This window comes from Castor canadensis, chromosome 16 (genome assembly GCF_047511655.1).
Source record: "Castor canadensis chromosome 16, mCasCan1.hap1v2, whole genome shotgun sequence".
In the NCBI taxonomy this organism is placed as follows: domain Eukaryota; kingdom Metazoa; phylum Chordata; class Mammalia; order Rodentia; family Castoridae; genus Castor; species Castor canadensis.
The window spans coordinates 66,225,262-66,801,977 of NC_133401.1; the positions used below are offsets into that span (position 1 = coordinate 66,225,262).

The following is a 576,716-nucleotide window of genomic DNA, read 5'->3' on the forward strand; positions in this document are numbered from 1 at the left end:
GAATTAACCTAGAAGGTAACACACATGCATAGGAAATTAATGTGAGTCAACTCTCTGTATAGCTATCCTTATCTCAACCAGCAAAAACCCTTGTTCCTTCCTATTATTGCTTATACTCTCTCTTCAACAAAATTAGAGATAAGGGCAAAATGGTTCCTGCTGGGTATCGAGGGGGTGGGTGGAAGAGGGAGAGGGCAGAGTGGGTGGTAAGGGAGGGGGTGGGGGCAGGGGGGAGAAATGACCCAAGCCTTGTATGCACATATGAATAATAAAACAATAAAAAATAAAAAAATATGTGAATCAGGTTAAAAGGAGGAAAGATTTATTTTTGCTCATGATTTTCAACATTTCCATCCATGGTTGGCTGACTCTTGCTTTTGGACCTGTGGTAAGAGAGAGTATCATAGCATGGAGTGTATAAAGAACCAAATCTCACTTCATGGCCGACAGGAAATATAGGAAGGAGCCATGGTTCCAATATCCCTTTTACAGACAAACCCCAGTGACGTATATTGCTCCCATTAGGCCTTACATTTTAAAGCTCCATTACCTCCCAATAGTGCCATCAACTGGGGACCAAGCCATCAACATCTGAGCCTTTGATGGACATTTAAAATTCAAACCATAACAGTTATGGTGATACTATGTTGCAGAACAAACAGATCTGCACACAATGCAGAGAGAAGGAATGAATACTAACCAAGGGAACCCGGAGACACCAGAGATAGTGTCACAGGGACAGTGATACCTGGGCCCAGTTTTGGAAAAATAATAAAAATTCTTCTGAACATGGGATGAATATTCTAAATAGGGGAAACCACAGATGTAAAGTTGTGAGTGAACGGGTAACAGAATGGCACATTTGTAGGAAATCTATTGTAAGAAGTAATGACGGACATGAAAGTTGAGAAAAGTCAAGTGTGAGGTGACAAGAGATCTTAATTTGCCATACTGAATACTTTTATTCTGAAATTTATGGTACCCAGTAAACATTTTAAGTATGGTGTAGCCTCTATTGACAACAATAGAGGATACACCGAGGATATTGAGCACAACTGAACCTACAAACCTAGAAGTATAGGCTGTGAAGTAACTTGATGGGTGTGAGACCCTAAACATTAGCAGGGACCATCAGGTGAAAAATAAGTGACGGTATTAATGTGGTAAGAATAGGTAAGGCATAGTTTTTGCAATCAAATGATTGGGTAAGGTAAGTGAAAATAAATATAAGTGAACTCCCAGATTGATTACCTGAATGGATGATAGTGCCATGCACAAAAATTGGCAATATGGGGGTGAACAAGTTTGATTTAGTACATGTTAAATTGGTCACACTAATCTAAAGGGAAAAGTGAGCTGGAAGACCAGAATTATGATTAAATAATTAAAATGTAGTTGGTTAGTGAAAATCATGATGCATGAAATTGCCCAGGAAACTGTACAGATTACAATGAGAAACAGATCATGAATAAAATCCAGGTAAAGAACAAGAAGTCTATGGGAGTGGGGGAAAGTAAACTAAGATCAAATGGAATATCCAGGTTTTCAAGATGGTTGACTAATGATACCCACCCATTCCTAGCATCTCTGGGAAAGTGACTGGGAGCAGCTGAAGAGCATCTATCCTTCAAGCCAAGAAGACCATCAATAGATGAATGGATAATGAAGATGATGTATATAGATAATGGGGGTTTAGCCATAAGGAAAAATGATATGCCATTTGCTGGAAACTAGGTGGAACTGGATCATCAAAGTGAACTAAACCAGTCACATAAAGGCAGGTATTTCATATCTTCTCTCTGTTGTGACCCCGGGTGGGGGAGGGGGGAAGGGAGGATCTTGAAAGTAAAATGGGATCTACTAAGGTAAAAGGGGAAGGGAATAGGGGGGAGAGGAGACAAAGTAATAGAGGGGTGAATATGATCAAAGTATTTTATATGCATGTATGGGAATGTCATAATGAACCCCCTTACTTTGTACAATCAATATATGCTATAAAAAAATAGCCCTATGGATAGGAGAAATTCCAGAAGAGTGATGTCGTTGAGCTCAAAGGAGAAATGAATCTCATATGCTCAATATTGTCAGGAGCCCCAGTCAAATAATAAGGAAAGAATAAACTAGTAACCAAGTAGGTCACAGGAGACCTGGGCAAGAGCAATTTCAGTAAAAATGGAGTAAACAAGCCAGAATATTCTAGCCAAGATTATTATAGAAAGGTGGAGCTAGTGAGTTATGATAGACTTTGTTCCAAGAGCTTAAAATGAAGGGAAGAAAATTATTTTGGGAGCATTACCCTTTTAGTGATTAAGGCAATAAGGCTTAACATATGTTGAAGGTAGATTAAGGAAGAGATCACTGAGTAGAATTAAGTGTTTTTAAATGTTATGAGGGAATCCAAATCAGACCAGTGGTGGAGAAATTAACCTTAATTTAGCAGGAAGAGAAAGTCTATAGAAAGATGGGAATGCAAATAAGTTTGTTTAACTTGGAGATGAAGGATTTTTGCCTGCTAACATTAAGGTGGGAAAAATATTTTTAGTGATATTTGGCTGCTTAAAATATTGCTTAATGAGTTCAAATCTCTGCCAGAATGAGAGTGAGAATATGAATTTGTCTTGTTAGGCACTACTCTGAGTTTATTCCTTACTCATGTCTGAATAAGAAACTCCAATTTTACAGCTTTGTGTATTGCGTATCTCTGTTGCTTCTCAGTTTTCTTTTAAAGAGAGAAGTTGCTGATGAATTAAAGTTTGGAACGTACTCAGGGAGGGGGAGAAATAGTGTTTTAAAAAGAGTGGTAAGTATGAACTGAGACTGGAAAGACATATAGGAGGTGAAGGGGTATGTGAAGGTAGAAGGAAAGGCATCCTCAGTAAGGGGCAAAGGTTATACCATGACAGGAAGGTATGTGCTCACTTAATTTTCCATTTGTCACTAGTACATAGACATGCAATTGGTTTTTACACATTTGTTTTGTGTACAGCACCATTGTTGAATTTACTTATTTCTAATAGCTTGTTTGTAGATTGTTTTGGGTGTCCTTATACACAATCATGTTATCTATAAATAATTACCATTTTATTTTTCTAATCACATTATCTTTAATTTTCTCTTGCATTGTAGCATAACAAAGCTACAATGGACCAGTACAATGTCAAATAGAAATGCATTCAGCATTTCTTCTTTTAATGTGTTAGCTTTAATTTGTTTATGAATACATGTTATCACAATTAGGATATTCTCTTGTATTCTTTGTGCTCTTTGAGTTTTTTGTCATAAAAGGGAGTACTTGTCACATCTGTTTTCTGTATTGATTGAAATAATATTGCTTTTCTCCTCATTGCTTTAATAAGATAATTACATTGTCCTAATTTTTTTCATTGTACTAATTTTGATGTTGCATCCCTGACATAAATCTTACTTGGTCTTCTATCATAATGTATGTGGATACATGTATATGATCAAGCTTCTTCCTTAATAAGAATAAACTTGTTTGAAGTGACCAGGATTGTCTTCCAAGAATCTGGAGATGGAAGAAATTTTTATCATCTAAATATGATGGAAGAATGGAATGGTAATACTTGAACAGAAAGGGGAGGGGAAGGAAAAGAATACTGTGGAGCAAAGGGCTCAGAGTAAAATTGAATCCAGCATCTGTAGAGACCAGTGGGGAAGTTGGCCTTGCTGATGTAGAGGATCCTGGTAGAATAAAAGAAAAATATTTGAAATGAAAGCAAGTTAGGCACAGAGATCTTAAATGGACTCTGGTCTAAGACTATAAGAAGTTTGGACATGATCATGGAGATGCTAATTTACTCTGTATTTCTGAGAAGTAAATGGCCAATTTGAAGACTGTTATATAGAAACAATGATGGATGAAGCAGATAATTCAAAGATTATTCTTTCTGGGCTGAGAAATTGACTAAAGGACTGATTTTTTAGGGTAGAAGTTTGGGAGTCTGTGAAAATGTTCTTAATGAAAAGAAAAGAAAAGAAACTAGCTCTATGATTAGTGTCTGACAATTGTCCTGGTATTTTATCAAATAACATAAATGGTAAAATTCTTAATTAAAGCTACATGATTAATTTTTTTTTCAAAATCAGGTTTTAGTTAGTATTTCAAAAGCAGAAGATATACTTAAGTTATTATGACAGATCAGTCTCAGGTTGTAAAATCAGTTGTTCAGTAATACTATTTCCATAAAATGATTTTTTCATTTTGAAATACAGCTTTCTATGAGAACACTGAACAAAGAATAACAAGAACTGCATATTTTTGCAGCCCCCATTTTGTTTGAAGTTACTTAGTCTGTGGGCTTTTCAACTCCAGAAATTCCACAATGTCCCTTAATATCCTGCTTTATAACACTTAGTGGTACAGATTAACTCAAAACTTTAAATGTTCAACATATGTACTTTTTTATAGAAACATCGAAATGAGATGAGGACAAGAACAACTACAAAGAAATCATACTTTTTCATCATATTGTTAGTAACAATATTTGTATATTTGTGGGATAAAATAAATTATACATCACGAATTATGAATTTAAAAATCATATTGTTTCAAGAAGTTGGAGTAGATCAATATACTTTTCCCTACTTCTCCCCACATAGTACATCTAAAACCACTGTACATTATATATAACAAACATAAAAAAAACTCTTTTAACTCCATGTATCCCATACTTCCTGCTGAAGAAACTGGGATCCCAGAAACACACACACACACACACACACACACACACACACACACACACACACACACACACACATACACACATCATGACAACTCTGATGCAGCCTCTCCCTCCTGAACTCTGCTGATTTAAATGTGAGATCTTTTGTTATTTTCCCACAAGTTCCTAAATCTCTGTGTCCCGTCCTGCAGGACACATCAGCGTGGGTAGCGAACCTAGAAGGGGAAGAATGAAGGGACAAGAGACACGAAGGAGACAGCAAGACAGGAGTTCTAATCAAGCTGCAAAATTTTATTGTTCACACAGGGGTATTTATGTGCTGAGGGGGTGAGGGGTATGACGAGGTGCAGGCTGGTTGGCTGGTTCTGCTATAGGACTTCTGATAGGGTGCACGTTCGCGCCGGCGGCAAGGTAAACTCCCGGAAGAGAAGCAGGGACGGCGCCATCTTGTGCTGGAGATGGAGAAGTTGGGACAAACAACCGCAAAATGTTCCAGGGCAAGGTCAAGACAGAATGGCTCACAAAGGGAGCCTTGTCTCCGACATTTCCCCCTTATTCTTATACAAACATGACCAGAATATGTCGGCTTATTGAGAGGGGATGACAGAGGCCCAGTTCCTCAGGGTGGAGATCATTTTTGCTTTGTAAGCAAGCGTCCTTGCTAGGTTCTCAAGAGAATCTCCTCGGCATGTTTTTTGAGGAGGCGGATTTTTTAGGAGCATGCCAACCACCATGCACCAGGGCATGTCATACAGAGGTCTTGGGTCTGGGGATCCTAGGATCCACCCTCCTGCAGTCTTACCTGCACCCTCGTTTAGAAAAGCCTTTATGATCACTCTCCCTGGGTGCTGCCTCCCCCAAGCAGAGGGGCCCAGTGGAGGAGGGCCCAATGGGCGATGAGTGGTCAAGAATGTTATATAAGAGGGGGTGGCAGAGAGAAAATTTGGAAACCCAGATGGAGCATTTAGCAAGTTTCTATTGAAAGGAAGGTCTCAGGAGCACGGTCTTCCATATCCAGGCGATGATAATGGACCTGTATAGGCTTAGAGGCTAAGGTGTTAATTTGTTCTTTAATGAATTGTATCAGCCTGTTTATAATGCAGGGCCCTATGATCACAATTAAAAGTAGACCTAGCAAGGGGCCTAATAGTGGAAGAAGGTAGGGTAGAATTCCATTAAGCCCAGTCCAGAGGGGGTTTTCAAATAGCTCCCTTAGTCTCTTTTCTAAATCTTCTTGAAGCTGTTTAATTTTGGTGTGTACTATGCCTGATTTATTGGCATAAAAGCAGCATCTTTCCCCTAAGGCCAAGCAGATACCTCCCTGGTTGGCTGTTAGCAGATCTAAGCCTCGCCTGTTCTGAAGGACCACTTCTGCCAGGGAGTCTATTTGGTCCTGTAAATCCTTAATGGTTCCAGATAGAGTTTGTACATCATCTATAAGTTGTTGAGATAGGCGATGGTAAGAGTGTATAGCCGTGCCTAAGCCAGCTGTACCTGTGCCTATAGCTGCTGTTATTCCAAGGTTGGCAAGGAGCAGTAAGGCTTGTATTGCCCGTTTATGTCTTTTAATTAAGGTGTCTAAGCTAGGAATGGGCAGAGGTTCATCTCCTGAGATAACAGTAATATCTGGGAGTAATAAGGCAACAACACAGCCACCAGTCCAATTTGCTGGAAGCTGGGGAAGGCTGAGTTTCCTCCACACAAAAAAACTGTACCGTTGGGGGGACAAAGAGCTGGGGTGGGTGAGGAATAATTTAGAACTGATGAGCAATTTCCAAAAGAACTAACCCCAACGTCAATATCATAAGAATTATTTTGCATCCTGCCTTGAAGGCATACTGTAGGTGCATCCATAGGCTGTACTTTAAAGGGAAGTCCAGATTGGCAGGTATCCTGATTATTTATGGTGGAGTTAACAGGTATTGCCATGGGCATTATTGCTCCTGTGGTCATGCAAAGCCAGCAATCCTTAGCAAGGGTGGGGTTGGAAGTGTTAAGCAAGGAGAAGGTACTTCCCAAAATATCTAATGTATTGGGATCTAAATCTGGAATCTGAGATTTAGGCAACATTAAGGGGTGATATGTGAGTTCGGGGATTTGGGGTTTTAAAAGCTCGATTATTTGAAGATGTTTGACAGCATCCGTGGGTCCTCCACCATCAGAGACCCCTGTAGGAGGGCGGGAAGCCGTCTGCATAGCATTTTGCCCAATTTTAACAAGTTTTAAAGTACCATTATCAAAGGGTGCACTTTTGAGAATGTCATTAATCAAGTTCCAATAAGAAAAGGCGGTCACAGGGACCTTTTCGGGGCCAAAAGATTCATAATAGTCTTTTAAACAGTCTCCGACCCGGAGCCATCTTTTACCATCAATGGTTCCTTCGAGAGGAAACCAAGGACATAAATCTCCTATGTAACAAAAGAATGACCTCAAGTCTTTTTTCTTAACACGCGCCCCTCGTGTCTTGAGGGCCTCCTTGAGGCCTGAAAGAAACAAATCATGTGACGACACTCCTTGTCCCAGGGTGGGTCACTCACCGTTGGCCGTCCTCACTCTCCTCCTGGATCTGTCTCTCGGTTGCGTTTGCCGAGGCGATCGCGAACTCCGCTTGGGCCCAAGCCTTCCCGGAGGACGGTGTTCTCCCCGCAATCAAAGGAATAGCTACGGCCACGTTGGGCGCCAGATGTCCCGTCCTGCAGGACACATCAGCTTGGGTAGCGAACCTAGAAGGGGAAGAATGAAGGGACGAGAGACACGAAGGATGACAGCAAGACAGGAGCTCTGATCAAGCTGCAAAATTTCATTGTTCACACAGGGGTATTTATGTGCCGAGGGGGTGAGGGGTATGAGGAGGTGCAGGCTGGTTGGCTGGTTCTGCTATAGGACTTCTGATAGGGTGCACGTTCGCGCCGGCGGCAAGGTAAACTCCCGGAAGAGAAGCAGGGACGGCGCCATCTTGTGCTGGAGATGGAGAAGTTGGGACAAACAACCGCAAAATGTTCCAGGGCAAGGTCAAGACAGAATGGCTCACAAAGGGAGCCTTGTCTCCGACATCTCTGTTTTTTTCTATTTTTAAGATCAAGGAATTTCTATTATCCTATCTTCAAATTCACTGATTCTTTTGTCCACTCAGTTTTGCTGTTGAGCCCATGTAATGAGTTTTTAACTTACTGTTTTTATATTTCTTCAATTCTAAAATATCCATGAGGTTTTTTCCTGTCTTCTATTTCCTTTCTGAGACTTTGAATTTTTTACTCAGGCTTTTTTGTTTCACACATTCTAAGAATTGCTCATTAAATTATTATTTTTTGTGGTATTGGGGTTTGAAATAAGGGCCTACACCTTCAGTAACTCCACCGGCCCTTTATTGCTATGGATTTTTTCGAGAACTATTTGACTAGGCTGGCTTTGAACCATGATCCTCCTGATCTCTGCCTCCTGAGTAGCTAGGAGTAAAGGCGTGAGCCACAGCTGCCCAGGTAAAGTATTTTTATAGTTTATCAGCGCTAAGGCTTTGTCAGATGATTCTGACTCTCTGTCACTAATTTGGTGGTGTCTACTGAATGTCCACTAACATTAAATATAATTATGTTTGTAATTATGTTTATAGTTTAGTAGACCACTAAATTTTTTTATAGTTTGGTAGACCATATTTTTGCTTCCTATCTGTTCCACCTGTGTTGTTTTTTTTTTTTTTCTACTTTCTCTATCATTGAATCCTTTTGGATTGGTTGCTTTTAAAAATTCCATAAGTTCATTAACTTTCTTCTGGGCCAGCCTTGAGTCATGATCCTCCTGGTCCCTTCCTCCTGAGTCACTGGGATTATAGGTGTGTTTTGCCATGCCAAGCCCTGGGTGTTCTACATTCACGAATGGTTTAATACTGGTCTTGCAGGAGTGAGTGATTTCCCTTGAGGTGAGTTGTTATCAAAAGATTGAGCCTGCTGCTTCTCAGTTTCTTGCTTTTTAATCTAGCCATCTGACTATTTCTGTACTTCCTCCTGCCATTGTGATCCTAAAGACAGGAAACAAGACAGGGACATAGCAGAAAAGAGCCCGTGTCTGCTCCTCTTGAGCAAGAAGCTCAGCCTCCCAGACAAAGTCTCCCCAGCTGTGTTAATCAGTTTTTTGTCACTGTGACAAATTGCCTCAGAGAATCAGCTTAAAGGAGGAAAAATGTGTTTTGGCTCAAACTTTCAGATGTTTTAGTTCCAGATGTTTAGCATGCTTGCTTGGCCTTTTGCTATTTGCCACGACCAAAGCCAAGCAGATGTTGATACCATGCCCTTAGACCTCCAGAACTATGAATTAAATAAACCTCTTTTCTTCACAAAGTTCCCAGCCTCAGATATTTTATTATAGCAATACATGTCACTTTGACTTTTAATAGATTTCTCTAAATAATTTTGTAATGTTATTGTACCAATTTCTATTCCACCAGCAGTGAGTGCTCTGCATTTTTCCTTATTGCAAATATTTATTGTTTCCTATCATTTTGATGAATCTAGCTTTAATGGACTGAATATTTGTGTACTCTAAAAATCATATATTGAAGCTTTAAACTCCATTGTAACTGTATTTTGTGTTACAGCCTTTAGTGGGTAACTAAGATTAAATGAGGTTATAAAATTAGAGCCCTAAATCAAACAATTGTTGGCCTTATATAATGGGAGGAAGTGAGACATTTTCTCTGTCTCTCCCCACATAATCACAGAAGAAAAGTCATGCAAAGATCCAGCAAGAGGGACCATCTATAAGCTAGAAGAGAGCCCTCATCATCAACCAAAATCAGCCAGCGTCTTACTCTTAGAGTTCTAAGCCTCCCGGTAAGAGACAGGCTTCTGCTGTTTAATTCCCTCCTTCTATGGTATTGTGTTATGGCAGCCTGAGAAGACTAACACACTGGGGTGGCTGTTTGTTGGTATCTCATTGTCAGAATGTAGTGGTATAACATTCTGAAAAGAGCCTGAAGAAAAAAACTGTCTACCTTGAAGCCTATATCCAGCAAAGCTATGTTTCAAAAGCAAAGGAGAATGTGTCAGCTTTTTGTCATTGTGACAAAATACCTAAGAAAATAAACTTAATGGTGAAAAGATTTATTTTGACATATTCAGGAAACACAATTTGATTCAAAGATACAAATTGAAAGAAAAAGAATAAAAATATATAGTATAAAAACCACAAGAAATAAGATTTCAAAACATGTCACTAAAGATAAAAAGACATTTTATAATGACAAAGTGTTCAATTCATCAGGAAAATATAACTGTTACAAACATTATGCATCTAATAACATATCAACCAAGTACATAAAGCATTGAACCCACAGAATTGAAGAGATAAGAGCTGAAGATGATAGCTCAGTTATTAGAGTGCTTGTCTAGCAAGTGTGAGGTACTAGATTTGATCCCCATCACTGAGGGAAAAAATCTGATTCTTCACTAGTCCCGGTGATACATGGATATAAATCCAGCACTTGAGAGACTAAAGCAGAATGATCTCGAGTTTGAAGTCAGCCTGGGCTACATAGTGAATTCTTGTCTCAATAAAACAAAAACAAAAAAGAATTACAGAAGGAAATAATTCTATAATAATGACATAAAATTCTCTCTCAATACTGGGTAGAACAATTGTGCAGAAGATTAAAAAAATTGAAGGCCTGCATACCATAAACCATCAAGGTCTGATAGACACCTGTACAACACACTATCCAACAACAAAATACTCATTATTTTCAAGAATATTGGCTATTTCCCAGGATAGACTATATGCTAGGCCTCAAAACAAACATTAGTAAAATTATGAAAGTAGAAATAACAATAATTATTTCTCTGGTCATAAAAATTAGGAATCAATAGTTTGGTAAAGGGATATTGGTGTGTCAAAGGCCTTTCCAGGGGCAACTGACCATTACCCAATTTAAGTTCCATTCCCTTTCAGATTCACAAACTGGCTTTAAAAAGATATGCATACTCTTCTTGCCAGGTCATGCTATTTTCAAATCAGAATCTTACATAGGTATTAGTGGAATTGCTGGCTTAGGAATGTGAATATTCTGTTTGAGTATCTATAGCTGAGCAGTTTTCCAAAATAGTTGAATAGAATTATCTTCCATCAGCTACATCATGTTTTTGCCAACACTTGATATTGTTAACCTTTTCATGGTTTCCCATTCTGAAGGGGAGGTAGTAATTTTGTATATGGTTTAGATTTGCATTTTTCTTACATTAATAAAGTTTATTAGTCCTCTTTTACCCAATATAGTTTACTGGATATCTTCCTGCTCAAGTTACTTTACCATTTTAAAGTTAGACTTTGTGTTTTTTTCTTATTTATTTTTGAGTTCTTGGTTGTTTGCTAGTTAAATGTGTTGCAAATATCTTTGCCCACTCTGTGTCTTGTCTTTGAATTATCTTAAGAGTGTCTTTTAATAAACATAAAATACTAATCTTAATATGTGATGGTTGAATGTAGTTCAACTTATCAAATTTTTCCTTCAGATCAGTTATTTCTATTACCTACAAAAAGAAAAAATCTTTTCCTATTCCAAAGTTGTGAAGGTACTTTCCTGCATCATCTTCTAGAACTATACTGTCCAAATAGAGTAGCCACTAGCTACATGTAGCTTTTGAAACTTAAGTAAATTACAATTAGATTGAGCTAAAATTTCAGTTGCTGTTTCACTAGCCACATTTTCAAGTTCCCTAGTGACTACTATATTGGACACTGTAGGTATGTAATGTCCATCATCCTAGAAAATTCTAACAGACAGTGCTGATCTATTACCTACATAGTTTTACTATTCACATTTGGATATATAATCTACATGTAGTTAATTTTTATGAATGGAATAAAATAGGGATCAAATTTTATTCTCTCTCTCTCTCTCTCCCTCTCTCTCTGTGTTAGATTTGGATTTATTACCACCATCTGCTTATGTACTTCTTTCTGCCCCACTTTTCTCTTTCTGATTTGTTCATACTTGTTTGGAAATTGCACGCTCTCTTGTGGAATTCTTTTAAGTTTTATTTGTTTCTGCAAGAACACTGTGATGGATATATTCATGCATTTTCTATGTTAGAATGCCCTTGAGGTCTTGGATAAAACTGTTTGGTTCAAGGTATTTGTCTTAGTGTAGGAACAAATACTTTCTCAATTAATAAAATTGTTTGGTGCTGGGTTACCATAGCTTGATTATATGGGTTGTTAGGTTTTTATGTTTTTCCATATTTTGAAAAGTTCAGACAACCATAAAAGAGAAAGAAACACTAATAAAAGGCAATAAGGCCATTTTATTCAATACTTTTGTAATAGGGAAAGTGGCTTCAGTAAAACAGAACTTAATTCTGAATACAACAGAAACATTTGGGAATTTACAGTCAACGAGCAGAGTGAGGGGGTCCATGGAGGAAAAATTACCAAGAGCAACCATCAGTCTGCTCATGGGAGGTCAAGGTCTTATGACAGTAAGGGTGGGTGATGAGGAATTTTGATAAGATATCAAGGGTAGGAGACTTAGCAGGATTTTTGCTAAAATTGAGCTTCACAGCCCTGGGTGGATGCCTAGTCAAAAAGAGTTTTAGGAGCCTGTCCAAAGTTTTGGTTCAGGACATTGTCTTTCTTACAGCAAAAATAAGAGACAGGAAATTATCAGTTATTTTCAGAAAACCGAATAATACAATCTAAGATATCACATTTCTGTCCCAGCAATGTCACACTGCTCCAAGTTCCAAAGTGTCAGATCCGGCAGAACCTAGCTGAACACAGGCCACACATTTGACAGACAGAGCTTTTGTGGGTTTTCTGTACAATACTTTTGAAGTACTTGCAGCAGCGCCTGACACTGAGCTAGGAAACGGTAGCTAGCACTCTTGGAGAGCCCACTGTGTATTTGGGATGTCACCACCTTACTTCCTCATCTCCCCTTTGCAAGAGATCCTCCAGGCTTCCTTTATCTCACAGGAGGAAAAGTGAGGTTTTGCATGGCTTGTCTGCTCCTCCCTCCTGGCTTGGAAGCGGGGGCGGGGTTGGGGGGGGTGGTCCCTTTAGGAGCAGGCAAAGACCGCCGCGCAGACCCCCTTCCACTTTAGCACCCAGTAAACGCAGGTGCATGGGACCCCGCCCGCCCCATCCTGAGACTGCGCACTCTGACGCCGCGCCGCGGCCCCGCAGCCTTGTGGGAAATGTAGTCCGACGCGCCGGGCGCGGCTGTGCGTGTTGCCAGTAGCTCAGGCTCATTTTTGAGCGTCAAAGGTGAGTGCAGTGTTCGCTGTGCCGGCCGCGGTTCTCCCGGCTTTCAGAAGAGGAGTCCGGGACTGGAGAGCGAGGCCTCTGAGGCCTGAGGGGCGGAACCGGCCGTGGTGGGCTGGGGAGCGAGCGTCCTCCTCGTCCCTGAGGAGCGCTGAGCCGCAGAGCTGCAGGTGCGCGGCTCACGCCCCCGGGAGCCAGGCCGCGGGGAGAGCACCTAGAGCTGAGCAAGCTCCCCTCCCGCCCCGCCCCGGCACCCACTCGTCCCAACTGCCTCAGGAGGCGCCGAGGCTGGGACGCACCCCGGGACCGGCGGGGGCGGGGACCTGGCACGGCGGCCGGGCCTCCGGGGGGTCGCGCGGACCTCGGGCTGCATCCCGCGGGCCCCGCGCGCCCCTACCTGAGGGTCCGACCCCGGGAGCCGTGGGGGAGGGGGATGCTAGATTACAGTCGCGGGCCCCGCGCCAGCGCTGTGTGTGTCCGCTGCATCTTGGTGACCCGCCCTCGGGCTTCTGATTCGCAGGGGTGCAGGAGGTGGGTCCCATCTTCTTAAGAATGGGGGAAGCCAGCCCTGGCCAGGTTTCTACTTCAGGAAATTTTTATTTCAAGCATTTCTTTTTTTTTTTCTAAAGTTCGCAATAGGTCAATTAGAAACTGCAGATGACTCAAAACCGCTTGAAATCTGTCAAAGTGTGCATGTGTCAGTCATATGTATATAAACATTTTGTTTTAAAACAAAAATGAATATTATCACTTTCTCCACTTACCTGTTAAAATTGAATTATGAAATGCATTTGGTAAGGTGGTTGAAGTGCACAAATCTTAAGCTCCATTGTTTTTTACCTGTGTTACCACCATCCTGTGAAAGATTTCTAAGATTTTTAATGTTTGAAAACATCTACTTATTTTTATGTAGTTGCTTTTAAAAAGCAACTAACATTTTAAGAGTGGGAAGGAAAGTATGACTGTATCATATCTATTTCTCTATTTAGGCCTTTGTGTTTTTTCTGTTTAAGAAGTATAAATGATACAGGGCATCTCATCTGGCTACAGAAGTCCTTGCATTATTGTCTCATTGTATAAGTCTCATCAAATGAAAATTTCTAGGTCAAGGATGCAGTAACTCTTTTGCTACCTCCTGTCTTGCTCTGTCCAGAGTAGTTTATATAAACACCTGAAGTGTAAGAGTCCCTGACTGACCCACATCATCTTTGAGTGTTAGGATTCTGTTTAACCTCTGAGAGGTACAAATGATAGGGTTGAGTAAATTGCATTTTGAACACTCACAGTATTTTTATGCACTTTGCTTATCTATCTAAATATCTATCTAATCTATCTATTGAAAGAATCTTCCTGTATAACCTATGTAGGACTTTTAATTTGTTCCATCAGTTCTTTTTTCTGTTGAGCTGTAGCATCCATTAGGGCAGAGACCTTTACCTGTTTTATTTACAGCTGTAATCACCACTGCTACTTGAAATGGTGCTCCTTACACAGTAGCTGGTGGACAATGTATTTGGTGAATGAGTGATTCTGTTTTTTTGTTAATATTATGTTCTAATGTATTTTTAAAATTCTGGTTTCTCATTAGTATTCTTATTACTTAAACATTCTGATTGACATATTGTACATATTTGTGGGATACACTGTGATATACGGTACATGTCTACAGTGTAATGATCAAATCAGGGTAATTAGTGTATCCATGACATCAGAGATTTGTCATTTGTTTGTGTTAGGAACATTTAAAGTCCTTTTCTCTAGCTATTTTGAAATATCCATTAAGTTATTCCTAATTATAGCCACACTGCTGTACTATATAACCTTAAAACATATTCCTCCTATATAACTATATTTTTATCCCTAATAACCAATCTCCTTCTATCCTTCACTCCCTTTCACAGTGTCTAGTTACCATGGTTCTATTTTCTACTTTGATGAGATCAACTTATTTAGCTTCCTCATGAGAGAGAACATGTATTTGTCTTCATCAGTATTCTTTTAAAAAAAGAAAAAACTTCCTAGCTATTATATAACACAGTTAACTTTAATATTTTTTTCCATAATTAACTTTAAAATATTATTACTTAGTTATGGCTTGATTAGAAGTGTGTTAAGTTTATAAATTCATTTCAAAGAAATGACAACTTAAAATACTGAGACGTCCTATCAGGAATATAACATGTCTCTGTTCATCTTTGTTTCTATATCTAAACAAGCTTAATAAAACAAACTGTATAAAAATTGTAATTTTATTTATGCAGATGCTTTGCAGTTCTTATTTTACTTATTTGTAGATTTTTTTTTTTGTTATCGCAGGAGTCTGTTTTCTTGTTGCTTCCTTTCCTTCCTTCAGCTTAACCTCCCTGGAGCTGACACATTCCCTAGGAAGAAAGAAGGCAATGGTTGCTGGTACTCTGTCATTGGGTGTTCAGGTGAGCTCATCTCTCTTACTCCAATGCTGTGTGTGGACTTCACTGCAGAGGACAGAGCTATTGATGTATCAGAATGTTGGAAATTTTTTTCAAAGCCTCCTTTCCTCTAGTATCACCACCTCTGTTCTCAGCTCCTGCTGGATGCTATAGGCTACTGAGTTCTTGTCAGTATTCAAAGGCTAGAAAAGAAACAAAAAATCATGAAAGATGATCCTGGTGCTTGTTAGGCTGTCAGGGATCACTAAAGGGAACACGTCTGTACAAGATACAGTTACAATGATTGTACACAGCAATAGTCATAAGAACAAGTATGGTTAGGTTCCCAGATTATCAGTGTTTTAAGATCCAAACGAAAAAAAGATAGGATGGTGATAAGGAGAAGGAGGGAGTGTTTGCCTGTCTTGTAGACTGGGAAGAGATACGTGGAAGGATCTGCTGTAATGGAGTCAATCAGAATGTCTCATATTTAAATCCTGACTCTGCCATTTAGTTGCTACATTGTCTTGGGCAAGTGACTTAACTCCCCTAAAGCATCACTTCCCTGTGATGTTGATAGTAATAACAGCATGGACCAAGTGTCTGCCATACACTTGGCACTGTTAAGAATATCCCATGGCACATCTCATGCAATAATACCTACTTCATAGGTTTCCTGGAATGCTGAAGGTATTCAGTACTATTCTAACCAAAAGCTTGATATTTTAGAATTTTAGAGATGGGGTAGCAGTGACTGTTAGGTGACATGCTTGATTGGAATAGAGAGACTCAGGTACAGAATTTGGGATCAAATGTCAGGAAGAGGGAGTTTGTATGTTTGCTGGACAAGGAACTAGAGGTAGAACTTGGCAGATCAGTTTGAGGAATTTTGGTAAAGAAGTAAGCATGGTAAGCTGCTGGTTTTCCCTGGAACCTGGAGTTGTTTCTTCCCTGAAAAAGAGGAAAAAGTAAGACATCAGGGACCTGGCCCCAAGTGTTTTTTTGTTTTGTTTTTTTTTAAGGTTAAGCTTACTTAACTTTGTTATCTGCAGTGTGAAGGAGTTAGGACGTTTTCTCTTGTCAAGATCACATATTAGGGTTCTCTTAAATATGCCATTGTCTATCAAAGAAAACAGTTTAAGGAAGGCTTCATGGAGACAAGTATAAACTGTTGTGATTCCTCAATATAACCAAGATCATTTGTAAATGGAAAAATAACTCAGAATAAGAGCTGGAGGTGTAGCTGAGGGTAGAGTGTTTGCCTAACATGTGCAGCCCTGGGTTTGATCCCCAGCACTACCCCTTGTAGTGCTCCCCCAAACCCCAAGCCTCACAATTATGTACTGGAGAAAGGGAGTTTCACAAGATGCTTGCTGATGAAATTTGTGATTTCGTTATTAATAGCCTAGATTATTATTTAGTAAAAACAATGTTAAATTTTTAAATAAGCATTTTTGAGGTATAATTCATGTAAAATAACCAATTTAAAGCATAAAATTTGGGTTTTTTTTTTAACACATTTATGCACCAACATTACCATCATCCCAGTCAAGATGTAGGATATTTTCACCATCCCAGAAAGTACCCACGGGCCCCTTATATTTGTTAAGTGAAACTTTTGAGACTAAGGTGTCTCTGAAAATGAAGGGTTTATTGAGCTGCACAGATACTAGCAAACAAGGTGAAAAACTGTTCCGTGAACAGAGTCCCTAAGCCACCAGCAGCTTGGCCAGAGAGCCATAGCATTTGGAAAAATGTCCACTGGACCTGAAGGGATGAAGTGTTTTATAATGAAATTCTGGGGAGAAGAGACATAAATCACTTACTTTGAACCTATAGATTTGAGGGTAAAACAGTGTAAGGTGGGCAAAGACCTGTGGTAGGAGCTTAGTACATGATAAGAAGGGCTTGCTACTTCTTGGTTGGTTCCAAAAGCAGAATGGTTGCAGTCTTGATCTTCAGCATACAGGAGAGAAATGTGGAATGGTTTTTTTGTTTGTTTTCTGTGTTGATTTATCTTAAAGTTGAATTTAAATGACCTTTTCTTCTCTCCCTTCATTCTCTCACCTGTAGTTTAACTTAGGAATCTCAGAATTCTTTTCTTTTTTGGAGGGGGAGATGTTTGTTACTGGGATTTGAACTCAGAGCCTCATGGTTGCTAAGCAAGTGCTCTACCACTTGAGCCAGCCTTCAGAATTCTTTTCTTAACATAATCCACATCCCCCATCCCAGGCAAACACTGTTTTGATTTTAGCCCTGTCTAGTATGTATACTTTTGTTTTTGGCTGCTTTTGTTCAAAGTAATGTTCTTCAGATTTCTCCATGGTAAAGTATGTAGCAGTACCTCCTTCCTTTTTATGTCTAAGTGATAGTCTATTTAATATGCCATATTTTGCTCATCTGTTCACTAGTGATAGACAGTTTAGTTTGTTTCCTGGTTTTGGCTATTATAAAGAAAACTTCTGTAAACATTTATATGTAAAATTTTGTGTGGCTATATTATTCCTCTTAGATAAATACTTATGTGTGAAATTCCTGACTCAAGTGTATGTTTGACTTTGTAAGTCAAACAGCTAAGGTATTTGCCAAAGTATATGTACCATTTTAAATCCTTACTAGCAGTGTCTGAGAATTCATTGTCTCTCAGTTTTGAAGGCCAGAAGTCCAAAATCAAGGCAATTGCAGGACCCTACTCTCTCTGTAGGGATTTCCTTTCTTGCTTCATTCTAGCTTCTAACAAGCAGTCTTTGGTGTGTATTGCTTGTAGATACATAACTTTAATCATTGTCTTCAAAAGGAGATTTCCTTATAAGGACACAGGTCATAATGGAATAGAGACCCACACTGTTCCATTATGACTTCATCTTAACTAGTTACATTTCCAATGACCCTATTCCGTGTATGGTCACATTCTGAGGAACTAAGGGCTAGGACTTCAGCATGTCTTTTTTGAAGAACACAATTCAACTCATAACACATTATAAATCTTCTTAATTTTAGTTATTCATAAGGATAGAAATAGTATCTCATGATTTTAAAAAAATCATTTATTACAAAATAATTTCAGACAAAAAAACAAAAAAAACTGTTCCAGCTGTGTGCCTGTGGCTCAACACCTATAATCCTAGCTACCTGGGAGGCTGAGATAGGGTGCAGTTTTATACCAGCCCAGGCAAATAGTTTGTGAGACCCTCATTTCAAAAACAACCAGAGCAAAAATGGATTGGATGTGTAGCTTAAGCCATAGAGCACCTGCCTTGCAAGCACAAAGTCCTGAGTTCAAACCCGAGTCCCACCAAAAAATAAAATATATTTTAAAAAAAACCTTGCAAGAATAACAAAGAATTTCTGGTTAGCTTTTGTCTGGATTAACATTTTCCCACATTTGTTTCATTCTCTCCCCTCTCCTCTTCTCCCCCCCACCACCTTGTGTGTGTGTGTGTGTGTGTGTGTGTGTGTGTGTGTGTGTTTCTGAACCATTTGAGAAAGAGTGGCAGATATGATTTAACTCTAGATACTTCAGTGTGTTTCCTAAAAACAAAGCCACTATCATGCATAACTAAAATACAGTTACCAAAATGAGGAAAGTTAACCCTGGTAAAGTATCATTAGCTAATCTACAAAGCTTGCTGTATTTTACCACCCTTTTCAAAACATCCTTTGTCTGACCAGGATCCCACTCACACATTACGTTTAGTTATATGTCCCTCATTTCCCTTAATCTGGAACAGTTGTGCAGTCTTTGTCTTCGATGACTTTGACACTTTTGAAAAGCATAGGCCAGTTATTTTGTAGAATAGTTCTCAATTTGATGTTTGCTCATGATTTAATTGAAATTCCAACTTTATAATTAAAATCCAAATGGTTGACATATTCACAGTGTTCTGAATCCAAATAATATAAATAAATAAATGAGAATTACTTCATATGTCTGCTTCCTACCCTTGTCTCTAAACCCTCATTTATCCTTCCCTGTAGAAAGATGATGATGACAATTTCTTACGAAGTCTTCCAGAGATGACTACAGAAGCCCATATGTACATATATTTCCCCCAATCCTTTATCTAGTTAGTTACAGGTAATGTTTATTCAGATTCTGTACATTGTGTTTCATTTTCATTGTTTGGATTTCATGCTATATATTGGAGAACTGTCCATCTCAGCACCACAGGGCTTCTGTCGTCCATTGTGCAGGTGTACTGTAGTGTATTTAACCAGCCTCTGTTAATGGACATCAGCCTAGACTCTTGATATCAGCTGACTACAGACATTTCTTCATTTTTTGCTGCTGCTCTTCTGAAGTACTGATCACTCAGAGTTATAGCAGAGAGTGGGAGATGAATGACTAAAAGATCAGGAAATAAAGCAGTTGTCAACTAGACTTGATTATAAGCTGCAAATTGAGTGAAATTATAAGTATAGTAATAGATCTGGAACATAGCAAGAGCTATTTCCCTTTTCTATCCTTTCTATTTCATCTTTCCTATATTGGCCAATTGTGACTGAATTGCCCAAGTAGGATTGTCCTTTGCCTTCAAATTTGATCTTCCTTTTCTGAATATATAAAAAAGTAAGCATATAGCATACTCATATCTTACAGCCTTTTTTTAAACTGTAAAGGTGTTAATATAGAATTCCAGGTCTTCAACTCTCAGAAATAACTATAATGGATTTTTCTAGTTTTTTAAAATACCTATTTACATCTTTTGTTCCCCCTCGTTCTTTTGTTTTGGTTTTTTTTGGTGGTATTGGGGTTTCAACTCAAGTCCTTGCATTTGCTAGGTAGGTGCTCTACCACTTGAATTGTACCCCTAGCCTTTTTGCTTTTAGGTACTTTATGAATAGGGTCTCACGTTTCTGCGTGGGCCAGCCTGGACCACCATCTTGTTTATGGTTCCTGTGTAGCTGGGATGATAGGTGTATACCACCACACTCAGCTTTTATTGGTTGAGATGGGGTCTTGTGAACTTTTTTCCTGGTCTGTCCTTGAACTGTGGTCCTCCCAGTCTCCACCTCCTGGGTAACCAGGATTACAGGTGTGAACCACGATGCCTGGCTGCTGTAGTTTTTTTTTTTTTGGTGGTACTGGGGTTTGAACTCAGGACTTTGATCTTGCTGGGCAGACACTGTACCACTTGAACCACACCCTCAGCCCCTATCATTTTTATTTTAAATCTTTTTCTGATGCTTCCAATACAAAAAAATATTGAGGCTTCATGAAGTTAAATTTCCTTTTCCTTCGTTTGGTTTTGGAATCATGCTATGAAAGTCTCTCTGTATCCCAAGATTATATCAATGATTTTATGTTTTCTATTAGTTTTACAATTTGAAATTTATATCCTTGAGCTGTATAGACTTTATTATATATGTTCTGTGGTAGGAATTTGGTGAGACATTTCATCCATCTGTTCATTAAATACATCTTTAGCTTCTGCCTCCCAAGTGCTGAGCAGGGTTCCAAAGAGGATGCAATAGATAAAACAGGCAAGTCTCTTTCTCTTAAATGGTATATCCTAGAAAGGGGAGGAGGGCAGTAAAGAGGGAATGTTGTTGAAGATAGTGTTAGGGCTGTGTTGACCACACAGCAGAACAGGAAGATGTACTGCAGTGTAGCCTGTGGTTGTTTTTAGCTGGGCAGAGCAGAAGTGGTACCTCTGAGGAGATGGCATTTGAGCTGACTTCTCTAAATTATCTGTTCATTCTCCATGTGAAATATAACATTTAAAATATACACATTTTATAAACCCACATATATGTGTGTGTGTATAGATATATATATCTATATATACACGATGATTTTTCTGGACTCTATTCTATTTCTGATGCTGTACCCCACTTTTTAATTCTTTTTAATTTTTTGGCAGTACTAGAATTTGAACTTGGGACAGGCCAAGCACTCTACCATTTGAGCCAGACCTCCAGCCCTTTATGCTATATGTTTCTCAGATAGGGTCTCTTATTTTTGCTGCAGGCTGGTCTCAGACCACAGTACTTCTATTTATGCTTCCCATATACTTGGGATTATAGCCGTGAACCACCATGCTTGGCTTATTTGGCCAGATGGAGTATTGCTAACTTTTTGTCCAAACTGACCTTGAACTGCGATCCTCCCAATCTCTGTCTCCCAAGTAGCTGAGATTATAGGCATAAACCACTGTGTCTGACTTTTATTTGTTGTTTTAGAATTTATTTTGCAAGGCACATTTCCCCCTATTTTCCTTTTCAAGGATTTGGTTACCGTTCTTATACGTTTACTCTTCCAGTTGAAGTTTATCATGTATTAAGTTCCAACGGTAACAATAAAAAAGGAAAATTACACAGTTCTGGTTTGAATTTTATTAAACCTGTACATCAATTTGAGGGAGAGTACCACCTTTATAATATTTATTTTTGCTATTAAGTAACAAAATTATCCTTCATTTTATTCAGCTATTTCATTATGGCCTTTGTCAACTTTTTACAGACTGTTCATAAAGATCTTGCATATTTCTAAGTGTATTCTTGGTGTTTTGGGGTTTTTGTTGCTGTTGTAATTTTGTGAAGAAAAAGATTTGGATTGCCAAATATTATATCTTAAGACAGTCTGCTGCTGTGGTGCCTGAAGCTTCATCACTTTTGTATTTCCTTCACAATAACACTTTCAGCATTTAAAATAGCCCTATTCTATCTGATGTATGATCTTGGTCAAAGAATAACAGTATCAAAAAGTCTATGTCTTTAGGTTTAAAGACTGTGCATGAACAAGATAAACCCACGAAGCTGTTTATTTCTAACACCAAGATTTACCCTGTGCTTAATGTAGCGGTAGGGGAAAGACCCATACCAAATGCAAAGGTGAAAGGGAAAGCACATTTTAATGGATTCACAGTGCTCTTTATGAGCACTACCGCTGAGCTTTCCTTTAGCCTCGTCAAATGACTGTCTGTTCTTGTCTAAAGCAGTGTTTCACAAGTGGTGGGATTTCAGGAAGAGACAAGTTCTGTGGCACTCATGGCTCCTGACAAGCTGCTGAGAATTTAGAGATGTGAGGAAGACCAGCACATAGCAGTATGAAGTTGGACTTTTACTTTGCCTCGTATATTCAGCTATCGAGGCAATTAATTGAAAAAAGTAGATTATTTTTGGAAAGAAAATCTCATATTTCTGACTTACTATTGTCTTTCACCCAAAGAGAGCTTATATTTTGTTTCTACACATACTCTGTATTATCTGTTATTTATATATATGTGTTATTCTCCCTGTTTGCATTTGCATTTTTCTGCTGTTTATCTTTGCCCACCTCTCTCTTTCTCTTTTTTTTATATCTGTCTTTTGGATATGGTTTAGGTATATCTTTTCTAGGTACATATAAGTTAGATTTTGTTTGAAACAGTGTCTCTGCAGCCCAGATTGGCCTGAAACTCAAGATCCTCCTGCCACAGCACCTGAGTGTTGGAATGATAGTTGTGCAACACCATCCCCAGCTAACAGCTAGATTTTAACCCAACCGTAGAGTTTGTCTTTTAGTAGGAAAAGTCGGCCCATTTGTATTTGTTGTCATGCATTTATTATTATTATTATCTTTTTCTGGTAATTTAGTCATTTATGATTACTGTGCTTCTTATTGCCTTTCTTCTCCTTTCTTTACATTTGTTGAATTAATCATTTTTTTCTTTCCTTTTTCCATTCATAGGTTGGAAATTCTGCCACGTATTTATTTCCTACTAGTGACATTTCTTCTGACAGTGTCTTTCACTGATTTCCAGCACATTTTTGTCACTTAGATATATTGATTAAATTAAAAATGAGGAAATAATGAGGTGGAAGAAAGCTGATGAACTCTGTGCCTGAGTGTTGACACTTTTTCTGGAATTGCTAGTTTGGGATATAAAATGCACAAATTTCTTGGAAATTGGTTTCTGCTGTCTCTCTCCTCTTCAATTCTTCTCTGTCCATTACTTTTGTCCTTGTCTATTGACATCATCCCATTAAAATACTCTCTGTCCTTAAATGGTAAAACTTTCTCCATTATTTTACCTTCATTGCTTTTTCATTTGTTATTTCCATAAAGTCTTGTCTTTTTCAGAGTTTAGTAATTTGGGTACTTCAGATTCTTTGTATTCCATTTATTCTATCCATTATAAGCTCACTTTTACTTCCACCACTTTGGTGAACTTAGTAGATTTACTGAGTCAGTAGCTCTTTTCAATCATCATTTTCTTTGACAAATTCCACTTCTGACACTGTTGAGCATTTCCTCCTTCTTGAAACTTTTTTCCCCCGACCTTCAGTCCTGTTCCTTGTTCTGTCTCTCTTTCTGTCTCTTTCTAACTATTTCTTTCTGGGCATTGCTAGGGTTCTTTTCTTGGCCACCTTTTTGTCTCACAGTGTAGGGAATTGGATATTCTTTGGCCGATTCTCAGCTGAATGATCTTGGCTAAATTATTTACCCTTTTTGATCCTCAGATTCCTCATATGTAAAATAATGATGTTGGTGCTGTCAGTCTAGCAGGTTGATATATGCATTAAGTGATCTCCTGTTAGTATAAAGTAATCTCCTATTAGTATAAAGTAATCTATTAGTATAAAACTCAATACAAATGCGAGTTATAGTAATCACCCACTTGGTTATATGTTCCCTCATTAAACAGTTATTAGATGCTTATAGTATTTTAGTTTCTACATTATAGCTACAGAACAAGGCTTCAGTGGATTTATAAATTTAATATACCATTTTAAAGTCAAGCTGGGTTTGATTTTCTCATAAACCAATCACATTTTATATCGATCCTGTTTACACATATTTTCCTCCATTAACTGGGATTCCCACTTTTTCTGTAAGGCCAGGTGCTCCCTTGACATCTTGAATATCTCAGGCTCCCTTGACATCTTGAATATCTCAGGGTGGTGGGTTAGGGTATGAGTTGCCCTGCTCTCACCAGCTATGCCCTGACCTAGCAGGAGATGCTCTCTGGCCTCTGGACCAGAAGCACTCTCCCCAATCCTCCACTTGATGGTTTCCCCTTGTTACCAGCCTGTGGAATTAGTCACACAAGCCAATCACATCCTTTTACAGTAACCAAGGGTCACCTCACCCCTTGTCACTACAAAGCCTGCCTTGCACAGCATCTGCTGGTTCACTGTACCTGAGCATAACCCCATGTGACCCTGTGTACAGTGCTGTGTCCTCCTCCTCCAGGATGTGACTACATGATTTGTAAACTGCTGTCCATGTCAGGTGTTCTGTGTTTGGTCATCTTGTACTATTTAAGGCAGAGAATCCCTCCTTCACCAATGGGGTGAATGGGAGGAGTGGTCAGAACAGTTAAAACGTAGAAATATATTCAGAACCCTTTCCTATTACTCCCTGCACTAATCTTTTTTTTCACTGTGCCAAAATACCGAAGGCTGGGTACTTTATAAAGAGGTGGTTCTGGAGGTTCAGGGGCATGGCACTGACTTCGCTTGGCTCATGTGAAGACCTTGTGGTGGATGGCATCACAGTGGCAGGGGTGCATTTATGAGGGAGAGATCACATGATAAGACAGGAAACCAAGAAAGTGGGGAAGAGTCAGTAACAGCCTTGTTACTAGGCCCCAGTCAGTCCTTACAGGTCCACCACCTCTTAACATTGCCAAGCTTTTGACACGTGAATTGTTGGGGACAAACCCCTCTACATTCAAACCATAGCATTCCCTTGTACCTTCTCTTCCTGTCCTTGGCTCCCAAGCCATTTTCTATATTATATTTATTGCTGATTCTTTTATAATAATGTGTGTTTATTGCAGATGTTTTGTTGTGTCAGAGGCGAGCACGTTTTTCTCACACAGTTCTGTGTCTTGTCACTTATAGCGTGGCTTGGTTTTTTATTGCCCTCAGAGGGTTGTTGGCATAATCCCTTGCTGAGGAGGAATTTGTAGTTTCAGGAGTCAGTGACATTCAAGGATGTTTCTGTGGACTTTACCTGGGAGGAATGGCTGCAACTAGATTCCGGTCAGAGGCACTTGTATGGGAAAGTGATGCTGAGAACTATAGGAACCTGGTCTCACTGGGTAAGGATTCTTCTCATAACTCAAGACCCAGCTCTTGACATTTCCCTGCCCCAATCCTGTATGACCTATGAAAGTAGGATTGAAACTTGAACTTGAAATCCCAGCTCTTTACAGGGTATTGTTTTAGAATATTTGTTTGGTATCCCCGCTTTCAAGGCAAAAGTTCTTTTGTATAGAATGGAAAAGGGGAAACTTCATAAGAAACATCTTCCTCTTTCAGAAGTTCTAGAGGGAAGGGATCACAATGGTGCTGGGATTGGTTTTTAGCCTCAGTTCAGAACCCAAATTTAATCTCTTTCCTCCCAAGCAGAGTATCAGTTTTCTAAACCAAATGTGACCTCTTAGCTGGACCCTGAAGAAAAAAGAACTCCCAGGGTAGGTCTCTCCAGGTGGGTATCTGGATGCAAGGACTTGTAGCATGAGCGCATCTCATTGAGGGGAAATGATTTCAGTGTTCCCTGGGTCTCTGGAGATACTAGCACCAATTGCTGTGTGTTCTCTGAGAAAATGCTCCTCAGTACTGATGAGACTTGTTCTTTCTGGCACTCGAATATGGCCTTATTTTGGAGGGAGGTAATACTGAGGATTAAATGGGTTACTACCGTTGTACATTGCCTGGAACATACAGCACATTCAGAAAATGTTAGCAATTACTGCTTCCTCTTCTGTCTTCATCTGTATTTTGAATTGAATCTATTGTTCTGTCTTCTCAAAGCAAAATATCTCCTCTTACTCCCTTGCATGAATATTTCTTCCCAGCCATAATCTATATCCTTAGCTTCCTTTCCTTTATTTACTTAAACATTTGAAAGCTTTCTTTTCATTTAAAGCTAACTAACATTTCTCCCGCTTCCCCTTGTATAAGTGTCTTACACAGTTTACATTTTAAAAAAATGAAAAGTTTCTTTAGGTTAACCTGTTTTTATTTCTGTTTGCCTTACATTTTGTGTTATTTCCTTTCTCATTCCCACATTTAAAAATCTGTAGACACTGTCCTTTCAGTCACAGTTACCTCTTACTAGTTAATGCCTCTTAATCTTTGTAACCTGGTTATTAATTCCCACCACAACTGAAAGTTCTCTTTTAGATGGTCTCACTGACCTTTATGTTTTCTATACTTCCAGCCCTATTACTTCTTTTTATACTTTGTTTCTTTGTTTTGCTGTTTTGAGACAGAGCCTCATTATTTGGCACAGGCTGGCCACAAACTCACAGTCCTCCAACCTCAGCCTCCCTAGTGCTAGAATTGCAGGCCTACCTTTTAGTACATTTTCTTAAGTTAAAGAACTAGCAGCTATTAATATGATCTGTGGACGATATATGGCTAAGTTTAAGGGAGTACATGAAATCATTAAAAGAATATACTGGCCTAGTGTGGTGGCTCAAGTTTACCTACTCAGGAGATTGAGATAAGGAAAATCTAGACTCGAGGCCAGTCCAGGGAGAAAAGTTTTCAAGACCCCTTCTCAACCAGTGGCTGGGCATGGTGGTATATACCTGTCATCCCACCTTTACAGGGATGCACAAATAGGAGGATTATGGTCTAGGCCAGCCCAGGTATAAAGCAAGACCTTGTGTCAAAAATAACCAACACAGCCAGGCACTGATGGTCATGCCTATAATTCTAGCTACTCAGGAGGCAGGGATCAGGAAAATCATGGTTCAAAGCCAGCCCCAGGCAAATACTTTGAAATCCTATCTCAAAAATACCCAACACAAAACAGAGCTGAAGGCATGGCTCAAGTGTTAGAGTACATGCCTAGCAAGCATGAGGCCCTGATTTCAAAAATAAATAAATAAATAAAAATAACCAACATAAAAAGGCTGGTGGAGTGGCTCAAGTGGTATAGTGCAAGGCCAAGTCCAAATCCCAGTTCAATTGGAGCTGTGGCTCAGGTGGTAGAGCGCCTGCCTTGCTAGCACAAGGCTCTGAGTTTAAACCCCAGTACTGCCAAACCCCAGTTCAGCAAAAAAAGAAAAAATACAGAGACAGTATAGATGCAGTTTGGCTTAAGGGAACAGCAAGTGCGAAGACCCTGAGGTAGGAGACTGCACATTTGAATGGAGAGATGCGAGGATTTCTTTAAACTTTGCCTTTCACGCCTGTAAAAAATCTAGTTCTGCTATCAGACTTTTTATTTCTGTGAGCTCTTTTATTCTGCATGTTCCTTCTTTATCATAGCAGTCACTTTTAGTACATGCATTAACTTCTCTGGGTGTATACAGATATTTTGGTATACAACCAATATATCAACCAATGACTGGGCATAGTGGTATGTACCTGTCATCCCAGCTTTATGGAGATGCACAAATAGGAGGATTGCATCCTCCTCTCTCTATATATATGTTGATATATCTGTGCAGCATTTGCTCCTTGCTTCCTAGGTTATTTTAGTTTGATTATTTAGACTTGTTTTGGTCACTCCACTGTTACGTTGGCAGGTTTTTGGAGGCATCAGAGGGAGGCACACTTTTATTACTTTGTTTTGTAGTGCTGTATATTGATCCCAGGGCCTCTTTCATGCCAAGCAAGCACTCTTACCACTGAACTACATCCCCATCCACCCCAATCCTGTATTTTCCACTCCCACTTCTTTACTCCCTGCTTCAGGCTTTCCCATTAGATTGAATCCTAAGGATTCTTCACTTGTTTATGATTGTATTTTACACTGTATTTCACTTGTTCCTCTGACTGTCTGCCTGCCTACTAGCATATAGGCTCACTGAATTGTCATTATCGAGCTTGTGTTTCTTCTCTCTCCTTCCCCTGCTCTGTGCTAGGGACTGAACCCAGGGCCTTGTGCTTGGCTAGGCAAGCACTCTACCACTGAACTAAACACCCGATCCTGAGCACACTTTTCGTTATATCCCCTGCCTGCACCAATGCCTGCCAGAGTAAGTATTTAATATTGAATGACACCAATAAAATTTTTAGAAATCAGGTGAAAACGTAGGTTTGAGAGTCATAACCATATTTGTGAAGTTTGTACTAATGAAGATTTAGTAATCATCAGGAAGCATGAGTGAGAAGGACGAAGCAACCTGGATAGAACTTGAGTCCAGTATCACTTGGCTAGAGCCAAAGATGCTCTCTCAAAGGCCGCAAAAGAGTGGTCTGAGGAGGAGCAGGTTAGGGGTAGACCTGAGTCAAGGGAAGAGAAAAAAGCAGAGAGCATGCTGAGTGTAGAGTAAAAATGGAAAGATGCCTGTGCATATAGTGATAAGGAACTGGTCTGTGACCTAGGGAAGAGCCCCTTTAGTGGCTGTGAGTGGAAAAGTGAAGAAACAAACAAAGACAATAAGTAAATAAGTTCTGAAAGCAAATAGGTACAGACTGTCATTTCAACAAGGTTAGCTCTGAGGAAAGGAATGGATGAGCAAGAACTAAAAGAAGTCAGAGGCAGAACACCTCTGGCCTGTTTTTTGTTTGTTTGTTTATTTGTTTTGTTTTTTTTAACAAGGGAAAGACCTGGGGCTAGAGGTATAGCTTAAGGAGTACAGTGCCTGTCTAGCAAGTGGAAGTCCTGAGTTCAAACCCCAGTACCACCACATACACACACACACACACACACACACAGACACACACACACACAAAGAAAAAAAAAAGGTTAGGGAAAGACTTGAATGTAACAATAAGAACAAGAGGTCCATAGAGAAGGCGAAACTAAAGATAGAGAAAAGTGGAAGAATGGAATGGAGCCCAGAGAATGTGATGATGTGCCAACTCCACATCTTGTTCTTTCCAGATATTATTGCCAAATTAGTCTACCTTCTAGTCCTCTTAGTGTCCTGTCCAGTCCAAGAAGTGAAGGCATTGATTTATTGAATACTGTGCTTAGCTCAATGTATAAACCTACAGGGTAGGTATTGTTTTCTCCTTTCAAGGTGGAAGACATGGCGACGTGCCAAGATTTGAAGACAGATGTTATCTTTTTGTCTTCAAGTTTAATGCTAATTTAATTTTAAAAAGTCATAATTTCCTTTCTTTGTCTTGCTTCAACTTATTTCCTAGCATATTTAGTAAAACCTAGAACTTCTGTAGCCTGGACTGATTTTCTTTTGAGCATCATTGTCTTCTTTTTCTGTACTAAAGTTTATTTATGTAGTCATTGAATGTTTTAGGTTTTGCTCGTGTTTTATGGAAGATGAGTAGAACATGTAAAGACAGATGTGCAATTCAGTTCTTCATGCCGGTATTATTATTGGTAATGTTAATGCTGCGGTAAAGTTGGAAGTTATTAGTATTATGGAGAACAGTGAATTTTAAGCCTTTTAATCAGTGGTCCTTAGGCTGATATTACAGTGACCTTACAGGATAGGTCTACTAGTGACAAATTCTCTTAGTTTTCATTCATATGAAAATCTTTACCTTTATTCCTGAACAATGTTTTCATTGGTAATACTCTAAGTTTACAATAATTTTCTTTTAGCACTTTAATTGGCCCACTTCCTTCTGACATTCATGGTTTCTGATTAGAAGTTCACTTCTTATTTACATGGTTGCCCACATCTGTTAGTAATGTGTCATTTTTCTCTGGATATTTTCAAGATTTTTTTTTCTCATTTTCTTTCATAATTTGATTATGATGTTTCTAGGTTTCTTTGGGCTGATCATCTTGAAGGTTTTAAGCCACATATGGGAAGATTTTAGCCATTATTACTTCAGGTATTTTTTAGTACTGTACATTTTTCCATTTATGGGACTCTAGTGAGATTAATGTTAGGCCTTCTCAGTCTTGTCCTGTAACAGATCGCTGAGTCTCTTTACCTTTTTATAAAAATCTTTCTCTCTGTAGTTCAGATTGGACATTTCTTTAAAATCTGTCTTCGGGTTCACTATTTCTTTTCTCTGTTATCTCCTTTTATTGTACTGTGTTAGATCACTATTTGTTGTTGTAACAAAATATGTGAGAAAACAACTTAAAAGGAGGAAAGATTTATTTTGGCTCAAACCATGACTAGTTTCCTCCATTACTATGGGCCTGTACTGAGGCAGAACAGCATGGCAGCAGGAGGGCATGGCAGAGCAGAGCTGAACTCATGGCAGTCAAGAAAGAGAGAGAGAAAGAGAGAGAGAGAGAGAGAGAGAGAGAGAGAGAGAAAGAGAGAGACGGACAGAACAGAGGAAGAGGCCAGAAATAAGATATGATACCCTCCAAAGGCATATTCTCAGTGACCAACTTCCTCTAATCAGTTCTCCTTTCCACAAATTCTATCTATCTGTGGATGAATCCATTGATTAGAGCAGAGCCCTCATAATCTACTAACTTTCCCAAAGCCCATCAGCTGGCAACTAGACCTTTAGTAATAAGCCCTTTGGGGATACCCATCATATCTGAACCGAAACACACTGCCCCTGTACCCCAAAGGCTTTTGTCTTGTGTGTGTGAGTGGGGGGAGGTGAGACAGGGTCTTGCTGTATTGCCTAGGCTGATGAACTTACTCTGCCAAGCTAGCCTTGAACTTATGATCCTCCTGCCTCAATCTTCCTAATACTAGGATTATAGGCATGAGCTACCGTGTGCAGCTTTCATGTTGCTTTTATAGGGTAAAATGCAGTTAGTTCATCTTCAAGAGTTCTCAAAAATCTCAACAGTTCTAGCTTTCCTCAAAAGTTCAAGGTCAAAGTCTCCTTTGAGACTCAAGGCAAACTTTTAGCTGTTAGCCCCTGGAAAAATAGAAAAACAAGTTACTTATTTCCAACATAGAGTGATGGGACAGGCACAGGGTAAATATTCCCACAAAATCCAAATGACAAACATTAAATCTTGTAGCCCCATGTCAGGCATCCAGGCCACAGGGTGGCATGATGTGAACTTAAAAGGGCTCAGGCATCCCCATCCCTACAACAGCAGCTTACATGACTTTGCTGCTGGACTGGCTTTGCTAGCTTCTTATACTTCCCTCCACAAACATTCCGTGTTTCTAGCATCTCTAACATCCTGCAGTCTTCATTGCAACTTCAGCTTCACTCACAGCTCCACATACTGCCCTCTTAGAGGCTTCCTATAGGAGTTCTAATCCTGCCCCACATTGCTTGTCACCTTCCTTTGAAATCTTAGTAGAAGCTTCTGTGATGCCACAAAACTTGTATTCTGCACGACTGCAGAGCCAGCTTCATGTGGACAATGCCAAGGTCTTCCGCCAATTTGAGCAATATGTGGACCTCCTTGGACCATGCTACAGAGGCTTCTAGATGGCTAGATGAGGGGAAACACTTTTCTAGTGGCCCTATTGGAGCAGGGTGCCTTGGCATTCTCACTTACTGCCATCTTTCAGGTGATTTATTCCTTTACATCCTTGAGCCTGTGATGGCTGGGGCCTGGCAAATTCCTGAGATGTTCTTATGGCATCTTTCCTGTTGTCCCAATGTAAAGTATGTAGTTTCTTTTTGTGGCACTAATCTCTTCAGCAGACACCCTTTCCTGGCCGCAACTTCACACAGCTTTCTTTCTCAACCAAACTGCAAGATTTTCAGACCCTCTGTCCTATTTTTTGCTCCCTCTCCTTACATCTGGATAAAAGCATCCAGTAATACCCATACCATTGCCTAGATGTTGTATTGCCTTGAAATTTTCTCCATCAGATTAATTCTCTGTTTAATTTTAGCCTTCCACAAACTCTTCAAGGCATGGGCAAAATATAGGCACATTCTTTCCCAGAATGTAACATGAATGGCCTCTAGTCCAATTCCTGGTAAAATCCTCATTTCCATATGAAACTTCATGAGCACAGCTTTCACTGACCACATTCCTATCCACATTCTGATCTGCACTCCTGTGAGAACCACCCAATCAACTCTGTTTACAGCATCCTAAGGCTTCTCTAGCCTGCTTCTCTGATTTCAAACTCTTCCCATAAACCAGTTCCAAAGACTTCTGAACTACACCATCATCACATCAACAGTCTTACTTCTTGGTACCAATTTGCTATGTGACTTTTTGTCACTGTGACAAAATATCTGAGAATACAAAAGGAGAAGATACTTATTTCGACTCAACGGTTTCAGAGGTTTCAGTTCATGGTTGTCTTTCTCCATTGCTATGAGTCTGTGCTGAGGCAGAACATCATGGCAGCAAGAAGGCATAGGAGAGCAAAGCTGCTCACCACATGGCAGCCGGGATGCAGAGACAGAGGAAAAGGCCAGGAACAAGATATACCCTTCAAAGGTATGCCCTCAGTGATACATTTCCTCTAATCAGGCCCCATCTTCCATCGTTTCCACCATCTCTCAGTAGTCCAATTATGAATCCATCAGTGGGTTAATCCATTGCTTAGGTCATAGACTGTATGATCTGCTCCCTTCCCAAAGGCCTGCCAGATGACAGCCAAGCCTCTAAACACATGAGCATTTGCGGGGGGGGGGGGGGGGGGGCGGCAAGAGGGGGGCAATTAATATCCAGACCACACCATGCACCTAAATTAGCAAGTTAAGTTATTTATTTTATAAATAAATATTTACATACTTGAGATATACATTTTAAGTTCTGAAATATCCATTTGGTTCTTTTTGTATCTTCTCATTGTTGAGATTTTATTTCCATTTATTTCAAATGTATCCATTCTTATTGGAACAAGTAAGGCAACTACTTTAAAATCTTTGTCTGATAATTGCATCAGTCTCATTTGAAGTCTGTTGATTTCAAAGAAAATTAAATTTTCTTAGTAACTGGTTTTGTCATTGATTTCAAACGGTATTATGGACAATCTTGGATATTATAGGACTATAACTGTAATACTATAGTGTTACAGGACTCTGAGTCTTTAAGTGCTACGGAATTGTTTAGTAGGCAACAGATCTAGACGCGTTCAGAGTACAAAATCCAAACAATATTCTGTGAGTTGTGGTTTCAGTGTCAGTTTTGTTGTAAGATTGTCCCCACACATCTGACCTTATGGAACTTAGGCAGTAGTCCCTCCTGTTTCCAAAGTTCATGTGTGCTGTTTGGGGTCAGTTTCATGCTTGCACAGCTCATAGGTCAGCCAGGAGTTCATAAATAACTTTTAGGAGAAGCTCCTCTCTGTCTCCTCAGTACTTTCAGGTTTCCTGTTGCTTCCTTTTCCAGCCTCTGGGCTCATGCAGGAGTTTTATTTAGTTGCCCCACTCTACTGTAGCTTTCCGTGACTACCCACATGCAGAGCCAGTTAGCAGAAAGACAAAGAAAGATGAAATGGTGCTTCTCATCACCCTCTGGGACCACAAATTCTTCACTGGGGAGGCAGGTCCCAAAGATTTGGGACTCCTACAGTTACGTTTTTTTTTTCTTTTTTTTGTTTTTGGTGGTAGGGTTTCCCTAAGTTGTTCAGCCTGATGTTGAAGTGATCCTTCTGCCTCTGCCTCCAGAGTAGCTGGCACTACAAAAGTGTACCATCACCCCAGTTTCCTATTCTACTGAAGCTGCCAGAGGATTGCTTAGGTTCTGTGTTAGAAAAAACTGAAGAAAAGAGAAAAAAAAAATTCAGTTTCCCATACCCTCTGAACATTCCCGAGCCTTCTGCTCCTTGAGCCAAGTATAGAGAGTTTTTCCTGGACAAGTTATCCTGTCTTCTTCTCTTGCCTTGGTTTCTATTTTCAGGTTGTTGGCTGAGTTCAGTATGTAGGAAAAGAAAAACAACAAAGGTAACTCATCAGTGGTTCAGTGGTACTTTGGATTTTGGTCTCCTTCCCCAACTCACCTCCTACTACTATTTACTTTTCAGAGCTCTCAGGTAAAACTACATTATGTTCCATTCAGCTTTTCAGTTGGGAGGAGAGAGGGAGGAATGTGCTTGCTCCACCTTAATCTGAACAGGATCCTCCACTTTGATTTTATTTTGATCTTTATTGTCTAACTTCTTTTTTTTTTTTTAACAGTACTGAGGTTTGAACTCAGGGCCTCATACTCACTAGGCAGGTACTCTGCCACTTGAGCCATGCTTTCAGCCCGTTTTGCTTAGTTATTTTTCAGATAGATCTAATGGTTTTTGGCCAGGGCTGGCCTCAGACTGTGATCCTTCTCTCTGTGCCTCTTAGTAGCTGGGACCACTGGCATGTGATCCCACTAACTTTTTGCCCCAGCTGGCTTCAAGCTGTTATCTTCCTAACCTCCACCTTCCAAATAGCTGAAATAACTGGTGTGAGCAACACACTCACCTTCTTTATCTAACTTCTTAAGGTGGAAACTTAGGTTATAGATGTTGACCCATAGGTCATCTTTATATTTGGTAAAAAACAACATTTAAAGCTATAGATTTTCCTCTAAGCATTGCTTTGGCTACATTATGCATTATTTCCGTTGTGATTTCTCCTTTGATCCCTGGGGATTTTTTTTACTGATTAGTTTCCAAACATAGACTTTTCCCAAATAGTCAAAACAGAATTATGTAGGTGTTTTTTTTTTTAACTCTAATGTGTGGGAGAGTGTTCCCACACATAATCATGTTTCAAATTTAATTTGAATCGTATAATTTGAATTCATATAATACAAAATTTACCAAATTATCCATTGTCTGCATACAATTTAGAGACATTTGAGTACATTCAGATTGTTGTGCTGCCAATACCACCATGTAAAGATAGCCCATGGATACCTAGACCGTATATTTACTTTTAGTCTGTTTTGAAACTTTATCTACATGAAATATTATATAAATGTTTTGTGTCTTTGCCTAAAGTATTACTCATTCATATTGACATGTGTAACTTTAGTACATTATGCTTATTTTGTCAGTTATCCCAGTGTATAAATATTTGACAGTTTAGTTTTCCATTTTTTTCATTGGTGGACATATGTGTTGTTTCCAGTTTTTGCCATTGTCCACAATGCTACTTTAAAAATAATGAATCCTATACAGAAACTTTAAAGCGACAGAGGTTAACATGAGAAGGGGATCAGGAACCAGTGTAAAGATCAGTTAGAGATAAATCAACATGGGTTGTAACACATGTGTACACGAAAGCAATGCTAGGAATATTTCTGTATAGCTCTCCTTAACTCAACTAGCAAAAATGCTTTGTCTTCCTTATTATGCTTATGTCTTCTCTTCAACAAAATTAGAGATAAGGGCAGAAAAGGTTCTGCCTGGAAGTGAGGGGGGGAAGGGGGAGGGAGGCAGGGGGGAAGAAATGACCCAAACAATGTATGCACATGTGAATAAATGAATAATTTTTAAAATAAATAAAAATAATGAATCCTGGTGTACAGTTTTACTAATGTAAATTTACCTTGTTGATTTGCTGAATCATAGTCTATGCATCTGTTCTGGGTTGTACTATTATTCTAATAATTAAGCCAAATTACATTTACACAAGTAGTGTGAAAATTCCCTTTATCGAACATCTTTCCAAAATCCGCAGCCTGAATTTTTATATTGTTATGCAGATGAATGTGCTAATGCTATTCCCTTGCTACTTTGATCTGCCTTCCCCTAGCTACTGTTGACATTGGACATCTTTGCTTATGTTTATAAATCATTGGTGGTTCCTTTTCTGAAGTGCTTATTTGAGCCTTTTACCCATTTTTCTAGGGGGTTAATATTTCGTAGACACTTTTATCAGTTGGGCTTCTAGTTTTTTGTGGGTTCTGTGTTGCAAAAATCTTCTCCCAGTAGGTAGCTTCTATTTTTTGTAAGCTTTATTTATGTCTTTTGGTGACTATGACTGAATCCATTTAATTTTCTCAGTTTTTTTCTCCCTTTGGGTTTTTATGCTTTTCTTCTCATGTTATTGTTTTAAAAACTTACTTCCTCAACCTGCATATACTTTCCAAACTTAACATTTTCTATCTATAATTTATCATTTAGTGGTGGCTTTTCTTTCTAGACATTGTTGTCATCTAACTGTGCTAATAGATTCTTCTTTATTCTTTATTTTGTATTATGGGTAGCAATTTAAATATTCCCAAAGAGCTTGGATAGCTGGATATGCCCATAGACATATCCAGACAAAAGACAGCCACCAATTCATGTTGCCTGCTGATATTTTTATGCTCTATTGGATAGATCTTCTCTCTGGGGTAACTTGGTAGGGGGATGTTTTTTGGAGGTGGAGCCTGCTTGATGTTCCCTTTTTTCTGTAAGTAGGTCAGATTAGAAGGGAAAAACCTGGTTAGTGCATACCCCTTGCTTCACAGTAAGTCTTTGTGCACAGCCTTTAGTTCATTGGTTTAGCATTAAACTCTGTTGTTGATTTTGATCAGCAGTTTTAAACCTGATACCTGATTGCATTTTTCTGTCCTCTCTCCTTTTTACCTCCAGGCCGTTTTGTCTGAGGTAAGAAATGGAATCTGAGAAAATAAAGCCGAGGTGAATCTAAGTTCCTTTCTTCTCTTCAGCCCCTTCTCCAGTGCTTCAACAGATCCTCCCTTGTCTACCCCTACTAGCAGTTCTGATTTTCATAGAAAGGATAATTAGGAAAGATTAGGACCTTTTGGACTCTATCACATCTGTGAGTTGATAATAGTCTGCTTAAAGTTTAAAGTGAAAAATGCCTGTACATTGTATCATGCTCCCTGAAGAGTTTTAAGTTTCAAGTATATCCTGGAACTTTCTTTTGCAGACAGATATGTTTCCTAACAGTAGTTTATATACATTATTTTATTCATTCTTTTTTTCTAGGAAAAAACCTCCAGCTTTTATTAGTATGTAAAATACCATTAAATTCTTTTCAGAATTGTTTGTCACAGGGTTATTCAGTGTTAAATCTGTTGACATACTCATCTCAAGCCAGATCTTATTTACTCTTTATCAGATTACTTTTATCTTATTTTGTGTCTGTAAAAACCCAAACCCAAATAATGAAGGTGGCATTAAAATCCAGTTTGAACCCATTTGCATGACTTTAGGCCAACAATCTTTTCACTCTGTCACACTATGACATTTTATAAAGGTTAATTTGGTGTGGAATCCTAAGCAGCATGACAAGAGGAAAGAGACTGCTGGTAGAAGTACCAATATGATGTGGTAAGGCTCTCTGATCTGCTTTTCCTAATCCCATTCTTATGTATGTTTTCCCTTAGTTTCAAGCTTATTATCTGCACATCCTTCCTGAATCAGCTCATGCTTCTCCACTTTCCCAGCAGACCTGCCATCCCTTCCTTCTAGTCCCTCATTTTCTGTGGATTGGTTCACTTTCTTTGCCTTCTGTTTTTTCTAAATAATTAAAGCGATATCTTTGAAATCTCTGGAATAGCTACTAGGCAGTAGCTATTCTAGTTCCAGTCTCGTATTCCTGCCTTATATAGTTTTCAATCTCCAAGCACAAACACCAATATAATTTTTAATTTTTTTCAGACTCAGAGATAAGACTTAAAACCAAAGCGTCAACTTCAAAGCTCAGCATTCCTGAAGATTTATCCCATGGGATCATAATGGAAAAGGAATGTGTCTTGACTTCAACTTTAGGGGATAGCTGTGAACCTGAAAATTCGTTAGCGGGGCAACAGGAAAGACATACAGGCCAAGTGGCAATTATCCAGGAAGAAACCCTCACTGAGAGGAAGGTATGTAGTGCTGATGAATTTGAAAGATATTCCAGTCAAGGTTTTATCCTTGATACACCACAAAGCATTCCTATGTTGAAAAGGCTCCATAATTGGAATATACATGGAAACAATGCAAAACAAAAATCTGAATTAATGAAAACTCAAAGAATGTTTGTAAGAAAGAAAATTTATGAATGTAATGAGTGCAGGAAAATCTTCAGCCAGAGCTCATCCCTTCTTAAGCACCAGAGGATTCATACTGGGGAAAAACCCTATAAGTGCAATGTATGTGGCAAGCACTTCATTGAACGCTCCTCCCTCACTGTACATCAAAGAATTCATACTGGAGAGAAACCCTACAAATGTAATGAGTGTGGAAAAGCCTTCAGTCAGAGCATGAACCTTACTGTTCATCAAAGAACTCATACTGGAGAGAAACCCTATGAGTGCAAAGAATGTGGAAAAGCCTTCCGTAAGAATTCATCTCTTATTCAACATGAAAGGATTCATACTGGAGAAAAACCCTACAAATGTAATGACTGTGGGAAAGCCTTTACACAAAGCATGAATCTTACTGTCCATCAGAGAACTCATACAGGAGAAAAACCCTATGAATGTAATGAATGTGGAAAAGCTTTCAGTCAAAGCATGCATCTTATTGTTCATCAGAGAAGTCACACTGGAGAAAAACCCTATGAGTGCAGTGAATGTGGAAAAGCCTTTAGTAAGAGCTCAACTCTTACTCTACATCAGCGAAATCACACTGGAGAAAAACCCTACAAATGTAACAGATGTGGGAAATCATTTAGCCAAAGTACATACCTTATAGAACATCAGAGACTTCACTCTGGAGTAAAACCGTTTGAATGTAATCAGTGTGGAAAAGCTTTCAGTAAGAATTCCTCTCTTACTCAACATCGGAGAATTCATACTGGAGAGAAACCTTATGAATGCATGTTATGTGGGAAACATTTCACTGGACGATCATCTCTTACTGTGCATCAGGTTATTCACACTGGAGAGAAACCTTACGAATGCACTGAATGTGGAAAGACCTTCAGCCAGAGTGCATATCTCATTGAGCATCAAAGAATTCATACTGGTGAAAAGCCCTATGAATGTGAGCAGTGTGGAAAAGCCTTCATTAAGAATTCTTCCCTTACTGTGCACCAGAGGACTCACACAGGAGAGAAACCTTATCAGTGTAATGAATGCGGAAAAGCCTTCAGTCGGAGTACAAACCTTACAAGACATCAAAGGACTCATACCTGAGGGCCCCTTCATCCTGATTAACTCTTCAGTAATAATCAGATAACTCATGTTGATATAGATGCCCAATAAACGTAACAGTTGTGGGAATGTTTTAGTTGAAGTTCAATGTACCGTACCACATAATACAGACTACAGCAGACAAATTGTATGAAAATGGAAAAATCTTGATTCAGAAGATAAAACTTAGTTTATATCAGAAGGTTTGGATAGCTAATATATAAACAATGAAGGGTCATGCTGAAGATAAGTTCTTTTGTGTCATACTTCAGATTCCCCTTTGGACATCAGAAAGTTCACAATTGAGAGACAATGTGACAGTACTTAATGGGAGAGCCATAAGACCTGGTATATAGTCCTTAACTGCAACTTGGACAAGTTAACAATTGTCACCAGGTCATAGTTTCCTTATCTATTAAATGGCAGATTTTGGATTTAGAATGTCTGCAGTATCCCTATTAGCTAAATTTCTATTAACCTAGCTGTTGGGAAATCTTTGGTCTTCTACTCTCTTATATATGTTTTCTAGATGCTTCTACTCCACAGTCTGGTGTCCTTGGATGTTTTGAGTCAACATTCTCTACTTCTACCAACTCCTATTACCTTCTGTGTCTTTCCCCTTCTTTTTGCATTAATTCCTCTCCAAAAATATAGTCCAGTTTCTACAAGATGATAGATTAATTGTACAGATTTTAATGTAGTACAATGTTTTGAGTTCTCAATTACTAGTCATTAAATGTTTGTTAAATAAGCTATTTGGAAAACAATGTAATTTAAATACAGCCTTTAAGTACATTGGAATCAAATACATATCTTTGTGTCATTTGTCAGTGGAAAGGAGGAGAGAGAAGTTGAACATAAATGTGGAAATTTGGCATATTAATAAAAACATGCAACTCAAAACATGCTCAGAACAAGAATAATTTATTGATCATAACTATTATCATTATGATAGTAGTTTTGTTTATTTCACACATATTTACCAAGTCCTAAATATGTTCTAGGTATGATTAAAAAATCAAAATGAGTAATATACATTCTTTATTTTCCAAGAGCCATACAAAGAAAAAGGCAGTGTGAATGGGGAAGAAAAGAGAATTCAAAACAGTAATGAGGCAGAATCTAGACAAATTAGTAACTAGTTAAATATGGCTATGAGAAAAAAGGGAGTCTGGGATGTTTTGTAGTTCTTATCTGAATGTGTTGAGATGCCATAATTAAAAGCACAGTTTGCTAATTTTGTGGGGGAATGGCGTGTTCAATTTGAGGACATTTTGATGAGTTTGTGGGACATCCAGGGAAGATCCCTGAGAATAAATAAAAGCTCAGTAATAAAAGGCACTCTAGGAGTGCTGTCATTGGTGGTTAAGTGGAGCAAAGAGCAATCAGTAGAAGCTGAGGAGAAAGAACAGCTAAAAAGAAAATGAAACAAAAATCAGGAAGTGGTGGTACTGCAGAAGTAAAAGGGTAATTTTAATGGAGGAATATGAATAGTCTTACCAAATGTTGCAGATAAAAATATGTCACTTGCTTTTGGTTATCAATTTAAAACAGATTATTTAAACCTCTGTAAATTTTAATGGGTTGAAGAGCAAATTAAATGTTGCAAAGTTACCAGGTTCGGTAGCATACATTTGTAATGCCATCTACTCCAGAAGTGAAAGATAACCTGAGGGAGATGGTGGTTGAGAGTGGGTTGAGAGAGGGTTCAGATCATTGAAAGCCCACTCAACAATTACTTAAGCAAGTAGGGATTTAAGTAAATAACAAGTTTAGAGTTGGTTGGCATTAGTTCAAACAAAATAATTGAATAACTTAAGTTTAATGGGGTTTCCATCCTGTTTGCATGATGGCTATAGCTTCAGGTAAAATGCCTGCATTCAAAACAAGAAGAAAGGGGGCGGGTAGCACCAGACGTTGGTACCTTTTATCAGAAAAGGTTTTCCCAGAAGCCTTTCAGCATAGTGTTCTGTTCATCTCATTGACTATAACTGTTACATAACCATCCCTAGCAACAAGGGAGACTTAGAAGTATTTACCCTTCCAGTCTGTCTAGTGAGGGCAAGCAAAGAAAAGTGATGGAGAATGGTATTGATTGACCAATTGAGCCATCTGCCATTTTTTGCATAATGTAAGGTGTGGTTTATAACTGAAAACAGACATGGGAGAATCAGGAGCCGCAGGAAGGATTGGATACACAGCTCAAAGTAGAAAAATCAGATTTGTAGCACAGGCAGAGGCTACAGGAATCCTTTTAATAGGAGGATGGAAACTTTCCAATGTGAGAGTTGGGAATAAAGAAATCAGTATCTAGAAGATGTCTGTTGGCAGCAGGGAAGGAGGTAGCTATGAACGGTCATTGTTTAGACCTTAGGCAGTCCAATCTCTCTGGGCTGTGTGACTCCTTGTGGTTAATATTTTACCAATTTTGAGTCATTTCATCCATCCTAGGCCTTACTTCTTCCTCCCCCTCTTGTCCTGTCTTCCTTTTGAGCTCATATTTTGCTGCTGTCTTATTATTTTCATCTGTTTTCTACGCATCTCTTCTCTCTGCCTCCTTTCTTCTTCCCCTCTTTATCTCTCAAGATCAGGTGGGGACCAAGAAGGGAAAGGAGGAAACTAAGTGTAAGACCCATTATTAAAATTCTGTTTTTGAAGATGCAGTTATTTCAGTGTTTCATTCCACCTTCTTTGCCTATTCTAACTCCATCAGTTCATATTTGAGTGAGGTCAAGGAGCCCCAGGATCTACATGCTGAGACAGGTGGGGATGTGTGCATTAGAGAGGAAAAGATCAGTGTCAGTGCTTTGCCCATCTTCTCCAAGCCTCATACTCTGAATAAGGGGAAGGTTGCTGTTTACTTAGGGAAATACCTAGAAAGAATATTCAGAGCATAAGGGACTGGGAAAGAAGACCTTGGTTATGAGATCCTCCTGTGAAGCCCACACACTTCCCTTTGATGTCCATTCCCAGGTAGAATTGTAGTTTCTATAATATTTGAGAATCACCGTGAGGGTGGGGTTGTATTGTCTAATGGTATGACTTTAGATGCAGTAATAGCCAGACCTCATGGCATCTGGGACCATCAGTAGCCAAGGCTGTATGCTCACTCTCCCTCACTCTCCATGTCCCTGACCCCTAGCAGCTACTACCACCACCACATGGGCTCCTGTCACTTTTTCCATGTCCTCACTGATGGCTGGCTTTCTTTGCTCTTACAATTAAATTTGCACATGACTCCAAAATATCAGCAATATCTCTCCTAGCTAGTGACCTTTCAGTTTCCTTCTGACCCCCATGTCTATGTCCTAATCTTAAAATTCCATGCAAGAAATCCAGTTGGTCCAAATCATCCTTTTTAAAGACAGGCTTCACTAGTCACTTTTCTGATGAAGGATCTGTCATATTTCTAATCACCTGCTGGGAAGAGGCTGCCATATGGTCACTGTCCATCCATTCGGGTCTGTGGGCAGCAAATAGCTTTGAACAATATGTCATTAGATATTTACTGAGAATCTGCTTGTAGTTGCTGGAAAGCTAGAGCTCTGGGGGGGGTGCCTCACTGTAGGGGGATAAGAAGTAAATAAGGAATTAGGATGCAGCCAAGTGACTTCTAAGGTAACAGGAAACAGGGCCCTCTGGAACCATGGAATTGTGAGTAGGTACATTTTCTGTATAGCTGAGCCATCACTCAAGACTCAAATGGGGCCATTTTCTCCATGAGTGCTCTGTGGAATAGGTATCTGGACATTTTTTTAAAAAGAATTTATCAGAGTTCTCTGAATAACAGAGATGGGGCTGCAGAATATCTTACCAGTTCTGCTCTCCTAAATTATGCATAGCCCACAACACTTGGATGTTCAAGTGTTGCATCTGGCTCCTGAACAAAATCACAACCAATCTGGAGGGGAAGCAACTCTGAAAATTTGAGCAATGCCTAAGACATAGTTGACGTAGGTATTTGTATACGTACATATTGGCATGGTTCAGTTCCTGCCCACAGTCCAGACTTGAGTGCTTCTCCTGGGCTGCATGTTGAAGCAGTGACAAAGATGAGTAAGGCACATTCTACTCTTACCGCACAGGAACTCAGGATGAAGGACCACTAGTCCCTGCTGCCAAGTAGCTCCTAGCTTGGGGTGCTATGGAAGTGAGCCAGCTGGTTGTAAAGCAGATGGGAAATGGGAAGGTGAGGGAAAGAGCAGGAATAAAGGCAAGTAGGCTAAAAGAATACAGTACATTTAGGAAATTATAAAATATATATATATACTTTATATATATATATACACATGTATGTGAGTGTAGAGTAGCAGTTAAGAAGTGACAGGAGCTGGGTGCCAATGGATCAAACCTGTAATCCTAGCTACTTGGGAGTTTGAGATCAAGAGGATCTTGGTTCAAGGCCAGCTTAGGCAAAAAATTAGGGAAACCCCATCTCAACCAATATCTGTGCCTATAATCTCAAGCTATGCAGAAAACTGAAATCAGGAAGGTTGTAGTTCTAGGCCAAATGGAGCAAAAAAGTTGTGAGTCTCCCATCCCAAGGGGGAGGAGTGTTGCTGGGTGTGGAGGTGCACACCTCTCATCCCAGCAATGGTGGGAGACATAAAATAGGAGGATTGTGGTCCAGGCTGACCTGGGCAAAAAGTAAGACCCTATCTCCAAAATAACTAGAGGAAAAAAGGGCTGGAGATGTGACTCGAGTGGTAAAGCACATACCTAGAAAATGTGAAATCCTGAGTTCAAACCCCAGTACTGCCAAAAAAAAAAAAAAAAAGTAGTGATAGGAAATGAAGTTAAAGGAAGATACTACATCTTACTGCAAGGGTCTTGTTTCAGGGCTCTGCAAACATGTATTCAGAACTTGTAGGAAATGGCCACTCTCCTGAGAAGAGTATTTAGTCAGATTTGACAATAGGTCCTGGTCCAGTATAAGTGGTCATTTGCCTATCCATAATTAATAGAGCAAACAGTTTCTCCCAGCCATATTTTAACCTTTTTTCTGAGGACACTGGAACCTAATAAAAATCTGAAGAGAAGTGGGACCTGCCCAGGTGAATACTGGGAATAATTAAGCTAGTGCGTGAGTCCTAGGTAGAGCCAGAGGGTATAGTAAACCTAACATGAGTCTTGTCACTGCTTCTCTTCAGTTTGAGGTTTTCTGTTCGTATTTGATTGGCTGTGGAAGAGTACCCATGAGCTACTGACTAATAAACTATAGCAGCCCCAGGAAAAATGAGCCAAGTAAATGGAGGTTTTGCTACTTTTTCACAAGTTTTGGGCTCTTGTATGACATCTCTCAACCCTCCTGGGCACCAAGTAATAACACCTTTGCTCCATCAGCAGGAGCAAGATTCCTGATTCCACTTATTGGATGTGGGACCTCAAGGAAGGCATTCAACATAGTGCTTCAGTTTCCTTAAGTGTTAATAGCACAAACCTAATTGGTTTCTGAGTTGTGAAAGTTTGTACTCAATAAATCCTATTGTCATCCTCATATATCTGAAAACAGAATATCTAAACTCAGTAGCATAGCATCTAGAACCCTTGATAATCTAGAATCACTACCTTTTCAAAGCCAATGCCTTGTTAAAAAAAAAAATGTGATTGTGGGAGGCTATCCCTCCCCAACTGCTGCAAAATCCCATCTAGTTCCCTGTACCCCTTCAACCTCACCGTGATCTGGGGTGGTTTATGTGTTTGTTTTGCAGTGTTGGCGACTAAATCCAGGGCTCCATTTGTTCTAGACAAACACTCTGCCACTGAGCTACAGCCCCAGCCCTTGCTGTCTTCCCGCAACTGACAGTGATTCTGTCCAAATGTGATCAGCCATGTCACTCTGGTTCAAACCCTTCTAATGTTTTCCCATCACACAAGAGAGATTAACCCAGGCCTCTCATAACCCCAACCTTGTCTTGCACTCTCCCTTGTTTACTGTGCCCTGGCCAGTCATGCTGGCCTTCCTAAACCTCAAATACATCGAGTGACTCCTCTTTCCAGGCAGCACCTTGTTCCCTTCCCTTGGCGGATTTTTTCATACACGCACATAGTTTCCTCTCTTACTGTATTGAGTCTCTGTTCAGATGTTACCTCCTCAAAGAGAACATCCCCCCAAAGTTACGTAAAATAATCTCTAGGTACTCCCTCGCCCCATAGCCCCCAGCACAGCCTTACTGTGTTGTAATTACCTGATTACATGCTAAATATTTTCTATTTGTTTGATGCCTGCCTCCCCCAGTAGAACTAAAACTCCAATAGCGCAGGGTTTTCTCTGCTATTTCTCCAGAACCTAGAGTAATGCCTGGCACATAAGAGCTCCGTAAGTGACTAGAGAATGAAATCTTCAATAAAATTCCTAATAGAATGTTATAGTGACACACGGTCACTGTCAATGCTTCCTAAAAGGTGATTAAAAATTACTTAAGTGACAAACCTAAGGTCACTTTTATTACCAACAAGAAAGTTAAAACCTTAGCTCCAAGAAATACATTTTCAAAGGCAACTGTCTCCAGTGCGGTGTCCCCATAGGGCACCTCGTCCTCGCCGGCCCAGCGGAACAGTCAACAAAATGAAAAACCAGCTTCTCCAGCTTTCCGGGACGGACTCCTTGGCATCCAGGGCCCGTCCCTCCTCTACCAAGCCCTACGTGTGCTCCGCCCTGAGGGTCCTCGGTTCCCTGGGCCACCATCGGGTCTGCCTTGACTCGCTGCGGAGGCCAAGGACTACCGCCCTTCAGCCCAAAGTCCCAGGTCCACAAACTAAAGTCCGGTCGTGTCGGAACCACGCCCTGGGCCGACTGCGGGCCAGCATCGGGTACCGGATGCTTCCCCCCGGCCAAGGGCGCAGGGCCGCCGGCTTCTCGAGCCTTCGTAGGCAACATTCCATTTCGGCTGGCCCCGGGGACCTTCCCCGGCCCGCGTTCGTCACGGCACCCGGCGCCGCGTGACAACTTCTCCTGCTCTATGCAATGCCTGGGCGGTCTTCCTAGGTAGAGACCAAGGCCGAGCCCTTAGAAGGCGGAACCGAGTCCGCGTGGGCTGGTTAGCGCGTGAGCGGGTCGGGGGGATCAAGCTGCACGAGGGAATACGGCTGCACCACCGCCGAGGCTCCCGGGAAACGTAGTTTAATATCCAACGCCGCTGGCCCGGGGAGGGGCTGCCTGCAGAGCTCTGCCTGCGCAGGCGCACCCTCTCGTTTCTCCTCAGATTCTCCGTCTGGGAAGACTCCTGCTAGCCTAAGCGCTGCAGGGACTTGTGGGACTTCGGCTCCGCGGTTCCCAGGGCAACGCGCAAGCGCACATCAGATCCAGACTGCAGACTCCGGCTCATTGTGTGCTGACTGCGATGTAGTGGCTGCGGTCACTCGCAGCTGGTCGAGGCTACTTCAAGGGCGACCCAGCGGTAACCGGGCACAGTAGCCAACGCCGTAAAAGGAGAACGGTGGTCAGGTCTGGGGAGAAGGACGCAGGGAAAGCCGAGGAGGGTCTGGGTTGCGGTTCATCTTGGAGGACATGGGTCTAATGCTCTAAACTTCTCAGAATATATGCCTCAGATTTGATTCCGAACAGAAAAAGAAATGGGCATCTTCCGGGTCCGAGTGCATGTGGAGGAGGAAGCCCATCGCACAGGTGATAGGTATATTCCCGGTGGAGTTCGGAGTCTGTGTGAGCAGCTTGCCGGGGACAGGGGCAGCCGCACTGCAGTCCCTGCAGCAGCTCTCTCCCGGGGACCTGACAACGCGGCAGAGGGCGGGAGGGTGGTTTGTGAGGAGTCCTGACCTTCTACCCCTTCCCCCAACACACATACACACCTGCCCTTGGACTCCAGGTCGCCCAGTCAGCCCCAGTGAACAGAAGCCTGAGGCCAGAGAACCCTAGCCTACTTAGCTCGCCTCCTTTTTCAGGAGAAAGAACTTTAGGGTGAAGGACAGAGTGTGCAAAGAAAGTTTGAGAACTGGGCCTACAAAAGTCAAAGTTCTTAACATTTAGAAGAGAAGACATGGAGGGTTTGACCAGCGAACAATAAAAGGAGAAAAGGTTGCATCGTGAGTGATTCACCCTCCAGTGGAGGCAAGAGGTACTCTCAGAAGCGGGAGAGACTTGGGAGCAAATAGGGACCAAAGAAGTGGTTGCATTGAGGTACTTGCAGAACTGCTGGAATGTAAATACTCACAGTCTCGCTCCTCACTGCTGAATGAGATCTTTTGACCCAGTCCTCTCCTCCTAACAGTTGTGCAGATGCTTCTGGCCTGAAGAATCCTGCAGTGGCAGAGCTCCCCACCTGCATCCTCAGCACTTTGTCCATAAGTAGGCTCATCAGAGAAGGAGTGACTGTCAGTCACCTGCCAGCCATGCTCCAGGTGAGTGCAGGAGTGTTGTGGGTTCTTTCCCCCTAAATTGTCCTCTAGGTTTGAAGTGTGTGAGGGTGTTTCTTTCCCCCAACCAGGAACTTTACTCCTACTCTAGTCCCCCCAGACATCTGACACCAGTTCTCCCTCTCACCCCATATTAAGCTCATCTTAGTGGGCTTCTGGTGATAAGTAACTTGCAAAAGGACATGTAAGTGGCACAGCTGGGACCAGAACCCAGGTTTGTCTGAAATGAAAACCTCTCAACTAGCAGTCTTTCTACGAGTAGATGAGATTAGGGGTTTAAAGTGGTGAAGGCAATACCTGACACAGAAACTAAGAGAAGGGAGGAATCAGAATCCTTACCTGGGGAGGTGGGATTTACTGAACTCCATTTTTTTTTATAGTACTGGGGGTTTGAACTCAGGGCCTCAGGCTTGCTCAGCTCTACCACTTAAGCCACTCTACCTGCCCTGAACACCATTTTTTAAAGATGTCATTTGGCTGTCTGCTTAAGAGGAATATTGGACATTAATGAAATCTTTCAAAAGACTCTACTTCTTCTGGATGGGGGTATAGCTCAGTTGTAGAACACTTGGCTAGCATGTAGGAGTTCCTAGGTTCAGCTTCAGCACCACAAAAAAACAAAACAACCCACTGTGTTTCCAAGTTCAATAAATTCCTAAAAAGTGCTGAGCAGTGCCAGCCTCTTTAGAATAAGAGTATAGAGTATAGACTCTGTTTTGAAGGGGGCTGAGGCATTTGATAAAATTGTTCTAATTCCTATTTAAAGCTTTCTAGCAGGACTGTATGGCAGAAATCACTATAAGCAAAGAACAGCTGGGTGAAGGTGCAGTGTTTAACCTAGTCACAGCTTACAAACTGCTCCTCCTCCTCTCGCTTAACTCAGTTTTGGAGGCTGCAAGTTCAAGGTTGAGTAGCCACATCTGGCAGGGGTCTCATGTTGCATCATAACATGGTGGACGGCATCCGAAAGGGGGGGAAGAAAGGGAAGGAAGGATATATATCACCTGGTGAGAGAGGAAGCAAGAGAGAATACCAAGATAGTCAAATTCACTTTACAACTGCTCATAATAACCAAAAGACTAACCCACACCCACCCTTCTGAGGGTGGTGCCTCAGTGACCTATCATCTCCCATTAGGCCCCACATCTTAAAAGTTCCACCCCCTCTCAGTACCATTACATTGGGGATCAAGCCTCCAGCACATGAACCTTTGGGCACAAATCATATCTAAGCCACAACAGTGTTACCCAGATTATCTCATATTTATAGTCTGCCTTAATTTGATTGCCATTCAACAGACATAAATTAAGGATGCAAAATATGCCAGGTATTACATTAGAAATACAAAGGTGAGCAATAGTCCCTGATAAATTGGTTCATGGTTCAGTTCAACCATGTTTCTTGGCTCCCTGCCATGTACCATGGCTTTGAATACAAGCAACAGGGACCTAATTGAATCTGTCTTAAGCTAAAGCAAGCATTTACCAGAAAAGATAGAGAGGAATCTTCCCAAATCAAAAGGCAAAGGTACAGCTGGGCTTTGGCTATGGAAGTAGTCTTTCTCAATGTATTCCAGCTCCTTGTCTCCTCAGTCAACTAGGAAGACCAGACCGGTGAGAACTGCCAAGTTTTGCATTTACTTGAGAGAGAATGTTTCCTTCCTGTCCTGTTTCAGAGTTTCCAAGGAAGAAACTAGTAATCAGATGGGACATGGTCCCATGGAGCAGAATGACTATTTCCAGGGGACGCGTGCGTGCGTGTGTGTGTGTGTGTGTCAGAGCTAAGTAACATGCTAAAGGTTGCATAAGTGTCACAACTGGAACCGGAATCCAAGTTGGTCTGAAATGAAAACCTTTCCACTAGCACTTTTGCTACTAACAGGTAAGTATAGGGGTCTAACGTGGTGAAGACAGCATCTGACACAGAAACTAAGAGAAGGGAGGAACCAGAACCCTTACCTGGGGAGGTGGGATTAACTGGACTCCGTTTTATTTAAGATGTCATTTGGCTGTTTACTTCAGATGAATATTGGGTACCAATGAAATTTTTCAAAAGACCCTACTTCTCTGGGCTTGGTATGTGTGTGTAGAGGATGGGCAAATGAGCAGTTGAAGAAAAGAAAATATAGTCATGTATCACTTAACAATGTGAACACGTTCTGAGCTGAGACATGCATCATTAGGTGATTTTATCCTCGTATGAACACCATAGGGTATATATGCAAACCTACATGGTCTAGGTCAATCACTCCATATGGCCTCTTGATGCACTCAAGAGAGTCATGAAAACAAAGGACACGTTAGGCTTCTGCCACTATAACATAGGGCACTACCTTACAGTAAACATCTTTTATTTGTAAGAGGAATACACTCTAAAATAATGATTTAGAAGTAGAGCATAGAACACATGTTAGCCAGTACCATAATTGTTTACTCTCAGAATCTACTGTCTGTATGCACTATACTTTTTTTCTACTGGCAGCACAGTAGGTTTGCTTATGGCAGCATCACCACAAACATAGAAGTAATGCATTATGCTAAGACTTTACAACAGCTTTGGTTTCACTAGGCAATAGGAATTTTTCAGCTCCAGTTTAATCTTATGACACCACCTGATGTGGTCTGTCATTCACTGAAACATCGTTTTGTGACACATGACTGTAATAGGTGCTGAGTCCACTAGCCATGTTGATTCTAGGAAGACAAGGGAGATAGAGCACTGCTCCTTACCTTCTTGGAGTTAACAGTCCAGTGAGGGAGCCAAAAGTAAACCAAAACTTAGTAAAATGGACCAGTGCTTTGATGGACCCATACAGGTGACTGTAAAGCAGTCAAGGAAGGTTGTGCTGAGGAAGGAATGGTCAAGCTGAGACCACAGTAAGAGTTAGCTTTATGGGGTGGGGGGTGGGGAGGGCTGGGCCTTCCAAATCTGCCAAAGAAAGAGATGGAAGAAGATGCTGAGGGCAAAATGAACAGCAAGAGTGTAGTCTCAGTGCTGAGGAAGCATTTTCTTTACAATCTGTGTCTTTTCGAAGTAGGGAATGAAGTCCAGACCAAACTCAGCCCCCAGGAGAAATGGTTAACTTGTCCTTGGACACCAGTTCTTTGGGTGCTTAATAATCTCCATGAGTTCCTGGGACAGCCAGTCTCAGCTTCTCCTGGTCATTGAGAATGGATTTGTTGTTACAGGACTCGGTGACCTTTAAGGATGTAGCTGTGCTCTTTACCCAGGAGGAGTGGGGACAACTGAGCCCTGCCCAGAGGGCCCTGTACAGAGATGTCATGCTGGAGAATTACAGCAACCTTGTCTCATTAGGTGAGTTGGGAGCCTCAGAAGGTTTATCTGCACCTTGGGGGATCTTGTTAGGACCCTCACACTAGTGCCTTACAGTGGAAATGGACCACTTGAAGATGCTACCTTCAAAACTACTACTTGCTTATTTTGATGCCCCCAGACCTCTTTTTGGAGTCTTAAGTGAAAATGTGTCAAAAGTGACTAGAGGTGAATCCTCTTCCATCCTCTTCCAGCAGGAAGAAGGATATGGGATGTGTCCTTTCTGGACCTTCCTATCAAGTTGCCTTTTCCTAGAAAGTTCTAAAGAGCAAATCTCATCCTTGCAATAATTTTTATCTCTATTATGAGCAGATGTGGTCCTTTTTTCCCTTCAAAAACAGGACTCTTAAGACCCAAACCAGATAAGTTTTCTCTCCTGGGAAAAAGGGAAGAATGGATGCCGGAGGACGCCCCAGGAGGCTTATGTCTTGGTAAGAATCATGCATAAGGGAGGCATTGGGAGGAACCAGTTGGTTAGGGTAGGTATGAAAGTCTCAGCAGAATGTGCCAGGCCTCGTTGCCAAATTTGTCCCAGCATGCATTGCCAAACTGTGGCACTCCTTTCCTGTGGCAATATGTGCCTATCTGAAACATCCCCTCCATAATTTCTTTCCTCTCCTTATTTGGATAGATTCATAGAGTCATAGAGTTTGGTTAGAAAAGACCTCAAAGGTCACCTGGACAGTTCTTCCCCACTCCCATGCTTAAGCAGCGTGTCCTGCACCCGACAGTGCAGTGTCTACTTGTACTTCTCTCATGAGGGGGAAAAACACTGGATTACGTATGGCAGGATGCTTAAGACCAACCATGTGCCTGCTGAAGCATCTCTTTTTCTGGCAACACATTACATATTTCTTCAAGCTCGTGTTTCTTCGTCCACATGGATGTTCACTCAGTTGGCATTTAGCTGCCCTCCATTATGCAGGCACTGTTGGACTACAGGCACCACAAAGGCCAGGTTTGTCATGTTTTGCTGTATTATTCACACCTGGCACAATGTCTGACACTTAGTAGGTGGCATAGACTTGTTGCCTAGGAATGCAGAGGACATGGCCCCTGAGTGACTCTCAATTGTCCTCAAGAGCCCATTGGGGCTGATGTCTTAAGGACAGCTGTGTGTATTTCTGCCATCACCTGATATTGTAAAAAGTTTATCCAAGACTCTGTAAAGTCATGCTTCCCACTTGCATTTTGCAGGCTATAAAATATTTCTACTAACTTTTTATTATTGATTTTTCACAGTAACCTAGTGAAGTCGGCAGGAATTTGTATCTTTTTTTTTTTTTTCACAGTACTGGAGCTTGAACTCAGGGCTTACACCCTGAGCCACTCCACCTGCCTTTTTTTTTTGTGACGGGATTTTTTGAGATAGGAGCTCCTGAACTCTTTGCCTGGGCTGGTTTCAAACCATGATCCTATTGATCCCTACCTCCTGAGTAGCTAGGATTACAGGCACAAGCCATTGGCACCCAGCAGGAATTTGTGTTATGGTTGATAACTACCACCTGGAATGTGTAGGTCTCAATATTTTATAGAATTTCAGTATCATAAGTCATTTATCAAAAATGTTTCAACTTACTCCAATAAAATTCTGAATATTCTCTGAATTTGTATGTTCTGTTTACAACCAAACTAAGGCTTTCTCAGCCTTACTGGGGATTGAACTCAGGGCCTCACACATGTTAGGTGGATGCTCTAACCACTTGAGCCACTCTGCCAGTCCTTTTTGCATTGGTTTTTTTTTGAGCTAGGGTCTCACTTTATGTCCAGGCTGGCCTGGACCATGGTCCTCCTATTTGTGCTTCCTGGAGTAGCTGGGATGACAAGCACTTGCAATGGTGCCCAGCCACTGATTGAGTTGTGGTCTTAATGATAGTTTATCTTTCTCTGTTATCTTTACAGTTCTATGTAGTCAGAAACCTGCACCTTTTTTCTTTTGTATGCGTGTATGTTAATTGTACAAAGGGTTTCATTGTGATATTTACAGATATGTATATAATGTGTTTTGATCAAATTCACCCCTCCATTATTCTTTATTCCCCTTGCTCCCTTCTAAAACAATTTAACAGATTTCGTTGCTCTGTCTATGAAGTACTTCGATCATATTCACTGCCCTAAACCCTCTCCTGTCTCCCTCTTCCTCCCACTGGTTCCTAACCCCAGAGTGTTCCCTCATTTTGTAGTCGTGTTATCCTTTTCTGGGACTTGTCATGATTCTGCACATGAGAGAGAGGACACGTGATATTTCTCTTTCTCAGTCTGGCTTATTTCACTTAACACGACGATTTCCAGTTCCATTCATTTTCCTGCAAACAACACAATTTCATTCTTCTTTGTGGTTGAGTAATACTCCATTGCATCTACATAGCGTATTTTCTTTATCCATTCATTGGTTTATGGACACCAAGCCTGATTCCATAGTTTGGCTATTGTGAATGGTGCTGCTATAAACGTAGGTGTGCAGGTGTCTCTGTGGTATGCTGACTTACATTCCTTTGGGTATATACCCACCAGTGGCCTAGCAGGATCATATGGGAGTTCTGTCTTTAGTTTTTTCAGGAACCTTCATACTGATTTCCATAGTGGCTGCTCTAATGCACATTCTCATCAGAGAAGGAGCCTGTACTCGATGTATGTCAGTTGTCTTATTTTGCTTTTTTGCCAACAGAAGTTCCTAGTGAATGAAGTGAAAAGTGTCAGTTATCTTTTTTATCTTTATTCCTAGTGCCTTCTTGTTCAAGTCACCTTTTTCTACCCTTAGATCCATGACAGAAGGACTTTGTCGTGTTTGCTGTTGTATTCTTGGCTCACTGGGCCTCAGGATGTGTTGTGGAATCAAGGAATGAGTTCCTAATAATATTATAATATTTACTCTTGTCTTTTTTTTCTGTATCTTGTCAGAGGTTTGGCTTTTCAATGAATGAATATTTCACTTTGCTGGTCCTTTCTATTTTATTTTTGTTTCATTAATTTTTACTCCTCACCGTTTCTTTACTTCGGCTCTTCTGGAGTTTATTCTTTTTTCTTCTTTAGTACTTTTTTAAACAAAATAATAATGCATTTAGTTCAGTGAAGTTCTACAAGGTTTATTATGAACAATGGTTACTCCCACCCCCTTGCCCTTTCGTTCTCTCTAGCAATAAGCACTTTCTCTTCTTTTAGCTGATTATTTGGTATATTTGCTTTTATGTTTCCAAGTAACATGTTTGTGTTGCTGCCTCTTGACTTTTCAGTCTTAGACAATATTCATTCAATTCTTGCTATAAGAAGTAAGATTATCCCAACCCCATCTACCCATGCTTATTGTCTTTTCTGATCCCTATCATAATGTAATTCTAGTTAGTTAGGTAAGTGTTTACATTCTTAAATGTTGCTCATAACTGACCCATGTGATAAATTAAGACCATTTCTCCTTTCCTAAGCAACCTATTCCAGACTTCATTTGTTCTTAGTTTAGCCTATATTGGTCACTAATTTGATCTCAGCCTTTCTTTAGTTGTCTTGGCCTCTTCTGGAGCCTTCTGACTTGCTTCACTACAGAACTGACAGACACCTAGGCCAGCTGTTATGCCAGCTGTTATCCTCCTGTGCATCCCCTCTTTCCTGGGCTGGGTGTCTTGTTCATTGTGTCTTCTGTCATCAGAAGATAGTTTTCTCTCTTCTTTTGGTGGCACTTATCTTCCAATGGCTTCCTAAGAAATGATGTATGGAAAAAAGTATTTTGTAACTTAGCATGTCTGTGTAAATGTCTTTTCTCCAGATCCTATAAGGATCAGTTGACTGGATAGAATTCAGCATTGGAAATCATTTTCCTTTAGAAGTTTGACATTGCTTCATTATTATTCTTTGGACCGAGTCTGCTACTGAGAAAAATCACTGTGATCCATAATGATTTAGAATCCATTTTTCCTTTCTTCCTCTTCTCTACAGTGATCCTAAGTTTTTCCAAGACGTGCCTTGGTATGGTTCTATTTTTACCCATGGAGCATTAGGTCAGCCTTTCCATCTAAAATTCCTGCCTGGAGTTCTAGAACATTTTCCTCTATTACAGTTTGATTTCAACCTTCAGTTTTCTCTTTTGCTCCCTTTATTGAATGCTATATTGGACCTCCTGGACTGGTCTAATTTTCTTATCTTTTTATCACAATTCTCATCTTTACTATTTCTTTTGCTGTGCTTTTTGACTAATTTTCTAATTTTATCTTCCAACTTTTATTGAGGTTTTTAGAATAATTTTAAACCAGCTTCATTAAAGTATAATTTATGTGCAATAAAACTCAGCAAGGTTAAGTGTAAGATTTGATCCGTTTTGACAAATTTATACTATTACCACATGAAGAAAATACTATTTGCATTATTTGGGAAAGTTCCTTCTTACCACTTTGTACTTAATTCCCTCCCTGTCCCCAACCCCTGGCAGCTGCTGGTCTCCTTCCAGTCTCTGAGTTTCCCTTTCTTAGGATTTTGTATGAATGGAGTTGCATGGTATGGACTCTCATGTCTGACTTCTCTCATACACAAAACCTTCTGCGTTCATCCTTGTTTGCACATCAGCAGTTCCTTGCTTTTGCTCAGTAGCATCCTCATGTACAGGTATACCACAACTTGTTCATTCATCATTAGTGAACATTTAAGTTCTCAGTTTGGGGCTAAAGCCACCGTGAACATTCGGGAATGAGTTTTTATGTGGATAGATTTTCAGGTCATGTTTGTTTTGTGGACACGTAGGTTGTTCTGGTTTGTTTTTTGTTGTTTTTGTTTTGTTTTTTGAGACAGTCTTGCTATGTAGCCCAGGGTGGCTTTGAACTTGAAATCTCCTGCCTCAGCCTCCTAAGTATTGGAATTTCAGGCATGGGCCCCCACACCCAGCTTTGTGAATGTGTTTTCAATAGGGTAAATGCCTAGGAATAGGATTGCTGGCTGTATACTAACTGTGTATTTAACTTTATAGTAAACTGAAAAGCTATTTTCACAGTAACCATTCCGTTTTATATTCCCGCAGCAATGTCCATGAGGGCAGGTTGGTTTGAGATTGCACTTAGGAACTCCAGTGCAGGCTGAGTAGTGAATAGCTGCAGTGAGGCATGTCCTATTCATTCAGTCTTTCACCATGGAGTATAAAGTTAGCTAAAGGGTTTTTTTTGTAGACACCCTTTATCAGGTTAAGGAAGTTTATATCCGTTGCTGGTTGGTGAGAATTTTATCATAAATAGATAATAAATTCTTGTCAGGTATCTTTCTAAATCCTTAAGATGATGCTATGGTTGATTTAGTGAATTACACTGATTTATAAGTACCACATCAAATTTGAGTCCCTGGGATAAATCCAACTTAGTCTTGATTTATTATCTTTTTAAATATTGCCAGATTTAATATAATAACATTTTATTCAGAATTTTTACCTCAATATTTATGAAAGATCTTAATTTATAATTTTCTTTTCCTTGTAATATCTTTGTTTCTAGTATCAGAGTAACGTTGGCTTCTCAAAATGAATTGGGAACTTTCCCCTTCTATTTTCTGAGAATGTTTGTGTAGAATTGGTATTATTTTTTCACTGAATGTTGGGTAGGACCAGTGAAGTCTTCTGGGCTAGGAGCAGACTTGTAGGCTGACTTTAAGCTGCAAAATTAGCTTCTACATCTTCTCTGTAGATCTTAGCTGCCTCAGTCTCCCGAAACCCTCATCTTTGTTACCTAAATACATTGAGACCCTGGGCTCTCTTTGGTCCCTCCAGAGACTAAGTTGGGGCATCCAAAGGTTTTCTCTTGCTTCCCTTTTCTCCATTACCATCCTTCATGGCCATCTGTCCATTGCCTAACAACAGGTAAAGCTTTGTTTGTTCATCCTGGTTTTTAAAAAATTTTCTGGCAGTACTAGGGATCGATCTCAGGGCCTAGTGCTTGCTAGGTAGGAACTCTACTGCTTGAGCCATGCCTCCAGCCCTTGGTTTTTAAAATGTTTACAGCAGGACTTCTTGGTTGAGTTTAAAAATTCCACAATAATTTTTAATTTCCAGGAACTCTTGTTTCTCTGAATATTGGTTTTTTAAATGAACTCTTATTTGTATTTTACATTTAAATTATCTTCTCTCTAAGGGCTAGGGGTATAACTCAGTGGTAGAGTGCCTGTGTAGCATAGGTGAGGCCCTGGATTCAGTTCCAGCACTCAAAAAAAAACCTTCCTTCTTAAAAACTTGGTTTCCGGGCACCCTCCCTTGAGACCCCTCCAAGCTCTGAGAGCTGGATACTTTCCTACCTCAATAAACTCTCCCGCTTTACTCAAAAAAAAAACCCAAAACTTGGTTTTCAAAAGCTTTCCCTTCTTCTCTTACAGGCTGCGTTCTTTCTCTATGTTGTTTGGTGGCTGGATGTGTTTCTTGTTGCAGGTCTTCCTCAGCTGCCTAGTAGCCGGGATTGACTACCTGGTTAGACACTGGGAGGGCGCAGTCCTCTGGGAGGCTCAGCCTGAGCAAGCAGGGCTTCCATTATCTGCATAGCCCTGCTGGCCAGCTGCCTGGCCATCTCTACCTGTGCAGCTTCACTTTTCCTGCAGAGAAAAGGGCTCCAGTCTCTCTTCAGGTTGAGAGGGAGATCTCCCCCTACCCCCTACTTAGGAAGTGGGTCTGGGGGCCTAAAGGCTTAATGAACTGACCCTACACCAGCAACCTCCTTACTTTATCCACCTTCCCTCCTCAATTCCTGACATGCAACTTTTGGTGATTTGAGAGTGAATCAGGTGGCTTTTTGGTTCCTCACTGCTTGTGACCTCTTGAGTACATTGTACAGGGGGCATGCTTCAAACCCAATTTACATATGTTAAAACCATGCTCTTTTTTTTATTATTATACCAGTACAACTAGGGGTTTGTGTCCTCCACTCAGCCCACCTGAAGTGCCAAGGCCCTATGAGTGCTGACTCGGGCACTCACCCAACCTGCCGTGTCCCCCTGCAGTGTGTCACCTATCATCAATGCAGGCTCCCACCCCCTAAACACTTTCAGTGGTGAAACCCAAAGGCATTTCACTCCCCTCTTGATAAGCTTGCCTGGATAGATGAGGGTTCTCATGTAGTATATGACATTTTAAATATTCTTTACATATAGATGTTTTTATTATCACACTTAGGAAAAGACTTCAACAGACATAAATATCCAAGAGCTGATAGAAAAAGAAAACTGGAAGTTGATGGTTTTGTTAATTATTTTTGAAAGCCCTCTCCCAGATTTTTTGTAGTAAACTTTTCTTTGAACTAATACCTAATATAGAAAAGTACACAAATCATAGGTGTACGAATCAATGAATTCTAACAGTATAAATACATCTGCATAATCAATGCTCATATCAAGAAATAGAACATTACCAGCACCCCCAAGCCCCCCAGTCCCTTCTCAGTTTCTTATGTCCCAAAGGTAGCAACTACCTTGACCATAGATTTGTTCTGCCTGTTTGTAAACTGTGTAAATGGTGTCAGGCGGTATTTGCTATACCATGTCTGACACATCTTCCTTTCAGCAATCTGTTTGAAATTCATTCATGTCACACGCAGCAACATTGGCTCATTCTCGTCACTCTGCAGTGCTTTCCCACATAAAACTGCCACTATCTGTATGTTCTACTCTCACTTGATAACCTGGTTTATTTCTGCCTTGGAGCTATTATGAGTACGACTGTTGTGAACATTTCTTGTATAGCTTTTAGAGGACGTGTGTGTACATTTTTCTTGAGTATATAACTGGAAGTACTGCTTATCCATCTGCAGGCCTTGGTAGATCTAGCCATATCATTTTTCAAAACCTTTATACTAAATTTCCAGAGAGTTCCATATCCTCTTAAACACTTAGTAATATCATTTTTTTTCAATATTGGGGTTTGAACTCAAGACTTTGTGCTGGCTATGCAGGTGCTCTACCACTTGAGCCATAGCCCCCAGCTCTTTTTGCTCTTTATTTTTCAGATAGGGTCTCCCACTTTTTGCCCAGACTGGCCTCAGATTGCAGTCCTCCTACCTATGCTTCCCATATAACTAGGATTGCAGGCATGTGACACCATGTCCAACTTGCTTTTGAGATGGGTCTCACTAACTTAACCCCAACCCCATGCTGACCTCAAACTGTGATCTTCCTGATCTCTGCTTACTGAGTAGCTGGATTTATAGGCATACACAGCCATGCCTGCCAGTATTGTCAGCTAAAAAAAAAAAAAGCTGCAGTCTTCTAGAGGATGTGCAGAGTATTTCAACTTATGACTGGTGAAACTGATTCTTTTTATTCATATTATTTGAAAATCGTCTATGAAATTTTCCCCATTTTCTATTTACTTGTCTGATATTTTCTTATTGATTTGTAGGGTTATATATTCAGGATAATTGCAAATATTTTTTCCTACTCTGGATAATGGTGCCATCTGATAAGCAGAAGTTCTGAATTTTTAAGGTAGTTCAATTTATTATCTCCTGTGGTTAATGCTTGTGTCCTACTTAAAACATCTTAAGATCACGAAGATCTGTGTTTTGCTCTCACAGTTTTATTTTGTTTGCCTTTTGTATTTAGATCTATAATCCACGTGGAAAGTCTGTTATTCACTCTTCTCTATATGGGTATCCACTTGACCCAGGGTCATTACTGAAAAGACCATTTTTCCCCATCGTACTGCGCTGTCCCCTTTGTCATGAGGTGGCTGCCAGTGCATGGCTCTGATTCTGAGTCTATATCTATTTATTTCCATTGTCTGTTTGTCTATAAGTTGTTTCTGGACTGCCGATGCAGGTTCATTCTTCTTGTTTAATCTTGTGCTGACCCAACACTGGTGTAATTGCTCCTTACAGTACAGTGAGCCTTACACTTGCAAGTGTCCTAATTTGTTCTCTTCATTGCTTTTAGAATTTTAGACTTCTAATTTTAAATTTAAAAATTTAATTTTAAATTTAAATTTTCAGAATTTTAGACTGTTATGGCTTCCACAGAATTCCTGCTGGGATTTTGATAAGAGTTGGCCTGAATCTGTAGGTTAACCAGGGCAGTTAAGGGCACTCCATTCTGTGAACTTAGTATACAGCCCTGCTTTTTTTAGGTTTTCTTTACTTTCTCAGAAACTTTTTTTTTTTTAGTTTGGGGTGTGCAGTTCTTGCACATCTTTCATTCTGTTATATTTGTTTCTAAGTATTTGTTTTGATGTAACGATTCATGTCTTTTGAATGTTTCATTTTCTAGTTATTTGTTGCTTGTATAAACATACACTGTTGGTTTTATATTCCCTTACTAATTCTAATGGATTAAACACAGAGCACAGAGCGTTGTGATTTTTATAAGAACACAATCGTGCCATGTGAAATTAATGATATTTGATTCTTTTCCAATCTTTTTTTCCTTTCTTTACCTTGTACCAGTAAGACTTCTGGTACAATGTTGAGTAAAATAATATCAGACATGCTTGTTTCATATCAATCTCAGGAATGTTTTCAATATTTTATGATTAACTGCAGTGTTCAGTGGAGTTTTCAGTAGATTCTTTTCGTCAAATAAATGAAGTTGTACTTCTCTGAGTTTTTAACCATGATTGTGTGTTTACGTGAGTCAGATGCCTTTTTATCATCTGTTCTCCTTTATTATGCTAATCTGAGAGACATCGATGATTGACATGCAAGAATAACCTTGAATGTCAACTTACTTGTACTATATTACTCTTTTTTATGTCACTGTATTTCTTTTTTTTTTTTTTTTTTTTTTGGCAGTATTGGGATTGTGAACTCAGGGCCTTGCACTTGCTAGGCAGGTGCTCTTACTGTTTGAGCCACACCCACAGCCTTTTTTGCATCATTTCTCAAATAGGATCTCACATTTTTTGCCCATGCTGACCTCAGACTACAGTCCTCCTACCTATGCCTCCTGCGTAGTTGGGATTACAAGTGTGTGCCCAGCTCATTTGTTGAGATGGGCCTTGCTAACTTTTTCTCTGGCCTGGCCTCAAATCCTCCTGATCTGCACCTCCCAAATAGCTGGGATTGTAGACATGAGCCACTGTGACCAGTCACTATATTTCTTTTGCTAATATTTTGTTCAGGAATTTTTTTTATCTGTGCTCATAAAAGAGAATGCCCTGTGATTTTCCCACTTTTAATGTCCTCATCAGATTCTGATAGGTTGTGCTAATTTTATAAAGCCAATTGGAAATATTCTTTTTTTCACTTCTCTGGAAGACCTTATATAAGGTTGATGCTATTTCTTCCTTAAAAGTTTAGAAGAATTCCCTAGTGAAATTTCTTTGTGAGAAGTTTTAATTTGAAGATTCTACATATTTATTAGAGGCTCATTTAGATCTTGTTTGTTTGTATGTCAGTGTTGTTACATTGTACCTTTCTAGAAATTTGAGTGTTTTGTCTAAGTCATCAAACTTACTGCCATAAAGTTGTTATGTTTCTATTATTGTATAAACCTTTGTGGAATCAGTCCTGATACCACCTTTCACATTTTTCTTTTGGCAGTACTGGGGTTTGAACTCAGGGCCTCATGCCTGCTAGGCAGGCGCTCTTACCACTTGAGCCATTCTACCAGCTCTGCTTGTGTGTGTGTGTGTGTGTGTGTGTGTGTGTGTGTGTGTGTGTGTGTGTTGGGTTATTTTGAGATAGGGTCTCTCAACTATTTGCCTGGGCTGGCTTCGAAACACAGTCCTCCTGATCTCTGCCTCCTGAGTAGCTAGGATTACAGACATGTGCCACAGCTGCCTGGCCTTTCCACGTTCTTCAATGGGTAATATGTGCTTCTCTCTTGTCTGGCTAGGGAGATCTATCATTTTTTTTTTTAATTGACCTCTTTTTTCTTTATTATTTCCTTCCTTCACCATTGGGTTTAATTTGCTATTTTTCTAATTTCTTGAAATTAGTAATTGATGTTTATATGTGTATTTCCTTCTAAGTGTGGTTTAACTGTATCTTATAAGTTCTGATTAATATTTGTATTATCATCAACTCAAAATATTTTCTAATTTTTATCTTGATTTTTTCTTTGATGTATCAGTTATATAGAAATGTATTACTTGACGAAGAGCTGTCTTAGTTTGTTCTGTTACTATAACAGAATACCACACATTGGGTAATTTATAAAGAAATTATGAATTCCATGCTTCTAGAGGCTGAGAAGTCGAAGTACAAGAGGCCGCATCTGGCAAGGGCCTGCTTGCTGGGTCATAACACAGTGGAACATATTACATGCAAGAGAACACACAAGTGGGCCTGCAAAAGGGAGATCAGATGAACTTACTAGAAGCCCACCACTGTGATAACTACCCACCTCCTCCTCCCAGGAGAACACCATTAACCCACTCAGAAGGGCGGATACCACCTCTCAACTCTAGTGCCTTAGGAATTAAGTTTCTCATATGTGATCTTTGGGGAATATGTTCAAACCACAGCAAAACATTTCTAGATTTTCTAGTTAGTTTTTGAATATTTTGCTATTCACTTCCATCTAATTCCACTGAGTTTAGAGAACATATTTTGAATGATCTCAGGCCTATGTCTTACTTCATATTTGGTTCATGGCCCAGTGTACTGTCAGTTTGGTTGATGGTTTTTGTGTCCTTGAAAACTATGTGTGTTCTATCGTTGTTGGGTGTACTGCTCTAACTATAGGAATAAGATTAAGTTTGTTTGTTGGGTTGAAATTGTTCCTTTTTGAATGGCTTGGTGTCTGAGTCATTGAGTGGCATGTAACCATCTGTCTATAATTACTGATTTGTTCTTTTTCCCTTTTTAGTCCTCTAGTTTTTTACTTTATGCATTTTGAGCTTATGTCATATGCATGCAAGTAGAGAGTTGTGTTACGTTCCTGGAGAACTGGGGACTTGTCTAAGTGCACTGGCTAGCTTTTGCATGATGTAACCTTTTCCAACCTTTTATTTTCAATATTTTGTCTCCATATTTCTAATATTTCTTTCCTCAGTGGCATTTAGTTAGATTTTGCTTTTTTATTCAGTCTCATAATCTTAAGGTTTTTATTTTGGGGTTTTCTTTTGGCAGTAGACAGTACTGGAGTTTGAACTCAGAACCTTGTGCTTGCTAGGCAGGTGCTCTGCCACGTGAGCCACATCAGCGCTTTTTTGCTTTAGTTATTTGTCAGATAGGGTCTCCTGCTTTTTGCCTGGGGCCACCCTTGGACCGCCCTCCTTTTACCTCCACCTCATGTGAGGCTGGGATTACAGATGTGTACACCACACCTGGCTTGTTTGTTGAGATAGGTTCTCACTAACCTTTCCAAGGCCTGACTAGCCTTGAAACTGTGATCCTCCCAGTCTCCACCTCCTCAGCACCTGGGATTACAGGTGTACACCACATGCCTGGGACTATCTTAGTTTTTTAATGTGATAATTTATTTATTAATATAAATGGGATTTGCTGTCTACTGTGCTATTATTCATATTCTGTTTTATTCACCTGCTTTAAATCCCTCTTCTTTCTTATCTTTTCTTGGGTTAAATATTTTTATTGTTCCACTTCCACCCTGTATTGGCTTGTTAATTTTCCTTCGTTAGTCTCTTAGTGGTAAGTCTAATATGCAAAAACTAGCTTATTATTGTCCAACATAAGTTTTTTACTTTTAATAACTCCTGGACAGTACTAGTGCCTTACAATCTGAAAGCATTTTCTTCCTTCCACCTTTCATGCTGTTTCTATTATGTATTTTTACTATTAAATTCTACAAATATTTTTGGTCTCTGAAGACATTATAATTATTGTTTGTACAATCAGTAATATTATTACTTATCCACACATTAATTTTTTCCATTGCTTTTCAATCCTTCTTCCTTGTGGAAATTTCCATATTTCCATATAGTATTATTTTTCTTCCACCTGGAACACTCATGTTTTTCTTCTAATATGGGCCAATTGGTAACATAATCTCTGGTTTTGTTTGTATGGAAATATCTATTTCATGTTTACTTTTTAGAGATATTCTCTGTTTTCTGTTGAAATTCTGTTTGCATTGAATTTCTCTTTTTTAGTTTGGCAAATGAGGATCTTTCAGCACTTCAGATGCTATTTCATCACCTTTTAGTTTCCACTGTTTTTGTTGACAAGACACAGTATCTTATTTTCACTCCCTTAAGAGTAAAGCATCTTCTCAAGCAACTTTCAAGATCCTCTTTGGCTTTCAGTAATTTTATTATGATGTGCCTTAGTTGATTTTCTTTGTATTTATCTTGCTTGGAGTTTACAGTGCTTCTCAAATTTCTGCATTTCTCTTTTTAAATAATGTTTTGCTCCATTCCTTACCTCCTGTCACCCCATAACTCCAATCACATGTATATTTCACCATTTCATCATGTCCTCTCTGTCTCTCTTAAATGTTTTTCTCCATCTTCCAGGGTATCCTAATCAGTAGCCATAACTGATTGGCACAGACTGAGTAATTTATAAAGAATAGTTTATTCAGCTGGTTCTGGAGACTGGGAATTCCAAGAGCATGCCACCATCGTCTTTTTGGCACAGGGCTTTCCTGTGCAAGGGATTCCATGGTAAGACAGAACACACATGGTCACCTGGGTCTTTCCTCCTCTTCTTATAAAGCCACTAGTGCCGTCTTGGGCCCACCCTCACAACCTGATCTAATCCTACCTACCTCCCAAAGGCCCCACCTCCAAACACCTTTAACGTATGAGTGAAGGAATTCAATTTCTGTCACATGAGCTTTGGGAGATACATCCAAACCATAGCACGTGGATATTTTCTGCTCTTGCATTTTTCTAGTTCAGTATTCCTCTCTTCTGCTTTGTTCAGTATGCTATTAAATCTGTTTGCTTCATAATTTCATTTATTCTGTTTTTCAGGTCTAGGATTTCCATTTGATCCTTTTCCAATTCTGTGTCACAATTCTCGATCTTACCTATTTTCTCAAACATTCTAATCAGTTGCTTTAAGTCCATGTCTGACAACGCTGGTTTCTGTGTTCTATGGTTCTTTCTGTTGTTGGTTTTTCTCATTCAGTTTCTCAGTAGTCCTGGTATTTTATTGAATCTTTGACATTATGTGTGAAGGATACAGAGGCTCTGGATGCTTTTACTTTCCTTCCCCTCTGGTATTCCCCTCAGCTAGAGTACAAACAAACCATCTTAATGACATAATGGCTATAGATGGATCAAGGTGTTTATGAAGTTTTTTCAGCCTCTTCTTGGCAGGGTCCCAACTGAGAGCTACACATGTTTACTGTGACCTCGCATTCATGAAGGTCCTGAACTCCAATACTCAAAGACCAGAGAAAATTCTGCATTTCTGATAAATTTTCATCATTTTCCCTGGGAAGTTTAAGAAGTTATCACTTTCTTTGAGGACTAGACAGCTAAGTATTGGGAACCACTTTTCTGTATTTCCCTTCTCTCGCCCATGTTAGACTATCAAGTCTGCCCTGGGTGGCATGCCTTTAAACAGATTCTTTTAATTCATACTTTCTAGTTGTTTCCTGTACAAATTTGGTCTGCTACAGTCTACTCTGTTTTAGTCAGACATGAAAGTCAATCCTGACTATTTTGAGGTTTGATGATAGTCAGCCCTCTATATTTGCAGGTGGATTCCACCATCCATGGATCCTTTACTATGTAGTTAGGCCTATGGTGATCGTTGCTGTACTGAACTTGTTCTTGTCATCGTTCCCTAGACAATACAGTGAAACAACCATTTACATTGTTTAGATAACCCTAAGCAATTTAGGGATTATATGAAGTATGCAAGAGGATGTACCTAGGTTATATGCAAATATGATGCCATTTTATGTAAACAAGTTGAGCATGTGTGGATTTTGGTATCTGTGAGGAAGTGTAGAACCAAGATCCCATGTATATCAAGAGCCAACTGTACTGACATTTAACTTTGACGATTCTTTGTTTAGAGCAAGTACATATTATTCTGAGCTCAGAATTTATGCTTTAAAATGTACCTTTTTACCTCTGTCTTCCAGACAATTAAAGGGTGTTTATTTATTTGTTTTCATTGTTCTTTATGGAAGATTTTCTGGAGTGAGTGGGAAAGGGAAGTGAAGAAGAAGGCTTCTTCTTGATAGGATTTCCCAGGAATCTTGGCATCATCTGTGTTTAGTATCCAGGCCTTAGTGTTATCTTTTTTAGTAAAAAGTTTTAAATAGACTTAAGTTTAAAGATGGATCTTCACAAATATGTGTGGAAAAATAACATGCGATCAGGAACTCTCCTGATTAATTCCAGAATGCCCATGAACCCATGTGAGAAGGATGTTGAGTAAATGTTGAATTTTTGTTTGTGGATTAGAACTGTTTTGTCAAATAATTCATGGGGCCATAGCTACTCTTCCAGTAAGAATCCCATTTGTAAGTGAGCAAAATACTTCTTTCCCCACACTCACAACTCCTCCCTCCTGGACATACTGGCTGCAGCCTACAGATATAGCACTTTATTCCTAAGTTTCTGTTCTTACTTTAAACATCACCATGGTGCAGTAAAACATTACCATACGTTTGCAAACATCACTTCCTCACAACCAGTAGGCAGTCCTATGTTATGTACAGGCTATGTGGCAGCTTACCTTTTATTGTCTATCCGAATACTCAAATGAATATAAAACATAAAAATGTTGTTTGTATTTACTCTTGAGTTTTTTCCTATCAAGTGTTGACCTCTAGCTCGAATATTTTTTTTATTGTTGTTGTTTTGGTTTTTGGCTGTACTAGAGTAAGGCTTTAAGGTTCCTAGGTAGGCTCTCTACCACCTGAGCGAAGCCTCCAGCCCTTTGTTTTTTTTTTTTTTCCTCTGATTATTTCAGATATAGGGTCTTGCTTTTTGCTTAGGCTAGCTTAGATCAAGATCCTGTTTTTTAGGCTTTCCTCCATAGCCAGAATGGTAGGCACACATCACCACACCTAAATTTTTCCATTATCTCACTAAGTTTTTTTGTCCTCACTGGCCTGGAACTGCAGCCCTCTTGATCTCAGCCTCCCAAGTAGCTAGGATTAGAGGTGTGAGCCTCCAGCATCTGGCTTAGTTTCAATGATCTTTTAAGGCCACATCTGGGTTGTGTTAAAGACGGTATCACTAGAATAGGCAAGATTCTTTATATTTCCTTATCCATCAGCATAGTGTAGTCTATATTAGATTTTTTGAGGCATAGAAAGTCAGATAACTTCTGTGTAATCACAAGGAAAATAAGCATTGTACTCAGAATCCCAGCCTAGACTCATGACCTCTGAGATCAAGCTCCCGGCTCTCCTGCCTTACACATAACATGTTAGATCAGCCTCCGCCATAGTCCTGTGCTCATCTCTCTTCCTCTTTCCTTTCTCGTCATCACATCAAAACATCTTCAAAACTGCAGCCTTTTTGTTGGGATTATTAACAGGCTCATCATCTCATGTCATGGAGAAGTTTCTCTAAAGTAAAACAGACGTTTTATTTTTAATGTCTTACAGAGTGGATGACAATACCCATGAGTAAGAAGTCCATTCTCAAAGCAGATGCTCCCTCAGAAGCATTAGGTCAGTGGACAATAAAGGAAGGATTCACCAAAGATAGTTCCTGGCAGTGTGCTGGCCTGCTGGAATGGCAGTGCCAGGAAGGTCAGGAGATCAGTCTGCAGCAAGCAGTCCTCACCTACCGGAACCCCACATCTGGAGTTAGTGAACAGAACTATGATGAATCTGGGAAGGACTGCATTGTGAGCCCATCTCTTGTTCAAAATCAGGGGTTTCAACTGAGCAAAAAAGCCTTTGAATGTAGTGAGTGTGGGAAAGTCTTCTCTAAGAGTTCTACCCTCGGCAAACATCAGAAAATTCATACTGACAAACTGAACACAAGTCAGAAAATGCTTATTAAGGAGAAGCGATACGAATGTACAGAATGTGGGAAAGCGTTTCACCAGAGCACACACCTCATCCATCACCAAAGAATTCATACTGGTGAGAAACCCTACGAGTGTAAGGAATGTGGCAAGGCCTTCTCCGTGAGCTCCTCCCTTACTTACCACCAGAAAATTCATACTGGAGAGAAACCTTTTGAGTGCAACTTATGTGGAAAAGCTTTTATCCGGAACATACATCTCTCTCACCATCACAGAATACATACCGGAGAGAAGCCTTTCAAATGTAACATTTGTGAAAAGGCCTTTGTGTGCAGGGCACATCTTACCAAGCACCAGAATATTCACAGTGGTGAGAAACCCTACAAATGTAATGACTGTGGGAAAGCCTTTAATCAGAGCACAAGTTTCCTTCAGCATCAGAGAATTCACACTGGAGAGAAACCCTTTGAATGCAGTGAATGTGGGAAGGCCTTCAGGGTGAACTCATCCCTTACTGAACATCAGCGAATTCACACTGGGGAGAAACCTTATAAATGTAGTGAATGTGGAAAGGCTTTCAGGGATAATTCATCCTTTGCACGACATCGGAAAATTCATACTGGAGAGAAACCTTACAGATGTGGTCTGTGTGAGAAGGCCTTCAGGGACCAGTCAGCCCTTGCTCAGCATCAGAGAATTCATACTGGGGAAAAGCCTTACACGTGTAATATATGTGAGAAGGCCTTCAGTGACCACTCAGCCCTTACCCAGCATAAGAGAATTCATACGAGAGAGAAACCTTACAAGTGCAAGATCTGTGGGAAAGCCTTTATCCGAAGCACACACCTCACTCAGCACCAGAGGATTCACACGGGAGAGAAGCCGTATAAGTGTAATAACTGTGGGAAAGCATTCAACCAGACTGCAAACCTCATTCAGCATCAGAGGCATCATATTGGAGAAAAATGACATGAATGCCATTTGTATGGAAGAGCTTTGGAATGAGCAGAGTACTTATTGAATCTAAGAGAGCCCTTCTAGAGATGAGCTGTGAGATCTTGTGTCAAGATAGTCATTGTATTTCCTGAGAAACAAGCTTCACAGTGTCACAGGTATTGAGAATTTAAGAATGGCAAACACAGCTCATTGTTTAGTACTGCCTTAGTGGTATAGCAGCATTTTTTATTAGTCTGAATTACCAAATATCAAAACCAAAACAGAGCTTCATTAACAACATAAAAGCTGGTTTATCAAATTTACAATGTGCTAAGAGAATTGGAAAAATTAAGATTGAGAAAAAAGGAACAAAAAGGTAGGGAATGGTCTATAAGCATTTCATTCTTCTAGATTCTTCTATGTAAGAGAAGTTGCCACCTTTGGAGGAACCCTTTTCCCTCTTCACCCACACTCCTGCCACCCATTGTAAAGAAGGTGCAGTCATCCATATGTCAGTCCAGGAATCATTTAAATTATGCTTCCCATAATTCTGCTTCTGATCCTTTTTCAGATTTCCCAGGTCTGTCTGCTTAGCGGCTTCTTACCTGCATTCTCCTCTGGAACAATTCTTTTGAATGGTGTGACCTCCTGACTTTACAACTCCCAACTGTTAATATCACGTTCCTTATTCCCACTACCCTTGGGGAGTGTGACGGTCTGATCACATGAACAGTGTGAATCAGAACCAACACCCAAGATTCTGTGTTTCATCCAGCCCAGCATTCTAAACTTGGAATCTCTGGCTGGGGGCATTTTTTTGAGTTACCCAGTTCCTTGGGCCTCAGCTTGACTCTGGGCCTGGGAGGACATCTAAACAGGGACTTTGCTTGTACAGCCATTGCCCTCCAGCTCTTCTGCCCTATAGTTAGCCCTAGGGCTGGCTCAGCTACAGGTGTGATGACTCCAACCACCTAGTTGGTATCCCTGGCCACCTCCACTGCTGTGACTTAACCATTTCCCAGTGTGCAATTGACAGAGGTATGAGCCCTAAGGCCTCCCGTGGCTGGAGAGTCCTGTGTGTCCATGACATTAGAGTACAGTTAGTATTCCCACAATACTGAACTGCTGCATCCTGGTCCTTGCCCAGCTTTTGTCTAGGTTTTTGAAGGTATTAATTCTATGTTCGTGCAAAATCATGCTTTTGTATTAGAAAGTGGTCCTTTCCTCTCCTCCATCTGGACATTCAGCTACTTAAAGACTTATTCTTATGGTGATAACCTATTAAGTAATTCCATGGATCCTGAAGTGGACAAAGGTACCGTTGACATTCTCCTCCGATCTGCGCAGGCCTTGGTGAAAGGCGAAAGATTTATACGATCTGAAGAGAAACCAGGGTATTGCCCAGGCCTTGGTTTCTCCTTCTGTGCAGTGACTGCCTAGGCTGCTTTTAGGTTCTAAGAGAGACTTGGGCTTGGGAATGGTTCAGGCCCAAAAAGCCTAAGTGATACACTAGTTCCACAGGTACCATTTTCCCACTATTTTTAACCCCTTGGTGCTTTCAGTAGAAATCATAGAGATACAATAACATTTACAAATCTCCACATACACAGCCTCTGACCACTCTTCCCCTCCCCACTACAAGGAATGCAGGAACCTGCACTACTGCAGGCTGGAACACCAAATAAACCATCATTCTTGGAAGTGAAGTGGCAGGTTCCTGGTTTTTGGAAATGCTGTCTATCAAGTCAGGCCCCCAAATGCTACACCACTGCCCTAAGTTAAAGAGGGTATTCTATAGCATGTTGGATTCAAGTTTGATACGTATACATTCTGGCAGCTTCAGAGCCCAACTTCTCTAAATTTAACTTCCAGCTAATAAAGGCCACATATGTGGCAGGTATCTCCTAAGTGTCCAGCATCTCATACTTTCTCTCCCATGCATGTGAAGCAGCATTTCAACAGGTTCCTTGCTACTTACTGCCTGTGCTATGCGCTCTCACATGCATGTGCAGCCTCACACAGCTGACAACTCCAGATTGCACCATAAACTGCAACACTGTGCTCACTGTCACAGATAATCTGTCTTTAGGACTATCCACATGACCTGCCAGGTCCTAACTGAGAAGCACATTTCTCAGCTGAGTTTACTGTTCATTTTGTTAGGTGAAAGCCAGAGAGCCACTGCCACTTGACATGTGCCTCCAGTTGGGCCAGGGCCTCCTTCATCTCGGGGTCAGCCCCGGGAGTTATTCCTCCAGCAGAGTGGCTGCAGTCTCAAGGCCACCCACTGAGGTCACAGCCTTCTCTTCCTTGAGCACATCTCCTTCAGGCCTGGCTCTTCATAAAATCTGATCCTTGGGAGGCCTGTTCACTCAGCCCTGTCTAGGGAAGCAAAGAGTAAGTAAATGGCCTAGTAGATATGCCTGGGTCCACTTGAATGTATTTATGGTAATGGTCCTTGGTGGCAAAGGCTTGATTATATTCTACCATATGGTTAACCATTTGTTGTATGACCTTCTAGGCTAAGGGAGTCCTCACTGCCTGGGTGCTATTCTGTGCTTTTCTAATCTGAAGTAGCATAACAGTCTACCTGGGCAATCTGATCTGCCCCAGCATCACCTTTTGCTCAACCCCTAAATGTGTATGTTTGAGGACTCTGAAGTAAGAGTTCCTCAGCCATAATCTCTTCTGCCAGCCAACCTGCATGGTATTAGACAAAATTTTGGCAGTTACTGAGAAGACTTTTTCTCTGTCCCACCCTCAACCAGGTTCATCCCAAAGCACACGGGGATTGATAGGAAGAGCAGTTCTTCTGTACCTTGCTTTTCCAGCATACCCAACAATGTCTCTCAAGATGCCACATCTGTGTCTGTGGCAAAGGGAGAGTGGGACTTAGATGTGATGCCAGTCTCACCAGCTCTCATCTGGACCATAGGGAACCAGAGAAACAGATCCAGGACTCACCTCCTGTCAGAGCTTTCCCCACACCCAGCAAAACTGCCCAGTGGACAAACCCTTCCAAGTATCAATTCCATGCAGCCCAGAGCAGGGTTTGAGGCCAGGTTCACAGCTAGACCTTGTTACATTTTCCCTGTTTGAGACTCCCATGAGCAGCACTGAAATTGCCTGCTCTTTGGGAAAAAAAACTAGTTCCAAACTACCCCTTTCTAATCCCTCTTGTCCTTCTCTCTTGTCAGGTCATCCTCAACTCCCCTCTTGACTTCCCTGTGTTCCTTCTCCTCATCTACCTAAGATGACCTAGCTTGGACATCAGCATGTCCCCAGGGTTTGCCTTCCTCTCCATTCAGGAACTGCTTTTCAATGATACTTTGACCTGCAGCACTCAGACTTCTGGGTTACTGTGCCTGAGCCTCAGAGTCTTGGAACAAAATAGCCCCCATCAGTGTGTCACCCCATATACCACAAACCACTAAACTTCAAAACCATGTTCTTTGTTTTTATGAAAATAGAATGAGAGAGGCAGCCAGTGTTCTAAGATGTGCAAGTTGTATTTTTGTTACCTGGTTATCTTAGTTAGACATCACTAAGACATGACCAGAAGCTGTGCTTCCAAGTGTTTTTATGTCTTTATTGCCAGTCTGGTTACCTGGCTCCCCACGATAATTATTCAAACCTACCTAGTCCAGAAACTATTTTTCAGAACCTGAAGAACTGTGTCCCCTGTCACTGGTAGTAGCACTTAACATTTGAGGGCATACCTTGTGCCAGGTACTGTTGTAAGTATTAATTGCATATGTTAATTCACTAAATCCTTTCACTACCATCCTCTTTTGTATTCTGTTATGAGCTGATCAACCCAGTGTAGCCAAAGGAAGAGACAGAAGCAGCTCAGAAAAACAAAATTTGGCACATTCACAAGTCTAGTGATAGGCATGGCACACCTTGCAAATCCACATGGGACAAACATCATGGTGGTCAGAGACAAAAGACAAGGCAGAGGGGAAAGCATGGGACCAGAACTTTTTTTACGGGGGTTTTGAGGGAAATACAAGGCAGGGCAGGGAGAAAGGTCTAGCATTGCTTTGTTTGAATAACAGTTAACTCCAAGATGTATAGAAGTGGTCCCTAGTTGCTTGATACCTGTCTCTAGGATGGCTAGGGCAGAGGAATATTGCTTTCTGGATGCAAAGGCCAGGTAGAGAAGTGTGAAGTTGGTTTGTTTCCATATTAATGACATCCATCTGATTGGCACTTTGCTACCTCTGAGAATCTACTAACTGGCTAGAACTATAGGGAAGTCTCTTTTCCAGCCAGACAGGATTGTTTTTTTGTTTTTGTTTTTTGAAGATGTCAAAGTTTCATATTATAGAGAAAATAAAATATGTATACAGTATGAATCCTCATTTGAAGATTTAGGAAAAGGTTAGCAATTTGTTGAAAGTCACAGAATTGGTAAAAGGTGAATCAAAGGCTGGACTCCAGGTGGTAAAGCTCCAGGGCAGAAATGCTTCCCCACTGCATTTGGCCGCCTCTTTGATGGTGCACTCCAGCCCACTAGAGACCCACTCGGCTCAAGCTGTTAGAGTGGAGCCAATGTGAGTGGGAGCTGTATGGCAAGTCTCCAGTCTTGTAGCCATGCTTTTGAACATGTTTTTTCACATCACACACTTCTTTTTTCATTTGTTTTTATGAGGTTTTTTTTTTTGGGGGGGGGGCAGAATCTCTATGTAGCCCAAGGTGGCCTTGAACTTGCAGTGTAGCCCAGATTGGCCTGCCTCAGCCTCCTGAGTGCTCACACCACACACTTCTTCCATAGGAAAGCCTTTCAGCCCTGGGGCTGAAAAATGGAACGAGTTCAGGATGTTCTTCCATCTTGAGAGTCTAGGAACCATGACTTCATACACCTATCTGAGCATGACAGCCTGGCCCTGTGACATCTCATGAGCACAGCCTGTGATAATCACAGCAGGTCCTGGACACAGGCCAATTGAGCACAGTACTCAGTGGTTTTATATGTATGTATTCACTGCCTTATAAACCTTAAATGGGAAAGACAGATATTATAAAATGAAACACAGATAACCAGCAAGTAACTGTAGCATGCTGAATGAGTAAATGAAAAAGCATACTTGCAAAGTCAGTTCATTGTGTACTGGTTACATGGCCACCTCTGGTGAGATAGCACTCACACAACTCACACGAAGTGGTTTTATTACTTAGAGGTAGGCAGCAAGGGACAACAGAAAAATGGGATGTATGATAAGCTTGATAAGCTGGTCCCCGTGGCTCAGGAAAGCTGCTTGGGACAGATGGAGTCTCACTGGGCACTCTGGCTGTCAGAGTCTTCTGCTCACCTCTTCGTCTTCTTTTCATCCTCTTCCCAACATATTAAGCCACTGCAGCAGAGGCTTCTAAGAGTGCTAGTGTGCAGCTGTCTGAGATCAGTGTTACTGCAGTGGGCGAATATGTTTGCTACACTGCTGTGCATGTAAAATGCTGTTTAGTGACATGTGTAAAAGGTGTTCCTGAGAATGTGAAATGTGTGCCTGATGGAGATGAGTGTCGTTTCAGTGAACGGATTATGTGTCCTCTACACAAGTCTGCATGTAATACATTCATAGAGGCATGTATATGAAAAGCTGTTGCTGGGGTATTCCCAACACAGTAGCCAGAGAGGTCCTTTTAATTTGTAAAACCATCTCACTCCTCTCAAAACTCAAAACTGCATAATCTTACTGTGTCTCCTCATCTCACCTACAATAAAAGAAAATCCGTACTTATAATGGTCTACATGACACTCTCCCATTACCTCATGCAACGGTTAGTTTTATATGTTAAGTGGCCAGGCTATGCTACTTTTAGTCAAACATAATCTAGGTGCTGCTGTGAAGGTGTTTTATAATGTGAAATGTAAGTTATCTACAACCAGCCGACTTTAATCAAAGGAAATAATGCCCAATGATGTGGGTAGGCCTCATCCAATCAGCTGAAGGCCTTAGAAGCAAAAGTCGAGATTTCCCAAAGAAGTTTTGCCTCAAGACTACAGCATCGATTCCTGCCCGAGCCTCCAGCCTGCTGCCTGCCTCTCATATTTCAGACTTGCCAGTCCCTATGGTCATGTGAGGCAATTCCTTAAAATAGATCTGCTAAGGTCATGTGTATACATAACAGTGCATGGTTTGAAAGTTCACGTGTTGCAAGTGTTCAGAGGTGGGGCCTTTTAAGAGGTGATTCAGTCATGAGGGCTCCACCCTCAGGAATGAATTAATACCGTTATTTCAGGAATGGGTTTCTTACGAAAAGGTTAAATCCAGCTCCCTCTTGCCTCTTTCACTTGCCCTTCTGCAACGAAACTATGCAGCAAGAAGGCCCTTGTTACATGTGGGCTGTACCTGGACCTCCAGAAGTGTAAAAAATAAATCTATAAATAAATTACCCTGTCTGTGGCATTCTGTCGTAGCAACACAAAAGGAACACAAACACAGTTTCTGGTTCTGAGTCTGTTTCTCTGGGAAACTCTGAATGAGATACTCACTTAGCTTTCTCACAGTGTTTCCTTCCCTTACCAGGCTACAATAAATGTTTTAATAGGTCCTCACACACACCAGGAGTGCTCCTGTACTCACTGCTCCATCTGCTGGGCCTCTCTTCCACCAGAATGCCCATGGCACAGTACCACCCTCTTCATATTAAGCCTATCATGGGCCAACTCTATTTGGATTTTCAGCCCATCACATCCAGCTCCCTACTGCCCTTCACCTACTCTACTATATTTTCTATAGCACTGGTCACCTTTTAATATAACATGTGGTTTGTTGATTTGTCTTTTTTTATGGTTTATTGTCTCTACCACTATGATATAAGTCCCGTGAAGGAACCAGTCAATGTCTGTATTGTCTACTGAGGTGACACAGGTGCTTAGCACAAGAGTAAGCACCTGGGGGTTTTGGTGGAATAATAATGAGTAGTTAGTTAGGGCGGGGAGTAGGAGGGCAATGAGCATGGATCCTGAGACTATAGCTATGGGGTCTCCATGGGCAGTGTGTGGCAGGACTGGGAGAGTCAGTGGTAGGTATATGGGGGTGAGGGGTCAGTGATTTAGGCATCTCCACAGGAATCATTACAGAGACTGTGGCTGTAAGTGACTATGACTATCAGTATCTGTAAGAGATGAATTATCTTGCCCAAGGTTATCTATCTAGTGAGTGGCAGAGCCGGAGTTGATCTCAAAAAATTGTAATCTTAAAGCCATACAACTTCAAGATACGAAAGTTGACTTTAGGAAGTAAAGGGTGGGGGCAAAACAAGGTCTGTGATCCTCGAAATTTTCCCTAGCTGGCAAATCAAAATGGGAAAAATAACTCATGTTGACACTACAGGTAAATTCAGCATTCAAGAACTCTTAATAGAATAACCTAATGATAGTTAATCCAGCAAATTTCTATCAGTGAACTCTGCCTGGGATCCGATAGACTAATGTACCTTCTAGTTCTGTTTTTGAGTCTGTAGGTAAATATTAGAGCTAGTCAAACCAGATGGAGGTGCTAGGAAAGGACCCCAGCAATGGGATCATAGCAACATAGTGCCATGGAACAATTACTTTTGATTCGTGTGTAGGATGGATAAGAGAGAAAAGGTACTAGAAGCAGGAAGACTAGTTAATATGCCATAGCAATTGCTATAGGTTGAGTGTTTGTATCCCACTGCAATTCTTGTCAAAATCCTAACCTCCATTGTGAAGATATTTGGAGGAGGGGCTTTTGGGAGGACATGAGGATGGAGCCCTCATGAGTGGAATTAGTGCCCTTATTAAAAGAGACCCCAGAAAGCTCCCTTGGCTCTTCTGACATGTGAGGACAAAGTGAGAGGATGCCATTTATGAGCTATGAAATAGGTCCTCACTAGACACCAAATTTGCCAGTACCCTGAGCTTGGACCTCCCAGCCCCCATAACTGTGAGACATGATGCCTGATGTTTTCGAGCCACCCAATCTGATAGCAGCCCTAAAATACTAAGACAGTACCCACAAATGGTAAGGCTTAATTAAAATCCCCAAAACCAGTCCTTCACTAATTCATAAAGGCCGCTCATGCCTTTGTCTGCCTCTTCCTTCCAATCCTCCCACTCCGTCCCTGCTCATCAGACCCTTGTCCTGCCTTGGTTCCTACCCTTTGCATTTCTTTACCTTTTTCTCCATAGGTTGAAAAGTCATCTTTGAAACTTCTGAAGCTTCTTGTAATAGCTGTCAGTATTCTGTTTCTGTCCATCCAAAACTAAAGCAGGTTTTCCCCCAAGAGATGAAAAACATTTATACTTTGGAATTTTTCATTTTAGAAAAAAAGGTATCCACTCGCTGTTCCATCCTATAAAATGATGGAAAGATTTGCCTAGAATTCTGCATTTCATTACACTTTAAGGAGTCCTGAGAACCAATAGCTATGTATAAAGAAGCATCAGAAGACCAAAGTCAAACTTCTGGGAAAGGTTATATTTATTTAACAAGAACTCACTGGATAAAGTGAAAGGCAGTGTGTATAATGAATTAGGGGGAAATTTCCAAAGAGCAAAAGTGTAGTAGATGTGACAAAGCTGTATTGTGTCAAAAAAAAAAAAGTCACACCGGTGAGAAAGTGTAGGAATATAACTAATATAAAAAAGCCCTCCTACACAGGTCTCAGCCCCTCGGACTACAGGAGAAATGATCATTATTAGGTGGATAAAGCTCTTACCAACATGTGATCTTACTCTGCTTTGAATATTGGAGAGAAGCATTGTAACTGCAATAAATATAAAAGAAGCCTCCTGTCCAGAACTCCACCTTCACTGGAACATATAATTTATGTCAGGGAGGAGTAAACTGAATTTCTTGTATTCCAGGGCAGTGAATCTGAGAAGGCCTGCAGGTAAAACCTAGCACTTATTCAATGGGAGAGAAACCATTTTAGCAGAATGCCTTATAAAGTCCACAAATTTTTTAAAGTCCACAAAACTTTATTCAGGGGTTCAGTTAGATTAGCCAGGCACCAGAGAATTCAAAACCATGCAGCAAGAAAATCCCATGGGGAAATCTTTAGGAAATTGTCAGCTCTCCACTGAACATCAAAAAAAAATGACCAAAGGGAGCAATGTTCTTTATACACTTAGTGTGGAAAAGCCTCTTGTGGAAGTCATACTTTGTTTACACTGGAGAACTCAGAAAGGAGAGAAACCTCACAAATGTACTAAATAAGAGAATGCCCTGCTCTACACAAAGTAGGTTGTTCTACGGCCCAGTAGAAAGACAGTGAGGAAGCCCTCGGGAGGAAGGTGGGACTCACTGTGGTTCAACGAATTGTCATCTGAGAGACAGAGAGGAAAGAACGTGGGGAGTGTGGAAGTCTTCAGCAGGAAGCCAGGACTCAAGGTCAGAAACCTCACATTGGCAAGAAGTGCTCTAAGTGCCATCAATGTGCAAACACTTTTACTGAGAAATCTAAGTCATAGGGTGCAGACTGGGGAAAAACACACACATGCCAAAGAAATATGTGGGAAAGCTTTTTAACTCAAAGTCAAAACTTACTGCACAGGCTAACGGTGGGTCTCGAGGTGAAATGCCTGCCTAGCAAGTGGAAGGTCCTGAAGTCAAACTTCAGTACTACCAAAAAAAAAAAAAAAAGAAAAGAAAAAACCCAACAACTTCAAAAACTAAAGAAAAACTCACTGTACATCAGAGAATCCATACTGGGAGAAACACAAAAACAGTAAGTGCTAGAGAACCTTCATTTGTAGATTATGGGCTCTCTTTTCATCCAAGATGGAAAGACCTTTGGTAAGAAAACACAGCTCAGCCCATGTCGGAGAACCCAAGGCAGGAGAAGAGCCCTGCAAAGTGACAAACTTGGACAGTCTTCAGCAGTAAATGAAACTTCATGCTTCACGCTGTGTAAACCACAGCAGTGCACACGTGAGGGAGGAGCATCCCGACCCCAGAAGTGTTATTCTGAAGAGAAGCCCTGTTAATTTTTTTTAAAGGAGAAACATCTCATCCCAAGGTCAAAACTCACATGCATCAGAGAATCTGTACATTGTATGAAGCGTGGTCACTGTCAAAATGAGCTTTGGACATTAAATACTGGAGAATTCATGATAAATAAAAAAATCAACTTAGTACATTTAAATTCTACTCCCAGCACTTTAGAAGAAAGGTGACTGAAAAATGGAAGTTCACACATCTGAACTTTGTGCTCTTCCTCCCGGTGCCCCGAGTCCACCTTTCAAGTCCGCCTTTTGGAAGGTGACCTCTCAGAACATACTGGAAGAGGAGTTTCTATATCCATCCTAAGTCGTGAACATGAACTTTCTCCTCATCATGAGCACAGCTGTATCTCTGATCCCAACCTGGCTCTCCTGAACAGAACCCCACACTACCATCAGAGGGCACAAAGGCCACCCCATTCCTCCATTCCCACACCCTTGACACCTCACAAGTGTATCCGAATTTCTTAAGGTGGGGGAAATTCAAGGGAGTACACACGGGAAAGGAAAGCAGCCGATAGTCTAAGTGATACTCTCCAATCCCTGGGGACAAGAGCTCTTGACCTCGCTGAAATGTGCCCCAATTCCCTGGCCCACACCACTGTCTCCTGTAGATCCCTCCTCTGGTCACAGGGCTCTCACCCAGGATCTGTACTAGCAGGATATTTGCATGAACCCAAGTCACTCAGCCCAGAATATAGACCTAGGTTTTCTCTTGCAGAGGCTGCACTGCCCTGAACTTCATACTGGGGTCTCCACGTTCTCACCCACAACCCAGTTCCCAGGTTATGGTCATTGATCAGGGGTGGAAATCTCACTCGAACTGGGCCATGCCTGGGCTTCATCCAGAAGCCCAGAGAGTGTATTTAGTACCTCTCTGAGGCAGATTCCTGTCATTGGCCATTTTCTACCATGGATAGAAAGCCTGGTCTGCAGAAAGTATGAGGCTGACATATATAAAAAGCAGAGATCAAATGTGGAGTGCGGGTCCAGTTCCTCCCGAAGGCAAGCTGGGTGTGGGCTTCACGGACTCCCTACCTCTGAATGTTCTCTTGGACCCTGACTCTTTACAATTTCACTGTAAATTAAGAGGAAGAAAAGACAGGACAGGGAGCAACCTGTCCTGTTCACACCCCACCCTGCTACTTGGGGTCTTCTGCGTCCTCGCCCTTGGGTGGGGCCGCCATTGTGGAGGTCTTCTTGAGGCTCCTCTTCCGCTTCTGCACATTCTGCTCCGGATGGAACAGGATGACATAGGTCTTGGGCACATAGAGCATGCCAAGGGACACCGATGCACTCAGGCTCAACGACACGGTCAGTGTGGTTGTCTGGATGTAGATCTAAGTCACAGGGGAGAGGACAAGATGGGACAAGTTCTCTCACAATTTCCCCCAACTTTGTTAGCACAGAGACTGGAGGTGTCTTCAGTCAGGTGAGTAAGAGTGGGCACGAAGAAAAAGGCGGCATAAGCAGAGGTGAGGTAGCAGGAAGAAGTCGAGTCACAGTGTGGCCCTGGCATCGCAGCAAGGAGGATGAGTGACACAGGACTGAGCCAGTTTTAGGAAGGAAGTCAGCAACACTTGCGGAAATGGTCCCTATGTCTGAAGAGCACGTAGTGAGCGAGTGAGCATGCTTTCAAAGATACAAACGAATGCGTGATCGGGGTGCTCACAAACTTGCAAATGAGCAAGCAAGTGAATGGCATGAACCAATGAACGGATGCCCTGCTGTATAAATGAAAAGCACATGAATGAGCAAGCGAGTGCACAGGTACACTAATGAGCTAAGTGATGTAAAGAATGAAGAAACAAAAAGCAAGCTAGGAAGAATGGAAGTAGAGAAGAAGATTGGAAGAATGAGTGAGTGAATGAATGAATGGACAAAGGAATGTCCTTTGCACAGGAATACCGCAAAGACAAATGAGCGAATGAGTATTTGAGCACATTGGATCAACCCACCAACAATCATTCAAATAATGGAACATCCAATGGGTGGCCCAGCCACATTATCACTCCCACTCCCACCACTGCAACTGGCTCCCCAGCTCTTGGACAACCAAGACCTTCAGTGGACAGGCAGGAAACAGACAACAAAATCTACTGGGGTTCTGATTACCTTTTCAGCTGACTGGGCAGTGCCAAAGAAGATGGGGACAAAAGCCAGCCAGATGATGCATGTGGTGTACATGGTGAAGCCGATGGGCTTGGCCTCATTGAAGGTCTCAGGGACACCTCGGGCCTTGATGGCATACACAGTGCACGTGACCATGAGCAGGAGGCTGTAGCCCAGGCATGCGATGAGGGACAGATCCGACATGTCACACTTGAGCACACCCCTGGCCTGCTCCGGATCCACTGTCCTCTGTTCCTCATAGTCAATCACGCTGTGTGGGGGCTGAGCCCCTAGCCATGCTATCACTCCTACCACCTGCAGGAGCCAAGGGCATGTCAGGAACACACCCTCCTCCGGGGACATGCCTGTCCCAACCCTTGACCTAGGTCTCTGGCAGGTTAGGATCTTTGTGAGTCTCCTGACCTACTAAGTGGGACACTCATGCCTGAGAGAACCACTGTGAGGCGGGAGGGCTGTCCAGGAGGAGCCAGCCATGCCTGTGTTTCTGGCAGATGGTGAAAAGGACTGTGCGGAGGGGCTGTGTTGACCACAGCAGGGGCTTGCTGAGGAAGGAGCAACGTGACATCCTTGTTCTGTTTCTAACCATTGCTAAGGACAGGTACTTGAGCCCTTTAAGATATGGTAACTGGGGTAGGAGGCTGTGGAGCCATGGCCCTAAACACAGTTCTTTCTTGGCCTCAGTCTCTCCATTTTCAGAATGGACTTTTATAATCTGTTATGAGGACAGGACGCTATCTTCAGGGAATAGAAGGTACAGGTGCCACGGATGTTCTGTCTTCACAACCCCTAGGTATCCTTGCTATGGCCACTTCATGGGTGTGAAAAACAGCTTGATCACATCCAGCGATACAGCAAACCTCGTTCCTAAGAACTCCTTCCCTCTCCAAACACAGAGAACTGAACAAAATCTGAGATTAAGTGTGGGTGCACAGAAATGCTCAAAATAAGGGCATCCGCAGGTAGAAACAAGAATAGTAAGCTGTGAGCTGATGTGGTTGGCCTGGAGGGCGTGAGAGTCAGAGCAAGCCCTAACGGAGAGGAGATGGAGTTTCAATCCCTTCACAGTGGCCAAAGACACAAGCTTGAGCCAAGGAAAGCTGAGAAGCAGAAACCAATTGACCTATAAAGCGGAGCCCCTGCAAGCTGCCTCTTATGTTCGTGCAGGTTGCTCACGAGAGTGCCTGATGGGGGGTGGTGGGTTGCAGGGGGAGCTGAAATCCAGCAAGCACTCCAGCGCCATGCTGTGCATCCTGCAGGAAGGAACACTTTCTAGTAATCTGTTCATCTAGAAGGAGCCCCTTCCTGTGAGTCTCTCAATGGCAGCATCTCTATAAACAAGGGACTTGTAAAATAAACCCCACCCTCTGTCCAGGAAACAACGAGGAAACTCCTCTTAGAACAGGCTCTGAGGGGAGGAAAGTCACTTATGCGAAACTAGAACCCAGGGCCAGCAGTGCACAGGAACAGCTAACCAAGGTGCCCCCTCTGATTTTGCACCCCATGTAATCAATAATGAACCAGCACTGTGTATATGTAGTGAACTCCTACAAAATAACAGAAAACGAGCAAAAGGAACAGGCTAGTCACAGAAGAGGAAATTCCAAAGGTCAAGTGCACTAGCAGGGAAGTTGAAAGAACAATGAGATACCACTGTACACCCATCTATTGGCAGAAGTACCTAGAAAAGCTGAAGGTGTGGCTCTTCCAAGAGGTGTGTTAGATCTAGAAAGGAGAGTGTGATGTGGGAAGCCCACTCAGGTGAGGCTGGGTAGATGAGCCCAGGGTGCTTGGGAGCAGGGAGGGCGACACTGACTATATATAGCCTGAGCATTTCCATCCTGTGAGTTTGGGGAGACCTGGAGTGTTTTAGGCTAGGAAGTTGAGACACCTCCTCAGGATGCTGTGGGCACTGAAATTCTGGGCTGATGAGGAGAAGCTCAGGGTGAATTCTGGAGGAAAGAAGAGCACCCAAGCATGGAGAAGTGCACAAACCACGCCCTGGGCGCAAATGAGCATGGCACACAGGTGGGTTGGGAGAAAGGCTCGTCTGCAGTGGAGATTGCACCATGTCCAGCAGGCTGAGCAATGTGACGGTGATGGCACCCACAGAGCCTGGCTGAATCTTCACTGTCATACCAGTCCACCTCCCCAAGTTCCCTCTGCAGAGGAAACTCCAGGCCTTTCTGGGCTGTGCTGCAGTCCAACACTGTAATCTGAGCATTTCAGGGAAAACCCCACAGGACCTCTGTTGCAAATGGACATTACATCATGAAGAACTGCCCGTGAGATGGGGTTTGATCCTCCACTGCAGGGTAACAGTGGGTCCTGTGCCTCCCATTCATATCATCCAGGGACCTGGCCAGTGGGACCTCCCTTGCGGGAATCAGTTCGCTTCAGGTAAATCAGTGGCGTTTCTCCTTGCCCTGTTTTCAGATGTGAGCCAAGTTGTGCAAGTGCACATTTAATTTACAAGAATAATTGCACTGTCATATGTGAAACAGCTGGTGCTTTGGCTCCCCACCTGGGTGACCCTTTTTCCTAAATGAGTTCTTCCCAGATCAGGCTCTCTCTCTCTTCTGTGGCTTTGATTTCTTTTCAACGCAAGAAATAAAACTGAAAAGAGTGACTCTAGAAGCACTATTTCTCTGAACAGTAAGGTTGGGAACAGACCCCACCCCACTTCCATGCCCTGTCCCCGGTCCCAGTCCCTGATGCACCCACCCTGTCCCCTGGGGAGTCTGGGGACCCACCTGCAGTGAGGTGAGGCTGAAGGTGATGACGAGCTGTGACGTGGGGCTGATGAAGGGTGGGGGGGTGACAGAGCGCTTCCCTTGCTCGAAAATCCGGTAGATGCGGTTGGTCTTGGTGAAGAGGGCGGAGTAGCTGAGCGTGGTGCCCAGGCCCAGGAAGAGTCTACGGCCTGCACAGACGGTCGCCCCGGGCTCGGCCACCATGAGGAAGGTGATGGCATAGATGAGGAAGATGCCGGTGAGCAGCACGTAGCTGAGCTCACGACCCGAGGCGCGGACGATGGGGGTGTTGTTGTGTCTCACGAAGGTGCCCACCACTGTGGTGGTGGCCATGATGCCCACCCCAGCCAGGAGCAGGGGCGGGGCTGCCCAGGGGGAGGACCAGGTCAGGCGGACCACAGGCGTGGGGCGACAGCCTGTGTGGTTGGGCGTGGGCCTCATGTCCCCAGGGCAGGCCTCACAGGTGAACTCATCCACCTGGAAGCGGTACCCATCACAGGCCTCGCAGTGCCAACAGCAGGGCACACCCTTCACCATCTTCTTCCGCTCTCCTGGCCTACAGGGGAGGCTGCATTGTGATGGTGGCACCTCGTGGGGGTCACTTGACCATTGCAGGGCTTCCACCTGGGACAGATGAAACACGGGCTGGTGACCACTGCTGCCAGGATTTGAGGGCCTGTCACCTCTACCAAGAGCTTGGTCTGGGCCACTTACATCCAGTCTGAGGGCCTCTGCCCACTGGCCTACGGCCTGGTACCTGCCACTGCTGGCACTGCCATTGGTCGCCTGGTATTGGAAGATGTCATAACGCCCTGGCGCGTCTCCGTTCTCATTGAACATCACTGGGGTCCCAGCACTGCCTGCAAGGAGAGCCTGTTATCCTCAGCTGGCTCTTCAGCCTCCTGGGGAGGCCTCCAGAACCAGCCAGGATTAAGGGAGAGATCACAGAGCCCGTGAGATGCTCATTTTCACTAATATCAGGGAGATGCAAGTCAAACCATGAGATGCCACCTCACAGCCATGAGGGTGGCTACTATCAAGAAATAGCAAATAACAGGTGCTTGCAGGAACAGTCAGCAAATGGAGCCCTCGTGCCCTGTTGATGGGAGAGTTAAATGGAGCAACTGCCGTGCGAACCAGTATGGTGGCTCCTCAAAAACTTAAAAAGCAGCTGGGAGCTGGTGGCTCACGCCTGTAATCCTAGCTACTCAGGGGGCAGAGATCAGGAGGACTGTGGTCTGAAGCCACCCGGGGCAAATAGTTTGAGAGACCCTATCTCAAAAAAACTCCTCTCAATAAAAGGGCTGGTGGAGTGGCTCAAGGTGTGGCTCAAACCCCAGTATCATTAAAAAAAAAACCACTTTTTAAAAGCAGAATTACCATATGAATCTATTCCATTCCTGGCTATTTACCCAGGAGAACAGGAAGCGGGGAATTAGAGAGATATTTGCATATCCGTGTTCATAGGCTCTACTCCCAATAGCCAAAAGGCAGACAACCCAAGTGCCCAGGGATGAAGGAACAGAAAAACAAATGTGAGATAGGCACAGAATGGAATATTACTCACCCTTCACAAGGAAGGGAATTCTGGCTTTAGAGCATTATGAAAAAAGTCAACCACAAAAATGCAAATGCTGGAGGAGTCCGCTTACATGTGCTACCTAGAGCAGTTAGCGTCATAGAGAGAGAGGAAGAATGGTGGTTGCTAGGGTAGAAAGATAGGATATGAGGAGCTGTTTAATGGGTTTTGCTTCTATAAGAAGAAAAGAGCTCTGGAGATGGGTGGCTGTGATGATTGCATAGCATGTGAACGTACTGAACGCCACTTAACTGTACACTTAAAAATCACTTGGATAAGCCAGGTGCTCATGGTTCACACCTGTAATCCTAGCTTCTTGGGAGGCTGAGATCTGGAGGATCAAGGTTTGAGGCCAGGCTGGGCAAACAAAAATTTGCAAGATCCCGTCTCAACAAATAGCTGGGTGTGGTGGCATGCACCTGCTATCCCAAGCTATGCAGTAGGCTGAGATGGAGAGGTCATGGTCTGAGGCCAGCCCTGGAAAAAAGTTTGCAAGACCTGGTCCCAGTGGAAAAAAGCTGGGCATTGTGGTGCCCACCTGTCATCCCAGCTATGGCTGGAAGCATAAAATAGAAAGATCGAGAACCAGACCTGCCTGGGCAACAAGACAGACCCTATCTCCAAAATAACCAGAGCAAAAAGGGCTGGAGATGTGGCTCAAGCAGTCAACTACCTGCCTCACAAAGCCCTGAGTTCAAACCCTAGTCCCACCAAAAAAAAAAAAAAAAAAGATTAAGATAGTAAATTTTGTTATGTGTGTTTTACCACAATGTAAAAAGAAAAGAGAAAGCTTGGCTATCTAGGCTACAGGACACCTTCAGGGTTGCACGTCTGAATCAGATGCCATGAAATTAGTTCTGACTTGAGCAGTTGGCTTTCTTTCTTTTAGAAGCTTGTCCTAGCAGCTCTGGAGCGGGGCAGGCGTGAGATGAAATCGGCTCACTCAGCAGCAGCATGGCAGACAGAAGGTAGTAAACACTGGTGATGGAAAGGAGCTTTACTTTCACGAAGGATGGTAATTGAACAGAAAAAGGCATGCCTCCGAGCCGGGCAAGCCACACGCTCAGCCTGAGTCCATCTGGGTCTGCTGGGGACGTTATTTGGCGCACTGACTTGGTACAGCTTACACTCCAGCAGCTCAGAGCCTCACTGGGGCTTGAGCAGACAGCAAGTCCACAGGGGCCAGCCCTTCATGGAGTCTTAACTGTGCCCCATGTGTGCCCCAGAGTTCAGGGACCTCCCAGCTCTGTGCAGTGGAGGGGAGTGTATGTGACCCGCTGAGGGGTCCAGGCAGAACAGATCACAGAGAAGTTCCCCAACACCTAAGTGTGGCATATTAGGGTAGAGGCCGCTGAAGGCTGGGGAGAGTTAAAAAGGAGACACCAGAACTTGGCTCAAGTGTCCAGCAATCAGCTGCAGTGTCCCCTCCACCATTCTGCCTCTCCTATATCTTTCATCCTCGGTTGTCCTGGGTCCTGCAGTGAAATCCACACTAGCCATCTTCCCTTACTGTCCTAAGACCCGTCACCTGCTTACCATTGAAGCGAACAGCTCGAATGTACTGCAGCAGTGTCCTCCCGTCCGTGGGCTCCATTGCTGGGCACAGGCCTGTGTGGTTGGGACACAGCTCCTGGTGCATGCTGTGGAGTGCGTGGGCGATGGCGTACACAGCGTCAATCACAAACTGCACCTTCCCCTCCTGCTCATAGGCGGAGTCCTGGCCAATGCGTTCTTCACCTGTCCTAGGATGCCCAGAGGAAGTGTGCCTGGCCCCCAGGCACCAAACCTGGCCTCCCACCTCCTCCCTTGTCACATCTCCCCATCTCTGGCAGCTCTCACCTGTGCATTTGCGGGTGGAATCATCTGAATGACCCCCTGAGCTGGTCAGTTTGCAGTTAAAATTCTCTTCCCAGAATTCGGCAAACCAGATGTTCCTGCGGTTGTTCTCCAGGGAGCGAGTCATGAAGTACTGGTCAAATCCTAACAGGGAGGAGGGTGGCAGCCATCTGAGCCAGCCATGCCCCACCACTTGACTTTTATCCTTACTCCTTCCTTTCTGGTTAAAATGCTGCTGTGAATATGTAATGGATGGAGCTTCTGCACCCATCTTGTGAATATGAGGCCACAGCGCAACGACACAAAGCAACCACAGAGGATGGTGGAACTGAAGTGGGGACAGAGCGCAGGGCTTTGAGAACATCACTGGCTCACTGCCTTCAACCCAGGCTGCTCATCTCAAAATCACAGACTCTGGGAATCCTAGAAGGGACCCAGGCTGCTGTACCAATGACGCAGATGTGGAAAATGAGCATCTCCAAGAGGAGATGCTGGGGAGGATGAGTGGGGGTGGGGACACAGCAGGCCTGACTCACCGTCGATGGAGGCCCTTTTGGGCAGGATGGTGATCGCCCCCACAGCCACATCCTCTAGGCTCAGGATCGGTGAGGTCTTGGATCCCCAACTGTCTGAGCCAACCCACAGGAAGTGACTGGTCAGGTTGGCCTGGCGTGTCGCCTCCAGGACCCTCCTGGCAGGAACAGAGCTGGGATGAGTGAAGACTTAGGATCCTTCTCCAAATTAGCCTTGGTCACTTCCCATTCTTTATCAATCTGTCCCCTCCATGTCACTCACCAGAAGCCTGACTATCAGAGAAAACAGGGTGTAGGGTATTTAGGGTGATTTCCTTAGGCTTTATCTCAACCCCAAGTCTGCCTGCACACTCCCACTTCACACTGGCCCTCAATGGGTGCTATGGTTTGGATATGGTTGGGGTGTGTCCCTGGGAGTTGATCCTCAGTGTGGTGATGGTGGGAGGTGGTAGGACCTTTAAGAGGCGGAGCAAAAGGCAAGGTCCCTGGGTCACTGGGCATGGCTTTCTGGGGGAGTTAAGTAGTTCTCCAGGGACCCTGGTTAGCTCTGAGAGTGAATCGTTATCAGAGATTGAGCCTGGCCCCTCCCTGCTCTCTGGCTTCCTGTCTCACCAGGTGATCTCTCCCTGTCACTCACTCCTGCCCAGAGGTGGAGAGGTGCTCGCCAGAACTCGCATGCTGCTTAGAAATTTGGACTCCAAAACCATGAGCTAAATCCACCTCTTCTCTTTATAAATTTCCCAGTCTCTGGTATTTTATAATAGTAGTGAAAATGGGCTAACATAGAGGTCTCCTTGGGGAGAAAATGAAGGCCATTCAGAAGCCATTCCTCTCCCCAGGTGTGTTCACAGTGTCATACCCAGCCTCCTGGGATGGGGGAACAGCCCCAGCTGGCTCTGGGCCATGCAGATTTCAGGACATGGGTCTGTAGCCTCCTGCTGCTCCCATATGCATGGCTCCTGGGCTCCACCCCTGACAACTCACTGCCTGCCTTCCTCCCCTCCCCACCCCCACGAGTGATAAAAGCAGACAGGTAGTCTCCTGTTTCCAGGACTGGGCTTGGCGCATCTCCGTCAGAGATGGCAGCGGAAAGGTGGCGGGGGTGGGGGGAAGGGATTGATGTGTCCAGGTATGAGCATGGGGCACAGGGGCAGGACCTTCACGGACAGTCACTCAGTGACTGCTGCACCAAGTGTCACACCTGATGTCATCCTCACTGGCAAAGATGATGATGCCCCGGGCATTGGGCGTCTCCATAAGTCTCCTAATGACCTTGTCGAACTCGCCGGGCTTTGGTTCCCTGGGAATCTTGATAGACTGGGCAATGCAGACCCCCCCTGGTGTCGGGGTGCCAAAGTCAGCTGTCGTCCCACCCACCCCACCCCACCCCAGCCCACCTGACCACCACTGCCTGTGACTGCATATGTAGCACAGTCAGCACTTGAGGGCCTGGCCCAGGGGTCTGCAGGGTGACATCTTGCCTGGACCCTACTCGGCAGGCCACAGACTGCCGCTGAGTCCTCCAAGGGAAAGGGCACCTGCCCACCTCGGGCACAAGCCTGGCCACAGCCCTGAGGCCCACCAGGGGCCCAGTGCCCCACCCCTCAGCCCCTGCCTATCCTACAGCCATGGGTCGCACCTCTGGAAGCTTCTGGAGGCCCAGGATCCCCCTCCCCTCAGCTCACCAGCCTCTCGGGAGATCTGCACAAAGGCCTCAACCCCGCTCTCGCCATAGTTGCCCTCAGAGGCCAGTGTAGACACGTAGTTCCAACCTAATGCCCGCACGATGTCCACCATGGCCTGAGCCTGGTAGGAGTCAGGTGGCACCACTCGGGAGAAGAAGTCATAGCGTGTGGAGTCGCTGAGCTCTGGGGCCGTGGAAGCATAGCTGATCTGGGGTATCTGGAGGAAGGAAGGACAGTTGGGTTGTGGATGTAGGGTCCGTAACCCTAGGGAGGGAGGGCAATGGGGACTTGAGACATGGACAGGACACAGACAGTTTGGGGAGTCCTCTGGGCAGATGGGCAGTGATGACCAGTGAACACAAATGAGACCTGGCAGGTTGAGGAGCAGGACCTTCAGGGAGAGCCCAGAAGAACGCAGTGGCTGCTGGGGATCAGGTGGACTGGCCACGCAGAAAGGCCAGGAGGTATGGGAAAAAGGCTGATTTATGAATGGATCCGATGGAAAATGGAAGGTGTGAAGGTGGGCATCAGAGCAGAGTACCACGAACAGCAGTGCAGTTGTGTGTCCTAAACAAGGAGATCAGCGCTAAGGGGAAGTAAGAGCCAAAATCCAGCCTGTGACCAATCCAAGTCCTGCTCCCGGGGGGAGAGGGGCATCCTTGTCAGCCTCCGGGGAAAGCATGTTCCCTAATTCCCACAGAAGCATAGCCTGTGCAGGTGGCAGCCCCAGCAGGGATCAGAGCAGAGGAGCTGGAGGGGGTGTTGCAGTGGAGGCTGGGTCAGGCCTAGTGGAGGGTTGGTTCCTTTGAAGCTGGGTTTTATCCGTGTGCATTAGAGAAATGAACAGGAGGGACTGTGGATGAGACCTTGGCAGGGGGGTGACAAGTGTGAAAGGAGCTGGGTGTGCAGAGCAGGACAAGGCTGGGAAGGCAGCAAGGGGTTAACCAAGGGGGCAGTCAGAACCATAACCACACTAAAGAAAGATTTACTCAGGAGCCAGAGGGGGAGGGGAGCAAGTGGAAGTTGGGGGGAGGTCCGGAGGGAGAGTTCTGGAAGGAGGGGCTGGGGCTGTTCTAGGGCTGTCTGAAGCAGGACAGAAGGAAAGTAGAGTGTGGAGACAGTATGGAAGAGAGGAGGGGACGATGGGGAGAAAGAAAAATGGAGAGAGTGGAGAGAGGTGAGGGTCAGACAGGAGAAAAACAAGATGACAAAAAAGGACAGAAAGCCAGAGGAAAAGGGTAAAGGTCCACTGACTATCGTTCAATTAACAGAAGCCACACACCTGGAAACTTCAGTCTTCACCTCAACCTTCCTATGGCAGGTTGATCTTCCCCAGGGAAGTTCATTTAAAATGCCTGAGACCACAGTAACGTGGCAGGGGAAAAATCTGGAAACCCTCATTGGCTCTCATAGACCAGGAACTGCCAAGATGGCGGATGGAGGTCCAGGCCAGCCTGGGCAAAAGTAGAAGACCCTATCTGAAAAATAACCAAAGCGAAAAGGGCTGGGGGTGGGGCGCAAGTGTTAGCGTGCTTACCTGACCAGTGCAAAGGCCTGATTTCAGTCCAGTGGGAATAGATGGATAGATGGATGCATGGATGGACAGACAGACAGACATAGATACAGATTTAGATGGAGAAATATAGTCATGTCCCCAGGGAGCCAAATCTAGCCCACACTGTGATTCTGATCTTCCATTTTTAAATGAATGAGTAGCTTGTGTCTGAAAATAAGGAGTGGCTGCTCGACCTCAGTCTTGGGCCGAGCTGGCAGTAGAGGGCCCTGGCTCACAGGGCTCTGTTTCCCACAGCTACAGTCCCTGCCGGGCCCCTGAAGGTCCTTGAGTTTGAGATCTGGAGGGGAAGACAGAGAGACAGAAACTAGAGTACAGGCAGGGCTGGGGACCCCCAAATGCCCTCAGGGATACATAAGTACACACACACAGGATGGCCACACTAGCTCTCCTGTGCCAACTGGAAGGTATGCTGAGTGTTCCACATAGCTGCTGCCATCCAGAGGCAACTGGGTGGGGGAAGTAAGTCTAAGCAGATGCAAAGGCTCCTGGAAAAATTCTGAACTCTCAAGCAAAACCTCCCACACTTCACAGAGAGCTGGAGGGACAGACACCCTAACACCACCACCACCCCACCCTGTCCCACAATTCCTAGGGGATGAAGGCTATAGAAAATCCCCAAACTCTAATTTGAAGCACACCTAATCCCTGATTCCTATGGCCCCCAATCTTTGTCCCCTTGGACTGCAAGGCACATGCTGTCCCTCACAGAGGACAGTTTTCTAAAGAGGAGGATAGTGCAGGGCCATTCCCAGCACCTGAGCAGGGCAGGGTGCTGCAGATAAGCACTCTAGAAAGGACAGTCCACTGTCCTTTCAGAGTCCCCTTAATAAGGGTTAAAGGCAGACATTTTGAAATTGAATTTAAATGGTGATCAAAGGGAAGAGGCACGAGATCTTTTAGGACTATCTCAAAGTCCAAGACCCGCTTGTCATTCTGAAGTGAGCCACTCCGCCAGCCCCTCCTCTGCTTGTCACTCTGGAAGAAAGACCCGCTTCAAAAATACTCAAAGCTCCAGAGGACAGGGAGGGGAGGAGGCAGCACTTTGCACAGTTGTGCAGGCTGTGCACAGAAGGAGGACTCTTCAGCAAGTGGGCAAATCCAGGCCACTCTTCTCTGGCCAGGCCACTCTTCTCTGGCCAGTCCAGCTCAAGGCGCAGGCTGCTTCCGCTGGGGAAAAGGCCACCCTTGCCAGGTCCACTTAACTCAAAGCGGATGCTAAGCGCAGAGCTGGTGGAGTGGCTCGAGTGGTAGACCACCTGCCTCGCAAGCGTGAAGCCCTGAGTTCCAATCCCAGTACTGACCAAAAAATATATATATATCTATATACATATAGATATATATGCAGCAAAATTAATTACAGAGGGCAGAGCAGACAAGGGGGCGCTGGGGAGGTTGGGTTGATTTGACTCCTGCCTGCGTCTGCCCCAGCGGGCAGTGTTTCTTTGGGCCGAGACTTTTCCAGAAGACAGTAAAGAAATCCATCAGTCACCCCAAAGATGGACAAGGACAGGAGGCAGATGCTGAAAACCGAATCGGCCCCTCGGTCCTCACCGCAAACAGGCGCAGGACATTGGCCACCATGATGGAGACGGAGCTGGCCGAGGCGCCCACGACAGCCACCACGCGCTCGGGGGGCGCAGCGCGCAGCGGAGGGGCGCCCCCGGGACAGCGCACGCTGGCCTCGTCGCCGTCGCCGCGGCGCTGGATGAGCGCCTGCACGAAGCTCAGCGCCTGCTCCAGCGCGTACGTGTCCCGCGAGCAGGTGTCCAGCAGCCGCGCGCCCAGCCGCACGCCGGGCAGCAGCGCGGGGTCGGCGTTCACGCGGTCCAGCGCGTACAGCATGGCCTCCAGCCGGTGCACGCCCTGCTCCTTCTTGAGCTGCCCGCACGCCCGGCCCGCAGCGCCCCGCGCGTGCACGGGGAACAGGCCGCCCAGCGTGAGGCCGCCGGCCAGGCGCACCGAGCCCGCGGCGCGCGCCACGCCCGCCCGCGCCAGCCACGCCAGCAGCGCCAGCAGCGCCAGCAGTCGCGAGGCCCCGGCGCCCCAGGGCCGCGCCATCCACTCGGCTCAGGTGACTGCGGGGAGGAAGACGGGAGAACGCTCAGGGCGCCTGGGACAGGGACAGCCAATCCCCCATCGGACAGAGGAGACCCTCCCAGGGGTCCTCCGCGCTCTCTGAGCCTCATTCCCAAGGTCCCCCCCAACTCCCCTGCGCTGCCCGATCGCTATTTGCACCCTTCCAGCCCCCGAGCCTCTCTCCTTGGAGGTCCATCCCCAGGCCCCCTCCCTCTCCATGCTCACCCGCGCCAGCCGCTGCCTGGCAGCTCAGGACAAGTCTGTGACAGATGCCCAGCGCCCCAAGCGCGAGAGGATTTAAGGATTCTGGCGAGAGATGGGGGGCTGCCCTGAGGGTGAGGGCGGAGACCTCTCCTGAGCTTCCAGGGAGGTGGAATGCCCGCTGTCTCCGAATCTCACTCCCCTCTCTTCTTCTCTGACTCCCTGGGCTACTTTCCTTCCTGGTTGCCTGTCTGACTCAAACTGTCTCTCTGACACATCTGTCCTCCCTGTCTTACTCCGTTCTAGGTCTCTTGGTCTGTTTTCCTGTCTCTGGCTTGATGTCTCTTTCCTCTTCTCAAATCTCTTCTTTTTCTCCTCTCCCTCCCTTCGGAGTTCTTTCTCCTCTCCTGCTTTCTCCTCCCCTCTCACCCACTTTCCATTTCTCTCTCTCTCTCCTCTCTCTCTCTGTGTGTGTGTGTGTGTGTGTGTGTGTGTGTGTGTGTGTGTGTGTGTGTGTGTGTCTCCTGGCCACCAGCGGCAAAACCGTGAGTAGTGGGTGACAGGGCCAGATAGAACCAGTGAGTGGAGTAAGAGCAAGGCTGGGCAGAAAGAAACCATGCAAGCAACCCCTAACATTAGCAAGCATAGAGCAAACCTGCAAAAAGTGACCTTCTCCATTGGTCCCGTTTTGCAGATGGGGAAATAGAGACCTCAAGGAGTGAGTTAACATGCCCAAGCTGACACAGATGACCTGTGGCATTAGGATTCACACCCAAGATCCACACCCAGAATGGTTTGAACCCACCAGCCCATGCTGCCTGTGATGGAAGGAGGGGACAAGGCTGGCTTACCCTTCGGCTCTTGCATAGGATGATAGAACACTAAGGAGTTGCTCCTGTGGTCATTTATAAAGTCTTCCTGAGGGCCAGTCTGGTGGTGCACATCTGTAATCCTAGCTACTTAGGAGGCGGAGGTAGGAGGACTAGGTCCAAGGCCAGCTGTGAGCAAAAGTGAGACCCTATCTGAAAAACACCGAAAATCAAAAAGATCTGCAGGTGTGGTGTGGCTCAAGCACGGCTCTTGCCTAGCAGGAGGCCCTGCATTCAAACCCCAGTACCACCAGTAAATACATAAAAATAAAAAACAAAGGCCTCCTGGCTTGGGTGGAAAGCAGTGGTCCTGGAGCTGACTCTCACCATGTGAGATTCTCTGAACTTGATCTTCTCCGTCTCACAGTTGGGAGCCAAGGCGAGGGCCAAGACATTTTACCATCATTCCTGTCTGAGGTTGGGATTTGGCTCTCAGACTCAGAAAGAGCAAAGGGCATTTTAGAGACAGGTGGTGAGCTGCCAGCTGCAGGGATTAGCGGCCTCTGGGAAGGGAAGCCTGAGCCGGCTTGGGCTCCATTAAACAGGGTGGATTAAAGTGGCCTGGGAGATTTGGGTATTGCTGACAGAGGGGGCAAGCAGGGAACATGCCACCTTTCTCTCTTCCCCTACCACCAAGAAAGAGCCTTTTGTGATGGAAGCCAGGAGTCAAGAGACTGGGATCCAGCTTGGCTTGTACCCATTTTACAAGCTGGGAAGGTGGGGCACCGAGGTGGTGGTGGGGGGTGCACCAAGGTGGTGCTAGGCCAGATCGTGGTGACCCTGCAGAGAACTGTCCAAGTTGGGCATTGGTGGTCCATGGGTCCTGCAGCTGACTCACATGGCCCCCTACAGTCTTTCCCTGCTGAGGCAGGTCAGACAGCTGGCATCAGAAGGCAGGAACCCAAGTACCACAGTCAGTATCATTTGATATGGGATCTGAATGGAAGATGTCCCATTAGGGAGTGGGGTCAGAAGACAGGAGCCGAACAGAGGGCCTACAATGGTGTTGGAGGGAACCTAGAGCATCTGTGACCAGGTGCCAGGGGTGGAAGGGGAGGAAGTAGGTAGATTCCCAGCCAGGGGAAGAATTGACTCAGGATGAGGGACAGGAACTGTGTGACATGACTGGGCACTCCCTCAGCAGGAGCGGGACCGAGGGGGTGAGACAAGGGCAGAAACCAAGAGTTCAGGTTCAGACAAGAAAGCTGAGAATCTCATTCTAGACTTGAGGGGTAGGTAAAGGTCACAGTTGTGTTCAACACGCTCGAATTGAAGGTAGAGGCCAGGGCAAGAGAGAATGCTGAGGTGGCATCAGTGAGGGAGGGATTGAAAGCCAGGGATGGAATCGCTCGCTTGGACACAGTGCATGGACAGAGGGTGAGGATGGAACCCCAGGAACCCCAACCCTACATTAGAGGCCCTGAGTAGAAAAGAGGAAGCCAGGAGGGGAGAGGCAGGAGACAAGGATGCAGGGAGGAGGGTCCACTCATCGTAATAAATACAGCTCCACGCAGAGGCAGAAGGTCCTTGTCACCTCGCACAGACCACAGAAGCAGGAGCGTGGCAGTTCCCCCAGGGCCACACAGCTTGGCCAACGTGTGGTTACAAAATGAAACACCCCTCAATTCTGCATCTGTGATTTCATATATCATATAACATAAATGTAGACTAACCTGCAAATTTAACAACCAAACGGTTTTTTACTACAAAATAAAAAATGTGGGTGCTCACATTCATTGAATGGTTAGTGTGGAAGCTTCTGATTCCTGGACTAGGATGTTGTATGTAGTCCACCTTCTCGTCTGTGGGGAACATGTTTTGTGAGAGAATGTGAGTACATCTGTCATGGTGTCTGGCACAGGGATGTTGAAAAGTACGATATCTGTACCACAGGATACCCACCCGGTCCCACATATCCTACGTGACAAATGTGGAACTTGTGTAATTAAAGGAACCCCCCCATTGCATATGGCTGGGCCAGCTGCCCCTTCCCACTGAGCCCAAGGTAGGCTTAGACCCCTCCGTAGCCATAGGGAGCACAGTCAGGCCCAGCTTTCAAGACCCAGACTCATCTTCCTCCAGGTTCCCCCAGACTAGCTTTGCATGGGAAGCTCGCCAGCGTTCAACTCCCAAGGACTCACCTTTTGACCTATGACCACCAAATGGTGCAGCCACCATTGCATAGCTTGATGGCAGCTGGAGGAGTAGCTCAGCCTGCAATGAAGTAATAGATGAACAGATAAAGAAAATATGTCATACACACACACACACACACACACACACACACACACACACACACACACACACAATGGAGTACTATTCAGCCATAAAGAAGGAAACCCGTCATTAACAAAATGGAACTGGAGATCATCATATTAAGCAAAATAAACCAAAAACAAAGACAACGTGCTGCATGCCCTCTGTCATATGTGGAAACAAAACAAAAAAAGTCAACCTGAAAGCAGAAGAGGGACTGATTGCAAGGGACTGAGGGGCAGGGAACAAGGTACAGCAATGGCCACTGTATGCATGGATGGAAATAGCAAAGGGAATCCCATTGATTTATCCAGCTAGTGTGTGTTAATAATTAAACCGAATGAAGTAATATGTAATAATTTTAATAAATAAATAATAATAAATAAGTAATGTGTAATAATAAGTAATAAGCTCATTAACATATCCATCATATCGAATAGTTAACATTTTGCTGGTGATGGAAACATTTGGCATTTATTCTCTTGGCAAACTTTGAATTTTTAGCACTCACTCATTACCTATCGATATCATTCTGTGCAATCGATCCCATTTTCCCCAGCTCCCCAGCCCTTCCCCTGAGGTGTGTGGGGGGGGCGGAGAGTTCTACACAATAAATAAAGTCCTAGTGCAGGGGGAGAGAAGCAGTCTTGGGCTAGAATTGTGAGGATTAAAAAAAAAAGACTGAGTCTGATGAAAGGCATTGCCAGCTCCCACCCCTCACCTTCTCAGAGAATCAGCGCTGCCTGTCTCCAGCAGGGGACCATGCCTAGTGGGGACACCCAACCACAGGCTACAGGGCCTCCTGACATAGCCCGGAACAACTGCTTAGGCTCAGCGAAGGAGCAAAGCACTTTTGCAAAATGCTTAGGATGATGTTCAAAAGGTCTGCCCAAAGAAGAAGCCCTGATCCCTCCCTGACCTGGTGGGTGCCTGCTGGGCTGCCATAATAAAATACCATCCATAAACCGGTCATCAAATAACAGACATTTATTTTTCCCAGTTTGGGAGGCTAGAAATCTGAGATTAGGGTGACTCAGGTTCGGTCCTGTTGAGGGTTGTCTTCCTGGCCTGCAGATGTCTCCTTCTCATGGTGTCCCCACATGGCCTTTCCTTGGGGTACATAATGGAGCAATCTCTTGCTTCCTCTTCTGATAAGCCCACTGATCCTATCGGATTAAGGCCTCATCCTTATGACCTTAATTACTTCTTAAAGTCCTGTATCCACAGTGCCATTTTAGGGTAGATTTCAACAATAAGAATTTGCAGTAGAACGGCGTTCAGTCCACAGCAGTCACATTGGGCCTGAAGTTTTCAGGCATAAAAAGCAAATGATACTCAATGGTGTAATGGTTTAGTGGCCAGGCTCTGAGACTCCAGAGCCCGGGTTCAAATCCTGACTCTGTTACTTTTTAGCTAGGTGACACTGAGTAAGTCTTCAGTGTGCCCCAGTAAACAATTCTGATAAGTCGGAAATTTAATATGGCAAATTCTATTATTAAATTTCAATTCACTGTTTCTAGCCTTGGTGTCTACACCACTATATATTTCTCTTCTGAGGTGCTATGGTTTGAATATTTGTCCCCTTCAAGATTCACATTGAAAGCCGGTACCGGTGGCTCACACCTGTAATCCTAGCTACTCAGGAAGCAGAGATCAGTAGGATCTTGGTTCGAAGCCAGCCCAGGGAAATACCTTGCAAGACCCTATCACAAAAAAGGGCTGCTGGTGTGGTTGAAGGTGAAGGGCCTGAATTCAAATCCCAGTACCAGAAAAAAAAAAAAGATTCACGTTGAAATGTAATTGCCATTGTAACACTGTTAAGAGATGGGGCATTCATGAGGGGATAGGTCATGAGGACTTCACCTTCATGAGTGAGAAAAGGGCAGATCTACCCCCTGCCCTCTCATCCTGTTAGTTTCTGCCATGTTGTAATGCAGCAAGAAGGCCTTGCCAGGTGCCAGCACTTTGCCATTGAAATTCCCTACCTCCAGAACCGCTCATTATATAAATGACCTAGTCTCCAGTGTTCTGTTACAGTAACACAAAATAGACAAATAGACTATGGCATGAGGTTATAGGACTTCTCCAGAGCAGTAATAAATTACTGTAATGGGTGATGAGGACTCATGATTACTGTGACATATATATATATATATATATATATATATATATATATATATATATATGGTAGAACCAAAAACAGAGCGGTAAGGAACTCACCTTCCGGGGATTATCCAAACATTAACAATAATTAGGACAGTGGAGGCAAGCCCAGCTGGCTCCTGGGCTGGCCTGTTACTCACTAGGCTCTAAAGACGAAGTAAGTCGTCCTTCCTCTCTGTACCTTCCCCCATGTGTTATAGTCGTCACCTTGAGAGAAGGAAGAGAGAGTTACAGAGCCATAGGGTCCTTCTGTTCTGGAGAGTTCTAGTGTTGGAATGCCTGTGGGAGCACATGTCTCTCACATGTGCGTTAGTGTGTTACGACTACTGTAACCAAGTCCCAGGCGGCTTAAAAAACAGACATTAATCACCTTACAGCCCTGGAGCCCAGAAGTCCAAGATCAAACAGTTAGCAGGGCTGGTTCCTTCAGGGCTGACAGGGACGGATGTACTCCAGGCTCCTTTCCTTGGTTTGAAGTTGTCCGTCTTCTCCCTGAGCCCCTGCTTCTTCCCTTGGTACTTGCCTGTGGCCAAGTTAATCTTTATTACCTCTGCAAAGACCCTGTCTCATTATAGGGTCATGTTCTGACATCCTGGGATGTTAGGACTTCTTTTTTGGTATGACTACAGTTCAAACCCAGGGCTTCATACTTGCAAAGCAAGTTATTTTAGAGATGGGGTCTTTAGAACTATTTTCCCAGGCTGGCCTTGAATGGTAGGCCTTCTGATATCAGCCTCCTGAAGCTAGGATCTCAGGCATGAGCCACCAGAGCCTGGCATGTTCTGACTTCAACATATGAGTTTTAAGGGATGGGGGCACAATTCCAGCTATACCACCATGTGAACACTTTGCAAATGAGTTCTTTCCCATGCTGCCAAGAGCCTTGAGACAAGGACAACTGACAACCAGGTTGTGAGGTTAGTGGAGGTCATGGTGGGCATTGACCATGAACTTTTGTATACTCAATCTATCTTGAGCCAAGGGTTGACATGGCAGACTCTCTAACCACCCAGGACCATCTGAAGATGCAGGGGTTCCTCCTACAGACCGCCAAGGGCAAAGCACTGTAGCATTGAATGAAATACAGTGTTCAGCTGGCGGTGGCTATTGCAAAACCCTCATGGCTCACACTGGCCCCAGAAGCTTGGTCCTCCAAGCTTTCCATGCAACACATAGAAATCCATCAGAGGTAAGTTAATATGGAGTGTGTACTCAAGTGCATATCTATCCCTAAGCAACACGTGTTACAGTTTGGACTGTTCATGACATTATATAAGGTTTAAGAAAACCTTAAAGTGATTTGATCAAATCTGAATCTCGAAGTAATCTATAGGATCGAACGACTTGTCAAAGGGACTGCAGTTCAAAGATGAGCAGTTTGCATTGGGTCAGTCTGTGTGATTTTTATTGTTTGAGACTGTCATTGACCTAAAGATCAGTATGAAGAGAAAACTTTAGGCTCCTAGTTTTGATAATTGGAAGATCACCACCATTTTGAAACAGAGCACATACTCATTTATAAAGTAAGTATTTTAACCTGCATTTCCACAGGGCAATAAGAGATTTCAAGTATGAAATATATTTGAAGAACTTCATCTTAATGAACTCCTTGCTAAGTATGAGAGTTTTTTTCAGTTGAGAGATACTGTTTCATAGCTTGTTAGTTTTTTGTCTTTTTAATAGGAAAATCCATAATCAGAACACAAATTTTCTTCAAAATTAGAGAAATCAAAGTGGAAAAGGCCATAGACCGAGCCTCAATGAACTCACCCCAGACATGTAAAGAAAAGCTATGTAGAACCTGGGTCGGAGGATGCTTTCTTAAATGGCCAGCCAGGTGCCAGTTTGTAATCTTGGGAGGCTGAGATCAGGAGGATCTCGGTTCAAGACCACAAGACCCTCTCTCCAAAATAACCAGAGCAAAAATGGATCGGAGGTGTGGCTCAAGTAGTAGAGTGCCTGCTTTGCAAATACGAAGCCCTGAGTTCAAACCCCAGTTCCACAAAAAAAAAGGGAGGAGGCATGTGGTCAGCTGAATGATGGCTCCCCACATCTGTTCAAGGCCTAATCCCCAGAACCTGTGACGTTCCCTTATATGGCAAAGGGAACTTTGTGGATGTTTTTGCATTAAGGGTTTTGAGGTGATGATCCCAGATTATCCAGGTGGTCTCCATAGAATCACCAAGGCCTTTATAAATAAAAGAATGGGGTGAGAAGCTGGGAACAGGGCAAGTCAGAATATGCTAAGTGTCAGCTTTGCAGATGGTTAGATAAGCCACAGATCAAGGATTGCAGGAAAAGACAAGTTGTCGAGCCTCCTGCTGACAACTTGACTTAGGTCCAGGGAGACTAATTTCAGAGTTCTGGCCTCTAGAACTTTGTGAAATCTGTACGGCTTGAGTTAACTAAGTTTGTGATAATTTGTTACAGCAATGCTATGGTTTGAGTGTGTTTCCCAAGGGTGCCTGTACTGGAAGTGTTGTCCCCGATATGACACTGTAAGAGGTGGTAGGACCTTTAAGAGGTAGAACCTAAGGTAAGATAGGCAAACCATCCTTGGAAAGGATTAATGATGTTCTCATCAGAGCAGGTTATTGTAAGGGAGGCCACCCAATACATCTGGTCCCTTCTGCATGTGGCTGGTGTACTTTCCATTTCTCCACCATATTACTATGCAGCCAAGGGGGCCTTCGCCAGATGCCAAACCAATGGAGGTAGCCCAATCTTGGACTTTCAGGCTCCCGCACTATGAACTAGATAAACTTTTCTTTATACATTACCCAGCCTTGGGTACTTGGTTATAGCAACAGAACATGGATTAATACAAGCAGGCCAAATAATAAATATTTTAGACTGTGTGGGCCATTACATCTATGTTGTAATAATTTACTTCTGCCATGTGGCATGCACACAGTCACAGACAATATTCAGACTCAGCCTCATGGTCCTGCCCAGGAATGGAAACAAAGCCATTGTTGGTTGTCTGCCTGGAATCCCCATTCTCAGTTTCAAGTCAGATTGGGATCTCCAAACACTACATCAGAAATGGGGAGCTGGAGGGCCAGTTGGAGGCCTTCGCAACACACAAACACACACACAGATTATAAGGCAAATGTAGGCCACAAAGTGACCACGTGGAGAGGAGTGATCTGGCCAAGACATTCCTTATTGCCGGGTGGGAGAGGGAGAGAGCAGAGAGAGCCAAGAGAGAGAGGGAGAGAGAGGCAGGGGCTTAAATACCCCTCAGCGGGACTCAGCATGATCTGATTGGTTAGGATCTTATGGTTCATGCTGATTGGAGGTTGGGGCAGAAAGAGGATTCAAGCTAGACTTGAGGCAGGACAGTGACCCTGGGAAACAGGAGCTTAAGGATGCAGTAAGAACTGAAACCTATCAGCGCCATTATTGCCAACATTTCTCCCTTTTTTGTTTGTTAAGGAAGGGGGCCATTGTGTCGCTCTGGCTTCTTTGAGCTGGCAAGGGGCAGCATAGGGGAAGGGAGGGTTAGTTGGCAAACAATGTTGGGATGGTGAGCCCCATGATGGCGTACACCCAGGCTCCGAAAATGAAGACTTCCTCTTCCCTGAAGTTGATAAAGGTCCCTTGCAGCCACAGGTCATAAAGAGTCTCGAGCCAATCCTCCGACCTCTGCATGGTGGGTATCAGCCGACTATCCTCATGTTTTGGAGAGGTTGATATCCCTGGAGGTACAGCTGGTTAAATTTTTGATTAGCAATAGCAGACATGCAGTATGATACGAGGGAGGAAGATTAAGAATAGGGGAGCAAGAACATAGGCATTAGGATGGGCATTGGCCAGGAGAACCACTGTGAAATGTTGTTCCCTAGACAATTTCATGAGTCCTCCAATTCCCTTCTCCATTTTCTAATTGTTTCTTGAGAGTGGAGTCTGTTGGAGGCAAGTTTTTCTAAGAGAAATGGGTGGCCACACATTATCTAAGACCCAAATAGGAATATTAGGAGGAGCATAAAAACTTGTCTGCTCAGGGACTGCATACCTAGGAATCTAATTCTGCTGTGGGTAGATGACAGTCTTTTCAATAAAAGGTGGGAAATCGAATGTTCATTGAAAATAAACGGAACTTGACCCCTAATGGATCCCACATACCAAAGTCAATTCCATATGCATCAGGGACCTCTGAGAAACGCAAAGCCGTTAAGCAGGTATAAGCTGACCTACTTCAAAAAGGCAGGGGTGTAACTCAGTGGTAGAGTACATGCTGAGCTTGTGTGGGGTCCTGGGTTTGATCCTCAACAAAACCCACGCACACCCACGCACACAACTATGACAACATTTCAGGACCTTAGAGAAAGGTCCTCTAAATGAGCCACACCCACAAAAATACTAATCATGAAAACACAGAGCTATAAATTTGATAACATTAAAATTAAGAATGCTATCATAGCTGGGCACCAGTACCTCATGCCTGTAATCCTAGCTACTCGAGAGGCAGAGATAAGGAGGATCACAGTTCAGGGACAGTCAGTGCAAATAGTTCTCGAGATCCCATCTCAAAAAAAAAAAAACCCATTGCAAAAAAAAAAAAAGAACCAGCAGAGTGGCTGAAGTGGTAAGAGCGCCTGCCTAGCAAGCATGAGACCCTGAGTTCAAACTCCAGTGCTGCCAAAAGAAAAAAGAACTCTATTGTAGATGGCCTAAGATAAGGTGTTTATAAACTTGAGTCTCAGAAATGGTTACTGAAGAAACAACATTAAGTTTTTTCTAACCCTCCCCCATGTCTCCAGATCCTTCAAGCCCCAAATGCAGCGACCGGCTTTCTCTGAAGCTCCTCTCTCTACCTAAATCCGGATCCTCCAGAAAATTAACTTACAGGAAAAAAGATGAAAGCTGATGCCACATCAGAGGCCAGGTGGACTTTGTCCCAGATTATTGTCTGTTCTTTGGGTCCTTCTTTCTCCCCTAAGAATTATTTACTTCCCCTCTAAAAAATGCCTGCAGTCCCCTCTTCCTTTCTTCTCCCTGACTGCAAACCTGACTCAAGAAGAAATAAGAAATCTGAACAGATCTATATTATTATCAGCAATGGAAAATCTCCCAACAACAACAAAAAAACCCCCAGGACCAGATGGCTGCACTGGGTGAATTCTATCAAATAGTTAGAGTTAACACCAATCTCCTCCAGCTTCAAATACATTCAAATTACATTTTTTATTGCTTCTACTTTTTATAAAACTTATTTCCAAGGTCATGAAAATTTATACTTACGTTTTATTATAGATTTGGTTTACAGTTTTATAATTCATGTATTCCTAAAAATTCTTGTGTTGTGTATGAGAAGAATAAAATTGGAAGAACCCAAGCCATAGGCACAAGTGAAATCAGAACAGTAATGAAAACCACAGTCCTCATGAAAAACAGTGGCAGGGGTGGAAATGCAGCTCTGCCAAAGAGCACTTGCCTAGCATGCATGAGACCCTGGTTCAATCCCTGGGTGGGGTGGGGGGAGGAAGAAAACCCACAGTGTTTCTAGGGAGAGCAGGTAGTCCCACTGGGCTGAGACTGTGACAGCTGCAGGAACAGCAAGTCCAATTCCAATATTCCTTGGGTCCTCGTGCTCCCGGCTGTGCTAGCATATTCAGATGGCCTTTGTTGAGTGTAAAGCATTAGCGTGCTAGGGGGGAAAATCGCACAGAAGCAAGAAGCCTATAGCATGCCAAACTAATCCACCGCACGCAAACGTGTGTTAGAACAAAATATATCTCTTCACAAAACATCATAGAATAGAAAAAATGTATTTTATGAGATGAACACATAGTTACCACAAAAAATAAAACTTACAGGCCAAACTAGGAAGCAAAAGTACAAAAATCCTAGCCTAACATTTGAAAACCGACATACATAAAAATGTCACAAACATGTCTTGTTTGTCCCAGAAATGCACTTTAGCAGATTAATGATTTAGGAAATCTATTAACGTTATTCTCTGTATTAACAGATTAAAAGAAAACACTGTTATCTAAATGGATGCAGAAAGGACACTAGATAGCATCTCATATTCATTCATGATTTTAAAAGTTTAGCGATCCAGGGATCTTGTTTAACCTGATGAAGTTATTTGCTAAAAGCCTTCAGAAGATATTGCACTCAGTCCTAATCATTTAAAGTATTCATTTCCTTTGAAATCAAAACAAGTCAATAATTGCAATCATTGCTCCCTCTACGGGGCCCTAGGTAGTAAAAGAAAAGAAAAAAGAAGCATAGTGATTGAAGGAAAATACACCTTTCATCATTTGCAGATGACGCGATTGCTTGCTGGCAAAGTTGTCCGGAGAAACAGATCTCACACGTGTTGTGTATATGAGATATATACCTATGTGATTGGTTATAAGGAACTGGCTCATTCAATCATGCAGGATCCGAGCCCCTAAGATCTGCAGTAGGCAAGGTAGAGACCCAGGTGAGCTGATAGTGTGGCTCCTGTCTGAGTCTAAAGACATGACAACCAGGAGAACCCATGGTGTAAGTTCCAGTCCAGCTGGCTGACTCACTGTTACTGGAAATCCAGTCGCCTGGCCTCAGTGCCAATTCATAGTTTACAAATAACGAGAGCAGGGGTTTGAGGAAAAGGAAATAAGGTTTATAGACAAATAGGAGGACAGAGAAGGTCAGCCTCTCAAAGCGCTGTTGTCCCACTTCTAAGAGAAAATGTCCACCTTTTAAAAGTGAGTTCAGGGGCTCAGCTTGACTATGTTGCAAAATGCATGGCCACAATGACTGCTGGCCTTGGTTCTGCAGGTGTCCAGTGCCACATCTCTGAAGCTGTACATCTTGGCTGACAGGTTTACTTTTCTGGTGGGCAGAGAGAGATAAAGGGTAGAAAACTGCCTGAATTAATTGAAAAGTAAAGGGAGTTAACATCGAAGTCTCCAGCATGTAGGCAAATAAGGGAAAGATATCAGTTTAATTAACAAGCAGAGTTGGCTACACTAAAAGCTTTCCCCCTTTGTGGTCCCTGTAACATTAAGATCCAAGAAAAGCTGATGTTTCAATTTGAGTCCAAAGACAGGAAAAAAAAAAAAAATAATGGATTGCCCAGCTCAAGACAGTCAAGGTAGGAAGATTCCCTTCTTCCTCCCCGGAGGGTCAGTCTTTTTGTCCTGTTCATACCTTCAGTTGATTGGAAGAGTCCCACTCGTGGTAGATGAAAGCAACCGTGCAGTACTCTGTCAATGGATTGTGGAATCTGATGTTCATCTCATTCAGAAACGCCGTCACTGAGGCATCCAGAGTGATGTCTGACCAAATGTCCGTGTATTCCTGTTCATTATGGTTACCCAGTTAATCCAGAATCATTTATTGATAATTTGTCTTTTCTTTATGTTTTGCAATGTTCATTTCTTATATTTGGTCATGTGCTATTTAATGACTGGGATGCATTCTGAGAAATGCATTGTTAGGTGATTTCATCTTTGTGTAAACATCACAGAGTATATTCGAGGCAGGTTAGCAGACAGGGGCTCTCTTCTCTTAAGCAAACAAAGCTAACAGGCACCCTAGCATGGCCTAAGCCATTTCTAGAGCAGTAAATTCCCTCTAAGTTGAAAATACCCTGGTGATTGTAACTATCATTGCAAGGTGTGTCCAGAAGAGGCGCCTTTGGGTCTGCATTACTTTGTAAAAAGGCCTTCTCCCAAGTTGACCTCCTAAGCCAAGTCCTCTCACTTAGGACCTCATGAGTTTTTGTCACATCTCATACATACAATTAAAGGCCAAACGTTAGTATAAATACATGCACAGGATACCCCTGGTATGGGATAAGGCTATGTTAAGGAAACCTGGCAGTCACCCTAGCCCCTCCCTAAGGACCTCCAAGATTTTTCCTGCTTTACAACTTATCAGTTGGTCTTTAAACAAAGAAATCAATGCTTCTGTGCCACCTGGCAGGAGCCCACCATTTTTCTCTTGCACTGCTTTCTCTTAGTCCTTTCTTTTCTTCCAGCAAAGTTTTGCTACTGTTTTGCAATCTGTGTCCCTGTCCGGTTCTCTTTTCAGGTGACCCAAGAATATGGGATCTTCTAGATGAGAGTCTTCTTAGACCACTCAGCCTGGTAACATCCTTACTTGAACCTAGATAGTGTAGCCCACTACACACCTAGGCTACTTGACACAGTCACTATTGTAATACCATCTGTCATTGACCAAAATGACATTATGCAATAAATGACTATATATGGAAAATACACAGATTTCCATATATGGATTTTTATGCAGGTATAACTCATTTTAAGAACTCTATTCTCTTTAGCTCATCTATATACCTAAATCTGTACTACTGCCACTTAAAAATTAATGTAGCTTTGTGACACATCATCGTGTATCAAGATAAATCTGCTTATCCTTAGTCTTTTCATTTTTTTCTTCATACATTTTAGAATCAATATATTTAATTCCACATAGATCCCTTTGGGAATCTAGTTCAGGATGACATTGAATCAGTTTGAAAAACACTAGAATTTCTACATAACTGAGTCTTCTGATCCATGTGTATTTCATATCTCCAAGTTGCTTAGTTTGTCCTGTCTTTAAATAAAGTGTTCATGGGTTGGTGGAGTGGTTCAAGCCATAAGAGTGCCTGACTAGCAAGTGTGAGGCCCTGAGTTAAAAGCCCAGTGGTGCAAAAAACAAACAAACAAAAAAAAGTGTTAATAGACTCCTTAAAGATTTTGTCCACCTCTCATGAGATAATTCCTAGAATTCTTGTAGGAAATGTACATTTCCTGTCTTTTCGAGTCTGGCATATGAAAAGCATAGGATAGTTGTTTTATTTCTGTAATATTTTCTATGTGGGATGCCATGAAAGTGTTGGGTCTGGGGACCTAAAGGACAGATGAGTGAGTCAATATCCCATCCCCCATGGAGAACACTGTGAGCCCTGCACCCTGAGGAGATACGTTGTCTCATAAATCTGCCACAGGGCTGATAGATAGGATGCTCTCAAGATTGTTTCCCCCCATAAGGGGCAAACAGACCAGCTCATCAAAGAGAGCCCATGTGCAGGAATCCACGGCCAATGGAAAGAACCCACCTACCCCTCACCCTAACCCAGAGTTAAAGTGTCCATAAAAAGCCCCAGCCTTCTGAGCAAGAAGCCACCGGTTTCCGGGCTCTGCTGCACTGCTCTAGCTGTAGCCTTTCCTTTCTCTAATAAATCTTACTTTGTGTGCTGGTCTTGTTTCACAAGTCAATCAGCTGCCTCATGAGCCAAATCTTTGGTCAGTGAAGGCAAGAACCCTCAACATCAGCCCACAACAAAAGATTATAACAAAAACTAGAAGCCAAGTAAAATGTTTTCAATGAAAATGATTCAAAAATTAAACAGAAACACCAAGGCCTTATTAAAGAATAAAGAAAAAAAGGTATGACTCCTATATTAAATAAATACTTGTTAAGGACTTTAAGTCATTAGTGAATGAGAAATAGTAAGATTTTAAAAGCAGTTCAAAGAACCACAAATATCAAAGCTGAAATAAACTTACAGATAGATGCACAAAGGTTCTTTTTTTGGGGGATGAACTCAGGGCCTACACCTTGAGCCCCTCACTTTCCTTTCTTTTGTGATGAGATAGGGTCTTGGGAACTATTTTCTGGAGCTGGCTTTGAACCGCAATCCTCCTGATCTCTGCCTCCTGAGTAGCTAGAATTAAAGGTTTTTTTTCTCAGAGCAATAACCAGTTGCATTCTACCAGATACTCTCAATTTGTATTCCTATAAACAACAATAGTTTGTATTACAACAATTTTCTACACCTTTCAGGATCGTACAACAGCTTCAAGACAATGAAACACTAAGGGCATTCTAGATAAGTCACTCGGTAACCTTTTCAGTCTACTTAAAAATTTTTCTCATTTTTTTTTTCCTGTAGCCTCAAGAGGTAAGTGGCAAAAGAAAGAACTAATTTTGTTGGCAGAGTGGCTCAAGTGGTAGAGCACCTGCCTAGCAAGAGTAAAACCCTGAATTCAAACTCCAGTACCACCATAAAAGAAGAAGAAGGTGAAGAAGAAGAAGAAGAAACTAACTTTTAAAAAGAAAATACGAATGAAAATAAACATGAAAAATGTTTGCAAATCAAAAAAATGCTAATCATACTATGAAAATATTTAAAGATATATAATACTATTTGCTTAAAATTAGAGTAACTCCATGTTATACCAGGCCTCTTTTTAAATTTTGGAATAGCATTAGTATTTCAAAAATGTTGCAAAAATAGTCCAGTTATCATAAAACCCGCATTCATCTTATGGACATTTTATATTAATATAATACATTTCACACTGTACGGGGAACAACATTCTGCCCTCCTAGGTTCTCTAGCTGGGGCCCTGCAAATTAAAGCAATAAAAGTCAAATCAACAAGGAAAAAAGCAACATGAGTTAGTGACATGTGCATCGCACATACTATGAGGGAATTCAACACTTAAAAGGTGTTAGGATGCCGTCTGTGTTATGGTTTGAATTAAACAGCCCTCCAAAGGCCCACATGCCAAATGCTTGGTCACCAGCCTGTGGTGCTATTAGGAAGTGGTAGAACCTTGAGGAGCCATGCCCTTGAATGGGCTATTGATACCCTGACCCATTCCTCTCTCTCTCTCTCTCTCTCTCTCTCTCTCTCTCTCTCTCCCTCTGTTTGTTTCCTCTAGCTGCCATGAGGTGAGCAGCTATACTTAGCCACGCACACCCTGTCTATTGTTTTGCCCACCACAGGCCTAAAAGCAGTGGAGCCAGCTGACCATGGACTGAAACCACTGCAACTGTGAGCTGAAATGAATCTTTCATCCTTATGTATTATTTATTACAGGTATTTTGTCACAGCTTCTGACAAATACACCTTACACAGCATCTCGACAAAAGAACAATACATTTATAGAGAAGTGATAGGGCCAGGGAAAAGGGCTTTAGGCTCCCAAGGGCAGCAGACTGTGAGAAAATAAATGCAGAGGAGAAATGAATGGATGAGATTCCTTTGTGCAGGTGGATCTCAGCACTACTTTCCATCTTCTTTAGGGTCATAAAGCTTCCTGGGGAGAGGAGGGTTATGGCATTTCTTGATACAGAAGCGCAGACTACAAGTTCACATCCAGGCAAAGCTGATGATTGAAGTTGGAGGACCAGGAGTTAAGAGTAAAGCAAGGGCAAGGTTTATTGAAAAGACTGCAAAGCCCCCTTGAGGGAGGGGCTAGGGAAGCTAAGCCACAGGATAGCTGGAGTCTAGAAGTGATATAGGGCTCTGCCTGGCTTAGGTCCAACCATTCTATCTTGAAACTTACTACATTTGTGATTGGTTGATACCTAGTTCACTTCCTGCTGAACCCAGCCACCTGCCTGTCCCAATCCTGATCAAACAGAACATTCTGAGAAAGTCTGGTCAGGTCATCCTGGCCTTGGGGCCCACCACCCACCTCTTGCAGCTGCAGTCTGTTATCTTGCTAAGGGGCCCATCAGGTTGTCATTCCTTTGGGGCCTTTAGAGACAAGGAAGTGTTTTTTTTTTTTTTTGTACAATGAACCAAAAATTGATTGTTGATATCTCTAAGTCAAAAAACAGACAATATCTTTCTCTCAAATTATTTGAAATTTTATTTGTTTTTCTTTTTGCTTACTCTGAAAATCTTAGCTATTAATAACAGTAATGTAATTGTTTATTTTATCTTGAGGGATGTACATAATTTTAATTTATCAGTATAATACTTCTACCATCAGTAAGAACATTGAATTAGTTTAAAATTACTTCGTTACTGGTTACAAAGACACATATTTCTATTTTCTCAGTAGTTTCTGATATTTAACATACACAATGAAATACAAAAATGTATATCTAATGTTGGTATCTATACTACCCCCCTGAATAAGACACTGAGCTTAGCAAGCTACCATACCTTTTTTTTTTTTCCCTTGCAGTGGTGAGAATTGAACCCAGGGCTTTGCACATGCTAGGAAAATGCTCCACCACTGAGCTACCTCTCCAGCCCATTCTGTCTTATAGTGCCCTGTTGTCACTCTGCTTTGTAATCATTTAGGTTTTTTTTATAATGTTATTCAATTACCTTCATTATATCTTTTAAATTCAGATATACTTAACTAATTTACTTCTCTTTTTCTGCCAGCTCTTGGTAACTACTATTCTACTTTCTGCTTATGAATTTAATTATTCTGGCTATTACACATAATGGAACCATCCAATATTGGTCTCTTGTGTCTGGCTTATTTCACTTAGCATAGTGCATCTAAAATTTATTCATGTTGATACATGTATCAGAATTTCCTTCTTTTCTGTAGCTGAATAGTATTCTAGGATATGGTTATAACACATTTTTTTGTTATCTATCCAACATTTCACTGATACTTGGGTTATTTTCACGGCTAGCTTATTGTAACTAAGGCTCCTGTGAACTTTGGTATACAAATGTCTGTTCGAGTCCTCACTCTCAATTTTTTTCAGTAGACAGCCATAATTGGAATTGCTGGATCACATGCTAATTCTATATTTAATTTTTCAAGGAAATGCCATATTGCTTTCCACAATAGCTATACTATTTTACATTCTCACTGTCAATACCCAAAAAGTTCGGTCTAATTTTTTTTATCATATTCTTACCAATACTTGCTGTTTTGTTGTGTTTTTTAAAATTATAGTAACCATTATAATTTAAAGTGCTATTTCAATGTAGTTATGGTTTTCAATTCCATAATAATTAATGATATATGATAAGCAACAATTACACTTAAGTGGTGACCACAAGAGGAAGAAAATCATTGTAATAAAACTTCCCAAGGTCAGCCCAGAGGCCAGGGGTTACCACAGGATGCTTTGAAGTCTGCCACTCACCTAGAGCTTAATCCTTTCTTTCCTCAAGAGTAAGCCACACCGTAAACATCAGCTAGTCCTTGGGTTGGGAGTTTACACACGTAGTTTCTTCAATTTAACATGACAAAGACCCAGGCCCAAGAGCTGCACCCTAGGCATCTGGTAGAGCAGGGATTGAGAACTTCACATAGGTAGTGACACCAGGGCTGAAAATTACACACAGATATTTGAAGGACTGAGAATTTCACACCGGTAATGTAAAGACCCAGGCCCAGGAACTCATCCTCGGGGCCCAATGGCCCCGGGCTAAGAATTCATCAATAAATGTTCCAACTCCAAAAGCTGATACTGCTCTTCTCACTCTGGAGACCACGTGCTTTCTGTCTATTTCTTGGCAATAATGGCGCCGATGGGTTTTGGTTCTTACTGCACCCTTAAGCTCCTGTTTCCCAGGGTCACGGTCCTGCCACAAGTCTAGCTTGAATCCTCCTTCTGCCCCAACCTCCAATCAGCATGAACCGTAAGATCCTAACCAACCAGATCATGCTGAGTCCCGCTGAGGGGTATTTAAGCCCCTGCCCCCCCCCAAACTGTAATGCTTGATATTTTAGAACTCAGCACAGTAGCTGAGGATATAGCTAAGTGGTAGAACACATGCTTAGCATATGCGAGGCCCCGGGTTCAATCCCCAGCACCAAAAATAAGTAAATGAATAAGTAAATCCTGAGCAAGGATTTTTTTGGTATTTACAGTGCTAACCACCAAGGATGCAGTTCTAAAGGGGGAGGGGGGTGATGATTCTGGAAGGGAAGCTTTAGTTTTACGATTTAAATGAGCCCTTTCAAAAGGGAAACACTGATTTCATGTATTTGTCTTTACTCAGAGTGAATGCCAGTTCCCTTCTCAGTCACCGTACAGGGTGTGCTGCGGTGACTTCTGGGAAATGTAGTCCGAAAGGGCAAGCGCTGCAGTCCAGACAGGGAAACCCGCTGGCTCTGTCGTGCGCTTGCGTAGTCGTACCCAGCGGTTTGGCGGCGGTGGGGCAGCATGTCCGTGTGCTAGGTGCTCCGTTTGCCTCTAGCACGGTGCGCAGTTTGGTGACCCCGCGGGCTCGGGGGAAGGTACCGGCTGCGGGTGAGGGTGGGCTGGGGTGCACGACTGCTGCGGCCAGGCGAGGACAGAGTCGTAGACGAGCCCAGGTTGCGGGCGTCCCGGTCCGCGCGGCCTCGGCAGGTGGACGCGGCCCGGGGACGGGGCGTTGCCTGGGAAGTCGCCTTCCCGGGCGGAGGTGCCTTTTAACCGAGGGGACAAATGACCCCGGTAAAGGGACTGCAGCGGACTTCCCTTTTTCGGGGCTCGTGTTCTGCACTTAGCATTTGTTGGTTTAAGGGGTCCCTCCCCCACCCCACCAGTCGAAACTTTATGTCCTGTGTGTTCGTTGTCAGTCTTGCTAGTCATGCTAGTTTGACAGTGTTTTGCTCCAGCGTGATTAATCATTTTCTTAAAAAAAAAAAAATTAGAGTAAATTTGTTCTCTGCTAAGTTACTTCCCATTTCTCTAAATTTTCATTTTATTATTATTTGTTGAGGAGGAACTGGTGATGGAATCCAGGGCCTCTTGCATCATGTACCACACCCCCAGCTCCTCTTCCCTAAATTTTAAATTTGTAAATTCATTTCTAGCCAGTAATGCAGTTCCTCCTCAGCCCGTGTGTGTGTGCATCTGGGGGTGCCTCCTGTTATATATAAGCAATTGCTAACTCTTTCCGATGAAAGGAGCAACACTTCCAAGAGAAAGAGAGGACTGATTTTTGTTGGCTGTTTCTTCAAACGCAGAGGTGGAGTGTTTGTGCCCTTCCATGGTAAGTAACTTCTGTGAGCCATGCATGGTTGTGCCATTACTCTGTAAATGAACATGCCATGGTTTTCCTCCCTTAGTGTCTTTGTCTTTATTCATGATCACTGGGTGGAAGGTAGCAGGCCTAAGGACCAGAACTATACTTGTCTCACTTTTGGCTTTGGTGACCTGGCCCAAGGCTCTCCTGGCTTGGGAATGGGTGGATTGTGCAGGTGTCCCTTGGACAGAGGGTTCTAATCTGTTGGAGTTACTGATGGGACAGTGCAGGGCAGGGAGGATAGACCTCACAGCTTCTTTTCCATTCTAGGTGCCCTCTCTGGGAGGTGCAGTAGGGAGGGAGGAATGGCACAGATGTTGCGGCCAGCCCAGGCTCAGGTGAGTCAAGGTGGCTTCTTTTTGAGAGGTCTTCAGGGTTCAGAGGTTGCAAACTCTGTCAGCAGTTTTGAGATTCTCTGGGCAGCGCAGCCTGGTAGGTGAGACACTCGCAACTGGAGGTGTTTGCTTGCCTCAGGCCAGTGCCTTGGGACAGTCTCCAGATAACAGTTAAGTATTTGTTGACTAGGAATTGAATGCCTGCCCCCATCCTTTGTGAGGGATTGAGTATGTTTTTGCTAGATGGAGGTGTCAAATAATTCTTAACACCAGGGATTTGAAGAGGGCAGGCATGGTCTGTGCCCTCAAGGAACCCAAGATAGTCAATACATGGGGGTACAGTTGGTCCCTGATATCTATGGTTTCTGCATATGGGGACCCCAACCAGCTGCGGGTATTGAAAAAACTGCATCTGTATTGAACATGTACAGTTTTTCATTCTTGTCACTCTTTTCTAAACAGTACAGTATAATCACTACATCAAGTTCACATGTGCTGGATTTCATAGAAAATGGACAGATGGCCTAAAGTGGGGAGGACATGCATAGGTTATATGTGAATGCTGCACCATCTTATATAAGGACTTGAGGGAGCCAGTCTCTGCCCCCACCCCCAACACTGACAGTGAGACTGGATTGTTGATTGGGAGCTGTGATTGAAGATGCTTGACCAGGATTTAAGAGTAAAGCAAGCACAAAGTTTATTTAAAGGATAGGAAGCACTCTGATGGGTGGAACTTAGTGAAAGAGTTTAGGCATAGAATAGCTGAAATCTAAGGGGTAATACAGGGCTTTGTCTGAATTAGGCTCCCCCTATTCTACCTTGAAACTACATTTGTGATTGGATGCCATCTAGTTGACTTCTCACTGAACCTGACCATTTGGCTGTACTGCCCCCCCCACTCCCCCATCCTTATGGAACTGGACATTCCAGGGTGGTCTTGTCACTTCATCCCAGCCTCAAGGCCCACCATTTACATTTTATAACTGCCTTTTGCTGTCTTGGTGAGACTTACCATTTGCATTTTATAACTTCTTTTTGCCATGTTTGTGGGAATTTGCTGTGTTACTTTCCTTGAGGAGCTTGTTTCTTGCCCTTCGGATGTTTGTTTTTAAAGATGCTTCCCTGTGTCCCTTATCTAGGAGACAGACCTCTCTCACTTGGTGAGAGGCCTGCTCCTCGTATCTTCTTAGGTGTTTACTTTCAAGGGTGCCTTCCTGCTTCTCTAAGACAAAGTTACTTTTGCCATTTGCTCCCCTCACATTCCCAAAATCACTTCGCCCATTCTTCGCTCACAAGACTACTGTACGTAGTAAGGGTGCAGGTGATTTTCTACAAGATTGAAGACAGAAACCTCCATGTCTGCAGGTGTAGATGGGAAAACTGCAGCAGTGGGCCAGGCTGGACTGTACAAGTGCTGAGTAGGCAGAATCCAGAAGAAATCTAAGCCTGGGTGGTGGTTTGGGGGCAGGTTTCCTGAGGTGGGAGCTTCCTCCTCTGTAGGGATCTCTTCCCTTCTCTGCTCTCTTGTGCGCTTAGTTTGCATCATTAGTGGATTTGGGGGAGATAAAATTACAAACATAATCCCCCAACCTGGGAAACCTCTCCACAAAGATAGAAGAGAAAGGAGATAATTTTATTGTGTAAGAAACTGGATTACTATCCACATCATATGTAGTCTTCTAAAGAGGTTGTAGAGACAGAAAGCTCACCTTATAGAGCTAAGTGGATGCAATCCAATATGATAGGTAGCTGCTGCGGTTTGGAATCAGGTGACAAGTGAGGCTCATCTCCTCCCAGGAAACTGGGAGATTGGCCTTTATCTTTACTAAAAGATAAACTTTCAGCACATTACAGTTATAAAGCATTTGAACAGACATGAGTCTGGGAGTGGTTTGGAGCTTCACCCACAGGAGCAAGAGAAGCAGTTTTTCTAGGGCAGATGCAGAAGCAGAGCAAAGGAATTACTTGTTGGTTAAAGTTTGCCTTACTTGGACTCCTGAGAGTATAGTTGATGCTTTTGATTGGCTGAGCTTAAATTTCATTTTGCTAGGAACCCAGGGTGTTGAGCCTCTCAGCCTAATGGCCTCCCATTAAGTTATTTTAGCTTATGCTCCAAGAGATGGCTTCCAGTTCCTTGAGGAAACTTGCCTGAGTTGTGAGACCGTAAGTGACTTAGCCATTGAAAAGATAATCATATATTTGAAAAGGACACAGAATGAAATTCTCACAACAGGGAAGTGTCCTTTCCCTTGTTTCTGCCAGGGAGAACCAAGCCTCTTATTTCAAAATTGCTTTTGCCCTTTCAAGTCAGAAAGAAGCTTGGTCTCGTGATCTCCTGCTTGAGGAGATGTACCTTGGGGTGGTAAAGAGGAAGCCAGCTGTGACCTAGCACTTACGCACTAGAAATGTGTGCTAAGGAAGTGAACTTTGTATACTTTTCTGATAATGTACAGGGTTGTTCAACCCAACATTTGTAGAGTGTTAAAAAAGTGTAAACAACCTGAACACCTACCTGTAGATTAGTTAAACTAATCCAGTGAAATACTGGGCAGCGAATAAAAATGTTGAGTTGGATACAGTTAGCTGCATAATATGATTACAGTTTTGTTTAAACAGAGAAACACATATATACATATATATATATACACACACACATATACATATATATGTATATACACACACATTTACATATATATATATATATATACTTTTTTTGTGTGTAGTACTGGGATTTGAACTCAGGGCCTCACCCTTGCTAGGCAGTCTCTCTACCACTTGAGCCACTCCATCAACCCTTTTTTGTAATGGGTTTTTTCAAGATAGAGTCTCATAAGCTGTTTGCCGGCACTGGCTTCGAACCTCAACCCTCCTGAGTAGCTAGAATTACAGGAGTGAGCCGCCAGCACCCGGCTATATAGTGATTCTTAATAAGAAAGGGGCCACTGGTTCAGAGTTGTGGCTTGTGGTCCACAAGGTAGCAGAGAGGTAGAGGAGCAAAGGCCCCTGGGATTGAGAGGGGGAATCCATATCAGCTACCACCTGGGTCCTCTCCTGGCAAAGCCATGCCTAGGACATTCTCAGTCTCTCCTATTGTGTCAGTGTCTTCTCCCCGAGGACTCAGATCAAGGTGATGACACAGCTGGGACTTAGTGACTGCCCTTTCAGGCAAGCCAGGCAGTCCCCACATAAGTGGGTGCTGGAGCCTCCTCTTAAACCTGGCTAAGCCTAAAACCTGACTCACCTACAAGGTGAGAGTTTGGGCTAGGAGACTGTACATTTCCAAGTCTAAAGTTCTGTGTTTTTGGGCTGGACATGGTGGTGGATGCCTGTGATTCCAGCTACTTAGGAGGTGGAGGCAGGAGGATGGAGAGTTCAAGGCCAGCCTGGATCAAGGTCGTGGGACCCTATCTCAAAAACAAAATGCAAACAAAAGGCAAAAGGGCTGGAGGAATGGCTCAAGTGGTAGAGACGCTGGGTTCAATCCCCAGCATTGCCAAAAAAAACCAAAAAACAAACAAAAAACCCCAGAACGTTCTGTGTTTCTGTCATCATAATTTTGTTTTGTTTTGGGATTTAAAGTGTTCCTGTTTGCAGCTGTGTTTAAGCTTTCTAAGGGCACAGTGTCACTTACAGTAGTGCATAATGAATGTGTGCCACTGTGCAGGGATATTTGCTTGACTTGAAATACACAACCCTGAGTTGTGCATGGTTGCCTCTCAGTCGTCATGCCATGGGGATGGTCCTGGAAAGCAGGATTGGGTTTGCTGTTCCAGGAGATTTTGACATTCTGGGATGTGGCCGTGTTCTTCAGCCAGGATGAGTGGTTACACCTGACCTCTGCCCAGAGAAGCCTGTACCAGGAGGTGATGCTGGAGAACTACAGCAACCTGGTCTCAGTGGGTAAGGAGCTTTCCTCAGGGCACAGACTCTGTCATGGGAGCAGGTAGCCCCACCCAAGAGGACACTTGAAGGGCTTGGCCAGGTTCAGCCTGGGAATGGGCACAGAGGGGCAGTTACTATTCCCTTTGGCCATACAGAGAGGTGTGGGCATGGCCCATTTGACAAAGGGCATCTTCTCTGGGCTTTCTCTGACTCTTTCTCTTACTCTCTGCACCTTGTCTCTGTCCTCCTGGTCCCTAAGATGTTCCAGCTAGAAGAGTGCACAGCCAGAGCTAACTCATCCCAAGACTACCTCCTAGCCTCCCTATAGGAGCCCAGTTTTAAGCTCCTCTAATCAAATCTCCTTTCTTGCATTGTGCCCCTGTGCAAGGAGGGTCACTTGTATCTCCTTCTTGTTCATGAACAGGGATTCTGTTTTCCAAGCCAAAGGCCATCTCCTGGTTAGAACACACCAGAGAACCCTGGATAATGGGAAATAGAGTGTCTCAAGGCACATGTCTAGGTGAGTGACGGGGTAATTGGGGAGTGGGTGTGGCATTTCCAGCCTGCCCGGGCACAGTGAGGAGGCTGTGCTCAGGAGACACTGCTCAGACCAGGGAGAAATGCTGGAATGGGCACATCCCTTATCTGTGGTTTTGATTCTTGATCCATCAAGTTCAGAGGGAGAGGTGAACTCTCCAGGTTTGGTTGGCACTTTAGACAAATATGCCTTGTAATTTGAAGACTGTGCACTGCCACATGTTTTATGTAAATGTTTATCATTCTTAGATCTACCTTTTTCCTGCTTTTACCAGATTGATCATTTAATTATTTTACTTTTTATCTTACTTTGATGATTTGAACACACCTTTTATCACTACAGTACATCACTCATGTTCCATCTTGGTCTTTTGTTTGACTTTTTTTTGTCTGCACCTGGTTCAGAAAAAAAAAAGCAGATATATGTGTATGTATTTACATACGTGAAAGAGAGAGACCAGGTGTAGCAAAATGGTAACAGTTCTGGATTTTAAGCAGGTTTGCAAATATTCATCAGATGATTTTTCTCTTTTCTGTGAAAATTTTCAAAGTATGTTCCAGGTCCTGGCTCTTAGGCTATCACTCAGTCTCTAAAACTCTGGGAGTGCTACATTGTAAGCTTCCATGGGCTGCTTTGCTTTTGAGTTTTGTCTGTGTTTCTGGCCCAGGGAGATGGCACTCTGGAGCTTTAGCTTTTGCTACTCATCCAAAATTCACTTCTTCCTCTGGTGGGAATGGGGTTTTCTGTGCCAGTTCTGTTTTGTGCTTCCTTTCGTGAACTCTTATCTTCAGAGCTTCCCCTTTGGTTTGACTAAAATTTTTCATGAGTAAGTATTTTCATGAGTTCATATGTGTGATGTTTGTGTGTATGTAAAGTCAGTTCCTTTCTGTCTCCTTTGGGAGTTGTCTGTTGGATCTAGAATCTGGCATCATTTTTCCCCTTCAGGAGTGTTCAGACTTTGCTTGGGCACTGAGTGTCACTGATAAAAAAAAAAAAAGTCCTCAGTCTGCCAGGAGCTGGTAGCTTACGCCTGTAATCCTAGCTACTCAGGAGGCAGAGATTAGAAGGATCACAGTTCAGAGCCAGCACAGACATATAGTTCACAAGATCCTAACTCAAAAGAACCCATCACAAACAAAGGCTGGTGGAGTGGCTCAAGGTGTAGACCCTGAGTTCAAAACCTAGTACCGAAAAAAAAAAAAGTCCTCAGTCTGATTCTGATTCTCCTATTCGCTGACTAGGTGGGTCCTCTCCTTTCTGTCTTCTGCCTGGAGTTTTGCAGAATATATTCTTGAATTCAGAAAATTCATTAGGTTGTATCAAGGAATTTTTTTTCTTTAATGGTTTTTGGTACTCACTGGGCTTTGTGCTTTAATGATACAAGTACTTTTTCTTTTCAGGGATCTTTTGTTTCTACTACATATTTACATATACTTTGCCACATTCCACCAACAATTGGAGGGAACTGACTGTAAGAATAATTATATAATAGAAATCCAAGCAGAAGCCTAGAAAATAAATATATTTGTTGTAAGGACCAGAATGGCAGCTATCAATGAGTTTCAGATTTGGCTCTGAACCTTCTGGTTGGCAAAGAAGACATTAGACTCAAATTGATTGTTCTTTTCAAGTGTTTTAAAAATTATTTTTAATTTGTACAAGTTGTACCTAGTATTGTAAAATAGGAGGAGGAAGGAAAAAAAGAAGACTTGCCTGAAATTTTACCAACTGTGATCAACTATTGTTACTACTTTACTGTTTTCCAGACTATTTTGCATATTTGAGTGTGCATAACAGACAGACTAGCAAACAATTTTAAATTGTGAATGTCTTTTAGTTCAACCTTTAGAATTTTATCTTTTTGAAAGGCCTTTATTGTATTGCTAAACCACATTTTATTAAACAATTTTCCTTTTGGAAATTTTAATTTCCAGTTTTTCCTATTTTTAAAATGGCTGAGATAGCTATGGAACTACAAAGGTTTAAAGAGGAAAGGGTCCAAAGTATAAACAATTGCAGGAAAAGAGTACCATATTGTGGTTGAGAAGCCAGCTGAACCTCCAACACATCCCAGATGTGCCTGCTCTGCCTCCAGCACTACATGCCAGTGCCACCCTGCACCCAGGAAGATGGTAGCAGCATCCTAATTGACCTCTCTGCACCTGCCTCTGTTCTTTTCCCCGCCCCATAATGATACACAGTTCTTTTGTCACCCAGAAACCAGAACGGTCGTCTTTAATTAAAACCATGTTATCCTGTCTAACCCTCCCCCAATCACAATGATGCTCAGAAGACATTCCGTTCCAAATGCCTTCCTGTGTAGTGCAAGACTCTACATGCCAAGGGCTCCTGCCTGTCTTTTCCTCATTAATGAGACTTACCTCCTTACTCCGCTTATGCCATGCTGGACTCGTGCATGTTCTGACCACACAAAGCTTATTCTTAACATAGGGGCTGTGTGTTAGCTATCATGTAATTCCCACAACCTTGGCGTGGTACAGGTGGGCACTCAGTAAATATCAAGTGAATTTTCATCACAGCATATTTTACAGCACTCCGATGAGTCCCTGAGTGGTACTACTGAAACTGTGTATCGCAGAGCTCTTGGGGCAGTTATGCTTTCACTTCTTATTTTTAAGCCCTCTGTACTTAGAGATGCCTTACTTCTAGTGACCTGGGTTTTATAAGATGAAGCTTGGCTACTTCCCCTACCAGAACTTTCCCTTTGAGTTCCTCAGCCCACCACATGTAGGTTTCTTTGGATCTTTGCCCCCCACACATCTACCATCCTGCTTCTTGCCCTTATTTTCCTTGTTTCTGTCCTTTCCTGATGTTTCAAGACTATTTGTTAACTGCCCTTACATACTTTCATGTCACTTTCCTTTATTTCCAGAGCAAGAGACTTAATATGTTTCATTTATTGTAGGATGGGAGAGGTTGTTTGAAACCATAGTTTCTAAAGAAGAAAATCAGGAAGTCTTGAAAAAACTCATAGCTGATGGTCCTTTTGACTTCAGGTTGGGGAAAACCTACATAATTGAGGACAGGCTAATGATGCAACAAGGCAAAAAGAACAAACTTTTAAACAAAGTATTCATTACCATGAAGAAAGACTATGTAAAAGAGAGGAGTTTTAAAAATATTGAATTCGGGAAAAACTTTGGTCTAAAATTACCACTTACTAGAAAACCGGGAATTGTGTCCAGAGGAAGAAAGCCCCGTTCACAGCAGTACTCAATTCTGTTTAAACAACTGGGAGTCAGCATGGTACGTAAATGTTATAAATGTAACATCTGTGGGAAAATCTTCCTCCACAGCTCTTCCCTGAGTAAACATCAGAGGATCCACACTGGAGAGAAGCTCTACAAATGTAAAGAGTGTAGGAAAGCTTTCAGCCAGAGCTCATCCCTGACACAGCACCTGAGAGTTCACACTGGAGAGAAGCCTTACATATGTAGTGAGTGTGGGAAGGCTTTCAGTTTCACCACCTCTCTCATTGGGCACCAGAGGATGCACACTGGAGAGAGACCCTATAAATGTAAGGAGTGTGGCAAAACATTCAAAGGTAGTTCATCCCTTAGTAACCACCAGCGAATCCATACTGGAGAGAAGCCCTATAAGTGTAGTGAGTGTGGGAGGGCCTTCAGTCAGTGCTCGTCCCTCATTCAGCATCACAGAATTCACACCGGGGAGAGACCATATGAGTGCAGCCGCTGCGGGAAAGCCTTCACTTCAGTGTCGCGGCTAAGCAGACACCATCGGACTCACACAGGAGAGAAACCCTTTCATTGTGGCGAGTGTGGAAAAGTGTTCAGTTACCGTTCAGCCCTTACTATACACCAGCGAGTTCACACTGGTGAGAAGCCTTACGTGTGTAAAGAATGTGGGAAAGCCTTCAGCCAGAGCTCAGCACTTATCCAGCATCAAAGAGTGCACACCGGAGAGAAGCCCTACAAGTGTAAAGAATGTGGGAAGGCCTTCTCCTGGATCTCACGGCTTAATATACATCACAGAATCCACACTGGAGAGAAACCCTATCAGTGTAAGGAATGTGGGAAAGCTTTCAGTTCTCACTCAGCAGTTAATACTCATCGCAAAATTCACACCGGCGAGAAACCTTATAAATGTAATGACTGTGAAAAGGCCTTCAACCAAAGCTCAGCGCTTATTCAGCACCAGAGAATTCATACTGGAGAGAAACCATTTAACTGTAAAGTGTGTGGGAAGGCTTTTAGACAGAGTTCATCCCTTATGACACATACGAGAATTCATACAGGAGAAAAACCGTATAAGTGCAAAGAATGTGGGAAGGCTTTTAGTCAGAGCTCATCTCTTACTAATCATCAGAGGACTCATAATTGAGAGAAACCATATAAATACATGTGAGAAATGTTCCAGGTGACACTCCATAATGACTGTCAAAGCATTCATCCTGGGGAGAAAGTAATGAGGAGTAGTTATGGGTAGAACTTCCAGAGCTGGATAGATCTCACCAAACCAAACATCAGGTGCTTTAAGCTGCAGGGTGGCTGGGAATGTTAGGAAAGCTTCTGTAAGATGCGTTATCATGGCTCTTAAGTTATTGCTGACTGTAAGATTGAGGCCATGTAGGATTGAAGAATTAGTATTTTCTTCCTAGCCACCAGCTTTCACAAACCTCACTGGGAACCTAGTGATTTAGGTAAATGTGCAACCATAATGTACAGGCTTTAGTTTTTTGAGACTGCATTCAAGTGTTAAGCAAGCTAGTTGTACTAGAAAGAATGTTTGGGGAAAGAAATGTAACAGCTACCTCACTGTCACTAAAATTTGTTTTTTTAATATTCTGAAAACAGATTCTATTCTTGGTTGTTAAAACTTTGGGGTTATTTCATTACTTTCTAAGCTATTCATGTGACAAAAAAATCACTGTAAACTATGCAGGTATACTGTCCTTTCAGTTTTCTTCATGACTACCTGTTCCAACTGCTGATTCAGACCAACCTCTGATTGAGATCATAAATGCATGGTATTTCACTTGTTTTTCTCAGAAAGTGATTACCTTTGTTGTATTAGATTGCAAAATGAAGGTTATTCAGACAAATACTGCTAAATTTTATTTAATTTACTGAAGAATGCTGCTAGAAATTAGGAATTATGTCACAATGTAGCCGTAGGGGGCACAATTCTTGGCTCCCAGGCTGAGCTTGCTTCCTTGATCTTTCTGGTTAGAGCACCCTGTAAAACCCAGGAACAATATGGAACTCAGGCCATCCTCCAAGGAAGTAAAGTGAGCCAGGTGATTCACCCTTCCTTTTCCTCTTTTACAAGACTCACTCCCTCCCCATACTCTGAAGGCCACTGAGCAAAAATTGAGGCTCTGAGTTCAGATGTTTTTCCTCTAACAAATGGGTGTATACCCTCTAACAGTTTAGCCCATTTCAGCCCATTTCTAAAACGTGAGTCAGTACTAGCAAACCTAAGAGTTGTCTCACAAGTCAAAACCATTGAGCTTTACAGAGGCTGACATCATGTAGTTTACCTCATTTTCAGCAGGCAAACACAAATGCTGAAACACCTCCTTTTAAAACAAAGGGCTAATTCCTTTTCCCTCTCCAAGCAGTTTTTTAAAAATTATAAAAGGTGGTATTGGGCATAGAGAATGTACAGAGTGGAATCCATCCTGAGAAATGGTTCACACAGGAACAAAAGCAACTGAATCTCTACAATTGTATGAAAGGTAAATATGCGGAACTTTCAGAATATATAAGGAGTATCTTGGTGGCCTCAAGGTTCAGAGGATTTCTCAATGCAAATGAGTTATGTAAAGTTCTTTTTGTATATTTGTTCACATTAAAGAGCTGCTTATTAAAATATACCCAAAAGGAAGTGAAAAGTCATGACAAAATAAATCCACAATATGGCCAACAAATGGTTGTAACCTTGCAATCTTAAATAACGTTTTGCAAATGAATAAACTTAGGAAAAGTGGTCTGGTTACATGACTAAGTATTTCTGTACTTAATTTACAGAGGAAGAAACAGCAGTCTTCAAAAGCATGAAAGATGATTACTTCTTCAGTTTAAAAATACAAATTAGAACCACAGGCATAATTCAAGTACAGATGTTAAATCGTGTGGCACTTGTAAGCCTCAGAATGTATATGGAGTAACTAGAATTCATACTCTTCTAAAAGGAGTAGAAGATAACTGACAAAGTTGATCATGTGTACATGGAAACAGGTTTTACTCTGGATATGTGTATGTATACAATGGAACAAGTCTAGATATAGATACATACACAGAATGGATAACACCAGGTAGATTTTGCATATGTACATTTCTAGAGATGTTCATATGCACAGTAGATAAATGTTAGCACATGAGCATCAGAGACAGGTTTAAAGATATACCGAGTAGGAATATCAAATTTTTAAGTAATCAGAATGTCTATTAAATGGATGGAGAATGGATAAATTATGGAATATTAACAGTAATGAGAATGAACCAGCTATAAAAATGTGGATACATTTTTTAAAACTTGAGATTTAAAAAATCATAGGAAATTATATAATACCTTTTTTTCAAAATTAAGTATAAATTAAATGGTAGATGCACATGATCAACCTATTAAAAACACCAAGCGGTTTAAAGAAAATATTCTACTTATGTATTGCTGTATAACAAATCACCCTAAAATTCAGTATTTTAAAACAATTTTTTTAATGTCTATCATAAGCCTATTTGGGGATTTAGCTGGGCAGTTAGTGATTTCCACTCAAATGACAGCTGGGGCTGAAGGCTGAACTGGGCTGGATGTCCAAGGTGCCTGGCAGTTGGTGATGACTGGCAGAGAGCTCAGATGGGCTACTCTGTACCTTGGCTTTTTAGAGAAGGGTGGCTGATTTCTGAGAGGGAGCATACCAAAAGAGGTAGGTAGAAGTAACAAATTTTTCAAGCCAGCTTTGGAAGTCAGAGAATTAGTTCTGATACATTCTGTTCACCAAAAATGAGTCACAAATTTGGCCCAGATTCAAGAGGTGATTATGTACTTGTGTGAATGCCAGGGGTTGTGGTTCATTGGGGGCCATCTTTGGGGACTGGTTATTCTATAAACATAGAGTTCAGGGTAGTGACTGACCTGGGTGTGAGGCAAGGGAATGATTTGGGATGTGGGGGAGAACACAGTGTCAGATTGCTTGGTTCTTATTCAGGATGAGACTGCCCAGGCTAGCCAGAGCAATGATGAGTAGGGGGGCGGTCAGTGTGTGTTATTAATAAAAATGACTAAATAGAATCTTCTCCAACTCTATCTTGGGTGAGCTGAGGAAGAATAAAACAGATCCTAATGCCTGATCACCTTTGGATGAGGTGAACATCAAGTTCAAAGATTCAGAATCTAATTTTAAACATCATGCATCCACCTGGCTTTAGCCTTTCAAATTCCTGAACAGTAGTTAGGAATGATTTTCATTTCTCCTTTTCTGCAGTTTTCCTGTTTTCTCACTAAATAAGATTTTTTTTTTTTTTTTTTTTTGGCAGTACTGGGGCTTGAGCTCAGGGATTTGCACTTGTTAGGCGGGAACTTGAGCTATGCCTCCAAACCAGATTATTACTAAAAAAATAAACACATTGAGATGAAAAAGTAGGAAGTTGGCTCTATAAGCCTAGAAGATAAGCATGAGTCATCCCAAAAACTACAGGAAAGGACAAAGAAAAGGTAGAATATCAGAAATGAAAGCCCAATGCCAAATCTAGCGATTTATTATGATGCTAATGAAGAAAGTAGGAAAAGTAGAACCAAAGCCTTACTCTTCTTTGGATCTCACACAAATAATAGGAAAAAACAATGAACATTATAAAAATAGAAATATTTGACAAAAAACAAGAAAAAAAATTTTTTAAAGTCAATATATGGAAACAAGCAAAGGTTACCTATTTTTTTTTCCAGAAAGCTAAGAACAAGAGACTTGTGAGATAGAAAAACTAGGCTTACAAGAATGTGAAAAAGGAATAGAAAACAAAAACATCAGCGAAGTGGTGATATAGAAAGACTCAGGTCAATAATGAAACAAGTTAAATGTAAGTTAAATTATAAATGAATATAAGTAATAAAAGTCAAGGCAATTACTAAAATTTTTAGTTAAGAGAATGGAATGTGGACATACCATAATTGGGATTACTAGTGTCTATGGCCTTTTGGCTCATATTACTAAAATCCTAACAAAACAGGAAGCAAGATCAATTTGCATTTGACTTAATGTATAAAGGAAGTCAGAAATTTAAACTTAATTTTTATAATCAGAAAAAGAGAAAGAATATTTTGAAGTAGTGTAATTTCCAGAACTATTTTTAAAAATATATACTTCACTGTTGAAAAAATCTTGTATTCCTAGTGTTTTTAACATACTCATTTTTTTTTTGTATTTAAAATTTTGAATTTTTTGAGGTTTTGGAGGGCTTGGGTTTTGCTTCTAAATGGCAAAACAAGGGCTTGCTTAAAATCACAAGCTTTTGTGTTAATCAGCTTTCCATCACTATAACGAAATACCTGAGATAAGTTAAAAAGAGGGACAAGTTATTTTGGCTTACCTTTTGGAGGTTTCAGTACATAGTCTTTTGGCTCTGCCTGGGGCCTTTAGTGAGGCACTACATCTCAGGAGCACATGGTAGAGGAAGTAGCTCACACCATGGCAGAAACAAAAGAGAAAGGAAGAGGCAGGGCCAGGATCTCGGTATCCTCTTTGAGGGCATGCATCTAATGACATAACTCCCTTCCACCTCCAAAATGTTCTACACTTTGCAATAACGCCATCGGCTGGGGACAAAGCCTTTTATACATGGGCCTTTGGAGGACTCTCATCTATACCATAACACTGGTCAATGTACTGTGAGTTTATACATTTGCATTTATGTAAAATGTATGTGTTTATGAAATCATGTCAGGAAAAGAAATTCATGAGAAAGTTAATGATGAGCCAGGTGTGGGGGTGCATGCCTGTGATCTCCACATTCAGGAGGCAGAGGTCGAATAAGGAGTTCAAGGTCAGCCTGGGCTCCACAGCAAGGCTATCTCAAAAAAAGAAGTTACATACTATTATTACATAGTATAATAAAGCTATATTATTTTAATTATATAAACATTGTACTCGAATGGCTGAACATTCTATTACAATTGAATATCATATTAAGTGATAATAATATAGCAAAGGAAAGTAAAATTGTGTATTATCAAATATTAATAAAATTATACTTATGTTTTGTGTACAAGCATAAGTTGAAACCTTTTATGTGGATCTTTTTGAATCCTCTTCTCTTCCCTCCCTCTCCCTCTCCCTTTCTCCCCTCCCCCTCCACTCCCCTTCCCCTCCCCTTCCCCTTTCCTCTGGAAAGGAAGCCTTGTGTATGGTAGGTGACTCCTCTATCACAGAGCCACTGAGCCATAGCCTCAATCTCTAATCTCTGTTATTCTTTCATCTCATATTTCTTCCTTTGCACATTTAGCCTCCAAATAATTTTCTTTCTTTTTTTCTTTTTTGTAGTGCTGGGGTTTGAATCCAGGGCCTACACCTCAAGCCACTCCATCAGCCTGATTTTTGTGATGGGTTTTTTTGAGATAGGGTCTCTGGAACTATTTGCCCAGGCTGGCTTCAAACTGCTACCCTCCTGATCTCTGCCTCCTGAGTAGCTAGGATTTCAGGCATGAGCCACTAGGCCACATCAGCACATTCTCTTTTAAATTTGGAGACTAAGTTTTCTTTATTCTTATTTTCTAATATATGGCACCTAATGTGCCATATATTATGAATTTAGGTATTACTTATGGAAGACTTTGTAAGTTAAACTTTCATTCAAATGAATTTAGGTATTACTTATGGAAGACTTTGTAAGTTAAACTTTCTTTTCTGCACTCATTATCTGCAATGCAGTATCTTACTATAGCAAGATGATAAATATTTTTCCCTGTGCTCATGCTTATTACCTCTATATGCACTTGATTTTAAGCGCAGCCATGTCCCAATGATTGGTAATAGCCAGGAAGCAGGAGAAACTTCTATGCAGAGGATCCAGTGGGATAAGACTTAAACCTGGCTCTCATTAAGATACTGAAAATCTTCATAAAGAGCTTAGATATTCTAAACAGGATTGGAACACAACCTTTCCAGCTCTGGACACACAGTTCCCACTAATCCTTTTGGGTTGTTCTTTCCTTGGCTTTAGGCTACTTTCTTGTATACACATGCTGATCCATGTTCAGTTGAATACTGGGGAGTGCTCTCTGTATACCCCCAGGTTCCCTCTCTCTGCAGCTAGCTGGCTTCTCTCTGGCCCTCTGCTCTGTGAGCTCAAGCTGCCTTGAATCTCCTGGACTTCCAGCTTCATCTGGATAACGCAGGAAGTCCAGCAGACTGCATGTGTTCTTCCTACATGAACTGCCATCTGGAAACTTGCTCCAGACAGTAATCCAACCATAGGACCCAACTCCTCAGCTTCCTGTTTCTCAGGGATCACTGTCCACCATCTTGAGTGTTGTTGGGGAAGGTCCACCATCTTCAGTGTCATTATTTCATATATTTCCAGTTGCTTCAGATAGGAGGGTAAATCTGGTCCTTGTTTCTCCATCTAGACCAAAAGTGGTAGTAAATCATAATTTTATTGACCAGATACTCATTTAAATCTAGTGGGAAGCATTCCAGATATATACTGGAGCAGAAAACCCCTTACGTGTTCTATTGGCTGGAATACAATAGTTGAACTATAAATGTAGATTTGCTAAATAAAGAACAAAATGTTGCAAGTTTTTGAAAATTAAAATAATTTCCTATGCTTAAAAGAAATGGGAAGAGCACAGGAGTTTGAATTCAGCCTTGTACTTTCTGGGCAGAAACTCTACTACTTGAGTCACTCCCCTATCCTTTTTTTGCTTTAGTTGTTTTTTGGATAGGGTCTCACTTTTTTGCCTAGTCTGGCCTTGAACCATGATCCTTCCAATCTCTGCCTCCTCAGTAGCTGGGATTACAGGTGTGTACCACTAGGAAAGGTACAATTTTAGCAAAAAACAATACTGGGGAAATACTTTTTTTTTGAGACAGACCTCCCTATATAGCCTGGGTTAGCCTTAAACTTGCAATCCTCTGTCTTAGCCTCTTGAGGGCACCACAACCCCACTGGAAAAATACTTTTTATGAAGTCGGCATGGAGAAATATTTCTTAAGGCTCAGAAACTAAAATTCAAAAATTAAAAGATTGCTGAACTTATTAAACAATAATATTTAAATTTTCTTTAAAATGTACAAAGATGTTTAAAATAAAAGCTACAAAATGTGAGAAGATACTTGCTTCTGAAACAGAAAAGAATTAGTATCCAGAATATATCAGATAACAACCAGATTAAAAAATTGGCTAAAGACATCTGGGCATTTAACACAAGGAGAAACACAAATGAAATTTTGGGAAAAAAATGCTCACACTTACATTGATAATCAGAAAATGCAAATTATAACACAATAAAATATAATTATATTACCACTAGATTGTGAAAAACTAAAAAGTATAACAACATTAAGTGTTGTCAAGGACGTGCTCCATTGAAAAATCTCCTATCTAATAAGCTTGAAATTGCCACTCCACTTGTGCTTACATACTTGTAAACCTGAGTGATACGTAAATTCTAATCTGTACACAAATGACCTGAGGATTGAGTTAAAGTGCAGCATCTGACTCAGTAGATCTCAGCTGGGACCTAAGTGTGTATATTTCTGTTATGCTCACAGGTAATGCTGATGGTGCCAGATCAAGGACCACACTTGGAAAGAAGGTCCTATGTCTCTGAATCACAGTCTACACTGCAGGCTGAGTTAAATCATTTACTGTGGGATAAGAATAAGCATGAGCTGGGTGCCAGTGGCTTACCCCTGTAATCCTAGCTTGGGAGGCAGACAACAGGAGGATTGCAATTCGGGGGCAACCTGGGAAAATAGTTCTTGAGACCCTATCTCAAAAATACTCAACACAAAAAAGAGCTGGTGAAATGGCTGAAGTGGTAAAGAACCTGTCTAGCAAGTGTGAAGCCCTGAGTTCAAACCCCAGTATTGTCAAAAACAAAACAAAAATAATAACATGTATTTGAATGTTCAAAAGCTCTCCAGCTGTTTCCAAAGTGCTGCCAAGGTTGATAACATCTATGTAATACCTCATCCTGATCATTTTCCTTTTTCCCTGACTTTGATAGGGTCCCAGAGTTCCACTCACTTTCTGTGTCCTGATGAAAAATCACAAACCCCTCTGACTCAGCCTGCTGTAGTTTTTCTCTAACAGGATTGAGCCTGAGCCTGGGTCTTGAACAATGCCAGGCACTGATAATGGGGTGTAGGTTGTTGCCCAAAACAGCTGCAAGAAACTGGCCTCAGTTTCTTAAACCCGAATTCCTTAAACCCTCATAATGTACACTCCATAGCCTGACATCTTTGCTGCAGAGCAGGGAGAGCGTCGCTTTTCTCTGACTGTCCACAGAGAGGAGAAGCTGCAGCACTCTGTAAGTTGATTCCCCTAATAAATGCTTTGGATTGATTACTTGGGCATTTAAGTACTTTGTTTTTGGAATCTCAACCTTTCCTATCTCTGGACAGTTTGGGGCACTCCCTTGTGGGAAAAAAAAATCCCTCCTGCTGCTTTTGGGGCCACCTTGAATTGAGGGTTCAGAGGGATGAAACAGGTGAGAATAAAAAATCCACCAGAAAAGTACATTGACAAGCTTTCCCCTTCACTCACCTGACTAAATCTGTGTCCATGATCCCAGTTTAATCTCCTGTTGATATGCATGAACTGTACTTCCTCCTATGTATAGCCAATCTCACCCCTCATGACCTCGATCCCAGCTCCTCTCACCTACTCACGGGCCTTGTTGCAGCAATTCTTCCCACTCTGTGGTACATCTTCATTTCCCCTTCCTTTCTGAATTATTCCATTAGTATACAAACATACTGTCATTACTCTCCTCTTAAAAATAAACAAATTTCAACCAGGTGTGAGTGGCTCATGCCTGTAATCTTAGCTACTAGGAGGCTGAGATTTGAGAGGATGGTAGCTTGAGGCCAACTCTGGGGAAACAGTTTTCGAGACTCCCATCTCCAACATAATCAGAGCAAAAATGGACTGGAGGTGTGTGTCAAGTGGTAGAGCACTTGCTTTGCAAACTTGAAGTCCTGAGTTCAAACCCTGGTCCCACTAAAAACAAATGTTGAACCCACCTTCCCCTCCAGATGCAGCCCATTTCAGAGTTATCAAGATCCTCTTTGATAATGATCCTCTTGAAAGAGTCTATTCCCACTGCCCCACATTCCCCCCCTTCATTCTCTCTTGAACCTTTTCCAGTTAGGTTTTACCCTGACCATTTCATCAAAACCAGTCTTGCCAAGAACACTGACAATATCAGTGTTGATAAACCTGATACTCCACTTCTACTTTCACTGTTAGGTACTTGGAAGCAATGGTAAAACTCAGGCTCTAGATTCTGATGAGAATGCATCCTGAAGTTGGAGAAGCCTGCAATCATCCTTACACCTCCTCCTCCTGGTGCTGCTCCTCCTGCTCTCACAAGCAGCATTTGGCCCAGCTGACTACCCCTCCATTGTGTTAGCAGTGATTTGGGCTGTCCAGATGTCTTCTCAGTCCTTGTATACAGTGTCTTAAGATTAGGATGCCACTCCAAGTGACACAAAAGAACCAGGAATAATAGGATGGTAAAGTGATTTATTAGCAAAGAGTAAGTGTACCTCAAGGCATGAGGCAGGCAAATTGGATAAGCCCACCCACCTAAACAGGCATGGTACCTCAAGAGATGAGGTGGATGGTTAGATAAAACCAAATGTACCTGAACAGGGACAGTACACGCCAAAGGGGTGAGGCAGGCTGTTGGATGAGAACCAAATGTGTGGAAGTTGCCAGGGATTGGGGTTCCGTCCAACAGGGTCGGGTTACCGAATGGCCTGAAACTGAGTGTCTTCCTTGATGTTTCAGTGGCTGTGGATGGGAGCCTAGGTATGGGAAGGCACACACCAGTACACTGGATCCTCTTTTCCTGGTTTAACTTGGACAGGAGGAGTGGGCTCTATAGGGAGGATACAGGGCCCTTAGCTCAATCATCTTTCCAGCTGTGAGTCACTATGTTTATTCTTGGTTTAGGTGTAGATCAGTAGGGTTTTATGATTCTGCCCCTTGGAAGGAAAGAAGCTTTGGCATTTCCTCATTCCCTACATACATTCTAATAGTCAAAACACTGTTTTGTTAAAAACGCTAAGGTAAACAGTCCTTTAGTGTGAGGTTTTATGTTTTTCTGGCTAGAAGTTAGGCTGTATTTACTGTTTATCTGTAGTGTCAGAGGTGAAAAAATCTAGTGTCTTTGTTTTTATCTCCCTGTTATCGTAGGGTTTCTTTAGAGAATTAAATAAGGCCTAAAGGCCTGGTTCTGGTGGTTCAAGCCTGGAATCCTAGCTACTCAGGAGGCGTTGATCAGTAGGATTACAGTTCAAGGCCAGTCCCAGGCAAAAAGTTCTTGTGACCCCATCTCAACCCATGGCCAGGCATGGTGGCTCATGTCTATCATGTCAGCTACTCTGTGAAGCACAAATAGGAGGATTGAGGTTCCAGGCTGCTTGGGCATAAAGCAAGATCCTAGCTCAAAAAAAAAAAAATGCAGAAAGGGCTGGAGTGCCTACTTAGCAAGCACAGGGCCATGAGTTCAACCCCAGAACCAGCAAGAATAATAAGGCCTGGGGCTTGAGTTCTTTCAGCTATAATCCTTTGTTACTAAATGGGTGTCCAGTTGATGTGGCTCTAAGGTGTGTGAAAATAAACCCACACTGAAAGAGTTTTTCAGAATGGAGCCAGGAGGCCACTAAGGGAATAGGATTTAGGCACATCTCAAGCTGTTGCCTAGGAATGTCAATTTTTGGTCACCTTTGGTCTTTGGCTACAGACACCTGGAATAACCAAATAATTACATTGTATGTAGAGACTCAAGCTGTGTGTCAAGAGGTTATTAAACTGTCATTTTAAGAAATTTTTATTTTACATACACATTGTTTTCTTATCTAATCACGCACATAGCCCCTGGTCTTTCTCAACTATGAACAGAAATTCCCTACAGAATTTTTACAGCTTTGCAATAAATCAGCACTCTGCTGATTTCCATTTCTCTGTCTGCAGCACAGCTATCTTGATTCTTGCATCTCGTGAGAGAAGATTTCAGGCAAGATGCGAAGCAGAGTAGTAAAAAGTATAGTTTATTAGACTAGAAAAGGCACTTTCAAAGATGGAAGTGAGTCATCTCAGAAAGGGAGGTCGGGAACAACCATCACTTCTATCCTAGCACAGTCAACTTCTGTCTTCTCACCCAGAGATTACCACAATAGCCTAACTAGTCCTAGTCTTTCTGCTTTTCCTTTGACCCTTTAGTTTATTCTCAGCATGGCAGACACAAAGGATCACTTAAAATTGGAAGTTGCTTCTTGTTAAGGAAAACTTTGTTACTTCTTGTTAGAGAAAGATTTATTCTTATACTTGGTAAAACTGTAATGAAGACTTTATTCAAAGGCTAGTAGAATAGGGCCCTAGAGTAGAGGAGAGAGATTTGGTTCAGCAACAAATACAAGGCAAGGAAGAGAATGGGGGGGGGGTAAGTAGATGGAAAATTACTACATCGTGGAGACATTGTTGCACCCGTGGCAAAGGTCCTTGCCTTCACTAGCTAAAGAACTGGCCAGTGAGGCAGCAACTGACTCTTGAGATGAGAAGGTCAGCACACAGGTAAGATTTGTTAGAGAGGAAGGAAAGGCTCCAGCTAGAGCAGTGCAGTGGAGCCCAGAAACCGGTGGCTCACTGTTGCTTACATAGAGGGTTTTTCTTTTGGTCCTTTTTGTTGGGGAGGGGACTTAGGAGTTGGGAGGGGAGTTAGGAGTCAGGGGTGGAGTGGCCTTTTGACATACCTTTGTAGGAACACACTCTGTTGGGGAGGGGAGGTGCAGGAGTCGGGAGTGGAGTGGTCTCTTAACATAGCTCTGCAGGAACATATACACAGTTTGGCAAAAGCCTCCTGCTTATCAGCCTTGTGGCATTTTGAGGCATCCCTAGGGGGCCATAACTTGTGAAACTGCATGTCCCTTTACAGGATGTAGGGTTCACAGTGCTCTCATGGGGGATGGGGGCACTGGCTCATTTTTGTCTTCTGATCTCCCGGACCCAACAACATCAAGGGCAAGGGGAGTCTTGTTAAACTGAGAATGTTGTTGTTTATTCATCAAAGATGCAGGATGAGGAACTCTGTCAGATATCAAGGGTAGGGGGATTCTTATTAAGCTGACAAATCAGTATTTACAAAAACTGGGCTAGGCAGACCAAAGACAGGAATGAGGCCAAGAATGAGGCCTAGTCAAAGAGAAGAACGAAGCCAGGTGTGGTAGTTAACTGTCATCCCAGCTACCTGGGAGGTGGAAGCAGTAGGGTTGTGAGTTTGAGGCCAGCCCAGACAAAGTTAGCAAGACCCTATCTCAATAAATAAATAAATAAAAACAAAAAGGTTAGGGGTATAGCACAAGTGGTAGAGCACTGCAAGCACAATACACTGGGTTCCATTCCCAGGACCATACAGGTGGAATACATGCTTTAAAGCTGCTTTTGTTGAGGAGCACTGACTCCTTACTTGGGCCCAAGAATTAACAAAAGGCAGGAAGCAGTTAGATGATTATGATGCCTTTCCTACAGAAACGGAAGGAACAAATGGACAGTGGGAAAATTTTAACTGGTAGCACAAAAGAGAAAACCTTTTGGTGTAGCCATCTTGGTTGCTGTGTTTGTTATTCAAACTGACATTTATATATATGTTGAGAAACCAAAGTTAAAACTTTTTTGGCAGTACTGGGACTTGAACTCAGGGCCTCACACTTGCTAGGCAGGTGCCCTATCACTTGAGGCACTCCACCATCCCTTTTTTGTGTTGGGTATTTTTGAGACAAGGTCTTGCTTGCTAGGGCTAGCCATGAACTATGATCCTCCTGATTTCTGCTTCCCGAGTATCAAGGCTTACAGGCAGAAGCCACTGACTAAAATTCTTTATTCTCCAATTAAACTAGGCTGTCTTATTCTCCTTATCTCTCTATGATCACCAACAAGTTGTAACCCTGTCAGCCAAGATGCACAGCTTCACAGAAGTGGAGCCAGCAAACCAGCAGAATCAAGGCCAACACCTATTGTGGGGCATGCATTTTGTTATGTACTCAAACTGAGTCCCTGAAATGTCCTTTAAAAGCAGACATTTTCTCTCAAAAGCAGGATGATAGGCTTTGAGAGGTTCAGTCTCCCTGTCCTCATCTTCATCTGATCAATAAAAAACCTTATTTCCTTTTCCTCAAAACCCTTGTTACTTGTAAATTGGCATTGAGGTCAGGGAACCAGGTCTCCAGTAACACACACACAAAGAGACGGCTGAAAGGGTCTGACTATAGTTTTGTCAAGGCGTCTTTGTCACTCTTCACTGTTCAGAGCCTTCTTATCTCAGAGTAAAATCTGGTGACATGAAGTCCAACAGAAGCCCTATGTTCTGGCCCTCTTACCTCTGATCTCTTCTCTCCTTTTCCTTTTACATCCTCAACAGCATGTTTTTAAGTCAAATATTTATTTTGGTGGTACTGGAATTTGAACTCAGAGCCTCCTGCTTGCTAGGCAGTACTCTATTGCTTGAGCCACACCCCCAGCTCACCAATAGTATTCTTATTGTTTCTTGAAAAGGCCAGACCTGCTCCCATCTCAGAGCCTTTGAATCACTTTTCATTCTGCCAGCAAGCCTTCCAGAAGAGCCATAACTTGGCCCAAGTTTCATCTTTTACAGTTCTTTCTTCAAATGTCACCTTCTTTGGGAAGTGGTTCTTACCCATACTTTATAACATTGTAAAACCTTCCTTCTCCGAGTTCCTGTTCCCCTCTGTCTTAGCATACATCACTATTTCAAAACATATTTATTCTTCTTGTTTATTATCTTTTTCCTTTCTCCCCAGTAGAATTGAAACCACGTATGTATAGAAGGTTTTACAAGTTGCTTGCTTATATATTTCTAACATCTAGAAAAATGTCAGGCCCAAGACCGGTGTTCAGTGTATTTTCTTTTGTTGTTGTTGAATGAATGAATGAATAAATAATGGAATCTTATACAAGTGAAAAATTAATGATATAAAAACAAACCTAAGTGTTCATATTGAACATATAAGTCACAGAAGAACATATCCAGTTGTCTCTCTGTAACTATGGGGGGCTGGCTTCAGAATGCTCCCCCCTCCCATACCAGAGTCCATGGGTACTCAAGTCCCTGACATAAAATGGCATAGTATTTGCATATGAACTGTTTATCTTCCTGTGAACTTTAAATCATCTCTAGATTACATATTACATACCTAATGCAACGATTCCACATCACTTCATTCACACGGACCTAGTGTAGGCAGCAAATTCAAGTTTGGCTTTTTGGAATTTCATGAAACTTTTTTCCCAAGTGTTTTTGATTTTGGATGACTTCACAGGTACAGGAACCTATGGATACTGAAGGACAACTTTATAGATCGGATTTTGTTTATATGAAGATCAAAAGTTTGGCAAATGTAAATAATTATGGCTTAGGGACGTATTTATATGCTGTAACTATCAAATAATTAAGGAAGTTCTTAAACCAATTCAAGGAAGTACCAGTGCATGGTACTTTTGTGTCTTGTACACAATGTAAATAATGATGACAGTGGTGGGAGCCACTGCACACCACACGGATCCTCCTAAAGACATATAAATTCAGGTCTCGTTTCGTGACATCGTTTTGCGTGTCTAACAAGACAAGTCTGTGAATAGACTCGGGCGCCATCGCTGTCACTGGATGGAGCCCCGCCTGAGTGGCCACAGGCGCTTCCTTCGCACTGTGGGGCCACGAGGCTGGCAAAGCGCTGGAGCTCCCGGAAGTCGCCTCGCCGCGGTGCCCTCTGGAAAGTGTAATCGGCACGGGCGCGAGGCATGCCGGGAGTCGTAGTTCTCCTTGGTAAGCGCGGGGCAGCTCGCGGCCTTTCCTGGGGGTTCTTGGGGAAGGTATCTGCCTGCACCAGGACGACACGCCTGGGGCCGAGACTCTCCTGGCTGCCTCTTCTGAGCCGCGGTGGATGCCAGAGCCTCTTTCCGTGTGAGTCGCTGAGGTGTGGGGCCTCGGCAGGGCCGGTGGGCGTCGCGGACTGGCCTGGCGCCGCGCGGCGCGGGCGCGGGCGCGGGGTTGGAGCTCCAGTCGTGCAGGGCCTGGTGACTTGGCCCCACCGCGCGTCCCCGCAACCCCCACCCCAGCCGTCACCGGGACACTCGCGGGCAGGGCCATCAGCATCCCTGCAGGTGAGCAGGGTGTGCCCGGGAGTGCAGGGGTGAGTGCCGGTCCTTCCTTTGTGGCTTCTTAGCGGAACAGAAATCCCTAAAACAACAATAGCTAACAGCTACAGAGAAGGGCCGTGGGCGGGCACGAGTCTCCTCTAATTAAATGAATAACTCATTTAATGCCCAATTGCAGTTAGGTCGGTCCTCCATTGTTCCCAGGATAGTGGTGAAGAAACTGAGGCATGGAGCAGCCTGAAAATTAGGTGGAATTTGGAGCCTTGGATTGGAAGCTTCCTGTCTGGGCTACTTACTATTTTTTGTGATCTTGGGCAGGACCTGACTCCATAGCTGTCAGTCTCCCCAACTCTGTAAAATGTGATAGCGATGCAGGCTTCCCTCTGTATTGGTTCCAGGACACCCAAACCCGCCAGGTCAAGTTCCTTATATAAAGTGGCGGGGTGTTTGCATAGAACCTGCACACATCCTCCCATGTTTTAAATCATCTTAGATGACTTGTAATACTTAATACAATGTCAGTGCAGTGTAAACAGTTGTTATTCTGTATTGTTTGGGGAATAATGACAAGATAAACGTCTTCAGGATGGACACAATTTTTTTCCAATATTTTTGATCTGTGATAATGGGTGGAACTGTGCATGTATTTACTTTTTAAAGTTGTTGAGAAGATTAAAAGTAACTTCTGAACAGTACTGAATATTCTTGCTGTACAATGTGCACGGTAGAATAGCCATGATTGCTTCTGTCTGGCCGGCTGAGGTGTACCTGCTGGAGACTCTTAGGATAATCCTTGTGTTGTGCTCTCATGCCAGGGGCGGTACCCGGAGGAGCCCGCTGCAGACTCAGGCAGTGTTAGCCCAGGGTGCTGACACTGCTCAGACTGCCCCACTCACCCTCTGATTTTGCTCTCTGTGGGCTAGACAAGGTTCCCACCCTTCCAACTGGGGTACATGTGTAAGGAGAAGGTGCCTATTTTGGACTATGGGTGCTAAAAGATAGCATCTGTGGGGTGAGTATTTTGGAAGGGCATCTGAACAACAATCTGGTGTTTCTTGGGGGTTGTGTCTTAATCATATTACCTTGGGAGGTATGAAGGCTCCATATAGACCAAGAGCGAGGCTGGAAATGCTCACTGTTCTTAGGGAAAACATGGTGCTCCCCAGAGGCCCACTCGGAGAAGGCACTGCTTCTGCCATATGCAGAGAGAGAAGGGAGAAATGAGCAAGTATCTTTAGTGTGGCTTCCATAGGAAGGAAAGGGTGAAGCAGGGTGAGTTAAGCTCAGGATCAACTTGTTGTGTTTGAAAGTGGCCTTAGGGTAGAGGTAGTTAATAGGCTGTTAGTTAAAGCATCAATGTACAGAAATTAGTAGTATAGTTAATACACAGAAGGGATGGAGATGGGCAAATTGGCCTGCTCAACATTCTTCTGTCTGGTTTGCATCATTTATGGCTTTCATGGAATCTGACAGCCATTATGGGTGGTTCCAACTTCCTGTCTCTGAGCCATCCCTTGATACCAGAGTTCCTCACAACACCTTTTTCCTTTCCAGACCTTTCATATCAGCATACTGCTCTCCTTTGACAAGAAACAGTAAGAAAGAAAGAATGGCTGTGGATTTGCTGCCCACTCAAGTATCAGTAAGTGAAGCTTGTCTTGTATGAATTATTGTCTGGGTTTAGAGATGTGGACATGTTTTCATTCTTTGTCCAGGTACTTTTTTATCCAACAAAAACTTTGGAGAAACTAGAGCCTCAAAAGTTTCCCTGAGGAACTTGGGCTTATGGGGGAGCTGTGCAGTGTGCCTCTTTGTCCCTCACTGACTCTTCATTCACCTCAAACTCACTTTGCAGCCAAAGTTTGAGTCAGCTCTGAATGTATGCCTCCTGCTTCACTAGGTGTTTGGTGAGGAGCGTGAGGTATTAGACAGTGTTTGTCTTGATAGAGGAAGTAGTCATACTTGGGGCAAAGACATGGAGCATCCAAAAGATACTACCACAGACATTTACCGAGCACCAACTGTTTACATGATACTGGGCAACACACTGGGGACACAAAGAGGAAGTTGTTATTCTTGTCTTCAGGGAGTTTATGGTAATGATCTTAGGAAACATGGTTAAATATCCAGAAAGATTCAGCAAAACATTCTAGAAGTGGGGTGTCATTGGAGTGAAGGCCAGGGATCAAACTGGTGGTTAGAGAAGGAGTTCAAATTGGCTTGGGCTTTGAGCGTGGCTCTGGGGAGTACAGAGGCCTGGTCTTCCTCTGCCTAGCGAGGCAACTGTGATGTTAAACTTTCCAGTTTCCCTCTTAGCTGTCTAATTGATGTTGTATCTCTTCATTTGTTTCCTTGATTTTTTTCCCTGCTTGCTACTTCAAACTACCCTTCTGGCTGGTTTGTGTATTTGGCTCTTTCACCTTTTGAGATCGTTCTCATCACTTTTAGCTACCACCCTTCTGAGAATCTCCCCCAAATCTCTGTCTTCAGGCCTACCCTACAGTTCCAGTCTGTTTTCCCAAGTCCTTATTAAATATTCCACAGGGAAGTCCCATCCTTCCCGCAACATCAGCTCCCTTTCCTGCTTGCCTCCCTTCTGTGGCTCTTCTATTCTGACACACCCCAAAGCTTCTGCTTTTCATTGGCTACTTTTCCAAAAAGTAGTGGTAGCCCATGAGTTTAAAATGTGGGCTTAAATTTGACTTTAATTATTACTATTATTATTATTATTATTATTATTATTATTATTTTGGCAGAACTCAGAGCTTTGTACTTGCAAAGCAGGTGCTCTACTGCTTGAGCCATACATCCAGTCCTTAAATTTAACTTCCTGGGCTCAGATCCAAGCTAGGGATTGACTGTGGGCAAGTGATACTATCTTTACACCTCATTTCCTCAATTTAAGTAGGGTTAATTACCATCCATCTTAGAATTGGTCTAAGTGTTAATTACAGTAGTAATCACAAATGTAATTGCTGTGCCAGGTACTGTGTATTACTGTGTGCAAAAATATTTATTCTTTTCATCAATTAACTCATTTAATTCTTCCGGGAAGACTGTTAATATCTGCGTTTTACAGATGACAAAACTGAAGCACAGAGAAGCAGGTAACTCCATCAAGGTCACACAGCTGGTTTGAATCTAGACAAGACAGTTCAGACTGATACTGTTATGGTCTGAGGAAGTACAATTAAAAGCCTGAGAACAGTGCGTGCTACACGTTCACATCTCAGGAATGCTAACTGTGCCTATTCCTGGTATCAGCAGCAGCTGCCACATTGTTTTAGGGCCAGCCAGATTTGGTGTGCCTTTCCTCATTGGGCTAGGCTTTACTTTGACTCTTTAATTGTAAGGAGGAGAGCATTTTAGGAAAAGAAGATATAAAGACCAGCAAAATGCAGTGCAAAGCATTGTCCTGCTGTGATCTAGGCTGCCCGCTTCCCAAAGGTAGGACACTTCACTGAGCTTTCCCACCCCCAAGCAGGACAGACTTAACTTCATTTTAGCAAAGGGAAGATGTTGAAGAGTTTATTTTTAGCTCAGAGCCAGTTTTTGTGGAAGCTGATTCAATATCCTGTATGATTAAGTGTCCTGGGGACCCAGGGTGACCCAATCACTGATCTTAATACTCTAGTTGAGCCAGTGCAGTAGTCATATCCAATGTCAAGTTCTGTACTCATTCATTGTCCTGTGGGGCATGTATCTCTCTACTGTTAGAAAAATTAAGTAGCAAATAGCATAATTTTGGGGGAAAATATTTGCAAATTTTATAAATATCACATCTCTTTCCATATAATGTATAGTTTCTCATCTGGAGAAAAGGCATGTGGAACGTGGTGCTGATTGCTTAGTAGGTACAATTTAATTACATCTTTTTTTCTGCAGTAATTTGGCACCTATTTTTGGTATTGTCACTATTTAAAAAAGCTTTTTTAGAACAGTTTTAGAGAAAGGTTGCAAAGGTGGTAGCTTAGTTTCCGTACCCTGCACCCATTTTTCCTAGTACTATCTTATGGTACACGTGGTACAATGACACATGATACTGATGGCTCATTAGCTACAGCACTCACTTTATCCACATTTCTGTAGCGATTTTTTTTTTTTCCTAACCTAATACCCTTTTTCTGTTCCAGATCCCACCTGGGAACCTACATTGCATTTAGCTATCGTGTCTCCTTAGACCCCTCCTGGCACTCAGTTTCTCAGACTTTGTTTGCTTTTTATGGCCATTATAGTTTTGAGAAGTTGTGGTTTGGATTTTGTAGAATGTCCTCTATTGTAATTTGTGTGATGTTTTTCTTGTTACTAGTCTGGGTTTTGGGGGAAGAAAACGGCAAAGGTAAAGTGCCATTTTCTTTAAATCATGTCAAAATTGCATACTAAGAACATGACTTTTACCACCGTTGATGTTACTTACCTTCAGGACCTGGCAGAGGTGACGTTTGTCAGAATACTCTCATTTCTCCTTCCCACAGCATAATCTTTAGAAGGAAGTGACTGTGTGTAGCCCACACTTAAGGAATGGCGAGTCCATAGAAATTATTTGGAAATCTGCAGGGAGGATTGCCACCTTTCCATTTATTTATTTATTTACTTATTTATTCAATCATTTAGTTGTGTTAGTATAGCAAACACAGATCTTCCTACTGTCTGTACATATCAATTAGGCTGGTTAAATTTTTTTATTGGTTGCCGTGACGTTTGCAATATAAATTTACAACTAGTCTATGTTCACCTTCAAAGAAAACTCTTCTGTCTCGTGGATAGTACAGGTGCCTCCTAACCATATTCCGAGTTCTATCCTTCCCTTCCTTCCGATATTGCTCTCATTCATTTCACTTTTCCATATGCTGTAATCACCCAGTACACTGCTGCTGTTACTAGTCTAAGCAAGCATTTATCTTTTAAATCAGTGAAAGGACAAGAACACAATATGTTGTCTTCATTTGTTCCTTCTCTCTTATTCCTCCTCTCTATATGTCTATTCCAGTTTCTGATCTACAGTATTTTCCTTCTCCTCAAAGAACTTCTTTTTACCATTTTCTATCAGATAGGTCTGCTGGTAATGGATTCTCTCAGGTTTTGTTTATTGGAGAGTCTTTATTTCTCATCCATTTTGAAAGGTAGTTTCACTGGATAGAGAATTCTAGGTTGGTGATTCTTTTCTGTCAGTGCATTAGATATTTCACATCACTGTCTTTTTTAACTGCATAGTTTCTAAAGCAAAAAATCCACTGTAAGTCTTACCCTTTTACCTCTATCGGCGGGATTTTTTTTCTGTCTTCTTTTTTTTTTTTTTTGGTATTTATTCTGATTGACATTTTCTGACCTTCCTTGATTTTTAGTTTGGTGTATGTCATTAATTTGGGAAATTCTCAGCCATTATTACTTCAGATATTTCTTTTGTTCCATTCTCTCTTCTGGTGTTCTAATTTCACAGTAATTTTAAATGAAAAGGTATACGTGATATATTAGCAAGAGACTAAGGGGTGTAAAACAGCAATAATCATTTGTAACTTCTCAGTTTCTCTGGGCCAGGAATGTAGACCTGGCAGAGAACAGCTTATCTTGACTGTACAGTCTGGGGTCTGAAAGGCTTGAAGTCTAGAGTCTAGAATCATCTCAAAGTGTCAGTCACTCACATGCCTTGGTATAGACCCTCGCTAGGCTGTTGGATGGAGCGTGTGATGCCTCCGTGCATCTTGGGCACATGACCTGCTGGCTAGGCGTCATTGGTGACTTCTGTGAGCCAGGTGGGAAGTCTATTTTATTACCTCCCCTCAGAAGCCACAGAGCATCGTTTCTACTAAACTCACTGGATCTGCACTTACCTCTTCACAGGTTCACATGGGGGAAGTATAAACTCCCTTCTGGGTTGAAGAAGTATCAATGTCACCTTGTAGAAAGAGCATGTGAGGTGAGAGATAAATTGGTGGTGTCATCTTGAGAAAGTACAGCCTACCACACCTGTCAGAATTTAAATGCATAAAGACTTTGACTCAATAGTTTAAATATAAGTATGCATGTAACCAGAGATACCTGTGTGTATGTGTGTGACAACCAAAAACAGCAGCCATCTTAATAGCCATCAAGAACGGAAGCAGTTATTTAATGGAAGCTTATTTAAGCTATGGGTTTGTATGTGACATTACCTGCTACTGACCAGTGCTGTATGCTAGAACTAGAATGTGAACCATGAGTGAAACCCACATATCTAATTAAAAAATTTCTGGTAATCACATTGGAAATGTAAACAGAAGCAAGTAAATGAACTTTAATAATATGGTTTATTTAACCTAGAATGTCCAAATATTAAGATTTTTCACCTGCAGTCAGTATTAAATTTTTGAGATAGTGAGTATATATTTGTGTGTGTATGTATGTAAATGTATGTGTGTATTAACTAAACATACATGAATTTTAGTAATTCATCCAGTGTGTATTTTATACATACAGCACATCTTAGTTCAGAATAGCCACAGTTCATGTGCTCAGCAGCCACTTACGGTTGGTGTCTGCCATATTGGGCAGAAAAGCCATAGACAAATCATAAAAAAATTTGAAAGTAGATCAAAAATAGATTATACTACATGGAGAGAATCAGTATTTGAATGACCATTGACTCCTCAGAAAAACAAAGACCAGAGAAGAAGAAGATGACATGTTACGTGCTGAAAGAAAGAAGCCATCAGCCCAGAAGTCTAAATCCAAAGAAAATTCTCTTTAAGAACGAAGGTGAAACAAAGACATTCTCAGACAAAAGAAAATTCAGCTAATTTATAATCAGCAGGCCAGCATGACAAGATATAATAAAGGATGTTTTTGAAGCTAAAAGAAAACTGTGCCAGATGGGGACTCTGATTAGAAATGGAAGGTACTTGATGAATATAAAATACTGTTTTCTGTCCACTTTTTAAAGATACATGTAATTATTTAAAGCAAAATTATAATATTGTATTGTGGGCTTGTAATGTAGGTGAACACCATGTCTATGACAATGGTGGAGATAAAATCCATTTGCATCTGGGCTGGAAAAGCTGTTTCTACATTTGGAAAAGCCCTGTCTTCTCTATCTCTGGGGGTACTTGGATGTCTGTTTTTTGTTTTTTTAATGTTTGGTCAAAACAAGATAAGGGGTGATGATTTCACAAGTCTTGCTTGATTGTAGAGAGTTCCTCCTTTGAAAGATTCTGCATACAGATACAGAGACAATGAAATAAAGCCTGTGTGCCAATAAAGGAGGTACAGTGAAATGTCTCTTGGACTTCCAGGATCCTTTGCACCCTCCTTCTCTTGCTGCATTCTACCCTTTGCCTTTAAGTAAAAACCTTACCAGAGTATGCATGGTGAAGTGTGGTGAGTCCTTTCACCTCCCTGAACTGGGAAAATATAGCAACCAGAGTTGGTGCTGGTGTCCTGTATGCTTGCAAGGTTCTTGTATTCTATGTGAAATAATATATTTGCTCTAAATAGACAAAGAATAACAAAGAACGTATGTTGCAATCTTCAGAGCAATCACTAAAAATGCAAAGAGGTATAACTGAAAAGTTAATATATAAATTAAGATGGAATCGGAAAAAAAATTCAAGGGCTGAGGGTGTAGCTCAGTGGTAGTATGCACGCTTAATATTTGTAGGCCCTGGGTTCCATCCCCAACACTGCGAAAAAAATAAAAGGATTCAAAAGAAAGGAACACACACACATGCACACTCACCCACACACGCGCGCACACGCGCACACACACATGAAGGGTATAAAGAAGTAAGTGAAAGATTGCTTTTCTGCCGCCTCCGCAAGTATCGAAGAATAATCAAGGGACGGCTTGTGTTCACTTGGATGTTTTGTGAGTACCAGAATATAAATTTACTTCATTCTACTTTATGGGTGTATAGCATTTCATGGAATAAATGAGATGTAATTTGCTTATCCTTTCCCTTATCTTCAGTCTTTCACCACTGTATTGGTTTTCTATTGCTGCTGAAACAATTTACCATAAATCCAGTGGCTTAGAGCAATGTAAATTTATTTTTTACAATTGTGGAAGTTGATATCCCCTTCATGGCTTATGGTGAGGCCGTCAGCAGGGCTGTTTCCTTCTGTGACTCTAAGGGGAGAATCATAGTTTTTTGACCTTTTCATCCTCTAGTGGTTACCTGCAGTGCTTGGCTTGTGGCCTTTCCATCCATCTTCAAAGTCTCTGCTTATGTCTGACTCTTCCTGTGTCCTCATGAGGACCATTGTGAGTGCAACAGGTCAGGGTTCTCAAGATCCTTATTGTAAAACAGATCTTCCAAGTCTCCTTTGTTATACATGTAACATTTAAATAATGTTGCAGTAAATATGCTTGAGCAAATGTCCCTGCTCACTTGTGTGATTATTCTTATGACAGAGTCCTAGAAGTAGCAGCCAAGGTCAAAGTGATGTACCTTTTACCTTGTGATAGATTCTTAGCAAAATACCCACCAAAAGCTGTGTACCAGCTTTTACTCCTTCAGTTCCTTCATACGAGCATTTCTCTCCCATGCTTTCTCACATTTGGGGGCTGAGGTTCTCTTGGAATAAATTATGTTCTCCATGGTTCTGTCTTGCTCCTGTGTGGTCTTGCAAATCATTTTTGTTTTTTTTCATAGTCAGTGGAAACCCACATGACAGAGAGGTGTGTCTGCCCACCACTTTGTACTTCATCTTTCTAGACCTGTTTTTTCTACTATAGGATCTTCCCCATAGCATTTTGATAGGGCTTATGGAGACAGTGTATACACAGTTCCTATTGTAGTTCTTAACATGGTCAAGAAACACTAATAGTATTTTATTATTTTGTGTCTCAGAAATCCTTTTATGTTTCTGTTTTGCTGTAGATATTTTTCTTGACTTGCCACCATTTCTCTAAGTGTATTCTGATTTTTATTATTTTTTCTTATGGTTTTTTTCTACTGGTTTTATTATTATTTCTTCTGGTTGCCTGGGCCTTTCATTTAGTTTGGATTTTGAGTGGAGGAGGACATGCTTAGTCACTGAAAGATCCCAGGGTGGAATTTTAATCCCGTTAGCAGGGACTTTGCCTCTTTTCCTTTTCCCTCCACAGTATGTGGCATATGTCTTTGATCCCAGTGGGTCCTCAATAAATACTTGTTTAATTAGTTAACAGGTGTTTAAAAAAAATTAACACAAATTACTGACTTAAAATATTTAGAATTCTGAGATGTTTTCAAAATCACTTGCTGTGCAACCAGCGTCACCTTCTTGCCGAGTCTTCCACTGAAGAAGGTGGGCCTGGTGAGCAGCGGGTTTGTTCTTACAGGAGTCTGTGACATTCTGGGATGTGGCTGTGCTCTTCAGCAAGGACGAGTGGTCGCATCTGGACTCTGCCCAGAGAAGCCTGTACCGGGAGGTGATGATAGAGAACTACAGCAACCTGGTTTTACTGGGTAAGGGTCTTTCCTCTCGTGAGCATCTCAGAGCTCCCTCTTTGGGGTCCAGAGCCTACAGTTGTCTGCCCTATCAAGCGGCTGGGAGAAGTTGAATCTCGAGAAATGGAAGTATGTTTTCACTGCCATGTCCTCTAGGCTTTTCTTTTCTCCTTCCCTACTTCCTCACACCCCACTCCCAATCAGTTTCCTCCATGCAGGAGGCCAATGACTAGAACCCAGGGTAGATTCTGAAAAACCTGCAGGACATGGAGATGTAGAAAAAAATGTAGGAACACCCTGTTTTAAAGGCATTCCTTGCCAGGGCCTTATATTTTGAATTAAGCCCTGCTTCTTGTTCCACTGCCTGGAAGCTCCCTGCCCCACCTCCCAGGGCTAGCTTCTCTGCTGCAAGGTGCAGGTGTGTGGGTGTGAGCTCTGGCTAGGACTGCTCCTTCATGTCATTCGTTCAGACTCTCCTTCCTCGTGAGCAGGGATTTCAGTTTCAACACCTGAGCTGATTTGCCAGTTGCAGCAAGGAGAAGATCCCTGCATGGCGAGAAGAGGATACCCTCCAGACTGTCTGGGTGAGTAAGCGCCTGGGGAATGGGCACACAGGCAGCCAGAGATGTCAAGTCATAAAGAGGCTACAGCCTGGAAATACTAGGTCCTGTTGAGATGCTCAGGGCCAGTTGTGTTTTATTTAAACTGGAGGGTTTATTTATGTACAATTATTTAATTTCATGATGCAATACTAATCTGTTTTAGATTGAGGATTGAGGGAGGAAAGCCCAGGTATAACCCAGAACACTGTAGAATCAGCTCAAGCTCCAGCTTTTCACCTATGGTGGGAGCTGAGCTCGGGCTGGGCACATGGCAGATCTCGGGACACATTGATATCATACAGCTCACAGATTTTCCTTATTCTCAAAAGATCCCCATGAAGAGAGTGCAGTGTTCTGGTTGCAGCTTATTAGAAGAAACAAGTATGTAATTTTTCTTTATGATCACATAGAAAGGGGAACGTGATGGAAGAGTAGTATGAACAATTATTACTCCTCCAGTCACAGGGGTTAGATTGTTGCAATGTCTGATTTACCCCATACTTTTCTTCTTTATAATCAGCATCTCCAAAATAGATCAAATATTGTCAGTCATGTAATTTTTACTTTAGAGGATGTGATTCGAACTCAGGGCCTTATGCTTGCTAGGCAGGCATGCTACCACTCAAGCCACACCCCCAGCCCATGTTGTAGTATTTTAAATCCAAATAACCTCTTTTAACCTGACTGTTTCCCCTTTCACAGAGTATGTATAGTATGAAATTACAATCATATATGATACCACAATTTTAAGAAAAACAATCCAAATATTTTTAAATTATTGAATATGAGGTTTCAGAAAGAACACAGAATAGGAAGGAAGGAGGAAGTGAAGGGAAACTACCTGCTTATTGCTAAGCGTATGCAGAGTGGGAAGTGATGAGAAACTGAAGAATTCCATGTTATTCAGCTCCAGCTTATCACCTGACATTGTTCTGCATCCTCAAACTGTCTCCTCAGCCTGTCCTGTCTCCCAGGCTGCAGTCACTTTATATTCAGTGTTAATTTATCCAGCATGTTCTCCACACCCTCCTTAACTTGCTTCCCTCTCTTTCCATTATCCCCCAGATTCAAGTCCCCATTTGAGATCACATGGTATCAAAACCTCTTTTGTAGGTGCTGTCACCAATTTTATTGTCCTTTTGATGCATCCATTTCTCTCTTTTACCAGAGGAAGCATTAATTTTTCTGATTCATTTCAGATTTCAACAGTTGGTCTGAGATACATGCATTGCCTCCTAGACAGGACATTTTTGCCAAAGAAATGTCTCCTGAGATAATAAAGAAAGAATCTACTAAGTATGGTCACTATGACATCAACTTTGGAAAAGCTGTGAAAACTGAGAGCAGGATAGTACAGAAGCAAGAACAGAAGCCCCTTGGGAAAATGGCAGCCTCACCCGAGCAGACTGTGAGCAGAGATGGGAGCCCCACAAATGATGCACTGGGGAAAGCCTCACTCATAAATACCATGTTTGTTTCACAGCACAGTGTTCCCGTAGAAAGGATACCCAACATGTATTATACTTTGGGGAAAGATTTTACACAGAATTTTAATCTAATGAGATGCTTCCAGATTTACTCAGGAGCAAAACCTCATGTCTGTAATGAATGTGGGAAGAGTTTCAGCCAGAGTCTTCATCTTCTCGAACACCAGAGGATTCATACTGGGGAGAAACCCTACAAGTGTGGTGAGTGTGGGAAAGCCTTCAGCCATAGGTCATCCCTCCTCGCCCATCAGAGAATCCACACTGGAGAGAAGCCCTACAAATGCAGTGAGTGTGAGAAAGCCTTCAGCAGCAGCTCCACCCTCATCAAACACCTGCGAGTGCACACGGGTGAGAAGCCCTACCGCTGCCGGGAGTGTGGGAAAGCCTTTAGCCAGTGCTCAACCCTCACTGTGCACCAGAGAATCCACACTGGAGAAAAGCTCTATAAATGCAGCGAGTGTGAGAAAGCCTTCAACTGCAGAGCAAAGCTCCACAGGCATCAAAGAATCCACACGGGCGAGAAGCCCTATAAATGTGGTGAGTGTGGAAAGGGCTACAGCCAGTTTCCATCACTGGCTGAGCATCAGAGGCTCCATACAGGAGAACAGCTGTGTCAGTGCTTGGAATGTGGGAGAACTTTCACTCGCATCTCCACCCTGATCGAGCACCAGCGAATTCACACTGGACAGAAACCCCACCAATGTGCTGAGTGTGGGAAGACCTTCAACCAGTATTCATCCTTTAATGAACACCGGAAAATTCACACCGGGGAGAAACTCTATACCTGTGAAGAATGTGGGAAGGCCTTTGGTTGCAAATCTAACCTGTATAGGCATCAGAGAATCCACACTGGAGAGAAGCCCTACCGGTGTAGTCAGTGTGGAAAGGCGTTCAGCCAGTACTCATTCCTAACGGAACACGAGCGGATCCACACTGGAGAGAAACTCTACAAGTGTATGGAATGTGGGAAAGCCTACAGCTACAGGTCAAACCTTTGTAGACACAAGAAAGTGCACACTAAAGAAAGACTCTATAAGTGGAAGCAATATGGGGCACCTTTTCTCTACAGCCCTCCCCTTACTCCGTATCATAGATTTCTGAGAGGAGAGAAGCCTGTGACTTTTGATTCACCTCTCTAATCGTTCAAGACTTCTCATTGAACGATAATGAGAACAGTAGAGGGCGTACACTCCCAATACATTTAGTCTTTACTTCTCCTGCAGCAAAAAGCCACTGAGCATGGGTGACTGATCTGTGAAAATATAAACAACCCTGACTTGTCAACTTTATAAGGACCATTACATTCTAAGATTTCCAAAAGCCTTTCATTTTTAAATTCATAGAAAAAGTGTAAAAGGTTTTACTTTTTTTAAAGAAAAGCATGAATAATAGTTGAATGTAAGTTTTCTTTCTCTCATTAGACTATCAGCTCTAAGAATAAGCTTCAATATGTTAATTTTCTTTTAAAGATAATCACTGAGTTAAATGGGAATACTAAAGTGACGGCTGACATAGGAAGCTCTCCTTTCACAAAGAGAAGCTAAAGATAGACAGGAATTTAACCCTTGACAGGGACACAATGAAGCTTTTCCTGAGTTGCCCTACAAGTTTTAGTTATATAACTTTTATGTATATACAGTCACGTGTAACTTAACCGTGAGGATACGTTTTGAAAAAGGTGTCGTCAGGCAGTTTCATCGTTTTAAGAACATCACAGTGGCCTTGCACAGCCCTAGGTGACCACCTGATGTGATCAAGGGACACAGTAAACACAAATTGGATGTGCCTACTGCTGGCGCAACACAGCGTACTGTTTTGTAGTAAATTTTTTTGTTCGTAGAAGGTATGTACTATGAGTTTTAAATGATAAAAATTATAGTAAATACATAAATTAGCAACATAGCTGTTCATTATCATGTATTATGTACTGTGCATAACTGTATGTGCTACACTTTTATCTGGCTGGCAGCACCACAAATGGATGTGTTGTGCTAAGATGTTATGGTGGCTACAATGTCACAATAGCTGTGATGTCACTAGGCAACAGGATTTTTCAGTTCCATCATAATCTATGAGAGCTCTGTCACATATGTGGTCCATGACTGACCAAAACATTGTTACATGGCACAGAACTGTATACACATATGCACGTATACATGCATATTTGTGTGTGCATATGTGTGTGCTTACATATGCACAGAGTTTGGAGTATTTTTTTCAAGACTTTGATGATTAACAAATAGTTTTACTAAGTTAGCATTTAGTTTTTAAAATCTAAAATTTTGACCAAAGGGAGACTTTTCCTTTTGCTGTCCAATATCATTTCTTACGATGAAACGGTTCTGTGTAGCTGAATAGCGTTGTCTTATAGTACTGTAGAAGGTGGGGTAAGCTGAAGCAGGTGCAAAGACTGCCATGCAAATACTCTGCTTTCTTTGCAGAAGGTAGATGTTTGGCAGAGCTTTTGACTATACACCTGTAACTCATTACAGTCAGTAGCAATTTTAATTATAGCCCTTCATTTTACCAGTGGATTTAAATTCAGGAAGAAGATTCTAGGTCTAGAATCGAGGTCGGCAACTGGTTCATTTCCATCCTCAAGTTCCAAGAACACTATTTGTTTTATAACCTGGTTAGGCATTTTTACCTTGGAGGGTTCCCCCTCACTTTAATCTTAATAATTGTCTTAAAATCATACTCTTTTTTCTTATGAGTCTCTGATTGTACCTGCCTTTATAAAAGTTGTACTTAAATCCTTTAAACCAGCAGAGGTTCAGATGGTGGTGCTGTTTGGGGTGCTTCCCATACAAGGATGCTCTTTTATTACACATCTTTTAGGAATTCTTATGTGTACAGTTATATATGAATATTTTACTATTAAACAGCCTAGTTATCACTTTAACATTGCCCCCCTCCATGCTTATTTGCTTCAGGTCTGTATTTGACTTTGACAGTTGGTATCATTTAAAAAACTATTTGCTAGACCCTTCTGTCTGAGAGGTTTAAAAATTAAAACAAACTCAGACATTCAGCATACTGTACCTCTGAATTGACTTGGTTATCTCATCAGGAAGGCTTATCTTATGTATTTAGGTATATTTATAAGAAAATAGTCTTTTAAACAGACCTCAGTACTTAGCTATTGTACCCAGTGACAGCATGCTTATACCCGAATTTTGGTTTCTGAATGCATTCCCCACTGAGAGGAACCAGGGCTCCTTGGAGAAATGGCTGATTTCGTATTTGGAGCAAGGGAAATATAAGGTATACCTGTACTATCTTTTTATTAAAAAAATGAGATAGCATTCAAGAATTATTGGAGTAATATCAGAAGGACACGGAACCAACTTTAAAGTCTTCCCACTGGGTAATTTAAGACAATTTAAGTATCAGAAGGATTAATCACTGGAATTGGGTGAAGTACACTAAGAAGAAGAAAGCTCAAAATGATGACAATAGACAAAATAAACTCTTTATAAATCATTTGAAGAAAAGCCACCTTTCAAATCTATGAAGATTAGATTTAGATTTAGAAAAATCACCATTTTACTACCATTAATGTAATTAAATCTGGCAAAAAGCAATGGATGGTAAAACCCACTAGGTGACAGAAATTGAGGAATATGGTTTACGTGATGTAAAAAGATCACAGATACCCAGTTGGGCAGTGTGGTACATGCCTATAATCCCATCACTTGGGAGGTAGAAGCAGGAGGATCACAAGTTTAAGGTCTGCCTGGGCTACATAACAAGTTCCAGGCCAACCTAGACTACATAGCAAGATCCTGACTTTAAAAATAAAAAATCACAGATCCCAATTACAACAGAAAGCTTTGCTTTTATAATGAGATCTGGCTAACAAACAGTTTCATTGCTTGTGTGAAAAGCTGACATCGTGTGGCTTCTGAAGAGATGCAATACAAAGCATGCTAAATCATTTTTGATAGGTTACCAGAATGTCCCATGAAGATCTATGTAAATCTTTTCTCGAGACTTACCTTCCTGTTTATAAGGACAAGAGCAACAAGTATAATTACACAGTAACAGACAAATGCTGAGTTTGGAACATCATACAAGACAACTAACTGACCAAGACTTCAAAAAGCCAACATATGAAGACAAAAAAGTGGACTTTTCTAAGATCCTCAAGAGACAACCGAATGCAAAGGATAGTCCTTTATTGGGTTCTGACTGAGAAAAAATAAAACAACTTGAAAAGACATTTGGGGGATAGTTGGGGAAACACGAAGGTAGAATGGGTATTAGACGATGTGGTATGTTTGATTTTCTTAGAAGTAACAGTGTTTTGAGGTTATACAGGATAATGTTCTCATTAGGAGATGCATGCCGAAGCTTTTAAGTTTGAAAAGTCACGATTTCTGTAGGATATTTCCAAATATGTAAAACATTAATTAATTGTTATTGAATCTTTGTGGTGTACAAAGATGTCCGTTGGTTACACTTTAAGCTTTTCTATGTTTAAATTTTAATAAAAATCATGGCAAAGAGTGATCGGATAAAGTGATGAATATGAAAGTTCCAGTCACAGTTTTCCCAGCAGATTCTCACTGAGTTCTAGTTTGAGAGTGTATTCTCCAGGAACATGTAATCAGTGGAAATAGGTAACCTTGGGGTGGTACTGAGTCCACTGTAAGTGGAGTCAGCACGCTCCACCTTGTCTCCCACTGGATATAAACTAGTGCATGGAGCAGCTCTCTGGGGACCCTGAGAAGTAGTGACAGCAGGTCAATTTGGGAAGGAAATCTGAATTTGAAGTAAGACCCACTGATAAAATCCCCTGTAGTAAGGTCCCCTTTGAGAGGGGACCTCATCTATGGTCAGAGGAACTATAGGCAACTGGGAGTCCCCACTGCTTTACTTCTTCACCACCTTCCTGCTACTTGGTCCTGGAGGTGGTTGCATCCACAGGGTGCAACCCCAAGGTGTGGGAGGACCTCACACCTTGAACTCCTAACTAGAAGGTCAAGAAGATGAACAGGCTCATGACAGAGGGAGGTATCAGGTGGTGACAGAGAAAAGGAAGCTTGAGAAAGTGACCTCTCAAAGTCCTTGTAATCCTGGACTCAGCTGTGATCCGTACTTGTATAGAGGGAACCTACCAGCACTGACCCATTGCTCAGGTCTGACACTGGCCATGTGAGATAGACCCAGATAGCAGACATTACAACCACAGCCCCCAGGATGTGGATTGGAGCTGTATGTTTAAATTTTAATAAAAGTCGTGGCAAAAAGTGATTGGATAAAGTGATGAATATAAAAGTTACCCAAACTAATCAGGTAAATTGCTTGTTTGGAAAAAAAAAATCGACATTTTCCAGAATTAAAATTCAAATTCTCATAATTTTCAAAATATCCAGGATGAAATGCAGAGTTACATAAAACATATGTCAGGAAAATTTCAACAATTGGCTAGGAAAAACAGACACCAACCCCAAGATGATGCATGTTGGAATTATGAGGACTTAAAAAAATTTTTTTAATTGTCACATAGTAATTGTATGTATCTCTAGGGTACAGTGTGACATTTCAACACATAGGATGGTTGATGGTCGGTAGTTGGCATTATCTGTCTCAGATGTGTATCATTTCTTTGTGTTTGGACATTCAGAATCCTCTCTACTAGCCATTGAAATATACAAGTAGTGGAGGCAACTGTAGTCCTACTGTGCAGCACCACGTAAGTTACTCCTACACTAGACTATTGCCACAATGTGTCAAAAAGTAAGGCCTTGCAGAACTGAGTGGAAATGTCAAATTTTCCCACAGGAAAGTAAATGATGTAAAAAAAAAAAAAAAGAACCAAATGAAAATTTTAGAACTAAAAACACTATAATAACAAGGTTTACCCAAAAAATCATAAAGGGCTCAACAGAATAGAGATGACAGGAGTCAATTAACTTGAAGATGTATTTACACATATTCTAACTGAATAAGAAGGAGAAGAATGCTTGGTTAGATCAATTTATGCAGGAAAAACATAAACGTTTTTGTAAAAATCAGAAAATTAGAAATGCAAAAAGCTCATCAAAACCCACAATTAGGGTTGGGGGCATGGCTCAAGCGGCAGAGCACCTGCCTAACAAGAGTGAGGCCTCAGTTCAAACCCCAGTACCACCATAGGCAAGGAAAACCCCACAACTAGCTGGGCATGTGGTTTGCATCTATAATCCCTGCTACTCTGGAGGTGAAGATTGGGAGGATCATGGGTCCAGGTCAGCGGGGGAAAGGGAAAGACCTCACCTCAAGAATTCTGATGCAATGTGGCAAGAAAGAAAAGGTCCTTAGATTCAGATTTGAAAGGAAGAAAATAAAATGGCCTCTATCCACAGATGACATGATTTTCTGCTCAATCCAAAGAAATCAACAAAAAGGTTCTAAAAACTAAAGAGTTTAGCAAGATCATAAAATGCAGGGTTAACATGCAGCGCTTTATGTATGTATGAAATGTCAGTGAGCAACTGGAAAATGAGATTAAACAAGATTCTGCGTTTGCAATGGTTTTAAAGGAAAGGAAAATAAACCAGAGCCCTAAGTCTATCAAGTGCTATTCTTCTGTGCTGGAAACCATGATGACATCAAAGAGCTAAGTAGCTATACCATGTTTACAGATGGGAAGACATTAGGCAAGATGGCAGTTGTCACCAGCTTAATTTACAGGTTTAACACAGTTCCAATGAAGAATTTAGTGACATTTTTAATAGATGTAGACAAGCCAGTCCTAAAATCAGTGTGGAAAGTTAAAAAAAAAAATAGCCAAAACACTTTTGAAAAAGCATAATGAAGTTGAAAGACTCAAACTATCCAACTTTGAGCCATATTACAAAGCTACAGGATGTAGATCATCAGAACAGAAAGAGACCAAAAAGATACTGGTGGCTTTAAACCCGAGTCCTGAGTTTTTGATGTACCTGCCTCTGAGATGGCGCTTATACCGTGCCCTTGAGCGCAGGCTGGACACGGTGACTCATTTCCAATGAGCAGAATATGGTGGACACAAAGGTATGGCACGTAAAAGACCTGGCGATAAACATGTGGCTTCTGTATTGGGGAGGTACGCTCTTAGATCATTTGTGCTTTGGGAAGCCAGCTGCCATCTCACGAGGACACTCACATAGCCTGTGGAGAGTTCTGTGCAGTAAGTAATTGAAATTCATGGCCAGCAGTCAGCGAGGCCTAGCAATATGTGAGTAGCTTAGTTGCAGATTCTCCCTTTCCAAATGTCACGGTTAGAATCTCAAATGTCCCCCAGAAGCCTGTGTGCTGAAGGCTTGGTCCCCGGTGCAGCAGTGCTCAGAGGTGAGGCTTTTGAGAGGTGACTGGGTCGTAAGAACTCTGACCTCAGGAATGGGTTAGTCACTTAACGGGCTATTAGGAGGGGTTGGAAACTTTAGGAGGTGGGACCTATTGGAGGGAGGTAGGCCATTGAGGGGGTGTCCTTGAAGAGACACCCAATTATCTTCAATCCTCAATTATCTTTTTTTGTTCTGAAGACTTCTTTGAAATTAATTAAAGGTTGAAATTACTAAATTGCTCCAGCTTTCTTTCGTTTGGTTTATGTTGGGATGGAACCCAGGGCTTTGTACTTGCTAGGCAATTACTGTATTGCTGAGCTACACACCCAGCCCTCCACCTTTATTTTAATTAATGTCAACATGGTCTATCTTTCTCCATTGTTTTATCTTTTGTTTACCTTTGTTTTCATTAAAGTGGGTTTTTTGCAGACAATTCACGCAGTTGTGTCGTGCTTTTATTCATTCTTACAGTGTCTGTATTTTAAGTGATCTGTTTAGACCATTCCCACTGAAAGTGATTATTGCTGTCATTGGGTATATTACCTGCCATGTTTATAACTGTCTGCTATTTATTGCACTTGTTTTTCTTATTTTATTTTCCCCTTCTTTTTCTGCCACGTCTAATTTTAACTGAGATTTTTATATGACTCAATTTTCTCTCCTCTCCTTGAAAATTGATTACACTTCTTTAAAAACTTTCAGTTGTTTCCCTAAAGTTTGCAATATACATTTACAACTACTGTATATCCACTTTCAAATGGTACTCAGTGGCTTCACAGGTAGTGTGGGACCTCGGAGCATCACCATTCTCCTTGTCAGCTTTATGACACCACTGGCACCATTTCTCTTCTGCACGTGCTGTATAGTCACTAGCGCCACTCTTACTGAACTGGGCAAACAGATAGCTGTCAGACCAGTTAAGAATCAGAGATTTTATTTCACCTTCATTTACTCCTTTTCTGATACCCTTCATCATGTAGGCCTGTTTCTGACTTGTACCATTTTTCTTTTCTCTGAAGAATTTCTTTAGGGCAGGTTTACTGCTGGTACATTCCCCAATTTTTGTTTACCTGAGAAAGTCCTTATTTCTCCTTCAATTATTTTCTCCTTCAATTTTAACTGATACACAATTCTAGGTGGGTAGCTTTCTTTCTCTAACACTTTATTTAACTCTACTTGCCCTCACAGTTTCCAGTGAGAAGTGATGTAATTCTAATTGTTCCTCTTTAGAAGTAAGGTGTTTTATCCTTCCATCAGCTTTCAAAAGTTTTCTTTCTCGTTGGTTTTCTGCAGTTTGAACATAATTTGCCGAGGTGTCATTTTTAGGAGTTTGTCTTGCTGTTCTCTGAGCTTCCTTGCTCTGAGATTTGGTGTCCATCATTTGATTTTTGGAAATTTCTCAGCCTTAGTTACTTCAAATATTTCTTCTGTTTCGTTCATTCGTTCTCCTTCTGGTAGTTCCATAATGCACAAACTATTCCTTTTGTAATTGTCCTGCAAGTCATGGGTCTTTTGTTCTCTGCGTGTACACGTTTAAATTTTTTACTGGGGAATCCCCTATGAATAGAACTGCTAGACCACGTGGGAAGGGAGAGTTTTACTGCTGAGGAGGCCCCATCTTGTTCTTCCATGTGGCTGTTCCATTGCAGAGCAATGAGGAGAGTTCCCATTGCTCCATATCCGTACCTCCACTTGGTGTTGTCAAAGTACATTTGTTTTGCTTATTTGTTTGTTTTTAATCTTTTGGCAGTACTGGGGTTTGAACTCAGGACCTCACACTTTACCACTTGAGCAATGCCCAGCTTGTTTTGCTTTTTTTCAGAGAGGGTCTCGTGTTTTTGCCTGGGTCGGCTTTGGACTGCAATCCTCCTACCTTTGCTGGTATTACAGACGTGTGCCACCATGCACAGTCCTTGTTCGTTTTTAATTTTAATCATACCAATAATTTCATAATATCATCTCATCGTGGTTTTAAAAAGAACTTCTCTGAAGTTCTGTGAACAACATCCATACATCTTTGTTTTTTGTTTGTTTATTTCTTGAGACAGGGTCTCACTTTGTAGGAGGTCTCACTGTAGTTAGGCCTGGAACTTGCTATGTAGCCCAAGTTGGCTTTGAACTCATGATTTTCCTCCTTCAGTCTCCTGAGTGCTGAAATTACAGGCATGTACCACCACACCTGGCTTCATACATCATATTCAGTGTAGTTTTCTTTGCTCAATGCTGACACTCAGGACTTATATAGTCTGTAAACAAGTCCCTTGTCAAAAAGTGCTTTGCAAATATCACAGTTATGTGACTTTACTTTTCATTTTTTAACAGTGTCTTCAGTAAGACACAAGTAATAATACTGCATCCAGCTACAAATATAGCTGGATATATAAGTTCTGGAGAACATTTTACAAAGAGCGATAATAAGCATCCTTTCCAATCTGCAGACTACTAAATATAAAATGTGCTGCGGTGTGTGCCAATATGAGACTGAAATTAAAATCTTTAAAAAAAGATTTTATAAATCATATTTAAGAAGTCTGCTTACCCAATGACACAAAATTTTTCTCCTACAGTTCTTCTGGAAGATTTATAATGATGTTTTTACATTTAAACCTAGGATACACCTTGAGTTATTTTTTCCCTTTTTTAATTGCTGTGCTGGATGGGGGTACATTGTGACATTACAGAAGTTCGTACAATATATCAAATATATCATAGTTGAGTTCACCTTGTCCATAATTCTCTTTTATCCCCCTCCTCTCCACACCTAGAGTTAATTTTGTGCAAGGTGTGAGATGGGTTTGTTTTCTTTATTGGTTTTTAGTTTAGTTTACTTTGCCTATGGCATGCTGTTTCAGCATCGTTTGTTGAAAATGGCTGTCTTTTCTGTATTGAATTATTTTTCACCTTTATAAAAAGTCAGTTGATTGCACCCATGTGGCTCTATTTCTGTACCCTCTGCTATCCCAGAAGTTTCTCTCTAGCCCTGTTGGTGCAGGTCTAGAGCACCTCTGGTCTGGGGTAAGAAAAGCCTGGCTCCTTGGGTACAGCTCTTCTAGGTTGTCACCTATATGCATGGAGTTCTTCTCTGGCCATGTAAGACTTCAGTAACTCTCAGCCTCATCACAAATCTTTTATCTCACATCTCCCAGCTCTTTGTTCTTTGCCATTCCTTCAGGGCTTTTCTCCTGAACTTGCCCCTTGCTTAGCTAAAGGCCCAAGAGCCCTGCAGATTCCTGGAGCTGCGTATCTCTGAAGCAATTTTCTCTTTTGTAGTTTATACCCAAATTCCAGACATCTCAACAGCTCCAAACTTCTATTCAAGTCTTTCAGCTCAGCAATGCTGTCGTTTTTCTGGTTGTGCACCTTTTCTTTTCACCAAGGATTGTCAGGCACCTCCAAGTAGAAGCTGGGGTGCTGAATGCTCGCTTTTGTTGTCCTTCTCTCGGGTGTTAGAGTTCTGTTTTGCTGTTGTCCACCATCTGGAAAAGACTTCTACATACCTAATTTCTTTTTCTTAGAAAAACTGGTCTAGTAAGAGTTGTTCAATCGTGAATGGTACTGCACATCGAGAGAAATAATCCTTAAATTACAGTTTTGATAGATGCTGTTAACTAAGACTACAGACTCTCATGGAAGCATGGAATAGAGACTTTTAACTACTTCAGAGTGTGGTAGGAGGTCAGAGTGCTTGCTTGAGTGAATACCACTGTGCAGAAACCTCGAAGTAGTCGAGGAACAGAACTTCTTCCAGGTAGAAAGAGAGTGTGTAGGAAGGTTATTTGTGTTGTATTCATTCATTTTCTGTTGCTATAACAAAATACCTGAACCTGGGTTCTCTAAAAGAAGAGCAATTTATTTAGCTCACACTTTTTTCCCTTCCCTTGTAAACAGTTTTATTCATTTTAAAGAATTATACAGCAATCCATAAATGTTGCATCCTTGTCTTCAATGTAGTGTGTCCACACCTGTACTCTAGGAAGTGTGAGGGGTACACAGATGGCACAAACAGTACACACATGTATGACTGCACACCCAAGTGTGCAGGGCCTAAAGTAAAGTGACCAACAGCACGTCAACACCAGGTGGACTGGACCTGGTTCCCCAGTGAGCCAGCTTAGTGTTTGGGTCTGTGCCCAGGAGGTGCTCCAGTGGGGGTATAAACTCTGGTGGGCTGGAACTGATAGATGGCAAAAGGCTCTGTGAGGAAACCAAGACCAGTGGAGCACCCTGGGCTACCGGGGAGTACAGACAGTGTGGCAGGGAGTCACCAGGCCCTCAGTCTGTGCCCTCTGGGATAAGCCAGATCCTATTCCACTCTCTGGGCAAATGCTGAAGATGACTGTCTTTGTGATGACTGGGGTGGGAGAGTGGCAGCTCATTTGTCCCTGGTCAAGCTGACTGAGGCCCACCCCTGTGCATGGGCTATCTCTGCTTGCCATGAGCTAAATGGGAATGGTGGGGCAGAGCAGGGGGTGGTAGTGGCATCAGGAACTGAGCAAGGCAAAGTAAATGACCCTCTAACCTAGGTGTGTCTTGGTTATGGCGCAGAGGCCAGCATAGGAGAGGACAGAGGGTTGACCTTAACGGCTTCCTCTGAGGGTTCCTGGCTGCTATTTACTTAAATCTCCTTATGGTCTGTTACTTCTCCCATCCCCCTAGGTCATCCCTCACTGTGAATACTGCCTGCTTACTTACTGCCTGCTGGGTGAGGAGGTGGATCTTTGTGTCACTATCCTAGGCTAAAGGAACCTTCTTAATGCCTGCGCTTCTGGGGCTCATACTTCAAGGAAACCAGGAAGTGGGGTTATTGCTCAACTTATACTGGTTTAAAAGTTAAGTATGAGAGGGGTTGTCAGAATGCTGGGGTAAAGAAAGGACATCACATGGGGCGTGAGACAGCAGAGTGCACTGTAGTATTCACGAAGTGTGGACATGGGAATTCAAACTCAGCCTGTTGTATCTCAGGCAGAACTCCAAGCTCTTCCAACAGGCAGTGTGACAGCCACCATACTCCTGACCTCTGCTGCCATAAAAAAGATACAAAGGTCCCTTTTGGCTTCTTTGGAAGACTCTTCTAGGGTAACAGTCACAAATCCTAAGACACAGTGGAATAGCCCAAAGCTCTCCCATTCCTCACCCTCACAATTAATTGCTTCTAATTCTGCTTCCTAGGCAATCTCATGTCTGCTAAACAACTACATTTTCCAAAAGCCAGTAAACAGGCACCAACCCAAGAACCATGTGGAATCCATTGAGATGAAAGCATGACACCCAGTAACTTCTAGGCCAGCCTTGTTCTTACAGGTTTGTTTGGCTGCTGATTGAAAGTTTCCTTAAGTGATCAATGACCCTACGGGAGGTCTCTTCCTTTGCCTATCATGCTTAGATCTGGATGGCAGGGGAGCAGTACATCTAGTGTAGAGATAAAGGGCCCACCTCAACTTCTGCCTTCTGGCTCCAGGCTCCTGCCTGGACTTAGCTCAGGGCTCACTACCATTTCCTTTGGTGCTCCTGGGCGCCACTTTGACAATCACGGCCCACACCTCTCTTAGCCTATTTCTTCAGCTATTAAGAAAAGGGGAGGAGACAGGGGCAGTAGGGTTAAGCCCCTCCCCCATCACAGCTATAGTGACTATGAAGTATGATGACATTCAACGGCCCTAGCTTTGTGCACGCAGAGGTGGTCCAGAAATGCACTTCCTTGTAATGTTGCCTCTGGATGGAGCTCCAGGCCTTCCTGATGAGGGAAAGGCCTCATATTCAGGGCTCCTTCCACAGCAGACAGGTGCCCGAGGCACAGGAGACCAGCTCTGCTACCAGAAGGAAGAACTGGTTTTCAGTCCACACTTTGGTTGCCACCATCTCGCTTGTCCTTGAGAAAGTGGCTCCTATTGCTTTGGGAGAGAAAGTCCACACAGAGTGCAAGACGACCCTCCCTTCTTACAGAAGCCAACTCCCCAGCCACCCCAAACTGGAGGTTTTGAATTGGTTATGGTGTGCCAGAGACCAGAAACTGCCAGATGGGTGTCTGTAACAAAGCTGCCCAAATTCTTGAGTCAGCTCCTGGTCCTCAGCTCCACCTTTCACAACTAGGTTCAGCAGGAGAGGCCAGTCTCTGTGAAGGTCTCATGAGCTACAGTTCAGGAGAACTGATCCCTTCTGTGAGGGCAAGAATGGTAGTTACGGAATTGAGCTTGGGAGAAGAGCAGCTGAACTCCACGTCCGTCAGCGACACATCCCGCACTCGGCACGGTTCTCGCTCACTTTGTTCTCAGTCACCTTAGAATCCTGTGCGTTGCATTTGGTTTCAATTTCATACATCTCCTGAAGGAGGTAGCTGACTCCATCTACTACTGGCTTCTGTTTGACAGGCATGACACAGAAAGTCCCATCTGTGTGCTTTTCAAAGCACCCAGCAGAACATGACAGTGGTCGAAATACTTAACGCCTTCATTCTCCACAGCAGGCACCACCATTGGTAAACTTCTCGGTGGAGGTCAGAGCAGAGCTCCTCTTCAGCCCACTCTGAGGGGTCCACAGTATGGGAGGGCAGGCAGAACTGCTGGTGCAGCCCTGGGTTATAGTGCGCAGTCTCCAACTGCAGGCTGTTGTGTTTTGGAACGCAGCTGGCAACACCATTCCGGAACACTTCAGTGTCCTGACAGTAGACAGTGATGGCCACCTGGGCATGTGTCAAAGGTGAACTCGACATTGTAGCGGACTTTAGCTTTGCTGGCCTCTTTCTCCAGGCTCTTTACTTCCTCAGCATGGTTCGACAAGTCTTAGCCTGGGATGTTGATCAGAGTCTTCGTGGGCTCTTGGGGAGGTGGAGCAGTATATGGAAACACCACTGGCCTGTTCTCCTGGAAGTTCAGATCACTGTTGTCCCCAGACAGGTAACCTTTGGGATGCATGGAGTCAAACGTCTCTCCTCCCATGATGAAGTGGCTGGCAGAATAGCTACCGGACTTGGGCGGGTAGCAGTACACAGAATTGGACGGGATGTCCACATTTTCCACGCCCACATGCTGCCAGCTGGTCAGGGCCCTCATGGCTGCTGCGCCTGTGCCACCTGCCTCACACCCAGTGTGGAGTTGGCTGCCCACCTGGCACATCACGTACCATCCTCCACTGGGCACCGTGGCAGAGCCTCTGCCCAAGGGGGCTGCAGGGCTGGGGCCAGGGTGACATTAGCAGTGGCTCACTTAGCTCACACTTTTGAAGGCTGAAAGTCCAAAATCAGGTGGCCCCATCTATCCAGCCTCCGGCGATGACTCCCTGGCTGGTTCACAGCATGGCACAGAGGCAGGAAATGGCCGTGTGGGAGAGTTGGGCTTGTTCAGTGTCTGCTCCTCTGTTTAGTATCTCTCTGTTGTTCTAGTTGTTGTTTTGGTTTTGGCTTTCTTGTGCCTTTGGGTTCACTAAGAGTTCGTTCTAATACAGATCTGGTGTCTTGCAGCTCTCTAAGTTGAAATCCACTGTTGTTATTCCAGAGTCTTGTTGACACAGAGGTAAGGAAGGAATCTAGAATTTTACTATCAAATCTTAGCTTTCTAGTGGGTCTGAGTCCCTGGGCTGTGACCTTGAGAGGCTCTCTTGGCTGCTGCTTCTCCCTGTAGAGAGGAGGCTAGAGCTGTCCAAATATCCTTATCTCATGGCCAGAGAAGTTTCTGGTGATCGGTCTGGGGGCGCAAGCCTGTATTTCAGAGAGCCCTCTGGGCTACTTCATAATGGTAGCTTTTCCCCTCCCCATGCCATCAGCCTAAGCAGATCTGTCTTCTGTCTTCACTGTGGTAACCTGGTGGCTTCCCTAACACTGGTCTGGAGTCTTACTCTCCAGCCAGTCCATGTTTGGCCCTGTCACTTACCGGGTAGCAATTTCTCAATTGCCATTTAAGTGTTCCTGCCAGTTGTGGCTCCAGAAGATTCTTTTCTCCAGCTGATCTTGCCTGTAATTCTCTGTATTCCTCTTTCTGTCTAGTTTTTGGTAGCAATGTGCCCCGCCACCTTATTTAGCTAATGGATCTAAGAACCATGATTTGCAGTCTTTCTGCCTTTTTCTTGGGAAGATGTGAGCAATGACTTTAAAGTTCTTTAAGTGTTTTCTACCATGGACAACAGGCTCTGGCCTTCGCATTCAGGCCATCTGCCTGAGGGCTTGGGAAGGGGTAGGTGGAGGACAGTTGAGGAGTGGGTATCCCTTTCCATCAGCTTCTCCTGGTACCTAGGCTTAACCATAGCCTATGACAACACAGATGGCATCTGCTATGATGGCAGCTTCTGGGTAAATGTGGCAGACAGCAGTCATCCCAAAACAGTGTAGCCTCTGGATCCCAAAACAGTGTAGCCTCTGGATCCCTAACCGCCCCCCCCTCCGCCCCCAAGTTTGTAGGAAGCAAAGCAAATAACCAAACTATCCTGCCATGGACAGTTCAAACCAGCTCTCTCGGTCATTCTAGGGCTCATGTTGACACTTCATGTCAATAAGTCACCTGGTCTTTTCAGGCTCTCCAGAGTCCTTCTGGGAAGAAAGTTTTAAAGTTAACCCATCTTCAGTTTTCTTTTCTCCGTAGCTGGACATGGTCTACTGACATTGGACCCAGGACTTTTGCATCTGGACAATTTTTGTGTGTGCTTCCTCTTCTAGTCCTCATGAAATCTGGTATCAGAATTATTGTAAATTCATGGAATAAACTGAAGCGTGCTTCCCTTTTGCTCTGTGTCTAGAGGAGTTGGTGTAACATTAGAATTATTTGCTTCGTGAATATTTGGTAGCATTTGTCTATAAATTGAGCCTCGTATTTTCCTCAGGGGAAACATTTTAAGTTACAAATTCAAGTTTTTCATGATAAGAATTGGTCAGCTTTTACCTGTCCCTTTTGTAATTTTTTTCTTACACACATTTCTATTTTATGATGGCAAAGGTGGAAATGCCACCTTCTTCACAACAGCAACCAGTAAAATTTATCCCCCAAATAACAGAGTCCAAAGCAGGTCTGTTTCAGAATTAAAAAAACAAACAAAACAAAACAAAAACCTTTACATGAGTTTTAAATCCTATTTTAAAACAGAAATAAAATAAAATAAATCCATCACTGGCCACACAGCCCACCTGACCTCCCTGGCCGCCAGGGAGCACAGAGGCGGCGGCGGGGTCCCGTTGCGGGCGTGGATTTGCCGGACTGTTCGGCTGGCATCCACTCCCGCACCGCCGTGCATCCAGCGCCGCCGCACAACTGCGGCTTTGAGTTCCCGCCGCTGCCTCTGCCTGTCGCCCCGCCGCCCCCACGGGACGCTCTCCGAGTGCCGCCACCGCCACCGCCGCTTCCATGGCCACGGCTTCTGGTCACGCCGCCTGTTTACTCTCTGCGCGGGTCTCCGCTGTTAGCCGCCTGTGATGTGACAAGCTGGACGATCACGGGGCGGCCACCCAAAGGGACACCGCTGCCCTGTTTCCTGGCCTTTAGTGCGTCTGCTTTCCAGTGCTGTCCCTGAACCGCGCGGAGCGCTCACGCGCGCAGCCGCCTTCCTCCGCGCTCCCAGGCCAGCGGAGCTCCCGCATGGCGCCCGACGCTCCGAATCCGCACTGGACTCCACGCCGCGCCGTCCGAAGCCGCTGTCGAAAAGGTCGTGCTGCCACGCGTCGGGAAGTCGCTCCGGTGGCTGGACGGCGCCGGCAGGAACGTGCCGCACGGGCCTGCCGCCTCCACTTTCCCGCGCCGCGGCCTTGCTCCACCGCGCCGCCCGGAGAACCGGCCCCGCCCCGCCCCCGACCCCCCCCGTCCCGCCCCCGACCCCCCCCCCGTCCCGTGTCCACACCGGTGCCCGCCCCCCGCCCCGCCCCCCCCGCCCCCTCCCCCGCCCCCCGCCCCGCCCCCCCCGCCCCCTCCCCCGCCCCGCCCCCCCCGCCCCCTCCCCCGCCCCGTCCCGTGTCCACACCGGTGCCCGCCCCCCCCGCCCCCCGCCCCCGCCCCGCCCCGCCCCCGACTCCCCCGACCCGCCCCCTCCCCGCCCCGTCCCGTGTCCACACCGGTGCCCGCCCCCCGCCCCCGTCCCCGCCGGCTTCAGTCAGCTTAATGACGTCTTGTCGGCCCTGGCGGGCGTGGAATCGCCCTTGTGTAAAGTTTGATAATTTACTGCTCTAAGAATTTGTTCAACTAGTTTATTTTCAATTTGGGGGAATTTGTTCACATTCTTTACTCTTTTCTGCTCTTTTAATAGTTTAAATCTGCTTTTATTTTTAGGTTTTTTCCATTTAGGCGTTCTGTATTCTGGCCATCAGTATTTCTAGAAGTTTGTAAATACTGAATCCACCTTTGGTTTTGTTGATCTTCTCTTTATCATTTTCTTTTTTTATTGATTAAATCCCACCCTTATGAACCACGTTTGCTACTGATTTCCTTCTTACTGCTTTGGGCTTCTTACAGGGTTCATTAATTATTTTTTTTCTTTCCGAATTTTCGTGTTTAATACTGTAAGCACTTCCAAGCTTTTCCTTAATGGAATTTCATGTTTTGCTACGCAAAATTCAGTTATAAGCATGTTATAATTATCGAAATGAAACTTTTGACCTATGAGTTATTGAGGAGTATGATTTTTGAATTTGAAATATATATTTTCTAGACAAATTGTTAGACATTGATATCTAATTATGCGTACTTAAATTAATTACTAAACCTTTTAAGTTTATTGTGTTTCCTTAATTGCCTGCTGTATTGTCAGTTTTCATAAATATTTCATATGCACTTGAAAAGATTGTGGGGAACAAGTTCATGTGTATTTCTTAGTAAAGCTTGTCTATTATGTTATTCAAATATTCTATATTTAGCTTTTCTGATCTATCAATTACTGAGAGACATGTTAAACTTTCTCTCTAGGATGGTTTTCTTTGAGGTTTTGACCACTCTGGATATATTAACCGGCTAGCTGATAAAGGTTATAAAGCTGTAAAAGCATCTTTATAATATTTTTACCATGATCCTTCATTATCCAGTAATGTTTTTGCCTGAAAGTCAGAAGCCATTTATTACCTACCTAGAATTATGGTCATTTATATTACATATTTTTAGTATAATTGCTTTAGGCCTGAGCTACAAGTTAAAGGTCTTGAGTTCTGTTCTCTTTCACAGCGAAAACACTCTGTTCTGTTCAAAGTTTGTTGCAAATTATCAGAAATGGTACATAGCCCAGTTCTAATAGAGGAAGTAAAAAGTGATAATGTAAGTTCTAGAATTTTCAGATTAAGTAATTCAAGCCAAACATCCTGTTGCAAACAACAAAAAGACTGAGCAAGAAAAACCAAATTCTTGAAAGCACCCAGGAGCTCACTTAGGGAGGGGACTGTGATTCAGAGAGGAACCACAGCCACAAGAACACTTAGCGGTGTGAGTGCCACTTTGACCTGAGCAACATGCTATGACACGCTCCACAGCTCTTGCAACAGCAGAATTAGGTCATTGTCAAGCACCCGCCATCTACATTTAGACCACTACGAGGCTGTCTACAAAGTCTCAACACATTTAAAATAACTGAAATACTTATGTTTTTGATCCTAATGAAATTAAATTAGAAACCAAAACCAAAAAAAGGTTGGGAGATACCCAAATATTTTGAAAATTAGAAAAATTAAAATACTACATGAGTCAAAGAAGAAATCACAAGTGAAATCAGAAAATAAGCTAGGACAAATGAAAACACGAGATATCAAAATTTGTGGAATGCAACTAAAGAAATGTATAATGAAAACAATAGGCTGTAAATGCCTGTTGGAAACACAAAGGATGTCAAATCAATAACCTAAGTTTTCATGTTAAAAATAAAGAGTAGGATGAAGTCAGTGCAACAGGAAATAGAACAAGAGAAAAATCGTGCTGTTGGTTCTTGAAAAGACCAATGCAATTGGAAACCCTTCAGCTAGAATAAGGCTGCTAGAATTAAGGAAAAAAAAAAAAGAGGAAAAGTGCAGTTTGAAACGGGATGTCTCTACTGACTCTGAAGCAGGTAAAGGCCAATGAGGGACTCCTATGACTACCACCAGCTGAGACAATTCAGACCAGATGGAAAAACGCCTAGAAAAACATAAACTACCAAAAGTGATTTAAAAACACAAAAGCTCTTGATAGACCTGTGTCAGGTAAAAAATCCTGAATCGTAATTTAAACTCCTCTGCAAAGAAAGCTGAACACAGATGTTTTCACTGATGAATTCTATCAAACATCTTCTAAAAAGTCATATAAATTTTTCATAAATGCTTGCAGTAAACAGAATAGAAGGGAGAACATCCCAGTATAATTCTGAGCCAATATCACCTGATACCAAAGCTAGACAAAGATGTCATGAGAAAAACAGAATATAGACACAAACACCCTGGGTAAAGTACTAGCCGACCAAATCTAGGAATAGAAGAAAATTATACGCCACAACTAGGTGAGATGTATCTCTGGAATGCAAGGCTTATTTAGCATCTGAAAGTTAATAAAATAGATAATTTATTAATAGGATAAAGACAAAAGGTACATGATGATCTCAATAAGTACAGGAAAAGTATTTGACAAAATGCGGTTTACATACTTTTTCCTAAGAGGAGGACTAGGCAAATATGTCTGCTCTCGACACTTCTAGTCCGCACCCTATGGAAGTTCTAGCCGGCTCGGTAATAAGAGAGAGGTCCAGGTTGGAAATGAACAAGTCCCACTGCCATTACGCACAGATGAAACGATTGTGGCCATAGAAAACACTGCGGAACCCACACAATAAAGCCACCAGAACTGAAAGAACAAGCTCAGCAAGCTTGAAGAGCCAAAACTCAAATACAAAAAGCAATTCACTTTTATATAGTAACAGTGAACGATCAAAGAATGAAATTAAGAAAATAATCGCAATCAAAATAACACCAAAATGAGTCAAATGCTTAGGAATAAATTTAACAGAAGTGTGCGAGACTGGTATGTTGAAAACTATAAAACACTGCTGGGAGACTCAGCTGTGCTCACAGACTAGAAGACGCAGCGTTGTTGTCAGTTCATCCCAAATTGACCGAGATACAATGCAAATCTCTCACAAACTCTCTTCGCAGAATTAACAGACTGATTTAAAATTGTACATGTGTCAGGCACAGTGACTCATACCTGTAATCCAGCTGTGAGGGAAGTACTAGCTAGCAGGATCACTGTTCAAGGCCAACCCTTAGTTATTTCTAAAAAATAACTAACAAAAAAGGGCTGAGGGCATGGCTCAAGTGAGAGAGTACTTGCCTGGCAAGCATAACACTCTGAATTCAAACCCCTGTACTGCAAAAAACAAAACAAACAAAAAAACCAAAACGCTAAAAACACGGAAATGCAAAGGATCCAGAAGAGTCACCAGCCAAGACAATTTTGAAAAAGATAAAGTTAAGAGACTTAACACTTCTTGATTTTGAAATTTACAAAAAGCTATCCTAATCAAAACAGTGACGCTGGTATAAAGGAAGACATAGGCTGATGCAACAGACTGATAGAAACATTCATCTGCGAGCTTTTGATTTTATGCCTGGGAGATTTTATAGGGACAAGAGAGTCTTTTCAACAAAGGATGCTTTTTTTCAACCGATGAGCCAACAATTGACAGTCAGATATTTACATACCTATATTAAAAAGCTGAATTTAGGCCCACATGCCATACCACATATGAAATTAAATAAAAATGGATCATGGATTTAAATGTAAGACTTAAAACTATTAAACTCTTAGTAAAAAAAAGAGGAAATTTCATGACCTCCAGCACTTTAGTGGAGAAATAGTTTTAACACCTGGTGTCTCGATGCTAGAATACCTGGATGCAAAAGATGACCTTAGATTCATGCTTCACTTTATATACAAAAATTAGCTCAAAATACATACTGACAGATGTAGAACCTAAAAACATAGAACTTCTGGAACAAAACATAGGAGAAAAATTTGGGACCTTAGGTTAGGCAAAGATTTCTTAGACACAAAATGAAAAGACACTCCCCATAACAGAACAGACTGATTAACTGATCTCTATTACAATTTAAGTTTTTTCTCTTCAAGAGAATAAAAGGGTGAGCCACAAATGGGAGAAAATATTTGCAAAGCATATACCAAGTAAAATACTTGTATTCATAATATATGAAAAACTCTTAAGCTGGGTGCTGAAGGCTCATGCCCATTATTCTGGCTATGTGGGAGGCTGAAATTGGGAGTTTTGTAGTTTGAGGCCAGCACAGTAAAATATTTTATGAGACCCCCCCATCTCCAAAATAACCAGAGCAAAATGGACTGGAAGAGTGGTTTAAGCAGTAGAGTGCCTGGTTTGCCAGGGTAAAGTCCTGAGTTCAAATCCCAGTCCCACCAAAAAAACCCCCCAAAACAAAAATCTCTTGAAATAAGAAAACAACAAGGATTTGACAGATGCCTCCCCAGGCCCTTGATAATATAATAATAATAATAATAATAATAATAATAATAATAATGCAAATGGAAACTCCAGCCAGAAACCATTGCATGTCTGTAGGAATGACTGACATAGGAAGACTGACAGTGTCAAGTGCCAGTGACAACAGGATGACCTGAAACTCTCACATGTTGCTGATGGGAGCATGAAATGACACAAGGAAAGTATCTGAGAGGTCCTGAAAAGTTAAACATGTACTTACAATACTGTCTCGCCATTTTACTGCTAGGTCTTTGCCCAAGGAAATCACACGCTGTGCAAACACCTATAGAGATGTCCACAGGTCTGTCTTTGTAAGAAGTGAAACGCAGAGGCAGCCTGAATGTCCAATGGCTGGTGAATGAATGAACAAACCACAACGTCTATCCAGTGGATTACTACTGGGTAATGAAGAAAATGAGCTGCTGACGTATTCAGTGACACATTCCAATCTAAACCCAAGGCTCCAGCAGACTAGAGACTATTCAATTCCATTGTTAGGAAACTCTAGAAAGTGAAAATTAATGCTAGTGATGCAAAGGAGGCCAGTGGCTGTCTGGGGATGAGAGCGGGGTTGCCAAGAGAGACACTTGGGGGAGCTGCTGGATATGTTCTCTGTCTTGAATGTGGTGATGTTTCCCCATTTACTACAGGTTTCAGAACTTGTCAAAATTTACTCGTAAATATGTGCACCCTATTGTATGTCAATTATACCTCAAAACTGTTTTAAAACTGATTTGTAGTTTGTATGTCGTTGCATTATTTCATGTGTCTATTAATTCCTTTTAATTTTATTAGTCTGAGGCAAAGTGAAAATTGATAGTTTGAGAGCACTGGTTTAAGAATTTGCATTGTTTAAAGAGGGCTGGTTTCTGTAGGTCAAGAGCACATGGTGAAATTTCTCAAACGCTCATCAACATCAAAGTTCTACTTGGCATCAAACTCCCAAAGGGTTAAAATGAGATGGGGAAAAACACCCGACCCAAAAGAAGACAAGAAGTAGAGAAAAGAACCCAGAAGTCAGGACAGGGAGCACAGGAGGAAGGCAGAGGATGTTGGTGTCAGAGATGGAGTTGATTGGATTGGGCTAAATGGTCTGATCAAAATGAGCTAGATGTATTAAAAATTATAGATTTACAGAGTGCAAGCAGAACATATAGGACGTGGAAGATTTGACAGTTCAGGGGTAGAAGTGTTATCTCCCTGATCCGCAGCCTCTGACAGCAGGAGGATGTCAAGATAAGTTATTTCTGGAAATAAAATTGATCAATTCCCAAAGATAAAAGGGTGATGTCACCAAAAAGATAATAACAACTAGACATGTGTATGGTCCTCTAAGCGTGACCCCCCCAATAGTAAAGCAGCTTATTTTTTTATAAAAGAAGGGAAATTTTTGCTACAACTGCAGTTGTTATAGAAGGGTCAGTGAGGCCACAGTCCGTGGGCACTATTAAAAAGCTTTCTGTCAAGTTGGCAGAACAGACATTCTGAAGACAGAGAGTACTTGAATAACAATTTAACAAATTTGATATCAGGGGCATGCATGGTGTGCTGTCCCCAATAACTGACGACTACATTTTTTGGAGGTACTGAGGTTTGAACTCAGGGCCTTGCAAGGCATATCACTTGAGCCATGCCCCAGCCCTTTTTTGCTTTAGTTATTTTTCAGGTAGATTTTCATTTTTGCCCACAGCTGGCCTCTGACCATGATCTTCCTACTTACATAATCCATGTGGCTAGGATCACAGGTGTGCACCACATCTGGCTTATTTGTTGAGATGAGGTCTCCCTAAATTTTTGCCTGGGGACTGTCCTTGAGCTGTGATCCTCCCAATCTCCACCTCCCAAATATCTAGGATTACAGGAATGAGTCACCACGCCCAGCACAATTTCTTTAAAAGTGCCTGTGGAATACTTGCAAGAATAGGTGCTATGTGAAAGTCTGCCTGTAATGCTTCTTGTCCCTAGTGCCTGCTGATATCCAAGATAGCAGAGAGAATGGAGCTGTCTTTAAAAGTGTAATGGTGAGCACAGGTTGGATGAACAAATTTGGTAAGTAAAAACCCAAGACTCAGTTAAGATTGGGTTCCAGAAAAGCCACAAATGATTTTTTAGTGTAGTCTCACTTTTTATACTATAAAGCTCATTTTTTTTCTGTGAAATTCAAATATAACTCTACATCTCGTATTTTTTTTTTCTGGCAACTGTAATCACAGGACAGGAAGGGTTGTAAGGAAGGTTTGGCTGGGGGCTCTTGGCTAAGTTATGTTCCTTGGTGCTAACTCCATGGGGGGCTGGGAAAGAGTGTCTCTTGTCCCCACTGGGTTCTGACTTGAGTAGCTGACTAACTCAGCACTGCTTGGTGCCCCCACCCCCAAGGAGACGGGGGACCTTATAAGGTTGGCTTGTGAAGGTGACACATCCTTCTGCCCAGATGTAGGCTGGAGGTGCAGAATAAAGGAGTCAAGATAACACACAGTAATGATTTGCAAAAACACAGTCGCTTTAACTTTAATAAGTTATAAAAGTCAAATTTTGCTATACAGAATAAAAATATTGATAGCTCTTATCAATAAGATAAATTCTGTGAGTTAAGTTCAGCACCTTGGTGGTTCCATGTGGTCAGAGGGGAGTAAATAAATCGTAACGTTTCATCTGACATAGACATCACTATTAAGCACCATTTATATACTCAAAATAGACAAAAAAAAAACCTTTAAAATACAAATGAAAGGCTTATACATGAGATTCCATGGGTTTTCCAAAAGGAGTAAGTCAGAGAGCTAGATCCTCAAAATCTAGCACTAATCTCTCCAAGAATGAGAAGTGATTCTTGGGTACTTTAGGTTTTCTGGGTAACACAGGGCAGCGTGAGTGTCAACATGACGTTGAAGACTTCAGCCAGAAGACATCCACCTGCCCCCCTGGGGATGCAGGGAACACAGCTGGCAGGGGAAGCTGATGATGACCCCAAGCCAGCTCTCCACGTGGTCCTGCACTTCGGGCAGTTGGAGCCCGGTGAATACTGTGATCCTTGGGCAGAGATGTCTGAGCATCACTGCCGGAGAGGACTCTGGCTCTGTGGCCCAAGGCACTGAGAGTGGCTTGTGGGGCAATTGCCAGGTGGGACTTCGGTTTCTGAGGGCGGCTTTCTCCCTCAGGCACAGAACAGGAACCTGGAGAATACCCCACCTGGGGTGTCTTGTGATCCCTGCTTTGCTGGGATGTGGGGGTGGAGCGTTCCACCCCCACCCCCTAGACGGGGGAAACTAAGTAATACTCTGGCCATCATTAGTCCCGAATGTCTCTCATGTTCTTCAGCCCATGAATGACACCAGCTGCCCAGGGTTCAGCAAACAAGGGCAGGCCACGGGATCCACTTCCTACCCACAGACAGGCAGGATTGCAGAACTGTCCTCAGCCACGAGCTGGGACGGACACTGAAAACATCTTCTCCAGTTTGGTTCTTCGGGGGACACCAGGACATGGAACATTAGGGGTGTGTGTGGAAAGCAGTGGTAGAGGGAGGAGGCCGAGGGAGGCCGGCTACCTCCCAGAGGAAAGGTAAGCACGGTCCCAGAACCGTCCTACTGGTCTCTACGCTTATCTGTTCCTTACTGTCCACACTCATGCTCACACACGCAGATTCAGACAAACGTCCTTTAGCACCTCGAAATACCAAAGCAAGAAGCCATTCTGTGATCACTCCAAGTCTTGGTACCCTCATCTGTATGAGTCCACAAGAAAGAGGCCTTGAAGGCCCATGACTGGAGAGAATACAAAGCCCCTAACTTCCCTGCACATGGAAAGCCTCAGAATTATGCATCTGGCTAGGCCTGGCTAAGGAGCTGCGGGTCACAGAATACCAGTGTAGTGAGGGGCGAAGATTGTGCCCTCCCATCCCCCACTCACCTCTCCCTCCTCTTACTTCCCTCTCACTCACATCTGGCTCACCAAATGCCCTTTCTGCCAAGGATAGGAGTTAAGTTCCAAAAGAGCAGAAGATGAAGCAGGCCTTCCACCTCCTGCTGTGCCTCCACAACTCTGGGGTCACTGCTGGGGTAGAGGACTTCTGAGGGATGGAGGTGTGGGGCAGGACAGGGCCAATCAGAGGAAGCCTGTCCTCTGAAGTTAAGTGGCCTCAGGAGCAAAGCCGCATCTCACACTCTGGTGACGGCACTCCTACCTTGGGAAGGGAGACCCCGGTCTGGAACCCTCACTGATCGTCCATTCAGAGCACGTGGCTCCCTCAGTCTTCTAATGCACCTACGGGAGGGGCAGAGGCTCTCTGGGGAGGCATGGGGTCTGGGACCAAGGGGACCAGAGGACAATGCTGGGGCACTTCCCCTAAGAGCCTGGGGGCCAGCGAGCAAGGCCAGGGTTAGTGGAGAAGAGGGAGACAGACTGTCTTCCTGCTGTGTTGGCCTGTTTGGATCTGTCTTTATGTCCCCAGATACGGGACTCTCGTCATTTTCCAGGAAAGAATTAGACAGCCGCACAGCCCAAACTCCACTGAGAGTCAAACACAGTACAACGTGAGCACCAAATAGGTCAGGTGACTTTTCCTAAGTCCTTAATTAATGATTAATGATTGAACCTGAGGCCAAAAGCCATAGCCTGGTGGATCTAGAACGTAAGAGACTCCCAGGTTCCTAGGAAAAACTAAGGGTTGACCTTTAAAGATAGCGTTTTCACAAGAAAACCTAGACTTCTGAAAAACCTCCCTGTCTGTGGAGAAGAAAGATTTCACCCTGGCAACCATGGACGGAGCCCACGATCAGCTCTTCTACAGTTCTCTGCTCTACCAGCTGAGCTATTGAAGGAAGCTCACGATCAGCTCTTGATGGGTGTGGCCATCAGCTTGGTCACAGTCCCCAACTAGCTACTATACTCATTCTTGTCACCTGCCTGGCCCTCGAAGACATTGGGGTTCATAACCTCCACCCCACTGTACTCATCGGGCACCTGGTCAGTCATGAAATAAGTCACCATGTCTCCTAACAGTCCCCAGGGGGCTATGGCTTGGCCTGGGGACTCTTAGGAAATGTGTGACATCACCAAGGAAAGAAAGAGTTCCAAGCACTGCTTAGCAACTTGGGGCAAACTTGCTTTTGTTGGAGTTGTCCCTCAGCCTCCCTTCACTGATGCAGCTTGTAGAACCTCTGCATTCCTGTCCACTCCACACCCAACACTACTGCAGGACTTAGGTCATTCCTGGTGTCTTGCTCACACCTACACATGTGTGTTTCTAATGTCATTCCCCCTCTTTCTTTTCTTGAAACTTTTTGGAATCAGGAATTTTGGCATCATCTCCAACGACACAGGATTTGTGATCCCATGGAATATCTCTATAAGCAAGGACAGAAATGCTACTGATGCTATCTTTCCATTTTATTAGGACTTTCCGAGTGACTCTTTCTTCCGCATGGCATCAATGAGCTCCTGGATTCTTTGGTTCCTGGTCTTTTCATATGGGCTTGGTCGACGAGGAATTAGGTTGGGTGGTTGAACTTCGTCATCCAGGCCATGGATCTTGTAGGGGATATCTACGGCATTGGTTTCTGGGTGGTCCTCAGTGGCATTGGTGCTGGAGGCATTGAGAGGGACCTCCAGTGGGGGACCTGGTGAAGGCTGCACCTGTGTAGCCGGAGTAGGCCCTGGGAGCGTGGGCATGAACACGTCGATGTCATTGTGTTTCCCGGGTGGCGGCTCCATCCCGTCATCGTCAGTGTTGGTAAGGTTGTTTTGCAGATTGCATGACTTGCAGCAGAGTTTGTTGTAGCTTGGGATGGAGCAATAGCGAGACAAGACTTCCATCCTACAGAACATTGACTTGTCGCTTTGGCAGTGGCCCTCTGAAAGAGAAAAGTGGGACAAATAACCAGAGGACAAGGTAAGGGGGACTTTGGTCTCCCACAGGTGCAGCTTGCTGAAGGAAGCATATGAGACAGATCAGAGACAGCGCAGAGAAGTGAGCTCATAGGGGGAGTCCGTGTGGTGGTAGTGTCCAAGCCTCCCGAGAAAGGCAGCTTCCACAGGCACCCACCCCAGGGTGCTGTCGCACAAGCTGTGAGCGATGCGCCCCTCCTGCAAGCAAGCCCCAGCTGAATCTAGATTTTTCAGTGTGTCTCAGACCTTGAGATGTTTGTTCTTAGAGAGTGATTTCAGTGCTTAACTTAAAGAATGGGCCTTGGTTGGGATCTTCACACTTGACAACCCCGTGGTAACCCCAAAGCAATCTGTGGCAGGGTTTGACCTTACAATAATTCATAAGTACTAACTATAGCAAAATTAAACCTAAAAGAGCCAATTCCTAAAACTCAACATGGCAATCCCAGAGCCTCGCCATGCCCTGCTACACTCTCTTACTCACATTCCCCAAGTGTTTCTGAACAGTGCCTAATGAAAACTGAAACACCACTCAAATTTGCATGGGCTTTTGTATGTTTGCCTCAACTTACCCAGTGGCATCCTGGCTTGCCCCTGCTCTATCCACCTACTACTCTGCTACACTGAGCTTCTGGCAGTCTCCCAAGAAATCCAAATGCCTTCTCATGAGGCTAGTCCTCTGCCCAGCATGTACTCATTCCTTCCTACCCAGGAAACTGATGGTCCATGGTCTAGCTGGCACACAGGGCCCTGACTCCAGAGCATCGCTCGCTCTCTCTCTCTGCATGGGTGCCTTCTCTTTGATCCATCCCCAACTCTGCTTCCAGATCAGTTAATTCAGCACCATCATTCCCCTTGCTGTCCCTCTCTCTTCCTAAAATGTCATCCTCCCTTCCTTGTCCTCTACCACCTCATTCCAAGGCACAAAACTTGAGATGATTTGCAAAACACATTCAATTATAAAGAACAAGTCATACGACGGGGATATTTGATCCAGCATAAATTCTTGATCTCTGAGCTCAATGGGCTCAGCTCTTCCCGCTATGGTTTTCTGCTCAGCCACCTTTCTCTCTCCACAGTGACGACTTCAGATATTTCTCACACAAGTCTCAGATATGTGCTTCCTTCCCCTCATGCTCCTCAGATGATCTCATCACTCAGTTAAAGAAAGGAAGAAGGGAGAGAGAGGGAAGGGAAGGACTCTCATTCTGAGAGTCCCCATGGTCAGATTGAGCTATAGGGAGACACAGTCCCACCCTACCCCAAAGCCAAACTCAATGACTCAAGAATGCACACCTGTATAAATCTGAAAAGGATAGATGCGAATAACTGAGGAAGCCCCAAAGGAGAACATATGGTCTTTAAATCCACAAAGATATAGGCAAGAAGAACAGTGGGGCACAGACCACCAGAGACAGACCCACTCAGCAATGTACTTCCAAGTGGCCAAAATAAGGAGGACACAGAATTGGCTACAGCTTCCCAATGAGGATCATAAAACAAATCAGCACTTCAGGAAAAACCCAGGAAGGGAAGGCAGATGAGCTCAGCCTAAGGGACCACCCCAGAACCAAGTCAGAAGGACCTGGGATGAGGCCTTCAGGATTTTAAAACTGGTAGTATGTACAGATGTTACATAGATTCCAGTACAAGAAATGAATAAATCAGAACTGCCCTGTTTGAAGTTGAGGAAGAGGGATAGAGTCTGGCCTGCCCCTTGTCCCACCCTCATTCAGTTCTCTCCCCTCTCAGCATGAAAAAAACAATTATCATAGTACTCCTGGGGACACAGGGGGACTTTCTATAAGAGCTGGTTATACAGCTGTTATGAGAGTCAGAAGCTATGGTCATGGACCAATCTGTCCATTTTTGATTTTATCAAAAAAGTTTTATTGAAACCCAGACACACACCATTCATTTATTGTCTTTGGATGCTCTCCCTGTACAACAGTAGTGTTTAGTTGTGATACAGACCTTCCAGGATCCAATGCCTAAAATATTTACTATCTGGCTGGTTGTAGGAAAAGTTGGCTGAGCCCTCGTCAAGGGCTCACCTGGATTAGGGCTTGACAAAGAGAAAGCACTCAGCAAACACCCACTGTGTAAATAGATAGCCGAGGACTGGGCTTCCTTCTGTAGGACACCTCTCCATTACCTGGTTTACATATTGGACTTCCATGTCTGATTTCCATTTAACACTCTCTGGGCAACAGCACTGCTCTCAGTTGTTGCAAAGTAAAATAAGTCAACGAGTGAATAAATAACTGAAAAGGCCATGGTCAACTGCTTGGTCATGCTCATACCAACTCAGAAAATTTGAAAACATAGTTGCCACTTCACAGCCACAGATTCTACATCCTTGGAGCCAACCAACCACAGATCAAAAATATTTGGCAAAACAATGCATTTGTACCAAACATGCACAGAGTTTTTTCTTTGTCCTAAACAATGCAGTATCATGACTAGGTACGCAGCATTTACACGGTAGTAGGTGTTACCCATCATCTAGAAATGATTTAAGGTATATGTAGGATGGACTTGGGTTTTATGTAAATACTATACACCCTCCTTTTTCTTGAACTTAAGACCTTGAGCTTATTAGGCAGCTCTATTCCAGCCACGCCACCTTTTTATATAAAGCTATGCCTTTTTATATAAGAGACTGAACATCTACGGAGGTCCTAAAACCAAATTACACCTCCAAAGGGCTGAGCGATGTGTCCTGAGGCACTGAGTGGCAAAGATAATAATTTTGGTTTATAATACTTGATCTTCTACCATTTCCAGTAGCAAGTAACTAGTGAGACCTACTAGCTTCTAGTGAATGAAAATTAAACCATTGAGGAAAACCACATTTTTATACACGTCATCATCTGTGTGCCCCTCCCACAGCCTTGGCTTTCGCTGAAGGCCATCTGGATTAATACTTGCTTAGCAGTCTGCTTTTATTTATCTCCTCTTTAAACTTAACATTTATTTTAGGAGAAAACATCCATACCACTATTATAGAAGGCAAGTATGGTAGATAAAGGTTCATGGGTACAAATAACAATTTTAAGTCCTGTTAAGTCAATTTTAAAGCCAAATTCTAATTCAAGAAACTCTTAAGGAGCCACTCTCCTGCAAGGCATTGAGTTGGAAGAAAGAAAGGTGTGAGAGGCTAGAGTTGGTACAAATGGAGACTTTCTCCCTGAGGTTGACATCAAGGTTAAAGAGAACTAGAAGGGACTGCTGTGGGGGCAGTGTGTACGCCATGTTTGTGAGCCATATAAATCACCTCCTATCTTCCAGCTCTGGAAAACTCTATGGAGAACACTTCACTTATTTTGCTCCATAGAGGTGTGATGAGTTCATGCCCTCATTTCAGCACTGGAAAGGCCATGAAAATAGTTTCAAAACGGAGTGGCACCCCTTCCCTCCATGTGCCTTGGATGTCCCCCGGGCACACAGCACCCCAGTGAGCCTTTGGGAGTCAGGCTCCCAGCTCTAACCTGAGGCCCCTTTAGAGGTGACTTGTACTACAGAGACATTTCTGGGGAGTAGGACACCACTGTCCTTGGTGCTCCTGTCTCCTTTGAGCTATGATTACTTTTACGAAAGACCAGAGAGCTCTAGGCAACTGGACTCAGTCATAGCTACTGTGACTTCCCTGGAGCTGGGGCCTGGCCCAGGGCCCTGAAGCAAATCCCACCTCCAAGATGCTGGGTCATTCTTTCTCATGACCTCCTGCTCTTTCTTCCTGATCTCTGGCACAGGAACGGGAGGAGAAGCTAGGTGTGGTGGCTCACACCTATAATCTTAGCTGTTTGGGAGGCAGAGATGGGTTCTATGCTAGCCTGGGCAAACAAGATTCTATCTCAACCAATAAAAGCTGGTCTTGGTGGTACGCACCTGTCATCCAGCTATAAGAAAAGTCGAAATAGGAGGACAGTGGTTCATATCAGCCTGGGCATAAAATCAAGACTTTATTTAAAAAAAAAAAAAAAAGTAAAGCAAAGGGGGACGGAGGAATGCCTGCCTAGCAAGTACAAGGCCCTGAGCTCAACCACACCTCCACCAAACAAACAAACCTGGAGGAGTGGTTCAGTGCCTGCTTAGCAAGTACAAGACCCTGAGTTCAACTTCCCCAAAACAAACAAACCAAAAATCCAACAACAAAAAAAGAAAGAAAGGAAGGAAGGAGAGAGATCCTACCTGTAGGACACAGCAGGACAGGCAGCAAAGGCCCCAGGTCAGGAGTCCCTCTCGAACACTGACCCACTGCCTGGTCCTGGTCAGCAACGTGAGGGGACACACAGGCCCTGTGGCTACTAAGGGCAGAACTTGAAAGGCACAGGCAGGCAGGACTGTGCACACAGGCACACATTCATGCTTACATGCTAGTAACTACATACAGGCTGGGTGCCCAGAGAGAGCCACCACTGCCCTATCTCCTTGGCTGGCCCAGGCCCCCGCCCACAGCCAGATGGGCACCTCTCCCGCTGAACAGGTAGTTCAAGGTTGAGATATGATGGTGGCTCGGGATAGGTGACACCTGAACCTTACGTTCCCATGCCATATGCTGTGATCCAAGAAGGGGCGAAAGCTACCCTGGATCCTCTTCCTGACTTCGAGACCGCCACCTAGGCGCAGTGAAGCTAGACATTCTCTTAGCGCTGATCACTGAAAATTGGATTGAGTTTTGACAGCCTTGTCGTCCTACTTTGAAAAATGCCTTGGTATGTGTCTTAGTGGCAGACAGGCCCTAAGATATCTGTGCTGGCTAGGGGAAGGGAGTCGGTGAGGTCATTCAAATCAGAAACCAGTAATCCATGTGACAGCAATGAGCCGCACAGCTCCTGGCGGTGCCCGCCCTGAAGGTGACGAGAATGAGCCATTAGCTTGCTGAGCTCAAGCACCCAGTTTCACTGAACTTTTATTGAGTTTATTTGTGGGATGCATGACAGGAGGTCGTTCCATCATTAGTTAAGAATAAAAGGTCATTTTCACAGTCACTTTGGCACAAGCTAATATTGTCTCATTAAAAAAAAAAAACAAAAAAAACTCAGAAAAGCAACAACGACAATGGAACCGATATAATACGTCATTAAATACATACAAAACACTAATAAAATATCCCTGATAAACCAAAGTGCATATAGACAGAGAGCACAACGCTCAGGACCGTATTGTGCCTTCTGCAGCCACGAAGGTCACTCACATTGCCTCGTCAAAGTTGGAAGTTAACAGTCGTGAGGATTAGTAGGAAGTTACACACCGATTATTCACATAACAGTAATTAGTGCCGGAGGAGGAGGAGAGGGAGGAGGAGGCTGCATGGTCCAGGGGGGCTGCCATATTAACAGATGGAGGTGGCTGGGGGTGCAAGGGCGGGAATGCTACATTGATCACCGCTAAGGGCCCAGGTGCGTCACCCTCTGGGTGTAAGGCCGCGCTGTTGGAGCCCCCTCTGGGGTCTCCATGCAACAGTCAGCGCCAACTGGCCAGGTGGGCATTGTTAGGGGACCCATTTTCTCAAGGATGGATGGAGCAAGTGTGCTGCAGTCTCCACACACAGTGCTTGGGGAAGGAGCAAGGCCGGCTGGATCTGGAAACCTTGCCCTTGGCGAAAAGTGGGTGAACTGGACCGGCTCTCCCTAGACCTCCAGTGCCTGCCTCCTACCTGGACCACGTTCCCCCTCGGAGGCTGGAGTTAGCAGCCAATTCTGTTACCTTTCAACTTTAAGGCATTTTCTACATAGTTTTTCGAAGCAAAAAAGCAATAAAAATTGAGGTAATTCTGTAGTTGTTCATACTGGCAGGTGAGGCACATCCATATCAGACAGTCAATCATCAACCAATCAATCTCTCTCATTCTCTCAACCCTCTGGACGGGGTCATTTGCACACGATGAGAAAAGGCCATTGGAGCAAGTGGACAGAGAATGGAAGTGGTGGTGTCCCCAGTGTCCCAATGGAGGGACATATCCCTCTGCCTCCTCCTTATTGACCAGACCCCTGAGAAAACAGGGGACAGGGGTCAAGGGCTGCGTAGGTTGGATGCAAAGGCCGACGGAAGCGGGCCAGTCACAAGTTAGGACACACTCAGCAAAGGGTCAGTAGCAGCAGCAGCAGCAGTGGCAGCCGGGAAGCCCCTGACACCCCGGAAACTTGTGGGGGGAGGGTCCGGTCACCTAGCAAGGCGGCACACACACACACACACACACACACACACACACACACACACAAACGCACGCCCCAGAGACCCCTGTAACCTCGCCTTGCTAGTGGGCGGCATTTGAAAGGGGACGGGGCGGGGGGGGGGGTCCTCTCGGACTCGGACCTGCAGCTTCAGCCTGGAGGGATGTGGCCCCGCGAAGCGGTCACCATGGCCAAGTGGTCACGTTCGCACTGTGGCCTCCGGCCCCTCCAGCACCACGACAGATCTTTGCCCCTTTACAAGCCATCGCCAACCAGGTCCCGGCCCCCCCTAACAAGAGGCCAGTGCCCCCGGCCGGGCCTCCCCGAGGCCGGCCTCGCTCGCCGCTAGGCGGCGCCAGCTCCGAAGGAGACGCCGAGCACGGAGCCCGGAGAAAGACTGAACCGCGAGCGAGCGCCCGGAGTCAGGGGAGCTTTCCATAGAGAGAGAGGAGGGGCGCCCAGGGCAAGCTCCACAGGGCGCAGGGCATGCACTGGAGGGCAGAGGCGGGGTTATAAACGGGTCGGTTACTTGACGCGATCTTCTGCGCCGGCGGGTCGGACTCGGGCCGCGACAGCCACTGCACCACGTAGCTCTTCTTGGACGGATCCGAGGTGTTCCCTACAGGGAAGAGGGGCTGCAGCTGCGGGACTCCGGGTGGGATCCTTACCCCCGCCCCCCAGCTGCATCCCTCCAAAACAGGGACTCTAGGTGCCACGCCCCTCCCAGAGGCTGCAGCTGCGGGGCTCCAGGTGCACCCCAGTTCATCCTTCCAACAGGAGGGACTCGAGTGCCACTACCCCTCTCCACCCCCGACTCCATCCTCCCAATAGAAGGGGCTGTAGCGCCTCTCCTACATGGGACACTCAGAGCATCCCTTGGGAGAAGTCACCCCACCTCTTGCCACTCTGCAATCATCCTGGGTCCTTTACCCCACGCAGGCCCTGCCACCTCTCAATCTGTGCCCTGCTACACTGCCTCTTGCAGCCCACCGGGCTTCCCAGGCTTCTCCAACCAAGCTCTGCTCCAGGGCAGTAGCAGAGTGGGGATGAGAAATGCTGCCACCACCCTCCCCAGATAGATGACAACTGTAGTGGCCACCTTCTGTAGGGACCAAGAAAGGAGACGTATGTGTGACACTGGGTCAGGCATCCATTCTGGTGTTCTCACTGTTCTTCTCAAACCCTGCAGGGCACCCCCTCAATCACATGGGCACCCCTTACTCACTGGACCACACCTCTCACACAGGTGTCTACCACACTCAGGTGTCTACCTCATAGGCACCAGGCACCCCTTATCCTTGGGCCCCAGGTATCCCATCAGCTGGGTCTTGCTGTGGGGTGGGTCACTGTGACTCTGGAGTCCACAGCCAGACCAACAAGCCAGGGCCATGAAGACAGGGCTAGGGTGCCAGCATCACCTTCCCTGTCTGCAAGGCAGCCTGGCCCAGGTCTGTGCACAGTAAATGTCAATTCCCTCTATTTTGTGCTAGGGAAAGTCCAAGCCCTTGTCAGTCATGCTTAGCTTCTCCTTCTGGATGTCAGTTTAGCCAGTTTGAGGAAAGAGCAGAATTTGCTTGACCATACTCCCACCTCCCCTCTCCCTGGGCTGCTGCATGCTGGGGAGTAGGGAGGGGTGGCATGAGGGACAGTGGAAAGCTTACGGGGACAGGGGCCAAGCCTGCAGATCCTGGCCGTCTCAGGTCTCTCCTCCTGGCAGACACCAAAGCTGTCATCCACGGTGCGGCAGAGCACTGGCCGCTCCTGGGTACCATTGCCACAGGTTACCGAGCACTATAGGGGAGACATGTTGCCAGTCAGGGACCACCTCCCATGCTGGGCCTCAGATCTGGAAGAGCTGAAGGAGCCCATCTTCCCCAGGCATGTGATCTGTGACACGTGGGAGGTGGCATGGGGTAGGAGGTGGAGCGAGAGTCACATGCTGCGCTGTCCCATCTCAGTGGCTGTCTGATATCCTGGGGCTCTAAACAGAGTCTGTATGTGCCCATCGTTCTGAGCTATTTGGAGTTAAAATGTGAAAATGCAGTGGCCACACAGGGACTGGCACTTCTGGGTTCTCAGTGGCATCTCCCTTCTTGCTATGGTTGGGATGTGGCTTGAGTGTGTCCCACAAAGGATCATGTATTGGAAGTTTGATCCCCAGTATAGTCATAATGGAAGGTGCGGCCAAACCTTTAACAAAGAAAACCTAGTGGGACGTTACTGCTGGACCTGTCCCGTTCTGACTCTGGCTTCCTGTCTCTACTCACTTTTGTTTTTTGGTTGTACTGGAGTCTGAACTCAGGGCCTCACACTTGCTTCTTCTGAGCTACCTGCCAGCCCTTTTTGCATTGGTTATTTTTGAGACAGGGTCTTGTTTATGCTGGGACTGGACCTAATCCTCCTGTTTGTGCTTGTAGTTGGTATGACAGGTGCACACCACCAGCCACTTGCTGAGACTGGGTCTCTGACCATCCCAGGGCGTCTTGGCAGTCACTCCCCCAAAATCTTCCTCTGGACATAGGCTCTACCACCAGCACCCTCCAGACCATGGCATGGCATCTCTTGGGCTTCCCCATACTGGGGGTGGTGGGGGTTACACTCAGAACCCTGGCATGGCTCCCCACTCAGCCTAACCTTTCCCAAGGATAACTCGAGTCCTCACCCTGAGGATACAAAAAAGTTGACTAAGCAGACTCAGGTTGCTCAAACCCTGCCCATTCCCAAGGACTGCTTGCCCCTGGTGGTCCTTCTGAGTAGGTGCATTTGCATGCTGCAAGCCTTGGGGCAAGTTGGGCCAGCTTGTTTAGGGAGTTCGTACAACAATGTGACTTATACTGAATACCTGCTTTCCCTCTGGGGTCTGGTGTCTGTTGCATGGGCACTGATGAGAGACCTGGACACCCAGGCTCTTGGAAGGCAGTATTTCACATGTGTTGTCACAAATTGTTGCTAGAAGAATTCAGTGCATCCCTTGAGACTCTGCTGGGCAGGGACACCTGGAAGTTGTCACCTGGTTTCCTCTGGACTTTGCTCAGTTACCTTTGCCCCTGCTGATTCTACTCTGCATCCTCTCACTGTAACAAACGGTAGCCCTGAGACAACTTCTAGTCCTTCTAATGGATCTCTGAGCCTGAGGGTGGTCTCGGGGTCCCCAACACACTAGGGCCTGTGAGCTGGCTGCCAGTGTAGAAGCCAGCTCTGGCCTGGCCTTGGTTGGTGTTCAGCTCCTGCCTACAGAATTGTCTGCTAGCCCTTCCATCCAGCCTCATTATTCTTTCCAGCACAAATCTAAACCCCTCCTTGCTCATCTCCCCTCCTGCAATCTTGGCTGGCCTCCTACTGGCACCCCGACCTCTGCTAGAATACTGGAGCCCTGGACATCCCACGGTGCTGTGGTCCCAGGCTGCCCTCAGTGTCCTAGGATTCCAGATCCCCATGGCACCCTGGAGCCTTTGCCTGGGCTGTGAAGACACAACCACTGTGTTTGCCAGCAGGGCACTGACCAGTGGTTATCTATGAGATGTGACTTAGGGCAGGAGCTGTGTCCAAAGTGGAACACCTTGACCAAGTATGGGGGTCAAGGGTACAGGGACAGGGGAACTTACCTGGGACCAGGGCCCGGCCCGCCATCGGCCAGGGCACAGCTCGCGGTTGCAGGTCCTGCGGCTCTCAGGCCGGTTGTCGTTGCAGTGTTTGGTGTGCACGGAGCGGGTGGTGTTGTTGTGCAGTGGCTGAATGCAGCGCACGGAGCGCACCTGCATGCCAGCCCGCCCACAGCTCTGACTGCAAGGCTCCCATTCACCTGTGACCCATCTGTCAGGGCAGAGTGACACACGATTAGTCCCCTGCGGCCATGGAGAACCAGGCTGGCTGAGCTTCTGTGGTCCCCCCTGTGGCCCAGGTGGACAGTGAGCACAGAGAGGTCAGTCTGCTCCCTATCTGGGTGAACGCTTTCCTGTTCTCACAAAGGTGCTGGTTGTGTAGATTTGCATGAAGGGGAAACTAAGGCTTGGATCATCCCATGTATGTCCACTGCTTGGGGACCCTGATGGGGCAGATGGCCATGAAGACCTCAAGGCTGAGAGGCTTTGCCAGCCTCCTGTCCCTTTCCAGGCTCCTGGCCCTGCCCCAGCCTCACCTTCTGATACTGTCATAAACTCTCCCGCCTACCTCAAGAGCAGTGTGGACTCCCTCAGCCCCTGTCATGCACGGCCCCCACCTGTCTGTTTACCAGCCATCTTCCCTTGAAAGGCATTTGGGATTAGAAATGCAGCTCTGTCAAACCCCAGGGCCCGAGGACCAAAGCTGCTGCCTGCCCTGGACCCTCTGAGCCTCCGTTTCCCCACCTGAACATCACCATTTGCTGTCATTTTTATGGTGCACAATAGTGTTTCCATCAGCAGGTCTGAAGCTGAGGCTGGTGTGTACCTTTCAACCTGCAGCCTCTTGGGTGCCATAAAGCATGGTGGATGAGAAAGAACCCACCCAATACCTCAGGTGATGCCAGGCCCAGAGCTGCTGGGAGGTTCAGACCCCACCCCCCTCCCTCCATGGAGCACCTGTGGCCTCTCCCCTTGAGTGGGAGGGACACTGGGCCGGAGGCCCTCTCCAGCACTTACACAGGCTGGGAGCACTCCTGTGCGTTGCAAGCTCGGCGGATGGCCTTAGGCTTCGGGAGGGCACTGCAGAAGGCTCGGTGCACCATCTTGTGGTCCAGCTTCCGGCGACAGCCGTACTTTGTGAACTGGGACCCTGAAGACAGAGTACTTGAGGGGGCTCAATGGGGTACTGAGAGCCCTAAGAGGGCTTGGGGGTTGGCTCAACTGGCAGCACCAGGCCCATTCTCCTCCCTGCTCTTAAAATGGTGTGGAGGATGGAGCAAGGCACCTGAGCTGGGAGGCAACCTTGGAGGTAATCCAGCATGGTGCCTGCCCAGCCCCCCAGGCTGAGGGAGGGCAGGAGGGTGAGAGAGTGGCCACTTCCCCCCCTCATCTGCTTCTTCTTGGCTTCTGGTGTGTGTGGGGTCTCTGTTCCCCTTTCATCACTTAGTCATTTGCTCCATCTTTTCGTAATCCACAGAGGGAGCCTGGCATGAGTCAACCCTGGGGGCACAGCCACATGGCTCCTTCCACCACAGTCTCCCGCAGCCGTGCTCAGTGTGGGAGATGGTCTTCCCCAGGCCATTATGCTATGTCTGGGACATTCTTAGTTGACACAGCTGGGCATCTAGTGGATAGAGGCCAGAGCTGCTGCTCCATTCTGCAGTGCACACGACAGCCCCTCATGACAGAGAATAATGGAGCCAAAAATTCCACCATGCCAAAGCATATACAAGAGAATACATCCATGACCAGGCAGCCTGGTGACATCTCAGGTGGCTCTGGCCTGTGAAAGCCAGTGGGGGGACAGTGAGGAGAAGCCTGAGCAGAAGCCACTGTGTCCAGAAAAAGCACCTGCTGTCCACATGTGACAGGCCTGGTGCCCAGCCTGTGGCGCTAGTGGGAGATGGTGGAACCCTTAAGAGGTGGGGCCTAGAGGTCTTAGGACCTCAGTGGGGAGAGTGGGAATCCTGCCCTCTGTTGTCTCTTTGCTTCCTGGTTGCCATGATGGGTGCAGGTTCCTCTGCCATGTGCGCCTACCCCTTGATATAGGACCAAAGCAATGGGACCAACTGATCATGGACTGAATTCTCCTAAACTGAATGAAAATAACCTTTCTTTTTTACAAGTCAACTACCTTTGGTATTTTGTTATAGCAATGAAGAACTGAAGAGCACTATACCCAAGATGGTGTGTACAGATGGGGACAGTGGAAGCACGATAGAAGGCTAGGGATGCCATCTGCCCAGGAGGAATTCCCTCCCATCCCTTGTAGTCAGTATTGACCACGTGCTCCTATCTCATCCAGCCCCCACTCTGTACAGAGAAGGGCTCCCTGTCCATCTGTAGGTCCCATGTCCTACTCAACCATGCACTCTGAGGTCCAGGGTAGGGAGGAGCTGCCCATGAAGGTCCAGATGAACAGAGGGAGGGAGGGAATCAATCCCCCACAGGCTCTTCTGGTGACCTTTGACCTGATGCCTCAAGCACATGCTCTTCCCAACTACCCTCTGACCCCTCCCTTGTCTACCCAAGGCTACTAAGACCTCTCCAGCCTCTGGGGCCAGTCTCCCTGGGCCTGACTCATGCCAAGGCAAACCAACCTCAGGCCACAGTCAGTAGGGCACTGTTGACTCAGGAAGCCCCTTGCCCAGGAGACCGTGTATCCAGTCCCCACCTCCTGAAGGACACGTGCTTCAGGACACCAAGGGATGCACCACCTGCTTGTGGTTGCTCTTATCATCCAACTTAGAGACCCCACAATGGGAAAACCCTCACCTCCGCCACAGGGCTTGGAGCAGGGAGACCACTTCTTCAGGGCCCACTCATGGCGCACAGAGTCGTCTTCGAGGACATTGTTGTCGTCAACATTGAGTGAGTCCTCGTGGATCATGTACTTGTATGTCAGCGAGATCCGGGCATCTCCCTCTGGGATAACCTAGGCCCACCCCAACATGGCTGTGAATGTGAGTGCCTGAGGCAGACTTGTGATCAGTTCTCATCATTCACGGGAGTTATGTTCTATAAAGTCACGGCAAACACTGAATTCCCAATTACTGAACCATTACCCCCAGGGAAATCCAGACAGTCCCTGACTTACAATGGCTGGCTTTATGCTTTTTCAACTTTATACAATGAGTGAAACTGACACACATTCAACAGATGTAATACTTAGACTTTTTAAGCACTTGGAATTTTGAACGTGGATCTGTTTCTGGGCTCACCATAGGCCACATGATTCTCTCTCATGATGGGAGCTGTGGGTCCCAGTCAGCCCCACCATCACGAGGGAAATGACCAGCTCTGCACTGTGCTGTGTTGTTGAGCTATTATGGTCAACAGGTTAGGTGAATTCAATGCTTTTTATTTGGCAGTACTGGGTTTGAACTCAGGGTTCAAACTTGCCAGGCAGGTGCTCTACTATTTGAACCACACACCCAGGGTATTTAGGCTTTTAGAACTTTTTCTGAGAGGGTCTTGTGTTTAAGCTTGCACCAGCTTTGTACTGTGATCCCCCTACCTATGCCTTCTGCATAGCTGGGATTACAGGCATGTGCATTTTTGTATGGTGTTTTCAATTTACGATGGGTTTATGGGAGTGAAACCCCTGTAAGTTGGAGCATCTGTACAGAGTTAAGGATCCTGTGAGCTCCTGGACACAACATTTTTGCCAACCAATCAAAATATAAAGCTTGTTTTATCTGCATGTCAGTTTAAAGACAGAATGTATATTGTCACCCCATTAACGTTGAACTCACGGCCAGCAGCGCAGTGACCCACATCTGATGGTCATTCTCTAACAGGTCTTCTCCACAGTCTTCTTGGGCTTTGAAACACTAGATATCTCAGGGGCCATTTTAAATAGCAAAATCACCTCCCCCAAAAGGTAAAAATCACAAAATATGTGACTCTAAATAGAATGCAAAAAAAGATACATGTTTTCATGATGAGCACTAAAATAAGAAGACAGAGCACAGAGCGGTCCCACCTCAGTGGGGAACATGTCTGTCACGTGACTCGCTTTTCACTGCTCTGCGAATGTCCGTTTGGGGATTGCACATACATTTTAGCGAGTAAGCAAATTTACAAATACAGAAACCGTGAATTCTGAGGACCGAATGCATATGCAGTGATGCAGGTAGGTCACCAAAGGCCTAAGAAGTGGCGAGTTGGTGCAGGAGGAGTGCAACTTCTTGTAGGTAAAGCAACCTGGTCACCCCAGTGGCTGCTCCCCAGGTGCATGCCCCCATGTAGTCACCCAGACCCCAGCACGCTCACCTTAGGGGACTGGAACCTTACCTGTAGGGTTTGGATTTAAAAAAAATCTAAAATATGCCACTTATGCAATTAATTAAAATTAAAATGTAAAAAGTGATTTGAAAATCCAGCCCCCTTGGAACTCCCATAACCAGCAGCAGCCTATGGTCCTGAACCCAGACATGGGGTTCAGTCCTGCTTGGACGCAGAATCCAACATGACCTGGGTCTGGTCCCCATCACTTCCCAGGGCGTGGCAGGGTTTCAGTGTGACAGCAGACACAAATGCACGTGACGGATGGCAGCTGTGCGTGCCATTTGGACAAGGAATAGAGAGCCTTAGAGTGGAGTCTGCCTGAAGTCACCAGGGGCTAGTGCATGGCCCAGGGTCCCAGGGCCTGTTTCTGGCTCTCACATGGAGTTGGAAACCAGAGCAGGCCAAGGCGGCTGTTTGGAGAGTGGCCCCAAGAACACAGGGAGGCTCAGAGCTCCCAGCCCCCTATACTTCCCTAGGGCCACTTGCACCCCTGTCTGAGAAGCAAGGAGGCGGTGATCCCAGACCCCCCTCGACTCACCAGTACGGTGATGGTGCCATGGAGGGGGCCTATGGTCTGCAGCGTCTCCCTGTCATCCTCGTTCCTGTACTCCCACTCCACGCCCATGGCAATGAAGGATCTAGAATTGGGGTCCACATGGTTCTCTTCGTTCAAGATGAACTTGCCTGTCTCCAGGTTCTTGACGGCTGAGAATGGGAAAAGGGAGCCTCCAACCAGCCACAGTCACTCAAGGCAGGACCAGGCCCACTTGGGAGAAGCTGGCAGGACCTGTAGCTTTGGACGGCTGGAGGACTGTGGGGAGCAGGACCTTTGGTCTCCCTGATCTGTACTTGCTGGGGGTCTGTCCCTGTGTCTCATAGCACAAATCATGCTGGAAGCCATACTCTGCCCTTGCTTGCTCCATGGGGACTGGACTGCCATCCACATTGGTCCTTTCTGTGTCAGCCCACTGGGTCCTGGGGGCTTGGGACTCCCTGAAGAAGCAGCTCTACAGCTGCCAAGGCCACTTCCCTGTCACCTGTCAGAGCTCTCAGTGGCTGCTATGGTTGGGTGGTGAATATCCCCCAAAGGTTTGGTCACTTGGGGTGGTGCTATTGGGACGTGGTATAACCTTTGGGAGGTGTGCCCTAGTGGAGGTCTTAGGTCATTAGGGATGGGCCCCTGAAGGAGATGGTGGGACCCTGGTCATCCTTGCTCTGACTGCTTTGCTCCTACATGCCCTCCTACCTTAATGTGCCATCATGCACTGTCTCCATCAGAACTGAGCCAATGCAGGAGCCATGTCTCTACACCTCCAAAACTATGAGCTAAAGAAACCTTTTCTCTTTATGAGTTAGTTGCCTCAGGCATTTTATGATAGTAACATGAAGCTGACTAATATTGAGGCCTCCAGGCAGATTGGCAGGGCACCTGCTAGACACAAAGACATGGGTGGGGTGGTAGCTGGGTGAGCACATGTTCAGCTGGGAAGTCAGGGTACCCCACACCATCAGTGACTGGTGTCACTTACATCCTCCAAGGAGTCCTGTCCCAACTAGAATGGGCCACTAAAGCCTCTGGATATCCACAGATGGTCTAGGAGGGCCTGGCTGGTCAGGAAGTCCCTCAATGCCTGTAGTATGGAAGGCAGCCATTGTGGGGGTGGGGGTGGAACTGTATGACTGTGTGGGGACCATAGACATGGCACAAGTAAGAAAATAATTTCCTGCACAAGTCACTGTGAAGAGAGCCTGTGGTGTTTAACTTCTCTCTAGCACTAGCTGCCTGTTGAAGAGAGGGTGGCACTTGGGTTCAGAGACCTTAGTTGAAAACTTTTTTGGGGGCAGTACTGGAGTCAAACTCAGGACCTTGTGTGTGCTAGGCAATGGCTGTACCACTTGAGCCATGCCCCATTAATCTGAAACCTTGGTGGGGACAGAAACATCTTTTGCTTAGGAACTGACTTCAATGTTTACCTTTTACTTAAGGCAAGTGCTACTGGTTTTGCACTTAGGGTGGTGCTATCAAGTTTCTTTTTAAAATATGAATGCTAAAGTGAGTGAAAGGTTTGTCAACAGTGGGGTGCCAGACCCAGTCCAGCCCCAGGGGATAGAGATGAAGGTATGATTGGGGGAAAGGACTGATTTAAAGTCCTCCTGGTGGTCCCCGGCATCACTAGTGACTCCAGCCCCACAACTCCTGAGGAAGCAAGACCCAGACACCTCCTGAGGTAGAGGAGCAGGTAGGTGAAGCCCCTAAAAGGGGTCCTGGGCATCCTGGGACAGCACCACCTCATGGGCCCAGGCTACCACTTGGGAAGGGACACGTAGAGTCGTGAGAATATCTCAGTTTCCAAGAGATGCCAGAAATCCTTAGGTTAGGTGGAATCTCTTGAATTTCAAATGAAAGGGCTAGGGTGGAGCTCAGTGGTAGAGCATATGCTTAGCATGCATGAGGCCCTCGGTTTGATCCCTAGCATAAATTAAATAGATAACAAATAAATCGAAAATATGTAAAACACTATGGGAGCCCATCTATTTGCTGGCTCGGTGCCCTCTGGTCACTGTGAGTGTTGGGGGTGCCTCCCAGAAGCCTGCTAATCACAGACTCTGCCTGCTTTCCCCAGGGCAGTGGGGCTTCACAGCATTGTGCAGGCTGGAGGGGCGTGGCCTGTCCTGGACACATGTTCCTCCACAGCCACTGCCTGAGGGAGCCCTCTGATCCCACGCCCTGGCCTCTCTGCACAGAGATGAGCCCAAGAAAGGCCCTCCAGTTGGACAGGGTGGAGGGACAGGTGGATTGGGACTATTTGTCAGTAAGGGCTGCCCCGGCTCAGGTCCTGACCACATCACCCAGGCCTATGACCCCTGGCACTCTGCCCATCCCAGAAGAGCCAGGTCTGGAGGTGTTGAGTTATCTGGGCTCCAAGACTCACAGAGATGGTGGCTGGTAGCATCTGCCTCCTGGATGAGCAGGTGTCTGGCTCCCATCGGGATCTCAAACATCTTGATATAATCTTTGTGGAAAAAATGGCAGATGAGAAAGGAAGGGGTGACTTGAAAGCACATGATCTGAGAAGGGGCTTTGCCTTTGAAGACGGTTCCATTGCAGGCTCTCCCAACGCTACTGTATTTCCCAGGCTTTGGCCACCTACCTAGAGGGGCCAACCAGGGTTTGATCTGGACCACAGCCCAGGGCTGGCAGAAGCTTCCTGTCCCACCTTTCTGCTCACCTTCAAATCCCAGCTATCCTCCCAGCTGCCCCCTCCACTGAGAACTCAGCGGGAAATCCAGCTCCCAGTCCTGCCAGGAAAGGAATCTAAGACCCCTGTCTAAAAGGGAGGGCTGGTGTATGCCGTGTGGCCTGGCTGGACTGTGGTGAGGCCAATGCTGGGCACCTGATTAAAAGGCCTGGTCTGACCCCAGCCCTAGCCAAGTCCTGGTGTTTGCTCCACAGCCTTCTATAAGAAGCAAAACAGAGATAGACTGGCTGAGCTTAGAGTTAAGACTACTATATTTGCGTATGGTTTGAGGGAATCCCCAAAAAGTTCACATGTGGGAAGCTTGGCCCCACGGCAGTAGTGTTGAGGTGGAACCTTTAAGAGGTGGGGCCAAATGGCAGGCGATTAGGTCATGGGGCTCTACCCTTGGTCTTGTAGAGTTACTTAGTTCTCCCTGGAGTGGGCTGTAAAGTTCTCCCACGTACTTGGCCCCTTCCACATGTGGCCCTTCCTGTTTTTCTACCATGTTGTGACACAGCCAGGGGGCCCTCGCCTAGACACCAGCACCATGTTGCTTGGACCCTCCAGCCACTGGAATCACAAACCAAACACATTTTGTTTATGAAGTACCCAGTCTTGGGTATTTTGTTATTGCAACATCAAATGGCCTAGGACAGAGGCTCACGCCCAGGGCTGTTTTCCCAGAGCCCAGTGCTGGGTTTTGGGTATATCTCCCTCCCTTTCTTCCTCCCTCCCTCTCTCTGTCTCTCTCTTTTCTTTGTTTTTGGTGGCTTGAACTTAGGGTCTTGCACTTGTTGGGCAGGTGCCCTTTTTGCTTTAGATGTTTTTCAAATAGTATCTCACATTTATGTTCAGGCTGGCCTAAACTGCGATTCTTCTATTTATGCTTCCCACATGGCTGGGATGACAGGTGTGCACCATCACACCCTACTTTTATTGGGTGAGATGGGGTCTCTTGAACTCTTTGCCCAGACTGGCCACAAACCATGATCCTCCTGATCTCTGCCTCCCAAATAGTTGGGGTTCCAGGTGTGAGCCACTGTGCCCAGCTTAAACCTCATTTCTTTAAAAGTGAGCCTAGCCTCAGGTATATTGTTACAGTAACAAAAAATATGGACTCAGTTTCCTGTCTCCATCCCTTAGGCTTGTGGAGACAAACTGACAGGGCCCTCAGGGCACTGTCTGTGCTGACCAGCCCAAGGAAGTCCTGCTGTTAGCCAGCCATGAGCAGGAGGAGAGACGGAGGGAGCAGGAGGGTTGTGCAGCTAGAGGGCTGGAGAAGGGGTGCCTTCTACAGGCTCCTGACCTCTAGTGAGGTCAACCTATGCATTCTTTGTCTTGACTCTGTGACCTGGGCCCTCCTTTTCCTTCCTTCCTCCATACTCACTGTGGCTGCCTTGATTTAAGACTTTCCCTTTACCTGACTCCCAGACCCTAGCCCTAAATGGTCATGAACCCAGACAGAGCCCTAGGGGAGATGCAGGCCAGGCCATGCCTGCACATGCATGGACAGAGGTGCCCGGGTAGCTGGGTGGGGCTCACTCACCGTGCTTTTTGGGCGAGCGAGTGAATGTGCCCTTGACCACTTTGCAGTGGGTGTTGTCACCTCCACACACGCCACACTTGTCCTCCTGCTTGCTGGAGCCGATCACCCCATCACAGCCCACCTTCTGCAGGGGAAGAGGGGGGCAGGGGGCACTTGAGACCTCCTCCTTGCTGGAGCCAGTGTGCTGCAGGGCCCCTGGCACCTGTACCTCCTGCAGTTCATGGTCTGTGCCTCCTTTCTAACAGCTTCTGATACAGTGGAAGAAGCAAGGTAGACCCTTGCTTCACTATACCTCAGTTTATGCATCTGGACAGCATGGCCTGCAGAATGCTGCTGCAGTACCCAAATGGGGTCATGTGCCCAATGCTGTCCTGGCACGGCCCAGCTGGCCTCCAGCGAGCTCCATGCTGTTCTTTCTCCAGGAGCATTCACAGAGCTCAAGCCCAGATGTGACCTCTTGGGGACTCCATCCAAAGCTTAGCACTGGCCTTGCTTTTGTTTTGTCCCTCACTCTCGGAATACAATGCCCTTTTAAGTCTGCCTTCAGGTGTGGGGCAGCAAGTGGCAGAAGCTGCATGGGACACCTTTGCCCTCATTTTCTCACCTGATCCTCTCAACACTATCACTCCGGGGAACTAAAATTATTCTGCACAGAGTGGAGATGTTCCTTTGCCCAGGGCAGAGACAATATTGTATTCAGGTTCTTTTACTGTCTGTAACCCTAGCAGCACTCCATTTCCAGTGTCAGAGGCTGTGCATATCACGCTGCCCTGCTGAAGGCCACTTCCACACTGATGCCCAGACTGACTTCTCTCAGAGGGCAGCAGAGATTATGAGCTCTGCTCTGAGCTAATCTGCTCCCCATGGCTGTTCCAGAGTGCACAATAGCATCACAGGTTTCCCTCCTCACCCTGGCCACCAGGAAGCTCTGAGCCAATTCTTCCTTAAGGACCCTCCTCCTTTAAACACCACCACCTCTGGACAGATCCATTTCTTTCCTTTCCCTTCTCTTTTCTTTCTTTCTCTCCCTCTCACCCTTCCTTCTTTCCTGTTCTTGTTTCGCCTTTCTTCCTTCTCTTCTTTCCTTCCTTCCTTCCCTCCCTCCCTCCTTTTCTTCTTTTCTTTCCCTCTCTCCATTCTTCCCTCCCTTACTCCCTCACGCCTTCCTTCCTTCTTTCCTTCCTTCCTTCCATGCTGGGGATCTAACCCAGGGCCTCATACATGCTAGGCAAGCACCCCACCACTGAGCTACATCTTCAGTTACTCTTTGATTTCTAAGTTTTGTCTTATAAGGACCTTTGGGGCAGGGGCTCAGGACCATGGAAGGGCTACAGAGTGGTGGCTCGTGCAGCATTTTTTCAATATGTGGATAGGAATTCATGATCTTTGGGTTTTTTGATCTGTGTTTCCACATATGTTTTGACTCTTTTTTGGAAGTGAGAAGGGGGAGAAAAACAACCAAGGCATAAGTATGTTTATTTCAATGGCTCCTGAGAGAGTGATTTTTACCAAAGGAAGGAGACATGGTATACTGGGACGTGATATACTGTGTCTTTTAAGGCTCAGAAGTCTGAGCTAAAAGCAGACAGCAGTCACTTCCTGACTGTGGTCTTGGAGGGTGCCCTCTCAGACTCAGAGTTTATTTTGCACCATGTCACACAGAGTAACATGATGTCGCTTTATAATATCAGAGCAGTCCTGCCTATCAGGCTTGTGGCGATGGTGAGAGATGACCATGGTACAGCATTCATACACAGCCTAGCAGTTTGTCCTGAGTGAAGGATGGAGACAATGCTGAGGAAGAAGAGGAAGGGGAAGGGGAGGCAGAGCAGGGAGGGAGGGAAAGTTGGGCATACTCTCCTTGGAGATGTAGCTCTCATCTAAGGGGACTTAGTGCTCAGGTTTGCCTGCAGAGTGGCAAGGAGTGAAAATCCTTAGCAGGTATAGCAGCAGGTGGGCCCTAGTGTGCACACGGGCTCTGGAGACACAAACAGCATTGAGGACACCTCTGAAGCCCCATATGATGGAAGCAAGTCCATCACAAGACTCTGGATTAGGAGTTCTTCCTGGAGGCCCTTTCTAACCAGGCTTGGAGCTCATTTACAGCAACGGACTAATTAGAAATTGAACTGGTTGGAAGAGAAGAGATCACAGAGACAAAGAAAAGGTGAAGCTACAGCTGCATCCCCAGAACAGTTGCTCTGAGGTTTTGTTTTCAGGGCTACAGAAGCTGAGAAAAAAAGAAAATGGAGAAAACTGACTTTATCTGTCAGATCTTAAGCATGTTAAAGTCACCTGTTGCCATTTTTCCTCAATGCTGACACACAATTTTCGTTGTGCTTTTTTGCAGTAGTGGGGTTTGAACTCAGGGCCTCACACTTGCTAGGCAGGTGCTCTACCACTTGAGCCACTCCCGCAGCCCTTTTGCATTTTCTAATTAGTTTTTTGCATAGAGTTGCACTTTTGCTTGGGCCAGTCTTGGACTGTGATCCTCCTACCTCGCCCTCCTGCATAGCTTGGGGTGTGGGAGCACGCCACCACGCCCAGCTCTCATCTTTTATTTTCTGAAATCAGGATGTGTCTAAGAGTCAAAGTCAAAAGACATTTTCCTGTCACCTAGAGGGGTGGTAAGACATGGTGGTTTTTGCCTGGGTCATGGCCAGGCTGTGGTTTGGACATTGTTGTCCTCCAAAAAAGTTCATGCACTGGAAGCTTGGTCGCCACTGTGGTGTGGTGAGATGGTGGAAACTTTAAGAGATGGGGCCTAGTGGAAGGTGCTTAGGTCATGGATTGGTGCTGGTTAGCCCCTGTGAGAGCTGAAAATGAGAAAATGAGGCCACCTTGTGTACTTGCCCCCTTCTGCCCTCAGTGGTTTCCCTTTTTGCTGCTCACCCATGTTGTGACCCAGCTAAGGGGACCCTCATTTGAGGCCAAACCAATGGAGTCACCTAATGTTGGATTTCCAGCCTCCAAAACTGTAAGCTAAATGAACATCTTTTTTTTTTTTTTTAAACTTGCAGTACTAAAGATTGAACCCAGGACCTGACACATGCTAGGCAAGTGCTCTATCATTTGAGCCATGCCCCCCTCCACAGTCCTTTTGTGTTTTAGTTATTTTTCTGGTAGGGTCTCTTCTTTTTTGCCTAGGACCAGCCTCTGACTGCAATCCTCCTTTCTGTGCCTCCCTCATAGTTCAGAATACAGGCACATACTACCACACCCATCTTATTTATTGACATTGGGTCTTGCCAACTTTTTACCTGGCTGGTCTTGAGCCTCCATCCTCCCTATCTGCACCTGGTCAATTTCTCTCTTTTAGCAGTTTTTAGGTGACACATTTGAAGGCATGTTATTTCTTGATCAAGGTGGTGATTGTGCCCTTCTTTAAATCAAAATGACCCTACTGGCCTCACTTAATGCTCAATTCTCTTGTGATTTCGTGTGTGTGTGCGTGCACATGTGTGTGGTGCCTTGTTCTCCTGACCTATCTTTCTTGTCATTTTGCTTGTAACCTTCCTGAGTCACTGTGCTTTGATTTCTGATTGACAGTATCCATTTGGGTATTATTAATTTCTTTTCTACCAGTATTAGATTCTTCTAAAGAGTTGCTTCACATTGAAAGTCCTGTCAGAACTGATAGATTCCATCTTATTCCCATTTCCTTCCTGTCTTCTTTCGCAATATAATTATATGTATGTGTGCACACATGCAAATTCTAGCACCCTGCTCTTCTCCATCAAAATCACCATTAACACATAAAATATCTAATCTATGCTTTAATTATCAATATCAGGAGTGCAGTTATGACCAGGCCCTGTAGGGTGTTGAGTCAGTGCTCTGATATCCCCCTTAGGTTATCTGCTCCTAAAGCTATTTCCACTAGGAAATGTTTCCCATGCTTTCCTAATTATGTCTTTTAAACGTTTTCCCTATAAGTTATGATGCTTGACATCTTAAAAATCTTCCTGGCTTGGAGAAGCTGCCCCTCTAAGGCCATCCAATTTTTTAAAGCCAGCAGAGGGCCTGGCTGAGAACACATCTTCCACATGCACCTAGTCAGTTCTAAGTCTACACCCAACCCCCTCACCCCTTCACACTACTCTAATATTTCCTTTACCTTGCACCAGATAACGGGAGTCCACCCGATAGCCCAGAGCCTGAGTTGTTCAAAGGAGCGGTGCCTAAGCTGTTAGTGTTGCTTATTTTTCTGAAGGAAACCCCAGAAAAGGCTCTGGCCCAGGCTTCCCTTCCTGCCAGCTTCTGCCTCCTGACCAAGCTGCTACTCCCCAGAGGGCCCTGCCTGGTACATATGCCCTTCCCTTGAGAAATGTAAGGAATAAATTCTTCTCTCAGTAGCACTCTCAGATCCTCTGTAAGCCAGAATCTTGTAGGTACAAAGGAGATGCTGCCTGAGTTTGTCTCTGAGCAGCTGTGTGGCTGGGCTTACCTGCCAGGCTCCAGCTGAACCAGCTTCTGCCACCTGTGGTCCCACTACTCCCTCTTGAGTGGAGGACAGCATTTTTGCTTGCTCCTAGCTGCCTGTGTCCAGTGTTCCACCACCCTTGCCCCAGCCTTCCAGGGCTGCCTTTGGCATCCAGCAGGTTTTCTGCCAGAGCCTCTCTCAGGAAGGAAAGACAAGTCAGGCTGGTGACACCTACGATCAGTCCTGTGTACTGAAGCTCCAACAGCTTCCAGGGGGTCTGAGTAAGCAGGTGGGTACTCATGTTACCACTGCACACACAGGCTACCCATTGTTTCATTGTTTGTTTGTTTGTTTGTTTTGACAGGCTAAAATAGAAGCCAAGGATGTACAGATGGTCCCCAACTAAAGATGGTTTGACTTTTCTATCAACTTTATGGTGGTGTGAAAGCAATACACACTCAGTGGAACCTGCATTCCCAATTTTGAATTTGGATCTTCTCCTGGCTAAGGAAGGGGATGTGAGGCTCCAGGGATACCAGGCAGTAGCAGCTCCCAACCAGTCACGGGATCACACAACAGATGACACTGGGTTTCTAGGCTAGGATGGTCAGCAGGCTAGGTGGGTTCAATGCAGTTAACGTGAGGCTAACTGCACTCACATTGGGAATCAAGTACATAGTAAGTCGAGAAACTTCTGCAATAATCAAGGAAACACAGCAGTGGATTGCTGCAAAGCACCAAATCAGTGAGACCATAGTGGGCTGCCATGATCCCAGGGGTAGGTCGCCCAGTATTCTGGGGAGGGTGAGGGTTGGTCACATTTCCTGGGGGTCCCCTGTGGATCTCGTACATTGGAATCACCTGGGAAGCTTGTAAAAATTTGTGCTCCCAGTCCACCCCCTTGTCCGTGGAATCGGGAGGTCTAAATGGAGATGAATCCTCTGGGGGACTGAGACCCGGGCATGGGAAAGGGGAGAGCCTGCCTTGCTCTGCATTGTCTGTGCTTAACCTCACTTCATCTTACCAAGAGTGGAAGCCAGAAGCCAAGAAGATGCCCGTGCTGGCCTCACACACTCACCCTGCAGTCCCCACGCACACAGAGGCTGAAGGCATCCTTGTAGGAGCAGCGCGTCCCATCATGTACCATGCGCTTCATGGACACCACCTCCCCTGTCTCCTTGGACTCGCAGTACAAGTGGCATCTCTCCTTGGCTGGAAGAGAAAATGGCAGGGCATCAGTGTGGAGCTTTCTTGCAAGAGAAGCACTACTGGGGGAAGAAAGTTCTATAAATGTTCTTCAAATTCACTTGTCCCAAAGCAGCCTGTACTCCAGAGCAGACACAGAGGGAAAGAGGCAGGTGACGGCAACCTCTGTCCTACCTCTTTGTCTTCTGAGCCTTTGACCCTGGTGCTGTTAGGCTTAGAAAGAACTTTCCCAACTGGTTTCACATCCCTGTGGCCTGCCCCGAGATCCTAACTCTGCTGAGGTAAATGGCTATCTGCTAAGTCTCCATCTAAGAAGCCCTTTTAGCCAACTTTCTCTAAGGTCCAAATACAACAGACGTTCTTAGATTCAGCCTTGGGTTCCTGGTGCCTTTCCTGCTCAGCATTCATCAGAAGCAACTAAAATGCGGAGTCATCAGGCTGCAGCTCCCTCTGGAAGGTTCCTTGTGTGTTGTCATCCTTCAGCCCTGCATTGGCACATTCTGGCATATGGCAGGGGCTCCACTAGTGTGACACACATGATGCAGTGACTCCACATGGCACATGTGGTCTCCCTTCCCTACCCAATGTCTAGGAGAACAGAAATTGTATGTTTAAAAATCTCATCAGAGGGGAGATGGCCTCAAATGGAATACAGCTGGGCCTCTGTACCAGGCTCCAACAGGCTGAGTCTCTCTGCAGATTCAACCAACCGAGGATTGAAAATACTTGGAAACAACTGTATCTGCATTGAACACATACAGATTTTTTTTCTTGTCATTATTCCCTAAACAATACCGTATAATAACTGTTTGCAACATTTACATGGAATTACGTATTGTAAGTCATCAAGAGATGATGTAATGTATATGGGAGGGCGTACTAGGTTATGTGCCAAGGCTGCACCATTTTATATAAAGGACTATTGTATCTGTGGACTTTGGTGTCCTGTGGTGAACAGATCCTGGAACCCAGGGCCAATTGTATAAGCACTCCTAATTCTTGAAGCTATCAGACATTTTTAGTTCCAAGAACCACTAAGTAAATGCCTCTGAATGCTTAAACCAGTTCGAGCCCCACTTTCAACAACTGTAATTGAGAGTCCCAATAAAGAAGGTCAAGAGGGTACCTGAATGCTTGGCAAGGTCAGTCCCATCCTCCCATTATGAACCTGATCAGCTATGCAACTTTAGCCCTGTCCACCAGATGGAGCCTGCAGGGGCCTGGCACCCTCAGCCTCCAGCCCAACAGCCTCTCCCCAGTAGTGTTTAGGCATCTGGACTGCAACCCAGGAGAGTCCTAGGCCAGGAGTGGGTCCCTGCAGCCATACTGGCCAGGAGTGGGCTCAACTGCCAGCCCAAGTGTTGTTGCGGCCTTGCCCCAGGCAGGGGTCTAAGGCACAATGCAAGCCCCTGCCTGTCCCACCCTGGGGGCCACCCTCCCACAAGGGACTCACCATCTCGGTGCTCGTGGGGCAGCCAGTGGTGCTGGCCATCGCCGTGCTCGAAGTACAGGTCCCACTGTCTGCACTGCTCCTCGCGGAAATCGGCCAGGGAGTCGGGGCAGTCCTGGGGGTTGCAGAGCTGGAAGTCGTAGGCAAGGCCTGAGCAGGTGCGGCCCCCATTGGCTGGACTGAAGGAAAAAGCAAAGGTCTCATTGCTTGTTGGCTCTACAAAGAGGCCAGCCTGCAGGTGGGATTTTTAGGGGAATCCTGCCTCAGGTATTGGGGGCAGGTATGCTGAGCAAAGGGAGCCAGCCCAACTATGTCCTGGCAGCAGGGCCCAGCAATTCCCCAGCCAGCCAGGCCTGAAGGCATCAAGAATAGAAGGAGCTGTTGATATTTTCCCTCCTGGAGCTCCCATGCAGCCCTCCCCCAGCACTGACATCTGGGATTGCAAATGAACACAGAGCCTGATTGGGTGTTTGGATTTGATCTGCCCTACTAGACCACAAACCCCAGTGGCAAAGGCTGACTGAGTCTTCTTTACCACCAGGCCCTTGGCACACAGGGCCGCCCGTGCCTGACACACAGTGTGGAACTCCAAAAGTCATTCTGAAATAGCAGAATCCCCAGCTATGAGTCCCAACAGGTGTCTGGGACTCTGTGGATGCTCTGTCATGGATGGCCTCAGAGAATGTGGGCTGCGCTTCCACACGTTCTTCACTTCATGGAGAACAGGACAAGTCACCAATGATCTCCTCTGGTTCTAACTCTTCGGCTTGTCCATCTCTTCCCAAAGCAAGTGTAAAACCTCCCAGGGGAACTTGTGGGGCCAGAGTGCCCCCTTTCTGCCAATGCTCCAGGCCAGGATGGTAGCCTGGAGCCCTAGGCAGAAGAGGTATCTGGAGTGGAGGAGAGGGCTCCATGAACAACTAGGGTGGCCAAACACAGGTGCTCCTAAATGGAGGTCTGTCCCCCACTGGGTCCTAGGGCACAGGTCCCCTCCTATACCTCTATACCTCTGCCCACATGAGGTAGACTTAACCTCTCTCCCTGCAGTTGTGACTGCTGAGCCCTTCTGGCTCCATGGTAACCGGGTCTGGCCAGAGCAAGTAACAGCCTAAGCAAACGAGCATGGGGACTGCTGCAGAGGCCTGAGCCCACGTGGTCTAGACGCACCCAGACACCTGCCTACCAGTCTGTGTGTGGCTCAATTTGGAAGCTGGGAATCTGTTTATATTATTATGTGAGATTCCAGATTTTCAATATTTCAGGTAAATCAAGATCTTTAAAACACTGAACAGGCCAAAACAAGAAAGACAAAAGCCTCATCGTGTGTCCAAGCAGCTGCAGGGTCCTCAGGGTAAGATCTGGGTGATGCTGACATTTGTAGATTTACCATCTATGTACCCACAATTCTCCCTCTCCCTGCAGAGGTGAGTTCAGGCAAAGAGTTCAGGTGGGATGAGGTAAACCAATAATCCAGGGGAGGAGGGGTGTGAGTAAAGAAGTGGCTGTGGGTTGAGAAGGGAGCATGGACCAGAGGGATATTTATGGGATGGGGAGAGGGCCAGTATAGGAGGAAGGAGGAGCATGGTTGAGGGTGGGGGGGTCTGGCTGGCACCAAGCAGCCTCTGCAGGCTGTGTCTCACCTGGGCATGGGTGGCAAGTACTGACCCTGCCTCTCACCTGAATGCAAATGTCTGCTTGGCTAAGTACCCCTTGCTCATTCTCCTGGCATCCTGGGGGAACCAAGAAATCTCTCCCTCTATGGAACACCTCCATTTCTCCATCTCTGTCCCACTTTCTCCCCCTCATGTCCTCACCTAAGAAGTACAGAGAAAGTCTGTGTCCAGAGTGGGTTACAAGGCTGGGTGTGTGTGGCCCCAGGCCAGTGGGTCAGGAGACCAGGTTTCTAGGTGCAGTGAGACAGTGAGACAGCCCTCCCTGAGTCTCAGCATCCTCCCAGGTAGGGGAGTTGAGGTTGGGTCGGCTTGCCCTTTCATTCTCTCCAGAACTGGCAGGCGACAGCCACCAGCACCCTGAAGAACAGGGCCAGCTGTGAAGGGGCTGCGGAGGAAGGCTGAGGAATGTTGGGCCAACTTACTGTGGGTTGTCACACTGGCGGGTCCTGAACTTTACACCTGTGCCGCAGGTGCGTGAGCAGGAGCCGAATGGAGTCCAGGCACCCCAGTTGCCATCCCGTTTGAGGATGTCGGGTGTCAGCCAGATGCAGTGTCCTTTAAAGCAATGCTAAAAGACAGAAAGCCACTCCTTTGATCCCCATTCACACCAGGGCCACTCGGATACCCCCCACTCTTCCCAGCCTCAGTGCTGTGACATCTGCCTTGGGCCTGCCCTGTGAACACAGGAGGGTCTTGCCCCTAGAAGCTCTGAGCACTCCAGGAAGACAGGCCTATCCTGCCAGTGGCAGGATGAGTCAGCCCCACTACCTGCCCACTAGCCTGGCCTCCTGCCGGTCCTCAACACCTTGCCCAGCCTGCTCTGTCCTCTCAGTCAGGGCCTGCCTCACACCGTGTCCCCTCATATGACCACATAAATATACAACAGGAACGTCAAGTTAGAGATTCCAGACACATACAAGATCTATTTCAGTAAATAGGGGAAAAAAAAAAAAAACCAAACATAAACACAGTAATTACAACACTAACATGTAGGAAACACATTTCACAACTTAAATTCAACCGTACACTCTCACTTCTTCCCGGGAGAGGAAGCCTACTCAATCTAGGAGCCTACTTTCAGAAGACCGTAAAATTGGAAACAGTAAAGTAGGCATAATATGGATTGTTGACTTAGAATGAGAAAATATATCCTTCCCGCAAATTAAAAACAATTTAAACACAATTACTACAACCAACCCAGAACAGAGAACAATGATTTTGTAACTGACTGACAAATTTGCTTGCATGTGCTTTCGGTCTTTTTTTCATATGACAATAATTTTGTAATGTTTTCTTCACACAGAGAATAGAAAGAACAGTCATCCCTAGCAAACATTTCCTACAAAGGGCCAGACAGTAAGTATTCCACACACTCCAGTCTGTATGATCTTTGTTGAGCATGAAAACTGCAGTCGGCAACTGCACATCAATGAATGGACATGACTGTGCTCTAATAAAACTTTATTTACAAAAACAGGCAGCAAATGGAAACTTCTAGAATGGACACTAGAAGAAAAATCCATTTAACTGTGAAAATTATTTTAAAAAATAACCATTTAAAGTCTCTGGAAATTGTTCTAAAGCAAATACAACGAATAAAAAAGTATTTATTTAAGAACATCTACTAAATCTTGGTAAAAATTGCAAAAGTCTATGCTATGGCACTTGAGGCACAACTCTTTTTAATTCCTTACCTTGCTTAGTGTGACAGGAGCTTTCCTGTTAGGAAGATGGGACTCCCTATATATCTTAGCCCTGATCTAGGGCTATGGCTTCACACTGGGAAAGGCAGGCCAGAGGCATCTCCCATCCCTACCAACTCTAGGTTGCAGAAAATCTATTCCAAGTGGGATGGCCAAGAGGACTGGGGTTCGTTTCCCATATCCAGTCCACACTCTTTGGGCAGAAGTTCTGTCCCAGGCACAGCAGGCCAAATATTGAGCCTAATAGCTCCTTCTCCAGCTTGCACAGAGATTGTAGCATAGTGGTTCTATGCTGAAAGGGGTGATCCGAGAAGACTAGGGGCTGTCATTCCCAGCTAGTGACCTGCTTGTAGGTGAGGAGTGTTATTCTGGGAGAAGCAGGCCTCTGTCCCTGCCCCTGGTGCTTGGACAGTGGAACAGTGGTCTGCCCAGAGGGAGAGGCAGAAAACAGAGAGCTCCATAGCTCTCCCTGATTAGACTGACTTTCTCTGGAACAGAACGTGGAAAAGTTTATGCCTAAGAACAGAAGAGACCTTGGCAGTGAGCATTTGGGAGTAAGCAAATAGTTCCATGATACCAGGAGCCACAAAGCAAGTGGTAAACCAAGTAGAAGTTTAACACAAAGAACCAAGGATAAAGACAACTAGGAGCTCTCCATAGTTTGAGTAAGGCTGAAAGATGCTGTGAAAGATTCAGAACTTAATTGGATTAGACTGTAGAGCAAGTTATATCCCAGGCATTATAGAAAGCAGAATAGCAGAGACTAGAGTATAGCTCAGTAGTGGAACACTTATGTAGCTGTGTGAGGCCCTGTGTCCAATCCCAATGCTAAAAAAACAAAAACAAAAACAAAACTTCACAACCATCAGCCAGCAGTTAGTGAAGGCTGACAGTTGGTTCTGAATTAATAGAGGTAGAAGAGCCAGAAGCTTAACAGAGAGAAAACAGGGGAAAAGATAGTCAAAGACAGCCTAGTAGAATATCGTGTGGGACAGTTGTGGTCAGAGTGACCATGCATATGCCCAAGGCTGTGACCTCTGAGGAGCCATACAACAGGAAACCATGTCTGAAGAACTAGAGGAGGGGATAAGAATGATGTCTCACCAAATAAGAGGATATTGGTAAAGAGACAGAAATTATAAAGAATTATAAATTCTGAAGTTGAATAGTACAAAAACGTAAATAATAAATTCAATCGGGGGCTCAGTGGTAGATCTGAGCTGGCAGAAGAGAACCAGTGAACTCGAGTATAGATCAATCAAAGCCATGCAACTGGCAGATGAGAAAGAAGAATGGGGAAAAATTAATAAAGCCTTTGTTAAACATGAAAGAACATTAATCACACTGAAATATGCACAGGAGAAGTATCATAAGGAGAAGACACAGAGAAAGGAGCAAAAGATTCTGGAAAGTAACAGCTGAAAAACTTATGAAATTGAATGAAAAACATTAACCTATACATCCAAGAAAAGCAATTCCAAGTAGGCTAAATGCAGAGATCCACACCCAGAGATCTGATAAAATCAAAAATGTCAAAAATAAAGACAAAATACGAATGCAGGAAAAAAAAAACCAAAAAGGACTCACTGTGTCAGTCACTTTTCTGTTGCTATGACAAAATACCTGAGAAAATCTAAGGGAGGAAAGATTTATTTTGGCTCATGGTCTCAGAGGTTTCAGTTCATGGTTGGCTAGCTCATTGCTATGGGCCTGTAGTGAGCACAGAATCATGGTGGCAAGGGTGTAATAGATGAGAGCTGCTCAGCTCATGGCAGCCAGGAAGTAGAGACAGACCAAGAGGAGGGGTCCAGGGAACAAGATACATGCTTCAAAGACACCCCCAGTGACCTACTTGCTCCAACCAGGCCCTGCCTCTTTTTTGGGGGGTATGCTAAGGCCAGCCCATGATAAAGCAGTGCTAAAATTGGACACATTTCTAGAAAGATACAAACGACCAGGGTGGATTTAAGGAAGGTAGAGAAATCTGAGTAGACCTATCTGAAATAGATTGAATGATTTTAAAACTTCCCACAAACAAAAGTCTAGGCCTAGATGGTTTCACTAGTAAATTCTACCAAACATCTAAAGAAAAATTAATACAATCCTTCAAAAAATAATCCCCAATTCATTCCATGAGGTCACTATTATACTAATATCAAAATCAGAGACAACATAAGAAAACTACAGACCAGTATCTCATATGAACAGAGATGTAAAAATCCTTAACAAAATACAAGCAAACTGAATCCAAAAGCATATTAAAAGGATCGTGCACCACGACCAAATGTGATTTTGTCCCTGAAATGTAGTCTGGCACCTGAAAACCAGTGTAATGTGCCATATTAACAGAGTAAAGACAGAAGCCAGATGATCATCTCAGGGCTTGAAAACCCATTCAGTAATAAAGCACTTGCTTAGCATGCTGAGGCCCTGTTCAATCCCCAGCATGGCAAAATAAACAAATAAATGCATAAAGACAGAGTTAAATAGTTTGGCAAAATCCAACCATCCTTTCACTAGTAAACACACAACAAACCTGGAATGGAAGAGAACCTTCCAGTGTGATCATGGAAATCAAAGAAACACCCACAGTTAACTCATGCTTTTGGTGAGAGGCTGAATAGATCAACTCAAACTGCTTTAACAAGATGCCACCTACCAGGTAATTTGTAAATAAGAGAAAGTTGTGTCTCATTGTTCTGGAGGTTGAGAAGTTTATGATCGAGGCGCCAGCAGATTCAGTGTCTGGTGAAGGTTGGCTTTCTGCTTCCAAGATGGCACCTTGTTACTATGTCTTCTGGAATGCGTTTCTCCAGGTGATCGTGGGGATAGAAGGCGGAGCGGGGGAACGACACGTCCTATCTAGTTCCTCCTGGCCTTTTTCAAAGGTCACTTACATCTGTGAGGGTGGGAGCCTAACCTCTTTCTACTGCTTCTTTAGAGTACCATTGATTTTGGAGGGGCCACAGACATTCAACCTTTCACAAAAATTACCTCAAAATGGCCTGCAGGCTTAACTATGAGAGCTGAAACTCTCAGAATAAAAGGAAGGGGAAGTTTTCTTGACCTAACAGCAATGGTTTCTTAGATATAACACCAAAAGTTATATCTAAAAGTTATTTCCAAAATTTAGGGAAAAAAAAAGATAAATAGGGCTGAATTTAAAACCCTTTGTGTATCAAATGATGCTATCATGAAAGTAAAAATACAATTCACAGAATGGGAGAAAATATTTGCAAATTACAAATCTAATGTATCTCATAAGTATTCTTGGATATAAATCCAGAATATAAATAGACATTTGTAAAAGAAAAAAATACATAATCCTTCCATGATCACAAGAAAAGATGCTGACATTATAGGAAATTAGGGATGTACAAATCAAAGCCCCAAACAGATAACACTTCACATCCATTGGGATGTGTGAAGAAACAGGTCACAGGTTTGGGGGAGGACATAGGGACAGAGGAACCAACACATTGCTAGTTGGAATGTGAAAAGGTCTTATGGAAAACAGTCTGGAAGTTCTGGAAGACGTTAAACATACAGTTAGCATAGGACCCAACAATTCCACTTCTAGACACATGTCCAAGCTAAATGACATATCCCTGCAATACTGTGTGTGTGAATGTTCGAGCAGAAACCACCCATGTCCATCAACAAACAACTTGACGACTAGAATGAATAACAAGACAAAGACACAGAGATCATTACTCAGCAGCAAGAAGGCATGAAGTGTGATAACATGCTATAACACGGATGAACCAAGTGAACATTGTGCTAAATGAAGGAAGCCAGGCACAAAAGGCCACGCGCTGTATAATTCCATTTATATAAAATGTACAGAGTAGGGCAACCTATAAAGACAGCCTAGGGCTGGGACAGGAACAGGAAGACTGGAGTGATTACCATCAGGTCAGGGGCTTTTTTTTTTTTTTTTTTTTTTGGAATGACAAAAATGTTACAAAATTTGAGTGTTGTGATGGTTGTACAGCCAATGAAAGCTGTTAGGGGAAAACCAAAACAGACAGCTAATGGAGTTGGCTCTTATAGTCTGTCAGTCCTTGCTGTAGGGTGTTAAGGGAAGTATTTTCTTTTCCTTTTTTTTTGGTGGCACTGGGGGTTGAAGTCAGGCCTGATAGGTGCCAGGCAGGCATTGTACCATTGAGTCACTTCAGTCCTTCTTGCCTTTGTTACTTTTTGAATAGGGTCTCGCATTTATGCCTGGGCAGGCCTGGACCGAGATCCTCCTGTTGAAGCATCTTGTGTAGTTGGGATGACAGGCGCACACTACCAATGCCAGCTCATTGATTGAGTTGCGGTCTCACTAACCTTTGGCCTGGGCTGGTTTCAAACCTCGATCTTCATGATCCTCCCAATCTCTGCCTCCTGAGTAGCTGAATCGCAGCTACAGACATGAGCCAATATGCCTGGCTCTTTTTTTTTAATTGCTAATTTAAAGTAGTTATTGTTGATGCTATCTGAACACGAAGAAAAATCAGATTTGTAGAAAGTGTTACCTGGTTTCCTTCCTTGATGTAGATTTCACAGCATATCAAGTTTTGCTGGTCAGAGTTTGACTTTAAAATATTCTTTGAATTAGCAACAATCAAGGTCCTTATAGTAGGGGCAATATTCTGATCTTCCTATTATTTTTGATGTTGTCAATGTTTCGTGTCAAATTAGAAAGGCATTTAAATGTTTTCCCCATGTCCTCGTCATAATCACCGCTCTTAATTAATTGGATTGTCAGATGGTCAAAGACCCTGCCCGCTCCTTCTCTGATTGGTTATCTTTCTCCTAACGAGTGCCTCCTTTTGGTTTGATCTGAAACTTTGCTTTTATTATTGTGACAATTAACTTTCTGAAGCCTGAGTTATTTCCGTTGATTTCTTTATTCACTCTTATTAGTTTAGTTTTAGATTCAATTAATCTTTATGTGAGCTTTATTTTTCTTTAGAAAATAAATTTTAAAATGGTAAAAAAAGGTACCTGTAGATACATATAAACAATTCAGAAGTCTGTAATTTCTCTCTTGAAACATTTCAAAACAACTTTCAGTATTACAGCTAATGTGGTGTATTAAGACTTTATCCAGCTGGGCACCGGTGGCTCACTCCTGTAGTCCTAGCTACTCAGGAGGCAGAGACCAGGAAGACAGAGGTTTGAATCCAGCCCGGGGAAATAGTTCGAGAGACCCTATCTTGAAAAAAATCCATCACAAAAAAGTGCTGGTAGAATGGCACAAGGTGTAGGACCTGAGTTCAAGCCCCAGAACTGAAAAAAAAAAGACTTTATCCACATTTTTCATCTACTTTTTTAAAATCAGATTTCTCTTCTGGTCTTTGAACAGATATTTTAGACCACTTATTGCTTTTTGTCATACATATGCCGTGAGGCTGTGACAGCTTTTAAACAAACGGATCATCCTGTGACACTTAGCCTTTCTAAAGACACATCCATGTTGGAACTGCTTAAAGTACACCATTTACAAGACAAATCCCAAAAGGAAAAACAAAAACTATGTTAAATAAAGAAGGAATCACAACCTCAGGTAGAGTTGAACACCTTCTCCAAAAAATTGAGGAAAATGGGCCACACAGGTGCGTGGTCTGCAGTGGCACTGGGTGAGTTGGCACAGTCTGGGAGGAATATTTTTGGAAACTACTCTTCTACCTGGACAGGAACAATAATTTAACTCTCCAAGTAACATACTGAGTAAATAAATAGACTTCAAATCCAAGCCCTTGCCAGGCACTGGTGGCTCACACCTGTAATCCTAGCTACTCAGGAGACAGAGATCAGGAGGATCACAGTTCGAAGCCAGCCCAGGTAAATAGTTCGTGAGACCCGATCTTGAAAAAAACAAAAAAGGGACTGGTGGAGTGGCTCCAGATGTAGGCCCTGAGTTCAAGCCCCAGTACTGAAAAAAAAAAAAAATCCAAGCCCTCTGTTGCCTAAACTGCGGTCTCCATGGCCACTCTGCTGCCAGCCAATGGAAGAAAGTACCAAGGAGAAACAGAAGAGAAAAAAGGAGTGACCTTCATTGATGATAGTGAAAACACCTTACTTCGTGAAGTTTATGAAAACATTTGACTATGTGAGCCCATCACTAGGATCCTTCCTGGGACCAATGCTTTTCTCTCCTCTCCTGGACTCCCTTGCCTCGTTACATCCCCACTTACAGTTTCGACTATCCACCGTAGTTTGAGAAAGAAAAGAGGTCTATATCCGTATTCTATACCTGGCATCACATGCCCTGGTATATTACTAACAACGTCTCACCTCTGAGTTCTCACAGTTTATTAAGTCTTACACACAGTTCAATCACTTCTTTAAAATAGCAATTCCAAGTCTTCAAACAGTTATATAAAAATGTTCAAGAAGCAATACTTACAGTTACCAAAACAGAAAAAACCCAAATGTCTAATCAGAGGATAAGTGGATAAATGAAACATGGTATAAACATACAGTGGAGTATTATTCAGCCACAAAAAGGAAAGGGATGAAGTACTGATACATGTTACAATTGGATGAACCTTGAACACATTGTGTTAAGTGAATCATATATGTGTGAGTCCATGTATACAAAATCCAGGATAGGCAATTCCATAGAGACAGAAAAACAGTGGTGGAAAAGAGGGGACAGCAGAGTGACTGATTAATGAATTAATTTTTGGGGTGGTAAAAATGTTCTGGAGGCAGATAGTGGTGATGATTGCCTCTTACTGTGAATGTACTAAACTACCCCTGAACTGTGCAATTTAAAGTGAGTTAAAAATGGTGAATTTTACCATAAGTTAAAACAGAAGCAAAACAAAGCGAAATACTGAATCTGGGGCCCTAAACCAGATAAGTCTTTAAGGCTGAGCCTAGAAATCTGTATCTTTAAGAAGCTCTACCAAGAGCTACAATTAGGCAGCTGGCCTACTCCTAGGCCAAAGACCTGCACTAAGGAACCACAGGCCCAGATTATTTGGGGGTGTCCTTTAAGCCCGACATCCTGGAACATGCTCTGGAGCCCACTCCCCAACTCCACATAGCCCCTGATGGCTAGTGAGGCTTCACTGGGAAAGAAATCCAGGTTTAGGTTCATCTGCATATGCCAGGCCCTTAACAAGTGATTGGCTGAGGAATATACATGTGATTACACCTGGACCAATGAGAATCAAGCCTGCAGTTTTGGCTGGGCCAACAGGGAAGGAAAAGCCCTTCTTCTGCAGACTTACCAGCAGGGTGGGCCTGACAAAGGACACCCACAGGCTCTGGGGAAGGAGAGGATACACCGTACACTGGGCTTGGGGACCCAATGCTGCCTCATGGCCAGAAAACCCACAGTCACCCACAGTGTGCAGGGGCTTTGGGACACACAGAGGAGCTCTGAGAGGCCAGGTTTCTCTGGATGCATAGGGTGGTGGAAGCTCTGGCTTATGGAGTGTGCGGAGTAATTAGAAAGTGGGAAAAAGAGGGGGGACTGGGGTCCCCTGAGAAGGTTCCTGGCCTCATCTTGCAGGCACTGCAGGCCCTATATCTGGCTATCTGTGTGCCCCGTGGTGCCAGTGCCTGCCTTCTCCACTTCCACCCTCCAAGAGCCCTTGGTTCTGACTCACCTTCCCAGGTGCGCACATGGTTCCGTCCAGTGGGGGGCCCTTCTTGGTCTTGCAAAAGTAGGGGTTGTCAGGGTGGCTGCACCACAGCTGTTTGCAGGGGTCAAAGGTCCGGAACTGGAAAGAGAGCACCTATAGTTCACCAGGCTACCTCCCCCTGTGGGAGACCATCCAGGAACTCACTCTCCCCCCACCAGTTCTTTTTTTTATTTTTATTTTATTATTTTATTATTCATATGTGCATACAAGGCTCGGGTCATTTCTCCCCCCTGCCCCCACCCCCTCCCTTACCACCCACTCTGTCCCCTCCCTCTCCCCCCCCACCCCCTCAATACCCAGCAGAAACTATTTTGCCCTTATTTCTAATTTTGTTGTAGAGAGAGTATAAGCAATAATAGGAAGGAACAAGGGTTTTTGCTGGTTGAGATAAGGATAGCTATACAGGGCATTGATTCACATTGATTTCCTGTGCGTGTGTGTTACCTTCTAGGTTAATTCTTTTTGATCTAACCTTTTCTCTAGTTCCTGGTCCCCTTTTCCTATTGGTTTCTGTTTCTTTTAAGGTATCTGCTTTAGTTTCTCTGCGTTAAGGGCAACAAATGCTAGCTAGTTTTTTAGGTGTCTTACCTATCCTCACCCCTCCCTTGTGTGCTCTCGCTTTTACCATGTGCTCAAAGTCCAATCCCATTGTTGTGTTTGCCCTTGATCTAATGTCCACATATGAGGGAGAACATACGATTTTTGGTCTTTTGGGCCAGGCTAACCTCACTCAGAATGATGTTCTCCAATTCCATCCATTTACCGGTGAATGATAACATTTCGTTCTTCCTCATGGCTGCATAAAATTCCATTGTGTACAGATACCACATTTTCTTAATCCATTTGTCAGTGGTGGGGCATCTTGGTTGTTTCCATAACTTGGCTATTGTGAATAGTGCCGCAATAAACATGGGTGTGCAGGTGCCTCTGGAGTAACCTGTGTCACAGTCTTTTGGGTATATCCCCAAGAGTGGTATTGCTGGATCAAATGGTAGATCAATGTCTAGCTTTTTAAGTAGCCTCCAAATTTTTTTCCAGAGTGGTTGTACTAGTTTACAATCCCATCAACACTGTAAAAGGGTTCCTTTTTCCCCGCATTCTTGCCAACCCCTGTTGTTGGTGGTGTTGCTGATGATGGCTATTCTAACAGGGGTGAGGTGGAATCTTAGTGTGGTTTTAATTTACATTTCCTTTATTGCTAGAGATGGTGAGCATATTTTCATTTGTTTTTTGGCCATTTGAATTTCTTCTTTTGAGAAAGTTCTGTTTAGTTCACTTGCCCATTTCTTTATTGGTTCATTAGTTTTGGGAGAATTTAGTTTTTTAAGTTCCCTATATATTCTGGTTATCAGTCCTTTGTCTGATGTGTAGCTGGCAAATATTTTCTCCCACTCTGTGGGTGTTCTCTTCAGTTTAGAGACCATTTCTTTTGTTGAACAGAAGCTTTTTAGCTTTATGAGGTCCCATTTATCTATGCTGTCTCTTAGTTGCTGTGTTGCTCCCCCACCAGTTCTATACCTTGGGATGCCCCGTTGGAACTAGCTTGTGACTTATGTGCTGTGAGTGCATGATTCTGGGTTGTGAGTGCCGTGTGCATACAGTGCGGGTGCTGAAGCATCCCCGTGTTCCTGCACATGGCTGGGCCTTCCCAGCCTCCAGTGTGGGGGCTGCACACCTACTAAAGCCTGGACAAATGGCTGGAAGCCCATGTGCCTGGCAGAAGAACCTGGTGGGCATCCCTTTGACCCAAGCAGGAGGCTGGCGCGTGAAGGGCCGTCACTGCAGGGCCCTGGGGACACCCGCTGTCTCCCTGCACTCACCGCGGTGCACATCATGTAGCCAAGGCCAAAGTCGAAGCGGCACTGCTCATTCATGGAATAGTGCAGCCCTGGGAGCTGGGGCAGCGCCGGCCATTCGTGGGCGAAGGGATCGTCCCGCAGGCAGTCATAGGAGCTGTGAGGGGACACATAGGTGCCACAAGCAGCCTTTGGTGGGGATGGCCATCCAGCCCAGGAGGCAACTGAGGTCCCTTCTAGAGCTGTCATGGTGGGCTGGACAGTACCTGGCTGTATTGCCTCAGTTTCCCTGCTGCACTGTTGTTCTTTGGTATGAGAGACCAAGACCTGGCCACTTGGCAGTCAAGGCTGGGTCCCCAACAATGGATGTCCACCCCACCACTCGTCCCCTGCACTTCAGCCAGAGGACTCAGGGAGTGAGGGCTGGATCCAGGCACAGCGGGTGCTTGAGCTGAGCTTGGAGACTGAGGAGTCACCTGGGGAACAGCAGGGAGGTACTCACTGCAGGTATCGGCTGAGCTCCTGCTGGCTGCAGCGGGACCAGTGGAAGCGGTGGAAGGCAGCCTGCACCAGTGGCGCCATGATGCTGCCCAGCCGTACTTCATCACCGCAGCGGTTGCCCTGCCCATCGTGTTCCATGCCTAACCTGTGCAGGGAGCAAGGGAGCCTGGCTGGACCCTCACCCAGCTGTGCTGACTTGCCGCCTCCTTCCCACCCAACACGACAAGCCAGGTGGTGCCCATGCTCCAGCCGCTGGATTCCTAAAGTCAGAGGCCTGCTGGGGAGGAGCCATTTAGCTCCCTCTCTCAGGAATCCTGTCCCCAAGGAGGGCCACTGCTGGATGAAAACACTGGAGGCAGTGGACATGATGGACAACTGGTTTTCATGCATGGCTGTCCCTCTCAGGGCACAGAGGAGAAGGGGGCAGCCAAGGGCAGAGGATCTTAGGGGTGGCCTCTCTAAGCCCCAATCTTCCTCAGACAAGAATGGCCAGGCTACTTACACATGGCCAGTCTCATGGGCCACCACAAACGCTGACGAGAAGCCATCCTCATGGTTCAGGGTGCAGCTGCGGACAGGGTGGCACATCCCAGTGACAGGAGCATAGCCTAGGAGGAGACAAAAAGTGACTCCTGCTCCCAGACCACAGATGCTGCAAGAGCCCAAGCAGGGTAACCCCTCCCCACCATGCTGCTTTTCCAGGATGCAGTCTCTGGAACAAATGAGCAGGGCAAAGCGCCCCCTGCTGGTACAGCTTAGAAGATGCCTCCCCTGGCAGTAGGCCCACAGTCATCACCTTTTAAGTTCTGTGGCCACCCTGCCTGTCAAAGTCCACACTGCAGCTGATATCAATTTCCTGGTCCAGGTGTCACCTTCTGGGCCTTGTCTGCCACCTCTCAGGTTGAATTCTGGACTCTGTATTCTGTTCTAATGATGTACTTGTGAACCCTCACCCCAAATCATACTCTTCATTACTTATTTATAAGTACTGAATACTTTGCTATTTTTTCAATTATCTGTGGCTGTTTTTAGCCCATTGCTTTTTTGCATAAACATCAGAATCAGTCTAGTTCTAATATTCTAAATATTCTTTTGGAGCTGAACTTACTTTGGAGCTCATTGGCATTGACCATATACACAATGGGAGAAAACTTTCAGCTTTATGACAGTGAATATTCCTCTCTATACCATGGCATATCCCTTCCTTTATTTGATCTTTTATGATTTCTTTCAAAAATTTTTTATAGCTTTTTGGTCTAGGCCTTAGACATACTTTTTTGACTTGTTCCTATGTGTCTTCTGTTGTAAATGAAACTTGCTTTTACATTTTAGCTTCTAAAAACTAGTATTCTAGTTATTAGAATACAGAAATTCAATTGATGTTTTTTAATATTAATATCATCTCCAGTAATTTTAATTACTTACTCATAGATTCTTTTGTATTTATTTATGAATGCAAGCATACCATCTTTAAACAAGAGTTTCATTTCTTCCTGTTTGATTCTTATATTTTTATTTCTTTTTCTTGCCTTATTTCACTGGTTAGGATCTCCACTGCAATGTTGAATAGAAGTGTTCTTGGTTCTTTGTAAACATCTTTACCATATTAGAAAAGTTTATTCTACTCCTAGTTCCAAAGAATGTTTTTATTATAAATGGATCTTAATTTTTGTTAAATACTTTTTCTGGATCAACTGAGATGATCATATGGTGTTCTCCTTTATTCTGTTGATGTGATGAATTAAAATAGTTGATTGTCCATTGTTAAACAATTCTGTATTTCTAGAATAAATTTAAATTCATTGTGATACAGTACCTTTAAACAAATCTGGCTCCAGATTTGACTTTCTAATACCTTGCTTTGGGAAATTCTTCCTTGTAATTTTTTCTCAGATTTTGCTATCAAACTTAGATAAGTCTCATAAAATTAGGTGGAATATGTTCCTTCTATTTTCATTCTCTGAAAGTTTGTATATGACTGGTGTTATTCTTCCTTAAACATTAGGAAAAATTACCTGGTAAAGCTATCAAGCTCTGGCGTTTACCTTAAAGAAAGGCTTTAAATTATAAATTTAATTTTTAATAGATGAGAATATTCAGGCTTTCTATTATTTTCCCAGCTCAATTTATATCTCTCCAAGGATCTGTACCTTTCATCTAAATTGACAAATTAATTAATTGACATAAAGCTATTCAAAATATCTTCTTACTATCTTTTAAAAACTCTGTAGGATGTCCCCTTTGCATTCCTCATCTTTGCAAATTTGCATTTTCTTTCTTTTTTAAAATTAGCATTGCTAGGGGTTTTTCAAGGAATTGAATTTTTGGTTCTGTTACGTTTCTTTATTGTAATTGTTCTCCATTGTAACAATCCTGCTCTTAACTTTTAATATCTTTCCTTCTAGTTTTGTTGGATTTAGTTTGTTGTTCTTTGGCAAATTTCGTGAGACATATGCATATATGATTGACTTTTCAACCTTCTTTCCTAACGAATGCACAGAAGGCTATACTTATCTACTCATTACATTAGCTACATGTTCCAGTTTTGATATCATCATTATGATTCAGTTTAAAAATATATTCGAATTTTTTTCTGTTATTTCATCTTTGACCAGTTGATTATTTATAAGTGTACTGGTTAATTGCTAAGCATTTAAAATTTCTCATCTTTCTTTTCCAGCATGGTCAGGGAAGAGCTCTAAGTGCTTTAGAGGTTGGCAATTGATTCAAAGTTGTTTTCTAGAACCTGAGGAAGCCAATTACTCTGAAACCCAGACTCAGACACCATCTAGCCTTTGCCCTTCCAGATTCAGTCTCTGTTTGTCTGACCACTTCTGACCTTCCCCCGCTCTTGGAGGAAACAGCACAGGCCCTGATGGATTTCCAGAGCCAGGAGGTCACTAGTACCAACCTAAACCATCACACCACCCCCAAGGTGGCCTCAGTGCCCCCTGCTGACTCTTCCTTTGAATGGTCACTAGCTCAGCCCCGAGTCCCTGTAGGCGAGGCTCACCTTGCATGCCTGAAGGCCCAAAGTCCTGCCTTGTGAGGAAGATGGCGTGGTCGTGGTACTCATCATGGCCGGTGTCTGGCTTCTGCTGCAGATAGGCCCAGCGACAGACATTCTCCAGGCTCTGAGAGGGGTTCCCAATCTCGATGAGGCTGGTGGACTGCAGGGGGTAGGGAGAGAAGGAGGAGAGGGGTGGGTGTCTGGCAGACTGTTTGGGGGCTGAGCAGCCTGCAGTGTTGACAGATCTGGCTCTGTAGCATGAAGCCACCTGTCCAGTCACTCTCAGGACTTGTCTCCCACATGGCTCCATTCTTCTGAATGGAAGAAAAGGTTCCCAGTCGCCCTCACCTGCATAAGTTCCTCACAAAGACACACATGGTTTTCAGAGAAGACATGGAAACAGAGCTGTGAGATCACCCAGGGCTCACACAGTCTACCTGCCCTGCTGCATCTCCAGGGTCTCTGCACTCTACTAGGCACCTCCTCTGGGCAGCTTCTGATCAGGAGGCAAACGCGGTATATAGACCTCACCCCAAAATACTCACAGTTCTAGAAGGGTCCAGGGCAGGGGAGATGGAAATCCCAACATGGCAGGGGAGGATAACCTATGCTTTCCAACTGTTTGAAGGTACTTATGAAACACAACAAAGCGGAGGAAAAAAAATGCAACTGAGGTAGCACAGGAGTCGTGTAAAGAACAGAACAGGGAGTAAACATATCATTCCCACAGGGACCATGGTTAGGAGGCACTGGGAATAGTCACATTTTTTTTTTTTTGGTAGTGCTGATAGTACTGGAGTTTGAACTCAGAGCCTTAAGTCAGACCACAGCCCATTTTTGCTTTAGTGATTTTTATGACAGTGTCTCATGTTTTTGCCATGGATCAGCCTTAGACCTTGATCCTCCTATCTATGCCTCCCATGTAGCTTGGATTATAGATATGAACCACTAGGCCTGGTTTATTTCTTGAGATGTGGGTCTTGCTAACTTTTTTTCCTGGGCTGGTCTTTAACTGTAATCAGCCCATCTCCATCTCTGGAGTAGCTGGAGTTATAGGTGTGAGCCACTGTGCCTGGTTTCACATTCCATTTTATATCATGACTCACACCTGATAGCCAAGGCTGCCGAGGGTACACTCATTTTGCAACACTGCACTGGCTTATGTTTCATTTTGGTCCTCATACCACTTTGTGAGATGGAAACAGGTTCAGAGACGTTAAGTAGCTTGCGTCAGGGCACACAATGAGCAGGTAGAGAAATTGGACTTGAACACAGGACACCTAAACCCTAAATGTATATTCAGCCCACTGCCCTAAACTGCCTCCACAAATAAAGCATTCACACTGTGTTAGGTATTGTAAGTCATCTAGATGGGAATTTTTCTTTTTGGCAGTACTGGGTTTTGAACTCAGGGCCTCACGTATGTTAGGCAGGCATTCTACCACTTGAGCCACTCTGCCAACTGTTTTGTATTTTTTTTGAGATAGGGCCTCACAAACTATTTGCCCAGGCTGGCTTCAACCATGACCCTCCTGATCTCTACCTCCCAAGTAGCTAGGATTACAGGTGTGAGCCATGGGTGCCGAGCCTAGATGTGATTTAAAGTCCAGTGCACAGGAGGATGTATTTAGGTTCTATGCAAATACAGTGCCATTTTATATCAGGGACTTGAGCAGCCACTGATTTGGTGTCTTGAGGATCTAGGACTGATCCCCCAGGATACTGAGGGACAAACGGATGCCACAAGTTTATGGGTGTGTACAAACTTCCAGGTGTAGGTGTGGGGGAGTTTCAGAAGGAGAATGAAAGATTCAAGGCCAAGGAAGACAAGTCATTACCAGGGCTCTCGTGTTTAATGACAAGGTGGCAGAATAGTTCTTGAGTTCCCAGCACAAAAACAACTGTGAAGACTTTGCCTCCTGCTTCTGAGGTCAATGAGTTCTAATGAGGTAAGTAAGAAAGCAGGGTGAGACTTGGAACCCAGACCTGCTGCTCACTGGAACAGAAATGGAAGCCCACGGGAAGCTGGAGGAGAGCAAGGGGCAGTGCACTTCTTGCCCCCTCGTGATTGGGAGAAACACGGGACTGGCCCTGGCCAATGAACTGCTAACAAAAGTGAAGTGAGTCTCTACTTGGTTGGAACATTTTTTTCCAGTACTGAGAATTGAACTCAGGGCCTCTTCCTTGCTAGATAGGTTTTCTACCACTTGAGTCATGCCCCCAGCCCTTTGTGCTTTTAGTTTATTTTTGACAGTGTCTCCTTCTTTTGTCTCTGTGGCCTCAGACTGTAACCTTTGCCTCCCAAGTAGCTGGGATTACAGACACACACCACCACATCTGGCCCTTGGTTGGAGCACTTAATTGCCAATTGAGACCCTCCAGAGATCTCTCCCGTCTGCCACATGATCCTGCAACATTAAAATAGTGACTATGCTGCCATACCCAGGCCGTGAGTGACAATGCGACCAGAATCTTCTGCCAACTTACAACCAACATAGTGCATGAGCTGGAAGCCAGCCTTTGTTGTTTTCAGCCACTGGACAATGGAGCTTGTCTCTGCAACATAATCCTACTCACTCTCACTGACACAGGAGGAGCGGAGCGAGAGCATGGGCATTTGTATCACATCCAAACCAGATCCTCACAGCTCATCCTGAGTCCCTGCCAGGTGGCCCTATCTCCAGGTAACTTTGAATGGTCACAGCTCTGAGGAAGGAATTGACAGGACCTTCTTTCTCACTGTCTTCAGCTGTGGGTGGCATGGTTGGGAACCCTCTCAGATGGGTTTGATTTGGTTGTAAGCCCCTGAGCTGAAGATGGGCTGCCCAGGTCCAAATACAAGGGTCAGCACAAGGGTCATCCGTGATCACTTTTCTAGGACAGCTGCAGAGCCCCACTGAACAGCATCATGCCCATGACGCAGATCTACAGCCTTGATAGCCCACCTCCAGGGAAAGGGACCATGGTTACCCAGCTCAGATGCTGGGAGATTGTGTCCTGTGATAGGCCTGTCTGCCCTCAGGGTCTGAAGTTTCCAGTAGCAGGACAAACAATCCTAGTATGGTCTGTTCTGTGTCCTATTGGGCTGCACTCACTTTGCCCTGCCCTCTTTCCACAACAGCAGCCAAAGGGAAACTCCCCTTTGGCAAAATATACTTGTTCATTTTCATTTTTAGTGTATACTAATTATACAAAGGGAATTCATTGTGAGATGTTCATACATACAAATAATACGCCTTGATCACATTATCCCCTCTGTTATTCTTTCTTATTCCCTCTCTCTCTTTCCCTCTCTCTTTTTCTCTTTACAACTTTAAGGGGTTTCATTGTTCTATTTTCATATGTACATATAAAGTACTTCCCTTCTTTTAATCTAAGTCAGATTGCACACTTGGGGGGTGGGAGGGCCTAGGCCTTGCCAATGCCAGCGTCATATCTTTCTGGTCACTGTATAGTTCAGGGGTGAATACTCAAGCAAAGGGAAGTAAGGTATGAGATGGTGAGCCTGGAGCTGTCACCACAGGAGACCCCCACCTGAGGATGAAGACAACAGAGCAGAGTGGGGCCCTGGGATGGAGTTATCCAGGCCTGAAGCCTGCCTACCATGGGCCTGTTTGTTACCTGTTGCTATACAACAAACTATCCCTAAACATAACTGCCTTAAGAAAACCCAGTGTTCATCGTCTGATGGTTTCTGTGGGTCAAGAATATAAAAGTAACCTAGCTGGGTTCTTTGGGCTCAGAACTCTCATATTTGCCAGCAAGCTGAGTGTGGGGCTGTGGTCTCATCTGAAGGCTCCACTGGGGGTGGTTCAGCAGCCAAGCTTGCTTCTTAATCATGGGCAAGACCCAGTTCCTTGTCAGCTGTTGGACTAAGGGCCCCTCAGCAGGCTGGGGGTGGGCGTCTTTCCACAGGGCAGCTCACACACAGAAGCAGCTTGTTTCCTGCAGTATGACTGACCCAAGAGACGGCAAGAGGGCGCACATCCAAGACAGCCACAGTCTACCAACAACCCAATTTCAGTCCAGCCTACGTTAAGCAGAGATTATCGCGCTAGGGCATGGAGTCACTGGAGAGGGGTTAAGTGGGGGCATTAAGGAGCAGTGAGGACTGCAACAAACTAAGGATCCTAGGCACAGCTTGAGGGACCACGTCCACTGAGTGCCAGCCTATGGTTGGCATGCAGGAACAGTGGGCCTGGGGTTGCTAGACTAGATGTCTCAGGTCATTAAATCCAGATTTTACAAAGATGCAAACCTAATAGTAAATGTTGATGCAAATGAAATAGGTTCTGTGGACAGGACAAAAATCCAGCCCCTCCAGGTCACCAGTTTGAGAACCCTGGAAGGATATAGTCTCGTCAGCGGACAGCCCTTCCACTATACTCTCTCAGACTGCACGTGACACTGGCTGATCTCCTTCCTCCCAGATGCTGGGCTTCTAAGAGTCAGTCCAGGCTCTCAGCCCCCCTTGGCAGCCACAGTGATTTTGCTGTTGCGGCAGGATAATTTATTGAAATATTGATTTGTGTTTTTGTTCTTGCCTTGTTTTGTTCTTTGCCTGTTCCAAGAAGGCAGACTGCCATTCGCGTTCTCTGACCCCACAGGGTTCATGTGCCCTTGGGATCCTGAGGAGGCTCCCCAGTGAAGGGGCAGAGAGAAGGACTGGAGAGCACTGTCATGACAGGAGAAGCTGTGCTGGAGGGGGTGGACTGCTGGGGAAGCAGCACTTCAGAACATGTGGCCATGTTTTGTGAGTCACGATTGTGGGTGTGGGGTACCCCAAGAAGTCAAGGAAGTGCTCTGTCAAGTGTTCAAGCATCCAGGACTCAATTATTACTGGGATCTTGAGTGACGAAATGTGTGTTGCTTATGTAATCCTGCCCTGTTATCCACGGGGGACTGGTATCAGGACCCTAGTGGACACCGCCATCTTTCTTCAAAACAATGTAGCATTTGCACAGAAACTCTGCACACCCTCCCTTGTGCTTTCAATCATCTCTAGATGATTTATAATACCTAAAATAATGAAAATGCCATGTATGTACTCGTTACTACTGTATTGTTTAGGGAGTTAGGACAAGAGAAAAACTGTACATGTTCAGTACAGACCTAATTTTTCCCCAAACATTTTCCACCCACATTTGGTTGAATTGGCAGAAGTTAGAGCCTGTGGACATGGAAGGCCAACTATACTTTCTATCTCTCTGCTGATGTCCTAACTTTTTCAAGGTCTGCCCTATCTCAGCTGGGCACCAAGGAGCCGAGAGGCAGGGTCCTTGCCCTTGTGAAATTTGGGCCATTCAAGAGGCTGTGGCGTGATCAAAGGGCAGCCAGTGACCAGGCATTGACCTTGTGCCAACAGCAAGGGCAGGGACCACGTGTACTTTAGAAAGAGCCGCCTCTGGGCAGTGAGGCTGGAGGATTAGGAAGGGACAGCCAGTGTGGCTGTTACAGTGTCCAGAGAGTCAGGAGCTGTGGGTAGCAGGATATGAGAGCTGTCAGGGCAGAGGGTGGTGACAATGGGGCAGAGATGTGCCGGTGTCTGGTTTTGATGACCAGTGGCAATGGAGACCATGGAGGAAGAGGTACAGAGACTGATGGGAAGAGGGCAGTGGGGAGGGGTGGGTTGCAGTGCTGGGGACACAGATGGGATGGTCTTTCTTGTCCAACTTGCTCACTTGGTGAGAACTCAGTTGTTGGCTTCAGGGAGCTCTCACGCTTTTTTTAGGAGGGGGGGGGCTGTTTTGGGGCTTGAACTCAGGGCCTATGCCTTGAGCTACTCTACCAGCCCTTTTTGTGTGTGTGTGTTGGGTATTTTCAAGATAGGGTCTTATGAACTATTTGCCTGGGCTGGCTTTGAACCACGATCCTCCTGATCTCTGCCTCCTGAGTAGCTAAGATTACAGGCGTAAGCCACTAGTGCCCGACAAGCCCTCATACTTCTTGGGGTACCATTCTCAAGGGTGACCAGTTCTAGTACTCAGCCTCAAGGTCAAAGGCCAACCTGGGACCCAAGTTAAGCCAAAGGAGAAGTCTCACAGGACTGAAAACCAGATGAAGTGGATTATGAACACCCACAGCTCCTGCCTCCTGCATGGGTCTCCCTTCCTTCAGTATGTGTTCCTCCACTTCTTGACTACGCCAAGTCCTTTCCCATTGGCTCCATGTGCCCCTCAGGACTCCTTGCAGTCTTCTGCCAGAGGCTCCAGGGGCAGCTGGGCAGGTCTGGGTCCCAGGAGGGAGATCTGGGTTGGCTGTGGACAGGGCTAGGCACCCACTACTAGAGGCAGCCCAGTTGCCACTGGCTCAGCTGCAGGGAGACCCCTGAAAAAGCCCAGGTCAGACATCTCTCCAGGCTCTGCGGTGGGGATGCAGTCAGCCATGAATTCCACAGACCAGCAGCCTCTGGCAGGGGCAGCCACAGGAGAAGTAAGGCAGTGTGACTGGACATTTCCATAACCCGCAGCTGGATGGCAGCTGCAGGGTCCATCTGTCAAGGAAACAAGGACTCCTGAGTCCTGGGAGCCACAACTTCACAGTGAGAACAGCTCCCAGAACTCTGAGCCCTGGCTTGGGGACCCCAAAAGGGCCAGGTCCAGGCCCAGGAAGCCAGCAGTGTGGAGCTATGGACAGAGCCTCTGGGCCCACCCAGCAGGATGCAGGGGTCCCAGGTAGGCTGAGCCCTCCCTCACCCACTGAATTGTCTAGTTCAAAGGATGAAAGAGGGGCCTTCCCAAGAGGCATCCAGGTCCCCACAGGGACCGAGATGAGTGGTGGGCTCTGCCAGTGCTCACATGGAAGACCCCTGTTTGAATATGGCACCTGTTGTTACAGATATCAGCTCCCTATCTGGATGCACTGCTCAAGTGTCTTGTGTTGTGGAGGTGAAGCCGCCTCTACAATGCCTCGTGCATCTTCCTGCCTCTCCTGGGCTTGTGCAGAAATCATGCTTGGTCACTGTGAGCAAAGACCCAGCTCCATGTGGAGACACAGGAGGAAGATACCCACCCTGGCCTTCCCAGAGCAGCCTCAGGAACCTGGTCCCAAGAAAGCCAGTGCCACTGTTCATTCTGAGAGTGGCCACAGGTCTGTCTGGCTCTCTTAACCTGGATGGAAGGGGTCTGAGGACCTATAAGAAGGGCCTAGTGATCCAACTGCTGGCTATAGAGGAGCTTCCCTAAGGTTTAAGAGCCTTGGGGTCAGGAGAGTCACTTTGTTGAGCTCTCCCCATGGCTGGCAGGAGTCTTGACCAAGGGCAGGACAAGAGACACTGTGGGTCTTAGAACCTCAGACCAAGCTTGTAGGGGTTTAGGTGACACCACTCCACCCTTGGAGAACACCTAGGAGCTAAAGGGATCCTCTAGCCCTTGGCTGGGCAAGTGGACTGTGTGCAGCCCCAGCTCCAGCTCCTGTTGCCATGCTCTGAGCTGCCTTTCTGGTCCTGTTTCCTTGACAAACCTGGACACACTGGATACCTGTGTTGATGTGTCAGTCACTCCTGCTAGTCTCTGACTCTGAGGAATTATAATCCCTGAAGAGCAGAAGTGACACTGGACACGCGTCTGTACCCCGGGTCTGGCCCACACTTGTATTCAGTAGCACCTGCTCATTCATTCATTCAGCAGTTGTTTACTGAGGAAGTCCAGCCTCTGCTCTGAATGCAGCAGTGAGCGAGAGCAGCAGTGTGCCTGCTGCTGGGCACTCCCATTTATTACCGAAGGAAGGAAGAAAGGAAGGAAAGAAGGAAGGGAGGGAGGGAGGCAGGTAGGAAGGGAGGAAGCTGAAGTGACTCCAGAACACAGAAGTAACTCGCCTCAAAATCCCACAGCTAGAAAGAGGTGGAGTTTAGCCATGCAGAGGTTCATAGGGAGTCCTATTCTCTACAGGTAAAGGAAAGACAAAGCAGCGAGGTGGCCACCAGGTGGCGCTGCTGCAGCAAGAAAAAAGTGTCCAGGTTTAGGCAGTCTGGCGGGATGCTCCTGAACCAGTGCTAGGCTGAGAGCAGCCCCAAACCTGGGAACTGGGGGCTCTCGGGGGCTCAGACACTGCCTCTAGGGTTCCACCCTAAATAAACCAATTAAGGCCTGTGCAAAAGTTCTGTTCCAATCATTGCTCTCTGACATTTCCATTGTTTGCTCTAGAATGAGCTGAATTATTTATGTTCTTCCCTCCTTCAGTCAAGGAGACAGCAAAACAGGATCTGCAACCCAGTCTTCCTGGAAGCAGCTGGGCCTGCTGGGTGCTGCCATGTGTTAGTGAGACCCAGGCCCCATACTCAATCTTAGAGCTACAGGCAGGTGGCAGAGGGACTCACCTGGGCAGCATGAAGACCCTGGAGCTATAGGCATAGTCCAAATCTCTCATCTGCTCTGTGTTCTTGGAAGAGTTACCTCGATGTTCTGGGCTTCCTAGATGCAAACTAGATACAACTAGGGCGGGGCTTCCATCCATGACAGGGCAGGGGCATAGTTGTACCCACAAATGTTCCTTGACCATGGTGGCAATCGTGACCAAGACAGACCATCTCTGGGGAGCTCCAAGAGGCTCTGGCTTCAGCTGGTGCCAAGTTCATCTCGAGATGCCTGCCAGCAGGAAAGGACCTCAGACCAGCCCTCCCCAATAGACACAAAACTGGACAGTGTGCAAAGGCACAGGGTTGGGCTCAGGTTAGAACACAAAGCTCAGTTTCCACACTGCTAATGTTTGTGACCAGGAAATTTCCTGTGGAGAGGGGTCTGTCTTGTGCATTGTAGGACGCACAGGACTGTACTTGCCAAAAGCCAGTGGCATCCCCTTCTCCTAGTTATGAAAACCCCAAATGCCTCTGGATAATCCCAAATATCCCCCAGATGGCAAAATCTCTTGGTTGGGAGCATTTGGCATGGAGGAACACCCTTGGGGGGCAAGGGGCAAGGAACCTGAAGTTTGTGCTCACCAGCCTGCTGGCATCACAGAAGCCAGCCCATCCTCCCAGAAGCAAAGTTGCCCTGCCACTGTGTGACCATGGCAGGCTGTGCTCGGTCAGGTGGAGATGACAGTAGTGACTACAGGGATTTGTTTCAAGACCTCCTGGGGATGCTTGAAAGTGCAGGTACTATCAAACGCTATAAATACTACATCTTTTCCTACACATGCACAATGTGATAAGGTGTAATTTATAAATCAGGCACAGTAAGACATAAGCAACTCATAATAAAACAGAACAATTTTAACAATATGATGTCAGGAAAATTATGTGAATGTAAGCTCTCTCTTTCTCTCTGACAAATAATACTTTTGGACCTTGCTTGACCACGGGCAGCTGAGGGAAGTACAGCCCTGCAACGGCTTTGGCTGGCACTTGACTCAAAAGCAGCCCGGCAAGTAAGAACCTGCATGTGTACCCTGTGGTTGGCTGGGCTGGCATTTGACAGACCTCCTCTTATTGGAGAAGTGAAGGCTCTGTGATAGTGAATACCTCACTGAAGTGTCCGCAAGTCTCAATAAGGCAAGAATGACTGCCAGGGACAGTCCCTGCTCCATGCACACATGCTCTGCCTGGCTGACTGCAGCATGGGATCCTGTGGTCAGGGCTCTCCTACCACCAGCTCCAGCATGCAAGGCAGGGCAGACAGCTGAAATCTCACAACAGGCCTCTGAGTGAGGGCAGGAAGGTGTCCCTCACCTACATGCTGAGATTCCTACAGCAGGAACACATTTTTTTTTTTTTTTGGTGAAAAGATTCTATGTAATAATAATATAAGAGTTGTATTGGCCATCCATGAGCTTTATCAATTTTTGAAAGAGTATTTTACCATACAGATACGAATTACACTTTCTTGTTACAGAGTTCTTCTAATCCAGTATTAAAAGACCTAGTTTCAAATTTGCCACCAGGAAATACGGATGTCTACATCTTATTTCATTGTGAAAATATGCTAAGACTGAGCCCAGAATTTAGTCCAGTTCTGTTAAGAACTGTGTCTAGTCATCCAGTTCACCATAAAGAAAACAAACCAGCATCCACATATTTGCATATACAAGAGCAATCAAGGTGAGAGCAGAGGAGTGGAATGGAAATATAATGGAGGGGTGAACTAGTTCAAAGTACACTGTATGGATGTATGGAATTATCACAATGAAATCCCCTTGAATTATTAATGTATGCTAATTCAAAAATAAAAATTTTTAGAGAACAATCAATGCACAGTTGCTGACATCATGTCTCTTAGTAACCAACATCCATGTTTGCCTGCAACTGAGCAGGACTTTAACTGCTAAAACCAGGGGAGTTCTGGGCAAATCAGGATGGGTGAATTGTCTATTTCATGGTCTCTTGAAAAAGGAGAAGGTAAAAACTGGAGTCTTACCCACAGTTGGCTTGATGACTTTATCCCTGGCCGACATTAGAAGCAACTGACTTCTATAACTGCTGGCAACTTCTCACTTGGTGACACATGACACTCTCCAACACTATGGGGATGCTGTGGAGAGTGGATGACATCATAGCAAGGAGAACCATATATTGGTGGCTCTTTGATACCAACTTAAAGATTTCAGTAGAAAATCTCCAAGACATCATTTCAAATGGCTTCCCTGCAGGGTTGGTATTTGCTTCTCATTCTCACAAATCTCTGAAGACAAGTGTATGGTTTATATAGGAAGTGTCTCCCCAAAAGGCTCATGTGTTGGGGGCTTGTCTCCATGTGGTGGTGCTATTTTGGGGAGGCACTGTAAACTTTCTGAGGTAGAACCTAGCTAGAGGAAGTAGGTCATTGGGGGCATGTGGTTGAGAACTGTATCTTGCCCTGGGGGAACACATTTTACTTCCAGTTCTTCTTCTGGGAGCCTAAGAAACTGGTCACAGAGAGCGCCACCCAGTTAGAACAGGATTTTTACTGTGCCCCTTCCCAGGCATGAGCTACCATAGGCTTTGGGAAGCTAGCTAAGTAGGCCTCTTGCTATGGCCTAAATGTTGGTGTCTCCTTGAAATTCACATGTTGAAATCAAATTTCCAGTGTAACAGTATTAAGAAGGGGGGCTTTTAGGGGAGGTCATTGGGTCACGAGGATGGAGTTCCCATGAGTAGGATTAGTGCCCATGTAACAGAGACCTGAGGGAGCCCATTCACCCTTCCACCGTGCTGTGAGGATGCAACTAGAAGGTGCTATCTATGAGGAATGGGCCCTTACCAGACACGGAATCTGCTGGCCTTGACCTTGAACTTTATAAATTTCTGTTGTTAGGGAGGTCTGGGGTCTAATATTTCCTCATCCTTCTTTGGACCTAGCGGTGCCCAGATCAGGTAGGTCAAGGCTGACTGGGGACTGGCCACCAGTCCTTATGTTCATCAGGTTGGGGATTGGGATCCAGAAGGTGAGGAGGACAGGGTGTGTTTGGCGCTCTAGTGTCCCTGACTCAGGGCTGTCTGCAAGGACCCTCAGTGTCTCCCCCTACCCTAAAACTCTCCCTTTCTCCGCCCCCTCCCCCACTTTCCTGCCTGTGGCTGGGCTGCTCCACATCCTCTACCTACAGGCAAGTGATAGCTGGGAACATACAGCAAGAACACAGTGGCGATGGTTCAGGGCCCTGGATACTGAGCACCATGGCTCTAGACATGTCTAGTCCTCACTCCAGAGCACTCTCTTTTCTTGCCTTCCACTAAGAGACTCAGTCAGAATTTCTCAGACCCCTCACCTCAAGTGCTGAAAATTTCAACCTGTACTCCATACTTTGTCTTAACTTGGCCTTTCATGACCTGATACCTTATGTCCTTCTCTGACTGTCCCCAAGTCTCTGGCTTTCATTTGCTTTGATTTTCATCATCCTAGGAAGTATTTAAAATGAGAACAGTTGAGTAGCGTTGGTACCTTCTCAAAAAATCAATTGAAAAGCCAGTTGCTATGCAACCCTCGAGTGTTGCGATGCTCTGCTCCCTGGCTGATGGCATATTGTATAAAATAAGATAATCTCTTTTCTTCTGCTTTTTTTTTTTTAAGAAATGGAGAAAAATGTTGTTTAAGGAAAAACTTGTGATAACTCAGAGGCTTCTCATAAGCTAGAAGACAAACAACATGTCACTCATATAAGTGCTACCAATTTTATCCCTGCTGGAGCCTGGTAGGACCTGGGGACACACGAGGGTGGGGAGTGGAAGGTGGAGGAGCCCATCTATTTCTGTCACAATTAGGAATGAACAGTAGGAGCTGAGTACTTGAGCCACTTTCTGTCCAAGCCAGGGTCACAGCCCTTCAGTCTCCTGGAATCTACCCTAACCATGGTAGGCACAGCTCAGGGTCCTCTGGGTGACACCCACCTTGGTTTTGTCATGCTTAAATTCCTCCAGAGATGAGCGCCTCATTCCTCAACAGGAAACCTGAGGTCCCTTGCAGAACTCACCTCCACTGTGAGCCAGGCTCTGTTCCCAGAGCTCCTTGTAGAAGCTTCAGCTTTGCTTTTCCTCCAACCTAACAAGCAAAGCCCCATTCTCTTGGCTGTGGATGCCTGGCCTCTCGCCACTCAGGTCTCTGCTGGGGGTCATCTGCTGATTACTCCACCCAAGGTCCACCCCACCTTGTCTTATTTCCTTCACGGTGCTGGTATTATTTTGTTCACTGTTCTGCTGCCTTGAGGGGCTCCTGGGCCCCTCTTGGGTCATGTACATACCCAGGGTCGAACAGGGTAAAGCCAGAGCAGTGCTCAGGAACCAGGAGTTCCATTCTGGTCAAATGCTCCAGGGGTTCCCAGGCTCCATTCCCTCCTCCGTCCATGACAGACCCCAGTGACTCCAACACAAGGCCTTACCCCCAGAACTATGCAAATCAGAGTCTGACTGGTGGACACAGACACCACCCATATAGGATAAGTACAGAAATTTGAAACTTTTATAAGCAACTGGGTGGAGTGAGCTTATTATGAAATTTAATTATAAAAAACCAAGGCTGGGATTTTTATAGCTTGAGTCTTGTCACATTTGCCCTTTCTAATAATTCACTGGAAATTAATTTTACAAAAGTACTGGTCTGCAGTAGCTTAGAAATGGGGCAGGGGAGGCCCAATCCTTTGGTGCCAAGGGGCACCATGTGCTTGGCCAGGCATCCTGGGCCTTGGCAGTTGCCCTCAGGGATTGTCCCTCTTCTATGTCAGCTGAGGTCCTCAGTAAATGCAAGTCTGCTCCTTTCCCACAGACACTGTTTCCAAACCTGCAGCTCAGGACTGTGTTTGCTTACGTCAACCACAGACCACAGCCAGGCACAATGTCCCCTGTGACTGTGTGGATCTGAAATGTCCCCTAAAAACTCTGCATTGAAGCTTGGTCTCCAGTTGAAGGCACTGCTGGAGGTGGGGGAAATTTAGGAGGTGGGGCCTAGTGAGAGGAAGTTAGGTCATTGGACTTAGCTTCCTGGCTGCCAGGAAGTGAGCAGGCCTTCTACAGTCCTCCATGATGTTCAGCCTTGCCACAGGCCCCAAAATAATGGAGTAAATAACCAGGGACTGAACTCCCTGAAACATTAAGACAAAGAAAACCTTTCCTCCTTTTAAGTTGTTTATCCCAGGCGTTTTGTCATAGCTACGGAAAGCTGACTAACATAGCCCCATCCACGGCTCCTAGTATTTGGGGCTGAGTGTTTTTGTTTCCGGCGCTGAGCCCATGCACCTGGCCCAGAAACTTTCTCTCTGCTTTCCCTGTGGACCTGGCAGAAAAAGCCCCCTTTATATTCTTAACAGCATTTGTTTTGCTGTGTATATTCTTTTTTCTGCTTGATCAACAGCAAACTTAGATATTCTCCCATTTTTTCAGCCATTTGTATTTTTCTTCTGTTCATTTCCTTTGCTGATTTCACTTCCCCTGATTTGCAAGAGCTCTCCACATATTAGGATATCTTTGTTGTTTTGCAGATGCTTTGCCTGCGTGTGGTCTGCCTTTTAATTATGTTTTCAACAGGTGTTTTATGTTTTAAGGAATCAAATACTTCTACCCTCCCCTTTCCAATTCCTTCTACTGGATATGTCTTAGTGAGTCCTGGCAATCAGCTTTTTCTTCTTTTTTGTTTTGGTGGTACTGAGGTTTGAACTGAGGGCCTCATGCTTGCCAGGCTGGTGCTCTACCACTTGAGCCATGCTCCAGCCCAGTGTTTTCTTCTTGACTTGTATGACTTAAATAGTTGAATGGTGTGTTACTTATATTGACAATATGATAATGTAATTTAATAGGTTTCATATAACTTATTCATAATGTTTAATAACATTCCACTCATATTTGTCATTTGTTATATTACTAAGTTACCTCTGGAAGGAATATTTTCAGCTGTTTTATTCAACTGATCTGTCTGCTTAGCTTACACTTAGTAATTACAATATTATTTGAATTATTTTCACTTTAAAAAGTATTTGGAGTAATATACTTGGCTTTCAAAGCTTTTTCAGCCATTCTTGACCATTCATGTTCTAACTAAACCTTAGAGGCATTTCATCAAACTTCCAATTATTAATCTGGGAAAAGCCAACAGCTCAATTCTATCAGTCTTTCCAGAAAGGACAGTCTGTATCCACTTATTTTCATTTTTTCCTATAATCGACAATGTGCAATTGTCTTTCTCTCAGTCTCGTGTCTGTCTTGCCAGTGCTATTTCAGGTATTTGGTATTTTTCGTGGCTATCATACAAGGCACTTGACTTTCCCTATTAGCCTTCTTACCAGGGTGTGGCTGGTTCACATGGACGTTTCTGATCTTTGCATAATTTATACAGTCGCGTACTGCAGAACAACACTGCACTCAAGGCGGGGTCACATATATGATGGTGGCCCAGTGAGTGCCTAGAAATGTCACAGCCACCTCTGTGTACAAACTCTATGAGGTTTTCACAACAACAAAATCACCTCATGACACATTTTTCCAATAGGTCCGGTTGTTAAGTGATGCAAGACTATCTTTGTCCTGTTCACTAAAGTCTGATGAGCTCTATAAGTTTCACAACAGTTTGGGTTTTCCTGGCACACCACTAACAGCAAGCAATTATGACTTGTCTGCTTTTTCCCAATGGTAGTTTCTTGTCACATAAATTTGTCCAGAGTTTATGTGTCTTTTTCTTGTTTCCAATTCTATCCCCACTGCCTCTAAGACAGCATTTTTCCAAAGCAAGTCCTGTCGAATTAGGTGGAGAAAGGGGCTCTGGTGAGAAACGGGTTTGAGGAACAATGTATGCCAATCCATTCCTCAGACACTCACCAGAGACTCCCAGCCTCTGGGAGATGGAGCCATCAGGAATACCGATTTCCTTTGTTTCACAAGCTTTGTTTGACCCTCTGTTTTCCTGTGTAACCATCTATTCACATCCAAAGAAACAGCTCTGTGCAACACTTTTAGGCAAATGTGCTTCTTTTTCCACATTTACATAAAATTTGGGTTGTCATGCTATCGTCTGTTACTAGTTTTCTCATATTGTTGAAATCAAGAGACCCCTCCTCAGCTGTGATGGACCAGTCAACCCTGGATCCACCTGTCTTCATCATCTTGGGGTAGCTTTGGGGGTCTCTATCTCAGCTGTCCCCTCTCTCAGCAAGTTCCCCCATGCAAACAACCTCATCTCTCATCTCTAGGCTCCAGACTTCCCCACAGGGCTCCAGACGCATGAGCTGACCTCCACCTGGTCACCTGGGTGGCCCCAGGCACCTATGACCCAGAGTCCCAACTGGCTTACCAGCTTCTCCTCAGCCCAGCTTCTCCTCTTGAGTCTCCATCATGAGCATGTGTATTGATGAAATACCTAAGGTTTCCAATTTTATTATCAGAAATGGTTTAGGGAGCTTACAGTTTTGCAGGTTAAGTCCAAGGGAAGGCATTGACTTGGCCTAAGCCACAGCTCCTGAGACAGGAGGACAGGGAAGTATAGGTTGGTCGAGAATGAATAAAGAGATACTAATCCAAGTTCTGCCTTAGGACATGCCCCCTCAAGGAAACACCTGGTCTTACATTGTGGTCAAGTCAGTAACTGCTGTATACTTTATCAGGAGGATTGTTTGCCCAGAAGGAAAAATACCCAAACTGGCATGTGCTGAGGGCTGGGGAACCTGACTTCAGATGACCTTTTGAGACACCTCCCCTAACTTAAAGCATCATACCTATGGAATGCATGTCACTTGTGATTATAAAATTGTAATTACATGCATTGTGGGTATGCACAGGCACAGTCAAAACTAAGTTATATAACATCCTCCTGCCAACCAAAGCTGTCAGTAACAAGAGCGACGCCCCTGTCAAGCCCTCTGTCAACCCCCATTCCTGCCCAGCTTTGGCCTGAAATTATGACACAAACAGGAGAATAGGGCCTGGAACCTTTTCACTCAGGCCCGCTTCTGTCTGCTGTGGGAGTATATTCCAGTTTCAAGAAATCTACGCTTTGTGTGCTCCTGTGTGTTTTGTCCAGTTCTTTATACAATTCACCAAGAATCTGGAAGACTCACAACCAAGAGGCGCCCAGAACCCCACACGGTAACACAACCACCTGGCAGCACACAGGAGTCCAAGGATCCTCTTAGAAATGCAAATCTGATGGTATCTTCTGCTTAAATGGCCCTAAGAAGGCCAAACTTAACAGCAGAAGGGGCAGGAGCACTGCCATCTGACCCATGCTTGGCGCTTCCCTTTCTACCCGGCTGTTCCTCTAGCACACGTCACTCACTCTCCAGTGTTGGGACTCCCAATATCTCCAGGTGGGCTCCTTCCCCTTCTCTGATCTCCATCTCTAATTCTCAGCTGCAAGTCACTTTCTCTATTGCTTTTCCTGACTCTGTAAGTAAAGAGGGCCTGCTCCACAATTCTACCCAGCCCCAGATGCTCTGGTGTATTATTGTTTTGTTTTTTTTTTTTTTTTGGTGGTGGTATTGGGGTTTGAACTCAGGGCCTTAAACTTGCTGGACAGAAGCTCTACCATTTATACCACACTCCCTGCCCTTTTTGCTTTAGATGTTATTTGGATATGGGCTCAAACTTTTTGCCCAGTGTTGGCCTTAGACCTGATCCTCCTACCGCTGTTTCCTGGATAGCTGGAATTGCAGGTATGGCCACCACACTTGGCTTGTTGGTTGAGATGGGATCTCTCTAACATTTGCCCTGGCTGGCCTTGAACTCTATCCTCCCCAATCTCTGCCTCTCTAGTAGCTGGATTACAGGTCTGAGCCATGACAACCAACTCAGACACTGTTACAACTGCTTTCTTGTCTGCATCTCTCTTCTAGAAGAATCCCCCTGAACATAGGGATCAAGCCAGTGATTACTCCAAGCACAGCACTTCACACGTACAAGCCCTTCAAAACAGTATTTGTTAGATGATGAGTTTTGTCAGCAGCAAACCGATGTGATGAATTACAGACCAGACTTCCTGATATTAAAGGTTCTCCACATTCCTAGGATCAATCCTGTGTCATTGAGGTAGAAGTTCCTCTTTGTGAGTCATTCATTTGAACGCTGCATGCCTTACGAGTTTTACGTCTGTTTTTAAAAGCAAGACAGGTCTGTGCTTTGTTATGAACACGCTACCTTGGTTAGCTTTGGGTGTTTGGGTCACACTGAATACAAAGAAATGAGTTATGTGGATTTCGGAATTATATTGTAGGACCCTTGCTTAATAAGTCTTTGAATTTAGGAAGACTGGCAAAAATAACACTTGGCAAAAATAGATGATCAGACTTTCTACACAGGGGTAATTTTTTTTTTTTCTTACGGTCGTGGAGTTTGAACTCAGGGATTCATGCTTTCTTTTCCTATTTAATGCTTCCTGCCATCTCTGGAATGATAGGCACATGCCACCAGGCCCAGCTTTTTTCTATTAAGATGGGGGTTTCATGGACTTTTTTGTCTTCAAACTGAAATACTCCCAATCTCATCCTCTCACATAGCTTGGGGTGACAGGCACGTGCCACTAGTGTCTGGCTACATAGGTGTATCTTAAAATAACTTTGACAATGGTAAAGAGCTTGAGTTCCCTCTGTGGTTGTGGGACTCGGGGTGTGTGCTACCTTTTGTAGAGGCAGAGTTGAAATAGTCCCATTTCTCCAGGAAATCTGCAGTTTCCCCAGGATCTCCAGCTCCCCAATACACAGACCCTTGAATTCTGATTTTGACTTTCTGTCAACATTGTCACTGTGACCATACTTTTACCTACCTTCCTACCTGAACTAGTTAATGAAAAAAATAAAAAAAGAAAAAGAAATGGCTTTGGATGGGGACAACTCAGCAGAGCCTGTGAAGAAGTTACTAACAAGCTGTGCTCTGTTGAGCACTCAAGACAAGGAAGAACACAGACTCTCAGGCCAAATAAGAGCCAGGCTTCACCAGCACGGGTAACAAGGAACCCTACACAATTTCCCAATTTTCCCTTTTAACCATTATGGGAGGGACCCGGTAGGGAACACAAGCTTCCCCCTGCCCCCAGTATCCATGGGACGGCTTTTTCCCCCTTCTGCCTCCTGAACGTAGAACAGATCATAAGTGCCCTACCCGTACATGCTGTGTGGCACAGACAAGGCCACATAAACTCCCATGCTCTGAAACCTACCCAACTCATTTTTTCGTAGTCAGTGGAGGTTCCTTTGTCCCAAATTGTCAAAGGTAGCATGTCAAAGACATGCAACACCTATTGCCCCACTTCTGAAAACTTCCAGAAGGCGTTATCACTATGCTCTTCCCTCAAGCCAAAGCCTGCAAATTCCTAAGACACAGAGGATCCTGGCCAGGGGTGGAAGAGCTGGAATGACCCAGCTTAGGGAGGGGGACATGGGAAGAGTAGAGAAGAGGGAACATGCCCTCTCCATGGAAGGTAGGAGAAGAGTCCTGTGGGACTGTCCAGACAGGAACTAATCTGGGCTAGGGCTCACCCCAGTCTTTGCTCCCCTGTGTCTCTGTGGTCCAGAGCTATCCTCTACAAACCCAGGACAGAGGACAGCGTGCACATGGTCCAGCATGGAAAGTCTCCCAACAGCTTCCCAGTGGGGCTGATGGCCTTGAGTGCCTTCTCTTCTGCCTGGAGAAGCATCTTACAGGTTTCACTGCAGTTGTCCTACAGCACCACGGGGCTTGGTTCCAGGGCTCCCCTTGGATGCAAAGGATGCTAAAGTCTCTTGCATGAAGTGATGTGGTATTTACACAGAATCTGTGCATATCCTCTTGTGTACTTCAGATTATGTCTAGATTACTACCAATACCTAATGCAATGTAACTGCTATGTCAATCATAACAGTACGTGTCTGCTTAGGGATTAATGACAAGAACAAAGCACTTTGCACATGGTCAGTACAGGCCTGTTTTTTTTAAATAATAGTAGTCGGTTGGGTCCATGGATGCCAAACCAGTAGCTATGAAGGGCTGACTGGTACACACCCTTTCTAGTCTTTTAGTTTGCATCTCTCTTCTTTTTCTGGATTAAATATGCCAGAGATTTACTTTTTCCCCAAGCTCTCTTCTTGATTTGATTCTATCATTTCTATTTTCTAATGCATTAATTGCTACCTTTTGTGAACTACTTTATTTTAATTTTATTTAGTGTTGGCTTTGAAAATGTTCTAATGTATTGAGTTGAATGCAGGTTTAGCTTGTTTCCATTCTCACATGTCTGACTTTGAAAAACACCCCTGAATTTGCCTCTAAGTACAGCTTTAGCTAGTAGTTTTCCCAACTGTCTGCAACTGCAGTGCTAATATTTTTCTTCCTGACAAGTTTTTAAAAACATTTTCAAATGGATTAGATTTTTTAGGTTTATCAATCCTCCCCCACACCAGTCCCTGCTCTCAGATTTGGGGCATTTTGTTGAAGAATATTGCTGGAGCCATTTTTACCATAGAAAATTCACTGACATTTTCTTGATGACCTAAATACTTTTATAATCTTTAAGTATTCTATCATTGCACAAAAAGAAGACACCTCTTTCAGTAGGGAAAGGAAAAATATGACACAACTACTAATTTTGATTTATTCAAACAGTTTGTTTGTAATATTATATGTTCTTTTAGGTACATAAAGATTCCTAACTAGTGCCCTCCCTGTGGCAAGAGTGACAAGCTTTGAGGAAGCCAGGAGATTAGACTCCAGGTCTGCTTTCCTGGGATTCATCCTGCCACATGAGCCCTTCTTTGACTTGCATTTTACCTGTGACATGCAATTTCATATTAATTTTTGAGATTGAAATTCTGTCTTTGAGCAGAAGTGAATAACTTTTCACATAATTCCTATGTCTCATATATTTGATCTTATTCTAGGTGATTTTCCATGACATCTAGAATTTGGTTGTCTGAATGGGCAACCCAACTCCTGTTCACCTGGCTGTGCCACTGGATCATTAGGCTGCAGGGTCCTTCCCTGTGAAATGGGACCATCAATAGTGTGGACCTCCCCACCTGGCTGTGGACTGAGTTAATGTATGGGAAGCATAGCCCACTGGGTGCTTCCTCCCCATCTCTCTAGGCATGGCATTCTCTTTTCTTTCATTCCCAGGTCACTGTTCCTGGTGGCTTTCTGCTCAGGGCCCATGCATACATCCATGTTTGCTATTAGGAAGGGGGGATCTAAGTTCAACCATAGGAGGAGGTAGGTAGAGCGAGAGGCCCAGTTGGAGTAGAAGACAGGGGGCAAGAGGAGATGAAGGCATGGAATTTAGGCAAGATTAGGAGTTGAAGTGAGGGTATATGAACCAGAAATTTCTGATGCTTTGACATTTGGGGTATTGTTGCCCCTGGAGGAATTACCCATCCTGGGATTGGCCAATTCCTAGAGGAAGTAAACAACTTGTATGTCTTTCCTATAAAAACCAACCAATCTTGAGCCCATATCCCCAGTCACCACCTGTATTGAACTCTACACTCTGAACTGCTATGATATCCATCTGCCCTCATCACCCCAGGGCCAGGTACCAGGCAACTTGGTACAGTCTTTATGTCCCAGGGTCTGCTGAAATTCTTCAAACTGGCCACTCGTCAGCCTGCTTACCCTGCATCCCTGGTCTTACCTGCAGAGACCACGATAGAGGCTCTCCTTCAGTTCGCCCATCTCTCTGCCTCCTGCCTCCCACCTCCCTTATACTTTCCTGTGCGGCCCACCCAAGATGTGGCATGCCTCCACCTCTTGGGTTCTGTGAGTAACAACTATCTCTTGAATGGCAGTAGTCTTTTGAACTGTTGGACTCACCAGGCTGAATAATAATAAAACCTACATTTTAAACAAGGGGTTATGGTGAAAGGGCACAGAGACACAGAGCTGGCTCACTAGCTTCTCGTTTTGTACAGAACCACAGGGTGTCTGGGGAGAGGCAGGGTGGTTTGGGCAAATTACATTATCAAAGGAGGGTCATGTCTTGCCACAGACCCCATTCAGTCCAAGACAGTGGAGGCTCTGGAATGTTGGCAGGCAGGACCTGGCACACAGTGTTACTCACCTTCCCATAGTTCAGCAGGATAATCCTCACCAGGACAACGTTGATGTGGGCCCCCAAGGACTCGTCATGATAGATTTCGTTCACCTGAAAGACAAGCAGGGCTACATCAGCCAGAACCACAGATTCAAAACTCTGGCTTTGCATATGGAGTTGTGATCCAACTATCCACCCCTGCCCCGCCACTCCCAGAGGGAGCCCTGGGACCCCTGCCCAACTCCTTCCTCTTCCTACTAACTTGCCATCAGCTCAGAACCACTTTTTGATCCATCTCTCCACTTCCTGCCCCTACCCTTGCAACCATCACCACCTCCTGGATTTCTTGCACCTGCCTCTTGGGAGCCCCCACCTGCCAGCCCAGGGATTCTTCACCTTGAGCCTGACTCAGACCCAGAAACTGAACACCTAAATGTGCCATAGCCTCTCACTGAAACCTGGAATTTCCTTTAAGAATGAACATGGGCAACAAATGCCAGCAACATGAGCAGTGTGTGGACTGTCCCCGGCAATGTCACTCCACAGTTGGTGGTGGTTGTGAGACGTTATACATGGCTACAACTGGCCCTCTATAGCCACAGGTCCCACATCCATGGCTCAACCAACCTCAGATCAAAAGTTTTTGGGAAAAAAATGTTGCTGAACATATACAGACTTTCTTCTTGTTATATTTCCTAAACAATGCAGTGTTAACAACGACTTACAACATTTATATTGTATTCGGGTTCTAAGTGCTCTGCAGATGGTTAGAAGTATACAGGAGGGTGGTGTAGGTTATATGCAAACTACTGCATTTTACAGAAGGGACCTGAGCACCCAAGGGGGTTGTGGAGTCAACCCACAGCAGATACCGGAGGAGGACTGAACTTGGAAACGGGGATCATTGTGGACCCTCCGCCAGGTCTACTTTTTTAGCTTGTTAATAAAGAACAGCTACTACTCTATCACTTTCCTTGTTCTGTTTCAATAGCTGTAGGTCCTATCACTGGCTTCCTTTGTTTTTTAGCACTATTGTGTTTTTGTGTAATTTTTTACATTTACACATTATTCTGAGCACATGTCTGCTAGCTTCTCCAAATGTCCAGGGGGCCCAAGGCACAAAAAAGGGAATGAGTCCCCTGTATCCATGCACAGTCATCATGGTCTTCTAGAACACGGGTCAGGTTAATCCTGGGCTCGGAGCTTCCTTCCTACTGCTCCTCCACTCCATCTTCCTGCCACACAGTCAGGATCCTCTATGGAGCAATCCCCCACCCCCACCTCCCTCGATGACTGACTAACTCTTCCTCCTACAGGCCAGCCTGGAAGTCACCTCCTCCTGGAAGGTCTTCCAGGTCTGCCCTGCTTCTATGGAGCCCAGGTGGTCCAATACTTCTTGAGGCCTCTGTCCCAAGACTGTAAGCTTCACTATAGTCCTTGTATGCCCAGGCCCCAGGGCACAGCAGCACAGGACAAGCAAGCACCTGTTGAAAGAACAAATCCACTGGTGCTCTCATTGCGTGGACAGACAGGGGCCAGCCACGCCCTTCACTGTGTGCAGTCTGCACCCAGAAGTCGCTGCTCAGCCTTTTGTGTGGACTGATACGGCCAAGCAGCACCTCCCAGAGCCCACGACATCTCAGGCCAGTGCTGTACATGCTTTGCAACTGATTTTCAGAGTCTCCATGTGCCCAATTGTAATTGCTACCTCTGAACAGTAGGAAGCCATCTTGGGGAATCTGAGAGTTGGCAAGGAAAATCAAATCAGGATGGATGTGAACAAGAAGCACATAAGGCCTGGAGCCCAGTAGCCGTTGTCATCACTGCTGCGGATAAAGAGGGCACCAATTGGAGATAAGAGTTAACACACTCACTGGTCCCCAGCTGACACCACCCTCCAGCCCAGCAAGCAGCATCTCCAGGAACTTCCTGTGCAGCATGTCTACACAGGGGGCTCCTTCCCCCTTCACTTTCCTTTCTTGTAGGAAAGGGGTGACTAATCAGACCTACAACAGCATGGATCTGATGGTCATCACAACTTGGCTTGAGTCTCCTGCATCTGCCACCTAGGCAGGGTGAACACTGGGCCCCTGAAGACCATCTACCAAATACCCAGGTGTCCGACAGGGTGAAGCCCCAGAGAGGTCCTCCAAGTCCCCTGGGATGCTTTGCCAACTCGCCCATCACCTGCAGTCTTCTCTGTAAAATCAGGGGAACACTCCCATCTCAAGAAGCTCTTGTGAGGATTCCGTTCCCAACTTGCGATGGAATGGTGTTTGTGAAAACTGAAACTGTATCTTTTCATTACTGGTAAACCATAGTGCCCTGCCATGCCCAGGAGGTTCTGGGAGTGGGGTGCGGGGGGCACCCTTACACCACAGATGTTCCTGCTCAGCTTTGAGGATCCAACTAGATTTTTTTAGTTTAGGCTGAGACAACAGCCTTGAAAACCAGTTTTTGTTAAGAGCGAATGGAGTTTTTTTTTTTTACATTTGGAAAGTTTTGCTTTATCTATGCTAAGCAAAACCTGACCAACTGGGCTCACAGAGTTCCACTGAAAATCACGGGGTAGGAGCAACCAAGGCCATGGATGGCCCTGCTGCAGCTGGAAGGGGCAAGAAAGCTGGGAGAGAAAGGATGCTCTTCACCCTTCCACCCCACCAGTGTGGTCATGCCTCAAGTTGGGGTGGGGCAGGGAAATCATCAAGAAGGAAAGAAAAGCAGAGAGGTGACAGCACTGTGTCAATATGCGGTGGCTCCAGACGACGCAGGGTGAAGCTCATCTTTCCTCAGTGGTGAGGGAACCTGAGAAGGAGGTGCAGCAAACAGGTATGTGCAGATGCCAGAGGCCTCCTGTGTCCCAAGCACACACAAGCAGGGTAGCTGGGGGCCGACGTGTAAGTTTACCTGGAGTGTGGACACCATCGAGTCTCTAAGAGGGAGCCCAGGGGTGGTGGTCTGCAGAAGAGGAGGAGGGCCTGCTTGCATGGCCGCTGCAGAGAGGACAAACCCCACTTGCAGTCTCCAGGGCCTCTGCAAGGTAAGAGTGTGGTGGGACAGATATGTGCCAAGGCAGACCAGCCATGCCCTGGGGGAGGAGGGTCAGGGGACTGAATGGTGCCACCAGCCCGTTCATGTGTTGGAGTTCTAACTCCCCAATGTGATGGCAGTTGGAGATGGGGCTTTGGGAGAAGATTAGGGTTAGGCGAGGACATAAGGGTGGGGCCCTTGTGGTGGGATTAGTGCCCTTGTGGGAAGAGACACCAAACAGCTGGCTTCTCTCCCTCTCCCTTTCTCTTTCCCCTCCATATGAAGACATGGCAAATGACAAAGAAGGCCCTTCTTGGGAAAGCCAATTGGTTGGCAACCTTGATCTGGAATTCCCAGTTTCCAGAACTGCATGAAATAAACTGTTATTTAAGCTCCCCAGTCTGTGGTATGCTATTATTCCAGCCCGAGCAAACTTAAATCAATCCTGAGTCAGGGCTCACTATGGTTTGAGTCTAAAATGTCTTCCAAAGGCCCATGTGTTGAAGGCCTGGCCCCCAGTCTGTGGCACTGTTGGGAGGAGGTGGAACCTTTGGGAGGTGGGGCCTAGTAGGAGGAAGTTAGCCCATTAGGGGCAGGCTCTTAAAAGGGATAATGGGATTCTCAGTCCCTTCCTGTCTCTCTGCTTCCCAGCAGCCATTAGGTGAGCAGCTTTGCTCTACCACACACTCCTTGCCATGATGTACTGTGTGCCACAGGCCCAAAGCAATAGGGCCAAATGACCATGGACTGAAACCTCTGAAACCATGAGCCAAAATAAACCTTTCTTCCTTTTAAGTTGATTATCTCAGGTATTTTGTCACTGCAACAGAAATCTGAGTACCACTTAGCCTTGCCCTTACTGTTCCTCCAAAGGCTCTTGAATGGGGAGGGCCTGAGCTACCTCTCAGGGCCAGGTGACATTTTTCCTTCTATTCTAGGATTGGATTGGGTGACATGAGACCTAAGAACTGAAAAAAGTTGCTTTTTCCCCCCATCTTTGAGACTCAGTGTATAAATGTTGACCTGCCATGGTTGTGAACCCCCAGCACAGCAACAGGGTCCTCTTACGTCCACAGTGGGACGTCTCAAAGTGTGCCAGCCACACCCAGGCCTGGAATCACACGGGTTCTCTGGCCTGGCTTCTTCTCCCTGGGCCAAAGGCAGGCCCAGACCCCATAGAGAGTGTCTGGCCTCATTGTTAATGCTTGGGATGCAACTAAACTAGCCTGGAACCAGCCCTCTTGTGTGGAGGTAGAGAGGGACCCATGGAAACAAAAATCCTGAGGGTTATGGTGAGCTCTCCACAATCCTGATTGTGCTGGTGAGGGTGTGGAAGGAAATGTGGGGAACCAGAGGGAGAGTGCATGTAGTCTGCCAGGTGGGAGTCGGTGTTGGGGAGGGTCTTCCCCTAAAGATATGGTGTGTCATGGGAGCTGAGAAATGGGAATGAGTTAGTTCAGCAAAACAGGGGTGGTGCTCCTGGCAGCGGGAGCAGTATGTGCAAATGGCCTGGGGTCAGAAGCAGTGAGGTGTGTTCCAAGTGTAGAGGGGATAGGATTGAGGGAGGGTTTCAGAAGGAGGTGGGAGAGGGGCACTGAGGTAGGACCACATATGTAAAGAGAAGGATGCTAACCCTGTTCAAATAGCAGTCAGGGGATATGGAACCTAGAGAGGGAGAACGACATTGCATTTTGCAGAATACTCTGGGTCCTTTATGGAAAGTGGATTACAGGGGTGGAGATGTGGGGATGTGGGGTTTAGATTCAGGGATGAGTGGAGAGGAGGGACAGACAGGAGGAGTGATGTGGACTGGAATGACCCCCCTCCTCTCCCACAGCCTTGGAGCACTCTGAGGTGGGTCTAACTCTGTTCCTTTTGGTGGAAAATGGAGACTGCCCATCCTTGTTCTATATGGAGCTGGGGGAGAGAGAAATGTCCTGAGGTTACCTCTCAGAGCATCCCCAGGACAATGCTACTCTGAAGCCCAGCTCTGCCTGCACTTAGGGCCTCCGGGGAAGGTAAGTGTGGGCCTGATCTGGGGTGGACCTCAAAGGGCCCCTGTCCCCCAGGTGATGCTCTGAGCCAGTGCTTGCAATTCCTCTGCAGGGCAAGACACCTGTTGGTGGGGATGGGTGGTAGTGGTGGTGTGGTTGTTCACAGCCCCACCTGAGCAATGGGGAAGCCAAGGCTCTGGGAAAACTGGACCTCCTGTTTCCACAGGGAGAAAGGTGAAGATGCAGGGCTGTCACCCCTCTGGGTTCCCTGCCAGTATCTGCCCTTCAGAGCACAAGCTCCTCAGTTCACCTGGCCCCACTCTCACCCCCAGGGGTGGGGCTTGTATCCTTTTTGGACATTGGGACAGGTCATGACCAGCCATTCCAGAAACCCTACTGCTTGACTGCAAGCTCTATGACACAGAAGGGCCACATCAGGGCCACTTCCAGACCACACTGTGCTGGGGAGGGGCCACACTGTGCTGGCCACACTGGGCTGGGGCTGCTAAGCGTGGGCTGCTGGAGCTAGGCGGCTCTTGTCTGCTGGGCTGGGGCCTGTGACTCAGGGCTTCTGAGGCCTCTGCTGGGCCTCCTTGGGCTGCTGGGAGTTGCACAGGGCTGTCTGGGAATGCTCCCAGCAGAGGTTGGTGCACAGCCATGACTTGCTGGCCGTGGCTTCCTCAGCTTGCCTGCCACAGTTGCCTTGACCATAGGCATCTTCCATGGTCTTCTCCCCGAGGAAGCCCCTGCCCTTCCACACAAAGCCCAGCTCCACAGCTTACTATGCATCCCTCCTCTTTGGGAGGACTCTGGGTGGGGTGAGCCCCAGACTTTCTAACTAAACACCCCCTCTGGGGGTGCTTCTGGGCATCCCTCCCTTCAGGCTGGATAGTTGGGACCTGCTCTGTGGTTTCCAGTCTGGAATCCTGCTCAGCAGTCCCTCCCTAGGCAGAGGGTCCCCATGGGGCATGGTGGCCTGGAGGTTACTGATCTATTGGCCTGGCTTGTCTCCTTGCTCCTGAGTGGCAAAGCAGAGAGCACAAACTGCAAGCAGGGTAGGGACCCACTGCTGTCTGTCCCCCATCCTCATATTTGGATCTATCAAGAACAGAATAGATGATTTATGGGGAATGTGAGATACTGTGGGGCCCCTGCAGTGCCTTGTCCTGTGCCCCACCCCCACCCCAGGGCATCACCTACTTCCCAGGGGCTGTGACCCAGCCCTGGCCCCTAGAGGCTGGATGTTCCTGCTGCCCACAGATGCTGCTCAGGTACAGCTGGGAAGCCGGCCCTGGTCAGAAGCCCAAAGGACCCACCTGGGCATGGGGACCCCTGGGAGAAGTTAGCAAGATTCCCAGTGAAACATGCACAGCCTCAATAGGAACACAGCTCCAACATTTCTGTGGAGCAGAGGGTTGACAGATGGGGCAAAAGGAGACAGAAGACGGAAGGCAGCCTCCACACAGCCCCTTCCTCCCCTGACCCCTCCCCCTCACCTCCCAGACAAGGAGCTGGGCAGAGCGCCCAGGGGCTTCTGGCCTTGTGTCTGATCCTCCCTCTTGGCACCATAGCGACCATTTCCTTCCCCTGTCTAAGACCCTCCACGGCCTCACAGTGCCTTGGGAGGCAGGCCCCGGGCACTCAGGCCCTCTCCACACTGGCTATGCTGCTTTCCTGACTAGAATCCTTCTCAGTCCGAACAGCTCACTCCACTCCAGAGGCCATCTGGCTTTCTTCCAAAGCCTGGCTACCCTCTCCTGGCATTGTGCAATGGCTCATGCCTGGAATTCCCACACTCCCTCTCCAGCCCCGAATTCTTTAGATATCTGCAGAGCATTTGAAAAAAAAAAAAAAAAGCCATAGTAATAAATACATTTCAAAGGAGGAAGGCATTCACTCCCATGCTTAAGCCCTCTCTACCTCAAGGCCTTCCCACTGTACTTGGAGTAACAGTGTAGCTCCTTAGCATGAATTCAAGGGAGGAAGAGCTGATCCTGTGGCCTCTTCTAGGCTCTTCCTTGCGTAGGGGACCTGCCCTTACCTCAGGGCCTTTGCACCTGCTTCACCTCCCCTAGCACTATTCCCAGCAGTATTGGGTGCTCAGTAAGCAGCTGAATGAATGAATGAAAGAATGAATGACTGTGGAAGACGTGCAACAATAGGAAATGGGCAAAATGTGGGACCCAGCAGACCCAGCAAAGGCCTGCCATGCCCTGCGAGGAGGAGGCTCCCAGCTAGGTGCTTCCCGTCCCCCACCCCAGCAGTCCTCCTCCTGCCCAACCCTGCACAGGCCTGTGTGCTGGGGAGAGACTGCTCTGCTCTGCCCAGACTGCAGGTGGAGGGAAGAAGCCCTGGAACAATGACCTTGAGACACGACTGAGAAATTGATCCTGGAATCTTTAAGCCTTGGGGGAAAAGGTTCAAAGCCGCAGCCCTTTCTCTGTGCAAGGCCAAGGGCTCTCTCATTTGGGGAAATACATTGCAATGCACCTTTTGCTTATGCAAAGTCGCAGCCAAGTGTCTGCTGTGGAATAGACAATCAGGAAGGACACAGCTCTGCATGACAAGGTAAAAGTCTGCCTTGGTGGTGCAGAATTCCACTCGGGAGTGACTGTGAGTCCTGGGGAGTGGCCTGAAGTGGCTGGCAGGGGAGTCTCCCTTCTGCCGACATTGGGGAGGTGGTCCAGGACATGGGGTTCTATCTAGGGGAGGCCTGTTGGCCTGGCTGATTGCAGGGGGCAAGTGGGGCGGCCAATGTGGGAGGGAAGTGGGGAGTCAGAGGTGCTGGTGTGGTTCCCACTCCAAATGCCAAGCCTTCTGGAAAGATATTTCCTCAGCTCATCTGGTAAAACCCAGGCCTAAAAAGTCTGGAGGTTACGGGGTCAGGAGCACAGCTCCTGCATGGCTTCTTTGGGAACCCAGGAGTAAATGGGGAGAAGGCAGCTCTCTTTGTGGCCCCTTAGGAGGCCAGGTTTGGGCCTCCAGGATACAAACCTAGAAGACTGTAGGTCCATTGCCCACCAGTAGCTGGGGAGAGTTTGCATCTATGTGCATCTCCCTGGCATAGCCAGGGCTTCGGGGAGTGGGTGGTGGGGCTGGTCTTAACCTGAGGATACATGTTCCCTCCCAGGTCTTCTTACCCTTTCAGTTCTCAGCAAATGCTTTGTTGCCAATCCAAAGATAAACAGACCTCATTACTGCTCAAACCATCAAATATCAGGAAATGCAAATGTGCAGTCAAAATTACTGAGGTCAATGCCGTGAGGTGAAGTAGGAGGTGAGGCAGCCCCTCCTTCAACCTGAGGTGCAAGAACATTGTCCCCCAGACAGCTCCCCAGCCCCCAGACTGTAGATGAAGTCTGTTCCATCTCCTCACCTGTACAAGTCTTTACTCAACTGGGCTTAGGGTAACTGGGCAGGTGCCCCAGGGTGTGGACCATAGCTCCCCCAACCCAGGCATGCTAGTGATGCACAGAACCTAGTGCAAGCTCAGGGAATACTGACAGCCTAACTGTGATGCTGGGCACTGCTTGGAAAAACAGTTGCTGGGAAAACCCCTGCAATGTTGGCACTGCAAAAAGTTGCCCCTCCGCCTCGCCTGGATGTGGGGGGGGAGGGGTGTGTGTGAAATTCCCCCTCAGACTGCATCATTCAGGTAACTCTACCTATTTGGGCCTCAGTTTCCCCATCCATGGAGAGATGAGTCCTTGCAGCTCAGGGTTGTCATGGAGACTTGCTGTACCCATATGTTTAAAGTGTCCAGCAAAGTTTCCAGCATGCAGTGTGGTCATCCAGTTATACGAGAGTCAAACACAGTGAGCTGTACTCACTTTGGTCCTTTCTGGGGCACCTGGCTTTCCTCTGGGCCACTGGGAGGCCTCTGCACAGACAGCTACTGCTTGCCTTGGATATTTTTCCAGAGGTGGAGAGGTCACTGTACCCAGAAATGTCTGTGAGTATGAGGGGGACCTGCATGCTCTCTGCCGGCCCTTCTTGAGGTCACAGACAGTCATACCACACACCTTTGGGACCTGACTGTCCACTCACTGATTGAATGACTCTCAGAAAGGCATAGGTTGCCATACAGGAAAGGACACAAAGTGACACAGCAGAGGACACAGACCAGGGCCCCAGGTCCTCCAGGGGCCTCTTGGTCACTGTGACCAAGAGTCACAGTGACCCTCTGTCTGTGAGAGAAGGTAGAGGTTTGACTCTTGCTGGCAGTGACTGCAGCAAGTGAAGCCAGTGACACTGGCTTCTCCAGCACTTTGCTGAGCTTGGTCTCCCTGACCACATGGCCCTGGGAGCTCAACAGCCTCATTTCAGGCCCTGAGGGGCAAGACCTCATGCTATCCCTGGCCCCTGACCCTAGCACCCTCCTCTCCCCTCCATACTCCTGCCAGGCTCATAGCCCATGTGGTACAACCAGTCCACTGTGACTGGAGTTCTGCCACCAGGCTCCCTTTAGGCACCACCATGTAATGTGAGAACTGTATTTTTCATTCCTCTGTAACTCATTTACAAAATCAGATGTTGCCCTATCTGATTTTGGCCCAAGGAAAGACAGAAAATACCACCTTGAGCAGGAGGAGCTATGGCCTATGAAAGTTCCTGGGGCAAGGCACGGGTTGGAGAAAGTTTGCTGGTTGGGGAAGGAGACAGGGAGGTAGCTGAGGGGAAGCAGGAAGTCAGATCCAGGGCAGGGTTCCCATCCCTTCTCCCCTCCCACCCACTTAGGATCAGACAGACAAACTACCAGGGCCCTGGGCCCTGGTTTCCACCGTGATGGGTCAATTGGACATGGGGGGTTGTCAATCACTGGACCAGGGGCAGCACCCTGGTGACCCTCAGCCCTTTAAGAGGGGGATCTATGCTGGATGGGGGGCATGTAGCTAGAAGTGACCTTGGAAGAGGGTGTAGGATAGATGGCTTATCAGGAATAGGACTTGACTGCTAGGGACCAGTATATCTGAGCAGGCCAGGTATAGAGCCCAGGGGCCAGACCTGACCACCCCTCAGGTGTGGAGAAGAGCCTGACCAACCTCTCCACTGCCATTAGGGCCCCAGATGTCCCCACATGAGAGAGCAGGGAGAATGCTGACCAAGCAGGCTCAGGCCCATTAGGGACCAGGAATTCCAAGATGGAGGGTCTTAGACAAGCCCCTTGAACTGTACCCTCCATAGGGCAAGGGCTCCTGAGGTACTCAAGAATCACCTCCCTGGGGAGGGGGATGAAAGAGAGAAGTGGAGGGGGGATAATTCAAGTATGATATATTTGATACATTGTAAGAACCTTTGTAAATACTACAATGTACCCTATCCAGCACAACAATAATTTTAAAAGTGGGTATTTCAAAAAATAAAAATAAAAAATATTTTACTAGCATTAAAAAAAAAGAGTCACCTCCCTGAAAGTGACATTATTTCAGGTTCCTTCTTAAACCCAGAGTGTGGATGTCCCAGCTCCCCACCCCCTCTAACACTGTGGGGAGCAGCGCTATCCTTCTGCATGGCACAAGTCACCCTCACCCCATAAGGAAGGCTTAGCTCCCTTCCCAGAGCCCTAGGAGTTATCCCCACCTAGGCCCCCAGGCTGGCTCAGGACAGCCTTGGAAGGGAAGCATTGAGTATGGGCACAGGCAGAAGAGAAGGGCCTGTTCCGGAGTGCCTGGAATCCCACCCTCTGCTGCCCATGAAACCCAGAACTAAGGGAGTAGGACTGAATCGCTGGAAGCACAATCGCAACTTGATCACTTCTGCTCAGGGTCAGAGGGACACGGGGGTGACCCACAGGCCCAGCTCATTCAGGCATGGGTGAGAAGGAGGTATGGATCATCGTCAACCACCTGACCGTGCCCTCCTGCTTTCCTGCAATGGGCTTTCCCCTGGGGCACTTCCTGCCCCTGTGAACGTTCCCTTGGGGCACACTGTGCTTCCATAATGCTGACCCCTCCAGGGATTTCTCCTCTTGCACTGTCATATCTCAAATCACCTTCTTTGTTAGATCAATTGTCACTGTCTCCCTCTGCTCCTCAGTGCCCAGGCTTCAGGATCAAGTGCAAGGCTGTCCTGTGTGGGCACTAAGAGCTCACCTGCTTGGCTGGCATTTGCACCTTCCCTGCCCCACTCCCCAGTACCACTGCTCCCTTTTCAGGGACATCTGCACACAATGATGTCTCTCCTGCCTTTCCATTTGGGAAGTATGAACTCTCCAAAACCAGCTCAAGGGTCATCATCACTGTAACCTTCTTCCCCAACTAAACCAAGGGCTGGCCATGTCTATGGCTGCTAAGATCCCTGTCCTTGCTATGCTAAGGCAAGTGGGTGTGTCCCCAGGAAAGTCAGGCTGCTCAGGGACAAGAGCTGGGCTGGTTTCACAGATGTTGCAATTTGAAGGAACAACTGCTCACCTAATTGGTCAACTCTGACCTCCAAGAGAGTAGGGGACAGGATGCCTCCTTACGCTCAGTGTCTTTTGCCTCCTATCACCCTGCAAGTGAGTGTTACGACCCATTTTACCAGTGTGGACACTGAGGCAGAGAGAAACTGAAGTTCATTGCACTTGTGGGTGTGGCATTCAGTCCCGCGCTTTGGAGACCCGTTTAGCAAGTCTGCTAAGATTGAAAACTGTGTCCCTAGGACCTAATGACTCCAATATCCAGCATCTGGGCTGGAGAAACAGCCTTGGGTGTAAGGAAGGATGCCAAGGTTCCTGGGACTTCTTTTCCACCAACAGACAGAGGCTATTCTTTTATGGAAATCTGTGAGGTCTCCTTATGGGAATTCCTTTACTCATTTGTTCATTCACTCAAAAGACATTCACTGAAACCAAGTATAGTAGTTCATGCCTATATCTCTGCCAGGAGGCAGAGATAGGAAGATCTCGGTCCAAAGACGGCCTGGGCAAAAATGGCAAGACCTTTATCTGAAAAAAAGTAAGCTAAAAGCAAAAGATCTGGCAGAGTGGCTCAAGTGGTAGAGAGCCTGTACAGCCAGCATGAGGCCCTGAGTTCAAACCTAAGTATCATAAAAAAAAAATTTATTTCTACTAAACTACTGTGTCTCAATCCTTAGCCGCGTGTTGAATATGGAAAATCAGATAGGCAGGTCCTCTCTGAATCTGACAGGAAACTTAGGGTGCCTTTGGTGAATCCTAGTTCTTTGGTGTATGGTGTGTGTGTGTGTGTGTGTGTGTGTGTGTTTTACAGGGGTTTCAACTCAGAGCCTCATGCTTGCTAGGCAGGCACTCTGCCACTTGAGCCATGACCCCAGCCCTTTTAGTTTCTTAGTTATTTTTAGAATGGGGTCTTACATTTTTTCCTGGGCCGTTCTGGACTGTGATCCTCCTATTTATGCTTTCCCTGCAGCTGGGATGACAGGTGTGCATGACCACACCTAGGTATTGGTTGAGATGGGATCTCATTGACTTTTTGCCCAGGCTGAACTTGAACCATGATCCTCCCAATCTCTGCCTCCCAAGTACCTAGGATTACATGCATGAACTACCAAGCCAAATCAATCTCTAGTTCTTCTAAGAGGGAAGAAGGGCCTCAGAGTCACCTGACTGTCATTCTGCCCAGGGGGCAGCCCTCAAGGGGCTGGGTGGTGAAGGAGTGACAGCCCAGCGAGGCACATCTGTCATCTCTGCTTTTCTTGCTCAACTGTCACTTTCTTGCTGGAGCCTGCATGAGACAAGCTCTGAAGCTGCCCCAAGCTGTTACCAGGGAGTGATGATGCCTGACCCTCCTCATCCATCCACTGGGACACTCACTCCAGCTTTGACAACTGTCAGCTCCCCATGGGAGGCCAAAAACAGGCAGCTCCCAGGCTTCCACATCAGCTGTCAGGGCTTCACAGAGGAAGGAGGGAAATGTGGAGAGGCAGTATGGGTCATCACATCAGGGAAGAAGAGGTGGGAGTGAGGACAGCCGTGATCCCCCATCAGAATTCTCCCATCTTGCACCAGCACCAGCATCACGGGTCCGGATGCTGCCCCCACCCCCTGCAGTGTGAACTCCATGAGGGCAGGGCCCCACTGCTCACCAGCACACTGGACGTTTATCTGTCACATCAAAAGTGCTCTGCAAACGTGCTAAGTGACAGAGCTAGTGAGTTGGAGGGAGGGAAAACCTTAGAACGGAAACACAACAGATGAAAAAGCCAAAGGAAAAACCCAAGGGAGTCCGAGAAGTGGACAGAAAAGGGTGGGACCAGGTCACGTCCAATGCTGTGGTCAGCAAGGGCCAAGAGAAGACTTGGCCTGGTGCTTCCCCAGGGACTCAAAATTCTCCCTCTTCAGACCAGAACAGTGGGGAGGGTCTGCAACTGGGCTGTTCCCAAGATATGTGAGTCCCATCTGCCATGCCATGGTCACACCATCCAACCTCTCTGGGCCTCACTGATAACACCCAGGAAAGAGAACCTCTCAAAGTCCTCAGGGGCAATGCAGACCAATCATAAAGCATCTCCCTGCACAGAGCCAGCACACGCAACAGCTCAGAGAACGCGAGTTTCTCTCTCCTCAGGCCGTGGGGACCAGGGTTGCCAGTAACAGAAGGAAGAAGTACCAAATCTCCCCCACAGAGATGCTTCTATCTGTTTGGATGCCAAACCAACCTCATCTCCTGCCCTCCCAGAACCCTGTGCTCCAGGCAGGTCTGAACTGTGCACTGCTGGATGGCAGCACCACTGGGCCTTTGCACATGCTTTACCACAATCTCAGGCCCTCTGTGCTAGGGCAGCTGAAGTGGCCCTTGTCTGAGGAGCCTCCCCTGACTCAGCTACCCTAGCCACCTTTCCCTTGTGGGACCAGCAGGTGAATTAACCGGAAGGGAATGGGGTTATGTCAACTAAGTGCTCAGGGATGGGATGGGAAATGCTGACTATGACCAAGCATAACTCACAATCTCAGGAGGTCCTCCACACTCCTTGCACCTGCCAGGCACTTCTCTGGTGTTTAACTCCAGTGATGCTCACGGCACCCCCAGGGGTGGCAAAAACACCCCCTCCCCTGGGGCACTGTGGAGCTGCCAGTCCCTTCCTTTCTTCTAGGCCGGAAGGAACCAGTGTGCCACCTGCAAGCCATCTTTACTCTGCAGCTGTGCTCTCATTCACCTGTGCAGTGTGGATTCTTAATTTCAATTTGTTGCCCACATTGAAAAATAATTAGATTTCCTGTGGAAATTGGATTTCCATCTTCTTGTTTTAAAAAAGACCTGGCAACAGTGGGACTACTTATTCCTACATGACCACAGTGAGGGGAGCACAGGAGGACCGCTAAGAGGTGTGGCCTCTCCTGTTGCCCTAGTCCCCACCATTCTCGATGGCCCACAGCCACCCATGCTCACTGCTGCCTGGTTCCTGTCATGCAGCCCTCTTCTGACACACACTGTTGGCCCTGACAGCTGGATCTCCTGGTGGCACAGGAGGCTGGTCTTTCAGGCTAACAGGACAAACATGAGGAACAGAAACAGTGCCAGGAGGAACTCCCTGTGGCCTAGGACCCCGGGACAGGGAGACTGGGTTGCTTCCACGGAAGGACAGGAGCTTGGTCTCCCACCCCTGAGTTGTGTCCATTCCTAAACTCAGATGTACCTCCTTGTTTAGGAGGCTGCTCGCCTCACCCCAACCTAAGGGAGCCAAATTTCGGTGTCCAGTTTCCGAAGTGTTTTCCTCTTTCCCAGGAAGCAGGGCCAGAGACATGTGAACAGGGACTTGGGGGCAATGCTTCCCGCCTGACTGGTTTGTAGCTCACGAGATTTCTTTTCCCTGTGACCAGCAGAAAACATTCCAGTCCCGCCTCTGCCTTCCCCACCGCCACCATGCGGCCCCAACATTCTTGAAAGTTGGTGAGAAATTGAGCCCAGATGCCTTTTGATTGTTTGCAAACCCTGGCAAGGCTTTGGTGAGCCAAGGCCAATTTCTGGATTAAATTAGAAAAGAAAAGAGGAAAAATATCTGAGTCCTGGCACAGAGAGAAATCATTCATTCAACAAACGTTGTTTCAGAACATACTGCACGGAGGATCTCCTCATGCTGGGAGGAATCAAAGCGAAGACCTTGGCTCTGAAAGTGCAGAAGACCCCTGCACCCATGTCCTCTGTAAGCCTAAGGAGTGTGTCTGCCCTCAGCAGAAGAGGTGCTCTGGGGCCCAGGATTTATGTTCTTCCAGAGCATAAGCAGTTAACAGGCTGGGAGAGACTGTTCTGCCTACCCAGAGATCTCTCCTCCCACTGGCCAGCTGTTTTTAAATGGGTATGAAGGTCAGTTTAGTCTCAATCCTTTAGAGAATCCCCAAAGTGACCTCACAGGTCCTTCGAGTTGGCAAGGCTAGATGGAGGTAGGGAGGGCTGGGATCTAAGCAAAGACAAGTGTGAGGTTGCTGTGATGGCCTTCAGGAAAGAGCTGCTCCAGCTGCGGGGGGCGGGGGGGGCGGTGTTAGAGAATTGATGAAGATAAGGGAGAACTTGTCTGCTGGGACACCCCTTCTTGCCTGGGAGTGAATGGGAGGAGGTAAAGTCCTCAGGGGAGACAAGCTTTGCCAGGTAGGAAGAGTCAGGATTTGAACCCAGCTGCTTCTGACTCCAAAGCCAGTGCTCATTCTATGTTCAGAGCTCCCCTCCTGTTTCCAGTAGTAACAGGCAGAACATGGACCTTGTTAGGGGCTGGGCATCCCCCTCCAGCATGGTCTGAGTCACATCTAGAAGTAGCGTGTGATCCGGCCAGAGGCTCAGGCTAGGTCTTTGTGGATGCTGAGATAAAAGCAACGTCAAGGTCTTAGGGTTCTTGGGGGGCAGGACAGGCGTCAGTGCTTCCTTAAGGCACAAAGAATACATCAGCCTCCAACCCAAACTTTATATCCCATGGAGTTAGAGTTCACTTTTAAATATCCACATGTAAACACAAGACCGTCATGTCCAGAGAAATATTTCTGCCAGTGACAGGTCCTTATGTGACAGTGGTCCCTGAGATGATGAAGTTGACCAATCCCTATTGCCTAGTGACACTGCAGCCATCCTAATGTGGCAGCTCAGGTCTTTGTGGGATGCAGTGTAGACGAATCTTATTGCCTCGCCAGTTGTAGAAAAGTAGAGCACACAGCCAGGCATGGTGGGGCACAACTGTAATCCCAGCAATTTGGGAGGTAGAGACAGGAGGATCAACCCAGGCAAAGATAGCAGTGATACCCTATCTCAAAAGCAAACTAAAAACAAAAGTGCTGGGGGCCATGGCTCAAGTGGTAGAGCCCCTGCCTAGCAAGAAGGAGAGGCCTTGAGTTCAATGCCAACATTGAAAAAAAAAGTATAGCCCAGGCTGGCCTCGAACTCATGATCCTCCTGCCTCATCCTCTTCGAACAAGTGCAAAGATCAGTTAGAGATGAATCAACTTGGGTTATAACACATTTGTACATGGAAGCAATGCTAGGAATCTTTATGTATAGCTATCCTTATCTCAACTAGCAAAAACGCTTTGTCTTTCTTACTATGCTTATGTCTACTCTTCAACAAAATTAGAGATAAGGGCAGAACAGGTTCTGCCTGGAAGCGAGGGGGGTGGGGTGGGAAGGTGGGGAGGGGGGCAGCAGAGAGAAATGACCCAAACAATGTATGCACATGTGAATAAATGAATAATTAAAAAAAAGAAAAAAAAAAGTAGAGAAGCAGAGTTACCTACTCCATAATGATACTGAGTGACAGTGGGACTGGCTTGTGTGTTCACCACACTCTGCATTATTATTTTACAGTGTACTCCTTTGGCTTATTTTTCAAAAAAGATTACTATAAAACGGGATGCCATGTGTCTTTGGCAGTGGCCTCATTCACGTCTATTCACCACATCTCTAGACAAGAGGCCAGCCAGGGTCCCCTTTTCATGACCCTTCCCTTCTCTGGGAGTCCACACCATGTACACCTTGGGGGCACAGCCTGAAGTCAACTCCCTCCCAGCTTTTTGCCCAGATGAAGAGATCACAGTGCATTCTGAGTCTGTGGCTGGGCTGTGGGCAGAGCCTGACCCTGATGCTCTAGGCTTGTGTCACAGCCATGAAATCCCCTAAGCATGCATTTCACAGGCTGAGAAGGGCTCTAATCTTCCCCCAATGTGCTCATCTCCGAGTCCCACTTAACTGATTCTGGAGAAGTGTCGCTGTGTGGTTGGTGATGGAACGGGAGGTGCTGCCACACACATCTGGGCCGTTGCTGGTGCTGGTGTGGCAGTGTGGTTCCAAGAAGACTGTCATCAAGGAAAAACCACGAAGGGTCAGGATGCGCAGAGCTCAGTACTCTGAAATTACTCAACTTCACCTAGACCGGGCGTCCTTAACTTGAAACCACGTGGAGAAGGCTACATTACTGCCACAAAAATGACTGCTGTACACAGGGCCGCTCACCAAAACCTGATCTTATTTCATACTCTTTTATCTCAAACACGGCAAATGTTTGACTCATTTTTCCCATAACACCGTCCAGCTTCTGCTAAAGCCATGCCCCCCTTCAACAAATCTAAAATTTTCACTTTATCATTTAAATAAGCACATTATGTCTCCTTTTTAGCTTGGAAGGATTACCATAAATTTTACTTTGCTTCTGGGGTAACATTTGCTTTTTAGGAGGCAGATTTTAACAAAATTAAGGGCAGGGAAACAGCAGATCCCACAATGTAACACAACCGATGGTAGCACGGGACTGACTAGAGAGCCTTTCTGCATCAGTTGAGCTGTCAATGTGAATGCGAAAATTAAAAAATCAGCAGTACTTGGTTTTGAACTCAGGACCTGGTGCTTGCAAGGTGCTCTACCACTTGAGCCATGTCCCCAGCCTTTTTTTTTTGCTTTAGTTATTTTTCAGGTAGGGTCTTGAGTTTTTTGCTCAGACTGGCCAGTCCTCCTACCTATGGCCTCCCAAATAGCTGGGATTACAGATATGAGCCACCATGCTTGGCCTCTAAAATTTTTATTTTTGAAACTTCTTTTGATTTTTAAAATTTATTTTTTGACTGTTCTTGGTCAAAACCATATATAATAAACCCACAAATAAGGTAAGCTTGCTGTAGCAACAGAAACTGTATGAACACAATTCCCAGCTTCTCTGACCATGCTGGCGGCACCAAGCAAAGGAGCCTGGGCTCCTCTGGGTTTCCCTGTCTCCTTGAGGGCTATGGCTGTAGGACAGCAAAAACCATGTAGGGGGCCCCAAAGACTGCTGATGCCACCTGATGTCCTGGCTCCAGGCTCAGAACACACCCAACGCTCTATGAGGGTCAGCTTGGTCTGGGCAGAAAGGTGGGAGTGGGAGTAAGCATAGCTTTGGGCTTGCATTCCTTCAAAGTGTACAGGAGGTGGATGAACTGAACTGGGAGGACAGGGAGGGGCCATGGAGAAGGGGACTGTGAGGGGAGATGCGCAGGGCATGTCCAGGAAACAGGCACCACCTGGGCTGTGGAGCCTGACACAGGGCTTGAGTTTCTGGCTTCGCTCCATAGATAGGCTGTCTTGCTGGGGGTGAATGGAGGGCCCCACACATGGCACTTAGAGCTCAGCACCTGCCATCTTGAAATCTTTCATTGTTTTATGTTTTGCAAGTAAAGTCCTGTGGGACAGTGGAGCACATGCCAGGAACCTCAAATCTGACAGGTCTTACTTCCCCTGGACTGGATCTCAGCTGCCCACTCCCCATCCTCTGTCCCAGGCAGGTGGCAGGAGGGTGAGGGTCATCAAGTGCCTGCCCCATGACACCTCTGTGCATGGTGGTGGCTCTCCCACCTGGGGCTGACAGTGAGCGGGCATGGCTGGTGAGCAGCTGGCTACAGCCTGTGTCTCACAGAGGTACCCCCAATTCAGATACTGAGTGAAGCCAGCACTGGCCACTTGCCCTGGGACTGCATGGAATGTGGTAGGTCCCCTCTGAAACTCACCGTGGAGTTTAATGCTGGTTGTGAGGTAGTAAGCAAGTAGAAATTAATCTGCTCATAGTGTTTAAAGGTGGAGCTTATAGGAGGTGACTGGGATTAAGTAAGGTCATGAGGGTGGAGTCCCCATGACTGAATCCTGATGGCTTTATAAGAGACCAGAGGACACTCACACGTGCTTCCTGTCCCTTGCCACACGATATCCTGCGCTGCCTAGGGACTCTGCCAATCAGAAGGTCATACCAGATGTGGCTCCTTGACCTTGGACCAGAATTGTGAGCCAAAATAAACCTCTTTCCTTTATAACTCAGCCACTCCATGGTATTGTGTTATTAGTAACAGAAGATGGGTAGACCCTGGGTTGAAGAAGTGGCCCAGGGGAAAGGAGCAGTGTCTGGCTTACCTTCCCAAGATGCCCGGGCCAGGACCAGGGCAATCTAGCCTTCCTTTGCTGGCTGGCAGGAGCACTGTGTACTACTCAGGAGGTGTCTGGGGCACCTAAGAAGGTCTTTGCTCACAACCCACACCCAACAGAGCAGTCCCTCAGCCAACTCCAATCTGGAGGGTCCAGCCTTCCCAAATCTGGCTTGAGCTCACCTCAGCTTTGTAGGCTTGAGGAACCCTTCCAGCACAAGCCACAAGATACTAATTTATTTAATTTCAGCAATTCTGCCTACAAGTTAAGCACTCTAATATTTGCATTTAAAGCAAGTATTGTGTCACATAAAGACGAAGGGGTATAATTCGTGCTAATAATTTAAAACGCCAATTTTCTTTACTTAGAATGATATTAAAAAACAAAAACAACCTGGTAAGTAGAAAGAGACTGAGGAGGAGAGGAAAAGACTTTATAGGCACTTTTTATGGTGTTTTAATCCTGTGTTTTGAGTCAGAGACTTGATATTTTCGCCGGGCCCCTGGAGTTACGTACTGGCTCTGTCTGCCTGCAGGACACTGTCCCCCAAAGTGGGGAGTCACGCTAACATTCTCATGATTTTTGTGGTGGCCAGAGTCTGTATGAAGTAATAATGGGTCACACATGAGAAAACTGGGCCCTTCTGTTTTTTCCTCTCTTCCTCTTAACTCTGGGAGCTGTTCTGGTTGTGGGGCTGCTGGTCTTGGTGTGGCAAGAATAGTCAGGTGGTCAGAGAGGAGTGGGAGCATGGGAATGCTGACCGTGGGTGTTCTACCAGGGAAGGAGAGTGAAGCTTCAGGAGATAACTTCTGGGACTACGTGAAGCATCAAGCATATAGCCCAAGAGAGAAACTGAGAAGGGAAAGAGCCTAAGATTTGACTACACACAAAAATGTAAGCCATCAAAAAGTGTCCCAAGCAGAGAAAAACAAAAGGCAAACAACAAAACTGGGGACATATTTCCCAGACAAAAGGTTAACCTATTTGAACATGAAGACTCTTTAGATTAACAAGAAACCAAATAGAACAGTCTACTTCAGAATATTAAAGTAGAAAAAGGGATTTGAATAAGACACACACACACACACACACACACACACTGATTTAAAATAAGCATATAAAATGTCATAATGAAACTCCCTGTATAGCTACCTTAAACAAACAAAAATATCTTTTTTCAAAAATGGCCAGGAAGGTAAAACAGGTCCTGTCTGTGGTTTGGTACCAGTGAGAGGGGAGGACGATATGAGGAAAGGGTGTAGGAGGGTGAATGTGGTGGACATATTGTATACTCACGTATGAAAATGGAAAAATGAGACCTGCTGAAACTATTGAAAGGGAGGGATAAAGGAGAATGATGGAGGGGGGTGAATTTAACTAAGATAAATTGTAAGCACTTTTGTAAATGTCACAATGTGCCCCCAGTACAACAATAATATGATAATAAAAGATAAAATTTAAAAAAATAAAATATGCATATAGGCTGGACTCCTGTTATCCTAGCTCTGCAGTGACTGAGGCAAGGAGGTCATGTGTTATATAGGCCACCCGTGGCTACACAGTGAGATCCTGATCAGAAAGAAAGAAAGGAAGGAAGAGAGGGAGGGAAGGGAAAAGGAGGAAGGGAAGAGAAGAATATTTCAAATGCAACTTCATTCCCATCAAATAAGTACAACTTATAACAAAATATGCCAGTCATAGCCATCAAATGACCACACCTAAAATGGACTCATGGGGAGACAGAACTCTGCTCAATGGAGCACGAACAGATGAGACCGTATCAGAGCGTACCCTGTGTACTCAACTTCAAAACATGCCCACTGTAGACCAGGGGGTCTACTTTTAGGATCTCAGTTTAAGGAAATAATTAAGGGTGAATGATAGATCGAGCCATAAGGATATACCACAGTCTGTGCTGTACCTGACCTCAAAAAGGAAAGTAAGTTTTGTAATACATGAACATGTCACATAAATAGTGAGTTACATAAAAAGCATGCTATAGTCATTGGTGGATGTTATGCAATATTAAAATGAAGTAGTAAGACAGTGACTGTGGGGAGAGAACATGGACATATTCATTTCTATGTGAATTTCTCTAATTTTGCAGTGTAAGTAATGTATTGTCTGTGTTATATAGAGAATATTTGAATAAATAGCAAAGTTACTTTTCTGGACTTAATTTGAAAAGGCAGGAAACTGGGCATGGCAGGGAGTGAGGTGGTGAGGTGGAAATGCTAACAGATCCCCAGTAAACGTCTCCAACCCTCTTCACCCTCCGGTGGATCTGAGATAAAGAGAGGGGCAGATGGACAAATTCTCACTTTGCTCTGAAAGGGGGAATAAGTGCCTTAGCCACTGATGCCAAAAGGAATCGGTACCTCTAGTGACTTCCTCTGCCCTCAGAATCACATCGGACTCCCTCTCCACATCTAGAACTGCTCACCTTGCCTCCAGCCTTTCCTCCTGCCCCTGCCTCTTGCTAACTATACCAGCCCCTTTTTAATTTTTTCAGATATGCCCACCTCATTCCTGCCTCAGGGCCTTTGCATGGGCTGTTCCCTCTGCCTGGAACAGTCTATCCCATCTCTCCCCGTGGTCACCTCATTTTCACCCTGGTCACCTCATCAGCTCTGATGTTATTTCTCTGACCTCTACTTCCCCCAACAATTCCTCTCCTTCTCCTATTTACTTCAGTCATTACATTTACCATTATCTGAATTGTCTCACTTGATTTTCACTTGAATATCAACTGATACCTCATGAGAAGACAAGGCTATGGTCTCAGGGACTTGCTCAGCACTGTCCCTCTTGTCTGACATAAGAGGCTGCCTAATGAACCCTGTGCTCATGCAACGGAAGCCAGGAGTATTAGACAGAGTGGGCTGGGCTTCGCTGCAGTAACAAGGTGTCCAGCTCGTCTCTGCAGCTGCACACACGAAGGCCAAGTGTGTGGCCTGGCTCACACCACAGCTGTGCCCACTGGAACATGTGGCGTCCAAGGCTGTTGTGGAAAGGAAAGAAAGATGGAGGGGACCGTCTTGGCCAAGAGGTCACACACATGGCTCATTCCTATAGTTACATGGTCCCAACTCAGCTGCCAGAGAGGCTGGGCAACAGAAGGGAGAGTGGATTTCCTGTCCTCACCCAGGTTCTGCCCACCAAAAGACCCCAAAGGACATTCTGTGGATAGAAGTTGCCAAGGACAGTGAGGCAAGCTAAGGTGCTTAGTGCTGCCAGGATGAGGCTGTGTCTGTGCCCCCTGCCTTGGCCTCTCCTCCTCTTCAGCCTGAACTCCTGGGTTCTTGCCACAGGAACCCCACTAGACCCTCCACCCAGGTCCCCAAGGCCTTCCTCGAGGTTGGCTATGCCCCTTCCACTCTTCAGATCCAGCGTGGCGGGCAGCTTGTGCCCAGGGCTGGCCCTAAGCCTTTACTCTGGTCTGGCTCCTCTCGGGGCCATCAGTGCCCCTCCTGGAGTGCAGTCAGGGCCAGCGGAGGCCATGTCTGTCCTTCCAGGTTCTTATTTCAGCTCCAACCCTGGGAAGCCCCAGGACCAACTGTGGACTTACAAGAGGAATATGACAAGCCTTCAAGGGCCGTCTGGGTTGTGGCTTGAGGCCCACAAACCCAGGGCTGCCTGGGCTACTGTTTAGTAAGCAGGGACTAAGGTCAAGTTCAGGCGTTCACACAGCAGGCATTGGCACTCTGCACAAGTCTTCAGACAGTCGCTACTGGCCACATTGTCCTTTTAAATCCAAGTGTTGATTAATTACAAGCACATTACCCATTAGGATGGCTACTATAAAAAATAACAAGTATTGCGGGGAGGTGGAAAAATGGAAGCCCTCGTGCATTGTGGTGGGAGCGTAAAATGATACAGCGGCCGTGGAAAGCAGTTTGGTGGCCACTCTGAAAGTTAAACAGAAAATGACCACATGGCTCAGTAGCACAAGGTTTTGAACAGATTTTTATACACCATGATCACAGCAGCACTGTTCACAACAGCCAAAAGTCAAAGCAACCTAATGTCTATGAATGGATGCACAAAATGTGGGTTTGTACATACAATGGAATGTAATTCAGCCTCAAAAAGGAAGGGAAAGTCAGATGTGGTGGTTCATGCCTATAATCCCAGAATTTGGAAGGCAGAAGCAAGAGGATCATGAGTTTAAGGCCAGCCTGAGCTATACAGAGAGACCCTATTTCAAAAAAAAAAGGAAGGGAAGGGAAGGGAATTCTGACACATGCTATAATATGGATGACTTCTAGGATGTTGTGATAAATAAAATAAGCCAGTTATAAAAGGACAAATATCACAAATATATGCATTCAGTATGAATTCAGTTATGTGAGGTACCTAGAGTGATCAAATTCTCAGAGATAGAAAGTAGAATAATAGCTGGGTGTAGTGGCTCACACCTGCAATCTCAGCTGGAGATGAGGAAGATCATGGTTTAAGGCCAGCCTGGGCAAAAAGTTAGGAAAGCTCCATCTCAATCAACAAGTCAAGTGGTGGTACCTATCTGTAATTCCAGCTATTTGGGAGAGTAAAACAGGAAGATCTCAGTCCAGGCCTTCCTGGGCAAAAAAAAAAGACCCTATCCGAGGTGTAACTAAAACAAAAAGGGATGAGGGCATGGCTCAAGCAGTAAATCGCCTGCCTAGAAAGTGTGAGGCCCTGAGATCAAACCCCAGTATCACCACCAAGAAAGAAAGAAAAGGAAGGAGAGAGGGAGGGTGCGGGGATAGCGGTGGCTGCAGCAATGAGAGCGCTTCCATTGTGGCTGAGCTCTGTCAGATGGCAGCTTACTAGAAGGTTGTCCTCTCTCAGTCACACTTCTTCAGCACCCCTCGCCCCCAGATTGTCAAAGGCCCCGTGCCTTAGATGGACTGCCCCCTGGGCATGCACACACTCTCCACAAGGACACAGGGTATTAATTGTCAGGGCAACGCCACGCTCCCAGCTGAGCTGAACCTTATCTCCCTTGTCCACACTGTGCTCCTGCAGTGCAGGGTGGAGCTCAGATTTGGGGGAGGCCCCTCGCTGCCCACCCTGAGCCTGGCTGAGCCCCAGGACTCTCTGAAGGACTCACCACCATGTCTAGGACAAGTACTCACTCAGTAAACATTTGCTGAATTCATAAATGCACATCAGCAAAACATGGAAAAAAGACACGGTCCAAATATTCTTTCTCAAATCCCTGGATTTGTCTCCTAAAATCCTTTTGTTGTTGTTGTTATGACAAACTCATTTCAATTTAAGAATTTTTGTATTCCTTATGCTCTTTTAGAAGCTAAGCATCCCATTATCTAAAATGCAGCTACAGGTGGAACATGGGGATGTGAATGAATAGAAGCTCACTGGTGAAACCCAGAGAAAGTTTTGGAATTTCTCCAACCAACTCTCTGTGACACAGGCACCCTCCCCCAGGGAAAAGGAGAACCTGCCCCCATCAGCTATATGAAGAACCCACCATGGATACCCCACCTTCAGCCAGAGTCTGGGTGGACTTCTCAAGAATGAGTCTTCATGTGTTGTCCCTAAATCAAATACTGTCATTGTCATGTTAGCAAAAGCATATGTTATTTAGAGATTGAAAACGTGTTCATGGAGGCTGAAAAACACAGCTCACCTCCAATTATATCATTTAATTCTCCTAACAGTGCCCAAGATGGGAATTACTGACCCATCTTAAAGATGAGAAAACCAAGGCTCAGGGAACTAGAGCAGTTTTCCCAGTGACACACCTGGGGAAGGTGAGGCCAGGAGTTGACCTACACTGTCTAATTCCAAGCACAGCCCCTTCCTCCACTGCACTGGAAGGCAGTAGAATGCTTCCAAGAAGAACACTTATTTTGAAGGCTGACAAGACTTTTACATCAACCTGTCTCGGAGACTTAGTGTGATGATTTCCTAAGATATTGCATGATAAGTGCCTAGCACAAGCCTAGCACACAGCCACATCTAATATGTGAGCTCAATAATTACAGCCATTTTGGTTTTATTACTATTATTATTACATTTAAGTTCATATGAGACAAACTAATTAGTCTCAAAATGAATACGACATTAACCACATTCTCCAAAATAAAATGCACTTTCAAATGCAAAGGACTTCTGTCTGTCCCACTTTGCAGATGAGAAGGTTGGGGGTAGTGGGAATGCCTCACCCAAGCAGAAAGGTGAACACAGGCAGGAGTTGTCCTCCAGTATTCAGTTCACTCCCTTTTGGGCCCTAATGCATTTTTCCCCAGAGCCTTGGGGACTCCGATCTACGTGCCAATGTAGGTCCCAGGGGCTCACCACCTGCCCAGAAAAGCAGAGCTGCGAAGCATGCCCAAACCCCATCTCTGTACCCCTTCCTGCCTGCCTCCAGCTGGAGCCCTGGAGGACCTCAGTCACTGACAAACTTTAGGCTCCTATTCTCCCACCAAGTCTCCTTCAAGGGGCCAGTCTCCGAGAGCAGAGGCTCGCTCCAGTCTAACCATGGCCCCAGCTCAGCTCAGCCCTCCAGTGTCCCACCGGTCCCCACTTACAATATTCATTAGTGTCAGCAAGTACTTCTGCACGTGCTCCTTCCCGTGGAACTGGACCACAGAGTCGTCCACGCCCAGCAGGACTTCGATGTTGTAGTCATCGTCAGCAGTATGCCTGCGCACCCTCCGCCTGGAGCTGTTGACACGCTCCTCCAGGACGCCCAGGGCATGGCTGAGGCTGTCCAGGTTGACTGAGGAGGCTCCTGGAAGGAGAGGACACTGTTCAGCAGCAGCCCAGGTCCACCAGGGACATCACAGCAGGACAGACCCACCCCCCCAACTTGGTGCAACTCAGCCCCTCCAGGTAGCAGAACAACTGTGTCATTTAAAACACACATCACCCTGGGCTAAGGGCATCGTTGTTCCCACTTTACACAAGAACAAACTGAGGTCCAGAGAGAGGCAGAGTGGTGTGACAAGCCACTCAGACTCAGCGACACTCAAATCGCCACCTCAGCAGCTTCATTTCAAGGCTAGTTCTTTCCCCAGTATTGGTAGTGACTCCAGCTGCAGCCTGGGCCAAGGGGTCCTCTTGAGACTGTGAGACTCAGTATAAATACCAGGACAGCCATTGGGCAGAAAGGCTGGAGTGCAGCTGGCACAGCAGGAGTGAGTGGCAGAGCCAGCTCTCTGCATCATGTACTCACTCACATACTCCCAAAGGGCTGCCTGGGTGCCAACATGTTATTAGGGGGAAACTGAGGCCCAGTCCAGCAGAATGCATTCCATAGCATCTCCTTGGGCCTGGATCCCCTCCAAGGACTTTCTGCTCAGTCTTTCGCTGAGGGGGTGGAATAGATGGTCCCCTTCCTGGGCCAGGGTCTCATGCGCCTACTCTCTGCCCTCACCAGGTAGATGGCCTGTCCCCATCAAGTGGAGACCAACATGGATGCCTCTCATGACAGTCTGCCCTGGGCAGGTGCTGCCCTCCAGGCCATGAGCTGGCCATGGTGAGGAGTGGGGTCTGAGATGCCTCAGTTGAGGCACCCAGGGCTCCAAGGTATTGTCCCTAGTGCCTGCTCAGATGTGGCTTCTGCCTGTGTTTCTATCCATTCTCACAGAAGCTAGAGCTCAGCTTGGACCAGAGCTCCAGTCTCCAGCCCTCCCCTGCCGTCACCTCTTGGGGTAGCAGCAGACTGGTGAGGCTGACCTTCAGCACTGACAGCTGATCCAGACCCCACTGCCCACTAAACCCTCATGCTCATGACTTGCAGCCTGCTTACTCCCACCCTGCAGATGACGTCTGTGTCAGAGTCCTGCCCGCTTCCACAGAGTCCTCAAAGACTCCTGCCCTGAGACAGCTTTGGGGGCCACAGGTCACCAGGACATGACCAACACAGGTCCATCCTATGGCCCCCACAAGCAAGGGCCTTGCTCAGTTGTGATGCTGCTGCATCACCGCCAGTCACTAATCCCCACAGCCTCTTATCTGCTGCCTCCTCCACACAGGGACAGGCAGTCCCTCCATGTCAAGGTGGCACATGACAGGTTCTGGAGGCAGAGGCAGGCCTCCAAAGGGAGTGTGCTGCTCATGGAGATCAAGGCAGTCTGATTGCTCCCCACACCAGCCCCCAACACATCTCATCCAGTGAGACAACAGGTGTCCTTGGTAGGAACTACTGTTCCCATTTGACAGACAAGGAGACTGAGGGAACCTCAGCACAGTTGAGTCTCAGCTAGAAATTTGCTCCTCACACCTTGCTGTGTGTCTCAACAAAACAAATTGACTGATAGGTTGTAGGTCCAAGCCTGCAGCTTGGCCATGGGCAAGACCAGGGGGAAGAGGGGAGGTGAGGAGCAGTGGGTGAGGCTTTGACAGGGAAGATAAGCAAGCTAGCATAGCACAGGACGGCTGCCTGGGTACTGTACCTTCTGGGGTTCTTGAGACTCTGGCCCTCCCAACGCACACACATGCACACACACATCCACACGGATTGCATGGACGTGCAGTGCGCGCACACACACACACACACACACACACACACGGCAGGCACTGCCCAGGGCTGCTCTGGGGACAGGAACGGGGCAGCAGCCCTGCAGGCAAGGCCCGTGCAAAACTGAGGCTCCGCTCAGCTGCTTGGAGATGATTCAGGGCCATCCCTGCTGCCTCCAGAGGAGATGCTGGGGACTTAAACTTGACAGAGGGCTTGAGGAATTGCTACTCTATTTTTATACATTTATTTCTTTGCATTTTCAACCAGCAGGGACAGCTCACCTTCAGAACCACCTTGGGAAGCAGAAAGATGGTAATTTCCACAGAAAATGCCTCCCCTGGGGAAGAGGCTGGACATGACCTTCCAGCCCTATCAAGCTAAGGGTCACAACAGGAGCATCCCCTGGGGCAAAAACAGATCACTGAGGTGTTTGTTAGGGTCATGTGGCATTTTAAAAATACCTTATTTGGTTGATAGTGTTTGAAAATTGGGAGATTTCACATTAAAATTATCTAGACCATCCACTTTCTCTTGAAGAATTAGGAGATGGGGCCACCCCTCCTGTAACCCAGGGATGTGAACTGAGGTCATACATGGAGATAGGACACATGGGGTCCAGGTCACCAGGGCACCCACCTGCCACCCTTGATGCTTTTCTAGCCCCCAAACGGCTCAGAACAGTGATGCCCTCGAACAGAAGTGTGGAGAAGCTACTGTATGGCTGGAGCTGGCCTCAGGCCTGTCTTGGAGCTGCATCCACCAAGCAAACATGGTTTTTATATGAACTGTATGTGATGGGTTCTTCAAACTGCAGCGTTTCCTAAGAATGTTGATTGCACCTTAAGCGTAATTTTTGTTGGTAACATTTTTCTCATCACGATTAGTTTAGGGACGACTTGGACCTTGTGTTCTAGAACACTCCTCTTCCCCTAAAGCCCAGCCCCTATAGAGAAGCCCCAAAGTTCAGGGCAAAGTAGGTGAAGACAGAAAGACAGTCCCTGAGGTCAGCTGGCAGGGGACAGCCGCCATGCAGTAAGACCTCTGGAAACCTCAGGCTTGCTCAAAGACCCCTCAGGCAAAGTCACGGGGTCTGCATTGCCCCTAGGCCTGGGGCTACATGAGCCTGGTTCAGCCACCTTCCTGCCCTTCTCTATCCCAATGGGACCTGACAGTCAGGCTGGTATTTCCCTTCATCAGTTATGAGGGTCACTTTGATTTTCTCATGATGAGCTTGACTTTGAAGCCCAGACCACACTCTGATCTTAACAGGCTCATCTCTCAGCCCCCTGCTATAAAGAACACTGGCCAGCAACAAGCTTTGGCATGGTCTTGGTCTGGCTTCCTAGAGATTCCCACAACATCAACCTTGGCCTTTGGGACCTTCCCACCAGTGCTGGCTTCCCTATTTGAAAATCTCGGCTCTGCTTGGTCCTTCCAGGCCAGGAGCAACAGTCTCTTGCCACTCTGTACCCCTCTCCTGTCAGCTCCCACACACTTGCAGCCTGGGCCTGCTAGGCCACAGTGGCCAAAGCTCCACATTCGTGGGCCAGGCTAGGTACATAGCTGTCCATGCTGCCTGTCTCCTGAAGAGGCAGGAGGATGCTGCTGGCTTGAGTCTCCCTTCCCCCCAAGAAGTAACTGGCACCCCAGAAATGGCTCCCTGGAGGGCTGAGGCTCCCCGCCAAGGGGAGGTGTCTTTCACAGGGTTTTATCTTTTAAACGAGTAACCAAAGAGATGCAAAGTTCCTAGCATTCTCTGTGCTTGGGGACCCTTCTAGACAGCAGCTGGTGCTCTCTTTGCTCATGTCTTGTGCAAAGGATGACACAGCAGGAAGCGTATCCAAGAGCTATCCTCAGTTTTAGAGTCTCTAGAGTGGAAAGGAAAGGCTGTTAAAGAGTCGATCAACAGACTGGGGAGAGGACAGGATAAGGAATTGCAGATGTCCTGTCCGAGGAAGCCTGAAGCAACTGCCATCCCAGGAAATGGGTGAGTCACAGTGGCCAAGTTCATTTGCCGTCCCATAAAGCAAAGGGTGCTGCCTGCCCCCAGGAGCTTATGGGCCAGCCTCCTGGGAGTGACCCCTTGGCATCCACGGGGGCAAAGGCACATGCACAGCCCTTCAGGGCAACAAAGCTTGGTCACTCCCATGTAATCTTCACATCGAGGACAAGGCTCCTTCCTGCCCCCTGTTCTAGCAGGACTGTGGTTCATCTCCCAAAGGTTCAGGAGCTAAAAGCTTGGTCCCCATTGTTACTGAGATGTTGGAACCATTAAGAGGTGGGGCAGAGAGGAAGGGAAATGAGGTCACTGGGACTCCACGTGCAGGAATGAATCAGCACCATCTCACAGGACTGGATTATTTCCCTCCCCTCCTGCCCTCCGAGAACAGGCTGTTGTAAGAGTAAGCCTGGACACTCCTGTTTCTTACTTCCTTCCTTGCAAAGCCATCTCCCCCTCTCACACCATTGTGATGCCATCTGACACGCCATGACACATCTGGGAGGAGGGGAGCTCTAGCCAGGACACCAGCTGTGTGAATTTTCCTCCCACTAGAGCAAAGCAAAACAAACCTCTTTTCTTTATTCATTACCCAGAGTCAAGTATTTTGTTATAACAACACAAAATGAACTAAGACAAGCAGAAAGGGAATAGAGAAGCAGAAGATTAAGTGACTCCATCAAACAACATTGCCAGAGAGAAGGAGCTGGGACCTGAGCCCAGGTCTGGACCCAAAAAGTTATTTTTTTTTTCTTCTAAAGAATGGTGATGTTTATTTAGAAATAGCAGGGCATTGCAATGAGAATATGCATGCCATAGTCAACTATGAGTGTGTCCCCATGCTCTTAATATGGCCTAGAACAGCTCCTGCATATTGCTAGCAAGGCTTAGTTTGGGGAAACCAAAATTGGTAGTGGGATGTATTTAGTCCAGAGAAGAGACAAGCTGGGCTTGAAGCTGTAACTTCAGAGCATTAGTGTCAGCTGCTCTATAGTATCAAGGATGCCCAGTGCTTGCCACACCCTGGGCAAAGGCCCTGCCCACATGTTGCCAAGCTGGTTTCTTCACCTGGGAGGCCCTTGCTGCTGCTTCTGCCCAAAGTTAGCCTCCCAGGTCCCACAGGATCTCCCAAAATGCCCAGAAGGAAGACAGCCTGCAGTCCATGGTGCTGAAGTCCCTGCCTTCCTCCCATGTTGGGCTCAGAGCTTATGGAAGACATGGCCATGTGTGGTCTGTTATGGTTTGGATCTTACATGTCCCCAAAAGGCTCAAATGGTGAACACTTTGCCTCTGGCTGGTGGCACTGCAGGAATGCAGTAGAAACTTTAGGAGGTAGGGTCTGTGGAAGGAAATTAGGTCCCTGGGGTGTGACCTTGAAGGGGATATTAGATCCATTGCCCCTTCCTGGCTCTCGCCTGGCTTCCTGGCAGCCATGAGATGCACAGTCACCTTCACAGGTTGTAGCCGTTATGTACTCTGCTGCCACAGGCCCAGAAACCATAAGCACGAATAAACCTTCCTTCTTTGTAAGTTGTTTATCTCAGGCATTTTGTCATAATAATGCAGAGCTGCCTAATGCACTCCCCACATGCGTCCTCCAAAGACCTTACAGAGCATCCCTGAGACCAACAAGGATGGGATGGGGAGAGCCTTGGGACCTGGGAAAGCATACTGCTCAGTGGCAGGTTGTTATCTGCTGTTCCCTCTCCATAGAATGAACTTCTCTTTATCTTTCCCATTCTTTAGATGACAACTGAAATGCTGTCTGCTTAAGGAATCTTTTCTCATTTCATCCTGGGTTAAAATAATCCCTCCTCCAAATCCTCCATGACAGTGTCTCGTTCCCTTCTTTCATGGAGTGAGCCCCATGTGCACTTCTAGTGTCACTTACAAATTTGCTTGTGCTTTTGCTGCACAGGGCCTCTCCCTTGGATGGAGGCCCTTGGAGGACAGGGGGCCATGCTTTTAGGTATTTCTCAGTTTCCTCAGTGCCCCCACAGTTAGCCATTGGGGAAGGAGTCATGGTGGCGAGATGCAATGGGAACGTAAAGCCCAGAAAAAGGGAGGCAGGCATCCTCCTGGGAGCTGAAGGCTGGTCTGGAAGGAGAGGCGGGTGCACATAGGGCCAGGAAGGCCAGGGGAAGCAGGAGCAAAAATGTGGTGATAGACAGAGGGACGTAAGATGGAACCAAATTGAGCTATAAATTTGATTATGCATGAGGCATAATCAATACAAAATGACCAGGAGGGGTTAAAGCAAATGGGTGAAGAAACAAAATTGCCAACAAAAAGAAACCAGGCATTATAATATTCATGAGGTAAAATACAATCCAAAGCATAGAAGGGGGCAGACTACTAAAACAGTGCATTGAGAAGACATGAGAGATGGGAAGCTTGAAGCTCCCGATGGAGCTTCAAAGTGATGCAAGAAGACAATACATGTGCATGTTTGATGCACTTATTCCAGAAAACAACAGATGGGTTGGATGGAACATTAAGTCAGAATATCAAAGCTTTGATGTTAATAAGATGATCTAGCATTCAAACCCCCAAGCCATAAGCACGCCCTTTGCAAGCACACGCTGAATAAGTTCCTAGTTTGACTACACACTAGGACACAAAAAAAACCCCTGAAAAAATTGTGCCCACGATCACTAACATTGAGACAAGATCAGAAAATAATAAGAAGAAAGTCCCTAAATAGAAAATATAAATTTCCACTGTTGGCTCAAGTAGAGAACTTGAATAAACCAAAACCTTAGAAAAAACTAAGAAGAAAAGAAAAAAACTTAGAAAAAACTGAGAAGGTAGTCAAAGGAAAGCCTAGAAGCTTTTATAGAAAAGTTTTTCCAAACCTAGAAGGAATAAATACCTCTCATCTTGCATAAAATGAATATATAAAGATCAATACCTTTCTTGTACACAGTAATAACCAGCCAGAAAACCGGGCAGGGAAAAAGAGGCTTGTCAACTTGGCAACTATGTAGCAAAACTCCGGAAATTCTTAGGAATAAATAAAAATAATGAAGCCAGGTGCCAGCGGCTCAAGTGTGTAATCCTAGTTACTCCAGGGAGGCTGAAATTGGGAGGACAGCAGTTCGAGGCCAATCCTGGGCAAAAAAAAATTCCTGAGGCAATGGAAAAAGACTGTGCAGGGTGTGCATGTCACCCTAGCTATAGAAGGGAGTCTAACAGGAGGATCACCGTCCAAGATAACCTGGGCAAGAAGCAAGACCTTATCTCTAAAATAACCAGAGTAAAAAGGGCTGGGGAGTGGCTAGAGCATCTGCCTAGCAAGCTTGAAGCCCTGAGTTTAAACCCTAGATACTACCACCCCCCAAAATATCAGAATGAATGAATATATAAAGACTACACAAAAAGCAATATTGTCTAAAACTCTACAAAAATATCAAAAAAGACTTCAGTGAATGAAGAGACAGTGATCGATCTTAGATTAGGAGTTGATTCTCTTCCAAATTCATCTGTAAGTTTAAAACAATCACCATCAAAAAATCATTAAACTCCAGCAAAGAAATCCCAAAATTCACCTGGAAGATAACACATGGGAGGATACCCAGAAAAACACCAATAGGAATAAAATGAGGGTACTTGTTTTTCAAATTAATGGAACATATTATAAAAATAAGTTATAATTTAGTGGTGCCAGAGTAATGAAAGACACAGACAATGGAACTGAATAAAAAGTCCAAAACCAAGGCCAGGCACATGGAAGACTTCTGGATAAAAATGACGGGTTGAACACATACATCCCATTTGGCTCCTTTATGGAATCCCATGGAAACTTGAGTCAAGTGATCTTTTCTTTTTTTTTTTTTTTTAAGGACAGGATGAAAGAGTAAGAAATAATAACAGAACAGTCAGAGGCTACAAAGCAGAGGAGCTTTCTATGGTAATGGACTTGGTATATCCAAGATAGCTGAACCCCAAGCTGGCAGAGAGGAGAGTCAAGGGTCATAGAATCCTCCAGAGGTTCTGAAAGTGATGAACCAAGAAACATGTAGAAGTGAGGGGAAGGCAGGGTTGAAAGCAATAGGACTAACTGAAAGCTAGTGCCAAATCCCCTTCCTGCACCCTGTGCTCCTCTTCTGCATTGTCATTGGACTAAAGGCTCAGTTTCTCCTGAAAAGGTGTGAAAGAGGCTCTCTGAGTTGCAGACACCAGGTGTAGTTGGGGAAAAGTACTACCTGGGCACCGGAGGCTCATGCCTACAGTCCTAGCTACTCAGGAGGCAGAGATCAGAAGGATCGAGGTTCAAAGCCAGCCCGGGCAAATAGTTCATGAGGTTCTATCTCCAAAAATCCCAGTGGGCTGGTGGAGTGGCTCAAGGTGTAGGCCCTGAGTTCAAACCCCAGTACTGCAAAAAAAAGTATCATGCCTGAAACAGGAAGACTAAAGGAAGGCAGAAACACCAGCCCACTTTTCAGTTAATTCCCAGAATGCAGGTGGTCAGGTCTTCACCCTACTAGGCAGGAGACTGGAATAGTCTTCTCCAGGGAATCTGGCCCACCAACAGTATCACTGCTCAACTACATGCGTCAGGCTTCCTTGTTGTCCACCCTTACACATGAGCAGCCAGCCAAGGACCACCAGCTCTCTGATGCAAAATACCACCACTACAGATGGACCAAGAAGGAACAAAACAATCAGAAAGAAAAGAGGAAACAGAGATTATACAGGAAAGTGGGGGAAACTATTTTTGTATCCTCTGCTAAGGCAGATATTACATCCATTAAACAAGACATGAAGAGAACAATCAAGAGGTTCTTTGAAATTAAAAATATTTTGGCAGAAATGATAAACTCAGTGGAAGAAATGGCAAAATAAAATTGAGAAATCTCCCAGAAAGTAAAACAATAAGCCAAAGACTTGAACAATTACAAAAAAAGATAACAAAATTAGGGGACCTGACCAGAAGTACATCATCTGGGTAAGAGAAGCCTGATAAAGAGAAGAGAGAAACAGAGAAGAAATTATTAATGAAATAATGCACGGAAATTTCCCGTAATTGGAAGGTGGTCCCAGGTTGAAAGATTCAGCTAGTACCCAGCAGAGTAGAAGAAAACAGACACACATTGTCATGAAATCTCAGAACACACGAGTCCACAAACTTCCATAGAGCATAAGAGGAGGGAATAAGTAGGTTACAGAAGAGGTCACAGGCAAAGGACTGGAGTAAGGAATAACTTAGACTTCATAGAAGCAACATTAGGAGCAGGAAAACAGTGGAGCAAAGCCTTTGAAATTGTGAAAGAAAATGATTTCCTAACTGCCATCCTATACTCAAATTTTCAGTGACGTACTGAAGTGGAATAAAGACATTTCCATGCTTGTAAGTTCTCAGAATATTTACCTGTCAAGCACCCATTTAAAAAAAGCTACTGAAGGATGTGCTCCATCAAAACAAAAAAAGGTGACCAAGAAAGAGTTAAGATATGAGAAACAGGAGATCCCATGTAGAAGGAATAGTAAGGCTATCCCTTGGAGCATGATGAAAGGTGACCCCTGGATGAAACCTCTAGCCCAGATGTAGATGATGCCATGCTACAGCAATGTGACCTGAGGTAGATTGTCATCACTAAAACCCCCACTTCCCTGGGGCCATCTTTTTAACTTGAGGACAGAATACCCAGAAGAACTTGGTTCAGGTTCTCAACAGTACTTGGCTTGTCCTAACCATATGTTAGCAAGGGTCTCTGGGATCCTGCAGGAGATAGGTGATGGTAGACTTAGAAGCAGAAGGTACAAAGGTCCCCTACCTCTGACTGTATTTCAGCTGATTGTCTAGTACCTGGTTCATACCTCATCCCTGCCAGGTGCCCACTGTGGAAAGCCCATGCCTCCAGGACTCTTGTGACCTTGCTTACAACTTCCCCCTAGAAGGGGCCTTGTCAACTCTCAGAGGAGCAGAAGTCAGCCCATGAGCTGGAGGCCCACCCTCTCACTTCTTGGAGCCTCTGTCCACTGGGGGCAGGCTGCCGTCTCCTTCCAGGCCTAGTGTGTACTCGTCCTTCTGTCTTAATATTAATTACCTTTGGTATTCATTCTTATGTAAATTATAAGTGACCAAATAAAACAGTAAAAAAATGGTAAAAGTAGCAGATGGTAAAAATCCAGTGGACATTCTGGCAGGCTGGCACTACTTAGTCCATTATGTATAAGAGTAATTTAGGGCCCAAATCCTAAAGACACAAGACGTCTATAATCTATCTCAGCCTTTTCCTCCCTCCTTCCATCCCTCCTTTTCTTCCTGCTTTACTTTATTATTATATTATTATTTTTGGTGCTGGGGGTTGAGCCCAGAGCCTCACACATATTAAACACACATACATACAGTCTACCTCTGAGCTACACTAGCTCCCAGCCCTCTCCTCAAAGCAACGCTTGTCCCATGGGCCACTCTTCACTGCCCAGGTCTGGGCCTGCATGTAGACCTGCTTGTCTGTTTGAAAGATGACAGTGCAGAGCTTTTATGGCAGCACTGAGTGGATGGGTTGGTGGGAGCTGGAAACAACCCGATTGTGATAGTGGGCAAGGTGAAGAGGCAAGTGTGGATGCGTGTACCCCATACTGTGCTCCACAGGTAACTTAGAAGTCTGGAATTCATGTAGATAAATTAATCTTTTTTCTTTTTCTTTTTCTTGCCAGTACTAGGGGTGGAACTCATGGCCTTATGGTTGCTACCATTTGAACCTCAGCCCTTTTTGCTTTGGTTATATCTGAGACAGGCTCTTGCATTTATGCCCAGGCTGGTCTGGATCAGGATCCTGCTGTTTGTGCTTCTCCTTGTAGTTGGGATGATAGGCATATGCCATAGGTTGGGTTGGAGTCTAGCAAGCTTTTTGTATTGAACCACAATCCTTCTCATCTCCACCTTCCAAGTAGCTAGGATTACAGGCTTGAGCTACTGCACCCAGCCAAGATGGATGGGTATTAAAATCAAAGTGCCAAGTGCAAAATGCAGGAAACAGAATGAGATACTTAATGCAGCACAATCATGTTAGTTAAAAAACACAGATTGAAGGCAGCAACTTGAATTTTGCAGGCACATACACTAACAAAAGGATTCCCTTGGGTCACCTAGACCAGGTGTTCATTGCAGGGTAAGAGAAAGGGCAAAAGAATGGTGGGGGTTTGTTTTTACTATGTTAGGATAACTGGTTAGATGGGGTAGGAAAAGGTCGACTTGGGACCTCACATCTTATGCAAAAACAAACTCCAGGTAGATCACTGTTAGTAGTTTGTGGGTGGTCTAAGTGTCCTAGGATCCACTGTGATTAAAGCTTGGTCCTCAAGGTGGTGGTGTTGGAGGTTGTGTAACCTTTGGGAGTGGGGTGAACTGGGAAGTCCTTAGGTATTTCTTGTACAATCCCTTGAGTTCTCTCCAGAGGATTATTACAAAAGGAGCAAGCCTGGCTTTGCCAAATCTCTTTGTCTTTGCTATTGGCTCGAAATGTAATTGTTATCTTGATGTGACTCAGCCAAGAACTGAGCCCATGCCAGCACCATGCCCTTGAACCCCACCAGAACTGTGAGCTGAATAGAACCTTTCTCTTTATAAAGTTAACTCCCTCAGGTACTTTATGGTAGTAACACAAGCTGACTAACACAATGGGTGACCTGGGATAATCAAAACGAAGTCACAGAAGTGCTAGAAGAAAACCTAACTAAATGCTTTTTATAACTCAATATTGGGTGGGCTTTGGGCTCTAAGTCTAGTGCCCTTTCCCTTTCCTCTCCTTTACTTCCCCTTGTCTGTGAGCCACTGCACACTTCCCTGTCCTCTGCCAGCTGATCAGGGTGTATGGGCAGCTGCCCAAGGCCCCGGTGCATAGACAGAGGTGCCATGATGGTGCTCCAAGCCATCAACCATGTGGATGTAAACAAATTGCACCCCCTACCCCATTCACAGGGCTAAAGAGTCTCTGGACCTCAGTTCTTATCATTGCCCTGCAGAGCAAGGACTCCTAACCCTGCTCAGAAACGGACAGAAGACTTACTAAACTAGACTAAGGCCCTGATGTTAGTGAACACGCATCCAGAACTCCAGCCCAGCTCCCTCCACTGACAACTACTGCCAGGGCCTTGCAGGGACTGCTGGCTAGGCCCACGGGAACCAAAATGCCAGATTCCAGAAGCCTCACAGAGTACACATTAGGCCCCGGATCCAGGGAGGTCATCTGGAGGAAGGTCACTCTTTCACTTGTTAACTTTCAAGACATAATCACTCCATGACTGTGAATTCACCTAAAAACGATCATTAAGATAAAATATGTTTACGCTGATGCATAATGAGGACACGGCAAGAGGCCCTGTTTGGCAGCAGGCTGGCTCTTTGGAGGCTCTGGGAAGCAGAAAGCAGACTTGGCCCCATGGGGGCCATCGGCACAGAGTCCCACTGGTGAGTTTTATTAAAAGGAGTTCATTATGATTATTTCTTCCCAGCCTTTCTAACTTTATTACCAAATCTGAATTAATTTTTGCAACTCCAACAGATGCAGTTCATCCAGAGTTATTTTTATGAGTCGAGGTGGAATAAAGGAGCTGGGTGGGGCTCCTGGGGCACTCACCCGTGAGGACCACATCAGTAGCAGCTGCACTGCATCTCCGAAGAAAGTTCTGTCAATCACCATGGAATGGGACTGCCCCCACAGACCCTTCTGCCCCAGGCCTGTTTCTTCACCTCACAAAGCTTCCTCCCTCGGGAGGAAAAAGAGAAGGCTAGAGAAGAGGGCAAAGAGGCAAAGGATGCCCCCCAGTGGTGGGCACAGAGCCTCCTGGCCTTCCCAGCACCCACTTGCCATCAATGAGCCACCTGGATTGTACAACATGGTGACCTGTCATGTTTTGGGTGCTCGTCCTAGACGTTTCCTTTGGTGAATGACACTCTCCCACTGCCAGAGGAGCCAAGCTCACTGAACCCTCCAGCTCCACAAGTACCAACCCAGCCAGGTCATTGAACCCAAGACCATTTATTGGTGTATATGGGAAGACGCTTGGGCTCCAGGTATCAGGGTGGGAGGCAGTGATCCTGCTCCCAGAGAGCAGGACCAAGCGCCGCTTGTGTATGTCCTTCAAAGGTTCATGTGCTAGAAGCTTCGTCCCAGTGTGATGATGTGAGAGGTGATGGAACCTTAAAGAGGTGGCCTGGGGGTGGTGTCCAGGTCACTGGGGACATGAACCTTAGAACAGATAGTGTAGTTAATTGGGACCCAGGTTAGTTCCCATGAGAACAAGCTGTTCTAAAAGAGTGAGTTGTGTCCCTGAATTGTTCTGGCTTCCTGTTTCACTTCATGGTCTCTTCTGTAAGTGCTCCCACCTTTATGGTGCCATTGGCCACGAGGCCCTCACCAGAGGCTGACCAGACTTTCAGCCTTCCAAAACTGTGAGATAAGCAATGCCCCATTTCTTTATAAAGTATCTAGCTTTGGGTATTTTGTTATAACCAACAGAAAATGGACTAAAACAGGTAGTGACACTGTTGAAGTCCCCAAATCCAGTTGTGATTGAGGCTGATACATCCCTGTTCTTTAAGTCAATTCACTTGGCTTTCTGTTTCTTGTAACCACAAGAGTCCTAGCACGGCCCCACACAGGCACAATCGTATGTGTTGGCCTCAGCTAGACGCTACAGTTTGGTTTAGTCAGAGTGCCCTAAGACTACCGAGGCATCAGATTTGCCACTCTTTTCTGCCCTAGGCTTATACTTCCCACTTTTGGAGGAACCCTAGTGTGGGATGAAGAGGAAACCTGCTGTATATTTAAGGCCTATGGCCCAGGAAAAGGGATCAGGCAAGATTCCTGTAGAAATGTGGAGGCCACTGAAATTGGGCCCAAGTTGTTAGGGCTGTGATGGATGCCCAGGAGTTCTCAAAGTTTCTCCCAGGTTGCCTGCAGCAGGGCTCAGGGGTCTGCTGTCTACAGACCTCACCTGGAGGTTCCAAAACACCTGCCCCATTCTGCCACCACCAGCAACCAAACTGTGTAGGCTCCTCTGCACTGCCTACTCTCCCAATGCCATCTTCCAGGCAGCTTCTGCAGCCTACCCACACCCTCCCTGATTCACGAGGGCTTCTTCAGCAACCAGGTTCCTGGGACCTCCAGGAGCTGGGGAGGTTGCTAGCAGAGGGCCCAGCAAGCCCTGCCCTTGATGAGAACCTGCTGAAGCCAAGGAGGATCCCAGGGACCAGCTTTGACCTCCAGGACACTAAACTTCCTCTTTGCTGGGCAGCAGGCCCAGGGGAGAGAACTGGCCCCGAGTTTTCTTTTCACAGCAGCTCCCCAGCATACAGTGGCCAGATGGCAGAAGCCAATGGAGAGACTGGCGGATTGTTTAATAAAAATATTTACTGTGAACTTCAGAACAAAACATGACACCCACAGGACCCAACAGAAGGGAGGATTCCCTGGAATTTCATTTAGAATGTGGGGGAAGCATAAGTAGGGTGCTGAAGGCCAATGTTGCAGAGTCCTGTGTGGCCAGAGCCAGAGTCCGGAGGCTTCTGTCTGTGCCCAGCTTACAAAAGTACGTCTCAGGCAGGGAATCCTGTTGCTAGCTCAGTGCACACTCAGTGTCCTTGATTTGGACATCTGGCAGCCTCTTGGACATTATTCCCTGGAGGCCCTCAGGCATGTCACCTTATGAATGTCCCCATCCACCTCATCTGTACCTCCAGCCAACTGCCCTCATGGCATGGTACCTGCATCCATTTGGCCCCACACCAGGGCCTGCCTCTCCCTATCCTACAAAGTTGCTCCATCCTTCTCCTTGGGGTCTCTGGACCCTGTCCCCTCTATCCCATCCCCTCTGCCATTGCCCTTGCCCATTCCTCCAGCAGGAATCCATCTCTGGATTCTCCAAACCCAAGCCATCTCAGATGCTAAGACCCAGGTCACACCGTGGGTGTTTTTATTTTGGAGGGGCTTGGTACCAACCCATGCAGGAGGCGTCAGGTGCTGTCTGGTCCTGTGTGATGAACTGTCTCCCACCAGGCACTCAGAGATGGTGGGCTGGGCACACAGCTCCTCCTGGGAGCTGGGATTCAGGGGTGGTGCTGTAGGGTGGGCTACATGTACCATCAAGCCACCTACCCATCAGAAAGCAGCATGACAGTAAAAGGTCCCCAGTATTGACCACTATGAAGATGACAGGCAACATTGACTGGATGCACATCCCAAACTGGGCATCAAGGTGTATGGTTTGTACCCTCCAAAGCTCATGGTGACACTGAATCCTCATCATGAGAGGTCAGAGGTGGGACCAGGTGGGGCCTTTAAGAGACAATTAGGGTTCTGCCTCCTTCACGGATGGATTTATCCATTCATGTCTCCCGTGGATTGATGGATTAATGAGCTACCTTGGGAGTGCTTTTACTATCAAAGCCAGTTCGGCTAAGTCTCTCTCAGGCTCTGTCTCTCACATATCATGCCCTGAACTACAAAACTCTTCCAGCAAGAAAGCTATAACCACACATGGCCTCAACCTTGGACTGTGAGCCAAAATAAACCTCTTTTCTTTATAACTTATTCAGTCTGTGGTGTTGTGTGATTAGTAACAGAGAACGGACTAAGATGGGGGACAGGGGAACTTTGCAAATATCCCCTTATTTGTTTATCCCAGCAGCCGAGAGAGTGAGCACGGGACTCCCATTAAGCTGGTCAAGAAAGAAGCCCAGCAGGTAAAGCAGCAGCCTGGCAGGTAAGGGGCACACCTGTGTTACTCTAGCATTTAGTTTGGTCCACTGTATCCCGAGCTTCTGACAGGGCCACTTGAAGGCAGCTGCAATGGAGCCAACAGACAAGAGGCAGCTGAAGGTATCAGGGTACCTGTCCCCAGAGCTACCTCCCCCATGACGCTTTGGCACAAACATCCATACCACTTTTAGCCACAGTAAAAATGATGGAGAGCCCAAGGCCTGGAGTTTTGACAGAGAGTTTTGACAGAGAACTTCTGTTTTGGCTTGGAGTAGCTTTGGCTGCCCTCTGCCCACAAGGGCCTCATACCTGCCTTGCTGGGGTCTGGACTCATAGGAACTTTCAGATGCTCTACTCAGGAGCGTGGGTTAGATGGTATTAGTGAATCACTGAGAAGGTCCATTATCAGGGCTGTTGGGCAAAACAGGGCAGTCGGGACTGCAGGAGACACATGTGACTCTCCCATGCCCCAGTGCCTTCTGGGGTGGGTAGAGGGACACCTGGCAGGTGGTAGAAGCCAGGCCCCTTAGATCTGCCCAGAGAGATAATGATCCCACATGGAGGCCATCTGCTGCTTACCCTCTTCTGGTCCTCTTCCCACGTCGTGCTTGGCCCAGGACCCTGGAGATTTTTCAACCTTCTACCCTCTCCCAGTGAGTGTCAGGTACCACTCTCATGCCTCCTCTCTTCTGGCTGCCAGCCCCAAAACTACATGCCTTTTTAATGCTGCTCTAGCCTCTACTTGGAGGTCAAGGCCAAGCCTGACCTTCCTCTGGTCTTTCTGGCTTCTCTCTGTTCACCATGGGCAGGAGGCACATCAGCCTGGCCATGAGCAACTTTCCTTGGACCCGCCTCTCCCATAGATGAATCCCAAGGTACAGACTGGGCGACCAGCGCTAGAGACCCAGAGGCAGATCTATCTCTGAGCCCTGTACGCATCACCCAACTGCATAGGTGCTGAATTTGACTCTAATAGTTTTCCAGTGAGAACTTGGTGCTTAGGGAGATAAGGGGTAGGAGCATTGATTAGCCCTGGTGGACCCCATAACCCCCACTTCCTGCCTGAGAAAGACCCCTGCTGCAGTGGAGCAGGGCAGGGGCTCCCCTGCTCCCCAAATGGATGCACTGCTGTACTCCCCACAGGGCACCCAGCCTGCTGTCAGACCACAGTGTTGACAGGGCTTAATTTGATCAGTCCCATTTAGAGGAGGGAGTAGATCAGAAAGCAGAGTGAATGCTGAGTCCTGGGAATTTAATCCTGGATGCAACTTTGCAAGGGCCTTTCCCAACAAACTGGGGTATAGGGAAGGTGAGGGGAGACACACTCCAAGTCCAGATCCTGGGGCCACCCTGAGAACTGGGGAGGGGCAGTGAGGGGTCCCCCTCCCTCTTGTAGAGAGGATGGTTCAGGCTCAGCTTGCCATATTCTGGCTGCCTGGGACATCTCAAGGACTGCAAAGGAGAGGCTGGGTAAGGCAGGAACTACAAACCTCATCCTGACTCCAATTAGGAAGGCTTGGGATTTCCTTGTCACGTTTAAAAACTGGTGTGATCCTGCCAGGTAGCAGCTTGCAGTGGCCCAGCCAATGAGAGATGGATCTGTGCATGGGGTAAGGGGGTAGTATCTGAGGAAGGGTGCCTACTCTGACTCCCACCAAGGCACCAAGAGGGCACCAAGACTCTGTGTGACTTGCCCCCAGCCTCTCAGCACCCCACATGCCGGCTTCTCCCACCTCTGAAACTGGAGCATGCTGTCTGTTCTCCCCCAGGCTAGACTGCCGCGTTCTGTCTGGAGAACATTGCTCTTCTTCCAGTCCAACCCAGACTGGTGTCCTGCTGGGACAGTTCCTACTTGTCCACCCCATCTGCCTGCCCTCCACCAGGCCACTGACCTTTCTTCTCTAGCTCCAAACTTAGATTTTTTACTTGTTTGTTTATTCCTTCATTCCCTTTTCCAGCATTTCCAAAACTACTATTGCCAAGCCCTGTCACTGTCATTGATCACTTCCACCCTCACACTCACTCTCATGCACATGCTTTTACATTCCCACTCGTGCACATTCTCACACACCTACGCATCTCCAAACATGCACAGACACACACGAACCTAGCTCACACACCTGCACACACATGTGCTCACACTCACACGTGCACACACACACACACTCCCTACAATAAACTCCTGGAAGACTGATGCAAACTCTGACTCCTCTCCAGGTCCCCAGGCAAAAAAAAAAAAAACCAAACCAGAGCCAATGCCACCTGTTGGATAAACAGAAAACTATTGTTATCCTTCTGCTCTCTATGAGGCAGAAGAAGGTAGGAGGAGACTGCAGGTTTGGAATTAGCCACAGCGTCTGCAGCAGGAACAGTGGCTGCAATGCATTAAAAGAACTGTCTGCCTCTTTCCTGGATGTCGTTTGCAGGACAGGTGGGCACTGAGTGTGCTCACTGTGGCCGTTCAGTGTGTACATGTTGTCACTGACCTCTCCTCTCTTCCTTGTGAGAACTGTTGCCATGACTCCCGGCACATCTACAGCCCACAGGCGCCACCCTGACAACATGCCGCAGGCCATGGGCCACAGGCCAAATGCAACCCCCAGTTGGCCTCCCTGACCCTCAGGATCCCTGCTCTGCCAGTTAGTTGCAAGGACTCAGCGCCTGCAAGGCTGGTGTCCCTCTCCCTCTGACCCAGACACATTCTGTTCCCATACTGGACACAGAAATGGGCTACACTTCCAGAAACATCCTCTCTCCCATTTTTCCTTGAAACAGGCGACTTTCTTGGCTTATCTTTTGTTTTTACACTCTAAACTGAGAAATGTTTTGCTCTCATAAGAAAAGCTATGTAGGAATGTGGCCTCTGGGCTGGGAGATGAGCGGGCATGGTGAGCCCTGGGAAGGGCCTTCTTATTTGTGTAAGGAGGTCAAAACTGTGAATTTGCTTTGAAGTCTTCAATTTTGAAATACTGACAAGCAATTTTAAATATTGGAAATACAATACTACTCATGAAGTGAGACAAAGCTGGGCCCCTGGGTCGGTCTGCAACCTCAGCTCCATGCCGTGGGTGTCCATGTCCTGGACGCCCTCCTTCTCCTTGTCTGGAAAGCCTTAGAAGACAGTCATATTCTGACAAACCACAGCAAGCCCACCTAACTTCACAGCCCACACCCACTTGTTTATCTGTATCTTTCCCATCCTGATAGACTGTTCCTGGGGGATGTGACTTACTGAGGACTGCTCACAAGGGGATCCAGTAAACACTCACTGGTTATCCACATGGCAGCAAACACTTAGTGGACACCAGACTCCTCCTCTCTCTCATGGAGTCTTGGTTCAATCCTGTACATAGCCAAGAGCTCATCCAATATCACATGAACTTTAGACAAGGAACTCATGTATTTCACATGTAAAGAGCTTCTGTGAATCAGTAAGAAAAAGCCTAATAATCCAGAAAGGAAATGGGCAAATGATTTGAACTGACAGCTCTTAAATACATGAAGATACTCAACACCACCTTAATAAAAGAAATACCTGCGTCAGATTGTCAAAATACAAATGTGTAGGTCAGGGCTATGTGTTGAGAAAAAACTACATCCAGCACAGCCTCCTAAGAAGTCAATGTGGTCATCTCTATCAAAATTTAAAAGGCACAAATTCTTTGAACCAGCAAAACCAGTTGAAGAATTTAATCTTACCAATGTCCTCAAATAAGTGGGCAAAAGAATAAGTATAAATAAACATACTTATTATTTAGAGCATTACTCAAAATAATGAATATTGAAAAACAAATTAGGTCCCAATTATTCAAGGTCTGCTGAAATAAGTTGTCATAAAATGGAATTTCTATGCAGAAAAAAATGTGTAAGTACTGATCTACTCCAAGATATACTTCCTGGCAACAGCAAATGCAGCGTAGTCTATAGTACATGTTTGTAGGCTGGCATTTGTGTGCAAGTAATCAAAAGGAAAGCATACACACACACACACACACACACACACACACACACAGACACACACACACACACAGACACACACACAGACACACACACACACACACACACACACACACACACACACACACACACACACACCTTGAAAGGACACAGAATAAAGGTAAATAGTGGTTCCCTCTACAGAAAAGAGCTGAGCACCTGGCTGGCAGGTGGGGTAGGCAGAGGCAGGGTACACAATAAACAGGGCTGACTTTCTGTTTACTCTTTCACATAGCTGCAATCTGTCAGTCCACCCCAAAAGCAAGTCACATGCATTCAGGAATATCCGAGAATCTCAGTGGTGGCCAGAGGAGGCTGGGGGAAGCCAAGGGATCACTGGCCAAGCCTGGCTCTCTAAAGACTTGGCAGCTTATAGGGAGCCACACTTGACAGCCAGTGCCCAACCGTGAAGATCCAGGGTGGTAATGGTCTGGCACCCTCTTCTTGGCCTGCCTCTGGGCACTGGCATGGTGGAATGTGGAAGCTTAAGGTCCCAATGCTGAGGCCCAAGTCAGAAGTGAGCCTGTTGCTTTCAGCTGCTGGAGATGGATGGACCAGGAACCAGTTGGACAGCCTGGGTGCTTTCAGTGACCAGGGACCAATGGGGCTGGGACTACAGTTAGTGGGATAGCAATGCCACCTCCTAGATGCCCTCCGGGACTGCGGGGCCCAGAAACATGACAGGGAACCTGCCACCCCTGTGGAAAACTCAGAGAGAGGCAGGCACAGGGCTTCAGAAGGCCGTGAGGGGCTCTCACTCTACCCAAGCAGGTAGAGTGAGAAGGGTGTCCACGCCCAAGGACTCAAATGAACAAAACTGAGGAGGGTGATCCTGTGTGGTGAGTGAGGACAGACAAGGCCAAGGAGGAGGGCAGGAGAGAAGGCCATCAGAGAGGCCAGGCCGTGGGAAGGGCCTGGCCTCATCCTGATGATGTGGGGGAGAGACTGGAGGCCGTGAGAAGGAGGCAGACATGGCCGGATGTGCTGTTCTGCAGAGTGGGCCTGGATTCAGTGAGGAGATGGACTGGAACGGGAGCGGGAAGGGCAAGCAGACAAACCCACAAAGAGTGGAGAGGTGGAGTCCAGTGGGATTGCAGAGAGGATTCTAGGTTTCAGAGCTCGTCAGCTGGTGACCCTGGAAAGCCCTTCCCTTCAATGGGGACCTCTGTAGGAGCCATGTGGAAGGAGGAGGCTGTGTAGAGTATGTTCGGCCTGAGGCTACAGTGGAGGACCTAAGGATGGACGTCCCTTGTGCACTCAGGTACAGGGCACCCGGAACTTGGAGGGAAGGCCAAACTGGGTGGTGGTCTGGGGAGGTCCTGGATGTGGGGTTGCCTTCTGGGATGAATTAGATTTAAAAAAATATATATCAAAGCAACTGCAAACAGGAGTGTGCCAGGTGGACCGAGAATGGTTATCAATTCTGCATGCCCTCCCAGGATCCTGTCTGAACACCAGCCAGTTCTCCTGTCCTCCCCAGCCAGCGGGCAGCCTCAGGGCAGACTTGCCACCACCCCAATCCCCTCCCAGCCAGTGTCCCACTCTGCCTCCCCCAGCTTGCCTGCCACAGTCAGTCTGGGTGTGACATGGAAGGAGTTCTCACAGACACTGCCTTCCATCACTCTGATACATCTTATCTCACAACAATAAAGACAGGCTGAGCACTCACCAGACAGATCTGGGTCTGTGGCCCCTTGGCCTTGACACCCGCAGTATCCTAACCAACCCAGCTGATATCACAGTCCTGCCAGTCCCCTTCCCAAGCACCTGTTGGGGCACCTATTGGGTGCCAGGCCCCAGGTGGTGCCTTCACACCTGTTACCTCATTCAATATCTACACCCATCTTCCTAGGACACTCCAGGCTCATTCTACGAAAGGGAGCTGCTACTCAAAGTCTAGACAGAAGTCTCAGTGGCTGGTCTGGGATAAGCTCTGACAGTCTGGAGATTCCTGTGCTCCTCACTCATTCCTGAGAGGTGAGAGAGAACCTGTCACCAGTGCCCTGGGTTTTGATACGAGCAACATGGCCGAGTCAATCACCTGTGCAAGCCTCAGTTTCCCCATCTGAAAAATATGCGTAGCGCTCCTGGCAACAGTCCTCAAAGTAAGTGTTCAATGCACATAAGAAAAGCTGAGGCTCTGGGAGGTCACAGTTCCTCTTGGAAGAGAGTTGAAGTAAAGGAGGTGACAGCCAGAGATTCAGATTCAAGAGGCTTGGAACTGACCAAATATGGGAATGGGTCACAAACCCTCAGTCCCCTCGGCCATCCCCGACAACCAGGTCAGTGACATCCAACCTTCTGCCAGATTCTGGCTGTCACCAGCATAAATTCACACTATTGGTCCTGTCCCCACTCAAGGCTCAGGGGCATATCCCCCAAGCTCCAACCCTACAGGAAGCCCTCCCTCCGCAGGCTGCTCTTGAAATCACCTCCACAAAGAAAGAATCACTTCTGCTTCCAAAGATATCCCCAGGCAGGAAATGGGCCACAGGCACCATGAATGTTTAATTACGCTAATTGTCCAAGTTCAGTTCGCATCATCATTCCTTAAGTACTTTGTGGGAAATAGTGATTAAGCGTGAAATGGTTCATTTTTACAACTCCCCTTTCTCACGGTTCTCTGCCTGCTGGGAGCCCTACCAGCCTGCAAGAGGCCTCTCTTGCTAATGCTTACCTTCCCTCTTTCGAATTTAAATTTCTGACCTTTTCTCTTGATAGCCTTACCCCCTACATTCCAGTGCCTTGGCACACAGCACCAAAACGCCATAATTACTTAACTAGAAACCTCTCATGGAAATCTGCTTTTGACTTTGTTAGAAAACACTGTAATCAAATCCCTTAGCGTCAGGATCGATGGGCTCGGCCTGCCAGAAGAAATATATCACAGGATTGAGTGGTTTAGCAAGAGAGTTGGTCCCTGTGGACAACAGGAGAACAGAGCCTGAGGGAGCAGGGCTGGCCAGTGGGTGAAGCAGAGGACAGGAGAGGTGTGCAGGCATGATGAAAGAGTGGGCAGGACAGGCAGGTGGGTGGAGCAATAGGGTGAGATGTAGGTGGGGCATGTTGGTGGGCAGGGCAGGCAAGCAGGATGAGCAGGGCAGAGGGCAGAAGAGCAGGGTGGACAGTTGAGTAGAGCTAACAGGTAGGTGGAGCATTAGGGTGGATAGATGGGCCAGTGGAAAGGCCAGTGGATGGACAAGGTAGAATTACTAGAAAGCCTCATATAGACATCGGGGGCCAGCAGGTACCATGAGCACTCACCCAGCCCTGGGCACCACCAGACCTCGACCCTGAGTTACTTCGCTAGGCTGTGCTGGGGTTCTCTGGGGTCATGCACTTAGACACTCCAGGATCTTCTCTATAGAGGCCAGAAGGAGACCTGGCCTCAAACACACACCAATTATACAGTTTGCCCTGGGAAGGCTGTGTATGTGCGCCGGCAGAGGCTGAAGCTTGGAGGGAGCACAGGCTTAGTGACTCTGACCTGGGTCTCCTTCTGAAGCCCACACCTACCAGGGAATGTGGTCTTGGCTGGCACTGCTGCAAGGCAGGGTGTCTGGATCGGTACAAGGCTTACTTTATTTCATGTGTGCACTTTAAAAAGACCGCCATTCATTTATTGGTTTGACATCCCTTTTATAATACAATGGGCTCTCAAAAAATGAAAGAGCTCCTGCCTGGCTTGCAATCCGAGTTTGTGACCATATATGTGTGGGCACGCACGCACAAGCACACGTGTGTCCTGGGAGGATAAATATGGCATGGGTACACGTACACAAGATTCAGTAGTCCCCGGCCCCACCCTTATCTGAAATTTCTGTGGTTTTAGTTATGTGAGGTCAACCCCGGTTCCAAAATATAAATGGAAATTTCTAGAAATAAACAATTTGTGTTTTAAATAACTTTTACTACAGTACAATGTTATGAATGCTCTGTTTTAATGTTAGTTACTGCTGTTAATCTCTTACTGTGTACAGTTTATAAATTAAACTTTCATAGGCCGGGTGCACTGGCCCATGCCCATAATCTTAGCTAACTGGGAGGTGGAGATTGGGAGGATTGTGGTTCAAGGCCAGCCCAGGGTGTGTGTGTGTGGGGGGGAGTTAGCAAGACCCCACCCCAAAGCTGGGTGTGGTCGTGTATGTCCGTCACACCAGCTACACGGGAGGCATAAATAGGAGGATCAAGGTCCAGGTCTGCCGGGCCAAAAGAACTCCAGACCCTATCAGAAAATTAAGTAAAAAGGAAGGGGGGCATGACTCAAGTAGTAGAATGCCTGCCCAGCAACGCGAAGGCCCTTAAGTCCAACCCACAGTGCTGCCAAAAAACCCCAAACCAACCAAACAAACAAAACTCTAAACAACTTCATCCTGAGTGTGCATGTAGAGGAATAAACACCCTCCAGTGTATGCAGGGTTCGGAGCTGTTTTTCAAAGGGCGAGACGTTTCAGTTGTGACAGATAAGTGGTAGAGCTTGTGCCTACAGCCAGCAATACCGTACTGTGCACTTCCAAACTCAAGAAGAGTCCCGTCAAGTGCTGTTGGCGTAAAAACGTGGGGGTGGGAAACTTGAGGAGCTGTTCATACTCCGATTTCCTTGATTGTGGTGATGGTGTGGCACTTGCCTAAGTCCAAACTCGCTGTACAGATCAACTATGTGCAGCTCCTTATTTATCAGTGATATCTCAATAAAACTGTTTAAAATAATTACAAAAAGAAACTTCTTTGAAAAGAAAGTTACCTATATGTTACCAAGTCTGACCACAAGCTCTTCAGGACGGGCAAGCGCCACGGTCATAGGTTCCGGGTTATAAGCGGCATCACCATTCCTAGTTTGCAGGCAGAGGTCAGTGTCATGAGAGGTATGTCAGCCCCACAAAGAACTCTGACAATAATAACCAAAGCTCAGCAAGTAACTATCAAAGTGTCAATTAGCATACAGTCAGTTTCCTATCTCAGAGCTGCCTCTGGATCCTTATCGTCCAGATCGTGTTTGTCCAAACTGGATACATGCCATGTTTGAACAAAATTTTATCTAAATTTCCATGAAATAATAGGAAATTAACCAATTTCCTAGGAAATTAAGGCAGAACCCATAGCACCATGCCAAAAACCAGAATGTGATTGCTGCCCTTGAACTACATCTTTAAAAATGTGTTTGCAGTACAGAAAACAGTGGAGGGTGAGCATTGTTAATATGAAAATTCAAAATGTGAACCCAAACTCTGAGCACTGACATGGTGTCACAGCGGAACATTCCACCCTGGTTCAAAGCATAAAATGACGGCACTCGTGTCCGAGGATATTCAAGGACACCTTTGAAGGAAAAGTGTAAAATGTTTGCCACTGTTAAAGACTGCTGAAAAATAACTACTGTTTGGGGGGAAAAAAAACCCCACTGTTTACTATAAGAATTGCTTTTCAGCAAATACATCTGGAAAAAAACAATATGAACGGTAATCTGCAGAGCTGCAGATTATAAGGCACTGTGTCTGTGTGAGTCTTCAAAGCACAGCTGATAAGCATTTTCCTTTTTTGATCAGTCCTGATTAAAAACTGACTGAACATTGTCAGCGTCATCTTCCCAACTATGAAGGGACACAACAAGGGTCCCCATTTATTCAATGACAGACACATTCCAAGATATGCCTGAGATGCCTGCAATCTGGGACTGTACAGAACTGTGTATGTTTTTATATACTACGTTTCTTTACCTACATACATACTTGTCATAAAGTTTAATTTATAAATTAAGCACAGAGGTTAATAACAATAGCTAATAAAATACAACAATTATAGTAATATGCTAAAGTAAAATTAATGTGAATGAGGTCTCTCTCAAAATATCTTCTTGGATTTTCACCTTTTCACTTAAAGGAAGCATTTCTTGGCTTCGCTTTGGAACATCTGAATCGCCACCATTGCTACTCTTATTCTTTGGGTTATTACTAAGTAAAATGAGAGTTGTTTGAACACAAGCACTGCAATACTGCCACAGTCTACTTGATAACCAAGAAGGCTACTGGGTGAATAATGGGTGGGTAGTATATACAGTGTGGATACACTGGACAAAGGGATGATTCATGTCCTGGGTGGGGTGGAGCTAGTCAGTATGAGATTTCACCATGTTATCCAGGATGGCATGCAATCTAAAACTTACAAACATTTCATTTCTGGACTGTTCCATTGAATCTTTCAGACTGAGGTTGATTGAAAATCATGGAATATAAAATTGCAGATAAAGAGCAGGTTACTATGCTATGAAATTGTATCTTTCTGTGTATATGTAAGTTGTATGGAATTATCTGCAAGGGCTCCCTGGGGCTTACAGGCTACTCGGGAGTGTAAGACACATTGGCTGGGCCCTCCTGATGGACCTGACACCTTGCCAGCCCCACCCTACTCACCACTCCATGCACTCCCATCTCCTGCCCAGGGGACCTGCCACGTTCCTGCAATTTTCCTATAGCTGTGCATCCTGGGAAACACTGCTTGCTTTGCCCAAAACATTCACCCTTGTCTTTTCTGGCTGATTTTGTCTGAATGTGTTCCCCAAAAGTTCATGTGTTAGAAATTTAATCCCCAAATTCATATGCTGATGGCATGTGAGTGTGGGTCTCTGGGAGGTCATTAGGGTCAGATGAGGTACTGAGGATGGGGTCCCTGCAATAGCATTAGTGGCTTTAGAAGAGGAAGACAGACCCAAGCTAGCACACTTGCTATCTTGCCACAGGATGCTCTCCACCGTGTTATGATGCAGCAAGAAGTCCTCACGACATGCCAGTATCATGTACTTGGACTTCCCAGACTCCAGAACCATGAATCAAATAAACCTCTTTTCTTTGTAAAGTACTCTGCCTGTGGCAATCAGTTATATTACAAGAAAATGAAGCAAGGCACTGGCACACTCCTATTCTGTCTTTAAACCCCAGCTGCAGGCCCCTAGCTCAGCACCCATGCAAACAGACTGAGTTACTTTCTTCTAGATTCTCCCAGAACCTTGAACGTCCTTCTGTTAAAACATTGATCATGTGGAAGTATAAATTCATCAGTTTCCAACTCTCTCCGCACAGACTATGAGCTCCAGAGGGAAAAACGTGTCAGAGTCATCCCCAGACACCTACCTGGCAGGAGGATGTGCTCAGTGATTATGTCGAAGCATGACAGAATGAAGGAATAAACAAGGAACTAGAAAAGGAGCTCACCCCATGACTCAGGACAGCACAAAATGCTTGGGTATGTGAGCTGACGCCAGTATCCCTCACACCAGGGAATCTCTGTGTGTCCAAGTTTTGCCAACTGTGATGGTCTCAGCTGAGGGGCCTTAAAGAAATCCACCTGCCTCCTCTGTCCCAGGTTCTAGAGGCTGGTGCTATAGTGAAATTCTCGGGGGCAGGGCTGTTCCCATGCTGGCCCCAGGCATCTGGACAGGGCCAGAAAAAGGGCTTATGTACCAGACCTTGCCTTGGGAGAGGAACAGAGGTGAGGAGGTGGGGAGGGGGAAGAACCACGTCTTCCCCAACCAAAGGGAGAATCCAGTGCTGTGGCACACCAATGTGGTCCTGTCTGTTACTGGGCTGCCAGATGAGCTTTCCAAGCTCATCTCACATGCTTGATCCCAGGGGTCCCCTTTGTACCAGGACAGCTCCAACAGTCCTCCCCACTCCAGGACATGGATCCCCTTCATCTGGCTCTACCCCTTCTCTAACATCCTTCAGTCTCAGCCCTGCTTGTTACTATCTAGGACCCCCTGGCCAGAACCCTCGTCCTGGCTGCCCTTTCATTCCAGATGCCACTGAGAAGATGGGCAACCCCTGTCCCCCTCACCACACAGTCCCAGCCCTCGACTGCTTACTCCAAAGCCCCCTACTCAGCTGCAGATGTTCCTGCTCTGCGAGATACTGACCACACCCTGTCCAACTCTCTGCCTCAAGGCTGGCTCAAGTTCTGGTGGGGGAAGGGCTACCCAGGGAACCATGCAGGTGGCTCTGCTCACTCCCCTCACCCTCTTGAGCACATGAGGGCAGACACTATCTTTGGGTGCTTGGAGAAAATGGGGATCAGTTCCAGTTATTCCTGACAGTCTCATGAGGGCAAATATGGAGTCTTAAATATCTGGAAATCTGGAAATCAACTTCACGGCCCTGACTGACCCTAAGCAAGGAACAGCAACAGAAACCAGGGGTCCTTAAACTGGGCACAAGGACTGGCTATCAGAGACCTTTGATAAAGGGTTTTTTAGAAAAGGGTTCTACCCGCTAATATTGATATGGACTAAATGTTTGTGCCCTCCTCCCCAAATTCAGATGCTGAAGTCTAATCCCAGGTTTTAGGTGGTGGGGCTTTTAGAAGGTAATTAGGTTATGAGGATGGAGCCTCAAGAATGGAATTACAGCTCTTAAAAAAGGGACCCCAGAGGGTCTTCTCGCTTCTTCTACCATATGAGGACACAGAAGAAGGTGCCATCTAGGAACCAGGAAGCAGGCCCTCAGCAGACACCCACTCCAACAGCACCTGGAGTTTGAACATACTAGCCCCTTTATGAGAAATCAGTGATGTTCACAGAACCCAGTCTATGGGATTTTTTTGTCATGGGACTGATGATGTCTTTTTAGTTACTGTGAAATTTTTGTAATCTTCGTCCAAATCACGTCCATGGAGCATTTCATGAGTCCAGGGCAGTGTGGTACACTGCTGTATGAAGCCACAAAAGCACTGTGTTCGAAGGTCTAGAGAGTTTCTGTGGATGAATTAAAGAAGACACAGCCTGAGGAGGGCTTTGGGTCTCTCCCTATGTTCCTGTGTAGCTGGTTTTGTCTGAAAAATATCCAAGAAAAAGAGGCAATTTGGAATGTCTGCGTCCTCTGGTTTTAACTCCAGCCCTGATTTTTATCAAGACGCAAAAGCCCAGTGCTTCAGGTACCGCCAGGTGTTTGACAAAGGAAGAGCAAACAAACAAAGCTCAAAAAGTCCAGGCATTCTGGAGAAGTGTGCCTCTCCAGAAACCCTTGGATGAGGCGGCTGCTGCTTGTGGCACTAAGCCCACAGGTTACATGCTCAAGGACAGCAATGGAACCAGAGTCAGGAGTACCCCCCATTCCCTGTCCTATAAAGGCTGCGGACATCCTACCACAAACATGCACCAGACCTGAGTCCTGGAGAGACCCTGGTGAAGCCATGTGGCCTGCAGACAGCCACACTGTTCTGGTGCTTGATAAGAAGTGAAGCAGCTCTGTCCTCCCTGGGGCTGCAGATGCTACCTGCCCTCTGAGCCCATGGAGGCCACAGCACAACTGGAGCTGTGCTTGTCTCTGGACCTCGCAGCCGGTGACACAGCAGGCCTCCCTCCAAGGAGTGGGTCCTGGTTTTCACTTGCTGGGTGTCTGTGACTCTCCTGCCAACTACTGTTTAAGTCAACTTTGCAGAATTTTGTTTTATTTTATTTTTAATGGCACATAATAATGGTGCCTCTATATGGGGTACAGCTGTGCTCACAGGATGTGATGACTATCTGGTTAAGTATGTGCCTCTGTCCATCGTGAATACAACGTGTCAGTGGTCGAAATATCGTGACAAACACTTCCGTCTCAAACACTTAGCATTTCTTCTTTGCGCTGGGCATCTGTGAACTCCTCTCTTCTTATTGTATATTTATAAATTACACAACAAGTGATTATAAGCTCTAGTTACCCACTGTGCTGTAGAACACTAGAGCTTATATCCCCTGTCTCGTTGGATTTTGGTACCTGTTATACACCCTCCCTCTATTCCCCCTCCACTTCTCTTAACCTCTAGTAATTGCTTTCTTCTATGAAGTCAGCTTTCTTAAGTTCCACATATGAGTGAGAACTTGCAGTGTTTGTCTTTCTGTATCTGGCTTGTTTCACTTTATATCACCTTCTGCAGTTCTAATCATATCGTTACAAATGACAGGATTTCATCCTTTTTCACGGCTAAATAATATTCCAGCACGTATATTGCTATCATTTGGATCTGGAATGTCCTCCAAAGGCCCCTGTGCTGAAGGCCTGGTCATTAACCCATGTGCTATTGGGGGGTGGTAGAACCCTTAGGAGGTGGGGCCTAGTGGAAAGAAGGCAGTATTAGGACTCTGGTCCCTTTTCTCTCTTCTTGTTTCCTGACCACCATGAGGTGAACAATGCCTTAGCTGCCACGAGCCTCCACTATGATGTGTTACTGTACCCAAACCAACAGGGCCAAGTGACCATGGACTGAAACATCTGAAACTGTGAATCAAAATAAACCTTTCCTCCTTTTAAGTTGATTACCTCATGTATTTTGTCACAGTGATGGAACAATGACTAATGTCTACATATAAAACATTTTCTTTATCCATTCATCCATTGGTAGACACGTAACTTGATTCCATAACTTGGCTATTGTGAATACTGTGGCAATAAACACAGGAGTGCAGACTTCTTTTTGAGATGCAGGCTTCATTTCCTTGGATATACCTTAGTAATCATCCCCCAACAACTATTGATTGAGGCGTACACCAGGCTAGATCTCACTGAAAGGGGACATGAGAGCAAAGACTTGACTAAGGGGAGGGAGGGGGTCATGAGGCATCCGAAGAAAGAGCATCAGGGCAGAAGGAAAATCCCGTGCAAGAGTCTTGGGAAGGAAGGAAAGGAAGCCAGAACGACAGGGATAAGGTGAGCAAGAAGAAAACAGGAGGCAATGGGATCACAGATGTGAAGGGACCAGATCACAGAGCACATGGTAAGTTATGAGGACACCATCTTCTAAACTGAATGGACAGGGGCCACTGTGAGATTCTGAGCAGCGGGCAGACACGATCTGATGGAAGACATCAAAGGACCACTGGCTAAGAATCCCATAGTGTAGGATTCTGTTTATAAGAAATGCCCAGAACAGGCAAATCCACAGAAACAGGGGGTAGATTTGCAGTTGCCTAGAGAAGATAGGAATGGAGGGTATGGGGATGATGACAACCACAATAATGACAACGATGACCACGATGATCTGAATTGTATGTGATGATGGCTGCAAACTTTGTGAATATATTAAAAAACACCAAGCTATATACTTTAAATATGTGAATTGTATGGGATGTGACTTTTATCTTAATGAGGTGTTAGAGAGAGAGAGAAAGGAACCACTGCTTAGGACAGCTGGGCATGGGAAGAGGCAAGGAGACCTGTTGGGGTACTACTGCAGTCACAGGGAGAGACAATTGTGGCTCCCATGTGGGAGCACGGGGGGTAGTAAGAAGTGGTCAAGGTCTCATGGGTTTTGGAAGAAAAGCCAACATGCCATATTGCATGTGGGGTGTGAGAGGAAGACTCCAGAGCGTATTGAGGTGGATACGTTTATTTTCTAGTACCAAGGACTGAACTCAGGGCCTCCGAGTGCTCTGCCACTTGAGTCCCCAGTCCGTATGATGCTTCTAACAGGAATCCACAGGCTGAGGATGCAGTTAGAACATGGTTTGGGGGTACAGAAGAGAGAGCTGGGCTAGAGATACAACCTGAGAGCCATCGGCATGGTGACAGTTGACTGTACGAAACAGAGTCATCTACATCATACCCAACTAAAATGAAGGGAAGGCCACAGAGGAAAGCACTCAGGCTGCACAGGCTTCTTCCAAAACCATCTCGCAAGCACAGTCCGAAATTACAAGGGCCTAGCCACAATTCTGCACTTGCAAGTCTCACTTAATAACTCCTGAGAACTCAGACACACCAGCACGGATGAGCTAGCTTTCAAAACAACGAGTATAACTCTTCTTTCCCCATAAAACCCTGGTCTCCTCTTGTGTCCTTCCTCTGGATGTACCCAATGCCACCCTGGTCAATGTGAGTATCTGGGACTACATTTCTACTTCTGTCATTTCCAGTTGACAGCATTTAGATGCTTCCTCGAATAAGATGACTGAGACCTTCAATGGTGAGGAAAGTATAGACCACGCCAAGAGGAGCTCCCAGGCCTGTGCCCTGGGATCTGTCACCACTTGAAGATGTGGAAAAGGGAGAGGTCAGCAAAGAAGACTGAAGTTGATGTACTAGTGGCAGTAGTCAGAGACCTGCAAGCCACACCGGAGGGGCAGGAGTGGATTCAGCATCATAGCAGTCACCAGCGATCTTGAGAAGGACGGTTTGGGCAGAGTGATACCTGTAGAAGGGGTTAAGACAGACTGGGAGGAGAGCAATGGACTGTGACTCTTCTTATGGGAGGTTTGCTACTCAGGGAGTAACAAAATAGGACAATGAAGATGGAAAGATGTTGGAGGCGTGCAGAAAGAGAAAAAATTCCAACAACTGCCCAGGCAGGAGAGAGCAAGCATACCTTGGCGTATGCCCGAGTGCTGGCAGCTACAGTGTCCACTGAGGCTTCCTGGTGACCACCACCAGCTAGGGGCAGCTGAGGGTTTTCCTTGCAGGCATCTGTGCAGGTGGGAAGACAATGGCAGGCTTTATGGTACCAGGACTATGGCTTTGTCCAGCAAATGAGTGCTTGTAATGATGGAGCATAAGGAAGCTGGACAAGGGCTGGAGAGACATCAGCAGGGTGAGACCATGCAGCAGTGTCAATGGCAAGAGGTCCCAGCTGGCTGAAGGGGTGTTGGGGCACAGAACTAGTGCATCAGTGTGTGCTGCTGAAACAGATTGTGCAGGAACTGAGGCCACTGGCAATAGATGGCTGTGGTGAGAGGTTCTAAAAGTTTATGTGTTGGAAGCAAAATCTCCAAATTCATATGTTGATGGTAGTGGGATGGGAGGCCTTTGGGAAGTAATGAGGATTAGATGAGGTCTTGTGGGTGGGGCCCCCATAGTGGTATTAGTGTCCTTAGAAGAAGAGGAAGAGAGGTCTGCACTAGCATGATTTCTTTGTCTCACCATGTGCTGCCCTCCGCCATGTTAGGATGCAGCAAGAAGCCCTCACCAGATGCACGCTCCATGAGCTTAGACTTCCCGGCTTCCAGAACCATGAACCAAATAAACCCCTATTCTTTTCAAACTACCCAGTTTTTCCGTTGTAGCGACGGAAAAGCCCTAGGGTATGAACAATAACATCATCAAAGAAAAATCCAGCTGAAATCCTTTCTGAAAGTCTTGAAATCTGTTGACATGGTCAAACTGGGGGAGACTTACAGAACTTGATTCTCTGTCAAATGAGTTTGCACGGACCCTGTCAAGGTGTGGATTTTGCTGCTTTGGAGGGAAGAAGTTCCTTCCCTACCTTGTTGTCCTTGACCTTAGCAGGCAAGAGAAGTCTTGGTCACTGCTGTGGAAACCACAAGCATGATCAGAGTCAGAGCCCAAGTCTCACCTCTTCTAGAAGTTTCATCTGGAGGAAAAGAGGAACATGGCACTCAACTCCTAGCAGAAATTTATGGACACCGTGCCAGGCAACCTTAATGTGCCTGGCTCAACCCAGGAGGGGAGGGGCTCCAGTGTAGTAAAAGAGGAGGAAACTTAGTTCCTGGAGAGGCTGATGGAAGGACTTGAGATGAGTCTTCACTTCCTGACAAGTGATTAAATCTACATGGATCAGGTAAACCAAGGCCCTTGGTATCCTATGGGCAAGAGGAAAACGGATTGTGAGCTGAAGGGAGGAGAGAACATTCCAGAACCCAAAGTGATGCCACTGCAGGCCTTGTCACTGCCTCAACAGGGACAGTGTGCGAGATGCCTGGAAACCCCACAGGAGGGAGTAGATACTTTCTGCACCTCAGGCAGCTTTCACATGTGACACACACCAGTGACCAGTGCTTGCTGCCCCAGCCAGTCTCCAGGAGGCACATGTTCCCAGAGATGACCTCACACTTACGGAAAATGAGGCAACAGTAAATCAACCCAGTGAGGTTCCTTTCGTCTAGCAAGGCGAGGCAAGCTGGGTTTGTTATTCTACTCTCCCATGAGTCAGTGTTCAGCCTTGCTGCCATCCAAACAGAGAGTCAAAATCAGTTTGATGTTCAAAAATGACATGAAAATTGCCAAGTCAAAGGCCGTCCTGTAATTTCCATTTATGAAAGTCCAAAGACCGCAGCCTCCTTGGAGAAGTTTCCTTTGGGCAGAATTCAAATTTTCTCTTTCTTTTACTTGTGCAAGTTGAATTTATTTCAGTTTTCCAGGAAGTGGCCATTCAGTTTTGCATGAAAAGTGCAGTCAAAAGAGGTAACTTTTGCAAAGTTTGTTTTTAAGTTCTGAGTATGTCAAAGAGATTCACGGCCCGTGAAAATCAATTACAGATGCTCCTCTACTTGTGATGCAGTTATATTCTGATAAACCCACAGGGGATTCAATCTTCCTTCCGTCATTCTTTCCATCCTTCCTTCCCTTCTTTTGGTGGTACTGAGGTTTGAACTCAAGGTTTCACATTTGGTAAACAGACACTCTACCACTTGAGCCATGCCTCCAGTCCTTTTTTTTCTGGTTATTTTTGAGATAGGGTCTTGCTTTTTGCCCATGCTGACCTGGACTGAGATCCTCCTATTTTAGGCTTTTCATCCTCACTGAGATGACAGGTATGTGCCACCACACCCAGCTTTTTTCCATTGAGATGGATGGGGTATTGCAAACTTTTTTTGCTCAAGCTGCTCCAGAACTGTGATCATCCCAATCTTAGCCTCCCACATAGCTTGGGATGACAGGCCAATATTCAAAACACTTTAAGTGATCGATTCCAAGATGGCGGCTAGAAGGAGGAAGCACAAAGCGTGCCTCCTAAAGTAAAATCTTGCAGAGACACTGGAGATATACCTTACAGGAAAAACCACCGAGAAGAGACAAAACTTTGACTCCTGCACACCTCCAGCCTGTGCATAGCATCTCCACTTCATGTGGAGGGCTCCCGTGTTGCCGCCAGACACCAGCGCCCAGACGGCTTGGGAAGAAGCAGACCACAAGGTGAGCTAAGTGGGACGTGGTACTCCCACAGACAACCCTGGGCCAGATCAGCATAGCCCCTTGGACAGACCAACTCCCACCCAGAGAAAAAAGAAAAAAAACTGGATAATAAACAATAACAACAAAAAAGACATGTAGCAAAGAGGGCAGAGAGCCCTGAGTGCCGAAGAGGGGGAGAGGGGAAATCCCTCACAACAAGCCGGCCTGAGAAGGCAGGAGCAGCAGCACATGCCCAACAACCAGGAGCGGGAAAGCTTGTAAAAGTGGTGGTGGGAGGAAGAACCACTTCTCATGTGAACTGTAAACAAACACACAGGCCTGAGAAAGCAGGTGCAGTGTCATCTCCCCCAGTGTACTTGGAAAGGGGAAAGCTTGTAGTAGTGGCATCGCGCCCAGGAGAATTCTTAAGTAAACAAAGCCTGTGGGGCCAGGTGAGTGTTAAGCTCACCCCAGAGATCTGCATAAATAAAGCCTCCAGCAACAGCAGGCTGACAGCAGCAGGCAGGTGAGCCACAGCCTCAGATAGCCATTCACAGAACTGTCTCTAGACTCTTTTTTTTTCTCTCTGTACCTTTAATGAGACAACAACCGAACTACACTTGCATGCTGAAAAACTTACTGAAACTGTATTGCATTCGAACCTGAGACACTTTGTGGTGTTTTTTTGTTTTGTTTTGTTTTGTGTTGTTTTGTTTGGTTTGGTTTGGTTTTTTCCCCTTTGATGAGACAACGACAGAACTACTTCTGAGACACCATCTCCAGGATTGGAGGCTGAGGGACTAGCACCAAAATTATTAAGACTAAAATTTTATTGCATTTGAACCAGGATTTTTTTTTTCATTTATTGTTTATTTTTTTATTTTATTTTTTTCAATTGTCTCTCTGTCTCTCTAATGCCTGTTCAGCTTATTGTCAATAAGTACACTATCTCTCCCTGTTTATATCTTTGAAACTTTTTTTGTTTGTTTCTTTGTTTTGCTTTTTTCTACAAGTTTGTTTATTTGTTTTTCCCTTTTTCTTCAGTTTCTTTGCTTTCCATCTCCTCTCACCCTTCCATTCTAAATATCACCAATATTATTATTCCAAGCTAGAAAATACTTAATTGCACACAGTACATGGACAATAACAACACCAAGGGCAATGATGGGAAGACAGAAAAAAACAGGGAAATCAGTTTGCCCACAGCAAAAAATTACTACAGGAACCAGAGGGAAATTAAGAAAACAGATACTCAGATCCAGACTCCAACAAAATGAAGATAAACTATGCCAAAGAACCCAATGAAGCCCACAAGAATAATCTAAAAGAAGAAATACTACAGGTACTCAATGAGAATTTTATAGAGATGATACTGGATATGGTCAACCAAAATGTACAGGAGACACTCAAGAAATTCCAAGACAACAAAAATAGAGAATTTGAAAAAGCAAAAGAAGAAATAAAGGAAACCATAGAAGCACTGTATAAACACCAAAGTGAAACAAAGAACATGATTAATAAAGAGATAAATGAACTCAGGACAAAAATAGACAACATTAAAGAGGAAATGACTCAGGATATGGAAAATCTCAGAAAAAAGAATGAAACAAAATTGCAAAACAAAATGGAAGGCCAATCCAGCAGAATAGAACAAACAGAAGACAGAATCTCAGAACTCAAAGATGAAATGGTAATTAAAGGAAAAACCAAAGAACTATTAAACAACTCAAGACTTGTGAAAAGAAAATGCAAGAACTCACCGACTCCATCAAAAGACCAAACCTGAGAATCATGGGCATTGAAGAAGAAGAGGTGCAAGCAAAGGGAATGTGTAATATGTTCAACAAAATAATAACAGAAAATTTCCCAAATCTAGAGAAATCTATTCCCATACAGATGCAAAAGGTCTCCAGAACACCAAACAGACCAGACCAAAATGGATCTACCTCATGGCATATTATCATTAAAACCACAAATACAGAGACCCGAGAAAAAATACTGAAGGCTGTAAAAGAGAAAAAACAAATAACATACAAAGGTAAACCAACAGCAGACATCTCAACAGAAACATTAAAAGCAAGAAGAGCTTGGAGTGAGATCTTCTGGGCACTGAATGAAAATAACATCAACCCCAGGATACTCTACCCAGCAAAACTATCATTCAAAATAGATGGAGCAATAAAAGTCTTCCATGATAAGCATAAACTAAAACAATATGTGACCACAAAGCCACCACTACAAAAGATTCTTCAAGGGATTCTGCACACAGAAAGTGAAACCCAACATAACCATGAAAGGGCAGGTAGCACCAAACTACAGGAAAAGAAAAAGCAAGAAAGTAGAGATAACCTCAACTTAGGTACACACAATTAACCTTCAAACAACTAAGACAGCTAAATGACAGGAATCACCACATACCTATCAGTACTAATGCTTAATGTTAATGTACTTAATTCCCCCATCAAAAGGCACCATTTGACAAAATGGATTAAAAAGGAAGATCCAACAATTTGTTGCTTACAGGAGACCCATCTCACTGACAGAAATAAGCACAGGCTTAGGATGAAAGGCTGGAAGATTTACCAAGCCAATGACCCCTGAAAACAGGAAGGACTAGCAATACATATCTCTGACAAAGTAGACTTCAAATCTACATTGATCAAACAAGATAAAGAAGGACATTCCAAACTAATAAAAGGGGAAATAGACCAAAAGGAAAAAACAATTATTAACCTATATGCACCCAATGTCAATGCACCCAATTTCATCAAACATACCCTGAAGGACCTAAAAGCATATATTAACTCCAACACAGTGGTTGTGGGAGACTTTAACACTCCATTATCATCAATAGATAGGTCATCCAAACAAAAAATCAATAAAGAAATCCTAGATCTAAAATATACAATAGATCAAATGGGCCTACTTGATGTCTACAGAACATTTCATCCAACTTCTACACAATATACATTCTTCTCAGCAGCCCATGGAACCTTCTCCAAAATAGATGTCCTAGGGCACAAAGCAAGCCTCAGCAAATATAAGAAAATAGAAATTATACCATGCATTCTATCTGATCACAATGCAATAAAACTAGAACTCAACAACAAAAGTAAACACAAAAAAACATGCAAACAGCTGGAAACTGAATAACTCATTGCTTAATGAACAATGGGTCATTGATGAAATAAAACAGGAAATTAAAAAGTTCCTGGAAGTCAATGAAAATGAAAACACAACCTACCAGAATCTATGGGACACAGCAAAGGCAGTCCTGAGAGGAAAGTTTATAGCCATGAGTGCATATATTAAAAAGACTGAAAGATCCCAAATCAATGACCTAATGATACATCTCAAACTCCTAGAAAAACAAGAACAAGCAAATCCCAAAACAAATAGAAGGAGAGAAATAATAAAAATAAGAGCTGAAATCAATGAAATAGAAACCAAAAAAACCACACAAAGAATTAATGAAACAAAAAGTTGGTTCTTTGAAAAAATAAACAAGATCGACAGACCCCTGGCAAACCTGACTAAAATGAGAAGAGAAAAAAATCCAGATTACTAGAATCAGGAATGCAAAAGGGGAGATAACAACAAACACCATCGAAGTCCAGGAAATCATCAGAGACTACTTCGAGAACCTATATTCAAATAAATTTGAAAATCTTAAAGAAATGGACAGATTTCTAGATACATATGATCATCCAAAACTGAACCAAGAGGATATTAATCACCTGAATAGATCTATAACACAAAATGAAATTGAAGCAGTAATCAAGAGTCTCCCCAAAGAGAAAAGTCCAGGACCTAATGGATTCTCTGCTGAATTCTATCAGACCTTTAAAGAAGAACTGACACCAACCCTCCTTAAACTGTTCCACAAAATAGAAAGGGAAGGAAAACTGCCTAACACATTTTATGAAGCCAGTATTACACTTATCCCAAAACCAGGCAAAGACACCTCCAAAAAGGAGAACTATAGACCAATCTCCTTAATGAACACTGATGCAAAAATCCTCAATAAAATAATGGCAAACTGAATTCAATAACACATCAAAAAGATCATTCACCACGACCAAGTAGGCTTCATCCCAAAAATGCAGGGGTGGTTCAACATACGAAAATCAATAAATGTAATAAACCACATTAACAGAAGCAAAGACAAAAACCACTTGATCATCTCAATAGATGCAGAAAAAGCCTTTGATAAGATCCAACATCATTTCATGATAAAAGCTCTAAGAAAACTAGGAATAGAAGGAAAGTACCTCAACATTATAAAAGCTATAGCCAGCATTATACTTAACAGAGAAAAACTGAAACCATTCCCTATAAAATCAGGAACTAGATAAGGATGCCCACTGTCTCCACTCCTATTCAACATAGTACTGGAATTCCTAGCCAGAGCAATTAGGCAAGAACAAGGAATAAAAGGAATACAAATAGGTAAAGAAACTGTCAAAATATCCCTATTTGTAGATGACATGATCCTATACCTTAAAGACCCAAAAAACTCTACTCAAAAGCTCCTAGACACCATCAATAGCTATAGCAAAGTGGCAGGATATAATATCAACATAGAAAAATCATTAGCATTTCTATACACTAATAATGAACAAACTGGGAAAGAATATATGAAAACAATTCCATTTACAATAGTCTCAAAAGAAATCAAATACCTAGGTGTAAACCTAACAAAAGATGTGAACAACCTCTACAAGGAAAGCTATAAACTTCTGAAGAAAGAGATTGAGGAAGACTATAGAAAGTGGAGAGATCTCCCATGCTCATGGATTGGTAGAATAAACATAGTAAAAATGTTGATACTCCCAAAAGTAATCTACATGTTTAATGCAATTCCCATCAAAATTCCAATGACATTCATTAAAGAGATCGAAAAATCTACCATTAAATTTATATGGAAACACAAGAGGCCACGAATAGCCAAGGCAATTCTCAGTCAAAAGAACAATGCTGGAGGTATCACAATACCTGACTTCAAACTATATTACAAAGCAATAACAATAAAAACAGCATGGTACTGGACAAAACCAGACATGAAGACCAGTGGAACAGAATAGAGGACCCAGATATGAAGCCACACAACTATAACCAACTTGTCTTTGACAAAGGCGCTAAAAATATACAATGGAGAAAAGACAGCCTCTTCAACAAAAACTACTGGGAAAACTGGTTAGCAGTTTGCAGAAAACTGAAACTAGATCCATGTATATCACCTTATACCAATATTAACTCAAAATGGATCAAGGATCTTAATATCAGACCTCAAACTCTAAAGTTGATACAGGAAAAAGTAGGAAATACTCTGGAGTTAGTAGGTATAGGTTATAACTTTCTCAATGGAACCCCAGAAGCACAGCAACTAAGAGATAGCATAGATAAATGGGACCTCATAAAACTAAAAAGCTTCTGCTCAACAAAAGAAATGGTCTCTAAGCTGAAGAGAACACCCACAGAGTGGGAGAAAATATTTGCCAGCTACACATCAGACAAAGGACTGATAACCAGAATATATAGGGAACTTAAAAAACTAAATTCTCCCAAAACTAATGAGCCAATAAAGAAATGGGCAAGTGAACTAAACAGAACTCTCTCAAAAGAAGAAATTCAAATGGCCAAAAAACACATGAAAAAATGTTCACCATCTCTAGCAATAAAGGAAATGCAAATTAAAACCACACTAAGATTCCACCTCACCCCTGTTAGAACAGCCATCATTAGCAACACCACCAACAACAACAGGTGTTGGCAAGAATGCGGGGGAAAAAGAAACCCTCATACACTGTTGGTGGGATTGTAAACTAGTACAACCACTCTGGAAAAAAAATTGGAGGCTACTTAGAAAGCTAAACATCGATCTACCATTTGATCCAGCAATACCACTCTTGGGGATATACCCAAAAGACTGTGACACAGGTTACTCCAGAGGCACCTGCACACCCATGTTTACTGCAGCACTATTCACAATAGCCAAGTTATGGAAACAGCCAAGATGTCCCACTACTGATGAATGGATCAAGAAAATGTGGTATCTACAAAAAGAATTAACCTAGAAGGTAACACACACGCACAGGAAATCAATGTGAGTCAATGCCCTGTATAGCTATCCTTATCTCAACCAGCAAAAACCCTTGTTCCTTCCTATTATTGCTTATACTCTCTCTACAACAAAATTAGAAATAAGGGCAAAATAGTTTCTGCTGGGTATTGAGGGGGTGGCGGGAGAGGGAGGGGGCGGAGTGGGTGGTAAGGGAGGGGGTGGGGGCAGGGGGAAGAAATGACCCAAGCCTTGTATGCACATATGAATAATAAAAGAAAAAAAAGAAAATGTGGTAACTATACACAATGGAATTTTATGCAGCCATGAAGAAGAACGAAATGTTATCATTCGCTGGTAAATGGATGGAATTGGAGAACATCATTCTGAGTGAGGTTATCCTGGCCCAAAAGACCAAAAATCGTATGTTCTCCCTCATATGCGGACATTAGATCAAGGGCAAACACAACAAGGGGATTGGACTTTGAGCACATGATAAAGCAAGAACACACAAGGGAGGGGTGAGGATAGGTAAGACACCTAAAAAACTAGATAGCATTTGTCGCCCTCAACGCAGAGAAACTAAAGCAGATACTTTAAAGCAACTGAGGCCAATAGAAGGAACCAGGAACTAGAGAAAAGGTTAGATCAAAAAGAATTAACCTAGAAGGTAACACACAGGCACAGGAAATCAATGTGAGTCAACTCCCTGTATAGCTATCCTTATCTCAACCAGCAAAACCCCTTGTTCCTTCCTATTATGGCTTATACTCTCTCTACAACAAAATTAGAGATAAGGGCAAAGTAGTTTCTGCCGGGTATTGAGCGAGTGGGGGACGAGGGAGGGGGTGGGGGGGTAAGAGAGGGGGTGGGGGAAGGGGGGAGAAATGACCCAAACATTGTATGTACATACAAATAAAAAAAATACTTTAAGTAAAAAATGCATTCAATACTCCAGAACCTAACTTAGTAATACAGTACACGGTAGAGTACAAGTTCTTCCCCCTCATGATCTGTGGCTAACTGCAGCTGCCCAGCACCATGAGAGAGTATCTTGTCACATATTGCTGGTCTGGGAGAAGATCCAAAAGCAAAATTTAAAGCAAAGTTTCTTCTTGAATGCACAATGCTTTTGCACCATCATAAAGTCAAAAAATCCGAAGTCACACCAGTGTAATTCAGGGACTGTTAGCATATGCAAAAGCATATGCATACCTATCTGTATGTCCCTTTAAAGGACAAGTGGAGGCCGTATTTCATATCAGCACCACTGTTTCTAGTGGGGAAGGGTCCTACCTCATCTGATGCAGTGTAGACGGTGTATATATTACACACACCTTGCCTCTAGGTGGCCATGGGGGAGGCACATAACCTACATCTGCCACCTATTCTCTTCACCACAATGATTGGTCCAAGAGATGATCACATGACCAAAGAGACCAACAAATGGTCTTCCATGAGAACTGAACACTGAGAGAAAAAAATGGCCCCTTCCTGGGTCAGTAAGCTCATAGCTTAAGTCTGCAGCTGCCTACATGGGGCACCAATCTGAGGAAGAAGTCTATGTGGAAGAGAGGGGAGTCAAGACAGGGAAACACAGCCTCAGCAGCTTCATTCGAGCCAGCTGTGCCTGCTCTCCCACTCATGCATGCCAATGAATTTCTTTTCTTTTCTGTGGCTTAATTGGATTTGAACTCCATCAATTACACCTTATAAGACCCTGCCAGACACAGAGTTCGCTACCTTGCTTGTTAGTGTGACCCTAAAATGAAGTTAGAACAACCTGTTCCAAGAGTTCCATTTCTGAATCAGAGGTAAAAAGAGCCCCATGGTTGCTCCCCAGCAAAACTGGCAAAACTTTTTAAAAGTAAATAAACAGTTGTACGAAGGACATCATTTACTCATGAAAACTTCTGGAAGAATGGTAAGCCTACGACACTTGAGCCATAACTTGCCCCTTCCTCCACGTTTCCATTTTTTGACAGTCCAGCTTAAGGGATGTTCCACCTGGGCGGATGTGGCCAAAGCACGTGACTCCTTCTTCCCTCGGACCCCAGTCAAGAGCTACAATACCTCACGAGGACAGGCTGGCCATTAGCGATTCTCATCCCCTCCAAGTCGAAGTTACAGAGGCTAAATTCTTGATGAGTGTGGCTTCGGGCTGGCGGCTTCCTCTTCCGCCAGCCCTGACTCCTAAGGCCATAACCCAGGTATAGCAGGGTGAGAATACTGGAGTCCCAACTGCCCACCCAGCTTGCTTGTTGGAAGAAGTTTTCATGCTGGGGAATGGCAAACTGAGAAGAGAGAGGCTGTCTCTCTGCCCAATGGTGGAACAGGGTTGAGATTTCTGCACAGTGTATTAGTCTATTTTCTGTTTTCTAACAAAATACCTGGTTAGCTTACAGTTCTGGAGTGTCAAAGGCATGGTGTCAGCATAAGCTCAGCTTTAGTGAGAAGATCATGGCAGACAGTATCACAGCGGGAATGTATGGTGGGAAGAAGAAATCACATTGCAAGACAGGAAGCCAAAGAGGCTGGGCATGGCCAGAATTGTTCTTTCATAAAACCCTCTCATGAGGACTATCTCAGGAGTCCCATGAAAATAACATTAATATCTTTCAAGGTCATGCCCCAGTGACCTAAGGACTCCCAGTAGGTCACATCTCTTACAAGTTCCACACTACGTCCCGATACTACCACCCTGAGGACCAAACTTCCAGTATGAACCCTTGGAGGGTCAAATCACATTTAAAGCATAGCACCTAGGGAAAGAGGCAGTCCATAAGATCAGAAGGATGAGAAGCTCTCTCCAAGACTGATTTCATTTGAAATAGAGTGGAGAAATTGAAACAGGAGCGTATTCTCAAAGACAAAGGAGATCTTGGAGGCATTTAAGAGGGGGCTGAGGCTATGTGAGAGCAACAGGCTGAACCACAGGACAGCTAGTTCAGTAGAAAGAACCAGGAAAACAGCTAACAGTATTTCTTGTAGATAAAGAACAAATTTTCAAACACTGGCCTCAGAACTCAAATTGGATTAGATCATGTAGCAATTTGTGCCCCAGGACACTGTCAAAACAGCAATCATCCACCAATTAGCAGAGCATAATAGTGGGGTGTGATTCCAAATGAGGCAGACAGCTTACCTGACAGATCAAGATAGTCAACGAGAGCCCTTGACTTTCAACATGACCACGTGCATGCCCTGAGAAGAAATACCAGAAGCTTCCCATTGTAGGGAAGTTTGCTGAACTAGACTTCACTAAACTAGTCTAGCAAAGTCAAGTAATTAAAATAAGCCCCAGAGAGCAGCGAGGTGAGTCAGTATGCAGAGTTGCAACAATATATTTCTTAAAATTTTTCAATAATAACAATAACAAATGAGGCATACACAAAAAAGAAGAAAGTGTGACCCAGGTACAGGAAAAAAGCAGGCAACAGAGCAAAAATGAGAGGGCCCAGATTTCAGATTCCGAGATTCCAGAGCTGCCATTTCAAATATTTAAAGAAGTAAAGAAGACCACACTTAAAAGAAGTATAGCAGAGCTATGACAAAATCTCACCAAATAAAGGGTATCAATAAAGAGAAAGTAATTATTTAAAAACCAAATGGAAATTCTGGGGCTAAAAATATAATAACTTTTTGAAAAGCAAGAATATACTTGAACTGACAGAAGAAAGAATGTTGAATATAGATAAATAGACACTATGCAATTTGAATGACAGATGGGGGGGAAGGGATGAAGGAAAATGAATATGGCCTCAGAGAACGTAGGACACCGATAAAGGTTGGAGCATTGGCACAAGGGGAGTAGCAGAAGGAGGAGTGTGAGAGAAGGGAGCAGAGAAACTAGAAGACGTGGCTGAAAACTTGCTGAATTTGAAGAAATGGATAAACTTCAAGCAGCATAAGGGAGAGAGCCATGCCCAAAGACATCATAGAAAAATGCTGAAAGACAAAAGAGGATATTTTGAAAGTAACAAGAGAAAAAAAAATTGTCACATATAAAGGAACTCCAATACTATTAATGGCTGCCCTCTCATAAGAAATAATGGAAAAAGGCAGTAAAATTGCACAGCCAAGGTAAAAGAAAAGCAGTCAACTAAGAATCTTATATTTAGCAAAACTATCTTTCAAAATGAAGGTGAAATAAAGACAGTCTCAGATACACAAAAACTGAGAGAATGTGTTGTAAGAAGATCCATCTTAAAGTTCTTTAGGCTGAAATCAAGTGGACCCAGATGATAATCTGAATTAACATGCAAAAAAAACAAAAAGCCTAAGTAAAAGTAATTATGTCATTATAAAAAAGTATAAATACATATTTCTTCTCTTAAATGACTTTAAAAGTAAATATAACAAACACACATATATTGTATTGTTGGGCCTATATCAGAAAGAAATATAATATATTTAACAATAATAGCACAAAAGAGGTTGGTGGGAGCAAAGCTGTATTGGAATAAGAATATAACACCAGCTTAGTAACTGAATCCACAGGAATGAAGTAAGAGAATCAGGAATACTTAATTAAAAGGACATTGTAACAAACTATAAATACACATTTGCTCTTCTTTCTTTTTCTACCTTCTTTAAATGTAAAATTATATAAAATAATAATTATAAAAATGTATTCTTGTTATAAAAATGTAACATAGGCAGCTGTGTTTACCATACACCACAGATGTGGGGGTCACAGATGCAGACTTGTAACCCTCCAAAGATGCCCATGTTCTAATCCTCACACTTGTGGATATGTGACGTTACATATGGTAAAGGATAATAAAAGTTCCAAATCAGATAACTTGACAGTATCAAAATTATCCTGGATTAGCCAGGAAGACTCAATGTAATCACAAGGGGGCCTTAAAGGTAAAAGACGTATCCAGGGCAGAGAGAAGTGGAGAAGCAGCAAAATGGGAAGCACTTGGCCTGATGTTGTTGGCTTTAAAGAAGGAGGAAGGACGTCATGAGTCAAAGAATGCAGATGGCCTCCAGAAACTAGAAAGGGCAAGGAAATAGATCCTCCCCTAGGGCCTGCAGAAGGAGCAAAGCCATGCCAATATTTTGATTTTTAGGTCAGTGAGCCCTATTTCAGACTTCTGACCTTGAAAATTGTAAAACAATAAAATTACATTACATAAGCCACTAAATTTATGGCAATTTGTTAGAGTAGTAATAGAAAACAAACAAGATGTATAGGATGAATGCTACAAGAGAAGAGGATAAAGAAATACTTCTAGGTAAAAACCATGCTCCTCTATGTGGAACTCAAAGTGAATATGAAGTTGATTCTGGTAAGTTAAGATGTATATGACATGGGAGAGGACAATACCAAAGTGACAGAGTAGGGAATGCCAAAACTTTTCTTCCACAAAAGGAAAATAAGTAAGTAAACTGGTAAATCCATCAGAATTAACTTTTTGGGCATTCCACAATTTAATCAGAAATTTACAACAACCAAGGGAAAGACGAAAGAAGCTTCTGAACTTCAATAGTAGAGTCTTGTGGTATATGAATTTACCTTTACCATACATCATCTCCAGTTAAGCAGTTCCATAAATATGGTAGCCCACATTCCTGGTTCAGGTTAACAACACCAGGGAGAATAAGAACTTTATTCTCAAAGAATTGCAGTTGCGCGTTTTGACTTGTCTGAAGACTTGCTTTTGTTTCACCTGCCTTGGAGCTTCCCCAGGGCTGAAGTGGTTTCCCAGATGGTATTTGTCAAAAAAAATTTAAAGGCAAATATATTAGCTTCAGCCACCTGGGGCAAAGTACAACAGCTTGGGGTAAGGCACGCAATAAACAGATCCAAAAGTTTGGGAAGAAAAAGGCTGGGGAAAGACATACTTGGGGGAATAAAGTACTTGGAAATCTCCCTGTGTATATCAGGGAGTCTACAAAGCCAGACACATGCTTCGGCAGGGCTGGACGAATGCTCAGAAAGGTGAGAAGACACAAAGCTTTCAAATCTGCTGACCACTAGGCTCAGTGCAGATAGGAAGCAAAGGCTAAGACAGAGCTGTAAATAGCCTGGCTAAGCATGAAAGGAGTAGTTCAACACGGAGAGTCAATCTACAAAGACTGGGGTAGTCGTTATTTCCCTGCACCTTAAACATTTAGAAAAATCTCTGTCAAAGGAGCTAAAAATATATGATGGAGAAATAGCAGCCTCTTCAACAAAAACTACTGGGAAAACTGGTTAGCAGTCTGCAAAAAAACTGAAACTAGATCCATGTATATCACCCTATACCAATATTAACTTAAAATGGATCAAGGATCTTAATATCAGACCACAAACTCTAAAGATGATACAGGAAAGAGTAGGAAATACTCTGGAGTTAGTAGGTATAGGTAAGAACTTTCTCAATGAAACCCCAGCAGCACAGCAACTAAGAGATAGCACAGATAAATGGGACCTCATAAAGCTAAAAAGCTTCTGTTCATCAAAAGAAATGGTCTCTAAACTGAAAAGAACACCCACAGAGTGGGAGAAAATATTTGCCAGCTACACATCAGACAAAGGACTGATAACCAGAATATATAGGGAACTTAAAAAACTAAATTCTCCCAAAACTAATGAACCAATAAAGAAATGGACAAGTGAACTAAACAGAACTTTCTCAAAAGAAGAAATACAAATGGCCAAAAAACACATGAAAAAATGCTCACCATCTCTAGCAATAAAGGAAATGCAAATTAAAACCACGCTAAGATTCCACCTCACCCCTGTTAGAATAGCCATCATCAGCAACACCACCAACAACAGGTGTTGGCGAGGATGCGGGGAAAAAGGAACCCTCTTACACTGCTGGTGGGAATGTAGACTGGTACAACCACTCTGGAAAAAAATTTGGAGGCTACTTAAAAAGCTAGACATCGATCTACCATTTGATCCAGTAATACCACTCTTGGGGATATACCCAAAAGACTGTTACTCCAGAGGCACCTGCACACCCATGTTTATTGCAGCACTATTCACAATAGCCAAGTTATGGAAACAGCCAAGATGCCCCACCACTGACAAATGGATTAAGAAAATGTGTTATCTATACACGATGGAATTCTATGCAGCCATGAAGAAGAACGAAATGTTATCATTCGCTGGTAAATGGATGGAATTGGAGAACATCATTCTGAGTGAGGTTAGCCTGGCCCAAAAGACCAAAAATCGTATGTTCTCCCTCATATGTGGACATTAGATCAAGGGCAAACACAACAATGGGATTGGACTATGAGCACATGATAAAAGCGAGAGCACACAAGGGAGGGGTGAGGATAGGTAAGACACCTAAAAAATTAGCTAGCATTTGTTGCCCTCAACGCAGAGAAATTAAAGCAGATACCTTAAAAGCAACTGAGGCCAATAGGAAAAGGGGAACAGGTACTAGAGAAAAGGTTAGTTCAAGAAGAATTAACCTAGAAGGTAACACACACGCACAGGAAATCAATGTGAGTCAATGCCCTGTATAGCTATCCTTATCTCAACCAGCAAAACCCCTTGTTCCTTCCTATTATTGCTTATACTCTCTCTACAACAAAATTAGAAATAAGGGCAAAATAGCTTCTGCTGGGTATTGTGGCGGGGGGGGGGAAGGGAGGGGGAGGAGTGGGTGGTAAGGGAGGGGGTGGGGGCAGGGGGGAGAAATGACCCAAGCCTTGTATGCACATATGAATAATAAAAGAAAAAGGAAAAAAAAATTTAAAAAAAAAAGAAAAATCTCTGTCAAATCACTAGCAATTACGCTAACAGAACAGAGACTTCAGTGGCAACACACAATAAAGGATAAACTTTATAAAGATAGTTTAGAAAATCACAAAATGAGCAATCAACAGCACTATCAAAATTGGCAACAAACTCTGGAGAGTGGGGAAAATCTTATTTCCAGAATCATCATATTCAAAATGTTTAGTTTCCAACAAAATTATGTGGCACACAAAGAAACAAGGAAGTAAGGACTACTCACAGGGAAGGAAAAAAGAGAGTTAGAGACTGTCCCTGAGAAAGTTCTGACATTAGACTTTGCTACACAAAGACCTTATTTAAAAAAAATTTTTTTTGCAGTACTGGGTTTTGAACTCAGGGCCTACAACATGAGCCACTCCACTAGCCCTTTTATGTGATGGGTTTTTTCAAGGTAGGGTCTTGTGAACTATTTTGCCCAGGCTGGCCTTGAACCATGATCCTCCTGATCTCTACCTCCTGACTTTGTCTGACAAAGACTTTAAATCAATTGTCTTAAACTTAATCAAACAGCTACAATAAACCATAGACAAAGAACCACATTAAAGTGGAACAACGTGTCACCAAACAGAGGATATCAGCAAAGAGGTCGAAATTATAAAAAGGAGTCAAAACCTTTTGGAACTGAAAAGTAAGACTGGAATGAAAAGCAGATTCGACAGCAGATTTGAGCAGGCAGAATAAGGAACCAATGAAATAGATAATAAGCTAATTATTCAATCTGAGGAGCAGATGGGAAAAAGAGTGAAGGAAAATGAATAGACTCTAAGAGACCCAAGGCATAATATCAAGTACACCAAAATGCATATGAGAGTTTCAGAGAGAAGAAAGAAAGAAAAGGGGGGGAGGGAGAGTATCTGAATAAATAATGTTCATATTCCCAAATTTGATTTTAAAAAGATAGGAAGCTATACGAGAAGTTCAATAACCTCAAAGAAATACATGCTGAGACGTACTGTAATCAAATTACAAAGATGCAGAAAAATTTGAAAATAGCAAGAAAGAAGCTACTTGCCACATACAAAGGATCCTCAGTGAGATTAACAGCTAGTTTCTCATGTGAAATCATGGCCGTTAGAAAGCAGAGAGATAACATATTAAACTGCTGAGAGAAAAATCATTGTTAAAGGAAGTCCTTCAGATTGAAGAAAAAGGATACAAGGTTGTAACTCAAAACCATAAGAATAAGGAATACCGGAACTGTTAACTACATATCCTTGGTTTTCAACAGCTCTTCTTTTCTTAGATGAGTTAATAGAGAAGTGTATAAAACAATAATTATAAATTTATGCTAATGGGCACACAACAGATAGAAAAATGTAATTTGTGAAAATAGCACGATAAATAATATAGACCATAGAGCTATAGAGAAGCTATATTGAAACTAAGTTGGTGTTTATTCCAACTAGATTGATATATGTTTCACATAATAGTTGTAATCTTCAGGGTAACACCAAGAAAATAATTTTTAAATATACAGATATAGAAACAAGAAATGAGTTAAAATAATGTATTAGAAAAAAATCAATTAACCACAAAAGATGGCAGCATTTGAGAAGCCGGTGAATACAAAAGGATGTGACATACAGAACAACAAATGGCCGGGGTCAGACCTTCTTTATTAGCATTTACTTTAAATATAAGTAGATCAAGTACTGCATTAAAAGGTAAAGGATGACAAAATGAATTTAAGAAACATGATTCAATTATATGTTGTCTATAAGAGAACCAACTTAGGTCCGAGTAAACAAACGGATTGAAAGTGAAAGGAAGGAAAAAAGAAGTTTCCATTAAAATAGTAATCAGGAGAGATCTGGCATAGCTATATAGTTATTACACAAAATAGATGAAGTCAAAAGGTTTTACATCAAGGAAGGGCATTATATATTCACGAAAGGGTAAATGCATCAAGAAAAAAGATATACATATATATGTAACAATAGAGTCACAAAATACATGAAGCAAAAACTAACATAATGAGATAAATAGAAAAGAAAAAGAGATAAATAGACAATTCTCCAATAATTGCTGGGGACTTCAATATCCCACTTTTAGTAATGGGTAGGGCCACCAGCAAGAAGATCAATAAGGAAACAGAGAACTTGAAACACACTATAAACCAGCTAGACTAAGAGGCATATATAGAACACCCCACCGAACAGCAGAGTGCATACCCTTCCCATGTACAATGGATCACAGACCCTACATCAGTCACAAAAGAAATCTAAATAAATTTTAAAACACTGAAACCATACAGGGTGATTTCTCCAACCACCACGGATTAAAAGCGGAAGTCTACAATAGAAGGAAAATTGGAAATATCAAAATATATGGAAATTAGGTAATCACTTAAATAACTACTGGGACAGAGAAGAAATTACATGATAAATTAGAAAATATCTGAGACAAAGGAAAACATAACACAAACATATGGTGAAAAAGCAGTGCCCATAGGAAAGTTTATAGCTATAAGCTCCTCCCTTTAAAAACTAAGAAAGACTGGCAGGGTGACTCAGGTGGTAAAGTGCCTGCCTGGCAGGTGCAAGATCCTGAGTTCAACCTCCCAGGTACCACCAAAAAAAATGAACTTACTTTTACTTATTTTTTATCTAGTTTTTCTTTTCTTCAGGGCTGGAGGTGCAGCTCAAGTGGCAGAGTGCCTGCCTAGCACTCTGAGTTCAAATCCCAGTACCACCAAATAAATAAATAAGAAAGATCCTCAATCAGTAACATAACTAGAAGAGCAAAGTAAGCCCAAAACTAGCAAAAGAAAAGAAATGATAACTATTCAGGTGACGATAAGAAAAACAGAGAACAACAGAAAGAATCAACAAAAACAAAAGCTGGTTCTTTGAAAAGATCAACAAAACTGACAGGGGTAAGCTTGTTCAAGATACACTATACGCATGTATGGAATTATCACAATGAAATCCCCCTTTTTAGAGGGGGGATGGGAGTAGAGCTTAAACTTAGGGCTTTGTGCTTATAAAACAGGTGCTCTACCATTTGAGCCATGCCGCCAGTTCATTTTGCTCTGGGTATTTTGGAGGTGGGGGTCTCACAAACTATTTGCCCAGGCTGGCCTTCAATCATTATCCTCCCAATCTCAGCCTCCCAAGTAGCTAGGATTACAGGCATATGCCACTGGTGCCCGACTACTCTTGTATTATTAAATGTATGATAAATAAAAAAATTTTAAATTGGCAAACATTTAGCTAGACTGATCAAGACAAAAAGAGAGTTTCAAATTTCTAAAATCAGAAAAAAATAGTGTTATTAATAATAGTATTACCAACCTTATAGGAATAAAAAAGATTACTATGAATAATTACATATCAACAAATTAAATAACTTAAATGAAATGAACAAATTCCTAAAAACACACAAATTACCAAATTGACTCAAGGAAAAATAGGAAATTTGAACATACTGATAGCAAGAGATTGAATCAGTAATCAAAACTCCCAAAAAAGAAAAGCCTAGGCTTTACTGGTGAATTTTATCAATTATTCAAATAACTAATACCAATCTTTCTTAAATTCTTCCAAAAAACAGAAGCAAAGGGAACACTTCCCAGATCATTTATGAAGCCAGTGTTACCTGGATACCAAAGATGTCATCAGAAAGAAAACCACACCCAACATTCCTTGTGAATACAGATACAAAAATCCTCAATAATATAATAGAAAACCATATTCAGCAGCATGTTAAAAGGATTGTATAGATGTAAATAAGTGAGACTTATGCTTGGAATATAAGGGTGGCTCAACATACAAAAAAAAATCAAGCAAGATGTCTATATTCATAGACTTGAGGAAAATAAGCTAACTACATTATCATCTCAGTTGATGAAGAAAAAGTATTTAACAAAATGCAACGCCCTTCCTGATTAGAAAAATAAATAAATAAAAGGGAACTTCCTTAGTATGATAAAGGGAGTTAGGAAAAGCCCAAAGCAAACATCATGCTCAATGGTGAATGATTGAATGTTTTCCCTCTAAGATCGTGCGTGAAAAGACACGGAAACCCATCTGCACCCCAGTCATTCAATATAAGTACTGGAAGTTCTAGACAGAGCAATTAGGCAAGAAAAGGAAATAAAAGGCATGTGAACTAGAAGACAAGTACAACTTTTTGAAGGGAAAGGAGACACAGAGTTGCTTTTTGGAGTGATGAAAATGTTCTAAGTGATAGTCACACAAGTCTGTACATACAATTTGTCTTCCACATCTGTAGATTCAATCAACCACAGATTGAAAATATTTGGAAAAATATTACATACTGAGTAGGTACAGACATTTATCCTTGTCTCTATTCCCTAAACAGAATAGTAGAATAACTGTACATAGCTCCGTCATCTAGTGACCTGCCCCCAAGTGCATCACTGGCTGTAACCTGAGCTGCCAGTTCCAACTTATCAGGACATCACCATGATCACTGAGTCACTATTGTCATTCCCAGTTAAATCCCAGGTGAAAGGCTGCATTCAATGCTGTTTAAGAAACAGCATCATGAGAAAGAGGCAGAATTCAGTCTACTGATATGTCTACTACAGCCCACATTGTATTTATTAAATTCTGAAGTTTCTTGTGGAATTACACACTTTTCACTTCTGAAAGATCAAAAGATCTGGCAACATTGACCCTGCATCCTCCTAACAACAGTCATTAGAACGGAGAGATTCATGATTTTGGATCTTATTTGTATTCTTTTTTCTTTCTACTTCCTTTGGATTAATTTTTCTCCCCCCGCCCCTAGCTTTTTACAATTGATCTCTTTAATTTGCCGACCTTTTCTTTCCTCATACAAATTCCCATCCAAGTTCTGATATTTAGTGCTTTTATGATATTCAGTTATAAGTAAGTTCCATTATCTTCCTTGACCCATGAATTATTTAAGAGGTTTCTTTTTAATTTCCAAATAATGGGGATTTTTATTTGGGGGGTTATTAATTTCTAACTTCAAGGCATGATGGTCAGGAAGCAAGATATGAATTCCAATTATTCTTTGAATTTTCATGAGATTTGCACTTAATGGATGGATTTGTATAAGTATTGCATATGTGCTTGAGAAAAAAATGAGGAACCTATATTTATCAGATGCAAAATCTACCTATGTCTGCTACTTTAAGCTAGTTATTTGTGTTATTCAGAACTCCTTATCTTTGCTGACTTTTGGTCTACTTAATCCACCACTAGTGGAAAACATGGCTGAAATCCCCTCAAAATGATGATAGATTTGTTCACTTCTAACAAAGCTGGCATAAGTACAAGGAGACACCACTATTAAAAGGGTCAACCTTTGGAAGTACTGTGTTGTCTTGGGGAAATGAACCTTTTCTCATTACAGGGTGACCTGTCTTTCCCTCACTGTGTCTTGTCCAGAGTTTGTTGGGCCTTGGATTGACACTGACAACTCCTCTTGCCTCTGGCTGCCAGATGTTTCTGTGTTCACAGCTTTTTCTTGACTTTACACTTTAGGTCTATATCTGGTGGTAGCATATCACTGGAGTTTGGGTTTTGTCTAATTTATCTATTACAGTAAGTTCCATCTTGGAATTATTGGACCGAATCCATTCTTATTTACTGATTCTGGATACATTTGGACTTGTTTCTCCCATCTGATTCTATAATCTGAATTTGCCTTGTTTTTTCAGATTCCTCTTCCCCCTTTCTAACTTTTCTTATAAAAAATAGCATCTCTTTTCACTAGTGTATTCTCTCATAGCTGTGTTGGTTGCCTACTGGCAGTCTTAGAGGACACACACATATACATGTACACATGTAGACACACACATCCATGCCAGCTCAAAATCTACAAAGGGTTTTTTCTCCTTGAGGTTAAGCTGTGGGTGACTTGTGCTACTGTGTTCCATCTGGACTCCCCTTGTACCAGTATGGAGCTGCTCTGTGCAGGGATCAGAGCCCCTGCTAACATGCCATCTTGGATGAGGTCCACAACTGCCACTTCAGTGTCAGCACCAAGCTCATTTCAGTAGCTGAGAGGAGGCCCTTAGGCAGGGGCATGTGTTGGATTTTTTTTTTTTTTTGCCATAATTCCCACTATTCCCTACTGTCATCTTATACCCTGGGGCTTTATAAACACAGTGTTTTTTAAAACACTGATGCCTATTCTACTATTCTAGGAAAGTATATGAGATGCACCCCTGTTCTGGGAACAGGCAGGACCCCAGCTCAATCTCTGTACTATGAGCATATCAGAAGGGGATCCAGGGAGCCTGGTCAGTGGGCTGTGTGAGTGCAGGGAGGTGGTACAGGCAGGTGTGCAGCGATGGAGACATGGTATAGCTGGCCGCCCAGTAGAGCCAGGGTGGAAGGAGGACTCCCACAGGGCCTCAAGACCTAGACAGGGATGAAGCCAAGCCAGCATGGCCCAGAAGAAGGGATCCAATGAGCACAACCAAGGGGGGAACAGATGCCTGCACATAAGCAAGACAGATTATTTTTAGAAGACTAGAGGACAAAGACTGCAAAGGCCAGTGATTGTTATGGCTGCATTTATATAAAATATCTGCAATAGGCAAATCCATACAGGTTTGGATCCATGCAGGTAGTAGATCTGTGGTTGCCAGGGCCCGGGGGGAGCGGGAGGGGGAAGTGACTACCTAATGGGCACCAGGTTTCCACTTAAGGTGATGAAAATGTTCTGAAACTGAATAGTGATGAATAGTGAGTTGCAATGATGTACAACTACTCAAAACCTCAGCATTATGCATTTTCAAATGCCTAAAATGGTGACTCTCATGTTGTATGAATTACTGTCAATTAAAAATAGGCCAGATATAGCAATTAAAATGCATATGGACCCCAGAGGACACATAAATGGATGAAGACAGATTGGGGGATGGTGTACAAATTAAAGCCCCTAAGAATATTCTTTAGGTCACTGGGTCACGAACACGCTCCCTCTCAGTCCTAGAAGCCCTGCGGCCCTTTCTGTCTGGATTTTCTCTATCACTCGTTGATAGCATCAAGGATGCAGAGAAATATATTTTGGCTAAAATAAAGACAAAAGGACACATAAAGAGTTGAGGACCCCCAGACTCCAGGCCAGGAGCTCGTGGGGATCACAGGGACTGGTGGACCAGAGTGCATGGTGAGGGAGGGGCTCCATGCCATGACCCCTTGGAGCCCCACAGGACAGTAATGCAGGCTGGGCGCTGCCTGGATCCTGACTCCCCCTGGAAAATTGGAAATACATCTGTGTACACAAACCCTCTTATTCTTTGTTCACCGTTTTTTGACACCACGTGAGAAAAACAAAACATACCATGTCCAACAAAAGATGGCTGGCAGTTCCCAGTGTCCTCTGAGCTCTAGAATGTTTGTAGGTGCACAAGGCCTGCTCTGCTGAAGAGCTTCTGGATTCCCATTGCTAAGGTTATGTCCCCAAATGTTCATGTGTTGGAGGTGGGGGTATTTGGGAGGTAATTAGGATCGGATGAGGTCATGAGGGTAGGGCCTCCCATGATGGCATTAGTGCTTTAAAAGAAGAGGAAGAGAGGCCTGAACCAGCACACTTGCTTTGTTCTGCCATGTGATACCCTCTGCCACATTATAATATAACAAGAAGACTTCACCAGATGCTCAGACTGCTGGCACCAGAACCACGAGTTGAATAAACGTCTATGTTTGTAAATAATACAGTCTCAAATATTTTGTTATAGCAATAGAAAACAGACTAAGACACCCATCTTTCAGGAGTACCACTTTCTCCAGGACTTCTGTCCAGGTGGACCAGGCATAGGAATGACCAACCCTCCCTACAGATCACCATACACCGTGTCTGCTGATAAAGCGGGGGGAGAGCAGAATTTATCTGTTTCAAGACTGCCCCATCCTGAGCCCAGCAAACATGTGCTGAATAAATGTGGTGTGGATAGCAACATGTAGGAAGCAGCTGGAGATGCCCAAGCCTTAGGAATTCTTTTAGGAAGTGTTCCACTTCCACATTAAATGGGTTCAGTAACAATCAGAAGGGCAAAGGAGCAGCTTACTGCTGATGGGTGGTGCCCAAGTACCGGGCAGTACAGGTGCTAGAATGTGACATATTGTGGTGAGACCCTCTCCTGGTGCCTGTGGATGGGGGTGGGGATTTCCCCTCTGGTCACCGTACTATTTCCTGATTTATGATGCACCAGGCTTTGCTCTGAGCACTCTATAGAACTATGGGGCCTAATCCTTCCAACAGCCTACCAAGGAGAATCCATTATCTCAGATGAGGAAACAGGCCCTACCCTCATGACCTCATCCGATCCTAATTACCTCCCAAATACCCCCACCTCCAACACATGAACATTTGGGGACATAACCTTAGCAATGGGAATCCAGAAGTAGAAGTGAGTAGAGAAGCCAATACTGAAACCAGGTAGCAGGACCTCAAAGTCTGCTTTTTTGAGCCAAAACACATTTCCCACCAATCCCCATAGCCAGATAATAGCCACTTAGACTGTGATCTAAGGCCTGGGCTAGTCTATCCCCTTCTATACAGGGGTTCCTGGAATTCATCTCAACTAGGACAACATCAGCTACTCACACCTTCAGTTTCTCTAGACTGTTATCAGTATTTATCATGGTTTATCCTATTGTCTTCCTTTTCCCTCAACCACTCCTCAGAGGAGTGTGTACCAGATTGTACATGCTTAGTACTCAGCACAGTGCTAGCACATGGAACCCCACAAATGGTAGATGAGTGATTGAGTGGATAAATACTTGGTAGATGGACAGATGGATGGATGGATATAGATGGGTGGGTGGGTGGATGGATGGATGGATGAATGGGTAGAGGATGGATGGATGAATGATGAGATGGATGGATGGATGGATGGATGATGATATGGATGGATGGATGGATGATGGGATGGATGGACTCCAACCCTGGAAAATGAATCATTCATATCATGGCAACTGAATTAAACAACATCAGGGATGGAGGCTATAGCAGTGCCATTTGCCCATCATCATGATCAGGCTTGACTATAGATTAGCTTTAGATGGTGAGAAGGGAGCTGCAATACCTGCTAAGGTTATAGCCCAACAGTCTATAACAGGGATTAGCAATGCCAAGGCCAGTACAGAAAAGAAAAAGTCCTCAGGGAGGAAGGGAGGAGAGAGGGCAATTCAAACTTGAATTCAGCTGCTATGTATCCAGTCTATTCCAGGCTTGCAGGCCCATCTCCCTCTGAATTTGGAATCCACAGTAACTCAGGGAAAAAAATGAAGGCTACCTCCAAAACCTGAAGACAGAGCAGAGGGACAGCTCAAGGGTGCATTACCAGAGCTTGGAATTAGTCCTGGGGGCCTCTAAACTGAGATAGAGTACCATGGTCATCTAGAAAAAGCACCCAGCAGCAGGGTCTGGGGTGTAGGTCTGGAATTGGGGAGAAAGTTTAGGGCTGGAGTTGTTGAAGTAGCCTCTGTGCCTGAGGGCAGATTCTTAGATCAGCTTTACCCCTATCTTCTCTCCATCCTTCGGCCAATGGGTTCAGACCCTTCCCAACATTCAGCCTCCAACTCTCCCCACCCCCACAAAAGTCAGCCGCCACCTGGATCAGCAGTGGGTCAGCAAACTCTCAAGGTAAGGCTGTCTCCCCCAAGACCCTAAAACTAAGGCCCACCTCACTTCCTCTCAAAGGACTTATTTTCTAAAGGAAATAAGTCTGTGTTTCATAGGATTTCTATCTACCACCATTTTCAATTTAAAGCCAAAAACTATTGTGTCCCCCTGGAGCTGGCCCTCAGTCACTGCTAGGCCACAATGGATACAAACACTGAGAGAACAGAGGCCAGTTCCTGCCCCTCTCCTGGGTATTATCATCCACAGAGAGGAGGTGGCTCTGTGGGAGCAGGAGTGAGGCCAGGCTGCTTTTGTGTGTGTGGCATCATTTCCTCCACCTCTGACCACCCTGGGATACCAGCCCCACTAAGGCCCCATGCACTGGTGCCACCAAACCCAGGAACTGGCTGCTGACCCACCAGCCAATCTGATGTGCTGGGGGTCTGCCTGCACCCCCTCATACACTTTGGCAAGTTGCCCATCAGTTCTTCTTCACTGACCACCAGCCCCTCCCACAGCTCAGCCTTCGAACACCATGGTGAGTGCTCTGTGAAGCGATCCTTCTTCTGCCCGGAAGACGAGAAGGGTCTCGTTTTTGCTCTCAGTGCACAGTGGCCCCAGGGCTCCTTCAGGCAGGAGCAATGGTGCTTTAGCTTCTGCAGAGGGCCCAATGTCTAGCTCTGCTCATGACACAATAAGTCCCCAGATTGTCCGGTCTTGTAACTGGTCTCTTTGGCCACAAGTACCCAATAGAAAAGGGTCCTGGAACTTTCTTATGAGGACCAATACTGTCAGGGCTGCCCATGAAGCTTTATGAGTCTGAGGTCTCAGCTGAGGCCCGGGGAAGCAGGACTTATCCAGAATTGGGTACAGCTCAGAGTGACATGGCTCATCCCTGCATTTCCTACATGGATGAAGACATAGGTATGTCTACTCTGTGCACCAGTGTGTCCATGCATACATATATGTGTGCACACATGTGTGTATATATAAGGGAAGACAGAGAGTGTGTACATATAACCGAACCAGAGTCTCAATTCCATTGCCAACTAGGGAAGGCAAGGACAGAATTAGTGGGTGGCCCTGACATGAAACATCAGGGAGAAAGGGGCTGTGCTCACCCCAACCAGAAGAGCCACCGCTGCTGGCTAAATACTGCCTGCAGGCACATGCCCAGGGCCCCTATGACTTCTAATCCTTCTGAAGAAAGTGAAAATTGGGATTTTAGTGAAACCTCCTGATTTTAAAGTACATACCCAAAGTTTCAGGAGACATCGTATGAGTCAAATGAAACATGACGTGCAAAGCAGAGATGCAGCCCATGAACTGCGGATGAGGCCTGGCTTTAGTCTAACACTCCCAATTTTACAAATAAGGAAATTGAGGCCAGGCCAGAGCAGGAACCCAGAAAGACAGGGCAAAGCTGAATGCCCTCTCCCCACACACACACATACACACCTGCCCACAGCCCTTAGGGAACACACACAACGCTCCAGCCACTAAGGACAGGGGCAAGACTCAGGCCCTGTCCCCTATGGTCTCTATCACCAAGGGCTCAAACTGTGAGTTTTGTAAGAAGGTCAAAGTGGTTCCTGCAAGCCTAATTTTGGTGATGAAGGCCAAAAATATAAGTAGCTCCTGAGACACTGCCCAGAACCAAGGAGCATAGTTGTCTGACATTCCTGTCAGGCATTTTAGGGTGCAATGGTGGAATCCTTTTGTGACTACAATAGACCATTTGCTCCACAAGCTGCAGAGGTCTGGAGAATGTTCTGGCATATGGGCCTAGGATGAACAGGAAGCTGAGCCTCACAGCCCCAGAATCAGATGCCAAAGGCAACAGTCATGGTCTCTGTCCACCCCAGCCCTACAGTGACCTGGCTAGAGGGGTGGGGTAGACTTGGTGTTGCCCTGGGCAGGGCACCCATTTATTTCCAGGGGCCTAGGGGCCACCCTCGCTCCTGTCCTCACCATCTGCCCAAGGTTCCGTTCAGCCTGGACTGAGCCTCCCCACATGTTCCCCCTACTCTCTCTCTCTCTAATGCTCTACAGAAGTGCTTCTTCACTGGCCTCCAAGAAAAACAGGACAACCACAGATTTCTCCTTACAGAAACGGAACTGCTGGAACGCTCTCTTGCAACGTTCCCAAAATGAAGATAAAAATTCCTCTGAAGTACATTTCAACTCCAAGGCAGTCCCAGCCATATCTAAAAGGCTGAGTCCCTGGCCACTGTTTGAGCACCGTGGACTCGGGTGGAGAACCCCAGTACCAACGACATCACATGACACCCCTTGCCCTGTTCCCCCCACCCCCGGCCCAGGAGCTGTCTGGCCAGGCCCGTACACAGATTTCAAAATTTTTTAATTAGCTGCCAACATTTGCAAAAGATGAGGTTTTACATAAAATCATGATTTCCAACTACTCTTACAACATCAGCAACCCTCACATCCACCTTTTCCCCATACCAGCCCACTCCACTGGCTGCTCATCTGGCCTTTACCCATGTCCACACACATTACCTCTGCTCTCCATGGATGCCCACTCTTGGAAGCTCTGAACTTTTCCTGAGGTCTATGTCACCTAGCTCTGACCCTTCTGAGCCCAGGTGTGGGGTCTCGGGTTCCCATGCCTTCTGTACATACTCCTGCCCACAAATGCCCTGACTGTGGGCTCCAGGCTGGGTGGACAGGATCAAGCAGGCCATGTTCCTAACTTGAGTCCATGTGAGCCCCCTGACCCTAACAGTGAGTACTGAGCTTCTTGTCAACTCAGCCCCCTGAATCCCACTCCCCACAGACCACTAGGGGATCACGCCTATGCTTTGGGGATGTCAAGGAGATTTTGAGTCCTTTGGAACCACCTGTCCACACTGGCCTGACCCACCCTAGTTCTTTAATCTACTAACCCCATCACTTATCCACCCAAGCCTGGCCATCCTAACTCTGCCATGTGAACCATCCAAACTCTGTGTATAAAGAGGTTGAATAGCAACAGGGTCCTGTGATCCATCCTGCAGAATCCCCACAGCCAGCCAAAGAAAGGCTCTGAGTTCTGGACAGCTCTGCTGCCAGCTGGGAATCTGCAGATGGACTCAAACATGTGTCCAGAGAGAACTGCACAGAACTCTTGAAAACGTATCTGAACACACAGCAACCCACCCAGGTCTGTGTCCTAGCAAAGGTGCTGTATCCTGCAGACACCACAAGGGTTTGCACAGCCAGAGGAGGAGGGACTGAGCTGCAGTCCTGGTCTTTCCTGACCTTAGGGAGAGGTGTGAAGTGTGGATTGCAGTTCACTAGGAGGGAAGAGGTCTGGGGTGGCAGATGGTCTGTTGCTAATCCACCCCTTCCTCTGAATCCCCATAACCACTCCGGTCCAAGCCATAGTCTCTACCCACAGAACAGCCTCCTCCCAGTTGTTTTCCTCCTGCCCTCTTGTCTTCCTCCCTGGGAATCAGACAATAATGCTTACAGCCAGGGCACAGCAGCTCCTTTTTCAAGACCGAGCCCAGAGAATCTCTGAGATTGGCCCCTTGAGCCCCTTCCCTCACCTTGCTCCCCATGCCAGACCTCTAAACAAGCCGAGTCCACTCCCTCAGGACCCTTGCATCTGCCACCCAGCCCCTCTCCCCTCCTAGTAAAATGCAATCCACACTTCACACCTCAACCCCAACATCCAATCACAGCATGATTATTTTGTGGCCCTGCCCATCATTTTAATTGTGCAGACATTTGTGGTCTGGCCAGTTCACTGTGAGTTGCATGAAGGGTGGAGCAACTATCACTATTAGATGTCCCCAGGATTCCAGAGCCTGGCCCACTGTCGGGCCCTGTTGTGCATGCTCCATAAGTATCCCACCAATGAGCTGAATGAACAAGCAAAGAAGGCATATGGTTTCCATGGGACACTTTAGGCTCAAAGACAATGGAGCAGGGAACAGTAGCCAGGGCATGCTGGGGACGGTGAGGCCTGCCTTCCTACCCCCAGCCCATTGGTGTCTCAGTCTGTCTCCCCACTTCAACTCTTGCTGAACTCCCCACAGCTCAGGCTGAGACTCACAGCACTGCTGTCCCTGGGTAAAGAACAGGGCACACTTCTGATGTGTCAGACCTGTCATCAGAGCATCAGCAGAGCCCATCTCCTTGTCCTCTCCAGGCTTATAGTAGACATTGCCCAATCAAGGGTAAATGGTTAGCCCTTAGAAAGTCTGCGCTCTTGAGCCTAGGAGAAAGGATCCAGTGTCCCAAGCATACCAATTTTGGCCACTGTGCAGCACCTGCCTCTTGCTTTAACCTCAGAATCTGGACCACAGCTCTAGGAGACCACAGGGAGGAAGCAGAGTCACAGACAGGAGAGTGGTGAGCAGAATTAGCCACATTCTTTGCAAGATGAAAATACAAGGTCCCTTGTGCAAAAAGAGATGAAGAAGCCCAAGATGGTGGCAGGAGAGCATTAGAGCATTAGAGCAAGTTCAAGGCCCTTTAGGGTTGGGGCATTTTGTGACAGATTACATACCCACCAAGCCAGCCCTGGTGAGGGGTGAGGAGATGGGGCCAGTAAAGGCACACAAACACTTGATATCCTGGAGCCCCAGCACCATCCCACCACCACAAACCTTACAGCTGACAGCCAGGAGTGTAAGAGCCGTGAAAATCCAGGTAGCCTCCTGATCAGTCAGGAGCCACGATGAAGTGGGCTTCCGCGGCAAGCTGGGCAAACACATCCACAAAGAGCGACTACTGGTCCAGGAATGAGGACCATGAGGCCAGGCTTTCGAGGCAGCGCCATTCATTTTTTTCTTTTCACGGATATTTAGGCACCAACTGTGCGCCAGGCTCTCCGGGCAATGCTGGGAATTACGTAGCAAGCAAAAGCGTCTCCCCAGAGCTAATGTGCTAAGTGACCTGGAGACATGTCCTCACTCACCCTTGCTGGATTTCAGTCTATGCATCTATGAACAGGCCTTCCAGGCCTGGTGCTTGGAAGGCTCCTGAGCGTTACTGACCTTTAGTTAGGACTATCAAGTCTTGCCAGCCCCGGTTTTGAGCCAGAGAGTAGGGCACTGAGCAGGGTATTGGCAGCCCTGGGTTCTAGGCCTGGACTTCCCCGCAACACGCGGGAGTCAGCTGTGACACTACAACTTACCACCTGCCCAACCGTTGGAGCCTCAGTTTCCTCATCTGTAAAGTGGTCAAGCAGTTAGCACTTACTGATGCCATGGGCTTATTACCAGAATCCTGAGATGAGATGCTACAGTGCTCTGTGAATATGTCACCAGTACGAGCTCAATAAATGCCACTTATGCTCCTTTGTTCCCTGTTCTCGATATCACTTAGACAGCAGTACTCTTGGACCCTCATTTTCTCTCTGGCTTCCAGGGGCTCCGTGTAGATGACATGACACTCTGATGCCATGCACCCACCCTCAAGCAGACCCTCAATTCATGTCCCTGAACCACCATCTGGCTCCAAGGGGGCAGTGGGAGATCACTCATAGACCTGACTGCAGAAAATGGGCTTTGCGTGGCAAACACTAACAAAACTGGGAAGGAACGTGGAACTACAGCCTGGGGAAAAGGCGTGCATCAAACGTGACAGAAAATCAATATCTAAAATAGATAAAAGGCTTATCCCAATATATAAGAGCCCAGGAGAGAAATAGGCAAAGAACTTAAACGGGAAGAGGAGACAAAGTCCTCACAGAGGGCAAGATCATTTGTTATTCATTGTCTCCAGCAATCAAAGCAGAACAAATTAGATGAAAAAGCGGCCAGCTTTAGCGCCAGATGAGCCCCTGTGCTGGCAAGGATTTGGAGAAAACATGAGCCACAGTGGGCAGGGGGTGGGATGAGGGGGTAGCTCGGTTCTACCTGGGTGGGGAGGATGCTTGGCATTTGGCTCCCACAGTCCAATCACTCAGCAAACGCTCTCTGATGGCTTCTCAGAGCCAGGGCTTGAGGGAAGTCCAGCTGGCTCAGACCACCACTCATGTGGGTTCAGCAACAGGTACCTACTCACAGGACTAGGACTAGAGAACAGCTTCCAGGATATCCTTAACCCCAAACTCCAAGAGAGGTCACCTCAGGGACAGGATGCACCTTGGCCATCCCAGCAGCCTCTGTGTAGAGTGCAGCTGATCAGTGCTGCCTGCCAGCTCCCTAGGTAGACAACAGGGCTCTCCTTGCAGCTGCACACCCCACCCTACACACTCTCCCAGTTCTAGCCTGCTCTCATCTTGACTCCTTCCCAAAGTGACAAGCTGGGGAAGGCAGACCAAGCCTGCCATATCCATCAAAGCCTGGTCCTTACCCTGGTCTCAACAATCCCCTCTGACAGTCAGACTGCCATGGAGCTACCAGTGCATCCCAGAGACTGCTAGTCTTTGGAGTCACATCTGGGGTCCCTGCCCTATGAGTTTAGAAGCCAAATGGAGCTTGGCCTATGGCCTATTTTCCTGGAAAAATAGCTTCCCCTGAGCCAGGGCAGCACTGAGCCATGGGAGGGGTATGGCTGTGGAATCAAGGGGACAGACGTCTATTCTGGCTCTGCACTTAGCCTGGGCCACATGGAGATCACATCAGACTCATGACTTCAGCACCTGCTGTTCCCTTTGCTTGGAACACTCTTCCCAGAACTGGGCCTTCCCATCGTTCAGGTCTCACTCAGCTCTACTGTGGCCAGTCTGGACATGGAGTGCCTCCCTCTCTCATGTTCTTCTTCCACCATTTAACTTAGATCTTTGCAAATGCTGCTCTTGGTTTTCTGATGACGGACTGTGAGCTCTGGAAGAAGAACTTGGTCTGGTTCATTTACTGCTGCTTCCCCGCCCCACACCCTAGCATGAACGAGTGTGCATGAAAAGCAGTGGGTGAGGGGCCCTCTCTGAGTCCAGTCTCCCACCCAAGAAGAGTAATGATTATTCTCCCCATGATTTGGGGAGCAGATTGTGACCAAGTATTATTGAACCCTCTGTGGTCCCCAGGTGCCCGTCCCTTCTTGGCCTTGATCAGTACCATTTACCTTCCCGACAAGCCTAGCCAGGCCATCTCCTCCCACCAGGTATTACCCAGACTCTTGCAAGCCTTAAGCAGGACCCAGCCCTCCTTACAAGTGTGCGCGGTTATGTTGCTGGGCACCTGTGGAAGACACCCCAGCAGAACTTCTCCCGTCAGTTCTGGACAAATTCCTGAGGCTTTTCCCACTGTGTTAGTCAGTTTCCTGTCACTGTGACAAAATACCTGAGGTGATCAATTTAAAAGGAGGAGAGATTTTGTTTTGGCTCATGGATTCAGAGTCTTTGGGCAACTGTTCCTTGGTCATGTTGCTTTGGGCACAGTAAGTCATGTTGGGAGCACATGCGGAGGAGACTGCTCACCATATGGAGGTCAGGAAGTGAAAGAGAGGAAGAGAAAGAGGCTGGGGTCCCACTACCTCCTTCAAGGGCACCCCCTGTGATCTAGCTTCCTCCCACTAGGCTCCACCTCTTAGAGGTTCCACCACCTACCAATAGCATCACAGATTGTCAACCAAGCCTTTAACCTATGAGCCCTTGGGGAATCCTTATCCAAACTTCAGCACTCTAGGACCAAACCCAGGCCATTGGAAACTCTGGGAGAGGTGTTTCAACTCAAGTCCAACCCAGCTCACACTTTCCGTATGTCTGCTAAGTGTGTGGAGCTGGACTGGCTGGTGGGGATGCAGCAGGGGACAAGCCAGAGCAAGTCCTTCCTCTCCCAATGAGCAGCATGAGCAGAGTGGAACATGGTCTAAGTTACGTAGGGTGGAAAGGTAGCATGAGAGAACAGGTGGGGAGGAAGGCACTCCATGTCTGTACTGGCCAGAGTAGAATTGAGACCTGAATGACGGGGAAGTCCAGTGCTGGGAAGAGTGTTTCAAGCAGAGGGAACTGCGGGTGGTGAAGCCCTGAGGCTGATGTGTGGTCTGGCCTAAGTGCAGAAGCCAGAATAGGAGCATGTCCCTTTCATTCCACAACCACACCCTCCTATGGCTCAGGTCTGCCCCAGATCAGAAGAGGAGGGAGAGGGAGACAGGGAGGGAGGGAGAGAGAGAGGGGGGGGGGAGAGGGAGAGGGAGAGAGAGAGAGAGAGAGAGAGAGAGAGAGAGATGAAGTTTGAGAGGGGAGGAGGAGAGAGCCAGACACCAACATTTCCACCTAATTGTGTGACCTTTTCCCAGCTCAAAGTTCTTCAGGGCCAAGAGCACAGTGCTGCTTGGGATTAATTTCAAAGAGAAATGGGTCAAGGAAAATTGGAAATTTTATAGAAAACACTTCAGGCTTTGAGATGGTTGAAGTGTTTGCCGTCCTGCCGGGAATTCTGAGAGGAAATGGGGCCTGTGGTGAGAGGTCTCTGGCTGGTGCAAGTTGGCAGAGTTCAGATCTTGAACCCAAATCCAGTTTCCGAGCCACCACTTCTACTGAAGAGCTTACTGTGCTCTTAAAATGTTCCTAGAGCATCTCTGTAGTTCCATTATGGAGACTGTCTTCAATGCTGACACTGGGACCCTCAGTCAGGAACCCACCATGGAATGCTCATCCCCTTTGACCTCCACTGCACAGGAAGCCCGTCTCTTTCACAGTTGTCCATGGGGGCTCTGGAGTCATGGAGGAAGCCTTGCCCAGTCCAAGGTGTGTCTGGACAGGCCCAGCTACTCCTGTCCCCAGCAGGCAGGCTCCTATGCCTGCAGCACTCATGCCACAAACAGGCAAAGTTGCCCCTGGAGACATCACCTCTCTTCCAGAAACTGGCATCTGCTATGTTGGGGACATGCAAAGAGCAGACATGCCAAGCCCAAGGCCAATGCAAAGACCACGCACACTGTTTTTCTAATTAAATTCCAGACACACCAGCAAGCAGAATGCTGCTTCACCTCTGAGCTCCATGCTATCTGGAAGCCATGTGATTACGGTGCTGCCAGAAATGCTTTTTGGGAGACATCTACAACACAAATGCAGGGGAAAGAAAGAAAAGCATCAATTCGTTGTGTCTGCTGAAGAGAGAGGAGCAGAAAAGGGGCAGTGAGGGCTGCTGCAATGCCAGAGCCCAAAACAAGCAGCCCTAGAATCATAATGTATCACAGCAAGCAAGGGCAGGGCCTGGGTCTGGATAAGAGGAGGATAGTCTTGTCTAAATCGAACAGCTCCTGGAATGTTGCACGTATTTAGAGATGGAGAAACTGAGCCACTGAGGAGCTGGTTCCATTGCCCACGGCCCCACAGTGAGCTTGTGAGGTGCTGTGGAGCCATGTACACTCTGTCTCTACACCAAAATGTACCCCACCCTGTGCTGAGCAGCTCCCCCAAGAAGCATAGGTCATTAGTGAGAATTGTCCCTTGAATCTGAGTTGGGACCACAGACAAGCCAAGGGCTGAGACTGCCATTCTCTGGGCCACATTAGTCTTTTGTGCACAGTGACCAAAGATCCAGGACCTTCCCAGACCACATTCTCCCAGTTGTTTCTACCCCAAACCAGATCCCACACAAACATGGCAGAAGAGAAGTGAGGGGCAGGCCTGTTAAATCTATATTGGAGGCAGAAGACAACACTCAAACACATGGGCACCAATCCAGTGTACCAGGCATCATGGGAAATACACTATGCCGCCCCACAGCAGGATGAGGCAACCTGACCCTTGCCCTGCCTACATATATGCATCGCTTCTATCTTTACAGTCCAGGGGGTGAGAAGTGTCCACGGAGAAGGGCTCCCAAGTACAGACCTCAGCCCACAAAGCCAGCCAGGCCAGGGAGCTGGGCCCCTCTAGCTTGGCCAACAACTCTGAAGCCTTCTCCCCAAGTCTGACCCCAGACAACCCCAGGCCTTGGAGAATGTGCAGCCTCAGCTTTCCCAGCACCAGCTCCATCCACCCTCACTGGTGTGCGGCCACATCATCACCCTGGCATCTCCAACAGCTGTCCCAAGGGCCAGGCTGTAGAAGGACAGGAGCGCTCTGGCCTCTGCCAAGGGTGCGCTCAGCTCTGAAACACGCCTCCTGGGGCTTGTGCCAGCTGCCTCAGGTTTCACAATCGGCACTTCTTCCTGGGTTTCCTTGGTCCCCAGGCTGCAGGCTCAGCCCTGTAGTGGAGTGAGGAGGAGGGACTGAGAGGGCACCAGGAATCAAGTACTGAGGTGCAATGCAGCAAGCTGGTAATAGCCAGCTTGGCAGGGCATGGAGCCAAATCAGGGTATAAGAGCCCCAGGGTGACCACACGAGAGAGCTGGACCCAGGACTCTAGCAAGAAATTCAGGAAGTGCCTAGGTTGGAGACATGCAGACAGATCCCGGCACAGGGACATGAGCCAGGACCAGAGCTCAGGCTCTGAATCCAGTCAAAGGCCTCTCTCCACCCTTCCCTAGGACCTTAGGGTTAAAAACTTAAGACACGTAGGCTGAATCATGAACCCTCAGCTGTCCACATCCTACTCCCTGGACCCTGTGAATATTACCTTATACGGCAAAAGAGGCCGCAGAAGTGATTAGGTTAGGCATCTTGAGTTGGGGAGGACTAACCTGGATTATTCCACTGGGCCCTGAAAGTAATCACAAGTGTCCTTCTAAGAGAAAGGCAGAGGGAGAGTTGGCTGCAGAAGAGGAGGAGGCGATGTGACCAAAGAAGTGGGTGTTGGAATGATGCAGCCACAAATCAAGGGAGGCTGGCAGCCTCCAGAAGCTGGAAGAGGCCAGACTTCCCTAGAGCCTCCAGAGGGAACCAGCTCGCCAACACCTTGAGGTTAGCCTTTAAAGAACCATTTTGGATTTCTGACCTCCAGAACCATGAGAGAATCAATCATGTTGTTTTAAGCCACTCAGTTTATGGTAACTTGTTACGGCAGCCAAGGGAAGCTGAGGCTGACAACCAACAGCTGCAGTGCAGAAAGGCTCACTGACCTGGCTGTTGGCAAATCTGCACCCGCCCCTCCCTCCAGGCCTCACCTTTGGCTGGGCCCTCTCCCCGCACCTCACATCTACTATGTCACTGAGGCCCACTTCTCAGAGTCATGCCTGCTTCCCAGGCTGAATCATGTTCTTGCCCCCCATTGAGCCTCCCTGCCTCCAAACCCCAGTACAGTACAACCACAGCAGGCTGCTGAAACTCAAGCTCTTGGGCAGATCCCTCCCCAAATCCTCTGCTGGCTGCCTGCTGCATATAGGACACTGTGCAGATCCCAGGTCATTTGGGGCTGTGGTCCCCACAAAGCCTCCAGCATCTATTCTACCCTCCGTTCTCTCTTCTTCGAGTCTACCATGGGCTCCCTGGCAGCCTGGAAAACTCCTAGTGAGCTGAAGGCGAAGTAAAGGATGATGTCTGGTTGGGAGGGGTTGGCTTCCCAGCCTGGGAGAAAGGCTGGCTGGGGGCCATCAGGTGGAGACTTTGCAGGCTGGCCAGCTTCACTCAGCCACGTGGAGGAGCCGCTCAGTGCTGGCGCTTCACCCTCTCTCCCCAGCAGGTTGGCCTCAGCAGTAGCAGGGCAGAGCAGCAACTGTGGTGTTGTGCCTCCTTTGCCGGTCAGGGAGGACACCACAGCCTGACAGCAATGGGCAGAGGCTTGGCACTGACTGCTTCTGAGAAGAAAGCAGCAGCCAGGGTCACTGGCACAGGGTTGTCTGACTCCTTTCAGCCCCAGGGCAATGTGTATGGCGGGGACTGAGGCCACAGCAGCCCAGCAGGTCTCCAAAGTGGGAACCATCTGCCCCTCCTCCTCTGTTTCAAGGAGTGCCCAAGGAATCCCAGTAGAGCAGCCCTTGGAGGACTTTCTGCCTTTGCACCTCAGAAAGGAGTGGCCAACTGGGAGGGGCATGTTTTATTTGCTCCATATGGTGCTTTTCAGAAATCTGAAGCCACACTTTAAAATCAGGAGGATTCACATAAAAATTATGATATCTGAATTTTCTTGGCAGCAAGAGAACCAGCTGTCCCAGATCCACAATTCTATCCAGTCAAGGTCAAGGGAGCCAAGGAAGGGCTATCCCTTCCTTGATCTACCTGTACCTATAGTGAGGTCAGGGCCAGGTGCCATGCATGGCCACATTCATGCTGTTGTTTTCATTTTAGCAGAGATGTTTTCACTGTTATCTGCATCTATAGCAAAAGTAAAGAAATGAAAGCCAGGCCAAGAGTGGGTCCGATCTTTTTTTTCCCTCTACTGCTCTGGTCATTGGCTTGCTGGACCCTGCAGGCCTCTGAGTGTGCAACTCTTGTCTTAGGGTGGCAGGATATTCTGCAAATGGCTCTATGAATCTGAAAGGGAGCCCACGTGCCCAGCATATGACCTAGGCATCTTGGCAGAATCCCAAGCTCAGGCCCTGGAAGGCTTGAGACAGCCAGGCCTTCCACACCAACAGCAAAGTCAGCTTTCTCCATGCACATGGTCTCAGAGTCAGCCCACCCTTTCCAGGTGTGGGCTACCACCTGGCTGAGACTGGAACCATCCAGGACCACCACAGGTTCCTCATGGATGTGTAACCTGTCCAGTGCATAGCCAGCTTTGCACAAGAAGACTGATTCACTTCCTGCAATTAGTTGAATGGTGGCCCTCAAAGATACCACGGCCTGGTCCCCACAACCTATGACTGGTACTACATGGAGGAAAACTAGACTTTGCAGGTGGGATTAGATAAAGGGTCTTGCTTGAGTTGGGAGGTGGTCCTGGATTATCTAAATGAAACCTAAATGGAACTACGCCTACCCTGCTAAGAGGGAGGTAGAGGCAGTGTAGCACAATACACACAGACAGGAGAGGAAGAGGTGATGTGACCATGGAGTCAGAGATTGGAGTAATGTAGTGACAAACCAAGACATGCCCACACCCACCAGAAGATTAAAGAAGGGGAATTCTCCCCTCGAGCCTCCAGACGGAGGGTGGCTCAGCTGACCCCTTGAGTCCAGCCCAGTGAGACTGATTCCAGACTTCTGATGCCCAGCACTACAGAAAAATTAATGTCTACTGTTTTAAGCCTCCTGGGTGGTGTGTCACAGCTGCCTAGGGCTTAGAGGGAAGTGAAGTGCCAGGACCACCCAGTCCCAAGTACAGACAGGACTTCTGGTTTGGCCAGGGCTTCTCATCTTGCACTTGCCAGCTGGGGCTCCCTCCTCATAGCCTCATAGCCTCAGGCAGGGATGAAAGACAGAGGCCAGGGCATGGCGCAGAACTCAGAGTTGAACCCTGTTTACATACATGAGTGAGTGCACACACATGCATACAAACATCAGAGGGACTGATGTCACACAGTAGCCCCTACCCTCTCACATAGCATCCCTTGGCACAAGGCTGGCTTTAGGAAGACAGAATACTCAAGTCACCCAGAAAGATGTCCAAGAAAGGACTGTGGCCCCAAGGAGGCCTGAGGGATGTATCAACTATCTGGCCCTAAAAGGCCACCCTGGAACCCTGGCCTCAGAGCTCTGCCTCCTGTCCCACTGGATTCCCAGGCTCAGCAGAGCTAAGCAGAGATGCATCTGCAGACCCCATAGGGCCAGTAAGGAAAGAAAAGGGTCCCCTATACAACCCTTTGGCCTTCCTAGTAGCTTCCTCCAGGGTCAGAATGAGACACTACTGTGTGCTAAACCAGGAGAAAACGTGTCAAAACCCTCATTTTCCATGTTTCCTCAGTGGTCTGCATCCCAGTAACAATTGGTGATTCTCCGAGGCTCTGTGAGCCCAAAGACCCAGGACACCTGCTTCCCCTTCCCCAGGAGACTCAACATACCTACTACCCACTGATGCATGGCAGGATGTTTCAAACCTGTTTCCAGAGTTGCCTTGGGGGAGACAGGACGGTATCTCTAGTCATCACCACCTACCCACCTCAGCAAGAGGTACCACATAGACCTTGGTTCCTTCTAGAATCCACTAGAAGAAAAGGATCCTGCTGTGGTTTAGATGTCTATAACCTTTAGACATGCATTGGGATTGTGGTTCCCAGGGCAGTGATGCTGGGAGGTGGTGGGACCTTTAAGAGGTGGAGCTAGTGGGAGGTCTATAGGTCACTGGGGGAGCTGCCCTCAGAAGGTAGTTCTCACTTCTGATGGGACCCATGAGTCCTTTGCAAGATGAAGTTATAAGAGCAACTGTGGCTCCTGCATCACCATATAACTTCCTGTCTGGAGATGAGATCTCTCACTCCAGCAAGAACTCTTGCCATTAAATGCTCACTCAGCTATTAGGTGCTCATCAGCCAATGGGATTGCCTGATCTTGGACTTCTAAGCTCTGAAACTGTGTGCTAAATGAACCTTTTTCCTTTACAAAGTTAGACTGCCTCAGGTATTTTGTTATAGTAAGAAAAAAATGGACTAATATAGTCCTTTAGTGTCTGAGTCCAAATTGTGTTGCTATAACAAAATTACTGAGGCAGGGTACTTTATAAGTGAAGAAGTTTATTAGGCTCATGATTCTAGAGGCTGGAAGGTTGAAAAAGCATGATGCCACATCTTGGCTGGGATCCCTGGCCTGTATCACAACATGGTGGAGAGGTAAAAAGGGAAACAGCTAGCAAGAGACCAGGAGCTCGCTTTATAACCAAGATCTCACTTTATAACAGTCTGCTCTTATAAGAGCTAATCCATTTCTGTGAGTCTTAACCAACTCCATTAATCTATCAATGAGAGTGGAGCCTCCATAAGCAGCCACCTTCCACCACACCCCACCTCTTACAGGTTCTGCCACCTCAGCACTGCCACACTGGAGACCAAGTTTCCAGCACATGAACCTTTGGAAGACAAACCACAGTGCCTTCCCACACCACACCCCCACACCCCCCACACACATGCACACACACATGCACACACATGCACACACACATGCACACTCCCCACATACATACACACCCACATATACCACACATCATACACATACACATCATATACACACACATGCACACACACATGCACACTCCCCACATACATACACACCCACATATACCACACATCATACACATACACATCATATACACACACATATACACATGAAAACACACACACACACACACACATGCCTTTCCACTGAGGTACTAGGGTTCTGTGCCCAATAGACTGTGTCCCCTTGCTATACCCAGTCATAAAACACAGTATTTATATGTTCCTCAGTTGCCAGTCTGGGCCCTGACAAGGCCCAGGCCAATGGAAAGCTGAATTGCCTGAGGTCACCCCAGGCCTTTGGCCCAGGCCTGGCATAAACTGTCTGGACCCCCTCCAGCCTTGGGCCATGCAGGAACAGTCAGGCACCTCCAGAAAGAAATAAGCTCTCTGTAGACCCAAGCCACTCACAGAGGGTCATGCTCATGCTGGACAGGAACATCAAAGAAGGGGACTAAGCCTCAGATTCCAGCTGGAGACACTGGGCTTGTGGCCCAGAACTGAGGCCTAGATCTTAACCTTGGACAGGTTTACCTCCTCCCCCAATGGCCAATTACCAAACCCCACCCCACCCCACCTTCCAGTCCAGCCTCACCCTTGACCTGGGCAGCTAGTATTATCCAGAGGCTTCTACAGCCAATGGTTTCTGGGCTTATTCTGAGTTTGAAATTCCTTTCTTGTGTTCTGAGTTCCAAATTCTCATTAATGATATGCGGATCTGGATTGTAAGGTGGAGGGACAATTCAAGAGAAGATGCCAAAACACTAGGAGAAGTCCAGAAAATAAAGCCAGGTCAGCTAGACCATGGAGGAGGACTATCATATTCAGGAAGATAAGTACCATATGGAATTTGGGCTCAAAGACATGGCCAGGGACACTTGGCCAGCTCTTCTGTGCAAGCTCCACCCTGACCCGGCGGAGAAAGAAGAGACAGAACCACCCAGAATATTCCAGTAGAGGCCATCCCAGAAGAATGAAGTCCTAGGCCCAAAGTGTCTAAGCCCTGAGCTCTCTGAAAGGCGGGCACTTCTAAATCTGATATATGAGGGAGCACCTAACCAGAGGCCCAGATTTGCCCAAGGTCGGCTGGCAAGCAAAGGAGCAAGGTCAGGGCACTATCCCTGTTCCGTTTTCACTCTTACCCTCAGGTCTACTCCCCCTGCAGAAAAGCCCAAGGGTGGGAATGAGGCGGGAGGGGCTGAGGCTGAGGCTGGGGAGGGCTGAGAAGATAGCACCCAGCAACCCAGCCATTGGCAGCCATGGTGGACAGCAATTCTTTACCAGGGAAGAAGGGGCTGCCAGAAATACTGATTGGCTCCAGAGAAGCCTTGGCTTTCTGATGGAACGATTCCTTTGCAAAGGTATCCAACACAGTTTCTTGAAATTAGAATGGTGCCCTGCCAGGTTGCACCCAATTGATCTGTTAAGCTGGGAAGTTGAGGAGACCTAAAATAAAGGAGCAGAGCTGCTTGGAGAGATGGGAGGATTTCAGTAACTCACAGCACTTACTGGCCAAGCCAGGGGTGTCTGGAGCACTTTCTGTAAATGTCCAGATGGGTCTGACCCAAGATCCTAGGCCACCTGCCATGGCTGCAACCACCTACAGAGACTTTTTTTAGTCAGGGGTACAGGGCTGGAGGCTGAGGGTTTAGCTCACAGCTGCCCACACGCCTGGTAAAAGCCAGGCACAGGGGAGGTGACCTCTCACGCACACTGGGGCCCTGGAGAACTGGGAGGCCTGCAGGACCACTTTACGCACTGAGTCTGGCTCCACCACAGCCCAGAACCAGAAATCCTGAGAATGTTGGGAAGGTTTGGGATGGCGTGCTCAGCCTAGCTCTGTGAGGCTCCAGCCAGGTGGCCACTCACACAGAAGCTCCTTCCACATTCTAGGGGCCCAAAGCACACTTTGTGGATAAAGTTGAGAAAGATAAAAATCCCATTAATGTTTGCAGAAGCTGCTATGGGCACCTCTGAGGTCTTTATGGGCACATCCCTCAGAGGTTCAGAAACAGCACTCGGAGCCTTTCCCAATAAGCTATAGGGAGGGATGGGAGTGAGACAGGTACCATCACAAGGCCTGTGTCTGCAGGGGCGAGAAGAGAGGGGCTGTCGTTAGAGGCCCAGCGCTCAAGCCAGGAGTGCAGACCTGGTCTGGGCACATTTGCTAGTCCTTGGCCTGTAGAGGGTGGACCCTTAGACAGCCTCTGCTTTCCTGTGAGGGCCAATCCCTGTAAGTCGTGGGAAACTAAGCTCTCTGTCACTTCCACACACACAGCAGTGGCCCTGACACCACCATGCCCTGTGGTCAGCAAGGCTGGGGCTCACACTCAGCCTATGGTCAGGTCTGCAGAAGAGGATGCTGAGCCCCTCAGGATGCTACCCTTGGAACTAGGAGCTTAGACAGTCAGGGAGACATTCAGTGTTCCCTGTGCTGCCCTTCTACACATAGCAGCCTTACCTGTGTCCAGGGCCTGTGGTCCCCCTAGAGGAGGGTGCTTGCGGGTGGGCGGTCGGCGGTACACCACGTGAACGCGGCCCTGCTCAGCCTCCTGTGCTGCCAGCCCCTTCTCCAGGGGTTCAATGAAGAACTCCTCTTCCTCCATCCGGATCAGACCAGCCTATGGGGGCAAAGGTGAGATGTTCAAACTCCCAGTGCACAGAATGAGGAAGGGGAGCAGCAGGAGGGACCCAGGGGGAAGAAGCTCCCCTCTAATGATCCTGATCTTAGGGTCCTTACGTCTCACCTGAAACTCAGGGTCCACCGAAGAGTACAGAGGGGTGGCCCCTCACCTCTTCTGAGACTCCATTTCTGGAGGTCAGAGCCAATGGACAGTGGTGAACCTTGTCTGGGGGGAAGGGGCTCTGCCTGAGTCATCGTCACTTCCACACTTTGACTCTTCTTCCATAAAAGTGACTGTGCTTATAAAGTCCCAAATGTCAAGAAAACCAGAAGGAATTCAAACATGGCTCAGGGCCTGTGTGTGGCACTAGGAGGACACCGAGATGCATTAAATATCGGCCATGGGCCATCCCCATCCCCGGGAGACCAGAGTCCAAGACAAAGGTCATAACCACAGAAGGGGCTAAGTTTACCCAAAGACATGTTCAGTTCAGGTCAAACAATGTTTTTAAAGCTCAGAATCCAACACTCAAAGTGATAAGATTTCATTTTGAAACTGGAATTCTAGATTTCCTCAGAAAACTCAGTCTGTGACCAAAGCGAGCTACACACAGCCTAGCAGTGGATACTGTAGACAGATATGTGCCCCAGTGGTCAGTCTCCACTGTCCCCTACTGCTATCCCTCTACCCATCCTGGTCACAGGTCCAGACTCTGTAGGCAAGAGGGCTGCTGCCTGCACACCCAGACCAGCATGGCACTTCCTTTCTGGTTCCCTATTTATGTCTGGATTCAGGCTGCCCTGTTTGATGGTATTCAAGGCCATCAGCTTGCCTCTGCTTTCCTGGGCCTCACAATGGTCCCTGGGTGGTGTGTGCACACAGCTGGCCTCTGAACCTGCCATGGCCTCAGTGTGGGAGCTGTTGCTCACACCTCCCACCTTGGCCATCTGGTCAAACCGTACTCTTCCTGCAACACTTGGCTAAGAGTTTCCCAACTTCCTCCTCCCCAGCTCAAGCACATGGTGCTGTCCTCCCGTGGGCCGTCCTGCTGCCCCATCCACTTGTCCCACAACTGCTTTAGGTCCCACACCTTGATTTTCTCAGTCTACTGCCATAAACCAAAGGTCTCATGCCCAGAGCTCACACTGCATCCCACCAGAGAATGTATTTCTTCTTTATCACCTAATTGTAACCCTCAGTGGGAGGGTGTTAAAAGCTTCAACTGGTTATTCAGACTTAAGAACCAGAAGAGTCCACATAAATGACCAAATTCCCAGGTTCTCTCAGAAAATCAGTAACACTGGCATTTCCGTTACCCATCCAGCACTCCAGCTTAGCTGGCGTTGGCTGGGGCTCCTGGCCGTCACAGTTAGGCACTCCAGCACATAGTCCCTAGCATCACTCATCCAGATGTTCAAAAACCACATGCCCCCAAAATCACCCAAATGGCCTCTGCCACATCATCATCTTGGCTGGGAGGGGGGATAAAGTGACTTAATAGGTTTCCCTCCTTCTCCCTGACCCCAGGGTGCCCTGTGGGCTTTGCCCCATTGCCAGCCAGGAGTCTTCAAGGACAGAGAGGTACTTGGCACTCCCATGTGGCCTGCTGTGCATCTGTCGTTAGTGTCAGTCTGGTGTGGGATGCTAGATGAGGCCATGCAGCCAGTACACTCAGCCAATGCCTTGGGGGAGCCAAGGTGCCAGTGAGTAATGCTAACAGCCCACTGGGAAGAGATAGTTCCAGTTGAATGTAAGGGTTGGTGAAGGTGCAGAGGAACACAGAGCATAGTATCAGGCTCAGACTCAGGAAGTCACCAAGAGGGTGGCAGTGTCTACCCCAAACCTGCCCCAACCCTTTGCACTGGCTAAAGAGACAGAGAGCAAGATGATGCTCTAGGCAGAGGGAACCACACATGTAAGGGCCTAGGGGCAGGCCACAGTAAATGGGAAGAACCAATCAGTTGGGTGGTTGGGAGCATCAAGGCAAGGTGCTTAGTGGCATATCACAAAGAGCTGGTCTCCAGGGGAAGGCAGTAGGCAGGAGCATGCTGGCTACTGGAGGAGATGAACTGGAGGAGCACAAATGGCCTGAGGCACTGGGAACAGGTGCTGTAGGGAGCAGGGCTTGGATGGGACAGACCAGAGGGAGTTCAGAAAGTAGAACGAGACTTAAGAGGCAGATCCAATTCAGATACAAGGGAGATGCCAGGACCAGGAGGGCTTCCAAGTCTGTGGTTGGCTGAGAAAGAGTCCCCCAAAAGTTATCCTAATCCCTGGTACCATGCATGAGCTCTAAAAAAAGGGACTTGGCAGATGTGACTAAGCCACAGCTAAAGCTCTGGAGATTGCCTGGATTATTGGGGGTGGGGGGTCTAAATGCAATCACATGCCCACTTCCTAGGAAGAGGTGGCAGAGGGAGATGTGTTGTGGAAGAGGAGGCGATGTGATCAGGGAGGCAAGACTGGAGTGATGCAGCTACAAGTCAAGTAATGCTGGCAGCCACCAGAAGCTAGGAGAGCCAGGAATGGCTTCTCCTTTATAGCCTGTAGAGGAATGCAGCCCCACTGACAGGGATTTCAGTCAGACTGTCCTGACCTTAGACTTTTGGCCAGAACTGTGAGAGAATAAATTCTGTCCGTTTAAGCAACTTGTTATGGGAGCCACAGGAAGCAAATCCTGGACCCGGTGGGGAGGCCCGATGAAGGGCGAGGCCCTTCCCTGAGACACGGGAAGAAGAGCAAGAGAAGTGGAGTCACAAGGACACATGGGTGCGTGGCAGTGGGAAGGTCCAAAAGGCCAAGGAAGGGCAGCAGGACAAGCAGAATGAGGTCACTGGGCTGCGAGGAGATTGTCTGGTGGGAACTCTGCAGGCCTTCACACTTCTGACTCATCCCTGGGTCCCAAGATGCCACCAGCCCTGGTGGGGAGTCAGCAAATGCTTGTAGGCTGAGTGAATGGATGACCCCAAAACATCAGGACACGTCCTCCCAGAGACAAGGATGGGAAGGACAGGGGGCGGTCCCTGTCCACTGGCACATGGTGAGAATGTTTACAACAGCAGGAGTTACTTGTAGCACGCCACCACAGACATTTCTTATGTGTGTGGTCTTGGGGGAGACTGTTGTCTGAAGCCTATCTTATTAGTAGAACTCATCTGAGGAAGTGTGTGAATTAACCTGAGAGGCAGCAGTGAGTGAACTATCTGGGAGTCCAGGGCTCTGTAGTCCAGGCACCCTTTCTGTCTGATACCTTATGGAAGATGTCAAGGCTCCTTGAGACTCCAATTCCTCACGTTTAAATGGGATGGATTATCCTCTCCTTGCATAGTTGCCTCAGGAGCATGTGTAGCCAGGGAATAGTCAGAGCCACAGTGCACACTGTTGTCACAGAGCCTGCTTGCTTTCCAAATGAGGAAACTGAGGCCCAGAAGAGGAGGAGGCCTGTGAGGGACACACAGGGTCTAGGAACCAGGCTTCTGAAGAAGGAGCATCTCCTGGGTACACCCCAGGCCTGATCAGACTTATTGGGGCAATTAGGGAAGGACATTGAGGCAACGGGGTTCTGCAGGGCAGCCCCTTTGTCTGAAAAGACCCTGCGCCCCAGGCTGGGAGACATCCATAGCACAGGCCCTGGCACTGGAGTAATCCCAGTAAGACCTAACTTGACAATAAAGCCACACTCAACCTGGTGAGAAGCAGCCCTCTTTGGCTGAGTGACCCCAGGGAAATAACCTGGGGTCTCCCAGTGCACTAGAGGTCAGGCTCCAATGTGAAGACATGGGACCCATTTGATGCCGCCAGGGACAGGAAACCAGAGGCCATAAATCAGTTTACTCAGGCTCCCTCCGCCAACCAGACAAGTGACAATGTTCTCAAATAGAGATGTCTGACATATCCCTTGCCAGCTCATTGCTGTTGGGTGTTGTGAAATGCACACTAACATGCCAAACTGATGAGCCTGGGTGGCACCTACCCCAAGACCACTGGCTGATCATTGGGAGACCAATAGATGACCAGCCCCAAGACCAGCTGACACCGTGAGACCAGTGAGTGATCCCTCTCTAGATAAGTAGCTGACCGGCCCCAAGACTAGACGATCATTCCCAAAACTAATGGTTGACCCCATGCCGATCACCCAAACACCATCAGCTAGCTGACCTCCTCCCCAGACCATTGGCCACATAATGCTGGATAAGAGACTCTCCACACAGAAAGTGGGACTCATCAAGAAAATGTTTGATTTTCAATCATTTTAATATGCATCCCAGGAGCAATTTGTCTAAAAACTGCAGAAGAAAACTGACAAGAAAACAAGGCACAAAATATAAGCTACGTTTTGCTGAGTTTTTTTCAAAAGGGCTTTGATTTTCCTGCTGCCAGTGGCAAGTGGATCTGTTTTTACATGTAACTTTTATTAATAAGAATTAGTTCCATCCCCCAGCTCAATAAATATTAATGAATTCTTGAAGCACACCAGTCTGAAGGGCACCCATTTGGGAGCTTGTTGGTGGACCTTCCATCCCACCCCATCCTTATCCAAGCTTCTGTCTTGCAGAAGGTCTGACACCTTGACTCCAGTTCTCACTCTGCAAGTCTGTGACTGACTGCCAAACCCAAACAGATTTTGCCCTGTGGGATGGAGGAAAGCTTCCAAGGAGGACTCTGTCCCCAACCTTGGGTTCCACGATAGATCCCAGAGCCTGTCAGTACCTCGGCCACCAAGTCAAGCGGCCAGGATTCATTATCTTGGTGGATTACAAAATGCTTACCCAATCTCCTTTTCCTATGCCCTTTGCTGCTTGATTTATAGTGAAATAGTGACTAGAAATGGAAGCTAAAAGTTAAAAATTTATAAGAATCCAAAGGCTTAGCAGCTATCACTGTTCCTTTGAATTTTAAAGCACTCAAAACACTGACGCCCTCAAAGTTAGGGTTTCAGAGGAAACGCAAGTTTGCATCCTGTTCCCATGGGCAAAGCCGTCTGCTCATCTGCACTGGCTCCTCCAGTGGGAAATGCGGAGCGCCAGCAGCTGCCCACGTGTACATGCCTGGAACCGGGTCTGCAGCTCAACCTTGTCATTTTTTGCAACCTCCAGCACTAAGACTGTCAGGTGTTTGTAAAGGTGGCAATGGAGACAATCAAGATTAGAAAGAAAAAAGAGAGGCTGATCCAGACACAGAGAGAACCAGACTTCGATAGAGGACAAGGCCACATGCACCAGTATCAGGTCCCTGTTGTTCCCAAACTCAGATCAACCTTGCTCTAAAACACACACACACACACACACACACACACACACACACACACACACACACACACACACAACCTTGCACATATTTGCCATCAGAACCCTTCAACATGCTGGTAAGATTCCTGTTCCTGGAACTATTAACTCCAAGAGAACCATAGCCCTTCTCCCCTTCTTCCCATTGACTATGAACCTGTAAGGTTCCACTGGACCATACAATGGCCACCGAGCCTCCCCTATAGAAGGACAAGTCAGGGCTCATGCTGGTCTAACGGAGTGCTGCACAGACTGTGGCTGCCACTCTCAGGGCATCTCCTGACAAAGCCTTCTCAGGAAGACATTCCTTAGTGACCTGGGGAGGACCTGGGGGGGTTTCTGGGAAAGGAGCTGGGTCCCTCACCACTGACCTGTCACAGGATGGTGCATGTATTACATTGCATAGCTGTGACCAAAATACTTGAGAGAACAATTTAAAGGAAGGAAGGGTTTATTTTGGTTCAGTCCACAGTTTCTTGGCCCTATGCACTTGGGCAGAACATCATGGCAGTGGGAACATGTAACAGAGTTTTCTTCACCTCATGGCAGATAGGAAGCAAAGATGGAGGAAGAGACTAGAGATTAGGCACGCCCCCAGTGACCTACTTCCTCCAATAAGCCTTACACTCTAAAGTTTCCAGAACTTCCCCAAAATAGTACCACCAGCTGGGGACCAAGCATTCAACACATGAGCCTGTGGGGGGACATTTCATATTCAAACTGTAACAGGCTGGGAAATAAAATTGTGTTGAGTTTAAGCCACTCCATCCTAACCAGAATGGGCTCCAGAGGATGTTTTTGCATATTGATGTTTCCCTTTTAAAAGGAGTGGTAGCTATCTATGGAGGGAACTGGCCACCAGCAGGCAAGAGTAGCCCATGGGGTCAGGAGGCACCAATCCCCTGCATCTCTATCAGCTCCTGTTCTGTGCCTCCCAAGATCTGTCTGTGGGACGACCCTAGAGCAGAGCTCCTCGCTGCCTGACAAATGCTCCTTAGCGCTTGGGGTGGACACATGGTCTCTGTCGAGTATCAACTGCTCCCCTTCGTCCTCTTGAGCAACCTCCCCTATCTAGAGCTCTGTCCTTCTATGAAGGGAGGAGCTGTGGCCAGAGCATCACAGAACCCCGACAACCCTACTTGCCAGGCCTTGCCACTCCCTGAACCTAATTTCAGATCCTGTGGATCGCCTTTACTCCAGAAAGTTCCTCTTTGCTGAAACTGGCCAGAGTCCATTTCAGAGGCTCAGAAAGCACAAACATCACATGTCCCTAGAGCCAACCCCATTTTGAAGAGAAAAGTAGAGAGACAGGCAGGCAGGGACGGCAAACACTGCACACAGAGCCAAGTGGCCTCATTTTGAACCCTGTCATGGGCTAGTCCTGTCGTCCCCTCTTCTGCCAAGTGAGGATCTGGGCCGGGCACCAGTGAATTACTGTTGTTCTCTCTAGAATCTTAACAGGACCAAGGAGAGCTCCAGGGGAAAGAATCCAAAAAGGCAAAGAACCAGAAACCTACTCCTACCCTGATAGCCATCTCTGCCTACAAGATAAAGCCTAAGGCCATATCCTGGCAAGCAAGGCCTTCTACAGGGACATGCGAATACCCTCTGCCCCTAGAAGGACCCCAAGTATCCTCTCCCTCCATCTTGGCCTCTTCTTCACCTCAGTGTCAGTGCTACTTCCCTTCTCCCAAGCATCTACAGGCCCTTGCCTTTCATTGATAAGGGACTCAATGCCACCCAAGGGATCCCTGGCCCTTTGTCCTCCCTATGAGCCAGACATCATTTAGGAGGTCTTCAAATATTCTCAGAATTTATACTCCTCTAAAATTCTATATGGCAGAATGTACTACTTACAGAGGACTGGAAGTTAAGCCACTAATTCAGATTTCCCCACAGGACATGAGGAGGCTAGGAACAGTCCTACTGTCCTCACATCTGACTCCAACAAGAACCAGTGTGTGGATGGGTGCTGGGTCACCAAACTACAGCCTTCTCTTCAATACCATCATGATTTTTGCCTTACCTAATTTTATTAATTTGTCTGCTAAGACTTTGAGCCTGAACCTTGGTCTTTTTTTAATTTTTATTTTTTATTTATTTTTTTTTTTTGCTATAGAAAGGAGATTGGTAAGTATTAGAGAGCTGTTAACGATCTCTCAGTACCAAATGAGACTTCCCTTGACTTAATGAGGAAGTTTAAGACATAAGTTAAAAGGGAATCATTTTTCACTATAAGATTCAATGCTTTTAAGACATATAACAGCTTTATGGAGCTCTAATTCATATACTATACACTTCACACATCTAAATTGTACTGAAAGTGTGCAATTCAACCATCACCCAAAAAAGGAAACCCATATATGTTGGCAATCATTCACTCAGAGTTCCCCCCAACTATTCCTTCCCTGCTCAGCCCCTGGCAATCAGTGATCTGTTTTGTGTCTCTGTGGATTTGCCTATTCTGAAGATTTCATGTAAGTGGAATCAGAGAATATGGCTGGCTTCGCTTGGCTTGTGTAATGTTTTCAAAGTTCATCTATGTTGTAGCATGTGTCAATATCTCCTTTCTCTTCATTTCCATGTAGTGTTCCATGGTGTGTATGTGCCACATTTTATTTATTCATTTGCTGGTTGATGGACATTTGAGTTGTTTATGGTTTGGGACTCCTATGAAGAATGTGAATATTTGTGTTTAAATTTTTGTTTGGACAGATGTTTTCATTTCTCTCAAAGTGGAATTGCCTGGGGGCTGGTGGAGAGTCTCAAGTAGTAGAACGCTTGCCTAGTAAGCATGATGCCCTGAGCTCAAACCCCAGTTCCACCAAAAAAAAAGTGGAATTGCTGGGTCATTGGTAACTGTGTGCTGGACTATCTTCCATAGTGGCTGCACTCTTGCACATTTCCACTAGCCAAATATGCGATTCTGATTTTTCTTCCTTTTATCTGGCTTTTTATTCTAGCCATCTGAGCTAATGTGAGGCTGTATCTCATGATGTTTTTATTTGCATTTCCCTGATAGGTAAGAACGCTGAGCATCTCTTCATGGGCTTATTGGCAATTTGTTTATCTTCATTGGACAAATGTCCGTTCAGATCCATTGCCCACTTTTAAATAGAATTGCCTTTCTTTTATTCATCTGTAGGAATTGTTCAGAAGTTCTAAATACAAGTCTCTTATTAGATATACAAAAATTTTCTTTCATTCTGTGGGTTGTTCTTTCCCCTTTCTTGATGGTGTCTATTTAAGTCATGAAAGATTTCATGAACTCCAATTTATTTCTCTCTTGTCACTTGCGCTTCTCTTAGACTTTGCCTAACCCCAAATAACAAAGGTTTACTTGAAATTTTTAAAGAGTTTTTATAGCTTTAGCTCTTACATTGTGTGTGGGATGTAAGGAAGGAGTCCAACTTCATTCTTTTCATGTAGATACCCAGTTGTACCAAAGCCATTTGTTGAAAAGACCATCTTTTCCCTTGTTGAACTGTCTTGGCACTTATGTCAAAAATCAATGTGAGAATTTATGTCTCACAGTTCTATTCCATTGATCTATATGAGTGTCCTTCTGCCACAACCACTTGGTGATAAACCATCAAATGAGAGTCCTCCAACTTAGTCTTTCTTCAATATTGTTTTGGCTATTCTAAGTCCCTTGTATTTCCATATTTTAGGACCAGCTTGTCATATCTTTCAAAAAGCCAGCTGGGATTTTGATAGGATTCAGTGCTTTCTAACACCATGTTGAGTACCACATTAGTTTACCTGTTAGGCCAACCCTTAAAAACCACTGCCCTAGAGAGAAACCCTATTAGAAACCAAGGGCTTTAGATGGGAGCCCTTCCTTGGCCTACTTACTAGGTGTGCAACCTTGAGCAAGTCAGAGCCTTGGGGAGTGGGGTCCATGGGGGACTGTGTTTCACCCTGTGACTGGAGAATCCTTACAACAGCACCCAGACTCAGCTCCACTTGCATCTCTCTCCATCACTCTGTTATTTTAACCAGCCCAGACATGATTTCAAAATCAAGTTCCGACAAAGGGGAAATCACAGGTTTGAAGTACTAGAACTGACCTTTGTATTCATTCTGCTGTGAAAATTAAGACTGCCAACCAGAAATCATGCACCATACCTTCTGGAAAAGAAAGTTATATAATGTAAAATATAATTCATAATTAGCTCACTTAATAAGTTGAGACAGAAAACTTCCAAAAAAAAAAAAAAACCCCATGAAAAACAAAGGGTAGAGAAAGCAGAAAGAAGCACTTTAATTGTTTTGACTTCCTAATCTTCCATGGGTGGATCACAGTTACCAATAAGTTTCTAAAGTTGACAAATATAAACTTAAGAATACTACTTGAAGTCAAAGAAGCCCCGTCTAATAAAACTGACATGTACCTTCCAAATTACTGAAAATAGGCCACAGAGTAAATATGGAAGACTAGACAAAAAAAAAAACCCACATAAATCGAATACATCAGTTACATGACAGAAGTATGAACAAATATATCTGCTATCACAATAAATGTAAATGGCCAGACTGTCTCAAAAAAAATAAAAAATAAAAAAACTCTGTACCTTGCAAAAAGTTTTACTAACTTTATAAATGCATGCTAGGCCAAAAGAACTTTACAGACGTTTCACCACCAAGGACTGGTACCTGGGAAGACAAGCCGCCTCCAAGACTATCCTCTGGGTAACACCATCCACTTCTGCTTCTAATGTCAGTGTTGCCGAGCAATGAAGAGTGTAGCTTCCCCGTCGCTCTGCACCACTGGCTGACTGTGAGGACTCCCTGAGCCAGAGTGTTTTCAGTGTAAAATGAGGCTCATAATAGGATTTACACAGTTGATGTGAGGGCCAAACAAGATACCGTATATGGAGCAGTTGGCACAGGGCCTACTGAAATAGTCTGTTATCATTTTATTATGATGACATGATTGTTGCTTGGAAACAAGTTTAACAAAGTTCATGTTAAGGTTTGGGTAAGTTTCACAATTCTTATTCTATTCTCTACATTTTTTTTGAAATTTTTACAAAGAATACATATCAAAACAGACAAGTTATTTGAAGAAAGGAGCAGAGAGAAAAGGGGGTGGGGTGGCAAGGTCAGAAAGACAAGAGAGAAAAATGAGATAAACAAGATGCCACAAGGGTGCCTCACACAGGCCAGCATAGGGGCTGGCCAGGCGGCCTTCCCACTAAGTCAGGCAACACTAAAATAGCTCCCATGGGACCTAGCCTGTCCAGCCTGGGAGAGTCCAGAATGTCCCACACCCAGCCCCTTGCAGCCAGCTCCCCCAACCCAATGGCCCCTAAGCAGGCTAGAACTGGAGATGCCTCCAGGAAATAGACAAGGCCTGCCAGCTCTGGCCAGGACCAGAGGGGTCAGCAGGTCAGGTTCAGATCCTGAGACCACAGTGGGCCTGCCCATCCATCACAAGAGCTGACACTCGTCCCTGCCAGATGCTCTGTCTGACATTTCCCAGGTTTCACTCGGAATGAAGCTTGCGTCGGGGAATGTCCCCAGTCACAAATTAACATTCACATAAATAACAGAGCACTCTTTACTAAAGAAGAAAAATGACTCCTGATGCAGGAACATTTGCCAAACTATCAAAAAGCACAATTTTTCTTTCTAAGTGGCCATATCTCACAAGCTGAACTATGGCAGACCATGGCCTTGAGATGTGAGGTTGAGGAGAGCTTAGAGAGTCAAGTCCAAGTTTCTCGTTCAACAGGCCCTGCCAACAAGGGCCTAGGCTGGGCTGGTACCCAACCCTGGGGCAGCCCAGGCCAGCTGGAATCTGACAACTTTGTGTGGCTGTCCTCAGCTGGCCTCCCTGCCTCCTTGAAGACCTGCACACATTGCCTGTCCTCTTTCCTAACCAGCCCCTGGAAGCCAGCGTGTCTGAGCACCGCCAGTCCCCAGCCTGGTCCTGACGGAGCCTTCACAGTCTAGTTAGGAGGGTCGAGTGGCAGGGGCCTTGTCTATGAAGGCTAATATATACTTTTCCCCTAGATGTATGTTATTCAGGAGCTGAGGAAGATTTAGAGGGGGCTAAGTACCCCCAAACCAATATTACTGGTGCAGGGACACTGAACTCAAGGCTTCATTCAGCCCTTATATTCATGGGAGACTTTCCAGCCTGCAAGCATTGCTACCACCACTACTTGGGACGCCCCTCCAGGAGACCCACCCTGGTGAGCAGATAAAGCCTGCAGGGACCCCATCCAGGACCTAAGGGCTTGATGACCCCAGTAACACCCCTTAGCGTTCACCACAGCTTCACTCCATGGCTGCCAGACTAAATGCTCCAAGAGGAAATCACAACCACGTTCCCCCAACAAGACCCTGTCATGCATACCTCCTCTGGCACCCTTCATGGGTCTGCTAGGGCTGCCACAACAAAGTACCACAGGCTAGGTGGCTTAAACAACAAAAATTTGTTTTCTGGAGCCTGGAAGTTCAAGATCAAGGGGTCAACAGGGTTGGTTCCTTCCAACATCCCTCTGCTTGGCTTGCACATGGCCATCTTTTCCCTGGGTCCTCACATGGTCTTCCCTCTATATGTGCCTGTGTCCTAATCTCTTCTTATAAAGATACCAGTCATGCTGGATTAGTGACCTCGTTTTAACTTAATCACTTCTTTAAAGATCCTGTCTCCAAATCATCACATTGTGAAGTAATTGTGGGGAGGCAGTGTTAGGACTTCAATATAAGAATTTGGAGGGGAGCACAGTACAGTCCAGATAGCCACCATGTACCAACACCACACAGAATCAAAGTTGACTGCTGGCAAGGGTGCCAGGTGGAGAGTTGTGGCTCAAGCAGGAAGGAGGGGAGCCATCTAGGCATCTGTCTGAATCACTCCCCAGTGGGCCAGAAATCAGACAAGTAGGAAAGCTACAACTCCTGTGAAGTCTGAGCATGACACAAAGCAGGATGCGGGACCAGACATCTCACAGTCCATGGGCAGTTAGCAGGTGCCAGGTCCCCCTCCTTCCAACCTGACTCTACTCTTTGAGGACCAGTAAGAGCCTCACTCCAGAGCTCAGACTTGGGGCCAGTTGTAGGCTGGCTCCCTTTGTTCCTATGGCTATGCTTCCAGAGGCTGCCTAGTGGTCCTGCCAATGGACTCCCTACGTATTCACAGCACCCCAGAGTTTTCTGATCCCAAGGCTGTCTACACTGCTGGAAGATGAAACTTACAACTCTAGAGGTACAGCATGTTGTGAACAGGAGCTTAATTTCCAGAGCAGTGCTGCTCAGATAGGAAGTTCTCAGTCCAGAGGAGGGAGACCCCGTTCTTTCCCGTGTAGACTGCTTCCCCAGGAAGGTCCAGATGCTCAGAGAGGACACACGTGCTCAGCAAGGGTCCAGTTACCTGGCTGATGGACAAAGGTGGGCTTGAGGGGGAGGGAACCTGCAGCCTCGCCTTCACGCTGGAATCCCCTTTAGGCACAGGTCTGGTCTGGGTGGGGGAGGGCAGGGATAGTTCAGGTCACAGCAGGAAACAGAAATGCTAGCCCATGCCCATAGTAGTGGGGAAGGTACACTGCCCAGCAGATGTGCCTCTCAGAGGTGCAAGCAGACAGAGAAATGCATACAGGGACACAGTCCACCACTCCACTATGAGGTCAGCCATTCCTCTCCCTGAGCTTCAGTTTCCCCAGAGGTGAATGAAGAGTTGGGAGGGTAACGGTGAGATTCGGAGAGGGTATGCCCTCTGTGCTTATATACACTAGGGCACCAGAGTCTGGTCATTTTCTCAGACAAAGGACCTTGGTTTTTCACTTGCCACTGTGGATTGCTACTTCCCTGAGTCTCTGGTCACAAGCACCTCTCTAGGCATCTCAGGCCTCACACACACATGAGAGCCTGGCACCTTGCCCCTCTCTGGATTCCTTCAAGTCCACTTTTTTTCCTGCTCTGATCTCTGGGGTGACATGGTATCCAGGGCAGGCTGACCGCCGACTGTCCTCTGCCCGCCTGCCCAGCTGCCACTCCCGGGTGAGTAGCCCTGCCAGGGCCTGAAGCTGTCTGCTGCCCCTTCTTGTCCAGATTTCCCAAAACAAAAACCAGGCCACGCCATCTGATGAAGGATCTCGTCTGGTTTATTTATGGGAAGAGACGGGGCTCTCAGAGCCAAGTTGTCTGGGCTGTGGCCAGGCTGCTCTTCAGGCCTTCAGATATTGTCCGTCATGTGTCCTCACCTGGGGAGCACTGATGGGGGATGGGCTGGTCCTGAGCACCAGTGAGTTCCTGCTGGTGACACTGGGATATTTCTTCATTCTAGAATGAGGACAGCAGCCCACGTGGCCATGGGCCCCTCTGGGCAGGGGTCCTGAGCAGTCAGGCTAGCCCTGACCAAAGGCTCTGCATCCAGAATAGAGGCTGACTCAAGTACACCCACCATCACAGGACGCCACTCAAAACTTGGGTGGCTACCCATGGGGTCAGGTGCACCATGGGATCCAGCTCCTCACAGGAAACTTGGCCACCAATGTCACGCTGGGAGACAGTAGCAAGTCCCGGGGTATGAAAGGAGATAGCAGGGCCATGTCCAGTAACCTTGCCTGCTCCCACAAAGACCCACACAGACACCCCGGGGACAGCATAGCACCACGCATGAAAACCCAGCCCTGTGTATTAGCAATGCCAAGCCTGGATTCTCAGAGCCTCCACTGGAAGCTGAATAATGACCTGCTCCACCTGGAAGCTCTGAGCCAGGTACAGACTACAAGCACCCTGGCTGTCCTCAAGAACAGGCTGCAACCCTGAGCTGGCTCTCACCACCACAATACTGCCTCTGCTCCTTCTGCACACCCCAGTGCTCCCTGCTCAAAAAAGGCTTGCTTCACTATGCCATGTGAAATCCATGCTAGACACAGCAAAAAGACAGAGGATCTAACTTAAAGAGACTCTCTATGACCAAATTTGGGGTCATTTGAACAAAATAATAATGATAGTAATGGATTATAGCTCATAGAATAAAATAAATATGTATGATTTTAGACCTGTATAAATAAATGACCAAATAATAAACAGGAGAGGAGGGGCAGCTCTTCCTTACAGTGGAATTCAATTAATAAATATTGAAGAGGTGATAGACATAAAAAATAACCATCGTAAACACTATCAGCAAACACCATAGTGAGGACTGTCTCAGATAAACAAAACCATGGATGCTAAAATTGGTGGGCAAAATATGATGAAAGACAAATTGTTTCATCATTCCAAATACCTCCCAATGAGAGATCTACTGATTATAAAAGAAAAAATTCAAGAATCCTCCCTTTATCCACAGTTTCTCTTTCTGAGGTTTCAGTTACTTGTGGTTAACAAGAAGGGTGACTATAGACTAATAAGTTATCTTGAGAGAGCACATTCATATAATGTTAATTATAAGGTTATAATTGTTCTATTTAATTATTAGCTGTTAAATCTCTCACTGTGCACAGTTTATAAACTAAGCTTTATCATAGATGTGGATGTATAGGACAAAACATAACACATACAAGTTTCAGTACCATTCACATTTTCTGGGGGTCTTGGAATTTATTCCCACAGATAAGGGGGAATGACGACACGGGAGAATCCCAGAAGACAGCACCTTAACCGATCATCTCAAAAATGAGACAATGACATTCCCAACCCTGGATGTGAGGTCCTGCAGAGGGCATATCACTTCCGTGAGATTCCTGCCAACAACTCATAAATTCTGCACAACCCTATGTGGAGGTGCAGTCTATAGGAGAGCCAGCCAGTGCTCTTCCAAAGTGTCCAGATTGTGAAATCTCAGACAGGTGGAAACAAGGATGCTAGCACTCTCAGTGCCCTTTGGCCAGTTTGTTCTTCACATCAGCTGCCTCTTCCTGAAACAGATGCCTAGCTTGACTCCTGTGTACCTGGTGTTCTGGGACCAGACTCTGCAGGAGGTGGTGAATTCCAGGGAAAGGGGCAGCAAGCACAAAAGTCCTGAGGAGGAAGTAAGTATGGTGCATTCCAGGAACACCAGGAAGTTTTCTCAATCTATTTTCTGTTGCTAAAACTAAATACTGCAGACCCAGTAATTTATAAAGAATAGAGGTTTATTTGGTTCATGATTCCAGAGACTGGGAAGACCAAGTACAGGAGCTGGCATCTGGTGAGCTTCCTGCTGCATCATGACACGGTGGAAGATACCACATGGTGAGATAAGAGCAAATGTGCTAGCTAGGGTCTCTCTTCTTATAAAGTCACTCATGCCTTCATGGGGCACCACCTTCAGGGTCTCATCTATTCCTAATCACCACCACTAATTACCATCAACATATGACACTGGGGATTAAGTTTGTAACACATGAACTTTTGGGACTACATTCAAGACAACACAGTGCTAGGTGTGATGAGACACACCTGTAATCACAGCACTCAGGAAACTGAGGAAGGAGGAATGGAGAGTTTGAAGCCAGCCTGGGCTACACAGGGAGATACTGTCTCAAAAACAAACCAAAACAAAAAGATCTGGTGAGAGTGTAGACAAAGCAATGCTCTTGATCAGAGTCATTCCCTCTGGACACCTCGCTGCCCTCTACCCTGCAATGTGGGGCCCAGTGGACACCAGTGACATTCCAGGACTTGTGCTTGTGAGGTTGTCCCAAGGTTGGGGGCAAGTGGCTCCAGGAGTAACTGCTCTTGCTGGCCATCAGGGTACTTCCTTCAGAAATATGGGACAGAGCCACCAGAAGGAGCTGACAGATTCTGGAACTCCCACCGTCATCAGACAAAGTGAGTACATGGCTCTGGGCTACCACTGTTCAAACCCTGAGCTTAGGCTATACACGCATACCACAATGAGAGCATCACTCCTCGTCCATCTGAGCTCCAACTGCAGTGCCACCTCCAGGCATGCAGAAGTGGGGCAATGGTAGGCAGCATCCTCTCCTCTGACATCCAGTGGGTGGCCCCAACACCTTCAAAAGCTCCATGCCATTTCAGGGCAGTGTCCCTGGGCTGGCACCCATGTGCTTGGAAGGTTTGCAGAGCTATGGCTCTGTAATGCCACCACTTTTCCCCCTGTGTCCTCTCTTGTCTCTTGTCCAGCAGTGCTAGACATCACAGCTTCAGGCTGGTCTGCAGAAGGATGGAATGCTTCACACAGCTGGGACCACCTGCTAGTGGCAGCCTGCCGAAGGCAAGGTGTGCTCAACGTTAAATGAGGTTGCATTTTAGATGGCAGAGAGAACAGACTTCAAGGCAGATGTGGCTGGAAGATGTGTCCTTCCCTTAAACTATAAAATTTCAAAGAGTAAATTTAACATAACCAAAAAATGAGTGATGGCTCCCATTTTCCTGTATCCTCTGGGTGCGATATATATTGGGGGTCATCATTGGCAAAGTGCGGAAACAATCCTCAAGGATCACCAGATACCAGCATTCCCAGGGGGGCTCAATGCATGAAGCTAAGGCAGGCAACACAACACAAGCAGCGTTACACATGAAGGGTTAGGAAATGCAGTCGCAAGAAAGGTCTACCACCACGTGCTCAAAAGGAGCTTTGTAGGCATGGATGAGACAATAGACAACTATGGTGGGCATTCTCCCACAGGAGCCCCCACAACAAGTTTATTGATCCATCCCACTGTGAGTGCTTGGCTCATGACTCTTGTCATACATCTTCTCATCAAACGGTCTATATAGAAAGAAGCCTGATGAAAAACGCACGCCCAGGATCCCCTCGCACCCCAGGAACAGCCACCACTTTGGGAACACAAGGAGAGTGGGGTGGGGAGGACTCACCAAGGTTAACGCTCTCCCTGGAATGTGTATCTGTGATATAGCCACAATTTGATCAGAGCCAGAGCAAGCAACCACTCCAGAGCCCTGACCACTGCTCTGGCAGCTCTCTAAGATTCTGACTGGGTCTCTGCAAGGCACCCCATTTCCAAGCCTCCATCCTTAGCCCAATCTCTCCTCATTAATTCCCTTCTGCTTATGTGATTCAGGATCAGTTTCTGTCAGCCTCCAAAATGGAAAAATGAGACATGTTGAAACTATTCTAGGAATGGGGAGGGGAAGGAGAGTAATGGAGGGGGTGAATTCGACTATGACATATTGTAAGAACTTCTGTAAATGTCACAATGTACCTCTAGTACAGCAATAATATAATTTAAAAAAGACATAATGGAAAACAAAAAACTAAAAATAAAATAAGCAGAAAGAAAGAGAGAGAGAAAGAGAGAAAGAAAGAAAGAAAAGAAAGAAAGTCCTCCTGTGCTTCTACAGGTTGTCAGGAATTCACTATGTGCCACCATCAGGTCTCCTGGGCCTGTGGCATTTTCCCTTGGGGGATGAGAACTATCCCTCCTGCAGTCCCAGGCATTATGACCTCACCCTGGTGACAGCCCATGGCTTCTCACTCACAGTACTCTATGTAAGTGCTAACCCAGAGCCCCCCCTCCCTGTTTACAGGGAGGGCAGTGTGGCCCCACTTTGCTCTGCTCTCCCAAAATAAGGGGCACACTATTGTGTTGCTTTGTCCTGACAGGCTCACACTTGCTTAACAAGTGCTAATCTTCACCAAAGAGGCTGGGGCACTGTGTGTTCCTCTAAGTAAGTCAAATTAATGAGCTGATTCACACATGAGGAGCTTCTTAGGCTTACAGGTTTTGTCCACAGGTCAGAAATTAGACTTGAAGCGAAAACTGACATCACAACCTGGTGAATTTTTCCCTTTACCCAGTGGCTTGTGGCCATGAACTTGGATGGATGTGGAACATCATCTTCCCCTCACAGTGAACAGGAATGTGCCAGTGGCTGGAGGACCTAAGGCCAGGACACACATGGAGCATCACTTGCCCATCACCAAGGACAACAAAGCACCCATGGCTGCCGGATCACAGCCCAGAACAAGCATGGGACAACACCTTCTTGTCATAGAGGACGAGAAGATGCCAGTGGCTAGCAGATCACAGCCCAGGACACACAGGGATATCAGCTTTCCAAGAACATTAACAAGAATGTGAGAATGGCCTCACAGATCCCAGCCCAGGACAAACATGGAACATCACCTTCTAATTAGCATGGACAAAAAAAGATACCAATGGCTGCCGGATCACAGCCAGGACGTGCAGGGACATTGGCTTCCCATTGCCACAGAAAACACATGTCAATGACTAACAGATTCTAGCCCAGCACAATCATGGAACATTATTAGCCTGTCATTGCCGATGGCCAACAGACCCCAGCCTAGAACACACAGGGACATCAGCTTGCTGTTTCCGTGGACGAGAAAATTCTAATGGCCTGATTGATTGCTGCGCAGGACAAGCCATAGAATTGGCTTCCCAAGGCAGTGGTTTTTTTCTAGGTGTCGGCTTAATGCCTGGGAACTGAGTGTGCAGAGCTGATGAAAGGTATGTAACCGCGTGCTAAACTTTTCGTTGCTGTTACAAATACCTGAGAGAAACAGTTTAAGAGGAGGAAAGACTGATTCTGGCTCATAGTTTCAGAGGTTTCAGTCCATGGTCAGCTAACTCCATTGTTGGGAGCCTGAAGTGAAGCAAAACATCCCGATGAAGAAGGCAGGAGAGAGCAGAGAGCTGCTCACCTCATAGCAGCCAGGAAGCAGAAAAAAAGGGACCAGCTATCACCTTCAGAGGCACACCCTTGGTGACCTACTTCCTCCAACTTGGCCCCACCTCCTAAAACTTCCACCACCTCCTAAAACAGCACCACCAGCTGGGGAACACATGAGCTGGTGGAAGACATTCCATATTCAAATCACAACAAACCTGTAGTCTCAGGGACATGTCCAATCAGCCAATCATTTTCAGTGAATGTCTTCCTTTGACTACTCACCCCATGAATAGGAAGCATATCTCCTCCACCTGCTGTGCCTTCAGTCACCTCCCCACCACGGTCCTTTCAGTCTAACCACATACCTGTTCTTCCAGTCTTAAGCAAGAAGATCCTGCTCCTTCCTCCCTCCCCCATCCAAGTACTAACAAAAACTCTCTTCCCCTTCACACTCATCTTTCTCAAGCAAGCCAGCCTTGCTTCATCTTCCCCACATCCAACATCTATGGCCTCTTCCCCTTCTCCCCAAGGCCACTGGGGACCTTCATACCCTCTTCTTTTGGCCTTGCTCTGTCTCCTCCTCAGTTCTCATAGTACAAGAGGCTACTGAATCCCTTGTACTGCATAGACCCTATAACACAGAACACATATTTCCTTCAAAAGCCCACTTAACATTTAGAAAAGCTGAGCAAACACCATGAGACAAAGGCAATTTCAGAATTCTCCAAATCTCACAGCACCCAGGTCACCTCTGAGCTTGTAACTTAGGGTATGTAGCCTGGACCTATCAAGTCTCCATGGAGACTAGATCTTCTTGTTTGGCCAGAGTTTGGCAGATGGAGAAAAGTGTCTGATGCCCTGACTCAATGTTTGTGTCCCCTCCAAAATTCATATGTTGAAATCCTAACCCCCAAGATAATGGTATGAAGAAGCGGGCTTTTGGGAGGAGATTAGGTCATAAGAGTGAAGACCTTATGAATGGGATTAGTGTTCTTATAAGAGAGACTCAAGGGAGCTTGTCTGCCATTTCCACCAAATGAGGACAAGAGAACCAGGAGGTGGCCCTCACCAGACACTGAATCAGCTGACACTTTGATCTTGGACTTCTAGCTCCCACAACTGCCCTCAACAAACATTGAATTAGCTAAATCTGCAGGCATCTTGATCACTGACTCAGTACCCAGAACTGTGAGAAATAAACTTCTCTTGTATGTAAGTTCCCTTGTTTAGGGTATGTTGTTGTAGCAGCCCAAATGGACCACATCACCTTCATAGCATGGCATACTGGCTGGGAGATGATGGGTATCCAGAATACACCTGGCAGAAGGGGTGCAGCTGAGCTCTGAAGAACTGAGATAGAACTTGAACATACCCAGAAGTGTTTAAGAGGGAGGGGAGATTGATAAACAGTCCCTCACAGGAAACAGATCTGTGCTGTTTAGGGATGGGGTATCTCTAAAGTGGTGAAATTTGAATCTAAGTGCTAATGAGGTCCAATTTAAATGTACAGAAGATAATGAGGTCTTAGAATACTTGAGTTATACTAGGAATTAACATCAAAAGTCAATAAACTAAAGCTTAACCACTTGATAGTTTTTTAAGTTTCCCCCTAAACAGCTCTTAATAGAATCAAAATCACAAGTATTTTTTTAAATGATCATGGTGAGAATTTAACCTATTAAAATTTGTGAGTGAGACCAAAGCTACCACCAGAAGCAAATTCATAGCTTTAGATGCTTCACAATTATGGAAAAGAATGAAAACAGATGAAGTGAAGAGAAGGCAGAAGAGAAACCAAAAATAAACCTCTAATACATAAAAAAAATAGCACAAATAATAGGATCTCATTTATACAAAGCTATATGTGTCACAAATGGAAACTGGTCACCAAAATATCAGCGGCAGCTGGTATCAGTGATTTCTACTGCTGCTGTAACAACTAACCATAAACTTAATGGCTCAAAACACACAAATTTATTATCTTAGAGTTCTATAGATCAGAAGTTCAAAATGAATCTCTCCAGGCTAAAATGGAGCATGGGAAGGGCTGTGCTCCTTGAAGGGCCTTAGGAAAATCAATTCGCTTGTCTTTCCCAGCTTCTGGTGGCCTCCCACAGTGCTTGCTTTGGGGTTCCAGTCTCTATCTGACCTTCTGCCTCCCACTTCCACTTTTAAAATCCTTGAAATTTCGCTGGGCCTCCCTGGAAAATCCAGAATGATCTCCTTTTCTTAAAGTCAAGTAAGTAGCAACTCTGATATCATCTGAAAACCTTATTCCCCCTTGTCATGTAACATAACATCTTCATAGACTCCTGGGAAAAGGATCTGGACATCTTTTGTGGGGAACATTATTGCGTCTCCCATGTGACTACTTCAAATTGTAAGAAAGATGTCATGTTTTTCACTTTTTCCCCCCAAATGGTATTTTTTGTTAATAGTGAGCATATATTTTAGATGTTCAAAAAACAATGTTTGGCCAGGTAGGGTGGCTCACACTTGTAATCCCAGCTACTTGGGGGATGGAGTAGAGATAGGAGGATTTGGGTTTAAGGCCTCCCCAGGGGGGAAGTGGGGGCTAACAAGACCCTATAACAAAGAACAAGCCAGGTTTGTTGGTGCATGCCTGTAACGACAGCTAGTTGGGAGGCAAAGGCAGGAGGATCACAGTCCAAGACTGGCCTGGGCAAAAAGTGTGCCCTATCTGAAAAATAACTAAAACAAAAAGAGCTGGATGTGTAGCTTAAATGGTAGAGCATCTGCTTTGCAAGTATGAGGCCCGTGAGTTCAAATCCAAGTACCACCAAAAAAAACCCCAAAAAGTTTAACTGTAAATTAAGAGAGGACTAAAGAAAAGAAATCATAGCATCCTTTTATAGCACCCACTGAAGCTGCCTTTATAAGCCTCTTTTTGACTAATTTTTTTTTTTTTTTTTTTTTTTTTTGCAGTACTGGAGCTTGAGCTCAGGGCTTACATCTGGAGACATTCAACCAGCCCTTTTTTGTAAAGGGTTTTTAGGGTCTCATGAATAATTTGCCTGGGCTCTCTTCAAACCACAATCCTTCTGATCTCTGTGTCCTGAGTAGCTAGGATTAGAGGCGTGAGCCACCAGCACCCAGCATGGTTGATCTCTCTTATTTGTACCTCTTGACTATGACGTGCTGAGGACAGGACAGACCCTTTCATTTCTATGTCCCTAGCACTGACCTCAGGGCCTCTGGCATAGTGGGCTTCAGAAAATGTTTCTCAAATTTAGGATAAATCCCTTTTGAAGGAGGCCCGGCTCTGGAGAAATGATGTACACACTCAGAAATGCACTTTAAAGCTGAGATCCAAATAAATACAATGATAGTATTTAAGAATCCTCATACAATCAGCTTAATTCAGAAACAATCTGTGAAACACAAGCCAGCAGACAGATAAAACATTATTGCTCTGGCCCTGGAGAAAACCCTTCATCTGTCCAGAGCCAGAAGAAGGATGTTAAAAGTCAGAGAGGCCCCACAGGCCAGAAGCAGCAGGGCATCACCCCAGGCCTAGCACCAGCTGCAAGCTGCCTCCCAAGGCTGCAGCCAACAGCTGGCCGGCCACTGGAGGAGACCTCCTACCTGGACTCAGGGAGACCCAGCTCCTCAGCCTGGCCATGCAGACAAACTTCTCCCTGCTGTGAGAACACCTCACTGTGACCTGGGTGCAAGCTCTTGGGGGCTCTGTCCCCTAGAGAGAAACGCCACAAAGCAGAGGCATTGCTCAGAGGTCCAACCTGGCTTCACCATTCCTGAATCCCCTGGGCTGAAGGAAAGAATCAGGCTTGACTGCACAAAACTAGATGATGCTTTTTAAAAAAATATTTATCTTTAATTGACAGGTGATAATTGTGTATATTTATGGGGAACAATGTGGCATTTCATCTATGGATACTTTGTAGAAAGATTCACTCAGAGTAATTACCATAACCAGCACCCCACCAACTTACTACTTTTAAACTCCTCTCTGTCGTTACCAGGCTACTTGGCGTAGTTTTCCACCTTTCAAATGGTATAGTATTCTGTCTGCCCTGCAGCCTCTGAGTAGGGTCTGCTCATCCAACTACCTTTTCAAGGACAAGGGGAAAGACAGAGAGCTGGACAGCAGTGGGGGTGTGGAGGCCCACACCCTTGTGTGCAGGGAGGGGAGATATCAGTCTGCACACCTAGCCTGGGGGTCCCCTTCCAAGGCTGCCTTTGGGCTCCAGGCTCAGGGGCTCACAGCAGAGAATGCTGGAAGCCAAGTCCAGCCTAACCTGGCCCTTTCCCAACCTCTGGCCAGTTTCAGGAAGGGAAGCATAGAGCAGTTCGGAAGCCCTCACAGGCAGGCTGGCCTCCTGGGGTGTCTGCCTCTCATGCTGCTGCACTTTTGAAAATGGAGGAGTAGTCAGTCCAAGGCACCCCAAGCTGAGGTCACTGAGATTCTCAACAGAGAATTAGTAGAGATAGAGCTGCCTCCTGTCAGGGTCCTCTGAAAAAGTCTGGAGGACCTGTGGCCTAGGAGATCCAGCTCCCCAACCTCTACCTTGTCATAGCACCACACTGATGTAGCCACACAACACACATCTGGTACCTGAGGCTAGGTGCAGACTAGAGGACTACCTCCTAGTTGGGCAAATTGGTAGTAGCCAAGCCAACAGGAAAATGTAAGAGAACAATGAGAGCCTACAGACAACAGTTCAAGATAACAGGTGGCAGCGTGAGGCCAATGTTCTTCCTGGAAGGGGTGGCATTGGAGCTAGTGCTGAATGGTGAGAAGGAGCTGGCCAGTCAGAGATCCAAGCAAGTGAGTTCCAGCCAGAGGGCTCTGCAAATGCAAAGAACCAGATCAGAACAAACTTGTCATGTCTGAGGAAGTGAAAGAAGGCCAATCTGATCAGAGAGTGGAGAGGAAAAGTGGGCAGCCACGTGGGAGGGACACGAGGTCAGAGAAGTAGGCAGGAACAGAATTCACAGAGCCCCTTTGCTGTGGTTAGAAGTTTTCTATTCTGTGTGATGGGAAACCCCTGGAGGGCCAGACTGCCTTGGGAGGGCTGATTCCCACTCCACCACCCTTGGCTGTGGTGAGCATGGTTGGGGCAGGTATGAGGGCAGGAGGCCTCCCTCCTATCTTCTAGGAAAGGCCTTGTTCAGGTGGTATCAGCCTGGTATGGCTTCAGGGTGTGCATGAGGGTTTTTGTCTTGAAATTTAATCCCATTGTGAGGTAGCAAAAGGATGTGTGGTGGTGCTTCGAGATGGTTGGTGATTAGGATTAGACAAGGTCATTAAGGCAGAGTCCCCATGATGGGATCCCAGAGGCTTTACAAAAGGAGAAAGATCAGAAAACACGCACATGCACACATATGCACACACACACACACACACACACACACACACACACATGCAAGAGGCCATCACTAAATGCAGCCTCTTGACCTTGGGCCACAGCTATAAGTTGAAATAAACCTCTCCTGTCCTCATTTACCCAGCCTGTAGTATTGTGTAATCAGCAACAGAAAACTGAAGAAGACACTGATCAGCACATATAAGGCCCCCTGGTGTGAGGTTCCAGTTCTGGGTAAGATGGTGTGAGTGCAGTCCACCTATGTTTCCCACTGAAGGCAGCCACGCAATGTGGGCTAAAGACTGAGCACACAGAGCAGCTATCTGAAGGTTCTGAAAAGCAAATCACATGCAGATTAAGAAGGAAGACCAGAGTCTGAGGTAACACAAAGCCAGTAGTGTGCTTACTAACTTTTTATCTTCCAGTCTCTCTTAGTCTAGATACAAGGCAGGGCAAACCCCAGAAGCAGGCACTGGATATAGATGGAGAGAGTTAGTTGGAGAGGATTCTTTCATTGTGGTTCCAGGAGAGGGAACTATCAACTAATGTCAATAGGCTCTCCATTACTGTACAAATATCTGATATAATCAACTTATAAGTTAGAAAGGTTTATTTTGGCCTACAGTTTTGGAAGTTGCAGTCCACAGTCAGTTGGCCCATTGCTTTCAGGCTTGTGACAAGGCAGCACATCATGGCAGGGGTGCTTAGCAAAGCAAAGCCACATAGTCAGGACATGAAAAAGAAAGGAAGAGAAGGGGCCAGTGTCCCAATATCCCCTTCTAAGGCACACCCCCATAACCTGAAACCCTCTCACTAAGCTCCACCTCTTAAAGGCCCCACAAACCAATAACACCAAGCTGGGGACTAAATCTAACACATGGGCCTTTGGAGGGCATTCTAGATCCAAACTACAGCAATTCTCATTTCTCTTTTTTATTTTCTCCCTTCTCTTACATCCCAGTCCAAGGCAGCCTGCATGGACTGAGGGAACGGAACTTAACTCTCCAAATGGAGGATGATGGTCCCAGAAAGGTGGAGCAAAGCCCCATTGTCCTTTCCTCTCTAACCTCTGATGCATGTACTGCACAAAAGAGCAGGATACATAGAGCCAGGACTTTCTGGCCAGAGAGCCCTGACAGGGAACCTTCCCCGCCTTCCTCCCGCCCCCTGGCCAGGACATTAGAAAGTGCTAAAGAGATGGAGAGACACAGGAGTTTAAGGAAATGATGTCAGAAAATTGTTTAGAATTGCTTAGGCTCCCCCTGAGCTGTACGCATGTGGATCTGATCCTAAACAATACACCATAGGCTCTGGGAATTGACTTATGAGGTAGACCAATGCTCGGGTCCCAGAATCGACCCTCTGTGTGGCACATGTGGGACTTAACAGAATAGCACTGAAAAGCCTCTGAAAACGGACCTGACATTGACACCACAATCCATAGCCACACTGGAACTTGAGTCTAAACCCAACGATCTGATGAGACAGACATATGAACCTTCTCCAAAGTCTCACAATGGAATATCAAAATGTTCAGGGTACAATCCAAAATTCCTTGGTGCTGCAGTTTGGATCTTAAATGTTCCCCACGGCCTCTGTGTTGAATTGAAGGCTTGGTTGTCAGCCTTGGTGCTAACAGGAGGTAACAGAACCTTTAAAAAAGTAGGGCCTAGTAGGTTGTCACTGGGGAGTACCCTGAAGGGGATATTGGAATCCTAGCTCCTTCATCTCTCGTTTTTCCTCCCAGGCTGCTATAATGTGAGCAGCTTCCTTTGCCTTGTGCACCTGACCATGATGTGGGGCCAAGAGACACCTAGACTGAAATCATGAACCAAATAAACCTTTCCTCCTGGTAAGCTGATTACTTCAGGTATTTCGTCACAGTGTCAAGAAACCTAGCAGAAGAAAAACTAGGAAAATCTCCACTCCTTTGGAAAAAGACAATAGCTATTAAGAATGAGGTAGCACGTAAGTTGGGAGTTATATGACAGTGATTTCAAAGCAACTATCATAAATTAAGAGCAAAAACTCTTGCAACTAATAGAAAGTTAGTCTCAGCAAGAAATAGAAGATATCTTTTAAAAGTAACCAAATGGAAATTTTAGAACTGAAAAAGACAATAACAGTAACTTTAAAAAGTCACTGGATACTCACAGAATAGAGATGTCAAAGGAATGAGTTTGTGAACTCAGTGATAGATCAATAAAAATTACCTAATTTGAACTGCAGAGAGTAAAAATATGTTAAGTGAAAAGAACCTTAGAAGTCTGTGCAATCTAACATTCAAGTCCTAGAAAAAAAGAGACAGAATGCATTACTTAACTAGTACATAAATAAATAACGGCTGAAAACTTCCCAAACATTCTGGAAGACATAATCCTACAGATTCAACAGCATGCAAACTTCAAATAGGTAAATCCAGAGAAATGCACTCCCACACATGATATCATCAAAGTGCTGAAACTATAGACAAAACAACCTGGAAAGTAGTCAGAGAAAAATGATGCATTATTTATAGGGAAACAGTGATTCAGTTGGCTGCAGGTTTCTTATCAAAACCATAAAGCCCAAGAAAGTAGGAAAATCTTGTTTATATGCTGAAAGGAGAGAACTGTCAACTCAGATTTTATCTCTTGGAAAATATCCTTCAAGAATTCTGGGAACACTTGGTATACACAGATTGAATTATCACACTGCACCCCGTAAATACATAAAACCATTATGTGTCAATTTAAAATGATAATAAAGAAAACTAAAAAAGAATTATAAAGATATTCTCAGATAGAAGAAAACCTAGAAAATGTTGCCAGCATAACTGCCCTAAAGATGGTTGCTAAAGGAAGTGCCTCAGAAGGTAAATGATACTAAGAGGGCATTTTGAACATTGGAAACAAAGGAAGAGCAACAAAATGGTGTATATTTGGAAAAATATAATGGTCTTTTGAGTAACTTAAAGAGGAAGTATGACACTGGAGTTTTAATGTATATAGGTGTATATAAGAGAACTACCACACAAGGTTGAGGGGAAGAGATCCACATGCTGCTAAGGTCTCAACACCCAGCACAAGTGGTAAAATACTGATTCTAAGCACAATAAAAAGTTAAGGGTATTTATTAAAATCCCTGGAGCAACCACTAAAAACACTATCACCAAACACAATAGGTAAAGTAAAACAAAAAACTAAAAGAAGTTCAAAGAGTTGGAAATAGAAGAACAAAATAAACCCAAAGCAAGAAGAGAGAAAATAACAAAAATAAATGTAGAAGACAATGAAAATGAGTATAAAAAAAATCAAGCAAAATCAATAAAACCAAGTTACTTCTTTCTAAGGACCAATAAAATGATGAATCTCTATTGAGACCAACAGAATAAGACAGAAACTACAAATCAGGAATTTTTAAAAGCTGTTGCTCATAGATATTAAAAAGAAAATGGAGTATTACAAACAACTCTATGCACATAAATTCAACAACTTTGATGAGTTGCATGATTTCCTCAAAAACCATAAACCATCAAAATTCACTCAAGATGAAGTAGATCTCTTGAAAAGTCCTAATAACTATTTAAAAAATTGAATTCAAAGTTCAAAGGCTTCCAAGGAAAGAAATCTCCAGGCCTGGATGGTTTTACTGGAAAATTCTACTAAACACTTAAGGAAGAAATGATACTAACTCTACACTATCTCTTTTAGAAAATACAAAAGGGGGGAATACTTCCCAACTCATTTTATGGAATTAACATTACCCTGATATTAAAACCAGACAAGCATAGTTAAATGAAGAAAAAAATATATAAACCAATATCTCTCATGAACATAGATACAAAAATCCTCAACAAAACATTGGCAAGTCTAATCTAGCAATATATAAAAAGCATAATATACAACAGCCAAGTTAAATTTATCCTGAAGATTCAGGCTGGCACAATATTCAAACATCAATTATCCATTGTATTAATAGACTAAGGAATAAAACACATGATCATATCAAATTATGTAATAAAATTCAATATCCATTCATGGGCAAAATTTTAAAACTCTCAACTAATATTGAATAGAACTTCCTTGTGCTATTAAAAAAAATCTAACCTAACATGAAACCCCATCATGAAAAACATTTCCACTACTATTCAGTTTTGTATTGGAAATCCTAAATAGTGCAATAAGCAAGGGAGGAAAAAAAAGGTGTAAAATAAAAAATTTAAGACTGTCACTGTTCAGACATCATGATTGCTATGTAGATATTTCCAAAAAGTCTATAAAAGGAATGTTTATAACTAATAATGAGCTTAGTAAGGTCACAAGATAAAAGGTCAAAATACAAAAATCAACCATATTTTTATATTCTGGCAATGAGCTCTTAGAAACCAAAATAAATTTCCAAATCACTTACAAAGCTGAAACGACAGCAATTTACTTATGTAAAAATCTAAAAAATGTGCCAGATTTATATTCTGAAAACTACAAAATTCTGATAAAGAGAAATCAAAGAAAACCTAAAGAAACAGAGAGATATACCATATTCATGGATTGAAAAACTCAGCATTGTAAAAATGTCAGTTCTCCACAAACTGGTCACTCAATAGGAAACAAGTCTAATCAAAATATGAAATGGTATCTTTTACAGATAGACAAAATTATTTTAAAATTTACATCGAAAGGTAAAAGAAAATGGTAAGAGTCGTCTGTATGTCAATGCCTAATATATAGCATTTGAGGTGTTTGCAAAAGGAAAAGCATCGATGATGTTGAGGTTGATGTAGCCACTGCAAACATGGCCAGTACACAGGTATGTGTTCCTACAGATGGCTGCGGACCACAACTCCCAAAGGGTATGTGGCTGGCAGTGAGAGAATGATGCTGACCCTGATTTGGAACACATCAGAGTAAACAGATCTGAAGACATCCCTGGAGTCCTACCTCACTCACTCACTGGCTTTCTCCAGGCACTGCCTTGAGTAACATGAGGGGGAAACAGCTCAAATTCACAATTTCTACCTTGCCTGTGAGGCTCATGAATGTCCAAAGGGGGGACACACAGGCTGCAAATCAATGAAGGACACAGACAAGTATACCTCAGATTCTGCGTGCACAGCCTTTGCCCCATGAGCTCCACTGAGCTCTACACCTCTCTACACTCAAGAGTCCAAAAAGTTAAACTTCTGGCTGCCTCTTCATGGCTCCTAGAATGTCCTGAGTCTCCTCTACTTGGAAAACTCCTGTTCAACCTTCAGGGCCCAACTCAATGCCCCCTCCTCTCCACAGATAAAACCTCAGACTTACATAGATTAGGGTGGGGCGGGGAGGTAGTGCAGAGGGCAATACCAAGACAATTCAGTCTGTAGATATTGTGGCTGTTTGAAAGGCTAGAGACACCCAGAAGACCGGACCTTCATGGCCCTGCCAAGATCCCCAGTCTGCATATACAGGGAAGCCAGACGTGCAGGAACTATCCCACTACACCATGCCTTGCTCCAGTGATTCCACCCCAGGACATCCACTCTACAGACATCTCTGCAACCACCACACTGCAGTAGAAAGAAGATTCACTGAGCTTTGTCTCTGGCTACAAAAGGCTGGACATGACCCAAGTACCTAGCCATAGAGGAATGTTAAATAGTCTATGTGGTCTCCATGTGAAGCAATGCTGGGCTAGGGTTTATAAAATAAGCTCAGCCTCTACAAATCAACACAGCTAGGATTCTGGGATATATTTTTGAGTGAAAAATGCAAATTATAGGATGGTAATTACAGTATCTGTCTCAAACACATAGATATAACATTTTTGAAAGAAGGGAAGACATACACAAACAATCTGTGCTTTCTCTAAGTACACTTAAATACATGCAAACACACAGAAAATGATATAGAAGAATACTGCCCTCGGAGTAGGAGCCAAGAAAGCCTGGGCACCCCCCCCAAGGCTTTCGCTAATCTGCATGGCTATAGGTTTTACATGAAGAACACAGTCAAATGACTTGGCTGATTAAAACAGAATAAAAGTAGATGAATTCATTGAAATTAGACATTTGTCCCAAAAGAACAGAATGTTCTGTGAAATTTTCAAGGCTGATCCTCGTGGTGAGAAGCCCATGGGTAAAGCCTAGCAAGGGATAGGCAGGTGTCAGGGAATGGCCAGCCGGGTGTGGGGAGGCTGCATGTGCTCACAGGAATCCAGCCCTGCCCCTGGCCTGAGGTCAGAGGATACAATGTCACTGGAGCACAGAAATGGAGCAAGGAGGACTGGAGGGAACTCAGCCCCACCCCAGCCCAAGAACACAACTGCATTTGTCTGGGAGTGGCCAGCTGTGATTTGGAGCACACCCATGCACAGACAGCTCACACATAACCACACATACACATATATAATCATTCATGCGCATACACAGATACACATAAACACACTCACAACACACAACTCAGATCACAGTCACGGGCTGAGGGCATGGCTCAAGTGGTTGAGTGCTTGCCAAGCAAGCACAAGGCCCTGAGTTCAAAACGTGTGTACTGCCCCCTTGCTGAGGAGAGAAAAGAGGTAATCGGCACCACATCAAGAACCCTGTAAGAGGTAACATATCCAGCATACCCTTCTCTGAGGAATACTGCAGGAAAAAAACTCAAAACCCCAACTACAAGGGCACAAGGGATTAAAATCCTAACCCAAAACAACTCCAAATGCATAAATCTCAACATGGAATGAAACAGCAAGACAACTGCTCTCCATCAAAAGCCAATTCCACCACTAAGATCAAAACACCTGCGTACAGGAAGAGCTATCAAACAATGAATTAAAAAAAAATAGTAAAAATGATTAATGGCCTCAAAGATGAAACACAATAGTTAGTATCTGACCTCAAAGAGAACATAAATAAGCAATTAAATGAACTCAAAGAGAATTACAAACCAACAGATGAATGAAATTAAAAAGACTATCCAGGATATGAAAGAGGAAATTAACAAAGATATGGAAACCCTGAAAAATAATCAATCCAAAATAAACAACTCAATATCCCAAATAAATATCACAATCGAAAGCTTGGCAAATGGAGTGGAGTGAGTTGAAAATAGATTATCAGGAACGGAAGCCGAAATAGAGGAATTAGGTCAAACAGTAAAAGATCATGAAAGAATGCTAAGAAAATATGAATGGAACATGCAAGATATCTGGGACAGCATGAAAAGACCAAACCTATGAATCATGGGTATAGAAGAAGAAAAGATACAAACTAAAGGTACTGACAAGCTATTCAATAGAATAATAGCAGAAAACTTCCCTAATCTCAAGAAAGAGTCACCCAGGTACAGAAAGCTTACAGAAAACCAAACTGTCAGGAAAAAAGAAACACCCACAGACACATCATAATCAAAACACTGAGCACACAGAACAAAGACAGAATTCTGAAAGCTGCAAAAGAGAAAATACAAGTCACATATAAAGGCAAACCCATTTGAATAACAGCAGATTTCTCGACTCAAACTCTAAATGCAAGAAGATCACGGAAAGACACAATTCAGGCCCTGAAAGGAAGCAACTGTCAACCTAGACTAGTCTACCCAGCAAAACTATCCTTCCTAATTGAAGAACAAATTAAAACCTCCCACAAGGAAAAACTAAAGGGTGATGAAAGTAGTAAGGGAAGAAATTTAAAAGTTCCTAGCACCCAGTGAAAATGAATCTGTGTCCCAGAATCTGTGGGACACAGCTAAGGGGAAAGTTTATAGCTATAAGTGCCTACATTAAAAAAAACAGAGACCTCTCAAATAAACAACCTAATGATGTACCATAAGCTCCAAGAAAAACAAGAACAAACCAAACACAACACCAGCAGCTGAAGAGAAATAATAAAAATCAGGGCAGAGATAAATAGGATCAAAACCAAACAAACTATGCAAAGAATCAATAAGACAGAAAGTTGGTTCTTTGAAAACATTAACAAGATTGACAAACCCTTAGCCAACATGACAAAACAGAAGAGGGAGAAGACCCAAATAAATAAAATCAGAGATGAAAAGGGGGACATAACTACAAATACCAATGAAATTCAGAGAATCATTAGAGAGTACTTTGAAAACTTATACTCAGTATACTGGAAAATCAGATGAAGTGGATAAATTCCTAGACACGTATAGCCAACCAAAATTGAACCAAGAAGATAATTAACCACTTAAATAGTCCTATTACATGCAATGAAATTGAAGCAGTAATAAAGAGTCTCCCTACTAAGAAAAGCCCAGGACTTGATGGATTCACAGCCTAATTTCACCAAATCTTTAAAGAAAAACTAACACCAATACTCCTCAAACTTTTCCAGGAAATAAAAAGAGAAGGAACACTACCAAACACATTCTATGAAGCTAGTATTACACTCATTCCGAAACCAAAGACGTAACAGAAAAGAGAATTACAAACCAATATCTTTAATTAATATAGATGCAAAGATTCTCAACAAAATACTGGCAAACAATTCAACAACATGTCAAAAAGATCATCTACCACGACCAAGCCAGTTTCATTCCAGGGATGCAAGGATGGTTCAGCATACATAAATCCATAAACGTAATGCAGCACATAAAAAGAAGCAAGAACAAAAACCACATGATCCTCTCAATAGATGCAGAAAAAGCCTTTGACAAAATCCAACATCCTTTCATGATAAAAGCTTGGAAGAAACCAGGAATAGAAGGAATGTTCCACAACATAATAAAAGCTATATGAGACAAACCTAGAGCCAACATTATATTAAATAGAGAACAACTAAAACTGTTCACCTTAAAGTCAGGAACAAGACAGGGCTGCCCACTTTTTCCACTCCTATTCAATATAGTTTTGCAATTCCTAGCCAAAGCAATAAGACAAGAACAAGAAATAAAAGGTGTTCAAGTAGGTGCTATTTGGAGATGACATGATCCTATACCTAAGAGACCCCAAAAACTCTACCAAAAAACTACTAGAAATCATAAACTCTTTCAGCAAAGTAGCAGGATACAAAATTAACATACAGAAGTCAGTAGCTTTTCTATATAACAACAATGTACAGACTGAGAAAGAAATCAGGAAAACAATCCCATTTACAATAGCCTCAAAAACAATACAGCACCTCAAAATAAATTTAACAAAAAAACCAAAGACCTTTTTAATGAAAACTATAAACCACTGATGAGAGAAATCGAAAAACACACCAGAAGATGGAAAGACCTTCCATGCTCATGGATTGGTAGAATCAACATTGTGAAAATGGCCATAATACCAAAAGTAATCTACATGTTCAATGTAATCCCTATCAAAATTCCAATGACATTATGCACAGAAATAGAAAAAACAATCATGAAAACGCAAAAGGCCTCGAATAGCCAAAGTAATTCTGAGCAAAAAGTCCAATGCTGGAGGCATCACAATACCCAACTTCAATCTAAACTACAGAGCCATAAAAATAAAAACAGCATGTTAGTGGCACAAAAACAGACAGAAAGACCAACAATCAGAATAGAAGATCCAGACATAAACCCACACATCTATAGCTAACTGATCTTCAACAAAGGATCCTAAAACACACAATGGAGAAAAGACAGCCTCTTCAACAAATGCTGCTGGGAAAACTGGATATCCACATGTAGAAGACTGAAACTAGATCCCTGCCTCTCACCCTGTTCTAAAATCAACTCAAAGTGGATCAAAGACCTTAATATAAGGCCAGAAACATTGAAACAACTCCAAGAAGCAGTAGGAAATACACTGGAACAGATAGGTATAGAGAATGACTTCCTAAGCAGAACTCAAAATGCTCGGCATCTAAGAGAAGCAATGAACAAATGGGACTGCATCAAACTAAAGAGCTTCTGCACAGAAAAGGAAACAGTCACTAGACTCAAGACACAGCCCACAAAATAGGAGAAAATCTTTGCCAGCTACTCATCCAATAAGGGTCTAAAATCCAGAATCTACAGGGAACTCAAAAAACTCAATCCCCAAAGAATCAACATTCCAATGAAGAAATGGGCACATGAATTAAATAAGGAATTCTCAAAGGAAGAGGTACAAATGGCCAGTAAATACAGGAAGAAGTGTTCAACTTCCCTGGCTATAAAAGAGATGCAAATCAAAACACTTAGATTTCATCTCACCCCAGTTAGAATGACCATCATCAAGGGTAATAACAACAAATGCTGGTGAGGATGTGGCAAAACAGGAACCATTATACACTGCTGGTAGGATTGCAAATTAGTACAACCACTGTGGAAAGCAGTATGGAGATTCCTCAAAAAACTAGAGATAGAACTGCAATATGATTCAGTGATACTGCTCCTTGGCATCTACCCAAAAGAACATGACAGGAGACAGCAGAGACACCTGTACACCGATGTTCATCACAGCACTATTCATAATAGCCAAGCTCTGGAAATAACCCAGATGCAGATGCCCTGTAACAGATGAATGGATCATGAAATTGTGATATATATATACATATATACATATATATATGTATATATGTATATATATATGGAGTATTACTCAACCATAAGGAATGATGACATGGGGTTTTGAAGGTAAATGGATGCAATTAGAGGACAGACATCATGTTAAGTGAAATTATCCAGGATCAGAAACACAAAAGCCGCATGTTTTCTCTCATGTGTGGAAGATAGATCCAAAAATAAACATATACACAAAAACAAACATAGTCATATATAAACTCAGACGTAGAACATGTTTGTAACAGTGGAACTACTCTACAGAACTCAGGGAAAGAGGGAAAGGAAAGGAGAATGGTAGAGCATCAGTAATGTTGCATACCATAAGATGTAAAGGTAGAGCATATAGGAATGTGTATTGAAAACTGTTGAAAAACGGGGGGAGGAGGTAAAGGGGCAAGGGAGAGTATTAGAGGGATTGAACAGACCAAATTAAAGCACACCCACAGTGGGTATACATTGAGACACCCCTTTGAGTGTCAACTTAAATATTAATAATGAAAACCAGGAATAATGAAAAATAGGCACAGTGTGTGCAAGGGGATACAAGTGGGATGGGGGAGGTTGAAGGAAGGAGATTAAGGTCATGGTATATGGTTGATGGACTTCATATACCTATATGAAACAGAACCAAATAACCTCTTGCAATTGCTTTAAGTGGGGTGGGGAGGGGGCTGAGGGGGAGAAATGATGGGGGCAATGTGAACAATATACAACATAAGTCTAATTGGAATTGTCACCACAAATCCCCCTGTATAATGAATATATCCTAATAAAAATTTATAATAAAAAAAAAACCTGAGTACTGCCCAAAAAAAACAAAACAAAAAAAAACACTGTCATATGGACATTGCTATGGTTTGAATGTGTCCCTCAAAAGTTCATGTGTTGGAAACTTAATCCCCAAAGACACATGCTAATACTATTTGGAGGTGGGCCTTTGGAAGGCAATTAAGGTTGGATGAGGTCATAAGGGTAACCCCCACCACCATCATGGATTAGTGGCTTTCTATGAAAAGGAAGAATGAATGGAGCCAGCGAGCTTGCTCATCTCTCCACGTTCTGCCTTCTGCCGTGTTATGATGTAGCAAAAGCCCTCACCAGAAACTGGGCAGACGCTCTCAGTCTTCCCAGCCTCCAGAACCAGGAGCCAGCTCAACTTCTATTCCTTATCCATTACCTGATCTCAAGTATTTTGTTACAGCAACAGAGAACAGATGAAGACAGACATACACAAATATAGACTCACACACACCACTCAAACACAACATAAACACCCACAGACATATAATATCACTCAGATACATACACACACACTATCACTCACACACACAGTGCACACATTCACACATTCTGCCCTGTGCCAGCAGAGATGAAACTGATCTTGGACACAAACCCCAGGAGAAAGCAAAGCAGTTCATTTCCCACAGTCCCAAGGCCTCCTCAGGCATTGGCGACCCAGCGTTTGCCCTGGCAAAGGTCCAAGAAGAGCTAGTGCCTAAGGCCTGGAGGAGCAGACCCTAGCAAAAGACCCTGAGGGAGGCTGGAGGTCAGCCACACCAAGGGGTCTAATCAGAGGTACCAATCACCTCTGTGACAACCCTGGCAGCATCAGCCCTGGGCCTGAGACCCTGGGAGTGAGGCCGGCACAAAGCAGAGGGTGGGTATACACCAGAGCAGCCAAGCGAGGAGAATCTCTCAGATAAGCTGTGGTGGGCCAGCCTGAGCCCAGAACAGCCTCCTGCCCTGCTAGCATGGGGAAAGCACAGTCATTCAGTTTGCATCATTGCCCCCAGTCCACTGGTCCCTGCCCTACTATGCACTGCCATTCACTCCAGCAGAGAGCTGTAAAGGTGTCAATGTCCTCTAGAGTTCAGTCTATAGAGACACAGGACCTTAGGCTCCCACCTGTCCTCTCTTGGCTCTCGCAACCAGCCAACCCCAGGTGGGCACTGCTCATCTACGCCCATGAGCGTTCAACTGCCTGGACATAGAGGCTCGCCATTTTGCAGGGGCTTCCCGGGCCAGGCTGCACCATCTGCTGACAGTGCTATGGGAGTGCGCCAGGCTGGCAGCCCAAGCAAGCCAAGCCTTTGTGACCTCGTTCTCTATTCTCTGCATGGTTGCACAAGAGAATCTCAAACACGAATCAGACCTGTGACCTGCCTGCCTCCAGTGCCTTCCCACCATGTGACTGCCCTCGTCACTGCTCATTTCTTCCTCACTCTTAGTTCTAGTGACAGAGGTCTCCCTTCTGTCCTTGGCACAGTTCAACTTGGTTCCTGCCTCAGGGCCTTTGCACCTGCTGTTCCTTCCACCTGGAACAAACTTCTCCCAGAAGTCCAGTCTGCAGTCAGATATCTCCCCCTCAGAAGGACCTTGGCTTGTAAATTCTTCTTCCTGCCATGCTGTACTCCATCATCCTGTTCTATTTTTTTCATGACACCATTTCCCAATCATGTAGGTTCTTTATTGGGTTATTGTTTGTGCTCTGACCAGATCTCATGAGAGCAGAGTTCTCCTTGCTCCAACCATGGTCCCTGCTTGGTCCAACTACAGGTTGTCCTCTAGAAACTCATGCTGGGTTTAATCTTCACTGTGCTGGAAGACAGAACTTTAATCCAAGGGCGGTGTCTGGAGGTGGGGTGTTTGGGAGGTGATTAGGATTAGATAAGGTCATCAGGATAGAGCCCTCATGGTTAAATCCTGGTGCCTTTATAAGAAGAGGGAGGGCTGGTATGTGGCTAAGTGGAAGAGTGTCTGCAAGGCCCTGAGTTCAAATCCCAGTACTGTCAAAAGAAAAGGAAGGGAGACCAGAGACACACGTACACGCTCACATGCTCCCTGTCTCTGGCAATGTGATCTTCTGTGCCACTTTCAACCTCTACCAGCAAGAAGGCCTTCACCAGAGGCAGCCCCTTGACCTTGCACCCCCAGAAGCAGGAGCTGAAATATACCTTACCTTATCACTCACCCAGTCTTTACTGGGTTTCTGAAAACATACTGACACATCCCCAGACCAGTGCCTGGCACCTTCTGGGCACTGAATAACTGGGAAAGTCACTTGGCCTTCTGAGCCTCTGTTCCCTTACTTCAGGATGATGCGTGGCTTACTTCTCAAGGTCCCTATCATGCAGAGTGGGCCAAGTTCACTGCCTTCCAGAACAAGAGCAAGCACAAAGTGAGTGCATGCTGAGGACTTCTCTTGTTTGTAGCATGTTGGGTTTCTTGCTCTGCAGTAGGAGGCAGGCACTAGGAGTCGTCTGGCACGACTGTCACAGCAGCAGGAGACTCTGAAGGGATGTCAGGAGGCACCAGGACCATCTGACAAATGACCGCCTCTGGGATCCACAGATCTCAGCAGTGCCAAGAGAGAGCACTTGAAATGCCAGCTGGAAAGGTCGGCGCACCAGCTGGAAGGGAGCTGCGGAGCCCCACAGGCAGGCAGAGGACAGGCAGGGAGCAAGGAGGCAAGCAGGTGAGGGGCTGCTAGAATTCTGTGACATAATAGCCACCTCCACAGGCCAGACCCCCACAATATACAACCTCATCTTTCTTCTAGGTAAAAATTGGGGAGGTATCCTTTTAAACTATAGTCACAAAACACCCACCTCATTTCTCCGCAAATGATGGCATGTGCACAGATGAGAGAGTGAGCTCTTGAGAGGTCTCAGGGAAGCAACTGTGTCAGGCAATGTGATTCCTATCTCTGGCAATGTGATCTGCCACTTGCAACCTCTACCAGCAAGAAGGCCTTCATCAGAGGCAGCTCCTTGACCTTGCACCCCCAGAAGCAGGAGCTGAAATATACCTTACCTTATCGCTCACCCAGTCAGTCTTTACTGGGTTTCTGAAAACAGACTGACATACCCTCAAGAAGGCCGCCTTCTTGAGTGGGCCCTTGGCATGCTGGCTGCTTTGGGACCCTGCCCTCTTGCAGGCTCCCAGACCCCTCTGCCTGCCTCCTTGGAGCCTCCATTCCTGCCCTGGGGTGCTTGGGATGTGGCTAAGCCAGAGCCCAGCACCCACTGGAAGTCCTTTGGGATGTCATTCCTAGTCTTTAATCCAGGAATCCATTCATTTGGTCATCCTTCTAGACAGGCAGGTACAGGTGAGGTTCTAGGTGGAGAAAGTCTACCTCTTTGGGGCACAGGTCTGACTGGCCCCAAGTCAGACATCTGCATTCACTTGTTTCTCTAGCAATGGGGACCTAGGCCTGACCTTCTACCCAGGGGACCCTTGGGGGGACCTAGGCTGCTGAACCCCCCACACTGGAACCCCCCTCTACAGGATTATGTGGCCCTCATGGAAAAGTTCTTCCTGCTCCCTGAGCCTCGAGTTCACAGGCTGTAAGATAGGAAACACCTGTCCTCACAAAGGTACAGGGAAGACCAGGAGACAGCAGCTGGCAAGCCCTGGGGAGGCGAAGCACCAGGGCCTTTAGTTCACTTCCTAGGGACAGTGAAAAGACCCCATACCCAGACCAAGGCCACCCTGCTGTGGTCATGGAGGCCTTGACCAGGGGAGCAGGGCACTACAGGTACCCACACCAGTCGCACAGGCACAGAGCCTCCCCTTGCCCCAGCCAGCTGCACCCGCCTACCAGCTCACTCCTGGCAGCCTTGGCCCCCTTCCACCCCAGGCTGGAGCCAAGAACCCACCCTCTCCTCCATGGCAGGACCAGAGTTTTGTTGTCTACCATCTCAACAATGGAAACAATTTTCAAAACCAGTCTCCAAGTCAGATTATACAGGGAAGATGTGTTTGTTCAACAGATGTTTGCTCCGTGGCAATCCTCAGCAACCCCTCCACACAGGAACGCCATTGCCATCCCACTCCACCCAACGCCTGGCCCTCCCAGCCCAAGAGGAGCTGGCCTCTGGCTGGACACTCCTCTGGAAAGGCCTTCATCAACGTCTGTCCTTTGCTGGACTTTGAACCAAGCCCCTCCCACGCTGTTATCTCAACTCATTGGGCAGGCACCAGGGGATTCAAAGGCCTGGCAATTAACTAAGATCAGACAGCTGTTAGCTGTATGCAAAGAATCACAATAACATCAGCCTATTGGCAGAGGCGTGGCCACAACAAAGAATGTGGATAGTGGACACTGACGAAGATTTGCTGCTTGACCAAACTTTAATCAGGTCCCTGATTCTTTACCTAAGTCCATCTATGCACATCTAGCAATATCCTGCTAAGTGAGTTTAGTAAAAACCCCACCTTCAATTAGCTGATGTGGTTCTGCTTCCTACACCATCCCGCAGCTGGTGTCTGATCACCTGGGCCTGTTTTCAGCAACGATCTTATAAGGGTGTGGCTTGGATATGAAGTGTCCCCCAAAAGGCTCATGTCATGAAGGCTTATTCCCCAGATGCTGCTGCTATTGGAGGTGATTGGATCATGAGGGCCCTAATTTCATCAGTGGGTTAACCATCTCTCCCAATCTCTCTCTCTCTCCCTTCTGGCAGCCATGAGGTGAGTAAACTTCCTCCACCATGCCCTTCCACCATGATGCTTCTGCCTTGCCACAGGCCAAAATAAATCTTTCCTCCTTTAAACTGTTTCTCTCAGTTATTTGTCAAAGTAACAAAAAGTCTATGCTCAGACCCAGGCCTCAGACTTCCAACCTCTAGAACTGTGAGAAATTTCCATTGTCCATGGAATTCTGTAGACGGTATTTTGCTATAGCAGCTGAAAGGCCTAACATGGGTCACAGATGCAATTACACATTACCTTCATAGGAAGGAGGCAGTGGGAGAGTAGATGCAGAGACTGAATGTGCCGGCCTTGACCGTTGGTGTTGAGGTCATAAGCCAAGGGAGGCCAGCTGCCACCAGAAGCTGGAAGAGGTAGGGAACGGCTTTTGCACAGAATCTCCTGGAGGAGCTTGGCCCTGCTGACACTTGGACTTTGGCTTGTTGAAACTGATTTCAGTGTCCTGAACTGTGAGAGAATAAATCTCTATTGTCTTAAACCACTTAAGTTTGTAGTAATTTGTTAACAACAGCAACAGGAAACTAATACAACCAGGAACTCAGACATGGACTAAACGTGGTGACAGAATTATTCTAGTAGAATGGGAAGGAGGAATGGCAAGATGTCAGTGAGCTAAATCCTCATCTTCCATGGCAGGAAGTCAAGGGATAGTTTTGAAATCTGACACATCAAGAAAAAGTAAGAAAGTACAGTTTCCATCTTCCAATGGGTCCATTTACAATTTTTTTACTTTATGATCGTGCAAAAGCCATACAGAGTCAGAGGAAAACATACTTTGAATTTGGAATTTGGATCTTTTCCCGGGCTAACGATACATGGTAAGATCCTCTCTGGAGATGCGCGGCAGCACGTTTAGCCACAGCTCCTGGTCACATGACCACGAGGGGAACAACCAGTACTCTACAGCATGCTGTAGTCAATCAATTACACGAGATACTCTAAAATCGACTTTGTAATAAGATTTTGCTCCTCTGTAGGCTAACGTGAGCACTCAGAGGTTTTAAGGTAGGCTGGGTTAAGTTAAGATGTTTGGGAGGTTACAATTGAAAGCACTTTTGACACACGGCAGTTTCAATCTGATGGGTTTATGGGGGCAGAACCCCATCATAAGTTAGGGGCAACTGTAGCATTTAAAGATTTAATGGTAACTACCAGAGCCAACCAACAGCCTAAAGCCTTGCAAGGGCTCCCCTCTTGGGAATGGCCTGAAAAGACAATATGCATACATTTGCACACTCATGTCCACATATGCATTCACACAAGGAACTAGAGAAGGACTTGGCCTGAGCCAAGGTATCCATTCCAGGATCAAGGTTCCTGGTCAGAACCTGATGAAGGCCCACCCCTCCCCCAACCCCCCCACACACTCATTCTCGGCCAGACTCCAAGCTTCGGCTCCCACATCTACATGAAGACTCCAGATGGGTTGTGAGGCTGGGCCAGAGCCAAAGCCAGGGATGGCATCTCCCAGTCTCCTGATCCCTTCCTTCCCCTCCTACCAGGTCAGGCCCTGTCCTTGTCTTGCTCAGCTCAGGGGAAGCACCTCTCGCCAGCCATCTGGGGCTTGGCTGGGCCTCAGCCTCCTGGCTGCCACGTCTCATTCGAAGCTGGGCAGTCGCCAGCACTGAGCTAAGTGAGCGCGGGAGGTGTGTGTGCGGGGAGCCAGGCAGGGACGGGGCTCCACCCCCATCCCACAGCGTGGCCAGAACACACAGTTTTTCCCTTTCTTTTTGAAACAAGAGTAGTAAATCCACTGTGTTCCACTCAGAGCCCAGGAAGCAAACAAACTGGGCTTTCAGGCCCTTCTGCACACCACACCTGCCCACTCACCCTTCTGCAACCCCCAGTGTCCCTCCCTCCTGCAGTGTGGCTATGGTCACATCATCACTGGACTGTGATCCCATCTTACATATGAGGGAAACATGTTTCCCAGAGGCCAACAAATGTGCTGTGTCACAGAGCTCACAAGGGGTGAGCAGGCTGGAACTGCAACTCACTGACTGAAGGTTGTCCTTAAAATTGTGGGCACACAGGCAGGCCACTGGTCTCAGCCCACAGAACTCCTGACTTCCATGCCAGCAGATTCTACACCCAATGTGCAGGGATCATACACTCTTCTGGTTCTGCTCTTTCCTGTGCCAGGATCAAGCAAGAATAGCAAGAGAACCAGGGATGGCCCTTCAGCATGGCCCTGGAGACCTCAGACCCAGAGCCTATGAAGATAGGAACTTTCCTTCTTCCGGGACACTCTGTTCCTCCCTCCCCACAGTCTCATCCCCTCACCTCCACTGTCTTCTTCCAGTTACTCCAGCCCAGCCAGGAGGTCAGCCTGGGTTCCTTCTCCCTCCTATCTCACTCCTAAGCCTCCAGCCCATTCCACCTCCCAATTATCTCTGCCCCCACGCCAGCCTCCCCCCTGCTTGGACAGGCCTGTCTCACATCTCTCTCTTCTATTCCTCCCCAGTCCCTCAACTCAGACCCCGCCTACCCAGCAGAGCCTCCACCCCTCCCAAGAGAGCACTCCTAAGACATAAGTTACAAGGCGGCCAGGGGCAAGACTACATATTCTCACCTTCTGTAATGCACAGAGGACAGAGTACTGAGGGGGGCAGTGTCACTGCAACTCTGAGGGTGACACGGGGTGTCTCCAAAGAGATTTTCATTCTGTCATCGTTAACCAGGGGAGCTGAGAGTCTGAGTCAGGAAATTCGAGCTCAGGTCGATCAGTAGGCACACAAGGGGAGAAGGAAATCCAGGTCTGGGAACTTGTCCCTCCCTTGTCCTGCTCAGTAAAAGGGATGTGGCATGAGTTCTGCCTCTGCAGGACCAGCACAGTCACTGAGTCCTGGGAACAAGGCTCACATCTGAGCAACTCAGGTGCTCTCAACAAAAGAGCATACCCGCAGAGCTTAGTACAGACCAAGGAGAACTGAAATAGACATGATACAGATTCTCAGAGAGAATGAATACTAGAAACACAGCAGGGATGAGCAGCTACCAAGAAGCAGAAGAAAAAGGACTCAGTGGCTGAATGGAACAGCACAATTGATGAGCTGAAGTATCAACCCAGAGCTAAGATATTTGGTTAGAACTCTTGCTGGATGCTTTGGGAAGGAATCAAGGGAGAGAAGGCACCAGAAAAAAAGTTAGGCAAGATAGATATGTCCCAGAAGGGACAGTGGAGGGAGTGAGCAGAGAGGAAGTATTTGAAAAATAATGGCCAAGAATTTCCTAAGATTAGATGAAAGGCCTCAGCTTCAGTGGATTCAAAGAGAGCTCATCAATATGCAGCGAAGAAAAAGGCCCATCCCTAGACTCATTATAACGAAACCTAGGAACATCAAAGACAAAGAAGACATTCTGAAAGCTCCCAGAGAGAAAGGGCAGATCCCTACAAAGAGGAGAGCAGCAGACAGACATTAAAGTCCAGATCAGGGGACCAAGAGGTGGCGGGGAAGAGGGGAGACAAGAACATGGAGAAGTAATACTTACAAAGAATTAAAGAAAAGGATCTCTCCTGGGAAGAAGAGGCTGCCCCAGCCCCAAGGCCAGAACAATAGCAGGTTGGGCTGGGATGTAGCTCCGTGGTACAGCGCTTGCCTAGCATGCGTGAGGCCCTGGGTTCGATCCCAGCACCAAAAAAGAAAAAACAAAAAAAAAAACCTCTCCCCCAGAACAATAGCAGGTGGCAATGGCTGACTGTGTTACCTCAGGAGGGTCAGGAGTGATACAGGTCACACCAACCCAATGGGCTGGCACTCTGGGAGATGCCTATAACAGCTGGGGTGAGGGGACCTTGCGTGTGTGTGGTGGGGGGTGTTTCCAGCCATATAACAAGGGAGGGTGTCACACCATATGGGTCTGTTAGGCTCCTGCCTGCCTCCTTTGAGGGCTTTCTATCCCCAGAGAACACCCTTTTCACCCCCAGGATTGCCATTTCAGACCCTCCTGACATGTCTCTCCAGGAACCCAGGAGCTCCCAGACAACAGAGGCTGAACTGGCTGTTCTCCTCTTCACAGTCTGATCCCCAAGGTCTGGGCAAAAAAAGGAGGGGGAAATGTTGCTGAGTAGGAGTGGAGAGAAATAAAGGAAAGAGAAGAGGGGAAGAAAGGAAAAGAGGAGAAAGGATGGAAAGAAGAAACAAAGAGGTGGACCACCCCAAAACCCCTTTGTTTCTTGCCCTTAGTGATAGAGCACTTGCCTAGCATGCATGAGGTCCTGTGTTCGATTCCAAGTGCCACAGAAAGGAGAGAGAGAGAGAGAGAAAAAAGGAAGGGAGGGAGGAAGGGAGGGAAGGAGAGCAAACAAAGGAAATCCCAGCTAATTTTCAGGCACAGAGCCCCACCCCAGCCCAAGCTACTGGGATCCACACTGGCCCTGTCCTCCTGCCTGCTCTGCTCCTAGGGCTGCAGCCCTAGTCTGAGCACTTAGTCTCTTTCCCCAGATGGCTTCCTGGCAGGTCCTCCATAAATCCATGCTTGGGCTCTGACTAGAGCTGTCCTTGTCCCTGAAGACTGGCTCAGCTGGCAGAAGCCACACAAACAGCATGGTATCATGCTGTGCATCCAAGCATGCTCAGACAGTGCCCTTATGACCCCAATTTCTGTCACCAACAGGACAGGATAAGAACAAGGACCCCAGATACCCACAGCTCCAATTCTAGGCATCATAATCCATTTAGTCTTTCTTCTCTGACAGACATGTAGGTGGCTTTAATGTTCTGTCTTGCACCTTGGTGGCCTGAGCAATCATGTCTAGAGGAGACGTCTAGTGACACTTGGAGTGGCCCTGCTGAGCAGGAACTCTTCCCTGTTTCCTATTGCCCACCCCTTGGTAGCCAAGCCAACATTGCAGTGTTGGTGTGATTTATATTTCCTTGGTTGCCAGTGGGACAAAGAGCACATGCATGGCCATTTCAACACACATCTAACTGAGGCCCCACTATGTGGCCAGTGCCAGTCGGCTCCTTGCCAGATGACAAGAGTGGAGAAGGCCTGCTGAGCAGAGATGGGGCTGGGTCATAGTGACTGAGGGAGGCAGGATAGAATGAACCTGAGGAAGGTTCCAGAAACCCACACTGAGGCTCTCTGGAGTGGGGATTGAGCTAGGACACTAGGAATGGGCAATAGCAAGTCTAAGGTCCTGCTGGTCACCAGGATCCTCCCCTACATGTCCTCCCCAAATATCAGGGGTGGGCTTCATCCTGGGCCAGATCTCTGCCCTGGACACTAGCAAAAGTCCTCCCTAAACCAGATGGAACAGGGCAGTCCCTCCCTCCTGTCCTTCTAGTCCAATACCCCAGCTCAGGGCCACTGGCAGTGCCTGGCCCAGTTTGGCCACCCTGACAGAGATTCCAGGCTAAGACACCCCAACGGAAAGCGTTATTCATCTCAGAGCTTAACTAGCCTCTTCCAATTAGTGAGAAATAAAATGGCAGCATTCACGCTGAAGAACTGCAATGTAAGATTATTAATTAAATGCTCTGCCGCTGAGCTGCGTAGCACAGGAGGCCGAGCCCTCATTAAAACAGCATGAGACTGAAGCTGGGAGAGGGGGGCCAGGCGGGGGAGCCAGATGTGAGATAAGGAGAGAAGGAGGCAGGGCTCAGGATTGGGGACAGACTGGGATGGCCATGGCTGCCCTGCCAGGATGGATGGGGTCCCACTGCAAACTGATCCAGCCGCTCAGAGCCCTGTCACTAGGACATGGGGGTAAACCAACATGTGCAGAGGGAGCTCAGTAGACGCTGGGCCTCCACCTTTTTCATCTTGACGATTAGACGATGGCAAGGGCCACAGTCCAGCCACTGGCATTTGTTCCTGTGAGGCTGTGCCCTTGATTGGGGTGGGTGGGGTGATGCCAAGGCCCTTTGGGGGAAACACAAACATTAGTCCCTGTGCTTTGGGATGCCTGACCTCTCCAGGGGCAGGAAGGCCAGACCCCTAGCCCAAAAGCAGCAGGCTGGGTCATGAGGAAGCCAGTCACTGGGCAGGAAAGCCCTGTTCAGCAGTGCACTCTGGGGAAGGGGTGTCTGTTTGCCATGCTAACGTTGGGTGCTCCCCTACCCACATGTACTTTGCCTTCTGTATTCCTTTAGCTGTGCAGGAGATATTAAAGATCCACTGGTTCATCTTGGTTATGACTGTGAGTCTGACAGCTATGCCCTCAACATACAGGCACCCATACACATACATGTACACTCATGTGGGCTCCCACATGCATCATACATGCAAACACCAAGCATGCACTACACACGCGCATGCACTACACACGTGCATGCACTACACACGCGCATGCACATGTGTACACTCATGTATGTGCATCCCCTACATCACATGCAAACATGCCTTATACATAAAGACATGCACTGCACGTGTGTGTGCACATGCATTACCCAAATGCCCTCACACACATGCACCCCAAGCTTTACACACATATGCAGTTACATTGCTTATGCAAAGGTATCCCATGCACACATGCATTCACATATATACACATCACAGACATGCATTACACATGCCTCGCACAGTGTGCAAGCACACCTTACATCCCACACTTGCATGCACACATACATTCACCCCCTCTGCTGCACTCGGCCTCATTGCCTGGGCCTTCCTGTCCCAGTTCTTACCACCAGCTGAAATGGTGTTTATTTGATCTCTTGCTTATTGTCTGTTTCCCCACCTCACCCCACTCCACTACACCCACGCTCATCCAGTAGAATAGACTGCCCCACCATCTGCCGAGGCCAGGCCACAACCCTCTTTTCACTCAGAGGCCACACAAAGTATATCTGAGGCCTGGACTCAGCACTTCTGGACAGGGCAGTCATCAGGCCTGGCCCCCAGTGCTCTCATTCACATCTCTGCACATTCAGACCCAGCCTGCTGATAAATCCTAAGTCTCTAACTCCTGAGGTAGGACTGTCTTTCATGGTCCCCATGCTCGCTTTTCCGCATTCAGAACACTCCTGCATGGTAGCCAGAGATCAGTACCTCCCCTTGCCTGATAATCTGCCTCTTGAGTGAGGAGAGACCACAAAGGAACTTCCCCCTGCCTCAGCAGCCTCTCTTGTCACCCTCTAGGGGCAGCAGCTCCCTCCTGCAACCTCCCTGGGCTCCAATCCTGGCCCTTTTTCTTGGAGCCCTTAGCCTGCCTGGACCATTGCCCTCCTCCTGCTAAAACAGCCGCTATGCTCTTTCTACCCTCTGTCACAAAGGGAAGGGACTACAGGGACCCACCCAGGCTATACAGAATGTGTCATCATCAGAGCACAGTGACACTGCTCAGGATGAGGACTTGCCTCAAGTTAGTTGCTATGGTTGGAAACCACATTGCCCCCAAAGACATTCAAGTTGAGGTCTGGTCCTCGGTGGAGGTGTTTGGGTCATGGGGAAGGATTATAAACTGATGCAGCCCCTTGGTTTTGTCTCTTTTGTATGGACTCATTGCTTCTTCCACTTTCACCATGAGTTGAAGCAGCAAACAGGCCCTCACCAGATGCAGTAGGCCAAGCTTGGACTTCCCAGCATCCAGAACCATGAGACTAAAGGAGCCTCTTTTCTTTGTAAATTACCCAGTCTCAGGCATTTTGTTATAGCAACGGAAAACAGACTAAGGCATTAGTCCATTAGATTAAATCCAGATACTACTGCTCAGAACTTTAGAAAAAGAAAAGCTGTTTCCTCTGAGTTGTTAGACTGTGAGAATGTAATGTGACAGTTTCTTGTAACCATTTTTCTTCCTCATGCAAAGAGCATGTCCAAGAATGAAATCTACAAAGAGGAGAGAAGAGCCAAGAGTTGGAAAAAGTGAAAGAAAAAAAGGAGACTGTAATTTTGTTTGAGCACCTGGATCCAGTCATACCTGAAGCTAAGAAGCCCTGGATTTTTAAAGACATACTTACTTACCAATCAATTCTTTTATGCTTAAGTCAGTTTCACTTGGATTTCTGGTACTTGAGGAATAACTTCCTGACTAATATACCCTTTCTCTTCCAAAACTTCAAACTCTCTCTTCCCTGAATCCTCATCCTTGGCTATGAACAAACTCAAGCCTCTGTGCTGATGGCAGAGTTCAAACACACATACACACAGAGTTCAAACACACATATACACAAGTACACAAAATACTGCACACAATATATATATCTATATATGCAAATCTTCCTATGAATGCAAATCCTATCCAATCTGACAACTCTCTCTACTACAGCATTTATGCCATGGCACACCCCCTTTCCTCCACTTCCTTGCCTCTCACTGACCCCTCACCTTATCGATCTATCAGCCACCAACTGCCCACACCCCTGACCCTGACATCTGCAAAGCCCCTCTTTCTGTAGGACTCGATGCTGTCCCTCTCATAAGACTCTACCTCCTCTCCATTGTTTCCCACATGGTGGGGACCAAGCAGCACCATCTTTCTGGCTCTGTCTTCCTTTAGTGCCACCCTCCCTAGGTGATGACATTCACAGCCCTCCATTCAGAGTGCTCCCAACTCAAACTGCAGGCAGACCTCATTCTTGCACCCTAAAATCCACACTTCCAAGTACCTCACCATGCCATCTAGGAGACTGAATCTCTCCAAGCCTCTCTCCCTCCCATCTGCCCAAGCTGAGACTGCCCCTCCCCGGCCTCCCCTTTACCTCTCTGACTACAGACTCCCAGAACTTGGAGATACTGAGTAGATTATGAGGCCTCTGGTCAAAGACGTGAAGGCAGAACAGGGGATGAAGAAGAAACATGTCCATTATCTAGATCACAAACAAAAGCAGGTCACAAAGAGGATGTACAAATGGACTGTTTCTATACTTGTGCACCTACGCGCAGATGTGGGAGACCCATGCTGAAATGATGACGGGATTACAGCGAGTTCAATTTTCTTCTTTTGGTCTATTTATGCAATCTGTTTTATACAAAAGCAGGTAAGACACCTTTTGATTGGAGAAAGAACAAAAACTTGTAAGGTTTTGTAAACCACCTCAGGACAATTGGTGCTGGAAATCCCAGGATCTGGGGGAACCCAGCATAAGCAAGGAGATGTAACACCCACCCATTCCTTCCTTGGGTTAGTCCTCACTGGCAATCCCGTGGCTGAGGTGCTGGAGATTCAGAGAGGAGATGGAAACTGACCAAGGTCACCCAGGAGGACAGGATCCAGGTCTCCCTCCACCACCGAGTCTGCTGCAGACAGTGATCCACCCCCAGCATTCAGGGCAGCCCTGGGGTGATGCCAGGCCCTTCCGCAGGCCCAGAAATAGAGCTGCATTGCCACATAAGACACCCAAGAGACACAAGGGGGCTGGGAGCCAATGCTAGATGGCTCGGCAAGAAGTCAGGGAAGCCTCCAGCTGCTTCTGAAATACAAGCATCAGGACAGAAGGTCCCTCTGGGAGGGCACCAGACAAGGGCCTGGCAACTCCTCAGGGAAGGGGGGTAGGGAGCCAGGCAGGGCCAAAGCCCAAGTGTGGCAAAGGACAGAGCTAGAAAGCAAGAGGCCACTTTGGGCTGCCTGGAAAGTCATGGGGGAGCTGGTCTCTCCTGCACCGGTTAGGCCTGAACCCTAACTCCAAGTGTCCTGAGAACTATGCAGAGGCAGTGCTATGCCCAGCACAGGGCCAGAAGGACTGGAACATGCCTGCAGACAGGGACAATGGCAGCCTCCATAAGCCAAACCCATGATAGGCCCAAGAAGCCACACAAGCACCAGGGCCATGAGGGGCTGCCCAGTAAGTGGCAGTGGCCTGGTGCCCTCCAGAGGCCACAGGGAGCTGAGTCTGTGTGGAGAGCTCCTGCTGACAACTTCCAACTGAGCCCCCTCCTAAGTAGCTGTGAAGGGAAATGACTCAATGGAAGACAATGGGGAAGGGGTTCCAGCTCTCTAGGAGGGCTTGGACTCCCCACCCTCTCAAGCTAAGGATAGGGGAACACTTAGGGAGAGAAGGGTAGTGAGTTGTCACCTTCAAAGTGGGCTGTACAGTGTGGCCAAGAGCAGGGCAAAACTGCAACCACCTTGATCTGGGCACTGGGGCCTGCCATAGGCCACAACACTGCCAGGGTCTCTAGGAACCAGAAGCCCATCACTGCCCGAAAGAAAGTTCCCTGGAGGGTTCTTAACCTGGGCTCCAGAAACTGGGAGGAGAGAGCACTCCAACTTGACCTTTGCTAACTACTGGCACAGCTGGCAACTCTGGACAGAGCCAGCCAGCTCTGGCAGTCAGCAGACCTGTACCCAGCGCAGAGGCAACCACAGGTTGCCACCTGTTACAGATGAGTGTAGTGCCTACACTCAGCACAATTTTAACTACAGCCACTCATCGCTCCATAATGAGACACGCTCTGTGGGACAAGTTGTTAGGTGACATCGTATATGAACATCCCAAAGTGCACTTACACAAACCTAGACAGCCGACATCAGTCACTAGACATGGCCTCTTGATGTGATCAGGGATGTGGAAACAGAAGACGGATGAGGCTGCTGCTGGCACAACACAGCCAACTGTTTTTCAGTAAGCTTTCTTCTTTTTTAAGTGGAAGTAGAAGACACGAAAATAGCAATATGAAGCACAGTCCACTAAATACATTCGCCAGTAACACAGTGGTTCCTTGATGATTGTCAAGTATTGAGCACTGTACCTAACCGTACTGCCACCCTGTTGTGTGACTGGCGGGGCAGTAGGCTTATTACACCAGCGTGTAAGAATGAATTGTACACAATGACACCACCACTAGACAAGAGGAAATTTCACTCTTGTACACAGGAGTCGTTATGATCTCATGGGACTCCTGCCCCATGCGTGGTCCATTGTTGACTGAAACATTGCTGTGAGGCACATGACTGTGGAGAGGTTGCTGAGATGTACTCCTAGGTTTCTCTGCTAGTGCATTAATTAAAAAGCACATGAAAAACTTGCACACAAACACTTATAGCAACAATATTCACAAGTGCTAAAAGATGGAAACACAGTCCATCAACTGCTGTATGGATAAAAAAAAAAAACCTGTGGTATATCCTTATAACGCAGAACAGTACCATCCACTCAAAAGAAATGAAGCTCTGAGATGTGATCCTCAAAACATCACACTAAGTGAGAGAAGCCAGACGCAAAGGGCAAATATTATATGATGCTATTTATATGAAATATCCAGAATAGGCAAATCTATTGAGACAGAAAATAGGTAAGATGTCACCTGAAGTTAGGGTTTATGGGGCAATTGAGGGTGACAATTAAAGATAATTATGGTGATGTTGCACATCTCTAGGAATACATTAATGCTGCTGAATTTTACACTTTAGGTGAAATATATGATTTGTGAATTATATCTCAATAAAGCTATTGCCAAATAGCTTAAATAGCATGTATGTAAGTTTTTCCAATACTGATAGCCCCATTTCAATAGAATTTGATTTCCTTTGTACTTTATTTTGTGCATTAAAAACATTACCTTCATAAGGGTTTATGGGCCTCTCCAAACTGCCAAGACGCTCATGATGCAGAAAAGGTGAGGGAGGCTCAGAAAAGGGGTACAGTCATGCAGCTCTGTCAACTGCCATGACAGGGAGAAGCGGCAGGCTTTCTGGTGGTGAGAAGGAGTTGGTCATGCAAATGGGGCTCCCAGCACTTCAGGAGACAGCCCAGAACTTCTCAAGAACCTCCTGTCCACAGTGCTTAATGCAAGCCCACATGGGGAAGGAGCCTCAGCTGCCTTCCCATCTCACCCTTAGCTAGTATTAGAACCTGATTCCCTCAGGCCCCCTCAGGTCATTTTTAGGTTCAACAGTGGCCAAGCCAAATGGCTCTCTGCTAGGCCTGCACCAAGGGAAGTTTTCAACTTGTGCAGGGAGAGAGGAGGGATACTAGGACATAACGACTGGGAGGAGGGGCAGTGTACACTGGTCTCAGGGGCCTGTGCTTTGCCCTATAAGTGACAAGAAACCACTGGAGGTACTTAAGGGAAGACATGGCAGGGAGGTGCTGCAGAGAAACAGGAGGGAAGGAGTGAGGGACAGGATAGGGCAGAGGCCCTGGAAACAGAGAAGGCAGTGGGGCTCTGTAACTCCTCCTGACAGCTGCAGCCTGGTTTTCCTCTGAGGACTCAGACTTTCCCCTTGATTCCCAGGGATTCAGACAGCAAACTCCACCCCTGGGGCAGTCATGTGACCAGGTCTGGACAATCAAAACCCGGCTCCCTGCCCCAGCCACAGTGATTTGTTCAAAGTTTGGCACACCAGTCTCAAGACTCTCACTAAAAACCCCTGAGGAACCACAAGCCTCTCGGGTGATTGGTGCCAGGAAAGTATGTGAGGTGGTACAGTAGCCACACAGAGGAGAAGGCAGAGCTGAAACAAGACAGAGGCTGAGAAGCGGCCCCAGAAGCCTACACATTTCCTCTTTGGTCCCAGTCAGTCTGTACTGGTTTTCTGTCACTTACAGTCACAGGAATCTGGACCTGGGGACAGCTGGAGGGAAGGAATAGGGCACAGGAACAGATTGCATAGATGTTGGTGAAAGGACAGGAGCTAGGACCAAAGACGGACAGGACATGTGTTCCCCTATCCCTGACCAGCAGCTCGGGACAGCTCTCCAGCCACAAAGACTGCTTCTTCATCCTGCTCAGTCCACTCACACTGAGCCTGCCCACCCAGACTCTCTATTCTTGTTCCAGACTGGAAATCTTTTCCACATCCTGACTAATTGTGTTCAGGTGGGGAGGATCTGGTGGGACAAATGGGGTGTGTGTGTGTGTGTGTGTGTGTCCACCCCAGCCCTGGCACTGCCCCAAGAATGCTTCACTGGCAGGAAGAGATGGAGGACCCTCAGCCTCAGCACTGTCCTGAGGGGTTCTGGATGATGTCAGCGGCTCTTGGCCTCTTCCAGTAAACATCTGTTCTCCTTACTCTGACCCAGGAATTCCATTTCAGAAGAGTCATGGCCTCATCTGGCTACATGTCCAGGCCGATTATGGTCTGGGGCAGGGAGAGCATCCTCCCACCAGCCTGCGGCCCCTCCCCCAGCCCTGCCTCCTCTCCCCCACCCCTCAGCCCAAGCCCAGCCCACATGGCACCCAGAAGTGACTGCACTTTGTATGGTTCCAGTTGCTTTCACACTTTGTTCCTCCTAGCAGCGCCACAAGGAAAATATTACCTTGCCATACCAGGCTACTTACTTCTGATGCTGGGCATCGCCTTACTTCATTAAATGAACCCCATAACCCACCTGAGGGGCTTCTGCCATCAACTTTTACCTTTGTAGATGAGAAACGGGAGATTCGCTGGTGAGAGAAGCCAGAATCAAACACACTCAATGGAGCGAGTCTGTGTCTGACGTCAATGCATTGGGCCTCCCTTGCACAGAGCCAATGGTCCATAAACTGAATCAAAGGAGGAGGCAAGGATGGGGAGAAATGACCACTCCAAAGCCCATGCAGCACTAGTATTAACAGAAGAGAAAAACCCCAGTGCCTACACGGGAGCTATACAGAAAATGAAGGCAAGAGATGCAGGGCGTGGTGATTCTAGGGACTGGTGGCAACTGTGGTACCAGAAGCCAAGGGGCTCTCTAACAGCTTGGTCCCTGCTCAATTCCAGTCCTCAGGAGCACAAGCCTAGCAGATCTCCCAAGTTCTCAAGAGAAGCTGGAAATCTGGAGCTTCATGAGATATTTGTCAAACACTGGGATGGCCAAACAAAACTCAATGGTGGGTGGACATGGCACACAGCCTGTGGGTTTGCAAACACCACCCTGCACAGCGAGAACAGTCAAGTTCAGAAAATCACTTCATTCACTAGGGGCAAGGCAGGGACTTCAACAGAGCTCCTAAATCCAAGTTCATACAGAGTTTCCAGGTTACGCATCAGAGCATTAGATCTACTTGTCAGACTTCTCCTGACAGTGTCTCACCGAATCAAATCCCTGGCAGAAATTCACAAGTCTTTCTCATTTTTTAGTCTCCAGACTCAAGCTTTTGCCCAAGCTACCCACAGACCACCATCCTCCTACTTCTACCTCCTAAGTAGCTGGGATTATAGATATTCACAACCATCCCTGGTCTTTATGACAATCTTTAAAAGGCAGTTTTTCTACCAGCCCTGAAAACAAACCTGTGCATGCCCAAATACACTGCTCCCAGACCACAGGGGGCACCTAACAGAGCACACAGGGCTGAGAGAGACTTCCTGACTTAAAGGGGAGGTTGGTTGCTGTCACTTGTCCCCCACAAAACCACCAACTGCCCAGGCATGTCCTGTGCTAAAATGATGCTCCGTGGCTTAGTAAACATGAGATTTCCATGTAGGCCAACATCTGTCCACCTTGAGCTCACCCCAGCATCATTCGTAGGAGAAGCAGGACCTGGTTCTTGACTCCCTTAGGCAGTGGTCTAGATGCTTTGAGCCATGGTTGTGACTCTCATGCAAAGTTACAATTCCACTTTACATCCCAATGCAATAAGAAATAATATGAATAAATATTGAAAACAAGACAAAAATCCTAGGGGTATGTAGAAGAAGGTTGCATACTTCAAAAATCCACCAAAAAACACACACAAAAAAAGAGGGAAAAATAATAAAGAAGCTCATAAAAACATCCAGAAGCAAAACAAATGAAGTCACTTCACTTGTAGATCTAGGAATGCAAACATAGGCACATCCAGGCATTTATTTATAAGGATTTTTTGTGATTAGCTGTTTCCCACACATCCTACTATAATAACAGGGGACTGACGTGCTGAAACACCAGGGGAAGATGCAGGTCTTTGGGAGCAAATGAACAAAAAGCACAGGGGGCCTGGGATGCCTCACCACAAGGGCAGCAATGCTGAGGCTTGGGTTTGCCAGGTCAGCAGTGGTTGTCAAGTGTTTCACTGCAAACACATACATACTTCATACTAATGGATCATTTTAACTCTGCTCGTAGAGAATGAAGATGTATGTCTAAACCGAAAATGTCATTAATCTGGAACAAGCAGGTCCCAGGTATTCTGAGTGAATGGCCACATGTGTATTATAAATTTAGTGTTTCTAGCTATCTAGAATAACCTATCGTAAAATATGATGGAAATGACCCTATTCACAAGGCCAATAAAATTCTAAAACTCTTTCCTAATAAACCTCCTGGGATAAATTGTGAGAGATTTGAATCAAAGTTCATATTTCCCTTTGAAAATTAAACATCACAGAGATGTCATTCACTTGTTCAGCAAAGATTTGTTGAGGCCTTGCTGCAAGGTGGACACTATTTTAAGCATGCAATAACAACCATGAAGGTCCTCTTAGGATGCTGTTTAAGATCATGAGAAAACAAACCCCAAATCCATTTGGAAAGTAGACCAAAACAACCAAAGCATTTTTTTAAGTCATAGCAATGACATTTACTCTTTCAGATAGTTGAACATATCCCTAAGCCACAGTAATTAAAAAGACTGGAACTACTGCAAAAAAAAGAAAAAGACACCAGGCATGGTGGTACAAGCCTATAATCCCAGCTACTTGGGAGGTAGGGATAGGAGGATGTAGGTTGGAGGCCAGCTGGATAAAAGTTAGCAGGAGACCCTCTCTGAAAAATAAACTACAAGCAAAAGGACTGGGGTGTGACTGAAATGAGGCCTTGAGTTCAATTCCAAGAAAGAAAAGGAAGGGAGGGAGGGAGGAAGGAATGCAAGGAGGGAAAGAAGGAAAAAGAGAGGCCAGAAGGAAAAAACAGATCCCTTCCATGAACTTAATGGATGGCAGAATACACACCCCAAAGTCATGAGTAAAGGGGAATTAGTAAATGAATGGTACTGAGACAACAGAGTGGCAATTTGAAAAAATAAAACCAACCCCTTACACTACACAGTACAGGAAACACTTCATTCAAATTAAAGGGGGGGGAGGGGTATGACAAAACATAAGGGAACACTTCTACAGCCTGAGTCAACAGAAGAAATCAACAGGAAGAGCATGGGGGAGCCGACCAAAAGAAATGAAACAAGGGAGCTCTGCAACAATACACTCACCCAAGGTAGCAGAGGGCTAATGACCAGCCCCCAAGGAGGACCAATCAGCTTCAGAGGAGGAAAGTTGCAGGGCAGCAACTGCCAGGCATCAAAGAAACACACCTTTCAACAATAACACCCTCACCCCACCCCTAGCCACATAAATGAACTAGAAGCTAAACCCAGGGCCAAGGATCCCAGGCAGCCAAGCCCCAGCAGTATCCTGCAAGCCCCAAGGAGCCAGGTCTACAGGAACCCAGATAGACACCTGGAAGTCAGTTAGGGGAAGGCTGAGAGCCTGGTGGCCAATGAGAACAGGCTGACTCCAAGTCACAGCAAGCCCACCTCTGCCCACCTTCACCAGATGCCACCAAGTGACCAGAGCCAAGGCCACCCTAGCCAGAGCCACCCTCAACAGCCCAGCAGCCTCTCTGTGACTGTTTCTGTCTTTGGATCTTACAGAAGCTCCTTGAAGGGAAGAATGCAGCCACTCTAGTGACCGTGATGGTGCTGTCCCCAAGGAGGACACAGCCAGTGCAGGCCTGGGTCTCCCAAAGTGCCCAAAGGTCAAGTAACCCTCTTTGCAGTAGGGGCTACTCTGGTAGGACAGGGGGGTGGCCTAGACCTTCCTTGCTGGGAGATACACCAAGATTCAACGATCAAGAAGAGAAGGAGGAAACCCTTCTGTAGAAATGAACCCTGCTGTGTAGGAGGCAGGGGTTTGCAGGCACCTCTGAGGAGGACAAAGGTTGTACCTGGAGCTTCAGCTGTGGCAGAAGGAGCCCAGGCTATGGGCTGTGTCCTTGAATTCTTGAGCGCCTGATTTCATCCAGCACAGGGGTCTGACTCCTTGCTGTTCCAAGTGTGCTTGTTGGTACTAGGGTCACCCAGGTGTGGTCCCAGGAGGTAATGTGTAAGTAGTGTGCAAGATGTATAAATAGTGCTAGTAAGTGTGCAAGAGCACACAGCCTGCAATGAAGGGCCCCTACCCAGGAAGAGTGCCCCGAAGTGCTGATGATGAAGGAGTCTGGGAAAGAAGGGTCAGACAGAGAGGGGAGAGGTGAGAGAAGAGAAGAAAGGAAAGAGAAAAAAGAACAGAAAAAGAGTAAGGGAGAAGGAGGATAAGAGGAGGAAGAAAGAGGAAAAGCTGAAGAGGGGAGAGGAGAAGGAAGGGGGGGAAGAAAAATAAGGGGGAGGGCACTGGGTCAGGACCCAACACCACCGCCCCCTCCCACATGCACACACATGCAGTTGTCTCTGCAGCTGCATTTGGGAGCTGCTCAGAAAACAGAGCCTCCCCTGGCCTGGGACCTGCCCTCCCTCTGCTGGGTATGGCTCTGCTATGATCTGTTTTTATTCACAAATGCACAGGCTTTTCCCTCACACCCACCAATCCTCCAAGTCTTGTTTACCAACTCAGAGTCCTACAATTCAAGTCATACTGATACGATGTACCCTGCAGGCAGCACAGATCCCACAGGCGAAGGGCCCAGTTCCACAAGACTGGGGAGTCCCCGCTCCCTGTACTCCCTGACCTGCTAGCTATAAGCCAGAGGCTTTCAGGACTCCTCAGATTCAGTCTTTGCTAGAACAGCAGCTCACAGGACTCTACACTTACCTCTGTGTTATAAGGCAGTTAACGCAGAAGAAGCAAGGCATGGAGGAAGTATGAGGGAAGGGCAAGGAACTTCTGCACCCTCTCCAAGCCCATCAGGAGTTCATCAACCCAGATGCTACCCAAGCCTTGTAGTTTAGGGGGCTTATGGACATTGCATTACTCTCCTCTGCCCTGATCCTAAAGCTATGTAGGGGCCCCAGCCACAAGAAAATCATTAGCATATAAAAGACAGGCTTATCACTGGAGATTCCAAGGGTCTTAGAAGCTCTTGAATCAAGAACCAGGGCACCAGCACAGATAGTATAATAAAGGATGCTCCCATCACCCTTATCACTCAGAAAATGACAAGAGTTTTAAGAGTTCTGGGACAGGAATGAACAATGAAGAACAAATACATATTTATTGCATCATACTGCCACAGGGTCTTAGATAAGCCACCCCTGCTAGTGACACATCCTCGCTTCCAGGAACCTCAGACCTCAGCCCACTGCTAGTGAGCACAGGCAAGTGGAGGGTGGCCAGCCCTAGGTGCAGAGAAGGGAGGGAGCCCCTCAGAGCCTGAGGACCTACCCCACCCTGGACTGCAAGCTCAGTGCCCAGTACCCCTAAGTTCCAAGAGCCCTGGGCATGGACAGTCCAGCATCAGGGACCAGTCACTATCATGAGAGTCCACACCCCCTTCCCACTTCCCTATTACAGCCCCTCCCTACTGTGGACATCCTTGGAAACACTCTGCAGGGCTCTGGATCCCCAAGTGAGGGACCTGAGTGCAGGGAGGGTTGGGAGCAGGCAGTGTGTCGGTCCCTCTCAGCTACTGCTGACTTCCACCCCAATCCTCCAGTGACTTCCACTCGAATGAGGCCAGTCAGCCTTGCTCCACCACTGACTGTGGAAGCTGAAAATCACAGGTCAGCAAGACAATAACCAGGTCCCCAAACCTGGTCTGTCAGGCCTTATGCCTCCTGGCCTTTCTTTGGGCCAATGGGTGCCCATCCTGATGTACATGACTCTGCCATGTGACTTGTTTTTGTTTTTGTTTTTGTTTTTTGCAGTACGGGGGTTTGAACTCAGGGACTACACCTTGAGCCACTCAGCCACCCTTAATTTTTGTGATGGATTTTTTTGAGATAGGGTCTCACGGACTATCTGCCCAGACTGGTTTCGAACTGCAATCCTACTGATCTCTGCCTCCTGAGTAGCTAGGATTACAGACATAAGCCACAGGTACCCGCTCCTGTATGGCTTTTGAAAACTATAGACCCCAGGCTCCACCTAGATCTGATAAATCAGAATCTCAGCGTGGGGTTAGCTAGGGATATCATTCAAAGCCCCCCAAATTCCATGCCGGTCAGTGAGCAGACAGAGAGAACACGTGATGGAAAGCAATTTTATTCTCTATAGGATGGGCCACAGGTTTCCTCGAAGTATGGAACTGTCTTTGTTTGGAAAAATGCCTTCTAGATGTGTGTGATAAAAGGTAACTGCAGCTCGGGAGGGCAGAGGGCTGCATAAGCATGTCAGCAGCCAGGGCAGGGGCAGAGTCTTCTGTAACACACAGGGGGGTGGTGGGAGTTTGCGCTGGAGAAACTAGAGAGAGGGCAGGAGATGCCCTGGGCGGAAGAGGAGCTGGCAAATCAAGGTGGCAACTTCCCCACACAGGCTGAGCCTACCGGAAGTACCTGGGCAATGCTGCCTCCTCCACCTGCCTGGGACAAAGGCCCCACTGTCCACATGTGCTTCCTGTGAGGTGCAAATGGGAACTGGCTTACATTCCTGAGCCAGCAAAGTGGACAACTAAAGAGAACTGGCAGCAGCTACCAGGCTAAGGACACACGCACACACCCCCAGCCCTGCAACTGCAATAACACTGGCTTTTGGGTGGGGGGGGTAAGATAGCATGTTAAGACACTTTATCTAGATTTCAGCTCCTTTGCTGATAAAAATGGGATCTTAGGAAAACAGAATTCCGAGGATATTGCCTTCACATGAAAGCCATCTTAATCCTCAAGCAAGCAATATATTAAGCACAGAAACGCCAGGGGCGTTCCCATTAGAGCCAGGCACAGATGAGGATATGCAAAGCTGCTGGTTAACATCACTCTGAAGATTCTAAACAGTGCAGCTTGGAAAATGAGAACCAAAGTCATCCTTGTTTACAAACAGGACAACTGTATACCTAAGGAACCCAAGAGAGTCTACGAAGATATATCAGAATTAATACATCAGGCCACTTGATAAAAGATAATTATATAAAAATCAATAGCCTTCCTGTATACCAATAATAGATGGAAAAGATTCAATTGGCAAAGGGAAAACGGAAAAAAAAAAAATCCTTGAAATAACCCTGACCTGTGTAAAAAAATATATAATACTTTACTGAGCAACAGGAAGACAGAATTAAATAAACTGAAAAATACATCATGTTCTTGGTAAATACTATAAGCTATGTCAATTCCTCCTTTAATTAGTTTTTAAGTTTAACTTAATGTCAATCAAATTCACAAGAGATTGTTTAGCCTGACAACACAATTCTAAGAATCATCTGAAAGAATAAACAGATGCGGCCAACCAAGAAAATGTCTGCAAAGGAGGAAGAATCCAGCCAGATGTTCCACGGCAGCACCACTCAACAGAATGCAATGTGAGCTTCACAGTAATCAATAACCTGTAATCAATACTTTAAAATTATCTGAAACACCTGGGAGTGTGACTTGCCTGGTAGAGCACTTGCCTGGCATACACACGGCCCTGGGTTCGATCCCTAGCACTGCAAAAAAAAAAAAATCTGTGAAATATTTTTTTTTGGTCCTAAGTCTTTAAATCCAGTGTGTATTTTACACACCTCTTAATTCAAACCAATCACATTTCAAGTGCTCAGTAACATCACATAGCTCGTAACTACTGTATTGGACAGCACAGCTCCCAAGTGTCTAACGCCCTAGATATTACAGCTCTGAAGCTCCAATAATAAACACAGTTTGGTACTAGTACAAGGACAGACTGCCAGAAAAACAGAACTTATCCATGGCATTGCTTAACCTGAGGTTTCCTTTGCAACCATCTGAAGATGGTTTGTGATATAATCCACAAAGAAAAAGTATATATGATGTTTTGATCAACAATGCACCACATTTACAACAGTGGTCCCAGAAGGTCATACCCTAGTGACAGCCAGCTTAATTCATGTAAGTATACTGTATGATGTTCACACGACAGAATCACCTGACAACATCTTTGCCAGAATGTACCCTTGTCCTTCGGTGGCACCCAACTATACATACATACCATATGTTCACAGTTCTTGGGCCATTTTTTATCACACCTCCAGAAGCTCTGTTCCAGTCAGCCTGGCCACCACTGAGCTTTATACAAAGCTTGTGTGAGACATAAATACACTTTATTTTCCCTGTGGTCCCAATTTCCACTCTCAAAAGAAAAATACCCAAGTTCAAAGACAAAGCCTTGAATGTTCTGTTCATAGTGCTGTTGAGGGCTGGTCCCTCTGCTGTCCTGCATCCCCAGCATGGGATCTGCACACCAGTGCTCAGACAGGCCCTAAAATCACTTGTTTCTTCTCTATCATCATCATGAAACCACACTTTCAGGACTCTCAGAAGACACATTTTTCATATTTAGCACCTCCAAACTCAGCACAAATCCAGTGGGTCCTATCACCATAGGGTGGTCGCACTGCTTAGCACATGCCAACTCAGCAGTGGTGTTTGTGTTTCATCTTGCCATCCCTTTGACTGAGGTACCTGTGGGGTTGCCACCTCAAATGTCTTCAAAAGGTCACACTGTGAAGGCAAAAAGGGTACAGGCAGAAAGGCACAGAGATGGCAGAATGTGTAAATTTGGCATTAGTGAGGTAAATGCCTATCCTGGAGGAGTGACCGCCATGCCACACTTTACGAGAAAGGAAGCATCTCGGAAGTGGTGGAGCCAGCCTGTCCTTGGTTACCATGACTTGTGCAAAATTGATGCCAGGTGGGAGAAATGGCCCATGCACTGGGGTGAAAACAATCAGCATCTGTGGGCTGTGGTAGCTGGTGCCTAGAGGGACTGGCAGGCACATGCTGTAGTTTAATCAGAAGTGTCTCCTCTTTCTTCATGGTATGGTAAAGTCATTTGTGTCCTATAATTGATGGCACCTTCGATCCAGTGAAATCCAGAAACAGGCAACATTTTGAGCCTGAGCTAAATGGTCATTGTGTGTGTCCATCTTCCAATGCCCAGTGAGGGGGTACTGATGGAACCCCATTTTGCTCTCTGATAAATTGACTTTCATAGCTTTAAGAGACAGAGCTGACGGTGTGACCTGCAGCAGCCTCCAGCCCACACTCTGAGTCCATTTCTTCCTTGTTAACCACTGAAGTGCCTAGGGCAGGACGGGGGCAACACAGAGCCTGCCTGGCCTTTTGGCTGTACCCAACCCTGGGTCCTGGGTGCCAGTTTCTTTTTCCTGCAAGCGGAAGCCATGTGTCCCACTCCGCCTGCCCCAGAGCAGACATGCAGGGTAATTGAAATTCATGGATGAGCCCAAGGAGCCAGCTCCAGGCTCAGTAATAACTTCTCCATATTAATGGCAGCATTGCAGATCCGGTGGACAGCTGACATTTAATAAGAAACATACGCAGCAGAGAGAGAGGCCCCTACCTGGGCCCTCCCATCCAGAGCGTTTGTCAGTGGGAGAAGGGCAATATACAGCAAGGCCAAAATTCAAGGGGCTGGGGGCTTCCTCTCCTCTCAGTACCTCCACCCCCACCCCTGCAGGAAAGCTCTGTCAAGAACACACACGTGTTCTTGTATATACATATACACACGTGTACATTCATTTGCTCCTTCAAATGCACACACGCACATACACACTTGAAGGCACACAGGCCCGAGCGCTTGCATATTCAATGTGCACTCACATGCACCTGTGCAGACACACACAGGCACCCACATGCACATTCACACCCACGTTCACTCGGATGCATACTCACTAGTACACACACTCACACGTACACATCCATACAGATAGACACGCACACGCATGCCCCCTTCCTCACATGCTCTCACGCACGCGCACCAGACCCTGCAGGGATGCCCAAGTCAAAGAAAGATGTGTCTGTCTTCCCTTGCAGACCCAGGCCCCATGCACGCTCGCCCCTGTGGATCTTCAAACGCCAGACCACAGCTCGGGCCACCATGAAGCAAAGTCAGCCTCCATGCTGAGTGGATGTGCCAGGCCTGGCACGTGTTCCTGCGGCTCAGGGAAGACGAGCCCCTTGGTGACACCTCTGATCGCACCTTGACAGCAGGCCGTGGTGGAAGCCAGCCTTCCCCACCTGACGCTGATGAAGTTCTCTAGTCACTCATCATCACTCACCAACTGCTAGGCACATGGAACAGGGCTACTCAGGCTAGCGGGTGGGCAGGAGGAGCTAAAACCCACCAGTACCTGAATAAGCGGCAATCACTACTCTCAGCCACCAGTGCCAGAAACACACGGGCCACACAATGCCATGGGACCTAGAGTGGTCCGAGACAGCCGGCCTCCCTGGGCTCAGGCTCAAAAATCAGCGACTGACTTGAGTGGCCTTTATGAAGGGCCAGGCTGACTCCACTGGGCTGCTCCCTAAAGAACTTCCAAAGGAGACACCACCCCATTCAGGGAAAGCCCCACAGAGCTTAGTAACTCCTCTGAGCCTCAGTGTCCTTATCTTTAAAATGGGGACAACGGTGGCTGACTCACAGGCATACCGCAAGGTTGGTTATGGCAGGTTTGGCGCCACAGCGGCTGGTTTTCCTCAGGCGTCTCCAGGATGGAGGTCCAATCAGCTCAGGCAAAGCAGCGGCAGGGAGTGATCCTGGGGGTCCGCCTCCCAGCAGCCCTCGCGCTGCTCATTACCATTCCAGGCTAGGGTGGAGCACGTGACTCACTGGAACCAATCAGCACGTCGCATTCCTGGGCTATGGTGATTGGTTATGGAGAAGGTCCCGTGACTCAACCCTGTCCAATCAGTGGTACTCACAGGCTATCAAGGCACCTCCTGCAAATTTAGCCTCTTCCATTTTCCGCCAGGCTGTCCCTGGGGTGTGAGGGGCGTGGGGACAGCTGCAACCACTCTGTTCCTCGAGGAACAGAGTCCCACGGGGGAGGAGAAGTGAGCAAACAGGGTAGAAGGGACACTCCTCAATCCATGAGTTCCACCTCCCTATTCCCAAGAGTATTCAAATGCCTTATTGACTTAAGCCAGAAGCCTGGGGTTTAGATCAGTGTCCCTCCTGTACCCTGAAAGGCCACGGGCTGCTACTCTGCCACCTTTGACACAAACCCCTGACAAGTCAGACGCCATCTTAGCAGTCATGAGTCCAGTCCCAACTGCAGGAAACGCCCCTCGGGAAGTGGGGGTGAGGCCAGCCAGAAGGTTGTGGCTGCCTCAGCAGAAGGGACTCCCAAGTTCCCCAGGACAGCCCCTGCCTGCCAGATGGCTGATTCCAGGCACTCTCCACCTGGGGAAACTGTGACTTCGTTAGAGAGTGGTTTGTCCAGGTCACAGGGTGAGTTGCCAGAGTCCAGCCCAAGATCTTCTCAGCCCCACTCAACTGGATGTTTTCACATCTACACCCCCGGGGCGCTTCCATTTCTGACTTAGTTTGACTTAAAAAACCAGGGAATCTGAAATCAGATTTCATAAACCTCAAAGCTACGGCCAGAAAACTAGCTAAACCCTGTACATATGCAAGTGTTTTCCTGTGGGAAAATGGTAGCGTCTCCAGCCATTCTTGAAGGTCCCTGCTCTACTGAATGCAGCACCCTGGGGTTAGTGGCAAAGCACGCCATGTAGGAGAGGTGGGCCAGCCCTGAACACCAGGAGCACAGGGTCTCTGGGGCAAGCCCACATACTTCCCTGCATAGTTCCTACTTGGTTACCAGCTTCTAACCAAACTCCCAACAGTCCAGAGTCAGGGACGCCTATGGTACAAATTGCCAAAAAGCAGAGGGAGGGGCATAACGTGTGTATGTCTACAATACCTTCCAGGATGAAGGGCTATTTAGCTAAGAACTACAGAGCAAGGCAGGTAAAGAGAGGGGGAAACGGTGGTCCAGGTAAGGACACAGCCTGGACCTGTGCAAAGGTCCTGAGGAACTAAAAGCCCAGGGTGACTGGAGCCCAGGCATGAGTAGGACACAATGACAGATGAGGCTGAAGGGTCCCAGGCCAAGCCATGGGGGAAGGGACCTCGGTGCCCAACCAGTGGACTTTCTTTTGTAAGAGCGATAAGAAGTAAAGAAACGGCACACGTGATTGAGGTTTATAAGGAGAAAGGGTTTGTGGAGAGAGAGCAACTAGAGGCAACCGAGGAGTGCTGGCGCAGATGGGGACTTGAAGTCCGTGTGGTAGACAGTCCTGGACTGGGGTGAAGTTCCAAGATCTCTAGGGTGGTGGCTGGCTGGCGGAGTGGAGGGATCATCCTAGGATTCCCACAGTGAAAGGTGGGATCTGGAGGAGAGCAGGAGAACTTGCCATCCACCAAGGAGTATGGCGGCATCCAAGGAAGGAGTCCTGGCAAGCAGAACTGGCAAGTTTATAGAACCTCTCTCCATTCCAAAGTCTGACCCTCCCCTCAGGCACACCACAGTTAGTTTAAAGATGGGTTTGTAACCCAAGCAGAGCCAATCAGATCCTCCCAGGAGGACTCCTGGAACTCTTGAAGGCATCATCCAGACAGGAGTATGTTGCACTTCAGAGAAAGGGCCTCTTTAGAAGACCAGATAGACCTGCGGCTACTGATGGTTTCCACATGGTCAACATTCTGAAATACACACAGAAAGTGGCCGAGCTGAGAAACAGTTTGTGAGCCCCTGGATCCAGCCATGCCTGAAGCCGAATCCTCAGAGCCACCCATAACTAGGTCCATGACACCTCTTGTTTGTTTCATCCAATGTGAGCTGGGTTTCTGTCAGTTAAATTCAGCAAGTCTTAGCAAAGATAACAAGCTGAGGAGGAGCCTGAAACCATCCTAGGCGGCTGGGGAGGTTACTCACAGTAGGGAACAGGCAGATGCCTCTGCTCTGACCTGAGAAGCTCAGATACTCAGGAAACCCAAAAGTTCCTGCAGCCGTCTTTGGTGTTTCTGACTCCCTCACATTGCTCTACAGGCAGTGCCAAGGCAGGATGGGATGTCAGGCAACCTGCATCCCCAGCTCCACAGTCCTAGGGCCCTCCCATACCTGCCTGCCCCCCACCCCCACTGTAGCGCCTGATCTAGCTCGAGTCCAGCGTGTGGCCTTAAAGACTCATCTCAGTCCCTTGAGTCAACTTATGACTTCTCTCTACGGATTCTGTTAATTTCTAATGCCCAGCAAGATTGGACAGAGCAGGGGCCTGGCTAGGATGGCATTCCAGCAGGGGAGCCCCAGGCCATGGGACCACAGTGGGGCATTCCTTCTGGCCATGAAACCTGGGCCTCTCTGAGCTTCAGCCCTATAGTGGAGGCTCCAGCCCTTAGACTGGGGAGGTTCGTCCCTTTCCACTGCAGGCTTCTATCACTGGTCCTGCTCAGCTACGGACACCAGGCCAGGGAGGTCCCCAGTGCTACACTGAGACGGGAGGAAAGGATGAAACAGGGTCACTTTCGTCCTCCTGGAGTCTCCACTTTGATCACCCACCAGTGAGAAGTTAGGACACCCACAAGGAGTTGCAGCTGAGAGCAGGTCACTGGGCAGTTAACAGGCCACTTGGTCACCAGAACTTCTGCTAGCTCCCTAGAACTCACACAGATGGTGTTCAGCGCTCCTGACTGAGAAGGTCTTTGGAAATTAAAGTAGGAAAGATTAGAAATGTTTTACAGAAGTGCAGTTTTTCTTTTTATTCTTTTTGTTAGCATGCCCAAAAATAAATAAATAAATAAAATATAGTGGGCATGGCCTAGAATCAGATAGGTACACATTCAAATCCCGGCTGCCAAGAGAGAAGCAAGCTCTCTTGGCTTTGGAGCCTCAGTTTATTCATCTGTAGAATGGAGATAATATCAGCACAGGCTCCATCAGGAGATATGAGGATGAACCAAGGCCACATGACAGTACATGCCCAGCAGGGACCCTGGCACGTAGTAGGGTCACAGCAAATTGTCCCTTACCATTATTACTATTTGTACAGAGTTCTTGGTTGTTTTTTATTGAACATGTAAAAATGATGTGAACTTAGCACTACCACATAGTCCAAGAGGTACCAGAAAATCCTTCTGTCGCCATGTGATACACAAGAATGCCTCCCTAAGCACTTTCTTCTCACCCAATGAGAAAAGACAAATTGTAACACTCCTAGTAAATATTATGCACTGGAAGACACGGGACCCTCTACATTGACCAGCCTCTCTGGAAATTAGATATGCAACATATCTGATGACACACCTTCATATGCTATATCCTGCACTTCTACCTGACTCCACTAGAATTTGGACCTTTCTAGCGAAAAACAATCTCAGATCACTTTGGGGAACAGTGTCTCCTATGCTTTCAATTCTATGAGATTTTGCAAACCCCATAACTCTGACTCTTATGGGACCACCCTACCCCAGTGTAGACAGAGTGGTACACAGAACTCACTTGGAATTAGCAGAAAAAGGATAGCTTGGCACTGCTGGGGTCCCTTAATTCACCACAAAGGGGCTCCATCTGAGAACAAAGCCAGCACACAAGAAGGCAGAAGCAAGAGGCAGCAAAGGTCCTAATAAACTGGTGGGAGCCTGGATCCAGCCATGCCTGAAGACTTCTCGCTACATAAGCTAATAAGTTCCCCCTTCCTCTTTAAACCTATTTGACTTGAATCTTCCGTCACTTGTAACTGAAAGGAACCTGACTGATAGCTACCCTGGCAGATTATATTAGAGTCCCTTTGTACTAAACAGATTAGGAGACGGTTGTCTACAGTAATCAGATTTACAAAGTGCCTTCCTTTAAAGCAGAAAAATATGCTCATATGACTTTAGGATCAGACAAGCAGATGAGCAAACATGTGTCCCAGAACAGGAGCAGGACAAAATTTGGGGAGAGATACTCAGCTGCCTGCTATAACACTGCACACTCTGTTCAACTATGGTATGTCCACACATTTGCCTGGGAGCATCATTTTCACATGTTCTCCAAAGAACAGGTTCTGTGTGGCAATTGCTGGAATACACAGAGTTAGCAAGACTTCTTTATTTCTGAACTTCTCAGGGATCCTGACAGACTCCTTGACTCTCCCAGGGTGGGTGAAGCCACCAACCTTTCCACACTGCTTTGTCCACTGAACCCTGCCTGCTCAGAGCAATGAGTGGTACAGCTCTGCAGATTGTTCTTGAATAAATGGGGCTGTCATGCCTTGCTTCTCAATCAGTGGTCCCAGGACCAGGAATACCAGCCTGGGCGCTTACAAGAAATGCAAAACCCAGGCCTTCCCCAGCACTGCTGAGATGAACCTGTATTAAAGGAGCCCTGGGGAGCTGTGTGCCCAGCACCGCCTGCCTCCCCTGCTTTGGTGCATTTAGGTCGCTAGCCAGGAAAAGCATGAGTGTGGAGGAAAGGGCTCTGTGGAGCATCCCGGGGAAAGGCACAGGCACAGGCTGCTGGGCGGATTAGATGCATTTATTCACATAAGGTCTCTTGAGGGAAGTACACATGCATAATTTGCTTCTTTTATTAAGTCTTATCATCCTCCACTTCCCCAGACTTAGAAGCACTGTGACAGAAGAGGCCAGAAAGAACCAGGCCACACCCCACCCTCACTGGCCATGTGGCCTATGGCAAGTTACTCAACTTCTCCTCAGAGCTTCCATCTGTAAACTAAGGGTGAGGTTACCTTCCCTCCAAGGTCACTGGGGGGACCAGAGACACCAAGTGTAAAGCTCCAGGTCCTTAAGTGAGTAGGCTTTCATGAAGGCACAGAGTGACTTAAAAGTGCTGAGGAACTAATTGTTATTAAATCAAAATAGGTACACACACACACACACACACACACACACACAGGAAAGGAAGGAAAAAAAGAAGTAGGAACAGTGCCGACCCACTGTCTCAAGGCCATTACTCACTGACAGCCTTCAAGGCCACCAGGCAGGCCCCAGTATTCTTTCTAGCTCCATCTTGTACCTCTGCCTGTGGATGCCCAATGCTGTGACATCTCGGAGTGCCTGTCCTGCCCAGGCTGTTTCATACTTGTACCTCAGCACAAACTCCTCTCTCTGTCCAACTGCCAACCTGCACCTTTTCCAGTTACCATCTGGTTCTCTAAGACCCCGTTCAAATAGCCCCCCAAGAATGTATTCTCAAATCCTGGCAAGACTGCCCTGCAGCCTGTCAACAACTCCTTTCCCCCATCTGCCAGTTGGTACAGGGCCTGCCACATCTCTGACCAGTACAAGGATAAACATATTGAAAGTTGCTGGCTGAATAAATGAATTATCAAATGATCAGATGAATGAGTGACACAGTGACAAAGCCCCCTCCCCATGCTCTCCATCAAGAACTAATTAGTATGCAGGCTACATCCGTGTCCACTCCCCCACTCACCTTGTCCCAAGTCCCTAGCACTGATCTCCTTCCATTTTTAGGAAATTCAGCAGCAGCATAAAATGACACACACCTATGAGGACCAAGATGTACTCAGAAAGGACAGAGAATATAAAGAGTCACCCTATTTGAACCCAACCCCTGCAAGGACATTTACAGTTGTTTGCAATATGCCCGGGTTCTAACTAAATCCAACCAAAGGCAGTGATTTTCTGAAGCAACAAGTGATGTTTCCTGTGTGTCCATAAAAAGAACACCAGCGGTTGTGGGGCTTGGGTATAATTGCTGGCTCTGCAGACAGTAGGACCCGCCTGGGCTGCCTGAGGACTGGCTTGCTCAGGGGCCGGCAGGGCTGGGAGAGTGGCCACTTGCCTGGGGCAGGATTACCTTGAGCAGCAATTAGAGCAGGAACCCACGGTGGGCGGCTTCAGATGTCTGGCCAACACAGCCAACCTGACCACCGCACACCCAATCCAAAATAGAAAACTGCAGTGGCTTCTGCCAGTGTGCCAGGCCCCCAGCAGCTGGGCAGCACCGCCAATGTCAGCTCTTCCCTGAGCATCGATCCAGGCTTTCTCCACACACAGCTCCCTCGTGCAGAGCTATGGTCTCTTGGGGTCCCTGGAAGCAGGTGAACTTCTCAGGGTCCTGGGGTCCAGTCTTTCTCCTGTCCTGCAGGAGCTGCTCCCCACCCCCAAAAACCAGCCATGAGTACCAGAGCCTTCACTGCCAAATGCTCCCCTTGGCTCAAAATACAGGGAGAAAACTGTTTTTTCAAATAACCAACTGGAGTTCAACAGGAAACCACAGTATAGAAATAAGCAGCTCCGGTCAGCCAAGGGGCAGAAGACTTAACAAGACATTTTAGCATCACTGCTGTCTAGGCTGGCATCACCTGAAGCCAGTATACATGCCAATCACACACATGGCACACATGTTAAGATGCACAGGTACACACACACAACAAACGTGAGCACAAGTGAGTGGAAACTGGACAGACAGAGGCACCCTCACGTGTTCATTGGCACCCAGAAACACATACACAGACATCAGAAACATACGTGCAAATGCATGCACACCAAAGAGACACACGCACACATACCAACCTACACCTGCACGCAAGGTGTAAACATGAACATGGGAGATAATTGGTAAGAGTTTTGGGACTGGGGACAGGGCTTGCATAAATTGCCCCCTTCTCAAACCAATCCAAATGACTTGCCTTCCAACCAACCCCTTCAGTCGTGCCAGTGCCTCCCACAGCACTGGGAAGGCACAGAAGGTCCTTGGTCGTAGGCCTTGGACCAGGTCACCAGCTTCCCGTGCCCAAGTAAGGGCCAGAACGGAAAGCAGTAAGGGAAAGGAGAGAATACTCACCAGGCCATCGCAATTGCTGAGTGCCACAGAGGAGGGTGTAGTTAAGCCGGCCACGTCCCCAACGTAGAGGCAGGTCCCAAGCAAAGGCTCTACGCGGGTAGCACCCGTCTCACTCTGCCACTCCACAGTGGCTCCAGGAGCTACGAGGCGGGCGTTGGGCCGCAGCCGCAGGTGCAGGTCTCGGCCGAAGACCGTGACATTGTAGAAGAGGCGGCTGCCAGGGTCCTCCTCAATGTCTCCGGGGAAGCCTGAAGTCTGGACTGGGGCGGCCCTGCGGGTTCGTCCCCCCGCCCTGGCCGTCGCCGACACCACGTGGGACACCAAGCGGCCCTGGGCGTCAGTGCGCACCGGCACCGCCAGGATGCGCTCGGCTCCGTGCCCCAGGGGCCCGCCTGCAATGGGAAGGGACGTTAGACTGACGGAGACCTTCGGAGTCTCAGAGCCGGGCCACTGAGCCCTGCCTCCCCCAGCCCTCGCCTCACTGCGAAGAGAAGGGGCATTCCTCCAGGAAGCCCCAGAAGCTAGCTTGCACCACCCTGTCTTTCTTGCAAACGGGAAGGGGCGTTAACTGGACCACCACTCCGGAGCCGCGCCGCCCCCGGGCCGTCCTCCTCGAGGGCAATGCCAACTAAGAGCTCTGCCCCCTGCCCTGCTCCAGGTTGGGCTCCGTGGGCACCTCGCAGTCCCCCTGGGAACGACCTCGTAAGAGCGTCCCCGCCCCTTAAGCCTACCATCCTTGGGCAGGACATGTGGCTCGGCTGGTCCCCTAACCTTGCACCTCAACACCTCGGCGGCCCCTGCTGCCCGATTGCCCTCACCGCTGGCCTCCGGAGCAGTGAGGACTCGGCTCCCCCCGAGCACAGGCGGCCTGTCCTCTGTGTCCAGCTCCCGATCAGCCTGCTGCCAGCGTCCTCTCCCCGCGCGCCTAAGGACGGGGAGGGGTGGAGCAGGGTCCCACCGATCTCCGGGGATCCCCTCCAGGGCGCCCCAACCAATCTTCAGGGCCCACAGCGGTGCGCTCCGCACCAGCTCCTTCTGAGCGTCCCCGGACGCGAGCACCGGCGCCGCCTCGCCCTGGCTCCCCTGGACCCGCTGGAGCTAGCTCTGCGCTCTCCGCCGCGGGGCTTTCCCGGCCTGAGGTCTCCACGCTCCGCGTCTTGGGAGCCGCGAGCGCTCCAGGCTCCCCCCCGATCCCGGGCGCCCCCTGTGCGACCAACCCGGCCCCGAAGTTGGCCAACTTGGCCCCGGGCGGGGCGCGCGGAGTTTGCCCAAGTAGGGCTGGACGACGCTTGGGGAGGGGGGCGGCGGGGCACGAGGGGCAGGGCCGGACCGACGGGGGTCGCGGGGCGTGGGAGCCGAGCCGCACCTACCTGGGGGGCCGGCGGCGACGGCAAGCCGGGCGTTCGCGGGCGGCAGCAGCAGCAGGAGCGGCGGCGGCAGCAGCAGCAGCAGCAGCAGCGCGGGGCAGAGCAGGCGGCGAGCGGCTCCCGCCGGCGGATCCATGGCAGCCGGACCGCAGCCGGGGCCCCGCACTCGCAGCCGGCGCGAAAGTTCCCCGCGCGCCGCCCAGCCCACATCTGGGGGCAGCTGGAGCCGCCCGCAGCTGCAGCACCGCAGGGCGCGGGGCGGAGGAGGCGAGGCGCGGAGGAGAGGGCGGGGGGAGCGCGGAGGGAAGGCGGGGAGAGGGAAGGAGCGAGCGAGCGAGGGAGCGGGAGGGAGGGAGAAGGCGAGCGAGGGGGAGGGCGGGGACGGCGGGCGCCTCAGCCTGCGGTGACCCGGCGCTTCTTGGCGCTGCCGCCGCCGCGGTTCCCCGCTCGCAGCGAAGCAGAGACACCCCGAGGCGGCGGTAGAGAAGCGCTGCGGGCCGATCTGGGGGAGCTCCGCCGCCCGCCACCCTCCGCGCGCTCTGCGCCCTCGTGGCGCACCACCTCGAAGGAGTGGCACGACCGAAGCACCCTCACCTAGAGAACCCTCGAGGTGCCCAGGTCCCCTTCGTCAGTCCAGGACTCAAGGGGCCGCCCCACCCTCTTTTTCTGTGCCTCCTAGCAGAACTAGACACGGAAATGAAAAGAGGACAGAGAAAAAGCTAAGTGCTGGGTCCTGAGGTCTGAGGCTTGCCCAGTGCCCAGAGGGAGACCCCAAAGATGGTAGATGCTGTCTCAGGAGGGTTCACTCCCAGCGCTACCCTAAAGATCAACTTTTGCCCTCATCCCAAAAGACGAGTCTCCCTCAGTCCCTAACCCCTCTCTGTCCCTTTCCCCATCACTCCCTTGGAACCTCGGGGTACAGCCTCTTCCTGCCAGACTTGGGTTCCCCTCCAGCAGTCAGGTTCCTGCTCTCACCTGTCTTCCATGGGCCTCCCTGCCCTGGCAGTCCCCAGCCCCCCATCTGAAATGGCCTCTCCACACACGCCTACTTTTCCAAAGGAACATTCGAGGTCTGAGACATTCATCCTGGTCAAGTGTTCTGTTAGCACCCATTGCCAAAGGCAGCCTTCCTCTCCAGCAAGGTCCTAGACCTCCCATTTTCTGGAGTCACTGTCCTACCAGGCCTGCTGTCCCCAAGGGCAGTCACTCCTTCCCAGTCCCTCCTGGACATCCCCCTCGGGCTTGTGTCTGTTGGAACATCTCTTTAATATAATCTCCAACTCTTCCAGAGTAGACACGCCTGTGCTGTGTGGCCAGGGACAGAGGACCCAGAGATGACTCAGGCCCCTCCCTGCAGGCCAGGAGGGCCCAGTCTTATGGGGAAACACATAACCTGCAGGACTGGCTCTAGCTGTGATTTTTCTGCCCTCAGTTCTGTCATTTCTAGGACCTGGGTGTGAGGCCACTGCAACTTGACAACCATCTTCACCAAGAATGTTTTCTCTGTGTTACCTGAGGGTGCCTGAGACTGGATCCGGCCCTCAGGCATAGTGAACATTTGTTGTCAAGATGTTTTAAATGGTAAGAGTTCACATGAAGGAAAGATTTCTAACTTTTCTTGAGAAAGCAGGTGTTGGCACACTCTGAGCCTACATTCCTGCTTAACCACAATTAAATGAGACACTTGCCTGGCAGTTTGCAAAAGACCCTGCCCCCAACCCAGTGAAGCTGTGACTCGGGTGACCTAGATGGTTCTGGACAAAGTTGGAGTTGGAATCCTAGTGTGTAAGGAGAGATGACTCTAGAGCCAGGCATCTTGGAGGACTTCCCATAAGAAGAGACATTAGCTGATCCTGAAGGCTGGGGGAGCCAGGCAGCCCAGAGTTGGGTTCTGCTGGGTGCCTTTCTAGAACCTACTCCTGCATTCCCTTGGGACTGTCTGGCTTCCATTCTCCTCAAAAGACAAATGTAGCCCAACCAGCAGCCTTCCCTACTTCAAGGGTCACATTCTACCACCTCAATCACTTCCCTGAAGGGTTACATATTTTCCTGCCATGTCCTGTGCTGTTTCTTTATGTAGCACTTAACAATTTACTAAAAATGTAAAGGATAATTTAAACCACTACCATCCATGGAAAAGCCAACATCTCACCACCCCACCACAAATCAAAGATAAATGCCCCAAAGTAAACACAAAAAGAAAAGAAGAATAACGTTATCAGTTCCTAGCTACTACTACCTACAAAAGACACTGAGGCTGAAGCAGCTTAGCAAGTGTCACAAAAGTGTTGAGCCACACTGGCCCAAATGGAAATCTTCTTTTTGATGTAATCAGAAGGATGAAAGAATTGAGAAGAATAAACTCTCTCCCTTTGTGAGTGGACGATAGCTTCTGACAGGCCCATAAAACTGCAGTGTCTAGTACACTCTGGGACACTTGCTCTAGGAGATATTTTTTTGGAAAGAAGATTTGTGTCTTTGACACTCCTGGCAGCTGTTTCTCCCTGCCTCGCCCCTGGCCTCTTAGAGCTCCATCCAGGCAGAGCTCAGAATTGTCCAGCAGGTCAGTGGAAGCACACCAGCATCCTTCACCATCCCACTCACTAGTCCCCAAAATGATATCAACAAGATGCAGTGAGTGAATCAGGCATCTGCACATCAAAATTTAAAATTAAAAAAGCAAACAAACAAACAGACAGGGCTGGGGGCGTGACTCAGTGGTAAAGCGTGCCTAAGTTCTGCCCTAGTACCACCAAAATAAATTCTAAAATTCAACTCTTCATGGGGGGAGGGAAGTGTAGACATGTCCCGGCTTCCTAATCACCTGTCCTCTGCTTTAAAAAGATAAATAAATAACTCTTCAAAGCTCTAAAAAGATAAATAAATAACTCTTCAAAGCTCCGTGCTTTAAATCCCTCCTCACCTCTGGGAAATGTTACCCCACCCACTGGTGCGTTTGCCTCTCCCTCCTCCTCCCCCAGGTAAAATATGGGTCACAGAAATTTCCAGCAGTTCTCGTTGGTCTACTTACTCAGTTTAGATCCCAAAGACCAAAACTAAAGACCAACCAGTGGAGCCAACTCAGCTGGTGCATGCCATGGATGTTTTTTCATTCCAACTTGAATGTCCTCAGGTCTGCCTTGCACTCTTCCCCCTTAACACAGTCCCCACCACTCCCTATTGTCTTACCCCTGCCTATTACTGGCGATCATTGCTAGCCTGGTCCCTGAAAGCACTGCATTGCAGCCCTGATCTAGAACAGCCCTGTGTTTCAGAGGAAGAAGGAGGACAGTCCAAGGTCAACTCAGGTCCTCTAAACCCAACCCCCTTACTTTCTTCCCAAGGATGTGAGGTACCAAAGGAGATGGGGACCTTTCCCAGGCACTCATCTGGACATCAGGAATCACCCCCACAGACCTTGGAGAGGCCATTAAGAAAGGAGAAAGTTGCCTAGCTCTCAATGGGAGGGATGTCCTGTGTTATTCTGCAGAAGAGAGCCAGGGCTCCCCGCTCTGCCCCTGACCTCTAGGTCACACATGCCAGCACAGACTTCAAACAGGAGCCCTTTGAGAGCCATGCCTGTCCCTTGTGCCCACACAGAAACTAACCCCCCTGGTGTTCTGTCCCTATTTCAAGGTCACCTTCCTTGGTAGGGTCTTCCAAACAGATGGGAGCAGTGGACTGTGGGGAAGGATGCAGATTCTCCCAGTCCCTTTGGGATCCATGTGCAGAGCATACCCAACGTGAAGAGTTAGTGACCTTGTCATGGGGCCTGGGAGAACAGCAGCTCTGGCCAAGTCCACTGTTGGCAAACAGCAGATGCAGTGGCCCCGTCAGATGTGCTGGCGGAGTTCTGGCCAGGAGTGGCCTTGGTAAGCAATATGTCAGGGAAACGCTGATTGAACAGAAAGTGGTGGCTGGTGGCCTTTGGGGACTGTCGTTCTTGCTGTTTCTTGAACCATCCCCACAAACACACACTGACAGGGAGCTGTGTCAGGCAAAAGAGGCAATGTGGGTGGTGTTCAGACAGCATTTTCTTTATTTCCATGTTCCATACAGAGGTGTCCCATCACCATTGGGACCAGTTTTGCCTGCAAGTGAAAGACAGAGGGCTTGAAGTTTAGAAGCTTAGGGATCCAGGCTCAGTCAACACTTCTACATGGAGACACAAGATGGAGGCCCAGACTCAACCTATGTAATAATGGCCCAGGGGAGGATATAGCCCAATGCCCACTTGTGACTGCACTGCATATATGCTCAACCTAGCAAAGAATAGAGAAGTCTTCTAGAGGAGATATCTGAGTATAGCAGGGAGTGACACTCATGGGCCCATGTGGGCCATGACTTAGATCTTTACGCTTACAGGTATCTGACCTACCATCGGGGCCAGGGAAACCATTGGGTCTGGCCCTCTAGCTCAGAAGGCCTCTGGGTCCTTTAAGATGCGCCTAAGCAAATACCATATCTCACCTACCAGGAAATCTGCAGGGGTGGCATCAAGGGCCCTGCCACCTGGGTATCATCTTTGTCCTGACCAGATAGAAGAATGACCAAAGCCCAGGATTCTTGCTATCCCTGCAGAAGTGCCAGCTGACTACTGTGGTCAGAAAGCCAAGGCTGAGTGACATGCCCATTCTGAGCCAGCACTGGCAGGGGCAGGGGGATTCCTGGGACAAGCTCTGGGCATCCATCCTCTGTCCCCACAACTTGTCTGTCTGCCTTTCCAAATGAGAATGTCACATAGTTCCAGGCACCCTACCTGGTGAGAGATGTCCATCCAGTGTGACTTTGTGCTTACACAGAGTGAGCAGAATTCCTTAATACGTATATAAATCCTGCAAGAAACCCGGGGACGGCCAGTTCTAGCACGCTGTGGGGTCTGTGTTCAGTGCCTTCTCTAATCTGATCTGGACATTCTTCACTTCCTATCATCTGAGGAACTCAATCTGTAGCCCTGGCCGGGCCTTGTAGACCCCCACTCTTGGTATCTCTGGCCTCCAGGACTTTATTCCTTCTATGTCACTTTCCTTCCGTAGAGTCCAACCTGACCCTGCCTGGCTCACAGAATTAAGGGGGCGAGGGGTGGCCCTTAAAGAGGCTGAAGCTTCCAGCTAGCGTTGGCCATGGTGTCAACAATGAAACCCTAGGACCAAGTCCCTGGGGGAGGAAAACTGGGTTAAAGTCAAGGGCCACAGGGGACTCCCTGGGAACCCCTGTTGCTTCTCCAGAAGACACCTGGAGGCCTCTTCCCCAGCCCAAGTCCCCACAGCTCTTAGGAAGGTCCACTTATGGGACAGCTTGCCTCCTTCCTCAGCAATTCCAGGTGGTCCTTCCTTAGCAAACCCACCAAGACCCAACTCCAAATTCCTAGGATGTCTAAAGTGGACCTCATGGAGCAGCTGGTCATCTCTGCTCCCTGTAAAACAGTGTCCGCTTCCTGTGATGGTAGCCAAAAAAGAAAAAGATGTACCCACACCTTTGTGCAATTTTGTTGAGTTTGTTAGGCTTCTTCTTTTTTCTTTTCTTTTTTTTTTTTGAGAGATAGGGTCTCATGAACTGTTTGCCTAGACTGGCTTTGAACCATTATCCTCCTGATTTCTGCCTCCTGAGTAGCTAGAATTAAGGTGTAAGCCACCTGTGCCTGGCTGTTGGGCTTTTTAAAATGAAATAAGTTGCCCCTATGTCCAGTTGGTTTAATAGGTCTGGCGCCAGGCAGCCCCTCAGGAGAAATCTTTGCACACTGTCCCCAGAGCTTCTGGCCACTCCTCAGGGCTGGATGGGGTGGGGCAGAACTCCCCTTCCTTGGCAATCTTACCTTTCCAATGGTTTCCAGAGTCTGTATACCCATGACTCAGGCCAAGTTCCTCCTAATCTGTAAAGTCTGTTCTCTCCAGACATCATCATGGTGCTTCAGGGTCCACAAACTCTCCAGCCTTGAATCGTCCCCATCTCCACCCACCCTCCCACCCCCCAGCTCCTGTGCCATTCTCTACTCAGGCAGTCTTCAGTCAGAGACCCGGGACATCTCAGGCCCCTCCCTTTCTTTACCACCACATCAAAGCATTCATCAGCTGCCTCTACCCTCTAGTTAGCTCTGCAATCTTCCCTCTCCTTCCTGCCACATCCTCTGCCCCAGCTCAACATCCCTCCCTTGCCCAGACATGCATGCATCCCCAAGATCTTCTCATTTGGGCACCAAATGCCTGAAATTGACCCCTTGGACTTGAGTGACTTTCTCTCCCACTAGTGAGATGTGGTGTCTCCAGTACAGCATCCCACTCATCTTCCCATGCAGGCCAATGTCCCCTCATTTGTAGGACTGAGTGCATATGCCTCCCTCCAAGTCTTGGGCAAAGCTTAGGGGCTGGAATTGTGTTCATTTTCCACAGAGGCTGAATGTAAGTGCTTCCTGAGACAAGCTGATTGCTGGAAATCCCAACGTTCCTTTGTTTCTGGGAGTGCTAAAGAAAAAAATTCCATCTCGGCTCACCAGTATAGATGATTTCTGAGACTGGCTGCTGGAGGTCTGTCAGCCCTTAGGAAAGTTACTTAACCTTCCTGTGCCTTTAAATAAAAAATAGTCATGGACTGGAGGCATGGCTCAAATGGTAGATCACCTGTCTAGCAAGTACAAAGCCCTGAGTTCAAATCCCAGTACTGCTTCCCCCGAAAATCAGCATAAAAATATCACATACTCCACAGGGTGGTTTTGAAAGTCCAATGATTTAACCCTATGAAGGGCCCAGAGTGCACATATAGCAGAGTAAACACTAGACACTGCAGCTTGTCTTGTCTCTCACCATGTCCTGTACATAGCTACACACATACTTTAGTACTGGGTTACAGACCAGAATCTCTCTGTGCACAGAGGCCCCTGGACTTACAGTGGGGTTAGGCCTGAAGATCCATTATAACTTGAAACTGTTCTAAGCAGAAAATGCATTGAGCCAGGCATCGGGAGCTCACAGCTATAATCCTAGCTACTCAGGAGGCAGAAATCAGGAGGATCACAGTTCAAAGCCAGCCCTAGGCAAAAAAAGTTCAGGAGACCCTATCTAGAAAAAAAAACAGTCACAAAAAAGGACTGGTAGAGTGGCTCAAGGCGTAGGCCCTGAGCTCAAGCCCCAGTACCACAAAAAAAAAAGTGAGGGAGGGAGAGAAAGACAAAGGAAGGAAGGAAGAAAGGAAGGAAGGGAGGGAAGGGACAAAGAAAGGAAGACTACTCTCAGCCATACTAGGCCAGCTTCACCACGGTGCAGCCAGGAACTGGAACCGAGGGCCAGCCACAGCCTTTAATGATTTCCTGACCCTCACTGTCCCACCTAACCACTTTGCCCCTGAGAACTTGTGGCCTCCAACCCCTGTGCTGCACAACCCACTTCTGCCTTCTTGAGGGGTGGCAGGCTGGAGCCTCGTCCCTCAGGCAGCCCCTGCCTGGCCTGTGACAGCTGGGGCAGCTCTGCAGCCCTACCTGCCCTTGAATCCCCTATCCCCTGGGTTTCCGGGTTCAGGTTGCTGGAACTTTCTAAAATGCTCCTTTTCATGGTCCTCACATGGCACCAGCAGCTCTCTGCTGCCCAGAAAGAGACCCTGCCCTCTGGCTGCAGACACAGGCAATGGCTAGGAAAGGGACTGTCCCCTGGCCCTCCAAGATGCTTTGGGAAGGAAGCACAGGCTGCATGAGCGTGGCTGTGTGAGATACAGGGACAGGGCTGCAAGGAGCTAGGGGGTGGCACAGGACAACTGCCATTCAAGGTTGGGGCCTTGCTAACAAGTTAATATGGATGGAAAACGGGAAGCTAATTCAGGGTTTTGACACAAAGCATCAGAGGCATGAGCATTCATTTGCACACGCATGTATACACACACACACCACACCACACACACACACGTGACACATGTGTGCATGCATGCACTGGCCGACCTGCAGCCCACGGACGCCCATAGACCCAGACACGCAGACATGCACTCCAGAGCCCACGCAGCGCTCTGGCCTCCCTAATTGCATTTCTGAAAATGAGAAAGAGGAAATCGAATGACTTTCAGGCGGCCACTGTTCCCCCATGGCGATTTCCCATCTCCGTTCTGAAGGGCTGCGGCAGCAGGACAGCCTCGAGTTCTCATCTGAGCCCCGAGACTCCTTAGCAACCCTGGCGGGGTCCACACTGCAAGCAGTGTCCTCACCTGCCCTGCCCACGGAGGCTGTGGGCAGAAGCTGCAGCTCACTTCGGGCTTGGGCTTGTGATGATGATGGGGACCACTGGCCTGAATAAGTTCCCAGCATTTCTCCTCATTGCCAAGACTGTGCCCCCACTGTCCCGTGCCACCAACCCTGTGCCTAGGGGTGGGCAGCTGCATCCAGAGGATACCTTTCCCACGGGTGTGTGCTCTGGTCCATCCTCCTCCTGAGACTCCTCCCATCCTGACCCTGTGATGGGGAGCCCCTCCCTCTGCACACGCCAGACCCTTGTTCCAAATGGAAGGTCCACTGTGAGCCATTATACTGTCGTCAACTTTTGAGCAGGTAAACTCACCTTATAAGCCACACTATTACAACTGAGGTCACCCGAGACCCTGAGATCTTTTTCACTGAAGCATAGCAAAAGCCTGCCCCCACCCCGAAACTGGATGCTAGTGATGGAGATTTAAAACCTGTAGCACACGCTATTGGCTTCCTTCTACTGCTTTGATCTGTGAGCTACTAAGTGAGGGCAAGGTCCCAAGGTCAGGTGACTCCAGGGACAATCCAGCCCTTATTCCCCGGAGTCCTCCAGCAGTGTGGCACAGTAGATGGACCTGTGGGAGCAGTCATCACAGTCTATCCATGGAAAGACCCTGCACTCTGGAGCTATGGGGTGAGGTACAGCTTGGCTCAAGATCCATCAGAAGTTTGCAGAGATTCATCCACCTGACACAGGGTGACAGGGAAATGATGCTTCCCGCAGGTCAGACCTTGTTGTCCCTAGAAACTGGGCCCCAACCTTGGCCTTCCTGGGTCCTCCATCTCAGCCTCAACCCAGGCTGAACCCTAGAACCTGGACTCCCTGGGCCCAGGGCTTGAACTTGCTGGGCTCCAAGTGTCAATCTCACTGGGCCTGGGACCTTGACCTGTTCGAACCCCTAGCCTTGGCCTCACTGGTCCCCAGACCTCAATCTAGACCCAAGCTGGACACTGAACTTTTATCCTTCTGGGCCGTAGGGCTTGGTCTCACTGGACCCCCAACCTCAGCTTCAATGGGCCCCAGCCCTCAAAGTTCACGGGATCCCAGAGTTTAGCCTGTGGGCCCTCAGCCTTGACCTTACTTGGCCGCACCTCAGTTTCCACCCAAGTTGAATCATGGACCTCAGTCTTGTTGAGTCGAAGGACATGAGCACACTGGACCCCAGTTCTCAGACTTGCCGGGCCTTGGACCTTGATCTCATGGATTTTGGGCCTCAGTCTCCCTGGACCTTGGACCTGGGCCTTGGACCTTGATCTCAAGGATTTTGGGCCTCAGTCTCCCTGGACCTTGGACCTGGGCCTCAGTGGCCCCTGGTGTTGGGCTTCCTCCCCTCAGCTTAGCTCCCCCAGGCCCCAGTCCTGTCTGTGCCCCCACCACAGTGCTGGTCCTGCCTTCCCTACAGCCTGGGGAAGTTAAGGCTCCTGAGAAAACGCCTTGTGCAGGAGGCCTACCACACCGAGCAAGCTGTCATCCTGGAGAAAAAAATAAAACCCTCCCAGCCTCACTTATAACAAACTCGGTGTGTTGTGCAACTTTGGGGTACAGAACGTGCGTGTGCCCGGTTCCCCCACAGTTGCATAATTATGCAGCTGTTTTCAGGACTATTTCGCTTCTTCGTCTGGCAGATTTCATAAGCCATATATAAAAATTATATATATGTAAATATAAGGATGAGCATATGTGTGCAATGTAACGACAAGTCTGAAGTGGAGGGAAGGAGGTGGGGACAAGGCTCAGCAAAAAAGGCAGATGAAACAAGCGTAAACATTTTGAATGCCACCTTCAAGACGTCTGGGAGAGAAAACATGAATTCAATTTCAACTTAAAGGAAGATATCCGTCCAGTAAAATTGATTTCAAACTTGGTGATGCTTGATCACCTCTCTTTTCCAGTAATGTTTTTCTTTCCTTTCCTTTCTTTCTTTTTTTAGCAACCCTTAAAACTCCATCATTCTTTTTGCAGGAATTCTGTGTACATCTTCTGGTCAAATATTTTATTTTTTGTCTGAATTTATTCTTACATATTTTTTGTCTTGTGTGTGTGTGTGTGTGTGTGTGTGTGTGTGTGTGTGTGTGTGTGTTAGTGGGTTTGAACTCAGGGCCTGCACCTTGAGGCACACCAGCCCTTTTTATGTGATGGGTTTTTTTTTTCCAAGATAGGGTCTCGTGAACTATTTGCCCGCCTGGCTTCGAAGCATGATCCTGATCTCTGCCTCCTAAGTAGCTAGGATTACAGGAGTGAGCCCCCGGTGCCCACCTTATCTTTATGTTATTTAATTGACCTTCTAGAAAAGAGACTAGAATGCCAATTATTTCATAATAACATCACCAGAGATGCTTGTACCTTAATGGGGCAGAGAGACATCAAAATGGCAAGTCACTTATATCTCTTGTTGGGACCATCCATAGAGACAAACTCTGCCCTTTTTCCTGGTGGGAATTTTTGTCAGACCTGTGGGGTTGTGTTTGACCCTCTTCTCCTGGAACTGGAGACTGCCTGGACAGCATCAGGGAACAGAGGGACCCACTGGGCCTGGAAGGGCCACAGCCCACACCATTACCAGGGGGCTTGCAGGTGGCATGCTGTTCACAGGTGACCTTGGTTGAGGCAGTTCCATAAATTTGAATTAGATGCATACAGATAAAAGTTAGGAATTTTCAGATTGGAAATCTAGATCCTTGGTTCCTTTTGATAAAGTAGGCAAACATTGGGTTTGCATTCTGGCTTAGCAGCTGAAGCAGGGGACTTTTCTGCCCCTTCCTCATCAGATCAATGAACTCTTGCCACAAAGACACTGTCCCATAAGCCACCCTAGACCCTCGTGGTTAAGACAAGAGCCACCCTCAGGCTCTATGTAGGGGTAGCTGGGGCAGCCAGGGCAGCTCTGCTTCATGTCAGCACACATTGGACCCAGAGTGCTGGGACAGCAGCTCCTAAGGGAGACTGGTCTCTTGGAGGAGGTCAGAAGCTTCTAGAACAGTAAGCAGAAAGACACAAAGCACCTTGAGGCCTGAGCTCAAAACCAACACACTGGGCTGGCGAAGTGGCTCAAGTGTAGGATGCCTGCCTAGCAAGCATGAGGTAGCAAGTTCAAATCCCCATACCAGAAAAAAAAAAATCACACTGTCAATTCTACCTCTTTTGTAGCCAGGCAAGACTCACTGTCCAGTCCAACACCAATGGAGTGAGAAGATCACTCTATCCTAGAGAGAGAAGTTGCAAAGTCACATGACAATGGGTATGGAGACGGGGTGTATACTAGATTGAAGTGTCCCCAAAAATGCATGTCCACCCAGAACCTTAGAAAAGGACCTCATTTGGAAATGGAGTCTTTACAGATATAAGTGAGGTCACACTGGATTAAGGTTCTCTGTATTCCAATAGATTGGTGTCTTTATAGAAGAGGAGACACGGACACATGGGGAGAAGGCCAGGTGATGTCAGAGGCAGAGAGAGGAGAAGAACATCCATGAGCCAAGAACACTAAGGGCTGCCAGAGCTATGGTCTGAGTGAACTGTGTCCCCTTAAAATTCAAATGTATGCGGAGACAGGGCTTCTAGGAAATAATTAAGAATAAACGAGACCATTAAGAACAGGATGTGGTTGCTCATGCCTGTATTCCCAGCAAGTCAGCTATTCGGGTGGCAGAGATCAGGGAGGATTGTAGTTCTCAACCAGCTCAGGCAAAAAGTTTGTGAGACTTCATCTCAATGGCTGGGCACAGTCGTGCAGGCCTTAAGAAGCTTTGTGCCATCTTGATTTCCAGCAGGATGGAAATCAAGAATAGGAGGATCAAGGTCCAGGTGATCCCTGGTCCAGTGAGACCCTACTTAAAAATAACTAATGCATAAAGGGCTGGTGGGGTGGCTCAAGTGGTAGAGTGCCAAAAAAAACCCAACCCAATAAATGCTCTCATTCAAAATGGAAGGATGGGAGACCCACATCCATAGCAATTCTTGAGCCCTTATGGGAGACAGTTTGCCAGTACACCCTCCTGGGGACAGGGAATGTTGTGTCATGAGTCCCCACGTTCACACTGCTGTCAGCAAATCTCGACTTTATTCTGTAGAACATACTTCCCTTTCCATTGTTCTCCTTAGTCACTTCTGAGGACAGTGGAAAATATGTCTTTCATTGTCAATCTTCATCCTACCCATAAAAAGTTAATGGTCCAAAGAGTTTTCTCCATCTTGAATAGTCTTACTCTTTTTAAGTCCCAGTTTAGGGGATTTTGTCAATACGTCTCCCTCAAAACTTGTGGGTTTCCTATGTATTTGATTCTATGTGCCGAAAGTCATATTTACAATTCATTTCTAGATATGTCTCTCACTACACTAATTATAGATACCAGGCTACTAAGGACCACACTGTCGACTTCTGCAGCAACTCCCAGACACCACTTAATACTTTCAGGTGCTTTCAACAGCCATGTCTTTCATCTGACTTTTCTCCCACAATGTCTCGTATGTCGAGAGTGATTTGCAGGATGGAGAGGCGGAAGTGAGAAAGAGTTTTTTAACCACCTGACAACTCACAGAATTTCCAAGCTCTGTTCTCTCAACTCTTTGTGAGGAGTGCCTAGGTTCCCCAGACCCTCCTCTTCGTTGTTCCATGTCAAACAGGAGCTGGAGCCTGCTTCAGCATTCAACCTGGCCTCACCCAGCCCAAGGCCAGGAGTGCACTTGGAATATTCTATAACCTCTAGGTTATTATAATTGACAACTTTGGCAAATGTGTCGTCCCTCCATAACACAGGCCATCATTTTTCTAGCTTCCTATAACAGTTTCTGGTTCCAAAGCCAAGGCCACAGATTGTAGGTTTCTGTTCTAGGTACCAGTTTCCATACCAGTTAACCATTGCCAAAATAACATGGTAAGCCACCCTGAAACCTGGCAGCTCAAAACAACGATAATGTTCCCTCAGGCTCACAGCTCTGGCTCCATGTGCACATTCTGAGCTCCAGGCTGAAGATGCACCAGCTCCCAGGGGAACTTTGTGTCATGGAGCAGGTCAGAAGTTTCTAGAAGAGTGAGCCTAAAGACACAATGCTTCTGGGCTCAAACTGGCACCGTGTCATCTCTACCCATGTTCCACTGGCCAGGCAAGCCACACAGCTGAGCCCAGCATGAGTGAGGAGGAGAAGGAGGCTCTGTCCCAGAGGGAAAGGCTGCAAAGTCACAAGACCAAGGGCGGGATGCAGGGGTGGGGAAACCTCCGGGAAGAGCTATGCAACCAAGACATCTTCCATTTCGTTTTCCTGACTTGCCTATTTCACGTTGTGAAAGCACTCAGTGTTGTGACAAGAGAAATAATTCCAAATCATGAGAAGAAAATGCAAGGACCTCCTCCCTGCAGAGCTGCACATCTTCTTGTTTGTGAAGAGAGAAGAAGGGAGCCAAGAAGGAAGAGAGAGGAGGGAACGAGAGAGAAGCAGGAATGGCAGGCATCACCTCTGGCCCTGGTTCTAGCCCCTTCCAGGCTAAAGGCTCTTCCTGCCTTTGGGTTCCATGAATTACACAACAGCTACATCCTTAACACCAAGCCCAGGTTTGTTTTTGACAGTTACATGGGTGTCCCTCCTGCACCAGAGTCCTGTGACTGCTGTCACAAATCATCACCAAGGATGACTTCAAATAACAGGAATTTATTGTTTCTCAGTTCTGGAGGGCAGATGTCCAAAATGAGTCTCTTGGTGGCTGAAGTCAAGGCATCAGCGTTGCCATCTTTCCCAAAGCTCTAGTGGAGAATCCATTCTTGACATCTTCTGACTTCTGGTGCAAGCGGCTGGCATTCCTTGGCTTGTGGCCGCATCACTGGGAGCTCTTCCTCCACGGTCACATTAACTTCTTCTCTTCTGCATGTACCTCTTGTAATCTCTTTGTCTCCCTCTTAGATGGGAACCTTGTGATCGCATTTGTAGCCCATCCTGGTAATCCAAAATAATCTCTCAAAATCATGTGTCATCACATCTTCAAAGGGGCTTTTTTCCTAGTGAAGTAATGTTTACACCTTCATGCAGCCCATCCATTCTGGGAGAGACGCAGGAACTGGCCGAGGCCACACCCAGAATAGAGAGACCAAGCCACCTTCTGTGGGTCCCTGGCTTCCAAGAATGAGGCCAGAGTGTGCCTGGTGTGTTCAAGAATTTAGCCAGAATTTCAGCACTGCTGCCTCCCTGGGAGCAGGAGGGACCGCCCAAGGGCAGAGCTTGCTGCTCTAGGCTCCGAACCTACAATTAAGCCCAAGCTAAGCGTTACTTTTTCCCTAATGAAAATGTCTTTTATCGGTGGACCTGTCCCCATGGCAGGAAAGCCCTGCTTTGATGAAACCAAGTTCTTTAAAATGAAACATTTTATCAAAAGCCATAACACTATCCCCGTGAAATTAAACCAAGAAGGCAGACATTCTAAATGCCCCAGACACTGGTTCTGATTTTTTAAACTGTCAGTTAAATTAAAGTTGGGCCATAGAGACTCCACGCCCGGCTTGCCTTCCTGGAGGAAAATGCTCTGATGTGGCTCCTTTAATGCGTGTCTTTCTCCTGCAAAATTCTCCAAGGTCGGGTGGAATTTTTGCCCGCAGGCCTATGTTTTAGCTCTGGGACTGGAAGGCAGGAAGCCTCCTGGGACAGCCAGGAGTGATTCACGTCACCAGCAGGGAACCCCGTCTGTGTCCGACTCCGTCCTGGGACAGCAGAGGAACTCTGCCCAAACATGCAAGGAATCAGAGGTTAACAAGAACTGGTATTTCAATCAGGGTTACACAGCAAGTGACAGAAACTGCCTTGAATTGACTTGGGGAAAGGAAAGAACTTGTTCTTTCGCAAAATTCAAAATCCAGGGATAGTTTAGAATCTGAAATGCTATCCCCAGGACCCAGGTTCTATCCCTCCAACTTTCTGCCATCCTTCCTGTGAGTCACTCCCCTCTCAAATAAGAGTCCTCATAGTGCTAAGAGGGCTGCCACAGCACCAAGTTCATGTTCTCACAACCTTAAGCCCTAGGGAGAAACAGATTGCTTCCACAAGAGCACAAATTGAGTTCCAGGTATCTATCCCAAGTCCAAGGAGCCAGGTTGTGGTGGTGACATCCACCTCTACAGCCAGGACTGGATCAGTTTTAACTCAATTACACAGTGGGAGGATGAGTGGCCATGAACACAGCAGTGTATTCTACACCCCTCTAGAGGTTCTGACTTGGAGTATCAATTAAGTGACAAAAGTTAGTTCTCATAACCTGGGTTGAACACCTGACACTGGGTAATGTATAAAAAGGTCAATTTGGCCCACAATTCCATGGCTGGAAAGCCTAAACAGAGTGATGCTGGCATCTGGCTGCATCACACCATGGTAGATAAGAGAGGAGGACAAAGAAGTGTGTCTTGCTTCACAACAACACACTCTCGAGAGGACTAATGCACTTCTTGGAGACCCAACTCACTCCCACCAGGCAGGCATGCATCTCTCACAAGGATGGAACCCATCACCTAATTATCTCCCACTAGGCCCTACCCCTTAAAGGTCCCACCACCTCTCCACACTGTTACAGGGACCACCACGCTTCCAGCACATACATGAACCTTTACAGAACAAACCACAGCAGCATGCAAGTCTCGAGAAATACCAACTCAACAGGTGAGTAAATGGGGCTGCTTAGATCCACTAGGCACTGAAGGTCAAGGCTGTGGGGTCACCTGCTCACAGGCTCTGAGGCCTCCCTCCCACACACCATCACCAGCCAGCCCATTCCTGTCCCTCCGGACACCACCCAGGGTGCCAGAGCCTTCAGGGCCGTCTGGCTCAAGTTAGCCAGGTGCTTGTCCCACTGTGACTTCAGCCCCCAGCCCCAGGGGCTATACTCACCTTCCAGACTCCATCCAGTCTCAGGACCCCAACTTGGGGATGTCCTTATCCCTCCAAAGCCACCTACCCCTCCTGCCTCTCTCCATACCTCCTGGAGACCCTAGGCTCAGACACAGCCCACCTTCATGGACACATGAGTCTTTGGGGATTGTTAACCAAAAAAATGGAATCATGCCACATATACCAGGGCAGACTCACTTCCTAAACCATCATGGCCATTCCCCATTCCCCCAATGGTAGCTAGAGATCTATCTGTGCTTCTCATAATACCTGCTTAAAATCCCATAGTCAAGCTGGGCATGGTGGTACATGACTATAATCCCAGCACTGGGGAGGCAAAGACAGAGGACCTCACATTCAAAGCTAGCGTGGGCTACATAGGGAGACCCTGTCTCAAAAAAAAAAAAGCCTATAGCCACAATTTGTTCAACCACTCCCATATTTATTGACATTTCGGGTGGCTTACAGGCATATGGGGTGTGTGCATACGTGCATGCACTGCGTGTCTACAGGCATCCTGTAATAAACATCCTTGCTTCATTGGATTCTGGCTCATTTATATCTGTAAGATAAACGTGGGATTGCCACGTTAAAGGTATTGCATCTTTTAAGTTGAACAGACATTGCCAGACCGTCTTCTGAAAGGATACAGCAATTCCCCCTCCATCTGCAATGGGCAAGAGAGGCCCTTCACCCATGCCCCAGCCAGCTCCGACATCAGGCCAATCGTGGTGCCTGCTAATCTGATACGTGAACACAGTATCTCATTGTTTTAACTCACGCCTCCTGACTGTAAGATGCCAGGCAGAGGCTGAATGGCGATTGTGTGTGTGTTCCTGGCTGCCTTGGTACCTGATGGAAGGTGGGTTGGGCTGGCTTTCCCAAGGCCAAGACCCTTAAAGATGGATAAAAAGAACCCTGCTGGGGAAGAGGAAGGTGGAAGGGGGAGCCTCAGGGAACAGGAGGGTAGAGACTCAGAGTCCTCTGAGCAAAAAAGCCCAGAATGTTCTCAAAGAGAGGAGGGTGGAGTCCAGCCACTTGGTGTTGGGGGTGGGTGAGGACAAAGCCGTGCCAAGGCTGTGGACAGGACAAAGAGTGTGGCCTAAAGCCTCCATTTAAATACCTTTAAAGGAGACACCTGGACTTACATGGAGGCCCCCACTTTACCTAGCTCTGTCACCAACTGACAGTCACCTGAAGCATACACACCTCTGCTCCCCAGGGCCTCAGTTTCCCTATCCATAAACTCAGGCTGTTGGCCCAGTTGGTATCAGTCCTTTGAGCTCTAGAATATTCTTAGTGATTAAGCACAGCCTGAATAAGCAGTCTTGTTATTTAAACATTAGAGGAAGATCTGTGTGTATATTTGATGCAAAAAAAAAAAAAGGCATTTTTCTTTTCTTTCTCTTTTTTACTAATGTCTTTTTTGACAAAGGTGCTAAGGACATCCATTGGAGAAAGGACACTCTTTTCAATAAATGCTGCTGGGAAAAGTGGATAGTCACATGTAGAAGAACGAAACTATAGCCCTTCCTCTCACTACAAATAAAAATTAACTCAGAATGGCTCAAAGACCTAAATATGAGATCTAAAACTTCAAAACTACTAGAAGAAAACGTAGGGGAAGCACTTCAAGGCACTGGTATAGACAAAGATTTTTTGGATAGGACCCTCCCTCCCCCACTCAAAGCTCAAAAAGCAACAAAAGCAGAAACAGCCAAATGAGATTACATCAGAGTGAGACAGGCTTTAAAGGTGAGCAGGAACTCACATCACAGAGGCAGGGCCCAGGGGATTCCCAGGAGCCAGTTCTAAGAGCTTCTAGGCCTCCTCCAGGTGCCAGTGTGACAATCTTAAAAGGAGGGCCTGAGGTTGCAGTGAAGTGCTGCTTGTCACCCCCAACCTATCGTTCCAGACCCTTCTCTTCCTATGGTCCTCACTTCCAGGAGGCCTCATCCCCACTCCCCAGGTGCACAGGCCAGGACTCTCAGAGGTGTCTGCTTCTTCCTCTTCCCTCTGCCACCATTCAAACCAAGGAAAAGATCTGTTCATTCTTCACCCCTGAAAAACCAAAACAGGGACTTTGCAGTAATGGCCCTGTGTCATGCCCTGGAAAGTCAAAGGTGCCATGGTAGAGCAGGGCTGGAGCCTCATCCCAGCAGCAGGTCCAAGGCACAGGAGTCCTAAGAGCAGGTAGGAGACTGAGGAGGACACCAACCAAGAGTCCTTTTACATGGGGTTCTGCCCCAGAGGGTGGCCTGCCAGTCAGGGGGCATCAGCAATAGCTGGCTGCTGGGAGGATCCCCACCTGTAGCCAGGAGCAAAGTTGGAGAGTTTTGGGGGAGAGGCTCCAAGAACCTATGGACAGCACAGCCACCCCTCCACAGTCAGCCTCACCGAGAATGTTCCAGCTAGCCACTGACCAAGACTGGAATGGTTCGTGTTGCACATATATTCTGACTGGACGTCCACAGGTACTAAAAAGAGATGGCATCAACTTGTAAAGTGACCATGAGACTTGCTATGGTTTGAAAGCGTCCCTCAAATTTCATAGACTGGAAACTTAACTCCCAATGTTATGTGCTAATGGAATTGGAGGTGGGGGTCTTTGGGAGATAGTCAGGATCAGATGAGGTCATGAGGGTGGGGCCCCCTGTGATAGTATTAGTGGCTTTTTAAGAGAGTTTGATAGTTTCTGCTGGGTATTGGGAGGGGGAGGGAGGGGGTGGAGTGGGTGGTAAGGGAGGGAGTGGGGGCAGGGGGGAGAAATGAACCAAGCCTTGTATGCACATATGAATAATAAAAGAAAAAGGAAAAAAAAAAAAAGAGAGAGAAGCCCTCCCTCACCAGATGCCAGCACCACACTCTTGGACTTCCCAAGCCTCCAAAACCATGAGCTGAATAAACCTTTATTCTTTATAAATTATCCAGTCTGTGGTATTCAGTTATAGCAACAGAAAAAGAAGTAAGACAAAACTATTTATTACTGAAAGGCCAGGCTGAGTGAGGAGATGGATGGGTCAGCCATGCCAGGGCTAAGCTGTCCTCCCCAGGGACCTCCGGGATGGACCTCTGAGCCAGGTTCCCCCAGAAAGGAGAGCTTTCAGCAAAATCCTGCATCCTGTCAGTCTCATCCCTCCTGGCATTTCTCCTCTAATGAGCTCTGAATGGCCTTGTTTGCTAATTTGAGCTGTAATGGAGATGTCCTTGTGCCCGGCCATCCAGATCATTAGTGAAAAGGTTAACAGACCCCCCACGGGGCCAACAGCCTGGGAACTTCAGGACCTTGCTCTCCTTGGTCCATGCCCCCAGGTAGGGGTCTTAGCCTGTCAGGACACAGCTGGGGACCCGGGCCCCTTCTGAAGACCCAGGTCCCCAGCAGACGCCGAAGCACCCCAGGAGCCCTGGTGTATGCAGGCGATGGGAGGTCAGGTGAGAATACCACCATCAATCAAGGTTTGGGGGTCTTGAACTCACATGACCTCCCTGGTTCTGCCTCTGGGTCATCTCCAGGGTGGTTTCTAGCCTACACTGCAGGACAGGCCTTTGCCTTCTTCACCCATTGTCCCCAGAGCAATCTGGGTGCCTGCCTGCTCCAAGATATCCTTGTCTTGCAGGTGAAGACCAACACAAGTCTTCGGAAACTCTGCCGGAGTCTCCAGTTGTCTTGCACTGGCCTCACGCATGTCTGTAGAATGGACAGAAAGGCCAATGAGTAGATGCTCTGGCTCTTATTGGAGTTGTTGGTCGGGATGATCCCTGGTCCACCCTGTGCTTCCCTCTCTGGCCATAACCTTAAGCCTCAAGTCTCCCAGGCTGAAACTGGGAGCTCCTTCCTGTGCTAGGCCCAGCCCTGCACCTGGCCTGGCCTGTGCCCCAGTGCTGCCCCAGAGCTGGGGGACAAGCAGAGAGGATGCACAAGATAAGGAGACCCTCACTCAGTCACTCCCACTCACTCTGCTGGCCACCCTCCACCTTCCAACAGCTGCTGATGGCACCCAGGGGAGAGGAGCCTTTGGGAACACAGACCACCTGTTCCAGCCTTCTTTTCTGGCAGGTCATTCACAGTACCAGAAGCCCTAAGACTGATACAGCATGTCCTGTGCAGACCTCCAGGGAAGCCCTTGTATGGCCCCAGGATGGAACAAGGGGCGTTTTACACACATCTGGGTCACCAGTACCTGGCCATAATACTTATTCAGTTATCACTCTTTCTCTCTGACTCTTCCTTGGCCTCTGCTCAGGGTGGAAGAGGGGACCCTTCTTCATCCCCCATCTTCAGATGTCAACTTGGCCTTCAAAGCCTATGGCCCAGAGCCCAACTCCACAGTGCTGTGAGGCACATCCAGCAGGTGGCTCTACAGTCCCCTGCTGCTGGTCACATCTGGCAACTCCAGAAGGGCAGAGGCAATTGAAGTCAGACCTGACATCCAACCCAGCAGGCAGGCCACTTCCAAGAGCAATCCAGCTCATGATAGGTTGGTTTGCTTCCTACAGAGCTTCTGCATTGGGTTTGGGATTTTTTTTTCTTTTGGCAGTACTAGGGTTTGAACTCAGGATCTCATGCTTGCTAAGCAGATGCTTTACCACTTGAGCCCAGCCCTTTTTGCTTTAGTTATTTTTCAAGTAGGGTCTCACATTTTTTGCCCAGGCTGGCCTGGACTGTGGTGCTCCTACCTCTACTCCCACATTACTAGGATGACAGGCATGAAATGCCATGCCTGACATTTTGTTGAGATGGAGTCTTGCTAACTGCCCCCACTTCCACTCCCTGGTTGACCTCAAACTGCAATCCTCCCAATCTCTACCTCCCAAATAGCTGGAATTGTAGATATGAGCCACTGTGCCTGGTCTGAATTATTTTTGGCAGTACTGGAGTTTGAACTCAGGCTCTCTGACACTTGGGTCATGCGTCCAACCCCCCTTCTTTTAAAAGAAGGCAACATTTAACCATTACAGAATGTTGTTTCCTGAAATTCCTATGTGGGAGGTCTTGACACCCCAGTACCTCAGAATGTGACTGTATTTGGAGGTACAGTCTTCAAAGAAGTAATTATGGTAAACTGGGGACACAGGAGTAGGCCTTAACCCAAAGGACAAGTGTTCATATCAGGAGAGGACACAGGACACAGATGTCACTTCCCAGGGGGGTGACCATGTGAAGACACAGGGAGAAGATGGCCACCTACACACCAAGGAGAAAAGCCTCAGAAGAAACCAACCTTGCAGACACTGTGGGCTTGGACTTCCAGCCTCCAGGACTGTGAGGCAGTTAGCTGCTGTTTTAGCTGCCCAGGCTGTGGCATTTTGTTGAGGCTGCTCTAGCATCCTGACCCGGAAGGATTTTGCATGGACGTCTACATCAACTGCTTCCTGTGCAGAGCCGGAAGAGGGCTTTCCAGGGCCAAATCCTGGATGCAGCAAAGAACTGCAGCCAAGAAGTGGCTACTCCTTCTCCGCAGGCTTGAGCACCCCACACCTCTGCCTTCCAGGTCCACTTGGCCCTGGGAACTTTCTAGTTTGTGATCTCAAGACCTCAACAAAGGGACAATACAGGAGGGGATGAGTTATAGCAGCGAATGTCAATCAGGAAGAATGTTCCCCTCACCTTCTCTCCTGCTCTTCTTGTCACAGGTGGAGGGACAGGATGCAGTTTGATAAATTGCCCCTAAAACCACCCAACCCCTGCCCCCACCCAAGGGCAATGAACTTCTCACCCCTGAGTTCTGCACCTCTGAGAGCTTCAGAATTGGTCCAGCATCCCAGCTTCTTTCTCCCTCAGCTGTGCTAAATGCCAGCTCTGCACATTTGACTGGCAGATACTAAGGCCACATGTCCCATCTTCAGTGACTTCTGTTACCCAGCACCCACCTTGCCCAGTGACATCAGAGTTTGCCCAGCTGCACAGGCCACTCCAGGAGCTTGGTTCTGGCCAGGCTTAGGCTTTCCACAACACACTCCACTGCAGATTAGAGAGACTCATGGGGCCAGAGGCTACTGGAGCAGACCTGGCTCTCAACTTCCCCTCACATGAGGGACACATCACCTGTAGGGTGCCAGACCCCAGGGGCACCAGGCAGGCTTCTTGCAGAAGTTGTCACTGGCCACCAGTGGGCCACACTGGGGTGGGGCCAGTGGAACTGCTGAGAGAGGGAACCCTGGGCTTGGAAAGCTGTATGTGGGTGCCACCCCTCTGGCTGGGTAATGGAAGCTCTGGTGCAGTGGGCTTGCTGTCCAGGAAGCGAAGCGTGACACCCTGAACAATGCTGCTGTCACATCACAGCCAGAGCCTGCCACCCACACCCCACACATCCAGGCAGTCCTCTCTTCCTGCTGGGCTGACCTCTCAGGTTGCTGTCTCTCTGGTCCCACTGCCCATCCACAATCTGGCAACCCTGTGCAGGCTGCTTCTTCCTGCCTCTCAGCTCCAGGCCACCCAGGAGGTCTTCCGTCTGCATCCCACCCTGCTCCCTCTCCTTGCTGACTCCTTCTGCCTCTAGGTCCTCACCTGAGCCCCAGATGCACAGGGTCATGGTCTCCCTCTGTGTTCCACCTTCCAACCCTCTGAACAGTCTCCATTCCAGATAGACAGTGTTCTGCATGTCCCTGCCTGGCTCACTTCTTCCTTTTGGAATTCCCACGTGTAATTTCTAGCCCAGGCCTAGAAATTACAAGAGCAAATTTAAGAGCATAGAGACCATGCACTGGGGCAAAGACACAGAGCCTCAGTCCCTAGCCAGAGATTTGTATATAAGGAGCCAGCAATGAGCATGTGCCACTCCTCAACTGGGGGCACCATTGTGCAGCCTTAGGAAATGTCCTCTCCAGCACCAGTGTGGAATTATGAATCATGGGTCTTTTGGCCCATTGAATTGATTTGGAGTCATTCAGAGTCTTAAGCCCCTCCTGGGGGCAAGTGGCACCTTATGTGGGTCTGCCTTGACCACCCCAGGAGAAGGAAGAGACAAGCCCTGGCTCCCCACCAGGGCTAATTTGGTACTCCCTACTTCATTGTTTTAGGAATTCAGGATCGATAGATGAAAATCAGGGAGGAAAAGCAGTGAGCAGGCCCTTCCCTGGGTTCCCTTATCCAGAGTGGTGATTGTCAATTTGGTACTGACTAGAAGATTGAAGAGATGGTCTTGAACTGAGGCCCCCTCTCCCCAGGCCCTGGCTGCCTGGGGATTTTAATGGTAGAGACAAGCCTTTGAGTTAGCAGTATCTCTTTCTTTCAGTTTCTAGCACACAGTTCCCCCTCATTTCTTACATCCATACCCTGGAAGAGAGGGTTTCCTATGTCCCTCACCTTCGGGGGTGCTCCAGCCCTATTATCTGGAGAAATGGGGAAGGGGCTTGTGCACCCCCACACCACCAACCAGTGCCTTCCTGCAGTGACCTGCCCTAGGGGCTGGTGGAGACCCTCCTCCATCACAGGTGCTGAGACCAGAGAACCCGTTGTCCCTCCTCTGAGTCTTAGGATGTCATTAAAAAGATGAATCTAAAAGAAAAATCTATTAAAATGAAAATTAACACTCCACATGCCCCACGAGGCAGCATTTCTTCATTTCTACCTTAGCGAGAAAAATCTTGCCCATGTGCCCAAGGGGGCCTGCACAGGATGGCTCCTTGCAGCATCATGTGTAATAGCAAAATCTCTGAAAGGGTGGGAACACCAGATAGCTACAGGCCAGCTAATAAGCTGGGCCCCACCCAGGGAGAGAGGATCTACCTACCCACAAATTCCTCTTTCTCTTTCTTTCTTTTCTAGTTCCTTTTTCTTTTTCTTTCTTTCTTTCTCTTTCTTTTTCTTTCTTTCTTTCTTTTTCTTTCTTTCTTTTCTTTCTTTCTTTCTTTCTTTCTTTCTTTCTTTCTTTCTTTCTTTCTTTCTTTCTTTCTTTCTTTCTTTCTTTCTTTCTTTCTTTCTTTCTTTCTTTCTTTCTTTCTTTCTTTCCTTCTTTCTCTTCCCTCCCTCTCCCCCTTCTTCTCTTCCCTTCCTCCTTTTCTTTGTTTTTTAGAAGAGATGCACTGAAGTCTGAAAAACTTGAAAAGTACAATAAACAAGCTTGACCTAATGAACATATATGGAATATGGGCTTTTTTTCCTCTTGTAGTGCTGAGAACCAAATCCAGGGCCTTGCACATGCTAGGCAAGGGATGGCTTCATCCCCAGCACTTGACTTTTTGAGACAGGGTCTCACTATGTAGTGAGTCTTCAATTCATGGTTCTCCTGCCTCCGCCTCTGGAGGACTGAGCTTACAGGCATGCATCACCCTGCCTGGTTGGAACATGGGTTTTATATGACATTTTTTAGCATTCAGACACAGATTTCTATTCACGCTATTGGGTAAATGATGCAAGTGGCACCGGACATGTTAGTGCATGTCTTTAATCCAGCTACTCAGGAAATGGAGACAGGAGGATTGTGACTTGAGGCCAGTCTGTAGAAATTTAACAGGAGTCCCTACTTAAAAGTAAACTAAAAACAAAAGGGGCTGAGGGTGTGGCTCAAGAGGTAGAGAACTTGCCTAGCAAGTACAAGGCCCTAAACTCAATCCCCAGCACAGAAAGGAAGGAAGGAAGGCAGGAAGGAAGGAAGCAGGGAAGGAAGGAAGGAGGAAAGAAGGGGCAGTGCCAGTGCAATGGTGCACCAATGACTTCATTCACACACAGCAACAGCAGAATCCACCCCTCTGGGGACCAGCCCCCAGCTGTGTTCCGGGAAGCCAACACTCCATCAGCTCATCAGGTGTTTACTCTTACTGTAGCCACTTTGTAGGGCCACCTACACTTGAGGACTCTGTCCACAAACTCCCCAAAGCCTGCATGTACCTGCCATGGCCAAGTGCTGGGGTCTAGAATGATGCAGCTACCGCTAACACTTGGGCTGGTATGTGTGCGAGGGCAGCCAGAACAAAGTACCACAGATGTGGGGACTTGGACAATAGAAATCTATTCTCTCACTGTTCTGGAAGTCTAAGGTCAAGGTGTGGACAGAGTTAGGTTCTCCTGAGGCCTCTCTCTCTGAGGGAGGCTTTTAGATGGTCATGATCGCATGGTCATTCCTCTGTGCGTGTGTCAGTGTCCTAATCTCTTCTTCTAAGGATGCCAGTCATGTGAGATTGCTGACTTTGTTTTAACTTAATCATCTCTTTAAAGACCCTATCTCCAGTTACATGCTGAGGTACTGAGAGTTGAAACTTCCGCATATGAATTTTGGGGAGATAAGTCCGTTCATTAAGGCAGTATTCTAAATGCCTTGTCTGTCATCTCATCTACTTCTTGACAACCCCCTGATGGTTGAACAATTTTTATTATCCCATGTTACAGATGAGCACACTGACACTCAAAGAGGTGAATAGTTGTCCAAGGTCACCCAGCCATAGCACTATCTGACCTCTCAGTCCCTGGAGTTACTTTATTTTCCTTTTGTCATCCTTTTTAATTGACATACTGATTATATGTACTCATGGGGTACAGTGTATGACAATTCCATACACATAGGCAATTCGTAATGGTCAAATCAGGGCATTAGCATTTCCAGCACCTTAAACAAGGATGATTTCTTTGTGTTGGGAACCGTCAAGCTCTTTTCTGGTTCTTTATAAACTAGGTAATAAATTGTTTGACTGGTTACCCTACCGTGCTATACGGTATTAGAACTTATAGCAGTCCCTATAATTGTTTAGCTGTGCTTCCCCAACCTAGAAGTTTGGCTCCAAGCCAAAAGTTGTTTGCACTGTCACCGTCTGATGCCTGGCACAGACAAGGTGCTGGGTGAGGGAGCCATGACCACAGAGGGGCTGCTCTTTGAGGACAACAGTCCCCAAGAGGCTTCCCCTCCAATGCTCAGTTCACAGCTGAGCCCTATGGCCTTCCAGCAGCCAGCCCCACCTCTCAGGCCCCAGCCTGCCCGGACACGGATGCCACAGAGCCTCAGAGACGCACAGCCCTTTGGTGAAAATCAATGCCATTGCCAGCGAGCAGCTGGGCTGAGCTTCCTGGGGCTCCATGGTATCCCAGCAACAACATGCACATCCCCTTGTCTGCGACTCCTGAGAAGACACCGCACAGACACCAGAGCCCAGACAGTCTCAGCTCAGAAGCCATGGGGCCTGCAGCCTCTACCAGGTTCGGGAGGGCTAAGCAGAGCCCAGGTCTCCTGGGAACTCACCTTCTGGACCAGAGGCAGACCCCCAGTAGGAAAGGCCAAGAAAGGCGTCTAGGTCAAAGAGCCCACTATGGGTCCCTCAGGGCTCTGCTGCCCTCCTGGTGGGCAGGTGATGGTCTGATGAGGTCAAGCTACAGAGTCCTGTGTGCGGTGTGGGCAGTTAGGATTTGACAAGGGTCTTTAAATAGGTGCCCATGCAGGATGCTTTAGGGACATAGGGTACACTAGAAGAAAGGATTTCCCCCCCACTTAGCACCCCTACTGAACAGGGGGTGCTGATCTGGGGCCTTTCCTCTCCCCATATGGTCACTCAGTGCTCCAGGACATCAGAGTCAGGGAACCTGGCTGACCATGAACCTTCCTTTGGCACTGTGCCAGACGGAGCTGCCAGCCACTGGCCCCGTGGAGCAGAGGAGGCCACAGCTGGAGTCCAGCCAGAGGCTGATCCGCACGCCCAGCGTCCAGCCCTTCCCGCCCACTCATCTGGAGTCGCATTTTTTTTTAAATTACCCTCTTTGACTATTCTGTTTTGTTAGTTCTGTTGGCTAAAGCCTTTACTCTTGTACTTTGAACATTTTTAAATTGTAGTTCTTTTCCTGTTTTATCTCACTTTTTTTTTTTGGTGAAAGCTGTCAGCTCATTTCATCTGGTGTATTTTCCTTTTCTGATATCACAAGTTAATTATTTTTATTTACATCGTGTTTGTATTTTAACGAATCTTCTTTTTCTATTTGACCTTCTGAGTGGGTAGCAAGGTTTTTAGAGAGAAGAACCTGGATTTTGGAGCCGGGCACACTCGCCAGGCTGGTGACTCCTCAGCCTCTTAGAGTCAGTTCGTCTCTGGGCCTCAGTTTCTCTACGGAAAAAATGGGGACTGCCATACCTGTGGGAATGACTCATAAAAGTCCACACCTGTGCAGGGTTGTTCATTTACAGCCCCGGACACAGGGCCTGCTCACAATAGGTGCATGGCCATTGATGGCGGATGTAAAATTGGTGTCAAGAGTATGGGATTCTTTGATTTTCTTTGTTTTTCTTCTCCACATCTGGGGAGCTGTAAGAGGGTCTCAGCCACAAGCCTGGGGTCCTGGATGCAGTGGAGCGGAGGCGGGGCGGATCCGCGGATATGCAGTCCCGGTTCTTCCCAGGCGGTCCCACCCACTTGCCTCTTTGGGAAAGTGCCAAGTTCTGGTTGGAAGGGAAGCTGCCAATCAAACATAGAACCCCCACCCCCTACTACAGGATTAGACATACGGCTTACACAGGACCAATCAGTGTCCTTCCCTAGCACTTTGTAATTGGACCGAAGGCCTAGGAGGCGTGTCTTCCCGGAGGAGGGGCTGCGAATGTAGACCCACAGCCGTCGCCAGCCCGAAGGGAAAGCAGTGCCTGGGTAGACTGGGAGGTGAGTGCGAAAGGAGCTGGGCACAGCCGTGGGGCGGCCGTTTGGTTACCAGTAGGCGCACAGCTGGAGGAACTGTGTCTTGTGTCTGTCGCCCATCATTTTACACTTTTCAGTTGGTGCTGGAATGAGTTAAAATGTAGGGGCTATTCGGATGGAAGAAATGTACTTGGCATGTGAGAAGAACGTGAGTTTGGGGGGACCAGAGGTGGAACGCTAAGGTTTAAATGTGTCCCCTTCCGAATTCGGGTGTTGAAATTAAATGTCCAATGAGGCCTCTCTGAATGGGACTCAGAGTCTTAGGAAAGAAGCTTCACACCATGTCCAGCTCTCTTGCTCTTCTGCCTTCGCCATGGGGGACCCAGCATTGCTCCCCATCCAGTTGACACACCTACAAGACGCCATCTTGGAAGCAGACAGCAGCCCTTACCAATGAAATCTGTGCGTGTCTTGATCTGGAACTGTGAAAAACAAATTTCTAGTCTACATCTCAGTCTCAGGTACTTTTGTTACAGCAGCACACATGGACTAGAGCATAGCTTTTGAGGAGACTGGAGCTGCCACTTGCAGTCAACAACCTATGGCCTTCAAAGGTGGAGTCCCACAACCTGAGCCCACCCCACACACATTCAGACAGAATCTGTAGGGCTCCCCAGGGAACACATGGGTGAGACCACCTACAAGGAACAGCTAGCTTCTCTCTTCAGGAAAGCAATAACCCCTTTATGGACTGGTTCATGAGCTAAAACCAATGAATCGAGCAGGATCCTGTGGAGCCCACCAGGGAATCCCTGCCTAGTGTTACCTAGAAGGAGAGAAGGAGGGGGCCATAGACATGGTGGGTAGGGCATCCGGGTGGCTCATGAGGATACTGTGTGGTCAAGTCTCAAGACCTTAGAAGGTGACCAAGGTATGCTCTGAGAGTCTGGAACATGATGGGGCCATGGGCAGGGAGTTATAGGATCAGACAATTGGCCTTATGATCCAAGGCACAAGACCTTCATCACAGCAAGGCTTGACAGCAATGGGTCCAGCTTCCCAGGAGAGGGGTCACAGGCATGGAGTTAAGACAGAGGGGATAGAAGAAGTCCAGGCAGATGGCTAGGGTCAGCGTGGGGGCACACACAGCAGGCCAGGCCTGTCAGTGTACTCTCAGAAGGACATCACCCCACTCAACAGCCAGACTCAGGTGGACAATGACAGTCTCGCCAGACAGCCCATCGTCAGGGCAAAAGGCACTGAAGATTTGGGGTCTCCTGTCAATCCACCTTATAGGAGCCAGGAGGGCTACCAGGAGAGCTATGGCCTGGGGCCTCTCAAAGGTGGTCCCCTTTCTGATAGGGGCCTATTCCTCTTTGACCTGGAGTGGGAACTGAAGACCCATTCTCAGCAGTCTGTAAGACCTTGTGTGACCTGCCTTCTAACCCTATCTTTTACACCCTTTGCTCTGCTCCCCGACACCTTCGGGGCTTCCCTGCTCTCCCATAAGCAAGCCATGCACAGCCCCACCTCTTCCACCTGAAACTCATCCCCGCCAGCCGTCCTCATGCCTTTTCTCTCATTTTCTTGAAGTGTCCATTCAACTACTCTGCTTAGAAGAGTGGCCTTCCTTTGGCTGTCCCACATAGAATATAATTCTCCCTCGGAATCTGTAGGGGGATTGCTTCTGGGACCAGTCCTGGGTATACAATAAGCAGATGTGCAATCCTTTACATGAATGAGATAGTATTCATACAAAACTTAAACCCACCCCAGATATTTAAATCATCTCTAGATGATTTATAATACTTACACCAGTGAAAATGCCATGCACACAGTTATTATATCCCAACATTTAGGGACTAATGGCAGGGAAAAAAATCTACATGTTCAGCGTACATGCAATTTTTTTAATTTTGCACTTGCAAAGCAGGCGCTCTGCCACTTGAGCCACAACTCCAGTCCATTTTGCTGTGGTTATTTTAGAGATGGGGGTCTCGTGAACTATTTGCCTGGACTGTCCTTAAACCTCGATCCTCTCAATCTCACCTTCCAAGTAGCTAGGATTACAGGCGTGAGCCACTGGCACCTGGATAAAAATTACTTTTAATTATGGTTGGTTAAATCCACAGATGGGCAGCCCTTTGGTAGGAAGTCTCACTGTAGCCACTTTTTAACCCACTCAACCTGCTCACTCTAACTTCTCATCTCCTTACATTTTCTCCTTAGCATGTACCACTGTCTAACACGCCATGTATTTATTTATGTTTTCTGTCTCCACCCCAGCACTGCTGTCTTCCAGTGCCATGACCTCACTTTTTCCCATGGCTGTCTAAGACCTAAGAGGACGCTACACATGCTGTTGACTAGTTGAGTGAATAACGGATGGACAAGCAGGCTGCTCTGAAAAGATGCTGTTTGAGCAGAGACCAGAATGATCAGAGGCAGCCAGCTGTTTGAAGATCTCCAGGAGGGGGATTTTGCAGAAGGGAACCACTCTGCAAAGGGCCTGGGGACAGCAACAAGGCACAGAAACGGGCCTGTGGGACCAGAGTGCAGTGTAAGGAGAACGGATCTGTGAGGTGAGGACAATGTAGGCTATTGTGGGTGATGATGAGAAAGTTGGGGGTTATTCCCAGAGCCTTGGTAAACCTTCAGAGGGTTTTCTGCAGGACAGTGAACTAACCTGACTCATGGTTTTAAAAACACTCTGGCCCCCTTGTGGGTAGTGCAGTGCATAGAGCCATGGCCAAAAGAAGAGACTAGTGAAGAGGCTGAAGGCACCTGCAGGTCAGGAGGGACCCAGTCCAGGATGGAGGGCAGCCATTGGGTGGGCTGGGAACAGGAAGTAGAGTCAGACTGGCAAAGGCCGTGCTCAGAGGGCTGCTGTGTTGCCCCAGCTCTTCCTTTTATCCCAGCATCTTGGTGGTTCCACTGTGGGACTCAGAAGTGTGTAGAATGGGAGGAACTCAGGGAGTGCTTCAGGGAGGAAGAGACATCTTTAGTCAGAAGAGACTTCCTGTACAATACCAGCAGTGCTCCTCTACACTCAGATAATGTCCCCGGGGGCAGTGCCAGAGTCCAGGCTTGCAGACTATAGCAGAAAATATCACAAGAATCCAGAAATCCAGACCCCTGGGAGTCTGTAAGCCCCTCCCTTCGTGCTGTGAGGGTGCAGAGGGGGAGGAGCCCAGATAAGTGGGGGGGCGGGAGTGCGGGAGGAGCCCAGTTGGGGGAGGGGTCACCTCTGGAGGAGCCCAGCTTGGTGGTAGGGCGGGCTGCTGAGCCCAGGAGAAACACGCAGGCCAGTTATCTCAACTGTCCCTTCCTAGACTGTTTGTGTGAGGACAGCTACCAGCCAGACCAGCCACTTCCACACGGAAAGCACAAGCAGAAATTTGGGTGGCAGTGGACCTGTGGCCCGCCCACTTTGTCCAGCAAAATGACTGTCCCTGTGTCTGCAGGGAGCACATGTCCAGGTCCAGAGCAGGCAGACGGGGCTGCCTCCTTGGAGGCTGCAGAGAGATCCAGAAGCAAGCTCGTGGGAAGGAGAAGATTCTTGTCATTATACTCATTTAACCCGGAGCCACCCACTTCCTTCCCAGGGACCAACTCTATCCACAAAGAGTAAGGTGCTTATTAAAGTCACTCAGAAAAGCCATCTTCCTGCTGCCCCAGGACCACAAAAATGTCTCACCTCCCATTTACATAACTGAGGTAGACCTTCAGCATGGAGCAAGGGAGATGTGCCCAGAGGAGCCCGGTGTGCAACTTCAGAAGAGAACAAACACACATTCTGTCCCCACAGGGGACCTCTCTGGCGAGGCATCTGAGCCAAGGCGGGCAGGTGTTGAAGCATGTGACCTGGTAAGGGAGGGAGCAGTTTGAATGCCTTGGGTTTGTCCTGCACAGGGCTGTATCAGAGGCAGGAGGGGGTGGGAGGAGAGGAGAGGAGATGGAACCCAGCCAGTCTGAGGTTTGGATATCACCCTGGGAGGATTTTTGTCAGGAATTTGGGAGAAGGATTGAATGTCCTAAATTCGACCACAATTCTCCATTGTTCCAGGAAAGAACACTGTAGACCGGGCATGATTGTTTGGGAAAATATTCACATCCTCTTTAACTAAGAAGCTGGTGGGAAGCATGCAGAGGGAACTGTCAGGATGCAGGACAAGGATATGGGATATGAGGTGATCACAAGATGCCTCCCATTTAAGAGTCATTTGAGGTTTCCAATAATGGGGAAAAACAGTCCCTCCAAGCAGCAACAGTGTGTAAAATGTCAAGGATTGGATGCTGGCGGGTCACCCCAGAACTCAATATGGAGTCCAGCTGGGCAAGAGCTCTGCCTCCACGCCAGCCCCAGGCTCACTGGAGAGGCTGGCTGTGGACGGAAATGACCTAGAGCTTCCGGGGTGGCTCCCCAGGCAGGCCACAAAGCAGCCATGGTCTACATTCTAGCTGGAAACAAAGACCCAAAGAGATTTGAGGGTGGGAGGTGAAGAGAGTGAGAGAAAGGTCTCATGGTGAGGCTGTGAAGCAGTGTCAGATAGGCCACAGTGGTCCCTGAGTCTTGGCAAGGCTGAATGGATGCAGTAGCCAACACAGAGACAAGCACACAGAAAGTGTCCCCAGGGGATTTGCCTTACTCCCCCTCCCCCCCCCCCCCCCGCCACCTGCCACTATAACTTGCATTTCTTGTCCACTCAGTAATGGTGAGAACCCCCAGCTCACAGCACAGTGGTGGGCATCAATGTGGTCATGATGGATGTACAGTGTCCAGTCCAGTGCCTGATACCCAGGGCTGCTCACTGCAGCTTAGGGGTACACACCCTCAGGTGCCACCACCCTCCTGTCTGGTACCTCTAGTTCCTATCCTTCCTCCTATCCATTCGCCCAGCGTTCTGGTGCTCCCTTACCAAACCATGGATTCACTTCCTTCACAACCTGTGAAACCTGCCTGTGGCTCCCCGTGTCTTCCAAGAGGTAGAGAAACTTCCGTAGCCTGACTTTCCAAGTCCGGGTCCAGCCTGGATCCACTGGCAGCATTGCATACCTCCTGTTCTCCAAGCACACAAGCTTCATGCCCTGACGTTCCAGCCCTTTGTGTCACTGACCAGACCACTGAGCCCATTATGGAGGCAGGAGAGTAGCAAGGATGGGTTTCAGGATCCTCAGACATAGGTCAGCATCTGCTGACCCCCGATGCACATAAGGCAAAGAAGTTACCCACCGGCGTCTCAACTCCCTGCCCAGGGGCTTCCCGTTGCCTCCTTCGCCCTTCACATGGCAGCTCCTTTGACTGAGTCAAAGCAGGGATTGACACCCAAGATGGTCAGCACACTGCAGGATCCTGTCCCCGGGGATTGTCCAGCAACCTTAGTGTCTCTAATGAGTGAGCCTCAGAGTTCCTGGGATGGAATGTCCCAAGCCCTCTTCTTTGGAGGGGCTTGGGTGAGGGTGAATGGTCAGGGACTACACAACCATTTACTTCCGTGGTGGTAACCATGCTTAGGATAAATCCAGTCGCTGAGCCAAGAGAATCCCAGAGGATTGGAGCTGAGTCTTAGTGACATCACTGAATGGCTGGATCAAGCCTCACCTGCAGCCAGTTACCTCTGGATTTGTCAGTAACATGAGCCAATAAGTGCCTTTGTGGGGTTAAGCCAGTTTCAGTGGGATTTTCTGTCACTTATCATGCAGGTTTCTCGTGAATGCTGTGCCCTGGGCTTGGGCAAGGTAGGCGTGTGATTAGTGGCTCCAAGATTGATGGCACCAAGAAGGCCTTCTTTGCCCACGAGTGCCCAAACATAAACAGAATTAATGTTCATTCCAAGATGTACTTGATGTGAAATTCAAAACTAGGTAAGCAGACCAAAGTTTAGCCTTGTGTGCCAGCTCCTACTCACCATCGGAAAATATACTATAAAGGTGCCAAGGAGGATTTAAAGACCGAGTTTGGGGTGCATTTATTTTGAGAAAGCCTTCGCCATGCTATGAGTGCCCCCTCCAAGGGGTATATGTATGGCCTGTCACCTCCTTCACTGCTGGTCTGGTGCTTTCCATGAGGTCTCTTGGAGGCCTTGGATACTGACGATGGGGTCCAATTTCCATGTGGGAGCCAGTGTCAGTCGAGCCACTGCTGTGAGAGCAGATTCCAGAGGTCTGTTGCCCTAAGAAGAGCCTCCCTCCAGAATTCCTCAAGAACAAGGACACAGGATGCTCCTGTGGACCCCTCGCTGAGAGGGACAAGGTGACTCAGGGAGGAGTCTGCATGCAGCCATTTTGAAGAACAAAAATAGATGCTGAGGACTCTGAGGATGGAGTGCCTGACACAGAGCCAAGCACAAGAGGCTTGTAGTGCCATGGGTGGCCCAGGCTGGACCTGGCCCTGGAAAGTCAAGCAAAGGAAGTTGATCTGCATTTTACAGGACAGAGGGAGCCATGGGGAGGGTTTCACAAGACTCAAAGGGATGGGAGCCAGGATTTGGAGTGGGCACCAAGACTCTAAGGAAATGGGTAGGAGGAGAGGTAGGTACTAGAGGTGCCAGACAGGAGGACTGAGGTGGCACCTGAGAGTGTGTATCCCTAAGCTGTGATGGGCATCCCTGGGTGCCAGACTGGACACCATGCATCTATTGTTACTACATGGATCCTCCCTGCCATGCTGTGAGCTCCATTGAACAGACCTGGAGAGACTCAAAGGAAGTCTGCATGCAGTGAACCTGAATTAAAAAACAAAACAGAAGATGAGACTCAAAGGGTGGAGTGCCTGACATAGAGCCACGAGCACATTTTCTTTATCTCACTCACCTGCCATGGGAATTTGCACTTCTCTACTAGTCCAGTGGGGATGACCTCTCGCTGGAGGGACTGACAGAGAAGAAAACACATTATTCACATTGTGGAAGTCATAGTGAGAAAAGTCCAACAGGGGAATCACCAAAGCACCCATATGCAACAGCTGGACAGCTTCCCACACCCACCAGGCCTGGAGCAGAAAGCCAGCCCACCCTGGCAGCTGGGGATCAAAGAAGAGAAACTTAAGTGAAGAGACAGAGAAAGAAAGAAGCTACATAGAGAAGGGACATCCAACCTTGTGTGGCGTTTCTGTCACTATCTTTAACTGAACGTTAAGTTGCAAACCAAGTTTGTGCAGGACCTGTTACCTGAGCAGGGCTTGAAAGGTCCTGAGACATGGCCAGCTTTTTATCTGGAGAGGGCAACACCTCCCCCAACTAAATGCACTTAAAGGGGATAGTGAGAGGAATCCTGCCACATTTGTCTCCATTGCTTGGGATACTTGCTTCCCCATCCAGGCGTCCAGTGGGCCCCTAATCCAAGGTTTCCCTTTCCACAGCTTCAATTATCTGCCGAAAACTTTAAATGGAAACTTGCAGAAATAAACAATCCCAAAGTTTTCAATAGCTTTTATCTCAGCATATTTTGTAATTGTTCTATTAATTTATTAGTAATTATAATTAATCTCTTACAGTGCTAAATTTATAAATTTTGTCATAGTTATGTAATCAAAAATACAGTTTGTATAAAGTTTGAATGCTCTGTGGTTGGGCCTCACTTGAGGTCTTAGAACATATCCCCTGGGGAGAAGGGTACATGGTACACATGATTGGTTTCTGCTCACTCTTATAGTTGCTTTTCCCCAGCATTCTCACCAACACTGAGATGTTTTATCACATGTGTTTTTATTTCTTCAATGACTTAAAAGTGAATATTTCATAAGACACTGGCTGGCTGGTGAAATAAACTCCTATTTTACTTGCTTTGAACACTTAGTCCTGAAGAATTAAGAGTTGTGACAAGCACTTTCGTTTACCTTCATTTTCCCCATCATCTCTATGGAATTTGTTATTTGCCATCTGTGGCTGCTTTTTTTTTTTTTTTTATCTTGGTTGGGCCCCATTTCATTTATGGAGTCACATTAATTTTTGCTGTTTTACAGAGCCCTGCCATATGGCTGGGTCAAGGCACAGGCTCTGAGGCTGGCAGTCTGGGTACAAAGCCAGGCAACAGGCAAGGCTTTTCTCTCCCACTCCAGGACTCATGAGCCTCCTCCCTAAAGGGATTTATAATGGTTTGATTTACAGTTTTTCAACTCTACAATGGCACAAAAATGATACACGTCCAGTAGATATCTGACTTTGACTTTGGATCTTTCCCGGCCTAGAATATGTGCTGTGATCCTCGTAGTCAGCTATGCCATCCCTGAGGGGAAATGACAGATACTCTACAGTGTGCTGAGTTACCAGCACTGTTGGATACGGGTGTCCAATGAGTTACTTGAGATATTCAACACCTAATTATACAGTAGGCTTTGGGTTTGGTGGTTTTGCCCAACCATAGGCTAATATAAGTTAGCTGAGAAAGCTCAAGGCAGACTAGGCTAAGTGATAATGTTCAGAGGCTTCTTACTGTATTTCCAGCTTATGCTGGGTTTATCCAGACACCAGTTCATCTGTAGTAGTTAATAGCATGAGTAGCAAAATGAGCTGCCTGTGTAAAGCACGTGGCCCTAACGTGCAATAAGCATTTTAAATTCATACACCGTATTATCGCCACCATTGCCTATCATTTTCTTCCTTCCAAAGTTGAGACAACAGGGCTGGGGTAGAGCACTTGCCTAGCTTGCCCAAGTCCCTGGATTTGATCCCCAATACCACACACCCCTCAAAATTGAAACAACATGCAATTAGTTTTCCTTTCCATTTTTTAAATTATCAAGAATTCACCATGATGTCTACTTTACGATATGGATTAAGATTTCTTTTTCTCTGGCTGGCAGAGTGGCTCTAGTGGTAGAGGGCCTGCCTAACAAGTGTGAGGCCCTGAGTTCAAACCCTAGTACCACTACAAAGCAACAGTAAGATTTCTTTTTCTCTAATAACATGAGAGTAAAACGGGGACCATTTGGGGGAGGGAGATAGCAGGAAGAGGGAAGTGAAAGGAGAGGGTGATGGGGGGGTGCATGTGACCAGAGTACTTTATATGCATGCATGAAAATAGAATAATGAACTCATTAACATTACTTTTACAAGGAGGGAGAGGAGATAAGGAAAAGAGTGGATTTGATCAAGGCACATTATATACATGATGGAAATATCACAATGAAATCCCTTTGTACAATTATCATAAACTCATGCATTCCTTTCTCCTTAGATTAAAATCCGTGTGTTTAACGCCTCCTCCATATGGAAAGAAACGACTTTTGTGTCCTTTCTTTATGTTCAGACCTTGCCTGCAGACATTTGAGTTGAAACCAATTCCTCAGATCACAGCTTTATAAGCAGATGCGTGAAGCCTGACTTACTTCTTCCCAGGCCCCCTCCCATCCGCTTGCTCTGTAGGGCTTCCTCTAACAAGCCTGACCTGTTCTTCCCTGTGCGGTGTGTGATGCAGAGCTGTGCGTGCACTGTCGACTCACGCAGACAGACAGTGCAGAGCTACAAACTCCATTCCATCCTACTTTCTTCCCTTGCACCTTGGTTTTTGGTTTTTTTAGCTATGTCTGTGGAGCTGTCCAACACCTCATCTGTGTTTCTTCACACCATGTAGTACACCGCAGCAGTGACCCAGGGTCTGTCCAGCTCCCTGCTACCAGAAAGAATGTCATAATAAGCATAGCTATGCAGGTGTCTTAGTCCCTTGAGCAGCTATGACAAAATACCATAGACTGAGTGGCTTATAAACAACAGAAATGTATTTCTCACAGCTAGGGGCTGGCGAGTCCAAGGTGAAGGAACTGGTGGTAGATTTAGTGGCCGGTAAAGCTCACAGATAACACCTTCTCTCTGTGTCCCCACATGGTGGAAAGGGCAGGGCAGCTCTGCTGGGTCTCTTATAAGGACACTAATTCCATTCATGAGCCCTCCAGGCCTCACTTCTTAACACTACCACATTGGAGATGGGATTTTTGATGTATGAATGTGGAGATGGGGGAGGCAAAAACACTCAGACCTTAGTGCTCCTCTTCTACCTTGATTTTTCTACTTAAACTTCACAATAAGTTTATTAATTTTTTGGTACTGGGATTTGAACTCAGTGCCTCATGCTAGCTAGGCAGTTGCTCTACCACTTGAGCCACTCCACCAGCCCTATTAAATGTTATTTCCTCAACATTTCCTGCTGGGATTTTGATCAGGATTGCATTTAATGAACAGATGAATCCAGAAGAGCCAAGAGCCTTGTAACATGAAGGTATCTCATCCGGGCACAGAAGGTAGCTCTCTATTCAGCAATGACTCCTTTTACATTCTTGACTAGAACGTTCAACTTTTCCTTCGAAAGGTCGTTTTCTTCAGGTTTTTGCTATCACAAATGATGACTTTTATTTTAAATTTCTTGGTCACTTGTCATTAATAACTTGTTCCTATAAAGCATTTTAGAATGCTTTTTGAATAGTAACATTTTATATGACATTTGCTCATGTATGCCTCGTCCTTTGTCAATAAAGAGAATTTATTTGGTTGTCAGTGACTCATGGTATGATAAGACCAATGGAGGTTTTGGATAGTTACCAGCTAGTTTTGTATTGATTGAAGAGAACGTTATAAATTTGTAGTCCCAGGGGATTTCTGCTCTTGTTTCAATGCTTCAATAGTGCTGATTTCCTTATAAGGGCACACATAAAGCAAAAAGTCTTCTGTATTTTCTAGTCCCAAAATTGAATCAGCAACAATAAAAAAGAAAAAGCCCCATTTTTTCAGAGACAGAACCTAGAGGCTTTGCCTTCCATCTACTTTTCAGTTTATTACAAAGGATACCATACAGGGACAAGCAAGTGGAAGAGATCCATAGGGCACAGTGTTGAGGATGTGGCACAGTGCTCCTGTCACCTCCCCAGCACCTCAATGTGCTCACCAACCGAGGTGACTTATTTCTGTGACAGTTTTTCATTGGTGGTTACTGACATAGAGAGAAGCTGGGTAGACATCGATCTACCATTTGATGCAGCAATACCACTCTTGGGGATATACCCAAAAGACTGTGACACAGGTTACTCCAGAGGCACCTGCACACCCATGTTTATTGTGGCACTATTCACAATAGCCAAGCTATGGAAACAGCCAAGATGCCCCACCACTGACGAATGGATTAAGAAAATGTGGTATCTATACACAATGGAATTCTATGCAGCCATGAAGAAGAACGAAATGTTATCATCCGCTGGTAAATGGATGGAATTGGAGAACATCATTCTGAGTGAGGTTAGCCTGGCCCAAAAGACCAAAAATCGTGTGTTCTCCCTCATGCGGACATTAGATCAAGGGCAAACACAACAAGGGGATTGGACTTTGAGCACATGATAAAAGCGAGAGCACACAGGGAGGAGTGAGGATAGGTAAGACACCTAAAAAACTAGCTAGCATTTGTTGCCCTTAACGCAGAGAAACTAAAGCAGATACCTTAAATGCAACTGAGGCCAATAGGAAAAGGGGACCAGGAACTAGAGAAAAGGTTAGATCAAGAAGAATTAACCTAGAAGGTAACACCCACGCACTGGAAATCAATGTGAGTCAATGCCCTGTATAGCTATCCTTATCTCAACCAGCAAAAACCCTTGTCCCTTCCTGTTATTGCTTATACTCTCTCTACAACAAAATTAGAAATAAGGGCAAAATAGTTTCTGCTGGGTATTGAGGGGGTGGGGGGGAAAGGGAGGGGGTGGAGTGGGTGGTAAGGGAGGGGGTGGGGGCAGGGGGGAGAAATGAACCAAGCCTTGTATGCACATATGAATAATAAAAGAAAAAAAACATTAAAATAAAAAAAAGAGAGAAGCTGGTGGTGTCTGTAAGCTGATCCTATATCTTAAGCCCCTTGTTAGTCCTATTATTTTGTCTGGTATATATATGTCAGACCCCAAAAGAGGTCTTTGTTAAGACCTGTTAACAGTGGGGATGCTGTGGGCTTCATTAGCGAGTCCTGCTCACAGCAAGAACATTCTACAACGTCTTCACCAAATGTCCTGGCTGCTGTAAACTTTTGGAATACGGTCAGTCCTCTGTGTCCACAGGTTCCACACCTGTGGATTTAACCAACCTCGGATCTTTCTTAAAGATCTATTTAGAATTCATACAGTGGTAAGAAAGAAGTGTTGCTTCAAGTCACTAAAATACAGAGTGGTTTGCTAATCCCAAAAATGGTTTGTCTGCTGCAACAGTAAACTGTGTGGCAATAGCTTTGAGTCTGAACAGTGGGGGCCTAGAGGCACAGACAAAAAAAAGGCAAACTGGTAGTGAGAAAATTGTTCCTGAGGATTGAGAAAGCGCTCACGGTGTCATATTGTAGTGCAGCCATTGGAAAACTGTTTCCTGTAGTAACTTAAAAGATAAATATCCCTCCATATCTATAATTTATGATATCAAATAAACTTGGGATCTAGCAAAGGAGATTTCCAAGCAGAATGCTCAAAGTATCAACTGACTTTAGCTGCATATGGATAAAATACTAGAGAAAGATGAGCCAAAGAGACAGTTGTCCCAATTGCAGCACAATTTAAAGGAGCAATAATGGAGCAAAAGCATTGTGACACTATGAAACTAAAAACAAAGCTGTTTAATGTTTCCAGTGTCACCAGAAAAACATTCTCAACGTAAAAAATGATATTAAGAAAAGAAAAAAAAAATCAAGGTGTGGCCGTATGACCCTTTGTAAAGACCTGAAACATGGAAGCCTGGTGGACCCTCTGGAACACAAAGAGCATCTCTGAATGGCAAGTGTATCAACTCATGGCTGCCTTGTTCTCTGTTCCAAGAAAGAGGTCTGTCTCAAACAGACAGGGCACCAGTGGCTCACACCTGTAATCCTAGCTACTCAGGAGGGAGAAATCAGGAGGATTGCAGTTAAAAGCCAGCCCAGACAAATAGTTCTCAAGACACTATCTCAAAAACATACATCACAAAAAATGGGAGGTTGCCTTATTCCACCACCATTTATTGGAGTTCAGAGTTTTAGGCTTTTTCAGAACTACATTTTTTTTTCTGGCCTATTCTGGAGTAATTTTTCCTCAGCACAACACCAGTGGAGCCCTCGCAAACGTTTAACCCAACCTTGACAGCAGAATCTTTTCAGATGGCCTATGAAGAAAATTCCCCAAGAGATTCAGGCTCTCATCCAGAAACTTTGATAAGAGACCTTCACAACTTGACCCTCAACCCTCCTCCCGGGTTCCCTTCCCCTCTCCCAGAAGGTCCAGCCCAAGTGCCAGACAGAAGCGAAAGGGTCCTACAGGAGACCAGAGGTGACACTCCCTGTGGGCAGAGAGGAGTCCGGACCTTGTTATCGGCAAGGAGAGAACGCCTGGCCAAGATAAGAGCTCTCCTGAGCAACAGGGTTCGAAGAGAAAAGCTAAGAGATGGGATTAAAGGAGTTGAGAGTGAACCATTCAGTGTGCCATGGAGATGCACCTGCAGTTACTGCCTGTACCATAGCTGGGATCCCGCTGAGAATGCTAGACTAGGGAGTGATTATGACAGAGTAGAATCAATTTAGGCTTAAATCTTCTCTCTCTCTCTCTCTCTCTCTCTCTCTCTCTCTCTCTCTCCCTCTCTCTTGGTGGGACTTGGGAGTTTAAATTTAGGCATAAATCTAAACTTATCAGTTTTCCTGCTGGTAATTTAATGAGCATGTTGAAAGCTACATACCACTAATTTTGAATAACTGATGTATATGATATAACCTTGTTATCTTGTATCTTTTATTTTATTTTCACTCCCTCTATGATTAATTTATAAGGGAATTGTGTAATTTGTATATGAACGACTTTAAAATACTTTAGTTCTACATTTTGATTTGAACCAAGAAGCACCAATAGGTCTCAAGTGTTTGTTTTAGAAGCCTAAAGTCTGTGAAATGAAATATAACCTGAAGGGGTGTGAGGAGAACATGGGGTGTCTGGTTAGAGTGTAATAATTTGGGTAGGTAACTATATTTTCTCATTTTCAAATATTCGGGTTGCCATAAAAGGAATTCTGATGTTATTTTAATTTTCAGTACCAAATAAATATGTATATAAAGGAACTTGTTAAAATTGACCTGAGGGTTTTTTTGGTTTTGGTGGATTTTTTTTTTTTTTCTGAGACAGGGTGCTGTTCTGTAGCCCAAGCAGCCTGGATCTCAATCCTTTTACCTCAGCCTCCTGATCATTGCGACTATTGGACATATACCTAGCTTCGTTTTTCACTACGTATCCCAGGTTAGTTGAACTCAGATCCTCCTGTCTCAACTTCTTGATCCTTGGGATTATAGGTGTGTGCCACCATGCCCAAGTTAAGAAAATTTTCATGTCTTTTTTGGGAGGTGGGACTGGAGTTTGAACTCAGGGCTTCAGTTTGCAGAGCAGGCAGTCTACCACTTGAGCCACACCTCCAGTCCATCTTGCTCCGGTTATTTAAGTTAGACTTCATAAGTGGTGAGAGTAAACATACTGCCCATGGCCAGGAATCCACTGGGCTTTTGAAATGGATTCCGTATTCATAAGGGGAGCTATTGTATGTCAGGAAATGGGAAGTCAGGCCAAAACATCTCACAGTATCACAGGAGGGAGTCGAAAGACTGACAACAGGATATACCAAGGGAAGATGTCATCCAGTGGTGTTTTACTTCCAACAATATGTGTACCTCAACCTGACATTCTTTTGGGATACCAAAGCTATGTAACTTTTGTCCTCTGCCCTCCAACTATCATGTGTTAAGAGTGATAAAATCAATACTTAAGAGAACAGCAGCTGTTGAGCTAGGGTTAAGAAGTATCATCCATGCTGCTAAGATACGTAGGAACAATTTAACTGTTGGTATGCAGTTTAAGGTTTCAACACAAAGTACACACCTATAGTGTTGGTGTAATAATGGCAAAGTTGCCTTCACAATCTTATAAATAAATAATATTAATAATTCAAAAAAAAACAAAAAATGGGCTAGTGGAGTGGCTCAAGGCTCAAGCCCTGAGTTCACACCCCAGTACCACAAGGAAAAAAAAAAAAAGATTCATAGATCTGGCTTTTATAGCATGGAGTGAACTCCAGTCAGACTCATAAAAATCCCAAAAAAAGGTTTTAATGTAGTTGTATGAGTTTGGGCTAAAAGTAACAGTTTAAGAATAGGGAGGAAAGGATGCCAGCTTTCTACGGTCAACAGGTGGGCAGCTGTAAGTATGAACCATAAAAAGTCATTTATATAGAACATCACACACTTTTTTCGTGACATTCCCTGAACAATACAGGACAACATTGTATTAGGTATAAAATAACCTAGAGGTGCTTTAAAGTGCACAGGAAGGTGTGCATTGGTTCATATTGTAGACCAGAGTCGAGGGGCTGTGGATTTTGCAGAGGCCCTGGAACCGATCCCTATGGGGACCCAGGGACAACTGTAGAGTAGTTGTGAAGTTAAGTGACTTTCTGTCTGCCTAGACTGGGCAATCCTAATGTTCTGATAGATTTTTTTTTTTTTAAATCCTAACGTAGAAATTGAACTGTGTTATTCTGAATCTTTGAAGATAACTGACATCAACATTCTTAAAAATTTAACATTTAAACAAATTAGTTTTGAATTAGCATACATTAATACAAGGGGATTTCATTGTGATAATTCCATACATGTGTATAGTGTTCCCTGAACAAGTTCACCCCCATCCCCCCATTATATCCCCATCCCCCTCATTTCCTTCCCACCTTTTCAAACAGTGTCTAGTGGGTTTCATTATACTGTCTTCATATGTATGTATACAATAAACTTCAATCACTTAACCCCGCAGTATATCCTTTCCTTTCCCTTCCACCCTCTTGCTGGTCCCCTCCCACCCCCGGACAGTCCCCGTAAGCACATTTTCTCAGGAATATCTAGAAAAATCCATGGGAACCAACAAGACACTGTAAGATAACCAGTTGGATGAAGATGATGGAAAGGCAGCCTGGACCACTGGCTCCCCATTTTTCAGAGACATTTTCAGAGACCTAGAGGCTTTGCCTTCCATCCACTTTTCAGTTTATTATAAAGGATACAACCCAGAGACAACCAAATGGAAGAGATCCATGGGGCACAGTGTGGAGGAGGACGTGGTGCAGAGCTTCTGTCACCTCCTGTGGATCCAGCCCAGCTGGAACACACTGCAGAAGCCAGGAGGTCTCTGAATGGAAGAACTCAAACAAGATGCAGGAGGGAGGCACTTCCGCCTGCCTGCTTGGGGACGAGGCTGCCAAGGTGCAGGGGCTGTTTGCTGTGGTTGGGGAACGAAGGTTGAGGCGTGCGAGTCCACTGTGAGCTCTTCTCAGCCCCTTCTTGGGTGAGTTGTTTCTTCTTTCCCCATCCCTGCTCCCTCAGGCCCCAGAGCTGCAGCATCCGTGTGTGCCACAGGGGACCAGGGGCAGTGAAGCCCCTCTCTAGTGAGGTGCCGGAAGAGTTGGTGAGGGCAGGTGGCAGGCTGGCCTCAGCTCCTTGACTCCTCTACTCCACTTGTCTCTCTGAGCACCAAAAAACTGAACCCCAACCAAGGGAGAAAAATTCTCAGAAGAGTGTGGCCTCTAGGCCATGGGAGACAGAGGGTGTCCCGGGAAGGTCACTTTGTAAGGGGACTGTCCGGAATGGACATTGCCAATGCTCCAGGCTTTGTGCCCTAGAGCATAACTCGTACCCCTAAACTTCACCAGGAATGTCCCAAGCTACTGAAACAAGAGCCTTCCACACTGTGCTCAGGAACAGACAAGATAACTGTACCCGGGGGAACCCTGACAATGTGTCTTTCACTTAACTAACAAAGAACTTGAGCCAGAATCTGTAACTGACAGGCAAACTCAATGGGGTTTTGTTTGGCTGGTTCCTTATCTTAAACTTTTGGAAGTGCATTGCCTAAGCAGGGAATATGTTTTCCAGAGGCCACAGACCCCACCACTCCCTTTTGTCCAACACCTAGTCTGATTCATTTATGCTACATGAGCATTTGAGTTTGCCAGCTTGATTCCTCCTGCCAAGCATGGGTTCCCCTAGACCATAAGCCACATGTTCCCTATTTAGGAATTCCAGACAGGGTGGGGCAGGAGACAGATCAGACAATAACTGGCATGTGCGAAGCCAGTTGAGTTTTCTTTCAGTGACTTGTCATAGAAGGGTCTCCCACCAGAGCCCATGGGAAAATAAATAGCTTCTGATTAGGCTCAGATAACCACATCAGAGGGAAGCCCTCAGCACATCTATTCATTTAATTGCCTGGTGGTGGCTGTGTGGCTAAGCAGCCTGGTGAATCTATAGGAGATGGGCTAACTTTAGTCAGTCTCCACACTTTATTTATGGACATGACAGCTGACAGCAGGTTGGTTTCCCTCCTTGGATCTCATCTACCCCCAAGGTTGTAACAGGTACTCGAAAGCTGCTGTTGCTAAAAAGCACTGACTCCTTCTTTGGGCCCATAAAGTAACTAAAAGCAAGAGAAAAGCCTAACATCTCTGTCTCCATATTGCATGTTTTTGCTCTGAGCCATTCGCCTTGCAGCCTGGATTCCACCTTGGAATCCAGTAAGGACCAGGGCTAATCCAAAAACATCTTTACAATCGGACCTTTGTAGGACAGGCCATCTGCCAAGCAGCAATGACTCTTATTGTAACAAGGCCCCACTTAACCAATTCTAAAACAATTAGCTACTGGATCAGCTGTGACCACCCCATGACCACCAGAACACACCTGGGACTGGGACTGCTTAATAACTACCCATACCTTCCCCCACCCCCTCCCCGCCACTGGCCCCAAGTTCTTCCTCCTCTACTTAAGCCTAAAGCCAATGCCTTTCAGGGAAGATGGGCTGAGATGCTCTCTTGCCTCTTCCCAAAGTGTACTGGCCACATCAGTTAACTCTCCTTTCTCTGACCTCCACCATTTCTTGTCTTTTTATTTGGCTTAGTGAAGTAAGTGACAGAACTTGACCAATGAATTTCAGGAGTTTGGGCCCAGAGCCTAAAAATTCTGTAACATGACCCCAAATTTCTGGAGAAGGAGACAGTAACTTGAATGTGGGTGACAAGAACAAGGGAGGTTACACTTATGTGAGGAAAAAAAAGTCACACTGCCCACTCACTGTATCTTTCCATTTATATGAGGGACATAGGTAGAGAGACTTAGATTTGCAGAAAGGAAAAAAACAGCCAAAGTATGAAAGGGAATGGCAACCATCAGCTCAGGCAGATGTTGCCATGGAGATAGACAAACCCATGTTGACAGTCTTCATTTTTAAGAGCAGCGAAGAGATTAAGTTTTAAGTGAAATCACCTGGGTTTTAAAACTTGGTTATATTAGTCAGCTCTGCATCACTATAAGAAAATACCTGGCATAGGCAATTTACAAAGTAAAAAGAGGTTTATTTATTTTGGCTCATGGTTCTGGGGGTTCAAGGTCAAGATTAGGCAGTCCCATTTGTTTGGACCTCTGGCAAGGGCAGAACATCATGAAACACATATTGGGGGGAACAGAGACAGCAGGGTCCCAATTCCTTTTCAGGGTCACACATCCAATGACCCAAGGACCCCACCTCTTAAATGTCCACAGCATCTTCCCATACTGCCATCCGGGGGCCCAAACCTATGGACCTTTGGGGAGCACTGCCCATGTTTAAACTATAGCAGTTCTGTCAACACTCCCACACTACATCGGAAGTGTCTAATCCAGCCATGACTGTGTGACAAAACTCATACAGCAAGAGCTACAGCCATTGGACGACAGCCAGCTCAGGACTGCAGTCCCTGAGAGAAGGAAGCACATCAGCTGAGCCCTGAGTGTCCTTTGGCTCTTGACCCAAGACAATGTCCTGACCGCAGCAGAGGAGGAGCCTGGTGGGCCTGCTGTGAGAGCTGAGAAGGCAGAGGTCAGAGTTTGGAGCTGTTGAAGCAGCTGAAACTTAAGGAGTTGGGTAACAGAGGAGGGACTATGCAAATGGGAATCACAGATATAGGGCTGGGAGTTAGATCAATAGGAAAAGATCCAGCCGAGACCAGTTGACACACAATTGAAAGCCAAGCCGAGACACCAAAGGACACACGGAGTTGGGAGACGTTCAGGTTCTGACCCAACCAAAGTAAGAGATGTCTTTAAGACATTCAGCTGAGACCCTGCCATCCTACATCTCCTGAATAAGGACCATGTCCTAGAGATGTAGCTCTCACTGAGTGTGGAGGTAATTTTGCCCCTCTCCCAAAGGACAGACTTTTTGACTGTCATCACAGGAAGTGCTGCCACCTAGTGGGCAGAGACGGTGAATGCTGCTAAACATCCCACAGGGCACAAGCTAGTCCTCCACAAGAAAGAATTCCAGCCCAAGTATTCACTGTATCAATAGTGTCAAGGCTGAAAAATCCCACTTTAGAATAAGAGCTTCTCTAGATCCCTGTGGCAACCGCTAGCCAGCCTTCCAGACAGCCCCCAGTGATGTCCACCTCCTACTGTCATATCCCTGTATAGTCCTCTGAATATTCATACCCTGTGTAGTCCCCACAGAGAACCCCCAGTGGCAGGAACAGAGGTTGCTGGGCAATGGCCAGCAATGAGCAGAGCATGTGACATTGAGACAACAAGCATGTGAGTGAGATTGCAAGTATGTTCTGTAGCCTCAGTCAAGCCTTTCATGACACAACCAAAATGACCTCCTGACTGCAATCTCCTGAGAGACCCTGGGCCAGAACCACTGAGCTAAGACACTCACAGACTCCTGAGCCTCAAGAATAGTGTACCAATGAATTTTTGTTGTTGTCATTGTAGGGCACTAATTTTTGATGGTTTGTTACACAGCAGTAGATAACCAATGCAACCTTCCCTTAGCAAAGCCTAAGACTAAGCTTTGATAAGATCAAGAAGAGATGTCAGTAAATGTATTGCCTGTGAGAATGAGACTCTTTAAATAAAGAAAACATAATCGAGATTCTTTAAAATATCTAACCCACAATGTCCAGCATATAGTAAAGATTACTAGACATGCAAATAAACAAGAAATATGCCTCATATTCATAAAAAAAAAGAGCAGAAAGAGATGCTGAGACCAGGCATGGTGGCACACACCTATAATCCCAGCTACTTGGGAGGCACAGGTAGGAGGACTGAAGCCCAAGACTGGCCCCAGGTGAAAATGTGAGACCCTATCTGAAAAATAACTAAAACAAAAAGTAGGGGTGTTAGGGCATGACTCAAGTGGCAGAGTGTCTGCCTAGTAAGCATGAGGCCCTGAGTTCAAACACTGGTACCACCAAAAAAGGGAAGGGAAGGGAAGGGAAGATATCCTTCCTGAGTAACAAGTTTGAGGCCAGCCTGGGCCACGAAGCGAGATTTTGTCTCAAAAAGGAAGGAGGGAGGGAGGGTATGAAGAAATCCAAATGTTAGAGTTAGCAGACAAGGATTTTAAAAGCGATATTATAAATATGTTGAAGAACTTAAAGACATCGCTTTTGTTTGTGATCAGGCAGGAAATTCCATCAGACACATGGACATTGTGAGGTGGATGAGGCAGCCCATGCCTGCAATCCCAGCACAAGGAAGGCTGAGGTCCAGCCTGGGCTACAGAATGGATTCCAGATCACTCTGGGCTGCATATGAGATCCTGCCCCAAAAAAACTTTTTTAAAGAAAGAAAAGGAAAGGAAAAGAAATGGGAATTATGAGAAAGGGACTTCTATTACTGAAAAGAAAATATGAGAAATCAAAAGTTTACCAGGTTGGCTCAAAGGCAAATTTAAGACATCAGGAGAAAGAGCCAAAGATCCAGAGACAGAGTCATAAAAATTTCCACTCTGAAGAAAAGAGATTTTAAAAATTGCTCAAACATGAACAGAATCTCAGTGGCTATGAGACAATATTATGCAGTCCCATGGGTGCAATTTAAGTCTCAGAGGAAAGGAAGGAGAGAATGGGAAAGAAAAAAATATTTTGAAGAAATAATGATTGAAATTTTCCCAACTATGGTGACAAACATCAACTGGCCAATTCAAGAAGCTAAATGAACCCCCAAGAAGGATAAATGAAAACCACAAGTAGGTACATTGTGGTTGAACTCAGAAAATCAAATATAAAAAGGAAATCTTGAAAAGTAGCCAGACCAGAACGACAAAGTAGACACAGGAGAACAAATGACTGCATCTTCTCATTAGAAATTATGGCCACGAGCTGATCACTGCATGACACTGAAATGACGGGGGGAAAACTATCATCTCAGAATGTTAGACAAACTATTCAAAAATGAGGGTGGAATAGAGTCACTTCAGATTAGCAAAAGCGAATGAATTGCTTGCCAACAGACCTGTACTACAAGAAATGCTAAAGAAGCCAGTGGCAGTGGCTCACGCCTATAAGCCTAGCAACTCAGGAGGCAGAGATCAGGAGGATCACAGTTCAAAGCCAGCCTGGGCAAACAGTTCGACAGACCCTATCTTGAAAAAAACCTTTCACAAAAAAGGGCTGGTGGAGTGGCTCAAAGTGAAAGCCCTGAGTTCAAACCCCGGTGTCCCCCCCCCCAAAAAAAACCCAGAAATGCTAAAGAGAGCTCTTAGGATGAACAAAGAGGACAGCTGGATGGAAACACATGTCTACACAGAGGAATGGCAAGCAGTAAAAACAGGTTCTCGTGGACATTTAAAATATCACCTTTTTCCTTGATTTCCTTAGATGGCAAATGTCCAAATAATACCATTATACAGTGGCATTTATATTATATGGTACTTAAAATTGTGACAACCACAGAGACCACAGGGAGAAAAATGAAACTAATCAGGCTTAAATTACATCAATAATTTAGTGTAAATGAGCTAGATGCTTACTAAAAGGCAGTGATTGTCAGAATAGATTTTTTTAATGTAACGTCAACTATGTGAATATGAAATATAAAGACACAGATAGGTGGTAAAAATAAAGCTGGTGTGTTTATATTAAAATAGAAAAAATAGATGCAAGACAAAGAATATTTCTACAGATAAAGAGACATGTTTCATAACAACAAAAGGGTTAACTCAATAGAAAGTCAGAAAAACCCTAGGGCTGGCAGTGTGACTCAAGTGGTAAGAGCACCGGCCTAGCAAGTGTGAGGCATTGAGTTCAAACTCCAGTACTGTCAAAAAAAAAAGCAGAAATATCCTAACATTGTGCCTAATAATTGAGCTTTGAAATTCACATGTTAAACACTAACCAAAAGAGAGAAATAGACAATTCCCCAGTCATAACACCTCCATCTCAGTAATTTATACAAGGAAACAAACAACAATTAAGGATATAAAAGATTTGAACAACACTATCAATAATCTTAATCTAATCGACATTTTTGAACATCTCATTGTACATCTTCAAAATACATATATTTTCAAGTACACATGGAAAGTTCATCAAAATAAACCATATTTGGGGTCATAATGTAAATCTCAGTAAATTTCAAAGATTAAAATCTTACAGAGTATGTTTCCTGGTCACAGTGGAATTAAATTGGTAATCAACAACAATAAGATACCTAGAAAAACCCTCCAAATATTTGGAAAATGAACAACATACTTCTTAATAACTCATAACAAAGAAGAAATTGGTAGGGGGGCTGAAGATGTAGCTCAGTGGAGGAGTACTTGCCCAGCATAGGTGAAGCCCTGGGTTTAATGCCAGCACTGAAAAAGAAAAAAGAAAGAAATCAGTAGAGAAATTAGAAGATATTTTTTACTGAATGAAAATGAAAACAAATGGATTTAAAGCAGTACCTACAATGAAAATTTATAATTCTAAATGTCCACAGTAGGAAAAAAGCAAATATTAAAAATTACTAGTTTGAATGTACCAAACTCACCAAACTCACAGTAGCAGGAAGGAAATAAGTAATAAAGAGCCCAAATCAATGAAATATAAGACAAGCAAATAGCAGAGCTAAATAATAAAACCAAAAGATCACTCTTTTAAAAGATTAATAGCACTGAAAAAACCTTAGCAAGATTGATCAAGGAAAAGGAAGCAAATTACAAAGTATCTTTAAAATTATTATTTAACTTTAATTGACCAGTAAAAATCTTTTATAGTTATGATACACAATACTGAACACATGTTCTACATATGTACAGACATTCACACTTAAAATACAGGAAGTGGGAGAGAAGCATCACTACAGACCCTACAGATACTAAAAGACTAATAAAGAAGTATGGCTGAAAAAGCATAAACTCAACAATTTAGATGAAATGGACAAATTACTTAAAACACGTGATTTACCAAAAATCACTCAAGTAAACGTAGAAAAAATAAACAGCCCTACTTTCCAGCATTCTATTGCTTCATAACAAACCTCAAAGCTTAGTAATTTAAAATCACAATTATTTTGTTGTTGCTAAGTTAACTGACCTCAGCTGGGTGGTTCTGTTCCAAATGCTAGGATGACTCACTCCGCTGGCAGCTGGGCCACGCTGGAAGTTCAAGAAGACATTATTCAGCCATCCGGCAGGCCCTCTGTGCTCCCTACGTGATCCCAAACATGACCTTCCTTTATAGCATGGTGGTCTCAGAGTCATCAGACTTCTGACATGGTGGCTGGCTTCAAGAGAGAAAGCAGGAGGTGATTCTAAAATTTGTATAAAAGCATACAAGACCTTAAATTGCAAAACGATTTTGAAAAAACTGAATTGGAAGACTCTAGGTATCTCATTTTCAAACCTCCCTAAAAAGCTACGGCAATCCACATGATAGTAGTCTGGCGGAACAATGATAGACACATAGATCATTGGGACAGAATAACAGCCAGAAATGGAGCCAAACATAAACTCAACTGGTTTTCAACAAAGGTGATATAGCAATTCACTGGAAGAAATGCATTGTTTCCTATTGCTGCACAGCAAATTAGCACAAATTGAGCCACTTAGAAAAACACTGATTTATTATTTCACACATAATTACATATCTCATATATTTCCATCAGTCAGATGCCCTGGCACAGTACCCCCAGGTTCTCTGGCTAAAATCAAGCAGCCAGTCGGCCCACGTTCTCACATGGAACTTGGACTCCTCTCCCAAAAACATTCCTGTTGGTTGTAGGACTGAAGCCCTTAGTTCCAGCCAACAAGAGAATCTCTCTCACTCTGAACCTCTAGCACCTTTCAAGGTCAGGCCAAAGGAGGATAATCCTCCTTTAGATTAACTCAAAGTCAGATGACTAAAGACCTTAATTACACCTGCTACCTAGCACTGCATAGTGACAGGAGTGATGACCCTCATATGCACTCACTCACCCCACTCACATTCACAGGGAGGATGGTGTACGAGGAGGCTGCAATCTCGAAGGCTGTGCTGGTTTTCTAAGGCTGCTGTAACAAATTACTACAAACACAGTGGTTAAAATACTACAAATTTATTATCTTACAGCTCTGTATTTCCAAAGTCCAAAGGGTCTAGGTGTCAACAGGGGTGCATTATTTTCTAGTGAACATAAGATAATCTGCTTCCTTGCTCTTTCCAGTTTCCAGAGGCCGCTGTACTCCTTAGCTGGTGGTTCCTCCTCCATCCTCAAAGTCAGAAGCAGGGAGCCAAATTCCTAGCCCATTACATCTCTCCAACTTCTCTTCTGCTTCCCTGTTCCACATTTAAGGATCTTTGTGACTCCATCAGACCACCCCCCCTCAAATAATCCAGATATTAGTGCTGAGGTAAGCCTATCAGCAACCTTAATTCTATCTGCTACCTCAATTCATCTTGCCATCTAATGTGATATTCCAAGTACCATGGATTAAGATGTTCGCTGAGTCATTACTCATCCTATCCCAAGGGACAACTAAAAATTCTTTCTACCACTGGAAATGATAGTCTTGGTTTTTTATTAACTAATTGTACAAAGGGGTTTCATTGTGATATTTCATTTCATTGTGATATGGCCAAAGGACATTTCAGTATAATGTCCTTTGATCAAATTCACCCCCTCTTTTATTCTTTCACATTTCCTCTACCCTCTTTTTACAGTTTTAGTGGGATTAATTATACTGTTTTCATACACACATGTACGCTACTTCAGTCACTCCCCCAGAGAGCGTTTTCATCAAGAGGTGCTTGATCAACTGGACACCTGCATGAGGAAAAATAAATTCGTACCTCACACAAAAATTAATTAACTAGAAAATAGATATAGATATAAAAACTATAAGAAGATACACAAATGACCAGCAAGAACGTTCGAAAACATTCATCATGATTAGTCATTGGAAAATGCAGATCAATCCAGGAGACGCTACTTCACATCCACAAAGATGGTTATTAATTAAAAGAAAGGGGGAAGAGAGAGGCATGGGTTGAAGGATGGAAAGGAAGGGAAGGGAGGAAAGGAAAGGAGGAAGGAATGAAGGAAAGAAGGGAGGGAGGAAGAAAAGGAGGAAGGGGGAAGAAGGGAAGAAGGGGGAGGAAGGGAGGGAGGGAGGGAGCAGGTAGGAGGGAGAGAGGGTGAGCTGGCAAGAAACTGGTGGAGAAATTGGAACCCCAGCGCATGACTGGTAGAATGTAAAATGGAGCAGCCACTGTGGAAAACAGTATGGTGGTTTCTCAGTTAGACATAGTTATCACATGACTCAGCAATTCTACTCCTGGGATTACAGCTGTCTGAGTCCATATTCTGTTGCTATGACAGAAAACCTGAGAGTGGCTAACTGATAAAGAAAAGATGTTTTTTTAGCTCACAGTTCTGACTCATTCAGTCTCCAAAGAAAGACATTAATACATTCATGAGGGCAGAACCTCCAAAACCTAATTACCTCTCAAAGGCCCACCTCCCAATACCCTTTCACTGTCAATTAAATTTCAACGTGAAGTTTTGGCAGGGGTAAACCATATCCAAACCATAGTAATACCAAAGGAAATTGAAAGCATGCGTTCACATGAAAATTCATCCACGAATTTCAGAGACACATTATCCATAATAGCCAAAAAGAAGAAAAAAATCCAAACGCCCATGAACTAATGAATGGCTAGACCAAACACTGCCTACGCAGGCAGTGGTATAGCACTCCATCAGAAAGAGGAAGTACTTCCACATCCTATTATATAAAAAGACAAATTCAAAGACGAAATACCAAAATTAGAATTAGATAGTGGTGATCATTGTACAATGTAGTGAACACACTAAAAATCACTGACCCGTGCACTTTCAGATGGTAAATGTTGTGAACTTTATAACTCAGTAAAAATGTCCTGGGAAAAGGCTGTGTGATCACGACTCGTGGTGTTTAGCAATACCTCCCTCTATAAGAAGACAATCTGAAAGCTGAAATACCCAAATTATTACTGCTCAGCATTTTGATGGTAGGGAACATAACTTTGAACCCCCATTAAGTGAAAATGTTGTCTTTCAAAAAGATAAAATCTCATTTTTCTCATCAGTAGACCTGTATTACAAAACAATGCTGCTGAATTGTCATAGGAAGTCCCGTCAGAAGCAAAGTCCCTCACTTGAGACCTTCTGGAAGGTGGAAGGCAGTTTTACTCATCCACACTTTGAATGGTAACTGAGCACCTAGGAGGTGGCAGGGAATGTGCGTGGGGCTGAGTGGAGCACAGGCCAGAGATCTGGGGAGGTGAGTCAGAGGCTACCTCAGAGTCCAAGCAGGAGAGCACCATGGCTTGGGCCAGTGGTAGTGGTGAGGAGGAGAAAGCACCTCTGGGAGGTGAAATAAACAGGAGTTGGGAACTATTTAGACAAGGGCAGTGATGAGCCAGGCTGTCCAGGAGACTTCCTCTATGACAAGGTCAAGGGGAAGAGCCAGCACCTTCAAATCAATAATTTGTTCCTTGGGCACCACCCTTTGTACTCCTTCTTCCTGTCCCAGCTACCAGCATTCAGAGTCCCCCTCCTCTGTGGCATATGTTAGGTTTAATAGGTTCTAGCAAAGAGGCCTCCTGGAAAGCTCAATCCCAGAGCATCTGCTCTGGGCTCTGCCTGCACAAAGCCCCCTCTAGATCCTAGATGCAACAACTGGAGGATTTGCTCCCACGGGAAAAGTAAGTTCAAGTTGTGGGTCAGTTGAGATGTGAAGTGCAAGTCCAAAGCTAAAGGAGTCATAGACTCATCAGCCTCTAGATGACCTGTGACATGGCCTGTAAATGGTATCAACTGAAAGGTGAGGACTGAGCTCGGTGTAGAGATTGTATAAGGCTGAGTGAGACAGAAAAGGGGGACTGAGAAGAGGTAATCAACAGGGTAAAGAGAAAAGTAGCAGAGCGCTGTGTCAGGGACGCCAAGATCATTAAAGAAAGAAACTGCTCTAAGAGCAGAGGAATTCCATGTTGGGGGAGGGGATGCCTATGAGCTTAGAATTGAGGGCTGAGGTGTGTCCATTGAGTGGAGCCATGTTGGTCACTGCTTATCATACACGAGTACCAGGGAGCACACAATCTTCAGACCACCAGATCCATGGATAACCCATCATGCTGACCTTGACCAAGGGCATAGACCATCACCCCAGGGGGGGCTGCCTACCTGCCAGAAAGGAGACACTCCTCTTGCATGCCTGGTTACCCTGTGGTCCCCACTTATGATAAGTTTTGGTAGGGAGTCTAGATACTCTGCAGACCTTCAAGTCTCTCTTGCTCAATGACCACGTTGGGTGGAGTCTACCAGTGTCCATGATTCCTTGACTTCCTTTTGAGAATTACCAGGGTTACTTGTCCCCAGTCCTAGCAACCCCAGTGGGAGATGAGTGGCATGGTTGCAATGCTTCCTGGAAGACCTAGACCAGAGGCCCTCCCTACCCACCCACTGGAGTGAGTAAGCCGGGAACAGGAGCCTTGAGCTCCTAACATCCCGTTAAGGTGGGGACAGAGAAAGACTGGAAAGGACCGACCCCTTTTGGATAAGGGAGTCCCCAGCTGCACCAAGCTCTCCCATCTCTAGCTTGTTCTCCACCCCTCAAATTGAGGATCGTTCTCAAAATAAACAGACCCAGGCCTCACAGTCCTTCCATTTGAGCCCTCTCACTCTGCAGCCAAGAGCTGACCAGAGTCCCAGCCAGGCTCTGTCTGGACTCCCACTGACCACTGTTTTCATTCCCAATGAAAGAGATCCTCTCCCTTCTTGTTCTGAGAACCTACTCCTTCCCCTCCAGCATGGTCATCACGCACCCTCAACTCTCCTTTTCCAACCCAAAGTTGGAGAGACCCAGTACAGTGACTCCTCCACTATGGGGGAAATTTATCTCCAAGACTAGTAACAGACAAGTTCCAGTTGGCTAGCTCTCATCCATGAAATATCTTGGCCCATGGACTCCAAAATCAGACCCGAAAAAAAATCTCTGGGAATTTGAAGACACCCCATCTGCTAATTCCCTGGTTCCAGAGTGGTTTCACAGCTCATTAGAACTCCCAAGCCTGGCCTGGCCTGGCCTCCCTAATGAGCCTAGTACTTCCTCAGCCCAGGAAGTGCTCCTGCTCTAATAAGTTTTCCTCAGCCGCAAACGCACACACCATGGGTTAAGAGCAAGAAATTAGCATTGCTGGTGGATCCCAATTTTAATAAACCCACGCAAGGACTCTTCTAGCTCCACTGAGAACATGCCATCTGTCACAGGGGCTGGGGAAGGTGTGGAGTGGGACAGGACAGTGGGGTGACCTAGAACAGGTACACGTGATCTCTCCCACCTGGGCAGCATTCCTCTCTGTCATGCTTCCTCAGCTGCACTCAACATGAACAGCCCCTGCGCTGAGCCTGGCTCCCACCAGGGCTGTCCAACCAGAAGCTCCAGCCACATTCCAGGCAGCAAGACAGAGTACAGAGGCGGAGAGGTCCAAGTGTACCTCCAGGAAGCAATAACAGCAGGAGGATGGGGACTCCAGGGGACATTGCATCTGCTCCCTTCTGGGACAGTAACTGCTCTGAAAACTCACCTTGAGAGCACACACCATCCTGGCACACTTGAGTCCAGGAGTTGGAGGCCAGCCTGGGTAACTTAGCAAGACCCCGTTTCTAAACAAGGCAAAGAAGAAAACAAGCCACCAGACCTGCTTGTGGAAGTGCCAGGCCCTCTATGAGCCCTGTGGCTAGGGCCTGGCCATGCTGGATAGCCCTGTTTCTCTGGTATTCTCAGATCAGGGTGGACCAAGTGCCACTGCTCCAGTCCAGGTGGCAGTTCTGAGAGGAGGCCACAGGGGATGCCGATAGCCTCAACCTTCTTTGTGGACCCCTGTGTGCTTACCTCAGCCTGTGCTGGGAACTCTAGGGAGCCCAGACTCAGGCTTGAGCTCTGAGTCTAGGGACCCACTCCACTAATCGTCTTCTCTGCCTGGGTGGGGGTGGGGGGAGTACTTGCAAGTTCAGCCCGGCGTGGCCACACGGAGACTGAGCTGGTACCATGTCTGCCCATGACCACCATCTGTACAGCTCCTCACAGTTGGTGACTTGTGTTTCTTACCCACTCGGGAGGCTGGCTTGGGAGCCCTGTTCTGGAAAGCTGTGTTCCCTGGAGACTTAAACCTGGAGCCCAGCATCAGGACACTGTGTGCATGTCTATTCCAGAGCAAACAGCTCTTGCCTCTTGGGCCTCTTGCCAGCCTTTGATTCATGCATCTTAGAAAATAAGACATATTTTCACACCGTTTGCCATGTTTCTTCAGGGGAAATGTGTTTAACTGACTGGCTCAGAATGCCCTCCCATCAACCGGGCAGCGGCTCAGCCTCCTCCAAATTCTTCTCAATCTTTCCTGGGTCGGGGTCAGAAGCCTCGAAGCCCATTGCACAGTAAAAGGAAGCAGGACCTCTGCCTTCCGTAGGAGAACTGCTCCTGGAGCATTTAGTCTTGCCTCAGAGCCCTTCCCCCACCATGTTGCTTCCATAGTCCTGAGGCTCAGGCAATTAAAATAAAATATCCTTACAGTCTCTATGTTTACTAGAGCAGCTGGGGATGAGCTAGGCAGGATTGTCTGTATTGCATAAAGGAAAAGAACAAAGAATTAGGAATATGGAATACGTTCAAATGTCTTAATTAGTGCTTCCATCTGTAAAAAAAAAAAAAAACAAACTTTTTTCATCACTAAGGGCCACTCCCAGAGACCTATGCTGGGAAAGCCAGTCTCCAAAGTCCCAGTGCAGATAGTAGCAGTGACATTGTAGCTCAGCTTTTGTTCCCAGAAGGCCAGGCTGCCTAGAGGCAGGCCCACCCACAGGAATGCCAGGACCCTAAAGCAGCAGACACAACAGGGCTCCCAGGCTGGGTCCAAGCAGAGAGAATAGGCACAGCCTGTGAGCCGATGTGGTCAGCGAGGAGGCAGGAGCTGTGTGCAGGACCGGGATGGGGCACCGGCGGTTCTCACAACGGGGTGAGTTCTGACTGCAGCCCTTGCCACACCAGGTGCAGACACTGGGCACTGCTGGGAAAATTCCTTCCCCTCCTGGCCTCTTCCTCGCCCTTCTGAAGGCCTGTTTGGATCCCCTCACAGCCTCTGCTAAAGCCTGAGCACCCAGAACCCAAACAATGGGTGCAGCCCAGAGACTTCCTTTTATCTTGGGGCTACACTTTCACCCCACCAGGCTGCCCCAGAGTCCAGGCACCAGGGCTGGGTTTTTTTTTTTTGGGGGGGGGGGGTTGTTGAATGGACAGAGAGGGAGATACTAAGCCAAGCTCCAGGGTCAAAGGGTCAGACTGAGCATGTGCCCTCACCCTGGTCCTACCTGTCTGTCCACTCGTGCCTCCATCTTTATAGGGCCATGATCCCAGACAGTGTCATAATAAACACAGCTCTGTGTCCTGAGTCCAGCCTGACACTAGGCCCTGGACCAAGCCCCAGCACTCTGTTGTATTCTGTATCTCACTTTAGCCTCATGTAACCCCATGGGGCAGGGGTTATTAACCCCACTTTTCAGAAGACAAAATCAAGGCACAGAGAAGAGAGCAACTATCTGTACCAACCAGTAGATAGCAGAGCCAAGATTTGAACCCTGGTCTCTCTGAGTCCCGAGAGCTCTGAGCCCTGCAGCAAACCGCACACATCTCATGCTGCTCCTTCAGCCAGAAGCTGTCCTTAGCCTCCCACACTTCGCCCAGCTACCCTGGACTTTGGGGGGACCCTGAACCCACATCTGTACTCCTCCACTTTCTCCTCCCACAATTCCCTGCTTCCCAGCCTCTGAGCCCCAATCCAGCATGGGCCTGAATCAGAGCAGAGAGTCAGTAAATACTGGCTGACCTCAAATGAATGAAGGATCTTAAACAACAATGACTCTCTTAAGACCAAAGAAATGAGAGAGGAAGAAATCAGCTTGACACAAGTAGCCTCCGGCTTCCAGCTTGTCCGACTTAATGGTTCACGAAGTTTCAACTATGAAAAAATAATTCTCTCCTATAGCACATCCTGATCTAGCACTGGATAGAGCCCTCTAAACTGGGTTGAGCCAGTTCCCTACTTTTATGGATCTGATGTCTTCGGCTTTGGAAAGAAAACGTGAAATATATTGGACCCTTGGAGCAGGACTCTCCCAATAGCCAAGCTTCTGGAATACCTGAGCTTTTTTTTGGAGCCAATGAACTTGATGAGCATCGACGAGAAGAATCAGGCAATGCCCAGGCCCTGGAGGAGCTCATGGAAGAGAAGGATGAAAACTTAGACGATTACCAAGAGCTGTGGCGAACACTTGGCTAAAAGCATGTAGGAGTTACTGCATTGTCCCCGAGTCGTGGTGGGGAAGAAGTAGCTAACTCAGAACTGGGGCCAGAGTAGGAGAGTGAATGGGGCTGCTTTAGAGAGGAGAAGACATTTCACATGATCTTGAAGGCAGATTTATTCAGTCATCCTAGACAGGATATTCTACACAGAGGGAGCAGCGTGAACAAGAGCGAACTGACGGAATTATTGGCATATTGAGGTTATAGATGGGTCATCAATAAGATGGTGTAACCGGGCACCAGTGGCTCACGCCTGTAATCCTAGCTACTCAGGAGGCTGAGATCAGGAGGATCATGGGTCAAAGCCAGTCCAGGCAAATAGTTCGTGAGACCCTATCTCAAAAACTCCATTACAAAAAAGGGCTGGTAGAGTGGCTCAAGCAGTAAGAGTGCTGCCTACCAAGCGTGAGGCCCTGAGTTCAAACTCCAGTATTGCCAATAAATAAATAAATAAATAAAAAGATGGTGCATAAGGCCTGTTGTGGCATCTTTTATTTATTTTTTTTGGGGGGGATGTGGTACTAGAGTTTGAACTTGGGACCTCGCACTTGCTAGGCAGATGGTCTACCACTTGAGCCACACCCCCAGTCCTTTTCACTTTAGTTATTTTTTAATCAGGTCTTGAACTTATGCCCAATCCGTCTTTATGCTTCCCATGTATCTAGGACGACAGGCAATCACCACCGCGCCTAGCTTTTGTTGATTGAGATGGGATCTCTCGAACTTTTTTGCCCAGGTTGACCTCAAACTGTGATCCTCCCAATCTCCGCCTCCCAAGTAGCTCAGGTCACAGGTGTGAGCACCTTGCCTGGCCTCCAGGCATCTTTTGAGCTGTAGACAATGCTTGCTACCACTCCAGCCAGCCCATATTGCACTCCCTTTGTATTTCTCTCTTTTCCTTTCCTTTTTTCTTTTTTTTTTTTTTTCATTTTTATTAGGATACATTTATTGTGCAGGGAAGGTCATCGTCACCATCTGCCCCCAATCCCTCCCTGCCCCATGTAAAGCAATTGCAAGAAGTTTCATTGTTCTATTTTGTATATGTATATGGACTCCATCAACAATATTCCTTCACCTTCATCTCCTTTCCTTTTTTCATGTACTCATCAGATTGTCATTTTTTCCTCTTACTGCAATTATTAATCTATTGATTGATGGGATCACTTGACTTTAAGGATGTTTAGAGGTGAGCCGCTCAGTGCAGGATCTCCTGGAAGACACTGACGAATCAAGTCCCAGCACCTACCCCTACATCAAACAAAAAGACGATAGCAGAGGGACACCAGGAACAACTGAGGAAGGGGGAGAAGCCAGGTGCTATGCTTTAAATAGGACTTGAGAGTGTACCCCAAAGTCTCATGTGCTACAAGTCTGGTCCCCAGTGTGGTACTGTTGAGGTGGTGCAACCTTTAAGAAGTGGGACCCAGTGGAAGATAATTAGGTAAGAGGGGTAGGGGAAGTAGCTCTCAGAAGGAATTAATGTAGGTATAATGGAACTGGATTAGTTCCTGAGAGAGTGGGTGGTTATAAGGAAACCTGGAACCTCCTCCGGATCCCCCTGCTTGGGCCAGTCCCCTTTGTACTTTTCTATCATGCTGTGATCAGCCATGGGCCCTCACCAGGATGCTGGTACCATACTTTTTGGGGATCCAGGGGCCAGAATCATGAGCCAAAATAAACCTTTGTATAACTTTTCCAGCCTCAGGCGTTTTGTTATAGTAACACAAAATGGACTGAGATAGGGAGGGGGAGGCCTTGAAGTCCGAGTCTCTAGTGGAGTAAATGGGAGTGGGAAACACACGGTGGACATATTCACGCACTGACTCACGCACTGACTCACTCACAGTTCATTCATGCACACAAATGCCCTGCATTTTGCTGTACTCCTTGGAAGTCAGCTGACCCAACATGACAGAAGTGTATTTCATTAAACGCCAATCGATCGACTGTGCTTCCTCTCTGCCCCACAGGTCCAGGTGGTCCCAGCTCCCCTATCACCAGCTCCCAACTACTCTCCTCACTCAGGGTTCCCTTCTCCTGCCCATGACCCTCTGAGCCGCGTCTTCATTCGGCTCCCTCTGTTCTTCCCAGTGGTAGTGCACCCCTGTCCTGCTGGGATTTTCACACCTCCAGACTCTGAAGGGTCAGAGTTCAGAAAGTCTCAGAGATGGCAGAGGGGGATGTCTGATGCCAGGCTGAGTCTCCTGGGTCCCTGGCCAGCCTGGCATGCTTGGATATCACTTTTTGGTCCTCTTCTTCAACCCCTGAGCCCTGCCATTGGCTGAGACGGGTCACTGGGTCACCTTTCCCCAGAGAGTCAAGGATTGGCACCAGAGAGCATGTGGAGACTAGAAAGGCCCCTGGTGCAGGCCAGGCAGGTGTGCAAGTGTGCGTCCCCCACACGCCTGTCCCCATCACAGAAGAGGGAGTCCAATCTGAGACTGCTCAGAACAAAGTGGTGGGACTGGGAGTGACTCTGTTCCCTTTCTTCCCTCGGGCTGGGCTGCCTTCTGTCTGAGCTGATGGGAGGCAGGAGGGGCTGGAGGAAACAGACACAATGCAGGCCGGCCCAGAAGCCTGAGCCTGGCTCTGTGGATACTCTCTGGTTGCAGCCTTTGCCAGGACAGGACCTTAGGTCGGGTTGACACGACAGCCAGGAGTTCTCCCAGTTCTTCTCATAGATACTCACCAAGTTTATTGAAGCCCATAGAAGTTTGAATCATTCAAGTTCAGGTATTCCAGAAATCTGGCTAGTGAGAGAACTGTGCCCTACAGGGTCGATATTTTTCACATTTTCCTTTGAAAGTTGAAGACGTTCAACTTCTCCCAAGGCCAACATGATAGGCCACAGCTGGTCCTGGCAGAAGATTGAGGAGTGGAGAGCCAGATCCAGGCTCTTGCCCAGAGCCCAGTGCTTAACTGGGCCCAGCCCCTGAGGTCACCATCAGGGGCAGGGCCAACTGCTAAAGAAGTGACAACAATACTCTGCTGGTGGCCCGAGCCAGGTCAGAGTGTCCGGGAACCAACTCAGATGCCAGTGGCCAGGAGAAGCTGGCTCTGTCCCTGCCCGAAAGAGTGAAGTTGTTTCAGTGCAATGGAAAAAACAACACTCAAAGGAACAGGACACTCCGCCAGGTCTGCAGTCACCATCCTGTCCTTCAGGCTGGCCAGCTACCAGCAATTAGAAGGTCTCATCATAGCTTCGTCACCCTCCTGGGAAGCTGGCCGCCTGACAGCCTTCCCAAGGATGGGAGGGTAAGCCATCAAAGAAAGAACCAGCAGGAACCTGGCATCCATCTGATACTGCTCCCTGGCTTTCCTGACCTTTCCCAGCAACCCTTGCACTGGGTGTCAGTTTCACCATCTATAAAATGGGCACATTTATGCAACGGCCCTGTGTGAGCACCAGATGCAATAGCACAAATAGAAGTGCAGGAAGCATGAGTCCCACTTGCTAGATCCAAATCTAATCCAAAATCCGAAATGCTCCAAAATCCAAAACACACTGCCCCAAGTGTCAGTCCATAGCTGACTTCACATGAGGAGGTCAAAGTCAAACCACAAGTGCACCAAAAATATTGTATAAAATTACCATCAAGCTATGTGTGTAAGGTGTAGATGAAACATAAATGAATCTTGTATCTAGACTAGGGTCCCGTTCCCAAGATATTTCACTAAATCTATGCAAGAATTCCAAAATCGGATAAAATAGGAACTCTGAAACATTCTGGTTCCAAACATTTCTCTTTGGGATATTCAGCCTATTTTATCAGAAGACACTTCAATCCTTGAAACTATTGCCTGGCCAAGCTCTGCCACCTCGACACAAATAATGACCTTGAAAACCAAAGACCTTCTCCACCAGGAGTGGGCAGATGGATGGGCTCTGGGAAGGTAGACCTAACTAAAGGTGGCATTGTTGGCTCCAGAGAGCAGAGCCACAGGTCATGGCCACTTCCTGGATGCCAAATCCCAGCCCAAGCCTTGGCTTGAACATGACAGCAAAGAACCCTGATGCTGGGGAAGGTGGTGCACACCTGTAATTCCAGCACTTGGAAGGCAGAGGCGGGAGGATCGTGACTTCAAGGCCTGATTGGGCTACATAGCAAGACTTTGCTTCCCAGAAGAAGGTTCTAAACTTCACTGATGTTGTCATCTATACCCCACTTACTACGCCTCCTCCGGGGAGGAGGAAGAGATCCAATTTAGCGCTTAAGTTGAGAGCAACAGGAGGAACGCAGGACGGGGAAGTGACCCTTCTGGACTCTTGTGAGCTACACTCCAAACAGGAGGGGCTCTTCATGTCCCCTGCACTCAAGCTTGAGTCCACACAGCTTGTGTGGTCCCTACCTGCCACAGCTCTCCTCACACACCTCCAGCCTCAGAGGCAGGGGCTGGACTCACATCCAAGTCCTGCTAATCAGCACTGCGGTAGGCCCTGCACTGCTCGGTTTCTTGGTGGGTCTTGAGACACAGCCTCAGAATACAAATCCAAAAGAAAGGGTCCTGGGTTATGAGCACGGGTATGAGCGATTCTGTCCTAACACCTTACTTCAGTTCTCCTCCTCCACAAGGCGCCAGGGAGGGGAGCACCTGGCTCAGGCCTGGAGGGCCGGGGCTGGTGGGAAGGTGGAAGTCCATTCAAACACAATGTGCCTTGATCCACCCCAAAACCCCGTGTGAACTGCTCCCTAGCATCTCACCTTTACTCTCACCTGCCCTCCCTCCCACCTGTCCTCCCTCCCACCTGTCCCCACTCCCACCCCACCCCCACCTCCACTTGCTGAGTCTTGTTGCTGACACAGGCGGGTCAGGTGAGACAGCCAGGTGAGGTGAGGCAGGTATGAGAGATCTCAGTTGAGCTGGGCCAGTAAAGAGGTGAGCTGGATGAGAAAGACAGGAAAAAAGAAAAAGATTTCTCCTCACTGTGACCCAATGCTGACCTGAGCAATGTAGCGGGGGAAGGTTTATTTTGGCTCAATGGTTTCAGCCCATAGACCTCAGTTCCACTGGTCCTGGGCCCATGGCGGCAGGAGCAAGTGGCAGAGACCTCATGGCAGACAGGAAGCAGAGAGAAGGCAGGAAGGGACGAAGAAAAGTTACAGCCCCCAAGGACACGTCCCAGATGGGTTTCAAAATCATTTTGCTGAGTGAAAGAAAAGAGACACAGCAGAGAACAGGCAAAACTAGTATTCAGAGGCAAAGCAAATCAGCGTGACCTGGGGCCGGGGCTCTGGACGGGGACAGGAGGGACTGATTGAGAGGACCAGGAAACTTTGGGGACAGTGGAAGTGTTCTGTATCTTTACGTGACCAAATACACCTGTGGAAATTCATAAGCCTGTACGCTTAAAAAGTGGTGCCTTTCAGGGCTGGAGGAATGGTTTAAGTGGTAGAGCACCTGCTTAGCAAGTGTGAGGCCCTGAGTTCAAACCCCAGTATTGTCAAAAAAAATAAAATAACTGGCGCATTTCACTGTATGTCGATTACACCTGGCAAAGATGAATTTTTTTTTTCGAAAATCCATGCATTGTTTCACACTGTACCCAAAATCTCAACTCCTCACAGGACCTTGATCTGCCCCCCAATATCCTGCCTGCCTCCCTGCACCCGGCTCCCCAGCCCTGCCCTGGCCTCCAGATCATCCCTCTCAAGTCTTCTGCACCTCCAGGGGCAGTGGGCTGCCCAGAGCACCCACGGTTGGACCTTGTCATGGCTCCATCAGATCGGCCTCCCACCACCCAGAGCACAGCAGGCTGCTTTAGTCCTCCTCAGAGCAGCTCTGACTCACGTTGTCTGAGCCCCTGGGCAGGTCAGCTCCAGGGAGGCTGGGACCTCATCCTCATCCTTGCCTGCTCCATCGTGTGCCTGAAAGGACAAGGCCAGGTCTGAGGGCTCTGGGCTCACAGGAGCATCAGGGGAAGAGAAGAAGAAGGAAGTTAATAAGGAAATAACTTGAACAGAAGCAGAAGCCACCCAAGCAGCAGTGTCCTGGCTGTGGAATGTGAGGTTCTATGGAGCACAACCTCGAGTCACCTCATCCATAGCAAGTTCATTTGCAAAGCCCTTTCCAGGTGTAAGGGTAGGGGTGATGGTGGAAATTCAGGCCCATGTCTGCTCAGAGTGGAGCCAGGACAGCTTTCCCCCAATCTGTGACTCTGAGTGCAAGGCCACCTCTTCCCTCCACAGGTTCACCCAGTTTCTATCCCTCCTACCTCAGGCAAGGAACCCTACCATGAGAGCCACCTAACCTAGCCTCAGCCCCACCTCCCTGACCCAGAGTGACTGCAGAGTTGGGGGGGGGGCGAGGGACCTTAGACAGATTAGTGTTATTTGGATCCATATCTCTTAGGCCGTGGTTATTAATTTCATCTCCGGGGAGCAGGACAAATAAGCCTGGACAATAAGAATCATTCATGTTTTGACAGAGTTGGGTCACACACGTGTCCCAGAGGATCAGGGTTAGTTGGTGGGGTAAACACAGCGGTGACCCACAGCTCTGGGTGTACACCAGCTGCTTCCAGACCAGGGCTGCAGCTCCCCTGGAAACGGAACTCCCGCAGAAGGCAAACGCCACACACCTGTCTATGCGACAACTCCCAAACTCTGACATCTCGCTCACCCAATGGCTTCTATGAGCCTCATTCTGAATGGGGTGCCCGCACAGCTGCACCCCAATCCCTAGAACCAGACAAAAGACTCTGATGAGCCTAGAATATGTCTGCTTTGCTGCTTTGAGGCCCCATCTGGAGGAAGAGGTCACTGAAGGCCCAGCAAGGGATTCAGCAGGTGGTCACTTTGGGCCACACGGGAAGCCAGGTGGGCTCTGTCTATGCTCGGAACCCCAAGGCTGAATGAGGTACTCAAACATTGGCTGTCTCCCCAGAATGTCCCCTCCTATTTCTAACCAGACCCCCAAATTCCCAGGTTCAAGTTGGGAAGCTGGTCCATCAGGGCACTGCAGCTCCCTGGCTCTAGGGATTGTTGGGGGTGGGGGGGATGAAGAGACCCGTGGCTCAAGTCAGTCCATTGAGACCTAACAAGATCTTCCAGGAAAGATGGCTGCCCTCTTCAACACGAGTTTCAAGGGAGAACGTTCTAGCTCAGTGAAGAAATGCATGATTGCAGTTAGTTGCTACTGGCATCCACTCTGCTACCAAGAGGACATCAAGCCTTAGAATGACATAGACACCATGAGAAGGGATCCATGAGCAGCTGTGGGATCCTATTGAGCCGCTTGATCAAACCTCCCCTGAAGTCCACACTTCCCTGAGGATTTTGATTGTATAAATCAATAAATCTTGTTCAGGCATACTGGATTCAGAGGCTCAGAACAATCTCTCCTATCCTAAATTCTCTAATTTCTTTTCTCCGATCTACTTCAGGTGGTTTTGCTTTCCGCTTCCTCATGGTGACAAGGTAGCTGCCACTCATTCCAGGCCTTCTTCTTCGCAGGCTCAGGTTCAAAAAGAAAAAAAATATTTCTTCCAAGAAGTTCCACATGAACCCAGGACTCAGTCCAATTGAACCAACTTGGTAAACAGGCCTACAAACCTGCAGCCGTGGTCAGATCTGGCTCTGCACTGCTGCTGGTGGGGTGGGTGGAGCCCTACTGAAGCCCTGTGGTCTGAGAACAGAGGTGGCAGGGAGGCAGGTTCCCAAGGTTCTGAGCACTGTCTTGAAAAGAAGGGGAAATGGTGACCGGACAGGCGACATCCATAGGTCCAACCCCACTGCCCCTTCGCCAGTCCCAGGAGAACTGCCCAGCTATCTCTCCCACCCTGGACCCAGAAAGTGACGGGCATATGGAGAGATGTCCTGTCCACATGGTAGCAACCTGCCTAAACCCTGCTATGACAGCCACACACACAGAGCCAGCCTGGAAACCCAGAGTCCCACCCACCAGGGCTCCCTCAGGCCCCAGCATCTCCCCATCAATGTCCACCCACTCCACACCCCCAGCCTCTCAACCTCCACCCACGGTTGAGCCGTTCACCTGCTCATTGCCATTCACCAGCCAAGCCTAGCAAAACCTCGATCCCAGGTGAGTGGAAATGTGCCCTTTCTCAAATAACCGGAGAGCTGAGGCCACTGCAGAGTCCTCATGAAAACCCAGGATCCCCAGTGACAACTGGGCCCCCAGCAGCCCTCCCTCTGGGCTCCCCCAGCCCTTCACAGGATCCCACACCCACCCTGTATACCCAGGCCCCCGTGCAAAGCCAGCCTTCACCCACAGCCCCTTTCCAGAGCCTCCCCTGGCTTGCAGGGAAATGTCCCCTCACTGGAACCAGCCGCCCGCCTGCCCAGGTAAGGGTTAATAAGACTGGCTGTCACTGGGATGCGCCCACCTCCAGACTTGGGATGAAGATAGAACTGGTATTTATGATTTCTCCCCAGTGTTTCTGGAAGGGATTTAAGGTGCTTACGAGGATACACATCTATAACAAGATGCATAAATTAAATGTGGAAGCAAGAAAAGAACGAAAAACAAGGATGGAGATGTATCAGGGATGTGACACGCGTGGCCCAAGTTTTCCAGCAGCTGGCCTGCAAAGGCAAGCCGAGAGCTGTTCTGCTGGGAGCTTCGAGCCCAGCAGCCACCATTGACCGACAGACCTCCCAGCGGTGACAGCAATGTCTCCCAAGGGACCCAAACACAAGGACAGTGGAGAGGCAGGGATTTGACAGGCTTTCATCCCCAGGCTATGGGCATGGATACAGGGATAGCAGGCAGGAGGCTGAGACAGGGACGGTCCCTGCTGCCTGCACCAGTACTGAGGACGCTGCAGGCATCACACTTTGGACGGATGCTGGGCTCAGATGAGCTGCGGAGCCCACACAGCCTCTCCTCCTGCCTGTACCCATGGAGAGGCAGCTGGTACAGAGGAGAGCCCTCCCTGGAGCATAAAAAGTCCCATCCACACCTTCTGAGGCCCCCACCTCTTCACTCCCTCATACTTTCCATTTGAAAGCATTTATTAAGCACCTACTGGGTGCAGCCTGGGATCTGAAGCTGATAAAGAGAAAGAGAAAGATTTTAGCCACTCCAGGCCTTTGGGAGCTGATACAGATGGAGTTAGGAGAACCCAGCTGTCACAAAAGGGTACTGTGAGGACCAGGGGTGGTGGTGAGACTCAGGAGCACTGAGGAAGAAAGGTGAAGACTGCTCCAACAGCCAAGACAAACTGGGGAGGGAGAGGATCTTCCAAAAAGCGAGGAGAACCATGGGACAGAAGGACACCCTGCAGTCTGCAGTGGCCCTGGTGGGAGGAGGGCAGGACCCAAGGTCACTTGGGCCTAATTCAGAAGGACTTCATCAATACACCCAGGCCCATGAGGCATGGGACAGTCCTGCTACACAGGAACAATTCAAACACTTTTTATAGCATCTGTTGTGGTTTTTTTTCTTCCTGATTATAAAAGTAATATACTATCAATATAAAAAAAATAACAATTTTAAGATGAAAATGAAAATGAGCCCTAATTCCATGTGTTACAGTTAGGGCTGCTCTGATTTTGTTGTATAGTCCACATGTCTTTTTTTTTTTCATTCATATGTATATATTTTTAGAAACTACATAGAAAAATCTCTATGGTCAAAATCAAGATTTAAAAAAAAAGACTAACTGTAGGAAATATTTGTAATTCATATCACTGGCAAGGAGTTAATTTCCTAATAAACAATTTGTCCTAGAAATCCTAGGAAGGGGTTAGGATTAAAACATATGACAGGAGCAACATGGGGGAGGCAGGCGGCACAGAAGTCTTCCACCGTCTTTGCATCACTCAGAACGAACGTGCACTGGTTAAACCGCAGGCTTTGATAAGTTAAGCCCTGTGTAGTGATTTTTAGGGTGACCACTAAAAGAACTGGACTGTTCTGAAATTCAGAATGGCGGCTACCTATGGGAGAGGAGGGAGTTGGCTCTCATTGGGAAGGCTTTGGGAGGTGGACACCCTTCGATTCCTGGTCTGTTGGTTGGTTATCTGAGAGTTTAACTCACCATTCAGCTCGCGCTACAAACAATGCTTTGTTTGTGTTACTTATCTTCAGCATATTTATTATGTATCACAATTTTTTTTTTAGCAGTGTTGGGGTTTGAACTCAGGGCCTCATGCTTGCTAGGCAGGTGTTCTACCACTTGAGCTACTCCTCCAGTCCTTTCCTTGTTGGGTGTTTTTGAGATAGGGTCTTGTTTTTTTTATGGGCTTGTCTAGAACTGAAATCCTCCAGATCTCCACCATCTGAGTAGCTAGGATTATAGGCAGGAGCCACCATGACAGGCCAATGTGTTGCAATTTTTTTAAAGAATATTAAAATATGCTTAACCCATACATAATAAGTGAAAAAATTAACTGTTTTTCAAGTATTAAAAACTTCGAACTTGGTGTGGTAGTGTACGTCTGTAATCCCAGCACTCGAGAGAGGTGGAGGCAGAAGGATCACAAATTCAAGGCCAGGCTGGGTTACCTAGTGAGACCCTTTGACAAGTCACTGTGTTAGTGGAGTGGGGGAGGCCGACTCTCCATTCATTCCTGATGGGGTATAAATGGTACGTCCTCCACAGAGGATGTAAGTGGCACATCCTCCAAGGCTGTGCCCACTTGTAGGACCTCATCCTCTAGATATTGTCACATGTGCAAAAGCCACTTTGTTGCAGAAGAAAGGAAACAATGTAGCATTCATTGGTAAATAACCATCCCTTGGTTCTGGGTCCAGGGCCTCTGTGGACCAAAATCCAGTGTTGTTCAAGTCCCCTGTGGAAAATGCCATAGCACTTCCATATACTTTAAATAATTTGTAGGTTAGTTATGCTAGCAGTGCAATGCAGGAGCTATGTGAGTAGTTGTTTTACTATGCCGCTTAGGAAATGAGGACAAGAAAAAAAATCTGTGCATGTTCACTACAGACAGGATTGTTCCCAAACATTTTCTATCCAACATTAGCTGAATCCATAAAAGGGAAACCCACAGATACAGAGGCCAACTGTATGGTATTTTTATTTATTGGAATATTATACAGTCATTAAGAGGACACTTGTGAAATTATAGTCAGGACACATCGAGGGAAAAACAAGATGCAGAGCAGCATATACACAATGTACTATCACTCATATAAAAGCAGCTGGGAAGGAGGCATTCGTTTACATATTTGTCTGGATATTCATAAAATCTAAAATAACACATCCCAGAAGGTTACACAAGAAGCTGGTAACATTGGCATTGATGGGCTAAAAGGCACCATTAGAAGTCATATTTTTGTTGCATAGCTTTTTGTTCTCTTTGAACTTCAAAACAGAAAATAAATATTCAAAATTACTAGCAAAACTCACATGGGAATTGGGAATCTTTGAGCCTTGCTCAACCCAACCTCCTTCTGCCCATGACATTTTCCAGGAAGCTGTGGGAAGGGATGGACAAAGGCAAGTCAGAGCACTCCTCTAGCAATCAGCTGTGTGTGTGCCTAGTCACCCCTCCTCAGGGAGGATGGAGTTGGGACTCAAGGTGAGGCTTAGGCTGCCTTGTCCCTCAAACAGCAAGCAAAGCAGAAGAGGGCACAGCCGCTCACACAGTCCAAAAGGCAGGTCTCGGCTTGGTGCAAGCCTGCAGCCTCTTGAGAGGAAAAAGAAGGGCAAGGGCACCCATCCAGGGGCACCAAGGGAGGAAGCGACCTCCACGCCAGTGCCAGGACCCCACAGCGCCTGCTTCCCCAGCATGCAGAGCCAGGTGACTTTGCACCACGCCTCATACGCACACCTAAATCCATCTCTGCAAACCTTGGCTCCTTTTGCGCCTGCTGTTTTACAGTCTTCTTTTTCCACTTTACAGCTGATCAGGAACGTTTTCTCACATCAATAACTGCTCTTTTACTGCCTGATTCTTTAATGACCAAAGTTTACTCAACTGACTCATTGTGAAAGGAGATTTTGCCCTGTCATCAGCAAGCTTGGATGGGATTCATCACAGCTAAACTTGGGTGTTCTGCCTTAATTGTATCCGCAGAATGATATCCTAGAGCCTTCTGATTTAAGCAAATAAGCATTGTGTGACTTTCTAAAAATGTTTGACACAGTTTACGCTGGTGAGAAGGTCAGCCTTCCACACCTAGAAACCACAAGGTTTCATCTCTACTTGCATAATTCTGGGGCAGGGGGCGGGGTGGGTTTTTTTTTCCACTTTATTTTTACTAGCATACATTAATAGTGCAAGAAGGTTTCATTGTGACAATTCCATCAACGTGCACAGTGTACTTGGGCTGAGTTCACTCGTTAAGCTCCCTTAATGCTCCCCCTTCAAAAGTGTCTCGTTACTGCTTTAATTTTGTGTCTTTTGATGGCTGCTTCTCTTGAGCCTGTTTCCTGTGTTTATTTTGCCCATAAGGTCCCTCCTTATATACCCATGGCTGTCAAAATTCTCCCATCTTTCAAGGTCAAGGTCAAATGCCTCCCCAGACCTTCCCTCCAGATAGTCATTCCTGACTTTCTGGGCTCTTAACTTAAGGCACTTGCTGCTGTGGTCCTGGTTCAATGCTTGGAAGGGCAGGACTGTCTGCCCCAGCATTCACTTCACTCCTCAGGCCCAAGACTCGCCCACCTGAGGACCCTATATTTACAGGGTACCCGCCTTACAATTAGAACTCCAGGGAATATCTGACTCCATCCTACCCACAAGCCCCTGGCAGCGCTGTGAACAGGGGGACAGGCACCTCCCAGCAGGCAGCTGCTGAGAGCCAGGGACAGTCTGACCCCAGGTTCAGGATTGCACCTCCAGCTGCTGTCAGCTCTCTTGGGGAAACTGAGTCTCAGAGACCTATGGCATCTTCCCCCAGGCTTTGAAAGAAAGCAGAAGTCCCAAGCAAGAGTCTTCTCTGTTGCAGAAGATGAGCCTGAGTGGGGAGGAGGGAGATGACAGACAGGAGGGGCGGGAATAGGAAACCACGATGTCAGGGACTGATGGCAGGATCCCACTGTTGTCTGACTGTCAAGTCAAGCATATTCTGAGAACTCCCACCCATATGAGGAGTTAAGAACCTGGTCCCCAGAGAGAGAGAAAGAGACCCCAGAAATTACCTCACCACTGAGGGTGTGCAGATCAGTTGATGGATGGGGGTAATTTTCCTTAAAATGGACTGGGGAAAGGCTTTGATGAGGTGCTGGTGAGGTAAACTGAGGCCAGGCCACAAAAGGCCAGGGATCCCAAGCTCCTGAGTTTGAGCTTCATCCTGACAGCCATGGAAGACCTTCATGAGCCTTCCTTAAAGAGGAAAGTGACACTAACAGATTTGTATTCTGGGAGTGGGCAGAGTCACAGCTCTCTGAAGATGCAGGTGCCACATGTCTGGGGTTCCGGTGGGAGGGGGCAGAATGAGCTTAGAGCTTAGTAGCTGTGTTAGGTGTAGCCTCTGGGGCCACAGTGCCCTAGGAAGCCACTTTTCTAACCTGGAAAGTCCCTAAAACACTGGACAGCACCTGGCCTTCTTCCCATTACCCCAAGCCCAGCCCCAGTCTCTCCAGGAGAGATACTCCTGGTAACATCACAACTCCCTAGTCGGGGGTGACCTTGGTTCCCAGCTCTGGAGGACATGACAAATTTCTTTTTCTTTCTGCTGAAAACATAATCCATCCCTTCATGGGTCTCTGGGGACTGGCAGCAGGGCACATGCATTGTGGAGCCTCTGTCTGGGCTCGTCGTGGTTGTCTCCAGGGCTGGCTCAGCGCCGGCTCTTCCTGAAGCCCTTCGGGGACATTTCAGTGCCACGGGACGCATTCATCGATGTTCCTGAAAGACATTCCAGTCTCTGTCAACTGCTGCCATCCTGGTTTTGGGGCTTTAATTTCTTAATTTCAATAAGAAATTCAGGACTAAGGTTCAGGGAGATGGCATAGCTATGCCCTCATAAGATCCAGCCACAGTTGTGCTGCCTGTTTAGGGGACCTATGAGTCCCCAACCCAGACCTGGAGTCTGGAAGCTTTTCTTAGAGAGAGACCTGATGGCTGAGGATCTACTGAGCAGGTGAAGGAGATGGAGACTCCTTGAGAAGGGGGTGGGGTGGGGAGGCATTCATAGGCACAAAAAGCCAAGGACACAAGCCTTTGACCTTCCTCTTGAAAGCCATAGAGACCTTGAGGGGAATTGGTCAGAGAATGGACACCCACAGATTTGCATTCTAGAAGGATCTACAGCCAACCTCAGGAGGGTCCCTTCCAGGAAGGAACATTATAATAACTCAGGAAAGAAGAGAAGGGGCCAGTTTGGAAAAATGTCACTCAGATAAAGGAGAAATTCACATAGGACATTTTTTTCCCTCTTTTTGATGCTAGTGACTAACCCAGGATCTTGTGCATACTAAGCACATGCTGTACCCCTGAGCTCGTCCCCAGCCCCACAAGGTGCCATTTGAGAGATGGAACTGAAAGGACTGACCAGCAGGATGAGCAGTGGGTGGGAGGGCCAGGAGAAGGCAGGTGTGGGTGGCCACCCTGCCTTGCGCACCCATGGAGGGAAGGGCAGCTAGGGGAGACTCAAGCAACAGGAGAGCAGCCAGTGGGGGGGGCCCATGTGGGGCACGCTGAGTTTGTCTATGAAGTGTGGAAATGTCCAGTAGCCACCATGGGGTCCCATCCAAGCCTGTTGGGAGCTGTCACCTAGCTGGCACATGGATCTGCCATGGAGAGACAGACTACTCATGGGAAAAAGGACAGTGACCTCTGAGGGAAGGGCTTTGAGACTGAGGTCTGCGGAGGGGATTGGTGAGATGAGGCCCTGGGGACAGTTCAGCTTGTGCAGAGACCTTATAGCAGAGGGGACCTGCGCACGTGGCTAGGACAGGGAAGGAGAGAGCAGCACGGAGATGGAGTGGCTGCCTTACATCTCTGTCTCTCTGTCTTCCTGTCTGTGTGTCTGTGTGTCTGTTGAGACAAGGTCTTGCTATGTTACCCAGGCTGATCGCAAAGCCGTGGGCTCATGCAATCCTTCTGCCTCGGCCTCCAGGAGTAGCCCAGACTCCTGGAGCCCATCACCCCACCTGGCTGGCTGGTATCTTTTTTGACAGGGTTGGGGGTAGAGATTGAGACACCCTCAAATGTATGTGGAGTAGGCTGACCTGGAACTCATGATCCTCCTGCTTCAGCTTCATGGTGCAGGCATGCACAACTGTGCCTGGCATTATATCTTCTATTATGAATGAGTGTCCACGAATTTTTTTTTCCTCCTCTTTATTCAATTCTGAGCACACTAATGTAAAGCTGCTGATTAAAGGTGACCCCTGCCACAAGACGTTCAGCCGGAGGAGGAGGGAGGGCAGGAAAGGGCTGTCCAGGAAAATGAGGAAAGTGAAAATCATGTGTGTCCAATCTGCAGCTTGCAAATGCAAGGTTTTTGTTTGGTTGATTGATTGATTGGTTGGTGGTGCTGGCCTCACTCTTGGGCTGGGGACATAGCTCAAGTGGTGGAGAACTTGCTTAGTAAGCACAAGGTTCTGAGTTCAAATCCCAATACTGCCAAAAAAAAAAGCCTGAACTCAGTGCCTCACTCTTGCTAAGCAAGCACTGTACCACTTGAGTCACACCCCCAGCACAAGTGCAAGTTTTAGAAAGTGCAGTCATCCCTCAGTATCGGTGAGGATTGTCTCCAGGACCCCTGACAAGTACCAAAATCCACAGATGCACAGTAATATTTGCATCTACCCTACACACAGCCTCCCAGATACTTCAGATCCTCTTCAGATGATTTAGGATACCCAAAGCAACAATGTGGCTGCTGAATAATTCCTTGTTACTGTGTCTTGTTAGAGAATAATGACAAGAAGAGGAGTTTGCACACATTCAGTGCAGGTGAAACCATCATAGGCCATGGTTCCCAGACAAGATGCCAGATAAAAATGCTCAGACAAGTGGGGAGGGAGACGGAGGGGCAGGAGGCTGCTTCTGGTGTGCCTACACAGCACTTCATTCATGCAAATCAGTGCAGTGCTCACCGTCAGGTAAATCCCAGTTTTGCTTTGGGGAACCTTCCGGAATTTTTTTCAAATATTTTCCACCTGTGGTTGGTTGAATCCACGTATGCAGAACTCATGGATGCAAAGGGCTGACGGTGCCCAAGCTACTGAAGAGAAGCAATGAGAGGAAATCACTGTATCAGATATTAAAATATTATAAAACCTTGGCCAGGTATGGTGGTACATGCCTGCAATCTAAGCTTCTCAGAAGGTGGAGACAGGAAGATAATGAGTTAGAAGCCAGCCTGGGTTATATAGCAATAGCAAAAAATAAAACCCACACATACACACACATATGTATGTATGTATTCATACACACACCTTCATGTCAAAATTGTGTAGCAGAGTACAGACACAATCTCAACAGTGCAATAGGGCAGATGTAATCCCAAATACATATAGGAAGTTAGGTCAATGATAAAAGCAGCATTTCATTTAGAAAGATGAACTGCTAATAAGTGATGTTGGGATAAGTCAGTAGCCTTCTAGAAAAAGACCAAGTTAGGGTTGGCGGCATAGCTCAATTGGTGGAACACTTGCCTTGCAAGTGTGAAGCCCTGTGTTCAAATCCCAGTACTGCCAAAAAACATCCAGTTAGATCCATATTTCACACCATACATCGGAATAATTTCTACAAAAATCAAAAATTTAAATGTATCAATAAAGCTATAAAAGTATGAGAAGAAAACATGGGTGAATTCTGTTATAAGCCTGAAGACAGGAAGGCCTTTTAAACTGTGCTTAAAATGTAGCAACCATGAAAGATTGATAGAGTACACAAAATCAAAAACTCATACAAGACACATGCCACTGTAAGTGAAGTCAAACAATCAACTAAGGAAAAAGATATTTGTGACTCAGATCACTGTTAGAAGAATGGATCCTTAATACATAAAAAGCTCTTAGAAACTAATAAGAAAAAGATTAAGAATTCAATAAGAAAATGAGGAAGAACGTGAACAGACAATGAACTGCAGCTGGCCCCAGACACGCACGATGATATCCAACCCATTCATCACGAGCAGAATGAATGGACCTGCAGAAATGCAAATTTGCCCACACCCTTTGTTGCTGAAATTGTGTGGGAAGAGGTTCCACCTCAGTGGGAGGCAATTTGGGCGTGATTATCAAAACCATACATGCATTAACCCTTTTTCTTAACTTTTTAAATTTGACAGATAACATTGTGCATAGTATCGTGTGCAAGAAGCTGTCTTGAAGTGCCTGTATGTAATTAAATTCTGCTAAACAACAAACGCATTACATCCCAGTTATTTTTTTGTAGTAAGTACTCGTCATCCACTTGTTGCAAGAGTACACTGTGTTCTCATATAACCACTTGTGTCACAAGAAATCTCTTAGACTGCTCCCCTCTATCTAACTGGAATTAATGATCCTTTGACTTAGCCTCTCCCGATCCCCTAGTCCCCCTGTCCCTCCAGGCCTCGGCAACCACTATTTGCTCTCTACTTCTATGAGATGAACTTTTTCAGATTCTATGTGTGAGTGAGATTATGCAGCACTGGTCTTTCTTTTACCTGGTTCATTTCATTTAGCATAATGTCCTCCAGGTTCAATCGTGTCAGGATTTCATTCTCTTCTATGGTACATTAGTGTCCTATTGTGTATATGCACCACACTTTCTTTATCCATCCATCCATCTATGGACATGGGCTGATTCCAGTTCTTGGCTCTTGTGACCAGTGCTGCAGTGAACTTGAATTTGGGAATGCAACTGCCTCTTCTGCACACTGATTTCATGTCCTTTGGCTGTCTACCCACCAGTGGGAATTTAATTTAGGGGGAACCTCCATACTGTTTTCCATAATGACCTGTTAATTTACATTCCCATGCGTTTACCCTTTGAGCCAGCAACATCGCTTCTGGAAATGCATCCTTCAACTCCACCTACATGTGTGAAAGACTCATTAAAAAAAGAAAAGAAAAAGTGTGTGTCACTGCAACGCATGGAAACACACCGTGTAGCTTCCTATTTTCCTGTCCAGATGCACCCTCCGCCCTGCTCCGAGCCCCTGGAGGCTATTGTACGATGGCACCAATGGATTCTTTCCCTGACTCACATCAGATTCACCTGGTGAGGACAGGGCAGGGTATTTATTCCCTACCTCAGGCTGGATGCACCTTTGACCAAAGTTCACAGTTCCTGCTTGGCAGCCCTGTCTTATCCATCTCCTCTCTGCCCCATGCCTAAGGTATTAAGAACAAGGGTCACCCCTTGTGACTTCCCTGTGTCCTACCATACCCCACAGGCTCCCTTTAGAAAACGCTCCTCAAATTGCCCAAGTTGAGCAAGCCATCTGCTTTCTGCCAGGCCCCTGACGGATGCAACAGCTATTTATAAAAAAGGACAAGGACGCACTCCAGGCATGAATCTGGGAAGGTTTCGGCACCTTACTAAGGCAGAGTGTATCATGCTACCTTTTGCGTGCGGAAGGTGAGGAAGGATACGGAGCTGCATCTGCTTGTATTTGCACGAAGAAACACCGCAAGGATGCACGGGAGCTGTCAGTCAAAGCGTGGAAGGGATAGGGTGGGGAAAGGTATGCAGGGTTTTCCTCTGCCTGCATTGACTCGAATCTGCCTCCTTCCCCTGCTCAGCCCCATGGAGCTCTGGCCTTACTGTGGACCCCAATCTTTCCCAGGCACCTGGCCACCCATGCTGCTGAGTGCTATGTCCTGAATGTCTGTGTCCCCCAAATTCAAATGTGGCAGCCTAAATCACATCATAAAAGTTCTAGGAGAGGGAGGATTTGGGAGGCGATTAAGTCATGGGTACACTAAGCTTGTGACTGGTATTAGTGCCCTTATGAAAGAATCCAAGGGAGCTCATTCACCCCTCCTCCCATCTGAGGACACAGCTAGAAGGTGCCATGTATGAGCCAGGAAATGGGCTCTCATCAGACACCAAATCTGCTGGCACTCCCCACCTCCAGAACTGTGAGGCTGGTGGATTTTGTTATAGCAGCAGGAAGGATGCAAGGTGCATGTCTCCAAAGAGGAACTGACCTATGAAACATGACAGCAGTGAATTCCACTCCCAGGCACCCAGACATTCCTGTACATTCTCACTCGCTGAATCATCTAGAAGTAATCGATTGCAAAGAAAGGCAAAGCCAGTTGCAGTCTCTGAGCATCTTTGGGGACTGAGAGAGGAGCCCTCCCAGGGGCCTCTAGCAGTCCCACCCCCATCCCCACCCCCATCACATTTTCCTGTCTGCTTCTCCTGCTCCTGGGACACTATTGAACCTGAATCCTGGGTCCAAACCCCACTAATCCCATAGGGACAAAGGGCATGAAGGTTCCCCTTGGGCTAGCCTGCATTTCAGTCAGTGGGGACCACTTTACACCAGCCTTCAAAATGGCCCTGTCCTTCCTTGGGGCCTCCCCTGTGATACTGAGTGAGTGTTCGAGCCCCAGCTTCCCAGGGCTGCCAGGTCATGGGTCATTTCCCATAGCTCCTGGCCCACACAGTAAGTGTTCCTCATGAAGAGGGTGAGATGCCAGGGGAAGCAAGAGACAAAAGCCAGCCAGTTCCAGGTGCCTGCCCAACGCCCATGCCTTCTGCCCTTTTCCCAGGACTTCACAAAATTCACGGATGTGTACTCTGGGCCCCAGGCCAGGACTGGGTGTTTTATAGCCCTTAGCTCATTGACATATAGGAATTTCTCCCCCCACACACTGCCACCCACAGTTTTGGTTTTTTTTAATCATTTTAATTGCCTGCAGCCCAAAATATTACATAGAAAATTCCAGAAGTAAGCAATTTATAAGTTTTAAATTGTAGCATGATGGAATTTCATGTCATCCTGTATCTAGAGTATCTATATTGTATATGCTACCCTCCCATTATTCACTTAATAGCCATCTGTGTTAGAGATCTTCTGTGGTGATATCACAGTGTTCAAGTGACCCTGCATATTGGCCTAGTGCTATGTCACAGTGCCTATGTCCTGCTCCTCACTCCATCTCCCCGTGTACTCATTGTATCATTTCAGTGTCACAAGAAGGATGAGTATAGTACAATAAGATGTTTGAAGGGCTAGGGATGCAGCTCAGTGGCAGAGCACTTGCTTGGCATGCATGCGGCCCTGGGTTCCATCCCCAGCATGACAGACAAAATTGATACTTTAAGAGACCACATCTTCTATTACAATATACTATTATAATTGCTCTATTTTATTAGCAGTACTGTTAATCTCTTACCGTAACTAATTTATATAGGCGTATACGTTTGTGAAAACATAGTCTATATAGAATTCAGTGCTGTCTGTGACGTCAGACACCCACCAAGGGTCTTGGACCATATCCCCTGTAGATAGGGGCGTGGACCACTGCATAGCACTGCCAGCCCCATTCGGCCGATGGGAAGATAGAAGCTTGGAGAAGCCCAGGCCTGCCTCCCTGGCTACAAGAGGTGACTGGTCTTGGACTTCAGGACATGCCCTATCAGGGTCTGCAGCTCAGTGTGCCTGTGCCTCCCTGGACCCCACAGAGCCTTCCTGAGCCCCACTCCTGGCTGGAAACCAGCCTCAGACCTTGACTGACCTCAACACTGGCCCACAAGGCCCAGCGTCTCCCTGCCAGATGAACAAGCATCTCTTCTGAGCACTTGTGGAGCAGCCAGCCACACCCAGCAGGAGTGAGAAGAGGGCTGCTCCTGGGTGGCTTCTGGACGCTAAACATGGCTCTTCCTTTCTTCACCAAGGGCAGCGTTGTGGCCTCCAGTTCAGGGGAAGTTCCTGTCTCCACTGCCCAGGCTGCAAAGTCCAAGGACTGCACTGCCGCTGAGCAGAACCTGGCCCTGCTCCTTCGTGACAGTCCACCTGGGCAGGAAAGCCATCCTCAGGGACTGCCCCTTCCAACTGGTGGGGAGAAGCGGGGCAGGGGAGAAGGGACTTCTGCCCAGGGTCCCAGACAAAACAGAGCCATGGGCTGGATTGAGGTGGCTGGCAGGGGGTGGGGTGGGTGGGAGGAGGACATCAGGACCAGGAGGTGACCTGAGAAGCTCTCATCACAGCAGGACACTGCTAGTGACGAGATCCAGGCCTCTTCCGTACAGCTGGTGCACGGGGCAAACCATGGGACCACCAGGAAACAAGCTACCAAGTGGGTACTGATTGTCCAGATGGAGCCCATAGGGGAGGCGTCTATAGCCCCAGGGTGCCCAGGGCACTAGCATCCAGGCTCAGTGTCACACCCAGGCAGGGCTGCACTAAAGAGAGAAAGCAGCTGCCATCCTCACCTTCACACCCAAGGCAGCCTCGTTTATCCTCCTGCTTCCAGAAGCCTCCAGCCTTAGAGGCCTCCATCTCTGTAGACTGCAGGAAAGAGGGAACAATGGCTTTGTTTGTCGTTTTCTGTTTCTTTCTTTTTCCCGGTGGCACAGGGAATTTGAGACCATTTCCTTCTTTTCTGGGTAATGAATTGCTGAGATCATCCAAGCTACCCACTAAGGGAAGGTGGTCAAAGCCCCCGACTTCATCTGCTGCCTGTCCACAGGGGCTGTCTACCCTAGGATTGTGGTGCACCATCCTGTCCCTTGCCTTCTGGCTGGACAAGTGTCTGTGAGCCCTGCCGCTTCTGAACCATTCCAGGACCGAGCCTGGGAGCCCGCCCGTCTGCTTAATTCTCACCTTCAGAATTTGAATCCCAGGGAGTTTTACCATGGATTCCTGAACTTGTGGGTCCAGGTGTCCCTTTGAAGCCCCCTGTGTGTGGGTCAGTGGGCAACACATGTCTGGCCACATTGCTGCTTTGAATATCCAGCCACCCTCCCATCGCCCCACTGACCTGGCCACCAGGGCCAGAGAGATAAGAGGCAGCTGGGGATGGCATCTCTCAGCAAAACTCAGAGACAGGGCGCCAAGGGCTCTGATGAGAGGCACAAGAACAGACTGAGAGGGACAGGATGGCAGATGGACAGAAGAGGCAGCGAGAGGTACACAAGGGAGCCTGAGCTCCTGCCTAGGGGGCTGGGTGGACTAAGGGGGTCACCTGCCAGCTTCCGCCAGGGCACTGCCAATGTCTCCTGCTCCAGGAAACAAATGAGAAGGCATCGAGCCCTTGAAAGTGTGTGGACACAGCAGTGCGCTGGTGCCCAAGTTCCAGCCAAGGCAAGCCAGAGCATGGCATGTGACCTGGGGACAGGCTGGGGCATGCTGGTGGCTGCCTGGTAGACCACAGTCTGTTGAATTATGTCATCATCTCAAACATTTAGAATACTTCACTGAAGCTCTGGATCCCCTCCAGCAGCCCAAGGCCAGCAGCTGGCTCTGCAGAGGTGCCCAATACTGGTGACAGAGATTTTGTGGGTCCAGATGTTGTCCACACAGTCACAGTCAGGTGCCGCACACCAATGCGCCGGTCAACGACAGACCACATGCATGGTGCATGAGTCCCTGCCACTCCAGAGGTGGACTGGGACCAAGGTGAGAGGAGCAATAGCTTTACTTGTCACAAAAAGCCCCAAAGTCCCCCAAAGTGTCATGGCCGTTTGCCAGAGCTGTCCTAACAAAGGTCACACTGGGGGCTACACCAGCAGACACTTGTTTCCTCACGGTTCTGGACACTGGTTCCTTCTGAGGCCCCTGTCCTCGGTTGGTATATGGCTGCCTTCCCCGTGTTGTATCACGGTCTTCCTCGGTGTCTGTGTCCTAATCTCTTCTTACAAGGATGCCAGTCGTGATAGATTAAGTCATTTTACCTTAATCACCCCTTTAAAGGCCCTATCTCCAGGTCACAGTCACAGTCTGAAGTACAGGTGGTTGAGGAGACGGAATTCAGCCTGTCACAGCACCTGTGTTTGTTTATGCCTTGCACCAACTAGGAATCAATTTGGCAATGAATAACAAGACTGAAAATAGGGCTGGGATGTAGCTTGGTGGTACAGCACTTGCCTAGCATTCGTGAGGCCCTGGGTTCGATCCCAGCACCAAAAAAAACCTCTCCCTAAGACTGAAAATAAATATTAAAGTCCCAAGGTGTGCAGGCCTGGGATGCCAAACAACTCTGTCCCCCAAAGTCTCCAGAAACCCAGGTGGCCTTGCTAACATTCCTGGCCTCCATTCCCTAGGTCGTCTGATGCTGGTTCCAACCATCACCACTACATTCCTTGCATTTAGGAAGGAGAGACAAAGGGCATGTGTCTGCTATTTGTTGAGGAGGATTTCAAAAATTCCTCTCCACACTTACCCAGTGTCATTGACCTGAACCTAGTCACATAGCCACACTTAGTTGTGTAGACTGAAATGCAATCCTTACTCTGGGAAGCTGTGCGCACCACCAAAACACATGGCTTCCATGAAGAGTGAAGAAGGTGACATGGGTAATGGGAGTGTATTCAGTCACCAACAATTATTACTTTGTCACTTATGTTAACAATGTAGACTTGATATTTTAATTTGGGTTTTTTTCCCAGTCCTTTTTTTTTTTTGGCAGCACTGGGGTTTGAACTCAGGGCCTCAAACCATTTGAGCCACTCCACCAGCCCCTTTTTTGTGATGGGTTTTTTCGAGATAGGGTCTTGCAACTAGCACAGGGGCTGGCTTGGAACCAGGATCCTCCTGAGTAGCCACGATTACAAGTGTCAGCCTCTGGTGCCCAGCAGGCTTTCCCAGTTTTTGCAACGTTAGTTTTCATGTCACCTTTACTGTCTGTTTGTATCTTCGCATCTCAGAATTTCATTGGAGTTTTTCATCTTGGAATTGCCAGAACTCTCTTGGGTTGCTTTGGCTTTTTGTTTTGGTTGGTCGGTAAAGTGCTCACATAGTCTAATATCAGTCCTTACTCTTTTACACAAGTTGCAAATATTTTCTCCTTGTCTGTCATTTTTCTCCTTTGTTTATGACATCTTTTTGTTGCAAAGAATTTTCAGTTTCACATGGAAAACTATAGCAATCCTTTCTAATAATGGCTTATTTTTGATTTTGTTTGGGTTTTTTTTATCCCACTAAGGTTTGACTCAAGACCTTACACTTGCTAGGCAGGTGCTCTGCCATTGAGCCCCACCTCCTGCCCTTTCTGCATTGGTTAGTTTTGAGTTAGGGTCTTACATTTATGCCTGGTCTACCCTGGACCACCATCTTCCTATTTATGCTTCCCACACAAGTGGGAATAATAGGCAGGTACCATGGCATCCAGCTTTTTATAGGTTAATATAGAGTCTTACAAACTTTTTACCTGAGCTGACCTCAAACGTCAATCCTCCCGAACTTTGCCTCCTGAGAGTGGGATTACAGGTGTGAGCCACCGAGCCTGGTTTTTTACAGTTTATTTTTAACTTGCCTGTTATTTAAAGCATTCTGTACTTCCAGGTTACAACCATATTCTCTTATATTTCCTTTCATTCCTTTGTTTCTTATGTTAGGTCTCAGGAATACCCTGGAATTTATTTTCTGAAAGTCATAGGTAGGTATCTAACTAAGTTCTTTTGTCATCCTAGGAACATGGTAAGCCAGTCTTGAACTTTTCCCCTGAATGTCCACTCTTGCTTGACTCTGGTCCTTGAGGGGCTGACCCCTGCCAAGTGAACTCCCCAGCCCCCGAGGCGGGCTTCCCACTGGGCTCAGCCCACGGAGGCACTGGCTGGAGACAGAGCTCCGAATGAAAGCAAGCCAGGTGTTTCTGCCCCTCTCGCTCTGCCTGGGGTTGCCTTTCTGGAAATAACCATGGCTCCAGCTCCCCAGGGAAGCCTGGTGTGCACCCAGCTTCTGCCCATTGCCCAGGCTTGCTTTGCCCCTCTAGCCTAGGCCCTGTTAGATTCTCCGTTCTCTCATCACCTGGGCGATCAATCCCCTGCATTCAATTCCTCCTGTTTTTACTCTTTTCCTGAGTACACCTTGACTGACACAAATAGCCAACTGAGCCCATCCTGTTTGTTTCAAAAAGGAAAGAAATGAAAAGCTCTTCATACTGATTAGAAAGTCCACATCTACCTTGCACTAAATCCCATCAATGCATGGATTGTCCGGGGTGTCTCCCAGCCCATTGGCTGTTCTGTCTCTTGTGCCGACATCATGCTTGTCCAAGTTCTAGAGCTTCTAACATCCCAGAGTTACCTGGAGGAGCCCCACTGTTACTCTTTTAAAAAAATATTTCACTCTTCTTGCCTGCTTTCTTCTATAGGAATTGGTTTGATGAGTTTCGTGAAAAGCTCTCCCTTATGGGATTCTGATTGAGATTTCATCAAGTTTCTATTAATTTGGGCAGGATGAAGTCTTCACAAAATTGGGTATTTCCATCCTTGGATACGATGTCTTTCACTATGGGTTCAGGTTTTCTTTTGTGTTCTTTAATAGGGTTTTACAATTTTCAACACTGAAGTCTCCTGTTTCCTGTTAGATTCAGTCCTGAGCATTTTCAAGACTGTGTGGCTCTTGTAATTGCTATCTTGTGTCCGGTGTGTTTTTAATTAGTTATTGCTGTAACGAGGGGGGCTATAGTCATTCTCCTTTTTAATTGTCATGCAGTGGATTTCTTTCTTTCTTTATTGGCATATCATAGCTTCGGGGGATACATGGTGGTTACAGTTTATCTCAGCTGGATTCATTCCCCACAGCCCCTCCAGCGTTCTACCTCACCCCCCTTAACAATCTCACCAGGTTTCACTGCTCTGATTTCATACGTGAATTCAAAATGCAGCCACCACACCTTCCCTTCCTCACCATTTTTTCTTAAGCTCTCCCCTCTCCCAGTGGTACCCCCCGCCCCAGAAAAGACCTGTTTTACCCTCCGTCCTTCACTTATTGAAGTGAACATTGACTGTTCGAGGGAGGTTTCCCCTTGGTGTTGATGTGTGTATCATGCTTTAATCCAATCGGCCCCTGTTACTCTCTCTATCTCCCTGTTCCCCCATGCTTCAGCAGCTCACGGTGCCCTGTGTCATGTTACCTCCATCCACAGGTGCAAAGCCCCAGTACTTTTCACTCTCTGTCATTTCCCAGCTCCCTTTCCCGCCTGCCCACAGCCCTCAGACAGACCCACCAGACATAATCTTGAGAGAGAGAGAGAGAGAGAGAGAGAGAGAGAGAGAGAGAGAGAGAACACATTCTTTCTGTCGATCTGTTTTCCCATCCTGCTGAATTCTAATCCACTCGAGGAATCTGACGGTGCCCAGACGCCTGGGTGTCCAGGGGGCCATCTTGTCTCTCTGAGGATGACATCGAGGTTTGGTTTTTCCTCTTCCTTTGCAACTTTTACTTTTTCATTGCTAAGACTCTCGTTTTTAAGCAAGAGGCTGTGACAGAGAACTTGAACTTAACTTGATCCTGACTTTCAACAGGAGAGAGTCTAATCGTTCAACATTAAATATGATACTTGCTTTACTTGATAGCTCGAGTTATCACAGTAAGGACACTTTCTTTTCTTCCTAAGAGTTTGAGTTGTTTGTTGTTATCATTGCTATTTGAGTCAGGAATAGAGGAGGTTTTGTTTCCAGTAATGGGGGACAAGTCATTCGGACAAACCCTCCCAGTGAAGAAAAGCAGGAAAATTAGATCAGACACTTAAAAAATCTCCTAACATGCATCAGAAAGCCACGAAGACAGTGAAGAATTTCCACTCAATCCAGGTTCACTCAGAAAGATGAGCCCAATGTTTGGAAGTATGTAAATGGAAATCAAGACACTCCAAGATCCCTGCCCCTGGAGAAGAACCCTTTCCAGGCTGTTCAAACACTAACACAGGTGCTTCTATAAATTGATGCTGCAAGTGAAATGAATGCTGTAAATCAGTTGACCTTAACATACAGTGTTGTTGGTAGGGCCTGGCCTAATCAGGTGAAGACTTTTTCTTGTTGAAGATTCACAGTGTCAGATGTTCAACTCAGGAGATTGTCTGTGGCTGGCTTTGATGATGGAAGGGACTTTGTAGCCAGAATGGATGTGGCCTCTTAGGAACAGAAGGGAAACAACTCAAATGCCCATGAATGGAGGAATGGATAAGCAAAATGTGGTATACTCATATAATGGAATATTATTCAGCCATAAAAAGGAATGAAGCCTGATTCATGCTATCACATGGAGAGAGTTTAAACACATTATACCAAGTGAAAGAAACCAGACCCATGGCGCCATTTATCTGAAATATCCAGAATAGGCAAATTTCAATCAATTGGAAACAGTTTAGTGGTTGCTAAGGACTGGGAAAGGGGAAATTACCACGGGTGGGTGCAAGATTCTTCCCAAGGTGATGGCGGTGTTCTGGAATTAGCAGTGGCGTTTGTGCCACATTGGGAGCGTACTAAAAACCACCAAACGGCTTGCTTTAAGATTGTCAATTTTGTGATGTGAATTTTGTCTCATTTTTTTAAAATGCAAGAAAAGACGAGATTGTTTTGAATAAGTGTGTGCCACCTGTCTGAGGTGACAGGTCTCGGGTCCCCGTGCTGTCACAGCCCCGACACTTCCTCCCTTCTCCCCGCTGCCTGGCTGAGTGTGTGACTCAGGATGGCTGTCCTGAGGCCTGAGGTCAGCTCATCAACCAGCCCAGGGCCAACAAGAAATTTTGCCTCAGTTATAGGCTCCCAGGTGGGAGAACCTGCTTGGCTGAACGGGGCCCATTGTCCACCCTGGCTGGATGAAGTGTGGCCTAAACAGCTATTGCAGCTCATTCCTGGTAGGGGTGAGGGAGTAGTTCTCAGAGGAAGGGGACTGGATAAACACCCCCCAAAAGCATCCATTTCCTTCCAGTTTGTGTCTGTCTGTCTCAGAATGGAGTCCAGAACTGAGGCCCAAACACCAGGTCCCATAGGAGTGCACAGAGGAGAATTATCCCCTCCACTATACTAGCTCTCTGCCTCTTATAATATGCCCTTCTCTGAGCATAGCTACTGTATTCTTTCCTTATTGCCACAGTAACAAATTACCACATCGGTGGGAACTGAGAGCATGAGAAACCTGGCTACTGGGGCCCCAGGCAGCACTTCACCTGGCCTGAGGTGAGTCCTGCAGGGCTCCAGGACCAAGGCCAGGGCTGGTGCCAGTTCTGACATCAGGGCCAGTGTCCCTTGGCCAGGGCTGAGGAGGGGACTATTCTCCAGCAAGGGGCTTGGCTGAAGTCCTGGTGGATGCCACAGAAAGTATGTATCCCTGGGGCTCGGGACTTCTGGGCCCCCAAGCTTCAATTTTCAACCCAGCAGAACAGATGCAGCTGGCCAAGAAGCCAGCCCCAGACACCTCTCTCGCACCCTGAGCTGTGCCTGAGAGTTGACACAGGAGGTGTGGGCCATCCGTGCTGTCCCTTCTGGTCCCACCTTCCCCATGGAGGAGGGGACAGGCTACCCTTCAGTGGCTCCACACACAGGGGAGTAGGGGGAGAACTGTCCCAAGAGGTCAGGGCAGAGGGCCTCAGTGCCAGGTATCTGTGTCTGTTTTATGCTGTTGTGACAGACACCACAGGCAGGGTGTTGATAATGAACAGGACTTTACTGCCTCACAGTTTGGAGGCTGAGAAGGTCAAGGTAAGGCGCCAGCATCTGGCCAGGAAGTGGCAGGGCCGAGCCAGAGCAAAAGGGGCTGAACTGTCCCTTTTCTAACAGCACCAATCTCACCCCTGGGTGGAGCCGTCACGGCAGAGTCACCTGTTAAAGCCTCCCACATGCACTCCTTGGGTTTGAACTCAGGGCCTCACGCTTGCTATGCAGGCACCGTACCACTTGAGCCACAACCCCCAGCCCTTTGTACTGGGGCCTCCCAGCACAGGTAGGGTCTCCTGTGGACCACGATCCTTTTACCTGTGCCTCCCGCATAGCTGGGATGACGGTGTGCACCACCACCCAGCTTACTGACTGAGATGGGGTCTCACTAACTTTTTACCCAGGCCGCCTCGAACATTGGTCTTACTAATCTCTACCTCCCGAGTAGCTAGGATCACAGGTGCGCCCCCACAGCAAGGTCCCAGTTTTTTGTTTTTTGGGTTTTTTTTTTTTTTTTTGTGGTGCTGGGGTTTGAAGTCAGGGCTTACACCTTGTGCTACTCCACCAGCCCTTTTTTGAGATTTTTTTTCTTTTTTGAGCTAGGGTCTCAGGAACTATTTGTTCAGGCTGACTTCGAACCCAGATCCTCCTGATCTCTGCTTCCTGGGTAGCTAGGATTACAGCTAGGCTCCACTTCTGAATCCTGTCACAATGCAATTCAACCACAGCACCAAAGCCAGCAAGCTTTGCCCAGGAGAAATCTGTGGGTGACTAGCGAGTCTGGGACAGGAGGAGTCTGTAGTGGGGACCTCATCCTTTGCTCTGCAGCAAGGTGTGGCCTGGGCAGACATCGCACAGGTCCTGGGCACTGGAAGCGCTCGGATGCAGGAGGGTGGAGGTGTCGAGTTCAAGACGGCAGAAGGCCCTCTCTGGCAGGGCCCAGGTCCAGAGAGCGTGTCTTTAAAGGACAAGTGGTTTGGGGTGGTCTCTGCCTGGCAGCTCCACAGCAGTTTCAGGTGAACCCATCACAAATGCCTCTCATCCAGGTGCCCTCCTGCTGCCGGGTGTTATAAAATTATTCCTGGGGACGTTAGGGAAGAGGCATGAATAATTCAAAGCAACGGATGGAATCAAATCTAATCCACTCTGTCAGCTGCTTAAACTTTGACTTGAGGACCACAGTGGACGTGGAAGGCCAGGGGAGCCTGAATGGGAATTCAGAGCCAGAACACGCGCTCACATGACAGAGGAGGGCACAGTGAAGCCTCGAGCAGGTTGCTGTGTGGCTCCCACCACCCAACCATCCAGGGCCCAGTGGGTCCTGGCTCCTTGTAGCCATGTGACCATGGGATGGTGCCCAGCCATGCCTGGCCTCCATGTCCTTGTCTTTGGGATGGGAGCAAAGATACAATTGCCCTCATGAAGCTATCTTGAGCATTCAGAAAATAAGCTGTGTAGAGCACCCTAACCTATGAGGAATTCCTCCCAGCCCCTCCGTGAGTGTCTGTAACTGGGAATAGTACGGAACCATATGAATGTATGGTGATTTTCTATGATAAATGCTCATGCTGTCATGAAAGGAGGCACTTCAGGGGTTCTCTTTTGTGTATCTGAATTGCCAGTATTGCTATTCCTGTGCTTTGGGCCAGAAGTATAATAAGGGTGACTCCAGTGCAGACATTGCAAGACCCTGAGAGTTGATCTCATAACAGAGAGGGCTGGTAAGGGCTAACGGGCAGGTAAGGAATACAGCATGGATACGCTGTTCATGTCCTGAAAGAGACGAAGCAGGAAGATGTGAGATGCCATCACTCACCTTAAAACCACACACAATTTAAAAATTTATAAGTTATTTCTGGAATTTTCCATTTAATATTTTGGGACCCTAGTTGACCACAGATAAGAGAAATTGCAGAAGGCAAAACCACAGATAAGGAGTGAGCAGTAGCTATGCAGGAAGCATTTTGTGATGGCAGGCATGGACACCATGCCTGAGATAGAGGGAAGGGATGCCTTTCATGACAGCAAAATATTCCAGATTTTACCACATGAAATGTGGATGCATATATATCCATATACATAATAAATTGTATGATGACAGAAACACATCTTTTTTATGTAAAGTAGGATTTATTAGAGAGAAAGGAAAGGTTACAGCTAGAGAAGTGCAATGAAGCCCGGAAGCCGGTAGCTCACATCTTTCTTTTTTAAAAGTTCAAGAGTACAGCTTAGTATTCCATCCACAAATGTCCAAGCAGTCCCACCAACTTTTTTTTTTTGGTGGCTCTGGGGCTTGAACTCAGGGCCTTGCACTTGCTTGGCAGGTGCTCCACCACTTGAACCATACTGTCAGCCCAGTCTCGCCACTTTTGAAGTGGTAAATGATGGAGAACTCAGCACTGTCAGCTAATGAACTTGGTGGCCATGGCTGGTGGCCCCCACCTGCTCAGGAACAACCCCCAGTCCCCTGCAAACTCTCCCAACCCTCGCCATCCCACCCACAAGACCTGGACCTGCAATCTGTAACATGTACTGTCATCACAGGCAAGGCCTGCTGACTGCTGTGACAGCCCCACACCCACACAACTGTTCTATAGGACACTACGGTCCCCGCTGCTAAGGTGGGCTCCACAGTTCGGGTCCCTGCCAGGAGGATCACGAAGGCCTCAGACACGGTAGGGGCTGCCATGGTACAGCTCTGCACCCAGGCGGGCTCCAAGCTCTGCTTAGAGCTTCCACCATAAGAGGGGTCACCAGCACCACTGCTGAGGCTCAGAGACAGCGTCCCTGTGTGCAGCAAGGCTGGAGCCAGAGTGGAGCCTGAGGAACCTGCTTGCCTCCCTCAGTGCCTCCTTAGCATCCTGGAGGCTAGCCAGGGGCCTCCTGCAGCTTTCTCTGTCTCTCCCAGCCTATGTGTTCCCACGTGTAAAAATGAGGCTATTAATCTGCTCTCATAATTATTATAGTAACTGTTATAGACCAAATTATGCCCCCAAAATTCACATTCTCAAATCCCAAGCCCCAATGCCTCCAAGTGGGTGTGTGTTTTAAGGTAGAATCTGTAAGAGATAATTAAGGTAAGATAAGGTAGGTCATTGAGTTGAGCCCTGATTCAATAGGGGAGAGCCAGGCATGTTCGGGCACACCTGTAATCTCAGCCATTCAGAAGATGGAGGATCAATTTTGGAGCAATCTAGGCAAAAAAGTTAGCAAGACACCATTTCAACTATAAGCCAGACCTGGTGGCATGCATCTGTAATCCCAGCTTCGCAGGAGACATAGGTAGGAGGATCCCAGTTCAAAGCCAAGTGACCCTATCCAAAAAATAACAAAAGCAAAAAAGGGCTGAGAGTGTGTCACAAGTGGTAAGTTCCTGCCTAGCAAGCAGGAGGCCCAGAGTTCAAACTTCAGCACTACTGAGAGAGAGAGAGAGAAAAAGAGAGAGAGAGATTAGGATACAAACACATGGAGAAGCAAACATGAGAAAACACAGAAAAGACAGTAGCCAACGAGAGACCTCAAAAGAACCAAACCTGCCGACGCCTTCACCATGGACTTTCAGCCTCCAGAACTGTGAGAAGTTACTTTGTGTTGTTTAAGCTGTGCAGACTCTGGCACTTGGTGATGGACATCCCGGCCTGGTACTACAGTAACTTCATCTCTGTGTGATGGCTCTAAGCACAGGCATGCATTAGGCCTTCACTGTCCAGGACTCGCTCCCAAGCACTGGGGCGCCAATGGTGAGCACAGCACACAGGCCCGGCCCCCATAGAACTTCCAGTCTAGCGGGCCCAGCACCATCCAACCCATCACACAGGAGAGCTGTGGGGAAGATGGCCCTGGGTGGGGGGAGACCCAGGTCCTGCTGCTGTGAGGACCAGCCATGACCAGGGCTTTGGGCAGGAAGGGGACTTCTTGCCAAGGTGCCGGAGATCCTGAAAGGGTGAGGCTTCCAGCACAATCCATCTCAAGGAGAAAATGTGTGGACAAAGAGATCCAGGTGAAGAGAGCTCGTGGCAAAGTGAGAAAGAGGGTCCCCATGGCCTGGGAATAAGCAGAGCTGTGTTAAATGGAGCAGAGAAGGAAGACGGTGTCTGCCAAGGGAGCCATCCCGACAGAAAGCACGCAGTGGGGAATAGGGTGGGCCTACCATTTGAGTCTGTTTCATGTTGCCATAATAAATTGCTGGAGCTGAGTAAAGTATAAAGAAAAGAGGCTTATTTAACTCACAGTTTTGGAGGCTAAAAGCCCAAGATCCAGCAGCCCTGTCTGTCTGGCCTCTGGTGAAGGCCTTCTTGCTACATCATGGCAGGGCAAATGCCATTATGACAGATGTACTTGCAAGAGAAAGGTCACCTGGCAGACAGGATGCAAGAGGGATGCCAAGGAGGTGCCAGGCTTCTTTGTAATGGCTTCCCCATGAAGGCACGTTCCCAGAGCTGGGGAAATGGCTCAAGTGATAGAGCGCCCGCCTAGCAAGCAGGGGCTCTGAGTTCAAATCCCGGTACCACGACACTAATAATAATACACATCCCCAAGAGACTTAATCCCCTCCCACTAGCTCCCACCTCTTAAAGGGGCCACATCCACCCAACACCTCCACCCTGGGACCAAGCTTCCAGTACGCTCAAACTGGATCCAAGCCATAGCACCATGGAGAGCAAACCTGGCCAGGGGAGGGCTCACACCTGGATCTGATGCCCACTGGGCTCAGCAGAGAAGCAGGGAGAGAGGCAGGCTGGGCACAGCTGTGGCAGTTAGACAGTCCTGGCCCCTGTGAGGGACTGCTCTGGCCCATTAGCCAGCAGGGACCAGGGTCGTCAGCCCAGGACAGCCCTCTTCAAAGAGACAAAAAGCGCCTGTACTCCTAGCTACTTGGGAGGCTGAGATCAGGAGGACCTCGGTTCAAGGTCAGCTGGGCAAATAGTTCATGAGACCCCATCTCCAAAATAACCAGAGCAAAATGGACTGGAGGTGTGGCTCAAGCAGGAAAGCACATGCTTTGCAAGTATGAAGCCCTGAGTTCAAACCCCAGTCCCACCAGATGGGGGTGGGGAGGAGAAGGAGAAAAATCCTTCACAACCTTGATGTGACATTATCAACCTGTCACCACGAGTAATGCCATGAACAACCAGCCTTCATGGCCGTAGCTTGCGTCTACAATGCCACTCTCAACACAGACTGCCGGCATACCTAGGCCAGAGTCCCACCTTCCCTGACACTTGGACCATGGCCCACGCCCAAGGGTTCTGGGCCCTGTGGTGAGGACCACTGATGGAAGAACTGAGTCCCTCACTGCAGGTGTCTGCAGGTGTCTGCTCTCCTTAGCTCCCTGTCGCACCCTGCAGGGCTCAGCTTGGCAAAGGGCAGCTGTTCCTCTTTTTGACATTTTCCAGATAAGTGGATGCTGTTTTTGGGGAATTTAGTAGTGACCTTTATCGGCTGTCTGGAGGAAGCATCTGTCACCAATATGAAGCCTCCAGGCTTCCACACCTCACTCCACAGCCCCTGTATGTGCGGACCTAGTCATCACAGTCACAGTCTGGGCAGGGCTGACCACAGGGACCTGCAATGACCAGATCCAGCAGTTGCCCTGAAGAAGCAGCCCAGGCCAGAAGGGGGCGTATGCAGACACCATGGGACATGGGGAAATGGGGTTACAGTCTCTTACCCAGTCCCTCAGCCCTGGGCACACACAGGGGCTGAGGACCACAGGAAAGGAAGGAGCGGAAAGTGGCCAGAGCAGTGGGACCCAGGAGGAGTGAAGTCCACTGAGTCCCCCTGGGTCCCCTTGATATCCCTCTTCACACCACCCTGGCCCAGGAGAGAGACCCAGGCTCCCCAAAGCATGTGGTTGCCTGACAGCAAGCAGCCAGTGGTGCCCCCAGGGGTGTGCTGGAAAGGAGGGTGTGGGTGTCTGGGGAGGGAGGCTGGGTGCTCAGGTATTTTCTGGAACCGAGTAACACTTGTGGGTTGCTGCAGCTGCCCATAGGGTGTGAGGACTCTGGGCAGGTACACTGTGTGGGGTTCCTGTTTATATAAGCCATTTAGGTCACCCCAACTCACCACATTGGTCCCATTCTGATGGCTCAACTTCACATGACTCCACAAAAGAAAGATGACATGAACTAGCAAGGACCATCTACTCCCTAGGCCACCTTCCTGGAGCCTAAGCCCAGCCACAGGGTCTTCAGAATGACCCTTGGCCTGAGTCCCAGAGTTCCTTAAGGCACACACACCACCTCCCACACCTGGGTCAGGGTCAGAACTTCCGAAAAGGAGAGAAGCATGGATCACCAGCATTCACGGGATCCTCTTTCAGTCTTAGGGAGTCCCACCTGCGCTGGTCCCAGTTACCAGAGGGGGACTTGGAAAGTTTCAAGGGAAGCACTCCACACTGTGAAGAGAGTAGGGGACCAGGGTGGGGCCCAACCACCCAGGTCTACTTAGTACTGATTGTGGAGACCCTCCATTATGGGATAGAGGTATCCCTCTGTCCTTCTTCGTGGGAGCTAGAGCTGAGCCTGAAACAGCCAGAGGAGGAGAATAAGAAGGGGCTTGCCCCAGGATGGAAAGGGAATTTGGAGAACAGCAATCTCCTCCCCTCCACCCCAACCCAATCCACCAAGAGCCACCCAGGCAAAGCTGCAGGTAGCTTCATCTACACATCCTAGGTAGGCTTTCAAAGCACAAAGACTGTCCCCACTGCCCCCCATGCCCAGGTGCCCCACACCAGGCCAGGATGGGGACTACCTACCAACCCTCCCATCCATCTCTGTGTCCACGCAGACTCCCTTAGCTCAGAAAAGCAGAAGGCTTTCTGTGCAGATCTGTGGCCCAGACAGCCTTCATCTCTCAGTGTCAATAAATAGGGCGTCTCCAGGGCAATGACTTTTACTTGGTAAATACTAAGCAGCAAGAGACAGCACCAGAGCCCCAGTCTGGGAGATCGGCAGCCAGCGCTCACCACCTATGGAGTCCCACCCGCCTCGTTCTTGAGCCCTGCGTGTGCTGCCAGCATGAGCAGCTGCCACTGACCCAATCCCTGTCTACAGGGACAAGAGGAGCTCAGGGAGAGAGCCAGGCCTCTTGGGGGTGCCCTAGCCAGGGCAGTGACAGCTGGTACAGAAGTCACCCCAATATGCACACAGATTGGGGTGATAGGAGGCAGGGAGACCTGGAGGCTGGCTAGAGAACCAAGGGGAGGCAGAAGACCCAAGATGATGGTCCTGCTGGTAGCAGGTCTAAGGTCCTCCGCCTGTGAGTGACTGTGACATGAACACATGCTATTTTTCAACTAGTTTTCCTTCCTTTGGGGCCCACCATTCCCAAGAGATTTGGCTCAAAGCTTTGAGTTTGAGTGGGACCAAATCCCCCTCCCTAGCCGCAAGGGTGGGCTGCTGCTCTCCTGTGAACTTGGCCCATTTATGTCTGCCATTCCCTGACTCCCAACCCTCCCCCTTCTGTCCACCACTGCCAGTGACATGGGTCCCAGGCTCAGTCTATTATTCCACCCCCACGGGGATACGGAGAAGTGTTTGCCTCACCGTCGGCTGACTTGGGCTGGAGGTAGTTCTGTTGTCAGGAGAAAAGGGGGGAGTCATGGGGTCATCCCCTCTAGGATGCAAATTACTCACTGCAAAAACAGCCAGAGTCAGCCCCTTGTTATCAATTTGAGAAACACACATTGCTCTCAGTCACATGACTCAGACATTTTTCCTGGTAAATTAATAACCCATGCTGCTCCTTCGCTAAGGGAGCAGGTCCCCCTTCCCCTACTGTGCCACATCTCAATAACTTCCTCTCAAGAATATCAGTGAAAGGTGCTGGGAGACAATTCCCCAACCCATGCACCGCTAACCCCTTCCCACCTTTGTAGAGACCTGTGTTGGGCTTGACTCTTCTTGAGAACCAACATCCAAGTATCATTGGATGAAATAAAAAGATGATAAATGGATGAATGGATGAGGATGAACGGGTGATGGACAGACAAATGGGTGGATGGATAGATAGACGAATGGATGGATGGATAATTGGGATAGAAGGATAGGCACATGGATGGATGGATGGATGGATGGATGGATAGATGGATGGGTGGATGGATGGGTGGGTGGGATGGATGGATGGATGGGTGGGTGATAGATGGATGGGTGGATGATTGGGATAGAAGGATGGGTGGATGCATGGATGAGTGGATAAACAGATGAATTTTTCTTAGGAGAAAGCAGGCTTTTTGAAGGTAGGACTGTGAAATTCACTTCTTGGTTTTTACCTACAGTGAATTCCACATTAACAGGCTTCACAAAACATTCTTAACTGTAACAGACTCTGCCAGACTGCACTGACAGGTTATCACCCTCGGATCCCACACAGATGATGTGATGTTCCTATGAAAATCTGGCAAAATCAGGGGAGACTTGGTACCGGCCACACAGGAAAAATGACACTTGGGAGCTATTTTCTGAAAACTGCTGTTTGTATCCTCAAAGTGTACTTTGAAATGTAACTGGTTAAATATGCGTAATACACGTGCACCATATATGTTACATACATAATCTTTGAAGAACGAGAAAGATGTTGAAGCAGGAGAGGAATCGTTTTATTTTCCTATTTGGTATCAGCCCATCTCCCTTGGCTCCTATACCATATAGATAGCAACATAATTTAAGAAAGAGATTTTTCTAATTATTTCTGTTCATGCTTCCAATAAAGAAAAAGAAAAATCCTCCTTCTCCCCACCCAGCCAATTAAATTCGCACAGTATAAATACCGTGAAGGTCACAAAGCAATCCAGAAATCACAAAACGGTCCTTGGGACAGTCCTATTAACTGTCCTGCTCTTAAACTTAACACAAGAGGCCAGAGGAAGAGGAGTGAACAGTGAAGACTCGCGAGGACCTGGCTGGTGGACGTCACAAGGTCTGGTCTTCGCCATCTCTGTTAATCAGTTTCACGTTACTGTAATGAAATCCTGAGATACCTGTAAAGAGAAAAAGGTTATTTTGGCCCGCAGTTTTACAGGTCCCATTCCATGACTGACTGGTCCTGTTACTTCTGGGACTGTGTCAAGGCAGTATGTCATGGCAGGAGCCTGTGGTGCAGTAAAACTTTCACCTCATGGCCAGAAAAAAAGAGAAAGAGAAAAGACTGGAGTTCCACAATGCCTTTTGAAGGGACACCCTCAGTGACCTAAAGACCTCCCACTAGGTTCTACCTCCCAATACTGCCACCTTGGGGACTAGATTTTAACACATGGGCCTTTCTAGGGAGCAGTGTCCCATGCCTTTCTCTCAGTCCTTCTTATTCATGGCCATCTTCAGGGTGAGATGTCCTCAGGGCCAAGGGGAGGTACCCACATACAGCCAGTTCCCACACCCCATGACCATACTCTATTGGAGCCCAAACAGCTCCAAGTTCACTTTCAGGACCCAGTGAGGCCTCTTACATCCCAGCTCTCTCCTGGAAGGTGGACCACACCACTGGTAAGTCTGAGGAGTGGTCAGGAAGTAGCTGTTCACAGGGTTGCCCAGAGCCCAGATGACAGAACAAGTGTGATGATAGAGGGTTTGCCAGAAGCTTCCTCTCCCCCACAGTCCAGCAGAACTAAAAAGTCTAAGAATTCCAAATTCAAATAAGGCCATTGTAATGAAATATTTTCAAGATTGGAGCTAGAAGCATATTTTATTTACCAGTTTGTTAGCTTGATTTAGAACTGGCACATATTTAAGCCAGCACTCCTCAAACCTCTTGGTCTCAAGACCCTGTTTTCACTTGAAAAAAATTACCAAGAACACCAAAGAGTTTTTATTTGTGTGGGTTATATCCATCAGTGCTCACTGTGTTATCATTTTTAACAGAGACATTTTAAAAATATTCGTTCTTTACCTAATTAAAAAAATAACACTAGTAAGCCTGTTGCAGGCTTATATAAGTAACACATTTTTAATAATAAAAAGAACTAACTCAATTTTCCAAAAAAGCATGTAATGAGAAGAGTGGCATTGCCTGACAGATTTTCCAAACTCTTTAATGCCTGGATTAAGAGCAAACAGCTGAGTTCCCAGCTCTGTCTCTGCCTTCAGTCTGTCGTGATGTGGTGTCTGGTCAAAGTATAAGAAGAAATTCCGGACTCCCACAGGAGATGCACTTAGAAAAGGGAAGGGCATTTTAATCTTTTCAGATGGCTATGGATATTCTTACCAGATTTTATACCAGAATTCAACAACAGTCTCCCAAAGATTAGTGGCCAGGGATGAAGTGAGAAGAGTGAGGGTCCCGGGGTATAGATTCAAGGAGAAGTGGTTCTCTGGGATGAGCTGGTGCAGACTCCCTGCTTCTTTCCCTTTGCCCTAGTACAACTCTGCTCTTTGCAATGTGAAATTTGTGCCCTGCTCCATTAAGATGCATTCATCTTTGCTGTGATTGGAATAGTTCTTTTGTCCCTGCATAATTGCACAAGGATGCAAACATCAGGACTTACAAGTCACTTAGTTAACTTGTGATTGTTGCACAAATGTTAGCGAAAGACACGAAATCCCTGGGTCTGAGACAAAAGGCTTCACTACTCACAGCGAGCTAGCATAGCGAGCCTGGGGTAATCTTGATTGTTAACTAGTCTGAATTGAAAAACATTTAGGACATTAGTAACACACACTGCTGCGCAGGGTTTAAGGGGTGGGGGAGACCCACCTGAATGCTGGCAGTACCATCCCGTAGTCTGGGGGCCCCAATGGAAGAAAAGAAGAAAAAGAGGGGGAAGCCAGCTGGTGCAGGCATTTGCTGGCTCGCTCTGCTTCCTGGCTGCCATTGGGTGAGCTGCTACGCTCTGCACTTGTCTCCCACCAGGATGGTCCACCTCACCACAGCCCCAGAAGCAACAGAGCCAAGGTTTCAGTTTGGACTGAAACCTCCAAACTTATGAACTAAAATAAATAAATCCTGCCTCCTTTATTTCTATTAGGTATTTGTCACAGTGGTGAAAAGCAGACTGACACAGCAAGCAATGTGGGTATCAGTCTCTTCGCACTAGTTCCTTTTGCCACCCAAGTGCCACCAAAGGCCATGCAGAAGGGCCCAGGTAGGTGCTACCCATTGGATGGCTTTGTGTTACGCTGAAGAATCCTGAAGTTGAAGATCCATCTCTTTTGCAGCATGTAGGAAGCAAAGCTGCTCTGTTCCAGAGGCTGACAGTACCTCATCCCTCCACAGAGAGAATTCTGAGAAATCACTCAGATAAAAGAGTGTGTGTTAGTCCGTTTTTTGTTACTATCACAAAATACCTGAATGTGGGTATGTTATAAAGAAAAGAGGCTTACTTGGCTCACTGTTCTGGAGGTTTGAGGGTGTGGCACCATGATTATGGCTCTCCTGAAGACTTCACGATCACATCACAATGGTGGGAGCACTGCAAGAGGTAGAGATCTCCTGGAGTGACAGGAAGCCAGGCTTGCTCTTCTTATAACAACGCTCTTGTGAACTAAGTCTACATCCCACAAGAACTTCCTTAATCCCTTCCCAGGGCAGTGCTTCCATGATGTAAAGACGTCTCAATAGGCTCCACCTCTTAAAGGTCCCTCACTTCTTAACATTGACACACTGGGGAGCAGTTTCCAATATTTGGACTGTTGGGGACACACTGAATCCATATCCAGTTGATAGCAGAGTGTCAGGGCCTGCCTTCTCTGCACACAGCAAATGCTGGAGGACTGTGAGGGGTCCACAGAGGACAGCCCCTCTCAACACGGTGCACTGGTTGTCTGGGAAATATTGGTCCACTGGGTTGTGTGGTTCTTCCAAATGCTGACATGTTTCTTTAAACAAATCAAAATATCACATTTGTTAATATCACCATTCATGTCCTAGGAAAGTCATTAATTATTGAGAAGTTATCAGTCTGTACCTGTGATTGATTCACGTATTGCACTTGGCAATCTTACAAGTTTGCAACAGCGTCCCCACTTACAGATGAGGAAGCTGACTTTAAGGTGGTGAACGACTAGATGAGGGCCACACGGTCGCACCCCAACTGCTCTCCCCCCACCTCCACTTCTCCGGCCCGTCTGGAGTTCCTGCTGCACCTTAAGTAAATGTCTTTCTGCCTAGGGTCTTTGCACATGCCATTCTCCTCTGTCTAAACTACTCCTCCCTCACAGGGCTTCCTCCTTCTGCATTCTGGTGTCCATTTTGAAACAACCTTCTCAGACTAGAGGAGTGGCTCCAGCGGTAGAGCACCTGCTTTGCAAGCACGAAGCCCTGAGTTCAAACCCCAGTTCCACCAAAACAAATTTATAATAATAATGAAACGACCTTCTCAAAGAGCCCTGCTCTGACTACCTATCCAATGGTAATCACACACACGCATGCACACACATGCATACGCAACACACACAGACTGGGCACCATCATTCATGCAAACAGTTTATCTTTTATCTTTTTATTTTTTTGGTGGCAGTGGGGTTTGAACTCAAGGCCTCACGCAAGGCAGATGCTCTACCACTTCAGCCACACTTCTAGCCCTGTTTTGTGTTGGGGATTTTCAAGATAGGGTCTCTCAAACTATTTGCTCAGGGCTGGCTTCGAACCTTGATTCTCCTGATCTCTGCCTCCTGAGGAGCTAGGATTACAGACCACCAGCACCCAGCTCTTTTAACTTTTTGGGGGAGGTGGGAAGTAGGGTACCACCTTGATGTCCTGGACTCAAGTAATCTTGAATCAGCCTCTGGAGTAGCTGGGACTACAGGCGTGCACCACCACACCCAGCTCATATTAACGCATATGAGTTGCACATGTTGTGGGGTTCTGTGTGGCATTTCTGCACGTGTGTGTAGCAGGCACTGTATCAGCCTTGCTCTGCCCACCCTCACCACGCACACCCTTCCCAGCCTCTATTCACCACTGTTCTCCAAGTCAGCTTTTTTTTTTTAACTTGTGTGTACCATTTCTTGAAATGATAAGACTTGTGTTCCTGCTTATTTCCTGTCATTCATCTCCTGTCATCGCCAGAATGCGGCCCCTTTGGGAGGCCGCCAGCACCAAGGGCAGCCGCTGGCACCTGTCAGGGCTCGCTAAGTAGTTGCTAAATGGATGACAATGGAAATCGGCTGGTGCTGGGCACCAGAGACGTCTGAGGCTTGCACGGCTGTCTTGCAGTTTACATCCAAAGAATCTGATGACAAGGAAATCAAAACTCTGTGCTCAGAGTGGGCAGAGCAGGCGAACAAAGAAACCCGGACAGGTTGGCATGGCCAGTGCGCCACTTGGACACCAGATCAAGCTGGTGACTTCCCCATAGGCACAGGCCATCAGAGTCAACTGACCAATTCCAGCACACGGGTATTTTTACCTAAACAATTCTTCATGCACCAATATTAGTTACAGACTTACCAATACAAGATGAAAGAGACTGAGAATCTAATTTTTTTTTGCAGTACTGGGACTTGAATTCGGGGCCCCCAAGGCTAGTGCTCTCCCAGTTAAGCCACACCCACAGTCCTCCTTGCTTTTAGAGTTTTTTTCAGTCTGGCTTTTGCCTGGGCCACACTTGGACTACAATCCTCCCACCCTTGCCTCCTGAGTAGCTGGGATTCCAGGCATGCTCCACTACGCCTAGATCTCTTTTTTTTTCCTTTGATATTACTGGGGTTTGAATTTAGGGCTTCAGGCTTACTAGGCAGATACCCTACCTCTTGAGCTACGCCACCAGCCCTTTTTATGTTAGTCATTTTTTGATATAGGGTCTCACTTTATGCCTGGGCCACCCTGGATAGTGAGCTTCCTACTTGTGCTTCCTTGAGTGGCTGGGGTGGCAAATGCATACCACCTTACCTGGCCATTTGTTGAGACGGGGTCTAGGGAAGTTTTTGCCCAGGCTGGCCTGGAACCTCACTTGATCCTCCCAATCTCTGCCTCTGGAGTAGCTAGCATGACAGGTGTGATCCACCAGGCAGGCTGTGAGCAATCGTTTTAAATGACCACAAAGCTTAAAAGAGCCTCCACAAAAGACAGCCAGGTGCTGGTACGCATATGACTACTCAAGCTCAGTAGTCATCAGATGACAACCACACTGTGCCCCAGCAGCACGAGGATCACACCAAGTGCAGGGATGGGTGACAAACAACTGGCACCATCCCCCACTTCTGGTAGACACAGAAATTGGTACGGCCACCATGCAACACTGGAGACATCTCCTTGTCCTTCCCTCCTGTTCTATAACCATAGGAGATGAGATGTGTCTTTTAGTGGATACCCAATAAAAGACACATTTCAGAGCACACAGCAACTTAATTCCTAATGGTGAAAGCCCCAGATACTTATCAACAAGCAAAAGGGCACAGAATTGTCGCCCGTGCCTACAATGAAAAACACACGTGTGCATCTGCTCTCCACAGTGTGGGTGAATCCTGTTACACCGAGTAAAAGAAATCAGGTACAAAAGGGACCACAGTGCAGGGTTCCGTTCCCATAAAAGTTAAAAAAACAGAAAACAGATAAAACTCTTGCGATGGAAGTCAGGGCCCTGCTGCCTCCTGGGGTGGGCAGTGAGCAGACCAGTGCAGGATGGGGTGGCTAACAGTGCTATCTTGAAAGCTTCCTGCAATTTTGTTGGAATCAATTATGGCAAGATGACAGATGACAGACAGGGAGGAGAGTTTATTACTGTGGTCCCCAAAAGCGGGAGGAATCCACAGCAGGGGAAGCCCTGGGGTGGGACAGAAGGCAGAAAAAGGCAGGGGAAAGCAGGGATAAAGACTTTCCTGTGTTTTTAGGATGAAGGAGGGAGGCAGGGCAGACAGGCCGAGCACATTTAGGATTGGCTGGTTTGGGAGCCATCTCCTTGGTCAGCAAAGCATCCTGTGACGTCAAAGCATAAGAGGTACTCAAGTTGCTTTTGCTCAAAAGCACGACTCCTTTCTTGGGCACACAGATTAACTAAAAACAGGAGAAGCTTGGCATCCCTGCCTCCATTTTGTATCTGCCTTTGCTCTAAGCCATTCTCTTTGCAGTCACTTCGCAATCACCTTTGATTCCAAAAAGGACAGAACTGATAACGTCTTTATGACAAGGGACTGAAACTTCCCATAAGGAACAGTGGAGACTTGCAGGACAGACCACCCCTCCAAATGAGGCCACTTACCCATAATGATGAGGCTGCACCCTGGAGCAGGAGTAATCTTATGGGAACCAGATGGCTCCCCTCAAGTGGTGACATCTCTGGAACCCCTCTGGGAGCCTTTGGACTGAGATAATGGTCAACCAGAACACACCTGTGGCTGGGACTATTTATGCATACCTTGCCCCCTGCCCCTAGGTTTTTGGGGTTTTTTGTTTTGTTTTTTTGTTTGTTTGTTTGTTTGCTTTGTCTACGTTAACCTATAGCTCGTATCTGTACCCCAAAATTGAGCTGAGTGCTTCCTCTGCCTCCTCCCACGGCATGGCCCGAGCCATGTAATAAACCTTTCTCTGCCTTCTCCATGCCTCTTTATTTGGCGTTAGGGGCGGGTGGCCGGACCTGGCATATGGAATCTCAGGAGTTGGGCCTTGGGTTCAAAACCCCAGCTTCAAAAGCCCCCTAAAATACAGAAAATAAACATGTCGATGAATGCAGAGGCCCTGCAGAAGGCTGGGAAGCACCGATGTGTGCACCGCTGAGCTGTGTGTTTAGGGCTAAAGCACTTGGTTGCAACTGTTCAGATTTCAAATATACGAATGCAGAATTTAGTTTGAAAACCCACTAAGAAAAAGCGACTCTGCCTCGCACCACCACTCACACCTCTCACTTTCTCTCCAGTGTCAGAGTCTTCCTCTCTCCAGTCTCCAGCCCCAGCTCCTGGCCTCAGGGCATCTTGGCACATCTGAGCCACCTTCAGCCAGCCTCCAGCAACACAGCCTTCCAGCTGCCAGCTTAGAGCTTAGCAAACTTCCCTTCTCCTGAGCTTTCCTCTAGCAAAGCAAAAAGGGCAGGAAATACACTCCAGGCCCTCTCCCCTCCCCCACTTCCTCGAATCACTGTTGTGCTTGTCACACTCCCCTCTCAAGCTTCTTTCCACCCCCTTGAGATGCTTATGGGGTTCCATCACCTCCCACTGGAAATTACTTGTACCAGCCTGTTTTCCATTGCTATAATGAAATACCCTAGGCTGGATACTGTATAAAGAAAATAGGTTGATTTAGCTCACAGTTTTGGAGACTGAAAGTCTAAACAACATGGCACCAACTCTGGTGAGGGCTCCTTGGCCACATCACACTGTGGCAGATGGCACCCTGGAGGGAACATGTGTGTGGCACAACAGACAGGAAAGTCTAGTGGAAGGGAAGTTTTTATGACAACCCTCTCTCTCATGGGAACTAACAGAGTCCAACAGGAACTACACTAATCCCTTCCCAGGTCATTGCCCCCCAGTGACCTAGTTACCTTGCACTAGCCTCACCTCTTAAAGGTTCCACCACCTCTGTACCACTCTGGGTATGCACTTCCAACACATGAACCCTCAGAGTACAAAGTGCAACTAAACCATAGCATTGAGCAGCCTGGATTTTCATCTCATTGTGACACAAGACTAACTGAAGTCAGAAGTGCTCACTTCAGACCACATGTGGTAGCTCACACCTGTAATCCCAGCTACTTGGGAAGCAGAGATCAAGAGCACTGAGGTTCGAGGTCATCCTGGGCAAAATGTTAATGAGACTCCATCTCAACAAATAAGCCAAGAGAGGTGGCATATACCTGTGATCCCAGCTACTGGGAGGCCTAGGTGGGGGTATTGCTGTCCGAAGCCAGCCTTCAGTGAAAAGCAAGAAATTCTATCTGAAAAGTAATCTGAAGCTGGAGTGGGAGAATGCCTGCCTAGCAAGCTCAAGGACCTGAGTTCAAACCCCAGTACCGCCAAACACACACACACACACACACACACACACAGAGAGAGAGAGAGAGAAAGAGGAGAGAGAGAGAGAGAGAGAGAGATGTGTTCACTAACTCAGGAGGAACTTTGGAGAAAGCGTGGGGAGTAGGAGTGGAGCCAGATGGCCTCAGCTGAGCCAAGTCTGAGGCAGCCTGGGGCAGGTTGGTGGCTTGGCTCCCCTTGCAGGCAACCCCACACGAGTGAAGTGACATCCACAGGCAGGTGCTCTGGCAGCCAGGCCCTCCTCCGGCAATCACATCACATGTGGAGCTCCTAGGTCTTGAGGGCCTGGGCCACTAGACTGGGCTCCTCGGGCCTGTCTCCAGAGGCCAGCGCAGCCTGTGTGGTCCAGAAGAGCAAGCAGTGAGTGGCATGGCTATAGCAAGGCGTGCACAGGGGAGTTAACCTGAGGGTCATCAGTGGCCCTGACCTCAGGCATATCCTCTGAGGTGTCACTCTGACGCCAGCCAGCCAAGCAGTGCTCATAGCTGACATTGCCAAGGACACCATCCGTGTTGCAACATGACAGGATTCCAGCCTGTAATAGCTCAAGCCAGTGGCCATGCGGCTGGCTCCACTTTGATGTCACAGTGTTCCCATGAAATGCCTTCTTTGGTGGTGACCAAGCCCTGGTCCAGACAAGGGCAGTCCAGGAGAAGCAGGGCTGGCCCAGGTAGCCTAAGAGAAGGCCACAGAGACACAATGGCTGGCAGATCGGGGGGTGGGTGGAGGTAGGGGGCCGCAACCAGCCCCGCTGTGGACAACCCTGGTCCAGGCAGTGTGTTGTGTTGCGAACCTGCTTGGGACCATGCTTGGACCATGCTTCCTCCATCCTGGGAGGGAGCAGCCTAATTATAACGGTTCCTGGCCCATGCAGCTCTCAGCAGCAGAGCCCACGAGGGGAGGGCTGCTCCACCAGATGGGCTTCCTCATTAGGATGGGGAGTGTGGTATTTCTTATGCAAATGAAAGCAAATAAATCCATTGGGGAAAAGCGAATGACAAGCGCACAAGGGACCCTGGACTTCTCCAGTACCAGCTAAGGAGACAGGGAGACCTGGCACTGCCGTGGAACCCCTTAACCCCAGGTGTTTGGGTTTTGCATACCTGGGCTGCTCAAGTGGGAAACTGAGGCCTCTGAGGCCCTGTCCAGGGCTGAGCCTGTCCTGACCTGCAGTCAGGCATGGAGAACAGGGAGGACAGGAAGCCCTGGGATCCAGGAGAGGTGGGAGGCCAGGCCCATGATTGTCACCGCTCAGCTCAAGCCGTGGGAGCAGCCCTGGCAGAAGGCTGGTGGACTCCCTTAGGGGTGCTCAGCAATCACCCAACCTGTCCCCTGCACCCAGACTGCTGGCCTCCCACTTGGCTGTTTCGGCATTTCCTGCTCTCAGGCCTCAGGACTGACCCACCTCCCGCCCATCCAGAGCTCTGGCCTTGCATTCCTGGTCACTAAGAAAGTGTGAAGTGACATCCACAGCTCCCACCCAGAGAACCCCGTCACCAGTATCTGTACCCGCACACCAAACCACAGCACGCCACACTGATGGTCAGCTTCCTGTCACCATCATGAAGACCTGGCATAATCAACTTATGAAGAGAAAAAGGTCATTTTGGGTCATGGTTTGGGGGCTCCATTCTTTGACATCGCTTTTGAGTCTGTGGAGAGGCAGCACATCAGAGTGGGGGGGCCACATGCAGCAAAAGATGGCTCATCTCAGGGACAGGCAGGGGGAGACAGAGATAAAGAGGGAGGGAGAGAGAGAGGGAGAGACCTAGGCCCTCCAAACCCCTTCAAGGGTACACTGACAATGATCCAAAGACCTCTAGGCCTCACCTCCTGAAAACTCCATGCCTCCATAAGTGCTATTGTAAGAGCAAGTCTTCACCACATGGACCTCTGAGGGAGACTCAAGATCCAAACTGAAGTACCGCAAACACATCTGTCACCATCAATGCCTCACACACACCACCTTCATCACACACACCACCTTCCTGCCTTCGCACCATCACCGACACACCACTTTCACTCAGGCACCCACAGCCATCTGCCCCTCCACACACACACACTCAGGAACTTGGACCCACGTCCTCCCAGGACAAAGGCACTACCCCTTAATTCTCTCTCCATCTTGTCCGTTTGTCAGTCCTTCGGTATCATCCCATATTCATGTTGCTATGCTTTTTGCCACCAGACATCTCTGACCCCTCCCCGAGTTCTCTAGTTTTTGTGGCATCTCTCCCCCCACGCTAAATCCTCTGTACCCTGGCATCTCCCGCACCCCACCACAGTTCTTCTGAAGTCTCAGCAATCTTGGGAACATCACATTGAGTCCCACACAGCACAGAAAAATGTCACCTGGCTCCCAGGACATCCCACTCCTGGCTTTTCTCCTTGCTCCTGGGTGGACTAGCTCCTTTTTCTGTCCCAACCTCCTCCTCTAGAGTGACCGTGTCAGTCCTTGGCCCCTTCTCTCATCCAACAAGCTGCCTTGGTGACCTCCAGCCCAACAATGTTAAACGCCATCTGTATACTTTTAATTTTTGAAATTCATCCTTCAAACCAGGCCTGCATCCTGAACGAGATCATCAGGTCCAACAGCCAACCGACACCTCACAGTGAATGTCCGGTCAGCCGCTGGGGTGACACATATCCTAGCTGGGTTTCCACACTCCCAGTGTGTATGAGGCACTGGGTTCCACACCTAGCTCTGCAGACAAGAAAATGGATGAATAAATCAATAGTCTGAATTTAAACAAGAAACGCTGGGGACAGTATGAAAATATGTAAAATTTTACCAAATGGCATGGACCTAAGCCCTCCCCTGCCCCTAAGACCGCACGCCCTTGGACCAGCCAACCACGGATGGAAAACAGCTGAGAAAAATGAAGCTATACTTAACATGTACAGACTTTGTTCTTGACTTTATTCTCTGCACAATACAAATAAGAGCTGTGTATTTAATATTTCCGGTGCGTGAGGCACCGTGTGTCACCTACAGGGGATTCACAGTACTGGGGAGGATGACATGAGTTCTATGCGGTTACCACACCGTTTTGTATAAGGGACTTGAGTGTCCTCAAGTTTGTTTGGTTTTTTTTTTTAATTCTTGGGACCCTGGAACCAGTCCTCCAATGACACTCAGGGATGTGTATACAATATTGGTACAAAGTTTAAAGGATCTGACAGTGACCCTCCTCTCCCAAAATCCACACCCTTCCCAAAACAGTACAGTGTACTTTATTTGGGTAGAGGATCGGGGCAGGCATACTTAGTTAAGATGAGGTCCTACTGGAGTAAATTGCGGCTTTAATCTAATAGGGCTAGTGTCATCAGAAGAGGACAAAGGACGCAGAGGGTCTCACGCAGAGAGAGCCACATGTGGAGTGAGACTCAGGGTACAGTGACATGTCTGCAGGTAGAGGTTTCCCAAGAACTGTCAAGAAAACCAGAAGCTATGAGAAAAGGAAAGAACGGTTCTCCCCTAGGGTCCCCAGGAGTGTGGCCTACCCACTTCTTCTTGGAGAGGCTTCTTGCCTCTCCAGCTGCCAGAGAGCGCATTGCTGCTGTGTCAAGGTACACGGTTTGAGGTCACTCATTACAGCAGCCCCAGCTGACTAATACGGGTGCCAGTTCCCCCATATTAGCTCCAAGCTTAATGCAATCCTAAAGAAAACCCTAACAGGATTTGAGCTTCAGCTTTTTGGTTGTGGGGGTTTTTTTGGGGGGGAGTGCATGATGTTTGGGGAGGTGGTTAGGACAGTTCTTTGTTCTACTTTTTTCCTCTTGTTGCTTTTGTGGCTTTTGGAGGAGAAAGAGATTTAAAAGTCAATCTCTTAAGGAATGAAAGTTATTTCCAGGAAACTTCTGGAAAGAAGTGACAGAGCAGCCACCCCCACACACACTCCATCCCTGACATGTTTAATGGTTGTCATGACACTGTCAGGAGGACAGGGCTGGGAGCAGAAGAGGGGGTTCAGGACGAGCCTAAGGGAGGATTCAGCACAGGATAACAGGACCCTGGAATCAGTGAGCAAGCATGTCCCTCAAAAAAACAAGCCCTGAGACAACTGGAAGTCAGTTAAAAATAAAAATAAAGCAGGGCACCGGTGGCTCACACCTGTAATCCTGGCCTCTCAGGAAACAGAGATCAGGAGGATTGCAGTTCGAAGCCAGCCGGGCAAATAGTTCCAAGACCCTATCTCAAGAAACCCTTCACAAAAAAGGGCTGGTGGAGTGGCTCAAGGTGTAGCCTGAGTTCAAACCCCAGTACCGCAAAATACGAAGAGGGAGGAGGAGGAGGGAGGAGGAAGAAGAAAGAAAGAAGAAGAAGAAGAAGAGGAGGAGGAGGAGGAGGAGGAGGAGGAGGAGGAGGAGGAGGAGGAGGAGGAGGAGGAGGAGGAAGAGGAAGAAGAAGAAGAAAGAAAGAAGAAGAAGAAAATTAATGTTAGGTTTTTGTGTTAGGTTAGAGTCGTGTTCTGCTCAACTAAGTCTTGATAGATTGAATTTTTAAAGCTGAAGGATTCAAATAGAGATGGCCAATTCAAAATGGCAGACAATCCTTATTACATCGTGTCCCCATTGTCACAATAAGAAATAGCAGGAGAGAGCAGTATGGGGACACCAGAGTGGTGTACTTTGTGGCCCATATATTGTAAAAAATTTCTGGAAAACAGAAAGCAAATGAGATCTGACTTATCAAAGAAACTAAAGCAGAAGAGATTACTTGTTAGGGGCAGAGTTTCTTTTTCCCACCCAGCCTCCTTCGTGCCTCTTACACAGGGGTCCCCAAGCCCCAGACACAGCCTGCCCATTCTCCCAACATTCTAATAAGGAAAAATTGCTAACCAGATGCATTTTCTTTCTTTCTTTCTTCCTTCCTTCCTTCCTTCCTTCCTTCCTTTCTTTCTTTCTTTCTTTCTTTTCTTTCTTTCTTTCTGTGGTACTGAGGTTTGACTCAGGGCCTACACGTTGAGCCACTCCACCAGCCCTTTGTGTTAGGTATTTTAGAGACAGGGTCTCCCGGAACTATTTGCCCAGGATGGCTTCAAACCATGATCCTCCTGATCTCTGCCTCCTGGGAAGCTAAGATTACAGGCATGAGCCGTGGCACCCAACTCCAGGTGACATTTCCAATTCATCTTATAAATCACTCCCCATGTGCAAAGATTCTAGAAAACTGAGGCCAGTCCGAGACTCCCTTAGTCTTTTAATTGAAGTAAACCAATGTGTGAGGCTTACAGGACAGATGTGGACAGTGTATCAAGCTGTGTTCCTGACACTCCTGCCTCTTTGAGGACAGCCTGACACGTCCTACTCATGGCTTTGTCCACCAAGGGAAATAAACAGTTGGGGTTTCAGCCACTGGTGGGTTGCATGCACAACCCACAAAAGAGAGACATAAAGGGCCCTCTTTTGAGCCAGGTGTGGTGGTGCACGCCTGTCATCCCAGCTGCTCAGGAGGTGGACATCAGGTAGATCATAGTTCAAGGCCAGCAGGGCAAAAATTTAATGAGACCCCATCTCAATCAACAAGCCCAATATGGTGGTATTGGTTTGTAGTCCCAGCTACGCAGGAGGCATAGGTAGGAGGATCAGAGTCCAAGGCCAGGTGTGGCAAAACTCAAGACCCTACCTGAAAAATAACTAAAGTGATAAAGGGCTGGCAGAGAGGCTCAAGTGGTAGAGCACCTACCTAGCAAGCACAAGGCCCTGAGTTCAAACCTCAGTACTGCCAAAAAAATAGACACTTTTTTCAGGCAAAATCCAAATTCCGTTTTCCTGGCCCTCTCCCTGCACAGATCCCTCTCTTAGTTCCAGGCTGTATGCAAGCTGTGCTCTGAAGATGTCCCCAACAAGGACCACACTTGCTGAAATGCAATCACTCTCCTGCTGACTTTGCTGAGTTCTGCGCGTTCTGCTGCTCGGCCGCCAAGCGTGTTGTCTGAGTGGGTTCCAGAGTTGTCATGGATTTTCACTTATCACTTCCTAGTCCCTCTTGGCCACCAGCAGAAACACAGACTGCTCCGCAGTGCAGCGGACACGCTGGCCTTTGCCGCCCAGTGGGAGCCTCAGTCTTGCCCACGGTGACAAATAGAAGGGATGTGGAGGTCACAGCCTCCATCTGAGTCCCCAGCACCGTCTGCAAGCGCCACCCCTGAGCTGTGAGCTAAAGAATAAACACAGCTGACTGCCAGAAGGAGAAACAAAGGTATAAAACAAGCCCACCTGAGTTGTCACCTTTGTTATTAAAATGACAGCAACATGAAATCTCATTTATTTAACATCCACGAATTTAGAAAGAAGAAGAAAGTTCCGGCAAGGAGACAATGAATTGTCCCAGCTACACACAGGGCTGTGAGCGCAGCCCTTACCCCAGGAGGAATGAGACCCAAAAGTCATCACATTCCCTCAGCTAGCTCAAGTTGTCCCTGTCACTTGCTACCAGAATCCCAGTTACAACAAGGATGGTGCTTAGAGATGGTTCACAGCAGCTTTGTAAACTGAGAGCTCACCGTGTAAGATTTAAAAGGCCAGGCACAGAGACTCATGCCTATAATTCCAGCTACTCAGGAGATGGCAATGAGGAGGATCGTGGTTCAAGGCCAGCCCAGACAAAAAATTAGTGAGACCTCATCTCAACAAATGAGCTAGTGTGGTAGTGAACACTTGTCATACCAGCTACATAGGAGGACATGGGTAGGAGGATCTTGGTCTGAGGCTGGCCCTGAGCAAAAACATGAGAACTACTTGAAAAATAACCAAAGCAAAAAAAAGTTCTGAGGGTGAGGCTTAAGTGGCTCAAGAGTGCTGGACTGGCAAGCTCAAAGTCCTGCGTGCAAACCCCAGTAACACTAAAAAAAATAATAATAATAAATATATATATATATATACATGACATATGGCATCTGCACAGTAGAAAGAGACGTGGCCTTAAAATGATACCCAGAACATCCTTCCAAGGACAGTCATCCCTCAGTGCCTGCAGGGGACTTGTTCCCAGCCACCAGCAGGTGTCAAAATCCACAGATGCGCTCATCCCTTATATAAAAATCAAGAGAGTCCTTAATTCAGTGGAAACTTGGTGTACATAGTAGTTATGGCATAGTGTCCAGGGAACAATGACAAGAAAGTCTATACACCTTCAGTACAGATCAACTTTTTCTGATTATTTTTGATCCTTGGTTGAATCCGTAGGTACAGAACCTTCAGGTTTAGAGGACCAACTAGATAAAAAGTAGCACACATTCATGTGGGCAAGAACGAGACTTCTGGCCAGGCACGGCGGCTCACGCCTGTAATTCCAGCTACTGGAGAGGTAAAGATCCCAATGATAGGAGTTTGAACCCAGCCCATCTCAGCCAACAAAAGAGAGACCCTGTCTCAACCAATGGAAGCTGGGTGCAGTATCCACGCCTGCCACCCAAGATGCACAGGAAGATCGTTGTGTAGGCCAGCCCCAGGCATAAACATCAGAACCTAGCCCAAAATAACCAACAGAAAAAGGGCTGAGAGTATGGCTCAAGAGGTAGAGCGTGCACCTAGCAAGAGTGAGGTCCTGAGTTCAAATTCCAGTGCCACCAAAATAAGGAAATAAATCAATGAGACTCCAGCTGCTCTTTATTGAACTCCGCTCGGCCCCAGGCTGGTTGCTCGGTGTCTTATATACATCATCAAGTGTCATCCACACTGACTCTGACGAGCTCCGTTTTGCACAAGAGGTCACTGAGGCCCAGGACATAGAAGTGGCAGGGTCCAGCAGGAGAGGGGACAAGTGAGAGGAAAGGAGTTGAAAATGATATGATATATGCACACGCGAAAATGGCATGGTGAAAGCCACTGTCCTGTAAAATTAATAGACACTAATTTAAAAAGAAAATAAATAAATAAGAGTTAATTTTTAATTACCACCTGGTCACCGTCACAGCAGCAAGCCCCAAGCCCAGGGCTGCCTGAGCCAAGCCACGTTCTGGAAGCCGACAGGAAAGGCAAAGCCAGGTGGCAAGCGCCAGGGTGCTTTGGAACCTTTTTATTTGCTGAATTTTTTTGTTTGTTTTTATATTTATTCACATGTGCATACATTGTTTGGGCCATTTCTCCCCCCTTCCCCCCACCGCCCATGTCTCTCTCCCCCTCACCCCCCTCGCTTCCAGGCAGAACCTGTTCTGCCCTTTTCTCTAATTTTGTTGAAGAGTAGACATAAGCATAATAAGGAAGACAAAGCATTTTTGCTAGTTGAGATAAGGATATCTATACAGAGAGATTCCTAGCATTGCTTCCATGCACAAGTGTGTTACAACCTGAATTGATTCATCTCTACCTGTCCTCTTTACTACTTCCCGGTCACCTTCCCATAGTGACCTCTGTCATTTTAAGGTCACTGTATTAGCTCCTCTGCAGTGGGGACATCAAACACTTTCAAGTTTTGGGCTTCCTATCTATCCCCATTCCTCCCGTATGTGCTCTCCCCTTAGCGTGTGACCCAAGTTCAACAGCATTGCTGCATTTGCCCTAAATCTAAAGTCCGCATATGAGGCAGGACATAGGATTTTTGGTCTTCTGAGCCTGGCTAACCTCGCTCAGAATGATGTTCTCCAGTTCCATCCATTTACCTGCAAATGATAAGATTTCATTTTTCTTCATGGCCGAGTAAAATTCCATTGTGTATAAATACCACATTTTCTTGATCCATTCGTCAGTGGTGGGGCATCTTGGCTGTTTCCATAACTTGGCTATTGTGAATAGTGCTGCAATAAACATGGGTGTGCAGGTGCCTCTGGAGTAACCTGAGTCGGATTCCTTTGGAATATATCCCTAGGAGTGGGATTGCTGGATCATATGGCAGATCTATGTTTAGATTTTTAAGAAGTCTCCATATTGTTTTCTAGAGTGGTTGCACTAGCTTGCATTCCCACCAGCAGTGTACAAGGGTTCCTTTTTCCCCTGCATCCTCACCAACATTAGTTGTTGTTGGTGTTTTTGATGATGGCTATTCTAACAGGGGTGAGGTGGAATCTTAGTGTGGTTTTGATTTGCATTTCCTTTATTGTTAGAGATGGTGAGCATTTTTTCATGTGTTTTTTTGGCCATTTGAATTTCTTCTTTTGAAAAAGTTCTGTTTAGTTCAGGTGCCCATTTCTTTATTGGTTCATTGATTTGGGGGCAGTTCAGTTTTTTGAGTTCCCTATATATTCTGGTTATCAGTCCTTTTTGTCTGATGTGTAGCTGGCAAATGCTTTCTCCCACTTTGTGTGTGGTCTCTTCAGATTAGAGACCATTTCTTTTGTTGAGCTGAAGCTTTTCAATTTTATAAAGTCCATTTGTCCATTCTTTCTCTCACTTGCTCAGCTGCTGGGATTCTATTGAGGAAGTTCTTGCCTATTCCTATTACTTCCAGAGTGTACCCTGCTCTTTCCTATATTAACTTCAGAGTTTTGGGTAAAGGATATTTAGGTCCTTGATCCATTTTGAGTTGATGCTAGTACAGGGTGATAAACATGGATCTAGTTTCAGTTTTTTGCAGGCAGATAACCACTCCATCGTATGTTTTTGGCGCCTTTGTCAAAAATCAGGTGGGTATAGCTGTGTGGATTCATAACTGGTTCTTCCATTCTGTTCCACTGGTTTTCATGTCTGTTTTTGTGCCCGTACCATGCTGGTTTTATTGTTATTGCTTTGTAATATTGTTTGAAGTCAGGTATTGTGATACCCCCAGCATTGATCTTTTTGCTGAGTGTTGCCTTGGCTATTCGCAGTCTCTTGTGTTTCCAAATGAACTTTAGGGTAGATTTTTCAATCGCTGTGATGAAAGTCATTGGGATTTTGATGGGAATTGCATTAAACATGTAGATTGCTTTTAGTAGTTCAGCCATTTTTACTATGTTGATTCCTCCAATCCATGAGCACAGGAGATCTCTCCACCTTCTGTAGTCTTCCTCGATCTCTTTCTTCAGGGGTTTATAGTTCTCCTTGTAGAGGTCATTTACATCCTTGTTAAGTTTACTCTTAGGTATTTGATTTTTTTTTAGGCTATTATAAATGTAATTGTTTTCATACATTCTTTCTCAATTTGTTCACTGTTGGTGTATAGAAAAGCTACTGATTTTTGTAAGTTGATTTTGTATCCTGCTATATTGCTGAAGCTGTTTATGGTGTCTAGGAGTTTTTGGGTAGAGTTTTTTGGGTCCTTAAGGTATAGAATCATATTGTCTGCAAATAGGGATATTTTGACAGTTTCTTTACCTATTTGCAGTCCTTTTATTTCTTCTTCTTGCCTAATTGGATAGGAATTCCAAGACTATGTTGAATAGGAGTGGGGAGAGTGGGCACCCTTGTCTCATTCCTGACTTTAGGGGAAATGATTTCAGTTTTTCCCCATTAAGTATGATGTCGGCTATAGGTTTGTTTCCTGATTTTATTTTGAATATTTCATCATCATTTCAATTAAAGGGAAAGCTGTGGAAAGATTAGCCCCTTCCCTGTCTGGGAAACCTGTCCCCACCCGACCCTGCTAACCCAGAGAACACAGCCCCACCCCCTTCCTGCACAGGACAGTTTGTCCCACAGCCCTGCCCATGGCTGTATCGTGCCAAAGATCGGGTGGCTTTGGATCTACATCCCCACATCTGGTGGGCACGGTGGACCCTCAGGCCATACTGGTTGGATCCATTGATAGGTAACTGGCAGCCCTAGGGGCAGAGGACAGAAGCCATTCTCACTCCAGGACCTCCCTCCTTTCCTAGGACTCCAGGGTTTCTCTTGGCCCTATTTCCTCCCACACCACCTGCATGGATTAGATGTCTCTGGCTCTCCAATCCACTCCTTCCTCAGGCCTGACACCCACTCCTCCCAACTCAGCCTGCATTAATCAGCTTCTCCTTACTACAACAAAATACCCAAAGCAGTTAATTTATAGAGAGAAAAGGTTATTTAGCTCATGATTCTAGAGAGTCCAGTCCAAGATTGAGTGGCCCCATCGCTGTGGGTCTGCAGTGGAGGACACCAGATGGCAATGGCAGTCAGTAAGAGCTGAGGCAAAGCACTTCTTTTTTTTTTTTTTTATTCATATGTGCATACAAGGCTTGGGTCATTTCTCCGCCCTGCCCCCACCCCCTCCGTTACCACCCACTCCACCCCCTCCCTCTCCCCCCAACCCCCTCAATACCCAGCAGAAACTATTTTGCCCTTATCTCTAATTTTGTTGTAGCGAGAGTATAAGCAGTAATAGGAAGGAACAAGGGTTTTTGCTGATTGAGATAAGGATAGCTATACAGGGAGTTGACTCACATTGATTTCCTGTGTGTGTGTGTTACCTTCTAGGTTAATTCTTCTTGATCTAACCTTTTCTCTAGTTCCTGGTCCCCTTTTCCTATTGGCCTCAGTTGCTTTTAAGGTATCTGCTTTAGTTTCTCTGCGTTAAGGGCAACAAATGCTAGCTAGTTTTTTAGGTGTCTTACCTATCCTCACCCCTCCCTTGTGTGCTCTCGCTTTTATCATGTGCTCATAGTCCAATCCCCTTGTTGTGTTTGCCCTTGATCTAATGTCCATATATGAGGGAGAACATACAATTTTTGGTCTTTTGGGCCAGGCTAACCTCACTCAGAATGATGTTCTCCAATTCCATCCATTTACCAGTGAATGATAACATTTCGTTCTTCTTCATGGCTGCATAAAATTCCATTGTGTATAGATACCACATTTTCTTAATCCATTCGTCAGTGGTGGGGCATCTTGGCTGTTTCCATAACTTGGCTATTGTGAATAGTGCCGCAATAAACATGGGTGTGCAGGTGCCTCTGGAGTAACAGTCTTTTGGTTATATCCCCAAGAGTGGTATTGCTGGATCATATGGTAGATCAATGTCTAGCTTTTTAAGTAGCCTCCAAATTTTTTTCCAGAGTGGTTATACTAGTCTACATTCCCACCAACAGTGTAAGAGGGTTCCTTTTTCCCCGCATCCTCACCAACACCTGTTGTTGGTGGTGTTGCTGATGATGGCTATTCTAACAGGGGTGAGGTGGAATCTTAGCGTGGTTTTAATTTGCATTTCCTTTATTGCTAGAGATGGTGAGCATTTTCTCATGTGTTTTCTGGCCATTTGAATTTCTTCTTTTGAGAAAGTTCTGTTTAGTTCACTTGTCCATTTCTTTATTGGTTCATTAGTTTTGGGAGAATTTAGTTTTTTAAGTTCCCTATATATTCTGGTTATCAGTCCTTTGTCTGATGTGTAGCTGGCAAATATTTTCTCCCACTTTGTAAGTGTTCTCTTCAGTTTAGAGACCATTTCTTTTGAAGAACAGAAGCTTTTTAGTTTTATGAGGTCCCATTTATCTATGCTATCTCTTAGTTGCTGTGCTGCTGGGGTTTCATTGAGAAAGTTCTTACCTATACCTACTAACTCCAGAGTATTTCCTACTCTTTCTTGTATCAACTTTAGAGTTTGGGGTCTGATATTAAGATCCTTGGTCCATTTTGAGTTAATCTTGGTATAGGGTGATATACATGGATCTAGTTTCAGTTTTTTGCAGACTGCTAACCAGTTTTTTCAGCAGTTTTTGTTGAAGAGGCTGCTATTTCTCCATCGTATATTTTTAGCGCCTTTGTCAAAGACAAGTTGGTTATAGTTGTGTGGCTTCATATCTGGGTCATCTATTCTGTTCCACTGGTCTTCGTGTCTGTTTTTGTGCCAGTACCATGCTGTTTTTATCATTATTGCTTTGTAATATAGTTTGAAGTCAGGTACTGGGATACCTCTAGCATTGTTCTTTTGACTGAGTATTGCCTTGGCTATTCATGGCCTCTTGTGTTTCCATATAAATTTCACGATAGATTTTTCAATCTCTTTAATGAATGTCATTGGAATTTTGATGGAAATTGCATTAAACATGTAGATTACTTTTGGGAGTATCGACATTTTTACTATGTTGATTCTACCAATCCATGAGCATGGGAGATCTCTCCACTTTCTATAGTCTTCCTCAATCTCTTTCTTCAGAAGTGTTTAGTTTTCCTTATAGAGGTCTTTCACATCTTTTGTTAGGTTTACACCTAGGTATTTGATTTTTTTTGAGGCTATTGTAAATGGAATTGTTTTCATATATTCTTTTTCAGTTTGCTCATTGTTAGTGTATAGAAATGCTAATGATTTTTCTATGCTGATTTTATATCCTGCTACCTTGCTGTAGCTATTGATGATGTCTAGAAGCTTCTGAGTAGAGTTTTTTTGGGCCTTTAAGGTATAGGGTCATGTCGTCTGCAAATAGGGATATTTTGACAGTTGAGGCAAAGCACTTCTAAGGTGACCAGGGAGCAGTCAGAGAACAGGGAACTGATGTCTCACCATGCCTCCAGTGACCAAGAGCTTCCCACTGCCGCCCCTCCTAAAAGTCCACCCTATCTCCTCAGCCCCTGGGGACATTCAACCTCCAACCCACAGCAAGTCTTGAATTCAACCAGGTTTTGGCCATAGGCTTTCATTCTGGAACCTTCTCTCTAAAGAGGTCCCATCTCCTCTTCATGTTTCTCACAGGTTCATGGTGGTCCTCAGAAGAACTCAGAGGAAACCCAGGTGTCACAGCTGTGTGATCCCCCAACGCCCGCCACTCTCCTCCTCTGCCACCTCCTCCCCCTTGCACTGCAGGCTGCCACTGTCACACCAGAAACTCCCGTTTCCAAGCATGCTGGCTTCTTCACACGCGTGGCCGTGGCCACACGGTTCTCCAGCTTTTGTTTTTGTATTGCTGAGGTTGACATAATAATCATGCGTGTTTATTGGATGTAATATGAAGTTTGAGTGTGTGTCTATTATGGAATGAACATGTCACGTCACGTATCTATCATTTCTTCTTTTCTTAATTTAGGAGATGGCTGGTGGTCCATGCTGGTCTTGAACTCCTAGACTCAAGCAATCCTCCTGCCTCAGCCTCAGAGCACCATTGTGCTCTGCTTTGCTTACACTCATCACTTCTTTGTGACACCATCTAAAAAGCCTCTTCCAGCTGTTTTGGAATATAAGATACATTACTGTTAACACGAACACTTATTCCCCTACATAATTGTAACTTTGTACCCAAAGGCCAAATTCTCCCCACCCTCACCCCAGTCTCTAGTAACCACTCTGTTAGTCTCTATTTCCATACAGTCAACTTTTTTAGATCTCATATGAGTGATATCAATGGTATTTGTCTTTCTGTGTCTGCCTTATGTCACTTGACATGATGTCCTCTGAGTCCATCCATATTGTAAATGGCAAGATTTCCATCCATTTTTATGGCTGAATAGTATTCCTGTGTGAATATACACTACATTTTCTTCATGCATTCATCCAGTGCATCCATCAGCATTTAGTTAATTTCAGGACTTGGCTATTGTTAATAATGCCTCAATAAACATGATAATGTAGATATTTCTTTGATGTACTAATTTCATTCCCTTTTGGACAGATGGCCAGCAGTAGAACTGCTGGGTAATATGGTAATTCTATTTTTAATTTTTGAGGAACCCCTGGACCATTTTCCATAATAGCTGCACTGATTGACATTTCCACCAGTGGTGGATACATTCCCGTCTTTCCACAGCCTTGCCAGCACTTGCTATTTTTTGTCTCTGTTTAACCACTGAGGCACTTCTGGACTACTTTCCAAAATGGCCCTGCCAGGCCAGGCACCAGTAGCTCATGCCTGTAATCCTAGATACTCAGGAGGCAGAGATCAGGAGGATCATGATTGGAGGCCAGCCAAGGCAAATAGTTATGAGACCCTATCTTGAAAAACCCATCACAAAAAAAGGGGGTGCTTGAGTGGCTCAAGTGGTAGAGCACCTGCCTAGCAAGCGTGAAGCCCTGATTTCAAACCCCAGTACCATGAAAAATATATACATTTGTAAACAGCTGTACCATTTTACATTCCTGGTAGCAGTTCATGAAGGCTCCAGTTTCTCCACACTCCTGCCATTATCTGACTTCCTGATGTTAGCCATGCTTCTTGGTGTGAAGTGGTGTCTTCCTCTGCTTTTCATTTACGTTTTCTCATTGCTTAATTGGCCTGGGTGTCTTTTCTCACTGTATTGTGAGAGTTCTTTATATATTCTGGACATAAGTCCCTTATCGAACAGGCAAATATTTTTACTTTTTTCATGGTGTTCCTTGCAACACAAAAGCCTGTAACAAAGTCCTATTTAGCAAATTTTTTTCTACTGTTGCTTGTGCTGTGTGTTTGCACACACACAGGCACGCATGGACACAGTGGGAAATCTTTCTGGCTTTTTGTGGATATATTGCCTGCACCTCTGGCGTCATTCTGCTTATGGCTATCCAGGTTTTCTGTCTCTTCCAGAATCAGTTTCAATAGCATGCCTCCTTCTAGGAATTTATTTATTTCATCTAACTTATCTAATTTATGGGCAAATACTTGTTCGTAATAGCCTTTTATAATATGTTTTATTCCTTTGGCAGTACTGGGTTTGAACTCATGGCCTTGCTCTGGCTAGGCAGACAAACTCCCAGTCCTTTGTGCTCTCGTTATTTTTGAGATAGGTATCAAGTTTATGCCTAGGCTTGCCTGGACAAGATTCTCTTGTTTATGCTTCCGTGTAGCTGGAATGACAGGTGCATGCTACTGCACCTGGCTTTTATGAGTTGAGATGGGGTCTCTTGAACTTTTTGCCCAGGCTGGCCTTGAACCATGATCTTTCTGATCTTCACCTCCCAAGTAGCTGGATTACAGGTGTGAGCCACCACACCTGACTAATTTTTTTTTTTTTGGCAGCACTGGGGTTTGAATTCAGGGCTTTACACTTGCCAGGCAGATAGATACTCTACCACTTGAGCCTGACCCAACCCTAACTTTTTTATTTCTAAAAGGTCAGCAGTAAGTCTCTTTTGTCTGCTATGTCTTTACTCACTTCTAAAATACAGTACTAGTACTTCCCAGCTCACCATATCCCAACACTGCCATACACACCTTCCCCACCCCAATCACACTGCCCCGGGGGCCCTCGCCACCCTGGGCCACAGCCTGCTTTCATGCAAGCAAGGGCTGTGAACTTGCCAAAGGCCAAGACTTCTCCACTCATCTCTGCGTGCCCGGCTGCAGGCAGGGCTGGCTGGACTCTCCCTGAACTGGATGAGTCTTGACTGGTATCAAAGAAGGAGGGGGTGCCCTTGTCTTCCTCCAGTGGAACCTAGAAGGCAAAACACAGGAGTGGAGAAAGTAGGGAAGAGGGAAACTGAGGTGAGGACAGGTACAGGGCACCTTTCCAAATAGCTCTTCCTTCTGGGCCACATAAATCAGCTATGAAGGAAGAAGGTGCATGACAGATTCATAAAGCACCTTTACAAGAATTCTTTCTCCAGAGATATTTTGCCTGAGTGACTCAACAGATAAGGTTTGAAAGTTAAAACCAGTTTCCACTCAGGCAGCCCCAGGTCCTCTAAATGCTATCGTCAGCCATCTGAATCTGTAACACAACCCCGAGCTGAACAAAGCCTGTCGGAGCTGTTCCACTGGGGCCGAGAACTTTTATGGGATCCCTTTGCTAATTAAAATTCTCTCTTCCAGACAGCTGTGATCTTTGGTGTCTTATGCACCTGAAAAACATCTCTTGACATTTAAGCCACGCTCGCTGGGATGGTAGCAGGGGCAGTAATAAGCCACAAATCCCAATCAGGATGAAAATGCTAAATCCTGTGTTTGGGGCTTGAGTTGAAGGGCAAGGATGCTCAGATTCCTAAGGTTTGTTGTTAGTCCCTAGTCTCCAGGGGGAGGGGTGACCTCTCTCCTGTCCTGAGGGTGACATGGGCATGCACCCTACCAAGGCTGCTGCCTGCATCCTGGAGATTTTGAGACTGCAGTCGCAAGCCATGGTTTTGCTCTAGACAATCTGGCACCTCATACAGTTCAGGAATGTACCACGCCATATAAGTCGGGAGTCTGAGTGAGCAGAGCCTCCAGTCCCACTCTAGCACAGATCACAGGTCACATTGGTGTGGTGTCTGCCAACACTCCCACACAGGGTCCCCAGACAAGACCCAAGAGCCCGGAAAAGTCCTGTCCTGTTGGCCTTTTTTTTTTTCCTTCTTCTTTTTTTTTTTTTTTTTGGTGATACTGGGGTTTGAACTCATGGCCTCACGCTTGCTAGGCAGGCGCTCTACCACTTGAGCCACTCCACCAGCCCTTTTTTTGTGTAGAGTATTTTCAAAATAGGGTCTTGTGAACTGTTTGCCTGGGTTGGCTTCAAATCTTGATCCTCCTGATCTCTGCCTCCTGAGTAGCTAAGATTACAGGTGTGAGACACTGGTGCCTGGCTAGGACCCTGACCTTTAAGTCATCCACACAGGAGGAAGTTCCCAGCCCCCCTCTCCCCCTGCACGCCACACACACACCTGTATTCCCTCCCACATGGCCCACAGACAGCACCCAGGACAGGTGGAAGGGCTCTGTAAGCCCATGGGGCTCTTTGGTTTATGGAAACCAGCCCACCTGATCGGAGTCACTTTGAAAGTTGTCCGAAGTGTGGGCCCCAAATTTTCTCCCCCATGTACCTTTGCAGAAGCAGCACTATGAGGACCAGAATGCCCCTCCCCAAGTACTACAATCAAAGAGTGGCTTGTCCCCGCTAAAAATCATTGAGGCCTAATTCCTCAATGCAGCAGTAGGAGGTGTTTGGGCCATGGGATCAGAGCCCTCATGAATGGAAATTAATCCATGGGATTGTTGAAGGCCTCCAGAACCTTGAGTCAACAACCTTTTTTGCTGTTGTTGTTATGAATACCATCTCAAGTATTCTGTTATAGCAACAGAATACATACTAAGACACCCACTCTCTGCCCCTAGACCAAAACAGTCTCCCACCTGTACCTATTCACCAAGGAGGGTCCACCACCTGCTCTCTGGGTCCCCCCAACCATGTTCCTGATGCGGACAGCCCTGACTGACCACACTGTACTTCCTTGTGTGGCCACTGCCTGTCCCCACTGGGGGACAGGAAAGTAAGGGAAGAACTGTTGGGTGTTCAGGAAGACCGGCCCCAGGCCTCTTGGTCATATCAGGCCCAGAGCAAAGGAAGAGCTAGAGAACAGAAGCACGAGGAGCCCAAGGTGTCTTCTCACGTTCAAATCCAAGCTCAATCTGTTCTCTTTGCTTCCTCTCCAGGATCAAAAGAGAGCAAAGATTTTGCAAAACAGAGTCACAGGCTGAAGGGAAGAGGGAGGGAAGGCTCAGCCATGGGGCAGGTTCCTCAGACAGGCAGCCATGCTCATAAAACTCAAGTCACTGCCTGCTCTGCGCTGCTCTGCGTCCCTCTGTCACCTGCCTCCAAGGTTTGTTTTGTTTAGTAACGGCAGGGATTTATTACCTGTCTCAGTCTGCTCAGACTGGCGGCTGATGAACAGCAGAAATTTATTTCTTTCAGCACTGGAGGCTGGATGTCTGATCAAGACACTGTCAGACTCGCTGTCTGCTAAAGGCCACTTCCTGGTTCAGAAACCAGGTGTGGCCTCTCCCGTGCCCTTGCCTGGCAAAGGGACAGAAGCTTCCTTGGGCCTGTGTTAGAAAGGAGTTAATCCACTCACAAGATCTCTGTCCTCATGACCTAGTCACCTCCCCAGGGGCCACAGCTCCTTACACTGTCACCTGGATGACTAGGTTGAAACCGTGAATTTTGGGTAGAAACAACCTTCAGAACGTATGTATCACAAAACAATGGCATTTATCTTTAAATGCAGAAGGGTGGGCGGGACCAGGCTCACATCTGCCAGGCCAGGGCGAGGGCCAGGTGTGCGGGACACCTGCGGACAGCTCCTCAGGGAAGGCGGTAGGAAGTGGCCCAGCTTTTGGGGTGGCCACCAATTGGGAGACCCCTCATTGTTACTTTCCATAGTGCTCCCGATGCTCAGGTTTGCCTTCTGCCACTCGTGCTCGGCTGGGTTTGGAAAGTGTCCATCTTTGTCCTGACTGTGTCAACAGAGACGTTAGTCACGCAACTCTCACGCAGCGTGTTGCTGCACTGCTCTATTTTATTAATGTCGTTAGTCTCTCGTGCCTAATTTATAAATTAAACTGTAACAGAGGTATATGTTATAGGGAAAAATAGTATATAGATATATATTTTTTTTAGGTTCAGTGCTATTCATGCTTTTAGGCCTCCAGTGGGGTGTAATGGACACTCCCTCCTCAGATAAAGAGGGATTACTACTGCCATATATATTTTTTTTTGGCAGCCCTAGGGTTTGAACTCAGGACCTCACGCTTGTTAGGCAGGTGCTCTACCGCTTGAGCCTCTCTGCCAACCCTTTTTTGTGATGGGTTTTTTTTTGAGATAGGGTCTCACAAACCCTATTGAGCCTGGGCTCAATCCTCCTGATCTTTGTCTCCTGAGTAGCTAGGATTACAGGTGGGAGCTACTGGCACCCCCCTCTTTTTTTTTTAACTCAGGCTGTGAGCCAACAACAGGCAAATCCAGGACAGAAGCCGGAAGGCAGGCCCCAAGCGCCACTCCTAGACTCCCTCCCTTCCCTCCTCTGGTTGCTGCATGGGAGTTGAAGCCAAGGTCACTGGCACAGTGACCTTTGGAAGTTCCTTGCAAAACATTTTCTAGTTTAGTTAGGTACCTCCTGTTTTTTATTGTTTCAGTAAATTGATTTTTTTTCATTGTCTTTCGGTGCAAAGAAAGGCAATGGATTTTGTGTATCGATCATGTATCAAGCAATGTGCTAAGATACCTTATTAATTCTAGTCACCTCTCTGTAAATTGGGGGCCAGCTTATTTATACAGTCACACCATTAGACAACAATTACAATTTGGTTTCCTTTTTTCTAACCCTTCCTGCCTGCACTGCCTGGGACTTCCAGGACAATACCAGACAAAAAGTGTACACTGAGCCTCTGCTCTTATTTCTAATTTACTAAAAACTACTGGCACTCCTCTGTCAAGTGTAATGTTTTCATAGATCAGTAGCACACATCCTCTTTCATCCTTCATTTGCAAAGAGTTTGAGTTTTTTTTAAATCTTGAATGGCCTTTAAGTTATATCAAATTATTTTTCTGCATCTTTTGAGAATACCATCAGTTGCTTTCTCCTTCTATTAATGTGGTGCCTTAGTCCAGTTTCTGTTGCTATAATGAAATTCCTGAGGCAGGTTGGCTTATAAAGGAAAAAGGTTTATTTGGGCTCACAGTTCTGGATGTTCCAGGGCATGGTGCCAGGATATGCTGGAATTCTGGTGGGGGCATCATGATGGAAAAGAAGGGCAAGCAGGTGTGTAGGGAGAGAATTCACATGGCAAAAGAAAGCCAGGAGAGCCAAACTCACTTCACAGCAGCCCAGTCTTACACCAACTAACCCAGTGCCTCAAGAGCGAGAACTCACTCACTCACCAGAAGGTGAGGTTGGCCTGTTCATGCGGGCTGTACTCTAGGACTCACACCTCTGAAAGACTCGCCACCTTGCAACATGGTGGCTTTCCTTGTTACCCCGGAAATCGAGTGTCCACATGCGCTTTGGTGGGTTACACACCAGACCTAAGCTATGGCATGTGCTGAACTCACTGGAGACTGTAATGTTAAGTTAACCTGGGGCTAAACTCTTCTGGAACTCAGCAACATCACATGAACCAGTCAGTATACCTTTATGTGCCATTTCCTGGATTCGGTTTGTCAATATTTTCCTTAGAAGGTTTTTACATCCATGTTCACGAGTAGAACGCCCTGTAATTTGTTTTTCTAATTTTCTTGTCTAGTTTTGGCATCTAGGTTATATGGGTTTTATAAAATGAGTCAGAGTCCCTCCCCAACTGCGGAACTCACCCATTAGAGGGGCTGCCCAACAGCCCAGACCTGGAGATGAGGGTGCTGTTAGGGTTTACAGAGGGCTCCAGGCTGTGCCTGGGAGACTTGGGATCCTAGGGGACTGAGGATCTTCAGAAGAGCATTTCTAGAAGCTCTCTTTGGGGCGAAGCAGGCTGGGGGTGGGGGCGGTTGGCATGTGTAGCAAATATTGGTTTATTTTCCTCTCTTTCTGCTATTGTGGGGGGCTCACTGTCCCTCCCTGCTGTGTGTCCGTGTGAGACTGTGGGTGACTGACACTGTCATGGGCCTGGTCTTCCAGTTCCCACTGGGGTAGGGTCCCCAAGTTGGCCTTTGTGACACCCTGGTGGTCATTGGGTCAGACCCACTGCCCTCCTTGCCCTGAAGGTGGACCCTACAGCCCAGGGCCCCAGAGGCCTAGCAAGCTCCTTCCTGCCCCTCTCCTCTGCTGGCTCCTGGGTGCCTGGAAGGGGTGGCCCTGGGCCCCAGGACTGGAAGCTGAGGCAATGCAGCCTGCTAGGGTAACTTGTTTTGTTGTACTGGATAGAACACTTTTTAGCCAACAATCCCTTTCTTCTTCCAGGCCGGTGAGTGGTCTGTTGTTGTCCTCGGGGTGTGAGTGTGGGGGAGGGTCTCCCATTTGAACTTGGGTAACTTGAATGCCCTCTCCCATGTCATCCTGCTGTCACCTGGATTTCCTTTTTGATATAGGGACCAAGGAGTGGTTTCCACTTTCCGGGCCAGGAGTGGAAAGGGACCCGGGCTCCCTGCCTGAGACCCAGAAAAGGGCCTATCCCCCCAACTCCCTCCTGACTTTTACTGCAGGAGGTTTGGTACCACCATTTGTTCCGGAACCTTCTGTTGCTCCATCAAGAGCTTCAGGGTTTGGACAATGCTGTCTCTTCCTGGACCCATCTCCAGCCTGGTGGGGTCCAGGGACAGACGCTGGGGTTCCTGGAGGGGGAGGCAGGGGACACCCTTCTGGAGCTGGGCTCAGAGGGTCCATCCACGATAGCTTCCTGTCTGGACTTCCCTCTTGGATGTTGTGCAGGGCTCCTCCATCCATCTTCCCTCAAACTCTTGTCTCTGGCAACACGAGTGAGATGCCTCCGTCTGTGGAGTGGGTGTGGAGTGGGAACACCGTCTTCCTCATGTCTTTGGAGGTTTTGCTTGGTTCAGGCCCTGGTAGTGTTCTGTCTGAGGGCCGGGAAACAGAAGACTGCCTGGTATCCATGGCCCTTGTCTGGGGCTGGGGAAAGAACCAAGTCTACTTGTCCCCCCAGGAGCTGATAGTCACGGGGAGCCTGGTTCCACCCACTTCGGGGCAGCTTCTGCATGACAGGCAGGGGAGGAGACCCAAAGGACCCAGGCTTTCTCCCCTGTCTGGCCTGGCCTCGCCCTGGCATTTAATTAATGAAACGAGCCCCTTTTTAAGCACTGAATAATAATAAAATAAAATGAGTTGGAGAGTGTTTCTTCTTTTTTTCTAGAAGAGTTTATATATAAGACTGAAATACTTTTCATCAGGTTTTGTTGTTGCTGGTAGTGAACTGGGGTTTGAACTCAGGGCTTTGCACTTGCAAAACAGGTGCTGTACTACTTGAGTCACACCTCCAGTCCATTTTGCTCTGGTTATTTTGGAGTTGGCGGTCCCTCAAACTATTTTCTGAGGCTGGCCTCCAACTTTGATCCTCCCATTCTCAGCCTCCCAAGTAGCTAGGATTACAGGCGTGAACCACCAATGCCTGGCTTCTGAGATTACTTTTTAATATCTTGTACGTTTACATGGTTCCAAAGTCACAATGACATTTAGAGATATAAAATAGGTATCATCCCCATCTTCATCCTCCACTGCCATCAGTTACCATTTTATGCGTTTTCTGCATTCCTTTATGCAAATACAAGGGAGTGCAAATATATTTATTACTATTTTTTATCCCGCAAAAAGATACCCCAGTTTATACAGTATTGTGCACCTTCCTTTTTTACTTAATATGTTTTGCGTTACACCTTGCTCTTTCTCACAGCTGTGGCTCATGTTTATTTAATTAGCTTCCTATTGACAAACCCTTGGCTTGCTTCCCAGTCTTTGCCGTTACAAACAACGCCGCAGTGTATAACCACCTTCACAGGTGATTTGATACTTGGGAATGCCTTTCTGGAGAACAGATTCCCAGAGGTAGGATTGCTGGGTCAAAGGATAAAAACATTTGTTTTATTTATATATATATAGAAGCAATGCCAAACAGTTTTTCATCACAATTGCTTAATTTTCTTCTTCTCCACAACCAGTCTGTTTCCCCACAGTCACACCAACAATGCATTTTCAATTTTGGGATTTTTGCCAATCTGATTTGCGAGGCCTGGTGTCTAAGGGCAGTTCCATTTGCATTTCTCTTATGGTGACTGAGATTTTTGCCTCTCTTGATGGTTAAGTGTTATTCGAGTCTCTTTCTCTGGGAACTGTGTTTCCTTTCCTTTGCTTGTTTTTCTACCAAGTTCTTAGTCTCTTCCCTGTGGAAGTAAAAGCTTGGTCTAAAGTATCAGTTGCTGTGTGACAAACCACCCCAAAATGCAGTGGCTTTGGGCGACAATGATGTAGGATTCCTCAGGATGCCTCAGATTGAATGGGCTCAGCTGGGTGGTTCTTCTGATCCAACTGCTGCCGGCTACGGCTCCTTGCTTGGCTGCGGTCAGTCAGCAGCAGGGCTGAGCTGGACGGTCCAAGGGGATTTTTCTCACTTTAGTGCTTCTCTGTATGGCCTCTTCAAGTGGCCAGTGTGGGATTCTTCACAGCATGGTGATCTCAAGGCAGTCATCCTTTTTACTTGGTAGCTGGTTTTCCAGAGGGAGGAGACAGAAGCTGAATCTGCCAATCCTCTTACTGCCTGAGTTCTGATGTCATAAGCATCTCTTCTACATTCTTTTGGTCATGGAGAGTCACAAGCAGCCAGATTCAAGGAAAAGAAAACAGACTCCACTCCTGGATGGAAGAAAGTAGAGCCCTGTACAGAGATGCAAAGAACTAGTGGCAAGCATCTTCTGACTATCTACCATCCACATCTATTAATAGATGTGTATAGTTACAAATGTTTCTTTCCAGTCTGTTGTTTGTTTTTTTGGTTGGTTGGTTGGTTGGTTGGTTGATTTGGGGTTTTTCATTTTGTTTTAGTTTTGTTTTTTTGTGATACTGGGTTTTGAACTCAGGGCCTTCACCTTAAGCCACTCCACCAGCCCTTTATTTATTTTGTGTGTGTGTGTGATGGGTTTTTTCAAGGTAGGGTCTCACAAGCTATTTGCCTGGGCTGGCTTCAAACTGCAATCCTCCTGATCTCTGCCTCCTGATTAACTAGGATTACAGGCATGAACCACCAGCACAGCATCCATGTCTATTGACTTTGCTTAGCTTTGTGTGTGTGTATTGTGTGTATGTGTGTGTGTGTGTGTGTGTGTGTATGCATGCACACTCTTTAGGGTTTTTTTTTTTTAACATTTCATTTTGAAGCAATTATAGAAACACAGAAGTCACAGGATAGAACAGAAGGGGCCTCATGCCCTCATCACACAGTTTCTCTCAATGATAACATCTTACATAACAACAGTACAATATCAAAACCAGCAAAATCAACATTGGTACAATGTGTGTCTTTTCATCACCTGTGTACATTCAAGTAACCACTACCACAATCAAGATACAAAACTTGGGCTGGGGCTGTGCCTCAGTGATACAGCACTTGCCTAGCATGTGCAAGGCCCTGGGTTCAATCCCCAGTACCACAGAAGAAAATAAATGAGTCTGTTCCATCACCACTGAGGTCTCCCTGTGGAACTCCCTATCCCAAACCCTTGGCAACCACTAGTCTGTTTTGCATCTTTTTAAGAGGTTGAATACTGTGGCCTCCAGAAAGTTATGTCCAGCTTATCCCCAGAATCTGTGACTATGACCTTTCTTACTGTCTAGTCTGTTTTCTGTTGCTATAACAAAGTACCTGAGACTGGGTCACTGTTAAGTAACAAAAGTTTCTGAGGCTACAAAGTCCAAGCTTGGGCCTGGATTTTGTTCCATGCCATCTGGTGAAGACCTGGTGCTACTTCAGCTCATGGTGGAAAGAAAGGCAAGCCAGTGTGTGCAGGAGAGACAAAGCCTAGGGCAACCTCACCTCCTAACAACCTGCTCGCTCAGGGCCTAATCCAGTCCCAAGAGAGTGACAACTCACTCCCTTAAGAAACATTAATCCATCTTTTTTTTTTTTTTGGCTGGGGGGAGTACTGGGCTTTAAACTCCCACTTGCTAGGCAGCGCTCTACCACTTGAGCCACTCTGCCAGCCCTGTTTTGTGTTGGGTATGTTCAAGATAGGGTCTCTCAAACTAGTTGCCTAGTCTGGCTTCGAACCATGATCCTCCTGATCTCTGCCTCTTGAGTAGCTAGGATTCCGGGCATGAGCCTATAAAGACCTACTCACCTCTTTAAGGCTCAGGCTTCCAACACAGTCAGAATATCAATCAAATTTCAACATGAGTTTCAGAGAGGACAGACTGTATTCAAACCATAGCATTTGTTTGGCAAAGGTCTTTGCAACTATAATTAAGGATCTTGAGATAAGATCATCCTAGAGTTAAGGTGAACACTGAGCACTTTTATAAGCCATGTGTGCTTATAAAAGAAAGGCAGAGGGATGTTTGAAACACAAAGACACAGAGAGGAAGAGTACATAGAGATGGAGGCAGAGACTAGAGTGACCCACTTATTAGCCAAAGGTGCAAAGGATTACTGCCAGCCACCAAAAGCGTGAAGAGAGGCATGGAACAAACTCCATCTCAGAATCTTTGGAGGAAGCCAACTCTGCTTACATCTTGTTTTCAGACTCTGACCTCTAACTGTGAGAGAATAAATTTCTGTTTGTTTAAGTCATCAGGTCTGGTATAATTTATTACAGGCAGCTCTAAGAAACTAATAGAGCCTATATAACTTTGACATTTTGAGAATGTTAGATAAATGCAATCATATAGCACATGACCTTTTGAGATTGGCTTTTTTGCCCAGGAAAATTCCCTGGACATTCATCCAAGTTGTTACTCATAAGATAGTCTATTTCACCTTATGGAATAACATAGCTTAGCTAACCATTCACCTCCTGGGGAACAGCCTGGTTCTCACCCCCAACCCCGCCTCAATATTTGGCTATTACAAAGATAGCTGGTGTGAACAATGATGTACCGGTTGTTGTGGGGACATGAATCTTCATTGCTAGGTCCATACAGTAAGTATATGTCTAATTTTACTTTTTTATGTTTTTTAAGAAGTCCCAGGTTGCTTCCCAGAGTGGCTGTACCATTTCACATTCTCACCAGTAATCTATAAGTAATCAAGTTTTTTGGCATTCTTGCTGGCATTTGGTTATTGTCACTGTTTTTTATTTAAAGAGTTCTAATAAGTGTATAGCTTTCATCCTCTTAACAGGAATTTTCACAGAGCAAATTTTTAATTTTGACGAAGTCCAATTTATCAGTTTGTCTTTTATGAATTGTGCTATCAGTGTCAGATCTAAGATTTTCTAACAAGGACTAGGTCCGGAAGATTTTATCATTTGTTAATCATCTAAAGTTTTTATAGTTTTAGGGGTTTTTTTAGGGGGGTAGTATTGAGGTTTGAATTCAGGGCCTCATGTTTGCTAAGCAGGCACTCTACCACTTGAGCCATTCTGCCAGATCATAGTTTTAAATTTTTACATTTAAATCTACAACCCATCTTAGTTAAGTTTTGGGTAAAGTACAGTTTAGGTCAAGGTCCATCTTTGCCCATGGACATTCAGTTGTTTCAGTATCATTTCTTGAAAATGCTATTCTTCTGTTGAATTGCTTCTTTGCCTTTGTCAAAAATCAGTTGATAAAACAGGTCCAGTCTAGGAGTTTGCACCAGTGGGAGAGAGGGAGATATAAGGAAAGGGTGCAGGAGGGTGAATATGATGGGAATATTATATACTCATATATGAAAATGGAAAAATGAGACCTGTTGAAACTATTCTAGGAATGGGGGAGAGGATAAAGGAAAAGATGGAGGAGGTAAATTTAGCTATGATATATTGAAAGAACTTTTGTAAATGTCACAATGTACCTCCAGCACAATGATAATTTAAAAAGAAGAAATCAGTTGAGCATCTCTGTTCTCTTCCATTGAGTCTTCCACCGATACCACTGTCTTGATTATTGTACATAATTGTACATGTTGTACATAATAACTCTCAGAATCAGGAAGAGAAATAACTCTTAATTTCCTCTTCTTTTTCAAAATTGCTTTAGCTATTCTAATTCCTCTTCCTTTGCATTTAAACTTAAGAATGATCTTGTCTCTAATTACAAAAAAAATCTTGCCGAGATTTTGCTACCAACTGTGTTAAAATCTATGTATCAATTTGGGAAGAACTAACATCTTTATTCTTCTAATCCATGAACATGGTACTTCTCTCCTCTATTTAAATCCTCTTTAGTATTTTGCATCAACATATGTGTTCCAGTGTTACCTTTTTCTTTCTTTTAGATGTAAGTGGGTACTTACATAAATTGCAATGTCATTTTTTCTTATGTAATACCTTTTTGTTTGTTTATGTGGTTCAAATACATTGTTTCCTTAAACTCTTCAAAGCTGTTTTTGCATCTATATACATGAGGGATGTATACACTGTATCTATTTAAACAATAAGTATATACATTAGTCTATAGAAGGCTTGTGGGTTATTTGTTTTGCACTGGATTCATCTAGTTTGGTATCGGGAATATTTGATTCATAAATGAGTTGGGAAGTGTTCCTCCTCATGTATTTTTCTGGGAGTAATTGTGTAAAATTACTGTCAGTTCTTCTTTAATGTTTGGTAGAATTTACCAGTAACATCACCTCTCCCTGGGGATTTCTTTTGGGAAAGTGTTTTCTAAGTTTTGAAGACAAAGATTAGAGTACCTGGTTATAGTTCTAGCCTTGAGGGCTGGAACATTTTTCAAGTGTATCACAAAAATGCTGCAAGGTAGGTGGTGAGAATAAAAGTCTGGACCATCCTGGTGGACTTCACTGGAGTTGGGGAGAGGTGTCCTTTCAGATACAGTTGGAGTGGAGCAGTCATTAAAGAAAAGGTTTCCATCTTGCTAGGCTACCTCCTTCCTGGTTCTTTGGCCACAGAGAGGAGGCTTTCTTAAGGCCTTTGGTCAGTCTGTCTTTTTCTCTCTACCTTTCAGGGTCTTCTTTGTGGCTTGTATTTCATTTCCAGCAGTGGTAGATATACTAATCAGGAGAAACAGGGAAAGGTACATCTACTCCAGCTTTCCAGAAGCAAAATGGAGGATCTTTTTAATATAATCAAATCTGTCAGTCTTATCAGTCTTATTTTATGACTTTTTTTTTTTTGGTGGGTCTGGAGGTTGAACTCAGAGCTTCACACTTACAAAACAGCCCCTCTACAACTTGAGCCACACCTCCAGTCCATTTTCCTATGGTTATTTTGGAGATGGGGGTCTCACAAACTATGGGCTGTCCTTGAACCTTGATCCTCCTGATCTTAGACTCTCAAGCAGCTAGGATTACAGGTGTGAGCCACCGGCACCTGACTTACAACTTTTAATTTAGAGTGACAGAAAGAATGTCCCCATTTCAAGGTTGTAAAGAAATTTGCTGGGCAAGAGCATGACTCAAGTGGTAGAGACCCTGCCTAGCAAGTGTGAGACCCTGAGTTCACAGCCCAGGGCCATGAAAGGAAGGAAGGAGGGAAGGAAAGAATGAAGGAAGGAAGGAAGGAAGGAAGGAAGGAAGGAAGGAAGGAAGGAAGGAAGGAAGGAAGGAAGGAAGGAAGGAAAGAAGGAAGGAAGAAAGGAAGGAAGAGAAAGAGAGGGAGAGAGAGGGAGGGAGGGAGAGAGAGTGAGATAAGGGAATTTAACTTTATATTTTTCCAAATGACCACCCAGTTATTTCAGTAGTCGCTGCTATTTGGTGTGCGATGGCTCTTTATTGTCCTTGTTGTAAATTGTAGCCTTCAGCATCATAAAGGGTCCTCTCATTTCCTTAACACCTTTTACCTAAATTCTGTCTTTTTTACATCAGTACCACAGTCTCTTATTTACTTGTTTATCTACTTATTTATTTACATTTGTCTGATACGCCTTTGCCTAGACTTTTGTGGTTATATGTGTGTGTTACTGGGGATTGAACTCAAAGTCTCACACTTGCTAGACAAACACTCTACCACTCAACTAGCCTTTTATTTTTACTTTTTTCTAAATCCATGTTAAGCTTGTCTCTAGTAGGTAGCATAGGAGTTGGATATCACTTCGTGATCTCATGTGAAAACGCCTTTTAAAAGGCACCTTGTTCACCATGTTCATTTATTGACATGAAATATATTTATTCTTTGTTCTGCTGCATAGTGTTCTGCTTGCTTTCTGCAGATAACTTAAAGCATTTCAGTGTGTGGTCTATTTTTTTTGCTTATTATTTTATTTTTATTAACATGTAGAAATTGTGCATATTAATGGGTTCAGTGTGGTATTTCAACACACATATCCAGTGTAAATTGATCAAATCCAGCCTCCCTTTGTTACCCCTACTCACTCACACACACACACACACACACACACACACACACACACACACACACACATGCACACACACTTCCAAACCTCTACCACTCACTAGTCTATATTCAGGTCAATTTTTTTTAGCTTGCACATATGCAAAAGAACAGGTAGTACTTGTCTTTCTGTGTCTGGCATATTGCACCTAACATAATGTCCTCCAGTTCAATGTGTTTTGCTGCAAGTGATAGGGTTTCATTCTTCTTTGTGGCTGAATAATATTCCAATTTACTATTCATCTATCAATAGGCACTTAGTTTGCTGTTCATTTTATTATTGTTCTGGATTCTTATTTTAGTGGTTAGTAAAAGTATGTGTTAACATAAGTTCAATCTTTGGGCAGGGATGGTACTGGGGTTTGAACTCAGGGATTTATGACTGTTCTACCATTTGAGCCATGCCTCTAACACTTTTGGCTCTGATTGTTTTGGAGATAGAATCTTTTTTTTTTCCCTAGGCCAACCTGGACCTTCATCCTCCTATTTTAAATTCCACCATTGCTGAAATAACAGGCACACACCACCACACCCAGCTTTTTTCCATGGAGATGGCAAATTTTTTTTTGCCCAGGCTGACCTGGAACCATGATCCTCCTGATCTGTCTCCCAAGTAGCTAGGATTACAGGTGTGAGCCACCAGCACCTGGCTATAAATTAAATCTTATATAATAACTCTTGCTGTCTCTTTTTTACGTGGTTTCTATTGTTTCCCGACTATGAAAAAAAATTGAATGTAATTTCTTGCCTCTTCCTTCTCATTCTTCTCCTTCTACCCCATCTTTCATTGTCTATGTTGAGGTATGCTTTCTTTATTTTTGTTTACCTTCTTTCTCTTAAATATGCTCAAAATCCTGCCACTTGATTTTTTGGTTGTAAAAATATCTTTTCACGCTATCACAGATGAAGCAATCAGAAACTTACTCTATTTTCTTTTCCTCTTTCCCTCCCTTTGTTTTGAAAGCTCAGTGTTGTCAAGGACTAGAACGTTCTCATCTTCCTCTATGGGTCCCACAATTTCTTACCTCAGTGCTCACGTCGTGTCCTCTGCTGAAGTGTCCTGGCTGTTGCGTCTTATTCCCTGGTACATTCCTCCCCAAGTGCTCATGGGAAGGGTATCGCAAATGTTCTTGAATATTTAAAACTTGTCTGCAAGCCCTTCAGAATTGCAGTATAGCTTAGCTGGATAAACCTTGGCACACATTTGCTTTTATTGAATTTCTCGTGGATGTTATTCCAATGTCCTCTGACTTTGAATGTTAATGTGAAGAAGTGTGATGCCAACCTGATTTTATTTGCCACAAGGAATATTTTTGTCTGTGTAAAACATTCTCTCTTTATCTTACAAGCCCAATCATTTTATAGGATATGAATCAGGGTTGACATTCCACGGCACTTTTCTCTGGAAGACTGTGTGTGCGCCCCTGATAGGTAGATTAAGAATCTTTGTTTCAGGAAAGTTTACCTAATATCTTTTTTGGCTTTTTTGAGACAAGGTCTCACTATGTAACCTGGGCTGGCCTCGAACTCACGATCCTCCTGCCTCAGCTTCCTTAAATTATAATTTAAATAGTTATTCACGCTTTAGTTTTCATCTAACTATCCATATATGGGGGTCTCCCTTACTTGTATTTTGTACATATGGCTGTCAATCTGTTAAAAAGTTAATCATTTTGTTGTGGGGAACCTACATAACACAGCATTCACCATTTTAATCCGTGTAAATGTACGGGTGAGTGGAATGAAGCACATTTATGGTGTTACACAGCCCTCTCCAGAACATTCCGTCATCCCAAACTGACATTCTGTGTCCATTAAACAATGGCTTGCCACTTCCCCTGCCTTTCACACCCACCATTGTACTTTCTGTCTCTGTGAATTTGATGCTCCAGGCCCTTAGACAGAATTTTATCTCTTTATGTCTGACTTATTTCACTTAATGTAACAGTCTCAAGTTCATCCATGCTGGGCTACATGTAAGAATTCCCTTCCTTTCTAAGGCCAAATAATATTCCATTGAATGGATGTACCATATTTTGTTTACCCATTCGTCTACTGATGAACCCTTGGGTTGCTTCCACCTTTTAGCTTCAGTGAAAAATGATACTATGAACACCGATGTTCAAATATCTGTTTAAGGCCCTAATTTCAGTTCTTTTGTGTGTGTACTCAGAAGTGAAATTGATGGATCAAAAGGTAATTGTGTTTTAATTTTTGAGGACACTCCATACTGTTTTCCATGGTGGATGCACCATTTTACAGTGCTACCATCAACACACCAGGTTCCAATTTCTTTATATCCATATTATTTGTTTTCTGGGGTTTTTGTAATAGCCATCCTAATGTGTGTGATGTCTTCTTATGGCTTCATTTGCTTGCCAGTTGGTGGAACTGGGGATTAAACTCAGGGCCTGTGCTCCTCCAGCTCTTCACTGTGGTTTTGATTTGCATTTCCTTAATGATTAGTGGCGTTGAGCATCTTTCGTGTGTTTATATCTCTTCTTTAGAGAAATGTTATTTAAGTCCTTGATCGATTTTTCAGTTTGGTTTTTTGGAGTTCTTGTTGAGTTTTAAGAGTGTTGCATGTACCCTGGATATTAATCCCCTAATAGAAATATGATTTGCAAATACTCTCTTCCATTCTGTGGGCTGCTTTTTTACTTTATGATGGTGTCCTTAGATGTCCTAAAAAAAAAGAAAAAACTTTAGTTTTGGTAAGAGTTAATTTGTCCATTTTTTATTTTTGTTGCCTTTGCTGTCATATTCAAGAAATAACTGCCAAATTCAATGTTATGAAGCTATTCTCCTATGCTTTTAACTGAGCGTTTTATCATTTTAACTCTTACATTGTGTTTTTTGATCCATTTTGCCTTTTTTTTTTTTTGGCAGCACTGGGATTTGAACTCAGGGCCTCACCCTTACTAGGCAAGCACTTACCACTTGAGCCACTCTGTCAACCCCTTAATTTTTGTATAGAACTCTAGATGAGAGCCAGTGTCATCCTCTGGCATGTGATATCTAGTTATCTTGGCACCATTTGTTGAAAAGACGATCCTTTCCCATTGCATGAATGGTCTTAGCATCCTTGCCAAAAATAATTATTTCTGAAAAGAATAGAAACATGACTTCATAAGAAGATAAGCACATTTACGTTATATCTTTTAACACATTAATGAACAATAAAATCAATAAGATAGTATAACCAGTTTAAAGGCAAATTTGAAGAACAGAGACTATGGGGTGCATTTCATGGACCATGAAATGAGTGTGTGTATATACACATAGGTAGGCTTTGATGGGAAGGGTGGTGTATATTTGTTTCTTATTGCTGCTCTGAGAAATTATCACAAATTTAGAGACTTAAAACAGCAAATGTATCATCTTGCATTTTAGGCACTGGCTCTGTACCCCCCCACCCCCCCCCACCCCCGTGCACAAGCTCATTCTTGGGGAATCTGTGGATTCCCCCTCCTGGTTCTTCTCCTCTTCTGTCCCCTACTTGTGACCTTCCAAGAGCTCTGCTCTTCTTGTTCTTCTGGGTCTCCTGACTCGTTCTCTCCCTGGCTGCTCTCATGCAACCCCATGGCTTTCCACACTCCTCAAATGCAAAAGACTTCCAGGTTCTGGAGAAAGCCCTGTAAGTCTGAGATGAGACTTTAATCATCCTCTACTACTTGAATATGTTACTGTGTCTGGTTAAACACCTGTGTGGTGCTAGTCAGCCTCCCAATGCTATAATAAATACCTGAGACAATCAATTTATAAAGAGAAAAGGTTTCTTTTGGCTCACAGTTTTGAAGGCTTCAGTCCATGGTTGGCCCCATCAGGGAACACATGACAGAGCAAAGCCACTCACATCATAGCCAAGGAGCAAAGGAGACAAAAGGTAAGGGAGGGGCTAGAGTCCCCTACCCCTTTCAAGGGAACACCTCCAATGACCTGAACTAGCATCAAACTAGGCCCCTCCTCTTAAAGGTTCCACCACCTCCTAATGGTGCCTCACTGGGGGTCAATCCTTTACCACATGAATCTTTGGTAAAGATCCAAACTACAGCAGATGGTTACATTTATGTGTCAATTTAGCTAGACTACAGTCATTCAACCTATTTAAAAAGTAAACTAAGGGACCATAAAATTTTAAAGTTTATTTGCACAAACGGCAATTCATGAATCAGGGAGCTCCAAACCAGAGACGTTTGGAGAAGAGTAAGGAAAAGGCTTTTATAGAGTAAATACAGAAGCAATACAAAGGAAAAATTTGGTTACAATTATAAACTTGCCTTATTTGGTCTACCCCATTGGAAAGCCCCTAGTTATATGTTTGTTAACAGCTTCTGATTGGTTGAGCTTAAATTCTACTTTTCTTGCATGCAGGCACCTAGAAGAAATAGCTTGTGAAATTTCACCAATGTTTGCAAATCCAAAAAGGTTAAGGTCACTTATGAGACCTCACTAGCTTTGTCTGTTCAGAGAGTCTTCAGGACCAGCCTCCATTTTAATTTATCTTAACAGATCTAACACAAATCTAGGTGTTTCTATGAAGGTATTTCATAGATTGATTCTCATCCACAATCAGTTGACTTTAAGGAAAGTAGATTCTCCTCAGATATGAGTGGGCTTCATCCAGTGGGAAGAAAAGGCCTTAAAGGCAAAGCTGAGACTTCCCAGATAAAGGAGAAACTCCACCTGTGGACTACAACGTTGGCTCCTATCCAAGATTCCAGCCCGCCCTTCTAGATGGCCTGCTGTAGGCTGCCACTCTTGCCCAGGCAGCCCCACAGTCCTGTAAGACAGTCCCTTGCAATAATCTCTCTCTCTTTCTCTCTCTCTCTCTTTCCCTCCCTTCCTCTCCCTCTTCTCTCTCTCTCTGCCCCCCTCTCTCTCCCCTCTTCTCTCTCTCTCTCTCTCTGTTTCTCTCTCTCTCTCTCCCTCTTCCTCTTCCTCTTCTCTCTCTCCCTCTCCCCTTCCCCCTTCCCCTCCTTCTCCTTCTTCTTCTTCTCTCTCTCTTTCTCTCTCTAGATATTTATCCTGGTTCTCTTTGTCTGGTAGAGCTCCGACCAACACATTACTCAATACAATTAAGAAAGCTCAAAATAATCATTCTCCCTCCCTCTGCCCCTCACCACCCATCGTGCCCACCCAGGCACCCTCCCACTGCCTCGTCCTACTGAACCACGTGGCCCACCTCATCACTGTCCAAGCCAGTGGCCAGGGCTTCGACGTTCTCCCTTACCCTCACTCTGCTCATATCCAGTCACTGGGCCTGGCCTGGGGTCTCAAGAACCTGTACCTACCCCTTCCCTCACCTCCTCTCTCTGCCATCCATCTCACTGGATTCCTTGTCCGCATGACAGCCTCTCCCACCTCCTTCCACCTACCAACCAGAGTGGGCTCTGAGAAACCCCTCTCCCCTGGTTAAAGGCCTGGTCTGTGGGCAGCATGGACTCCACATCCCACACTGGTAAATCCTCTCATTCCAGCTGCTGGCTCCAGGTCAGGGCTCAAAGCCTCCATCTATCACCTGCCTGGTGGCTTGCTCCCCTGCATGCCCAGCAAACTCAACTTCTGCAACCCAGGGATACATCACTCAGTTCCTACTTTGGAGCCCAAACAGAGTAAGTACTTAAAAAGTATTTGCCCAAGGAATGATTACATGGCCTGATTTACCTGGTTCTCCTTTCACTGCTCATACTACCGAACCAAAGAAAGAAAGGTGTTTAATTAGTACGGTGGGAGTGGGAAATGGGAGGGAAGGTACCAAGGGGAGTTCCATTTTAACTGTCCAGGGTTCAAGGGCAGGTGATTAACAAAGAATGTTTGGCCTTTAAGGGAAGGAAATCTGCTTTTCATTCATGGGTAGTCTTAAATTGTTTTATTTCTATTTATTTATTTTGTTTCTAAAATACCTTCCACTCTGTTGATTCTCCAATGCATCCAAGAAAAGCACATGTCTTCTGGGCCACTTCTTCAGGATCTTAAGAGTGGAGGAAGCTTGGTTCTGCCCAGAGATCCCTGCTTCGTGTGCCTTTGTGACTGTATTGGGAGGGTCTTTATTTCTCCAGCCAGAGCCCAAGTCTCTGACCCCCAGCCTCTCCTTCCAAGCCCTCGCTCCTCAGATAGAGCCTGTGTCTGCCAAGGGCCGAGCCCCACGCCTGGTGTTTCCAATTGCACTGGCTGCACACAACAGTCATAGCCTGCTGATTGGAAAACAGAAAGCACTTGCTGAAAAAGCACACTGTGAACTTGGACCTGACTTTGGCGTCCTTGTCTGTTTGAGATCCTCTGTCTCGCCCCCGCTCCCCAGACTCTGAATTCCCAGTAATCCTGGAATAACACGTCCTCACTAGAAAACTGTGATTAAAGTGACATTATCAGACTGCAGCAAGGAACCAACACGTCTTCGGGAGCTCATTAAATGAAGAGATCAGATCAAACAAAGATGGCCAGAGCCTGAAGTCTAACAGCTGGGGCCAAGGGCACTGCCAAGAGCATCTTGTGGCCCTGGGTGGGGGAGCCTCACTTCCCAGAGGCTCAGCCCGCTCCTGGTACTTTTCCACCCCTGGTCTTCTCGGTTGCTACCATTCGATCACTCTCAAATACAGGCTCACTCTTTATGAGTTCTCTCACACAGAGATCAGACTCATAGAGGGAGTAACCAAAGACCCTCTGAAAGCCCGCCGAAGGGGGTCTGCTGTCTGTTCATTACGAGGCTGCGAACGGCAAAGCAGGTGAGCCAGCGCCAGCCACCTGGCTCCCACTGCCATGGAAACCGCACACAGCATCCCGCGCCTCGCACCCTCCAGCCAGCCTCAAAAACCAGCTGAGCCAAACCTCACCAAGCCGGCCCTCCTCGCTCAGGGCTGACACCCCATCGTCACCGTGTTTTGGACACTGCCATCTCAAGATGGGAGGTTCAGAGGCGCCAGCGGTTCTGTGAGCTGAAGGACTCACACTGTGTCGCCTTTATCATGCATTTTTTTTATTTTATCGTTTTTACATTTATACACATGTAAGTGTATAAATGACAATGACAAGGACCGCTTCCAAGGAACCCAGTGGGAAAGGGGCCTCAGCCTTTCCATCCAGAAAACCTAAGAGTGAAATTGCCCTTCCCAGTTAAGGATTCTCACCCCAACCCCTTCTTATCATGCCGCAGACAACTGCTAAATAGCAGCCCTCCGCTGTCTTGCCATGGCAAGTGACAGGACGGAAATACGAGAATTAAAAGTTAGAGTCTCTGTGTCATCTGGTTAAAGACTGCCCAGATGGAGTTGTAACCACTTCCTTTCTCCTCTGTGAAACCTTCCCTGGCTGCACACTGCAGGCAGGAAAAGTTGAAACTTTTCTTGGATGTGCTCTACAACCTGGCCCCAGTCCTCCCTCCCACCACCCAATGGCTGGAACCCAAACCCCAGCCAGCCAGTCCTCCACATTGACCCTTACACAGCTGGGCTCCCTTCAAGGACTTCTGCCCTGAAACACCTTAAGGCAAACAGAACACATTGTCCATTTAGGAGACTTGCACAAACAGAAACTTTGATGATATCCAAAACCAAATACTGTACTGCAAGGAAAAGGTGCAAGTGCATATTATTTGGTACTTGAATTCAAGAATTATAACTGTCCTCACCAGGAAGGAGACAATTTCTCAGACGTTGCTGGGGAAAGGTAAAAATGGTATAATCCCATAACTGACATAATTACAGATGCAAGTGTCCTTGATCCAGTCAGTCCAGCTATCTAACATCTGCAAATCAATTCTACAAATATCCCTGCAAGCACCCAAATGGCAGGTGTGTAAGATTATTCACAGGGGCGTTCAGAGAAGGGAGACATCCTAAGTAACCATTAATTGGAACCGATTAATGTGCTGTGATCCATCTGCATAGTACAATACTGTCAAAGACAACAAGGGAGCTCTAGGGACAGATAGGCTACACTCCCTGGGACATATTGATAAAAGGCACACCACCCTTTTCAGGAATGGAACATAAAAATATTTGTTCATAGGTAATTATAGAGTGTTTACCTGCAGGATGAGGTTGGGGAAAAAACAGACCGGATGGGAGTATCTTTTCTTATCATTTTGATTGTTGAATCATATATCTCCCCCTGGAAAATTCAACATAATTTTTTAAAAGATCATACTTAACACAAGCACAAAACATTTTTAAGTCAGTAACTTCACAAGAACACATAACATTGGGCTCCACTTGCTGGGTGACCCACAGAACCCACATTGTTTGCCTCTTCCTCCCCCCAGAATACTTCCTTAGGGGATAATATCACATCCTGTTCATTTTGTGGCGGTATGATCATGTACATAGTAGGTGTTCAGCACGTTTATTGAGTAGATAGCTGTTATTTTGTAGAAACTGACAGACACAGATTAAAAAAAAAATGCCAAATAAGGAACCAGGACACATGACCAGGACTGTTCACTTTATTTAACAAGAATCACCATAGTGATAGTGGCGAGTGAAGGAAATGGTCCCTTCATTGCCAACAGCAGCAGCCAGAGCCAATGGGCCCCCAGAGGCAAAGCCTGACTTATCTGAGTGAGGGGCTCCTTGCTGCTTGGAACTTTATCTTTTAGGGTAATTTTTTTGTAAAGTTTTCTACATTTTAACGGCAAATGTTGAAATGTTTAAATATGCATTATCCCTTAAAATGTGTAGTTATAATATAGGAGACTTGGTTTTCTTGCCATTTTTTTCCTTCCTTTGCTGATTAAAAGAAAAAAAAGAGAAAAAAACAGGAAATGAAATCTGGTTTATATATAATTTGTCACACATGTAATATATCCAACTTTGTAAGCACTCCAAGTTTTCATTAACTCTGCTGAAATATATTTACATTAAGAAGTCTCTCAGCCCTAATGTCGTTAGTTTCAAACTTCCAAACTTAGTTGTTTTGCTAAAAATGCAGATCAGAGCCAGATGGAGGACCAAGCACCCCCATTTGACCTCCCTTGTCACCAAGATCCTGTAAATGACAGCAGCGTCTTCTCTAATTAGAAGCATGAAAGGGAAGAAGAGGCAAGTCCACAATGTGTGGGAAAATAAGAAAGGTCACCATCATTGGACCACAGCATTTGCTCTCAGTCTCAATCTGGGAGTCCATACTTGGTTCACAGAGGAAAGACAGAGTTCCCAATGATGACTAACTCTGTCCCCAGGAAGGACAAGGAACTCCTGCATCAGTATTGAGGGATAGAGTTGGCCCCACCCCAATAATCACCAAAGGTGGCACAACAAACAGATTCAGGTTAATAGGATGTCTTAGATATAAAGGTGAGAAAATGAAGAGTCCCCAAGCATTTTGAAAACATGGCTGGGCACCAGAGGCTCACACCTATAATCCTAGCTACTTGGGAGGCAGATATCAGGAGGATCGTGGTTGGAGGCCAGCCCAGGCAAACAGTTCCAGAAAACTTATCTTATAAATACCCAGAATGTTGGAGTGGCTCAAGTGGAAGAGTGCACACCTAGCAAGCACGAAGCCCTGAGTTCAAACCCCAGTACCACCAAAAAAAATAAAGATATCAAATATAACACCAAAGAATTATAACCAAAGGAAATTAATAGAGAAAATAAAGAAGACATTATAGCATTATTCCATCTATTAAAAAATTATAAAATGAGCCAGGTGTTATGGTACTCACCTGTAATCCCAGTACTGGGGAGGGTGAGGCAGGAGGCTCATGAGTACATAGTGAGACCTTGTCTCAAAAAGAAAACAGGATTAGTGAATGCTAATTAAAAAATACTAAAAAACATTTCTAAATACTAGAAAATGAAGACTAACTTTAAAAACTCAATAGATGGAGTGGATAGCAAAATAAACACAGCCAAGGGAAATTAATAACAGAAGATCAAACCAAGGGCTTCTACGAAAGCTTAATATGAAAGAACAAAAGAAATAAATACAGGTTAAAAGTCATGGAGAATAGATCCAAAAGTTCAAATGTCAGTATGACAGAAGTTCCAAAGGAAAGAGCAGATAAAACAGGTCTGAGAAATGCAAAGGAATAATGGGGTTCTGCAGGGGGGAAGGGGCCACAGAGAGGGGAACGGAGGTGGGGGCATGGAGGGAGGTATAGAAGAGGGATACAGGGGAGATGGAAGGGGGAATGGTGCCAGTCCAGACCTGAAGAAAAGCATCTCTCTTCAGGCTAACAGGGACCATCCAATAGCAAACAGATCAAATGCAAAGTAAAATGGAATTTTCAAAATCTAGGCACGTTGTAGAAAACTCTGGAATAGCAAGGAGAAAAGGAAATCTTAATAGCTTCCAGAGACAGAACCTAGTTTCTTTTTTTTTTTTTTCATTTTTCTTTTATTATTCATATGTGCATACAAAGCTTGGTTCATTTCTCCCCCCTGCCCCCACCCCCTCCCTTACCACACACTCCGCCCCCTCCCTCTCCCTCCCCAATACCCAGCAGAAACTATTTTGCCCTTATTTCTAATTTTGTTGTAGAGAGAGTAGAAGCAATAATAGGAAGGAACAAGGGTTTTTGCTGGTTGAGATAAGGATAGCTATACAGGGCATTGACTCACATTGATTTCCTGTGCGTGGGTGTTACCTTCTAGGTTAATTCTTTTTGATCTACCCTTTTCTCTAGTACCTGTTCCCCTTTTCCTATTGGCCTCAGTTGCTTTAAGGTATCTGCTTTAGTTTCTCTGCGTTAAGGACAACAAATGCTAGCTAGTTTTTTAGGTGTCTTACCTATCCTCACCCCTCCCTTGTGTGCTCTCGCTTTTAGCATGTGCTCATAGTCCAATCCCCTTGTTGTGTTTGCCCTTGATCTAATGTCCACATATGAGGGAGAACATACGATTTTTGGTTTTTTGAGCCAGGCTAACCTCACTCAGAATGATGTTCTCCAATTCTATCCATTTACCAGCGAATGATAACATTTTGTTCTTCTTCATGGCTGTGTAAAATTCCATTGTGTACAGATACCACATTTTCTTAATCCATTCATCTGTGGTGGGGCATCTTGGCTGTTTCCATAACTTGGCTATTGTGAATAGTGCAGGTGCCTCTGGAGTAACCTGTGTCACAGTCTTTTGGGTATATCCCCAAGAGTGGTATTGCTGGATCAAATGGTAGATCGATGTCCAGCTTTTTAAGTAGCCTCCAAATTTTTTTCCAGAGTGGTTGTACTAGTCTACATTCCCACCAACAGTGTAAGAGGAGAACCTAGTTTCTCATACTAGCATAAAACCACCTCGACCTCAGACTTACCGCCATCTCTGAATGCTAGAAGACGGTAGAGCGATTTTGGTAACATTCTGAAGGGGAATTAGTTTTAACCTAGATTCTAATACCCAGCCAAACTAGCATGCAAGTGTGGGTGCAAACGACAGACATTTTCAAGCATATGTAGGTTTGTACCACCTCTCAACTCTTCCCCCCAAAAAATCCAAAAAAGGAAAAGGTAAAGAATGTAATAAACAGCAGAGGGAGAAAGAATGTTAAAACTTAGAGTTGATGTTCATGCAGTAAACTCCTTGTTCAAAAATGTTAAATGTCAGCTGGGTGTGGTGGTGCACGTGTGTAATCCCAGCACTCAGGAGGCTGAGGCGGGAGGACCATGAATTCGAGGGTAGACTGAGCCACATTAAAAAGACCCTGTCTCGGGCTGGTGGAGTGGCTTAGGTGGTAGAGCACCTGCCTAGCACGTATGAGGCCCTAAATTCAAAACCCAGTGCCACCAAAAAAAAAAAAAAAAAAAAGACCCTGTCTCAAAATAAGTATATATGCATGTATATATATGTATGTATATAATTTCATTCTAAAAAAGTCAACATGGAAGGGAACTGGTTGCAGAGAGCAACAGAGAGAAAAACCACTCCAAGTGCAAACATTCGGCTCAAATTCAAGAGCAGGCCTTTTTGCAAATTATTTTATCAGAACTGCCACACTCTTGAAAATAATGTAATTTACAATTTTTAATAAACTGCACTGATTCACTACAAGTTTTGCTGTTTTAAATGAATGAAGGTGCTTGTAAATGCTATGTCTTTGAACTCACCAAAAGGCAGGAGGAAAAGGGAAACACACTTAGGAAAATCATTTAAATTAAATTATCACATCTCTTTTGCACCTCCCTTTGAGCTACAGTACAAGGGCAGGAGGTGTAATTTAATGGTAGAGCACTTGCCTAGCAGGCACAAGGCCCTGCATCCAACCTCTAACACAAGAAAGAAGGAAAGAAAGGAAGGAGGGAGGGAGGGAAGGAAGGGGGACAGAGAGAGAGAGAGAGAGAGAGAGAGAGAGAGAGAGAGAGAGAGAGAGAAAAGAAAGAGAGAGAAAAGAAAAGAGAGAAAGAAAGAAAAAGAAAGAAAGAGAGAGAAAAGGGAAAAAATGATGGAAATTTTTGCTGGGTGTGGTGGTTCACATCTGTAATCCCAGCTGCTCAGAAGCCAAGGACGATCACAAATTTGAGGCCAGCCTGGTTTACATTGCGAAATGCTGTTTATAAATAAATGAATACAGAAAGAAAGAAAGAACCAATACATCAGGTCATGCTGGCTGGAGAGCTGCCTGGATGAAAGATAGATCAATGATGATGAGGATCCATACAGAAAAGGCTGAATGCAGTCTCCCTGCACTTGCGTGCGCGCGTGCGCCCTGGGCATCGAACCCTGTGCAATGCTAGACGGGCTCTGTGCCGCTGAGCTACGCCCCGGTCCAGTTAGATTCTTTTAGAGCACTGAGTTGCTGAAATGTGAAAAACAATAATTCCTTATTCAGTGCTCCTAGACTTACAGCAGGGTTAAGTCCTGATTAAACACGTTATCAGGGCTGGGGCAGTGGCTCAAGTGGTAGAGCACCTGCCTAGAAAGCTCAAGGCCCTAAGTTCAAATCCCAATACCACCACCAAGAAAAAAGGAAAAAAAGCATCAGAAAATATTAAGTCAAAAATGCATTGAATGTCCTCCAGACACGGTGGCTTAGCAACACAGTGTACCTCCAAGTGTTTGGTGGTTCACCTCAAGATTGCAGGGGCTGACTGAGAGCTGTGGCTCACTGCCGCTGCCCAGCCCCACGACAGAGGATTGTATCACCTACCCTGAGCCCAGGGAAAGATCCAAAGTGAAGTTTTGAAGTATAGGTTCTACTGAATGCTTTATACCATCAAAACTCGAAAGGTCATTCATTAGTCAGTGTAAGTTGGGGGCCATATGTACATCAACATGTTAAGTTAAATGTAAGTATCTCTTTTGTTCTTTCAAGTTCAATAAAGAACTTTCTTGGCTGACTGGTAGCTCAAGTCTGTAATCCTAAATACTTGAGAGGCAGAGATTAAGAGAATCACTGTTCTAGGCCAGCCCAGGCAAAAAGTTCATGAGACCCCATCTCAACCAATGGCTAGGTGCAGTGGTGCAAGCCTGTCATCCTAGCTACACAAGGAAGCATAAATAGGAGGATAAACAGTCCACTCTGGCCAGGCATAAAGTGAGACCCTAACTCAGAGTGACTCAAGAGGTACAGCTCCTGCCGAGCAAGTGAGAGGCCTTGAGTTCAACCTCTGATATCGCCAAAAAAAAAAAAAAAAAATACAAACTTAAGATGACTGGAAACAGGATGTGGTAGACTGAATTCTTGGCTCCAATCCTGCACCTGCACCCACACTTTTTTTTTTTTTTGGCTTGAACTCAGGGTCTTCACCTTAAGCCACTCCACCAGCCCTATTTTTGTGAAGGGTTTTTCAAGTTAGGGTCTCACAAGCTGTTTGCCTGGGCTGGCTTCGCACCACGATCCTCCTGATCTCTGCCTCCTGAGTAACCAGGATTACAGGCACCTGGCTCCACACTTTTGCCATAGCCTCACTGTAGGGGAGCATGTTCCCATCCCTCATCTTTGGGCTTGACCAATGGGATGTCAGCACAGGACAGACACGCTAAGGTTTGAGATGTGTTTGTGCAGTCGGAAGTGACCTCTCAGGCCACTGCCATCACCCATGATGGAGGACATGCCCCTGCTTACTCCAGGGATGATGGAGACCACCTGCCCAGCCTCCCACACCAACCACTTTGCTTCTTAATAGATGCCTCTGAGGTTTGGGAAGGTTTTGTTACACAGCGTAACTGCAGCAAGAGCTAGCTGATACATGGGCAGCAAGTGTTGTGACACTCTGCCGTAGGCATGAGGAATGATTTCTGAACCTTTTGGTTCTCACCATAGATAGAATTCTCCACTGGTAAACAGTACCGCTTTCCAGGAATGGCAAGTGATGCAGGTACTCTCAGATGCTGCTGGCAGGAGGGAACAGGGGAACCTTTTAGAAAGAGGTCTGCAGATGGCTATCAAGATTCTGGAAAATGCTGGCACTCGCTGAGCCAGTAATTTCACTCCGGGATATTGATCCCACAGAAGTGACCCTAAAAAGAGGAAAGAGCTTCGTGCTCAGTGGCACTGTGGTTTATAAAAGAAAGAATCATTTGCCCAGTACTTATCCTGGAAGATTTCACCTGTACTTTCTCTTTCAATGTTCTCAGCACTGTGAAGCTTTACAGGCACCCAGAGAGATGAAGTGACCTTCTCGGGGTCAGACAGTAGCTGGTGTAAGAATCAGCTAAAGTCAAGTCTTTTCTGTACAGTATAGTCATCATTATGCAGATGTCAGCTTAACGTCCCCAAATTGTTTTGCCTATGTGCTTTACAAAACATTACTTAACCTTGCAAGGCTCTTGTTTTCAAACATTCTTTTAGATAAATAAGTTCCCATTACCACCAGTTGTCCTATCTTAAAAATGTTTACTTAAAGTGACTAATTTCTTTGCTCCCCCTGCACAAAGGTCCTTTGCCCCATGTGCCCACTTTTCAAATTAGCCAATTGTGAAGATCATGAACCAAAACTGTTCAATCAGGATGAGGGGCAGACCTGCACTAGAGATAAAAATCCAAGTGGACTTCTCACTCAGTGTGCTTGCTAACCAGCTCTGTCTGTGGCACATCCTTCTGCAGAAGTAAATTTTGCCTTGCCTATTGACTTCTGAGTTGGGTCATCTCTCTCATGACACCTAATATCCTGAATTCATTTCTAACAGCTGGTAGTGAACTTTGAACCAAGACCTCTGACTCCGGAGTCCATGGGTCTAAACTCCATGCTATACTGCCTAAAATAGCCAAGAGAAAAACGTGTGATTCACTCACATTCTTGAATGATAAGCAGTCGCTTTTTAAAACGTATACCAGACCGGGCAGTGGTGACTCATAACTGTAATCCTAGCTACTTGGGAGGTTGAGATTGGAAGGGTCATTGTTTGAGGCCAGCCCAAGCAAATAGTTTAGAGACCCCATCTCCAAAATAACCAAAGCACGGATGAACTGGAGGTGTGGCTCAAGTAGTAGAGAGCTCTGAGTGAGCCTTTGTAAGCAGAAAGCCCTGAGTTCAAACCCCAGTCCCACTGAAAGGAATAAAAATGTAATACTTCAAAATTTTTTTAATACTTTTTTTGAATACTTTGAATACTAAAAAAAATTTAATACTTTAAAAATAGATTATAATATAAGGCTATATAGAAAAAATTGCCTAAAATCATTCCCAGGATAAGCCAGAGGATAAATATTTTAATAACTAAAAATAAATACTTGTAAAATCAAACACGTATGCAAGGTAAGACTCCAAGGTACTCCTACACACCCACAAACATGCTTACATTGAAAAGACCGGGAGTCTAAACCAACACAAGCATGGTGGAAAAACAAAAGAATTTTGGCAGTTTCTTATGATGTTAAATATTCTCTAAACTTGTGACTCAGATATTCTACCCCTTAGACATTAACTCCAAAGAAATGGCAAGTATTTCCACAAATAATTGTATGAGAATGTTGGCAGCTACTTTATTTGTAATAGAAAAAGACAAAAATGACTCAAATACCCAGCAGTAAGAAAGTAGATAAACTGTCATCATGCATCATGAGGTCTTCACCACAGGCAAACCCATGCCATGTTCTTGCACCTCCAGAACTGTGAGCTAAGTAAAACTCTTTTCTTTATAAAGTGTCCAGCCTCTAGTACTTTGTAACAGTAACCAAAAAAGGAGCTAATACAACTCCTCCAAAGGTCTCTGCAGTTCCAACCATCATTCCCTCTGGGAGTTGAACATGGACAAGGCACTTGTTTCTTGGCTCTTTCACAGAAGATAGCTGGGCCAGGGAGACAGAGGTCACCTGGCCACCATGCTAAGGAAGGGAACAGGCACAGAAATGAGAAGCCAAGTGGTCCAGACAGAACCTGAAAATAGTGTGAGGTCAGAGCAGAGACCTGGCACAGGAAGGCAGAGTGAGCAGAAATCAGAAGAGCTGGAGTGGCAAGAGCAGCCACCTAAGCAGGAAGACTAATGGCAGACCCCACAGAGACCAGAAAAGACCAAAGCAGAAAGGTGGGCTGCCACCTGGCAAGAAGGGGCACTCAGGGTACACCTTAGCCAAGAAGGGAGAGCCTGAAGGATACTGGGGTCACTCCAGTAAGACCCTTTGAGGCCCTGGAAATACCAAAGGATCCAGGGCTGCCTCCTGAGCTACGAGTGGGAGCCAGCAAAGGTTTTGAGCTTTCCGCCTGTGAGGTTCAAGTGTCAGGCATGCCATCAGCACGATGACATCAGGACCCACAGGCTGGTGCAGCCTGCAACTTAGACTCAATGCTCCAGGCGTGGGAAAATATTCACAGCTTGGAGATAACATGGTGAACATCCAGAGAAATTGTCACCTGTCCCCAGCAATGAGGTGGCAAGTGGCTTTTCCCCTCCTTTGTACTTGTTGGCTCTTTATTAATTTATTATAAAAGACAAACCTTGACATTTATATATGGACATGTGATTACATATAGAATAGTGATATCAAAGAGTCAAAGGTTACATCTCAGGATAGCTTTATACTTTTAAAAAATATCACAGCCAAGAGCTTGGCTCAAGTGGTAGAGCACCTGCCTGCCAGGCATGTGGCCGAGTTCAAACCCCTATACTGAAAAAAAAATCATCACATCACAGACCTTAAAGAACTTTTGTTTGGGTGGGTTATATCTATCAATCTTACTATAGTAGACATGAAAACTGAGGGTTTTTTGAGATATTTATTTAGAAATAATAATGACTACTTGAAAATTGCTAAAAGCATAGATTTTAAGTGTTCTCACTACAAAAAAATTACAAGTATGTGAGGTAACTGCATATATTAATAAGCCTTATTTAGCTATTCTGCAGTGTGTGGATATTTCAAACATCACGTTGGACAGCATAACTATATACGATTTTTATATGTCATTTAAAAACATTTTGGGAAAGAATTGCAATTGCTCAAAATACTAATTTCTAAGTTTTTTGAAATGAAAGTAATAAACACACGGCATATTAACACAATAACTATACATTTTTAATTACATAGAAGGGTGAGACTGTTCATTTGCAGTCTCTAAGACGATGTCTGTCTTGATGGCGGAGAGCTGGACTCAGACACTTCAGGCTTCGATCTGTTGAAAACGCCATACATCTTTCAGTCTCTGGAAAATTCCATTGTAAGCTCAGGGGAGAATGGGATTGAAAAATGCAAATTATATCTCAATATTATTATGAAAATAATTTAGGCTACACTTTGAAAAACACTGATACACGGTATAATCACGACTATATAAAAATAGGCAAATAAAAATCTCTGAATAAGCGTCACAGCGCCACTTAGTGGTGACTTTAGTTATTGCATTTCTGGTTACTGAACTTGCATGCCGCGTGTGCGTGTGCGCGCGTGTGTAACTGTGTGTACGCAGGGACTGTGGTACGTGTGAACATGGTGTGGTGTGCACACGTGCTGTGGTATGAATGTGTGCACGCGTGAGCGTGTGTTTGTGGGGCTGGGGTGGCACAGGTGCAGAGCGTGTGGCGTGTGCATGGATATACTGCATTGTGAAGCATGGTGTGCGAGGCGCGTGCTCAGGCGCGTGATCTGTGGTGTAGTGTGTGCACGCAGTGTGTGTTTCGCAGTGCGCTGTGTAGACGTGCATGCACGTGTGTGGGCATGGGTGTAGGTCTGTTTGTCCACAGCTGTGTGTGTTTGTACAAGGAAGGATGGAATTAATTCTCACCGCCTTCCGCCTATGCACCTGCTCTGTGCTAAGTGCTTCAGTATTCAGGAAGCACTCATCAAATGCCCAGAGGACCTGGCGGGCCTAAGCCGGGGGAGACATTCATCCCCTCCGGCTTCCTGCCTTAGGCACTGCAGGCAGTTTACAATGAAGGAGGTAAAGCCTGGCCCAAAACGTAAGTCCTGGATCCAGGATTCCAGGCTGTGTCCTCTGACCCATAAGGGACTTAATGAGCTTGTGCTGATGTCACAAAAATTAACATTACATGTTAGTTGTAATGTTAAATGTAACATTGTACTATTAATGTTATAAACATTAAAATGTTTATAGGGAGAGAGGGAGGCATCAGGGTTCCAATGAGATAACTTCTTCCCACTAGACCCCACCTCCTAAAGGTACCACCCGCTCCCAGTAGTGCCACAGGCTGGTGAGGAGCCTTTGGCACACAGCCTTTGGCTCTCCAGATCCAAACCATGGCAGCCCTTGGTCGCCTCACCCACCACTACTCCCCCTTCCCCCTAGAGAAGGACTTGCTTCTGGGCTCGACAACACAGCCTGAAAGAAGCCCGGTCTTGACTGGTACAGGTCTGGAGGCACCAGAAAAGGAAAGGTCACAGGTTACAGAAGCACTACTGCTCCACAGAGCCCACCGGGAGCTGGGCCCCCACCCCTCCTGAGATGGAATTCCAGCTCTTGGGTGAAGCCTAGGAGTCCATGTTTCTAAAAGCTCTCAGGTGACCACAGTGCCACTCCCTGGTACAGAACCACACTGAGCAGTGCGGATGGAAGAATCTGACTTCAGGGAGAGGTGGAGGGCAACAGTCAGCAGGTGGATCCTGGACAAGCTGGCTTCGAGAAGAAACAGAAGACAGCAGTGGGAAAAGTAACTGTAACAACCCTTAAGAAGACACAGCTTCAGACCTAATTCAGATATATATGTATGGATATGTATGTGTGTGTGTATTTCTATGAATATATATTCTGGATCATGTATTCATATATATATACACAGATCTTCCTCAACTTGCAATAGGGCTGTATCCAAAAAAAACTCATCATATGTTGAAAAATAATAAGTCAAAAGTGAATTTAAGGTCAGACATGGTGACTCATACTTGTAATTCCAGCCACCCAAGAGGCAGAGATCACAAGGATCAGATTTCAAGCCAGCCAGAGGAAAAAGTAAGCAAGACACCCATCTCAACAAACAACCAAGAGTGGTGGAGCACATCTGTAGAATCCCAGCTAACAGGAGGCATAGGTAGGAGGATAGTGGCCCAAGGCCAGCCCAGGCCAAAACACAAGACCCCCTATGAAAAATAAGCTAAAACAAAATGGGCTGGAGGCATAGCTCAAGTGACCTGAAGCTTACTTTGTAAGAAAGCACTGAATATTCCACGTAATCCACTGAGTCGTGTCCTGAAGGTGGAAAAGAGAACGGTTGTGCAGGTACACCTTCATGCCATTGTGAAGGTGAAAACTCCTAAACTGAGCCTTGGTCAGAGGGGTCCGTCTGCGTATAGAGTCCCTTCTCAGGACCTGATCCCCCTTGATGCAGCCTCAACAAGTGAAGTCTAGCTCCCCAGCAAATGCAGGCATAATGGACTTGATGGCCTCACTTCAATACACAGCCATCAACTCACAGGTCCTTCATCCTGCCCAGGTCCTTTCTCTCCCAGGAACAACAACTTCGCCAGACCTACTCCACCAGAATCTGCCCCAACGTCCCCCAGTCCCCTACCTGCCACCAGCTACAGCCAGTCCCTCCTCTCACCGCCCTCCCCTCGCCCATCAGGGCACTGCTCTATCACCACCCTCCTCCCTGTCGCATGTCACCAGTCTTCACTCTCTGGGACCTTCTTCAACTGTGTATATGATGCTGCTACCTGTCCCCACTAAAATGAACAAATCAAAAGCGCTCCTGTCTCAAACATGCTTTCTCAGCCAACTACCCAGCTGTCATTGTCCCTACCTCCTCCTGCATGCCACATCTCTCTTCAAGATCAGAAACCACTTCCACCTGCTGACCCAATGGCCAGTCCTCAGCCTCCATCTTACTGTCCCATCTTGATCTCTCCCTATTCCTTGGGTTTCATGGAGCCCTCTCCTGGCCCTCGCCTGCCTCCCTTAACATTCCTCCTCTGTCCCCTTAGTTGCTGTCTTTGCTTCTTCTCTCCTATGTCTACTTGCCCTTCCTGGTTCTCTTGATTCTCTCGTCCCTTCCCTGCAAGCAGAGGATCATATGCAACTGATTCCAGAAGAGACAGCAACACCTAGCACGTGCCTCTCCAGCTGTCTTTTCTCCCAGTGCAGCTATTTGAAAAGATCCTCATGTTGAGATGTGAAACCCAAACCCCAAAGCAGCTGGACTGCTGAGTCACCCCATGAAAGACAGATGTCCTAGAGAGGAGCCCAAGCTTGCAATAGGATTCATATGGGCGAGAAACAAAATTACATGCCGGGTGTGGTGGCACACACCTGTAATCCCAGAATTTTAGGAGGCAGGAGGATGATGAGACCCAGGCCAGCCTGGGCTACACAGCAAGACCCTGTCAGAAAAGAGAAAGAAAGGAAGGATAGAATGAAGGGAGGGAGGAAGGAGAGGAGAGGATAGAAAGCAGAGGTCTATCCTGACCAATACAGTTATCTTGTTCAGGCTTGCAGCTTTAAATACTACTTAAAGCATTCTGCTTTCCTCTTGGAGGTCAGCTATCTCAAGCTCAGCAAAGAAGCTGTGTTTTTGGTTTTACCTCCACAGCACTTCCCATCTCGGCTGGTGACAGCGTCAGATTTGGATGGCCAGCATTTTTTCACCGCTCCCCTGCTCCAAGCGGCCACCAGCTGTCACTACTCAATTGCCACAGGGCTTCCTGTCTGGTCTCCTGCTTCTATCCGTGCCCTTGTACGTGCCAATCTCAGCAGGTCAACCAGAGAGAGCTTTCTAGAATCTGTGTCAGGTCAAGTCATTCTTATATCTCAAAACCCTGCTCTGTCTTTTGAATCTGTTAGTCTGCTGTAACAAAACGCCATAGACTGGGTGACTTAGAAATAACAGGAATTAATTTCTCCCAGTTCTAGAGCTGGGGAAATCCAAGTTCAAGGCACCAATTGATTCAGTGTCTGGTAAGACTCCACTTCCTGGCTGGTAGAAGTAGCAAAGCAGCTCTCTGGAGGTTTCTCTCTCTCTCTCTCTCTCTCTCTCTCTCTCTCTCTCTCATTCTCTGGAGACAGAGTCCCCATATGTAGCCTTCCGACATATTTGTCAGAAATTCCACCATTAGGGCTGGTGAAGTGGCTCAATAGTAAGACCTCCTGCCTAGCAAGCATGAGGCCCTGAGTTCAAACCCCAGTGCCACCAAAAAAGAAAAGAAAAGAAATTCCACCATAAGTATACTTCCTAAGGAAATCATTTGAATAAATTCTTGTCTGCATGAAAATTCAATCATAACAATGACCTCAAGATAGAAGACAAAGTATACAAGAAATTCTGGTGAATGACAACTCTGATAAAACTAAGCTGCCAGTGAGATAATTAGCCCAAAGTGCCCACTAGGAGCTAGTGCTGTCCAGTCCAATAATTATAAAACTGGGCATGTCCAGAATCATTCCATGAGAACACAGAAGTGGCAAACACAAGATGGGGCACACAGGTCTACAGGGCCACCTGTGGATCAGATCCCACACAGCCTGTGTGGCTTTGCTACCATTCCTGCTGGCCACCGCCATGGCTTCGTGGAGAGTCCCTTCCATCAGTAGGAAATGAGGGGCATATAAAGGGCAGTATTCCAGTCCTAAGTGCGGGAAGTGGACAATGACCCTGAAAGACAGCGGTGAGGGAATCTTCCCAAAGGCACAACTTCCAGCAACTCACCTGGTGATCAACACTCCACAGGGGCAAGGACAGCCTGTGCTGTGGTGCTATGGCAGTTCATGGGCAGTGACTAAAACTAGGTCAGGGTCTTGGACAGAAGCAGAATCCACACAGAGAAAGCTCTCATCCACCAAAGGGAAGGATTGTTCTGCAGAGGTCATCATTTTCCTCCCCAGCCACCCAGTGAATCAAGTCCAAGGTCAAAGTGGCCATGGAAGAAAGGAAGGAGCCTCTGTGCGCCTTCCTCTCATCAGCCGCTGTGAGGCCCAGCCTGCCACTGCCTGGAGGGGCCATTCAGGTCACTAAAGACGGGTTGATTACACTTGGTTGGTTCCATCATGGAAGGGCAGGGATTTGTTATTACTGAGATATACATATATCTGGGGGGTGAATTTGCCATCCCTGACATTCCTGGAAGCTATCATAATCCTGAGACCTAACTAGGACATGTTTTTTAAAAGGAAAAAGGAAAGAAGAGAAGGAGGAAGAGAGGGAAGCAGGGAGAGAGAGAGGGAAGGAGAAAACAAATGAAATGTCACAGAGAAATGGACCAAAATAATACATGAACAAGTTTTTTTTAAATAATTTTTATTTATTTATTTTTAAAATTTTATTCTTATGTACACACAATGTTTGGGTCATTTCTCCCCCCTTCCCCCCGCCCCCTGCCTTGCTCCCCCTAACCCCTCGCTACCAGGCAGAAACTATTTTGCCCTTATCTCTAATTTTGTTGAAGAGAGAGTATAAGCCATAATAGGAAGGAACAAGGGTTTTTGCTAGTTGAGATAAGGATAGCTGTACAGGAAGTTGACTTGCATTGCTTTCCTGTACATGTGTGTACATGAACAAGTTTTAATTTCCACACATTGTCATTGGTATCCATTCAGCTGATCAAATACATGAAGTATTACCAATTTCTCTTAATAGAGTTTCAGTATAACAAATCCCAGAATCTTCTCCTTTTTAAATCACCACCTAAATTTAAGTTTATTGCAATCTTACTTCCCAGATGTATGGTTTATGTTCTTATTTTCTTGATAAATATCTATAAAGTCATTTATAACATTTGGTCCCATTCCTGATTTTATTTTAAAGTTGAAGAATGGAAGTAAGCTCGCTTAACTTAAAAAAGTGAAAAAGTATCTCCCCAAAAACCTACAGCAAGAGACAAGTACCATAGCCAGAAACATTCAATAAGGAAGAAGATGAGGAAAAGAAAAACATGTAAATGTTGGAAAAATAAGGATAAAAGGGACAAAATTTTATAAAACACATGACTGCCAATAAAATCCAAGAGAATCAGCTGATGAGTGATTAGAACCTACAAAATTACAAAGTGGATAGATGTAAGCTCAGCATACAAATGTCAATGCCTTGTATATCAAGTCAGTAAGGATGAACTATTAAATAAATGGTGTTTGCTAATTTTCTTTTTTTATAATAAATGGCTAATATTTTGAGGATAAATTAAGTTCCCATATCACATCATACATGAAAATTCATTCCAAATAGTAGAGTGCTTGCCTAGCAAGTTCAAGGCTCTGAGTTCAAATTCCAGTACTGCCAAAAGAAAATCAATTCCAGAAATTCCACAAATATGAAGAATACAGCTAGAGTAGTGTTATAGGAAACTCTAAGAGTATGTGCTTAGAATCTAGAAAAAAGGGGAAGGGACAACTTAAGAAAGCACAAAAGACATAAAAGAACAATATCAAGTCCAGAAAATCAAACCAAAGAAAACTAAGCAGGCTGGAGGGAGGGAGTATGGTGAGTATCAAAGAAATAATCTGAAACTATTGCCAGAAAAGTACAAGTTTCCAGACTGAGGATGTCCACCAAGTGTGAGGGGAGCTTCTTTGGAATCTAAAGTTTTTTTGTTTTGTTTTGTTTTGGCTATACTGGGATTTGCACTCAGAGCTTTGCACTTCCTAGGCAGATGCTCTACCATTTGAGCCACTCCTCCAGACCTTTTTACTCTGGTTATTTTTGAGATAAGATCTCACATTATGCCCAGGCAGTCTGGACTGTAATCCTCCTATTTGTACTTTCCATATAGCTGGGATGACAAGTGCATACACAGTGCAACAGCCATTGGTTGACATGGGGTCTCACAAACATTTTCCCCAGCTGGTCTAGGACAGCCTCCCAAGTAGCTAGGATCACAGGCATGAGCCATCAGTGCCCAACACCAGCAAGATCTTTCAAACTATAATTCAAAATCCAGAGGCCATATTGACTCTGGTTCCTGCTGAATCGGTAAACTAGCCAGGGCTACAGACATACACTCTAGAACAGAGAAGGAAAAATGAATTCCAGGAACTGACCCTCTCAGAAACAAATTCCTCAGAAAGCCCTGAAGAGGAGGGAGGGGAGTCAGGGAATATAATAGGCGGGGTGAACTTGTTCAAAGCACCTGACCCATCTATGGAATTTTCACAGTGAAGCCTCTTAGATCATTAATATAGGCTAATAAAAACAGTCAAATAAATCCTGCATTTTCATTTGCAAAATTAAACTTCTTTAAAAAGAAAAAAGAAAGCCCTAAAGAGATGAAAATGAAGCAAATCCAGAAGCGCTCCCCTCCTCTCCTAACCCCCAACACCCACACTTCTTTGGGAAAAACATGTCATCATAGAAACGGGGCGGCTATGGGACTTACATCACTGGGTGATGTCAGGACAGTGTAAAACCTTCACTGAGATAAAATCTGATGAAGAAATATTATTCAGCTAAAGAAAAACTGGAATTTTGATACACACTACAAATGGATGAACTTTGAAAACATAGCTAAGTGAGATAAGCCAGCCACAGAAGGACAAATACTACTGCACGATTCTGTTCATATGAGGTGCCTGGAAGAGCAAATTCACATTGAGAGTAAGTGACACGTGGTCCCCAGGGGCTAGGGGAGGAGGAGTGGCGAGAGTTAGTCCTCCTGCTTCATGGTATGGAGTTGAAAGCTTGGTCACTAGCCTGTGGCACTCTTGGGAGGTGGTGGAACCTTTAGGAGGTGAGGCCTGGTGGGGGGAAGTTAGGTTATTGAGGATGTGCCCTTGAAGGGAATATTGAGACCCTGGCCCTTTCCTGTCTTTCTCTTTTCTTCCCGGCCACCATGAGGTAAGCAGCTTCTTCCTCCATGTTGTTCTGCCTCACCACAGGCCCAAAGCAACAGGGCCACGCAATCATGGATTGAAATCTCTGAAACCCTAAGCCAAAGCAAACCTTTCCTCCTTTTAAGCTCATTACCGTACTTGTCACCATGGTGAAAACCTGGCTGAAAAATGTTCACAGGGCTGGCAACATGGCTCAAGTGCTAGAGTGCCTATCTAGCAAGCATGAGGCCATGAGGTCACGCCCCAGTACTGCCTAAAAAAAAAAATAATGAATGAATGAAACGTGCTCATGTTTATGAGATAGTGGTGATTATGGATAGTGGTGAGGAATACGCTCATTGCCACCAAATTCTACACTTGCAAATGGTTAAGATGATAAATACTATCCTATGAATATTTTACCACAATGTTAAAAATATTGTTAGGGACCCAGGCCTGTAATCTCAGCACATGAAAAACTGAGGCAGGAGGTAGCTATAGGACTATGTGTATGGCCTCATGAGTTCAAGGTCAGCCTGGGCTACATAACAAGACCTTGTGTCAAATATATATGTATACATATCTATTTTTTGTATTCGTATTTATTTCTATTGTTACAGGAAAACAGCTGAGAGGTTCCATCACCAGCAGTCAGGAGCACCACTTCACCACGCCTCCCTAGTCCCCAGGGCTGGTGGATACACCCTACAGAAATGCCTCCTGTGGCATTACCTCCAAACGCAGGGACTAGAAGGCAAAATTCTGACCCGAGGAAGTGCCTGGACGGGAAAAGCAAGCAAAAATGGTCAACAGCAGTTCTGGGGGCCTGGGAGCTCCATCTTGGGGCTCACAGCCTTTCACTGACCTCAGTGGGCCAAGACTGCACCTTCAGGCTGCACTTTCTGAATTCACATCACTAACTTAAGTATCTGATACTCTCAAAATAGCAAGGCACCTGAGGAGTACAACCACCTCAAAAGAAAGACACCAAACATACCAAGGGGAGAAAGAGATGGACGACATATATCATCTGAAGCAGAAGTGTTAGGGTGGACACAGGGAGTTTGTTGTTGTTGCTGTTTGGTTGTTTGGTTTTGTTGTTGTTTGTTTGGGGGTTGAACTCAAGGCCTGCATGTTCTAGACAGGGACTCTACCACTTGAGCCACACCTCCCAGAGGGAGAATTTTAATAAACTTAGCTGGTTTGCCAAAGGAAATAAGGGGTTATATTAGAGACAAGAACAAAATAGAGTCATCATTTTTTAAAGTAACTAGAAAGATTAGGTATCAAAAATATAACAATAGGGGCTAGCAGAGTGGCTCTAGTGGTAAGAGCGCCTGCCTAGCAAGCGTGTAGCCCTGGGTTCAAACTCTAGTACCACCACAAAAAAAAAAAATGTATATATGTAAAACAACAGAGGAATGGGGGCATGGCTGAAATAGCAGATCACTTGCCAAGCAAGCATGAGCCCCTGAGTACTGAGTACATGAGACTCCAAGTACTAAAAAATCTCTCTATAGACAGAGATATAGACTCCATAGAAATGAATAACACAATATTGCTATAAGTAATAGAAGAGACAAAGCTGAAGAGAGAATGGCTAAACTGGCACACCAGCTTAAGAAACACTCCTAGAAGGAAGTAGGGAAGGGTAAAGAGCTAGAAAATAGTAAAAGGAAGAGGAGAAAACGTAGAGGAGAGAAGAGAAAGTGTCAATATATAGATAATAAGTCCCATAAGAGAAAAATTAAAAGGAAGCAAAGGAATTTCCTGAAAACAGAAATGGAGACAAATTTCCCAGTATCAAAGGATGAGAACACAGGGCACCAAAGAAGAGACCAGGAGAAACCATGTATGTAAATACAGGATAGTGAAACTGAAGCAGGTCAAAGACAAAAAGAAAATTCTGAAGACTTCTGAAGAAAAGGAGCAGCTCACCTACTACTAGTAGTTTAGGAATAAGATTGATCTCAGACTTTTCAAGGTAACAATAAATGAAAGAAAATAAGTTGAGTAAAAATTTCAATCTACCTGGACGCTGGTGGCTCACGCCTGTAATTCTAGATACTTGAAAGACTGAGATCAGGAAGATCAAGGTTCCAGACCAGCCTGGGCAAATAGTTCTAAAGATCCCATTTCCAAAATAACCAGAGCAAATGGACTGGAGGTGTGGCTCAGGCAGTAGAGCACCTGTTTTGCAAGCATGAAGCCCTGAGTTCAGATTTCAGTCCCCAAAAAAATATTTTAATGTACTTAAGTAAAAACTCCTTGAGCCTAGACATCCAGCCTATTCAGCCAAATTTTTGTTTAAATATGATAGTATAATTAAAAAAAAAACAATACTCTCAGGCACACAGATCCTCAGATGTTCCCTCACAATGACTCACATTGGAAATAATTCCAGTTTCCTAACTATGACTCAAAATCCAGAAGCAATAAGGGCAACGGGTGACACATTTGATTACATAAAAAGTAAAAACTGTGAACAAAGACACCACAAACATAAGAGATGTGAGAAAAATATTTGTAAATTATGAAAGATTATTAACTCCAGGCTGGGGATAACGCTGGGGATGTGGCTCAGTGGTGGAGCTCTTGCCTAACAGACACAAGGCCCTGGGTTCGATTCCCAGCACCATTTAAATAAATAATAAAGATTATTGACCTTGATATAGGAGAGATTTCTAAATATTGAGAAGAAAAAAATTGGCAACCTAATTAAAATATCGACAAAAGAAATTAAGAGACAGATCACAGAAAAAGAAATCGAAATGTCATTTGAAGTTCAAAAGAGCTTCCATGACAAGATGCTATGGTTGAATGCTTCTGTCCACCAAAATTCACATTGACTTTTGATCCCCAGTGGAATAGAACTGGGAAGTGGGGTGACTGTGCTGTGAGGGTTCTGACCTCATGAATGGGATTAGGTGCCATTCAAGAAATTCCTAAAGGGGATTCACCCTTTTTGCTTTTTCCATCCTTCTTGGTCCCTTCTTCCAGGTGAGGACACCTCCAAAGGGTGTGGCCATAAGGTACCATCTTGGGAGCAACAGAGCAGCCTTGCCAAACAATCAAACTTGCTGGTTCCTGACCTTTGACCTCCCAGCACCACAAATCCTAAAATCAATACCATAACCAGCCCCAGACATTTCCCTCATAATTTTTTTTTCAAACCTTTCTTCCACTCCTCACCTTCAAATCTCTCCTTCACTCACTCCCTTCCTCCTTTATCCCCAGGCACAAGGTTCACAGGCTTGTAAATATAGTTCATTGAATACCAGGACTGCTCTGTTCTCTGTCCCTGTAGTTTTGCCTTTTGCAGAATGTCTATACATGGACTTGTAGGTATCCAGTCTGTGGATTGTACATCTTAGAGAAAATTTACACATATTTGAAATAATTTGTGTATATGAATTCGTGTAAATTTTATGAAATTTAAGCCGTGTGCAGTAGCTCAGGCATATAATAATAGACACTCCAGAGGCAGAGATCAGGAGAATTGCAGATTGAGATTAGCATGGGCAAAAAACTCACAAGACCCCATCTCAACAGAAAAAAGCTGGGTGTGGTGGTCACGGTGGTGTACGCCTGTGATTCTAGACACGCAGGAGGCACAGATAGAAGGATCACAGTCCAAGACTGGCCCTGGGCAAAAAGCGCAAGACCCCTACCTGAAAATTAACTAAAGGTGGGGGAACTAGGGTGAAGGGTAGAGGTGTGGTTAAAGATCCCTTGCCTAGCGAATGCTAGTAAATCAAGGCCCTGAGTTCAAACTGCAGTACCACTGGGGGAAAAACAAAATGATACTACTTGGGGCTCTGAGGATCTGAGGGTGGGTGGCAGAGCACACCCACCATATGCAAGGTCCTGGGTTCAATCCTCAGCCTCTCAAAAAAAATTAAGATTTTATTTGATAAAGAAAAACATTGCAGAATGGGATGTAGCTCAGTGGTAGAATGCTTGTCTAGCATGCATGAGGCCCTGGATTTTACACCCAGTACCAAAAAAGAAGAGACAAAAAGAAAAAAAAAAAAGCATTCCCTTAAAAATAAGAGTTAATGAAGACAAAAATACTCACTGTCTCATGACTTAACATAGAGCTGCACTGTCCTAGCCAATGGCATAAGGGAAGAAAAAAAAAAAAAAAGGAAAACCTGTAAAGATTGGATGACAAGAGACAAAACTGCCATAACTTCAAAATGCTATCATCACCTACTTAGAAATACTAAAAATGACAAACTGACAAAAAGAATTCACCTACAGTCCCAAACACAAAATCAACATATGCAGATTCATTACATTGGATCACACTAGTGTAAAGCAACATAAAAATAATTTAAATAAGATACCACACACACGGCAAATATATAAATTACTTATAGTTAACTAATGTATGCAAGATCGCTACAGAAAACTGGCAGAATGGCTCAAGAGGTAGAGCACCTGCCTACCAAGCAAGTGAGAGGCCGTGAGGTCAAGTCCCAGTACCG

At 45.9% G+C, this 576,716-nt stretch overlaps 5 protein-coding genes across 5 annotated transcripts in view; 3 read left to right on the top strand and 2 right to left on the bottom strand.

Annotated features, from left to right (window-relative positions):
- Positions 1–40,025, top strand: part of LOC109688443 (uncharacterized) — a 61,630-nt gene extending 21,605 nt beyond the window's left edge. The window contains 2 exon segments of the mRNA XM_020166808.2: positions 38,037–39,062; positions 39,065–40,025. Coding sequence (XP_020022397.2) covers positions 38,037–39,062; positions 39,065–39,142 — 1,104 coding nt within the window. The 3' untranslated portion in view covers positions 39,143–40,025.
- Positions 40,026–46,404: 6,379 nt separating this feature from the next.
- Positions 46,405–74,968, top strand: Znf454 (zinc finger protein 454). The gene is made up of 6 exons (XM_020166812.2): positions 46,405–46,756; positions 47,351–47,480; positions 50,684–50,810; positions 51,170–51,259; positions 67,254–70,369; positions 70,401–74,968. The coding sequence occupies exons 1-5, from the start codon at positions 46,698–46,700 to the stop codon at positions 68,588–68,590; spliced, it is 1,743 nt and encodes a 580-aa protein (XP_020022401.2). The 5' UTR covers positions 46,405–46,697; the 3' UTR covers positions 68,591–70,369; positions 70,401–74,968.
- Positions 74,969–79,662: 4,694 nt separating this feature from the next.
- Grm6 (glutamate metabotropic receptor 6) lies at positions 79,663–89,259 on the bottom strand. The gene is made up of 9 exons (XM_020166813.2): positions 89,050–89,259; positions 88,566–88,701; positions 87,368–87,522; positions 86,835–86,975; positions 86,532–86,732; positions 84,131–84,276; positions 83,417–84,040; positions 80,649–80,960; positions 79,663–79,873 (listed from the first exon to the last, which is right to left on the bottom strand). Exons 1-9 carry the CDS (start codon positions 89,159–89,161, stop codon positions 79,676–79,678), a joined length of 2,025 nt encoding a protein of 674 aa, XP_020022402.2. The 5' UTR covers positions 89,162–89,259; the 3' UTR covers positions 79,663–79,675.
- A 22,785-nt stretch (positions 89,260–112,044) lies between these two features.
- Znf879 (zinc finger protein 879) lies at positions 112,045–153,078 on the top strand. Its single transcript, XM_074057441.1, is given in 8 exon segments — positions 112,045–112,154; positions 112,716–112,894; positions 113,198–113,265; positions 117,039–117,165; positions 117,572–117,667; positions 120,612–122,062; positions 148,680–149,502; positions 149,505–153,078. Coding segments are annotated over 6 exon segments (2,592 nt in total). The 5' UTR covers positions 112,045–112,154; positions 112,716–112,894; positions 113,198–113,232; the 3' UTR covers positions 149,567–153,078.
- A 19,708-nt stretch (positions 153,079–172,786) lies between these two features.
- On the bottom strand, positions 172,787–413,312 carry Adamts2 (ADAM metallopeptidase with thrombospondin type 1 motif 2). Its single transcript, XM_020166816.2, has 22 exons — positions 413,165–413,312; positions 411,795–412,186; positions 340,959–341,118; positions 265,724–265,926; positions 239,870–239,953; positions 218,466–218,622; positions 215,955–216,060; positions 215,454–215,597; positions 214,976–215,108; positions 213,120–213,233; positions 204,229–204,374; positions 202,137–202,312; positions 200,556–200,689; positions 195,055–195,178; positions 193,203–193,283; positions 190,808–190,974; positions 188,755–188,914; positions 186,997–187,129; positions 185,983–186,190; positions 184,039–184,168; positions 182,907–182,996; positions 172,787–176,164 (listed from the first exon to the last, which is right to left on the bottom strand). Exons 1-22 carry the CDS (start codon positions 413,295–413,297, stop codon positions 175,704–175,706), a joined length of 3,636 nt encoding a protein of 1,211 aa, XP_020022405.2. The 5' UTR covers positions 413,298–413,312; the 3' UTR covers positions 172,787–175,703.
- Between the last annotated feature and the right edge of the window lie 163,404 nt (positions 413,313–576,716).

Bases quoted from the DNA above. Each gene is read 5' to 3' on its own strand.
- Znf454 (XM_020166812.2), top strand. From the start codon at position 46,698: ATGGGCATCTTCCGGGTCCGAGTGCATGTGGAGGAGGAAGCCCATCGC. The intron at 46,757-47,350 runs GTATATTCCCGG...TCCTCCTAACAG, and splicing joins GCCCATCGCACAGGTGATAG to TTGTGCAGATGCTTCTGGCC. The intron at 50,811-51,169 runs GTGAGTTGGGAG...CTTCAAAAACAG, and splicing joins CAGCAACCTTGTCTCATTAG to GACTCTTAAGACCCAAACCA.
- Grm6 (XM_020166813.2), bottom strand. From the start codon at position 89,161: ATGGTGGACATCGTGCGGGCATTAGGTTGGAACTACGTGTCTACACTG. The intron at 86,976-87,367 runs GTGAGTCAGGCC...CCTCCCTGTTAG, and splicing joins CAAAAGGGCCTCCATCGACG to GATTTGACCAGTACTTCATG. The intron at 86,733-86,834 runs GTGAGAGCTGCC...ATCCTAGGACAG, and splicing joins TTCCACCCGCAAATGCACAG to GTGAAGAACGCATTGGCCAG.
- Adamts2 (XM_020166816.2), bottom strand. From the start codon at position 413,297: ATGGATCCGCCGGCGGGAGCCGCTCGCCGCCTGCTCTGCCCCGCGCTG. The intron at 239,954-265,723 runs GTAAGTGGGGAC...CTTGTCTTTCAG, and splicing joins TGCTGACACTAATGAATATT to GTGAACGAAATCTATCATGA. The intron at 218,623-239,869 runs GTGAGTAACACT...TACCCCCTGCAG, and splicing joins TCCTGCTGAACTATGGGAAG to TCCACCAGCCTCATCGAGAT.